General features: G+C 44.5%; 7 protein-coding genes, 250 non-coding genes and 4 pseudogenes across 261 annotated transcripts; 6 read left to right on the forward strand and 255 right to left on the reverse strand.

Annotated features, from left to right (window-relative positions):
- The first annotated feature begins 1,468 nt into the window (after positions 1-1,468).
- Positions 1,469-6,626, forward strand: mrpl37 (mitochondrial ribosomal protein L37). Its single transcript, XM_070974271.1, has 8 exons — positions 1,469-1,969; positions 2,993-3,176; positions 3,334-3,449; positions 4,051-4,239; positions 4,363-4,517; positions 4,690-4,821; positions 5,899-5,973; positions 6,293-6,626. The coding sequence occupies exons 1-8, from the start codon at positions 1,585-1,587 to the stop codon at positions 6,368-6,370; spliced, it is 1,314 nt and encodes a 437-aa protein (XP_070830372.1). The 5' UTR covers positions 1,469-1,584; the 3' UTR covers positions 6,371-6,626.
- A 1,651-nt stretch (positions 6,627-8,277) lies between these two features.
- acot11a (acyl-CoA thioesterase 11a) lies at positions 8,278-21,971 on the forward strand. 3 transcript variants are annotated; one of them, XM_070974151.1, is made up of 18 exons: positions 8,278-8,328; positions 12,741-12,968; positions 13,129-13,198; positions 13,538-13,598; positions 14,199-14,303; positions 14,654-14,789; positions 15,445-15,536; positions 15,851-15,912; positions 16,391-16,510; positions 16,657-16,795; positions 17,892-17,947; positions 18,197-18,263; positions 18,928-19,011; positions 19,135-19,268; positions 21,212-21,379; positions 21,483-21,609; positions 21,695-21,872; positions 21,919-21,971. In XM_070974151.1, exons 2-18 carry the CDS (start codon positions 12,749-12,751, stop codon positions 21,930-21,932), a joined length of 1,833 nt encoding a protein of 610 aa, XP_070830252.1. In that variant the 5' UTR covers positions 8,278-8,328; positions 12,741-12,748; the 3' UTR covers positions 21,933-21,971. The 3 variants fall into 3 exon arrangements, with proteins under 3 accessions (XP_070830252.1, XP_070830253.1, XP_070830254.1); XM_070974152.1 differs by lacking the exon at positions 8,278-8,328 and adding an exon at positions 8,852-8,873; XM_070974153.1 differs by lacking the exon at positions 8,278-8,328 and having other exon boundaries at positions 12,904-12,973.
- A 3,061-nt stretch (positions 21,972-25,032) lies between these two features.
- fam151a (family with sequence similarity 151 member A) lies at positions 25,033-35,786 on the reverse strand. Of its 2 annotated transcripts, none has more exons than XM_070974768.1 (12): positions 35,412-35,786; positions 33,494-33,643; positions 33,125-33,274; positions 32,009-32,171; positions 31,654-31,711; positions 30,367-30,456; positions 29,366-29,442; positions 29,022-29,158; positions 28,286-28,456; positions 27,667-27,773; positions 26,996-27,175; positions 25,033-25,842 (listed from the first exon to the last, which is right to left on the reverse strand). In XM_070974768.1, exons 1-12 carry the CDS (start codon positions 35,431-35,433, stop codon positions 25,519-25,521), a joined length of 1,629 nt encoding a protein of 542 aa, XP_070830869.1. In that variant the 5' UTR covers positions 35,434-35,786; the 3' UTR covers positions 25,033-25,518. The 2 variants fall into 2 exon arrangements, with proteins under 2 accessions (XP_070830869.1, XP_070830870.1); XM_070974769.1 differs by having other exon boundaries at positions 25,188-25,842; positions 35,558-35,786.
- Positions 35,787-37,256: 1,470 nt separating this feature from the next.
- dnai4 (dynein axonemal intermediate chain 4) lies at positions 37,257-45,742 on the forward strand. The gene is made up of 17 exons (XM_070974655.1): positions 37,257-37,329; positions 37,435-37,603; positions 37,704-37,867; positions 38,241-38,347; positions 38,615-38,771; positions 39,356-39,495; positions 40,388-40,552; positions 40,817-41,002; positions 41,246-41,400; positions 42,161-42,247; positions 42,410-42,561; positions 42,645-42,805; positions 43,088-43,212; positions 43,392-43,490; positions 43,861-44,087; positions 44,223-44,376; positions 45,194-45,742. Exons 1-17 carry the CDS (start codon positions 37,271-37,273, stop codon positions 45,242-45,244), a joined length of 2,358 nt encoding a protein of 785 aa, XP_070830756.1. The 5' UTR covers positions 37,257-37,270; the 3' UTR covers positions 45,245-45,742.
- Positions 45,743-47,350: 1,608 nt separating this feature from the next.
- On the reverse strand, positions 47,351-60,879 carry LOC139339434 (dual specificity protein phosphatase CDC14AB-like). Of its 2 annotated transcripts, none has more exons than XM_070975050.1 (14): positions 60,355-60,879; positions 58,243-58,333; positions 53,764-53,839; positions 53,476-53,568; positions 53,303-53,382; positions 52,712-52,778; positions 52,135-52,197; positions 51,489-51,576; positions 51,022-51,252; positions 50,745-50,883; positions 49,558-49,786; positions 49,220-49,311; positions 48,268-48,308; positions 47,351-48,032 (listed from the first exon to the last, which is right to left on the reverse strand). In XM_070975050.1, exons 1-14 carry the CDS (start codon positions 60,398-60,400, stop codon positions 47,884-47,886), a joined length of 1,485 nt encoding a protein of 494 aa, XP_070831151.1. In that variant the 5' UTR covers positions 60,401-60,879; the 3' UTR covers positions 47,351-47,883. The 2 variants fall into 2 exon arrangements, with proteins under 2 accessions (XP_070831151.1, XP_070831150.1); XM_070975049.1 differs by having other exon boundaries at positions 47,881-48,032; positions 48,268-48,408.
- A 17,418-nt stretch (positions 60,880-78,297) lies between these two features.
- Positions 78,298-119,473, forward strand: LOC139338519 (xenotropic and polytropic retrovirus receptor 1 homolog). Its single transcript, XM_070973603.1, has 16 exons — positions 78,298-78,834; positions 95,781-95,832; positions 106,938-107,039; positions 107,291-107,514; positions 108,498-108,647; positions 108,817-108,900; positions 109,921-110,002; positions 110,501-110,590; positions 111,497-111,594; positions 111,851-112,030; positions 112,812-112,977; positions 113,071-113,265; positions 114,007-114,173; positions 114,306-114,445; positions 114,753-114,974; positions 115,273-119,473. The coding sequence occupies exons 1-16, from the start codon at positions 78,766-78,768 to the stop codon at positions 115,325-115,327; spliced, it is 2,076 nt and encodes a 691-aa protein (XP_070829704.1). The 5' UTR covers positions 78,298-78,765; the 3' UTR covers positions 115,328-119,473.
- Positions 119,474-137,729: 18,256 nt separating this feature from the next.
- LOC139339758 (U5 spliceosomal RNA) lies at positions 137,730-137,845 on the reverse strand. The gene has a single exon (XR_011602886.1). It is a non-coding gene; the product is annotated as a U5 spliceosomal RNA (small nuclear RNA).
- A 373-nt stretch (positions 137,846-138,218) lies between these two features.
- Positions 138,219-138,436, reverse strand: LOC139339659 (U2 spliceosomal RNA; annotated as a pseudogene).
- Positions 138,437-144,300: 5,864 nt separating this feature from the next.
- On the reverse strand, positions 144,301-144,465 carry LOC139339560 (U1 spliceosomal RNA). Its single transcript, XR_011602697.1, has one exon. It is a non-coding gene; the product is annotated as a U1 spliceosomal RNA (small nuclear RNA).
- A 1,105-nt stretch (positions 144,466-145,570) lies between these two features.
- On the reverse strand, positions 145,571-145,688 carry LOC139339663 (U5 spliceosomal RNA). Its single transcript, XR_011602794.1, has one exon. It is a non-coding gene; the product is annotated as a U5 spliceosomal RNA (small nuclear RNA).
- A 373-nt stretch (positions 145,689-146,061) lies between these two features.
- Positions 146,062-146,240, reverse strand: LOC139339658 (U2 spliceosomal RNA; annotated as a pseudogene).
- Positions 146,241-152,140: 5,900 nt separating this feature from the next.
- On the reverse strand, positions 152,141-152,305 carry LOC139339753 (U1 spliceosomal RNA). Its single transcript, XR_011602881.1, has one exon. It is a non-coding gene; the product is annotated as a U1 spliceosomal RNA (small nuclear RNA).
- Positions 152,306-153,405: 1,100 nt separating this feature from the next.
- On the reverse strand, positions 153,406-153,521 carry LOC139339708 (U5 spliceosomal RNA). The gene has a single exon (XR_011602837.1). It is a non-coding gene; the product is annotated as a U5 spliceosomal RNA (small nuclear RNA).
- Positions 153,522-153,894: 373 nt separating this feature from the next.
- LOC139339571 (U2 spliceosomal RNA) lies at positions 153,895-154,085 on the reverse strand. Its single transcript, XR_011602707.1, has one exon. It is a non-coding gene; the product is annotated as a U2 spliceosomal RNA (small nuclear RNA).
- Positions 154,086-154,961: 876 nt separating this feature from the next.
- On the reverse strand, positions 154,962-155,126 carry LOC139339780 (U1 spliceosomal RNA). Its single transcript, XR_011602907.1, has one exon. It is a non-coding gene; the product is annotated as a U1 spliceosomal RNA (small nuclear RNA).
- Positions 155,127-156,224: 1,098 nt separating this feature from the next.
- On the reverse strand, positions 156,225-156,342 carry LOC139339664 (U5 spliceosomal RNA). Its single transcript, XR_011602795.1, has one exon. It is a non-coding gene; the product is annotated as a U5 spliceosomal RNA (small nuclear RNA).
- Positions 156,343-156,715: 373 nt separating this feature from the next.
- On the reverse strand, positions 156,716-156,906 carry LOC139339628 (U2 spliceosomal RNA). Its single transcript, XR_011602763.1, has one exon. It is a non-coding gene; the product is annotated as a U2 spliceosomal RNA (small nuclear RNA).
- An 861-nt stretch (positions 156,907-157,767) lies between these two features.
- LOC139339557 (U1 spliceosomal RNA) lies at positions 157,768-157,932 on the reverse strand. The gene has a single exon (XR_011602694.1). It is a non-coding gene; the product is annotated as a U1 spliceosomal RNA (small nuclear RNA).
- Positions 157,933-159,030: 1,098 nt separating this feature from the next.
- On the reverse strand, positions 159,031-159,148 carry LOC139339665 (U5 spliceosomal RNA). Its single transcript, XR_011602796.1, has one exon. It is a non-coding gene; the product is annotated as a U5 spliceosomal RNA (small nuclear RNA).
- Positions 159,149-159,521: 373 nt separating this feature from the next.
- LOC139339654 (U2 spliceosomal RNA) lies at positions 159,522-159,703 on the reverse strand. Its single transcript, XR_011602788.1, has one exon. It is a non-coding gene; the product is annotated as a U2 spliceosomal RNA (small nuclear RNA).
- A 5,926-nt stretch (positions 159,704-165,629) lies between these two features.
- Positions 165,630-165,794, reverse strand: LOC139339544 (U1 spliceosomal RNA). Its single transcript, XR_011602682.1, has one exon. It is a non-coding gene; the product is annotated as a U1 spliceosomal RNA (small nuclear RNA).
- Positions 165,795-166,894: 1,100 nt separating this feature from the next.
- On the reverse strand, positions 166,895-167,010 carry LOC139339709 (U5 spliceosomal RNA). Its single transcript, XR_011602838.1, has one exon. It is a non-coding gene; the product is annotated as a U5 spliceosomal RNA (small nuclear RNA).
- A 373-nt stretch (positions 167,011-167,383) lies between these two features.
- Positions 167,384-167,574, reverse strand: LOC139339572 (U2 spliceosomal RNA). The gene has a single exon (XR_011602708.1). It is a non-coding gene; the product is annotated as a U2 spliceosomal RNA (small nuclear RNA).
- An 876-nt stretch (positions 167,575-168,450) lies between these two features.
- LOC139339791 (U1 spliceosomal RNA) lies at positions 168,451-168,615 on the reverse strand. Its single transcript, XR_011602918.1, has one exon. It is a non-coding gene; the product is annotated as a U1 spliceosomal RNA (small nuclear RNA).
- A 1,098-nt stretch (positions 168,616-169,713) lies between these two features.
- On the reverse strand, positions 169,714-169,831 carry LOC139339756 (U5 spliceosomal RNA). The gene has a single exon (XR_011602884.1). It is a non-coding gene; the product is annotated as a U5 spliceosomal RNA (small nuclear RNA).
- A 373-nt stretch (positions 169,832-170,204) lies between these two features.
- On the reverse strand, positions 170,205-170,395 carry LOC139339627 (U2 spliceosomal RNA). Its single transcript, XR_011602762.1, has one exon. It is a non-coding gene; the product is annotated as a U2 spliceosomal RNA (small nuclear RNA).
- Positions 170,396-171,276: 881 nt separating this feature from the next.
- LOC139339550 (U1 spliceosomal RNA) lies at positions 171,277-171,441 on the reverse strand. Its single transcript, XR_011602688.1, has one exon. It is a non-coding gene; the product is annotated as a U1 spliceosomal RNA (small nuclear RNA).
- Positions 171,442-172,541: 1,100 nt separating this feature from the next.
- On the reverse strand, positions 172,542-172,657 carry LOC139339710 (U5 spliceosomal RNA). The gene has a single exon (XR_011602839.1). It is a non-coding gene; the product is annotated as a U5 spliceosomal RNA (small nuclear RNA).
- Positions 172,658-173,030: 373 nt separating this feature from the next.
- LOC139339637 (U2 spliceosomal RNA) lies at positions 173,031-173,221 on the reverse strand. Its single transcript, XR_011602772.1, has one exon. It is a non-coding gene; the product is annotated as a U2 spliceosomal RNA (small nuclear RNA).
- An 876-nt stretch (positions 173,222-174,097) lies between these two features.
- Positions 174,098-174,262, reverse strand: LOC139339551 (U1 spliceosomal RNA). The gene has a single exon (XR_011602689.1). It is a non-coding gene; the product is annotated as a U1 spliceosomal RNA (small nuclear RNA).
- A 1,100-nt stretch (positions 174,263-175,362) lies between these two features.
- On the reverse strand, positions 175,363-175,478 carry LOC139339711 (U5 spliceosomal RNA). The gene has a single exon (XR_011602840.1). It is a non-coding gene; the product is annotated as a U5 spliceosomal RNA (small nuclear RNA).
- Positions 175,479-175,851: 373 nt separating this feature from the next.
- LOC139339573 (U2 spliceosomal RNA) lies at positions 175,852-176,042 on the reverse strand. The gene has a single exon (XR_011602709.1). It is a non-coding gene; the product is annotated as a U2 spliceosomal RNA (small nuclear RNA).
- An 881-nt stretch (positions 176,043-176,923) lies between these two features.
- LOC139339531 (U1 spliceosomal RNA) lies at positions 176,924-177,088 on the reverse strand. Its single transcript, XR_011602669.1, has one exon. It is a non-coding gene; the product is annotated as a U1 spliceosomal RNA (small nuclear RNA).
- A 1,100-nt stretch (positions 177,089-178,188) lies between these two features.
- LOC139339712 (U5 spliceosomal RNA) lies at positions 178,189-178,304 on the reverse strand. The gene has a single exon (XR_011602841.1). It is a non-coding gene; the product is annotated as a U5 spliceosomal RNA (small nuclear RNA).
- A 373-nt stretch (positions 178,305-178,677) lies between these two features.
- LOC139339574 (U2 spliceosomal RNA) lies at positions 178,678-178,868 on the reverse strand. Its single transcript, XR_011602710.1, has one exon. It is a non-coding gene; the product is annotated as a U2 spliceosomal RNA (small nuclear RNA).
- An 841-nt stretch (positions 178,869-179,709) lies between these two features.
- LOC139339541 (U1 spliceosomal RNA) lies at positions 179,710-179,874 on the reverse strand. Its single transcript, XR_011602679.1, has one exon. It is a non-coding gene; the product is annotated as a U1 spliceosomal RNA (small nuclear RNA).
- Positions 179,875-180,973: 1,099 nt separating this feature from the next.
- Positions 180,974-181,091, reverse strand: LOC139339666 (U5 spliceosomal RNA). The gene has a single exon (XR_011602797.1). It is a non-coding gene; the product is annotated as a U5 spliceosomal RNA (small nuclear RNA).
- Positions 181,092-181,464: 373 nt separating this feature from the next.
- LOC139339655 (U2 spliceosomal RNA) lies at positions 181,465-181,669 on the reverse strand (annotated as a pseudogene).
- A 5,930-nt stretch (positions 181,670-187,599) lies between these two features.
- LOC139339533 (U1 spliceosomal RNA) lies at positions 187,600-187,764 on the reverse strand. The gene has a single exon (XR_011602671.1). It is a non-coding gene; the product is annotated as a U1 spliceosomal RNA (small nuclear RNA).
- A 1,098-nt stretch (positions 187,765-188,862) lies between these two features.
- Positions 188,863-188,980, reverse strand: LOC139339669 (U5 spliceosomal RNA). The gene has a single exon (XR_011602799.1). It is a non-coding gene; the product is annotated as a U5 spliceosomal RNA (small nuclear RNA).
- Positions 188,981-189,353: 373 nt separating this feature from the next.
- LOC139339642 (U2 spliceosomal RNA) lies at positions 189,354-189,543 on the reverse strand. The gene has a single exon (XR_011602776.1). It is a non-coding gene; the product is annotated as a U2 spliceosomal RNA (small nuclear RNA).
- An 876-nt stretch (positions 189,544-190,419) lies between these two features.
- LOC139339542 (U1 spliceosomal RNA) lies at positions 190,420-190,584 on the reverse strand. Its single transcript, XR_011602680.1, has one exon. It is a non-coding gene; the product is annotated as a U1 spliceosomal RNA (small nuclear RNA).
- A 1,098-nt stretch (positions 190,585-191,682) lies between these two features.
- Positions 191,683-191,800, reverse strand: LOC139339670 (U5 spliceosomal RNA). Its single transcript, XR_011602800.1, has one exon. It is a non-coding gene; the product is annotated as a U5 spliceosomal RNA (small nuclear RNA).
- Positions 191,801-192,173: 373 nt separating this feature from the next.
- On the reverse strand, positions 192,174-192,367 carry LOC139339660 (U2 spliceosomal RNA). Its single transcript, XR_011602791.1, has one exon. It is a non-coding gene; the product is annotated as a U2 spliceosomal RNA (small nuclear RNA).
- A 5,913-nt stretch (positions 192,368-198,280) lies between these two features.
- Positions 198,281-198,445, reverse strand: LOC139339545 (U1 spliceosomal RNA). The gene has a single exon (XR_011602683.1). It is a non-coding gene; the product is annotated as a U1 spliceosomal RNA (small nuclear RNA).
- Positions 198,446-199,543: 1,098 nt separating this feature from the next.
- Positions 199,544-199,661, reverse strand: LOC139339671 (U5 spliceosomal RNA). The gene has a single exon (XR_011602801.1). It is a non-coding gene; the product is annotated as a U5 spliceosomal RNA (small nuclear RNA).
- A 373-nt stretch (positions 199,662-200,034) lies between these two features.
- On the reverse strand, positions 200,035-200,220 carry LOC139339644 (U2 spliceosomal RNA). The gene has a single exon (XR_011602778.1). It is a non-coding gene; the product is annotated as a U2 spliceosomal RNA (small nuclear RNA).
- A 5,930-nt stretch (positions 200,221-206,150) lies between these two features.
- LOC139339534 (U1 spliceosomal RNA) lies at positions 206,151-206,315 on the reverse strand. Its single transcript, XR_011602672.1, has one exon. It is a non-coding gene; the product is annotated as a U1 spliceosomal RNA (small nuclear RNA).
- A 1,098-nt stretch (positions 206,316-207,413) lies between these two features.
- LOC139339672 (U5 spliceosomal RNA) lies at positions 207,414-207,531 on the reverse strand. The gene has a single exon (XR_011602802.1). It is a non-coding gene; the product is annotated as a U5 spliceosomal RNA (small nuclear RNA).
- Positions 207,532-207,904: 373 nt separating this feature from the next.
- LOC139339643 (U2 spliceosomal RNA) lies at positions 207,905-208,094 on the reverse strand. The gene has a single exon (XR_011602777.1). It is a non-coding gene; the product is annotated as a U2 spliceosomal RNA (small nuclear RNA).
- An 866-nt stretch (positions 208,095-208,960) lies between these two features.
- Positions 208,961-209,125, reverse strand: LOC139339553 (U1 spliceosomal RNA). The gene has a single exon (XR_011602691.1). It is a non-coding gene; the product is annotated as a U1 spliceosomal RNA (small nuclear RNA).
- A 1,098-nt stretch (positions 209,126-210,223) lies between these two features.
- On the reverse strand, positions 210,224-210,341 carry LOC139339673 (U5 spliceosomal RNA). Its single transcript, XR_011602803.1, has one exon. It is a non-coding gene; the product is annotated as a U5 spliceosomal RNA (small nuclear RNA).
- A 373-nt stretch (positions 210,342-210,714) lies between these two features.
- LOC139339661 (U2 spliceosomal RNA) lies at positions 210,715-210,908 on the reverse strand. Its single transcript, XR_011602792.1, has one exon. It is a non-coding gene; the product is annotated as a U2 spliceosomal RNA (small nuclear RNA).
- A 5,913-nt stretch (positions 210,909-216,821) lies between these two features.
- LOC139339546 (U1 spliceosomal RNA) lies at positions 216,822-216,986 on the reverse strand. The gene has a single exon (XR_011602684.1). It is a non-coding gene; the product is annotated as a U1 spliceosomal RNA (small nuclear RNA).
- Positions 216,987-218,084: 1,098 nt separating this feature from the next.
- LOC139339674 (U5 spliceosomal RNA) lies at positions 218,085-218,202 on the reverse strand. The gene has a single exon (XR_011602804.1). It is a non-coding gene; the product is annotated as a U5 spliceosomal RNA (small nuclear RNA).
- A 373-nt stretch (positions 218,203-218,575) lies between these two features.
- Positions 218,576-218,761, reverse strand: LOC139339646 (U2 spliceosomal RNA). The gene has a single exon (XR_011602780.1). It is a non-coding gene; the product is annotated as a U2 spliceosomal RNA (small nuclear RNA).
- Positions 218,762-224,701: 5,940 nt separating this feature from the next.
- LOC139339543 (U1 spliceosomal RNA) lies at positions 224,702-224,866 on the reverse strand. Its single transcript, XR_011602681.1, has one exon. It is a non-coding gene; the product is annotated as a U1 spliceosomal RNA (small nuclear RNA).
- Positions 224,867-225,964: 1,098 nt separating this feature from the next.
- LOC139339675 (U5 spliceosomal RNA) lies at positions 225,965-226,082 on the reverse strand. The gene has a single exon (XR_011602805.1). It is a non-coding gene; the product is annotated as a U5 spliceosomal RNA (small nuclear RNA).
- A 373-nt stretch (positions 226,083-226,455) lies between these two features.
- Positions 226,456-226,646, reverse strand: LOC139339575 (U2 spliceosomal RNA). The gene has a single exon (XR_011602711.1). It is a non-coding gene; the product is annotated as a U2 spliceosomal RNA (small nuclear RNA).
- Positions 226,647-227,507: 861 nt separating this feature from the next.
- Positions 227,508-227,672, reverse strand: LOC139339565 (U1 spliceosomal RNA). The gene has a single exon (XR_011602701.1). It is a non-coding gene; the product is annotated as a U1 spliceosomal RNA (small nuclear RNA).
- A 1,429-nt stretch (positions 227,673-229,101) lies between these two features.
- Positions 229,102-229,292, reverse strand: LOC139339577 (U2 spliceosomal RNA). The gene has a single exon (XR_011602713.1). It is a non-coding gene; the product is annotated as a U2 spliceosomal RNA (small nuclear RNA).
- An 866-nt stretch (positions 229,293-230,158) lies between these two features.
- On the reverse strand, positions 230,159-230,323 carry LOC139339525 (U1 spliceosomal RNA). Its single transcript, XR_011602663.1, has one exon. It is a non-coding gene; the product is annotated as a U1 spliceosomal RNA (small nuclear RNA).
- A 1,100-nt stretch (positions 230,324-231,423) lies between these two features.
- Positions 231,424-231,539, reverse strand: LOC139339662 (U5 spliceosomal RNA). Its single transcript, XR_011602793.1, has one exon. It is a non-coding gene; the product is annotated as a U5 spliceosomal RNA (small nuclear RNA).
- A 373-nt stretch (positions 231,540-231,912) lies between these two features.
- LOC139339578 (U2 spliceosomal RNA) lies at positions 231,913-232,103 on the reverse strand. Its single transcript, XR_011602714.1, has one exon. It is a non-coding gene; the product is annotated as a U2 spliceosomal RNA (small nuclear RNA).
- Positions 232,104-232,974: 871 nt separating this feature from the next.
- Positions 232,975-233,139, reverse strand: LOC139339576 (U1 spliceosomal RNA). Its single transcript, XR_011602712.1, has one exon. It is a non-coding gene; the product is annotated as a U1 spliceosomal RNA (small nuclear RNA).
- A 1,098-nt stretch (positions 233,140-234,237) lies between these two features.
- On the reverse strand, positions 234,238-234,355 carry LOC139339676 (U5 spliceosomal RNA). The gene has a single exon (XR_011602806.1). It is a non-coding gene; the product is annotated as a U5 spliceosomal RNA (small nuclear RNA).
- Positions 234,356-234,728: 373 nt separating this feature from the next.
- LOC139339647 (U2 spliceosomal RNA) lies at positions 234,729-234,920 on the reverse strand. Its single transcript, XR_011602781.1, has one exon. It is a non-coding gene; the product is annotated as a U2 spliceosomal RNA (small nuclear RNA).
- A 5,930-nt stretch (positions 234,921-240,850) lies between these two features.
- Positions 240,851-241,015, reverse strand: LOC139339588 (U1 spliceosomal RNA). Its single transcript, XR_011602723.1, has one exon. It is a non-coding gene; the product is annotated as a U1 spliceosomal RNA (small nuclear RNA).
- A 1,098-nt stretch (positions 241,016-242,113) lies between these two features.
- Positions 242,114-242,231, reverse strand: LOC139339677 (U5 spliceosomal RNA). The gene has a single exon (XR_011602807.1). It is a non-coding gene; the product is annotated as a U5 spliceosomal RNA (small nuclear RNA).
- A 373-nt stretch (positions 242,232-242,604) lies between these two features.
- On the reverse strand, positions 242,605-242,797 carry LOC139339649 (U2 spliceosomal RNA). Its single transcript, XR_011602783.1, has one exon. It is a non-coding gene; the product is annotated as a U2 spliceosomal RNA (small nuclear RNA).
- Positions 242,798-248,709: 5,912 nt separating this feature from the next.
- LOC139339599 (U1 spliceosomal RNA) lies at positions 248,710-248,874 on the reverse strand. Its single transcript, XR_011602734.1, has one exon. It is a non-coding gene; the product is annotated as a U1 spliceosomal RNA (small nuclear RNA).
- A 1,099-nt stretch (positions 248,875-249,973) lies between these two features.
- Positions 249,974-250,091, reverse strand: LOC139339678 (U5 spliceosomal RNA). Its single transcript, XR_011602808.1, has one exon. It is a non-coding gene; the product is annotated as a U5 spliceosomal RNA (small nuclear RNA).
- A 373-nt stretch (positions 250,092-250,464) lies between these two features.
- LOC139339579 (U2 spliceosomal RNA) lies at positions 250,465-250,655 on the reverse strand. Its single transcript, XR_011602715.1, has one exon. It is a non-coding gene; the product is annotated as a U2 spliceosomal RNA (small nuclear RNA).
- An 866-nt stretch (positions 250,656-251,521) lies between these two features.
- Positions 251,522-251,686, reverse strand: LOC139339610 (U1 spliceosomal RNA). The gene has a single exon (XR_011602745.1). It is a non-coding gene; the product is annotated as a U1 spliceosomal RNA (small nuclear RNA).
- Positions 251,687-252,785: 1,099 nt separating this feature from the next.
- On the reverse strand, positions 252,786-252,903 carry LOC139339680 (U5 spliceosomal RNA). The gene has a single exon (XR_011602810.1). It is a non-coding gene; the product is annotated as a U5 spliceosomal RNA (small nuclear RNA).
- Positions 252,904-253,276: 373 nt separating this feature from the next.
- On the reverse strand, positions 253,277-253,467 carry LOC139339580 (U2 spliceosomal RNA). The gene has a single exon (XR_011602716.1). It is a non-coding gene; the product is annotated as a U2 spliceosomal RNA (small nuclear RNA).
- Positions 253,468-254,353: 886 nt separating this feature from the next.
- Positions 254,354-254,518, reverse strand: LOC139339552 (U1 spliceosomal RNA). Its single transcript, XR_011602690.1, has one exon. It is a non-coding gene; the product is annotated as a U1 spliceosomal RNA (small nuclear RNA).
- A 1,098-nt stretch (positions 254,519-255,616) lies between these two features.
- On the reverse strand, positions 255,617-255,734 carry LOC139339681 (U5 spliceosomal RNA). The gene has a single exon (XR_011602811.1). It is a non-coding gene; the product is annotated as a U5 spliceosomal RNA (small nuclear RNA).
- A 373-nt stretch (positions 255,735-256,107) lies between these two features.
- On the reverse strand, positions 256,108-256,298 carry LOC139339623 (U2 spliceosomal RNA). Its single transcript, XR_011602758.1, has one exon. It is a non-coding gene; the product is annotated as a U2 spliceosomal RNA (small nuclear RNA).
- Positions 256,299-257,167: 869 nt separating this feature from the next.
- On the reverse strand, positions 257,168-257,332 carry LOC139339621 (U1 spliceosomal RNA). Its single transcript, XR_011602756.1, has one exon. It is a non-coding gene; the product is annotated as a U1 spliceosomal RNA (small nuclear RNA).
- A 1,098-nt stretch (positions 257,333-258,430) lies between these two features.
- On the reverse strand, positions 258,431-258,548 carry LOC139339682 (U5 spliceosomal RNA). The gene has a single exon (XR_011602812.1). It is a non-coding gene; the product is annotated as a U5 spliceosomal RNA (small nuclear RNA).
- Positions 258,549-258,921: 373 nt separating this feature from the next.
- Positions 258,922-259,112, reverse strand: LOC139339624 (U2 spliceosomal RNA). The gene has a single exon (XR_011602759.1). It is a non-coding gene; the product is annotated as a U2 spliceosomal RNA (small nuclear RNA).
- Positions 259,113-259,966: 854 nt separating this feature from the next.
- On the reverse strand, positions 259,967-260,131 carry LOC139339632 (U1 spliceosomal RNA). Its single transcript, XR_011602767.1, has one exon. It is a non-coding gene; the product is annotated as a U1 spliceosomal RNA (small nuclear RNA).
- Positions 260,132-261,231: 1,100 nt separating this feature from the next.
- LOC139339714 (U5 spliceosomal RNA) lies at positions 261,232-261,347 on the reverse strand. Its single transcript, XR_011602843.1, has one exon. It is a non-coding gene; the product is annotated as a U5 spliceosomal RNA (small nuclear RNA).
- Positions 261,348-261,720: 373 nt separating this feature from the next.
- LOC139339652 (U2 spliceosomal RNA) lies at positions 261,721-261,916 on the reverse strand. Its single transcript, XR_011602786.1, has one exon. It is a non-coding gene; the product is annotated as a U2 spliceosomal RNA (small nuclear RNA).
- Positions 261,917-267,811: 5,895 nt separating this feature from the next.
- Positions 267,812-267,976, reverse strand: LOC139339645 (U1 spliceosomal RNA). Its single transcript, XR_011602779.1, has one exon. It is a non-coding gene; the product is annotated as a U1 spliceosomal RNA (small nuclear RNA).
- A 1,100-nt stretch (positions 267,977-269,076) lies between these two features.
- Positions 269,077-269,192, reverse strand: LOC139339715 (U5 spliceosomal RNA). The gene has a single exon (XR_011602844.1). It is a non-coding gene; the product is annotated as a U5 spliceosomal RNA (small nuclear RNA).
- Positions 269,193-269,565: 373 nt separating this feature from the next.
- On the reverse strand, positions 269,566-269,760 carry LOC139339657 (U2 spliceosomal RNA). Its single transcript, XR_011602790.1, has one exon. It is a non-coding gene; the product is annotated as a U2 spliceosomal RNA (small nuclear RNA).
- A 5,895-nt stretch (positions 269,761-275,655) lies between these two features.
- Positions 275,656-275,820, reverse strand: LOC139339656 (U1 spliceosomal RNA). Its single transcript, XR_011602789.1, has one exon. It is a non-coding gene; the product is annotated as a U1 spliceosomal RNA (small nuclear RNA).
- Positions 275,821-276,920: 1,100 nt separating this feature from the next.
- LOC139339716 (U5 spliceosomal RNA) lies at positions 276,921-277,036 on the reverse strand. The gene has a single exon (XR_011602845.1). It is a non-coding gene; the product is annotated as a U5 spliceosomal RNA (small nuclear RNA).
- Positions 277,037-277,409: 373 nt separating this feature from the next.
- On the reverse strand, positions 277,410-277,600 carry LOC139339633 (U2 spliceosomal RNA). The gene has a single exon (XR_011602768.1). It is a non-coding gene; the product is annotated as a U2 spliceosomal RNA (small nuclear RNA).
- An 841-nt stretch (positions 277,601-278,441) lies between these two features.
- On the reverse strand, positions 278,442-278,606 carry LOC139339668 (U1 spliceosomal RNA). Its single transcript, XR_011602798.1, has one exon. It is a non-coding gene; the product is annotated as a U1 spliceosomal RNA (small nuclear RNA).
- Positions 278,607-279,706: 1,100 nt separating this feature from the next.
- On the reverse strand, positions 279,707-279,822 carry LOC139339717 (U5 spliceosomal RNA). The gene has a single exon (XR_011602846.1). It is a non-coding gene; the product is annotated as a U5 spliceosomal RNA (small nuclear RNA).
- A 372-nt stretch (positions 279,823-280,194) lies between these two features.
- On the reverse strand, positions 280,195-280,385 carry LOC139339581 (U2 spliceosomal RNA). Its single transcript, XR_011602717.1, has one exon. It is a non-coding gene; the product is annotated as a U2 spliceosomal RNA (small nuclear RNA).
- An 861-nt stretch (positions 280,386-281,246) lies between these two features.
- LOC139339679 (U1 spliceosomal RNA) lies at positions 281,247-281,411 on the reverse strand. The gene has a single exon (XR_011602809.1). It is a non-coding gene; the product is annotated as a U1 spliceosomal RNA (small nuclear RNA).
- A 1,094-nt stretch (positions 281,412-282,505) lies between these two features.
- Positions 282,506-282,621, reverse strand: LOC139339718 (U5 spliceosomal RNA). The gene has a single exon (XR_011602847.1). It is a non-coding gene; the product is annotated as a U5 spliceosomal RNA (small nuclear RNA).
- A 372-nt stretch (positions 282,622-282,993) lies between these two features.
- Positions 282,994-283,192, reverse strand: LOC139339653 (U2 spliceosomal RNA). Its single transcript, XR_011602787.1, has one exon. It is a non-coding gene; the product is annotated as a U2 spliceosomal RNA (small nuclear RNA).
- A 5,895-nt stretch (positions 283,193-289,087) lies between these two features.
- Positions 289,088-289,252, reverse strand: LOC139339691 (U1 spliceosomal RNA). Its single transcript, XR_011602820.1, has one exon. It is a non-coding gene; the product is annotated as a U1 spliceosomal RNA (small nuclear RNA).
- A 1,100-nt stretch (positions 289,253-290,352) lies between these two features.
- LOC139339719 (U5 spliceosomal RNA) lies at positions 290,353-290,468 on the reverse strand. Its single transcript, XR_011602848.1, has one exon. It is a non-coding gene; the product is annotated as a U5 spliceosomal RNA (small nuclear RNA).
- A 367-nt stretch (positions 290,469-290,835) lies between these two features.
- Positions 290,836-291,026, reverse strand: LOC139339639 (U2 spliceosomal RNA). Its single transcript, XR_011602774.1, has one exon. It is a non-coding gene; the product is annotated as a U2 spliceosomal RNA (small nuclear RNA).
- An 861-nt stretch (positions 291,027-291,887) lies between these two features.
- LOC139339558 (U1 spliceosomal RNA) lies at positions 291,888-292,052 on the reverse strand. Its single transcript, XR_011602695.1, has one exon. It is a non-coding gene; the product is annotated as a U1 spliceosomal RNA (small nuclear RNA).
- A 1,100-nt stretch (positions 292,053-293,152) lies between these two features.
- On the reverse strand, positions 293,153-293,268 carry LOC139339720 (U5 spliceosomal RNA). The gene has a single exon (XR_011602849.1). It is a non-coding gene; the product is annotated as a U5 spliceosomal RNA (small nuclear RNA).
- Positions 293,269-293,641: 373 nt separating this feature from the next.
- On the reverse strand, positions 293,642-293,832 carry LOC139339582 (U2 spliceosomal RNA). Its single transcript, XR_011602718.1, has one exon. It is a non-coding gene; the product is annotated as a U2 spliceosomal RNA (small nuclear RNA).
- Positions 293,833-294,703: 871 nt separating this feature from the next.
- On the reverse strand, positions 294,704-294,868 carry LOC139339702 (U1 spliceosomal RNA). Its single transcript, XR_011602831.1, has one exon. It is a non-coding gene; the product is annotated as a U1 spliceosomal RNA (small nuclear RNA).
- A 1,100-nt stretch (positions 294,869-295,968) lies between these two features.
- LOC139339721 (U5 spliceosomal RNA) lies at positions 295,969-296,084 on the reverse strand. Its single transcript, XR_011602850.1, has one exon. It is a non-coding gene; the product is annotated as a U5 spliceosomal RNA (small nuclear RNA).
- A 373-nt stretch (positions 296,085-296,457) lies between these two features.
- Positions 296,458-296,648, reverse strand: LOC139339630 (U2 spliceosomal RNA). Its single transcript, XR_011602765.1, has one exon. It is a non-coding gene; the product is annotated as a U2 spliceosomal RNA (small nuclear RNA).
- An 841-nt stretch (positions 296,649-297,489) lies between these two features.
- On the reverse strand, positions 297,490-297,654 carry LOC139339713 (U1 spliceosomal RNA). The gene has a single exon (XR_011602842.1). It is a non-coding gene; the product is annotated as a U1 spliceosomal RNA (small nuclear RNA).
- Positions 297,655-298,754: 1,100 nt separating this feature from the next.
- LOC139339722 (U5 spliceosomal RNA) lies at positions 298,755-298,870 on the reverse strand. The gene has a single exon (XR_011602851.1). It is a non-coding gene; the product is annotated as a U5 spliceosomal RNA (small nuclear RNA).
- Positions 298,871-299,243: 373 nt separating this feature from the next.
- On the reverse strand, positions 299,244-299,434 carry LOC139339631 (U2 spliceosomal RNA). The gene has a single exon (XR_011602766.1). It is a non-coding gene; the product is annotated as a U2 spliceosomal RNA (small nuclear RNA).
- Positions 299,435-300,275: 841 nt separating this feature from the next.
- Positions 300,276-300,440, reverse strand: LOC139339724 (U1 spliceosomal RNA). Its single transcript, XR_011602853.1, has one exon. It is a non-coding gene; the product is annotated as a U1 spliceosomal RNA (small nuclear RNA).
- Positions 300,441-301,538: 1,098 nt separating this feature from the next.
- LOC139339684 (U5 spliceosomal RNA) lies at positions 301,539-301,656 on the reverse strand. The gene has a single exon (XR_011602813.1). It is a non-coding gene; the product is annotated as a U5 spliceosomal RNA (small nuclear RNA).
- Positions 301,657-302,029: 373 nt separating this feature from the next.
- LOC139339583 (U2 spliceosomal RNA) lies at positions 302,030-302,220 on the reverse strand. The gene has a single exon (XR_011602719.1). It is a non-coding gene; the product is annotated as a U2 spliceosomal RNA (small nuclear RNA).
- Positions 302,221-303,096: 876 nt separating this feature from the next.
- On the reverse strand, positions 303,097-303,261 carry LOC139339735 (U1 spliceosomal RNA). Its single transcript, XR_011602864.1, has one exon. It is a non-coding gene; the product is annotated as a U1 spliceosomal RNA (small nuclear RNA).
- Positions 303,262-304,361: 1,100 nt separating this feature from the next.
- Positions 304,362-304,477, reverse strand: LOC139339723 (U5 spliceosomal RNA). Its single transcript, XR_011602852.1, has one exon. It is a non-coding gene; the product is annotated as a U5 spliceosomal RNA (small nuclear RNA).
- Positions 304,478-304,850: 373 nt separating this feature from the next.
- LOC139339634 (U2 spliceosomal RNA) lies at positions 304,851-305,041 on the reverse strand. Its single transcript, XR_011602769.1, has one exon. It is a non-coding gene; the product is annotated as a U2 spliceosomal RNA (small nuclear RNA).
- Positions 305,042-305,882: 841 nt separating this feature from the next.
- On the reverse strand, positions 305,883-306,047 carry LOC139339746 (U1 spliceosomal RNA). The gene has a single exon (XR_011602875.1). It is a non-coding gene; the product is annotated as a U1 spliceosomal RNA (small nuclear RNA).
- A 1,098-nt stretch (positions 306,048-307,145) lies between these two features.
- LOC139339685 (U5 spliceosomal RNA) lies at positions 307,146-307,263 on the reverse strand. The gene has a single exon (XR_011602814.1). It is a non-coding gene; the product is annotated as a U5 spliceosomal RNA (small nuclear RNA).
- Positions 307,264-307,636: 373 nt separating this feature from the next.
- On the reverse strand, positions 307,637-307,827 carry LOC139339635 (U2 spliceosomal RNA). Its single transcript, XR_011602770.1, has one exon. It is a non-coding gene; the product is annotated as a U2 spliceosomal RNA (small nuclear RNA).
- An 841-nt stretch (positions 307,828-308,668) lies between these two features.
- Positions 308,669-308,833, reverse strand: LOC139339759 (U1 spliceosomal RNA). The gene has a single exon (XR_011602887.1). It is a non-coding gene; the product is annotated as a U1 spliceosomal RNA (small nuclear RNA).
- Positions 308,834-309,931: 1,098 nt separating this feature from the next.
- LOC139339686 (U5 spliceosomal RNA) lies at positions 309,932-310,049 on the reverse strand. The gene has a single exon (XR_011602815.1). It is a non-coding gene; the product is annotated as a U5 spliceosomal RNA (small nuclear RNA).
- Positions 310,050-310,422: 373 nt separating this feature from the next.
- On the reverse strand, positions 310,423-310,613 carry LOC139339584 (U2 spliceosomal RNA). Its single transcript, XR_011602720.1, has one exon. It is a non-coding gene; the product is annotated as a U2 spliceosomal RNA (small nuclear RNA).
- An 881-nt stretch (positions 310,614-311,494) lies between these two features.
- On the reverse strand, positions 311,495-311,659 carry LOC139339536 (U1 spliceosomal RNA). The gene has a single exon (XR_011602674.1). It is a non-coding gene; the product is annotated as a U1 spliceosomal RNA (small nuclear RNA).
- A 1,098-nt stretch (positions 311,660-312,757) lies between these two features.
- Positions 312,758-312,875, reverse strand: LOC139339687 (U5 spliceosomal RNA). The gene has a single exon (XR_011602816.1). It is a non-coding gene; the product is annotated as a U5 spliceosomal RNA (small nuclear RNA).
- Positions 312,876-313,248: 373 nt separating this feature from the next.
- LOC139339625 (U2 spliceosomal RNA) lies at positions 313,249-313,439 on the reverse strand. Its single transcript, XR_011602760.1, has one exon. It is a non-coding gene; the product is annotated as a U2 spliceosomal RNA (small nuclear RNA).
- An 871-nt stretch (positions 313,440-314,310) lies between these two features.
- On the reverse strand, positions 314,311-314,475 carry LOC139339547 (U1 spliceosomal RNA). Its single transcript, XR_011602685.1, has one exon. It is a non-coding gene; the product is annotated as a U1 spliceosomal RNA (small nuclear RNA).
- Positions 314,476-315,575: 1,100 nt separating this feature from the next.
- Positions 315,576-315,691, reverse strand: LOC139339725 (U5 spliceosomal RNA). Its single transcript, XR_011602854.1, has one exon. It is a non-coding gene; the product is annotated as a U5 spliceosomal RNA (small nuclear RNA).
- Positions 315,692-316,058: 367 nt separating this feature from the next.
- LOC139339586 (U2 spliceosomal RNA) lies at positions 316,059-316,249 on the reverse strand. Its single transcript, XR_011602721.1, has one exon. It is a non-coding gene; the product is annotated as a U2 spliceosomal RNA (small nuclear RNA).
- An 841-nt stretch (positions 316,250-317,090) lies between these two features.
- Positions 317,091-317,255, reverse strand: LOC139339770 (U1 spliceosomal RNA). Its single transcript, XR_011602897.1, has one exon. It is a non-coding gene; the product is annotated as a U1 spliceosomal RNA (small nuclear RNA).
- A 1,100-nt stretch (positions 317,256-318,355) lies between these two features.
- Positions 318,356-318,471, reverse strand: LOC139339726 (U5 spliceosomal RNA). Its single transcript, XR_011602855.1, has one exon. It is a non-coding gene; the product is annotated as a U5 spliceosomal RNA (small nuclear RNA).
- Positions 318,472-318,843: 372 nt separating this feature from the next.
- LOC139339587 (U2 spliceosomal RNA) lies at positions 318,844-319,034 on the reverse strand. The gene has a single exon (XR_011602722.1). It is a non-coding gene; the product is annotated as a U2 spliceosomal RNA (small nuclear RNA).
- Positions 319,035-319,905: 871 nt separating this feature from the next.
- Positions 319,906-320,070, reverse strand: LOC139339548 (U1 spliceosomal RNA). The gene has a single exon (XR_011602686.1). It is a non-coding gene; the product is annotated as a U1 spliceosomal RNA (small nuclear RNA).
- A 1,100-nt stretch (positions 320,071-321,170) lies between these two features.
- Positions 321,171-321,286, reverse strand: LOC139339727 (U5 spliceosomal RNA). The gene has a single exon (XR_011602856.1). It is a non-coding gene; the product is annotated as a U5 spliceosomal RNA (small nuclear RNA).
- Positions 321,287-321,653: 367 nt separating this feature from the next.
- On the reverse strand, positions 321,654-321,844 carry LOC139339589 (U2 spliceosomal RNA). The gene has a single exon (XR_011602724.1). It is a non-coding gene; the product is annotated as a U2 spliceosomal RNA (small nuclear RNA).
- Positions 321,845-322,685: 841 nt separating this feature from the next.
- On the reverse strand, positions 322,686-322,850 carry LOC139339772 (U1 spliceosomal RNA). Its single transcript, XR_011602899.1, has one exon. It is a non-coding gene; the product is annotated as a U1 spliceosomal RNA (small nuclear RNA).
- A 1,100-nt stretch (positions 322,851-323,950) lies between these two features.
- On the reverse strand, positions 323,951-324,066 carry LOC139339728 (U5 spliceosomal RNA). The gene has a single exon (XR_011602857.1). It is a non-coding gene; the product is annotated as a U5 spliceosomal RNA (small nuclear RNA).
- A 372-nt stretch (positions 324,067-324,438) lies between these two features.
- On the reverse strand, positions 324,439-324,629 carry LOC139339590 (U2 spliceosomal RNA). Its single transcript, XR_011602725.1, has one exon. It is a non-coding gene; the product is annotated as a U2 spliceosomal RNA (small nuclear RNA).
- An 871-nt stretch (positions 324,630-325,500) lies between these two features.
- On the reverse strand, positions 325,501-325,665 carry LOC139339638 (U1 spliceosomal RNA). Its single transcript, XR_011602773.1, has one exon. It is a non-coding gene; the product is annotated as a U1 spliceosomal RNA (small nuclear RNA).
- Positions 325,666-326,764: 1,099 nt separating this feature from the next.
- Positions 326,765-326,882, reverse strand: LOC139339688 (U5 spliceosomal RNA). Its single transcript, XR_011602817.1, has one exon. It is a non-coding gene; the product is annotated as a U5 spliceosomal RNA (small nuclear RNA).
- Positions 326,883-327,255: 373 nt separating this feature from the next.
- LOC139339591 (U2 spliceosomal RNA) lies at positions 327,256-327,446 on the reverse strand. Its single transcript, XR_011602726.1, has one exon. It is a non-coding gene; the product is annotated as a U2 spliceosomal RNA (small nuclear RNA).
- An 866-nt stretch (positions 327,447-328,312) lies between these two features.
- LOC139339535 (U1 spliceosomal RNA) lies at positions 328,313-328,477 on the reverse strand. The gene has a single exon (XR_011602673.1). It is a non-coding gene; the product is annotated as a U1 spliceosomal RNA (small nuclear RNA).
- A 1,100-nt stretch (positions 328,478-329,577) lies between these two features.
- LOC139339729 (U5 spliceosomal RNA) lies at positions 329,578-329,693 on the reverse strand. The gene has a single exon (XR_011602858.1). It is a non-coding gene; the product is annotated as a U5 spliceosomal RNA (small nuclear RNA).
- Positions 329,694-330,065: 372 nt separating this feature from the next.
- Positions 330,066-330,256, reverse strand: LOC139339592 (U2 spliceosomal RNA). Its single transcript, XR_011602727.1, has one exon. It is a non-coding gene; the product is annotated as a U2 spliceosomal RNA (small nuclear RNA).
- An 841-nt stretch (positions 330,257-331,097) lies between these two features.
- Positions 331,098-331,262, reverse strand: LOC139339773 (U1 spliceosomal RNA). Its single transcript, XR_011602900.1, has one exon. It is a non-coding gene; the product is annotated as a U1 spliceosomal RNA (small nuclear RNA).
- Positions 331,263-332,362: 1,100 nt separating this feature from the next.
- Positions 332,363-332,478, reverse strand: LOC139339730 (U5 spliceosomal RNA). Its single transcript, XR_011602859.1, has one exon. It is a non-coding gene; the product is annotated as a U5 spliceosomal RNA (small nuclear RNA).
- A 373-nt stretch (positions 332,479-332,851) lies between these two features.
- On the reverse strand, positions 332,852-333,042 carry LOC139339636 (U2 spliceosomal RNA). Its single transcript, XR_011602771.1, has one exon. It is a non-coding gene; the product is annotated as a U2 spliceosomal RNA (small nuclear RNA).
- An 841-nt stretch (positions 333,043-333,883) lies between these two features.
- On the reverse strand, positions 333,884-334,048 carry LOC139339774 (U1 spliceosomal RNA). Its single transcript, XR_011602901.1, has one exon. It is a non-coding gene; the product is annotated as a U1 spliceosomal RNA (small nuclear RNA).
- Positions 334,049-335,146: 1,098 nt separating this feature from the next.
- LOC139339689 (U5 spliceosomal RNA) lies at positions 335,147-335,264 on the reverse strand. Its single transcript, XR_011602818.1, has one exon. It is a non-coding gene; the product is annotated as a U5 spliceosomal RNA (small nuclear RNA).
- Positions 335,265-335,637: 373 nt separating this feature from the next.
- LOC139339593 (U2 spliceosomal RNA) lies at positions 335,638-335,828 on the reverse strand. The gene has a single exon (XR_011602728.1). It is a non-coding gene; the product is annotated as a U2 spliceosomal RNA (small nuclear RNA).
- Positions 335,829-336,669: 841 nt separating this feature from the next.
- On the reverse strand, positions 336,670-336,834 carry LOC139339775 (U1 spliceosomal RNA). Its single transcript, XR_011602902.1, has one exon. It is a non-coding gene; the product is annotated as a U1 spliceosomal RNA (small nuclear RNA).
- Positions 336,835-337,932: 1,098 nt separating this feature from the next.
- LOC139339690 (U5 spliceosomal RNA) lies at positions 337,933-338,050 on the reverse strand. Its single transcript, XR_011602819.1, has one exon. It is a non-coding gene; the product is annotated as a U5 spliceosomal RNA (small nuclear RNA).
- Positions 338,051-338,423: 373 nt separating this feature from the next.
- Positions 338,424-338,614, reverse strand: LOC139339570 (U2 spliceosomal RNA). The gene has a single exon (XR_011602706.1). It is a non-coding gene; the product is annotated as a U2 spliceosomal RNA (small nuclear RNA).
- An 841-nt stretch (positions 338,615-339,455) lies between these two features.
- Positions 339,456-339,620, reverse strand: LOC139339776 (U1 spliceosomal RNA). Its single transcript, XR_011602903.1, has one exon. It is a non-coding gene; the product is annotated as a U1 spliceosomal RNA (small nuclear RNA).
- A 1,098-nt stretch (positions 339,621-340,718) lies between these two features.
- Positions 340,719-340,836, reverse strand: LOC139339692 (U5 spliceosomal RNA). The gene has a single exon (XR_011602821.1). It is a non-coding gene; the product is annotated as a U5 spliceosomal RNA (small nuclear RNA).
- A 373-nt stretch (positions 340,837-341,209) lies between these two features.
- Positions 341,210-341,400, reverse strand: LOC139339594 (U2 spliceosomal RNA). The gene has a single exon (XR_011602729.1). It is a non-coding gene; the product is annotated as a U2 spliceosomal RNA (small nuclear RNA).
- An 876-nt stretch (positions 341,401-342,276) lies between these two features.
- LOC139339537 (U1 spliceosomal RNA) lies at positions 342,277-342,441 on the reverse strand. The gene has a single exon (XR_011602675.1). It is a non-coding gene; the product is annotated as a U1 spliceosomal RNA (small nuclear RNA).
- Positions 342,442-343,539: 1,098 nt separating this feature from the next.
- On the reverse strand, positions 343,540-343,657 carry LOC139339693 (U5 spliceosomal RNA). Its single transcript, XR_011602822.1, has one exon. It is a non-coding gene; the product is annotated as a U5 spliceosomal RNA (small nuclear RNA).
- Positions 343,658-344,030: 373 nt separating this feature from the next.
- On the reverse strand, positions 344,031-344,221 carry LOC139339626 (U2 spliceosomal RNA). Its single transcript, XR_011602761.1, has one exon. It is a non-coding gene; the product is annotated as a U2 spliceosomal RNA (small nuclear RNA).
- Positions 344,222-345,092: 871 nt separating this feature from the next.
- On the reverse strand, positions 345,093-345,257 carry LOC139339549 (U1 spliceosomal RNA). Its single transcript, XR_011602687.1, has one exon. It is a non-coding gene; the product is annotated as a U1 spliceosomal RNA (small nuclear RNA).
- A 1,100-nt stretch (positions 345,258-346,357) lies between these two features.
- On the reverse strand, positions 346,358-346,473 carry LOC139339731 (U5 spliceosomal RNA). The gene has a single exon (XR_011602860.1). It is a non-coding gene; the product is annotated as a U5 spliceosomal RNA (small nuclear RNA).
- A 367-nt stretch (positions 346,474-346,840) lies between these two features.
- Positions 346,841-347,031, reverse strand: LOC139339595 (U2 spliceosomal RNA). Its single transcript, XR_011602730.1, has one exon. It is a non-coding gene; the product is annotated as a U2 spliceosomal RNA (small nuclear RNA).
- An 841-nt stretch (positions 347,032-347,872) lies between these two features.
- Positions 347,873-348,037, reverse strand: LOC139339777 (U1 spliceosomal RNA). Its single transcript, XR_011602904.1, has one exon. It is a non-coding gene; the product is annotated as a U1 spliceosomal RNA (small nuclear RNA).
- Positions 348,038-349,137: 1,100 nt separating this feature from the next.
- On the reverse strand, positions 349,138-349,253 carry LOC139339732 (U5 spliceosomal RNA). The gene has a single exon (XR_011602861.1). It is a non-coding gene; the product is annotated as a U5 spliceosomal RNA (small nuclear RNA).
- A 372-nt stretch (positions 349,254-349,625) lies between these two features.
- Positions 349,626-349,816, reverse strand: LOC139339596 (U2 spliceosomal RNA). The gene has a single exon (XR_011602731.1). It is a non-coding gene; the product is annotated as a U2 spliceosomal RNA (small nuclear RNA).
- Positions 349,817-350,657: 841 nt separating this feature from the next.
- Positions 350,658-350,822, reverse strand: LOC139339778 (U1 spliceosomal RNA). The gene has a single exon (XR_011602905.1). It is a non-coding gene; the product is annotated as a U1 spliceosomal RNA (small nuclear RNA).
- Positions 350,823-351,923: 1,101 nt separating this feature from the next.
- On the reverse strand, positions 351,924-352,039 carry LOC139339745 (U5 spliceosomal RNA). The gene has a single exon (XR_011602874.1). It is a non-coding gene; the product is annotated as a U5 spliceosomal RNA (small nuclear RNA).
- Positions 352,040-352,412: 373 nt separating this feature from the next.
- On the reverse strand, positions 352,413-352,603 carry LOC139339597 (U2 spliceosomal RNA). The gene has a single exon (XR_011602732.1). It is a non-coding gene; the product is annotated as a U2 spliceosomal RNA (small nuclear RNA).
- An 866-nt stretch (positions 352,604-353,469) lies between these two features.
- On the reverse strand, positions 353,470-353,634 carry LOC139339779 (U1 spliceosomal RNA). Its single transcript, XR_011602906.1, has one exon. It is a non-coding gene; the product is annotated as a U1 spliceosomal RNA (small nuclear RNA).
- Positions 353,635-354,735: 1,101 nt separating this feature from the next.
- LOC139339747 (U5 spliceosomal RNA) lies at positions 354,736-354,851 on the reverse strand. The gene has a single exon (XR_011602876.1). It is a non-coding gene; the product is annotated as a U5 spliceosomal RNA (small nuclear RNA).
- Positions 354,852-355,224: 373 nt separating this feature from the next.
- Positions 355,225-355,415, reverse strand: LOC139339598 (U2 spliceosomal RNA). The gene has a single exon (XR_011602733.1). It is a non-coding gene; the product is annotated as a U2 spliceosomal RNA (small nuclear RNA).
- Positions 355,416-356,256: 841 nt separating this feature from the next.
- On the reverse strand, positions 356,257-356,421 carry LOC139339781 (U1 spliceosomal RNA). The gene has a single exon (XR_011602908.1). It is a non-coding gene; the product is annotated as a U1 spliceosomal RNA (small nuclear RNA).
- Positions 356,422-357,522: 1,101 nt separating this feature from the next.
- LOC139339748 (U5 spliceosomal RNA) lies at positions 357,523-357,638 on the reverse strand. The gene has a single exon (XR_011602877.1). It is a non-coding gene; the product is annotated as a U5 spliceosomal RNA (small nuclear RNA).
- Positions 357,639-358,011: 373 nt separating this feature from the next.
- LOC139339600 (U2 spliceosomal RNA) lies at positions 358,012-358,202 on the reverse strand. The gene has a single exon (XR_011602735.1). It is a non-coding gene; the product is annotated as a U2 spliceosomal RNA (small nuclear RNA).
- Positions 358,203-359,078: 876 nt separating this feature from the next.
- Positions 359,079-359,243, reverse strand: LOC139339782 (U1 spliceosomal RNA). Its single transcript, XR_011602909.1, has one exon. It is a non-coding gene; the product is annotated as a U1 spliceosomal RNA (small nuclear RNA).
- Positions 359,244-360,344: 1,101 nt separating this feature from the next.
- On the reverse strand, positions 360,345-360,460 carry LOC139339750 (U5 spliceosomal RNA). Its single transcript, XR_011602878.1, has one exon. It is a non-coding gene; the product is annotated as a U5 spliceosomal RNA (small nuclear RNA).
- Positions 360,461-360,833: 373 nt separating this feature from the next.
- LOC139339601 (U2 spliceosomal RNA) lies at positions 360,834-361,024 on the reverse strand. Its single transcript, XR_011602736.1, has one exon. It is a non-coding gene; the product is annotated as a U2 spliceosomal RNA (small nuclear RNA).
- Positions 361,025-361,895: 871 nt separating this feature from the next.
- On the reverse strand, positions 361,896-362,060 carry LOC139339783 (U1 spliceosomal RNA). Its single transcript, XR_011602910.1, has one exon. It is a non-coding gene; the product is annotated as a U1 spliceosomal RNA (small nuclear RNA).
- Positions 362,061-363,161: 1,101 nt separating this feature from the next.
- LOC139339751 (U5 spliceosomal RNA) lies at positions 363,162-363,277 on the reverse strand. The gene has a single exon (XR_011602879.1). It is a non-coding gene; the product is annotated as a U5 spliceosomal RNA (small nuclear RNA).
- A 373-nt stretch (positions 363,278-363,650) lies between these two features.
- Positions 363,651-363,841, reverse strand: LOC139339602 (U2 spliceosomal RNA). Its single transcript, XR_011602737.1, has one exon. It is a non-coding gene; the product is annotated as a U2 spliceosomal RNA (small nuclear RNA).
- Positions 363,842-364,682: 841 nt separating this feature from the next.
- On the reverse strand, positions 364,683-364,847 carry LOC139339784 (U1 spliceosomal RNA). The gene has a single exon (XR_011602911.1). It is a non-coding gene; the product is annotated as a U1 spliceosomal RNA (small nuclear RNA).
- Positions 364,848-365,947: 1,100 nt separating this feature from the next.
- LOC139339733 (U5 spliceosomal RNA) lies at positions 365,948-366,063 on the reverse strand. The gene has a single exon (XR_011602862.1). It is a non-coding gene; the product is annotated as a U5 spliceosomal RNA (small nuclear RNA).
- Positions 366,064-366,436: 373 nt separating this feature from the next.
- On the reverse strand, positions 366,437-366,627 carry LOC139339603 (U2 spliceosomal RNA). Its single transcript, XR_011602738.1, has one exon. It is a non-coding gene; the product is annotated as a U2 spliceosomal RNA (small nuclear RNA).
- Positions 366,628-367,503: 876 nt separating this feature from the next.
- On the reverse strand, positions 367,504-367,668 carry LOC139339559 (U1 spliceosomal RNA). The gene has a single exon (XR_011602696.1). It is a non-coding gene; the product is annotated as a U1 spliceosomal RNA (small nuclear RNA).
- Positions 367,669-368,769: 1,101 nt separating this feature from the next.
- On the reverse strand, positions 368,770-368,885 carry LOC139339752 (U5 spliceosomal RNA). Its single transcript, XR_011602880.1, has one exon. It is a non-coding gene; the product is annotated as a U5 spliceosomal RNA (small nuclear RNA).
- Positions 368,886-369,258: 373 nt separating this feature from the next.
- LOC139339604 (U2 spliceosomal RNA) lies at positions 369,259-369,449 on the reverse strand. Its single transcript, XR_011602739.1, has one exon. It is a non-coding gene; the product is annotated as a U2 spliceosomal RNA (small nuclear RNA).
- An 841-nt stretch (positions 369,450-370,290) lies between these two features.
- LOC139339785 (U1 spliceosomal RNA) lies at positions 370,291-370,455 on the reverse strand. Its single transcript, XR_011602912.1, has one exon. It is a non-coding gene; the product is annotated as a U1 spliceosomal RNA (small nuclear RNA).
- Positions 370,456-371,559: 1,104 nt separating this feature from the next.
- LOC139339694 (U5 spliceosomal RNA) lies at positions 371,560-371,677 on the reverse strand. The gene has a single exon (XR_011602823.1). It is a non-coding gene; the product is annotated as a U5 spliceosomal RNA (small nuclear RNA).
- A 373-nt stretch (positions 371,678-372,050) lies between these two features.
- Positions 372,051-372,241, reverse strand: LOC139339605 (U2 spliceosomal RNA). The gene has a single exon (XR_011602740.1). It is a non-coding gene; the product is annotated as a U2 spliceosomal RNA (small nuclear RNA).
- An 841-nt stretch (positions 372,242-373,082) lies between these two features.
- Positions 373,083-373,247, reverse strand: LOC139339786 (U1 spliceosomal RNA). The gene has a single exon (XR_011602913.1). It is a non-coding gene; the product is annotated as a U1 spliceosomal RNA (small nuclear RNA).
- A 1,101-nt stretch (positions 373,248-374,348) lies between these two features.
- On the reverse strand, positions 374,349-374,464 carry LOC139339754 (U5 spliceosomal RNA). The gene has a single exon (XR_011602882.1). It is a non-coding gene; the product is annotated as a U5 spliceosomal RNA (small nuclear RNA).
- Positions 374,465-374,837: 373 nt separating this feature from the next.
- On the reverse strand, positions 374,838-375,028 carry LOC139339606 (U2 spliceosomal RNA). The gene has a single exon (XR_011602741.1). It is a non-coding gene; the product is annotated as a U2 spliceosomal RNA (small nuclear RNA).
- Positions 375,029-375,869: 841 nt separating this feature from the next.
- LOC139339787 (U1 spliceosomal RNA) lies at positions 375,870-376,034 on the reverse strand. Its single transcript, XR_011602914.1, has one exon. It is a non-coding gene; the product is annotated as a U1 spliceosomal RNA (small nuclear RNA).
- Positions 376,035-377,135: 1,101 nt separating this feature from the next.
- Positions 377,136-377,251, reverse strand: LOC139339734 (U5 spliceosomal RNA). Its single transcript, XR_011602863.1, has one exon. It is a non-coding gene; the product is annotated as a U5 spliceosomal RNA (small nuclear RNA).
- Positions 377,252-377,624: 373 nt separating this feature from the next.
- Positions 377,625-377,815, reverse strand: LOC139339607 (U2 spliceosomal RNA). The gene has a single exon (XR_011602742.1). It is a non-coding gene; the product is annotated as a U2 spliceosomal RNA (small nuclear RNA).
- An 841-nt stretch (positions 377,816-378,656) lies between these two features.
- Positions 378,657-378,821, reverse strand: LOC139339788 (U1 spliceosomal RNA). The gene has a single exon (XR_011602915.1). It is a non-coding gene; the product is annotated as a U1 spliceosomal RNA (small nuclear RNA).
- A 1,100-nt stretch (positions 378,822-379,921) lies between these two features.
- LOC139339736 (U5 spliceosomal RNA) lies at positions 379,922-380,037 on the reverse strand. Its single transcript, XR_011602865.1, has one exon. It is a non-coding gene; the product is annotated as a U5 spliceosomal RNA (small nuclear RNA).
- A 373-nt stretch (positions 380,038-380,410) lies between these two features.
- Positions 380,411-380,601, reverse strand: LOC139339608 (U2 spliceosomal RNA). The gene has a single exon (XR_011602743.1). It is a non-coding gene; the product is annotated as a U2 spliceosomal RNA (small nuclear RNA).
- Positions 380,602-381,442: 841 nt separating this feature from the next.
- Positions 381,443-381,607, reverse strand: LOC139339789 (U1 spliceosomal RNA). Its single transcript, XR_011602916.1, has one exon. It is a non-coding gene; the product is annotated as a U1 spliceosomal RNA (small nuclear RNA).
- A 1,104-nt stretch (positions 381,608-382,711) lies between these two features.
- On the reverse strand, positions 382,712-382,829 carry LOC139339695 (U5 spliceosomal RNA). Its single transcript, XR_011602824.1, has one exon. It is a non-coding gene; the product is annotated as a U5 spliceosomal RNA (small nuclear RNA).
- A 373-nt stretch (positions 382,830-383,202) lies between these two features.
- Positions 383,203-383,393, reverse strand: LOC139339609 (U2 spliceosomal RNA). The gene has a single exon (XR_011602744.1). It is a non-coding gene; the product is annotated as a U2 spliceosomal RNA (small nuclear RNA).
- An 841-nt stretch (positions 383,394-384,234) lies between these two features.
- On the reverse strand, positions 384,235-384,399 carry LOC139339790 (U1 spliceosomal RNA). Its single transcript, XR_011602917.1, has one exon. It is a non-coding gene; the product is annotated as a U1 spliceosomal RNA (small nuclear RNA).
- Positions 384,400-385,499: 1,100 nt separating this feature from the next.
- Positions 385,500-385,615, reverse strand: LOC139339737 (U5 spliceosomal RNA). Its single transcript, XR_011602866.1, has one exon. It is a non-coding gene; the product is annotated as a U5 spliceosomal RNA (small nuclear RNA).
- A 373-nt stretch (positions 385,616-385,988) lies between these two features.
- LOC139339611 (U2 spliceosomal RNA) lies at positions 385,989-386,179 on the reverse strand. Its single transcript, XR_011602746.1, has one exon. It is a non-coding gene; the product is annotated as a U2 spliceosomal RNA (small nuclear RNA).
- Positions 386,180-387,045: 866 nt separating this feature from the next.
- On the reverse strand, positions 387,046-387,210 carry LOC139339538 (U1 spliceosomal RNA). The gene has a single exon (XR_011602676.1). It is a non-coding gene; the product is annotated as a U1 spliceosomal RNA (small nuclear RNA).
- A 1,100-nt stretch (positions 387,211-388,310) lies between these two features.
- LOC139339738 (U5 spliceosomal RNA) lies at positions 388,311-388,426 on the reverse strand. The gene has a single exon (XR_011602867.1). It is a non-coding gene; the product is annotated as a U5 spliceosomal RNA (small nuclear RNA).
- A 373-nt stretch (positions 388,427-388,799) lies between these two features.
- Positions 388,800-388,990, reverse strand: LOC139339612 (U2 spliceosomal RNA). The gene has a single exon (XR_011602747.1). It is a non-coding gene; the product is annotated as a U2 spliceosomal RNA (small nuclear RNA).
- An 841-nt stretch (positions 388,991-389,831) lies between these two features.
- Positions 389,832-389,996, reverse strand: LOC139339792 (U1 spliceosomal RNA). Its single transcript, XR_011602919.1, has one exon. It is a non-coding gene; the product is annotated as a U1 spliceosomal RNA (small nuclear RNA).
- Positions 389,997-391,100: 1,104 nt separating this feature from the next.
- On the reverse strand, positions 391,101-391,218 carry LOC139339696 (U5 spliceosomal RNA). Its single transcript, XR_011602825.1, has one exon. It is a non-coding gene; the product is annotated as a U5 spliceosomal RNA (small nuclear RNA).
- Positions 391,219-391,591: 373 nt separating this feature from the next.
- On the reverse strand, positions 391,592-391,782 carry LOC139339613 (U2 spliceosomal RNA). Its single transcript, XR_011602748.1, has one exon. It is a non-coding gene; the product is annotated as a U2 spliceosomal RNA (small nuclear RNA).
- An 841-nt stretch (positions 391,783-392,623) lies between these two features.
- LOC139339793 (U1 spliceosomal RNA) lies at positions 392,624-392,788 on the reverse strand. The gene has a single exon (XR_011602920.1). It is a non-coding gene; the product is annotated as a U1 spliceosomal RNA (small nuclear RNA).
- A 1,101-nt stretch (positions 392,789-393,889) lies between these two features.
- On the reverse strand, positions 393,890-394,005 carry LOC139339755 (U5 spliceosomal RNA). The gene has a single exon (XR_011602883.1). It is a non-coding gene; the product is annotated as a U5 spliceosomal RNA (small nuclear RNA).
- Positions 394,006-394,378: 373 nt separating this feature from the next.
- On the reverse strand, positions 394,379-394,569 carry LOC139339629 (U2 spliceosomal RNA). The gene has a single exon (XR_011602764.1). It is a non-coding gene; the product is annotated as a U2 spliceosomal RNA (small nuclear RNA).
- Positions 394,570-395,410: 841 nt separating this feature from the next.
- On the reverse strand, positions 395,411-395,575 carry LOC139339794 (U1 spliceosomal RNA). Its single transcript, XR_011602921.1, has one exon. It is a non-coding gene; the product is annotated as a U1 spliceosomal RNA (small nuclear RNA).
- Positions 395,576-396,675: 1,100 nt separating this feature from the next.
- LOC139339739 (U5 spliceosomal RNA) lies at positions 396,676-396,791 on the reverse strand. The gene has a single exon (XR_011602868.1). It is a non-coding gene; the product is annotated as a U5 spliceosomal RNA (small nuclear RNA).
- A 373-nt stretch (positions 396,792-397,164) lies between these two features.
- Positions 397,165-397,355, reverse strand: LOC139339614 (U2 spliceosomal RNA). Its single transcript, XR_011602749.1, has one exon. It is a non-coding gene; the product is annotated as a U2 spliceosomal RNA (small nuclear RNA).
- Positions 397,356-398,226: 871 nt separating this feature from the next.
- LOC139339539 (U1 spliceosomal RNA) lies at positions 398,227-398,391 on the reverse strand. The gene has a single exon (XR_011602677.1). It is a non-coding gene; the product is annotated as a U1 spliceosomal RNA (small nuclear RNA).
- A 1,100-nt stretch (positions 398,392-399,491) lies between these two features.
- On the reverse strand, positions 399,492-399,607 carry LOC139339740 (U5 spliceosomal RNA). Its single transcript, XR_011602869.1, has one exon. It is a non-coding gene; the product is annotated as a U5 spliceosomal RNA (small nuclear RNA).
- Positions 399,608-399,980: 373 nt separating this feature from the next.
- On the reverse strand, positions 399,981-400,171 carry LOC139339615 (U2 spliceosomal RNA). The gene has a single exon (XR_011602750.1). It is a non-coding gene; the product is annotated as a U2 spliceosomal RNA (small nuclear RNA).
- Positions 400,172-401,012: 841 nt separating this feature from the next.
- LOC139339561 (U1 spliceosomal RNA) lies at positions 401,013-401,177 on the reverse strand. Its single transcript, XR_011602698.1, has one exon. It is a non-coding gene; the product is annotated as a U1 spliceosomal RNA (small nuclear RNA).
- Positions 401,178-402,275: 1,098 nt separating this feature from the next.
- LOC139339697 (U5 spliceosomal RNA) lies at positions 402,276-402,393 on the reverse strand. The gene has a single exon (XR_011602826.1). It is a non-coding gene; the product is annotated as a U5 spliceosomal RNA (small nuclear RNA).
- Positions 402,394-402,766: 373 nt separating this feature from the next.
- On the reverse strand, positions 402,767-402,957 carry LOC139339616 (U2 spliceosomal RNA). The gene has a single exon (XR_011602751.1). It is a non-coding gene; the product is annotated as a U2 spliceosomal RNA (small nuclear RNA).
- An 876-nt stretch (positions 402,958-403,833) lies between these two features.
- Positions 403,834-403,998, reverse strand: LOC139339540 (U1 spliceosomal RNA). The gene has a single exon (XR_011602678.1). It is a non-coding gene; the product is annotated as a U1 spliceosomal RNA (small nuclear RNA).
- Positions 403,999-405,098: 1,100 nt separating this feature from the next.
- Positions 405,099-405,214, reverse strand: LOC139339741 (U5 spliceosomal RNA). Its single transcript, XR_011602870.1, has one exon. It is a non-coding gene; the product is annotated as a U5 spliceosomal RNA (small nuclear RNA).
- A 373-nt stretch (positions 405,215-405,587) lies between these two features.
- On the reverse strand, positions 405,588-405,778 carry LOC139339617 (U2 spliceosomal RNA). Its single transcript, XR_011602752.1, has one exon. It is a non-coding gene; the product is annotated as a U2 spliceosomal RNA (small nuclear RNA).
- An 841-nt stretch (positions 405,779-406,619) lies between these two features.
- On the reverse strand, positions 406,620-406,784 carry LOC139339562 (U1 spliceosomal RNA). The gene has a single exon (XR_011602699.1). It is a non-coding gene; the product is annotated as a U1 spliceosomal RNA (small nuclear RNA).
- Positions 406,785-407,882: 1,098 nt separating this feature from the next.
- Positions 407,883-408,000, reverse strand: LOC139339698 (U5 spliceosomal RNA). Its single transcript, XR_011602827.1, has one exon. It is a non-coding gene; the product is annotated as a U5 spliceosomal RNA (small nuclear RNA).
- A 373-nt stretch (positions 408,001-408,373) lies between these two features.
- On the reverse strand, positions 408,374-408,564 carry LOC139339618 (U2 spliceosomal RNA). Its single transcript, XR_011602753.1, has one exon. It is a non-coding gene; the product is annotated as a U2 spliceosomal RNA (small nuclear RNA).
- Positions 408,565-409,430: 866 nt separating this feature from the next.
- On the reverse strand, positions 409,431-409,595 carry LOC139339795 (U1 spliceosomal RNA). Its single transcript, XR_011602922.1, has one exon. It is a non-coding gene; the product is annotated as a U1 spliceosomal RNA (small nuclear RNA).
- Positions 409,596-410,695: 1,100 nt separating this feature from the next.
- LOC139339742 (U5 spliceosomal RNA) lies at positions 410,696-410,811 on the reverse strand. The gene has a single exon (XR_011602871.1). It is a non-coding gene; the product is annotated as a U5 spliceosomal RNA (small nuclear RNA).
- Positions 410,812-411,184: 373 nt separating this feature from the next.
- LOC139339650 (U2 spliceosomal RNA) lies at positions 411,185-411,379 on the reverse strand. Its single transcript, XR_011602784.1, has one exon. It is a non-coding gene; the product is annotated as a U2 spliceosomal RNA (small nuclear RNA).
- Positions 411,380-417,296: 5,917 nt separating this feature from the next.
- LOC139339796 (U1 spliceosomal RNA) lies at positions 417,297-417,461 on the reverse strand. The gene has a single exon (XR_011602923.1). It is a non-coding gene; the product is annotated as a U1 spliceosomal RNA (small nuclear RNA).
- A 1,098-nt stretch (positions 417,462-418,559) lies between these two features.
- On the reverse strand, positions 418,560-418,677 carry LOC139339699 (U5 spliceosomal RNA). Its single transcript, XR_011602828.1, has one exon. It is a non-coding gene; the product is annotated as a U5 spliceosomal RNA (small nuclear RNA).
- A 373-nt stretch (positions 418,678-419,050) lies between these two features.
- LOC139339619 (U2 spliceosomal RNA) lies at positions 419,051-419,241 on the reverse strand. Its single transcript, XR_011602754.1, has one exon. It is a non-coding gene; the product is annotated as a U2 spliceosomal RNA (small nuclear RNA).
- An 881-nt stretch (positions 419,242-420,122) lies between these two features.
- LOC139339526 (U1 spliceosomal RNA) lies at positions 420,123-420,287 on the reverse strand. The gene has a single exon (XR_011602664.1). It is a non-coding gene; the product is annotated as a U1 spliceosomal RNA (small nuclear RNA).
- A 1,098-nt stretch (positions 420,288-421,385) lies between these two features.
- LOC139339700 (U5 spliceosomal RNA) lies at positions 421,386-421,503 on the reverse strand. Its single transcript, XR_011602829.1, has one exon. It is a non-coding gene; the product is annotated as a U5 spliceosomal RNA (small nuclear RNA).
- A 373-nt stretch (positions 421,504-421,876) lies between these two features.
- On the reverse strand, positions 421,877-422,067 carry LOC139339566 (U2 spliceosomal RNA). Its single transcript, XR_011602702.1, has one exon. It is a non-coding gene; the product is annotated as a U2 spliceosomal RNA (small nuclear RNA).
- An 866-nt stretch (positions 422,068-422,933) lies between these two features.
- Positions 422,934-423,098, reverse strand: LOC139339527 (U1 spliceosomal RNA). Its single transcript, XR_011602665.1, has one exon. It is a non-coding gene; the product is annotated as a U1 spliceosomal RNA (small nuclear RNA).
- Positions 423,099-424,196: 1,098 nt separating this feature from the next.
- On the reverse strand, positions 424,197-424,314 carry LOC139339701 (U5 spliceosomal RNA). The gene has a single exon (XR_011602830.1). It is a non-coding gene; the product is annotated as a U5 spliceosomal RNA (small nuclear RNA).
- Positions 424,315-424,687: 373 nt separating this feature from the next.
- LOC139339567 (U2 spliceosomal RNA) lies at positions 424,688-424,878 on the reverse strand. The gene has a single exon (XR_011602703.1). It is a non-coding gene; the product is annotated as a U2 spliceosomal RNA (small nuclear RNA).
- Positions 424,879-425,719: 841 nt separating this feature from the next.
- Positions 425,720-425,867, reverse strand: LOC139339563 (U1 spliceosomal RNA; annotated as a pseudogene).
- A 1,099-nt stretch (positions 425,868-426,966) lies between these two features.
- Positions 426,967-427,084, reverse strand: LOC139339703 (U5 spliceosomal RNA). Its single transcript, XR_011602832.1, has one exon. It is a non-coding gene; the product is annotated as a U5 spliceosomal RNA (small nuclear RNA).
- A 373-nt stretch (positions 427,085-427,457) lies between these two features.
- LOC139339568 (U2 spliceosomal RNA) lies at positions 427,458-427,648 on the reverse strand. Its single transcript, XR_011602704.1, has one exon. It is a non-coding gene; the product is annotated as a U2 spliceosomal RNA (small nuclear RNA).
- Positions 427,649-428,514: 866 nt separating this feature from the next.
- LOC139339528 (U1 spliceosomal RNA) lies at positions 428,515-428,679 on the reverse strand. The gene has a single exon (XR_011602666.1). It is a non-coding gene; the product is annotated as a U1 spliceosomal RNA (small nuclear RNA).
- Positions 428,680-429,777: 1,098 nt separating this feature from the next.
- Positions 429,778-429,895, reverse strand: LOC139339704 (U5 spliceosomal RNA). The gene has a single exon (XR_011602833.1). It is a non-coding gene; the product is annotated as a U5 spliceosomal RNA (small nuclear RNA).
- Positions 429,896-430,262: 367 nt separating this feature from the next.
- Positions 430,263-430,453, reverse strand: LOC139339569 (U2 spliceosomal RNA). Its single transcript, XR_011602705.1, has one exon. It is a non-coding gene; the product is annotated as a U2 spliceosomal RNA (small nuclear RNA).
- Positions 430,454-431,294: 841 nt separating this feature from the next.
- On the reverse strand, positions 431,295-431,459 carry LOC139339529 (U1 spliceosomal RNA). The gene has a single exon (XR_011602667.1). It is a non-coding gene; the product is annotated as a U1 spliceosomal RNA (small nuclear RNA).
- A 1,100-nt stretch (positions 431,460-432,559) lies between these two features.
- Positions 432,560-432,675, reverse strand: LOC139339743 (U5 spliceosomal RNA). Its single transcript, XR_011602872.1, has one exon. It is a non-coding gene; the product is annotated as a U5 spliceosomal RNA (small nuclear RNA).
- A 373-nt stretch (positions 432,676-433,048) lies between these two features.
- Positions 433,049-433,243, reverse strand: LOC139339651 (U2 spliceosomal RNA). The gene has a single exon (XR_011602785.1). It is a non-coding gene; the product is annotated as a U2 spliceosomal RNA (small nuclear RNA).
- Positions 433,244-439,168: 5,925 nt separating this feature from the next.
- Positions 439,169-439,333, reverse strand: LOC139339530 (U1 spliceosomal RNA). The gene has a single exon (XR_011602668.1). It is a non-coding gene; the product is annotated as a U1 spliceosomal RNA (small nuclear RNA).
- Positions 439,334-440,433: 1,100 nt separating this feature from the next.
- On the reverse strand, positions 440,434-440,549 carry LOC139339744 (U5 spliceosomal RNA). Its single transcript, XR_011602873.1, has one exon. It is a non-coding gene; the product is annotated as a U5 spliceosomal RNA (small nuclear RNA).
- A 372-nt stretch (positions 440,550-440,921) lies between these two features.
- On the reverse strand, positions 440,922-441,112 carry LOC139339640 (U2 spliceosomal RNA). The gene has a single exon (XR_011602775.1). It is a non-coding gene; the product is annotated as a U2 spliceosomal RNA (small nuclear RNA).
- An 841-nt stretch (positions 441,113-441,953) lies between these two features.
- Positions 441,954-442,118, reverse strand: LOC139339555 (U1 spliceosomal RNA). The gene has a single exon (XR_011602692.1). It is a non-coding gene; the product is annotated as a U1 spliceosomal RNA (small nuclear RNA).
- Positions 442,119-443,216: 1,098 nt separating this feature from the next.
- Positions 443,217-443,334, reverse strand: LOC139339705 (U5 spliceosomal RNA). Its single transcript, XR_011602834.1, has one exon. It is a non-coding gene; the product is annotated as a U5 spliceosomal RNA (small nuclear RNA).
- A 373-nt stretch (positions 443,335-443,707) lies between these two features.
- LOC139339620 (U2 spliceosomal RNA) lies at positions 443,708-443,898 on the reverse strand. The gene has a single exon (XR_011602755.1). It is a non-coding gene; the product is annotated as a U2 spliceosomal RNA (small nuclear RNA).
- Positions 443,899-444,739: 841 nt separating this feature from the next.
- Positions 444,740-444,904, reverse strand: LOC139339556 (U1 spliceosomal RNA). The gene has a single exon (XR_011602693.1). It is a non-coding gene; the product is annotated as a U1 spliceosomal RNA (small nuclear RNA).
- A 1,098-nt stretch (positions 444,905-446,002) lies between these two features.
- On the reverse strand, positions 446,003-446,120 carry LOC139339706 (U5 spliceosomal RNA). Its single transcript, XR_011602835.1, has one exon. It is a non-coding gene; the product is annotated as a U5 spliceosomal RNA (small nuclear RNA).
- Positions 446,121-446,493: 373 nt separating this feature from the next.
- Positions 446,494-446,684, reverse strand: LOC139339622 (U2 spliceosomal RNA). Its single transcript, XR_011602757.1, has one exon. It is a non-coding gene; the product is annotated as a U2 spliceosomal RNA (small nuclear RNA).
- An 876-nt stretch (positions 446,685-447,560) lies between these two features.
- On the reverse strand, positions 447,561-447,725 carry LOC139339532 (U1 spliceosomal RNA). Its single transcript, XR_011602670.1, has one exon. It is a non-coding gene; the product is annotated as a U1 spliceosomal RNA (small nuclear RNA).
- A 1,105-nt stretch (positions 447,726-448,830) lies between these two features.
- Positions 448,831-448,948, reverse strand: LOC139339707 (U5 spliceosomal RNA). Its single transcript, XR_011602836.1, has one exon. It is a non-coding gene; the product is annotated as a U5 spliceosomal RNA (small nuclear RNA).
- A 373-nt stretch (positions 448,949-449,321) lies between these two features.
- Positions 449,322-449,514, reverse strand: LOC139339648 (U2 spliceosomal RNA). Its single transcript, XR_011602782.1, has one exon. It is a non-coding gene; the product is annotated as a U2 spliceosomal RNA (small nuclear RNA).
- A 53,913-nt stretch (positions 449,515-503,427) lies between these two features.
- On the forward strand, positions 503,428-503,595 carry LOC139339564 (U1 spliceosomal RNA). Its single transcript, XR_011602700.1, has one exon. It is a non-coding gene; the product is annotated as a U1 spliceosomal RNA (small nuclear RNA).
- A 23,610-nt stretch (positions 503,596-527,205) lies between these two features.
- On the forward strand, positions 527,206-545,191 carry ttpa (tocopherol (alpha) transfer protein). The gene is made up of 5 exons (XM_070973418.1): positions 527,206-527,482; positions 530,034-530,187; positions 541,797-541,990; positions 542,599-542,709; positions 542,840-545,191. The coding sequence occupies exons 1-5, from the start codon at positions 527,303-527,305 to the stop codon at positions 543,086-543,088; spliced, it is 888 nt and encodes a 295-aa protein (XP_070829519.1). The 5' UTR covers positions 527,206-527,302; the 3' UTR covers positions 543,089-545,191.
- Positions 545,192-545,801: the final 610 nt, after the last annotated feature.

Here is a 545,801-nt window from a genome sequence, read left to right on the forward strand (position 1 = left end):
CGGCGCCTTGGAGGGACTCAGCGATGAGGAGAAGACCACGCACATCAAGAGACTCCGAGAAAAAACGATGGAGGGTCTGTCCGACATCAGCTTCGTCTGTCATTTGTCGGATCTCAAGACCACCGAGAAGCTGTGCAAGACTGTGATCAAAGAGCTGAAGAAGAAGTTCGGCAGCGGGCGGCAGCTGGGGGCTCTTATCAAATCAGTGGATCCAGCTGCGGACGCGACCGTCGCCCGGATTCTGCAGGACTGCATCCGGGATTTCAGTGCGAGGCAAGCGAAGAAGAGAAGCGCCAGCGGTTCCTGCAAAGCTGCATTGAAGTATCTGCTCATGGGCACAGTCTTTCTTCTGGGATGGCTTGCCGTTTCCGTCCTGTTTGCCGTCTCAATTCTTATTCTCTAAGGCTTTGCTGGGGGGTGGGGGTGTTCTGACAGGGGATGACACGCAGCACAGGTCCGGGCTGGAGTCCAGCTTGGGCCGGCAAAGCTGCTGCAGAGGTCCCTGTCAGAAGAAGATGGGAGCGCACAGAGACGCAGTGATCAACACTGTGTCCTCTCAAGAGTCACTGCGACAAGACTCTTGAGGCTGTGCGCGCCTCCCGCTGTCATACGGGTTTTCTCCGGGTGCTCCGGTTTCTCCCGCACTATAATTTAAACAATAAATTTGTAAATTGTATTTTTCATGTTTCAAGAACTTCTTCCAGTTCTAATACTTACAACTAGTCAATGTTTACACAGGTTATATTCAACTTCTCTGACTCAACAAGGTACAAACATACGAATGCAGAATTGACCAAAAAATAAGAAATGCTGAGCTCGCTTACAGGACTGGGTCCTTCATCCCAGCAGCTGTCACACCAACATGTCACTAGGAGCTTTTCTCCTAACAATACTGGAGATAGTACTTTTTATGGGCAGCAGTATTTTTATAATCTGTATATAATGTACATATAGTTGTTTTTCAGTTTTGTATCCTGCACACTTTTTTATCTGGACCCTTTTGTGCGACTGTTTTTGCTTTTTCTAACACTTGCTGGCTGTAAAGATTTAACTTCCCCACCGTGGGATCAATAAAGTCTGATCTTAGAGGAGTGAAAAGTTCAATATTGGCCTCTGAGATGTAGTGGAGTAGAAGGATAAAATAGCATGAAATGGAAATTTTAAACAAAGTATACATACATACATACATACATACATACATACATACATACATACATACATACATACATACATACATACATACATAATATGCTGAAGTGGCCAGAGCAGAAGTTTACAATCTAACATTACAGCATGGTTATTTTTAATGTTTAATTGAATCTAAATTAGTCTGTTGATAAGTTAACGTTTGGACTTCATTTTTGGTTGCTAAATTTCCTACGTTTCCCAGCTCCTCTCGTGACCTGTCGGGGGCGCTGCAGTCACCTGTCCTTCCTTAACTCCGGTTTACGGCCAAAAAGTCATCGAAGAAGTCGGATACAATATGGCGGCGCCCTACAGCGGCATACGTTGACAGATAACGACTTAGGTCAAAATAACAGCTTTAAGATTGAAAACTCAGTAAGAAGAAGAGCAGGAGATACCATGTTTCCAGAAACGGCTCAGTGTTTAAAAACGGCGGCTCCGTTGTTTTGTCAAGCCGCTTTCTTGAAGGATTTGAGACGCTCGTCCGCACATGGAAGAGCCAGCTGTCTGCAGGCCCGGAGACACTTCGGTGTCAGCCGCTGTCTGACCGCCAAGGTCCCCCCACCGCCGAGACCCAGGGAGAAGGTTGAGATCCCCGGACTGGAGATGGTCACCTATTCGGAAAGGATGCACTATGTGCCGGGCTTGTCTAAGCCCGTTTTTCCACCGTGGGAGAGGGAATACAAGGACCCTGGACATTACAGGTCCCCCCCTCTTCAAGAGATGCCGCTGCACAAAGAGAAACCGTGCTATGTGTACAACCAGAGGACCAACGCGCTGGAAGGTAACGTTAAAATGTCACAACTCTATAACATCTCAAGCTCATCGCTACTGGCCAGCAGCCGCTACACAGGAATGGCGCCTCCCGACCGAGACCCAGTACTGCTCGTCCCGTCTCAAAGACAGTGATAAAATGAGTTCAAATAACGACTAGAGGATTATTGGTGTGTCGTATTTGTCAGAATATCCCACGGACTCTTAGAAGGTATTAAGTCATGTTATGACGTATGACGCTTCACCGATGATTAAGAATTCACCAAACAGAGAGAATTAGAAATTACGTTTGGCTTAACCATTCTTTACATTTAAGAAAAAACGAGTGCTAGTTCGGATGTATTAAAGTTGTTTATAAAATCTGGTTAATCCGGTAATCTGGCAAAACATGTCCGCATTACAGAGGAACACAAAATTATATGAGCAACGTAAGAGTTAAGAATTTGACAACATGAAACCTTGTATGTAACTAAAAACATGAAAGCAAATAAACATCAGTGTGTTTGTTTTCAGCCACATTCACAATGACAAGAAAGAAAAGTTTGCAGTTACAGTTCCAATATTCTATCTCATTTTCACTGAGATGTTTAAAGTCTGTCATTAATGTCCCTTTTGGTTGCCCACTGTCTAATATAAATCAGAAATTCATAATGGGTTTGACAGTTTGACAGTATGTTTAGTCTTTTATGCTCACAGCCTCAGAAATGCACTCTGTCCACAAAGAATTGAATATTTCTAAGCGAGTTATGTGTCTTGATCACAATGCCCTTGACAGGAGGATACTGTTTACCTGCTGATACTGTTACACAAGATGTCATCGAATTGGCCTAAATGCCCATCCGACACTCGTCTGAATGCTCAGTAACAGAAACCTTATTGTTAATGTGTATGTTTTTTTTGTTTTTTTTTTACACTGAGTTTAAAACTTGCCGTTGGTTCTCTCCTCCTGATCTGTCTCATAAAGCACTGGCTGGCGCATCCAAACCTACATGAGGGGGACTGACCTCAGAGTTTCTTCATCTCTCTCTCTCAGGTTTGCATCAGGCTCTGTGGTTGACCAAAACCAAGCTGATCTCTGGTCTGCCACCTCAGCTGCTCTCATTGGCAGAGAATCCTGCCAATCAGATACCAGATCAGGATGAACGCGTGCAGAGCGCCATCAAACATGCCCGCTTTTGGGACACGACAGAGGAGCGACCAGGCAAAGACAAATACAGGTAGTATTTACTGACCTTTGTAAATGAGTCACTGTGATCACCTTGGCTAATGAAGTAATGGTACCAGCCATCAGCTGCACAGGTACTTTTTACAGTCCTTGTGTGGCAAAGAAGTCACTCTCCCTCACTGTTTGCACTGTTTGTGTTCCTTCCCCAGCAACACTTTGCTCTTCAACCTGCTTCATCTGTGTGCAACTCTCCAGTCCAGTCACCCAGCAATTGGAAGGAGGATCCTCGCTGAGAAATACTCATTGGCAGCTACATGGAAAAGAGGTAATACACCCTCTTGAATTACCTGGTGCTTATACTTCAGGGTACCCTGTGGAGCTTTTGACCACTGCTAGTGCTATGGACTTCCACTTTTTCTTTGTATGGTGCACGCTGGCAAGCCTGTGAATGGCACAGTAGACATCCCTGCCAATGGTCTCAGGCTAGTCCAGTGACTGAAGCGACGCAGGTATGGTCTTGGCTTGTACTTGGATAGGAGACCTCTGCTGGAATTGGTGTTGTGGGGCCAGTAGAGGGCAGTCTTCCCTCTGCTCCTATTAAAAATCTCAGTGCCTTTGTGCAGTGATGGGGACACTGTGCTGTGGGAGCCTGACTCTGTAGTCATTAAGCTCCCATGGAATTACAGGTGCAAAGAGCAGGGGGTCCCTGATTCCCTGAAGAAAAGCCAGAGGATCACCAAAGTCATTGGGATTCCTTCCTCTGAGGACCATGAGTGTCTGTACAAAATCTGACAAACTGACTGAAATGCAGACAGACATTGCTAGCATGGAACTGAACTGATTGCTGCTGCCTGAAGTAATAATAAATCTGAATGTACTGAACACACTGTCATGACTTCCATGTACATTCCATGTTTGTATATCAGGTGAGGACCTCTTCCAGATTAGGGGTCAGAATGGTTTACTGTACAACTCCATGGATCCTCTCCCAGAGGTTTCTGGGGAACAAGAAGTGGCCGACACAGCAGATCACATCCTGGAAACCTTCTATCCCGTCTCCCCCACCATCGACCTGCAGGAAGTACACGTGTACAAGGAGGAAGTGAATTGCTCAGGTGAGAAGACACCCAGTCCTCTCTCATGTCACACAAATCATGGTCTGCTGTGTCTAGTTTCCCTGAGGCTGAGTGGAGTTTGTCCACTGTTCAGGCCTAATCAAATGACGTGTCTGTTATCAGGTTTCAGGGATGACTACCCTTACCCTCATGCCCACACACTTTACTTCATGGAGGGAGCTGATACTCGCTGTAAGCTCCAACCAGAACAGTTCAGAGCCAAGATGGTCATGTTCACCTTTGGAAACGCTTTGGCGCGTGCACACAAACTGTATGGGGTAAGAATATACACAACACACTGAACAGGAAAATGGTCTGTGAACATACAATATTACCAGTTTCTGATCCACACCTAACTCCACATTTATCCCTCTCATTATCTCTCCCTTTCTCTCTTTCTACCTCTTACACTCTCTGTGTCTGTGTGTGTGTGTTTTGTGTGTGTGTCAGACCCAGCCCCAACGTGTGCTAGATCATCCTATAACAGTACAGGCAGTTGGGACCAATGGAAGAATTTTCCACTTCTTGGTTTTCCAGCTCAACACCACAGATCTCTCAGGAGACGACGGCATCAAGAACCAGGTACTTTACTAAAACAAAAAAAGCTGTATGTGCTTCTTTGTGAGAGTCCCTGTCACCAGATCTGAGTGACTTGCTTCTTTACTGCAGAATCTGCAGCTATACAAATCTGCAGGAGTCTTGCTGTGCATTCAACAAAACTCATGCTTAGAGTAATGTGACAGCTGCAAAGACAGCTACAAAAGTGAGTCGCAATAAGATGAATGGCAGTTAGCTGTGTGTGTGTGAGCTTTAATGGAGCTCTGAAATTCACCTTCTTTATCAAAAATTTCAAAGCAACATAAGGCACCTTCTGCCAAAAAAATAGTCCAGATAGATGTTAATATAGAGTATGTGACTCTTATATGTTGCTGTATCATTTTTAAAGGAATAGGAAATATACTTGTTTGCTGTCTTGCAGAGAGAAGATGAATACCATTCTCATATCTGTCTGGTGAATATAAAGCCGCCTCCAGCAGCTGGTTAACTTAGCCCAGCATGAAGACTGGAAATAGAAAAATGGCTAGCCCAGCTCTGTCCAAAGATAACAAAATCACCATGTCTTTGTATTTTAAAGCACATTTTGAAGTATTGCATCAGAAAACTTTGTGATACATCCTCATGGATAGCCACTTTGTGACAAGGCTGTGGGACTTACTGCGCCCAGCCGCTGTAGCCTGGCACATAGCTTCCATAAAACCACAACTTGCTCATTTTTACATGGAGGTTTTTGTACAGATGTCTCAGATGAGATCTAACATGTTAATTACTGAGCTTTAGAGGTGCTGTAGGCAACCGAGCCAGGACTGAGCTGTTTCCCCCGCATTTCCAGTCTTAATACTTTACCAGCTGGCTCAAGGCTGGCAACTTGCTGCAGGGAGAAAACATGGCAGAGCTCCATGGACTGGAGCCAAGAAATAGTTCCACACATGCTAAGCTAAGTTAGCTGATCCCTTGCTCTAGCTCTGTAGTTAGCATACAGATATGAAGAGTTGTATCAATCTTCTCATCTAACTCTCTGCAAGAAGGTGAAACATTTTCCAAAATATCTCCTTTCACTTGTAATGGTAACCATTCGATGTAATTTCATTTTCAACGCAGGTGTGGCTGGATAAAGACGTCGAGCTCTACGAATTTGCAAAAGTCCGACCACTCATCAAAAAGAAGCAAGTGATGGTACGACTTCTACAACGTCTTTTTTGTCTGTTGGTAAATGTAATCCACTGCCAAGCTCAGTGTGACTTACAGCCATGTTCTGTCATCTGGCAGTTGCCTCCTAACCAACCAGAATCATTTCCATAACTTAAGTCAGTGTGGTGCAGCAAGTGTCTGCCTTTGTGACACAAGGAAAAAGGAGCTTGGAAGCTTCACAGGGTCAAAACTCTCCTCACCATGAATGTGTATATACTGATGAATGTGATAGGACGACGAAGAAAATGAAAGAGCAGCAGTGAAAAGTTAAGTGATTGTGATTGGTTGCTGTGTCTCCCTGTAGGTACCAGCTGGTCTGGCAGGATACAAGCCTGAAACATTCAGCAAGTTCCTGGCCCTGTACCTGCACGGAGCTGCGTAGGACTACATACAGTACCTTGTGTGTGTGTGTGTGTGTGTCTGTCTGTTTGTGTATGTGTGTGTGAATGGGATGTAAACCAATACCTTACCAGAAGACTGCTCCTTTGCTTCTGAACAGTCCATGTGGCTCACAGCGCGTTGTCTGGATAATCTGAACAGACTGAAACTGCAGGACTCATTTTAACACTCTGACTCCATCCCTCTGTTTGTTCTTTCTGCTGTGAGAGTGCACTCAATAAACAAACTCTCGTTCTGAATGTGTACTGTGGATATGAGTGTGTTCCTGTGCTTTACTCCTCAGCACATATTCTTATAGGTTCTGTGTCCTGTGTAGTGCACGTATGAGGATAATCTGAGCAAAATAACAGGAAGTGATGTCAATATCAACTTGTCTAAACACCTGGCTGCTACAGTACTCATAATGCAACTCCACCACCGACAGTTTAGCTGAGATCTGGGTGTGAATTTCCCTTGAGATGAATAAAGTATCTATCTATCTATCTATCTATCTATCTATCTATCTATCTATCTATCTATCTATCTATCTATCTATCTATCTATCTATCTATCTATCTATGCATGCTTGTAACATCCCCAGATTTTATTTCATTTTCTTCAGCCCAAACTGAACCACTTGAGGCTATTTATCAGATTTCAGATTGGAGCCAGAAAAAGTTTTTCTTTTTCTTAACATACAGGACTCCCTGAGACCTGGAAACACTTTGTACACCAAAATGATCAGAAATTTTAATGTCTCATCTTTAATGTGGTGCTGTTCATTGTACTTTACTGGTGCAAAAGAACCCACTTACATAATTCTGCTAACACGCAGTGAATGGTTTGGGGGTCTGGGCTTTGTTTGGTTGGTCATTCAGCCTTGAGTCCACTGGGTGGCTGCCAGCAAAAACTCAGATTTAATAAAACTATATGTAACAGAACCTTGACTGCTTTGCATGGAACTGCATTTTGATAATGGCACTTTCAGAAATATGAAATGGGAAGCCCTGCGCTACAAGCTGACACAATGTGCATGTAAGCATATTTTCCTGGAAAGGTGGAGCAGGCAGACACAAACATGCTGTAACAGGCCCAATCCCAAACCAGTCCCTGCTCACTGCCCCTTCACCACCGAGTGTCACTTCGAATGGAGTGACACTTGCAGCTGCAGAGGGCACTCCTGATTGAGGGGGAGGGTATAAAAGTGAAGCCAAACGAGTGGGATGCCCTCGCTACCTTACCGGAAACAGGAAAGAACAGTTGTCGTGGAAATGGACTGACGCGTTGCCTGTGCTCCACTGTCCCTGTAAACACATAATATTTCAAAACATTAAATATGAGATAGATGACGTTCATTTATGCACGCAGGCATTTGTGCGTTTGCTACATGCGGCTTTAGGGATAATGTGATCATCTTTTTAATATGTTCGAAATAAAGACTAATCAAATCACAAATCTCCTTTTAATTCCTGTTATTTGTTGGTGATCTTTCACATGTTCTATTTAGTTTGAGATGTAGCCTAAAGTCAGTGTCAAGGAGATAAATGTGTGTGTTTGATCTAAAATACTTGGAAGAAGTAGACGGAACTTACATTTGAATGTTGTTTCTTCCATTTTCCGGACGTGATTTCCGCTGCACACACCGGGGAGCCTGCACCTGTGCAGACTCGCTATTTAAGGGCTTGACAAGCCACTTCCACTCGGTGATAATTGGTTTGGGACGGCCCTTAATATGGCGGAACTGCGCGTGAACGCGCAAACGGAGGGGTAGTGGATAGGGTTAGGTGATAGGGACTGGTTTGGGATTGGGCCACAGTCTGGCAGTGAGAGCCGGTGTACACATGTGAATGCACTCTGTCAGGAGTGACAGACTAAAAGCACGCTGACCCGACCTCAGACAGAGAGAGAGAGAGAGAGAGAGAGAGAGAGGAAACAGCCTACAGAACACAAAGCTGCAAAAAGGTAAATCAAAACCTTTCATTTTCCGAGTTGCAATGTTTGTTGTTTTCGAGTCCAGACCGTTGTATATTGACCTGTGTCAAGTGGCACAAACACACACACAAAAATACCGGAAGTCAGCAATTTCAAAGATATTGATTTCTCATATAGGTTTTGTGTTGTGTTGTTTTCTAGTATCGCAATGGAAGTTGGTCTTTGCGTTTTTGTTGGTAGTGTATTCTAATTTGTATCGCTGTACTGTGTACTTCAATGTCAGCACGTTTACACAGTTACAAATCTCTCAAAAGGCAAGTTTGTCATGACGAAATATATTATAAATATTGGGTAAAAGGTTGTTTTCTTTGTACAAAACTCTCACAGGTAGCATACCAGTCAGGTAATAGCCAAGCAAACAATGTAACCCTTACATCTATCGTCCATAGCCTGTAAATGTGTATTGTCTTAGGGCTACGACTTTTATTTTGAAAGATCATACTGGCATAAGTTTTGCTGATGGCGTTAATTTTCTCAATGTGTATCGTGACATTTCGCAGGTTGCTGTCGGGCGAGTGAGTACACTTTAAAGTACGATAATACGTTCAAGTTATACTGCTAGCTTAAACGTCCATTTTATCATGTGTCTACTCAGATACTTTAGTACAGTTTAGCAGCTCAGCAGCTTTGGCTTGAAATTAACGTTCCGAGCTGTGCAAAGTTTATGAAGTTAGTTGTCTAAAGTAGTGCCTCCATTGCCTCTGACTGTATCCACTTTGTTCTGCTCAAACCTGTGTGATGGCTGACAGGACAGGACATGACATGTCCTGTCCTGTCCCATTTGGAGACAAAGTATCAACACACGGTTAAATTACTTGTATTAACACTAACACTTTAGTAAGCTAAGTCACTTCAATGTTCATTTTCAACTGGGGACACGCCTGCCGCCCCCAACACAGAGGTGTCATTGAGGTGTCTGGTACAGGTCTGATGCACCATGTCAGCCTGAAGTCATCTTCAACCAGCCGTGCTGAAGGGAGGTGTCCTACAACGAGCTGATGGCTCAAAGTCACTGAATTATTAGGCTTTCTGTGGGTCTGTGGAAGTGACGGTGACAAAAACGTTCAGTGGAGAATGAATCATTGTACAGGAAGCTGTTGCATGAAACTGTGTCGCCATCATCGCCTGTATGAGCGCAACCCTCATGTACACAGACTGACCTGATGTGTCCTGGTGTGTCATGGACAGAGGACCTAAGATAACAGTGAAAGGCATCTGTCAAGATTGTGGATTTCAGAGTTTACCACAGTGTACTGCACGCTTCATGCAAACACTGTATGCTTATGAATGCTTCCAGGACATTCCTTGCATATGTAACTACTCTGCTTTGTCACTGAATGACTTCCAGGAAAATATAACAACACTTGAACACAGCAATTATGTTATTGTTACAATCTGACTGAAACCGAGAAGTGGATCCATCGAGCGGCTGGCCTTTCTAAAAATTCACAACCAACTCTCGTTGATTTTATTTCAGCATGAGCAGTGTGTTAACACGCTTCGTTGTTTGTGCATCTAGTCATCAACATGAGACAATATTTTCTACAGAACTGATATCTAGTAAAGATACAACACAGATCAGGTTCAACAGTTAAGAAAAGTCCCACTTCTGCATACATGAAAGAGCCTCAGTCTGATCTCTCCCTCCTGCTCCTCCTAGCAGGGCTTGGAGTCTGTTCCTCATGGATGGATCACTGAGCAGGTCTGCAGGCCCCCTGACCCAGAGGGCAGGGAGGCCCTAAGTTTTGTTTTATTAGCATTTCTTGTTGGAAAGTCACATGGTTCAGTCAAAACAAGAGATGTCATCAAATCTTCAGTTTATTCTTATTGCATTTTTGTTTATACTTGTCCAGCTGCTGTTAGACAGTAAAATGTACCAAAAGATGGCTGAGCGGCCTGATGGAAGCCCAGTATTCATGTTGAATGATATGTTGAGCTAGCATCAGGCCGTGCAGTGTGCATCAGGCTGTGCTGCTACCCTGACAGGTGATACCATCCTCTAGCTCTGACCTAATGTTCCTTGAAGCTGCATTTAAATCCTCCTCTGACCTGATCAAAGAGCAGATAGTCAGCTTTATAATAATAATAATAATAATAATAATAATAATAATAATAATAATAATAATTGTAACTCAAATTGCTTTCCAAGAAAGGAATTGCATGCAACAAGTGGAGTAAAATAAGATTGAAATAAGGATGAAAATAAAAATGAACACAATGCATGAAACCACACAATAAAATATCAGAATCTGGGTAAAAATAGAGCAGAATAAGGACAGGAAGTCAATGTGGATGAAGCTCTAAAAGAACTCTTCTTCTGGTGTGTCTCTCTGCTTTCTGTGGTTCTCAGACACAACAGAATCTTTTTCCTTCTCTACAGACACTGATTGACCACAGGTCTTGCTTACACTGAAGCAGGCATTTCACAGCGACCTCAGAACGCCTGCTCCTGGATGTAATCTCATTGTGGGTCTTAATATTGCCCAGAGACCAGCATGTAACAGGATGGACATAAAACAGATAAAAAGTCAATGTAAAATAAGATGGATAATAATAAGGCAAACACAGGAAAAAAGGATGGTATAGGTAGGTTAAAATAGATTAGATAGAATGCATAAAATCAAGTAAAATACAGTATTTTAAAAGAAATGCAGCAGTGTGTAAGTGTGAGGCAAAGCACAAAATGCTCAGACCTGTATCACGAGGTCATAGCTAGTGAAAGGCTAAAGTGAAGAGATAAGCTTTTAGCTTTCTTTTGAAAATATTCAGTGAGCTGCTTCCCTCATATCTGTAGGTAGTGTGTTCTAGAGCTTTGGGACGTATTGGACAAAGACTGCATCCCCAATTTTCCTTCAACTGCTGCTGGAAACGTCCAATAAACCAGCAGCAGATGATCACAGTGTTAGCGATGTAGCTTGGTCCTCGTCCATTAAGGGCTTTGTATATGAGGAGGAGGACCTTCAAATCAATCCTGAATGTTACATTGTATCTGCTTAGGCTTAACTAGCATGGCTCTAGCATACTGCTTATCAGTAATATCTTAATGCCATGGCCTGCTCAATAGCCAGTCATCATTCCTGTTTATCCAGCTCCACCACTCTAACAAATAGTCAGTAGTTACATCAGGAAACATTGGTGAACAGCTGTCCTTTGCAGGTTCCTTCTTAATTCGGTATACTTGCTCATATTATTTTGCATAGTGTAGTTCTGTGGAGGGCTGCACGGTGGCCCAGCAGGTAGTGCGCGTGCCTCACAGCAAGAAGGTCGCCGGTTCGATCACCGGGTTGGGCCTTTCTGTGTGAAGTTTGCATGTTCTTCCCGTGCACGTGTGGGTTCTCTCGGCTTCCTCCCACAGACCAAAAACATGCTCATTAGGTTGATTGGTGACTCTAAATTGCCCCTAGGTGTGAGTGTGAGTGTGAATGGCTGTCTGTATATATATATATATATGTTGTCCTGCGATCGACTGGCAACCGGTCCAGGGTGTACCCCACCTCTTGCCCGATGACAGCCAGGATAGGCTCCAGTGACCCCAAAAGGGATAAGCAGCATAGAAAATGGATGGATAGTTCTGTGGAGTGGACTGCCAGTGAGGATTTACACAGCCTCTCTAGCATAAACACAGCATAAACAAAATACAAAGTTCACCTGTAGCAGCACTTTTGACTCATGGCTAGCCTAAAAATATTTCTCAGAAAGATGATGGGAAAATGTACCAACCAAGAGCACACTGCATGTGCCTGGATATATTCCAAAAGTATTAGAATTTCACATTTGGATGTGCATTTTGGTGCATTGTATATATGTATTATCATTTATCCACAGCCACAGCTGCCCCAGAGGATCACTGCTGCCCGTGAATGTGAATTGTGATATGGAGTAATTGTAGTACTACAGTTGCCTCTGTTTTGTCACTATTGAACTTCCCTACCATCTACTGGATTTTAAGATGTATGGCATTTATTTGAAAGTAAATGAGAATTCACGTATCCACCAGATTTGTATCCACTTCAGATTTGGCCTATGCTTCCTCCTCCACCAGGTTTCACGAAAATTGTGCCAGTAATCTTTCCATTATCCTGACAGCCAAACAAACAAACTGAACCAAAAACATAATGGCAACATAATGGCAGTGATAACAATATTAATTTCTTAACTTTAAATGTATCTACAAACAAAGACATTGCATGTAGAGGAACCTTGCAGCACCAGTCCTGTGTTGGTCAAAACCTTAATAGCACATGTTATCAAAAGGTGTAGAAGTGGAGCACAGCCACCAGTGATGTAAGAGATGTATGTGGGTGATTTTGGTGTCGCACTTAATCTTCTTAAACCAAGACAACTGAAATTCATTTCAACCTCAGACACTCTTCTCCCCTCAGCTTTGAAGATGAGTTCCAGAGTGTCAGCTGGTCCAGAGAAAGAGGAGGAGGTGGAGGAGGAGGAGGAGGAGGAGGAGGAGGAAGAGGAAGAAGAACAAGAGGAAGAGAGTGTCAATCCGACAGTGGTGAAAATGAGTCAGATTGTAATGCCCTGTCACTGCAACCATCGACAGGAGCTGAGCGTGGGACAGCTGCTCAAATGGATAGACTGCACGGCCTGTCTTTCTGGTGAGGTGTGCGTGTGTGTATGTGTGTGGAGAGAATTCAGTGAGTGTATGTCATGTGGCTTGTGTTGAAATGCTTCTGTTTCATTTTTGAGTGTCTAGAATATGTCGTAACCACTGACTAACCAGACAGAACATGACGTATGTCTGTGTCATATGAACAGCTGAGAGGCATGCTGTGTCGCCCTGCGTCACTGCCTCCATGGATGACATCGACTTTGAACACACCATCAGGTATCAGGAAGTGTGTGTGTGTGTGTGTGTGTGTGTGTGTGTGTGTGTGTGTGTGTGTGTGTGTGTGTGTGTGTGTGTGTGTGTGTGTGTGTGTGTGTGTGTGTGTGTGTGTGTGTGTGTGTGTGTGTGTGTGTGTGCATATATAAACCTTCTCATTCAATGTTTTTTCTTTATTTTTTATTCTCTACATTGGAGATTAATACTGGAAACATCCATCCAAACTATGAAGGAACACATATGGAATGATGCAGTGTTGTTTACTACAACTAAACCATTGAATGAGAAGTTGTGTCCAAACTTTTTAACTTTTTAATATTTCCTTTATATCTCTGTGTTCAGTGTGGGCCAGGTGGTGAACATCAAGGCAAAGGTCAACAGAGCCTTCAACACCAGCATGGAGGTCAGATAAGTTTGGATTAGCTACTTATAGCACACAAAATCAATTGATCTCAAATAATTAATATCCATAAAAATTTCCAATGGATTTTGAATCCCTGAAAGCATTAGTTCACCCAAATTACAACAAAACATGTTCACTTGCCAGAAATTCTCAAATAGTGGCCTGGGCCTTCAGTGGCAGAGAAACTTGGAAAAGAGTTATGAGGCTTTATTTGCAATTTGTGTATGCAAACTGGAACCTTGCCACAGTTGATGTATTAATGCATCAGACCTACCACAGCCATGCTAACATACTGTAAATATGAAACATTAGGGCGCATACAGTATTCTTTAATCCATCTGGGGTTTTACTGCATATGCTGTTAATAAAATCTTCAACTTGAAAGACTTCTCTAAGTGAATACTACCAGCTACAAGGTTACTGATTTCAGCTGTTACTAGGCTTCTTTTATTTGTTCTATTAGTAAAGTAGTGCTTTAGTGTTGCTGACACATTGATTGCATTTAAATGTATTTCAATTTAAATGTACCTCAATGACCTCAATAATCAACACTTACTGTATACTTTAACCATAGATTATCCATAATATATTCTGTCTCAGGTGGGCATACAGGTGAGCTGTGAGGACCTGTTCTCTGATCGTCACTGGAGGGTTTGTCACGCCTTTGCCACCTTCGTTACGCAGCGCACAAACACAAGAGAAAAGGTAAGGCTTGTGTTGCATGGCACATGGTTGCTGTCAACGTGTTACTGTTTTAACTGCACATCTCTAACTGTACGCTGAAATGCTTGTTGGAAAGCAAAACCAAATTAAAAATGAAAGTTAAAACAAAAGGCATTTGTTGCAATTGAATAGTGCCTTTGTGTGTGTGTGTGTGTGTGTGTGTGTGTGTGTGTGTGTGTGTGTGTGTGTGTGTGAGAGAGAGAGAGCGAGAGAGAGAGAGAGAGAGGAAACAGCCTACAGAACACAAAGCTGCAAAAAGGTAAATCGAGAGAGAGAGAAAGAAAGAGGTTTTCTCACACTAAGTAGACACATTTCCTTACTTTTTCTCTAAGGTGACCTTGAAGCCCATTGTACCTCACACTCAGAAAGAGCAGGTTGAGTACAGTGTGGCGGCTGAGAGACGACGGGTCAGGACGCATCATGATGACATCATCAAAGATCTGGTCTCTTACGGGTCAATCCAGCAGAGTAGGTTTGATGCACACTGCTACTTCCCAGCATGCAGCAGACCACAGTCAATGTCTTCCCTGTTAACACAGATACTGGAGGATGCTGTGACTGGAGATTTGTTGGATGTTTAACTTGTTTCTGAATTACATAGAGGAAGTGAAGGACAGAGACTGAGGCTCTGAACACAATCAGACTGTAATGAAATATGAAATGTGATTGCGGTCAAGTAGATTGTATCACTTTGCTTTATGTCACTTTCTGGTTGACTTGCACAAACGCCACGCACGTTACAACTTAAATGATTAAAAACGAAACAGTTTGTTTTCATTTAATCCCGCTTACACCGTCCCGCTGCCCCAAATACACACGAGAGCACCAAATGTGGATTTATCTGCCACTCAGAAAATGCATTATTTCCTCCTGTTTGAAAAACATTTTAGAAAACTACAGCAGCCAGCTGTTAATGAAACTATATATTTAGGAAGAGATATTAAAGAGTCACGCCTTCAGTCAGAACCACTGGGGCTGAGAACCACAGATAGAGTGGGACAGTCAGAAAGTACTGAGAGAAACACATTGTTGGTTTGGGTCTTTTCATGGGATTGTTGATTGTTACTGTAAATATAATAATACTTTAAATACATTAAATTTGAAGTTTATGTGTGTGTGTCAGGTGACCACTCGGCAGTAGACAATGTGGTGGCAGCAGAGAAGACCAAGGTGGAGAGTCTTGAACTGGTTCTACCCCCGCACACTAATCATCAGGTTATTTATTTACATCTCTGCCTCTGTTTATCTCAGGAAGGACATGAAGCAACACTTATTTCCTGATATTATAGTAAATGACAATCAGTGGTATTATCATACTTTTATTCTTGGAATCTTTGTGTAATATTGGATGTTTTGTAGTAAAACATGTTAGTATGGTGCCATTGTACAACACAGTATAAAAGTCCATTCATACTTCGAGACACTGAAAGGCTTTTATTATTCATGCACTCTGTGTTTCATCAGTGTTGTGTCATTGCAGTGTTGAGGGGGAAGTTGACTGTATCATCATCTGTTTGTCTAAATACCAGGTAAATACCTTTGGAGGACAGATCATGGCTTGGATGGTGAATGTAGCTACAATTGCTGCCAGGTAGACACACACACACACACACACACACACACACACACACACACACACACACACACACACACACACACACACACACACAATAGAAGGACAGATTGTGACCATATTTCACATGGTCAGATACTGAACTGGTGACACTGATCTTGGGTGTTCACCTTCAAACTGTGCTGATTGTTTCGATCATCTGTGCTGCTGGTTGAAGATGTGTGAAACATCCATGTTTTACAGTTTGTAGCTTCTTTGCAGAAACATCCATATTTGAAGCATTGTAGTCCACCACAAGCTCACTGGTTTTGTGTTTTTGAAATCCATAAAATTTTGAAATATTAAAGGTCGAGACTGGAACATAGACATAAAAACATTAGTACTGATATTAGCCTGTACCTATCTAACTTTACTTAGAACAACTTCTATGCTCACAAACAAACACATCCACCCTTCACATCTGTGACTATTGTGTAATCTGTTTTTTTGTTTGCAGCCGTCTGTGTCAGGCTCACCCAACTCTGCGGACCATCGACATGTTCACTTTCAGAGGACCTTCTCAGATTGGAGACAGAGTGCTCCTGAGGGCTATAGTCAACAACGCCTTCAAAAACAGGTATCAGTGTGTTCCGAATCAGCCATAAAAATACAGATGATAAGATCAGACAAGTTTAATCTTTACTGATCTAAGTGGAGAAAACAGGTCATGATAACAGCTCTGTACACTCTGTATATATGACTTGTGTATCATGTGTCCTTCAGCATTGAGGTGGGGGTGCGTGCAGAGGCCTACCAGGAGGAGGGACCTAACCGCCACATAAACTCTGCCTTTATGATCTTTGAAGTTCTTGACAAGCACGGGAAGCCATGTACATTACCACGGATACGACCTGAACCCCTGGTGAGTTAGCCACCAAAATGAAAACAACTGAAGAAGGCACTTCACATGGTGGCATGTCTGTAAACATTTAAACTCTGAAACACTGGATCACTACCTTTGAAGACTATTAACCCCTTGTTAGCTACTGTAGGTTGGAGCGTGTGTTCCTTAGGCAGGACACAAGGCTGTACCTTCCAAAATAGAAGAGCTGATGGAAAGTAGGACATTGATGAAAGCTCCTGTAAAACAGTGGGAGAAGGTGGGATCAGCCTAACATCCACAAACTGACACTGTTATTACCTCTATTACAACGACTGATGATAGACTGGAGACCAGCCAAAAAGCTAATCATCTCTCAGCTGTGACAGTTCGAAGCTGCACTCATTTTAACTTTTATTTCAAGTTTCCAGGGCTGGGATTGGAGGTGTGGAGGCCTGATGGAACAAAGATGATAGCAATAAACTTATCTTGACTGAGGAAAAATATCACCGCTCATAACCTCTTAGAAGGGTGGGCCTTGTGTTCATTGAAGCTGCTCTTATCACTGTGTCTTAATCCTACCTGTATAAGTTATGCTGAGGACAGATCAGTTGCAGGGTGAAAGGTTCCTTGTTTATGGAGTAACATGAATTTGGAGATAAGAGTATTATAACAAACACAACCAGACTACAGCCTGCATGGGTTCCCCTTCTATGTTGACGATACCTGTGCACAGACACCTGTATACCACTGCCTACACATAGACTGGTACTGATAAAAGAAGAAAGCTGTGAGAGTGTACAGACCATGTACAGACACTGCATTCTAGAGACAGCTGCTGGTGATATGATAAGATGGACATCTACAGAGTTTTACATGTTTGGCCCATGACCCATAGGAGGGACTAAAGGTGTGAATATCTCGGCCTCTGCTGCACACATTTTGAACATCCTTTTTTTTTTCGTAATGCATCACTGGAGTATCCCTTTAATTTGCTAATAACATACTGTAGCAATGTCTAAAAACACTGCACCTTTAATTGAAAACACTACTGTGTGCTGGAACCGGTGGATGTAGAAGCTGAATAGATGATTTGAGGTTTTTAAAGTGGCCTTCTCTCTCTGTCTTTCATTCACAGGAAGGGGAGAGGCGGTTTCAAGAAGCCATAGCCAGGAAGAAGATCAGATTGGACAGGTAATCTGTCTGTTTAATCCCGTGAAGAGCACATTAGCCTTTAGATCCACTTCTGTGTGCCAAACATGATACAGTTTGTACATTTTATGTTAATTGGGACTAAAAATAAGAAGAATTGAACATCACAACGGCAATGTCAAAATGCAGTACAGCTCGCTGCAGTGTGCAGTGCAACTCATTTGTAGTTGCTGTGCTGTTAACTTGACATAATCATATATTCCTCTATTTTCTCTCTGTTTGTTGTTTCAGAAAGTACATAATTTCCCACAAGCAGGGTGAGATCCCTTTGTCTGTGCCCTGGGACCCCAGAAACCAGGTGAGGAAAAGGTTTTACTAACAGTTACATGTGCTGTGAATAACACATCCATGACAGCTCATTCTGGTCCAGACGGTCACATGCACAGAGAGAGCCAGGCTACAGCTGAAACATTTTAAAAGCAGGCTGAAACCATCCCATCCTCACTGGCAGAAACTGTTCGTTTGCTTGCACTGACTTATGCTGCTGTGGGCACCAGTTCACTGCCTGGACAGCTTTGTTTACTGACCACAGCACCAGCTAGAGACTGGAGGCTAGAGACATGTATTAAATGATTGACTCACCTTTAATAAAGCTGCCATGGTCAAGGCCATTGGAATATTATAACTATATCATGGATTAATTATTGACAGGAAGTGTTGAGACTTTTTATACTGCACTACAATGAATGGAAATCAATGGCTGCCTGAAAATGACCCTGAAAACATATGGATAAATAAATTAAGAAATATGTCAAAGTTTGGAAAATGGATAGCAGTGATGTAAAGTATATTTAATACAATGTACAGTGGTGCTAGGCTAATATGCTGCTTGAATTGTCAGAAGAGACACACAGGAGGACAATTGTCCAGTATCCACATGGTATCTTCTGCTCCATGTACATGTTTATGTGTTTGTTTGCTACACATGTATATGGTGTACATGTGTGTGCTTGTGTTTCCAGGTGTATCTGAGCTATAACAATGTTTCAGCTCTGAAGATGCTGGCTGCAAAGAAGAACTGGCGGCTCAACTCTGAGAAGAACGAGGTACCTGCTGTTTTCTCCCTGGAAGGCAGCTCTTTGTTTGATGTTGGGTACATTTTGGGTACGTTTGAATTTTTCCCATGCTCCACGAGGAGCTGGATGCTTCATGTAATTCTTTGTCTCCAGGTCCGTCTTTACACCTTGGAGGAGAAGTCCATGTTGAGTTTCAGGGTGGAGGTGGAGTCCGATGTTCCCGCTCACAGAGCCTTTCATATACTGGCTGAGCTGAGCAACAGACAGCACTGGGACCCTCATTATCAGTAATGTTTTCACACACACACACACACACACACACACACACACACACACACACACACACACACACACACACTCATGCTCACAGTTTGTAAAAAATCACTTCAAATAAACTGTGTCTCCACGACATGTATAAAGGTCAGGATATACTGTGTGTCCGATGCTCAGGGTACAATTTTACAGGAAGCAGGTAGAAGTCTGCTCGCCCTAACATAGTGTAATGCTATGTTGACATGTTAGTGTGTATACTCTTTCAGGAGTAGTATCACAGCTTGGTGTAAGATTTAAGTTGCAACTTATGCCTACGTTGGAACTCTTTCAGCTGGAGAAAACCATACACTGTCAGTAAACTCTGTCCAAAGTTAGAAATTACCTTCAAACTAGGTTACATTTGAACTTACACAGCTAACTGAACTCCATTTACATTTGTTATGACACAATGTGATAACGCTTCATTATGCTCATTGTGGTCTCTTGTGTTTACCTTTTAAGTCCAAATACCAGCAAAATGTAAATGTAAAGCACCCATTACACCACTGGTTTGACCACTCAGGAAGTCATGTGACATTCAAAGGTGTCGTTAAATTAAAAGGTGATGATGCTGGGCAGCAATGCTACATGTACATAATGTCATTAGGAAGCCAAGTACCAAAGACATGTAAACACCCTCATCCAGTACAAGAGTACATGTCACATGCAGCATCCCCACTTTACATACTTTGTGTGATCGGAATTACTTTTTTAGTGGTACCTGCATGAAAGTTTCCAACAATCCCTCTAGAGCCAGTTTAGCCAAAGCTGAGATCTCCTTTTGACTGTTTGACCTTGCCACACTTTCCCCAAAACTCTGACTTTTTTTTTCCGGAGGGTTGACGTTAAGATGTGGGTGGCCTTTATGATATATCTGTAACAACATACTCTAATTCTATGTCTCTGGTACTTGACACCGTAATCATGATTACATCTCTCAGTGGGCAAGTCTGTCCTGTAATATTCTCTGCATATTTCTAATTGGCCTCTGGTGTTTCTGATGATCAGTGTAATTTATTTAGTGGCTGAATAAAATGTAAACATTTATTTTCGGGTTCAAGGATTCAAAGTTTAATGTGTCACGAACACAAGTAATACATCTATTTGTCGTGAAATGCATGACAGAGTTCAGCATCCTGATGGCCTTTCTGAGTCTCTGCGTTTGGCTTGTGGCTGCAGAAGTGTTTGCCTGAGTGTACAAGCTGGAATAGTCCATTGCTGTGGGAGCAAGGATCCTTCATAATAATGCTCTGGTTCTGTCTGTACCTTCAGGTGTTGGAGTTCTGCAGAGTGGGGGATGTAGACCTTATGGTATAGAGCTCTACATTCCTGAGCAGAACCAGTTGGTGTTTTCCACAGATCCAGAGAAGAAGGTCTAGGACCCTCATAGAGTTTCAAGTTTTCAGTTGAAATGTTGTTATTTGAAAAGCACTTCAAAAATTCTTTTTGTTTGCAATAACTAAATATGTTACATCTACAAAGATGCTTTTTTTGCACAAAACCTTGAAGAATTCAGGAAGTGTAGTTCAGTTTGAGCCCATAATCCCTGTAGAAGGGATGAATATTGTATCCAACACAAAGTTCATAACATACTGAGCCCAAACAGCCTTGTTTGTTTAATTAAGTCTGGACTCTGATTTCTCTCGGCAGCTTTAAGAGTGTGGCCAAATACAAACACAGGTCACACTTTATCTCTATACTCCAGCTGCTGGCTGTAGCTTCATGTTTATCACACACACGAGAGTGTTAGCAATCTTCTCACTTAACTCCTGGCAAGAGAGCAAATACGTATAATTCTAAAATATTACTATTCCTGTAAAATTGAAGTCAATATTCCTTCATTTCATTTCAAATAAACTACATCTCTGTCAACATCCTCATCACTCGGTATGTCTCTCTGCATCCTTTCCTAAATCAGGAAATGTGAGCTGATTCATCGAGTGGATGATGAGGACTCTCTGTATCGTGTGGTGGCTCCATCAGTGTCTAAAGGGGGGGTAGGCTCCCCGACTTCAGCCAGTCCGGGAGAAGGGATTCTCCAGGACTTCATCTTGTTGGCTTCCCAGAGGAAGCCGTGTGGCAGCGGGTCAGTACAATGACTGGCTGGATGCTCTGAACCACAGTTCAAAGGTCTACGCACAGCTCTATTCTGCAGGACTTACTGTCACTTCTTGTTTTTCCGTCCCCAGAGATCCATACATCATCGCTGTGCGTTCAGTGTCCCTTCCCACTTACCCTCCTATTGAAGGATATAACAGAGGAGAGGTTCTGTGTGGTGGATTTACCATACTGGAGACCAAAAACAACATGTCACTGGTGAGACAAAACATGGTTTTAGCTGAAAACACAGGTTCACATTTACATATAATCTAAAACTTTTATTATTTGTATCTTTTTCCAGATCTGCTACTATATTCAGGCGACTCCAGAGGTTCTTCCATACATCTCCACAGATATTGCCGGACTCTCTTCCTCTTTCTACAACGCCTTCTGCGCCTGCAGAAAATACATGATCAGTAAAACATTGCAGTCCACCTCCAAGGAACACACCGACCAATACCAGGCCACGAATACAGACAGCCCCACCTGTGACAATAAATGAATGTCTGTCAGTGGATCTCCACTGCACCCAGCTGTAGACAGTCAGCGGGACTTTAAAGGCCAGTTTACATCACAAAATGTAGTGTGAGGTCAATCTGCTGCTCATACAACATGATACGATTACTACTTTTTTAAAAAGGTATTGGAATAAAAAAATCTAATAAACAAGTCAGATTTTTAAAGATCACAGTAAAGTGAGTAAAGAATCAGAAAAAAACAAAAAAAACAAAACAAAAACAAAAACCAGAATCAGGTGTAAAATACAGACCTGTATTCCAAATAAATGCTAATTCAATATTATATTTGGACACAAACACAAAAACATTGCAGTCTGTGTCTCCAATGGTCAGTTAATGAAATGTCTTATGTTGGTAAATATTAGGTAAATGTTTAATTATTATTATGAATCTAATGAAGTGTGGGGTTTATTTGAGAAACACTAACAGCAGCATTGAAGCTGCAGTGCAGGACTTTCACATGTAAGTAAGTAAAAATCTGTTTTGTTCAAGCCTTTTAGGCCCATCAGCACCAGATGAATCTCTGCATTCTGCAGTGTTCTGGAGTTTTTACATCTGGTGTCTGTGGCATCATTCCTGTGCTGGTGCACCAGTCATGATGTCTTTTACATAAACCAGCAGTGACTGGTTTGCCAGAGCTGAAGGGGGGAGCAACTAAGTGGTGAGAGAATTGACTGACTGCCATAAGCACATTTCTTTGATAAAAAAGTTTGATGTGATGTTTCATTCAGTGTTTTCATAGGACATTAATAAAACGTTTTTAACAGAATGTTGTTTTGTGTCATGTGGCCACTCCATTGAGTCGGTTCAGTGAGAACATATTGGCTTCTAACAAGACGAAGAGTGCAGCCCTCTCTGTTAGCAGCTCTGTGGGGCTGCACTGAAGTGCTTGGAGAGCAATGCTAACTTTAGTATGTTAACATACTCACAGTGACATTGCTAACATGCTGGTGTTTAGCCGGTACAGCATCTCACAGAAGTGAGTACACCCCTCACATTTTTGTTAATATTGTATCTTTTCATGGGACAACCCTGAAGATATGACACTTCAATACTATGTAAAGTAGTCAGTGTACAGATTGTATAACTGTAAATTTGCTGTGCCCTCAAAATAACTTAACACACAGGCATTAATGTCTAAACTGCTGGCAACGGAAGTGAGTACACCCCTTAGTGCAAAATGGCCAAATTGTGCCCAAAGTGTCAATATTTTGTGTGGTCACCATTATTTTTCAGAACTGCCTTAAGTCTCTTGGGCATAGTTTTCACTAGAGCATCACAGGTTGCCTCTGGAATCCTCTTCCACTCCTCCCTGACGACATCACAGAGCTGGCAGAGGTTAGAGCTCCTCGACATTCTGTTTGAGGATGCCCCACAGATGCTCAGTAGGGTTTAGGTCTGAAGACATGCCTGGCCAGCCCATCACCTTTACCCTCAGTTTCTTTAGCAAGACAGTGGTCATCTTGGAGGTGTGTTTGGGGTCATGATCATGTTGGAATACTGCGCTGCGGCCCAGTTTCCGAAGGGAGGCGATCATGCTCTGCTTCAGTATGTCACAGTACATGTTGGCATTCATGGTTCCCTCGATGAACTGTAGCTCCCCACAGCCAGCAGCACTCATGCAGCCCCAAACCATGACACTCCCACCACCATGCTTGACTGTACGCAAGACACACTTGTCTTTGTAGTCCTCACCTGGTTTCCGCCACACATGCTTGACACCATCTGAACCAAATAATTTTATCTTGGTCTCATCAGACCACAGGACATGGTTCCAGTAATCCATGTCCTTAGTCTGTTTGTCTTCAGCAAACTGTTTGCATGCTTTCTTGTGCATCATCTTTAGAAGAGGCTTCTTTCTGGGACGACAGCCATGCAGACCAATTTGATACAGTGTGTGGCGTATGGTCTGAGCACTGACAGACTGACCCCCCACTCCTTTAACCTCTGCAGCAATGCTGGCAGCAGTCATACGTCTATTTCCAAGAGACAACCTCTAGATATGATGCTGAGCATGTGCACTCAACTTCTTTGCTCGACCATGGCGAGGCCTGTTCTAAGTGGAACCTGCCCTGTTAAATCGCTGTATGGTCTTGGCCACCGTGCTGCAGCTCAGTTTCAGGGTGCTGGCAATCTTCTCATAGCCTAGGCCATCTTCATGTAGAGCAACAATTCTTTTTTTCAGAAACACACTAACACACCTGCTCCCCATTCACACCTGAACACTAGTCACATGACACCGGGGAGGGAAAATGGCTAATTGGGCACAATTTGGCCATTTTCACTAAGGGGTGTACTCACTTTTCAGCAGTTAAGACATTAATGGCTGTGTGTTATTTTGAGGGCACAGCAAATTTACACTGTTATACAAGCTGTACACTGACTACTTCACATAGTATCAAAGTGTCATATCTTCAGTATTGTCCCATGAAAAATACAATATTTCTAAAAATGTGAGGGGTGTACTCACTTTTGTGAGATAATGCAAATCCTATGTTTAGTCAAGATAATTTACTCTGCACCAATGTAATGGAGGGACCAACTATCTGAAACTGCCACACTTAGAAAAACACCACTAGCTGGAACAATGTATGAGCTGAGAAATTTAGCAAGGCAGCTTCTAACTTGGCAGTCAAAGACCTGTGATAAAGACAAGTACTGGAAGCAAGGTGTTTTACAGTCAAACCTAAACCTGTTACCAGATTCAGCCCAATTGTTTGTAGCCACATACCCGGTGAATTAAGGGTTCATTTCGACAGGTTGTTGGCAGTTGTTGAAATAGTGGAAAAACTAACCAAACAAATGACTGTTTCCATAAATGGAGCCTGGTGGCTTTGAGGAGAGCGACAGACTGGCTGTTCCTGGTTAAGTCTTATTCTTTACAAACTGGTCCATCTCTGCAGGAATCCTTTCTATAATGTTGTCAGACACTTAGAACAACAATCTGAGCCTGTCAGTGGCAAAAACAAACACTTTCAATGGACATACACTGACGGGGCACAATTGCCAGGAAGGACCGCATGGAAGCCTATTTTGTGGCTGCAAGCTGCAGCACGGTCACTCAATACCAGAACAATTTTTAAAAAACTGTTGATAAGTCACTCAGACACAAAAACATGGTCAAATTGGGTTCAGGTTGAGTTTAAATTTCTCTTAGGAGTATCACAAAAGCCACTGTGCAGGGTACTGTGTGTACTGCACACCAACACACTCACTGTACATGTACAAGTGACACCTTAGCGTAGTATGTTGACTGCCATTCAGAGAACCAGCGTTACAGAATGTTATCTTCCTTTTTTTTAATTTCAGTAGACATGACTCAGGAGCTCTTTACAGCATTATGTACAATAACCCCCCCCCCACATCCACCACTGTATACACTAATAGATCAGTGATAGCCAATACCATAACATTAGCCCTACAATATATCAGACAGGCTCTGATTCATTAGAATGTTCTTAATGTTTTACTGTAAAAATGACGTGCAATGACATTGCAGTGCCAGTGTCACTGAACATTTCATGCGTGTTCGCATTAAATAGACAGGACATGTATGGCACAAATACCCTTTGTGAGTGATGTAATTTTGGGATGCTCATATCCATCCTTAGTTTGATATAACTGACTGATCAGATATCACATACAGGTTTGTGTTTGTTCTCCCTGTACGCTGGGTCAGAAGTGTTTTGAAGAGTGAGAGAGCCCCAGCACTGCTTTTTGCATCCTCCTCCATTATGAGGTCATATCTGTCCATCATTTCCAGTAGAGAGTTCAGCACCTCCTCTCCTTTTGGCAGCGATGCTGTGTTCAGATGTAGAGCCACCCTCTGAGACAAACCTGCCACTGTTGCTGGGATCACAGGAGGCCACTTCTGCTCTGTCAGGACAAGGGTGACGTAAGGGAAGACCCTCTCTACTGCAGATACAAACTCCTGAAAGAGAGAGAGGGAGGTGACAACAAAGGAGTAACACTACTGTATGTAGTGAAAAAGAAACACAATGACAAGCACCTCAAAAAAGGATTTAACTGTAATTCCTGCATGAGGGTACTGTGACACTTTCTTCCCCTGATTATGTGCGACATATCAGTTTTAATACATCCAGTATGGGCATGATATTGGCCTTTTCCCAACGATTAGGTTTTGATCAGTCAGCATCACCCACATCCCACATCATAATGCAGCCACTGATTTCCATTTCCCTACTGTACAGAAACTCTGACACTGAACCTCAAGTCTGCATTAACTCTTATCAGCATTTCATTATCATAATCCACTCAGCAATACTCTCCAGGCAGTCTGAGTACATACATTTAAAACAAACAATAAAATAAAAGAAAGATCCAAACATATCAACATACATAGCTGTTCATCATGTGTACCAGTCACCGGGTTCAATTTCATTTGAAAGCACGTAGTCTAGTTTGTAGACCTGTCCAACTGTCTCCAGATAGTGGCATCGCAATATTGAAAGATGCTGTTGCAACATCATTGGCTCAAGATGTGAATCTCAGCTTTCAAACACCTTTGCTGTTACTCCTGTGTGCCCATCAGGGGTCGGGGCAGTCATCCATGTGTCAATGTCAGAGAGCAGTCTCAACGGAGTAAAGGGGATCAGGGTCGACAGCTTTAGAGAGGTGGATGACATCTGCATGGCAGTAAAAATCAGTACTGTGCTCACCGAGGATCACCCCTAGTGATCCCAGACTGAACAGCAGTGGATCCAGGACAGAGCCTTGTGGCAATCTGTGTGCAGTGCCTATTCTTTCTGATGAAACAGAACAGCATTGTTTGCAGAATAGTTGGTGATGCAACTTATCACCAACTTGTAGTAAAGGGGCTGAAACATGCAAAACAACCAATGCTGGCTTTGACCACAGATACTGGATTGGTTTCTTCTCATTTCTAGAGAGAAACCTTGCCAGTCTGGTGTGACATTATTTTAATTGAACCTGCCCTACAGTTGTTAAGATGATGCCAACACAGATTTTACACTGTTAGACTGCAGGAAAAACTCCTGCACATTTTTCTTGTATCAGAAACCCATGTTGGAGGAAGCAAATCCGTAAGGCAGGAAGCTACATACCTCTGTGTCATTAATGCTCTGTAAACCCTCCATGCTGATCCAGACAGGCCTGAAGAGCTCGTCTCTGCTATAGGCTGAGTGCAGCAGTTTGAGAGAAGCTTCCAGAAGCTGCTGAGTGTAAATCCTCAGGTGAACACCCCAGGGAACCTCTGCTCTCTGCCCAAGCAGGTGCAGGATGTCCTGCAAACACATCCACACAAAAGGCCTTATTTATCCACAAGGTTTTGAAGGCATGATGCTTCTTAGAACAAGTCTGCATAAAACCAATAACAAGACAACAGAAATGCAAAAGCAGACATAAGCTCAGCTTTTGCCATGATCTGGAAAACATCCAGCCTGAGTCCATTGAGCTCAACTAGACATGTGGACTGATCATTGTACTACAGAGAATGTTAAGCTGATAATGCCACTTGCCAACCTCTAAAATCTCCTTAACAAACACAGCATTAAATTAGGAGTTGCACGTGTAAATAGAGCATCATTTGAATCCTCAGGTTCAGGAAGAGATTTAGGTGAATGGTTTAGGTGTAATTTGACATTTCCAGAGCACCCATCATATCTGTATTTATTATTTTTCCCAATTGGAAATCTAAACAGAAGACTACTCTGGACTTAGTAATCTAGTCTAGTAATTTCCTTTGCCGTTAACAACCTGTTTTTCAGTCATATACCTGCAGTGTGAGGGCCTCTGAGCTCTTTGAAGAACCTTCCACTAGAGGGACTCCAGGCTGGCTGATGTCAGAAGCCACCCGAACCACCAACATACCAGCAGCACCATCTGGACACACACAGATGTTATTAGTGAGACAGTGGAGATGACTAGCATTAATGCTTCATTGCTGCCACAGTGACTTTATGGACCCAGCAGTGTCCACAGGTTAGCACTAGTTTGATGGCATGAAGATGTCCTGACAGTACACACTGAAGCAGTGAAGACACAAGGTCATGCTTTACAGCAAACTGACCACTTCAGTGTCAACCACAACACAAAAAAGCTGCTGCAGGCTGCAACAGCATTAAGAGCTGTGATCACACAGTAACTCATGGGAAGGAATGTTTTGGTTTCACTTTTTTGTGTAGCAGTTGCTTTATACCACCTCCAGGTGGCCCTAAAGTAAGAGATTTAAGTACAGAGTTACTGATGGTGGAGAAAATGCTTTGATGAAGAATTGCAGCATAGCAAGACAGCCTAATATGAGTAAATCCATTATTCTTTGAGTGAAAATAGAAAATGATGAAAGCAAATGTACATCTAAAACTGTAATGAAGGAGTTTTTTGTATCTACAAACCTGAAAGCTGAGTTAACAGGGAGGCCCAGTCAGTGACTGTAAACCAACGGACTGCCAGGCTGTTGCGTGGTGTGACTGTTGAAGGGAAGTTGGTGTCTGAGTTGTGAATTGGGTACAGGAAGTCCATCAGGTCTCCTCCAGGATAGAATCTCCTCAGACGGCCCTGCACACCTGCCAACAGAAGCTCGACATCAGTAAATAAACCAAACACCAAGCAGTCACTTCTAACCTTTATCATCTGATCAAATCATGAAAATGTTTTCACTTTTGACTCTTTTATCAGAACAGTTGCTTCCAAGCTGGTGATATATAACACCTCAGGAATTAAAAGTATACCACCATCCCTTTTTCCTCAACAAATTCAAAGAAGAAATCAAGTGTCCAAAATTCAAAAAACTGGATTTAAAAACTTAAGTTTCTCAAATTGGATTTTGGAGGTTGAGGTGGTGGAGGGTTGTGAAAAATACATTTTGTAAAATATTTCACTGCTATAAGTTCAATAGTATGTACAGCAATTTCAACATGTAATATTCAGTAATATTTAGATTTCATTACATTTCAACACAACTCAACTAATTGCAGTCTTTCTTTGCTTCCATAATAACAAATCTTGAGTCTAGGGTATGCATTGAGAGAGGTTTAGCTTTAAGCTTTAGGTTTGGCTTGAAGGTTTATTGACTGACTGACATTGACTCCATTTGTATTATAAACTTAGTAACCATTTCTGTTTCCTTACCTAAAGCCTGTTTAAATTCAGACAGCGTTGGCTCATATATATCATAGTAGACTGCGGCAGGGTGGGTGTTGTCACGGATGAACAGCAGGTCATCGACTTTTGGACGAATTGAATCCTGCCACAATGTCAGACTAAAGCTGGACACCAAATAACGCACCCAAACAATATCAGTGTCACAAAGTGCAACATCATGTGGAAAATGCACAGGAAAATGCTCTGGGGTTGAAAATGCTGTGGATTATCAGATGAATGCCTCTGCCAGACAGACTGAGGACTGAGTCCTTATCAATAAATAACTGACTTTCAGTCATTTCCATTATACAGATGGAAGTTTTCTGTGTTACCGTGATGACTGGGTGAGGAGCCAGTTGATGTGCTGCCAGCCTCTGGGAGCCAGCACGGTGTAGATTGGGAATGTCACCTGAACAGACAAATTATTCTTCATGTTTTATTACAGATCTTAAAACAGAGTATCATGATGAAATTCATTATAATACCTTGGTGTAATGGCTGTGAACAAATGAGACCACTGGTGATGCTACTTGTCCTCTGAATAACACTGAATGTCACACACAGAAATTTGACAAAGGAAGCAAGTGTTCTTCGAGTGTTATGAAAGGCGACGGCTGCCTGTATGACACTACTTGGTGATTTTGTCTTTGGACATGAATTTCTTTTAGCATCTGTATGCAGCAACAGCGCCCTCTTACTGTTTCATACTGTAAAGTCATTTAGCAGAATTCCTGCCCAAGTGGATCACAAAATAAAATGCGGAATGGTTATTACATCAATATGTCAAACTTATCAAACAGAGCTGCATGAATTACATTAAAGGCCTGCTCACACAAGCAGTGAAATCTTGGTTCAATTTGAATCATCAGCCATTTGAATGGAACCACTTCAATCAAATCTGCTCACAGAGGCCTAGTAATTTGGGTTTTCATATAAAGTTTAACTTTGGTAAACTTTGGCATGCATTTTGTCTTTGAACAAGCCTTTTTGGTAGTGCTGACCATTGAGGCAAAAAGGAACAAGCTATTATATTAGCTACATTGCTACAGCCAACTTTACGTATTGCCCTGCTCTTCTGGACTATAAAAACCTCCAATCAGACAAACGAGGATTACAGTCAGCTGTGACAGAGCAGTTAGTAGAAACACTTTAATTATCTGTGGTAGAAAATAGTGACTGAGCTAGTTTGACCCGCAAGTAGCCACTGCATCAAGCTTCCTGCTCTTTCACAAGAACGTGTGAATGAATCTGACTGCGCCACTTTCTGATCTGACACTAATTCAGACTCATTTCCACACTACTGGTTATTTTTGCGTGTCTTTTCAAGGCTTACCTTCTGGGGGGCGTCTTTGATCATATTATACATTTCTTCCATCATGGGCCTGGTGTAGGTTTTCGTGAATATTTGAGGAACATAGAGTACCTGTCAGAAGCATCACAGTGTCAGCTGTACATCACATCCAATAGCTGGGGCTGTAATGCCCATTTTACGTTTAAAACAACAATGCTCCCCCCAAAAATGGAGACAACCTGCTATCTTTAGATTATTATCAAAAGTGGGGCAAGAAAATACAATGCTCAACCTGAAAGGTGGCATATGTGTGGAGAGCATGTTAATAACTAAATGGTTTATCCTCTGGTGAGCAATAAAACATACAGTACTTTCTCAATCAGCTTCTTACTGTGAGTAATAGATGTCTGCATGAACACACCATTTTCTTGATTCATTTTAGGCTACTTTACATTGGAGATTTCTGTATCGTTTTCGTTCTCTGCACCTCTCTCACTGATTTGAAGTGGGCAGGGCTCAACTGGAAAGAGCAACTGGAAAACTGGAAAGAGCCAATGTCACTTCTGTGCACCAATCAGGACAGTCATTCAAATTTAATCACACCACTCCCTTACTGCCATGATGAAGCAAATTAAGAGTTTAGGTGTTATATATTCTTGAGGTCTGAAGCAAAGTTTGTATGGTGGACACTGTTTGTTCTGAGGGTGGTGAAAAATAAATCAGGAATGGACCAACCACAACATACCGCGTGTTCAACAAATTACCTTACAATCACTCCTGTATATTTTGGCCACAATATTAGTGGGGCCCCAGACATGGCCTTTAGTGGTCCCCAAGAGAATGAATCCTACTGACCAGTGATCCCGACTTTTCCTCTGGCGTCGCCAGCAGTTCAAAATCTCAATCAGACTCAGCCGTTTATTGCTAATTCATAAATGTTAACATGCTAACAAGTTAAACTACAAAGGTTAACATGGTGACCATTATACCTGCAAAACATCAGCCTGTTAGCATTGTCATTGAAAGCAGGCTGAAGTTGGAACTTAGCTCAAAGCACACTGCACCAAAATACATCCTCACAGAGCTGCAAACATGTTTCTCACCAAATCAGGCAGAAAACACTTCGTATCCAGAGTTGATGCAGGTGGGACTATTTCTAGATTCCACGCTACATTCCTGTCTTTGACATAAGCTCTGGACCAAAGTGATGGATCCACAAATGGACCTATGCACTGACCACCTGACGGACATTAATGGCTTGGCTACAGATCCTAAGGTCATATACAAGTATTACATGTGATTCTGAATCAGGCTGTGAACATGTAATACCTTCCATCCAGGAGACAAAGTCACATCTGGAAACTTCTCATGAATTAACTGCAGAAATCTGGAAAAGAAGAAAGGAGGGAAAGAGTGGAGAGAAATGCACTGTATGTTACGATGGGGCAGTGACATAATGTATCCTGTCTTGTATCCTATTTGCTGTGGCATTTTTTCCAAAAATCCCATGTTGGATTATCTATATATCTCCTGACCTAAACCTAATCTAAGTCCTTTTGTTGAGGGGGCGTTTCTAATTTGGCAACGTGGCAATAATTCATGTAGTGCATGTACAATTCAAGCATGTGAATAGCAATGAACTGATGGACAAATTACAAAATAAATAAATATCTGGCTTTTTCACCTGGTTCCATTGATTATAGGGAATGGGCTTTGTAGGTTGGGGCCTAGGACAATGTCTGCATTAACCCACACAGGCCTGTTTATTCCTCTGCTGCTGTTCTTTTGACTAAGCAGGTCCAATGACAAACCCACTGATTCCAGAGCCTTAAAATCCAGCTTCATACCTGCAGGGAGACACAGAGCATTAAAAACTGCGCTTGCTTCTTAAAGGACCAGTGTTTAGGATTTAGTGGGATCTAGCAATGAGTTTGCAGTTTGCAAAATACAGAAGGCTCTCTCTGTGGATATAAGGAGTTTATTGTCAGATAACAAAAACATGATTCTTATTTTCAGGTGATTAAACACTAATGAAAATACTATGAATGAACATTATGATAATACATTCCATTTCTGCCAATAGACCCTCCTAAAGTCTACACACTGGTCCTTTAAGACTGTTGGATGGACACAGACGAACAGGCGTACATATTAAGACACAGACAGACATCAGTGACTGTATTCATAAAGCTTCAGAGAAGCCTAGATGAAATTCTAAGAAAATTCTTAAAATCATGACAATTTTTAAGAACTTTGCCCTTACAGTTAGGGCAAAAATCCTGCTAAAGATAGCGCTAAAGAGAGCTGCTAAGATGAAAAACTGTTGGGAGTAGAGTGGAGGACTTTTAAGAGGCTTAAGGGTTTCTTAAGCAGAGCAGAAAATGGTGCAAGGACAAAGGAGAAATTGTCTCCTAAAGCTGAATGACAGCGAGTTAATCAAACAAAATGAGAAATCGTGCTGGGATAATGTTTGTAGCTGATGTCATTACAAACATTCTCACATCTCCCACCCAATGCAACAACGCTATAACACCAGTGATCATGGAAACTGATGAAAGCTGAGTAATTTTTACCCCAGTTTATAGGCCTATCCAGTGGTACTGAAATCACGCTAGATAAACATAAGCAAGTAAATATAACGATCAGCATGTGAATAGTTACTGCACAAGTAGGCCTTTGTTTTCAAACATTTCGTAGGCAACTTTTAAAATACGACTCACAATTTCTTCACCAGAGAGGTTAATTACATAAAATAGTATTCATAATTACACCATGTCTTAATAGAAACTGAATTAAATACATTTTCTAGAGGCCAGCACAGCATCTAACCACTGGTCCAGAGTGTTGTCACTGAAGATGTCAGGAGGGTGAGCCATGATAGGGATTGGCTTCTCATTGGACGTCCCATAACCTTCCAGAGTGATATCAGATTCCAGGATCATAACATCACCTGAGGGCATGAGAGAGGATACAGTTTGTCAAATTATGTACTGAATGGAGCATAATGTTGCTGCTGTATAGTACAGCACACACACCTCAGTTACAAATGAGTGTTATCATTTTAACATTGATAAATCCACCATCACCACATTAGTTAGCAGAGCTACAAGCACAAATAACACCATCAAAGAAGAAAGCAATTTTGTTTGTGGAAGTGTGAGTGATTTACTTGCGAGAGCTTTGTTCATGTCCTCCTTGTCATTGGCACCGTGAACCCAAGTAGCCAACAGACCGTCAGGTTTGCTGATCTCACCTAACTGAACCAGAAAGTCCAGCATGTCTCCACCAGTTGGAAACGGTGGAAGAGAAGCTGAGGAATCTGATTGGTATGTAAAAACATGAGACTTGAAACATTCATAGAAAATCTTTTTTTTTTTTTTTAACATGCAACACATAATATAACGCAGGCAACAGAAAATATTGATATATCAGAAATGATATGTTTTACATATTTTAGCCAAGATGTTTGATGATGATATATGAAGCATTACAAGCTGCTCTAGTGCAATACTTCAAAGTGTTCAGAAAATATGCGGCTTGTGAGGGTCCAATATTTATTTCGGTCACTATGGGGTGAAAGAATTGGTCATTATCTGTGCTCACATTCACTTCTCCCATTGTAGTGAATAGTCTCGTTAAGGGGGCGGGCCACAACAAAATCCACTTGACAGGGATACAAGAATTTACTGTTAAGTGTGCTGTCTCCTTTCTGAACTGTCTCTGCTTTCAGCAAAGTATTTTAAGTGTGTTTTTTTAACTTTAAGTGTGTGAAGGAGCGGTATCGCAGGTCATTCCTTCCTGCAGCTGTCAGACTACACAACAAAAACTGCTCCAAGTAATCAGTGCAATAGGCAGTGCAATAATCTGCAATACAACCTGTACATAACAGTCTGTAAATACTATTTACAATTTTTTAGGATGACGTTTCTTTTTATTTCACTTTTTGTATATACTTGTTGTTTTCAATTTGCATGCACTGGTTATACTACTCTATCTGCTTTATTGATGCTGCTGTAAATTGGAATTTCCCCTCGTGGGACTAATAAAGGAATATTGAATTGAACTAAATTGAATTGAAGCACCTCACACTTCCATTAAAAAAAAAAATAAAAAAAATAAATAAAAATCATGCTAGCTGTTCAATTACGTTTTACAAAGCAGTTCTCTAATAGCAGAATGTAAACACCCCCTGAATTCCCAGAAAAAAATCCCCACAGAACCCTGTGGATTGACCACAGAAAGATTATGGATTGATCAATCTTAGTTACTGTATAAAGTCTATTCACAATGATAAACTTAAGTACAAGTATATACAAAAATGATCCCACCCAGATGCTTGCCATGCTTTATTATTTTACAACTTTAAATGTATTTATTCTAATGCTGAATAATTCACACCACGGTTTCTGTGATTATGTAACAGCTACTTCATCAAATGTGCCCTCTGACTCGTATTTAACAGTAACAGGTAAATGAACCACAGAGGTCTAAGTGCCTTGGACTTCCCTCCTATCAGTAGAACTCATGAACACTTTTGTATGAGAGGTGAAACTGAAAAGTAATTCTACTTGCCTTTGACTTTCTACACAACTCAAAATGTTCATTTTAAGTCTTCAAATTAGTTGAGGGATACAGTGTAAATCATAGCAAGCATTTATTTTATGTTCTCTGTATTACTTTGACAGTTTAGGATATATACCCATGTTATCCATTTACATTGCTTTATTTCATGGTCTGTTTAGCAAGTAGCAAGGTGCTGATGTGCACAACACACAAAAAGAAATCAACTATTAAATGAATGCACTGCACAGTGGGTGAATGTAACACGTCCACTAGTGGAAGACTCATATCACTGATCCTTATGTGGAGAGCCAGACACTAAACTACTCCCACTATCAAACACACGTGTAAATAAAACTCAGACCGGCCTTTCACAGACACCAATGTGAAAGAAGATTCCACGTTCAATGTCAACACAAACAAGCATAACTTTCTGAAGAACCTGCTGCATTTGGACACGAGCAAAAATATTAAAACAATGCCAGATGGTGAATTTAAAGATGTAGTATGAAGGAATTGTCGCTTACTGTAAATACAAGATTCACACATGGTCACTCCTGGCCAGCTCAACACCACCAGACGCGCAGTGTTAGCTCAAAGAAAGTCACTGCAGTACGAACGTTACATTTGTTGTCATGGAGAACAAGCTAACTAAGCTAGCCGCGTCACCTACCTGCCCAATACAGAACAGGGCACCTTCGCGTAGCTTTTCGCTGCCATCTTCTTCTTAACTGCTCGCATTTGAAAGCCAGCCCCTAATTCTCTCTCACTTTGGTGCTGTGTCCGCTTCGTGTTTCGCCTCACTATAATGGCTTTTTGGGGGCGCTGTGTCCGTCATTGACGTTGCTCGCGTGCTGCTCACTGTCTGATACCTATCGTTTTCTAAAGTCCCGACCTCACTTGCGCGCTCTGATTGGCTGGGACCTCGACACCCACTGCCCAACGGCTGCCGTCCACCAACGTCCCGACCACATTAAAATAAGAGAAGCAGAGCAGGCAGAGGGCAGGCCCTCTGCAGATCAACAGGCCGCCACACACTTCTAGTGGGTCAGTCAGTGAGAGGGATGGTGTATGGGTACATACATTGTCATTTTAGGGAAAACCTGCATATTATACATGCCACTAAAAGGGCATGTTTCAGCCTCAGAGGTTGCTGCTTGGTGTATACCTGAGATGATCGTGGAGCCTCTGGTTACAAACAACTGTTTCTCTGGGTCAGACAGACCATATCACCACCTCTACCACTGCACACGATTATGCGCCTGAATCAACCACATATCTACATTGACTTAAGAGGCTTGTGACGCACACACTGGAGCTGATGTAGAACATGGTCACCACCTGTTTGCTGACACCTTATGACTAATATTTATTTCTGACTATAAGCAATGAATCATATGTGACCTTTAAGAACATACCTGACTTTTTAGTGAGCATCACAGCTGTGACAGTAATGGTGATCAGCAGGGCAACAAGTCCAACAGCAACACATATCATAACCAGTTGTTGTTTTGTTAGACAGCCCAGATAAAGGCTTTGCTGTTTCTTTTGTCCTGAGTTCAAATCATGATGGTTGGACTGTGGCTTCATCCTGGAGGAACACAGCAAAACATAGTGAACTTGCCACAAGCTCACTCCTTTAGCTTTGTATGTACAGCTTGATAGATGAGAAAAAGATGTATTAATATGTCTGTCACTGACCTGTTTTGCCTTTCTACTGTGTCATTGCTAATCTTCTCCTCTCTCTGATTGTCCTCTCTTTCATCCATCCTCTTCTTTCTGCCTGGTCCTTCCACAAGGATTAAAAACTGAAGTCTTTGTAAAGAGCCACAGAACAACACACAGCGTCTGAGACAGATGGGTCATTATATTTCCCTGACGTTTATATATGACTCTTATCTATACAGCAGAGATCACTTGATGTGATAAGGTGCACATGTTCCCTTGCCTCCTTGCTGTCCCAACCCTGACAGATCAGACTCTGGCCTAAGGTCAAGAATGCGGCAGGTATGAAACACAGGCAGGAGGGCAGACTGTGTCCTTATTCTTGAACTAAAATGATGAGATTTGTTGTGATCAACACCTGGAGCCATAATCATAAAATGTGACCTTAGATAAGGTTAAATAAAGACAATCTTTTGAGTAAAAAGATATGCCATAAAGTTTTATCACACTCTGCCACATTGCCACAGCAAGTGCTAGTTACTGTTGTTAACAAGTTATTCTTCCCTTTCTTTCTGAACTGTAACAAGTAAGGTATCCGAAATGTTTTTACTTAGTATTTATTTATTTTCTTTGTGGGGGCGCATTATTGTGGACTGTCCGTGGGGGCGCATGGCGTCACGTTGCCATGGCAACTTGGAGGCGCTACGACTACACTACAATAATGTCGACCTCAGTGGTTAAAGAAGACAGACAGAAGAAACGTACTCTGGTGCTGAGGCCGTAAGTTGACATTTTTCATGTCATTTTGTCAACATGGTCAATATTAACAACCAATCTGGAGCCATGCTAACTGTTCTCCTAATTTGTCATTCTGCTGCCTCCTAGCTCTTCTCGAACAATAAGCATTTCAGTATCAGGCATACATGGAGTCAACCAAAGTACTAGATACACAAACAGCGTCGTCGGTTCCCCGAGCAGAAAAAGTTTCAGTCTGGGAGGAGGCAGCAAAGTTCTGGAGAAGAGCGTCATTCAAACCCCGCGACAGGCTGTGCGGGTAACTTAAAGTATTTGTCGAGCTACGTGTCTGTAGCAGCCGAAGGCTAATGTGGTGGCAGTAATGTTTGAACTAGGTGGCTAATTGTTCCTGTTTGCAGGTGCTTGATGAAGACGACAATGACGTCACTCCTCAGCCGTTGTACCAGGAAGATCCAGCAGCTGTGCAGGTCAAAGTCAGCAGGCTGTTTCTGGATGAAATTTCAGCTGGATCAGCCTCAGACCAGACATCAGCCACCGGGAGCTTCACTATGCCTTTCACCAGGTGCCAGGGCTCATTCTTTTGCACCAGCTGAGCTGATGGTCAAACAGCTGGAGCTCACATGAGATGACATGAGGATGTGGATCCCACATGAGAAAGCATTAACATACAGGAATTTGGGAAAACCACCAGCAAGTCTGTGAAATATATGATAGATACAGATGATTTGCTTGTTAACAAGCGGCCACTTTGTTGAATACACATTAGCACTGAATCAATGTCATCTATACATAGTCAAATGATTTATTGATAAGAGAGGTTATTTTGGATAAGAAAATAATCATTTTAAAGACATGTATTGTATAGTCGTATATAATGACAGTGTTTGACATGGTGAGTACAAATGTACAAAGTGTAGTCTGACATTGTTTTGCAGGTCAGTATTAGGAAGCAGCAGAATATCCAGCCAGTCTACCATGGAATCAATGAATGAGGAGATTGAGGATACGTTTTCCAAAAGAGACCTGCCCATCAACTTTCCAGGTTCATTCTGATTTTATTTTTTCATTAAAAAATGTAACATAATTGCTATTTTCATTCTTCATTTCCATTATTCTATTCATAATTTAGGATTATATTTCTTCCATCTTTAGGTTGGTTCATAACAATAAGTTTTTTGAATTCATTTAAATTAAATGTGGCAAAGCACAGTTACATCTTCAACATTTTATGATGATTAAATGTCACAGTTCTCTGCAGCAGATCCTTTGTGGTCATTTGATGAGTTTCGTGCGTTTTGTTCCCTGCCAGATTTGCAGGGGAAAAGACACACTGTGAAAGAATGCATGACAGAAGATATGTTGAAAGAGATCATAGATGTCTACATCTCTGAGACAGACAGCATTTCACTCCTGGACATACCCAGTACCTTTGTGTCAGTGGATGCTGATGATGCAGAAGATATCACGTGAGTGAATTCCTCTGCTTTCCTCTGAGTTTTTCATCAATGTGACAAAATCTGAAATGTGTATCAAGCCAACTTTGAGTAGTACTACATAAGTGTACACAGTACACAGTACACAGTATGCAGTATGTAACTGTAGACTAGAAGCGAATGTCTATTTATCAATAATTGGAAAATGTTTGGATGGCATGGTGGAGCAGCAGGTAGTGCGCGTGCCTCAGAGCAAGAAGGTCGCCAGTTCGATCCCTGGGTCGGGCCTTTCTGTGTGAAGTTTGCATGTTCTTCCCGTGCATGCGTGGGTTCTCTCTGGGTACTCCGGCTTCCTCCCACAGACCAAAAATATGCTCATTAGGTTAATTGGTGACTCTAAAAATTGTCCTTGGGTGAGTGTGAGCGTGAATGGTTGTCTGTCTCTGTTTGTTGCCCTGCGACCGGTTCAGATTGTACCCTGCCTCTCGCGCGTTGACAGCTGGGATAGGCTCCAGCCCCCCGCAACCCCAAAAAGGGATAGTTGGGTATAGACAATGAATGGATGGAAAATATTTTAGCTTTAATAAGCTGACGTCATCTTTATCTTGTTTTCACAGAGAGAGAAACAATCAGTATGCTGAGGTGTGCAGGAACACAATGGGCAATGATAAGTATGTGGATCGATCAATGCAGACGTCGAATGGAGCAGCTAAAAATAAACAGGTCCAGAGTGACTCTGTGTTCATGGTGGACAAAGGTTAGGCTCATTGTTTTCCCTTGGAGCTTACAATTTTAAAGATGCATTAGTTGTTTTTCCTTATTGCCATTTGAGGGCAGTGGAACAAGCTGAACACAATACTGACATATTATGACACTGTGAAGTTGTTATGACTAACAAGAAGCCCACAACAGTTGCTGATTTAAATACCCAACAGACACAGAGCAAGGTTAGAATTCATTTGGAGTCATGTTTCTGGTCACCTGATGACATCCAATATAGTCTCCCGTTGGGCTGTTTAGGGCTTCACCACCTCCTGAGAATAAAATCTGCCTCTTAAGATGCTAAATGTTTGAGTATGTTCACCAGCTAGTGTCTAACCGTGTCTGCTTCTCGATACTGGGCAGGTAGTCTACAGTGCTGAGTGGGTTTATCAGACCTTTTTCGCTAAAAACAATGGCCTGCTATTGCTGAAACAAGGCCGATCAAGGTGGTAGATTATGTGAAAGAAAGCAAACAGTGAGATAGAAGAGGCCGAAAGCTGCTAGTGTCAGTTGATACATTGTTGTTACAAAATAATATTGATTAATGCATCTTGATGGTAACATCTTTAGATTTCTAACTGCTGAAGGAGTCTTATCAATCCCTTTTTAGAATACCCCTTGAGCCTCTTAGTTGTCATACAAATAGACATAATTGGTGTACTTTATGCTGAGTTTCTGACCACTGTATGTGCTATGGAAAGTTGGCTGCAGTTTGTGGTAGTAATGCGCAAAGAAGTTTAAAATTGTGCCTGCAAAAGCAGTGCAGAAGAAGACCAGCAGAAATAAACGTCAACTGTGTAACATTTAAAAGATTGTTTAAAATCGGTTTTTGGCTTTTTAAAGTGTCTTCTTTTCTGTCATCTTTCCAAATGTTTCCATGTCCGTAGCCACGACTGTTACCACCTGGGACATGTACGACAGTTTGATCAGCCCTGAACAGGATGAAACAGTGTATAGCCATGAAGCAGAGATGGCTAACTATCCAGAGGCTGTCATGGACACCAGCAGAGGTGCAGAGAGGAGTGTGTCATTAGGCAGCACAGCCAGTACAGGTAATAATGTGGTACACTGGAGGAGATGCTCTGCTCCAGTCTGGCTTTTGTAGGATTTAATTCTACTCCAAATAGCCATTTTTTTTGTGGTAGATAATTCAACAATGAATGTAAATGAACATAACCTCTCAGATACTGTGGAGAGAAAAGGCTGAGACTCAGAACTGAAGTGAAGGGAATTCTTCCAGTTGGTATTTTTTACTCTGAATTTAGAATAGTTTTTGCAATAGTTTGCATGAATAATTTTCTTGTATTTCTCTTCAGCTAGTGCTGCTAGCTCACTGAAGGAAGTGGAAGTGTTTGGGAACAGTTTGAACGCTGAGTCTGACCTGCAGCTGATCTTACTGTCAGAGAAATTCCAAGACTCATTACGAGTGATGGAGAGAAGCATACTGGGGAACACCCTTCAACCCAAGCTGGCTGCTTACAGACAGCTGCCCGTACTGGAAGGTAAACTTAGCTCATGATCACATGTACTGTACTTTTTTCTCTTCAGAAGCACTGACACAATAGTGATGATGCAGGTGAATCAAGTATAATTATTTGTTATCTGGAGTGTCATTTACAGCTCATACGTACACGTATTGCCTCCCACCAATGGGTGAAGTCAGATAAAGTGTTAATGGATGCTAATGGACAAAATGTGACCATTTGAGTGAAAAGAAGTGAGTATAAATGTAATGGTTGTGTCAGACCCAGACAGTCTGGTGAAGTCTGGGACAGTGGAGCAGATGGAGGAGGATACAGACGGGCATCGAACTCCAACTGTGGAGCGTCTCTGGGCTTTCAGCTGCGAGCTCAGCCGAGGACGCAGCGTCAGCAGCATGACCTGGAACAAGAGGAACCCGGTAACACAGTCACACATACCTTTCACAGCCATTTTGTTCTTTATGCTATTCTGTAATTAGCAACTACACTAATACTACTAATTATTAGCAACATGGAATATCAGAATACAAGCATTGATCATGTCTGCAGAATGCCATTGCAGATGATTACTGTTTGTCAATCTGGAATATTCTTTGGATTGTTCAACCAAATCACAAAAACCTTTCCTTTTTCACAGTCCTAGTAGTGGTTGCTGGGAGCTGATAACATAACATTTTAGTTTTGATTAAAGAAATATGGCAATTTAAGAGTTATTTCTGGAAGTACTCTGAACATTGCTTGGGAAGATATACATCTGCTGAGCATTTTAGATATCATTTTCAATGCTTTTCACAGCACAAACAACATTTCTTTCACCTCCTTTGTATTGGGGTGCTGATATATGTTTCAGATGTGGATATCACATGAAAAATGTCTGCATTGCTAGATATTACTAGAGATAAGTGGGATAGCAAGTCAATGCTATTTTAACATGGACATCATCTCAACTGTCTGCCATGTAATGGTAACAAGCAAAATTGAAGGAGCTGGTCTTCCTTTACTTACAATACCAGCAAATGTTTACTTGGTTCTACAACTGCAAGTCTTTTCTGCTTAAAGAATTATAATCAAATAATATATAAAAATCAATCCATTATAACACAGTGGATTCTGCCTAACAAATCAAATGTGTGCCACTTCACTAAGACAAATCTGCTTGTGCTCTGCTTTCTCTGCTAGGACCTACTGGCTGTGGGCTATGATGAGCTTGACTCCAGTGATCAGAAACCAGGTCTGGTGTGCTGCTGGTCTGTCAAAAATCCCATGGTATGACTTTGTTTCAACTTTTATTTAGCCCAAACTTGCAGACATTGTCCTCCAGTGCTCGATGTCTCATCAGCACCATGCAGGATGTTGAGTGAGGATTTAGTTCATGTGGGAGTGCCAGCTGCTGTCCATTCCAGGTGTTGTCATGTGTCCTCTCTGCAGTGGCCTGAGCGTGTCATCCACTGTGACAGTGCTGTCACCTCCCTGGATTTCTCATTCAACAACCCCAGTCAGCTGGCTGTGGGGATGCAAGATGGCGGTATTGCTATCTACAATGTGCAGAGTCAAGACAAGTCATGTGTCATCAGCAGCAGGTGAGAACCGCACAGCTCTTACATTACACACTAAAAATAATTACTAATAAGTTCTTGACTCATTTATATGTGTCTCTGTGCAGTGAATGTCCCAACAAACATTTGGGTCCAGTGTGGCAGCTCAGGTGGATACAACAGGAGTTGAGCTTAACAGGAGAGGAGAAGGTAGAAGCTCTCTTTTCGGTGGCTGCAGATGGCAGAATCAGCAAGTGGTTTGTCTGCAACAATGGCCTCGACTGCATAGGTACTGTACTCAGCGACAGATGAGGGGTTTACCATTATCCTCCCAGCCCGTTGACGGAGAAATACCTTTATTAATTAATTAATTAATTAATACTTAATTAATTTATTTACGTCATTTTGGAACTGAAAAGGGACAAAATCAAAAGCACACATACTTCTAATGCTACAAGAATGTGTTCACATTTAATTGCTTCCTTTTTTGTAACGAATAATTCAAACAAATAAATATTGTATTGTTGTTGTTAGATTACTTTTCAAATCAGTTGTACGTCTCTTGCCATAGACCTGATGAAGCTCAAGAAGATTCAGAATACAAAGAAGAAGGCTGGAGGGAACAAGACAGAAAAGAGGACTGAGAGCGTTCTGTCAGCGCTGACTCCTGGACTGTGTTTTGACTTCCATCCAACAGTAAGTTGGTAACAGACATTTAATGGATTGGTAGACTGGTTAACTGAGCCTAGTTCCTGGCCTCAAACTGCAGCTAATTAGTGCTGACATAGACAATTCCGGTCAAATTTATACTTTTAAAGTTGTTTCCTGGTCTTGGACTGTGCATCACACCTCTCTCCTGTGTTTCCTTCTTTCAGGATTCTAGTGTCTACCTGGTTGGCACGGGGGAGGGTCTTATCCACAAGTGCTCCTGTTCCAACAGTCAGCAGTTTCTGGATACTTACAGGAAACACTTTGTAAGTCACCATCTCCTTCAGAGAAGGCTCATTTAAAGGAAGTGGAGCATAAAAGACCACAAGGCCTAATACTCTCTCCCACAATGCACTACTTCCTGACCCTCAGTTGTTTTCTGTAAAAATGCACTGACATTTTAATGCAGGTGATTCTGCTATGTTTTATATTAATTTTGCTTTACAGGTACCTTACTTATGGCCCATAAGTTATGGGGAGGGGGTCATAATGCACATTTCTGTTGACTAGAGTTAGGCTGATACATGTAACAATTAGATACTAAAATCTAATTCTATGACCGCTTGTTGCCATTATTTGAGCGTGCCTACGCTCTGAGTAATCACAGAGAACTTCAATAGCATTCTTGCTCTTCAGGGTCCTGTGAACTCAGTCACATGGTGTCCACTCTGTCCTGATGTGTTCCTGAGCTGCTCCTCTGACTGGACCATTCAGCTGTGGAAACAGGACCACCTCTACCCCGTCTTAGGCTTCACCTCCACCCAGAGAGCCGTCTGTGGCATCAAGTGGTCCCCAAAGTGGGCCACAGTATTCGGAGCAATCAACGAGGCACAGCTGGAGATCTGGGACCTGAAGTCCAGCACGTGAGTCAGACTGCAGGGAGGATCTGTCTGTGATTGTTCTCTGTCTCACTCAGTTTCGCCCTGTTTGTCTCTCTCATGTGAAACCTGATCCATGAGTAATCCTGCATGTCCACTGTATACTCTTCTCCCCTTCAGCTTGGACCCAATCATTGTGCAGCCCGCTGCCCCCGATGTGAAGATGAAGTCCGTGCTGTTTGCCACACAGGCAGACTGTGTCCTGGTAGGAGACAGTGATGGACAAGTGACTGTCTACCAGCTGAAGAACCTCAGTGTGGGAGAGAGCAGCCAGGTAAAAAGGAGGGACAGGTGGCCTTTACGCACAGCCTGCTGCTGGCATGGACAGGTGAAGCAAATGCAAGTGATGCTGGACTCAGAAGCCCCCCATGTGTCATCAGATAATCATGTTCACTTGTGTGTCCAGAGACTCAGACCATGTTTTAAGCACAAAGAGCATTGCTTGTTGGCAAGTGCTCACTCAAATTGCCACACTCTAATTTTGCAGATGCACAGCCTGCAATGTCATTTTATGCTTGGAGGGTACAGTTGGGAACTTTCCGTAATTATTTACAGTGTCTGACAATTATAAGGGAAACTTTTTGTTCGGCAACTTACTGTAGACGTAGCCCTAACTGTACACATGGAATTGTCTTGAAAACAATGCAACAGACAATAAACTCAGGGTATTGTAGGATATATTAATATCTGGGATACGGTAGGCCTATATTGAAATTTGCCGTGCTGTATATTATTGGTATGTCTGTGTATTCTTCCTAGAGATGAACACTGAAATGTACCCTAGTGCAAAACACTCACGCTCAGAGACACATGGAGGCAAAGAAATAACTCCTAGTCAATCCAAATAACACTCGCCAGTGTTCAGTCAGGGCAATGTCTGTGTGACAGTTAATGAGCTGTTCCTGACCCCATGTGATCCATGTGGCTTTCAATAACATAATACCATACTGCTGTCTGCATTAATGTGCATTAACTGAGAGGCTTTTGATGCAGTTTGGAAGCTTCTTTCTTCAGTCAATCGCTAACAGATACATGACACCCAGTGCACACGACAAACTACTCAAAGTGTGTCTCTGCATCTTTTCTTTCAGGTGGATGTTCTAGAAGCCATCATCCACTCTGCAGCTTCCAGAAAGATATAACACAGATGTCTCAGACTCAAACTATGTGGGTTTCTGTGTGCAAAAGATGGATCAGTGAAAAGAAAAAGTATACAGTATGTGTCCAGATGTATATTTAAGTCACATAAGTCATTACTGTACATTGTTTTTTGCTGTTGAAAGCATCAGATTAGTGGTAGCTGTGTTTGTCAAGAGGGAAAAACCAAAAGCCTGTTCAAGCTTTAAAGGGGCTTTTCAACCTCAGGGGTCACTTTCTGCTCTTCCTTTAAAGACACTGCATTTGAGAAATCATGTGGACACAATCCATACATATGGGACATACTGAATACTCCTTTTTTATTATCAAAGAATGTGTATCATGAAATGATTTGCATATTTAACTCTTCAGTTATATTTCTTAGTCTGGTTCCTGGTTCCTCTTTCTTATATTCTAGATTCTATTCCTTTTTTATCTGTGTAGTTGAAGGCGTCCATACTGTCACCCTCCCCTCTCTCAATAAAGTCAGGAAAATAATCTTGAAAAAAAGATGAATGTGATGTTTGCATGGAATGTGGATTAAAGGTGAAAACTTTTATTGGTAAAACAACAACAATTTGACATGTAACATACCAATATCAAATGACCAAATTACATTTGACATCATTTTCTATATGCTCAGCATTTGCTGCTACGATGAAGTGTTACCAGTTACCAGGACAACACCGACGGAGACAAAACTGGCTGCATGAAGGGTTCCATCCAACGTTTATTATGTTTTTTCCTAAATGTATTTGATAACCGATTGGAAAAAATGTTAATGTGAGGTGAATAACATACTGTCTACTTTTTTTGACTAAACCTTAGATGTAATCATGTTGTTTCTTTGGGATGTGTAATGAAACAAAGGCCCACCTTCACGGATATACAGTACATCCATAATCAAAGGTAACCTGAATCATTTTCACAATATTGATTCTTCATATTAAAAATCTCTGCAGCAACACTAAAGGCAGCTATCTTATCAAATGATCTATCTCAAATGAGTATTTTTCTTCTTTTGGAATCATCCAGAGTTTGATGGTCAATCCATGACCAGGTAAGCACATTTCATAACAGTAACAGCAGTTTTAAATCACGACAGCATTTGCATAGTAAAATTAGAGTTCGTGTTGCATCGAACAACAATGTAAAACAAATATTCTCAGTACATTGCACAGAAAAGAGAAAAATGCTTTAACACAGCTACACACACATACACACACAGAAGAATTTCCCTTTATGAATGACTCGGATAAATGACATTTCTGGCTGCCAAAATTATCGTTGGCACATAAAAATGTCCCCCAAATTCTTCTCCTTCTCCTTGAAACCCCTGTGTTTGACAGTTTCCATGCCTCATGTATGATACATTTGATTTGCTAAAAACATTTGCTAATTTAACTAAGATTTGTTTAATTGATACCATATAGCATATTAAAGTTCTAATAATAAAGTGGAGTTGCAGCTGAGAGTCATATGGCTTTGTTTCCACTCCTCCACTGATGTTATTCACACACTGTTTGAATATGACGTTACATTAAAAGGGGGATACAGGTGGAAAACCAAAACCTGGCAACCTCCTCCTTCTGATCTGTACTCACGACTTGATTTTATGTCCTTACAATTTGTATCCAGACCCACATGGCAAAGCCTTGAGTTGAGTGTTGTGTCCAGGAACGTACAGCATTCATCCAGACTTCCTGTCACTGCTCATCATGAGGTAAACCACCGCTTTTACCCAGAAATAGTTCAAATAAGTGTAGGTTTACACTCTAATCCAAGTCATTCTTCATGCTGCTTCCTGTGATGTGATGTAAACTCAGTTACTCAGGCTTCATCTGAATGTCATCTGAACCAACCTGTGACCACCAGACTGACCAACATCATCTCTGTGTCTCTGTAATATAAGTGTACAGTATGTTAATTGGTCAGATCAGATTACAGCAGCATTATCCCAAGTCTGCATTTGCCTGCCAATGAACTCCCTCTGAAATAATTATTTTATTTTAAATTATACATTATTTTCCCGATGGCAAAGAAGAGTGAATACAAACTCAGAAGAACTTGACAGTATTCTTTCTTCCACATCCGTTTTTCAAAGATTCACTCATTGACAGAAAATCTGTGGTTGATGTTTTTGCAGATTAAAAGTCCCAACACTTAAAGATGATTAAAAACAAGCAAGCATCAGCACTAATAACCCCATAATACTGTATATAACACTGTAAGTGGGGCCATGTACTTTTGAGGACTTAAAGGACATTTTGCTGATAATACTGCAGAACTTTTAGTGAACTAGGACTTTGAAGGCAGGTAATGTGTATTTTTATCATCAATAAGCCTGTTTACTAGTTATACTTTGTTCATTGTTAATTATCTGTATGTGAAATTGTTTTTCTACATGTTGTTGTGTTTTATCTTCTAACACATCATTTGCTTTCAGCTGGAGAGACAGAGATGAGTTTTGATGCCAGTTTTGTGACTTTCAAAAAGATGGTGTAGCCCTTAAATACATTCAAACACAACTTGGAGTTGACTCTACAAAGCTCTTGAATCCGTGAATCTTTGCCTCAAAAGTGCCGTTTCTTTGTCACAGGAATAGTTATGATAATCAACTTTTGCCAAAGTTGATTAAAGAAAGTTAAGGCCCAGACAGCCAGAACATGCTGATAGTCCAGTTTCTGACTTCATTATCAGTCGACTCGACTTGTGAGCACAATGGAAACGTCCAAAGTGTGAGGTCAGTGAATGACAGCAGGCCTGGTGCTGAACAGACTGATGCTGAAGGGACTGAGGAGAGAGAGACACACAGTACACAGAGAGGGAGAGAGGATATATATTTCTAATTTCAGTGATTCATGCAGATGAGGCTCTCTCTATATACATTTCTTCTGGATGATGATAAGAAATGCTATTCATTTCTACATGATGGTGTAGTCACAGAGTCACATCGTCAGTTACCTGTTTCACCTGAGTGATCTGTTAGCCATACATAGTCTGGATCCAACTGAAGATGGACACTCACCTCTTGATCTGTGTGGCGGAGGAGGAGGAGCTCCGCACCAGCTTCTTTGAAGAGGAGGACGATGAGGAGAAGGAGAGGGGGACTTTAGGGGACTTCGGGGGTGGGAGAATGGAGCAGTGTGAGGCCTTGGACATATTTAACCTGAATGAGAAACACAAAGAAATTGACTGATTTTAACATTTGCATGTCTGATATTTTCTAAAATGAAATATGAAATATGAAATATAATCCAACTAACAATTGTGATAGCGTAATGTAAAAAGTCATGTCAGTACATATTGACTGCTGCACACATACAAAACACAAATAAACTGTGTATATGAATTAACAAATTATTGGAAAAGTTAAAGATATAATCCTTAAAGTCCAGCACACCCACACACTAAAGTACATGCATCCATAAGAATGATAAAAGTATAATTCCAAACTAACAGGACGGACGTCAATGTAGGAAGTCTGTCCACGTCCACACTGCCCTCAGATGAGATCTTATCAAGCAAGAGTATATGTTATTACTAATGTAAACAGAACATGACACTTTAATGGGATGGCTTTTATTGTGAAGACACCACAGGAAACACAATGCGCTGGCAGTGACTGTTCATCAAACATGCGAAGAGCAATGTTCAGTCTTTTTTTGCTGATGGAGCGCAGAGTAATGTTCAAAGACAGGAAGCAAAGTGAAACCTTGCTTTGTCCAATCCTCACCTTAAAATTCTTTATTATTTTATATCTCATTTGTTTAATCTGTACACACAAGCCAGATAAAACATGTTTCAAGTGTGTGAGCTAAGTTAAGCTCTCAATTCAGCCTCATATTTAACCGACAGACACGAGAGTGGTATTGATCTTCTCACCTGACTCTGTGAGGAAGCGGTTTTCTAGAACCGTAACCATAACGACTAAATTGCCTCACCCCAACCATAACCCTAACGTTAAAACCAAGCTGTACCTTGAGAAGGAGGAGACTGATCGAGGTGGTCGCTTTCCCTTCAGAGCTCTCAGTTTGTCTCCCTGAGTTAGACTGCCGTCCTTGTAGTTACTCTACACACATTCATACACAGACAAAGACAGACAGACAGACAGACAGACAGACAGACAGACAGACAGACAGACAGACAGACAGAGAGTATTATCGGTATGGAAAGAAAAAAGTTTTCAAATTGAACTTTAAGAAAATATGATCATTGTTGGGATCAAGCTGTAAATATAAATCAAGTGTCTGTTTGTAGTTGCAATCCTCATTTTCTATTAAAAAACAAACAATAAATGTGGCAGAAAGCCCCTCACCTCATCCAGGCTGTATGATTTGTAAAGGGTGGTGTTGATTGACAGGTCGTCCATGCTGGAGAGAAGGCGGGACATGGTTTCCTGTCTCCCTCCCTCAGAGTCAGGGCTGTGAAGCCGCTGCTGTTGACTCTGCTGCTGCTGCAGCTGCTGCTGTCGGCTCAGTCTCTGCTGAACCAGTTTCTGCTTGGAGCGATGGACGTCACCCTGCACCCACAAACTGTGCTGTTTCCTACACACACACACACACACACACACACACACACACACACACACACACACACACACACAGAGGGACAGACCACACCTTAGATTCAGCCTGTGAAATTCTTCAGTCAGGTGCAGGTAGAAAGTCTTTTCTGTGTACAATAATGGATGACAAAAATGAGATGCAGAGTTGTCTCTTGCATTAGTTCAGCAGCACCAAGACAAATGACTTGATGAAAGGAAATGTTTCCCTGCACACTTTCTCACTTGTTATCAGATAAACTAGACTTAGCACTTCACAAGCTGAAGAGTCTGCAGCCGTGCCAGCAGCTCTGTGAGGCTGTACTTTGGTACAGTGGAGTTGTGAGCTAAATGCTAACGGCAGCATGCTCACGAGCTCACAGCTAACATGCTGATGATCAGCAGGTATAACGTTTACCATGTTCACCATCCTAGGTTAGCATGCTAGCATGGTAACATACAATATGCTAATTACCACTAAACCCAAAGTACAGCTGAGGCAAATGGGAATGTCATCAGTTTTGTAGGTATTTGGTCATAAACCAAAAAACTCAGGAGATCAAAGTGATCACACGTCATCCTCTGGGGATTATGAACGTGATTGCTAAATCTTTCGACAATACATCCAGTAGTTGTTGAGGTTTTCCATTAAAAAAAAAAACACTTGTGCATCAACATTTAGAAGTTTAAGAATGGGATGGATGGTGTTGTTCTAGATTTCTGCTATTATTAACAAATCCTCAAGTTTGCTCTTCACTGTCAATGTATATTCTAATAGTGTAAATTTCAATGAGAAAAGTCATTCAAGTCATTTGGATTTCCATCCAGTAATTGTAATTTCACTCTGGACCAAAATGAATGCCAGCTCAAATATGACTAGTCCAGAGTCTTCTACAATGATCTCAAAGCCACCTCATCAAATGTGTTAATATCATGGAGCCACAGCTCAGACTCAGACTCACTCCTCTAGGAAGTTCTGCTGAGGACCGATGATGGATCCCGGCCGGCAAATTCTGATCCAAGCGATGGCCTCAGCTGCAGTGAAGCGAAAGTGCTTCATCAGGTAGCAGCCAATCAGAGTGCCTGTACGGCCCAGGCCAGCTTGGAGGAAATGTTGGAGAAGAGAAGGTTTTAAACAAAGGAAGAAAATGTTTGACACCTGGACTTGCTGCACACTGTTCTCTATACGTTCTCTGATTTCCTGCCAGATGCAGCTGCTTTGACTCAATCCATGCCCACCTTTACAGTGCACAGCCACAGCTCCTCCAGTGCTTTCACACACGTGCAGGAAGCGCCTGATGATAAGGTCAGAGGGCGTGGTCCCATCCAGGAAGAAGAGGTCATGGTGCTCAAATCCTGCATCCTCAAACCTTCTGCTGTCATACAACTTCCTGTTTAAACGAACCACGGCTGTGACACCATTTTGGCAAAAGTATGGAAAATACGCCTCTGGTGCGTGGAGGGGATAACCTGGACACAAAATCATTTATATTTTAGCACTGAGTCATTGTAGTCATGTTAAAATGTGCATCTTTGATCAGAATAAACCTTCCCATGACATTCTCATGCTGACTTCAAATGAGTTCAGTTACACGTGACTTTATTTTTCTGGAGACCTTTCAGCAGCCATTGTGTTTCCGTCCATGTGGGAAGTCATGGACGACACAACGGTTCAGAGGAAAGCTTTCAGATGGAGTGGGACTCACCGTTCTCTATCTTACTGCGAGGATGAGGGCTGCTGAATGCCAGAACTTTGCCTGGAATGATCCAGTTCATATCCCCGTTTTCAACTCGCTAAAGACGCAGAGAGACAAGAGGCAGATGACACACAGTGTCTGACTGAGGAACCCAAGCTATGCGCAACATTTAAAATATCTATTTATGCTGTATTTCACATCTACTGTGTTTTACTCCACTACATTTACTTGCCAGCTGTGGTTGACCTCAGCCAAAGCTACTTTTCATATCAAGATTTTACATGTAAAACATATGATCACTTTATGAAATATGAAGCACTGTTATAAAGCTCCTATCAGTATGAAGTCGTTACAATCAATCAGAGGCATAGTCACTTATATGACTATAATAGATCAGTAATGATCCAATAATAGAGCAATATTGACTGAAAGGAGTACTTTTACTTCTGTGTATTCATGTAAGTATAAGTGAATGTGTAAGTATGTCTGAGCAGTCCCGAAGCAGATCGGCTGTGGCCGTTTCTTCTGCCCTGAGCTGCACCATCACTGTCTCTACTCACGCCTCGTCTTCCTCAGACATCTGTTCCCTTTTGCTATTTTAAAACCATCTTTAGTCTTTTAGCTGTCATGCAAGTGGGACTGTGTGTGCCCTCACCTCATAATGTTCATATTCCTCAACATGGAAATTTTCAAAGTCAAAGAAGCCATGCTGCAATGCCTGGAGGAGAGAGAGAGAGAGAGAGAGAGAGAGAGAGAGAGAGAGAGAGAGAGAGAGAGAGAGAGAGAGAGAGAGAGAGAGGGTTTTAAAGTTGAGTCATGGCAGCGTTTTTGAAAAATAAAGCCTGATACTGTGATGTAATTTCTCTCCTAATGACCTCTGTTGTTGTTTTCATCTTCTTAAACTTTCATAAGAGTGGAGGATTAAGAACATAGCGGTAAACAAAAAAGCAGTTGCCCTCTGACCTGCAGCCTGAACAGAAATAATTTGTTTTCAGGGCAGCTGTTGTTTTCCCCTACAATACACCCTTGAAAATACCTTACGTCAGTTTAACATGATGTAACAATGTGGGTTAGGTTTGACTCTTTGGATGAGGACTGGATAAACTTGAGCTGCCTGACCCTCTGCTAATCTCTTCCACAGAGACTGCGTATGAGGGGTAAACTGTGACTTAACGTATAAACTTAAGTAATCCATCAATCTGTAGTTTAGCTCGGTCGGGCTCCTTGCTTACCTTGCGTATCCCCTGTAAGCAGTCGAGGACAGTGAGGTTGAAGGAGCACTCTCCCATTGCTGCATCCCTGTGGACACAAACAAGGAGGCAGCGTCAAATGAAAAGAAGTGATTGGTTGCATTATGGACAATGGAGAATCCCGTAGTGACATTTGACCAATGAAGTCAAGCTATTTTAACCATCTATGTTTGAATCTGTCTCTCTCAAGTCCACCAACTTCATGCAAATGCAACACTAAATCACTGAAGTGCCCCTTTACACTTACACACGACTCCTTTTATTCCACTCAGTTCTATACACTGATATCGAAGGGGTCACTTGAGTAAAACAGGGCACTTTGGAACTCAGATAATTAGACTGACTGGTCAGGGTGGACTTGATTTGAATATGAATGAGAATTTAAAGTAAACAGAGCTACGTTTCTGATGGTACTGCTGCTAGTGCAGGATGCTGAGATTGCTTAATTTGTACTATAGGGAGTTTCTTTGCAATATGAGTCAGCAAAAAATTCAGACACCGTATCAGTGGATCCTTTGTAATGCTGCAGAAAGATCACCGGAAACACTAGCCAAGGTGTGTGTCTAGGTGTACCTGAACGGCAGGTAGGCTGTGTTGTTTCCTGAGATCAGAGTCCTGTAGGCTTCTTCTGGGCTTCTTTTCAAATAGATTACCTTTAGGGTAGAGAGGTTATAATGTGTTATTAATAACGGACAGATGAACACAGACAGAGGGATGAAGAGAAGAATAGATAAAGATGTACTTACAGCATAGGCACCGATGAGCACAGCATCATTGGCTCTCTTCTTCTGGTCATAGCTGGTGTAGTGGACCAGTTTCTTTCTGGACATGGTGAAAGACTGTAGTGACAAAAAGAGTCAACATCTAATAATAATGAGTATTAACAACACAGCAGCACCAGTGATTTAACTGTTCAATGACCACACAGTGAGTATGAATTGACACCACAGGGCAGCCTAAGAAACACCTTCACCCTTGATGAAAGGGATGTAATGAGTGCTGCACTGCATGTAACACACAGAGCTGTCTCTTACCTTCAGCTTCTTGTTGAGTTTGCAGCAGTATCTGTACAACATGGCCAGGTTGAGGGGCCCGAAGTCTGCATAGAAACTGCATCACAGAGAAACAGAGGAGCGCGTCATCTACTGTGCATCACCACAACTATTTATTCAGTTTGACATATAAACACGTGTGTGAAATAAAAGCTTCTCAGATGTGGTTTCTGAGGTATGAGTGTGTCTGAATAAAACTGTAATAAAACTACAAGCTATTACTGCCCTCATATAGACCATCATATGTTGTATTTTCAGCACAGTCTTACCAAATGTAAGACATTAAGTAACTGTTGTTGGAGCAACATGTCCTGCAGCACAAACCGTGATGGTTCAGGGTGAACACAGTACAGTGCATGAACATGCAAATGGTTTGCTTTGTTACACATATAATGATTGTTGATATAATGTTGATTTTAGCAGAGGACATGCACGTTTGTGTAATTAATTAATCATCATATTGATAACCTGTACTTATACATGATAAAATATACAACAAATTAAATGTTTTCGCACTGAAAAAGAACCAAACCGTACAAATGGGCCCAATAGAGTAAGAATATATAGCCTATAATTTGACATTAAAAAAGAAACTGTCATTTGAACAGTAAGTTATTAACCACATAGCTCACTTTGTTGGAAACTTTGAAGAGATTTTACTGAGGCTTCATTTTCACAGTAGTCTTACGATCATCACTTTAAAATCTCTTGTACATTCGGTGAACAGAGCCTCATCAGTCTGCACCAACATCAGTCGACATTCATTGGTCAAAGCTGATAGGTTGACAGGGTCAAAGTGTGGAAACATGGTGGAGCACAATGTGGAACAAAATGACACAAGAAACGATCAAGGACTTATGCGTCAAAGACCTAAATTAGCTGGAGGATTTATGGCCTGATAAAGAAAACTGCATGAACAGATACAGCATGATGGGGTAATCGTTTATTCACAGCTTTTTGATTCACTGAATTTCATGAAGGTATCCTGTCATAACTTGGAGGATAAAACTGGCCTGCATCACAGGTAGACCGGTTCTCCTTCGAGTGCTGCAGGCCAGTGGAACACACGTCCTGGTGTATTCTGATAATCTGCAGCTAAGATCGTTAAGACGGTCGCCGTGTTTGACGCGCTGAGATGAGACTGCACTGACCTCCTGAACATATTAAGAGCCTGAATGTCCTTTTGCTACAGGCAAACTGTTCTCACCGTGCTGGCAACCTTGCTGTCATTCAAGAAATACAAGAGTGCTAGCACACTATATGATTTCAACCATTGTACATCATCATTTCAGTCATCAGCTGACCCACAGGACACCTGAAGAGTAAAAAGACTGGAAGGAAACCCTTCTGGTCAGTGGGACGCCTGACAGATAGATAATAATATTAATAAACATTTAATGTCACAAGGGGTTTGATTTGAATATTCAGAATATGAATAATGAGACACCCAGATCTACATGCTGTTAGGAGAGGATGGTTTTTCAGGGTTGTCCTCTCGGGGATTTGTTTGTCCACCTGGTTGCAAAATGAGCCAGCAAATAATTCAATGTTTGTCAGCGGATGCTGGTTTGGCACAATGAGAAGACGTTTTGTGAGTGTTGAACAGCCCTGCATTTCTTCTTCATGTTTCAAAAAAAACAACAAAAAAAAAAACAACAAAAACTTTTCTGTTGCTTGGTGAAAATAATCCACGTTTGATCTCATCTCATCTCATTTGGATCACTATACTTCCATCCCTGCCTGAGCCAGATCTCTATCCCAGCTGGAACCACTCCAAAACAAAGAAGCCAGGCTTCTTTGACCCACGGAAACATGCTGATATTCATCCTGATTCATACGTTCCCTCACTGATTGGAAATTGTTATGAACAAACGTCAAGGCAATATTGCAAAGATCAGCTCAGTGTACACAGCAAACATCTCAAAATCATATTGCTCTTCCTTTTGTATTAAAATTCTGTCTGCTGTCATGATTTTTATCACATTATAAGATTGTGAATGTATAACAATATGTAGAGTTTTTTTTTCATCTGTGGCTGATATTATAAAGGGACTGCACAATATCTTCAACAACATATCCAAGGACAAACGGTGGCAACATGGACAAGGTCTTTGACGTGTTGTTTTGAAGCACTGGTCAGTCTGGTAGAGAAACACATGGATCCATGCACAGACAGACACTTCACAATAAGGACGGCCATCCTGTGGAGAGCCACACTGAAAATAGACTGATTGTGAGACTTTTGCTGGCAGCCACAGTCCAGCTCTGTGGCTGCACTTTAGTAAGCTGATTTAAAGATATCTGGCACCCCACCATGGTAATGTCACAGAGCTCACTGCTGCTATGCTTCTGCCAACACTTGAACCTTACATTCAACAACCCTTTGTCTTTCTGCATTTGACTCCATGAAGTACCACTGACTTCTCACACTTTTTTTGTTGGTCCTTCAGGAAATTTGCAAAAGCCATCTTATTTTTATTCTTTGTCAGAGTTCATGGATTTTAGATTAATCCCAGCACAGAGCTGCTTTCAGCTCACCTTCATTCACTGTTTGCTTCTCAGTCAATGAATGCATGAAGAGCTGCTGCCTTAGTAAAGCACACTCTAAGTACACACACTTGACGAGCAGAAACAACGAGCTTTCATGCAATACAAACCATGTATTTTCACATGGGTGTACTCCATACTCTACCTATGGTCCCCTTCTAAAATATCAATGTTTGACTGAAAACTCATGTCTGTATTGGATCTGACCGCCAAGTCTGCTGAACTAATCAATGCAATGAAATATTAGAATGTCAAATACTACCCACTGTGTTCATTGATGTGAAAATATCAGGCTGGTACACACAGTCGCTTGGAATGATCCTGTCTGAATGGTGTTGTCCAGTGTTTGTCCTAAATCCCTTTCATGTCCAGGGCACGGCCACTGATCTCATCTTGACCTATATCTTACTGTGGGATGATAACCACTGACTGAACATATATGGGAATGAGTGGGGTTCACTCACAGGTTGATTAAAATTTAACAATATATTTACTCATTACTGTGTTTTGACATGACAGGTAAATTAATTTACTAGTGAGTACTACTACTAAAGTACTACTGTACCATATAGGGTAATTGTATTGCTTCATTCAGAGGGCGCGGCTTATTTCTCACACAAACACATTTTTATTCTGTTTTCTTACAAAGATAAAAAATTTTAAATGCTGTATTTGGGCCACACCATAAAGGAAGGTGGACATTAAAGGACAGAGGACAGGATGAGAAGAATGGGATTAGCCTTGACGAAACTACTTCCTGGGCCGACTGTACTCGAATGTGTCAGGACTGACAAACAGCAGATGATGTCACTGTGTCATTCAGACAGTGCTGTCCAGCTGTCGCTCAAAATACCTCTATATGTGTTTATTTAGGTTGAGGTCTGGTGACTGTGAACCTAATTACCAATGGACAGACTGTTAAGTACTATGTCCAGGACACTAATGAGACTGAGGACATGAATCATCGTCGAGGAGTAAGTTCATCATCAGTGCCAGATTGGACTATTGCAACAACATGGTTTGCAATGGTCATAAGGATAACTTACGTACTATATAAATTCAACATATCTGTAATAGGAAAATCTTTTTTAATAACTTGGCACCTGTGAAATTTTATTTCCTGTTTCTTGGTTTTAAAATTTCTTTTGTTAGAACATCCAAAAGCAGCACAAAAATCGGACACTTCCTGCTGTCAGTCCAGGTCAGAACCTGCTGCAGTATGGTGGTGGCAGAGATGCACCTCACAGTCTGAATGCATCATTGACTGTATCCACCTGTGAGGGAGTTGAGCCAAATGAGAACATGAAGCAGTGTTTTCAAGCTATCAACCAAAGCTAAACCCCAATGAGCTCACAAGGAACAAACATTTGAAGCATGACACATGGATGCAATATAAAGCAAGAGGTGTTATGTCCTGCCAAAAGAATCTATTTACCACAGCTGTACTTGTTGTTTTTAGAGATGGTACCAGATGTTTATACTCATGCTACAACTTTTTGGCCTGTGCTACAAAACTTTCAATCTCTGTAACAACTCTGTAAATGTACAGAACTAAATTGTGGTTGTATATTCTTCATGGGCTACTTCTACTGGGTCCCTGTTGTGTAGCATTATATTTGAGACCCTGTTACCAGCCTATACAGCAAAAATGAGCCTCCAGACTATGAAAGTTCTTCATAGGAGAAGTTATAATAAACAGTTATGTCTGTCAGCTGGTTTGTGTTGATTTATTGAAAGTTTGTGAGTATGCTTTAGCCTTAAGGTGGACGCTGCTTTACGATCTGATCTTGAGGCCCTGTCTTGAAGTATGGTCACACTGCCTTGTGTTGTGTGTGGAGGACTCTGTGGTACCATAACCTGTGGAGCTGACTGCGTGATGCTGATGTGACCCAGCTGCTTATCACAGAGGCTTACCTCTCATATATGAAGTCCTCGTCCGTGCTGAAGTAGTGAGTGTTGGCTGTATTCTTTGGTTTGACACGGAGAGTGGCAAAGTACAGCCGGTCTATGGAGTTCAGCATGCACACACACACACACACACACACACACACACACACACACACACACACACACACACACACACACACACACACACACACACACACACACACACACACAGGAGACCAAGCAGACAGATAACACTGCATTATTGATAGGTGTGAGTTCAGGTGCTTCCATGTCAGGGACACACAGTAGAACATCAAGCAATCCAAGCTGGTCAATAAGCAATGGGTTATATAAAGAAACAGACACAGTACTGACCAGGGAACCTTCTAATGGCACTCACGGGCCAAACATTTCCAAATTTGAAATTAGAGTGAAAGTCAACTATTTGTCATTTTGACAGCTGGGACATCCTCCAGGATCTCTGGTAGAGATCACACCGTGTTTAATGCAGAAACCTTGTTATTCCAGCTTCTCTGTTTAGCTGAGGAGCCGTGAGAGCATGTTGCTGAAGCCCCTCACCTTAAACCACACTGACTGTTACTTAACCTGCTGAATTAATCCTAGCGCTACAGAACCCTTTACTACTGAATGACTTACATAAGTTTACAGAAAAGCAGCCCCTTTGGGTACCACGTTGAAGGCAGACTACCCTTCATGAAGGACAGGTTACACTAATGGCTTTATAGTTGTTTAATAAGTCATTTTTTATGCCTTATTTTTAATCCACAGTTATTAAAGGAACAGTTCAGGTTCGCCAGGTTCTGAAAAAATTCTCTCTGTCTGATGTTGACACTTACTGTCTTTGCTTCAACACTTACCTTTTGGAAAAGGGCAGATTAGTATCTGAACCACAATGCATTATCAACAACTAACATTTACAGCTGACATGATGGTCTCTTTCAAAGCAAGACAACAAATAAGGCCATATGTGACCTCGGCACTCCATACTCTCGGCACCTATGAAGTACATGGACATAGTGACAGCTCCTACAGTGAGGAAGAGAATCGTGGAGTCATGTTTGTAGTTCTGTTTCTGAGAGGCTGAGCACAGTTTGCAGAAAGACTGGATTTGAAGGTTGGTTGTTCTCAGCCTGGACAGACAGCAAACACATCATGAAAATACCTGGGAAAATGCAAACCTCTGCAGATAACAGGTGAAAAAATAAAGTTTTTGCTGCATGTGTGTATGGAGTTGGGGGTCACATATGGGCGTTAGAAACCCTCAGCAGTCACACCCTGGCAGCCCAACAGCTTTTCTTGTTATTGCCCAAAAGAAAAATCGACGCGTCCATTATCAGTGAGTTAGCTGTGCCCTATTTTGGCAAAGGGACGCCTTTAAATGTTAAAGTAGCTATTAGCAGTTCCTGTGAGTGTTCCCCTGGATCCACAGACAGCTGCCACTGCAAATATCACATGCTGATGAACACTTAAAAGCTTTCCAAAACTGAATTATAGATAGTCTTCACAACGGACGTTGGAGAATATGTGTCACTGGAAACCATAAGTCACTAAATCTAAATCTAAAACATGTTTTATGTCAGTGTGTTCTGTATTGACTGAGTTGTTACTGTGTTTTTATGCAAACTGCTGCAGCCAGGAGTGAAGGCTCTGACAGAATGTGAGTTGCCTCCATGAGCTGTGTGTCACAGTCACTACTGCTGTTTCGTCTGCTGACGCGCCACATAACAATTACTAACTTTACAGAATTAACAAGGCAAAGAGGTATTTCAGTACTATTCCTACAGGAATCTATAATATAGTTCTCAACAGTGTGGTTATTGTAACCTCAGTGGTATTTTTCTCTTAAGGTATCAACGTTAAATTCCTATGATATTCCCACAGACACTCACTGAGTCTATTGTCAATCAGCTGCTCAGAGTTTGTACCATAGTCACAACGTGTTGTTCCTATTTTAAAATCATATATTATCCAAAAGTCTCAATATTCACAGCTAATTTATTTAAAGAAACCCAAATACACAGCATGTTTCCCTCCCGGCATTAATGTCCGTATATCAGCTAATTGTCTATAACGAGCTTTACAGTTGATCATTTCATTGTGACTTCATGTGTAACTTACCTTTAATAAATTCTGACGCACCAGACAGTTCATATTCCTCTGCCATTTGACTCACTGAGACGCGATTCCTGTAATGATCTCGCTTTGGATGACTTTAAAATAGACACAGTCCTCTGCTCCAGGCTAAGTGAAACTGAAAAGGTCTTTTTCTGGCTTATCTGTTAAGAGGCCACTTGAGATGCGCCCAGAAAACCTCCAGTTTGGCATCAAATATCATGACACAGTTCAGCTTCGTCATTACTTGAAGTTAAAAACGTCAAACTCTGAACAGTCCCGCTAACTCCTCTACAGACAAACTGTTGAGCTGCTGGACCAACAGATGAGGCGATCCACACGCGTAAAAAGTCTCCAAAGTCAAAGAAAACGCCTCTCGATCATCTCCTCTCCCCAGAAGCCTGCTGACTGTTTGAAATGAGTAGTTTTTCACAAACGATGCAGTCCGTCCATGTCTAAATTAAAACCATTCCCGGAATATTCCAGCACACTCACAGAGCTGGACACACGCACCAAGCTGTCCAGAGCCAGAGAGCGCTAATCTCTCTGCTGCTCTGCACATGCTCGGTCAGCGGCGCGCGCGCGCGCGCGCGCGCGCACACACACACACACACACACACACACACACACACACACACACACACACACTGGTAGACACGCTGCTAAAGCCTGTTAGAGAGGGATTGATGGATGATGGCCTGATGGATGAAACAGTACCTGTATTATATTCCTGTAATCCTTCATTTCCTGTAAAGTCATTTTACACCATACTTTTTAATGATCCTATAAAAATCTGCTATTTCCTCATGTGTAGGTATATTTGCATGACTCAAGTGTGACTGTATAACTAACTGAAATGGTGTTGTTTTATGTCCAGTTATTGTTTCACCATAGTGAGCAGGGCTTCACTTCTCCTGTATTGTAATTAGAGCTTTACTATAGTAAACCTGCCATACAGTGCATAATTAAGGTCACATCACAGTGACTTATTTATAATGGCTTACGTTGCAGGTTGACTAGCCTGAGGAATGTAGTTTGCTCCTGTCACCCGAGGGTGCGGAGCCAAAGCCTGGTCTAAGCTCCGCGATTGCCTGGCTGAGCTGTGAGTTTCACATGAAGCCAACTAAATCTGCACTTACATCACACAGTCGTACAAGTGTTTGAGATTATTCAGAAGGTGTTTGGTTGGTTATTAAGCAAAAGTCACTTGTTTGTAGAATCACTAATCCCCAGAATTTCCCTGTAGATTACTCTGAAATAGCTCCTGTGTACTGACATGGATCTCAATGGTCAGTAGGCTGCAGGTAGTCATTACACACTAATGTCCAACAGTGTGTTAAAAAGATTAATCTGATAGTTTTCATCACTGCAGACAACTCAGTGTGTGCCAGACACAATGTTTGTACTCTGGAGTTTCTTTTTTATCCATGTCAGTAGCTGCTAGTCTGTTGGTCCACTATTAGATGTTGGTCAGTTATTAGATAGATGACATTTGGTGCAGGCATTCATGCTGCAGAGAGGATTCATTCAATTCATTCTGTGATCCCCTGACTTTTTCTGGAGTGATACATCAGGTTAAAATTTAAGCTTATTCTGTGAAATATGTCAGCATTTACAGGATGGATTTGCATTCTTCCTGCTCCTCAGAAGATGAATTCGAATCACTCTGGTGAGCTTAGAATTCATCTAGCATCATCATCAGTTCAAATTTTTGATTTGTCCAATACTTTGGTTTATCAAAAACCTGCAAAGCATTCCCATCCTCCCCAGCTTTATTTTGTGTTAAGAGCTACTTAGTAAATGTTAGCATGCTAACACGTGAAAGTTAGATGGTGAACCTTAAAAAACATTATAGCTGTTCAATGACAACATGTTAACGTGTGAGCTGCTGATCTTAGCTTTGTGGTCAGAGCACTGCTATGTGTAACCACAGCCTCACAGAGCTGATAGCATGGCCGGGGACTCAAAGATGTCTTTAATTATAAATTGGTCAAACATTGTAACCTTTTTGACAGAACAAAGTGACAAGAGACATTTAGAGGTCTTCGTTAAAACTGAAACCCACCTTCATACAGATTTTTTTCCACTTGCTTAATTTAATTTTAGCTCATGAGACATTACTTCTCATCCCAGTGTCACCTTTATCAAGAACCTGAGAGATTTCTATGGTTTCAGGTTGAGCTACACAGTGAGTGTGTGGACTGTTAATGATCTTATTGCTATTTAAACTAACACTGAATTTCAAACTGGAAAATTCTAAATGTGACACCAACAGAGTATCTCATTCTTGGATATTAAGCTGTGATATAAAAGAATATTCAGATACTTTATTTTGGTCATGTTGTACTAACCTTACACCATGTCTATTCTTTAACTTGGACACCTCCACACACAGATCTTTGTGTGTAGGATGTAGTCCTATTCCTGGTCTTGGCTTCATCTGTTCCAGTTAGCCAATTAGACATGAGATTAACAGAAAGAAGGGAGCGAGCAGGGTCATTGCTGAGGACACCTGCACCATGAACAAGATCTGAAATACAGGATAAACCAGTGCACCTGACCATCTTGATGACTGTTTCATCAATATTTCTCCAAACTGAGACACAAGCTGCTTTATGGAGAATGAAAGAATAAATGGAGAATGTATTGAACGTCTGAAAAGTTATCTTCTTATTTGGCTGATATTCACTATTTATACTGTTTAAAATGCAGAGGCGTGATGAAACACTACTGATGATCACACTTCTGTTCAAATTTGCATCATAAGAAGAGATCACATGTTAAAAAGTGTTGCACATGTTGCTTCTCATGTTTTGTCATTTCCTCCAATAAGAGGCTGCCCTCTAATGTTCATGAACATAACAACATCTGCTTTAGCTGCTGGATGCTGTTTGCAGATGAGGTATGAAGTCCTGCACTCTTCACGTGTTCGTTTTTGATGCTTTTTGTACTGGTTTAGTAATTTTAGCATAAATGTTCTCTAAAAATCTTTCTCAAATTACAGTCTGGATTTGCAGACAGACAGACTTGGTCATGGCTGGATAACAAGTCAACAACTATCCTCCTCTGACCCCTGAGTGTCCATAAGGGCCCATATTCATTGTGTGTCAGCTGGTTTGTGGTATTAGATTTATTGCAACTTTGTCTTTTAGAGGAGCTCTATGTCAATATGTACATAAGCTAGTTTCTAACGGGTTACCAACATGTTTTGAACCTTTTAAGGGACAAAATTTATCATAAAACATGAAGACTGCATATCTGGCAAGAACTTCAAAAAAATAAAAATAAATGTCAACACTTCAACTAGCCAGACTCTGGGCATTTATTTTCTTTTCCTGACATATGTTAGATACTGTATTCACACAATCCTTACATGCTTCCAGCACTGGCAACAAAATCACAAAACCATTAATCTGTCATATAGCTCCTTCTTATTTGTCATTAAGCCCCCAGTGTACAATAGTTTACCCACAAGATTTGTCAGATCATCAATGTTATCTAAGTGCCTGAGCCTCTCCAGTCACCTTACCTGCTACCTGAATCACCCTGATTAATCACCTGTTGTTGATAGTCTACCTGCCTTTATTTATTTACTTCAGCTTTCTATCTTTTAACCAGTGAAGTCAGTGGAAGCGGTGCCCAGATAATTCAGTTAAGTAAAAGGACCAATTCAGCAATGTAAAAATACTCCACTCCAAGTCCTGCATCCAAAATCCTAATTATGTAAAAGAACAGAAGTACTATAATATCAATTTAATGAACTTTAAGTATCAAAAGTGCACTTAATGTTCTGCAGAAAAATTGCCCATGATGTTTCTATATTATTTTATGTGCCATTATCAACTAGTTTAATGGGTCACTATGGAAGCTGTATTTTAGTGTTGTAGCTGGTTAAGGTGTAATTTTAACTACTGTAAGTACAATTAACTAGTTTGGTCCAGTGGTTCGCAACCTAGAGGTCGGCCTCCCAAAGACTCACAGGGTAAATGTGGGGCATTTTGAGATGTGTGAAGCGGAAACAGATCTTACACATCAAAGTGTGTTACCAGGTGTTGGGGCATACTACTGCATAAGTGAAAACCTGTTGTAGTTGTTGTAGGTTTTGACGGGGAAGAAGAATGTGTGAAAAAAACATGATATCTGTGGTTCTGCTGCATCAATTTTCATCCTTTTTTGTTACATCATGAGGCTAAATGAGTGGATTACTCTTTTACAGTACTGTATGAATGTGGGTTCTGCATTAAAATGTTCCATGTGACTAATATATCACTGTAAAACATGTTATTTGATTTTAAATACTGATGCCTCAGTGTATAAGCAACATTTTGCTGTTGTAGTTGGTTGAGGTGGATCCAGTTTTAATGCTATACTTTAGATACAGGTAGCCAGTTTAGTCCAGTGGTTCCAAACCTGTGGTTCTGGCCTCTTCAGAGGATCACCAGATAAATCTGAAGATGTTTTATGGGAGAGGAAAGAAAAAAAATAATTTATTTTTGGGACTTTTTCCTCTAATATATCTAAATGAAACCTTGTGAGAAGTTTAGAGGGAGAATGTCTCTTTGGTGGGAATGCTCCTCGTGAAGAAAAAAAAACTCCTTCGTGAAGCATACAAGGACCCCAGAATCTGCTTTTTGTAAGGGGTCATATGCAGAAAATACCAAGAACAATGGTTTCATATTTAAGTATGTTCTGGAAGATTATCCTATGTTTTTGTAAAATCTCAATCTTAAAGGTAACAGCTTTCAAATAAATATAATGGAGTAAAAAGTACAATATTTGTCTCTGAAATGTAGTACAGCAGAAGTGTAAAGTAGAAAAGAACAAAAATACTCAAGTGAAGTACAAACACCTCAACATTTTTACATAAGTTCAGCACTCGACTAAATGTAGTCACTTTCCACGACTGACTGAGCAAAGTGCTTTGTTAACATGACCTGTTCGACGAGACTGCTGCTGGGTCCAAGTCCTGTCTAAATCTCTGACAAATCAATAGAATAATTTGTTTAATGGAAACCATCTTTGGTTTAACTGAAAATGACATTAATGATTAAATATCCTGTGGTATAGCAGAGGGGCTAAGGGAGAGGAAGAGAGGAAGAGAGTGATTATACAAGGAGTAGAAACATGAAAAGAGAGGACATGTGGAGGGAATGAGAGAGAAGGATAGCTGCATGTGGTCAAATTGCTGCTCAAGCCTCCATCTGATGAATGTGTTTGGTGATGTAACACATCAGAGAGTGATGGTACATTGAAGTGTCATTGAACTTTCCAATCTGCTCCTCTGTGGCCATGCTGCCAAATCACAACTTGTTATTGATTCCATTTAGGAAGTATGACGTAAACCAAGTGTCAGCTTGACCAGAATGTTAACACCATATACCTGATGAAATGAAGGGAAGCACATCTTGGTTAAATGAGATTTATCATTGCCACACTGTCTCCAGTCAAAAAAATCTACTCACATCATTTCAGTGTTGGACTGGCTCCCAGTCCTACAGCCGTTCACTCATTTCATGAAGTATCACAGCTCTCAAAGAGTGATTTCACCCTCAGAGGTCTGAATAGATCAGTTCCTAAGGCAATTTCTGCTGAAATGTCCTCTTACAGGAAATCAGTGTCATTCAGGAGATCTGGCAAAGTGTAGAACAAGAAGAGTGACAAATGCGGAAGCAATGATTTGTCAGACACTGTTAGTGGCAAGGTGCTGTCATGTCATATTCAAATGAGAGTACGGAAAACTGGGATGGAGCTTTGTCAGTTGTAAATGCTAATATATGTGGATGTGGCTGGGTTGGTGTTTCAAAACCAGTTACAGAGCTTAAAGATTAAAGATTAAAGATATCAACAGCTGGAAAATCATTTGTTGTACTGCACTGTAAAACATCAGACAGGACTAATGTTTATCATTAACTTAAAGGTCCAGTGTATAGGATTCACAGGGATCTATTGGTAGAAACGGGATGTAATACTCATAAGTATGTTTTCATTAATGTGTAATAACCTGAAAATCAATCCATCCATCTTCTATACCGCCTATCCCTTTCGGGGTTGTGGGGGGGCTGGAGCCTATCCCAGCTGTCAACGGGCGAGAGGCGGGATACACCCTGGACCGGTCAGCAGTTGATCACAGGGCAACATATATACACAAACAACCATTCACACTCACACCTAGGGGCAATTGTAGAGTCACCAATTAACCTAATGAGCATGTTTTTGGTCTGTGGGAGGAAGCCGGAGTGCCCGGAGAGAACCCACGCATGCACGGGAAGAACATGCAAATTTCGCACAGAAAGGTCCCGGCCGGGGATCGAACCGGCAACCTTCTTGCTGTGAGGCACGTGCACTACCTGCTGTGCCACCGTGCTGCAACCTGAAAATAAGAATTGTATTTTTGTTACCTTATAATGAGCTCTTTTTATCTACAGACAAAGCTGTTGGAGAACAAGTTGTTCATCAAAGCAAAGAAGCATGAATTTCATGTTTCATATGGGTTTAGTTATCAGACTGGGGCAGGTGCAAGTGAGCAACACCAAGATCTCTGCAGCCACCAAGTGGCCAGTAGCACCGACCTGAAGCAACTGTAGCACTTTCTTGGGTTTGCTAATTTCTACAGGCACTTCATTTACAACTACAGCCATCCGGAAACCCCTCACCGCTCTCAACTCCACCTCGTCCCGATTCTGCTGGACCCCCAATGTGGAGTCAGCATTTCTGGAGCTTCACCTCAGTGCTGGTCCTCACTCAACCTGACCCACATCTCCAGTTCATTGTGGAGGTGGATGCTTGCAGCACTTGGGTAGGTCCTGTGCTTTCTCAACATTTACCGTCTGAACAAAAGCTTCATCCATGTACATTCCTTCCCTGTCCTGCAGAGAGAAATTGCAACATTGTTAACTGTGAGCTCCTGGCTGTTAATTGACTATTGATGAATAGTGTCACTGACTGGAAAGTGCTCTGCTCCCCTTACCCTTTCGCACCACTTCACTACTGGTAACTCCAGTTCTGACCCAAATCCCATCTTGCCATCCACCTGCACCATGTCTGACAAGCCCTGCAAGACCAGCCTGACCCAGATAATGGTCCTATTAACATGTTGTTTTTCCCTGGCTCTGTGTGTTCTGATGTTCTCCAGTGGGCTACTCCACCCATCTGACCTGTCACCCTGGTGTGAACCAGACATAGGCTTTCCTACGCTGGTGCTTTTGGTGGCCCTCCATGGACAAGGATGTTTTTCTTTGCCTGCTCGATCTTGCCCAAAACATAACCTCAACTGTGGACTTTGTCACTGGTCTAACCAATCTAATGGTAACACAGCCACCCTCACGTCATTCATACATTTTCCAGGGCAGTTGACTTCATTCCTTTTCCCAAACTCCCTTCTTTCAGAGATACTACAGACCTGTTCCTTAACAGTTCCACCTGTGTGAGATCCCAACTGACATAGTCTCTAACAGAGGACCCCAGTTCACAGCCCAGTTGCCAAAATCTTTTTGGTCACCCCTTGATATTAACATCAGTCTTGCTTCTGGGTATCATCCACAGTCCAACAGCCAGACCGAATGGGTCAACCAGAAGATGGAGACTGCTCTAGGATGTGTGACTTCTGCCAACCCATCCTCCTGGAGCACCCAGCTTCTCTAGGTTGAATATGGTCACAACACCTTTGTCATTGCCTCTATGAATTTGAGTGCTCACTTGAGTATCAACCCCTTTTGTTCCCTTTTTAGATGTAGTGGTCCCTCTGTCCAGGACTGCTGCCAGCGGTCTTGGAAGAAGGCTCATATTGCCCTTCTTCAGACTTCCACCCAACTCCAGTTGGACAGCATCATCAATCCCTCTGATGGGGCGGCTGTGACTCAGGAGGTAGAGCAGTCATCCACCAATCAGGAGGTCGGTGGTTCGATCCCTGGCCTCGGCAGACCACATGCTGAAGTATCTTTGGGTAAGACACTGAACCTCAAAACTGCCTCGATGCTGTGCCATCGGTGTGTGAATTTATATGTACGTCGCTTTAGATTAAAGCATCTGCCAAATGACTAACTGTAATTCTACTTCACTTCTAAAAGTCCCAAGTGATCCTGTCTGCACCAGTTCTCTGCCACCCCCACTGTATCTACGCCTCCTCCACTTATGATCATTGACAGTCCTCCTTAACATGTGCCACCAGGGCCATGGCTAGCAGTATTTGTTGGACTGGGAGGGAAACGGGCCTGAGAAGTGCTGCTGCGTACCCATCAAACAAATTCTGGATCTTCATTTGTGAATTACAAGTTGCACAAGCCTGGTCAGATGGCATGAGTAGAGGGGGTGGATAACTGCTCAACATCATCTGATCTGCAGTAACCTCTCTCTCTTGCTTGGCCTGGCTCATGTCTCATTCCTTTTGTCCTACATTACTCTGTGTCTGCCCCTGGGTTCACTGTCTTAGCCCCTTAACACATTAAAAACCAGTATAAGCAATCTGGGGTATTCCAAAATATGAATATCTCCTGAGGTTGTTAATATTGACAAATTCTGAGAAGACACACCAAGAACAGGACCTTGGTGTCTTCAGTGAATGTAATCAGGGGTGGGGCAAGCCAGGCAGTTGCTTGGAGCCCCCGGCCACTAGGGGGGCCCTGGCCACTTATTTACAACAACGATTAGTGATGGGCCTGGGCTTTCAGGGACCTCTGTTGGTCCCTGGAAATCTCTTTGAGAACCACTAATCTATTTTTTAAGTATCCATCTCAAATGTCCCAGAAATTGTGCATTTATGTGTGCAAAAACCATATTTTTGTGTGCATGGGTGGGGTGGGGGCCCCAGGGATTTCTTGCTTGGAAGCCCTAGAGACCCTAGCAGCACCATTGAATGTAATAAACCATAAGTTTATCAGTGTAGTTGGTACATTGCAAATAAACTGAATTGCCACTTTATTGACTTTCATACGCACACTTTGCCTTTTGTGCCATCATTATATTTAACTTACTGTTGACTGTCATTCCCTGAAATGTAAGATGTGATCATTTCCTCAGTTCTCTCTCCAACACATGATCATTCTGCTGGACTTGGCGCTGTGGTTTGAAGTCCAAGTGCTGAATAATGGGGAAACACAGCAAAGTGACAGCAGCATCAGCTGTATAGGAGGCCTATCCCGGTCTCAAGGGCAAAGAGGGGGGAGGGGTGGAGGTGCTGATGGTGGTGGTGGGGGATGAGAGAGAGAGCATCTGTCTGCATGGTGACGTCAACCCCCCCCCCCCCGGCCGCCTTCTTCTGTGCGTAATCCACCGCCCGCCCGCCCGTCCGCACTGTCCGGGAGGATGAATCCAAACACTTTGATTTCATTTAACAAATCCGTCTCGAATATTAAACCAATTAACCAAGATCATTTTTCACCACCCAGGGAGTGGGAAGAGGGCACCGAAAAGAGACTGCGCCTCATCGAAACGGGACACAGGTCCTTTATTTTTTCTCCAGCAGAAACGTCTTTTTGTCCTGCATAAAAGGATCTAGAGACGACGAGAGGGAGGATGCGAAGGCTTCGGGATGGATCCTGGAGGAGATCATGCGACAAGCGGACGAGCAGCTCCGCGTTTCACTGCGGACATCAACGCGCTTCATACTTAGGCAATATTTCTTGTTATTTGAAGCGATGTCTTATGATGAGAGGCTGCCTTTGTACGTAAATAGACTGATGTAAGCTGCACCTGCTGGCTTATTCCAACTGAAAACGTACATGTTCATCAATAGATTTCCTTGCTTTCTCTGTGAGTGCGTATTTTGTATTCTTACTGTTTGGTAAAATGTGGTCTTTCAGGCTTTGGTGGTGCATAATGGCTAATGCTGCATGGTCCGGCCTACATACTGTAATAATCTGCTCCATTTAATGTCGGGAGGGGTGACATGAAAAATCACTCTTATATAACATTCCTGAAGGGACGTTTTGTGTGTCTGTGCTCGTCAGTGTTGAGTTTATTATGACCTTATTGTTGGTTCATGGTCTATATTTTTAATCATCTCTATATTATTCCAGCAGGGACAATGTGTCTGTATACTCAGTGGTGTGTTTACAGTACTGCGGTGCCTGTAGGATGCTTATATTTCCTCACATATACCATAATATCATTGTAATCGTTCATTTAGACCATCATAACATTTTAATATCGTCAACCTGAATGCATCATAGCATTTTAGTTGCTTTTCATAAGGAAAGTGACACAGTGTAACCATTTTGCAGAAGAAAAGAAGAAAGGATTCCTAGAAAAAAACGCCCTTATTGCACACTTAAGTGCGTCTTTCTCAGCATGATCAAGTGATTCAGGTGCTTCGGTTTCCATCTGTTTACATTCTGATAGGACTTCATCAAATCTGGTCTTAGCCTCATTTACAGTAGATCCCTGCAGTCTGGGCTCTACTCTGTAATGGCTGCCTGCTTGATGTGTCCTTGACATGTCATGAAAAAGAGAGAAGGAATATTATCCGTGTCTGTGCCTGATTTTTACTTCTGAATATTGTCTATTAGGTCTGGCTATTGTAAACATTTGATTGCTGACATAAATTAGAAAGTGAAAGGAAGATGATCAGCAGGTATATGTGTGACCTTTAGATATTGTCAGCGAAGAAGTGTATTTCTCAATAAGAGCAGAGATTGTTCTTCATCTTGTCATATTTTCTTTCTGTAATATAATTTCCTTTATAGGTGATACTGAAGCAGCTGTGACAGCACTACAGGAATACACTGTTGCTGCAATGTTGAGAGAGAAAAATGTACATGTGATGCTGGACAGCTGTTTGCAGTTCAGCTTTTCAGGTGACACTTGTGTTATTCAAGGCAATATTGAGAGTACACAGGAATACTAAAGATATGTAGTTTGTTTAATCTCAGCACTTTCTGCTTCAAGGTTATTGTCCCTGTGTCTCTCTTCCCCTGTGACGCTGGGCTTCCTCTCTCAGTGTTCACAGTGGACCTTGATTTAAAATCAGTCAATTAAGGCACGCGGTGAATGCCAAGAGAGGAGCCTCTCTGCTCCAGAATGGCTGGAATTTGGTCAGGAATATATTAAAAGCTGCTGTGTATATGTGCTTGCACGCTGTTTGTGTTTATGTGTCTTTCTCTGGAATGTATATCAGAACTGTGCCATGCTCATCTGTATTCATAAAATGATTTTCTGTCAGAGATTATTGTTGATAAAAGCAGTTTATTTTCCATTTGTGATGCTGTCAGCAGGGGTGAATATCATTGGCAGGGAAATTAGCTTCACTACCTCATTGTTTGTGGTATCACACACCTCACGGCTCTATGTGTAAAAATAATAATGATTGCAAAATCTTTTTTTTGTTTCTCATTAAAACTCACTGTGTATTAAAGCAATGAAGTGGTAATTCTTCCAATTGCCTCAAAGTGGACTTGCACATTTGATCACACAGAAATGCACATTTCATAATGTATGCATATTTCATGTTTAATATGTTACATAAGAACAAATATCCATTGGTGGAAGATGTAAATGTAAAAGTACCATCACAACACAAGAGAAATACTACTCACATAAAGTCCTGCATTTAAAGTATTTACGTAAAAGAACAATATCTAAGTATTTAAAATTAGTGCTCATAATGCAGAGTAGCCACCACAAATGTTATTATTGTAGTATATATGTACTAATATATAAGCAGTAAATGAACGTAGTTGGTGGAACTGCTTCATGTACTGCTGGCTAGTTTAATCTATAATAATGGATGCTATATACTGATAACATGTTTTGTGTGAAAAATCTTAATCTTCAAGCAACTAGTGCCCTTAGCTGTTGAACAACTGCAGTGGTGTACAGTGTAGTGAGGTGGAAGTATAAAAAGAAAATTCTTTCCACCATTATAGCTATGTAGGCTATTCATTTTGTTTGGCCAAAAGAAAAAAAAAAAGCAAAAGAGAATAGACGGAAACGTACAGTTATACAACATGTGACATTATCTGAGGTCAAACTCCCTGTTAGACCTATTATGAGCAAACTGTCATCAAACCCCAACAACAGAAACCCAAATAAACTCATTTGGGATTTGGTAGGAGTAATGCTGCAGTTGTGCTGTCAACAACAATCACAGACACAGAACATATCAGAATCCTTTGTATTTAACCATGTGTTCCAGCTGGAGTGTCTTAGAGCCTAAAACAGAAATGTGTGATAGCAAAACTTCTGAAACATGCCATCTGTTCGAAATCAGGATGATAAGAAATTCTCATCAAAGAGGGAAACATCATGGAGTGTCAAGCTGCTGTTTGCAGCAAAATCACTGGAACTCAACAAGAAGAGTCCATGTGGGACATGGTCCCATTAATCAAAACCAATATGGAGAGAATCTCAACTGAATTTGTGTCATTCATGTATTTATACGTATACTTTTTATCTTGTACTTTGGGAGAAATAAAGTCTTTTTTTATGATGAAATAATATTTGTTATTTTCCTTAAGCTGTTGAAGAGGGCTCGTGGTGCAAGTACTGCTCGTGGTACACTGCAGGACACCAAACAGAGAATGAGGGTAGAAACAACCCACTGATGATTGGAGAGAAGTCAGCAACATTTAATTCTGTTTTTCCAGGTTTAAATAATTCAGCAGTTTTAGTTTTTATTCTGTTTCATTTATGGTTATTCAGCCTTCCCTCATGTAGAGAATATATATATATAAAGAGAAACACCTGTCAATACCATGCAATACAGTTCATCAGCACAACCTGCAGCTTCCAAAATGAACTGAACATTAGAACCTTCATTAAAGCAAAATTAGACTGCATTAGTTTTAGCTTGGTGTACCTAATAAATTTGCAGCTTGGTATAGAAGGACTGCATATTCTGCCTTGAAGTGGTTCTGCTCAGGCTTGGCAGAACATGTTGACCTTCCCTCATCAGGTTTCTGTTCCTTCACCTTGCTGTGAAATAGTGAAGGTTGTATTGTATGTACACAAACTGTATGAAACCTGCATACAGGCCATTTACGTGTGCCTGGGACATAAGCTACTCAGCACCTTCGAGGATCTATCCACAGCCCTGCCCTGGTGTAGTTCTCATTGCGTTGGTCAGCACACCGTCTTGATGATGATGATGCTTGCATTCATATCTTGAGTTGTTCTGCAGCTGACTCTCACCCCTCAGTTGTTGCATTGCTGATCTTGCCTTGGACATTTTCCTGTCCCAGCCCAATCCAGGAACCTCTTAGCCCCAGTGTCCCTCTGAGTGTCTGTGGAACTGGGTTCTTGCTGATGCGGGTGTTCAGTAGAGGGGGCAAACCACAGATCCAGAAAAAATATTGACAGGGTTTCTGTCTATATCATGTTCAGCTGTCTTGAGAATCACACTTTTTTTCTCATTGGCTGATTGTACCTAGCTCTAAAATGCATCTGAAACTCCAGCATGTATGACGTTTGAGGGCATATGTCTCAGTTTTGACTTTGCACTTTTGTCATGAATTCTATTTTGTAAGACTGAATATGACAGTATAACCCACTGTCCACCCACACCGGTGACTTCACATATGTTGGCTCATTAGATCTGTCTAATTTGTGGGTGTGGACAGACTGAGCTTGAGTGACATGTTCCTGGCTCCTGTACCTGCTAAATGGATAAATGACATCATTATTCTTACTGGTACATGCAGTCAGGTGACCTCACGCAAAATTCCCAGCATAGCTCTGGTAACACCTCTGTGGGTGTGTAGGGCCTTTAAGTACTGTGATGGTTGCAAAGAACATTCTTTCTTTGATGTACAAATTAAATGAGCAGTCAAGTTTCATACTTGAACTGCAGTTAATTATGTAACACAACTAACTATCAGAACCAACAGCTAAGCTGAGGAATGACGTCATGATGAGTGATTGAGGATCTTGATGAATAAATAATAATAGTTCTGGCGTCTGAGTACCTAATGTGAAGATTAATTGGGTCTTAATTGGCACTGAGTTGCATTATGGAGACACTGTGGGCTGTTGAAATGCAATCTGAGAGCAGCATATGGTTTGAACAGGGCAATATCACATGACCTTGAAATTGGGTTTCAATTGGTTGTTTTGCATGAGAGAAACGGATCTCTGCAACTTGTGGCAGCTCATTGAGTTTAAAACACTTGAGAAGGAGACAAACAAGCATCAGTTGGAACTGTCACATGCAGCAGAAATGCTAATGGAGCAGGTTTTGGCTCCTAACATGGCTGCCTCTGACAACTACAGCAGTTTGACAGTAATGACTCTGTTTATTCTGTCTGTTTCAAACTGCAGACACTGGCTTGTTTACATCTAAACAACCTTGCTATAAAAGGCCAGCCAGCCTAATCTGACCCTGGCTGGCTGTTAATCCTCTGTAATGATTGCTCTACATTTAGTCCTGCTGGCGCTCTGGATTTTACCACTGGCAGAACGTCATGCCAACGCTCACTATTTCATGAAGGTTGAGCTTGTGTCACAAAATCCTGTTTAGAGTCATCTTTAATGCAAATTTTTAATTCATACACACACCCACTCAGATCCGTCCACACACACAGATTACGTAATCTGACATTGTTTGTTACATGCTCAAATGTATTTTAAGGTGCATGTCTATCATATTAATCCTAATATCACCAGAAAATATTTTAAAGTATGTATCATTTAACAACATGAGGAGGCAACTGCATCACAGTGTATTTTTAAAGAGAGAAACTTGATCACAGTTCCCTCTTCAGGGACCTTGTCAGTGGTGACAGTCTGTTTACAACACAGCAACAACAACACATGAAAACAACATGCAACCTCTGTAGCTTCCATTAAGCAGATTTTTGACCTAAAGTTAACCATTAATCATGACCAAGTGTCCCAGGAAGTCACAAAAAGCATCAACTGATTGTTATGTTTAGCCTCAAGTACAAGTGCAGGCATCAGATGCTGTTTCATGCAAATTGAATTGAGTCATGCAAATAATGCAAATGAGCGTGAGACATCACTCAAAATGAATGGCACATGGTTGCCAGGCAACAGTAGTCGTACTCTGGCATGCTGGACAGCAGCGCAGGTAGCAGAGGAGTCCCACGGTCTGAGCAGAGGAGCAACACCTGAGCAGGCTGAGAGGCCAGTGAATACTGTAGAACACCATCACTTCTAAAACTCACTTAAGGGTCACTGAAACACACTCAGCTGTGTTTAATCAGGAGGCTGAAGCAGCATGAATGCACGCTGGGCAGAGTTCAGCTTATGCACATCTACATTTAGAACAAATCATATTGTTTTACTGTGTGTGTGTGTGTGTGTGTGTGTGTGTGTGTGTGTGTGTGTGTGTGCGCCCATGTATCACTCACATTGTGGGGACATAAATCTGTTAACAAAGTCACATTGTGGGGACTTGCCTTACTTATGGGGACAAAATGCAATCATTCAATTTTAGGGTGAAGACTTGGGTTAAGGTTAGGGTTAGGCAAGTGGTGGTTATGGTTATGGTTTGGGTAACTCTCCAGGAAATGAATATGTCTATGTAATAACCCCAAAATGATGAAAACCTGTGTGTGTGTGTGTGTGTGTGTGTGTGTGTGTGTGTGTGTGTGTGTGTGTTTGTATGTGTGCATGTGTATGTGTGCATGACTGTGGCAGAGACAAAAAGACAGAAATTTATACAGCATGTAGTGTTTAATCTCTTGAACGCTGGTTTTCCAGAGCTCAGTGTTGTGAGGATCTCCTCTTTACATTCATTCAGCTTGTAACTAAATCACATGAATTCACATGCCATTATGAAGAGTGTTATTCTGATCTTTTGGCACAATGCATTTGAGAACAAAATGAATAATAATAAATGAATAATGAATAACATTGGACCTTAGAATAATAGAAAAGGTCTTGCACAAAAAATGCTCAGAACATAATTAAGGTTCATCAGGTTTTATTCAGTTAATACAGGCGCAAAAAGAGAATCTAACAGGGAAAACTACTACTGTGGGTCTATCAAACATCTGTAAAAGGAAAAATCAGTTCATTCAGCTGCACCACAGCGTTCTGCTGTAGTCAGGTATTATGCTGCAAGAAATGTTCTCAGTATTATGAACTTGTAGTCTAAATAATTTGTCGTCTCTATTCACAAGTGTTGAGAGAAGAGATATGTATGAATGTAAAGACATACAGTATGTGTGACATGAGGAGACATGCAGAATCTGAGATGTGGGTGCTTGTTAGTCGACCTGTAGGTGGCACAACAGACTCACACAATGGCAGACCTCAAAGGCATTTTAAAGGGCTTTGATCAACTAAAGAAACAGGCAATAACAGCTCATTTGTGGACCAAATCAACAGATCACTGATATTTTCTCTTTAGACTGGCATCTGTATGGAATTAACTATGTTTAAACATTAAAAGCTTTTGTCTTAAGTCAATTTAAATATAATATAATATAATATAATATAATATAATATAATATAATATAATATAATATAATATAATAATATTTAAAAAACAATTTAAATATTATTTATTTAAATAAATGATACATATGGAAAAAAATGAATTTGAGCATCTGCTATGTAGTTTAGCATTTCAGTTCCAAACTATGTTTGCAGGCTTTTCAAAATTGGTTCTGTCCATCAGCAGACATGGAGAGTAACATTACAGCACTAATTCCTCTACAGGAGACTGTGTACGCAGACCTTGTATTGATTGACCTGTATTTGTTCATCATAGTGGCTTAGTATTCACAATATTGGTAACATGACATGGACGTGTTGATAACAGAACTGTCTATAGGTCATATGGTTAGTATGTAGCCAGAGGACAAGCCAAGCATAATTGTATTAAAGGTGTTTTAAAAAAAAACTTTTGAAGATCCTCTTTAAAACAATGAGGCCTAGTATTCCTCCATGAGAGCACACACAACAGTAAATATTAGGAATGGGAAAACTTGCACATCTTGGGGCAGTTTTTAAAGATATGCACAATGTTGGTTGGTAATATGCCAGTGAAGTCAGGAGCAAACACAGATATGGTTAGAGTTTTTGATTTTACATCTTTAAATTATTGGTTCCCCATGGTTTTTCCCTTCTCCAGCAAGCATCTTACAGTGTGCAGATTTCTTTTGGACCTTTTTCTTTTATAAGACTTGGCTCCTGTGCAACTGATGGTATGTCTTTTACTATAGTTTCTCTCATGTTATATGTCCATACTTCCCACTAAAAACTATGAATCATAAAAAAATCATAAGGTCACTGTAAGTATACAGCATTCTGCTGCACTTTTCCGTGTATGTTTATTTTCGGATCTTTTGACTGCAGTCTACCAAATCATGCACAAACACACAGAGAATGGCTCTGCGATGGAAACTTTCCACCTGAATATTCCCCCACCTCACTGAAAAGACAATCTACATCTACGTCATCTTCTCCTAAAGTTGGCTGGCGACGTCACACGTCATATGTGGCATTCATGTGTTATCGGAATATATTCCAAAGTTAAGGATTAGTCGCTGAGATGCAAGCTATAAACAGAGTTGAGTGGAAGGTAGCTTCAAAAGATTAAATTAAAAAGAATCTCATAGCAAGAGTCAATTCTTATTAGTGTTAATTCAAACTTCAAACTTTCTCAAATTGAGTAGGAGTGAAACATCTCATGGGAATCCAGCAAAAATGAATAAAAGACAGTGGAGAGTGAAAAGCTAGTGAAAAGCTGCATGTGAAGCAGCCGCGGGGCTTTTTTGACAGCACAGACAAAGTGATCCTTGTCGAATTAGGAAAACACCGCCTGTCCACGAGCGACAGGACCAGTAATGTCTGAGTTAAACGAGACTTCAAATGACAGGAGCTGAACATAAACAGGGACTGTATCACCGTTTATCCCTCCCCTTTCTATGACAGCCAGCTCACTGCCCCACCATCAAGGTTAAAAACGACCTGTGCTGGTTGGATGACGTTTCCCGAAGAACACCACACCTCGCTTCGCTCGCTAACAGCACGCTAACCTGCGCTCAAGATGGTTTATAGTAATATTTCCAACTGCACCTGAAGGCAGCGGGAGACAAGAGGTGGAGGGAGATAGAGGCTGAACAACAGCGAGAGAGAAGGGGGAAAGATAGCAATACCCAGCTAGCGCCAGTACTGTGAGTCTGTTTACCAGAAACTAACCGCTATTTCTGCGACATTGGCGCTGCGGCGAAGACCAAATTTAAGCATTTTGCTTTAGCTAAGATATGACTTCACCAGCATTTCGTCGAGTGTGTCTAAAACGACAGAAGCGTGTGCCGGTAGATAGCTAGGTTAACGTCAAGACAAAAAGGGCATCTCTCTGTTTTTGACCGAGCAGCCCGATCGCAATCTTCAAATGAGAGTTTCTGTCTAAACGTTTCTGTGTAAACCAGCACGACAAACCCGTCCGCTGTTCTACGGACCCGCCGGTCCTAGTTACAATAAAAGCACGGGAGAGAGAACCACTGAACTGTCAAAATGAAATTCACAGAGCATCTCTCAGCTCACATCACACCGGAGTGGAGAAAGCAGTACATCCAGTATGAGGTAAGTTAGCTTCATGTTAAACCCGCACTCTGCTAGCCCCTAGCTAGCTGACTGGCTAACTGTTCAGTCGCTGACGGTTTGGCTATATTCATCCAGTTTCATACTGGTTATTTCTGTTCACAAACACTTGGATACGGCCAGAGATGGCTACCTTGTATTTCACTCTGCTGTCGTTGTACAACAGGAAGAATGAAAGACCCTACTACAATTAATCCGACCACGAATCAAGCAACAGCAGCACACAAACCTAGCTAGCAAACTCGACGAGCTAACGTTAGGTTTGTTGTGTTGCTCTGCAGGTTTCCACCTCGGTCACATCAAGCTCTAGTGAGCTGTTATGTCCACCGGCCCGCATCGCCTTGTGTGTCTGTCCTCTAAGCTGCTTGGAATGTGTTTAGGAGACAAAAGGCTGAGTCATCATTTATTGAGATAGTTAATCTTTGTGCCTGTTAACCCCGCTGTCCGTCCCCAAATGCTGACCCAGCTCAGCAGTCATGCTGTTGGTGTTCTAACATGAGGGTGATCGGGGTCACTCGTTCAGAGGTGCTGATAGCTCAGTCTGCAACCTTTGATCCATTAATGCTATTAAAAATTGCAATTCAGCTCGTATATTTATGGTCCCTTTATTTATACACGGGGCAGACAATGTAAACAAATAAGTAAGAACTTCCAAGAATCGGTAGCGTGCTTCTCAAGGTTGCATTGTGCAGTACAGTATTTAACACAGCAGGAACATGGTGCTCATCCTGAGAGAATGGCAGTTCTTATAAGTCCTATTAACGCTGTGTCTAGCTTCTAAGTGCCACTTAAAACTAAACTTACACAGCTGGTCTCTTTGCTGAATACATTTCATTACCAGCAATCAATTTGAAATCAATTTGGAATCGGGTCCACAACAATTGGGGGAATGTGAAAGTACACTGTGTTACACAGTCTGTTGGCCCTGAGGCCTAATGTTCATTAAGTTAAACAGATGACACCAGCACCAGTTCTGCAGGACAGGTGTTCACTGTGTGTCGAAATGCATTAATTCAATTGAGGCTAGGGTTGGGGTTTGATAGCATTTTATCCAATCTGAATCCAGGATCAGATCCTGCATTTTAATCGGAATACAGCTTTCAATGTTTGTGGTTTCAAGGAATAACAAGTAAAACTGAACACTGCGGTTTTGAGTGGCAGCAAAATGTCTGCAGTTTGTAGTTACAACCTGAAAATGAGATGATTGAATATTTCTGTGACACACTGAAATAACAACAAACAACCAGTTTGCAGAAAGCAGCTTGTCCAAAGACATTGAATATGTCTTTGTGAATATGTGTGTGTATAAATTAAGCTATACATTTGCAGCAAGAGATGTAATATAGTATATTGTTTGTGTGCTGTAGAGGCAGATGTGGCGGGAATGCAGCTATTATGTTTCTGCTTCCAGGCTTTCTCTCCCTCTCCGTACCTATTAGCAGCAGTATCTGCATTGTTTGGTGACAGGAGTTGCAGTGGTCTTATTATCGCTGATGCTCTGCACAGTCACATATTTCTACAGCTCAGTGTGACTACAGCACATTCTATCAGTAAGTGCCACTGGGTTCCCCACCATACAAAAACCTGCCGTGTTATGGCAAAAAGAGGATCAAGTCATTGGTTAATTCATACATTTATCTGTGTTTCAAGTTGGTATGAAGCAGAGCTAAGCTGTCTGGCTCAAAGTCAGAAGCAATCAGTCATCTCCACTGCACTCTTGACACATTGTTTTAGTTCTGTGTTCCCTTTGCAGCGCAGTCAAATTTAGCTTCGAGCCAGAAGTCTTTTCCTGCAGTCAGAAATGCAGTCTGTTGAGCAGCTTCAGCAGCGCTGTTCAGTGTTAAATCAGCCTACCACCTTTTTAGAATTCACCTCAGCTCAGCTCCAGAGATCCAGACTCCAACCAAATCAGCTTCTGTAATTACCAAACCAAAGAACCTCTGGTGAATTAGAAAGCTTCTGACTAGCCTCTACGATTGGCTATAGGATATTCTCTTCCCAAATTTTTGTTTATTTAAATGACCTTTGTCTTTATTAGAATATTAGGCAGAGTACATAAAGACGATGAAGCAGCGAAGAACATGCCAGTTGATTCTCATGTTAATGTGAAATGCAGTTAGAGAGAGATTCCACCGTGCTGTCGTACAGTTGTTTGGTTGTAATTAGGTTACCAACAAACGTTTTCTTTGATTGTCTTTACATTTGATTGTCTCAACAAGAATAAAAAGAATGTCTTGCTGCAGAGCTTCAAGTCCTGCTTTTGGAAATCAACGGACAAAAACACCACTGGTTTAGCAGAGTCAGTAGAGTTTACATCCCTATGCTACGCAACCTGAGAATGTGTTCCTGGCCCAGTGGATCACATTATTGATCCGTGTTATTCAGGTCATACCAAGGGATGCAACAGTATGAGATTTTCACAGTACAATAATAATCTCAGAAAATATCATGGTATGTGGTATTACACAGTTATCTTCAGGGAATGAGATACATCATTATGATTTTACAAAATATAATGTCCTATAATTTTAGTAACACTAACACAGTAGAATTCATTTTTTTTAAATATAACACTGATATAGTACAATTCATTATATTTATATTATATGTTATATGTTAGAAAATAACAGTAATACAGCAGAATTCAATACTGTAGATAAGCAAATGTGCATGGTATGATAACTAAGTCCTACCCATCCTAATATATCTTTGTTGTAGTGAGAGGGATAAATATAATTCTTGTTGTGCACTTTGTTGTAGATTATTTCCACAGCAGCTTCACATGGGATCTGGTTTCTTCCTGCTGTTGTAGTGTTTCAACTCAGACCAGATGAAGCTTGTTGTTCTACCCAGCTGTAAATCTGGCCTTGGGCCCAGTTAGTTTTATTCCTTTGAAGACTTGGGACCCAGGCCTGTGAGGTTTGCAGAACCATGCTGACTGGGCCTGTTACATGCATGTCATGTTTTCTCATGGCAGCTGTGTTTGGGTCAGACACTTAGCAGGACAGTTAGATAAACAGAGGTGCACCCTGAGCTGTTATGATGTGATGTGTGCTGAACCAAAGACCGTCAGCTCGGTTGTCTTCACGCTTGCTTGGGCTCTTCCAAGCATGCCATGTTTTATTTCATTCCCATCTTTAACACGGAGTGTAAAACTTTTTTTCTGGTGTTTTATGTACAAAAATGTGTCTTGATTCAGTCTGGACAATAGAACAGAATCAGACATCTTTTACTGACTGACAGACTGGCTGCGTTTCCCCCAAAAAATCTTTGACGGAAGCATCTTTATCTGACCTGACAGATTCCTAGCATGACTACAAGACAGGAACTATAAGAATATAAATGCCTGATGGTCATCTGTATGACTCAACAGACTCTGACTGGCTAAAAAAATCTGCTGGATGGCTGCATGTCAGTAGCACTCATTCAGGCTGTGGGATATTTGAACAAAAATGGAGATGTTTATGTGTTGAGGGTGTTGTAGAGAAGTGTGAGAATGATGGACAAGACACAAAATGGGAGAAGCCAGTCCAGAAAGAAGCGAAGGGGAGGGGGCGAGAACAGTCGGGCTTCAAGCCTGCAGCTAAAAATTACATTCTTTATCAATTATACTTCCTATTTATCCACCCTGTTATCTTCTCCTCGATATAAAATCTGTCCAAAATGGTCCAAAACCCAAAGATATGTCATTTACTATCATAAATGACAAAGCCAAGCAGGAAGTACTCACTTCTGAGAAGCTGGAGCTGCAAATGTTTGACATTTTTGCTTGACTAAAAAGGTTAACAATTATCAAAGTAGTTGCAAAGTAATATTTTTTCAATCACTTGATTGAATAATGGTTACGGCTGTAGAGAAGAAGGATGGATTGAGGAAGGCGCCAGTGTGCAGCACTAATTACAGTGGCACTGCTGCTGTGGTAACCACAGGACCGCAACACTATGGCAGTGTCAGTTTAAAAGAAGATACAAGAAACACAAGCAGTCAGATGATCAGACCCCTTTTCAAGTTTGCCCTCCAAACTTATTAGCTGGACAGTAAATGGACTGCATTTATGTAGTCCTTTTCTTGTCTGCTTTGACCACTGAAAGTGCTTCACACCATTACCTTACCACATACCACCGTCACCCATTCACACACCGATGACACAGCATAGGGAGCAATGTGGGGTTCAGTATGTCGCCCAAGGACATGCGCTGTCCACATTCTCTTTGACATACAGATTGGAGGAGCCGGGCATCGGACCACGCCCCACTCTCCCTCCTTAGCCACAGCCACATTAGGACAAGGAAACGGGTGGATGGTAAAATTATTACCCACACTGTCCTTTCCATTTTAACTTTGATCATCTAACTACTAGGGATGCACTGATCCGACAATATTGGTGTTGGTATCGGTCCGATATTGAAGAAAGTTCTATATTGGGTATCGGTGACATTGGGCCCGATACATAGGGACTGGTCTATTTAGTCTAATGCTATGCTATAGGCGCTGTGAGGGGCATCATGCGCAAGCAATACGCAGTGCTGAAGCGCACATGATGTGGACCATATTATTTTCAAAATGAAGCGAGCGAAAGGATCGGCTATCTGGGACTTTTTCACACTACAAACTCGACGGCTACTTGCAATACCTGCGCAATAAATGTTCAGAGGGGTGGTGGTAAAACGTCAAGTTATAACACAGTCACAAAGTTCTCGAGTCTCATGCGTTGGGCGTGAGACACACGCATTTTAACCTGTTCACACGCTCACATGCCACACCTTGTATTTCTCATGCAGAGAAATTACCAAGTTGCTTCGCTATTTTTTATAACAGTGGAACAAGTAGAGGAATTAGTGATGTGTTGGTTGCGGATGAAACTGCTCTTACCTTGTTCCCACCAAACGCGATGAAAATTATTTTATCGCGCCTCAAATGAAATCGCGTCGCACCTGACGCTCCAGTTTTGACGCTGGTACAAAAACCCCCGCGGCATCGTGTCACGCGTCGAGCCTGTCCAACAGCAACATTTCTTCCGCCATTTCATTCTCTCGTCGACCGGAATGTGGTTTTAAGATTATTTTATGCGAGAAAGTGGATGTTAAAACTTAAAATCTGTGGTCGATTCATCACGATAGCGCGTAGTTTAAAATTTGCTCCAAAGTTTTTGGACATGTGTCATCCTGCTAACGGACGAGCTGAGATGGTGACGTCATCAAGTACGCTGCCGTCCCAATTGCATGCAATGACAGTCCTGCGCTCCCCCGTCCTGGAGAGACTGTACTCCCAAGTTGAACTTGTTCAGTCCGAACTGCAAAGTTCGTAAGTCCGAACTTGACGTACTTGGTATTGAGAAACGGCTCATGGCTGAAATAACCACCATCGCTGCACTGTACCTGTACTGCACAAAGTAGTGCAGCTATTGTTGAATGAACCAGACAAGTATGTTAGTAAAGCAAGCTATGCTAACTGGGGCTATGCTACGCTGAACTGTCATAAAGCTCTGGGTGAGCGGTGACAGCAACGATGAGCAGCTCCTCCATTGTTTTTTGGCAGTTTCATTTTGCGAGGGAACACCAGGACGTCCGTACGTCAGTACGTCGATGACGATCTCAACGCTGATAGGCTGTCGCGGCGCGTCTTCACGCGAATCCGCTGCAAAAGTTAAATTATTTCAACTCGAGCGATGAAGTGATGACGCGATGGGGCGCCTTGCAAAATGACGCTTCAAATCGCGTCTTTTCAAAAGCATTGACTTTGTATGTAATCTTGCAGCGCGATCTTGTTTCTTCGCGTTTGGTGGAAACACAGCCTTAGAACCGGCTCTTTAAAGTGAACGATCGGAGCCGGCTACTGCCTGTGAGCCGGAACGGGAGCCACTTTGTTTTTTTTATTGTTTTTTTTTTTTTCTCAACTTTTTTTTCTGTTCAAGCCGTTCGTGACTGGTCAACTACATGGTGTGTGGTGGCCTCTGTGTATGCGCTGAGCAGGAGGGGGAGGGGTGGGGGTTACAGACACAGTGCACACACGCATGCACGCACATACACACACACACCTGCACTAAGAAATGCTGAATTAAATAAATATTTTTATTTATATGAATTTATGTGTCATTTATGAGATCAGACCCCTGTCCCCGTTTAAAAAATAGCAAACAAATGTTTAAGTCAAGTCTGATGCGCAAAAGAATGACCCCAGTCTTTTCCACACAATGAGAAATACCATTTGTTAGGTAATTCAGCGCTGGTTTTCTGTATCGGTATCGGATCGGTATCGGCCGATTACTAAACCTCAGATATCGGTATCGGTATCAGAGGTGAAAAAAACGGATCGGTGCATCCCTACTAATTACTCCTGGTTCTTGCCTGCCTTGGACATGGTTAGTTGCTGGTTGGGCAGAAGACAAAGGATAATACTGTATAACAGATTTGCTCATAAGGAACATGTCATAAAAAAGGTCATTTTTGTCCATCAGAGCGACTCCATTCAATATCTGATTGCATTGCTGAGTGAAATGCTATGTAATGCCCAGTGCTCGGCTAGTGACATAATTAAAGCTTTACAAGTGCAAGAACCATTGCATGTTTAATGTCTGAAGAGCAGTTTATTCAAATGCATATTTATCCAAATTTTCAGTATACATGTGCACTTTTAAAATGATCTTTTGGGACATTTTAGGCCTTCTTTGAGAGAGATAGACAGACAGTAGAGAGATGACAGGCAACGAGAGGGATGATGTGGACTGAGATGTAACAAAGAGCGTCGACCTGATTTGAACTGAAGATGTGTGGTTCATGGTTAGCATGAACCACACCTTAAACCTCTAGGCCACCAGTGTACCTCAGCAACATTGTGTTCTTACTGTTCCAATGAACAAATGTTCTCCCTTACAGCGAAAGTTATCTCATTTTGTGTTTGTAATCAGACGCTTTGTGATGACACAACTGTGACAAACAGTTTTCCTAGAAGTTGCAGTGCTGCCTGGTCATAAAGCACTAACAATTTATGTTTCTGATTGCTGTTATTTATTTTTGATATTTAAACTGGTTTTCTCCTCTGACTGTTGCTGGGTTTTGTTCAGAACTTTTAAATAATTACAAGTATAATCCCTGAGTTTCTGCAAAGACACTGCAATGTTAGATATCTATGTTTTGTAAAGATCTTATGCTTTTCAGCAACAAGGAAGTGCTCCCACTCTGTGCCTTTGTCTTTTAACTTCCTGTCTACACCACAAGTGGGAATATGCTGCAGTGTGTCTGCTGTTTGTGACCCCCTTGTACCTGCATTTTAGCAAATATTTGAGCAGTTTATGATATAACGTACTGTGTAAAGGACTGCCAGAGCCGGAAGAAAATGAGGAGTCTGATGGACTATGTTTTCTGTAGCTGTGCTAATTAGATCACTTTTCCAGCACAGCGACGCGATCAACTGGTTATGTTACTTTTATCGTAGTTGTGGAGAACACAGTGTGTTGGTATGTGTTTTATCAGTGTGCTCATAACGATGATAGATGCTGTCTGAGTGCGTGCTAATGTGTTATTTCAGCATTCAAAACATAGTAACAGTAAAGACCCAGCTGGTTAATTATATTATTACACAATATCTAGTGGCCCATAAGGGCTCATTATTGTGTAATAAGCTGTTTACAATGAAAATATGTGTCATGATGCGTAGTTAGGTGATAAGATAAGAATACAGACAAACAAGCCAAAAATCACCAGGTATAGTGATTGTGAATAATGCCAATAATGTAACGCCTATTGTGAAATATTTCACAATAAAAACATCAAGCTACAGCTATAACACAAAATAAGCTGACTGAGATAGTCGTAAGCTAGTTAACACTGTAGGTAACTGTGCCAAAGATGGTCTTTTTAATCTGATGACCTCCTCATAAATGCAGACATGTGTTCCTAACTTTGAGAAATGTATAGTAGGCTGTGTGAACCGATCAGGAAGCAAAAGTGGAACAAATGAAAAGAGGGTAAGGCTGCTTAAAGTCAGCAGACAGTCTTTTCTAGTGAAACTTTTGAAGAATTCTACACAATAAACAGAATTGTCAAACGCGTAATTGTATGATGTACCTTTAACACAAATCCTAAATAAGATGCATGTTGAAAAGAAGTAAGTTATGATTTAAATTTGGCATTCATTGCCAATGTAGGGCTTTTCTAACACTTTACCCGAAAGGGCTTGATATCCTATTTTTACTTACTAAATGTAATTTTAACAACCAATCGACCACCAAAATACTTTCTTACTACTGAACAGTGTTTCTTTTGTCAGCCAGAAGCTTTTTGTGAGTTCTTCAACTTCTATTAATACCTTTTCCATTTGTATTGTGCTTCCTTTACGTCAGACAGATTTCCATTGACTTGAGAAAGAAACAGACTTAAATTAAAATGATGATTTTAGTTTTCAAGTTTAATTGCTTGCCATTCTGTCACAGTGCGTCACTTGCAGAAGTTGCACAGTGTATTAGGTGGTGGAGTAGAAGGTAATCACTCTGCTAGGCTGTGGGCAGCAGCACTGTGTTTGTGGTGTAATGTCCATCTGCCATTGGCCTCAGGTGTTTTTTTCTTTCTTTTGTTGATAAGCTCCTAATTTTTGTCTTAGTCAACATATAATGATGCTGTCAAGGTCCGTGCACAGCAGCAGTGGTGGAAACTCCAGGCCACAGCAACCGTAGTTCATGGGAAGTTAGTTTGCTGATGGTAGCTAGTTTCAGTTGGAGTGATGAAGACAGCAGTTGACAGAAAAATAAAGGTGAATCAACAATTCTCTGTTTTTACTTGCAGTCACATATTGAGTCAGCAGACATGAAGAGAAAGGTCTCTGATACAACACTGACAGACTGAGACACTTCTACTACTTTACCCCATTTTCATATTAGACATAATAAGGGTCATTTAGAGTTACATTGTGTGTTGTGTGAATTTCCTCTCAGGGATCAAAAACTATCATCATAATACTGTTTAAAGCTAATCTATACTTTACCATCTCACAGTGCTTTATATGATTATGGTGAAGTGAACCTCAGTAAAAATCAAGATACATTGTTGGTTACATTGCATAATGAGTCTGCCAGCATTTGTTTTGGGTTGGGCTGATTTTCACCCACAGCTTGGCCAGAAGGCAGCATGCCTTGGAGAAGGTGTGTGACTGTGTGTTTTAACTGTTCATGTTGTGGGCTGATGTAAAATATGACTGAAAGGTGTCTGTGTTCTTCTGGGTCGTAGGAACTCACTCCCACAGTGTCTGCACAACATCTGCTAGTCTGTTTTCAACTGAAGCCAGTATGTTATCCAGGCTGTATGTTCAATGTAGCTCCAAAATCAGATAATTAAGAAAGCTTTACTAACTGAAGTATCACTCAAAACAATGAAGATATGAATGCATAGGGCTAAATCAAATCGGTTTTATTTTTTCAAGATTATGTTTTTTTTTCCAAATTAGTTTTCTATTTTAATCTTGCTTAATTCCAACACCATCTGAACACTGACACCTGGTAAATATGTCATGTTCATTTGATATTTGCCCACTTTAATGACTTGATGAGTGCACCTTTAATCAGTTGACTGGTATTCTGTTGGATAGTCAGGGCCGTAGAGCATATCCAGTGGTTGTTTTCTCCAAACTCAGGCTAAATATGGGACAGGTCTTGTCAGCCTATTTGGACATATTGAGTGTTGAAATGCAGACTTAAAAAGAAGCATTGACAGTCTGGAAAGAGAAGTGGAAAAGAAAAGGGGTCTGTGATAGGAGGAGCAGGTAGTAAAATGACAGGGAATATAGATGGTCAGATGTAGACAGACACACAGAGGTCAGTGCAGACAGACTCAAGAACATGTCCATAGAAGGAAGTTGAGAATGACTGTAAAACAGATGACTGGGATTAACGAGAGAAGAGCAGAGAATCTGACATTTCTACAGGCTTTACTGTCATAATCCCCATACAAACTCTAATTAAACCTCTTTCTAGGACCAAAGAGAAATGTGGAGAATGAGAAAAAATCTGAACACTGACAGATTGTGAAAGAGAGAAGAAATGGGTGAAAAGGTCAGAAGAATGTGAAAGACCTGGACTGAGTGCTGATGGCATCAGCTACCACCTGACTGGCATTAGAGAGTCATGTACTTACATCAACTCACTCTTCATGCAGAGTGACACACATGCATAGATCACATGCCTGGGTCTCCTCTGAGTTCCCATAGCTGCCCCCTGTCGCAGGAGCCCAGCCTCAATAAGACATCCACACACCATTTCCATCCTCTCACTCTGTTGCTGCCCTTCAGCAGCTATAGTTCTACTGTACACATTGCTTCAGAGGTTTAAGTAGATTTTTACTAGTGACAAATATTAAAAAAAGAAATATGATTACTTCTAGGTATATGTGCAGTAGTGGACCACACTTACTTATTTAAGATACTGTATCAGTCATCATGACAAAGACACTTGTCCCTCTGGTGTGCGCTAGGCTTAAGTTTAAATCCAACAAGGCGGAGTTCAGAGGGACAGTAACTTGAATTGAGCTGGTCCATCCGCACAGCGGGGTTGTCGCTGCAGGAGCTCCAGAAAAACAACACATGGTAGCCTGCCAATAACTTTAATGCAGCGCAGTATTATCGGGCAAGGCACTGTGTGGGCCAATCAAATGCATGCAAGCGCATGATCTTAGTAGATTACTTAATGTGAATGCTGTTCTACTGAGTATGTTGCAGTCGTCTTGATGAAAGATAAAGTAGTTGCTGCTCAGCTGTGATAACTTTCCAGAGTTGTAAAATCCTGCGTGTGACTATTACAAACAATTGTGGGGTCTTTTGGCATCTCATAAGTCTTTGAACTCATTAATCTGTTGCTCCGACGGGTATTCCTGCATCATATTTCATTGTCTTGCTGGTGTAGTTGGACCAAGAAAGGCACCCTCTGCATTTGACTTTTAGGAGCAGTGTGAAGCCACAGCGGCCAGAGGTCTGTGTCACAAGTGCTCCTAATAGCTAACATGCATGTGTTTGGTGTGGGGGAAGCAGGAGCATCCTGGAATGCACACAGAAAGGAGCACGACGTTATGCAACATGGCTGACCACTGAAACAGCCACTCGAAAGAAAATCAGAAACAATAAGCACACAAATATTTCTGTGTTTCACTGAAGGTGTGTGCATCTGTCGAAGAGTGATTTCTTTTTTATTTTCATCAAACAATTGCCTGTGTAAACACAGAATAAGATGAAAAATTAGTCCGTCTACAGAAAATTGATCAGTCAATGTTGATAATTGTTTTTAAGACATTCAAGAAAAAATCCCAACCATTGCATCCAGCTTCTCAAACAAGATGATCTCCTGCTTTTCTCTTCTCTTGCACGAATGTCTTTGGCTTTGTTGATCAGACAAAACAAGCAATTTCTGATATTTTATAAGAATAATTGAAATTGTCATTGGCAGACTAATTGATGATCAAAATAATCGTTAGTTTCCAAAACTCAGAGCTCAAGGTCATAGTGTGATGGTTTTATACTTGATTTTATCTGTGGATAGAATTTCTGTTTTTGGAGCACTTAGCTGAAATAATTTGCATATTAATTGAGATAAACAAATTATCTTCAAATTATTAAACTCCCCAAAGGCACAGTCAGTCATCCAAATTGAAAGAAAGCAGTAGCTTAGCTTCAAATCCAAAGCACAGGTTTAGAGTCTGCAGTCTGATGTGTGTTCTCATTTTCAGGTCTTTAATACACAAACAGCCAACAGCACCTAAAATTAAGCTGTTCATGTCACAGTTTCAGTCATCTGTGCATAAACATGAGATACCAGTCTATACTCCTAGTATTTTTCACCTATTAAAATAATGTAGTGTTCACTCTCCACATACTTTAAAGAACTGTTCAGTCAGATGGTAATACTGAGTGATGCCGCTGCTGTAGAATTACTTTGCGTCATTTGTGCGTCACAAAACGTGACGTCACTGTCCTGCAACAAACATATCTCCAAAACCCTCAGTTTTTAGGATTTTGGGGACACTCTTTGCTTCTTGCTATAACACCCTTATAGGCTTGACATTTAAAAACACAGCTTCCTTCATATCTTCACTGCAACACCTTCACGAGGCGCTTTGTACATGAGCCGTGTGAGCTGCCGCTAACACACAAAAAAACCCCTGAGATCTGAGGTTTCTACAGGACACAAATGCAAACATAATCCAGTTATGACTCATATAATCCTACTGACAGTTTGGTGTCAAGATATAAAGTGTTTGTCTCCTTGTGGGTGGGGGTTAGGGAAAAGAGAGAGGGCCTGAGAGAGAGGGAGAGGAATGCATAAAAGAGATTAGGCAAAGGAGAAGGGGTGAGGGAGAAGAGTGGGCAGAGAGAGGCATGGTTAGGGTAATATCATAATGTGAATGAAACGAACAAGAGAAAAGACAGGAAAAATGACAGGGAATGACAGAGACATTAGAGACGATTAAGTAAACAAAGAATAATGGTATAGACATCTCACACACAGACATGGTCAGTCCCACAGATTTGTGGTCAACTCCTGTGGTCTAACAGTCTGCCCCTGGTGACGACCACAAGTCGTGTGTCTGGATCAAGGTAGAGGCTGGTGAGAGAAGAGAAAATGCCCTTGACTGTGGAACATTACCAGCAAGAGGCCAAGATCCCTGTGTGTGTGTGTGTGTGTGTGTGTGTGTGTGTGTGTGTGTGTGTGTGTGTGTGTGTGTGTGTGTGTGTGTGTGTGTGTGTGTGTGTGTGTGTGTGTGTGTGTGTGTGTGTGTGTGTGTGTGTGTGTGTGTGTGTGTGTGTGTGTAGAAGGGGAAAAGGACAGAAGTAGGGTAATCTGTAAGGATAAGCAGAGCTGCCCTCCTTCCTGTCGAGCTGTATGTGTTTTGTTTTGGAAACTTGCACCTTAGCACATGCTGAGCCAGCCTGCTGGCTGTGCACGTATTCTGTGGGCCTCAGGAGAAGGGTGGGAAAGCGTCAAATTATGCATTTGTCGCCCAAATGAGTCTCTCTGTGTATTTGCGTGTGTGCTGGTTTGTAGCATGACGTTACATTGGCAAACAAAGCGCTCTCACTATACATGATCATCATATGAAGAGACCATGTTCGGTCAGGCTGTGTCTCACACACAGCCAAGTACATCCAGTCATTTTTCATTACCTGTAGCAACAAAACAAGCTTTGATGCCTAAAGGTCATTGAGACTCCGGCTGCAGGTACATCCAAAGAACTGGTCCCCATAGAAGATAGAGAGCTTTGCTACAACCTCTGTTCCAAAAAGGTTGGGACACTGTGTAAAATGGAAATAAAACAGAAGCCGTCTCGATCAGCAGTCTCTATCAGCTCTAGCTGGCTCACACTTCTTGAATTTATCACTTGTGATTGGGTGTTTTACAATAACATTATTCTATGAGAAATGTGACAAAAATTGTGCCATTGTAAATGTATACCAAATACTGGAGTTAACGGTCATCCACTAACCATGGAGACGAAGTCAACACTTCTCTTTGTGCCCCAGTCCGGTTCAGCTGAGAAGGTGTGAAGAGTTATTGATCCTGTTTTTACTCACTCCAAACCCTCAAGTCTTCACTCTCTTACTTTGGTTGCAGGCAGCAACGATGGCCGTGGTGTAATTTATTAATAACAAGGGCATAGTTCCTGTCTCTACCAAGGGCAATAAGGACACTGCTTACAATGAAAATGTTAAATGATATCATAACCCCTAATATTACTGCTGCATGTTTGTCTGCTAACATATGGTAATTGCTAAAGACTCCCACTCTTTTTTAGCAGAAAAAACACTTTGTGTCTGCAACATCAAAATGTTTCTCTCAAGAAGAAAGCATCTTTGGACTGAGCACAAACGCTTCCACAGAGCATGTCAACCAGACAGCAGCCAAGAGTTTGTTTTTGTCGTTTGGCCAACTGATGTAATTAACAGTAATTAGCTACGGCTGAGTAAACTTGCCAGTGACACTCGTGTAGTGAAATCAACAGTGACATAAAACCTTCATCTTTCAAATTACAGCTTCCTAAGACCTTGTCAACAATCTAAGTCATATCAAACCACAATTTTGATATAAAAGTATTAACTTATAGGCTCCTGGTTCAGTCTGTGTGTGTGACTTCTGTCTGCGTCTGTCTATTTCAGTGACAAGGACATTAAAAGCAGTGATGTTCACATGGAAACAATAGAATATTAATAGTTTGGTTTATACAATGATTGGCTGTTTATGTAATTCCCTGTCTGACTGGTTGTCTGTTTCCCACACAGCATGTTGGGAAGCGTGGAGTGAACATGGGTCCCTTGTGGAGAAGCGATATTAGAAAGAAACATGAGTCCTGACTTGGGATTTAGCTTCTGCTCTACTGATGTGTGCATTTGCATTTGTGTGAAAAGAAGCTGTTTTTCTTGGTTGTGAAGAAAAATATTGCGAGGACAGAAGAGCTGATGGGAATGTTATCTGAAATAAGTGAGGCCCTGAGCAGTAGACTTGACATATTTAAAAACTCCTCTCTGTCTGCTCTACCTGCTGAGCGCTGAATCTCTCAGGTTACAGCTCCAAACACTTTAGTATTGATCCTGAGTCCTCTCCTCTGGTTATAGCTTTGTTTTTATAGCCAGTCAATGAAAACACAATGATTTGTTATTACTACACAGCCTCGTGGCGCATTGTATATGTGTATCTGCAGGATTCTCTTTGTGTCTGGGTAAAAAAAAAAAGTTTCTGTGGTCCGTACATCAGGAGTATCTGGACAACGCTAACACTGCCCTTTACTCTGATGCTCTAAATGTAAATGTAGAATGGCAGGCACTCTTCAGGATGAGAGTCATCTTACTGCCTTTCAGTTTATTTCTTTGTGCATCTTTGCTGTGTCTTTGCTCTGTGTTGTGCTGTTTGTAGTTTGTGTTGTTGTTTATGTCGTTGTAGTGGCTGCACCAGGGAAGCAGAGAGCATAGGCTGGCTCTGTGGGCTATAGCATGACCTTGACTTGCTCTGCTGTTTACTGCAGAAGCCTGCTCCGCTGCTCTTTGCCTGGTTTGCAGGCAGGCTGGCACACAGTGAGGCCATTGTGGTCTTGTGCTCTGGTGGCATTCTGAAACACTGACTGACTGACCGCTCTGCTATCTAACTCTTGAGCGAGAGCGGATGAAAGAGGGCAACTGTCCTACTAGTACTAACTGAGACTGAATAACTGTTGTCTGCTCGCCCTCTCTACAGCAGAGACAAGCTGCAGCATACACTGCAGATTTACTAACAGAGAGCATGAAGGAGACTGACTGGCTGCATCATCAGCACTCCATTATTAAAGGATGGAGGTAAAGCGAGAAAGGAAGAATGATAGAAATGCATCAGTGCAGCAATACATACATTGTTGTCAGAAAAATTGGCAACAAGAATAAAATGTGCAGCTCTGGTGTAATGTGTTTGCTCAGACCATCCTGTAAAGGTCAGCTTGTTATGAAGTATGCATTTGTATTAGAAAACTATGTGCAGTGTGCTAAGTACAGTCGTCCAACTATAGCTTCCATGAGGCAAGTGACCTTTGCATCTCAGACTGCCTCCACACTAAGGCAGGAAAATCTGAAGATGCTGCCGAAGTTCCCTGTCCTCATGCCAGAGCATGATCAAAAACATTGCTGAATCTTTTCCTCTTCCATTTTTAGTGAAGCTGATGGCAAAATTGTGTGTCACAGCCATCATCTGACACAAACACAGTGTCTTCAGACAGTGATCAGATGAACTTCTTCAACTGTGTTTGTGGGTGCATCATATCTTATAGGATTGGGTAATATGGAAAGTCCTCTATCACAGCAGATGTCATTTCACATGTAGTATCTGTCATTTTAGATTTCTTTGAAAATCAATTGAAAAAGCGTGGATAGAATAACCAGACAGAAATGTCTGTTTCCAGCCAGCCAGGTCAGCACTTGACAAATCAAGCTGCTTCATGAAACTGAAGCAAACATCATAAAAGCTCTGGCCTGCTTTGTGAATTGCAACAGTCCAATTAAACCTGAGGTTTTAAAGGCAGAGCTGAAATCTCTGACAAATCCATATGATCTCATGGTGTATCAGTCGTGTTTCCAAAGCATCTAGCATCTATATTGTGGCTACATTTAACAGATGTTTCATTTTTCATTTTGTTTATTTCCAGCCATGAATTTCACACTGTCAGACTTGGCTTTTTGATAATGGTTGGCTACCAGTTTAGTGTTTTGGATGGGAGGGTGCTGTACTGTTTATTTAAAGAGCAGGTTGTTTGACTGGTTAACCCAGGTTCAGACTCTGCGTCCACCGTCCTCCACCCTGTTTAACTGTCCATGAATGAGACGCTTCCCATTTCCTCCTTTCATGTTCGCCCTTGTAGTGGTGTCCCAGTACAAGCTTTTCCTCCGAGAAGTGACTCTTCAGCCTTGTGTAGGCTTGGGATTGTCCCAACAGCCCTGGGGTTGGAATGATAATTGTTGACTTTATTGTGGAATTAAACACTGTAATCATTTGTTTAATATAAACAATGTTACTGAGTGATTTATTGTGACCAAGCACAGAAATTGTGATTTGAATACAGTTTGGAATGAATCTTTGATGGCGCTAATATTTATACAACAGGAAACTTTTCATATTTTAATTCCTCCCTGTCAAGATGGTTTGCCTCAGACTGAAATTGCTGCCACTGCTGTAGTAACATTTCCTGTTATTACTTAACAAATCCAGAGAATGACAACAAAAGACAGCTCATTGTTATGACACACATGTATTCAATAGGATCTATAAGGCTATGTAGATGCATATAGATGTGTGGAGGCATTTGACATTATGTAATAAGCCTCACACTAATGGGCTTCTAATTGGCACTCGCCTTTTTAACCTTGCAGAGATGTTTTTAGAAGATTTAATATTACAGTGGATTGAACATTTCATAATTTCTCTTCTGTATCTGCAGGCTTTCAAAGAGATGCTGTATGCTGCTCAGGACCAGGCCCCATCTATTGAAGGTATTCCACCCACCCACCCACACACACACACACACACACACACACACACACACACACACACACACACACACACCACCCACCCACCCACCCACCCACCCACACACACACACACACACACACACACACACACACACATCATCATCATCACTTGTGGGGACATTGCATGGATTTACATTCATTTCCTGGAGACTTACCCTAACCCTAACCATAACCCTAACCATAACCACTATTTGCCTATTCCTAACCATAAACCTAACCTAACCTTACCTAACCTGTAACCCTATCCTCAGTCTTCACCCTAAAATGTAATGATTTAACTTGTGGGGACCTGTATTTTATCCCTCACATGTGACTGTGTGCCCCTACATGTGACTGTGTAAACAGATTTTTGTCCTCACAACTTGAGTAATACATGGGCACACACACACACACACACACACACACACACACACACACACACACACACACACACACACACACACACACACACACACACAGAGTAAGATTTACTCCATTATTGGGTGGCTGATGGCCTCTGAGCACATAGCATAAGGAGCTGCTGTTGTGGTTGGAAACAGGAAGTTGCAAAGGACAAGGAAATGAGCATGTGTGCGTTCTTTTAATGTTCTCTCTTAAAGGACCATACCAGTGATTTTGCACAGTCAGCTCGGTAAATCTGTGTGCTAACAATGTACATTACGTACGCCCATTTCTCAACTCTTGGAATTGGCACTGTAATTTTAAATGCAACTTTCCTGCCTTCCAGGAGCTTTAGTGCAAAATCAAAATGAACTTCCAGAGCCATGAAACTTGCTCAACATGGGTAATGCATCATAATGAAACACATGTCCTCACTGGTTTTGCTTCAACATGTTTAATTTTAGAGTATTAAAAGTATTAGAGTGAGTGGAATGATCTGTAGATTTCCTGGTGGTGCATTCATGTGCTGGAGTAAAGGTCAGACAGTAGAGTTTGGCCATTCAGCTGCCACATACAATTGCATTAATAAGCTGTACTGTTGTGTGGTGACTCAACAGGGAATACTAATAATTATCAGACATGAAAGTTGTAAGAATTTGGTCATCACTTTGATGATTGGTGAATTTTAAGGTGTACGTTTTAAATTTGAATCTTAAAATGATTCAGGAAATGTTCCAAAGCTATGGCTGCATGTGTCAGGGCAGGCACGCTCAGCCTTTTGTCCACTTCTTGACTTGGACAATAATGAATGCAGTAATTTCAAAATGCTGTTCTATGGGCTGTAAGAATCAGCAGGACAGGTGCCCTTAGTATGTCATCTCCCTTATGACGTGAATACCTGATTCAAATTATTATACAAAATTTGTGCCAAACACACATTAAAGTACACATTACCATTAGAGCTGCAGCGATCAGGATCGAATAAGAAACACTTTTACTTTAATAAAGAGCAATTGTGAATGTACAAAGAGAAATAAACAACTGATTTGTTTCCTTTTTCGAAAAATCAGCATTTTTATTGCTTAGATCTGCATATTTGTCTGTCACAACTGAAACCATTCAGTGGGCTTCAGGGCCATACACCACTCTGGATTTGAAAGAAACCACTTTCCCAAATGCAAAAACAAATAAATAAGAAATAATAGAATTAGTTTAAAAAAGGTACACATACAAACCAAAACTGAGGTATGCATTAAAATAATAATAATAATAATGATACATAAACATAGCCTTTAATTTGTGCATCATTAACTTTCAGAACTGCAAGTTTTAAGTAGGTTTGCAGCTCATGAATAACAGAACTCTTTACTGTCTTCCTAGAAGCTTTGTGGCATTTTGAGGAAGCAAAAACAAGTTAACAGGAATACTTATTTGCTTATATTTACTTCTATGCTTTTTATTAAGTCAGTATGTAATGAACATTTTTTCATTACATATTTTTTGTAATCGAGATACTTGAGGAATCGTTTCAGTCCTGATTAGCATGGAGTTCTGCACCAGAAGGTGGACAATGGACCTGGCAGAGAAAATGTCAGTCCTTTTTGCTGTCAAGATTGGCATGTGCAGTTCTTTACCTCCAGCTCCTCAATTACTTTTTATGTTGGGCTACCTCATCCTGCATTATTGCTTAATTATGTGTCTTTGTAAAAATACACTAACAACAGCCACAGTATGACCAAAGTCTAAGGCATCAAAGAGTCTTAAAATGTCTTCAAACCAGTTATCAGAGGCCTTATTTTTCATCATGTAATGACAGGCCTCGTTGTGCCCCTGCACTGCCCGTCTTGAAGCAACACAAAACAGCGTAACTAGCACAGAATGTCTTTTCCTGGTATCTTTCCTTTCATCTTATTTTGACAAAATTGAGTTTCACCACTTAAAGGACTTATTTTCAGTCAGACATACAGTATGATGTAACAGAACATGAACGTCGGAACAAATCACAGAACAATGTCATGTTTTTGCCAAAGCATCAAAACAGACACAAGTCAGCCTGGCAAACATGCCAAGCCCCACAATGCACTGTAATTGGCTTCACTTGGTGATCTGCAGGCTGCCTGGTGATATGATGGCAGGTGTTGTGCAGTGTCTGTTATTAGTTTTAGTTTTCAAGACAGGGTCATCGTGAGACCACCTCCTCTCCCCCAGAGAGCGCTGTCAGCGTGCAGTTCTCCAGCTGAACTGGTCAGCAGCTACCGCCCCGTAAATCACACTATGTTTTGAAGCCATAGGTTGATGACTACTGAAGTTTGAATATTTGCTCGCTCCCATGGCAGCACACAGAATCAGACCGCTAGAAAATGAATTAAATGTCCTGATTTTGTGCCATTTGTAGAGCAGTACCCATCAGGTGTTGCACAGCACCGGGACAGCAGAACATACAGCATTCCCATTACTCCACTGCTCAGTGAAACGCTTCATTGATGATGTGTCATGACTGTTAAGAATTTGATTGATCAAGAATGAATTAACTGACAGCGGGGAATGTTGTTTTGCATCCCCATCACATCAGATCCATCGGTTTATGTTTACATGTGTTTATGGTTGTTTTCAGTGGCTGGGCCTGTTCTGCATGTTCATTCAGTTAGAGGCTATGTTAGTAATTGTGATCAGCGTGACGCAGCATGGTATTAACAGTTCTGTATGTGACCAAACAGCTCAGTTAGAGGTGTTGGTTACTTTGATGACATGTCTGCTGCTGCTCTTCATCTAACCCATTCACATCTTGTGAAATTGATTCACAGTTTTATAGTCAAGGATTCAGTCAGTTTTCATCAGGTTTAAAGCCTCTACTTGTAGAATTGGATTTTTTTTCACTTTGGCAGCCATCACCATGGCAGACCATGATGGACGCCCAATGACACCTTATATGGCACCTTATATCTTAAGCCATTAATCAAATGATCAGTGCTGGTAGATTTTAGTGGTTGTTGATGTTATTTCTTTAGTAAGTGTTGATTGAAGTGTGATGAAGTCATGGATTCTGAGGTATAGGTCACATTTAACCCATGACACTCACACACAGTATCACTTAACTTTCCTGACCTGTGAGGATTATGTAACTATCTCTACTTTTTCTTTGCACTGAGCGACTGTCATTTGACAAGCATAAATTGTATTGACTAACTATCTTACAGGATAGCCTCTGTGATTAGGAAGGTGTTTATTTGCTGTCCGTTTTTCTCAAATGATGATTATATTGTCCATGTAAACAGCTCTCATCATAATGTTTATTAAGCTCTATTCATAGTGTCCCGGTGACCTTCTATAGTATTTTTGCAATCTGCACACACATTGCTATCATTAAATTACACATCACAGACTTCACAGCAAATTACAATCATTTGTTCCTCAAACCTGTGTTTTGTGACCAGCTAACCTGTTCACTCTTGGCTTAGGATGCTTACAACATGCTGAAGTAGAATCTTAAAAATCCTGGAAAAAGTTAAAAGGAGGTTGCATTTAGTGTTGGAAGTAAACTCCAGAAGACTTTCTGGTCAGAAAGTTTGCAAGTGCTGGAAAGCTCATTTCCAACGGAAGGACGGTGCTGAGATGCATCACCTGGACCCTGAAATAGACAACCTGACATTCCTGACATTTTTAGCCATGCTAACTATGGGATGGATTGCCATGAAATGTATGCATAGAAATTCATGGTCCCCAAAGGGTGACTCCTCCAGACTTTGGTGATTCCCTGGCACCTCTAGTGCCAATGTGAAGTTGACATTTGTGCTTTTGATTAAAATGGCTCAACAGCTGTTAAACTGATTGCCATTGCATTCGGCAAAGACATTAATGTCCCCATTCATGATGAATTGAAAAAAACTTTGATTATCCCCTGACTTTGTTTTATGACCTGCAGTACTAATAACATAGTCATTGGCCACTTTCTATTTATTGCTAATAAGTAAATGGTAGCATGTTAACTCACTTAGCTAAGATGATGAATATGGTAGTGTTGTCCGTGTGCTGCTGTGCTATCATTAGCATTTAGCTCAAAGTACCCCTGTGCCTTGGTATCCCGTTGGTATGGGTTATTGACTGACTCATTTGCAGTCTGACCTGTGTCCAACATTATCCCTATATATGGTTCTGTGTTACAGTGCATGCACAAGTCTGCAGTCATGTGCTACCTGCTGGGATGTGTGATTCACAGGTTGTTCCATCCTCATCATCTGACAAATGAATAAACCCACCCAGCTGTTTGTGCTCACACTGACTGTCATTGTGTTGAATTTTTTCCCCCTTCAGTTTATTTTAAGAATTTTTCTCTGACTTGACTCAGAGGTACAGCTGACAACAATAACATCTCAAAAATGATTAATGGTATGTACAGTCCTCTGTAAGTGTACTCAAATACCAACTCTCTCCAAGAAATGAGATTTTCTTTAACAAAATGATTGACATTGGTGTAACTGCTTCAGTTGTACGGTTTCATTCCAAAATTCTGAAACTAGTTCTGCACTTGGACAACGCTTCCTGCTTAAGCTGTCTAATAACAAAGTGTTGCATAAATCTGCAAAAAGCGCACTTTCATCATTTTTTTCCACAGTGTACAAAATCTCAAATGTCCATCAGCTCTCACATCATAAACAGTATAAATGTACATAAACAGACTGATTTGGGAGACAAAGGAATTTGAGATAAGAGAACAGAATTTAGAGATATTAGGCATCATAGCTTCACGTGGAAACAAAGGCTTGTCCTATCAGTTTCCACCTGTCCCTCCACCTTGTACCATGGCCCCTTAATGATCTGTCTTTTTCTTTTGCTCACTGTTTTTCCATCACTGTCTGTCTCTCCATGTTTGTCTACCTTCCCCATGTGACTGACTATCAGCTGCTCTGTTCGACAGAATTATGTAACTTTGGTTTTTAGCAGCAGTATCAGTCAGTGCTTATAAAACAATGGAATGCAGAGTGACCTCAAAATCCATTGAAATGTCCTGTGGTCATAGTGGGAGCATTTTCGAGGTGAGAGAGAACATTTTTTGACAAACTTTGAGGTAAACATCAGTATATATCAGCAGTGTTTTGACATCCACTGCACTCACTCTTAGTTTCATTTACTGGGCTTTGGAGTTGTAATATCTATCATTGACTGGCATACAGTTTGGCAAGAACAAGTCAGAGAAAATTTACAACTGTGTAACATCACATTTAAAGTATACACAGGATTTTAAGTTGCCTGTCCAGTCAGACTACTGTTAAACTGAGTAACTGTTAAATGACACCAAAATGGTTCATATTTCTCTGCAGATGGTTTGCTCTGCTGTTATGCTACGCTAACACTTCATTTTGAACTATGCTGATGTGTAATATAAAATAGAATGACAGGATATCCAATTGTTTTCCCCTTTGGATTTTACTGAAAGATGTTTGTTTGTGAAGGTACAGAGAAGGGCTGTTCCTCATGACTAATTTCCCTGATGTTTAAATGGAAATTCAAACTTGGATCAGCTTCCCAGCTCTGAACACTACAAGTGAACCCCTCAAAAACATTTATTGTTGGTGATTTAAGCAGCCCTTTAATGTACAACGGCCAGAAACCACCAAACACCGGAGCCATTGTGTAAGTGGACATTGAACAAAATGCCCCTTTCATTGCTTTGGAGCTAGCTATGCTAAAGCATATGCTGTTAGCTTCTACACCAACATCTTAAAAGCAGAATGAACCCTCAAGCGAGTTGTCTGTTGCATTTATAACAGTTCCTGCCTTAATGACTTTTGATTCATGATGGAATCGTGATATCCAGCATGAGCCTGAGGTAGCCAGCCAGAAGCAAATGGGTTACAGCAAGGCAAGTACAGTAATGTAAAGCTAAAAACAAACAAAAGAATTACCACAGTTAAAAAAGTATCCATGTTTTCATGCACGAAAAGGCTTAAAATGAACCCTGTAAGCATGCTGGTTGTTTACTATAAAGGAGTTCTTTAAACAGCATTTGCACAGGAATGATGCTCTTTCAAGTGTTCTGATCCATATAAGCAGTTGATCAGTGTAACTGTGATAACTATAACCACCTAGTGTTTCTGGTACAGTCTAATGAGGGCAACATCGTTTCATCAACTAGTCGACTAATCGTGCACACGTGGTATGACTTGGAAGTAAAGTCAATGGTGGAAATAATGGGTCAACCTGGGCTTTCTGTTCTTTCTGTTTCTGTAGTGATTATGAATGTGGGACTGCTCTCATAGATTAGAGCCTGTAAGCAGAGGGTTCAACATTTCTGTCAACCACTCTGCATTAGGACGACAATGTCACCTCAATCAACATCACCATTGATTGCCCCATTTAGCCCAGTAACCATTGATAGATAATCTCATTAATTAAATACACGTGTTCACAAGATTCTCTGTCTTATTAATTGCTTGTCCTGAAAGTAAACACTAACAGATTTTATTCCTTTATTTTTTATTTTAATTCCTTTATGGCTCTTTTTATTGACTTTTTTTTCCATCAGCAGTATGTTTCAGGGTAATGAAACAGCTCTTATGTAAGGCTGCTGTCAGAAATGAGCTGCCTCGGTCTTCAGCCTGTGGTCAGGGAGCTCAGGGGAGACTCCGGGGTGAAGTTGTTGCTAACTTCAGGTCTAACCTCATCGTTCTGTTCAACTGCTGCTAAACACAACTCAGGAACTCTGCTTGGTTGTCGAGGAGCTGTAGAACTTGTTTTGTGACAGACTCGCTCATACTGAACATTCACTGTCACATTCACAGTTTGCTGCTAACCCGACGTCCGGCTCACCTGCCCGCTCTGCTGCACACACACACACACACCACACTGAATGCTTCCATAGAGGCTGCTATATACTCCATTACATTTAGCTTAGCTTTGACCTGTATTGTGCTGACTTAAGACAAAGTGCTCACATGACTAATGTGACCTCTTTTTTTTGTATACCAGCTCGTTCTCATTTGCGTGATCTGACACACAGGGTGAATTACATTATTTAAAACTAAAGCTCACTCAACTCATTAAATGAACCCACACAGAAAACTCTAACTGGTTGTTCGACTTGTGTAGTTTGATTCTTTGATGTACTTAAGGGATAGCCCTTAGCCTGAGTGAAAGAGGTCATTTATCAAAAATATGGATATGACTTAGGCTGGTTAGACAGTCATAATGTCTGTTTTATGTTCCTTTTTAATTAATTTCCCACACTTCTTTATGTTTTTAATTTGTCTTTTGGTTTTAGTGGCATCATGGTACTTTTTTAGTTTCAGTATTTATTCAGCCAAGTTGTAGAATTTGTCCCTCCACTTCAACACAATGAAGGTGAATGATTGTGTTGTTTAAGGCATTGAAAAAATGATAAAAAATCATTTCTCCTTATCATCCACAGACCTCGCTGTAGACACTATTCACCGGAGCTACTCTGTAATGAAGGAATAGCTCCTGATACAATGGTCACAGCTTGTTTTATGTGTTATCCGCAGTGATTGGACTCTGGAAAGAACGTTAGAGAGAAATGTTTTAAATGTTATTTTTGAATGCTCTGAGCACCTCAAACTAAATTCCACGCACGTCCTTTATATTGAGGTGGATGGAGAAATCTTAGAGAAAGATAACTCAAACCTGAGCCTCGTCTGATCTTTAAATGACATGTAATACTGTGCCCTCCCTCTAACTACTGTTGGAGAGCCTTTGAGCAAAACACAGCGCACTGATGGCTGTTGGCACACCTCTGCACTGGGCTTCCAAGTGTGAATGTGTGTAACTGTGTAAGAGTAAGCATGGTGTTGCTGAAAAATAGAGCTGAAAAAACATCAATTGTCAAATGGAAAGTATAGCCCTTTACACAGAGACAGACATGTCATAATGATAATAATGATAATAATCATGATGACATGAGCCGAGACACAGAGAGAAAAGAGCAGAATAAGGCCAAAAAGGGATAAGGAGATTACTGTAGTCTGACTGTGGTGGCTGTTTGTGTGTTTGTGCACTGGTGAGAGAGGTGGAGAAAGAGAGGGGGGAGGGAGTGGTTGGGACACTCCAATTTAGTTAATTTGGTGTCTTGTCTAAAAGCAGCCAGTCTGAAACACAGTGAATCACTGAGTCTGCAGAGTCTGACTCAAAACCACCTGCCGGGCTGTTGTTTGGTTGTTGTTGACGTGACAGCGGGTACAAGTTAGTGGTTGGACACACAGGTTCTTCCATGTCCACTATTCAATTAAAGTTTACCAGAATCTGGCCCAGCGTGAGGTCTTAAATAGGCCAGTTGAGATCAAAAATGATGGAAATTACAGGACACTGTTCTGGTGAAACTATAAAAAAGCGTTTGACTCAATGAGAGGAACAGGAATTAAACATGGTTTTTGAGATACGAGTAAATATAATGTCGATATCAACATTATTCTCCAAAACAACAAACTGAAGCCGCTCAAACCAGCCGCTGTCATGTCACTTGTTACGGACATTTTTGAAAACATTCAGAAATAGTGATGGAAAACTTGGTCCTGTGCGATTTTCATAAGAATGCTCACTGATTGTAATTTGTCTTATTTGTCTAATCAGCTTACAGATTTTCAGTTGTTTTGAATGACAGCAACGGGTTATAGTGAATGGCTGTCTGAAAACGAGTGACTGTGCTGCTGTCTGTCCTTCAGGGTCCAGAACAGGACCATGACTGTGCTGTTCCCTCTTTTCTTAACCATTGTCATGATAATTGCTTGGTGATGAATTTTCAATATATGCGAGATAACGTCACAGAGAAGAGAGCATTAATATTGTCAGCTCTTTTGTTTCTGCTCACATCAGTCGTTGAAGAAATGTGGTAAATCATTGGTCATCAGTCCAAAACAGTGGTCCTAGATCACAGTGGGATGCTTCCACCAGCAGCCCGTTTGCAGCTTTGATGACCAGAGGATGGCCTGCAGCAAAGCTGTGACAGCATCAGAAATTTAAGACTGAGTTTTCACAATGTGACGGTTGCTACGACCCACATCCACATACCAGCCAATGACGGAGGCAAATGAAAAAGACGTTGGCCAAAGCTTGTTTATTATTATGCTGCAAATTCAAAACATGAGAGCGGTGCAGATGGATGATGGGAACTGATGATGAGCTCCTGCTCTCTTATACTTTGTCTGTTCACATTGAGTGATTCCATTCAACATGCATTCATTGCACAATCTGATGTGCCTAAACCTGATATACACATACAGTCATGACAAGCAATTAACTTATATAATCCTTGTTGTCACGCAGTCTAAGGTCTTGTCTACACATATACAGGTATTTCTGAAAGTGAATGTATTCCGTCAATCTGTTTAAAAACAAATTCTTGTCCACTGACCTTTGCTTGATACTAAAACAGGCATGCTGGATCTGTAGGTGGTGATGCAGAATAGCAGAAGAACATACTAAGCGTGCATTGGCAGTGTAGTTTCCCTTTGGCAGTAGTAACTTGAAAACACAAACAATAAGAGCCAATTATTACCGTAACTCACTCATAGTTACTTGACACCTATTTCTTCACCTCTATTTAAGCACTTTCTGGCACAGAGCCTGGCAGTGCTGACCAAATGTAAACAAACCAGTAGTCCATCCATTGTTGTTGTTGTTTCAGGCATAGGCTCATCACACAAAGCAGCAGTGGGTATGTGCAAATTGAGGTGTTGATGTCATCATTTCACAAAGGCTCCATTTTACAAATACACACATATACAAAAATTTGAAAGGCGTTTTCAGAAATCAGTGACCTAAACAAGACAAATTTTAAGACTTTACAGTGCTGTTCTGCTAAGTGGGGCAATAGGAGGTCAGAGCTCATCTTAACTGTGGAAGAGGAATGTTGTATTTCATGTCAGTGGACCTGTGAGGCTGTGATTGGTCAGGATCAAAGGGAAGCCTGTCACATCACCTGGCCATTATGTATGGCCTTATTGCTTTGTGTGTATGTATTATTTCTGTAGAAATCTTTGTTTATTTATAGATGTATGATGGCCTTTAATTTCTTTACCGTTGCCACACATTCACATGTATTTAGTGTTTTTGCCAAATATTTTTTTTTATATGATTGCAAAAGATTTTGGAGGAGTCAAGAGGGGCTGACTTTATAGAGAGTCGTCATCATCTCAACACTGTATTTATGCAGATGTAGTCAAGGCATTTTAGTAGTGTTGCATAGAGTTCCTTATGAAAAGCAGCATGTCAACTGTGTAAAACTTGTAATGTATATAAATGAGAAGAGTTACAGAGTCTCAAGCATATCAGTCTCAATAAATTAAAACTGAAAAGATGGTGGTTGAAACTTGAAGTTCATGGAAAACAACGGAGAATCCAGCAGCTTCTGAAAACTATCCAGCAGCTTCTGAAAACTGCTGTGCAGGCAGCTTGGCCTGCTGCTGTCTCACTGCTCCATCTGCTGGTCAGAGCAGGACAGTGCAGAACCTGGCTGCACAAAACATGGGATTTTACATTCACATACTCAGTCCTCTGTCTACACTTGTCCTTATTCTGCCTTTGCTGTCCTCTCTTCACCTTCCCTGTCTGCCCTCCTGTTCATTTTCTACCTACATCCCTGTCCATTAAGGTGGGTTAATCAGTGATGTCAGACAAATGGTGTTCACTCCGTTGTTTGAGGTTCACTAATCATAACAATTCTTATCTTCTTGCAGTCACAGATGAAGATACAGTTAAGAGGTACTATGCCAAGTTTGAGGAGAAATTCTTCCAGACCTGTGAAAAAGAACTGGCTAAGATCAACACCTTCTACTCTGGTAATGATACAACTAATGCCAGTGCGCGCACACACACACACACACATGCGCACACACACATGCGCACACACACATGCGCACACACACACACACACACACACACACACACACACACACACACACACACACATAGTCACATACATTAGAGCTGAAAATCATTCATTCAGATGTAGCTCTGACAGTGTGGTGCTCATTATCCTGCAGTGGTTTTCGGTCTCTAAAATCATCTTCATCTCCTTCCTGCTCTCTAGAAAAGCTGGCTGAAGCTCAGCGGCGATTCGCCACGCTGCAGAACGAGCTGCAGTCATCTTTGGATGCCCAGAGGGAGAGCTGGGCTAATGGGCGGGGCCTGAGGAGGAGGAAGACAGTGTTCGCCCTGTCGCAGCAGGAGCGATGCAAACACAGAAACATAAAGGACCTGCAGCTGGCCTTCTCTGAGTTCTACCTCAGCCTCATACTGCTGCAGAACTATCAGGTGCACATTCACAAGCACCAATGTCATCTCAACAGTAGGCAAACAAAGAAACACAGCTTGATTAAATAATCCAGTCTCCTCATGAAGACATTTTTGTTCTTTCTTTGTCTTTATTTAAAGATTTATCAGCAGCTCTGCAGTTCCACTCAGCTCTTTAGCCTTTTATTTTAAGCTCACTGTTTTAGTATGCCTGCAACTTAACTGTTTTGCTGCTCTTTCACTGGTCTACTGTGGAAAAAACCTCCAAAACCCACTTTACACTACCTGCCCAGCACCAGAAGACAAAACTGGTGAACATAGTGGAGCATTTAGCAGCTGAAGAGCCAGATCCCTCAGGAGTTGGTGGAGCTAGAGCAACTACTACTACTACTTCCATGCCTCCGTATGCATGCTGATGTTGCTCTCTATCTGCTAGATGTGTACATACACAACTGTTGGCTATATTGTTGCTTTATAATATGTCAGATGTTGTGTTTATAGCTTGTTCCAGTGCTTTCAGTAGCCAAAGCAACAGATCAATGAAAAGAGCCTTTAGTAATGAGTAGAATCATCCTCATTAGGATGTGATTATGATTATTTGTGTAGATCAAACCACTATTATCTCAGTCAATGCTGAACAGGTTATACTGCACACTCACTGTGCATTTTTACCTGCTTTACCAAACTGCTGTAGGACATGTGGAGCCTCTCATCCTCTTAAGCCAGGCATGTCCAAACTATTCCACAAAGGGCTGTGTGGCTGCAGGTTTTTCCTCCAACCAATCAAGAGGATGCAGTCTGACCAATCAGCTGTCTGAAGACTGAGATCAGCTGATGAAATGAGTCAAGTCTGGTGTGCTGCTGCTTGGTTGGAAAGAAAACCTTCAGCCACTCGCCCTTTGTGGAATAGTTTGGACATGCCTGTCTTAAGCTCATTTGTAGTTTTGACAGACTGGATTGTTCTCTTCTGAAATGCCTTTCTCCTTCCCGCTCTGTCTCTGTAGAACCTGAACTTCACAGGTTTCAGGAAGATCCTGAAGAAGCATGACAAGATTTTGGAGACGTCGAGGGGGGCTGATTGGAGGGTGGCCCATGTTGAAGTGGCTCCATTTTACACATGCAAGAAAATCACACAGCTCATCTCTGAGACTGAGGTGCACACACGCTCCAGTTCACACGCTTCATTAGCACTGCTATACTTACAGTATAACTAAAGCAGGCTGGACAATGTCATGCCATTACAATTCAAAAGTAACAGGAAGACTTATTATCATTTATTATCAGTTAGGAAGAGAGCAGCCCTCAAAATTCTTTGCTTTTCAGGCGTTGGTAACAACTGAGTTGGAGGGTGGTGACAGGCAGAGGGCCATGAAGAGGCTGAGGGTACCTCCTCTGGGAGCTGCACAGGTCAGAGACACACACACACACACACACACACACACACACACACACACACACACACACACACACACACACACACACACACACACAGTATTAAGTCATAGATATTGCACATTTGGCACTGTCACTTGAACTGCTTCTGTGAACAATCAGAAAACCAAAGCCTGCTGTTGACGTGCTTCTGTGATCCTTTTATTGCACAAAAATCAAACTTTCACCCACAGGAAGTTCCCCTTCCTAACCACAACAGAAGCATGACTGACCAAATGCACCACTTATATTGTCAAGATTTATGACCACCCAGACATGGACGTTCATTGTTCCAACAGTTAGGCAAAACAGGTTTTGATTTCCTGGAGAAAAGAAAATTAAATGTGATTTTTTTTTTAACTTACTTTCTTTTCTATAACCCCATAAAAAACATCGATCTCTAAACTTCTTGTCTCTTTCCCTCCTCCCTTTCCTGTTCCCTCCTTTAACATCTGTCTGTCATTGGCATAAATTCATTTTTATTTTCCCTGGTGTGGGATCAATAAAGTTATATCTCCTCTTAAATGCTCAGTTTAATAACATCCTGCAGTAGTGCAGAGTTCAGACTTTATCCACACAAATAGACAACGTTACAATGTGTTTTTACACACCGAGGCCTTGATTTATTTCTTGTTTTGCTCATGTGTGATGCTTGCATTAAAAAGAAGTTGTGAGTGGGATTTCAAGCACACTATTAGTTTAATACTTTACTTATTTGTTTGTGTGCTGAACAACAAGCTCAGAGAAGCATCTCAATACTGAAAGATGACCCAGTTATGTTTTGCTTGTCCATTGTTTTTAATTCCACTGGCATAAATATGGTTAGCATTATTACAGTGAGCAGGTTTTGTTTATAGTTCAGCCTGTATTTAAATGGAGTGAAAATGTTGTCATTGTGCCATGTACCACCTCTTTGACAACTGGGCTGTTACAGTCTGACATGCTCATCAAACTGTACTGCTCTGAGGTGCTGACTGTGTCTCTGTCTGCCTGCAGCCTGCTCCTGCTTGGACCACCTTTAGAGTTGGCCTCTACTGTGGAGTGTTCCTTGTCTTAATTGTCACTGTGGTCATTACAGGTAAAACACACACACACACACACACACACACACACACACACACACACACACACACAGTCCTCAAACGAGAGGTGGAACATGAATTATGCATCTAAGAATATTTTGAGATTTCAAGGTTTGAAACGTTTAATCATCTAGTGACTCAGGTTTTACTTTACTTTCAGTATTTTGGTTAGCGTTGGACACAGCAGAACACACTGTACTCGAGTTTCAGGAAGATAAAACTGAAACACCGCATCAAGACTTTTCAATGCCAATACCTAAAAAAAAAATAAAAAAAAAAATAAAAAATTATACACACACATATATACGTGTGTGTGTGTGTGTATATATGTATGTATGTAAAAATTAGGCTTATGAAACATGAACTCTGCTGCCTTCTAAAGTAGTTCATACTGAAAGATCTGCCTCTCACCCCCTGCACTTTTCATTTTTCCTTGGTTTCTTTCTGTCATTACATCATCCCTTCTTTGTGCATGTCTTTGTCCCCGTCTCTAGGAGCTGTGGTGATCCGTAGCGCTGATGTTTGGCCTATGGTCAGGATCTACAGAGGAGGATTCTTGTTAATAGAATTCCTCTTCCTGTTAGGTACACACACACACACACACACACACACACACACACACACACACACACACACACACACACACACACACACACACACACACACTCCATGATGCTGAGTTGGGAAGCAAATTTCTGTGCATTCCATTCAGGAAGCCGATTTTAAGAAAACAAGCATTGTTGTATCCTGATAATATGTCAATAATATCCGCAACTGATATGCTGAGTTCAGACTGTGTGAACTGACTGACTTAATTTTACAGAAACAACAGTTTCAGCTACCCATTGTAAAGGATACACACATACACACATAGAGTGAGGTTGTCAAAAGTACTGATGCTTTTTCGATACCATCTGTTTAAAACGATACAATCTCATTATTTGATAGTAGACAGATCTGCAGTCAGATTTTCATTTAATTTTTTTTTTTGGCTTTTCTAGCCTTAATTATAGAGACAGCTGAAGGTATGACAGGAAAGGGGGTAGAGAGGGGACGACACGCAGCAAATGAGCCGCAGGTGGGAGTCGAGCATGTGGCCACTGCAGAGGACTAGCAGCCTTGATGCATGGGGCGCATACCCTACCAGCTGAGCTATAGGGGCACCCCATGTAGTCAGATTTTCAACCCACAAAATCAGCTGGTCCTTATCCATCACTGTTAACATTATTACAAATATGTTGATAAAAACCAAAAAAAGATCTGATTTTGTGTCCCAAGGACTTTTTGTTTTTACTGTGGTGTTGAAAGAGATATTGAGTTTAATACTAGTTTTGTATTTTGGAATCGTGACAACATAACAACACACACACACACACACACACACACACACACACACACACACACACACACACACACACACAAACACACAAACACACAAACACACACACACACTTCCTTGCCACCTAAGCTTCATGATTTTTATCTTCCAGGCATCAACACCTATGGCTGGAGGCAGGCAGGAGTTAACCATGTGCTCATATTTGAACTCAACCCCAGAAACAACCTGTCCCACCAACATCTGTTTGAGGTCCGAGCACACACACACACACACACACACACACACACACACACACACACACACACACACACACACACACACACGTCTAACAAACAAACACACACAACAAATGGCTCAAGAGTCTCAGCTCACATTAAGATGTGGAAATAAGTTGACTTTGATGCCATGAGCTTTTCTGTTAGTTGTTTTTTTACAGGAGCTCGTATGCTGGACAGTCGTTCTGGATTTCCGGCCTGAAGTGAAGTGTGTGTCTGTGTGTGTGCAGATTGCAGGTCTGTTGGGGGTGCTGTGGTGCGTCAGCCTGCTGTCCTGTCTGTTCAGTGATAGCATCCTGGTACCAATGCAGGCTAACCCTCTGGCTCTCTACGGCCTCTTCCTCCTCTTCCTCATCAACCCCTTCAAAACCTGCTACTACAAGTCACGCTTCTGGCTGCTCAAACTCTTGGTACCATCACTCAATTACAATTTATACTGACTTTATGTTTGTTTTTCTGTCACCACTGTTCATCTCTTGTGCGACTGTACAGTACATTTGATTTGGTCTTTGTAGTTCACAAGTTCAAGTTTGCTTGAAATGGTTTGAAAGATCCTCTATTCGACATCTCTAGGAAAAGAAGTTGCTCTTTCTTGCATCTAGCTTGAGTTTTTTGGCTGAGGAGCAGGTAGCCCATCCATAAGAAGTAATACATATTCCTTCCTTGTCCATAAAGGTCAATGAGGTTAAAACCGATGTGGCTCTCCTGTTTTTCTGTGCAGATATGGCCGTAAATAAAGGGCTGCAACTAACTTTTGAACTAATCAAATGATAAATTACTGGTTTCATGTAGGTGAGTTCTTCTGCTCTAAAATCAAAACAGAGATCAGCCATATATTCTCCTGCTATGAATGCTGGAATGCCGTTGAATGAGGGTGGTTGTTGAGGCTGGTGTATTTGTTGCCAAAGCTGAGTTTATCAGAATTTTGGATGCAGAAAATGTTGGTGCATTTGGTTGAACAGCATGATTAAGGCTATCAGGCACCACAGCAGTGTGATTTAAAATATGTTTGAACACCAGTTTAGTCCATCACAGCACCCAAAATACATAGCAAATCCAAGTGAACTCCCCTTTAAATCAATGAGTGAAAGGAGGAGGAGCTTTAATCCACCTTGACTGAGCATACAAACGATTCTGAAGGGAAACTTCTCCTGACTCTGACACTGTCCTCTCTGTCCCTTTCTTCCACAGTTTCGAGTGGTGACGGCTCCCTTTCATCGTGTTGGCTTTGCAGACTTCTGGCTGGCTGACCAGTTGAACTCTCTGGGGGTGGTTCTGATGGACCTGGAGTACATGATCTGTTTCTACAGCTTTGAGCTAGAATGGAAAAAACATGATGGACTCATCAGCAGTTCAGGTAAGACTAAACCGTTCAGTGGAAGCAGAATACCACAGCTCTGATCCATCTCACCTCATCATGTCCACACTGTGTGTGTGTCATTCTCTGCAGGCAAAGATGTGTGTAATTCCTACTCCTACGGTGTCCGTGCGGTGATCCAGTGTCTTCCTGCTTGGTTCCGATTCGTCCAGTGTTTGCGACGTTACCGTGACACCAAACGGGCCTTCCCTCACCTGGTCAATGCTGGGAAATACTCCACTTCCTTCTTTGTTGTCACCTTTGCTGCACTGTACAGCACACATAAAGGTACATACAGCTTTATGGAATACCCAGTACAGAGCGCGGCAGGCCTTTATTGAAGACAGACCTTTATTGTTGCTTGATACATTCTGGTTATTGTACAATTTCATCAGAACAAGAACACTGCTCCTGGAAAAAAAGTGATAAGAAAACAAGATTCACAGTCACAACTGGAAAAAACATTTTCTTCAGAAATTCATTCATTCCAGTTGCATCAAACAATTTAATGCAACACTTCATGCAGACATGCTTCACATTAAAAGCCTCCCAGCAGCTCAAAGGGTACAATTCTTTTCTTTTCTGGTTGGCTATGAGTCCATCAAGGTTGAATACATCCCTTACTCAGTATGCCGCTGATGCTTACTCGTGCCAGCATAATTTGAATGCCAGCTTTTAGAAAACCCTTCATGGTACCTTCTAGCTTTTACTCAGACTTCATCTTGGCTTTTGTTCCTGTAATTTCATTTTTTCATCTTCTATTTTCTTAACCATGCTCACTGCCACCAACACTATCGACTGTCAGCTATTCTTTAAGAGCCTTCTGAGAAGAATGTCTTAATCCTCAGCCAGCAATGTGTTATTTCCTCCTTTTCCCAGTGAGGCCTTGCTGCTTCTGGGTGGTCACTGTATATTTACTGTAAAGAAGCTTTCCTGTTGTATTGTTTTTTTCTCCATGCAGGTGTCTGGGTGATTAGAAAACCAATCTTTGACCTCACACCCATCTTTCTGTGTCTCTCTCCTCCACAGCTGAAGACCACGCTGACACCCAGATCTTCTTCTACCTGTATATCAGCTGTTTAGTAGTCAGCTCATGTTACACACTGGTCTGGGATCTGAAGATGGACTGGGGCCTGTTTGACCGCAATGCAGGAGAGAATACCTTTCTTAGAGAGGAGATCGTCTACCCACATAAGGTATTTCTCCACGCAGGGAGGAGCCTCCGTGTGTTGAGTTTGAGCCTTTGAATAGGAGTCTCTGAGAAAACTATCATATGATGACGTGTTAACAAATGTTGTGTTCCTCTTGTTCTCTGTCTGTCCCTCCAGGCCTATTACTACAGTGCCATCGTGGAGGATGTGCTGTTGCGTTTTTCATGGACTTTAACGGTCTCCCTCAGCACAGTCTCTGGGTTTCACGGCATCTCTGACATACTGGCAACTGTACTGGCCCCAATGGAGGTCTTTAGGTATACACAGTCACTCTGTTCTCTGACTTTTCTCTTTTATCCTTTCCTTCTTTCCTTTCTTGTGCTGCATTTCAGATACAGAATGCACCACTGCTCACACTGCTTCAGCAGCTTTTTTTCTAACTAACATGAATTATCATTATCATAAAATAAAATGTTGGATTTTTCATTGAAATATTATCTAATGATCTTGTCAATTATTGGAAGAAAACATTTTTTCACTCTATGTGATGACGAAAATGAAAATATGTGACCCCGAGTATGGAAGTAAAATTGGCCACTGACAGGCAGCGTTTCTCCTTCCCAGACGCTTTGTGTGGAACTTCTTCCGACTGGAGAATGAACACCTGAATAACTGTGGTGAGTTCAGGGCTGTCAGAGACATCAGCGTGGCTCCGCTCAATGCTGATGACCAGACCCTGCTGGAGCAGATGATGGACCAGGAGGACGGAGTCAGGAACCGTCAGGGCAAGAAGAGCTGGAAGAGGAGCTACAGCATGAGTCTACGCAGGCCACGACTGGCCTCACAGTGAGTGTTAACAACCGATGCAACCACGTGAAAGTGATGGGGTACTGCAGAGTGGGCATGGAAGCTGTAGATTTATAACAAATTTAAAACCTGTATCACAACTGGAGCCTGGAGTTTGAAAGAACTGAATTTAAGAAGGGTTTTCAAACATGCATTTCAGGTTGTGCACCCATACAGACCAGTAAGTGCCACAATCTCCTAATATTAGTTAAACAAAACAACACGTGCTAACCTTTGCTGTAACCCCACATAGTGTGAGTCAGTAGTGTAAACACTTTGTTCCTTTTCCTCACTTCAGGTCCAAGACCCGTGACACCAAGGTTTTGATAGAGGACACCGATGATGACTCCTGACATCAGGCCACGCCCCTCGCCTGGGTCCAGAATCTATTCAAAGGAGGAAACTCCACCTCCTAACCGAGGAATTACCTGGCGAGTTGGGCGTTGAACTCTCAACCATGAACAAGTTTGAAACTCTCATGCCTACATAATCCTGTCTCCAATGCATGAGCCTCTGCTTGGGTTCAGAGCTATTTCAAGGGAGGAACTTGCGCCTCTTGAACAAACAACCCAGCAACATGGTCATTGAACTCTTGCTCCTACCTTCAGTAATAACCAGGGGTAGGCTTGTCACTTAAACTCTACCTTACCCAAGCAGTGGGTGAAGAACTTCCCTTTCATCCACAGCCACCCACAGGTGGACTCTTTAAACACACCCACTCCTTAGCCATTGCTTGGGCTCTCCACAAAGCCTCAGCCAAGCATGAACAACGCAGCTAAATGGAACGCAAGCCGATCACCCTGACAGAAAGTGTCCCTGCTCCCTCTCGGTGCCACACAGCCCCTGCACAGGGAGCGGCCGACAACTTCAGTCCTACTGCTGATGAGGACCAAAAGGTTTTCTCCCCGCCTTTAGCTATTAGTCTCCACCTACACTCCCAGCATCCAGGTAACGCTTAGAGAAAAGCCTGTAAATGATGTACCATTCACACCTCAACAGATCTCAAGTCAACCTGTAATTTGGTCCTCAGAAGGATCCTAAAGCCCCCTTTATTTGCAATAAGAGAATGAGAACGGTTGAAAAGTATCCTCTTCCTCTTCTTTGGTGACTTTTCAGGCCTTGCGACTCTTGGTGTTTACACCGGCCAACAGACTATGCTGACAAATATTTGATAATGCCAATTAGTCACTGGCTTGACTCCCTTGCTCTTCAGCTTGCCCCTTCAAATCATCACAGAGCTGCCTACCTGCACCTTACACGCTTTAGAAACACACACACACACACACACACACACACACACACACACACACACACACACATACAGAAACGCACTTTGTTGGAAGAGTGAATTGGAGTGAAATGGCTGTTGTGTGTTGGCACACACACAAACAGTCATTTAATGTGGATGTGCAACACTGAGACCTTGGTAGGAAAACACACATACATAGACTAGTGATTATTTGTAACCATGGTTGTAAATATGAGACGGACCAAAGTAGGTGGATTGAAAATATTCAGAAATATCAAATACTCCTTAAAAGAAATACGAAGTGCTGAGTTCAGACTGTGTGGAACAGCAGCTGGAATGACTGTTCAGCTCTGGAGCTGAGAAGGAAATCTAACTTTTGTTTCCGGAAGAACATGAAGGTCATCTTAATCATCCAGCAGGAACTCCCAGTCACCCTGTGTGGAAAGAGCATACTCCCTCTGGAAATGGTTTTGCTGAATGTATGCCAGCTTTTTCATGTATGTATGAGTGGGAGAGACGTCTAAACACCACCTGTCAGTCCACATCTTAAACGAGTCCCAAGAAATGTTGATGCTGCCCCTGAATCTTGCTTGAAAAAATGAAGACTTTTGGTTAATGACTTTCATCTGTTAAACTGCTTCATTGAAATGCCACAGTAATGAAAAGGGAGGAGGTCACCTGTCTGTCACATACGGGTCCAAACTGTCCCAATCAAAGGGATTTGAATGTTGAATCTGGATGAAGCGGCTCTTCCAGCTGCTGTGGTGGTGCGGAAGGATCGTGTGGGAGTGAATCTGATGAGTTTACACTCAGGAGGTGTGTGCTGGAATAACTCAGGTTCCATAAACACTCCAAGTGTTGGTTTAAAGAAATGTTACCTCAGTGGCAGAGAGAACCAGGACTTTATTTGGTCTGTTATCCCTGATTTCCTCTGCTTCCCCGTTAAGGCAAACTCTTTCTCTTTAACATAAATGCTGTTTTCTTTCATCTGTTAATTCCAGTCCAGTTACTTTTCCATTTTTCCCCAACCGTTGCTGCTCTGCCATCAGTGAAACTCACCACGTGCTGCAGAATTCTACATTACATTAAAGGTATTCCTGCCCTTCTGTTATTGGGGGGCTTTTAATGTGGATGCATCGACAGGAAGTGTTGTGTTTCATTGGCTGCAGCTTAACATTGTTAGGAAAAATGGAAAAGACAAACTTTGAGTTAATTTTCTTCAGTGGCCAGCAGTCTTCGGGGCTTGGCTGTGGTTTGGTGTGTTTGTCTCCATCAGTAAGGGGGTTGACACAGTCACCATCACATCACCTGCACACTGGTAAACTTGTGTCACAGACAGTTCATCGTGTGGCCACACTGCAGTCACTGGTGTCAGTCTGTGCCACCAAATCATTCGAGCTACAAAATGAAACCATCTTCCATCGTTGGGTGAAGACAGGTAGTTGATTACACTGGAAAATGTTTTCTAACAGAGCGAAGATACGAGTTTTGTGGCTTTTTGTTTTTCACATTCCTAATGTGGTTGACACAGTGATGCAGTGTATGGCTGGTTGGTCACAATCAGCTCCTGTTGTGATCTGAACTGAACTGAACTGAAAGTAGAGGTTCTCTTTTGGCTTTATTTTTTTCTACTCATTGGTTTTATGAATCAGCCATTTAACACAAACATTCTGCTTCCTTGTCATGAATTTGTTAATAGCTTGAATAGAGTAAATGAGACTGACTGACTGACTTCTGAAGTCCTTCAGAAATCCCTGATTGAAGTCTGTTACCTGCCAGCAATAAGTCTCTCAAGAATTATGTGCACTTTACTGCCAAACTAGCATTTTAGTTCTAGTAGTTTTAGTTTTCATCACTTGTTTCATTTTTTTTTTTATGGAGCTTGTTAAAATATACAGTAGAACAACTACTTGAGGGCTGAGAGGTGAAATCTATCAGTGTTTTGGAGAATGCTTTATTTGGGTATCTAACATGAGAAAATGCACTGTTAATCTGTTACTGGTCTAACTAGCAGGGGCAGCAGAGTTATTGCCAGTTTAGTCGTTACACATGCAAGAAGGAACAAACAGTTTGTTGAAGATGTTTCTTAATGTTAGAAACTTGACAAGCTTCTTGTGCCAAGTTTTGGATTTTTAAAAGGTCCCTGAGCTGAGTTACTGGAGCTCACGTTCACCTGTTTTCCTCATGTCCACTATCATCTCTTACTGCATGCTAACATTCCCATACTGTCAGCTTTTCTTATTGTGTGTTGGATTTTTGCTGTTTAGTAACAGCAGATACAAATACGTTACATTCAACATGATGAAGAACATTGTAGGCCATTAGTAACATTAGATATATAATGTCTTATAAAACAAGAATAATGATAAAAAGGAGCAATATTTGATAGGTCTAAAGAAGTCAGGGCTTTTTTATTGGACGTGTCCTGTGTGAGCTGTGGGGAATGTGTTCATCTGTAGAGCTTCTGATTGGCTGGACGCTTGTTTGACGCAGCATGTCTTGCATTTCCATCTGTTTGACAGTTGAAATAATCACATTTCCTGGTGATTTCTGATAAGTCCCACCGATGTGTCAGTTGGTCGCACAACATGAAACCATGTTGAAGTCTTAGCCGGATCATCTGTGCTGGTTGCAGATGTTTTCAAAGATGCAAACACAGCCAGTGAGTTTTATGGTTTTGTTCTTTTTATTGCACCACACTTTGAGTGTTGTCTTTATGTAACTATAATTCTTTCTGCACCTTGACATGTTGATGATCTACACTATCATTCCATACCATGCAGTTGCACACAGCTCAGCCCCTTTGTTCTCTCTCTGGGTTCAAAGCAGCAGCTTTAAGGCCTGCTGACACCATAATTGAATACAGGAAGAGGGAGCTGCAGTGTCAGTTCATTACCATAGAATGGGTCTAATCAGTGAATTAGCTTGTGGCTCATTGAGTTCTACTTTGACTAGTGAATTTATGGCATTGACCAATAGCAAGCCCTTTTGACAGTGCTGACCTTGGAGGGGATGGAGATTCTTAAGTGAAGGAAGCTGTCAGCTTATTTTCCATATTTCCTATGCCCAGATATTTTGCGTTGTAGTCTGGCTGTGCCACATTGTGTTGTGACCGGGCCATTAAGGTGCTACAGTGTAGGTAGCTGACAAGGTGACAATCAGTCTATGGCTGTGCAGGAAGTGGCTCAAGGTTCATAATAACTTCTGTGCCCATCCAGGACGAAGCTATAAACTGAATAAGCTTGAATTGGAAAATGTTGATCTTAATAAACCCACCCATCCATTTTCTATGCCGCTTATCCCTTTCGGGGTCGCAGGGGGGCCGGAGCCTATCTCGGCTGTCAACGGACGGGAGGCGGGGTACACCCTGGACTGGTCGCCAGCCGATCGCAGGGCACATACACACAACCATTCACACTCACACCTAGGGGCAATTTAGAGTCACCAATCAAACTAATGAGCATTATTTGGTCTGTGGGAGGAAGCTGGGTTGCCCGGAGAGAACCCACGCATGCACGGGAAGAACATGCAAACTTCACACAGAAAGGCCCGACCTGGGCACGCGCACTACCTGCTGGCCACCGTGCAGCCCATCTTGATAAACATTGAGCTGAAAACAACCTCCAGGTTTATACTTTAAGTCTTAGGTCTTGTAAATTGGTGTAAAATCCCTCAGTGGGTTTACAGACCAGGTGCAGCTTTCCAAGAATTTTCCTGGAACATTTGTACATTTGTTCCTTGATACATCTGCACAGATGTTGCTTAGTATAAATCTGAGTAAATGAGTAAAAGTGGGGAGGAATTAATTTTGGTTCAGAAAAAGCAATGAGTGTGACACAAGGCATCATTTCAGAAGTGAACTGCCTTCAGCTTTCATTTAGTCTCCCTTCCAACAATGAATGAAGCCCCTCTGAGATTTGCCTTTTCTTGCACCACTGGGGGTTCATCTCTCTCTCTCTCTCTCTCTCTCTCTCTCTCTCTCTCTCTCTCTCTCTCTCTCTCTCTCTCTCTCTCTCTCTCTCTCTTTCTCTCGCACGCACGCACGCATGCACGCACGCGCACACACAGCTAGAAGCAGCACTGGCTGGCAGGCACACTCCATCCAAAGAGAACAGTTTGATTTCATGTGCAGTGCATTTGTTTGAGTTTTTTTCGTAATTCCTCAGGTTGTCATGTTACTTTAGAAGAAATTTGACCATTATAAAGCCATTCCTGTGTTAAAACCAGAATATTGTGTAGTGTCAGGAGAGCAGAGAGTGATCAGATTTAAATTCAGGACATTGTGAGCACAATTGCACCTTAGCCTGCTAATTCATAAGCAGCACAGAGGCTTCCTGTCACCTGCCACATCTTCTTTTTTATTTTTGGTTTTTGGACAGCAGTTATTTTGTGAATGTACCATTTGAAACCTCACTCCATGAATGTACTTGTTGCTTACCTGAATACACCAGAGGTCTGCTATAGTTTAGCAGAGCTACCAGTGAGGTCATTTTCAGTTCTTTTTGGAACATTTTATATTTTATTGAATGGGTACAGCGCCAAATAGGATGATAGGATGACCCCCCCACACACACACACACACACAAACACCCACCCCTTTCCATCAATACCACAGCCAAGCCCAACGGTGTTGCATGCTTTGTTCTGATCTGATCACTGTGAACTGTGTTGTCTTCGGCTTTAAAATGCTAAATATTCTCTTTTTGGGTTTTTGCTTCTACATTCCTAACACTGAACACCTCACCGCTTTTACATGACGATGTGACAGACGGGTTAATCCCCTTTTTCCATAAGTCAGTCAAATGAAGTCCGTCTTTCTGGGGTAGGGCTGGGTATTTTGTTACCACCCGAAATGTATCCTTAGCATGGAGTATCAAAAGGTAACATAAAATCTTTTAATCTTTTTTCATAAAACATAAAATAAACATCTGGTTTATGAAATGTCAAATTTAATTTCATTTTCAAAGTAGAAAAAATTGTATAGGAAGCCATGTTCAAATTTCCCCAAACTCCGGCCCTGTATCGGCACTATTCAGACATTTCAAATGATACCCAGATGTGAGTGGTGTGATATGCAGGACCAAACAGAAGTTCTTTCAGAGTGTCTTAGGAATTTTTCAACGTAGTTATTTTCAACAAGGTGGTTTTTCATCATTTCACATTGTACCATTTGGTTTTGACCAAGATCTTATCAGTTGCTTCATTGGAAAGCTGCTCAGTGGGCCCCATGCAAGAGCATGTTTGTATTCTTATCCAAACGCTCAAATTGTTTTTGTGTGTGTGTCTCAAGTTGGAAAAAAAAATCAGAGAAAATCATAGAGCAGCTGATGTTACTCTGTTGGTGGGATGTAGGAGAATCTTCCTCAGACCTAACAGACTATAGAAGTTCCTGTGCCAAGATATGGCAAGAAAATCATAAAACAAACAAATAGAAAAACACATGATGATGATGATGATGTGGTGAATATTAGTTTTTATGTTGTTTATTTAAATAATGTGTTTTATTTTATTTTATTTTATTTTCCATCCATCCATTATCTATACCGCCTATCCCTTTCGGGGTTGCGGGGGGCTGGAGCCTATCCCAGCTACAATGGGCGAGAGGCGGGGTACACCCTGAACCGGTCTCCAGCCGATTGCAGGGCCACATGCAAAGACAGACAAACATTCATACTCACACTCACACCTACGGACAATTTTGAGTCATCAATTAACCTAATGAGCATGTTTTTGGTCTGTGGGAGGAAGCCGGAGTACCCGGAGAGAACCCACGCATGCACGGGAAGAACATGCAAACTTCACACAGAAAGGCCCCGTCTGACCCGGGGATCGAACCGGCAACCTTCTTGCTGTGAGGCACGCGCACTACCTGCTGCGCCACCGTGCAGCCCTTTATTTTATTTTATTTTATTTTATTTTATTTTATTTTATTTTATTTTATTTGGTATCATGTTTAAACTCCTCATTCATTCAGATCAAGGTTTTTAAGTCAAATTAGTTTTTTCCCTCTGTGGAGAGACCTGGTCTGGACCACTCAAGGCTTTTTGTCATTCCTAAGAGAAAATCGTGATCATTTCTCACAATTTGCTTGTTCATGCTGCTCATGAAGGATTCCGTTCATACAAGTGGTTCTTGCATGAGGCCCAGGGTCTCTTCAGACTTAGAGAGACTGTCAGATGCAGGTGTAGAAGATGCAGTTCTGTAATGAAGCAGTCCTCACTACGTTGAACAGAATAGAGTGATATGATTGGATGGAAAGGCCTCGAGCCCGTTCAGCCCCAATGAAACATAGCAAAATGTTACACGAGTGCACTGCCTTTTTAATACGCGTCACTGCTGATTGGATAACCCCTCTGACACACCCACCAAATGAGAGAAAACCTGTTACACACTGATTGAACTTACCTGATACTCTTAACAGTCATTTATGCTTTGATGAAGTGGAGCATCGCAGCTGTCAGCTCAGAGGTTTTCTGTCCTCAGACAGGAAAGAAGGGCAACACTGTCCACTCTACAGGTCCAGGACATCCCAGCTGCTGGTGGTGTTGCAAACTTCTCTAAGGCTTTTTCTCAAGCAAAAAGTCATGAATTTCAAAAGTTTGATCTTTGAAATGGTTTGGTGTTCGGTGGTCCTGTCCTGTGAGGATATGGAGTGTTCTCCTGTGTGTTTGGAACACCTTTTGGCCACCAGTTCTGTTTACACACCACTCATCCTCCAGAACTCACTGGAGCTCTGGGCCTGGAACATGGAACCTCTCTGAGGACGAGGGACATGATTTGTTTTAGACATAAAACCATGCTGTTCATCCATTTATTGTGTTTTTATACCACAAACGTGTTGCTTTTTGAAAGTAATTTGGTCTGATCAACTCAGCTGAGATACTTGATGATCTGAGACTTTGAGCTCAGTGGCCCAGACCTTTCTGTGTGGGGCATAGAGTAGGTTGTGAGAAACAAACGCAACTCAACTTGGATCAAAATTCTCTGACATCCATAAAGTTAAAGCGAAACTTTAACTGGAACAAAATGGAGCCAAAATGAGACAATTGTCTGGTTAGTCTCCATGTACCAGAACCAGTGCTTTTACAGGACTGAACACACACAGAGCGTTTTGATCCACGTTCTGACCCCACCACGGTGTGACCCGGAGCTGTTGATTATACAATACGTTATATATTGATGAATATATTGATTAGAAGCATTGTATAATCGGTGACTGTGCTGTGGGTGTTGTCTTGTATGTACAGTAGCAGCGTGATGCTACAGAGGTGCCTGGTTCACCAACCCCTGTTACAGTTTTTCAGTAAAAACAGCTAATGTCAAAAGTCGTTTGTCACTGTGAGTCTTATTTCTGTTCTGAACCATGTTTATGTCTCTATGACACACAAGATCTTTGAATGCAAAGCAGTGCCTTGGCTGCTTCATCTCACACTGAAAAAAAGAACTTCTGCAGATCCTGTCTTTCAATGTCAGATGAGGAAAGTATCTACATCTACTCAAGTACTGTACTTAAATACAATTTTCAGGCATTTTGCTGTTCAGGTACACTGAGAAAAATAACTTGTAGGATTTACTTGATAAAATTCTGTAATGAAGCAGTCCTCACTATGTTGTACAGAATCGAGTGATATGACTGGATGGAAAGGCCTCGAGCCTTCAGCCCCAATGAAACCTAGCAAAATGTTACATGAGTGCTCTGCCTTTTTAATATTAATAATGTTAACCACTGCTGGTTGGATAACCCCTCTGACACACCCAGCAAATGAGAGAAAGCCTGTTACACACTGATTGAATGTACCTGATGCTCTTAACAGTCATTTATGCTTTGATGAAGTGGAGCATTGCAGCTGTCAGCTCAGAGGTCAGCTACTTTGCTGTTCAGGTACACTGGAAAAAAATAACTTGTAGGATTTACTTGATAAAATTCTGTAATGAAGCAGTCTTCATAACGTTGAACAGAATCGAGTGATATGATTGGATGGAAAGGAAAGGAAAGAAAGAGAAAATCCTGGTAAGAATTTGCACAAAGTCAATTTTACTGCTCTAATATCAAGTACAACTCACTAGCCAGTATCTAGTCAAATGTACGTAGCAGTAAAGTTAACATTCATGACCATATTAAGTAAACGTTACTTCATCAATTCATTAAGTAAACTCGATTTGTTTTTTCACAGGAATGTTGCTTTCCTCAAAATATTAAGTAATTTACTGTTTACTTAGTTGTATTAAGTGAGTTTACTCTGTATAATTAGGTAAATCAGGGTGTCCGCGGGGTTTTAAAAAGTATTAAAAAATGATAAATCAAAATTGCCAAATTTAAGTCCATTAAAAGTGTTAAATGAAGTTTTAAAGGTATTATTTTTGGAAAAATAGGTATTATTTTTTCAGACTATGTGGTGTCCTACTCTGATTGAAATTCCATGTGCTAAAGTTCGCGTTAGTTCGTTTAAATGTGGGCTTTAGCATATCTTTTTTAAGCTATCTTTGATGCTGACGTCATATTCAGTAGTCGTTCGACATCTCACTGCGCACTCAGCTCAATTGGTTAGCCAACTGGCTGGCTAACATTTGACTTGCTTGCATAGCCTATCTCGTCCAGAACCATCATCGTCGTCATGGGCAAATGCAAGTTTTCTGACACCTGGTTGGAAGACCCAGCGTTTAAGAACTGGCTTAGGCCTGTGGTAGGGAATAACCGGCAGGCTTATTATTCGGTTTGTAAAAAAAAGCATCAACTTGTACTGGATGGAAGCTAACACACTTCGGTCGCATATGCAATCCATCAAGCATAAAAATGGAATTCGTGGCCGGCGACAGCAGTTAACTCTACCACTCTCAACTTTCTGTGCTGCTGCATCACCACTACCACCACCACCGCCGCCGCAAACTAGCTCCGCGGTACAAGCCAACGTTACAGCCCCAGAACTCCTCTGAACTCCAACGAAGTCATTCACCTGTGGAAAAGACAAAACCGGTTACATCATCAGATTTGGACTAGCATCGTTCTTCAAAAAACAGCTTGTTGATGGCATCAACAAGGCTGGACCATTCGTATTGATGTTTGATGAGAGCCTCAATCAGGCATCAAAGAAGAAACAGCTTGACATCCATGTTCGATACTGGGCGGATGGTCATGTCCAATCCAGATACTTTGGATCTCAGTTTTTGGGACATGGAAGGGCTGATGATTTGTTGCATCACATCAAGGTGAGTTTATATGTGAGTGAGTGTCCTGTGGTCACTCATTAGAAGAGTTATTTATTTTATTGTAAAGCTAACAACGAAAGGACGCAGCTATGTATACAACACTGTTTAGAATCCATTTGGCCCACTATTCTATTCAACTATTTTATTCAACAACGGAGGCAGCCGTGTTCCCGCATACTCACTGCGACATGAATTGTTTTGTCTTTCAAATTTAATTTGTGTCAGGAGTTTTGTCCAGGTCAACAATATTAAAACTCTCCCATGTGGGAAAATTAGCACATCATCAAGGTGAGGAAAAAGGACATGCTGTGATGTCAACAGTTTCTGGTGATGAGCTCAAATCAATGGTAGTGATCTAATAATGAAACAGAAGGATGAGCTTTCTATCATAACTGCAGGAGTGTGTTACTTTTCAAAGAGATTAAAATCTCAAAACCTCTTTCATCAATCTTTATTTTACCTCGAAGGACAATCGAGGAGGTATCCTCACTTACAGTGGTGTTCAGATGTATAAAATAGAATTACAATATATTAAAGTTCATGCAGTGAATGCCAGCCAGTATGCTGAAACTATCTCTTCGTTGCACATTTTATGTAGTTTGTTTTATGCTTTACACTCGTAAAGCACAATCATTATTTTTTTTTTATGTGCAATATGTGGTCAACATCAGTGAGTCCCTAAATTTATTCTGTTGTGTATAGTGTTCTAAAGTGTAAATGTTAGTAGGTCGCTGATTAACACTTGCAACTCAGTGTCGTGATGGTTTTAAAAAAAAAATTTGAAGGTAGTAAAAAAAGGTATTAAAAGGCATTAAATTTAATTTAAGGATTACTGTATATACCCTGTAAATATTGCAAATTTTCTTTTGATAAATGTCAACAAATGAATGTTATTATTTTCTAAATGCATTTAGCATACAGTCCCTGACAAAAGTCTTGTCTCTTATCCAAGTTGTAGGAACAAGAAATAATAACTTGACTTGTAGTTGATCAGTTGGAATCAGAAATAGCTCATATGAAAGGCAAAGGCCTCTAGATTATGCGTATTATACCAACATAAAGTCTTGTATCATTCATTGAGTTTTATCATTTAATTTGAACAGAAAGGTCAGATTTTGCTTGGACAAAAGTCTTGTCGCATACAAAAAAATAATATGCGATAGTATTATACTTAATTTTGAATACACAAATATGCTACAATAACATCAGAACATAAAGCCATGGTGCCTTGGGAAAAATAATTAGTATCGTGTATGACTCCCATGAGCTTGGAGGACTGCATCCATACGTGTCGGCAATGACTCAAATAACTTATTGATTAAGTCATCTGGAATGGCAAAGAAAGCAGTCTTGCTCCCCCAGACTCCCAGAGTTCATCAAGATTGTTTGGTTTCATCTTTCAAGCCGCCTCCTTAATCTTACCCCATACAGGCTCAATAATGTCCATGTCTGGTGACTGGGCTGGCCAATCCTGGAGCATCTTGACCTTCTTCGCTTTCTGGAATTTTGATGTGGAGGTTGAAGTTTGAGAAGGAGCACCACCCTGCTGAAGAATTAACCCACTTTTGTGGTTTGGAATGTAATGGGCAGCAAGGATTTCTTGATACTGCAGGCTGTTGATGTTGCCATCCACTCTGCTGATCTCTTGCACACCTCCACACTGGATGTAACCCCAAACCATGATTTTTCCTCCACCAAATTTGACTGTTTTCCGGGTGAATCTTGGGTCCATGTGGGTACCAACAGGTCTTCTGCAGTATTTGTGGCGATTGGGATGCAGTTCAATGGATGATTCATTAGAAAAATCAACCTTCTGCCACTTTTCCACTGTCCATCCTTTCTGCAAACTGTGGGCCTTGGCAAATGCAACATGTTTCTGTTGTTGTCTTCTGTTGAATGCTGGTTTCTGAGCACTAATTCAGCCATGGAGACAACCGTGAGAGAGAATTCGACAAACCATTCTTGTAGATACAGGGGTTTCTGATGACCAGTTCTCATGTAGCTCTGCTGCAGTTGAAAAAGGGCTGGCCCTGGCCTGTCGAAACAACAAACGCTCCTCTCAAACTGTTGTTTAACCGGGTCTACCTCACCTGGGCTTGTCATGAATGTCACCACTTTCTTCATATCTTTTTCTTATCCTCTCCACTTGACATTTGGATATATTGAAGATGTCTGCCACCATAGCAGCAGACTTGGTCTTCAGGCTCTTGATGATCAGCACTTTGGTCTGTGGTTGAATCTTTGGCATGTTGTCAGAGGTCAGGTTGCACTTCACATGAAGGTCTGGTGTGCTGGAATTCTTTTTATACACACCTGGGAATGTGTTAATTCCAGGATTTGTCACAGGTGAAGCTCTAGTCTGTGATTGGTTGAATCATTTAAAGACACAACAAGACTTTTGTCCTTGCAAAAACAGATGTTATGGGCTTTACCAAGCTGTGAACATCAGGACACTTTTTGACAGTTTAACTTTGCACCCAGTTAATATTGTGAAAGCCTTTGACAACAAAATGAACCATTTATTGTAACAATTGATTTGAAATAAAGTTATATGCCATTTTAAGTTACTATGTCCTTATGCGACAAGACTTCTGTCAATGACTGTACTTTGATGACAAATCACACACAATACAATACAGTTAAAGTGATTATTTTCTAAACATCAACCCCCAGTGAATATCTGGAAACAAAGTGACAGATATAAAACACTGTATGATTAGAACTGAGGATGAAAACTTCAACTGTAAAACAATGCAGTATTGATCAAAGAGGAACACAGGTTCTGTCAATGCATGACATATTTTTTCCAGAAACATATCTGTTTAACTGTAATATGAGCCAAATAGTTGTCAAACTCCACACGAATTGGCCGTATTTGAGCACATCCAAGTCCTTTGGACATTGAAAAGTGAAAAAGCTGGCTGGGAAGAAGATGGAAAGTGTCCGTGTCTGGACAGTGGGGGTCCATATAAAGCCCAGCTGTTGTATGTGAGTGCAGGGTCCAAATGACAGTGTCTTTACAAGCTGTTGTTGCAGTAGGCTAAAGTTAACTTGACAGGGTGACTCTTTCCATGTTTACCACTTATCCTCTCTGCTACTTTCCACTAACTTTCCCCTCTTTGGTGAAGTTTAGTTTGATAGAAGTTAAAGAAGTAACGGAGCTTTCCAGAACAGTTAAGCGAGTACACCATTATTTTGTTCTAAACTAGTAAAAATGAATAATAGCGTATATTGCCTCTACCAAACATGAATCAAATTATCAAAATGCACACCAACTCGTATATTATCATACTGAAACAGAAAAGCAATAACTTATGTGTAGTGTATACTACCTTAATTTGATGTTGCATTCGTTGATAAAATAACGGGGCACCACCTTCCTCAGCTAAGAAGGACTGCAGAAATTAACTGCTATAACGCTGATAAAATACTAACGAATGAACTTAACGATAAACCATTCTGATAATCTGAAGTGTAAACTCTGGATACAGGGATCGTATATATTCAGTTCAAAAGGACACCGTCTAACCAGGACTTATATCAAAATATGATTTATTAAGCAGAATTATGGATAATGAGTGATGTATCATGAATAATAAGACAGAAGATGTGAGGTGATATGACAGAACACACAAGAAACTTATGGCAACACAATGGTAAATAAATTGGCGATAGTGAGAGGTAGTTGAAAGGGAATAATGGGGACGCGAACGTAGAGTTAAGGGAATAAACGATTAATGGAGAGAATTTGGACGAATTGACCGTCTCTTAACCTCACGGACCAACTCTTATTCAAACCCGCTTAGCATGCCTACTTGACTGATGGCGTCCCGTTGTGCTCTGCTCCGAACTAACTCGAAGATGCCCAGATGGTCGTCCTTGGCTCGATCTGCTCAGTGGTCTGGTGAAGGCCAAGCGCACCAAGGTGGAGAGCTGATGTTGGACGGTGACGTCTCTGGAACTGGTTCTGAGGTGTCGGTTACAGATGAGGGACGGCTCCGGACGGTTGTTAGCCGGACCAAGGATCAACAGCTGGCTGCAGGGTTTGGTTCGGTTGAGTCCATGAAGGATTATTTTAGACTGATAGTAACAAAATTGATAGTCTCTTCGATGGCCGGTTGAAAAAGGCTACAAAATTATTATTATTTGACTAAAATTTACTGAGGTTAAAACAAAAACGTTTAGCTAAAACAAAAATTCCACGCTTACGGCAAACTGTAGGAACACGTCCTCTGAAAAATAAATCACGCTACTCGGTATGGCTTTTGAGTAGCTCGAAGACGGGAAAAACTTAAAGAGCAAAAACAACTGTGCAAAACTAAAGACAAAGAACTAATAGACAAAACTAAACATAACGCAACATAACTTAAGACAAGACGGAGTAACGCGCACTCTGAGTAACGCACGCACTGAATTCATGCTGCGGCTGCAGACATTTAAACCTCGCTCCAGAGGCGTGTCTAATGGGCAGGCCATCGAACATGTGAGGCGCTTTGTGACGCGCAATCGCCTCAAGGAGCTGAATTAATCAATGACTCACACGAGGGGCTCATCTGCTTCTCACTATGGTCAATCACATATAATTTCAATAACAAATTTTCAATGACATTTCAACATTGTTCACAGCATGCATCGGGCACTTCCAATGGTTGGGTGACAACATTCAATGATAATCCTGGTACAGTTTCATCCCAACATGAATAATGACTCAATCTATAACTAATACAACAACAAAAGAAAAAGAAAGAAATAAAGAAAGAAATAAAGATAAAGAAATAAAGAAATGCAGACTATATTTGCCAAAATGATTATCATCCTTATGATTATTCCTTAATAAAAGTCTCGTAAAGCACAATCAACTTCGAACCCTACAAACCCTTAGATGGTAGGAAGGCTCCATTGCAGAGCCTCAGGCAAATCTTAAAACAAAGTTAGATTCACAGCTTGTCATGGGACATGAGAGAACATGGGCATCATATAGATCATGGGTTTAGTCATGTGAATATGTCCAGTGTTGAGTCGTACAGAGCTGCAATTGTCAGGTATACCAAGAAACAAAGTCCTCTGGCTAACAAACAGTTCATTTAAAGGTTGGCTACTTTGCAACCCATCAGCAGACTTGGTTTTTCAATTCAATTTTCAATTCAATTTTATTTGTATAGCGCCAAATCACAACAGAAGTTGTCTCAGGACACTTTCCATATAGAGCTGGTACAGACCAAGCTCTTTTATCTACAAAGAAACCAACAATTCCCCCATGAGCAAGCACTTGGCGACAGTGGCGAGGAAAAACTTCCTTTTAACAGGCAGAAACCTCGAGCAGAACCAGACTCTGGGTGGGCGGCCATCTGCCTCGACCGGTTGGGTGAGAGAGGAAGAGCAAGAGAGAGAGAGTGAGACAGACAGACAGACAGACAGACAGACAGACAGACAGAAAGAAAAGCAGTCAGAGAGAGAGAGAGAGAGAGAGACAGAGACAGAGACAGAGAGACAGACATGCAGTCACAGTAACAGTGACAGTGGATGTAATAACAGCAGTAGCAGTTGCAGTGGATGTCAGGCAGGGCCAAGGCAGGAGACGCAGCTGAAATCCACAATCCAGATTCAGCCACTGTCCATGGGAACCTGCAAGACGACAAAGCACAGAGACTCCGGGGAAGGAGCTAAGTTAGTAACACGCCGTGGTAGGACATGAGAGCGTGCGGATGGAGAGGGACAGAAGGACGGAGGAGCTCGGTGTATCTTTGGATGTCCCCCAACAGTCTAATCCTATAGCAGCATAACTAGGGGCTGGTCCAGGACCAGCCTGAGCCAGCCCTAACTATAAGCTTTATCAAAAAGGAAAGTTTTAAGCCTACTCTTAAATGTAGAGACAGTGTCTGCCTCCCGGACAAAGACTGGAAGATGGTTCCACAGGAGAGGAGCTTGATAGCTAAATGCTCTGACTCCTGTTCTGCTTTTTGAGACTTTAGGAACCATAAGTAGACCTGCATTCTGGAAACGCAGTGTTCGAGTAGGGCAATAAGGTACTATGAGCTCTTTAAGATAAGAAGGTGCCTGGCCACTTATGGCTTTGTAAGTAAGGAGGAGAATTTTAAACTCTATTCTAAACTTTACAGGGAGCCAGTGCAAAGTGGCGAGTATTGGAGAAATATGATCTCGCTTCCTGGTTTTTGTCAGAACACGTGCTGCAGCGTTCTGGAGCAACTGGAGAATATTCAGCAGCGAATTTGGGCAGCCTGATAGTAAAGAATTGCAATAATCCAGCCTGGAAGTTACGAATGCATGGACTAGTTTTTCTGCATCATTTTGAGACAAAATATGCCTGATTTTTGCGATATTACGTAGGTGAAAAAAGGCAGTCCTTGAAATTTGTTTTACATGGGAGTGAAAGGACATGTCTTGGTCAAAGATAACTCCCAGATTCTTTACAGTGGTGCTGGAGGCCAGCGCAATGCCATCCATAACTGCTATGTCATCAGAAAGTGACCTTCTAAGATGTTTAGGGCCTACTACTATAACTTCAGTTTTGTCCGAGTTTAGCATCAGAAAATTGCAGGTCATCCAGGTCTTTATGTCATGAAGACATGCTTGTAGTCTAGTTAACTGACTGGTTTCTTCCGGTTTCATTGATAAATATAGCTGGGTATCATCTGCATAGCAATGAAAATTTATTGAGTGCTTCCTGATAATCTTACCTAAAGGAAGCATATATAAGGTGAATAGAATTGGTCCAAGCACAGAACCCTGCGGAACTCCATAGCTGACTTTAGTGAGCACAGAGGAGTCGTCATTAACGCGTACAAACTGAGAGCGATCTGACAAGTAGGATTTAAACCAGCTTAGCGCAGTTCCCTTAATGCCAATGAAATGTTCCAGTGTCTGCAATAGGATGCCATGGTCAATGGTGTCAAATGCAGCACTAAGATCCAGTAAGACTAGTACAGAGACAAATCCTTTATCAGATGCAATTAGAAGGTCATTTGTAACTTTAACCAGTGCTGTCTCTGTGCTATGATGCACTCTAAATCCTGACTGGAAATCCTCGAATAAACTATTATTGTTTAGAAAGTCGCACAGCTGATTGGCAACTGCTTTCTCAAGAGTTTTTGAGAGAAAGGGAAGGTTGGATATCGGTCTATAGTTGGCTAAAACCCCTGGATCAAGAGTAGGCTTTTTCAGTAGCGGTTTTATCACAGCTACTTTAAAGGACTGTGGTACGTAGCCTGTTGATAAAGAGAGATTGATCATGTCTAAAACTGAAGAGTCAATTAGAGGTAATACTTCTTTAAACAGCTTAGTCGGGATAGGATCTAAAATACAGGTAGATGATTTTGATGATGAAATTATTGAAATTAGTTGGTGAAGGTCAACAGGAGTAAAACAGTCTAAAACTGCGACAGACTAACAGTTTCTACGATTTCTGCGTTTGAAGACAAAACAGTACCTGTTAACGGCAGGAGTCGATGAATTCTGTCTCTAATAGTTAGAATTTTATCATTAAAGAAGCTCATGAAGTCATTACTGTTCAGAGCTAAAGGAATACATGGTTCACAAGAATTATGGCTCTCTGTCAGCCTGGCTACAGTGCTGAAGAGAAACCTGGGATTGTTCTTATTTTCCTCTATTAGTGCAGAGTAATAGGCTGCCCTGGCACTGCGGAGGGCTTTCCTGTATATTTTAAGACTGTCTTGCCAGACGGACCGAAATTCTTCCAATTTGGTAGAACGCCATTTCCTTTCTATTTTCCGTGAAGTTTGCTTTAATTTGCGGGTTTGAGGAGTATACCATGGAGCTAACCTCCTATGTTTAATTTTCTTCTTTTTTAGGGGAGCAACAGAGTCAAGTGTCATACGCAACGATCCTGTAGCACTATCAACCAGGAAGTCAATCTGGGAGGGACTAACGTTAGCATAAGACTCCTCTGTTGTATTGAGACATGGCATTGAATTAAATACTGATGGGATCATATCCTTAAATTTAGCTACAGCACTATCAGACAGGAGTCTGGTATAAGAATTTTTGCCTACTGGCTGGTAGTCTGGTAATATGAATTCGAAAGTTATTAAATGATGGTCTGATAAAAGAGGATTCTGTGAGGAGACTATTAAGTCTTCGATTTCAATGCCATATGTCAGAACAAGGTCGAGGGTGTGGTTAAAACAGTGAGTCGGTTCATGTACATTCTGGCGGAAGCCAACTGAGTCTAATACTGAGATAAACGCAGTGCTAAGGCTGTCATTATCAACGTCGACATGTACATTAAAGTCACCTACAATAATTACTTTATCTGCTTCAAGAACTAAGCTTGATAGAAACTCCGAGAACTCAGCTATAAATTCGGAGTAAGGACCAGGAGAGTGGTATACTACAACAAATAAAAGTGGCTGCACTGTTTTCCATTTCTCATGAGAAAGAGTGAGAACAAGGCTTTCAAATGAGTTGTAGTCGAGTTTAGGTTTAGGGTTGATCAAAAGGCTTGAGTCAAAAATGGCTGCAACTCCACCTCCTCTGCCGCTGCCTCGAGGAATGTGAGTATTAATATGGCTCGGAGGAGTAGCTTCATTTAGGCTCACATACTCTTCAGGACACAGCCAGGTTTCAGTCAGACAAAATAAATCAACATTATGGTCTGATATTAACTCATTTACTAGAACAGCTTTAGAGGACAAAGATCTGATGTTAAGGAGTCCACATTTAATTCTCCTATCTTGTTGTACTATTGCAGAGGTTGTTCTAATTTTAATTAGATTCTTATGTTTAACTCCTCTTCTCTGTACTTTTGGTTTACTTAGTTTACGTGGTCGGGGGGCAGACACAGTCTCTATGTAGTGTTGGGTGGGTAACTGCTCTAATGGAGGCGCAGAGAAGCGTGTAGGACTGCAGCTCTGCCTCCTGGTCTCAACTCTGAGTTGTCAGGGGTTAGGTTCATAAATAAAATCGGTCAGATTTCTAGAGATGAGAGCTGCTCCCTCCAAAGTGGGATGGATGCCATCTCTCCTAATCAGACCAGGTCTTCCCCAGAAAGTCTGCCAATTATCAATGAAGCCCACACCGTTTGCTGGACACCACCTCGACAGCCAGCGATTGAACGATGACATACGGCTAAACATATCATCACTGGTCAGATTTGGCAGGGGTCCAGAGAAAACTACGGAGTCCGACATCGTTTTAGCATATGTACACACCGATTCCACATTAATTTTAGTGACCTCCGATTGGCGTAACCGGGTGTCATTACCGCCGACGTGAATAACAATCTTACGGTATTTACGCTTATCCTTAGCCAGCAGTTTCAAATTTGATTCGACGTCGCCCGCTCTGGCCCCCGGCAGGCATTTGACTATGGTCGCTGGTGTCGCTAACTTCACATTTCTCAAAATGGAGCTGCCAATAATCAGAGTTGGTTTCTCAGCGGGTGTGTCGCCGAGTGGGGAGAACCTGTTAGAAACATGAAGCGGTTGGTAGTGACCCGTGGGCTTCAGCTTGGGACTATGCTTCCTTCGAATAGTCACCCAGCCTCCCTGGTTTCCCGGCTGCTCGGGAGCTGTCGAGGGACGGCTAGCCAGAGCTGCACTTGGTCGGTCCGCACCGACTACGGGGGCCTGGCTAACTATAGCTAATGGTTTTGTTTCCATGGTGCGGAGCCGAGCTTCCAATTCACTAAGCCTCGCCTCCAACTCACCAAATAAACTACATTTATTACACGTACCAGTATCACTAAAGGAGGCAGAGGAGTAGCTAAACATGTGACACACCAAGCAGGAGAGAGCTGGAGAGGGACAGAGAGAAGCCATCGCTAGCTGCTAGGCTAAGTTGGTATAGCTAGCAGAGCAGACAAGCGCGTAGACAAATAAAATTGACGGTCGCTAAATAAACAGACTTATGGGTGCTTGAGCAGAACTAATGTTACTCTAGAGTGCGGATAAAAGGCCGCTGTAACAAAACACAGAGCAAATTACACTCAGAGGAACAAGAGCGACAAACGCACACTACTCGTAAGGCAGCAACCAGAAACAGGAAGTGAGACGATACGCTTACCTCAGCACGTCAGCACGTTTGGGGATTCAGTTGAAGCCTGGCCTTTGTTCTTCCAGACAGTTTAATTGTCTTGAGTCCTTAGGGCTATTGGGGGAGTAATCAGCATTGACATGGGACATCCTGTCTCTCTTCGAAATCACACTTCATTATGAGCATTCTAGATGGTCTATAGTTCAATCAGTTAGACTGGTTTACAACTCCGTTTCTCATGAGAAGTCAGAGAGGGTAAGAGAAGGTCAGTTAGAGGCTAGTTCTGCTACATATGTTATATTGGAGATAATCCAGCCGTGCAGCACCTTCACAACAGCCTCTGGCTCCTCTGGTTTGCTCAAATGGCAGGAACTGCCGCATGCCCAAATTCAAACACGGTCAACTTTTCACATTAAGATTTACTTAGTATTTCTGGCTTTAAGTACGGTGACAAAAATAATGTTGAAATATTATGAGTAAATCTATAAGACAACTTACTCTTCGCACACAATTCATTTTTTACATGAATAAATGGAGTAAATATTTACGTTTTTACTGAAGAAATTCTAGTTCTCACTGAATCTTGATATTACAATGTAGATATTAGGACAGTAAATTGAATATATTTTGCTATAACAAAAGGCCCTTTTTTCAGTGCATGAATTCATTAAGTTAGCAGTTCTAATGATATAGTGGTAAAGATTTCATTCATTCACTGTTACATCTTAGAGTTTGATTTCAAGGGCAGGGCTTCTTTGGGCCCTCATGGAGATGCTGATAATAATAAAGGCCGTCTGTTGCTTTGAGATTGTAGGGAGAGTAGCCAATCACTGGCCATCAGGACCGCATGGACAAAAGCCAGCCCACAAAGAGCTTTCAATTAAATGGTTTAATCTTACAGTTTAGTGTTGATTAGTTTCATCTTTGACAATCAGCATAATGTATTCAGGGTGTTTCACTTAGTCAGTGGTCAGATTGGGCCTTAATTGTGCCTTTTGACCTTTTGGAGGCATAAAAAATATTGAATTTTGATTTTCATGTGTGCAGCATGTCTTTGGCCTACATTCAGTGAATTGAATGACATTTAATAAAGAAAGCAGAAATAACAATACTGATTATTACTGATAATAATTCAGGTGTGGTTCATGATTTGGGGACAATTAAACTGTCTAGTACTAGTGGCATATTGTAATATTACTGTGTTGTTATCAAAACAACACAAACATGGCAAATCTACGGCTGTCTGATGGGGTTTCATCCTGAAGCACCCATATTTTACAACAGAAATGATCTTTAAGCAGGAACAAACATGTACAGTAGATGATAGACAGGCCTCCCTGCTTATATTATTACTAACACACACTTCTTTTGCAATTGCTAGACTGCAAGGTGTGTGCAATCACACAATAATTAGCATTAGCGTCTCCATAAATGGAGATTAGAACCAATAGAATGCAGAATTCTGCATGTGATGTGAAAATCCATTCCGGAATGTAAAGAGTGTATGTAAGAGGGCTGCCCAGAGCCAAACCTGAGAGACTCACTTTTCACAGATTCACTAGTTGAACTGCGAAATTTTTGTGTTGTTGGAGAAAGTAATTGGGCTGATTTTTGTTACAGTATCTGCGCTGATTTGTTTCATCTTTATTCCTGTTGGTTATCATCACCTGCTATGCATATAGCACATAGGAGGGTACGTTGCTGAAACCTGAGACACATTTTCTTCACCACTGCACTTAGAGACAAGACTTCTGTTGTCTTTTAAGAAACAAGTGACACGTTACATACAGTATTTCAACTGATGATGTTGATATTTGAATTCATCCACAGTTAAAAAAAAAAAAAAAAATTAAAGTAGGGTTTCTGTTCAAACTTGTACAGAGGTGTAGTGCTATTTGTGAAGTACTGGAGCTCACCTATGATGTATGTGCATGCATGCATGCATGTGCATGAATAAGCTGTGGTTCATTTTGAAGATTGCTCCTATGGTGGCAATATAGGTCAAGCTGATGAATTTAAGTCACAGTCAATTACCACTTTGCTATCTTCAACACTATGATGAGGATGAGCGCGCACACAGTCCCCCAAAACCACAAATTATGCAGCCCTAACGGTTTGCTGGCCCAGGCCACCCCCTGGAGCAGGGCACACACGCTTGTGGTGCAAGCGTTTGACTTGCACATAAGAAGGACAGGCGCTTAGCACCTCCACCCAAGTGCTCCATGGCTCAGTCCTGAGCGTTTTGTGTGTGTGAACAGCGGCGCTGTTGATATTCACAAAAGCACGAGGCTCAGCCAAGAGGCAAAGCCATCCAAAAATAGGTGCAACTCATTGGTGTTCCTTTCTGCGGAAGTCTTTAATAAAAGGCGAAAGACCTGCGCGATATGAAGAGAAACCTGAATAAGTACAGCCCTCTCCCTGTACGGCAGCCAAGACCTGGTGTCGTCCCAGTCACTACACTCATGGTAGGCCTCACTCCTTGTTGCACTGTCCCGACTGCAACCTGTGGCTGCATTTTTGTCAGGTGTTATCCCGCCATCAATTGCCTTTGCTCCTTCCCCCTTCCCCTGCAGCCGTAATGGCTGACACAAAGTGATCAGAGAGCAGGAGACTGCCGGGATTCCCAGTCAACAGGCAACAGACTGATCTCCTGCAGTCGACTTGCAATGCAACGAGTGCCGTCCACACTGAGCCTTGTTTCTTGATCCGCTGTCAGGACGAGCGATGGAGCTTTCAGTCTGCGTCAAGCTTTGCTTTTGCTTTTGCACAAGGCTGAAGGATGGTGCACCGTTCCCAGTGGCACTGCACTACCGGGTGGATGCATGGAGTGAACGGAGCAAGCCCCTTTTTCAGCTCCCGGCGCTAAAAATCCATTTAATATGTTGTCCCCTTATAGAAGACATACCAGATATTAAACTGATGAGAACAGATTTTTTTTTTGTTTTTATTATTGTTCATAGCACACATATACATTTACATGCAACATCCAAAGTATAACATCCATCATAAACCAAAAAACAAAAAAACAACATAAAATGCAATTTCGGAAGACCCACTATTCACCCCTGAATCCCCGGCATCAGCCCAAACCCCACTTTCCATCTCTCTAAAGGAGCGCGCCTCCCCAACTTAACAATGTCCCTGTTAATGCTCCCCTTTACACTTGCCTCAACCCTCCTTGTCACCCATTCTATATTGTTGTGTCTATTTTTCTGCACAAGGTCCTGCCTTGCCCTCCACAAGTTGCTCTTAACTAGGTTAACAATGAACCAGATCGAGAAAGTAGCCTGACCCAAGCCCCACCCTGACCCTCTTTCGACCTTAGCCCAAGCCAGTTTTAAACTAGGGACTTTCTGATGTAACCATGTTTCCACTCTACCCCATACCACCTGAGCAAATGAACAATCCCACATAATGTGTCTCGTCGTTTCCTCTCCTGAACATGTAGACCTAGGGCACACTGGGGATCTTGCCAGCCCATGCTGGTACATAGTTTCCCTTACTGGGAGGCACTTATAGAGACATAGCCAGTTCAAGTCCTTAAGACCATTGTCAAGCCCTCGTGGCTGAATCTCCCTGCACACCCTTGTAGGTGTCCCAACCACTGTTGGTGCAGCTACTCTGCACAATCTCTTTATAGAGGACCCTGTGATCTATTCTTACAGCTGTTTCTGACGCCTCTGGATGTGCTCGTAGCCATTTGGCTGCATGGCAATAGTGCCAGGGCTGCTGCTCCGACTGTGGTGCCACATTGGTCCAGTCCATCATCTGTCTTGCCTGATAAGCAAAAAAAAAAGACGGGATGCCTCACATGATCAGACAATTGCTTAGAAATGACACAAAAATGCTGTCCAGCTTCAGCAGGAGGTGTGGCATGGCTCTGCCCCCTTCTTCAATACCAGCTAGCATGTGCACCCTTGCCACGTACTCATATCTGCCTCCCCATATGAAGGAGATAACAAGGCACATGAGTGGCCTCCTCATACTGACAGGCAGTGGGTACACATATGCCAAGAATAAGAGGGTAGACAAAATGTCCACTTTCAAGACAAGCACCTTCCCTATCAATGTTTGGTGCGTGCTCTTCCATAGTTGGAGCTTCTTCTGAACCTTCTTGGTCCAGTTGACTGTGGCACTGTAGGCTGTCTCAAAGCAGACCCCCAGTACCTTCAGGGGTCCTGTGCATAGTGACAGTCCCCCTGGCACATCCACCCTCCCTTTCCACTGCCCAAAAAACTTGACTGATGATTTGGCATGGTTGATCTTAGCACCAGCCACCTGACCAAACTTCCTAAAAACCTCCAGTGATCGCATAAGGCATTCATCACTGTCCAGCAGCAGAGTGGTGTCATCAGCGTACTGAGAAAGCTTAACCCTGAGGCCGCCGCTGCCAGGCACCAAGAAACCTTTCACACGCTGGTCAGCCCGTATTGCTGCTGCCAGGGGCTCTATGTCCAGTATGTAAAGCAAAGGTGAAAGCAGGCACCCTTGTCTTACCCCAGAGTGCAAACTGAACACTTCACCCAGATGACCATTGACTGAAACCCTGCTCCCCACTCCAGTGTACAGTGTGCGCAACCACCCTACAAAACCCTGACCAAAACCTAACCTCTCTAACACCCTAAACATAAAACCCCAATTAACTCTGTCGAAAGCTTTTTCCTGATCTAGGCCGACCACCATAAGCGGCAGGTTCCTGTCCTCTGTCCACGCCACAACATCCCGTGTTAGCTGTAGGTTCCATCTCGCTGAGCGCCCTGCCACCCCACATGTCTGGTCCACATGGACCACATGTGGAAGTGCCATGCCCATACGAGTCGCCAAGACCTTTGCCAGGAGCTTATAATCCACACACAGCATGGTCAGCGGCCGCCAGTTACAAAGGTCAGTGCGATCCCCTTTCTTAGGAGGGACAACACCCCTGTGGCCATGGACCCACCCATGGCTCCGATCGAGAGCACTGAGGACAGCACCTCTAACACCACTGGCCCGAGGACATCCCAAAACTTAACATAGAACTCAACAGGGAGTCCATCAATGCCAGGTACCTTCCTCCTGTTCATCGTTTTGAGAGCCCCCTCTAGCTCTTGGAGGGTAAGTGGGGCTTCCAAAGCCTGTGCTACGTCTCCTGGCACCCGTTGGGTCAGGAAGTCTAAGAAGACCTCCCCCCCGTCTATGTCCACCTCTTTTTCCATGAAGGTGGTACTATAGTGCTCAGTGGCAACACGCAACATCCCCCCTGCCCCTGACACCACCACACCGTGTTTGTCTCTCAGTCCAGTCAACACTTGTTTTCTCCGACCAGCCTGCACTGAACCAAAAAACCCAGCAGAACATGTCTCTGCATTCTCCATATATTCCCAGCGAGACCGCAATAGGTATGCTTGGGCTCTGTTCTCAAAGATGTCCCTGAGCTGTGCCTTCAAGGAGTCGCAAACCTGCTGAGACACAGGACCACCACAATTTGCCTTAGCGTACTCAAGTTCGAGCAGGCTCTGAAGGTGACCTATCACCCTCCGTGCACACCTCATCTTCCTTTTACAGTATATCAAGCAAAATTCCCTAATCCTATCTTTGGCAATTTCCCACCACTCAATCACCCCAGTGCACATTGATCTCAATCCTATTAAACCATTGAAAAACCAATAGAAAGTCTGCCTGAAAACATCCTCATCCAGTACACTTATGTTGAGACGCCAAAACCCCGGTCCAAAAGCCGGTAAGCATGAGCGCACCTCAAACAATAAACAGTCATGATCAGAAAAAAAGACCGGGAGCAGTCTGCCCGCTGACAAAACCAAAGATCTAGTAAAAAACAAATAATCCAAATGCCTGGCCATGCTCCGTGAGTTACGCCAGGTGGGACCGTCCATGAGTGGACTGACCCTCTTTCCCCCATCCACCAGACCATGACCGGCCATAAGCTGTGAGATGTAAAGACTGCTTGTGTCACCCCCTTTTCCCAACTCCACATTAAAATCACCACCTATAATCACCTGCCTATTTGTGACAAGGTGCGGCTGTACTAACTCAAATGCTTCCTTCCTTTCTGCTGGAGTGTGTGGACTGTACACCACAATTACCCTCAGTTTGTACATGCCCCATGCAATATCTGCACCCATGATCCTCCCCTGAACAATAACAAAAGTATCTTCAATACTAATTTCTCTTACACCAAACAAAATCCCAACCCCCGTAGAGTGAACACCCCCTACGCTCCAAACTGACCCCCCGTCCATCCACTCCCTTGTAAAAACCCCAACATCCCTGTTATCCCGCAAATGAACCTCCTGCAATAAACAAATGGAAATACGCTGAGCGCTTACAAAATCAAAAACAACCCGTCTCTTAACAGGGTTCCTCATTCCCCTCACATTTAATGAACAAACCTTGATGTAACCAATTATATTAAGAAAAGTCAGTCCCACCAGAAAACAAAAACAAAAGAAAAACCCTCTTCTTATTCTACTGAGAGAAAAGTCCTTCACTGTCCATCTGATCCGCCCAAGAAAAGGGCACTGTATTTGTGGAGGTTGTGGACCTATCAGGACCCACATATGCATCCCCACTTAATGGGGATGGTAACACATACAGACCATGTGAGAGTTCAGGATCCAACCCAAATTCTACTGGGAACAAGTCTCCTGCATTGGTCTGGGACTGATCCTTTGCTCCCTTTCAGGCCTCCTGCCTGATATCCCCTTCACCCCACTCTTTGATCCCTCCCTCCCTTAAGCCCCCTGCATTTCTACGGTCACCCCCATCAACTGTGGGCTTCCCCTTCTACCCTTTCACTACTCCCTTGGGCCTTTTGTTGTGCCCGCTCTCCACATTGTTATTCTCTTCCAGTGGAAGCCCATCTCCTAAAACCTCTGAAAGACTTCTTGCCCCATGCTTCACTCTAGAGGAGCCAGGGACAGGAGACAAGGAGAGGGGAACGACCTCCCCCTCAGCTGAGGGTGCCAGTCCTCCATCATCTGCAGTAGAAGCGTTGGCCAATCCTTGCTCCCGCAGTTCATCCTCCGCCCCACCCCCGGAAACACGAGCAGCTGCCTCCACTTGCACTGATGTAATTAGAACAGCCTCTACTCGGGTAGATCTTCCCTGTGCAGCCTTGGCTCCCTCATTAGCCCTGCTTGCAGTAATGGCTTCAGCAAAGGTCTTCTTTCGGCTAGGACAGCTGCGATACAGGTGATCCTCTCCCCCACAACCATGGCAGGTCTTTGGTGCTGGGCAGTCTTTGGCCTCATGTCCTCCCTGCCCACAGAAACGGCAGCGATCTCCGGTGCAGTGGGCCTCTGTGTGGCCAGACTGCCGGCAGCGTCGACAGAAAGCTGGTTGCCGTGCATAGTACAAATACCCGCGATCACTACCAAGGCTGAAGAAAGCAGGTGGATGCCTGAGCTGATCAGCTCCTTCAGGATCTGCATTCAACAGCACTTGGAACTGTCGTCTCCCAGTCCAAAACCCCCAAGAGTCATTCACATACCTTGCTGCTGAAGCCACTTCTCCATACTGCCCCAAAAATTGAGACAAAGCAAGGTCTGTCACAAACGGGTTGAACATATGAATTGTGACCACCCGGAAATTTGGTTTGTCCAAATACAGCACTTGGTAGCTTGCTAGTGGCATTGTGTTGCCTTCCTTGCTGCAAACCTCTACCATCCGTCTGTAGACGTCCTCATTCCTCATGGTCACGTCAAAGGCTTTCTCCTGCTGGTTCCATTGTATGCAGAACACGTCTTCCACTTTCAGATGCAGGAGCCCCATGATCACATCCTTGCAGAAACGTGCTCTGGACAGCACGTCTTCTTGAGCTGATCTTGTCTTGAACCGCAGCGTGTATCTCAGCCCGACCTTTGGGGTCGACTGGTCTTTAATGGCCAATGCAGCCATCGCTCCCGTGGATGTCCCCTTGTCTGAGATAGCGAAACAAATCCCACTTGATCTTAGCCAAAAGGCCGAGAAGCGATGAGGTTCAGCGGTTTGCTGGCCCAGGCCACCCCCTGGAACAGTGCGCACACGTCGTGGTGCAAGCGTTTGACTTGCGCATAAGTAGGGCAGGCGCTGAGCACCTCCACCCAAGCGCTCCCTGGCTCAGCCCTGGCCGTCTTGTGTGTGTCTGTGTGAGCGACGGCGCTGTTGATATTCACAAATGCACGAGGCTCAGCCAAGTGGCAGAGCCATCCAAAAATAGGTGCAAGTCATTGGTGTTCCTTTCCACAGAAGTCAATTTCAATTTTTCCATTTTGTGACGTTTATTAAGTCCATTGCAGGGGTAACGTCAAAGTACACAAATTACTTACACACGATTACATTGAAGATTCAGCTTTCCCATTTAAATACCATTAAATACCAATCTTTCCATAATTGTTATTTCAGCTAAAACAGATCATACATCATCAAACAAAGGGGTGTTTGGAACTCTCCACTGCAAAAGCTTTCTTTTCTTTTCTTTTCTTTTCTTTTCTTTTCTTTTCTTTTCTTTTCTTTTCTTTTTTCTTTTCTTGACTTTTCTTGACTTTTCTTGACTTATCTTTTAGAATATAATCATTCAGATAGATTTCATAACAATTTCTTGTGGGACACAAAACCCTCTCTAGTTGGCATCCTGCAAAGCTGACCAACTCATCACAGTCAGGTGTCCTGACTCTTTGGTCTGTTTCTGAAAAGTTCAAAACACTTCTGTCATTTGACTAAGACGTGTGGCACGCGCACGTTGGACGTAAAGTTCTTTCTCTCTATTGTAGGAAAAAATAACAAACAGCGACTTGGCATGCGGTTTCTGTCTCTGAGAAAGCAGCCACAGGCCTTGCAGTCACGGCAGACGACCGTTTTGTTTATCTTCAACACTATGACGAGGGGAGAGCATGTACGCAGTCCCCCACTACCACAAATTATGCAGTCGAGATTCCCACATGTGGGGAATTCGCACAGATCAGCACATCCCTTAGTGCAATGGATGCGCCTCGCCATGGGTGAACCACCTTGTTGATCATGGTATCTCCCCTGCCAGGTAAGTATGAATTGAAGGTGCCGTTGACAGGCGACTAAGTCCTGGACACGGCAACCTATCTGAGGGTACGGACAAGGCATAATCCCACAGTCAGGTGCCCTTAGCATTAGCTCACCTTCAGTGGTTGTTGCAGAAAATCACATTGACTCAAAAGATGTTAACTGGCATCCTGCAAAGCTGACCAACTCATCACAATCAGGTGCCCTGACTCTTTTGGCTGTTTCTGAAAAGTTCAAAACACTTCGGTCATTCGACTAAGACGTGTGGTAGGTACACGTTGGACGTCAATTTGTTCCCTGCTTTTCTATGAAAAAACAAAAAACAAACAAACAGCGACTTGGCATGCAGTTTCTGTCTCTGAGAAAGCAACCACAGGGCTGCAGCAGCATATTCTCCTGAGACCCAGCCTATTCATTTATGTCCTCTGCAGTGGACATTTGGTTTTGGTCTATATCTTTTGAGTCATTTGAGCTACCCTACTAAGTCCTGGTGTGCTCCATAGAGGACATCCTGGCCTTTCCAATGATATCTCACGTGTTTGGGTGGGATGAGGGGAACTTTGTTTTGACGCTGAGACAAAATGGAGACTGCAGCAAAACGCAAATGCCAGGAAAAGAGAAAAGATAAGTCAAATATTGTTAAGATAATGTTTTTTTGGTCATCATATATTTTCTTGTTTAAGAACATGTCAGGAATCATAAATTGGAGTCAGAGTTCAGTTCAAATTTTTGTTAGGAAAAATAATAGTCACGTTATGAATGTTTAATCATGTCAGTTTTGCTCAGTGGTTCAACAAAAGATACAGGCCAAATGTTCAGTTTCATTTAAAAAAATGCATTGACATTCTTGTCAGCCTATTATGATTTCATTGTGTTATGGTAAAAGTGTTCTGTTGGCCACTACAGTGGACATGCTGTAAAATCTGAACTACAAATTTTTTTTTTTTTTTTCAAAATTTCTAAATTGCGAGTTGTTGTTTTAGCTCCAAAGAGGCAGGAAAACACAAAAGAAAAAGAAAAAAAAAAGAAAAAAAAGAAATTGAAATATACTTTTTTTCTCCCTGAGCGTTTTGTGTGTGTGACCGACGGCGATGCTGATATTCACAAAAGCACGAGGCTCAGCCAAGAGGCAGAGCCGTCCAAAAATAGGTGCAACTCATTGGTGTTCCTTTCCACGGAAGTCTTTAGTAAAAGGCGAAAGACTTGTGCGATATGAAGAGAAACCTGAGTAAGTACGGCCCTCCCCTGTACGGCAGCCAAGACCTGGTGTCGTCCCAGTCACTTCACTCATGGTAGGCCTCGCTCCTTGTTGCACTGTCCCGACTGCAACCTCTGGCTGCATTTTTATCAGGCCTCATCCCGCCGTCGATTGCCTTTGCTCCTTCCCCCTTCCCCCGCAGCCGTAATGGCTGACATGCAGTGATCGGAGAGCAGGAGACTGCCGGGGTTCCCAGTCAACAGCCAACAGATTGATCTCCTGCAGGTCGACTTGCAACGCAACGAGCGCCCTCCACGCTGAGCCTGGCTTCTTGATCGGCTGTCAAGACGAGCGACGGAGCTCTCGCTCTGCGTCAAGTTTTGATTTTGATTTTGCACATGGCTGAAGGAAGGTGCACCGTTCCCAGCGGCACTGCAATACCGGGTCGATGCATGGAGTGAACGGAGCAAGCCCCTTTTTCAGCTCCCAGCGCTAAAAATCCATTTATGTTGTCCCCGTATAGAGGACATATCAGATATTAAACTGATAAGAACAGATTTTTTTTTTTTTTTTCCCTTTAATTCATTGCTCATAATACACATACATTTCCATGTAACTTCCAACATATGACATCCATCACAAAATAATAGCAAAGAAAAATAACATGAAATGCATTTTCGCCAGACCTACAATTCACCCCTGATTCCCTGGCATCAACCCAAATCCACCTTTCCATCTCTCTAGAGCAGCATGCCTCCCCCACTTAACAATGTCCCTGTTAACTCTCCCCTTCACACTTGCCTCAACTCTCTTGATTACCCATTCTACATTGTTTTTTCTATTTTTCTGCACAAGGTCCTGCCTTGCCCTCCACAAGTTGCTCTTAACTAGGCTAACAATGAACCAGACCGAGAAAGTAGCCCCACCCAAGATCCGCCCCAACCCTCTTTCGACCTTAGCCCATGACAGTTTTAAACAAGGGACTTTCTGACGTAGCCATGTTTCCACTCTACCCCATACCACCTGAGCAAAGAAACAATCCCACATAATATGTCTCGTTGTCTCCTCTCCTGAACACGTAGACCTAGGGCACACTGGTGATCTTGCCAGCCCATGCCGGAACATAGTTTCCCTTACTGGCAGGCACTTATGGAGACATAGCCAGTTCAAGTCTTTAAGACCATTGTCAAGCCCCTGTGGCTGAATCTCCCTCCACACCCTAGTAGGTGTCCCTACCACTGCTGGTGCAGTTACTCTCTGCACTACCTCTTTATAGAGGACCCTGTGATCTATTCTTACTGTTCCTTCTGATGCCTCTGGATGTGCTCTCAGCCATTTGGCTGCATGGCAATAGTGCCAGGGCTGCTGCTCCGACCGTGGTGCCACATTGGTCCAGTCCATCATCTGTCTTGCCTGATAAGCAAAAAAAAGACGTAGGAAGTACCCCGAGGGATGCCTCACATGATCAGACAATTGCTTACACAGAAAGGACACGAAAATGCTGTCCAACTTCAGCGGGAGGTGTGGCACGGCTCTGCCCCCTTCTTCAATACCAGCTAGCATGCGCACCCTTGCCACGTACTCATATCTGCCTCCCCACATGAAGGAGAAAACAAGGCGCATGAGTGGCCTCCTCATACTGACAGGCAGTGGGTACACATATGCCAAGAATAGGAGGGTAGGCAAAATGTCCACTTTCAAGACAAGCACCTTCCCTATCAATGTTAGGTGCCTGCTCTTCCATAGTTGGAGCTTCTTCTGGACTGCCGATAAGCGCTTGGTCCAGTTGACTGTGGCACTGTAGGCTGTCTCAAAGCAGACCCCCAGTACCTTCAGGGGTCCTGTGCAGAGTGACAGTCCCCCTGGCACATCCACCCTCCCTTTCCACTGCCCAAAAAACTTGACAGATGATTTGGCATGGTTAATCTTAGCACCAGCCACCTGACCAAACTTCCTGAAAACCTCCAGTGATCGCATGAGGCATTCATCACTGTCCAGCAGCAGAGTGGTGTCATCAGCGTACTGAGAAAGCTTGACCCTGAGGCCGCCGCTGCCAGGCACCAAGAAACCTTTCACACGCTGGTCAGCCCGTATTGCTGCTGCCAGGGGCTCTATGTACAGTATGTAAAGCAAAGGTGAAAGCGGGCACCCTTGTCTTACCCCAGAATGCAAACTGAACACTTCACCCAGATGACCATTTACTGAAACCCTGCTCCCCACCCCAGTGTACAGTGTGCGCAACCACCCTACAAAACCCTGACCAAAACCTAACCTCTCTAACACCTTAAACATAAAACCCCAATTAACTCTGTCGAAAGCTTTTTCCTGATCCAGGCCGACCACCATAAGCGGCAGGTTCCTGTCCTCTGTCCACGCCACAACATCCCGTATTAGCTGCAGGTTCCATCTCGCTGAGCGCCCTGCCACCCCACATGTCTGGTCCACATGGACCACATGTGGAAGTGCCATGCCCATACGAGTCGCCAAGACCTTTGCCAGGAGCTTATAATCCACCCACAGCATGGTCAGCGGCCGCCAGTTACAAAGGTCAGTGCGATCCCCTTTCTTATATAGGAGGGACAACACCCCTGTGGCCATGGACCCACCCATGGCTCCGGTCGAGAGCACTGAGGACAGCACCTCTAACACCACTGGCCCGAGGACATCCCAAAACTTAACATAGAACTCAACAGGGAGTCCGTCAATGCCAGGTACCTTCCTCCTGTTCATCGTCTTGAGAGCCCCCTCTAGCTCTTGGAGGGTAAGTGGGGCTTCTAAAGCCTGTGCTACGTCTCCTGGCACCCGTTGGGTCAGGAAGTCTAAGAAGACCTCCCCCCCGTCTATGTCCACCTCTTTTTCCATGAAAGTGATACTATAGTGCTCAGTGGCAACACGCAACATCCCCCCAGCCCCTGACACCACCACACCGTGTTTGTCTCTCAGTCCAGTCACCACTTGTTTTCTCCGACCAGCCTGCACTGAACCAAAAAACCCAGCAGAACATGTCTCTGCATTCTCCATATATTCCCAGCGAGACCGCAATAGGTATGCTCGGGCTCTGTTCTCAAAGATGTCCCTGAGCTGTGCCTTCAAGGAGTCGCAAACCTGCTGAGACACAGGACCACCACAATTTGCCTTAGCGTACTCAAGTTCGAGCAGGCTCTGAAGGTGACATATCACCCTCCGTGCACACCTCATCTTCTTTTTACAGTATATCGAGCAAAATTCCTTAATCCTTCCTTTGGCAATTTCCCACCACTCAATCACCCCAGTGCACATTGATCTCAATCCTATTAAACCATTGAAAAACCAACAGAAAGTCTGCCTGAAAACATCCTCATCCAGTACACTTATGTTGAGACGCCAAAACCCCGGTCCAAAAGCCGGTAAGCATGAGCGCACCTCAAAAAATAAACAGTCATGATCAGAAAAAAAGACCGGGAGCATTCTACCCGCTGACAAAACCAAAGATCTAGTAAAAAACAAATAATCCAAACGCCTGGCCATGCTCCGTGAGTTACGCCAGGTGGGACCGTCCATGAGTGGACTGACCCTCTTTCCCCCATCCACCAGACCATGACCGGCCATAAGCTGTGAGATGTAAAGACTACTTGTGTCACCCCCTTTCCCCAACTCCACATTAAAATCACCACCTATAACCACCTGCCTATTTGTGACCAGGTGCGGCTGTACTAACTCAAATGCTTCCTTCCTTTCTGCTGGAGTGTGTGGACTGTACACCACAATTACCCTCAGTTTGTACATGCCCCATGCAATATCTGCACCCATGATCCTCCCCTGAACAATAACAAAAGTATCTTCAATACTAATTTCTCTTACACCAAACAAAATCCCAACCCCCGTAGAGTGAACACCCCCTACGCTCCAAACTGACCCCCCGTCCATCCACTCCCTCGTAAAAACCCCAACATCCCTGTTATCCCGCAAATGAACCTCCTGCAATAAACAAATGGAAATACGCTGAGCGCTTACAAAATCAAAAACAACCCGTCTCTTAACAGGGTTCCTCATTCCCCTCACATTTAATGAACAAACCTTGATGTAACCAATTATATTAAGAAAAGTCAGTCCCACCGGAAAACAAAAACAAAAGAAAAACCCTCTTCTTATTCTACTGAGAGAAAAGTCCTTCACTGTCCATCTGGTCCGCCCAAGAAAAGGGCACTGTATTTGGGGAGGTTGTGGACCTATCAGGACCCACATATGCATCCCCACTTAATGGGGATGGTAACACATACAGACCATGTGAGAGTTCAGGATCCAACCCAAATTCTACTGGGAACAAGTCTCCTGCATTGGTCTGGGACTGATCCTTTGCTCCCTTTCGGGCCTCCTGCCTGATATCCCCTTCACCCCACTCTTTGACCCCTCCCTCCCTTAAGCCCCCTGCATTTCTACGGTCACCCCCATCAACTGTGGGCTTCCCCTTCTCCCCTTTTACTACTCCCTTGGGCCTTTTGTTGTGCCCGCTCTCCACATTGTTATTCTCTTCCAGTGGAAGCCCATCTCCTAAAACCTCTGAAAGACTTCTTGCCCCATGCTTCACTCTAGAGGAGCCAGGGACAGGAGACAAGGAGAGGGGAACGACCTCCCCATCAGCTGAGGGTGCCAGTCCTCCATCATCTGCAGTAGAAGCGTTGGCCAATCCTTGCTCCCGCAGTTCATCCTCCGCCCCACCCCCGGAAACACGAGCAGCTGCCTCCACTTGCACTGATGTAATTGGAACAGCCTCTACTCGGGTAGATCTTCCCTGTGCAGCCTTGGCTCCCTCATTAGCCCTGCTTGCAGTAACGGCTTCAGCAAAGGTCTTCTTTCGGCTAGGACAGCTGCGATACAGGTGATCCTCTCCCCCACAACCATGGCAGGTCTTTGGTGCTGGGCAGTCTTTGGCCTCATGTCCTCCCTGCCCACAGAAACGGCAGCGATCTCCGGTGCAGTGGGCCTCTGTGTGGCCAGACTGCCGGCAGCGTCGACAGAAAGCTGGTTGCCGTGCATAGTACAAATACCCGCGATCACTACCAAGGCTGAAGAAAGCAGGTGGATGCCTGAGCTGATCAGCTCCTTCAGGATCTGCATTCAACAGCACTTGGAACTGTCGTCTCCCAGTCCAAAACCCCCAAGAGTCATTCACATACCTTGCTGCTGAAGCCACTTCTCCATACTGCCCCAAAAATTGAGACAAAGCAAGGTCTGTCACAAACGGGTTGAACATATGAATTGTGACCACCCGGAAATTTGGTTTGTCCAAATTCAGCACTTGGTAGCTTGCTAGTGGCATTGTGTTGCCTTCCTTGCTGCAAACCTCTACCATCCGTCTGTAGACGTCCTCATTCCTCATGGTCACGTCAAAGGCTTTCTCCTGCTGGTTCCATTGTATGCAGAACACGTCTTCCACTTTCAGATGCAGGAGCCCCATGATCACATCCTTGCAGAAACGTGCTCTGGACAGCACGTCTTCTTGAGCTGATCTTGTCTTGAACCGCAGCGTGTATCTCAGCCCGACCTTTGGGGTCGACTGGTCTTTAATGGCCAATGCAGCCATCGCTCCCGTGGATGTCCCCTTGTCTGAGATAGCGAAACAAATCCCACTTGATCTTAGCCAAAAGGCCGAGAAGCGATGAGGTTCAGCGGTTTGCTGGCCCAGGCCACCCCCTGGAACAGTGCGCACACGTCGTGGTGCAAGCGTTTGACTTGCGCATAAGTAGGGCAGGCGCTGAGCACCTCCACCCAAGCGCTCCCTGGCTCAGCCCTGGCCGTCTTGTGTGTGTCTGTGTGAGCGACGGCGCTGTTGATATTCACAAATGCACGAGGCTCAGCCAAGTGGCAGAGCCATCCAAAAATAGGTGCAAGTCATTGGTGTTCCTTTCCACAGAAGTCAATTTCAATTTTTCCATTTTGTGACGTTTATTAAGTCCATTGCAGGGGTAACGTCAAAGTACACAAATTACTTACACACGATTACATTTAAGATTCAGCTTTCCCATTTAAATACCATTAAATACCAATCTTTCCATAATTGTTATTTCAGCTAAAACAGGTCATACATCATCAAACAAAGGGGTGTTTGGAACTCTCCACTGCAAAAGCTTTCTTTTCTTTTCTTTTCTTTTCTTTTTTCTTTTCTTGACTTTTCTTGACTTATCTTTTAGAATATAATCATTCAGATAGATTTCATAACAATTTCTTGTGGGACACAAAACCCTCTCTAGTTGGCATCCTGCAAAGCTGACCAACTCATCACAGTCAGGTGTCCTGACTCTTTGGTCTGTTTCTGAAAAGTTCAAAACACTTCTGTCATTTGACTAAGACGTGTGGCACGCGCACGTTGGACGTAAAGTTCTTTCTCTCTATTGTAGGAAAAAATTACAAACAGCGACTTGGCATGCGGTTTCTGTCTCTGAGAAAGCAGCCACAGGCCTTGCAGTCACGGCAGACGACCGTTTTGTTTATCTTCAACACTATGACGAGGGGAGAGCGCGTACGCAGTCCCCCACTACCACAAATTATGCAGTCGAGATTCCCACATGTGGGGAATTCGCACAGGTCAGCACATCCCTTAGTGCAATGGATGCGCCTCGCCATGGGTGAACCACCTTGTTGATCATGGTATCTCCCCTGCCAGGTAAGTATGAATTGAAGGTGCCGTTGACAGGCGACTAAGTCCTGGACACGGCAACCTATCTGAGGGTACGGACAAGGCATAATCCCACAGTCAGGTGCCCTTAGCATTAGCTCACCTTCAGTGGTTGTTGCAGAAAATCACATTGACTCAAAAGATGTTAACTGGCATCCTGCAAAGCTGACCAACTCATCACAATCAGGTGCCCTGACTCTTTTGGCTGTTTCTGAAAAGTTCAAAACACTTCGGTCATTCGACTAAGACGTGTGGTAGGTGCACGTTGGACGTCAATTTGTTCCCTGCTTTTCTATGAAAAAACAAAAAACAAACAAACAGCGACTTGGCATGCAGTTTCTGTCTCTGAGAAAGCAACCACAGGGCTGCAGCAGCATATTCTCCTGAGACCCAGCCTATTCATTTATGTCCTCTGCAGTGGACATTTGGTTTTGGTCTATATCTTTTGAGTCATTTGAGCTACCCTACTAAGTCCTGGTGTGCTCCATAGAGGACATCCTGGCCTTTCCAATGATATCTCACGTGTTTGGGTGGGATGAGGGGAACTTTGTTTTGACGCTGAGACAAAATGGAGACTGCAGCAAAACGCAAATGCCAGGAAAAGAGAAAAGATAAGTCAAATATTGTTAAGATAATGTTTTTTTGGTCATCATATATTTTCTTGTTTAAGAACATGTCAGGAATCATAAATTGGAGTCAGAGTTCAGTTCAAATTTTTGTTAGGAAAAATAATAGTCACGTTATGAATGTTTAATCATGTCAGTTTTGCTCAGTGGTTCAACAAAAGATACAGGCCAAATGTTCAGTTTCATTTAAAAAAATGCATTGACATTCTTGTCAGCCTATTATGATTTCATTGTGTTATGGTAAAAGTGTTCTGTTGGCCACTACAGTGGACATGCTGTAAAATCTGAACTACAAATTTTTTTATTTTTTTTTTCAAAATTTCTAAATTGCAAGTTGTTGTTTTAGCTCCAAAGAGGCAGGAAATCACAAAAGAAAAAGAAAAATAAAAGAAATTGAAATATACTTTTTTTCTCCCTGAGCGTTTTGTGTGTGTGACCGTCGGCGATGCTGATATTCACAAAAGCACGAGGCTCAGCCTAGAGGCAGAGCCGTCCAAAAATAGGTGCAACTCATTGGTGTTCCTTTCCACGGAAGTCTTTAGTAAAAGGCGAAAGACTTGTGCGATATGAAGAGAAACCTGAGTAAGTACGGCCCTCCCCTGTACGGCAGCCAAGACCTGGTGTCGTCCCAGTCACTTCGCTCATGGTAGGCCTCGCTCCTTGTTGCACTGTCCCGACCGCAACCTCTGGCTGCATTTTTATCAGGCCTCATCCCGCCGTCGATTGCCTTTGCTCCTTCCCCCTTCCCCCGCAGCCGTAATGGCTGACACGCAGTGATCGGAGAGCAGGAGACTGCCGGGGTTCCCAGTCAACAGCCAACAGATTGATCTCCTGCAGGTCGACTTGCAACGCAACGAGCGCCCTCCACGCTGAGCCTGGCTTCTTGATCGGCTGTCAAGACGAGCGACGGAGCTCTCGCTCTGCGTCAAGTTTTGATTTTGATTTTGCACAAGGCTGAAGGAAGGTGCACCGTTCCCAGCGGCACTGCAATACCGGGTCGATGCATGGAGTGAACGGAGCAAGCCCCTTTTTCAGCTCCCAGCGCTAAAAATCCATTTAATATGTTGTCCCCGTATAGAGGACATATCAGATATTAAACTGATAAGAACAGATACTACACTTGATCTTAGCCAAAAGGCCGAGAAGCGATGAGGTTCAGCGGTTTGCTGGCCCAGGCCACCCCCTGGAACAGTGCACACACGTCGTGGTGCAAGCGTTTGACTTGCGCATAAGTAGGGCAGGCGCTGAGCACCTCCACCCAAGCGCTCCCTGGCTCAGCCCTGGCCGTCTTGTGTGTGTCTGTGTGAGCGACGGCGCTGTTGATATTCACAAATGCACGAGGCTCAGCCAAGTGGCAGAGCCATCCAAAAATAGGTGCAAGTCATTGGTGTTCCTTTCCACAGAAGTCAATTTCAATTTTTCCATTTTGTGACGTTTATTAAGTCCATTGCAGGGGTAACGTCAAAGTACACAAATTACTTACACACGATTACATTTAAGATTCAGCTTTCCCATTTAAATACCATTAAATACCAATCTTTCCATAATTGTTATTTCAGCTAAAACAGGTCATACATCATCAAACAAAGGGGTGTTTGGAACTCTCCACTGCAAAAGCTTTCTTTTCTTTTCTTTTCTTTTCTTTTCTTTTCTTTTCTTTTCTTTTCTTTTCTTTTTTCTTTTCTTGACTTTTCTTGACTTATCTTTTAGAATATAATCATTCAGATAGATTTCATAACAATTTCTTGTGGGACACAAAACCCTCTCTAGTTGGCATCCTGCAAAGCTGACCAACTCATCACAGTCAGGTGTCCTGACTCTTTGGTCTGTTTCTGAAAAGTTCAAAACACTTCTGTCATTTGACTAAGACGTGTGGCACGCGCACGTTGGACGTAAAGTTCTTTCTCTCTATTGTAGGAAAAAATAACAAACAGCGACTTGGCATGCGGTTTCTGTCCCTGAGAAAGCAGCCACAGGCCTTGCAGTCACGGCAGACGACCGTTTTGTTTATCTTCAACACTATGACGAGGGGAGAGCGCGTACGCAGTCCCCCACTACCACAAATTATGCAGTCGAGATTCCCACATGTGGGGAATTCGCACAGGTCAGCACATCCCTTAGTGCAATGGATGCGCCTCGCCATGGGTGAACCACCTTGTTGATCATGGTATCTCCCCTGCCAGGTAAGTATGAATTGAAGGTGCCGTTGACAGGCGACTAAGTCCTGGACACGGCAACCTATCTGAGGGTACGGACAAGGCATAATCCCACAGTCAGGTGCCCTTAGCATTAGCTCACCTTCAGTGGTTGTTGCAGAAAATCACATTGACTCAAAAGATGTTAACTGGCATCCTGCAAAGCTGACCAACTCATCACAATCAGGTGCCCTGACTCTTTTGGCTGTTTCTGAAAAGTTCAAAACACTTCGGTCATTCGACTAAGACGTGTGGTAGGTGCACGTTGGACGTCAATTTGTTCCCCGCTTTTCTATGAAAAAACAAAAAACAAACAAACAGCGACTTGGCATGCAGTTTCTGTCTCTGAGAAAGCAACCACAGGGCTGCAGCAGCATATTCTCCTGAGACCCAGCCTATTCATTTATGTCCTCTGCAGTGGACATTTGGTTTTGGTCTATATCTTTTGAGTCATTTGAGCTACCCTACTAAGTCCTGGTGTGCTCCATAGAGGACATCCTGGCCTTTCCAATGATATCTCACGTGTTTGGGTGGGATGAGGGGAACTTTGTTTTGACGCTGAGACAAAATGGAGACTGCAGCAAAACGCAAATGCCAGGAAAAGAGAAAAGATAAGTCAAATATTGTTAAGATAATGTTTTTTTGGTCATCATATATTTTCTTGTTTAAGAACATGTCAGGAATCATAAATTGGAGTCAGAGTTCAGTTCAAATTTTTGTTAGGAAAAATAATAGTCACGTTATGAATGTTTAATCATGTCAGTTTTGCTCAGTGGTTCAACAAAAGATACAGGCCAAATGTTCAGTTTCATTTAAAAAAATGCATTGACATTCTTGTCAGCCTATTATGATTTCATTGTGTTATGGTAAAAGTGTTCTGTTGGCCACTACAGTGGACATGCTGTAAAATCTGAACTACAAATTTTTTTATTTTTTTTTTCAAAATTTCTAAATTGCGAGTTGTTGTTTAAGCTCCAAAGAGGCAGGAAATCACAAGAGAAAAAGAAAAATAAAAGAAATTGAAATATACTTTTTTTCTCCCTGAGCGTTTTGTGTGTGTGACCGACGGCGATGCTGATATTCACAAAAGCACGAGGCTCAGCCAAGAGGCAGAGCCGTCCAAAAATAGGTGCAACTCATTGGTGTTCCTTTCCACGGAAGTCTTTAGTAAAAGGCGAAAGACTTGTGCGATATGAAGAGAAACCTGAGTAAGTACGGCCCTCCCCTGTACGGCAGCCAAGACCTGGTGTCGTCCCAGTCACTTCGCTCATGGTAGGCCTCGCTCCTTGTTGCACTGTCCCGACCGCAACCTCTGGCTGCATTTTTATCAGGCCTCATCCCGCCGTCGATTGCCTTTGCTCCTTCCCCCTTCCCCCGCAGCCGTAATGGCTGACACGCAGTGATCGGAGAGCAGGAGACTGCCGGGGTTCCCAGTCAACAGCCAACAGATTGATCTCCTGCAGGTCGACTTGCAACGCAACGAGCGCCCTCCACGCTGAGCCTGGCTTCTTGATCGGCTGTCAAGACGAGCGACGGAGCTCTCGCTCTGCGTCAAGTTTTGATTTTGATTTTGCACAAGGCTGCAGGAAGGTGCACCGTTCCCAGCGGCACTGCAATACCGGGTCGATGCATGGAGTGAACGGAGCAAGCCCCTTTTTCAGCTCCCAGCGCTAAAAATCCATTTAATATGTTGTCCCCGTATAGAGGACATATCAGATATTAAACTGATAAGAACAGATACTACACTTGATCTTAGCCAAAAGGCCGAGAAGCAATGAGGTTCAGCGGTTTGCTGGCCCAGGCCACCCCCTGGAACAGTGCGCACACGTCGTGGTGCAAGCGTTTGACTTGCGCATAAGTAGGGCAGGCGCTGAGCACCTCCACCCAAGCGCTCCCTGGCTCAGCCCTGGCCGTCTTGTGTGTGTCTGTGTGAGCGACGGCGCTGTTGATATTCACAAATGCACGAGGCTCAGCCAAGTGGCAGAGCCATCCAAAAATAGGTGCAAGTCATTGGTGTTCCTTTCCACAGAAGTCAATTTCAATTTTTCCATTTTGTGACGTTTATTAAGTCCATTGCAGGGGTAACGTCAAAGTACACAAATTACTTACACACGATTACATTTAAGATTCAGCTTTCCCATTTAAATACCATTAAATACCAATCTTTCCATAATTGTTATTTCAGCTAAAACAGGTCATACATCATCAAACAAAGGGGTGTTTGGAACTCTCCACTGCAAAAGCTTTCTTTTCTTTTCTTTTCTTTTCTTTTCTTTTCTTTTCTTTTTTCTTTTCTTGACTTTTCTTGACTTATCTTTTAGAATATAATCATTCAGATAGATTTCATAAGAATTTCTTGTGGGACACAAAACCCTCTCTAGTTGGCATCCTGCAAAGCTGACCAACTCATCACAGTCAGGTGTCCTGACTCTTTGGTCTGTTTCTGAAAAGTTCAAAACACTTCTGTCATTTGACTAAGACGTGTGGCACGCGCACGTTGGACGTAAAGTTCTTTCTCTCTATTGTAGGAAAAAATAACAAACAGCGACTTGGCATGCGGTTTCTGTCTCTGAGAAAGCAGCCACAGGCCTTGCAGTCACGGCAGACGACCGTTTTGTTTATCTTCAACACTATGACGAGGGGAGAGCGCGTACGCAGTCCCCCACTACCACAAATTATGCAGTCGAGATTCCCACATGTGGGGAATTCGCACAGGTCAGCACATCCCTTAGTGCAATGGATGCGCCTCGCCATGGGTGAACCACCTTGTTGATCATGGTATCTCTCCTGCCAGGTAAGTATGAATTGAAGGTGCCGTTGACAGGCGACTAAGTCCTGGACACGGCAACCTATCTGAGGGTACGGACAAGGCATAATCCCACAGTCAGGTGCCCTTAGCGTTAGCTCACCTTCAGTGGTTGTTGCAGAAAATCACATTGACTCAAAAGATGTTAACTGGCATCCTGCAAAGCTGACCAACTCATCACAATCAGGTGCCCTGACTCTTTTGGCTGTTTCTGAAAAGTTCAAAACACTTCGGTCATTCGACTAAGACGTGTGGTAGGTGCACGTTGGACGTCAATTTGTTCCCTGCTTTTCTATGAAAAAACAAAAAACAAACAAACAGCGACTTGGCATGCAGTTTCTGTCTCTGAGAAAGCAACCACAGGGCTGCAGCAGCATATTCTCCTGAGACCCAGCCTATTCATTTATGTCCTCTGCAGTGGACATTTGGTTTTGGTCTATATCTTTTGAGTCATTTGAGCTACCCTACTAAGTCCTGGTGTGCCCCATAGAGGACATCCTGGCCTTTCCAATGATATCTCACGTGTTTGGGTGGGATGAGGGGAACTTTGTTTTGACGCTGAGACAAAATGGAGACTGCAGCAAAACGCAAATGCCAGGAAAAGAGAAAAGATAAGTCAAATATTGTTAAGATAATGTTTTTTTGGTCATCATATATTTTCTTGTTTAAGAACATGTCAGGAATCATAAACTGGAGTCAGAGTTCAGTTCAAATTTTTGTTAGGAAAAATAATAGTCACGTTATGAATGTTTAATCATGTCAGTTTTGCTCAGTGGTTCAACAAAAGATACAGGCCAAATGTTCAGTTTCATTTAAAAAAATGCATTGACATTCTTGTCAGCCTATTATGATTTCATTGTGTTATGGTAAAAGTGTTCTGTTGGCCACTACAGTGGACATGCTATAAAATCTGAACTACAAATTTTTTTATTTTTTTTTTCAAAATTTCTAAATTGCAAGTTGTTGTTTTAGCTCCAAAGAGGCAGGAAATCACAAGAGAAAAAGAAAAATAAAAGAAATTGAAATATACTTTTTTTCTCCCTGAGCGTTTTGTGTGTGTGACCGACGGCGATGCTGATATTCACAAAAGCACGAGGCTCAGCCAAGAGGCAGAGCCGTCCAAAAATAGGTGCAACTCATTGGTGTTCCTTTCCACGGAAGTCTTTAGTAAAAGGCGAAAGACTTGTGCGATATGAAGAGAAACCTGAGTAAGTACGGCCCTCCCCTGTACGGCAGCCAAGACCTGGTGTCGTCCCAGTCACTTCGCTCATGGTAGGCCTCGCTCCTTGTTGCACTGTCCCGACTGCAACCTCTGGCTGCATTTTTATCAGGCCTCATCCCGCCGTCGATTGCCTTTGCTCCTTCCCCCTTCCCCCGCAGCCGTAATGGCTGACACGCAGTGATCTGAGAGCAGGAGACTGCCGGGGTTCCCAGTCAACAGCCAACAGATTGATCTCCTGCAGGTCGACTTGCAACGCAACGAGCGCCCTCCACGCTGAGCCTGGCTTCTTGATCGGCTGTCAAGACGAGCGACGGAGCTCTCGCTCTGCGTCAAGTTTTGATTTTGATTTTGCACAAGGCTGAAGGAAGGTGCACCGTTCCCAGCGGCACTGCAATACCGGGTCGATGCATGAAGTGAACGGAGCAAGCCCCTTTTTCAGCTCCCAGCGCTAAAAATCCATTTAATATGTTGTCCCCGTATAGAGGACATATCAGATATTAAACTGATAAGAACAGATTTTTTTTTTTTTTTTCCCTTTAATTCATTGCTCATAATACACATACATTTCCATGTAACTTCCAACATATGACATCCATCACAAAATAATAGCAAAGAAAAATAACATGAAATGCATTTTCGCCAGACCTACAATTCACCCCTGATTCCCTGGCATCAACCCAAATCCACCTTTCCATCTCTCTAGAGCAGCATGCCTCCCCCACTTAACAATGTCCCTGTTAACTCTCCCCTTCACACTTGCCTCAACTCTCTTGATTACCCATTCTACGTTGTTTTTTCTATTTTTCTGCACAAGGTCCTGCCTTGCCCTCCACAAGTTGCTCTTAACTAGGCTAACAATGAACCAGACCGAGAAAGTAGCCCCACCCAAGACCCGCCCCAACCCTCTTTCGACCTTAGCCCATGACAGTTTTAAACAAGGGACTTTCTGACGTAGCCATGTTTCCACTCTACCCCATACCACCTGAGCAAAGAAACAATCCCACATAATATGTCTCGTTGTCTCCTCTCCTGAACACGTAGACCTAGGGCACACTGGTGATCTTGCCAGCCCATGCCGGAACATAGTTTCCCTTACTGGCAGGCACTTATGGAGACATAGCCAGTTCAAGTCTTTAAGACCATTGTCAAGCCCCCGTGGCTGAATCTCCCTCCACACCCTAGTAGGTGTCCCTACCACTGCTGGTGCAGTTACTCTCTGCACTACCTCTTTATAGAGGACCCTGTGATCTATTCTTACTGTTCCTTCTGATGCCTCTGGATGTGCTCTCAGCCATTTGGCTGCATGGCAATAGTGCCAGGGCTGCTGCTCCGACCGTGGTGCCACATTGGTCCAGTCCATCATCTGTCTTGCCTGATAAGCAAAAAAAAGACGTAGGAAGTACCCCGAGGGATGCCTCACATGATCAGACAATTGCTTACACAGAAAGGACACGAAAATGCTGTCCAACTTCAGCGGGAAGTGTGGCACGGCTCTGCCCCCTTCTTCAATGCCAGCTAGCATGCGCACCCTTGCCACGTACTCATATCTGCCTCCCCACATGAAGGAGAAAACAAGGCGCATGAGTGGCCTCCTCATACTGACAGGCAGTGGGTACACATATGCCAAGAATAGGAGGGTAGGCAAAATGTCCACTTTCAAGACAAGCACCTTCCCTATCAATGTTAGGTGCCTGCTCTTCCATAGTTGGAGCTTCTTCTGGACTGCCGATAAGCGCTTGGTCCAGTTGACTGTGGCACTGTAGGCTGTCTCAAAGCAGACCCCCCAGTACCTTCAGGGGTCCTGTGCAGAGTGACAGTCCCCCTGGCACAACCACCCTCCCTTTCCACTGCCCAAAAAACTTGACAGATGATTTGGCATGGTTAATCTTAGCACCAGCCACCTGACCAAACTTCCTGAAAACCTCCAATGATCGCATGAGGCATTCATCACTGTCCAGCAGCAGAGTGGTGTCATCAGCGTACTGAGAAAGCTTGACCCTGAGGCCGCCGCTGCCAGGCACCAAGAAACCTTTCACACGCTGGTCAGCCCGTATTGCTGCTGCCAGGGGCTCTATGTACAGTATGTAAAGCAAAGGTGAAAGCGGGCACCCTTGTCTTACCCCAGAATGCAAACTGAACACTTCACCCAGATGACCATTTACTGAAACCCTGCTCCCCACCCCAGTGTACAGTGTGCGCAACCACCCTACAAAACCCTGACCAAAACCTAACCTCTCTAACACCCTAAACATAAAACCCCAATTAACTCTGTCGAAAGCTTTTTCCTGATCCAGGCCGACCACCATAAGCGGCAGGTTCCTGTCCTCTGTCCACGCCACAACATCCCGTATTAGCTGCAGGTTCCATCTCGCTGAGCGCCCTGCCACCCCACATGTCTGGTCCACATGGACCACGTGTGGAAGTGCCATGCCCATACGAGTCGCCAAGACCTTTGCCAGGAGCTTATAATCCACACACAGCATGGTCAGCGGCCGCCAGTTACAAAGATCAGTGCGATCCCCTTTCTTATATAGGAGGGACAACACCCCTGTGGCCATGGACCCACCTATGGCTCCGGTCGAGAGCACTGAGGACAGCACCTCTAACACCACTGGCCCGAGGACATCCCAAAACTTAACATAGAACTCAACAGGGAGTCCGTCAATGCCAGGTACCTTCCTCCTGTTCATCGTCTTGAGAGCCCCCTCTAGCTCTTGGAGGGTAAGTGGGGCTTCCAAAGCCTGTGCTACGTCTCCTGGCACCCGTTGGGTCAGGAAGTCTAAGAAGACCTCCCCCCCGTCTATGTCCACCTCTTTTTCCATGAAAGTGGTGCTATAGTGCTCAGTGGCAACACGCAACATCCCCCCAGCCCCTGACACCACCACACCGTGTTTGTCTCTCAGTCCAGTCACCACTTGTTTTCTCCGACCAGCCTGCACTGAACCAAAAAACCCAGCAGAACATGTCTCTGCATTCTCCATATATTCCCAGCGAGACCGCAATAGGTATGCTCGGGCTCTGTTCTCAAAGATGTCCCTGAGCTGTGCCTTCAAGGAGTCGCAAACCTGCTGAGACACAGGACCACCACAATTTGCCTTAGCGTACTCAAGTTCGAGCAGGCTCTGAAGGTGACATATCACCCTCCGTGCACACCTCATCTTCTTTTTACAGTATATCGAGCAAAATTCCTTAATCCTTCCTTTGGCAATTTCCCACCACTCAATCACCCCAGTGCACATTGATCTCAATCCTATTAAACCATTGAAAAACCAACAGAAAGTCTGCCTGAAAACATCCTCATCCAGTACACTTATGTTGAGACGCCAAAACCCCGGTCCAAAAGCCGGTAAGCATGAGCGCACCTCAAAAAATAAACAGTCATGATCAGAAAAAAAGACCGGGAGCATTCTACCCGCTGACAAAACCAAAGATCTAGTAAAAAACAAATAATCCAAACGCCTGGCCATGCTCCGTGAGTTACGCCAGGTGGGACCGTCCATGAGTGGACTGACCCTCTTTCCCCCATCCACCAGACCATGACCGGCCATAAGCTGTGAGATGTAAAGACTACTTGTGTCACCCCCTTTCCCCAACTCCACATTAAAATCACCACCTATAACCACCTGCCTATTTGTGACCAGGTGCGGCTGTACTAACTCAAATGCTTCCTTCCTTTCTGCTGGAGTGTGTGGACTGTACACCACAATTACCCTCAGTTTGTACGTGCCCCATGCAATATCTGCACCCATGATCCTCCCCTGAACAATAACAAAAGTATCTTCAATACTAATTTCTCTTACACCAAACAAAATCCCAACCCCCGTAGAGTGAACACCCCCTACGCTCCAAACTGACCCCCCGTCCATCCACTCCCTTGTAAAAACCCCAACATCCCTGTTATCCCGCAAATGAACCTCCTGCAATAAACAAATGGAAATACGCTGAGCGCTTACAAAATCAAAAACAACCCGTCTCTTAACAGGGTTCCTCATTCCCCTCACATTTAATGAACAAACCTTGATGTAACCAATTATATTAAGAAAAGTCAGTCCCACCGGAAAACAAAAACAAAAGAAAAACCCTCTTCTTATTCTACTGAGAGAAAAGTCCTTCACTGTCCATCTGGTCCGCCCAAGAAAAGGGCACTGTATTTGGGGAGGTTGTGGACCTATCAGGACCCACATATGCATCCCCACTTAATGGGGATGGTAACACATACAGACCGTGTGAGAGTTCAGGATCCAACCCAAATTCTACTGGGAACAAGTCTCCTGCATTGGTCTGGGACTGATCCTTTGCTCCCTTTCGGGCCTCCTGCCTGATATCCCCTTCACCCCACTCTTTGACCCCTCCCTCCCTTAAGCCCCCTGCATTTCTACTGTCACCCCCATCAACTGTGGGCTTCCCCTTCTCCCCTTTTACTACTCCCTTGGGCCTTTTGTTGTGCCCGCTCTCCACATTGTTATTCTCTTCCAGTGGAAGCCCATCTCCTAAAACCTCTGAAAGACTTCTTGCCCCATGCTTCACTCTAGAGGAGCCAGGGACAGGAGACAAGGAGAGGGGAACGACCTCCCCATCAGCTGAGGGTGCCAGTCCTCCATCATCTGCAGTAGAAGCGTTGGCCAATCCTTGCTCCCGCAGTTCATCCTCCGCCCCACCCCCGGAAACACGAGCAGCTGCCTCCACTTGCACTGATGTAATTGGAGCAGCCTCTACTCGGGTAGATCTTCCCTGTGCAGCCTTGGCTCCCTCATTAGCCCTGCTTGCAGTAACGGCTTCAGCAAAGGTCTTCTTTCGGCTAGGACAGCTGCGATACAGGTGATCCTCTCCCCCACAACCATGGCAGGTCTTTGGTGCTGGGCAGTCTTTGGCCTCATGTCCTCCCTGCCCACAGAAACGGCAGCGATCTCCGGTGCAGTGGGCCTCTGTGTGGCCAGACTGCCGGCAGCGTCGACAGAAAGCTGGTTGCCGTGCATAGTACAAATACCCGCGATCACTACCAAGGCTGAAGAAAGCAGGTGGATGCCTGAGCTGATCAGCTCCTTCAGGATCTGCATTCAACAGCACTTGGAACTGTCGTCTCCCAGTCCAAAACCCCCAAGAGTCATTCACATACCTTGCTGCTGAAGCCACTTCTCCATACTGCCCCAAAAATTGAGACAAAGCAAGGTCTGTCACAAACGGGTTGAACATATGAATTGTGACCACCCGGAAATTTGGTTTGTCCAAATTCAGCACTTGGTAGCTTGCTAGTGGCATTGTGTTGCCTTCCTTGCTGCAAACCTCTACCATCCGTCTGTAGACGTCCTCATTCCTCATGGTCACGTCAAAGGCTTTCTCCTGCTGGTTCCATTGTATGCAGAACACGTCTTCCACTTTCAGATGCAGGAGCCCCATGATCACATCCTTGCAGAAACGTGCTCTGGACAGCACGTCTTCTTGAGCTGATCTTGTCTTGAACCGCAGCGTGTATCTCAGCCCGACCTTTGGGGTCGACTGGTCTTTAATGGCCAATGCAGCCATCGCTCCCGTGGATGTCCCCTTGTCTGAGATAGCGAAACAAATCCCACTTGATCTTAGCCAAAAGGCCGAGAAGCGATGAGGTTCAGCGGTTTGCTGGCCCAGGCCACCCCCTGGAACAGTGCGCACACGTCGTGGTGCAAGCGTTTGACTTGCGCATAAGTAGGGCAGGCGCTGAGCACCTCCACCCAAGCGCTCCCTGGCTCAGCCCTGGCCGTCTTGTGTGTGTCTGTGTGAGCGACGGCGCTGTTGATATTCACAAATGCACGAGGCTCAGCCAAGTGGCAGAGCCATCCAAAAATAGGTGCAAGTCATTGGTGTTCCTTTCCACAGAAGTCAATTTCAATTTTTCCATTTTGTGACGTTTATTAAGTCCATTGCAGGGGTAACGTCAAAGTACACAAATTACTTACACACGATTACATTTAAGATTCAGCTTTCCCATTTAAATACCATTAAATACCAATCTTTCCATAATTGTTATTTCAGCTAAAACAGGTCATACATCATCAAACAAAGGGGTGTTTGGAACTCTCCACTGCAAAAGCTTTCTTTTCTTTTCTTTTCTTTTCTTTTCTTTTCTTTTCTTTTCTTTTCTTTTTTCTTTTCTTGACTTTTCTTGACTTATCTTTTAGAATATAATCATTCAGATAGATTTCATAAGAATTTCTTGTGGGACACAAAACCCTCTCTAGTTGGCATCCTGCAAAGCTGACCAACTCATCACAGTCAGGTGTCCTGACTCTTTGGTCTGTTTCTGAAAAGTTCAAAACACTTCTGTCATTTGACTAAGACGTGTGGCACGCGCACGTTGGACGTAAAGTTCTTTCTCTCTATTGTAGGAAAAAATAACAAACAGCGACTTGGCATGCGGTTTCTGTCCCTGAGAAAGCAGCCACAGGCCTTGCAGTCACGGCAGACGACCGTTTTGTTTATCTTCAACACTATGACGAGGGGAGAGCGCGTACGCAGTCCCCCACTACCACAAATTATGCAGTCGAGATTCCCACATGTGGGGAATTCACACAGGTCAGCACATCCCTTAGTGCAATGGATGCGCCTCGCCATGGGTGAACCACCTTGTTGATCATGGTATCTCCCCTGCCAGGTAAGTATGAATTGAAGGTGCCGTTGACAGGCGACTAAGTCCTGGACACGGCAACCTATCTGAGGGTACGGACAAGGCATAATCCCACAGTCAGGTGCCCTTAGCATTAGCTCACCTTCAGTGGTTGTTGCAGAAAATCACATTGACTCAAAAGATGTTAACTGGCATCCTGCAAAGCTGACCAACTCATCACAATCAGGTGCCCTGACTCTTTTGGCTGTTTCTGAAAAGTTCAAAACACTTCGGTCATTCGACTAAGACGTGTGGTAGGTGCACGTTGGACGTCAATTTGTTCCCTGCTTTTCTATGAAAAAACAAAAAACAAACAAACAGCGACTTGGCATGCAGTTTCTGTCTCTGAGAAAGCAACCACAGGGCTGCAGCAGCATATTCTCCTGAGACCCAGCCTATTCATTTATGTCCTCTGCAGTGGACATTTGGTTTTGGTCTATATCTTTTGAGTCATTTGAGCTACCCTACTAAGTCCTGGTGTGCTCCATAGAGGACATCCTGGCCTTTCCAATGATATCTCACGTGTTTGGGTGGGATGAGGGGAACTTTGTTTTGACGCTGAGACAAAATGGAGACTGCAGCAAAACGCAAATGCCAGGAAAAGAGAAAAGATAAGTCAAATATTGTTAAGATAATGTTTTTTTGGTCATCATATATTTTCTTGTTTAAGAACATGTCAGGAATCATAAATTGGAGTCAGAGTTCAGTTCAAATTTTTGTTAGGAAAAATAATAGTCACGTTATGAATGTTTAATCATGTCAGTTTTGCTCAGTGGTTCAACAAAAGATACAGGCCAAATGTTCAGTTTCATTTAAAAAAATGCATTGACATTCTTGTCAGCCTATTATGATTTCATTGTGTTATGGTAAAAGTGTTCTGTTGGCCACTACAGTGGACATGCTGTAAAATCTGAACTACAAATTTTTTTATTTTTTTTTTCAAAATTTCTAAATTGCAAGTTGTTGTTTTAGCTCCAAAGAGGCAGGAAATCACAAAAAAAAAAGAAAAATAAAAGAAATTGAAATATACTTTTTTTCTCCCTGAGCGTTTTGTGTGTGTGACCGTCGGCGATGCTGATATTCACAAAAGCACGAGGCTCAGCCTAGAGGCAGAGCCGTCCAAAAATAGGTGCAACTCATTGGTGTTCCTTTCCACGGAAGTCTTTAGTAAAAGGCGAAAGACTTGTGCGATATGAAGAGAAACCTGAGTAAGTACGGCCCTCCCCTGTACGGCAGCCAAGACCTGGTGTCGTCCCAGTCACTTCGCTCATGGTAGGCCTCGCTCCTTGTTGCACTGTCCCGACCGCAACCTCTGGCTGCATTTTTATCAGGCCTCATCCCGCCGTCGATTGCCTTTGCTCCTTCCCCCTTCCCCCGCAGCCGTAATGGCTGACACGCAGTGATCGGAGAGCAGGAGACTGCCGGGGTTCCCAGTCAACAGCCAACAGATTGATCTCCTGCAGGTCGACTTGCAACGCAACGAGCGCCCTCCACGCTGAGCCTGGCTTCTTGATCGGCTGTCAAGACGAGCGACGGAGCTCTCGCTCTGCGTCAAGTTTTGATTTTGATTTTGCACAAGGCTGAAGGAAGGTGCACCGTTCCCAGCGGCACTGCAATACCGGGTCGATGCATGGAGTGAACGGAGCAAGCCCCTTTTTCAGCTCCCAGCGCTAAAAATCCATTTAATATGTTGTCCCCGTATAGAGGACATATCAGATATTAAACTGATAAGAACAGATACTACACTTGATCTTAGCCAAAAGGCCGAGAAGCGATGAGGTTCAGCGGTTTGCTGGCCCAGGCCACCCCCTGGAACAGTGCACACACGTCGTGGTGCAAGCGTTTGACTTGCGCATAAGTAGGGCAGGCGCTGAGCACCTCCACCCAAGCGCTCCCTGGCTCAGCCCTGGCCGTCTTGTGTGTGTCTGTGTGAGCGACGGCGCTGTTGATATTCACAAATGCACGAGGCTCAGCCAAGTGGCAGAGCCATCCAAAAATAGGTGCAAGTCATTGGTGTTCCTTTCCACAGAAGTCAATTTCAATTTTTCCATTTTGTGACGTTTATTAAGTCCATTGCAGGGGTAACGTCAAAGTACACAAATTACTTACACACGATTACATTTAAGATTCAGCTTTCCCATTTAAATACCATTAAATACCAATCTTTCCATAATTGTTATTTCAGCTAAAACAGGTCATACATCATCAAACAAAGGGGTGTTTGGAACTCTCCACTGCAAAAGCTTTCTTTTCTTTTCTTTTCTTTTCTTTTCTTTTCTTTTCTTTTCTTTTCTTTTCTTTTTTCTTTTCTTGACTTTTCTTGACTTATCTTTTAGAATATAATCATTCAGATAGATTTCATAACAATTTCTTGTGGGACACAAAACCCTCTCTAGTTGGCATCCTGCAAAGCTGACCAACTCATCACAGTCAGGTGTCCTGACTCTTTGGTCTGTTTCTGAAAAGTTCAAAACACTTCTGTCATTTGACTAAGACGTGTGGCACGCGCACGTTGGACGTAAAGTTCTTTCTCTCTATTGTAGGAAAAAATAACAAACAGCGACTTGGCATGCGGTTTCTGTCCCTGAGAAAGCAGCCACAGGCCTTGCAGTCACGGCAGACGACCGTTTTGTTTATCTTCAACACTATGACGAGGGGAGAGCGCGTACGCAGTCCCCCACTACCACAAATTATGCAGTCGAGATTCCCACATGTGGGGAATTCGCACAGGTCAGCACATCCCTTAGTGCAATGGATGCGCCTCGCCATGGGTGAACCACCTTGTTGATCATGGTATCTCCCCTGCCAGGTAAGTATGAATTGAAGGTGCCGTTGACAGGCGACTAAGTCCTGGACACGGCAACCTATCTGAGGGTACGGACAAGGCATAATCCCACAGTCAGGTGCCCTTAGCATTAGCTCACCTTCAGTGGTTGTTGCAGAAAATCACATTGACTCAAAAGATGTTAACTGGCATCCTGCAAAGCTGACCAACTCATCACAATCAGGTGCCCTGACTCTTTTGGCTGTTTCTGAAAAGTTCAAAACACTTCGGTCATTCGACTAAGACGTGTGGTAGGTGCACGTTGGACGTCAATTTGTTCGATGCTTTTCTATGAAAAAACAAAAAACAAACAAACAGCGACTTGGCATGCAGTTTCTGTCTCTGAGAAAGCAACCACAGGGCTGCAGCAGCATATTCTCCTGAGACCCAGCCTATTCATTTATGTCCTCTGCAGTGGACATTTGGTTTTGGTCTATATCTTTTGAGTCATTTGAGCTACCCTACTAAGTCCTGGTGTGCTCCATAGAGGACATCCTGGCCTTTCCAATGATATCTCACGTGTTTGGGTGGGATGAGGGGAACTTTGTTTTGACGCTGAGACAAAATGGAGACTGCAGCAAAACGCAAATGCCAGGAAAAGAGAAAAGATAAGTCAAATATTGTTAAGATAATGTTTTTTTGGTCATCATATATTTTCTTGTTTAAGAACATGTCAGGAATCATAAATTGGAGTCAGAGTTCAGTTCAAATTTTTGTTAGGAAAAATAATAGTCACGTTATGAATGTTTAATCATGTCAGTTTTGCTCAGTGGTTCAACAAAAGATACAGGCCAAATGTTCAGTTTCATTTAAAAAAATGCATTGACATTCTTGTCAGCCTATTATGATTTCATTGTGTTATGGTAAAGGTGTTCTGTTGGCCACTACAGTGAACATGCTGTAAAATCTGAACTACAAATTTTTTTATTTTTTTTTTCAAAATTTCTAAATTGCGAGTTGTTGTTTTAGCTCCAAAGAGGCAGGAAATCACAAAAGAAAAAGAAAAAGAAAAGAAATTGAAATATACTTTTTTTCTCCCTGAGCGTTTTGTGTGTGTGACCGACGGCAATGCTGATATTCACAAAAGCACGAGGCTCAGCCAAGAGGCAGAGCCGTCCAAAAACAGGTGCAACTCATTGGTGTTCCTTTCCACGGAAGTCTTTAGTAAAAGGCGAAAGACTTGTGCGATATGAAGAGAAACCTGAGTAAGTACGGCCCTCCCCTGTACGGCAGCCAAGACCTGGTGTCGTCCCAGTCACTTCGCTCATGGTAGGCCTCGCTCCTTGTTGCACTGTCCCGACCGCAACCTCTGGCTGCATTTTTATCAGGCCTCATCCCGCCGTCGATTGCCTTTGCTCCTTCCCCCTTCCCCCGCAGCCGTAATGGCTGACACGCAGTGATCGGAGAGCAGGAGACTGCCGGGGTTCCCAGTCAACAGCCAACAGATTGATCTCCTGCAGGTCGACTTGCAACGCAACGAGCGCCCTCCACGCTGAGCCTGGCTTCTTGATCGGCTGTCAAGACGAGCGACGGAGCTCTCGCTCTGCGTCAAGTTTTGATTTTGATTTTGCACAAGGCTGAAGGAAGGTGCACCGTTCCCAGCGGCACTGCAATACCGGGTCGATGCATGGAGTGAACGGAGCAAGCCCCGTTTTCAGCTCCCAGCGCTAAAAATCCATTTAATATGTTGTCCCCGTATAGAGGACATATCAGATATTAAACTGATAAGAACAGATACTACACTTGATCTTAGCCAAAAGGCCGAGAAGCGATGAGGTTCAGCGGTTTGCTGGCCCAGGCCACCCCCTGGAACAGTGCGCACACGTCGTGGTGCAAGCGTTTGACTTGCGCATAAGTAGGGCAGGCGCTGAGCACCTCCACCCAAGCGCTCCCTGGCTCAGCCCTGGCCGTCTTGTGTGTGTCTGTGTGAGCGACGGCGCTGTTGATATTCACAAATGCACGAGGCTCAGCCAAGTGGCAGAGCCATCCAAAAATAGGTGCAAGTCATTGGTGTTCCTTTCCACAGAAGTCAATTTCAATTTTTCCATTTTGTGACGTTTATTAAGTCCATTGCAGGGGTAACGTCAAAGTACACAAATTACTTACACACGATTACATTTAAGATTCAGCTTTCCCATTTAAATACCATTAAATACCAATCTTTCCATAATTGTTATTTCAGCTAAAACAGGTCATACATCATCAAACAAAGGGGTGTTTGGAACTCTCCACTGCAAAAGCTTTCTTTTCTTTTCTTTTCTTTTCTTTTCTTTTCTTTTCTTTTCTTTTCTTTTCTTTTCTTTTTTCTTTTCTTGACTTTTCTTGACTTATCTTTTAGAATATAATCATTCAGATAGATTTCATAACAATTTCTTGTGGGACACAAAACCCTCTCTAGTTGGCATCCTGCAAAGCTGACCAACTCATCACAGTCAGGTGTCCTGACTCTTTGGTCTGTTTCTGAAAAGTTCAAAACACTTCTGTCATTTGACTAAGACGTGTGGCACGCGCACGTTGGACGTAAAGTTCTTTCTCTCTATTGTAGGAAAAAATAACAAACAGCGACTTGGCATGCGGTTTCTGTCCCTGAGAAAGCAGCCACAGGCCTTGCAGTCACGGCAGACGACCGTTTTGTTTATCTTCAACACTATGACGAGGGGAGAGCACGTACGCAGTCCCCCACTACCACAAATTATGCAGTCGAGATTCCCACATGTGGGGAATTCGCACAGGTCAGCACATCCCTTAGTGCAATGGATGCGCCTCGCCATAGGTGAACCACCTTGTTGATCATGGTATCTCCCCTGCCAGGTAAGTATGAATTGAAGGTGCCGTTGACAGGCGACTAAGTCCTGGACACGGCAACCTATCTGAGGGTACGGACAAGGCATAATCCCACAGTCAGGTGCCCTTAGCATTAGCTCACCTTCAGTGGTTGTTGCAGAAAATCACATTGACTCAAAAGATGTTAACTGGCATCCTGCAAAGCTGACCAACTCATCACAATCAGGTGCCCTGACTCTTTTGGCTGTTTCTGAAAAGTTCAAAACACTTTGGTCATTCGACTAAGACGTGTGGTAGGTGCACGTTGGACGTCAATTTGTTCCCTGCTTTTCTATGAAAAAACAAAAAACAAACAAACAGCGACTTGGCATGCAGTTTCTGTCTCTGAGAAAGCAACCACAGGGCTGCAGCAGCATATTCTCCTGAGACCCAGCCTATTCATTTATGTCCTCTGCAGTGGACATTTGGTTTTGGTCTATATCTTTTGAGTCATTTGAGCTACCCTACTAAGTCCTGGTGTGCTCCATAGAGGACATCCTGGCCTTTCCAATGATATCTCACGTGTTTGGGTGGGATGAGGGGAACTTTGTTTTGACGCTGAGACAAAATGGAGACTGCAGCAAAACGCAAATGCCAGGAAAAGAGAAAAGATAAGTCAAATATTGTTAAGATAATGTTTTTTTGGTCATCATATATTTTCTTGTTTAAGAACATGTCAGGAATCATAAATTGGAGTCAGAGTTCAGTTCAAATTTTTGTTAGGAAAAATAATAGTCACGTTATGAATGTTTAATCATGTCAGTTTTGCTCAGTGGTTCAACAAAAGATACAGGCCAAATGTTCAGTTTCATTTAAAAAAATGCATTGACATTCTTGTCAGCCTATTATGATTTCATTGTGTTATGGTAAAAGTGTTCTGTTGGCCACTACAGTGGACATGCTGTAAAATCTGAACTACAAATTTTTTTATTTTTTTTTTCAAAATTTCTAAATTGCAAGTTGTTGTTTTAGCTCCAAAGAGGCAGGAAATCACAAGAGAAAAAGAAAAATAAAAGAAATTGAAATATACTTTTTTTCTCCCTGAGCGTTTTGTGTGTGTGACCGACGGCGATGCTGATATTCACAAAAGCACGAGGCTCAGCCTAGAGGCAGAGCCGTCCAAAAATAGGTGCAACTCATTGGTGTTCCTTTCCACGGAAGTCTTTAGTAAAAGGCGAAAGACTTGTGCGATATGAAGAGAAACCTGAGTAAGTACGGCCCTCCCCTGTACGGCAGCCAAGACCTGGTGTCGTCCCAGTCACTTCGCTCATGGTAGGCCTCGCTCCTTGTTGCACTGTCCCGACCGCAACCTCTGGCTGCATTTTTATCAGGCCTCATCCCGCCGTCGATTGCCTTTGCTCCTTCCCCCTTCCCCCGCAGCCGTAATGGCTGACACGCAGTGATCGGAGAGCAGGAGACTGCCGGGGTTCCCAGTCAACAGCCAACAGATTGATCTCCTGCAGGTCGACTTGCAACGCAACGAGCGCCCTCCACGCTGAGCCTGGCTTCTTGATCGGCTGTCAAGACGAGCGACGGAGCTCTCGCTCTGCGTCAAGTTTTGATTTTGATTTTGCACAAGGCTGAAGGAAGGTGCACCGTTCCCAGCGGCACTGCAATACCGGGTCGATGCATGGAGTGAACGGAGCAAGCCCCTTTTTCAGCTCCCAGCGCTAAAAATCCATTTAATATGTTGTCCCCGTATAGAGGACATATCAGATATTAAACTGATAAGAACAGATACTACACTTGATCTTAGCCAAAAGACCGAGAAGCGATGAGGTTCAGCGGTTTGCTGGCCCAGGCCACCCCCTGGAACAGTGCGCACACGTCGTGGTGCAAGCGTTTGACTTGCGCATAAGTAGGGCAGGCGCTGAGCACCTCCACCCAAGCGCTCCCTGGCTCAGCCCTGGCCGTCTTGTGTGTGCCTGTGTGAGCGACGGCGCTGTTGATATTCACAAATGCACGAGGCTCAGCCAAGTGGCAGAGCCATCCAAAAATAGGTGCAAGTCATTGGTGTTCCTTTCCACAGAAGTCAATTTCAATTTTTCCATTTTGTGACGTTTATTAAGTCCATTGCAGGGGTAACGTCAAAGTACACAAATTACTTACACACGATTACATTTAAGATTCAGCTTTCCCATTTAAATACCATTAAATACCAATCTTTCCATAATTGTTATTTCAGCTAAAACAGGTCATACATCATCAAACAAAGGGGTGTTTGGAACTCTCCACTGCAAAAGCTTTCTTTTCTTTTCTTTTCTTTTCTTTTCTTTTCTTTTCTTTTCTTTTCTTTTCTTTTTTCTTTTCTTGACTTTTCTTGACTTATCTTTTAGAATATAATCATTCAGATAGATTTCATAACAATTTCTTGTGGGACACAAAACCCTCTCTAGTTGGCATCCTGCAAAGCTGACCAACTCATCACAGTCAGGTGTCCTGACTCTTTGGTCTGTTTCTGAAAAGTTCAAAACACTTCTGTCATTTGACTAAGACGTGTGGCACGCGCACGTTGGACGTAAAGTTCTTTCTCTCTATTGTAGGAAAAAATAACAAACAGCGACTTGGCATGCGGTTTCTGTCCCTGAGAAAGCAGCCACAGGCCTTGCAGTCACGGCAGACGACCGTTTTGTTTATCTTCAACACTATGACGAGGGGAGAGCACGTACGCAGTCCCCCACTACCACAAATTATGCAGTCGAGATTCCCACATGTGGGGAATTCGCACAGGTCAGCACATCCCTTAGTGCAATGGATGCGCCTCGCCATAGGTGAACCACCTTGTTGATCATGGTATCTCCCCTGCCAGGTAAGTATGAATTGAAGGTGCCGTTGACAGGCGACTAAGTCCTGGACACGGCAACCTATCTGAGGGTACGGACAAGGCATAATCCCACAGTCAGGTGCCCTTAGCATTAGCTCACCTTCAGTGGTTGTTGCAGAAAATCACATTGACTCAAAAGATGTTAACTGGCATCCTGCAAAGCTGACCAACTCATCACAATCAGGTGCCCTGACTCTTTTGGCTGTTTCTGAAAAGTTCAAAACACTTTGGTCATTCGACTAAGACGTGTGGTAGGTGCACGTTGGACGTCAATTTGTTCCCTGCTTTTCTATGAAAAAACAAAAAACAAACAAACAGCGACTTGGCATGCAGTTTCTGTCTCTGAGAAAGCAACCACAGGGCTGCAGCAGCATATTCTCCTGAGACCCAGCCTATTCATTTATGTCCTCTGCAGTGGACATTTGGTTTTGGTCTATATCTTTTGAGTCATTTGAGCTACCCTACTAAGTCCTGGTGTGCTCCATAGAGGACATCCTGGCCTTTCCAATGATATCTCACGTGTTTGGGTGGGATGAGGGGAACTTTGTTTTGACGCTGAGACAAAATGGAGACTGCAGCAAAACGCAAATGCCAGGAAAAGAGAAAAGATAAGTCAAATATTGTTAAGATAATGTTTTTTTGGTCATCATATATTTTCTTGTTTAAGAACATGTCAGGAATCATAAATTGGAGTCAGAGTTCAGTTCAAATTTTTGTTAGGAAAAATAATAGTCACGTTATGAATGTTTAATCATGTCAGTTTTGCTCAGTGGTTCAACAAAAGATACAGGCCAAATGTTCAGTTTCATTTAAAAAAATGCATTGACATTCTTGTCAGCCTATTATGATTTCATTGTGTTATGGTAAAAGTGTTCTGTTGGCCACTACAGTGGACATGCTGTAAAATCTGAACTACAAATTTTTTTATTTTTTTTTTCAAAATTTCTAAATTGCAAGTTGTTGTTTTAGCTCCAAAGAGGCAGGAAATCACAAGAGAAAAAGAAAAATAAAAGAAATTGAAATATACTTTTTTTCTCCCTGAGCGTTTTGTGTGTGTGACCGACGGCGATGCTGATATTCACAAAAGCACGAGGCTCAGCCTAGAGGCAGAGCCGTCCAAAAATAGGTGCAACTCATTGGTGTTCCTTTCCACGGAAGTCTTTAGTAAAAGGCGAAAGACTTGTGCGATATGAAGAGAAACCTGAGTAAGTACGGCCCTCCCCTGTACGGCAGCCAAGACCTGGTGTCGTCCCAGTCACTTCGCTCATGGTAGGCCTCGCTCCTTGTTGCACTGTCCCGACCGCAACCTCTGGCTGCATTTTTATCAGGCCTCATCCCGCCGTCGATTGCCTTTGCTCCTTCCCCCTTCCCCCGCAGCCGTAATGGCTGACACGCAGTGATCGGAGAGCAGGAGACTGCCGGGGTTCCCAGTCAACAGCCAACAGATTGATCTCCTGCAGGTCGACTTGCAACGCAACGAGCGCCCTCCACGCTGAGCCTGGCTTCTTGATCGGCTGTCAAGACGAGCGACGGAGCTCTCGCTCTGCGTCAAGTTTTGATTTTGATTTTGCACAAGGCTGAAGGAAGGTGCACCGTTCCCAGCGGCACTGCAATACCGGGTCGATGCATGGAGTGAACGGAGCAAGCCCCTTTTTCAGCTCCCAGCGCTAAAAATCCATTTAATATGTTGTCCCCGTATAGAGGACATATCAGATATTAAACTGATAAGAACAGATACTACACTTGATCTTAGCCAAAAGGCCGAGAAGCGATGAGGTTCAGCGGTTTGCTGGCCCAGGCCACCCCCTGGAACAGTGCACACACGTCGTGGTGCAAGCGTTTGACTTGCGCATAAGTAGGGCAGGCGCTGAGCACCTCCACCCAAGCGCTCCCTGGCTCAGCCCTGGCCGTCTTGTGTGTGCCTGTGTGAGCGACGGCGCTGTTGATATTCACAAATGCACGAGGCTCAGCCAAGTGGCAGAGCCATCCAAAAATAGGTGCAAGTCATTGGTGTTCCTTTCCACAGAAGTCAATTTCAATTTTTCCATTTTGTGACGTTTATTAAGTCCATTGCAGGGGTAACGTCAAAGTACACAAATTACTTACACACGATTACATTTAAGATTCAGCTTTCCCATTTAAATACCATTAAATACCAATCTTTCCATAATTGTTATTTCAGCTAAAACAGGTCATACATCATCAAACAAAGGGGTGTTTGGAACTCTCCACTGCAAAAGCTTTCTTTTCTTTTCTTTTCTTTTCTTTTCTTTTCTTTTCTTTTCTTTTCTTTTCTTTTCTTTTTTCTTTTCTTGACTTTTCTTGACTTATCTTTTAGAATATAATCATTCAGATAGATTTCATAACAATTTCTTGTGGGACACAAAACCCTCTCTAGTTGGCATCCTGCAAAGCTGACCAACTCATCACAGTCAGGTGTCCTGACTCTTTGGTCTGTTTCTGAAAAGTTCAAAACACTTCTGTCATTTGACTAAGACGTGTGGCACGCGCACGTTGGACGTAAAGTTCTTTCTCTCTATTGTAGGAAAAAATAACAAACAGCGACTTGGCATGCGGTTTCTGTCCCTGAGAAAGCAGCCACAGGCCTTGCAGTCACGGCAGACGACCGTTTTGTTTATCTTCAACACTATGACGAGGGGAGAGCGCGTACGCAGTCCCCCACTACCACAAATTATGCAGTCGAGATTCCCACATGTGGGGAATTCGCACAGGTCAGCACATCCCTTAGTGCAATGGATGCGCCTCGCCATGGGTGAACCACCTTGTTGATCATGGTATCTCCCCTGCCAGGTAAGTATGAATTGAAGGTGCCGTTGACAGGCGACTAAGTCCTGGACACGGCAACCTATCTGAGGGTACGGACAAGGCATAATCCCACAGTCAGGTGCCCTTAGCATTAGCTCACCTTCAGTGGTTGTTGCAGAAAATCACATTGACTCAAAAGATGTTAACTGGCATCCTGCAAAGCTGACCAACTCATCACAATCAGGTGCCCTGACTCTTTTGGCTGTTTCTGAAAAGTTCAAAACACTTCGGTCATTCGACTAAGACGTGTGGTAGGTGCACGTTGGACGTCAATTTGTTCCCTGCTTTTCTATGAAAAAACAAAAAACAAACAAACAGCGACTTGGCATGCAGTTTCTGTCTCTGAGAAAGCAACCACAGGGCTGCAGCAGCATATTCTCCTGAGACCCAGCCTATTCATTTATGTCCTCTGCAGTGGACATTTGGTTTTGGTCTATATCTTTTGAGTCATTTGAGCTACCCTACTAAGTCCTGGTGTGCTCCATAGAGGACATCCTGGCCTTTCCAATGATATCTCACGTGTTTGGGTGGGATGAGGGGAACTTTGTTTTGACGCTGAGACAAAATGGAGACTGCAGCAAAACGCAAATGCCAGGAAAAGAGAAAAGATAAGTCAAATATTGTTAAGATAATGTTTTTTTGGTCATCATATATTTTCTTGTTTAAGAACATGTCAGGAATCATAAATTGGAGTCAGAGTTCAGTTCAAATTTTTGTTAGGAAAAATAATAGTCACGTTATGAATGTTTAATCATGTCAGTTTTGCTCAGTGGTTCAACAAAAGATACAGGCCAAATGTTCAGTTTCATTTAAAAAAATGCATTGACATTCTTGTCAGCCTATTATGATTTCATTGTGTTATGGTAAAAGTGTTCTGTTGGCCACTACAGTGGACATGCTGTAAAATCTGAACTACAAATTTTTTTTTTTTTTTTTTCAAAATTTCTAAATTGCAAGTTGTTGTTTTAGCTCCAAAGAGGCAGGAAATCACAAAAGAAAAAGAAAAATAAAAGAAATTGAAATATACTTTTTTTCTCCCTGAGCGTTTTGTGTGTGTGACCGTCGGCGATGCTGATATTCACAAAAGCACGAGGCTCAGCCTAGAGGCAGAGCCGTCCAAAAATAGGTGCAACTCATTGGTGTTCCTTTCCACGGAAGTCTTTAGTAAAAGGCGAAAGACTTGTGCGATATGAAGAGAAACCTGAGTAAGTACGGCCCTCCCCTGTACGGCAGCCAAGACCTGGTGTCGTCCCAGTCACTTCGCTCATGGTAGGCCTCGCTCCTTGTTGCACTGTCCCGACCGCAACCTCTGGCTGCATTTTTATCAGGCCTCATCCCGCCGTCGATTGCCTTTGCTCCTTCCCCCTTCCCCCGCAGCCGTAATGGCTGACACGCAGTGATCGGAGAGCAGGAGACTGCCGGGGTTCCCAGTCAACAGCCAACAGATTGATCTCCTGCAGGTCGACTTGCAACGCAACGAGCGCCCTCCACGCTGAGCCTGGCTTCTTGATCGGCTGTCAAGACGAGCGACGGAGCTCTCGCTCTGCGTCAAGTTTTGATTTTGATTTTGCACAAGGCTGAAGGAAGGTGCACCGTTCCCAGCGGCACTGCAATACCGGGTCGATGCATGGAGTGAACGGAGCAAGCCCCTTTTTCAGCTCCCAGCGCTAAAAATCCATTTAATATGTTGTCCCCGTATAGAGGACATATCAGATATTAAACTGATAAGAACAGATACTACACTTGATCTTAGCCAAAAGGCCGAGAAGCGATGAGGTTCAGCGGTTTGCTGGCCCAGGCCACCCCCTGGAACAGTGCGCACACGTCGTGGTGCAAGCGTTTGACTTGCGCATAAGTAGGGCAGGCGCTGAGCACCTCCACCCAAGCGCTCCCTGGCTCAGCCCTGGCCGTCTTGTGTGTGTCTGTGTGAGCGACGGCGCTGTTGATATTCACAAATGCACGAGGCTCAGCCAAGTGGCAGAGCCATCCAAAAATAGGTGCAAGTCATTGGTGTTCCTTTCCACAGAAGTCAATTTCAATTTTTCCATTTTGTGACGTTTATTAAGTCCATTGCAGGGGTAACGTCAAAGTACACAAATTACTTACACACGATTACATTGAAGATTCAGCTTTCCCATTTAAATACCATTAAATACCAATCTTTCCATAATTGTTATTTCAGCTAAAACAGGTCATACATCATCAAACAAAGGGGTGTTTGGAACTCTCCACTGCAAAAGCTTTCTTTTCTTTTCTTTTCTTTTTTCTTTTCTTGACTTTTCTTGACTTATCTTTTAGAATATAATCATTCAGATAGATTTCATAACAATTTCTTGTGGGACACAAAACCCTCTCTAGTTGGCATCCTGCAAAGCTGACCAACTCATCACAGTCAGGTGTCCTGACTCTTTGGTCTGTTTCTGAAAAGTTCAAAACACTTCTGTCATTTGACTAAGACGTGTGGCACGCGCACGTTGGACGTAAAGTTCTTTCTCTCTATTGTAGGAAAAAATAACAAACAGCGACTTGGCATGCGGTTTCTGTCTCTGAGAAAGCAGCCACAGGCCTTGCAGTCACGGCAGACGACCGTTTTGTTTATCTTCAACAATATGACGAGGGGAGAGCGCGTACGCAGTCCCCCACTACCACAAATTATGCAGTCGAGATTCCCACATGTGGGGAATTCGCACAGATCAGCACATCCCTTAGTGCAATGGATGCGCCTCGCCATGGGTGAACCACCTTGTTGATCATGGTATCTCCCCTGCCAGGTAAGTATGAATTGAAGGTGCCGTTGAAAGGCGACTAAGTCCTGGACACGGCAACCTATCTGAGGGTACGGACAAGGCATAATCCCACAGTCAGGTGCCCTTAGCGTTAGCTCACCTTCAGTGGTTGTTGCAGAAAATCACATTGACTCAAAAGATGTTAACTGGCATCCTGCAAAGCTGACCAACTCATCACAATCAGGTGCCCTGACTCTTTTGGCTGTTTCTGAAAAGTTCAAAACACTTCGGTCATTCGACTAAGACGTGTGGTAGGTGCACGTTGGACGTCAATTTGTTCCCTGCTTTTCTATGAAAAAACAAAAAACAAACAAACAGCGACTTGGCATGCAGTTTCTGTCTCTGAGAAAGCAACCACAGGGCTGCAGCAGCATATTCTCCTGAGACCCAGCCTATTCATTTATGTCCTCTGCAGTGGACATTTGGTTTTGGTCTATATCTTTTGAGTCATTTGAGCTACCCTACTAAGTCCTGGTGTGCTCCATAGAGGACATCCTGGCCTTTCCAATGATATCTCACGTGTTTGGGTGGGATGAGGGGAACTTTGTTTTGACGCTGAGACAAAATGGAGACTGCAGCAAAACGCAAATGCCAGGAAAAGAGAAAAGATAAGTCAAATATTGTTAAGATAATGTTTTTTTGGTCATCATATATTTTCTTGTTTAAGAACATGTCAGGAATCATAAATTGGAGTCAGAGTTCAGTTCAAATTTTTGTTAGGAAAAATAATAGTCACGTTATGAATGTTTAATCATGTCAGTTTTGCTCAGTGGTTCAACAAAAGATACAGGCCAAATGTTCAGTTTCATTTAAAAAAATGCATTGACATTCTTGTCAGCCTATTATGATTTCATTGTGTTATGGTAAAAGTGTTCTGTTGGCCACTACAGTGGACATGCTGTAAAATCTGAACTACAAATTTTTTTTTTTTTTTTTTTCAAAATTTCTAAATTGCGAGTTGTTGTTTTAGCTCCAAAGAGGCAGGAAATCACAAGAGAAAAAGAAAAATAAAAGAAATTGAAATATACTTTTTTTCTCCCTGAGCGTTTTGTGTGTGTGACCGACGGCGATGCTGATATTCACAAAAGCACGAGGCTCAGCCAAGAGGCAGAGCCGTCCAAAAATAGGTGCAACTCATTGGTGTTCCTTTCCACGGAAGTCTTTAGTAAAAGGCGAAAGACTTGTGCGATATGAAGAGAAACCTGAGTAAGTACGGCCCTCCCCTGTACGGCAGCCAAGACCTGGTGTCGTCCCAGTCACTTCGCTCATGGTAGGCCTCGCTCCTTGTTGCACTGTCCCGACCGCAACCTCTGGCTGCATTTTTATCAGGCCTCATCCCGCCGTCGATTGCCTTTGCTCCTTCCCCCTTCCCCCGCAGCCGTAATGGCTGACACGCAGTGATCGGAGAGCAGGAGACTGCCGGGGTTCCCAGTCAACAGCCAACAGATTGATCTCCTGCAGGTCGACTTGCAACGCAACGAGCGCCCTCCACGCTGAGCCTGGCTTCTTGATCGGCTGTCAAGACGAGCGACGGAGCTCTCGCTCTGCGTCAAGTTTTGATTTTGATTTTGCACAAGGCTGAAGGAAAGTGCACCGTTCCCAGCGGCACTGCAATACCGGGTCGATGCATGGAGTGAACGGAGCAAGCCCCTTTTTCAGCTCCCAGCCCTAAAAATCCATTTAATATGTTGTCCCCGTATAGAGGACATATCAGATATTAAACTGATAAGAACAGATTTTTTTTTTTTTTTTTTTTTTTTTTTTTTTTTTTTTTTCCCTTTAATTCATTGCTCATAATACACATACATTTCCATGTAACTTCCAACATATGACATCCATCACAAAATAATAGCAAAGAAAAATAACATGAAATGCATTGTCGCCAGACCTACAATTCACCCCTGATTCCCTGGCATCAACCCAAATCCACCTTTCCATCTCTCTAGAGCAGCATGCCTCCCCCACTTAACAATGTCCCTGTTAACTCTCCCCTTCACACTTGCCTCAACTCTCTTGATTACCCATTCTACGTTGTTTTTTCTATTTTTCTGCACAAGGTCCTGCCTTGCCCTCCACAAGTTGCTCTTAACTAGGCTAACAATGAACCAGACCGAGAAAGTAGCCCCACCCAAGACCCGCCCCAACCCTCTTTCGACCTTAGCCCATGACAGTTTTAAACAAGGGACTTTCTGACGTAGCCATGTTTCCACTCTACCCCATACCACCTGAGCAAAGAAACAATCCCACATAATATGTCTCGTTGTCTCCTCTCCTGAACACGTAGACCTAGGGCACACTGGTGATCTTGCCAGCCCATGCCGGAACATAGTTTCCCTTACTGGCAGGCACTTATGGAGACATAGCCAGTTCAAGTCTTTAAGACCATTGTCAAGCCCCCGTGGCTGAATCTCCCTCCACACCCTAGTAGGTGTCCCTACCACTGCTGGTGCAGTTACTCTCTGCACTACCTCTTTATAGAGGACCCTGTGATCTATTCTTACTGTTCCTTCTGATGCCTCTGGATGTGCTCTCAGCCATTTGGCTGCATGGCAATAGTGCCAGGGCTGCTGCTCCGACCGTGGTGCCACATTGGTCCAGTCCATCATCTGTCTTGCCTGATAAGCAAAAAAAAGACGTAGGAAGTACCCCGAGGGATGCCTCACATGATCAGACAATTGCTTACACAGAAAGGACACGAAAATGCTGTCCAACTTCAGCGGGAAGTGTGGCACGGCTCTGCCCCCTTCTTCAATGCCAGCTAGCATGCGCACCCTTGCCACGTACTCATATCTGCCTCCCCACATGAAGGAGAAAACAAGGCGCATGAGTGGCCTCCTCATACTGACAGGCAGTGGGTACACATATGCCAAGAATAGGAGGGTAGGCAAAATGTCCACTTTCAAGACAAGCACCTTCCCTATCAATGTTAGGTGCCTGCTCTTCCATAGTTGGAGCTTCTTCTGGACTGCCGATAAGCGCTTGGTCCAGTTGACTGTGGCACTGTAGGCTGTCTCAAAGCAGACCCCCAGTACCTTCAGGGGTCCTGTGCAGAGTGACAGTCCCCCTGGCACATCCACCCTCCCTTTCCACTGCCCAAAAAACTTGACAGATGATTTGGCATGGTTAATCTTAGCACCAGCCACCTGACCAAACTTCCTGAAAACCTCCAATGATTGCATGAGGCATTCATCACTGTCCAGCAGCAGAGTGGTGTCATCAGCGTACTGAGAAAGCTTGACCCTGAGGCCGCCGCTGCCAGGCACCAAGAAACCTTTCACACGCTGGTCAGCCCGTATTGCTGCTGCCAGGGGCTCTATGTACAGTATGTAAAGCAAAGGTGAAAGCGGGCACCCTTGTCTTACCCCAGAATGCAAACTGAACACTTCACCCAGATGACCATTTACTGAAACCCTGCTCCCCACCCCAGTGTACAGTGTGCGCAACCACCCTACAAAACCCTGACCAAAACCTAACCTCTCTAACACCCTAAACATAAAACCCCAATTAACTCTGTCGAAAGCTTTTTCCTGATCCAGGCCGACCACCATAAGCGGCAGGTTCCTGTCCTCTGTCCACGCCACAACATCCCGTATTAGCTGCAGGTTCCATCTCGCTGAGCGCCCTGCCACCCCACATGTCTGGTCCACATGGACCACATGTGGAAGTGCCATGCCCATACGAGTCGCCAAGACCTTTGCCAGGAGCTTATAATCCACACACAGCATGGTCAGCGGCCGCCAGTTACAAAGGTCAGTGCGATCCCCTTTCTTATATAGGAGGGACAACACCCCTGTGGCCATGGACCCACCCATGGCTCCGGTCGAGAGCACTGAGGACAGCACCTCTAACACCACTGGCCCGAGGACATCCCAAAACTTAACATAGAACTCAACAGGGAGTCCGTCAATGCCAGGTACCTTCCTCCTGTTCATCGTCTTGAGAGCCCCCTCTAGCTCTTGGAGGGTAAGTGGGGCTTCCAAAGCCTGTGCTACGTCTCCTGGCACCCGTTGGGTCAGGAAGTCTAAGAAGACCTCCCCCCCGTCTATGTCCACCTCTTTTTCCATGAAAGTGGTACTATAGTGCTCAGTGGCAACACGCAACATCCCCCCAGCCCCTGACACCACCACACCGTGTTTGTCTCTCAGTCCAGTCACCACTTGTTTTCTCCGACCAGCCTGCACTGAACCAAAAAACCCAGCAGAACATGTCTCTGCATTCTCCATATATTCCCAGCGAGACCGCAATAGGTATGCTCGGGCTCTGTTCTCAAAGATGTCCCTGAGCTGTGCCTTCAAGGAGTCGCAAACCTGCTGAGACACAGGACCACCACAATTTGCCTTAGCGTACTCAAGTTCGAGCAGGCTCTGAAGGTGACATATCACCCTCCGTGCACACCTCATCTTCTTTTTACAGTATATCGAGCAAAATTCCTTAATCCTTCCTTTGGCAATTTCCCACCACTCAATCACCCCAGTGCACATTGATCTCAATCCTATTAAACCATTGAAAAACCAACAGAAAGTCTGCCTGAAAACATCCTCATCCAGTACACTTATGTTGAGACGCCAAAACCCCGGTCCAAAAGCCGGTAAGCATGAGCGCACCTCAAAAAATAAACAGTCATGATCAGAAAAAAAGACCGGGAGCATTCTACCCGCTGACAAAACCAAAGATCTAGTAAAAAACAAATAATCCAAACGCCTGGCCATGCTCCGTGAGTTACGCCAGGTGGGACCGTCCATGAGTGGACTGACCCTCTTTCCCCCATCCACCAGACCATGACCGGCCATAAGCTGTGAGATGTAAAGACTACTTGTGTCACCCCCTTTCCCCAACTCCACATTAAAATCACCACCTATAACCACCTGCCTATTTGTGACCAGGTGCGGCTGTACTAACTCAAATGCTTCCTTCCTTTCTGCTGGAGTGTGTGGACTGTACACCACAATTACCCTCAGTTTGTACATGCCCCATGCAATATCTGCACCCATGATCCTCCCCTGAACAATAACAAAAGTATCTTCAATACTAATTTCTCTTACACCAAACAAAATCCCAACCCCCGTAGAGTGAACACCCCCTACGCTCCAAACTGACCCCCCGTCCATCCACTCCCTCGTAAAAACCCCAACATCCCTGTTATCCCGCAAATGAACCTCCTGCAATAAACAAATGGAAATACGCTGAGCGCTTACAAAATCAAAAACAACCCGTCTCTTAACAGGGTTCCTCATTCCCCTCACATTTAATGAACAAACCTTGATGTAACCAATTATATTAAGAAAAGTCAGTCCCACCGGAAAACAAAAACAAAAGAAAAACCCTCTTCTTATTCTACTGAGAGAAAAGTCCTTCACTGTCCATCTGGTCCGCCCAAGAAAAGGGCACTGTATTTGGGGAGGTTGTGGACCTATCAGGACCCACATATGCATCCCCACTTAATGGGGATGGTAACACATACAGACCATGTGAGAGTTCAGGATCCAACCCAAATTCTACTGGGAACAAGTCTCCTGCATTGGTCTGGGACTGATCCTTTGCTCCCTTTCGGGCCTCCTGCCTGATATCCCCTTCACCCCACTCTTTGACCCCTCCCTCCCTTAAGCCCCCTGCATTTCTACAGTCACCCCCATCAACTGTGGGCTTCCCCTTCTCCCCTTTTACTACTCCCTTGGGCCTTTTGTTGTGCCCGCTCTCCACATTGTTATTCTCTTCCAGTGGAAGCCCATCTCCTAAAACCTCTGAAAGACTTCTTGCCCCATGCTTCACTCTAGAGGAGCGAGGGACAGGAGACAAGGAGAGGGGAACGACCTCCCCATCAGCTGAGGGTGCCAGTCCTCCATCATCTGCAGTAGAAGCGTTGGCCAATCCTTGCTCCCGCAGTTCATCCTCCGCCCCACCCCCGGAAACACGAGCAGCTGCCTCCACTTGCACTGATGTAATTGGAACAGCCTCTACTCGGGTAGATCTTCCCTGTGCAGCCTTGGCTCCCTCATTAGCCCTGCTTGCAGTAACGGCTTCAGCAAAGGTCTTCTTTCGGCTAGGACAGCTGCGATACAGGTGATCCTCTCCCCCACAACCATGGCAGGTCTTTGGTGCTGGGCAGTCTTTGGCCTCATGTCCTCCCTGCCCACAGAAACGGCAGCGATCTCCGGTGCAGTGGGCCTCTGTGTGGCCAGACTGCCGGCAGCGTCGACAGAAAGCTGGTTGCCGTGCATAGTACAAATACCCGCGATCACTACCAAGGCTGAAGAAAGCAGGTGGATGCCTGAGCTGATCAGCTCCTTCAGGATCTGCATTCAACAGCACTTGGAACTGTCGTCTCCCAGTCCAAAACCCCCAAGAGTCATTCACATACCTTGCTGCTGAAGCCACTTCTCCATACTGCCCCAAAAATTGAGACAAAGCAAGGTCTGTCACAAACGGGTTGAACATATGAATTGTGACCACCCGGAAATTTGGTTTGTCCAAATTCAGCACTTGGTAGCTTGCTAGTGGCATTGTGTTGCCTTCCTTGCTGCAAACCTCTACCATCCGTCTGTAGACGTCCTCATTCCTCATGGTCACGTCAAAGGCTTTCTCCTGCTGGTTCCATTGTATGCAGAACACGTCTTCCACTTTCAGATGCAGGAGCCCCATGATCACATCCTTGCAGAAACGTGCTCTGGACAGCACGTCTTCTTGAGCTGATCTTGTCTTGAACCGCAGCGTGTATCTCAGCCCGACCTTTGGGGTCGACTGGTCTTTAATGGCCAATGCAGCCATCGCTCCCGTGGATGTCCCCTTGTCTGAGATAGCTAAACAAATCCCACTTGATCTTAGCCAAAAGGCCGAGAAGCGATGAGGTTCAGCGGTTTGCTGGCCCAGGCCACCCCCTGGAACAGTGCGCACACGTCGTGGTGCAAGCGTTTGACTTGCGCATAAGTAGGGCAGGCGCTGAGCACCTCCACCCAAGCGCTCCCTGGCTCAGCCCTGGCCGTCTTGTGTGTGTCTGTGTGAGCGACGGCGCTGTTGATATTCACAAATGCACGAGGCTCAGCCAAGTGGCAGAGCCATCCAAAAATAGGTGCAAGTCATTGGTGTTCCTTTCCACAGAAGTCAATTTCAATTTTTCCATTTTGTGACGTTTATTAAGTCCATTGCAGGGGTAACGTCAAAGTACACAAATTACTTACACACGATTACATTTAAGATTCAGCTTTCCCATTTAAATACCATTAAATACCAATCTTTCCATAATTGTTATTTCAGCTAAAACAGGTCATACATCATCAAACAAAGGGGTGTTTGGAACTCTCCACTGCAAAAGCTTTCTTTTCTTTTCTTTTCTTTTCTTTTCTTTTCTTTTCTTTTCTTTTCTTTTCTTTTTTCTTTTCTTGACTTTTCTTGACTTATCTTTTAGAATATAATCATTCAGATAGATTTCATAACAATTTCTTGTGGGACACAAAACCCTCTCTAGTTGGCATCCTGCAAAGCTGACCAACTCATCACAGTCAGGTGTCCTGACTCTTTGGTCTGTTTCTGAAAAGTTCAAAACACTTCTGTCATTTGACTAAGACGTGTGGCACGCGCACGTTGGACGTAAAGTTCTTTCTCTCTATTGTAGGAAAAAATAACAAACAGCGACTTGGCATGCGGTTTCTGTCCCTGAGAAAGCAGCCACAGGCCTTGCAGTCACGGCAGACGACCGTTTTGTTTATCTTCAACACTATGACGAGGGGAGAGCGCGTACGCAGTCCCCCACTACCACAAATTATGCAGTCGAGATTCCCACATGTGGGGAATTCGCACAGGTCAGCACATCCCTTAGTGCAATGGATGCGCCTCGCCATGGGTAAACCACCTTGTTGATCATGGTATCTCCCCTGCCAGGTAAGTATGAAGTGAAGGTGCCGTTGACAGGCGACTAAGTCCTGGACACGGCAACCTATCTGAGGGTACGGACAAGGCATAATCCCACAGTCAGGTGCCCTTAGCATTAGCTCACCTTCAGTGGTTGTTGCAGAAAATCACATTGACTCAAAAGATGTTAACTGGCATCCTGCAAAGCTGACCAACTCATCACAATCAGGTGCCCTGACTCTTTTGGCTGTTTCTGAAAAGTTCAAAACACTTCGGTCATTCGACTAAGACGTGTGGTAGGTGCACGTTGGACGTCAATTTGTTCCCTGCTTTTCTATGAAAAAACAAAAAACAAACAAACAGCGACTTGGCATGCAGTTTCTGTCTCTGAGAAAGCAACCACAGGGCTGCAGCAGCATATTCTCCTGAGACCCAGCCTATTCATTTATGTCCTCTGCAGTGGACATTTGGTTTTGGTCTATATCTTTTGAGTCATTTGAGCTACCCTACTAAGTCCTGGTGTGCTCCATAGAGGACATCCTGGCCTTTCCAATGATATCTCACGTGTTTGGGTGGGATGAGGGGAACTTTGTTTTGACGCTGAGACAAAATGGAGACTGCAGCAAAACGCAAATGCCAGGAAAAGAGAAAAGATAAGTCAAATATTGTTAAGATAATGTTTTTTTGGTCATCATATATTTTCTTGTTTAAGAACATGTCAGGAATCATAAATTGGAGTCAGAGTTCAGTTCAAATTTTTGTTAGGAAAAATAATAGTCACGTTATGAATGTTTAATCATGTCAGTTTTGCTCAGTGGTTCAACAAAAGATACAGGCCAAATGTTCAGTTTCATTTAAAAAAATGCATTGACATTCTTGTCAGCCTATTATGATTTCATTGTGTTATGGTAAAAGTGTTCTGTTGGCCACTACAGTGGACATGCTGTAAAATCTGAACTACAAATTTTTTTATTTTTTTTTTCAAAATTTCTAAATTGCGAGTTGTTGTTTTAGCTCCAAAGAGGCAGGAAATCACAAAAGAAAAAGAAAAAGAAAAGAAATTGAAATATACTTTTTTTCTCCCTGAGCGTTTTGTGTGTGTGACCGACGGCGATGCTGATATTCACAAAAGCACGAGGCTCAGCCAAGAGGCAGAGCCGTCCAAAAATAGGTGCAACTCATTGGTGTTCCTTTCCACGGAAGTCTTTAGTAAAAGGCGAAAGACTTGTGCGATATGAAGAGAAACCTGAGTAAGTACGGCCCTCCCCTGTACGGCAGCCAAGACCTGGTGTCGTCCCAGTCACTTCGCTCATGGTAGGCCTCGCTCCTTGTTGCACTGTCCCGACTGCAACCTCTGGCTGCATTTTTATCAGGCCTCATCCCGCCGTCGATTGCCTTTGCTCCTTCCCCCTTCCCCCGCAGCCGTAATGGCTGACACGCAGTGATCGGAGAGCAGGAGACTGCCGGGGTTCCCAGTCAACAGCCAACAGATTGATCTCCTGCAGGTCGACTTGCAACGCAACGAGCGCCCTCCACGCTGAGCCTGGCTTCTTGATCGGCTGTCAAGACGAGCGACGGAGCTCTCGCTCTGCGTCAAGTTTTGATTTTGATTTTGCACAAGGCTGAAGGAAGGTGCACAGTTCCCAGCGGCACTGCTAAACCGGTCGATGCATGGAGTGAACGGAGCAAGCCCCTTTTTCAGCTCCCAGTGCTAAAAATCCATTTAATATGTTGTCCCCGTATAGAGGACATATCAGATATTAAACTGATAAGAACAGATACTACACTTGATCTTAGCCAAAAGGCCGAGAAGCGATGAGGTTCAGTGGTTTGCTGGCCCAGGCCACCCCCTGGAACAGTGCGCACACGTCGTGGTGCAAGCGTTTGACTTGCGCATAAGTAGGGCAGGCGCTGAGCACCTCCACCCAAGCGCTCCCTGGCTCAGCCCTGGCCGTCTTGTGTGTGTCTGTGTGAGTGACGGCGCTGTTGATATTCACAAATGCACGAGGCTCAGCCAAGTGGCAGAGCCATCCAAAAATAGGTGCAAGTCATTGGTGTTCCTTTCCACAGAAGTCAATTTCAATTTTTCCATTTTGTGACGTTTATTAAGTCCATTGCAGGGGTAACGTCAAAGTACACAAATTACTTACACACGATTACATTTAAGATTCAGCTTTCCCATTTAAATACCATTAAATACCAATCTTTCCATAATTGTTATTTCAGCTAAAACAGGTCAAACATCATCAAACAAAGGGGTGTTTGGAACTCTCCACTGCAAAAGCTTTCTTTTCTTTTCTTTTCTTTTCTTTTCTTTTCTTTTCTTTTCTTTTCTTTTCTTTTTTCTTTTCTTGACTTTTCTTGACTTATCTTTTAGAATATAATCATTCAGATAGATTTCATAACAATTTCTTGTGGGACACAAAACCCTCTCTAGTTGGCATCCTGCAAAGCTGACCAACTCATCACAGTCAGGTGTCCTGACTCTTTGGTCTGTTTCTGAAAAGTTCAAAACACTTCTGTCATTTGACTAAGACGTGTGGCACGCGCACGTTGGACGTAAAGTTCTTTCTCTCTATTGTAGGAAAAAATAACAAACAGCGACTTGGCATGCGGTTTCTGTCCCTGAGAAAGCAGCCACAGGCCTTGCAGTCACGGCAGACGACCGTTTTGTTTATCTTCAACACTATGACGAGGGGAGAGCGCGTACGCAGTCCCCCACTACCACAAATTATGCAGTCGAGATTCCCACATGTGGGGAATTCGCACAGGTCAGCACATCCCTTAGTGCAATGGATGCGCCTCGCCATGGGTGAACCACCTTGTTGATCATGGTATCTCCCCTGCCAGGTAAGTATGAATTGAAGGTGCCGTTGACAGGCGACTAAGTCCTGGACACGGCAACCTATCTGAGGGTACGGACAAGGCATAATCCCACAGTCAGGTGCCCTTAGCATTAGCTCACCTTCAGTGGTTGTTGCAGAAAATCACATTGACTCAAAAGATGTTAACTGGCATCCTGCAAAGCTGACCAACTCATCACAATCAGGTGCCCTGACTCTTTTGGCTGTTTCTGAAAAGTTCAAAACACTTCGGTCATTCGACTAAGACGTGTGGTAGGTGCACGTTGGACGTCAATTTGTTCCCTGCTTTTCTATGAAAAAACAAAAAACAAACAAACAGCGACTTGGCATGCAGTTTCTGTCTCTGAGAAAGCAACCACAGGGCTGCAGCAGCATATTCTCCTGAGACCCAGCCTATTCATTTATGTCCTCTGCAGTGGACATTTGGTTTTGGTCTATATCTTTTGAGTCATTTGAGCTACCCTACTAAGTCCTGGTGTGTTCCATAGAGGACATCCTGGCCTTTCCAATGATATCTCACGTGTTTGGGTGGGATGAGGGGAACTTTGTTTTGACGCTGAGACAAAATGGAGACTGCAGCAAAACGCAAATGCCAGGAAAAGAGAAAAGATAAGTCAAATATTGTTAAGATAATGTTTTTTTGGTCATCATATATTTTCTTGTTTAAGAACATGTCAGGAATCATAAATTGGAGTCAGAGTTCAGTTCAAATTTTTGTTAGGAAAAATAATAGTCACGTTATGAATGTTTAATCATGTCAGTTTTGCTCAGTGGTTCAACAAAAGATACAGGCCAAATGTTCAGTTTCATTTAAAAAAATGCATTGACATTCTTGTCAGCCTATTATGATTTCATTGTGTTATGGTAAAAGTGTTCTGTTGGCCACTACAGTGGACATGCTGTAAAATCTGAACTACAAATTTTTTTATTTTTTTTTTCAAAATTTCTAAATTGCGAGTTGTTGTTTTAGCTCCAAAGAGGCAGGAAATCACAAAAGAAAAAGAAAAAGAAAAGAAATTGAAATATACTTTTTTTCTCCCTGAGCGTTTTGTGTGTGTGACCGACGGCGATGCTGATATTCACAAAAGCACGAGGCTCAGCCAAGAGGCAGAGCCGTCCAAAAATAGGTGCAACTCATTGGTGTTCCTTTCCACGGAAGTCTTTAGTAAAAGGCGAAAGACTTGTGCGATATGAAGAGAAACCTGAGTAAGTACGGCCCTCCCCTGTACGGCAGCCAAGACCTGGTGTCGTCCCAGTCACTTCGCTCATGGTAGGCCTCGCTCCTTGTTGCACTGTCCCGACTGCAACCTCTGGCTGCATTTTTATCAGGCCTCATCCCGCCGTCGATTGCCTTTGCTCCTTCCCCCTTCCCCCGCAGCCGTAATGGCTGACACGCAGTGATCGGAGAGCAGGAGACTGCCGGGGTTCCCAGTCAACAGCCAACAGATTGATCTCCTGCAGGTCGACTTGCAACGCAACGAGCGCCCTCCACGCTGAGCCTGGCTTCTTGATCGGCTGTCAAGACGAGCGACGGAGCTCTCGCTCTGCGTCAAGTTTTGATTTTGATTTTGCACAAGGCTGAAGGAAGGTGCACTGTTCCCAGCGGCACTGCTAAACCGGTCGATGCATGGAGTGAACGGAGCAAGCCCCTTTTTCAGCTCCCAGCGCTAAAAATCCATTTAATATGTTGTCCCCGTATAGAGGACATATCAGATATTAAACTGATAAGAACAGATTTTTTTTTTTTTTTTTTTTTTTTTTTTTCCCTTTAATTCATTGCTCATAATACACATACATTTCCATGTAACTTCCAACATATGACATCCATCACAAAATAATAGCAAAGAAAAATAACATGAAATGCATTGTCGCCAGACCTACAATTCACCCCTGATTCCCTGGCATCAACCCAAATCCACCTTTCCATCTCTCTAGAGCAGCATGCCTCCCCCACTTAACAATGTCCCTGTTAACTCTCCCCTTCACACTTGCCTCAACTCTCTTGATTACCCATTCTACGTTGTTTTTTCTATTTTTCTGCACAAGGTCCTGCCTTGCCCTCCACAAGTTGCTCTTAACTAGGCTAACAATGAACCAGACCGAGAAAGTAGCCCCACCCAAGACCCGCCCCAACCCTCTTTCGACCTTAGCCCATGACAGTTTTAAACAAGGGACTTTCTGACGTAGCCATGTTTCCACTCTACCCCATACCACCTGAGCAAAGAAACAATCCCACATAATATGTCTCGTTGTCTCCTCTCCTGAACACGTAGACCTAGGGCACACTGGTGATCTTGCCAGCCCATGCCGGAACATAGTTTCCCTTACTGGCAGGCACTTATGGAGACATAGCCAGTTCAAGTCTTTAAGACCATTGTCAAGCCCCCGTGGCTGAATCTCCCTCCACACCCTAGTAGGTGTCCCTACCACTGCTGGTGCAGTTACTCTCTGCACTACCTCTTTATAGAGGACCCTGTGATCTATTCTTACTGTTCCTTCTGATGCCTCTGGATGTGCTCTCAGCCATTTGGCTGCATGGCAATAGTGCCAGGGCTGCTGCTCCGACCGTGGTGCCACATTGGTCCAGTCCATCATCTGTCTTGCCTGATAAGCAAAAAAAAGACGTAGGAAGTACCCCGAGGGATGCCTCACATGATCAGACAATTGCTTACACAGAAAGGACACGAAAATGCTGTCCAACTTCAGCGGGAAGTGTGGCACGGCTCTGCCCCCTTCTTCAATGCCAGCTAGCATGCGCACCCTTGCCACGTACTCATATCTGCCTCCCCACATGAAGGAGAAAACAAGGCGCATGAGTGGCCTCCTCATACTGACAGGCAGTGGGTACACATATGCCAAGAATAGGAGGGTAGGCAAAATGTCCACTTTCAAGACAAGCACCTTCCCTATCAATGTTAGGTGCCTGCTCTTCCATAGTTGGAGCTTCTTCTGGACTGCCGATAAGCGCTTGGTCCAGTTGACTGTGGCACTGTAGGCTGTCTCAAAGCAGACCCCCAGTACCTTCAGGGGTCCTGTGCAGAGTGACAGTCCCCCTGGCACATCCACCCTCCCTTTCCACTGCCCAAAAAACTTGACAGATGATTTGGCATGGTTAATCTTAGCACCAGCCACCTGACCAAACTTCCTGAAAACCTCCAATGATTGCATGAGGCATTCATCACTGTCCAGCAGCAGAGTGGTGTCATCAGCGTACTGAGAAAGCTTGACCCTGAGGCCGCCGCTGCCAGGCACCAAGAAACCTTTCACACGCTGGTCAGCCCGTATTGCTGCTGCCAGGGGCTCTATGTACAGTATGTAAAGCAAAGGTGAAAGCGGGCACCCTTGTCTTACCCCAGAATGCAAACTGAACACTTCACCCAGATGACCATTTACTGAAACCCTGCTCCCCACCCCAGTGTACAGTGTGCGCAACCACCCTACAAAACCCTGACCAAAACCTAACCTCTCTAACACCCTAAACATAAAACCCCAATTAACTCTGTCGAAAGCTTTTTCCTGATCCAGGCCGACCACCATAAGCGGCAGGTTCCTGTCCTCTGTCCACGCCACAACATCCCGTATTAGCTGCAGGTTCCATCTCGCTGAGCGCCCTGCCACCCCACATGTCTGGTCCACATGGACCACATGTGGAAGTGCCATGCCCATACGAGTCGCCAAGACCTTTGCCAGGAGCTTATAATCCACACACAGCATGGTCAGCGGCCGCCAGTTACAAAGGTCAGTGCGATCCCCTTTCTTATATAGGAGGGACAACACCCCTGTGGCCATGGACCCACCCATGGCTCCGGTCGAGAGCACTGAGGACAGCACCTCTAACACCACTGGCCCGAGGACATCCCAAAACTTAACATAGAACTCAACAGGGAGTCCGTCAATGCCAGGTACCTTCCTCCTGTTCATCGTCTTGAGAGCCCCCTCTAGCTCTTGGAGGGTAAGTGGGGCTTCCAAAGCCTGTGCTACGTCTCCTGGCACCCGTTGGGTCAGGAAGTCTAAGAAGACCTCCCCCCCGTCTATGTCCACCTCTTTTTCCATGAAAGTGGTACTATAGTGCTCAGTGGCAACACGCAACATCCCCCCAGCCCCTGACACCACCACACCGTGTTTGTCTCTCAGTCCAGTCACCACTTGTTTTCTCCGACCAGCCTGCACTGAACCAAAAAACCCAGCAGAACATGTCTCTGCATTCTCCATATATTCCCAGCGAGACCGCAATAGGTATGCTCGGGCTCTGTTCTCAAAGATGTCCCTGAGCTGTGCCTTCAAGGAGTCGCAAACCTGCTGAGACACAGGACCACCACAATTTGCCTTAGCGTACTCAAGTTCGAGCAGGCTCTGAAGGTGACATATCACCCTCCGTGCACACCTCATCTTCTTTTTACAGTATATCGAGCAAAATTCCTTAATCCTTCCTTTGGCAATTTCCCACCACTCAATCACCCCAGTGCACATTGATCTCAATCCTATTAAACCATTGAAAAACCAACAGAAAGTCTGCCTGAAAACATCCTCATCCAGTACACTTATGTTGAGACGCCAAAACCCCGGTCCAAAAGCCGGTAAGCATGAGCGCACCTCAAAAAATAAACAGTCATGATCAGAAAAAAAGACCGGGAGCATTCTACCCGCTGACAAAACCAAAGATCTAGTAAAAAACAAATAATCCAAACGCCTGGCCATGCTCCGTGAGTTACGCCAGGTGGGACCGTCCATGAGTGGACTGACCCTCTTTCCCCCATCCACCAGACCATGACCGGCCATAAGCTGTGAGATGTAAAGACTACTTGTGTCACCCCCTTTCCCCAACTCCACATTAAAATCACCACCTATAACCACCTGCCTATTTGTGACCAGGTGCGGCTGTACTAACTCAAATGCTTCCTTCCTTTCTGCTGGAGTGTGTGGACTGTACACCACAATTACCCTCAGTTTGTACATGCCCCATGCAATATCTGCACCCATGATCCTCCCCTGAACAATAACAAAAGTATCTTCAATACTAATTTCTCTTACACCAAACAAAATCCCAACCCCCATAGAGTGAACACCCCCTACGCTCCAAACTGACCCCCCGTCCATCCACTCCCTCGTAAAAACCCCAACATCCCTGTTATCCCGCAAATGAACCTCCTGCAATAAACAAATGGAAATACGCTGAGCGCTTACAAAATCAAAAACAACCCGTCTCTTAACAGGGTTCCTCATTCCCCTCACATTTAATGAACAAACCTTGATGTAACCAATTATATTAAGAAAAGTCAGTCCCACCGGAAAACAAAAACAAAAGAAAAACCCTCTTCTTATTCTACTGAGAGAAAAGTCCTTCACTGTCCATCTGGTCCGCCCAAGAAAAGGGCACTGTATTTGGGGAGGTTGTGGACCTATCAGGACCCACATATGCATCCCCACTTAATGGGGATGGTAACACATACAGACCATGTGAGAGTTCAGGATCCAACCCAAATTCTACTGGGAACAAGTCTCCTGCATTGGTCTGGGACTGATCCTTTGCTCCCTTTCGGGCCTCCTGCCTGATATCCCCTTCACCCCACTCTTTGACCCCTCCCTCCCTTAAGCCCCCTGCATTTCTACAGTCACCCCCATCAACTGTGGGCTTCCCCTTCTCCCCTTTTACTACTCCCTTGGGCCTTTTGTTGTGCCCGCTCTCCACATTGTTATTCTCTTCCAGTGGAAGCCCATCTCCTAAAACCTCTGAAAGACTTCTTGCCCCATGCTTCACTCTAGAGGAGCGAGGGACAGGAGACAAGGAGAGGGGAACGACCTCCCCATCAGCTGAGGGTGCCAGTCCTCCATCATCTGCAGTAGAAGCGTTGGCCAATCCTTGCTCCCGCAGTTCATCCTCCGCCCCACCCCCGGAAACACGAGCAGCTGCCTCCACTTGCACTGATGTAATTGGAACAGCCTCTACTCGGGTAGATCTTCCCTGTGCAGCCTTGGCTCCCTCATTAGCCCTGCTTGCAGTAACGGCTTCAGCAAAGGTCTTCTTTCGGCTAGGACAGCTGCGATACAGGTGATCCTCTCCCCCACAACCATGGCAGGTCTTTGGTGCTGGGCAGTCTTTGGCCTCATGTCCTCCCTGCCCACAGAAACGGCAGCGATCTCCGGTGCAGTGGGCCTCTGTGTGGCCAGACTGCCGGCAGCGTCGACAGAAAGCTGGTTGCCGTGCATAGTACAAATACCCGCGATCACTACCAAGGCTGAAGAAAGCAGGTGGATGCCTGAGCTGATCAGCTCCTTCAGGATCTGCATTCAACAGCACTTGGAACTGTCGTCTCCCAGTCCAAAACCCCCAAGAGTCATTCACATACCTTGCTGCTGAAGCCACTTCTCCATACTGCCCCAAAAATTGAGACAAAGCAAGGTCTGTCACAAACGGGTTGAACATATGAATTGTGACCACCCGGAAATTTGGTTTGTCCAAATTCAGCACTTGGTAGCTTGCTAGTGGCATTGTGTTGCCTTCCTTGCTGCAAACCTCTACCATCCGTCTGTAGACGTCCTCATTCCTCATGGTCACGTCAAAGGCTTTCTCCTGCTGGTTCCATTGTATGCAGAACACGTCTTCCACTTTCAGATGCAGGAGCCCCATGATCACATCCTTGCAGAAACGTGCTCTGGACAGCACGTCTTCTTGAGCTGATCTTGTCTTGAACCGCAGCGTGTATCTCAGCCCGACCTTTGGGGTCGACTGGTCTTTAATGGCCAATGCAGCCATCGCTCCCGTGGATGTCCCCTTGTCTGAGATAGCTAAACAAATCCCACTTGATCTTAGCCAAAAGGCCGAGAAGCGATGAGGTTCAGCGGTTTGCTGGCCCAGGCCACCCCCTGGAACAGTGCGCACACGTCGTGGTGCAAGCGTTTGACTTGCGCATAAGTAGGGCAGGCGCTGAGCACCTCCACCCAAGCGCTCCCTGGCTCAGCCCTGGCCGTCTTGTGTGTGTCTGTGTGAGCGACGGCGCTGTTGATATTCACAAATGCACGAGGCTCAGCCAAGTGGCAGAGCCATCCAAAAATAGGTGCAAGTCATTGGTGTTCCTTTCCACAGAAGTCAATTTCAATTTTTCCATTTTGTGACGTTTATTAAGTCCATTGCAGGGGTAACGTCAAAGTACACAAATTACTTACACACGATTACATTTAAGATTCAGCTTTCCCATTTAAATACCATTAAATACCAATCTTTCCATAATTGTTATTTCAGCTAAAACAGGTCATACATCATCAAACAAAGGGGTGTTTGGAACTCTCCACTGCAAAAGCTTTCTTTTCTTTTCTTTTCTTTTCTTTTCTTTTCTTTTCTTTTCTTTTCTTGACTTTTCTTGACTTATCTTTTAGAATATAATCATTCAGATAGATTTCATAACAATTTCTTGTGGGACACAAAACCCTCTCTAGTTGGCATCCTGCAAAGCTGACCAACTCATCACAGTCAGGTGTCCTGACTCTTTGGTCTGTTTCTGAAAAGTTCAAAACACTTCTGTCATTTGACTAAGACGTGTGGCACGCGCACGTTGGGCGTAAAGTTCTTTCTCTCTATTGTAGGAAAAAATAACAAACAGCGACTTGGCATGCGGTTTCTGTCTCTGAGAAAGCAGCCACAGGCCTTGCAGTCACGGCAGACGACCGTTTTGTTTATCTTCAACACTATGACGAGGGGAGAGCGCGTACGCAGTCCCCCACTACCACAAATTATGCAGTCGAGATTCCCACATGTGGGGAATTCGCACAGGTCAGCACATCCCTTAGTGCAATGGATGCGCCTCGCCATGGGTGAACCACCTTGTTGATCATGGTATTTCCCCTGCCAGGTAAGTATGAATTGAAGGTGCCGTTGACAGGCGACTAAGTCCTGGACACGGCAACCTATCTGAGGGTACGGACAAGGCATAATCCCACAGTCAGGTGCCCTTAGCGTTAGCTCACCTTCAGTGGTTGTTGCAGAAAATCACATTGACTCAAAAGATGTTAACTGGCATCCTGCAAAGCTGACCAACTCATCACAATCAGGTGCCCTGACTCTTTTGGCTGTTTCTGAAAAGTTCAAAACACTTCGGTCATTCGACTAAGACGTGTGGTAGGTGCACGTTGGACGTCAATTTGTTCCCTGCTTTTCTATGAAAAAACAAAAAACAAACAAACAGCGACTTGGCATGCAGTTTCTGTCTCTGAGAAAGCAACCACAGGGCTGCAGCAGCATATTCTCCTGAGACCCAGCCTATTCATTTATGTCCTCTGCAGTGGACATTTGGTTTTGGTCTATATCTTTTGAGTCATTTGAGCTACCCTACTAAGTCCTGGTGTGCTCCATAGAGGACATCCTGGCCTTTCCAATGATATCTCACGTGTTTGGGTGGGATGAGGGGAACTTTGTTTTGACGCTGAGACAAAATGGAGACTGCAGCAAAACGCAAATGCCAGGAAAAGAGAAAAGATAAGTCAAATATTGTTAAGATAATGTTTTTTTGGTCATCATATATTTTCTTGTTTAAGAACATGTCAGGAATCATAAATTGGAGTCAGAGTTCAGTTCAAATTTTTGTTAGGAAAAATAATAGTCACGTTATGAATGTTTAATCATGTCAGTTTTGCTCAGTGGTTCAACAAAAGATACAGGCCAAATGTTCAGTTTCATTTAAAAAAATGCATTGACATTCTTGTCAGCCTATTATGATTTCATTGTGTTATGGTAAAAGTGTTCTGTTGGCCACTACAGTGGACATGCTGTAAAATCTGAACTACAAATTTTTTTATTTTTTTTTTCAAAATTTCTAAATTGCAAGTTGTTGTTTTAGCTCCAAAGAGGCAGGAAATCACAAGAGAAAAAGAAAAATAAAAGAAATTGAAATATACTTTTTTTCTCCCTGAGCGTTTTGTGTGTGTGACCGACGGCGATGCTGATATTCACAAAAGCACGAGGCTCAGCCAAGAGGCAGAGCCGTCCAAAAATAGGTGCAACTCATTGGTGTTCCTTTCCACGGAAGTCTTTAGTAAAAGGCGAAAGACTTGTGCGATATGAAGAGAAACCTGAGTAAGTACGGCCCTCCCCTGTACGGCAGCCAAGACCTGGTGTCGTCCCAGTCACTTCGCTCATGGTAGGCCTCGCTCCTTGTTGCACTGTCCCGACTGCAACCTCTGGCTGCATTTTTATCAGGCCTCATCCCGCCGTCGATTGCCTTTGCTCCTTCCCCCTTCCCCCGCAGCCGTAATGGCTGACACGCAGTGATCGGAGAGCAGGAGACTGCCGGGGTTCCCAGTCAACAGCCAACAGATTGATCTCCTGCAGGTCGACTTGCAACGCAACGACCGCCCTCCACGCTGAGCCTGGCTTCTTGATCGGCTGTCAAGACGAGCGACGGAGCTCTCGCTCTGCGTCAAGTTTTGATTTTGATTTTGCACAAGGCTGAAGGAAGGTGCACCGTTCCCAGCGGCACTGCAATACCGGGTCGATGCATGGAGTGAACGGAGCAAGCCCCTTTTTCAGCTCCCAGCGCTAAAAATCCATTTAATATGTTGTCCCCGTATAGAGGACATATCAGATATTAAACTGATAAGAACAGATTTTTTTTTTTTTTTTTTTTCCCTTTAATTCATTGCTCATAATACACATACATTTCCATGTAACTTCCAACATATGACATCCATCACAAAATAATAGCAAAGAAAAATAACATGAAATGCATTTTCGCCAGACCTACAATTCACCCCTGATTCCCTGGCATCAACCCAAATCCACCTTTCCATCTCTCTAGAGCAGCATGCCTCCCCCACTTAACAATGTCCCTGTTAACTCTCCCCTTCACACTTGCCTCAACTCTCTTGATTACCCATTCTACGTTGTTTTTTCTATTTTTCTGCACAAGGTCCTGCCTTGCCCTCCACAAGTTGCTCTTAACTAGGCTAACAATGAACCAGACCGAGAAAGTAGCCCCACCCAAGACCCGCCCCAACCCTCTTTCGACCTTAGCCCATGACAGTTTTAAACAAGGGACTTTCTGACGTAGCCATGTTTCCACTCTACCCCATACCACCTGAGCAAAGAAACAATCCCACATAATATGTCTCGTTGTCTCCTCTCCTGAACACGTAGACCTAGGGCACACTGGTGATCTTGCCAGCCCATGCCGGAACATAGTTTCCCTTACTGGCAGGCACTTATGGAGACATAGCCAGTTCAAGTCTTTAAGACCATTGTCAAGCCCCCGTGGCTGAATCTCCCTCCACACCCTAGTAGGTGTCCCTACCACTGCTGGTGCAGTTACTCTCTGCACTACCTCTTTATAGAGGACCCTGTGATCTATTCTTACTGTTCCTTCTGATGCCTCTGGATGTGCTCTCAGCCATTTGGCTGCATGGCAATAGTGCCAGGGCTGCTGCTCCGACCGTGGTGCCACATTGGTCCAGTCCATCATCTGTCTTGCCTGATAAGCAAAAAAAAGACGTAGGAAGTACCCCGAGGGATGCCTCACATGATCAGACAATTGCTTACACAGAAAGGACACGAAAATGCTGTCCAACTTCAGCGGGAAGTGTGGCACGGCTCTGCCCCCTTCTTCAATGCCAGCTAGCATGCGCACCCTTGCCACGTACTCATATCTGCCTCCCCACATGAAGGAGAAAACAAGGCGCATGAGTGGCCTCCTCATACTGACAGGCAGTGGGTACACATATGCCAAGAATAGGAGGGTAGGCAAAATGTCCACTTTCAAGACAAGCACCTTCCCTATCAATGTTAGGTGCCTGCTCTTCCATAGTTGGAGCTTCTTCTGGACTGCCGATAAGCGCTTGGTCCAGTTGACTGTGGCACTGTAGGCTGTCTCAAAGCAGACCCCCAGTACCTTCAGGGGTCCTGTGCAGAGTGACAGTCCCCCTGGCACATCCACCCTCCCTTTCCACTGCCCAAAAAACTTGACAGATGATTTGGCATGGTTAATCTTAGCACCAGCCACCTGACCAAACTTCCTGAAAACCTCCAATGATTGCATGAGGCATTCATCACTGTCCAGCAGCAGAGTGGTGTCATCAGCGTACTGAGAAAGCTTGACCCTGAGGCCGCCGCTGCCAGGCACCAAGAAACCTTTCACACGCTGGTCAGCCCGTATTGCTGCTGCCAGGGGCTCTATGTACAGTATGTAAAGCAAAGGTGAAAGCGGGCACCCTTGTCTTACCCCAGAATGCAAACTGAACACTTCACCCAGATGACCATTTACTGAAACCCTGCTCCCCACCCCAGTGTACAGTGTGCGCAACCACCCTACAAAACCCTGACCAAAACCTAACCTCTCTAACACCCTAAACATAAAACCCCAATTAACTCTGTCGAAAGCTTTTTCCTGATCCAGGCCGACCACCATAAGCGGCAGGTTCCTGTCCTCTGTCCACGCCACAACATCCCGTATTAGCTGCAGGTTCCATCTCGCTGAGCGCCCTGCCACCCCACATGTCTGGTCCACATGGACCACGTGTGGAAGTGCCATGCCCATACGAGTCGCCAAGACCTTTGCCAGGAGCTTATAATCCACACACAGCATGGTCAGCGGCCGCCAGTTACAAAGGTCAGTGCGATCCCCTTTCTTATATAGGAGGGACAACACCCCTGTGGCCATGGACCCACCCATGGCTCCGGTCGAGAGCACTGAGGACAGCACCTCTAACACCACTGGCCCGAGGACATCCCAAAACTTAACATAGAACTCAACAGGGAGTCCGTCAATGCCAGGTACCTTCCTCCTGTTCATCGTCTTGAGAGCCCCCTCTAGCTCTTGGAGGGTAAGTGGGGCTTCCAAAGCCTGTGCTACGTCTCCTGGCACCCGTTGGGTCAGGAAGTCTAAGAAGACCTCCCCCCCGTCTATGTCCACCTCTTTTTCCATGAAAGTGGTGCTATAGTGCTCAGTGGCAACACGCAACATCCCCCCAGCCCCTGACACCACCACACCGTGTTTGTCTCTCAGTCCAGTCACCACTTGTTTTCTCCGACCAGCCTGCACTGAACCAAAAAACCCAGCAGAACATGTCTCTGCATTCTCCATATATTCCCAGCGAGACCGCAATAGGTATGCTCGGGCTCTGTTCTCAAAGATGTCCCTGAGCTGTGCCTTCAAGGAGTCGCAAACCTGCTGAGACACAGGACCACCACAATTTGCCTTAGCGTACTCAAGTTCGAGCAGGCTCTGAAGGTGACATATCACCCTCCGTGCACACCTCATCTTCTTTTTACAGTATATCGAGCAAAATTCCTTAATCCTTCCTTTGGCAATTTCCCACCACTCAATCACCCCAGTGCACATTGATCTCAATCCTATTAAACCATTGAAAAACCAACAGAAAGTCTGCCTGAAAACATCCTCATCCAGTACACTTATGTTGAGACGCCAAAACCCCGGTCCAAAAGCCGGTAAGCATGAGCGCACCTCAAAAAATAAACAGTCATGATCAGAAAAAAAGACCGGGAGCATTCTACCCGCTGACAAAACCAAAGATCTAGTAAAAAACAAATAATCCAAACGCCTGGCCATGCTCCGTGAGTTACGCCAGGTGGGACCGTCCATGAGTGGACTGACCCTCTTTCCCCCATCCACCAGACCATGACCGGCCATAAGCTGTGAGATGTAAAGACTACTTGTGTCACCCCCTTTCCCCAACTCCACATTAAAATCACCACCTATAACCACCTGCCTATTTGTGACCAGGTGCGGCTGTACTAACTCAAATGCTTCCTTCCTTTCTGCTGGAGTGTGTGGACTGTACACCACAATTACCCTCAGTTTGTACATGCCCCATGCAATATCTGCACCCATGATCCTCCCCTGAACAATAACAAAAGTATCTTCAATACTAATTTCTCTTACACCAAACAAAATCCCAACCCCCGTAGAGTGAACACCCCCTACGCTCCAAACTGACCCCCCGTCCATCCACTCCCTCGTAAAAACCCCAACATCCCTGTTATCCCGCAAATGAACCTCCTGCAATAAACAAATGGAAATACGCTGAGCGCTTACAAAATCAAAAACAACCCGTCTCTTAACAGGGTTCCTCATTCCCCTCACATTTAATGAACAAACCTTGATGTAACCAATTATATTAAGAAAAGTCAGTCCCACCGGAAAACAAAAACAAAAGAAAAACCCTCTTCTTATTCTACTGAGAGAAAAGTCCTTCACTGTCCATCTGGTCCGCCCAAGAAAAGGGCACTGTATTTGGGGAGGTTGTGGACCTATCAGGACCCACATATGCATCCCCACTTAATGGGGATGGTAACACATACAGACCGTGTGAGAGTTCAGGATCCAACCCAAATTCTACTGGGAACAAGTCTCCTGCATTGGTCTGGGACTGATCCTTTGCTCCCTTTCGGGCCTCCTGCCTGATATCCCCTTCACCCCACTCTTTGACCCCTCCCTCCCTTAAGCCCCCTGCATTTCTACTGTCACCCCCATCAACTGTGGGCTTCCCCTTCTCCCCTTTTACTACTCCCTTGGGCCTTTTGTTGTGCCCGCTCTCCACATTGTTATTCTCTTCCAGTGGAAGCCCATCTCCTAAAACCTCTGAAAGACTTCTTGCCCCATGCTTCACTCTAGAGGAGCCAGGGACAGGAGACAAGGAGAGGGGAACGACCTCCCCATCAGCTGAGGGTGCCAGTCCTCCATCATCTGCAGTAGAAGCGTTGGCCAATCCTTGCTCCCGCAGTTCATCCTCCGCCCCAGCCCCGGAAACACGAGCAGCTGCCTCCACTTGCACTGATGTAATTGGAGCAGCCTCTACTCGGGTAGATCCTCCCTGTGCAGCCTTGGCTCCCTCATTAGCCCTGCTTGCAGTAACGGCTTCAGCAAAGGTCTTCTTTCGGCTAGGACAGCTGCGATACAGGTGATCCTCTCCCCCACAACCATGGCAGGTCTTTGGTGCTGGGCAGTCTTTGGCCTCATGTCCTCCCTGCCCACAGAAACGGCAGCGATCTCCGGTGCAGTGGGCCTCTGTGTGGCCAGACTGCCGGCAGCGTCGACAGAAAGCTGGTTGCCGTGCATAGTACAAATACCCGCGATCACTACCAAGGCTGAAGAAAGCAGGTGGATGCCTGAGCTGATCAGCTCCTTCAGGATCTGCATTCAACAGCACTTGGAACTGTCGTCTCCCAGTCCAAAACCCCCAAGAGTCATTCACATACCTTGCTGCTGAAGCCACTTCTCCATACTGCCCCAAAAATTGAGACAAAGCAAGGTCTGTCACAAACGGGTTGAACATATGAATTGTGACCACCCGGAAATTTGGTTTGTCCAAATTCAGCACTTGGTAGCTTGCTAGTGGCATTGTGTTGCCTTCCTTGCTGCAAACCTCTACCATCCGTCTGTAGACGTCCTCATTCCTCATGGTCACGTCAAAGGCTTTCTCCTGCTGGTTCCATTGTATGCAGAACACGTCTTCCACTTTCAGATGCAGGAGCCCCATGATCACATCCTTGCAGAAACGTGCTCTGGACAGCACGTCTTCTTGAGCTGATCTTGTCTTGAACCGCAGCGTGTATCTCAGCCCGACCTTTGGGGTCGACTAGTCTTTAATGGCCAATGCAGCCATCGCTCCCGTGGATGTCCCCTTGTCTGAGATAGCGAAACAAATCCCACTTGATCTTAGCCAAAAGGCCGAGAAGCGATGAGGTTCAGCGGTTTGCTGGCCCAGGCCACCCCCTGGAACAGTGCGCACACGTCGTGGTGCAAGCGTTTGACTTGCGCATAAGTAGGGCAGGCGCTGAGCACCTCCACCCAAGCGCTCCCTGGCTCAGCCCTGGCCGTCTTGTGTGTGTCTGTGTGAGCGACGGCGCTGTTGATATTCACAAATGCACGAGGCTCAGCCAAGTGGCAGAGCCATCCAAAAATAGGTGCAAGTCATTGGTGTTCCTTTCCACAGAAGTCAATTTCAATTTTTCCATTTTGTGACGTTTATTAAGTCCATTGCAGGGGTAACGTCAAAGTACACAAATTACTTACACACGATTACATTTAAGATTCAGCTTTCCCATTTAAATACCATTAAATACCAATCTTTCCATAATTGTTATTTCAGCTAAAACAGGTCATACATCATCAAACAAAGGGGTGTTTGGAACTCTCCACTGCAAAAGCTTTCTTTTCTTTTCTTTTCTTTTCTTTTCTTTTCTTTTCTTTTCTTTTCTTTTCTTTTTTCTTTTCTTGACTTTTCTTGACTTATCTTTTAGAATATAATCATTCAGATAGATTTCATAACAATTTCTTGTGGGACACAAAACCCTCTCTAGTTGGCATCCTGCAAAGCTGACCAACTCATCACAGTCAGGTGTCCTGACTCTTTGGTCTGTTTCTGAAAAGTTCAAAACACTTCTGTCATTTGACTAAGACGTGTGGCACGCGCACGTTGGACGTAAAGTTCTTTCTCTCTATTGTAGGAAAAAATAACAAACAGCGACTTGGCATGCGGTTTCTGTCCCTGAGAAAGCAGCCACAGGCCTTGCAGTCACGGCAGACGACCGTTTTGTTTATCTTCAACACTATGACGAGGGGAGAGCGCGTACGCAGTCCCCCACTACCACAAATTATGCAGTCGAGATTCCCACATGTGGGGAATTCGCACAGGTCAGCACATCCCTTAGTGCAATGGATGCGCCTCGCCATGGGTAAACCACCTTGTTGATCATGGTATCTCCCCTGCCAGGTAAGTATGAAGTGAAGGTGCCGTTGACAGGCGACTAAGTCCTGGACACGGCAACCTATCTGAGGGTACGGACAAGGCATAATCCCACAGTCAGGTGCCCTTAGCATTAGCTCACCTTCAGTGGTTGTTGCAGAAAATCACATTGACTCAAAAGATGTTAACTGGCATCCTGCAAAGCTGACCAACTCATCACAATCAGGTGCCCTGACTCTTTTGGCTGTTTCTGAAAAGTTCAAAACACTTCGGTCATTCGACTAAGACGTGTGGTAGGTGCACGTTGGACGTCAATTTGTTCCCTGCTTTTCTATGAAAAAACAAAAAACAAACAAACAGCGACTTGGCATGCAGTTTCTGTCTCTGAGAAAGCAACCACAGGGCTGCAGCAGCATATTCTCCTGAGACCCAGCCTATTCATTTATGTCCTCTGCAGTGGACATTTGGTTTTGGTCTATATCTTTTGAGTCATTTGAGCTACCCTACTAAGTCCTGGTGTGCTCCATAGAGGACATCCTGGCCTTTCCAATGATATCTCACGTGTTTGGGTGGGATGAGGGGAACTTTGTTTTGACGCTGAGACAAAATGGAGACTGCAGCAAAACGCAAATGCCAGGAAAAGAGAAAAGATAAGTCAAATATTGTTAAGATAATGTTTTTTTGGTCATCATATATTTTCTTGTTTAAGAACATGTCAGGAATCATAAATTGGAGTCAGAGTTCAGTTCAAATTTTTGTTAGGAAAAATAATAGTCACGTTATGAATGTTTAATCATGTCAGTTTTGCTCAGTGGTTCAACAAAAGATACAGGCCAAATGTTCAGTTTCATTTAAAAAAATGCATTGACATTCTTGTCAGCCTATTATGATTTCATTGTGTTATGGTAAAAGTGTTCTGTTGGCCACTACAGTGGACATGCTGTAAAATCTGAACTACAAATTTTTTTATTTTTTTTTTCAAAATTTCTAAATTGCGAGTTGTTGTTTTAGCTCCAAAGAGGCAGGAAATCACAAAAGAAAAAGAAAAAGAAAAGAAATTGAAATATACTTTTTTTCTCCCTGAGCGTTTTGTGTGTGTGACCGACGGCGATGCTGATATTCACAAAAGCACGAGGCTCAGCCAAGAGGCAGAGCCGTCCAAAAATAGGTGCAACTCATTGGTGTTCCTTTCCACGGAAGTCTTTAGTAAAAGGCGAAAGACTTGTGCGATATGAAGAGAAACCTGAGTAAGTACGGCCCTCCCCTGTACGGCAGCCAAGACCTGGTGTCGTCCCAGTCACTTCGCTCATGGTAGGCCTCGCTCCTTGTTGCACTGTCCCGACTGCAACCTCTGGCTGCATTTTTATCAGGCCTCATCCCGCCGTCGATTGCCTTTGCTCCTTCCCCCTTCCCCCGCAGCCGTAATGGCTGACACGCAGTGATCGGAGAGCAGGAGACTGCCGGGGTTCCCAGTCAACAGCCAACAGATTGATCTCCTGCAGGTCGACTTGCAACGCAACGAGCGCCCTCCACGCTGAGCCTGGCTTCTTGATCGGCTGTCAAGACGAGCGACGGAGCTCTCGCTCTGCGTCAAGTTTTGATTTTGATTTTGCACAAGGCTGAAGGAAGGTGCACAGTTCCCAGCGGCACTGCTAAACCGGTCGATGCATGGAGTGAACGGAGCAAGCCCCTTTTTCAGCTCCCAGTGCTAAAAATCCATTTAATATGTTGTCCCCGTATAGAGGACATATCAGATATTAAACTGATAAGAACAGATACTACACTTGATCTTAGCCAAAAGGCCGAGAAGCGATGAGGTTCAGTGGTTTGCTGGCCCAGGCCACCCCCTGGAACAGTGCGCACACGTCGTGGTGCAAGCGTTTGACTTGCGCATAAGTAGGGCAGGCGCTGAGCACCTCCACCCAAGCGCTCCCTGGCTCAGCCCTGGCCGTCTTGTGTGTGTCTGTGTGAGTGACGGCGCTGTTGATATTCACAAATGCACGAGGCTCAGCCAAGTGGCAGAGCCATCCAAAAATAGGTGCAAGTCATTGGTGTTCCTTTCCACAGAAGTCAATTTCAATTTTTCCATTTTGTGACGTTTATTAAGTCCATTGCAGGGGTAACGTCAAAGTACACAAATTACTTACACACGATTACATTTAAGATTCAGCTTTCCCATTTAAATACCATTAAATACCAATCTTTCCATAATTGTTATTTCAGCTAAAACAGGTCAAACATCATCAAACAAAGGGGTGTTTGGAACTCTCCACTGCAAAAGCTTTCTTTTCTTTTCTTTTCTTTTCTTTTCTTTTCTTTTCTTTTCTTTTTTCTTTTCTTGACTTTTCTTGACTTATCTTTTAGAATATAATCATTCAGATAGATTTCATAACAATTTCTTGTGGGACACAAAACCCTCTCTAGTTGGCATCCTGCAAAGCTGACCAACTCATCACAGTCAGGTGTCCTGACTCTTTGGTCTGTTTCTGAAAAGTTCAAAACACTTCTGTCATTTGACTAAGACGTGTGGCACGCGCACGTTGGACGTAAAGTTCTTTCTCTCTATTGTAGGAAAAAATAACAAACAGCGACTTGGCATGCGGTTTCTGTCCCTGAGAAAGCAGCCACAGGCCTTGCAGTCACGGCAGACGACCGTTTTGTTTATCTTCAACACTATGACGAGGGGAGAGCGCGTACGCAGTCCCCCACTACCACAAATTATGCAGTCGAGATTCCCACATGTGGGGAATTCGCACAGGTCAGCACATCCCTTAGTGCAATGGATGCGCCTCGCCATGGGTGAACCACCTTGTTGATCATGGTATCTCCCCTGCCAGGTAAGTATGAATTGAAGGTGCCGTTGACAGGCGACTAAGTCCTGGACACGGCAACCTATCTGAGGGTACGGACAAGGCATAATCCCACAGTCAGGTGCCCTTAGCATTAGCTCACCTTCAGTGGTTGTTGCAGAAAATCACATTGACTCAAAAGATGTTAACTGGCATCCTGCAAAGCTGACCAACTCATCACAATCAGGTGCCCTGACTCTTTTGGCTGTTTCTGAAAAGTTCAAAACACTTCGGTCATTCGACTAAGACGTGTGGTAGGTGCACGTTGGACGTCAATTTGTTCCCTGCTTTTCTATGAAAAAACAAAAAACAAACAAACAGCGACTTGGCATGCAGTTTCTGTCTCTGAGAAAGCAACCACAGGGCTGCAGCAGCATATTCTCCTGAGACCCAGCCTATTCATTTATGTCCTCTGCAGTGGACATTTGGTTTTGGTCTATATCTTTTGAGTCATTTGAGCTACCCTACTAAGTCCTGGTGTGTTCCATAGAGGACATCCTGGCCTTTCCAATGATATCTCACGTGTTTGGGTGGGATGAGGGGAACTTTGTTTTGACGCTGAGACAAAATGGAGACTGCAGCAAAACGCAAATGCCAGGAAAAGAGAAAAGATAAGTCAAATATTGTTAAGATAATGTTTTTTTGGTCATCATATATTTTCTTGTTTAAGAACATGTCAGGAATCATAAATTGGAGTCAGAGTTCAGTTCAAATTTTTGTTAGGAAAAATAATAGTCACGTTATGAATGTTTAATCATGTCAGTTTTGCTCAGTGGTTCAACAAAAGATACAGGCCAAATGTTCAGTTTCATTTAAAAAAATGCATTGACATTCTTGTCAGCCTATTATGATTTCATTGTGTTATGGTAAAAGTGTTCTGTTGGCCACTACAGTGGACATGCTGTAAAATCTGAACTACAAATTTTTTTATTTTTTTTTTCAAAATTTCTAAATTGCGAGTTGTTGTTTTAGCTCCAAAGAGGCAGGAAATCACAAAAGAAAAAGAAAAAGAAAAGAAATTGAAATATACTTTTTTTCTCCCTGAGCGTTTTGTGTGTGTGACCGACGGCGATGCTGATATTCACAAAAGCACGAGGCTCAGCCAAGAGGCAGAGCCGTCCAAAAATAGGTGCAACTCATTGGTGTTCCTTTCCACGGAAGTCTTTAGTAAAAGGCGAAAGACTTGTGCGATATGAAGAGAAACCTGAGTAAGTACGGCCCTCCCCTGTACGGCAGCCAAGACCTGGTGTCGTCCCAGTCACTTCGCTCATGGTAGGCCTCGCTCCTTGTTGCACTGTCCCGACTGCAACCTCTGGCTGCATTTTTATCAGGCCTCATCCCGCCGTCGATTGCCTTTGCTCCTTCCCCCTTCCCCCGCAGCCGTAATGGCTGACACGCAGTGATCGGAGAGCAGGAGACTGCCGGGGTTCCCAGTCAACAGCCAACAGATTGATCTCCTGCAGGTCGACTTGCAACGCAACGAGCGCCCTCCACGCTGAGCCTGGCTTCTTGATCGGCTGTCAAGACGAGCGACGGAGCTCTCGCTCTGCGTCAAGTTTTGATTTTGATTTTGCACAAGGCTGAAGGAAGGTGCACAGTTCCCAGCGGCACTGCTAAACCGGTCGATGCATGGAGTGAACGGAGCAAGCCCCTTTTTCAGCTCCCAGCGCTAAAAATCCATTTAATATGTTGTCCCCGTATAGAGGACATATCAGATATTAAACTGATAAGAACAGATTTTTTTTTTTTTTTTTTTTTTTTTTTTTCCCTTTAATTCATTGCTCATAATACACATACATTTCCATGTAACTTCCAACATATGACATCCATCACAAAATAATAGCAAAGAAAAATAACATGAAATGCATTGTCGCCAGACCTACAATTCACCCCTGATTCCCTGGCATCAACCCAAATCCACCTTTCCATCTCTCTAGAGCAGCATGCCTCCCCCACTTAACAATGTCCCTGTTAACTCTCCCCTTCACACTTGCCTCAACTCTCTTGATTACCCATTCTACGTTGTTTTTTCTATTTTTCTGCACAAGGTCCTGCCTTGCCCTCCACAAGTTGCTCTTAACTAGGCTAACAATGAACCAGACCGAGAAAGTAGCCCCACCCAAGACCCGCCCCAACCCTCTTTCGACCTTAGCCCATGACAGTTTTAAACAAGGGACTTTCTGACGTAGCCATGTTTCCACTCTACCCCATACCACCTGAGCAAAGAAACAATCCCACATAATATGTCTCGTTGTCTCCTCTCCTGAACACGTAGACCTAGGGCACACTGGTGATCTTGCCAGCCCATGCCGGAACATAGTTTCCCTTACTGGCAGGCACTTATGGAGACATAGCCAGTTCAAGTCTTTAAGACCATTGTCAAGCCCCCGTGGCTGAATCTCCCTCCACACCCTAGTAGGTGTCCCTACCACTGCTGGTGCAGTTACTCTCTGCACTACCTCTTTATAGAGGACCCTGTGATCTATTCTTACTGTTCCTTCTGATGCCTCTGGATGTGCTCTCAGCCATTTGGCTGCATGGCAATAGTGCCAGGGCTGCTGCTCCGACCGTGGTGCCACATTGGTCCAGTCCATCATCTGTCTTGCCTGATAAGCAAAAAAAAGACGTAGGAAGTACCCCGAGGGATGCCTCACATGATCAGACAATTGCTTACACAGAAAGGACACGAAAATGCTGTCCAACTTCAGCGGGAAGTGTGGCACGGCTCTGCCCCCTTCTTCAATGCCAGCTAGCATGCGCACCCTTGCCACGTACTCATATCTGCCTCCCCACATGAAGGAGAAAACAAGGCGCATGAGTGGCCTCCTCATACTGACAGGCAGTGGGTACACATATGCCAAGAATAGGAGGGTAGGCAAAATGTCCACTTTCAAGACAAGCACCTTCCCTATCAATGTTAGGTGCCTGCTCTTCCATAGTTGGAGCTTCTTCTGGACTGCCGATAAACGCTTGGTCCAGTTGACTGTGGCACTGTAGGCTGTCTCAAAGCAGACCCCCAGTACCTTCAGGGGTCCTGTGCAGAGTGACAGTCCCCCTGGCACATCCACCCTCCCTTTCCACTGCCCAAAAAACTTGACAGATGATTTGGCATGGTTAATCTTAGCACCAGCCACCTGACCAAACTTCCTGAAAACCTCCAATGATTGCATGAGGCATTCATCACTGTCCAGCAGCAGAGTGGTGTCATCAGCGTACTGAGAAAGCTTGACCCTGAGGCCGCCGCTGCCAGGCACCAAGAAACCTTTCACACGCTGGTCAGCCCGTATTGCTGCTGCCAGGGGCTCTATGTACAGTATGTAAAGCAAAGGTGAAAGCGGGCACCCTTGTCTTACCCCAGAATGCAAACTGAACACTTCACCCAGATGACCATTTACTGAAACCCTGCTCCCCACCCCAGTGTACAGTGTGCGCAACCACCCTACAAAACCCTGACCAAAACCTAACCTCTCTAACACCCTAAACATAAAACCCCAATTAACTCTGTCGAAAGCTTTTTCCTGATCCAGGCCGACCACCATAAGCGGCAGGTTCCTGTCCTCTGTCCACGCCACAACATCCCGTATTAGCTGCAGGTTCCATCTCGCTGAGCGCCCTGCCACCCCACATGTCTGGTCCACATGGACCACATGTGGAAGTGCCATGCCCATACGAGTCGCCAAGACCTTTGCCAGGAGCTTATAATCCACACACAGCATGGTCAGCGGCCGCCAGTTACAAAGGTCAGTGCGATCCCCTTTCTTATATAGGAGGGACAACACCCCTGTGGCCATGGACCCACCCATGGCTCCGGTCGAGAGCACTGAGGACAGCACCTCTAACACCACTGGCCCGAGGACATCCCAAAACTTAACATAGAACTCAACAGGGAGTCCGTCAATGCCAGGTACCTTCCTCCTGTTCATCGTCTTGAGAGCCCCCTCTAGCTCTTGGAGGGTAAGTGGGGCTTCCAAAGCCTGTGCTACGTCTCCTGGCACCCGTTGGGTCAGGAAGTCTAAGAAGACCTCCCCCCCGTCTATGTCCACCTCTTTTTCCATGAAAGTGGTACTATAGTGCTCAGTGGCAACACGCAACATCCCCCCAGCCCCTGACACCACCACACCGTGTTTGTCTCTCAGTCCAGTCACCACTTGTTTTCTCCGACCAGCCTGCACTGAACCAAAAAACCCAGCAGAACATGTCTCTGCATTCTCCATATATTCCCAGCGAGACCGCAATAGGTATGCTCGGGCTCTGTTCTCAAAGATGTCCCTGAGCTGTGCCTTCAAGGAGTCGCAAACCTGCTGAGACACAGGACCACCACAATTTGCCTTAGCGTACTCAAGTTCGAGCAGGCTCTGAAGGTGACATATCACCCTCCGTGCACACCTCATCTTCTTTTTACAGTATATCGAGCAAAATTCCTTAATCCTTCCTTTGGCAATTTCCCACCACTCAATCACCCCAGTGCACATTGATCTCAATCCTATTAAACCATTGAAAAACCAACAGAAAGTCTGCCTGAAAACATCCTCATCCAGTACACTTATGTTGAGACGCCAAAACCCCGGTCCAAAAGCCGGTAAGCATGAGCGCACCTCAAAAAATAAACAGTCATGATCAGAAAAAAAGACCGGGAGCATTCTACCCGCTGACAAAACCAAAGATCTAGTAAAAAACAAATAATCCAAACGCCTGGCCATGCTCCGTGAGTTACGCCAGGTGGGACCGTCCATGAGTGGACTGACCCTCTTTCCCCCATCCACCAGACCATGACCGGCCATAAGCTGTGAGATGTAAAGACTACTTGTGTCACCCCCTTTCCCCAACTCCACATTAAAATCACCACCTATAACCACCTGCCTATTTGTGACCAGGTGCGGCTGTACTAACTCAAATGCTTCCTTCCTTTCTGCTGGAGTGTGTGGACTGTACACCACAATTACCCTCAGTTTGTACATGCCCCATGCAATATCTGCACCCATGATCCTCCCCTGAACAATAACAAAAGTATCTTCAATACTAATTTCTCTTACACCAAACAAAATCCCAACCCCCATAGAGTGAACACCCCCTACGCTCCAAACTGACCCCCCGTCCATCCACTCCCTCGTAAAAACCCCAACATCCCTGTTATCCCGCAAATGAACCTCCTGCAATAAACAAATGGAAATACGCTGAGCGCTTACAAAATCAAAAACAACCCGTCTCTTAACAGGGTTCCTCATTCCCCTCACATTTAATGAACAAACCTTGATGTAACCAATTATATTAAGAAAAGTCAGTCCCACCGGAAAACAAAAACAAAAGAAAAACCCTCTTCTTATTCTACTGAGAGAAAAGTCCTTCACTGTCCATCTGGTCCGCCCAAGAAAAGGGCACTGTATTTGGGGAGGTTGTGGACCTATCAGGACCCACATATGCATCCCCACTTAATGGGGATGGTAACACATACAGACCATGTGAGAGTTCAGGATCCAACCCAAATTCTACTGGGAACAAGTCTCCTGCATTGGTCTGGGACTGATCCTTTGCTCCCTTTCGGGCCTCCTGCCTGATATCCCCTTCACCCCACTCTTTGACCCCTCCCTCCCTTAAGCCCCCTGCATTTCTACAGTCACCCCCATCAACTGTGGGCTTCCCCTTCTCCCCTTTTACTACTCCCTTGGGCCTTTTGTTGTGCCCGCTCTCCACATTGTTATTCTCTTCCAGTGGAAGCCCATCTCCTAAAACCTCTGAAAGACTTCTTGCCCCATGCTTCACTCTAGAGGAGCGAGGGACAGGAGACAAGGAGAGGGGAACGACCTCCCCATCAGCTGAGGGTGCCAGTCCTCCATCATCTGCAGTAGAAGCGTTGGCCAATCCTTGCTCCCGCAGTTCATCCTCCGCCCCACCCCCGGAAACACGAGCAGCTGCCTCCACTTGCACTGATGTAATTGGAACAGCCTCTACTCGGGTAGATCTTCCCTGTGCAGCCTTGGCTCCCTCATTAGCCCTGCTTGCAGTAACGGCTTCAGCAAAGGTCTTCTTTCGGCTAGGACAGCTGCGATACAGGTGATCCTCTCCCCCACAACCATGGCAGGTCTTTGGTGCTGGGCAGTCTTTGGCCTCATGTCCTCCCTGCCCACAGAAACGGCAGCGATCTCCGGTGCAGTGGGCCTCTGTGTGGCCAGACTGCCGGCAGCGTCGACAGAAAGCTGGTTGCCGTGCATAGTACAAATACCCGCGATCACTACCAAGGCTGAAGAAAGCAGGTGGATGCCTGAGCTGATCAGCTCCTTCAGGATCTGCATTCAACAGCACTTGGAACTGTCGTCTCCCAGTCCAAAACCCCCAAGAGTCATTCACATACCTTGCTGCTGAAGCCACTTCTCCATACTGCCCCAAAAATTGAGACAAAGCAAGGTCTGTCACAAACGGGTTGAACATATGAATTGTGACCACCCGGAAATTTGGTTTGTCCAAATTCAGCACTTGGTAGCTTGCTAGTGGCATTGTGTTGCCTTCCTTGCTGCAAACCTCTACCATCCGTCTGTAGACGTCCTCATTCCTCATGGTCACGTCAAAGGCTTTCTCCTGCTGGTTCCATTGTATGCAGAACACGTCTTCCACTTTCAGATGCAGGAGCCCCATGATCACATCCTTGCAGAAACGTGCTCTGGACAGCACGTCTTCTTGAGCTGATCTTGTCTTGAACCGCAGCGTGTATCTCAGCCCGACCTTTGGGGTCGACTGGTCTTTAATGGCCAATGCAGCCATCGCTCCCGTGGATGTCCCCTTGTCTGAGATAGCTAAACAAATCCCACTTGATCTTAGCCAAAAGGCCGAGAAGCGATGAGGTTCAGCGGTTTGCTGGCCCAGGCCACCCCCTGGAACAGTGCGCACACGTCGTGGTGCAAGCGTTTGACTTGCGCATAAGTAGGGCAGGCGCTGAGCACCTCCACCCAAGCGCTCCCTGGCTCAGCCCTGGCCGTCTTGTGTGTGTCTGTGTGAGCGACGGCGCTGTTGATATTCACAAATGCACGAGGCTCAGCCAAGTGGCAGAGCCATCCAAAAATAGGTGCAAGTCATTGGTGTTCCTTTCCACAGAAGTCAATTTCAATTTTTCCATTTTGTGACGTTTATTAAGTCCATTGCAGGGGTAACGTCAAAGTACACAAATTACTTACACACGATTACATTTAAGATTCAGCTTTCCCATTTAAATACCATTAAATACCAATCTTTCCATAATTGTTATTTCAGCTAAAACAGGTCATACATCATCAAACAAAGGGGTGTTTGGAACTCTCCACTGCAAAAGCTTTCTTTTCTTTTCTTTTCTTTTCTTTTCTTTTCTTTTCTTTTCTTTTCTTGACTTTTCTTGACTTATCTTTTAGAATATAATCATTCAGATAGATTTCATAACAATTTCTTGTGGGACACAAAACCCTCTCTAGTTGGCATCCTGCAAAGCTGACCAACTCATCACAGTCAGGTGTCCTGACTCTTTGGTCTGTTTCTGAAAAGTTCAAAACACTTCTGTCATTTGACTAAGACGTGTGGCACGCGCACGTTGGGCGTAAAGTTCTTTCTCTCTATTGTAGGAAAAAATAACAAACAGCGACTTGGCATGCGGTTTCTGTCTCTGAGAAAGCAGCCACAGGCCTTGCAGTCACGGCAGACGACCGTTTTGTTTATCTTCAACACTATGACGAGGGGAGAGCGCGTACGCAGTCCCCCACTACCACAAATTATGCAGTCGAGATTCCCACATGTGGGGAATTCGCACAGGTCAGCACATCCCTTAGTGCAATGGATGCGCCTCGCCATGGGTGAACCACCTTGTTGATCATGGTATTTCCCCTGCCAGGTAAGTATGAATTGAAGGTGCCGTTGACAGGCGACTAAGTCCTGGACACGGCAACCTATCTGAGGGTACGGACAAGGCATAATCCCACAGTCAGGTGCCCTTAGCGTTAGCTCACCTTCAGTGGTTGTTGCAGAAAATCACATTGACTCAAAAGATGTTAACTGGCATCCTGCAAAGCTGACCAACTCATCACAATCAGGTGCCCTGACTCTTTTGGCTGTTTCTGAAAAGTTCAAAACACTTCGGTCATTCGACTAAGACGTGTGGTAGGTGCACGTTGGACGTCAATTTGTTCCCTGCTTTTCTATGAAAAAACAAAAAACAAACAAACAGCGACTTGGCATGCAGTTTCTGTCTCTGAGAAAGCAACCACAGGGCTGCAGCAGCATATTCTCCTGAGACCCAGCCTATTCATTTATGTCCTCTGCAGTGGACATTTGGTTTTGGTCTATATCTTTTGAGTCATTTGAGCTACCCTACTAAGTCCTGGTGTGCTCCATAGAGGACATCCTGGCCTTTCCAATGATATCTCACGTGTTTGGGTGGGATGAGGGGAACTTTGTTTTGACGCTGAGACAAAATGGAGACTGCAGCAAAACGCAAATGCCAGGAAAAGAGAAAAGATAAGTCAAATATTGTTAAGATAATGTTTTTTTGGTCATCATATATTTTCTTGTTTAAGAACATGTCAGGAATCATAAATTGGAGTCAGAGTTCAGTTCAAATTTTTGTTAGGAAAAATAATAGTCACGTTATGAATGTTTAATCATGTCAGTTTTGCTCAGTGGTTCAACAAAAGATACAGGCCAAATGTTCAGTTTCATTTAAAAAAATGCATTGACATTCTTGTCAGCCTATTATGATTTCATTGTGTTATGGTAAAAGTGTTCTGTTGGCCACTACAGTGGACATGCTGTAAAATCTGAACTACAAATTTTTTTATTTTTTTTTTCAAAATTTCTAAATTGCAAGTTGTTGTTTTAGCTCCAAAGAGGCAGGAAATCACAAGAGAAAAAGAAAAATAAAAGAAATTGAAATATACTTTTTTTCTCCCTGAGCGTTTTGTGTGTGTGACCGACGGCGATGCTGATATTCACAAAAGCACGAGGCTCAGCCAAGAGGCAGAGCCGTCCAAAAATAGGTGCAACTCATTGGTGTTCCTTTCCACGGAAGTCTTTAGTAAAAGGCGAAAGACTTGTGCGATATGAAGAGAAACCTGAGTAAGTACGGCCCTCCCCTGTACGGCAGCCAAGACCTGGTGTCGTCCCAGTCACTTCGCTCATGGTAGGCCTCGCTCCTTGTTGCACTGTCCCGACTGCAACCTCTGGCTGCATTTTTATCAGGCCTCATCCCGCCGTCGATTGCCTTTGCTCCTTCCCCCTTCCCCCGCAGCCGTAATGGCTGACACGCAGTGATCGGAGAGCAGGAGACTGCCGGGGTTCCCAGTCAACAGCCAACAGATTGATCTCCTGCAGGTCGACTTGCAACGCAACGACCGCCCTCCACGCTGAGCCTGGCTTCTTGATCGGCTGTCAAGACGAGCGACGGAGCTCTCGCTCTGCGTCAAGTTTTGATTTTGATTTTGCACAAGGCTGAAGGAAGGTGCACCGTTCCCAGCGGCACTGCAATACCGGGTCGATGCATGGAGTGAACGGAGCAAGCCCCTTTTTCAGCTCCCAGCGCTAAAAATCCATTTAATATGTTGTCCCCGTATAGAGGACATATCAGATATTAAACTGATAAGAACAGATTTTTTTTTTTTTTTTTTTTCCCTTTAATTCATTGCTCATAATACACATACATTTCCATGTAACTTCCAACATATGACATCCATCACAAAATAATAGCAAAGAAAAATAACATGAAATGCATTTTCGCCAGACCTACAATTCACCCCTGATTCCCTGGCATCAACCCAAATCCACCTTTCCATCTCTCTAGAGCAGCATGCCTCCCCCACTTAACAATGTCCCTGTTAACTCTCCCCTTCACACTTGCCTCAACTCTCTTGATTACCCATTCTACGTTGTTTTTTCTATTTTTCTGCACAAGGTCCTGCCTTGCCCTCCACAAGTTGCTCTTAACTAGGCTAACAATGAACCAGACCGAGAAAGTAGCCCCACCCAAGACCCGCCCCAACCCTCTTTCGACCTTAGCCCATGACAGTTTTAAACAAGGGACTTTCTGACGTAGCCATGTTTCCACTCTACCCCATACCACCTGAGCAAAGAAACAATCCCACATAATATGTCTCGTTGTCTCCTCTCCTGAACACGTAGACCTAGGGCACACTGGTGATCTTGCCAGCCCATGCCGGAACATAGTTTCCCTTACTGGCAGGCACTTATGGAGACATAGCCAGTTCAAGTCTTTAAGACCATTGTCAAGCCCCCGTGGCTGAATCTCCCTCCACACCCTAGTAGGTGTCCCTACCACTGCTGGTGCAGTTACTCTCTGCACTACCTCTTTATAGAGGACCCTGTGATCTATTCTTACTGTTCCTTCTGATGCCTCTGGATGTGCTCTCAGCCATTTGGCTGCATGGCAATAGTGCCAGGGCTGCTGCTCCGACCGTGGTGCCACATTGGTCCAGTCCATCATCTGTCTTGCCTGATAAGCAAAAAAAAGACGTAGGAAGTACCCCGAGGGATGCCTCACATGATCAGACAATTGCTTACACAGAAAGGACACGAAAATGCTGTCCAACTTCAGCGGGAAGTGTGGCACGGCTCTGCCCCCTTCTTCAATGCCAGCTAGCATGCGCACCCTTGCCACGTACTCATATCTGCCTCCCCACATGAAGGAGAAAACAAGGCGCATGAGTGGCCTCCTCATACTGACAGGCAGTGGGTACACATATGCCAAGAATAGGAGGGTAGGCAAAATGTCCACTTTCAAGACAAGCACCTTCCCTATCAATGTTAGGTGCCTGCTCTTCCATAGTTGGAGCTTCTTCTGGACTGCCGATAAGCGCTTGGTCCAGTTGACTGTGGCACTGTAGGCTGTCTCAAAGCAGACCCCCAGTACCTTCAGGGGTCCTGTGCAGAGTGACAGTCCCCCTGGCACATCCACCCTCCCTTTCCACTGCCCAAAAAACTTGACAGATGATTTGGCATGGTTAATCTTAGCACCAGCCACCTGACCAAACTTCCTGAAAACCTCCAATGATCGCATGAGGCATTCATCACTGTCCAGCAGCAGAGTGGTGTCATCAGCGTACTGAGAAAGCTTGACCCTGAGGCCGCCGCTGCCAGGCACCAAGAAACCTTTCACACGCTGGTCAGCCCGTATTGCTGCTGCCAGGGGCTCTATGTACAGTATGTAAAGCAAAGGTGAAAGCGGGCACCCTTGTCTTACCCCAGAATGCAAACTGAACACTTCACCCAGATGACCATTTACTGAAACCCTGCTCCCCACCCCAGTGTACAGTGTGCGCAACCACCCTACAAAACCCTGACCAAAACCTAACCTCTCTAACACCCTAAACATAAAACCCCAATTAACTCTGTCGAAAGCTTTTTCCTGATCCAGGCCGACCACCATAAGCGGCAGGTTCCTGTCCTCTGTCCACGCCACAACATCCCGTATTAGCTGCAGGTTCCATCTCGCTGAGCGCCCTGCCACCCCACATGTCTGGTCCACATGGACCACGTGTGGAAGTGCCATGCCCATACGAGTCGCCAAGACCTTTGCCAGGAGCTTATAATCCACACACAGCATGGTCAGCGGCCGCCAGTTACAAAGGTCAGTGCGATCCCCTTTCTTATATAGGAGGGACAACACCCCTGTGGCCATGGACCCACCCATGGCTCCGGTCGAGAGCACTGAGGACAGCACCTCTAACACCACTGGCCCGAGGACATCCCAAAACTTAACATAGAACTCAACAGGGAGTCCGTCAATGCCAGGTACCTTCCTCCTGTTCATCGTCTTGAGAGCCCCCTCTAGCTCTTGGAGGGTAAGTGGGGCTTCCAAAGCCTGTGCTACGTCTCCTGGCACCCGTTGGGTCAGGAAGTCTAAGAAGACCTCCCCCCCGTCTATGTCCACCTCTTTTTCCATGAAAGTGGTGCTATAGTGCTCAGTGGCAACACGCAACATCCCCCCAGCCCCTGACACCACCACACCGTGTTTGTCTCTCAGTCCAGTCACCACTTGTTTTCTCCGACCAGCCTGCACTGAACCAAAAAACCCAGCAGAACATGTCTCTGCATTCTCCATATATTCCCAGCGAGACCGCAATAGGTATGCTCGGGCTCTGTTCTCAAAGATGTCCCTGAGCTGTGCCTTCAAGGAGTCGCAAACCTGCTGAGACACAGGACCACCACAATTTGCCTTAGCGTACTCAAGTTCGAGCAGGCTCTGAAGGTGACATATCACCCTCCGTGCACACCTCATCTTCTTTTTACAGTATATCGTGCAAAATTCCTTAATCCTTCCTTTGGCAATTTCCCACCACTCAATCACCCCAGTGCACATTGATCTCAATCCTATTAAACCATTGAAAAACCAACAGAAAGTCTGCCTGAAAACATCCTCAACCAGTACACTTATGTTGAGACGCCAAAACCCCGGTCCAAAAGCCGGTAAGCATGAGCGCACCTCAAAAAATAAACAGTCATGATCAGAAAAAAAGACCGGGAGCATTCTACCCGCTGACAAAACCAAAGATCTAGTAAAAAACAAATAATCCAAACGCCTGGCCATGCTCCGTGAGTTACGCCAGGTGGGACCGTCCATGAGTGGACTGACCCTCTTTCCCCCATCCACCAGACCATGACCGGCCATAAGCTGTGAGATGTAAAGACTACTTGTGTCACCCCCTTTCCCCAACTCCACATTAAAATCACCACCTATAACCACCTGCCTATTTGTGACCAGGTGCGGCTGTACTAACTCAAATGCTTCCTTCCTTTCTGCTGGAGTGTGTGGACTGTACACCACAATTACCCTCAGTTTGTACATGCCCCATGCAATATCTGCACCCATGATCCTCCCCTGAACAATAACAAAAGTATCTTCAATACTAATTTCTCTTACACCAAACAAAATCCCAACCCCCGTAGAGTGAACACCCCCTACGCTCCAAACTGACCCCCCGTCCATCCACTCCCTTGTAAAAACCCCAACATCCCTGTTATCCCGCAAATGAACCTCCTGCAATAAACAAATGGAAATACGCTGAGCGCTTACAAAATCAAAAACAACCCGTCTCTTAACAGGGTTCCTCATTCCCCTCACATTTAATGAACAAACCTTGATGTAACCAATTATATTAAGAAAAGTCAGTCCCACCGGAAAACAAAAACAAAAGAAAAACCCTCTTCTTATTCTACTGAGAGAAAAGTCCTTCACTGTCCATCTGGTCCGCCCAAGAAAAGGGCACTGTATTTGGGGAGGTTGTGGACCTATCAGGACCCACATATGCATCCCCACTTAATGGGGATGGTAACACATACAGACCGTGTGAGAGTTCAGGATCCAACCCAAATTCTACTGGGAACAAGTCTCCTGCATTGGTCTGGGACTGATCCTTTGCTCCCTTTCGGGCCTCCTGCCTGATATCCCCTTCACCCCACTCTTTGACCCCTCCCTCCCTTAAGCCCCCTGCATTTCTACTGTCACCCCCATCAACTGTGGGCTTCCCCTTCTCCCCTTTTACTACTCCCTTGGGCCTTTTGTTGTGCCCGCTCTCCACATTGTTATTCTCTTCCAGTGGAAGCCCATCTCCTAAAACCTCTGAAAGACTTCTTGCCCCATGCTTCACTCTAGAGGAGCCAGGGACAGGAGACAAGGAGAGGGGAACGACCTCCCCATCAGCTGAGGGTGCCAGTCCTCCATCATCTGCAGTAGAAGCGTTGGCCAATCCTTGCTCCCGCAGTTCATCCTCCGCCCCAGCCCCGGAAACACGAGCAGCTGCCTCCACTTGCACTGATGTAATTGGAGCAGCCTCTACTCGGGTAGATCCTCCCTGTGCAGCCTTGGCTCCCTCATTAGCCCTGCTTGCAGTAACGGCTTCAGCAAAGGTCTTCTTTCGGCTAGGACAGCTGCGATACAGGTGATCCTCTCCCCCACAACCATGGCAGGTCTTTGGTGCTGGGCAGTCTTTGGCCTCATGTCCTCCCTGCCCACAGAAACGGCAGCGATCTCCGGTGCAGTGGGCCTCTGTGTGGCCAGACTGCCGGCAGCGTCGACAGAAAGCTGGTTGCCGTGCATAGTACAAATACCCGCGATCACTACCAAGGCTGAAGAAAGCAGGTGGATGCCTGAGCTGATCAGCTCCTTCAGGATCTGCATTCAACAGCACTTGGAACTGTCGTCTCCCAGTCCAAAACCCCCAAGAGTCATTCACATACCTTGCTGCTGAAGCCACTTCTCCATACTGCCCCAAAAATTGAGACAAAGCAAGGTCTGTCACAAACGGGTTGAACATATGAATTGTGACCACCCGGAAATTTGGTTTGTCCAAATTCAGCACTTGGTAGCTTGCTAGTGGCATTGTGTTGCCTTCCTTGCTGCAAACCTCTACCATCCGTCTGTAGACGTCCTCATTCCTCATGGTCACGTCAAAGGCTTTCTCCTGCTGGTTCCATTGTATGCAGAACACGTCTTCCACTTTCAGATGCAGGAGCCCCATGATCACATCCTTGCAGAAACGTGCTCTGGACAGCACGTCTTCTTGAGCTGATCTTGTCTTGAACCGCAGCGTGTATCTCAGCCCGACCTTTGGGGTCGACTAGTCTTTAATGGCCAATGCAGCCATCGCTCCCGTGGATGTCCCCTTGTCTGAGATAGCGAAACAAATCCCACTTGATCTTAGCCAAAAGGCCGAGAAGCGATGAGGTTCAGCGGTTTGCTGGCCCAGGCCACCCCCTGGAACAGTGCGCACACGTCGTGGTGCAAGCGTTTGACTTGCGCATAAGTAGGGCAGGCGCTGAGCACCTCCACCCAAGCGCTCCCTGGCTCAGCCCTGGCCGTCTTGTGTGTGTCTGTGTGAGCGACGGCGCTGTTGATATTCACAAATGCACGAGGCTCAGCCAAGTGGCAGAGCCATCCAAAAATAGGTGCAAGTCATTGGTGTTCCTTTCCACAGAAGTCAATTTCAATTTTTCCATTTTGTGACGTTTATTAAGTCCATTGCAGGGGTAACGTCAAAGTACACAAATTACTTACACACGATTACATTTAAGATTCAGCTTTCCCATTTAAATACCATTAAATACCAATCTTTCCATAATTGTTATTTCAGCTAAAACAGGTCATACATCATCAAACAAAGGGGTGTTTGGAACTCTCCACTGCAAAAGCTTTCTTTTCTTTTCTTTTCTTTTCTTTTCTTTTCTTTTCTTTTCTTTTCTTTTCTTTTCTTTTCTTTTTTCTTTTCTTGACTTTTCTTGACTTATCTTTTAGAATATAATCATTCAGATAGATTTCATAACAATTTCTTGTGGGACACAAAACCCTCTCTAGTTGGCATCCTGCAAAGCTGACCAACTCATCACAGTCAGGTGTCCTGACTCTTTGGTCTGTTTCTGAAAAGTTCAAAACACTTCTGTCATTTGACTAAGACGTGTGGCACGCGCACGTTGGACGTAAAGTTCTTTCTCTCTATTGTAGGAAAAAATAACAAACAGCGACTTGGCATGCGGTTTCTGTCTCTGAGAAAGCAGCCACAGGCCTTGCAGTCACGGCAGACGACCGTTTTGTTTATCTTCAACAATATGACGAGGGGAGAGCGCGTACGCAGTCCCCCACTACCACAAATTATGCAGTCGAGATTCCCACATGTGGGGAATTCGCACAGATCAGCACATCCCTTAGTGCAATGGATGCGCCTCGCCATGGGTGAACCACCTTGTTGATCATGGTATCTCCCCTGCCAGGTAAGTATGAATTGAAGGTGCCGTTGACAGGCGACTAAGTCCTGGACACGTCAACCTATCTGAGGGTACGGACAAGGCATAATCCCACAGTCAGGTGCCCTTAGCATTAGCTCACCTTCAGTGGTTGTTGCAGAAAATCACATTGACTCAAAAGATGTTAACTGGCATCCTGCAAAGCTGACCAACTCATCACAATCAGGTGCCCTGACTCTTTTGGCTGTTTCTGAAAAGTTCAAAACACTTCGGTCATTCGACTAAGACGTGTGGTAGGTGCACGTTGGACGTCAATTTGTTCCCTGCTTTTCTATGAAAAAACAAAAAACAAACAAACAGCGACTTGGCATGCAGTTTCTGTCTCTGAGAAAGCAACCACAGGGCTGCAGCAGCATATTCTCCTGAGACCCAGCCTATTCATTTATGTCCTCTGCAGTGGACATTTGGTTTTGGTCTATATCTTTTGAGTCATTTGAGCTACCCTACTAAGTCCTGGTGTGCTCCATAGAGGACATCCTGGCCTTTCCAATGATATCTCACGTGTTTGGGTGGGATGAGGGGAACTTTGTTTTGACGCTGAGACAAAATGGAGACTGCAGCAAAACGCAAATGCCAGGAAAAGAGAAAAGATAAGTCAAATATTGTTAAGATAATGTTTTTTTGGTCATCATATATTTTCTTGTTTAAGAACATGTCAGGAATCATAAATTGGAGTCAGAGTTCAGTTCAAATTTTTGTTAGGAAAAATAATAGTCACGTTATGAATGTTTAATCATGTCAGTTTTGCTCAGTGGTTCAACAAAAGATACAGGCCAAATGTTCAGTTTCATTTAAAAAAATGCATTGACATTCTTGTCAGCCTATTATGATTTCATTGTGTTATGGTAAAAGTGTTCTGTTGGCCACTACAGTGGACATGCTGTAAAATCTGAACTACAAATTTTTTTATTTTTTTTTTCAAAATTTCTAAATTGCGAGTTGTTGTTTTAGCTCCAAAGAGGCAGGAAATCACAAAAGAAAAAGAAAAATAAAAGAAATTGAAATATACTTTTTTTCTCCCTGAGCGTTTTGTGTGTGTGACCGTCGGCGATGCTGATATTCACAAAAGCACGAGGCTCAGCCAAGAGGCAGAGCCGTCCAAAAATAGGTGCAACTCATTGGTGTTCCTTTCCACGGAAGTCTTTAGTAAAAGGCGAAAGACTTGTGCGATATGAAGAGAAACCTGAGTAAGTACGGCCCTCCCCTGTACGGCAGCCAAGACCTGGTGTCGTCCCAGTCACTTCGCTCATGGTAGGCCTCGCTCCTTGTTGCACTGTCCCGACCGCAACCTCTGGCTGCATTTTTATCAGGCCTCATCCCGCCGTCGATTGCCTTTGCTCCTTCCCCCTTCCCCCGCAGCCGTAATGGCTGACACGCAGTGATCGGAGAGCAGGAGACTGCCGGGGTTCCCAGTCAACAGCCAACAGATTGATCTCCTGCAGGTCGACTTGCAACACAACGAGCGCCCTCCACGCTGAGCCTGGCTTCTTGATCGGCTGTCAAGACGAGCGACGGAGCTCTCGCTCTGCGTCAAGTTTTGATTTTGATTTTGCACAAGGCTGAAGGAAGGTGCACCGTTCCCAGCGGCACTGCAATACCGGGTCGATGCATGGAGTGAACGGAGCAAGCCCCTTTTTCAGCTCCCAGCGCTAAAAATCCATTTAATATGTTGTCCCCGTATAGAGGACATATCAGATATTAAACTGATAAGAACAGATACTACACTTGATCTTAGCCAAAAGGCCGAGAAGCGATGAGGTTCAGCGGTTTGCTGGCCCAGGCCACCCCCTGGAACAGTGCGCACACGTCGTGGTGCAAGCGTTTGACTTGCGCATAAGTAGGGCAGGCGCTGAGCACCTCCACCCAAGCGCTCCCTGGCTCAGCCCTGGCCGTCTTGTGTGTGTCTGTGTGAGCGACGGCGCTGTTGATATTCACAAATGCACGAGGCTCAGCCAAGTGGCAGAGCCATCCAAAAATAGGTGCAAGTCATTGGTGTTCCTTTCCACAGAAGTCAATTTCAATTTTTCCATTTTGTGACGTTTATTAAGTCCATTGCAGGGGTAACGTCAAAGTACACAAATTACTTACACACGATTACATTTAAGATTCAGCTTTCCCATTTAAATACCATTAAATACCAATCTTTCCATAATTGTTATTTCAGCTAAAACAGGTCATACATCATCAAACAAAGGGGTGTTTGGAACTCTCCACTGCAAAAGCTTTCTTTTCTTTTCTTTTCTTTTCTTTTCTTTTCTTTTCTTTTTTCTTTTCTTGACTTTTCTTGACTTATCTTTTAGAATATAATCATTCAGATAGATTTCATAACAATTTCTTGTGGGACACAAAACCCTCTCTAGTTGGCATCCTGCAAAGCTGACCAACTCATCACAGTCAGGTGTCCTGACTCTTTGGTCTGTTTCTGAAAAGTTCAAAACACTTCTGTCATTTGACTAAGACGTGTGGCACGTGCACGTTGGACGTAAAGTTCTTTCTCTCTATTGTAGGAAAAAATAACAAACAGCGACTTGGCATGCGGTTTCTGTCCCTGAGAAAGCAGCCACAGGCCTTGCAGTCACGGCAGACGACCGTTTTGTTTATCTTCAACACTATGACGAGGGGAGAGCGCGTACGCAGTCCCCCACTACCACAAATTATGCAGTCGAGATTCCCACATGTGGGGAATTCGCACAGGTCAGCACATCCCTTAGTGCAATGGATGCGCCTCGCCATGGGTGAACCACCTTGTTGATCATGGTATCTCCCCTGCCAGGTAAGTATGAATTGAAGGTGCCGTTGACAGGCGACTAAGTCCTGGACACGGCAACCTATCTGAGGGTACGGACAAGGCATAATCCCACAGTCAGGTGCCCTTAGCATTAGCTCACCTTCAGTGGTTGTTGCAGAAAATCACATTGACTCAAAAGATGTTAACTGGCATCCTGCAAAGCTGACCAACTCATCACAATCAGGTGCCCTGACTCTTTTGGCTGTTTCTGAAAAGTTCAAAACACTTCGGTCATTCGACTAAGACGTGTGGTAGGTGCACGTTGGACGTCAATTTGTTCCCTGCTTTTCTATGAAAAAACAAAAAACAAACAAACAGCGACTTGGCATGCAGTTTCTGTCTCTGAGAAAGCAACCACAGGGCTGCAGCAGCATATTCTCCTGAGACCCAGCCTATTCATTTATGTCCTCTGCAGTGGACATTTGGTTTTGGTCTATATCTTTTGAGTCATTTGAGCTACCCTACTAAGTCCTGGTGTGCTCCATAGAGGACATCCTGGCCTTTCCAATGATATCTCACGTGTTTGGGTGGGATGAGGGGAACTTTGTTTTGACGCTGAGACAAAATGGAGACTGCAGCAAAACGCAAATGCCAGGAAAAGAGAAAAGATAAGTCAAATATTGTTAAGATAATGTTTTTTTGGTCATCATATATTTTCTTGTTTAAGAACATGTCAGGAATCATAAATTGGAGTCAGAGTTCAGTTCAAATTTTTGTTAGGAAAAATAATAGTCACGTTATGAATGTTTAATCATGTCAGTTTTGCTCAGTGGTTCAACAAAAGATACAGGCCAAATGTTCAGTTTCATTTAAAAAAATGCATTGACATTCTTGTCAGCCTATTATGATTTCATTGTGTTATGGTAAAAGTGTTCTGTTGGCCACTACAGTGGACATGCTGTAAAATCTGAACTACAAATTTTTTTATTTTTTTTTTCAAAATTTCTAAATTGCGAGTTGTGGTTTTAGCTCCAAAGAGGCAGGAAATCACAAAAGAAAAAGAAAAAGAAAAGAAATTGAAATATACTTTTTTTCTCCCTGAGCGTTTTGTGTGTGTGACCGTCGGCGATGCTGATATTCACAAAAGCACGAGGCTCAGCCAAAAGGCAGAGCCGTCCAAAAATAGGTGCACTGTCCCGACCGCAACCTCTGGCTGCATTTTTATCAGGCCTCATCCCGCCGTCGATTGCCTTTGCTCCTTCCCCCTTCCCCCGCAGCCGTAATGGCTGACACGCAGTGATCGGAGAGCAGGAGACTGCCGGGGTTCCCAGTCAACAGCCAACAGATTGATCTCCTGCAGGTCGACTTGCAACGCAACGAGCGCCCTCCACGCTGAGCCTGGCTTCTTGATCGGCTGTCAAGACGAGCGACGGAGCTCTCGCTCTGCGTCAAGTTTTGATTTTGATTTTGCACAAGGCTGAAGGAAGGTGCACCGTTCCCAGCGGCACTGCAATACCGGGTCGATGCATGGAGTGAACGGAGCAAGCCCCTTTTTCAGCTCCCAGCGCTAAAAATCCATTTAATATGTTGTCCCCGTATAGAGGACATATCAGATATTAAACTGATAAGAACAGATACTACACTTGATCTTAGCCAAAAGGCCGAGAAGCGATGAGGTTCAGCGGTTTGCTGGCCCAGGCCACCCCCTGGAACAGTGCGCACACGTCGTGGTGCAAGCGTTTGACTTGCGCATAAGTAGGGCAGGCGCTGAGCACCTCCACCCAAGCGCTCCCTGGCTCAGCCCTGGCCGTCTTGTGTGTGTCTGTGTGAGCGACGGCGCTGTTGATATTCACAAATGCACGAGGCTCAGCCAAGTGGCAGAGCCATCCAAAAATAGGTGCAAGTCATTGGTGTTCCTTTCCACAGAAGTCAATTTCAATTTTTCCATTTTGTGACGTTTATTAAGTCCATTGCAGGGGTAACGTCAAAGTACACAAATTACTTACACACGATTACATTTAAGATTCAGCTTTCCCATTTAAATACCATTAAATACCAATCTTTCCATAATTGTTATTTCAGCTAAAACAGGTCATACATCATCAAACAAAGGGGTGTTTGGAACTCTCCACTGCAAAAGCTTTCTTTTCTTTTCTTTTCTTTTCTTTTCTTTTCTTTTCTTTTCTTTTTTCTTTTCTTGACTTTTCTTGACTTATCTTTTAGAATATAATCATTCAGATAGATTTCATAACAATTTCTTGTGGGACACAAAACCCTCTCTAGTTGGCATCCTGCAAAGCTGACCAACTCATCACAGTCAGGTGTCCTGACTCTTTGGTCTGTTTCTGAAAAGTTCAAAACACTTCTGTCATTTGACTAAGACGTGTGGCACGTGCACGTTGGACGTAAAGTTCTTTCTCTCTATTGTAGGAAAAAATAACAAACAGCGACTTGGCATGCGGTTTCTGTCCCTGAGAAAGCAGCCACAGGCCTTGCAGTCACGGCAGACGACCGTTTTGTTTATCTTCAACACTATGACGAGGGGAGAGCGCGTACGCAGTCCCCCACTACCACAAATTATGCAGTCGAGATTCCCACATGTGGGGAATTCGCACAGGTCAGCACATCCCTTAGTGCAATGGATGCGCCTCACCATGGGTGAACCACCTTGTTGATCATGGTATCTCCCCTGCCAGGTAAGTATGAATTGAAGGTGCCGTTGACAGGCGACTAAGTCCTGGACACGGCAACCTATCTGAGGGTACGGACAAGGCATAATCCCACAGTCAGGTGCCCTTAGCATTAGCTCACCTTCAGTGGTTGTTGCAGAAAATCACATTGACTCAAAAGATGTTAACTGGCATCCTGCAAAGCTGACCAACTCATCACAATCAGGTGCCCTGACTCTTTTGGCTGTTTCTGAAAAGTTCAAAACACTTCGGTCATTCGACTAAGACGTGTGGTAGGTGCACGTTGGACGTCAATTTGTTCCCTGCTTTTCTATGAAAAAACAAAAAACAAACAAACAGCGACTTGGCATGCAGTTTCTGTCTCTGAGAAAGCAACCACAGGGCTGCAGCAGCATATTCTCCTGAGACCCAGCCTATTCATTTATGTCCTCTGCAGTGGACATTTGGTTTTGGTCTATATCTTTTGAGTCATTTGAGCTACCCTACTAAGTCCTGGTGTGCTCCATAGAGGACATCCTGGCCTTTCCAATGATATCTCACGTGTTTGGGTGGGATGAGGGGAACTTTGTTTTGACGCTGAGACAAAATGGAGACTGCAGCAAAACGCAAATGCCAGGAAAAGAGAAAAGATAAGTCAAATATTGTTAAGATAATGTTTTTTTGGTCATCATATATTTTCTTGTTTAAGAACATGTCAGGAATCATAAATTGGAGTCAGAGTTCAGTTCAAATTTTTGTTAGGAAAAATAATAGTCACGTTATGAATGTTTAATCATGTCAGTTTTGCTCAGTGGTTCAACAAAAGATACAGGCCAAATGTTCAGTTTCATTTAAAAAAATGCATTGACATTCTTGTCAGCCTATTATGATTTCATTGTGTTATGGTAAAAGTGTTCTGTTGGCCACTACAGTGGACATGCTGTAAAATCTGAACTACAAATTTTTTTATTTTTTTTTTCAAAATTTCTAAATTGCGAGTTGTGGTTTTAGCTCCAAAGAGGCAGGAAATCACAAAAGAAAAAGAAAAAGAAAAGAAATTGAAATATACTTTTTTTCTCCCTGAGCGTTTTGTGTGTGTGACCGTCGGCGATGCTGATATTCACAAAAGCACGAGGCTCAGCCAAAAGGCAGAGCCGTCCAAAAATAGGTGCAACTCATTGGTGTTTCTTTCCACGGAAGTCTTTAGTAAAAGGCGAAAGACTTGTGCGATATGAAGAGAAACCTGAGTAAGTACGGCCCTCCCCTGTACGGCAGCCAAGACCTGGTGTCGTCCCAGTCACTTCGCTCATGGTAGGCCTCGCTCCTTGTTGCACTGTCCCGACCGCAACCTCTGGCTGCATTTTTATCAGGCCTCATCCCGCCATCGATTGCCTTTGCTCCTTCCCCCTTCCCCCGCAGCCGTAATGGCTGACACGCAGTGATCGGAGAGCAGGAGACTGCCGGGGTTCCCAGTCAACAGCCAACAGATTGATCTCCTGCAGGTCGACTTGCAACGCAACGAGCGCCCTCCACGCTGAGCCTGGCTTCTTGATCGGCTGTCAAGACGAGCGACGGAGCTCTCGCTCTGCGTCAAGTTTTGATTTTGATTTTGCACAAGGCTGAAGGAAGGTGCACCGTTCCCAGCGGCACTGCAATACCGGGTCGATGCATGGAGTGAACGGAGCAAGCCCCTTTTTCAGCTCCCAGCGCTAAAAATCCATTTAATATGTTGTCCCCGTATAGAGGACATATCAGATATTAAACTGATAAGAACAGATACTACACTTGATCTTAGCCAAAAGGCCGAGAAGCGATGAGGTTCAGCGGTTTGCTGGCCCAGGCCACCCCCTGGAACAGTGCGCACACGTCGTGGTGCAAGCGTTTGACTTGCGCATAAGTAGGGCAGGCGCTGAGCACCTCCACCCAAGCGCTCCCTGGCTCAGCCCTGGCCGTCTTGTGTGTGTCTGTGTGAGCGACGGCGCTGTTGATATTCACAAATGCACGAGGCTCAGCCAAGTGGCAGAGCCATCCAAAAATAGGTGCAAGTCATTGGTGTTCCTTTCCACAGAAGTCAATTTCAATTTTTCCATTTTGTGACGTTTATTAAGTCCATTGCAGGGGTAACGTCAAAGTACACAAATTACTTACACACGATTACATTTAAGATTCAGCTTTCCCATTTAAATACCATTAAATACCAATCTTTCCATAATTGTTATTTCAGCTAAAACAGGTCATACATCATCAAACAAAGGGGTGTTTGGAACTCTCCACTGCAAAAGCTTTCTTTTCTTTTCTTTTCTTTTCTTTTCTTTTCTTTTCTTTTCTTTTCTTTTTTCTTTTCTTGACTTTTCTTGACTTATCTTTTAGAATATAATCATTCAGATAGATTTCATAACAATTTCTTGTGGGACACAAAACCCTCTCTAGTTGGCATCCTGCAAAGCTGACCAACTCATCACAGTCAGGTGTCCTGACTCTTTGGTCTGTTTCTGAAAAGTTCAAAACACTTCTGTCATTTGACTAAGACGTGTGGCACGCGCACGTTGGACGTAAAGTTCTTTCTCTCTATTGTAGGAAAAAATAACAAACAGCGACTTGGCATGCGGTTTCTGTCCCTGAGAAAGCAGCCACAGGCCTTGCAGTCACGGCAGACGACCGTTTTGTTTATCTTCAACACTATGACGAGGGGAGAGCGCGTACGCAGTCCCCCACTACCACAAATTATGCAGTCGAGATTCCCACATGTGGGGAATTCGCACAGGTCAGCACATCCCTTAGTGCAATGGATGCGCCTCGCCATGGGTGAACCACCTTGTTGATCATGGTATCTCCCCTGCCAGGTAAGTATGAATTGAAGGTGCCGTTGACAGGCGACTAAGTCCTGGACACGGCAACCTATCTGAGGGTACGGACAAGGCATAATCCCACAGTCAGGTGCCCTTAGCGTTAGCTCACCTTCAGTGGTTGTTGCAGAAAATCACATAGACTCAAAAGATGTTAACTGGCATCCTGCAAAGCTGACCAACTCATCACAATCAGGTGCCCTGACTCTTTTGGCTGTTTCTGAAAAGTTCAAAACACTTCGGTCATTCGACTAAGACGTGTGGTAGGTGCACGTTGGACGTCAATTTGTTCCCTGCTTTTCTATGAAAAAACAAAAAACAAACAAACAGCGACTTGGCATGCAGTTTCTGTCTCTGAGAAAGCAACCACAGGGCTGCAGCAGCATATTCTCCTGAGACCCAGCCTATTCATTTATGTCCTCTGCAGTGGACATTTGGTTTTGGTCTATATCTTTTGAGTCATTTGAGCTACCCTACTAAGTCCTGGTGTGCTCCATAGAGGACATCCTGGCCTTTCCAATGATATCTCACGTGTTTGGGTGGGATGAGGGGAACTTTGTTTTGACGCTGAGACAAAATGGAGACTGCAGCAAAACGCAAATGCCAGGAAAAGAGAAAAGATAAGTCAAATATTGTTAAGATAATGTTTTTTTGGTCATCATATATTTTCTTGTTTAAGAACATGTCAGGAATCATAAATTGGAGTCAGAGTTCAGTTCAAATTTTTGTTAGGAAAAATAATAGTCACGTTATGAATGTTTAATCATGTCAGTTTTGCTCAGTGGTTCAACAAAAGATACAGGCCAAATGTTCAGTTTCATTTAAAAAAATGCATTGACATTCTTGTCAGCCTATTATGATTTCATTGTGTTATGGTAAAAGTGTTCTGTTGGCCACTACAGTGGACATGCTGTAAAATCTGAACTACAAATTTTTTTATTTTTTTTTTCAAAATTTCTAAATTGCGAGTTGTTGTTTTAGCTCCAAAGAGGCAGGAAATCACAAAAGAAAAAGAAAAAGAAAAGAAATTGAAATATACTTTTTTTCTCCCTGAGCGTTTTGTGTGTGTGACCGTCGGCGATGCTGATATTCACAAAAGCACGAGGCTCAGCCAAGAGGCAGAGCCGTCCAAAAATAGGTGCAACTCATTGGTGTTCCTTTCCACGGAAGTCTTTAGTAAAAGGCGAAAGACTTGTGCGATATGAAGAGAAACCTGAGTAAGTACGGCCCTCCCCTGTACGGCAGCCAAGACCTGGTGTCGTCCCAGTCACTTCGCTCATGGTAGGCCTCGCTCCTTGTTGCACTGTCCCGACCGCAACCTCTGGCTGCATTTTTATCAGGCCTCATCCCGCCGTCGATTGCCTTTGCTCCTTCCCCCTTCCCCCGCAGCCGTAATGGCTGACACGCAGTGATCGGAGAGCAGGAGACTGCCGGGGTTCCCAGTCAACAGCCAACAGATTGATCTCCTGCAGGTCGACTTGCAACGCAACGAGCGCCCTCCACGCTGAGCCTGGCTTCTTGATCGGCTGTCAAGACGAGCGACGGAGCTCTCGCTCTGCGTCAAGTTTTGATTTTGATTTTGCACAAGGCTGAAGGAAGGTGCACCGTTCCCAGCGGCACTGCAATACCGGGTCGATGCATGGAGTGAACGGAGCAAGCCCCTTTTTCAGCTCCCAGCGCTAAAAATCCATTTAATATGTTGTCCCCGTATAGAGGACATATCAGATATTAAACTGATAAGAACAGATTTTTTTTTTTTTTTTTTTTTTTTTCCCCTTTAATTCATTGCTCATAATACACATACATTTCCATGTAACTTCCAACATATGACATCCATCACAAAATAATAGCAAAGAAAAATAACATGAAATGCATTTTCGCCAGACCTACAATTCACCCCTGATTCCCTGGCATCAACCCAAATCCACCTTTCCATCTCTCTAGAGCAGCATGCCTCCCCCACTTAACAATGTCCCTGTTAACTCTCCCCTTCACACTTGCCTCAACTCTCTTGATTACCCATTCTACGTTGTTTTTTCTATTTTTCTGCACAAGGTCCTGCCTTGCCCTCCACAAGTTGCTCTTAACTAGGCTAACAATGAACCAGACCGAGAAAGTAGCCCCACCCAAGACCCGCCCCAACCCTCTTTCGACCTTAGCCCATGACAGTTTTAAACAAGGGACTTTCTGACGTAGCCATGTTTCCACTCTACCCCATACCACCTGAGCAAAGAAACAATCCCACATAATATGTCTCGTTGTCTCCTCTCCTGAACACGTAGACCTAGGGCACACTGGTGATCTTGCCAGCCCATGCCGGAACATAGTTTCCCTTACTGGCAGGCACTTATGGAGACATAGCCAGTTCAAGTCTTTAAGACCATTGTCAAGCCCCCGTGGCTGAATCTCCCTCCACACCCTAGTAGGTGTCCCTACCACTGCTGGTGCAGTTACTCTCTGCACTACCTCTTTATAGAGGACCCTGTGATCTATTCTTACTGTTCCTTCTGATGCCTCTGGATGTGCTCTCAGCCATTTGGCTGCATGGCAATAGTGCCAGGGCTGCTGCTCCGACCGTGGTGCCGCATTGGTCCAGTCCATCATCTGTCTTGCCTGATAAGCAAAAAAAAGACGTAGGAAGTACCCCGAGGGATGCCTCACATGATCAGACAATTGCTTACACAGAAAGGACACGAAAATGCTGTCCAACTTCAGCGGGAAGTGTGGCACGGCTCTGCCCCCTTCTTCAATGCCAGCTAGCATGCGCACCCTTGCCACGTACTCATATCTGCCTCCCCACATGAAGGAGAAAACAAGGCGCATGAGTGGCCTCCTCATACTGACAGGCAGTGGGTACACATATGCCAAGAATAGGAGGGTAGGCAAAATGTCCACTTTCAAGACAAGCACCTTCCCTATCAATGTTAGGTGCCTGCTCTTCCATAGTTGGAGCTTCTTCTGGACTGCCGATAAGCGCTTGGTCCAGTTGACTGTGGCACTGTAGGCTGTCTCAAAGCAGACCCCCAGTACCTTCAGGGGTCCTGTGCAGAGTGACAGTCCCCCTGGCACATCCACCCTCCCTTTCCACTGCCCAAAAAACTTGACAGATGATTTGGCATGGTTAATCTTAGCACCAGCCACCTGACCAAACTTCCTGAAAACCTCCAATGATCGCATGAGGCATTCATCACTGTCCAGCAGCAGAGTGGTGTCATCAGCGTACTGAGAAAGCTTGACCCTGAGGCCGCCGCTGCCAGGCACCAAGAAACCTTTCACACGCTGGTCAGCCCGTATTGCTGCTGCCAGGGGCTCTATGTACAGTATGTAAAGCAAAGGTGAAAGCGGGCACCCTTGTCTTACCCCAGAATGCAAACTGAACACTTCACCCAGATGACCATTTACTGAAACCCTGCTCCCCACCCCAGTGTACAGTGTGCGCAACCACCCTACAAAACCCTGACCAAAACCTAACCTCTCTAACACCCTAAACATAAAACCCCAATTAACTCTGTCGAAAGCTTTTTCCTGATCCAGGCCGACCACCATAAGCGGCAGGTTCCTGTCCTCTGTCCACGCCACAACATCCCGTATTAGCTGCAGGTTCCATCTCGCTGAGCGCCCTGCCACCCCACATGTCTGGTCCACATGGACCACGTGTGGAAGTGCCATGCCCATACGAGTCGCCAAGACCTTTGCCAGGAGCTTATAATCCACACACAGCATGGTCAGCGGCCGCCAGTTACAAAGGTCAGTGCGATCCCCTTTCTTATATAGGAGGGACAACACCCCTGTGGCCATGGACCCACCCATGGCTCCTGTCGAGAGCACTGAGGACAGCACCTCTAACACCACTGGCCCGAGGACATCCCAAAACTTAACATAGAACTCAACAGGGAGTCCGTCAATGCCAGGTACCTTCCTCCTGTTCATCGTCTTGAGAGCCCCCTCTAGCTCTTGGAGGGTAAGTGGGGCTTCCAAAGCCTGTGCTACGTCTCCTGGCACCCGTTGGGTCAGGAAGTCTAAGAAGACCTCCCCCCCGTCTATGTCCACCTCTTTTTCCATGAAAGTGGTGCTATAGTGCTCAGTGGCAACACGCAACATCCCCCCAGCCCCTGACACCACCACACCGTGTTTGTCTCTCAGTCCAGTCACCACTTGTTTTCTCCGACCAGCCTGCACTGAACCAAAAAACCCAGCAGAACATGTCTCTGCATTCTCCATATATTCCCAGCGAGACCGCAATAGGTATGCTCGGGCTCTGTTCTCAAAGATGTCCCTGAGCTGTGCCTTCAAGGAGTCGCAAACCTGCTGAGACACAGGACCACCACAATTTGCCTTAGCGTACTCAAGTTCGAGCAGGCTCTGAAGGTGACATATCACCCTCCGTGCACACCTCATCTTCTTTTTACAGTATATCGAGCAAAATTCCTTAATCCTTCCTTTGGCAATTTCCCACCACTCAATCACCCCAGTGCACATTGATCTCAATCCTATTAAACCATTGAAAAACCAACAGAAAGTCTGCCTGAAAACATCCTCATCCAGTACACTTATGTTGAGACGCCAAAACCCCGGTCCAAAAGCCGGTAAGCATGAGCGCACCTCAAAAAATAAACAGTCATGATCAGAAAAAAAGACCGGGAGCATTCTACCCGCTGACAAAACCAAAGATCTAGTAAAAAACAAATAATCCAAACACCTGGCCATGCTCCGTGAGTTACGCCAGGTGGGACCGTCCATGAGTGGACTGACCCTCTTTCCCCCATCCACCAGACCATGACCGGCCATAAGCTGTGAGATGTAAAGACTACTTGTGTCACCCCCTTTCCCCAACTCCACATTAAAATCACCACCTATAACCACCTGCCTATTTGTGACCAGGTGCGGCTGTACTAACTCAAATGCTTCCTTCCTTTCTGCTGGAGTGTGTGGACTGTACACCACAATTACCCTCAGTTTGTACATGCCCCATGCAATATCTGCACCCATGATCCTCCCCTGAACAATAACAAAAGTATCTTCAATACTAATTTCTCTTACACCAAACAAAATCCCAACCCCCGTAGAGTGAACACCCCCTACGCTCCAAACTGACCCCCCGTCCATCCACTCCCTTGTAAAAACCCCAACATCCCTGTTATCCCGCAAATGAACCTCCTGCAATAAACAAATGGAAATACGCTGAGCGCTTACAAAATCAAAAACAACCCGTCTCTTAACAGGGTTCCTCATTCCCCTCACATTTAATGAACAAACCTTGATGTAACCAATTATATTAAGAAAAGTCAGTCCCACCGGAAAACAAAAACAAAAGAAAAACCCTCTTCTTATTCTACTGAGAGAAAAGTCCTTCACTGTCCATCTGGTCCGCCCAAGAAAAGGGCACTGTATTTGGGGAGGTTGTGGACCTATCAGGACCCACATATGCATCCCCACTTAATGGGGATGGTAACACATACAGACCGTGTGAGAGTTCAGGATCCAACCCAAATTCTACTGGGAACAAGTCTCCTGCATTGGTCTGGGACTGATCCTTTGCTCCCTTTCGGGCCTCCTGCCTGATATCCCCTTCACCCCACTCTTTGACCCCTCCCTCCCTTAAGCCCCCTGCATTTCTACTGTCACCCCCATCAACTGTGGGCTTCCCCTTCTCCCCTTTTACTACTCCCTTGGGCCTTTTGTTGTGCCCGCTCTCCACATTGTTATTCTCTTCCAGTGGAAGCCCATCTCCTAAAACCTCTGAAAGACTTCTTGCCCCATGCTTCACTCTAGAGGAGCCAGGGACAGGAGACAAGGAGAGGGGAACGACCTCCCCATCAGCTGAGGGTGCCAGTCCTCCATCATCTGCAGTAGAAGCGTTGGCCAATCCTTGCTCCCGCAGTTCATCCTCCGCCCCACCCCCGGAAACACGAGCAGCTGCCTCCACTTGCACTGATGTAATTGGAGCAGCCTCTACTCGGGTAGATCTTCCCTGTGCAGCCTTGGCTCCCTCATTAGCCCTGCTTGCAGTAACGGCTTCAGCAAAGGTCTTCTTTCGGCTAGGACAGCTGCGATACAGGTGATCCTCTCCCCCACAACCATGGCAGGTCTTTGGTGCTGGGCAGTCTTTGGCCTCATGTCCTCCCTGCCCACAGAAACGGCAGCGATCTCCGGTGCAGTGGGCCTCTGTGTGGCCAGACTGCCGGCAGCGTCGACAGAAAGCTGGTTGCCGTGCATAGTACAAATACCCGCGATCACTACCAAGGCTGAAGAAAGCAGGTGGATGCCTGAGCTGATCAGCTCCTTCAGGATCTGCATTCAACAGCACTTGGAACTGTCGTCTCCCAGTCCAAAACCCCCAAGAGTCATTCACATACCTTGCTGCTGAAGCCACTTCTCCATACTGCCCCAAAAATTGAGACAAAGCAAGGTCTGTCACAAACGGGTTGAACATATGAATTGTGACCACCCGGAAATTTGGTTTGTCCAAATTCAGCACTTGGTAGCTTGCTAGTGGCATTGTGTTGCCTTCCTTGCTGCAAACCTCTACCATCCGTCTGTAGACGTCCTCATTCCTCATGGTCACGTCAAAGGCTTTCTCCTGCTGGTTCCATTGTATGCAGAACACGTCTTCCACTTTCAGATGCAGGAGCCCCATGATCACATCCTTGCAGAAACGTGCTCTGGACAGCACGTCTTCTTGAGCTGATCTTGTCTTGAACCGCAGCGTGTATCTCAGCCCGACCTTTGGGGTCAACTGGTCTTTAATGGCCAATGCAGCCATCGCTCCCGTGGATGTCCCCTTGTCTGAGATAGCGAAACAAATCCCACTTGATCTTAGCCAAAAGGCCGAGAAGCAATGAGGTTCAGCGGTTTGCTGGCCCAGGCCACCCCCTGGAACAGTGCGCACACGTCGTGGTGCAAGCGTTTGACTTGCGCATAAGTAGGGCAGGCGCTGAGCACCTCCACCCAAGCGCTCCCTGGCTCAGCCCTGGCCGTCTTGTGTGTGTCTGTGTGAGCGACGGCGCTGTTGATATTCACAAATGCACGAGGCTCAGCCAAGTGGCAGAGCCATCCAAAAATAGGTGCAAGTCATTGGTGTTCCTTTCCACAGAAGTCAATTTCAATTTTTCCATTTTGTGACGTTTATTAAGTCCATTGCAGGGGTAACGTCAAAGTACACAAATTACTTACACACGATTACATTTAAGATTCAGCTTTCCCATTTAAATACCATTAAATACCAATCTTTCCATAATTGTTATTTCAGCTAAAACAGGTCATACATCATCAAACAAAGGGGTGTTTGGAACTCTCCACTGCAAAAGCTTTCTTTTCTTTTCTTTTCTTTTCTTTTCTTTTCTTTTCTTTTCTTTTCTTTTCTTTTTTCTTTTCTTGACTTTTCTTGACTTATCTTTTAGAATATAATCATTCAGATAGATTTCATAACAATTTCTTGTGGGACACAAAACCCTCTCTAGTTGGCATCCTGCAAAGCTGACCAACTCATCACAGTCAGGTGTCCTGACTCTTTGGTCTGTTTCTGAAAAGTTCAAAACACTTCTGTCATTTGACTAAGACGTGTGGCACGCGCACGTTGGACGTAAAGTTCTTTCTCTCTATTGTAGGAAAAAATAACAAACAGCGACTTGGCATGCGGTTTCTGTCCCTGAGAAAGCAGCCACAGGCCTTGCAGTCACGGCAGACGACCGTTTTGTTTATCTTCAACACTATGACGAGGGGAGAGCGCGTACGCAGTCCCCCACTACCACAAATTATGCAGTCGAGATTCCCACATGTGGGGAATTCGCACAGGTCAGCACATCCCTTAGTGCAATGGATGCGCCTCGCCATGGGTGAACCACCTTGTTGATCATGGTATCTCCCCTGCCAGGTAAGTATGAATTGAAGGTGCCGTTGACAGGCGACTAAGTCCTGGACACGGCAACCTATCTGAGGGTACGGACAAGGCATAATCCCACAGTCAGGTGCCCTTAGCATTAGCTCACCTTCAGTGGTTGTTGCAGAAAATCACATTGACTCAAAAGATGTTAACTGGCATCCTGCAAAGCTGACCAACTCATCACAATCAGGTGCCCTGACTCTTTTGGCTGTTTCTGAAAAGTTCAAAACACTTCGGTCATTCGACTAAGACGTGTGGTAGGTGCACGTTGGACGTCAATTTGTTCCCTGCTTTTCTATGAAAAAACAAAAAACAAACAAACAGCGACTTGGCATGCAGTTTCTGTCTCTGAGAAAGCAACCACAGGGCTGCAGCAGCATATTCTCCTGAGACCCAGCCTATTCATTTATGTCCTCTGCAGTGGACATTTGGTTTTGGTCTATATCTTTTGAGTCATTTGAGCTACCCTACTAAGTCCTGGTGTGCTCCATAGAGGACATCCTGGCCTTTCCAATGATATCTCACGTGTTTGGGTGGGATGAGGGGAACTTTGTTTTGACGCTGAGACAAAATGGAGACTGCAGCAAAACGCAAATGCCAGGAAAAGAGAAAAGATAAGTCAAATATTGTTAAGATAATGTTTTTTTGGTCATCATATATTTTCTTGTTTAAGAACATGTCAGGAATCATAAATTGGAGTCAGAGTTCAGTTCAAATTTTTGTTAGGAAAAATAATAGTCACGTTATGAATGTTTAATCATGTCAGTTTTGCTCAGTGGTTCAACAAAAGATACAGGCCAAATGTTCAGTTTCATTTAAAAAAATGCATTGACATTCTTGTCAGCCTATTATGATTTCATTGTGTTATGGTAAAAGTGTTCTGTTGGCCACTACAGTGGACATGCTGTAAAATCTGAACTACAAATTTTTTTATTTTTTTTTTCAAAATTTCTAAATTGCGAGTTGTTGTTTTAGCTCCAAAGAGGCAGGAAATCACAAAAGAAAAAGAAAAAGAAAAGAAATTGAAATATACTTTTTTTCTCCCTGAGCGTTTTGTGTGTGTGACCGTCGGCGATGCTGATATTCACAAAAGCACGAGGCTCAGCCAAGAGGCAGAGCCGTCCAAAAATAGGTGCAACTCATTGGTGTTCCTTTCCACGGAAGTCTTTAGTAAAAGGCGAAAGACTTGTGCGATATGAAGAGAAACCTGAGTAAGTACGGCCCTCCCCTGTACGGCAGCCAAGACCTGGTGTCGTCCCAGTCACTTCGCTCATGGTAGGCCTCGCTCCTTGTTGCACTGTCCCGACCGCAACCTCTGGCTGCATTTTTATCAGGCCTCATCCCGCCGTCGATTGCCTTTGCTCCTTCCCCCTTCCCCCGCAGCCGTAATGGCTGACACGCAGTGATCGGAGAGCAGGAGACTGCCGGGGTTCCCAGTCAACAGCCAACAGATTGATCTCCTGCAGGTCGACTTGCAACGCAACGAGCGCCCTCCACGCTGAGCCTGGCTTCTTGATCGGCTGTCAAGACGAGCGACGGAGCTCTCGCTCTGCGTCAAGTTTTGATTTTGATTTTGCACAAGGCTGAAGGAAGGTGCACCGTTCCCAGCGGCACTGCAATACCGGGTCGATGCATGGAGTGAACGGAGCAAGCCCCTTTTTCAGCTCCCAGCGCTAAAAATCCATTTAATATGTTGTCCCCGTATAGAGGACATATCAGATATTAAACTGATAAGAACAGATTTTTTTTTTTTTTTTTTTTTTTTTTTCCCTTTAATTCATTGCTCATAATACACATACATTTCCATGTAACTTCCAACATATGACATCCATCACAAAATAATAGCAAAGAAAAATAACATGAAATGCATTTTCGCCAGACCTACAATTCACCCCTGATTCCCTGGCATCAACCCAAATCCACCTTTCCATCTCTCTAGAGCAGCATGCCTCCCCCACTTAACAATGTCCCTGTTAACTCTCCCCTTCACACTTGCCTCAACTCTCTTGATTACCCATTCTACGTTGTTTTTTCTATTTTTCTGCACAAGGTCCTGCCTTGCCCTCCACAAGTTGCTCTTAACTAGGCTAACAATGAACCAGACCGAGAAAGTAGCCCCACCCAAGACCCGCCCCAACCCTCTTTCGACCTTAGCCCATGACAGTTTTAAACAAGGGACTTTCTGACGTAGCCATGTTTCCACTCTACCCCATACCACCTGAGCAAAGAAACAATCCCACATAATATGTCTCGTTGTCTCCTCTCCTGAACACGTAGACCTAGGGCACACTGGTGATCTTGCCAGCCCATGCCGGAACATAGTTTCCCTTACTGGCAGGCACTTATGGAGACATAGCCAGTTCAAGTCTTTAAGACCATTGTCAAGCCCCCGTGGCTGAATCTCCCTCCACACCCTAGTAGGTGTCCCTACCACTGCTGGTGCAGTTACTCTCTGCACTACCTCTTTATAGAGGACCCTGTGATCTATTCTTACTGTTCCTTCTGATGCCTCTGGATGTGCTCTCAGCCATTTGGCTGCATGGCAATAGTGCCAGGGCTGCTGCTCCGACCGTGGTGCCACATTGGTCCAGTCCATCATCTGTCTTGCCTGATGAGCAAAAAAAAGACGTAGGAAGTACCCCGAGGGATGCCTCACATGATCAGACAATTGCTTACACAGAAAGGACACGAAAATGCTGTCCAACTTCAGCGGGAAGTGTGGCACGGCTCTGCCCCCTTCTTCAATGCCAGCTAGCATGCGCACCCTTGCCACGTACTCATATCTGCCTCCCCACATGAAGGAGAAAACAAGGCGCATGAGTGGCCTCCTCATACTGACAGGCAGTGGGTACACATATGCCAAGAATAGGAGGGTAGGCAAAATGTCCACTTTCAAGACAAGCACCTTCCCTATCAATGTTAGGTGCCTGCTCTTCCATAGTTGGAGCTTCTTCTGGACTGCCGATAAGCGCTTGGTCCAGTTGACTGTGGCACTGTAGGCTGTCTCAAAGCAGACCCCCAGTACCTTCAGGGGTCCTGTGCAGAGTGACAGTCCCCCTGGCACATCCACCCTCCCTTTCCACTGCCCAAAAAACTTGACAGATGATTTGGCATGGTTAATCTTAGCACCAGCCACCTGACCAAACTTCCTGAAAACCTCCAATGATCGCATGAGGCATTCATCACTGTCCAGCAGCAGAGTGGTGTCATCAGCGTACTGAGAAAGCTTGACCCTGAGGCCGCCGCTGCCAGGCACCAAGAAACCTTTCACACGCTGGTCAGCCCGTATTGCTGCTGCCAGGGGCTCTATGTACAGTATGTAAAGCAAAGGTGAAAGCGGGCACCCTTGTCTTACCCCAGAATGCAAACTGAACACTTCACCCAGATGACCATTTACTGAAACCCTGCTCCCCACCCCAGTGTACAGTGTGCGCAACCACCCTACAAAACCCTGACCAAAACCTAACCTCTCTAACACCCTAAACATAAAACCCCAATTAACTCTGTCGAAAGCTTTTTCCTGATCCAGGCCGACCACCATAAGCGGCAGGTTCCTGTCCTCTGTCCACGCCACAACATCCCGTATTAGCTGCAGGTTCCATCTCGCTGAGCGCCCTGCCACCCCACATGTCTGGTCCACATGGACCACGTGTGGAAGTGCCATGCCCATACGAGTCGCCAAGACCTTTGCCAGGAGCTTATAATCCACACACAGCATGGTCAGCGGCCGCCAGTTACAAAGGTCAGTGCGATCCCCTTTCTTATATAGGAGGGACAACACCCCTGTGGCCATGGACCCACCCATGGCTCCTGTCGAGAGCACTGAGGACAGCACCTCTAACACCACTGGCCCGAGGACATCCCAAAACTTAACATAGAACTCAACAGGGAGTCCGTCAATGCCAGGTACCTTCCTCCTGTTCATCGTCTTGAGAGCCCCCTCTAGCTCTTGGAGGGTAAGTGGGGCTTCCAAAGCCTGTGCTACGTCTCCTGGCACCCGTTGGGTCAGGAAGTCTAAGAAGACCTCCCCCCCGTCTATGTCCACCTCTTTTTCCATGAAAGTGGTGCTATAGTGCTCAGTGGCAACACGCAACATCCCCCCAGCCCCTGACACCACCACACCGTGTTTGTCTCTCAGTCCAGTCACCACTTGTTTTCTCCGACCAGCCTGCACTGAACCAAAAAACCCAGCAGAACATGTCTCTGCATTCTCCATATATTCCCAGCGAGACCGCAATAGGTATGCTCGGGCTCTGTTCTCAAAGATGTCCCTGAGCTGTGCCTTCAAGGAGTCGCAAACCTGCTGAGACACAGGACCACCACAATTTGCCTTAGCGTACTCAAGTTCGAGCAGGCTCTGAAGGTGACATATCACCCTCCGTGCACACCTCATCTTCTTTTTACAGTATATCGAGCAAAATTCCTTAATCCTTCCTTTGGCAATTTCCCACCACTCAATCACCCCAGTGCACATTGATCTCAATCCTATTAAACCATTGAAAAACCAACAGAAAGTCTGCCTGAAAACATCCTCATCCAGTACACTTATGTTGAGACGCCAAAACCCCGGTCCAAAAGCCGGTAAGCATGAGCGCACCTCAAAAAATAAACAGTCATGATCAGAAAAAAAGACCGGGAGCATTCTACCCGCTGACAAAACCAAAGATCTAGTAAAAAACAAATAATCCAAACGCCTGGCCATGCTCCGTGAGTTACGCCAGGTGGGACCGTCCATGAGTGGACTGACCCTCTTTCCCCCATCCACCAGACCATGACCGGCCATAAGCTGTGAGATGTAAAGACTACTTGTGTCACCCCCTTTCCCCAACTCCACATTAAAATCACCACCTATAACCACCTGCCTATTTGTGACCAGGTGCGGCTGTACTAACTCAAATGCTTCCTTCCTTTCTGCTGGAGTGTGTGGACTGTACACCACAATTACCCTCAGTTTGTACATGCCCCATGCAATATCTGCACCCATGATCCTCCCCTGAACAATAACAAAAGTATCTTCAATACTAATTTCTCTTACACCAAACAAAATCCCAACCCCCGTAGAGTGAACACCCCCTACGCTCCAAACTGACCCCCCGTCCATCCACTCCCTTGTAAAAACCCCAACATCCCTGTTATCCCGCAAATGAACCTCCTGCAATAAACAAATGGAAATACGCTGAGCGCTTACAAAATCAAAAACAACCCGTCTCTTAACAGGGTTCCTCATTCCCCTCACATTTAATGAACAAACCTTGATGTAACCAATTATATTAAGAAAAGTCAGTCCCACCGGAAAACAAAAACAAAAGAAAAACCCTCTTCTTATTCTACTGAGAGAAAAGTCCTTCACTGTCCATCTGGTCCGCCCAAGAAAAGGGCACTGTATTTGGGGAGGTTGTGGACCTATCAGGACCCACATATGCATCCCCACTTAATGGGGATGGTAACACATACAGACCGTGTGAGAGTTCAGGATCCAACCCAAATTCTACTGGGAACAAGTCTCCTGCATTGGTCTGGGACTGATCCTTTGCTCCCTTTCGGGCCTCCTGCCTGATATCCCCTTCACCCCACTCTTTGACCCCTCCCTCCCTTAAGCCCCCTGCATTTCTACTGTCACCCCCATCAACTGTGGGCTTCCCCTTCTCCCCTTTTACTACTCCCTTGGGCCTTTTGTTGTGCCCGCTCTCCACATTGTTATTCTCTTCCAGTGGAAGCCCATCTCCTAAAACCTCTGAAAGACTTCTTGCCCCATGCTTCACTCTAGAGGAGCCAGGGACAGGAGACAAGGAGAGGGGAACGACCTCCCCATCAGCTGAGGGTGCCAGTCCTCCATCATCTGCAGTAGAAGCGTTGGCCAATCCTTGCTCCCGCAGTTCATCCTCCGCCCCACCCCCGGAAACACGAGCAGCTGCCTCCACTTGCACTGATGTAATTGGAGCAGCCTCTACTCGGGTAGATCTTCCCTGTGCAGCCTTGGCTCCCTCATTAGCCCTGCTTGCAGTAACGGCTTCAGCAAAGGTCTTCTTTCGGCTAGGACAGCTGCGATACAGGTGATCCTCTCCCCCACAACCATGGCAGGTCTTTGGTGCTGGGCAGTCTTTGGCCTCATGTCCTCCCTGCCCACAGAAACGGCAGCGATCTCCGGTGCAGTGGGCCTCTGTGTGGCCAGACTGCCGGCAGCGTCGACAGAAAGCTGGTTGCCGTGCATAGTACAAATACCCGCGATCACTACCAAGGCTGAAGAAAGCAGGTGGATGCCTGAGCTGATCAGCTCCTTCAGGATCTGCATTCAACAGCACTTGGAACTGTCGTCTCCCAGTCCAAAACCCCCAAGAGTCATTCACATACCTTGCTGCTGAAGCCACTTCTCCATACTGCCCCAAAAATTGAGACAAAGCAAGGTCTGTCACAAACGGGTTGAACATATGAATTGTGACCACCCGGAAATTTGGTTTGTCCAAATTCAGCACTTGGTAGCTTGCTAGTGGCATTGTGTTGCCTTCCTTGCTGCAAACCTCTACCATCCGTCTGTAGACGTCCTCATTCCTCATGGTCACGTCAAAGGCTTTCTCCTGCTGGTTCCATTGTATGCAGAACACGTCTTCCACTTTCAGATGCAGGAGCCCCATGATCACATCCTTGCAGAAACGTGCTCTGGACAGCACGTCTTCTTGAGCTGATCTTGTCTTGAACCGCAGCGTGTATCTCAGCCCGACCTTTGGGGTCAACTGGTCTTTAATGGCCAATGCAGCCATCGCTCCCGTGGATGTCCCCTTGTCTGAGATAGCGAAACAAATCCCACTTGATCTTAGCCAAAAGGCCGAGAAGCAATGAGGTTCAGCGGTTTGCTGGCCCAGGCCACCCCCTGGAACAGTGCGCACTCGTGGTGCAAGCGTTTGACTTGCGCATAAGTAGGGCAGGCGCTGAGCACCTCCACCCAAGCGCTCCCTGGCTCAGCCCTGGCCGTCTTGTGTGTGTCTGTGTGAGCGACGGCGCTGTTGATATTCACAAATGCACGAGGCTCAGCCAAGTGGCAGAGCCATCCAAAAATAGGTGCAAGTCATTGGTGTTCCTTTCCACAGAAGTCAATTTCAATTTTTCCATTTTGTGACGTTTATTAAGTCCATTGCAGGGGTAACGTCAAAGTACACAAATTACTTACACACGATTACATTTAAGATTCAGCTTTCCCATTTAAATACCATTAAATACCAATCTTTCCATAATTGTTATTTCAGCTAAAACAGGTCATACATCATCAAACAAAGGGGTGTTTGGAACTCTCCACTGCAAAAGCTTTCTTTTCTTTTCTTTTCTTTTCTTTTCTTTTCTTTTCTTTTTTCTTTTCTTGACTTTTCTTGACTTATCTTTTAGAATATAATCATTCAGATAGATTTCATAACAATTTCTTGTGGGACACAAAACCCTCTCTAGTTGGCATCCTGCAAAGCTGACCAACTCATCACAGTCAGGTGTCCTGACTCTTTGGTCTGTTTCTGAAAAGTTCAAAACACTTCTGTCATTTGACTAAGACGTGTGGCACGCGCACGTTGGACGTAAAGTTCTTTCTCTCTATTGTAGGAAAAAATAACAAACAGCGACTTGGCATGCGGTTTCTGTCCCTGAGAAAGCAGCCACAGGCCTTGCAGTCACGGCAGACGACCGTTTTGTTTATCTTCAACACTATGACGAGGGGAGAGCGCGTACGCAGTCCCCCACTACCACAAATTATGCAGTCGAGATTCCCACATGTGGGGAATTCGCACAGGTCAGCACATCCCTTAGTGCAATGGATGCGCCTCGCCATGGGTGAACCACCTTGTTGATCATGGTATCTCCCCTGCCAGGTAAGTATGAATTGAAGGTGCCGTTGACAGGCGACTAAGTCCTGGACACGGCAACCTATCTGAGGGTACGGACAAGGCATAATCCCACAGTCAGGTGCCCTTAGCATTAGCTCACCTTCAGTGGTTGTTGCAGAAAATCACATTGACTCAAAAGATGTTAACTGGCATCCTGCAAAGCTGACCAACTCATCACAATCAGGTGCCCTGACTCTTTTGGCTGTTTCTGAAAAGTTCAAAACACTTCGGTCATTCGACTAAGACGTGTGGTAGGTGCACGTTGGACGTCAATTTGTTCCCTGCTTTTCTATGAAAAAACAAAAAACAAACAAACAGCGACTTGGCATGCAGTTTCTGTCTCTGAGAAAGCAACCACAGGGCTGCAGCAGCATATTCTCCTGAGACCCAGCCTATTCATTTATGTCCTCTGCAGTGGACATTTGGTTTTGGTCTATATCTTTTGAGTCATTTGAGCTACCCTACTAAGTCCTGGTGTGCTCCATAGAGGACATCCTGGCCTTTCCAATGATATCTCACGTGTTTGGGTGGGATGAGGGGAACTTTGTTTTGACGCTGAGACAAAATGGAGACTGCAGCAAAACGCAAATGCCAGGAAAAGAGAAAAGATAAGTCAAATATTGTTAAGATAATGTTTTTTTGGTCATCATATATTTTCTTGTTTAAGAACATGTCAGGAATCATAAATTGGAGTCAGAGTTCAGTTCAAATTTTTGTTAGGAAAAATAATAGTCACGTTATGAATGTTTAATCATGTCAGTTTTGCTCAGTGGTTCAACAAAAGATACAGGCCAAATGTTCAGTTTCATTTAAAAAAATGCATTGACATTCTTGTCAGCCTATTATGATTTCATTGTGTTATGGTAAAAGTGTTCTGTTGGCCACTACAGTGGACATGCTGTAAAATCTGAACTACAAATTTTTTTATTTTTTTTTTTCAAAATTTCTAAATTGCGATTTGTTGTTTTAGCTCCAAAGAGGCAGGAAATCACAAAAGAAAAAGAAAAATAAAAGAAATTGAAATATACTTTTTTTCTCCCTGAGCGTTTTGTGTGTGTGACCGTCGGCGATGCTGATATTCACAAAAGCACGAGGCTCAGCCAAGAGGCAGAGCCGTCCAAAAATAGGTGCAACTCATTGGTGTTCCTTTCCACGGAAGTCTTTAGTAAAAGGCGAAAGACTTGTGCGATATGAAGAGAAACCTGAGTAAGTACGGCCCTCCCCTGTACGGCAGCCAAGACCTGGTGTCGTCCCAGTCACTTCGCTCATGGTAGGCCTCGCTCCTTGTTGCACTGTCCCGACCGCAACCTCTGGCTGCATTTTTATCAGGCCTCATCCCGCCGTCGATTGCCTTTGCTCCTTCCCCCTTCCCCCGCAGCCGTAATGGCTGACACGCAGTGATCGGAGAGCAGGAGACTGCCGGGGTTCCCAGTCAACAGCCAACAGATTGATCTCCTGCAGGTCGACTTGCAACGCAACGAGCGCCCTCCACGCTGAGCCTGGCTTCTTGATCGGCTGTCAAGACGAGCGACGGAGCTCTCGCTCTGCGTCAAGTTTTGATTTTGATTTTGCACAAGGCTGAAGGAAGGTGCACCGTTCCCAGCGGCACTGCAATACCGGGTCGATGCATGGAGTGAACGGAGCAAGCCCCTTTTTCAGCTCCCAGCGCTAAAAATCCATTTAATATGTTGTCCCCGTATAGAGGACATATCAGATATTAAACTGATAAGAACAGATACTACACTTGATCTTAGCCAAAAGGCCGAGAAGCGATGAGGTTCAGCGGTTTGCTGGCCCAGGCCACCCCCTGGAACAGTGCGCACACGTCGTGGTGCAAGCGTTTGACTTGCGCATAAGTAGGGCAGGCGCTGAGCACCTCCACCCAAGCGCTCCCTGGCTCAGCCCTGGCCGTCTTGTGTGTGTCTGTGTGAGCGACGGCGCTGTTGATATTCACAAATGCACGAGGCTCAGCCAAGTGGCAGAGCCATCCAAAAATAGGTGCAAGTCATTGGTGTTCCTTTCCACAGAAGTCAATTTCAATTTTTCCATTTTGTGACGTTTATTAAGTCCATTGCAGGGGTAACGTCAAAGTACACAAATTACTTACACACGATTACATTTAAGATTCAGCTTTCCCATTTAAATACCATTAAATACCAATCTTTCCATAATTGTTATTTCAGCTAAAACAGGTCATACATCATCAAACAAAGGGGTGTTTGGAACTCTCCACTGCAAAAGCTTTCTTTTCTTTTCTTTTCTTTTCTTTTCTTTTCTTTTCTTTTCTTTTTTCTTTTCTTGACTTTTCTTGACTTATCTTTTAGAATATAATCATTCAGATAGATTTCATAACAATTTCTTGTGGGACACAAAACCCTCTCTAGTTGGCATCCTGCAAAGCTGACCAACTCATCACAGTCAGGTGTCCTGACTCTTTGGTCTGTTTCTGAAAAGTTCAAAACACTTCTGTCATTTGACTAAGACGTGTGGCACGCGCACGTTGGACGTAAAGTTCTTTCTCTCTATTGTAGGAAAAAATAACAAACAGCGACTTGGCATGCGGTTTCTGTCCCTGAGAAAGCAGCCACAGGCCTTGCAGTCACGGCAGACGACCGTTTTGTTTATCTTCAACACTATGACGAGGGGAGAGCGCGTACGCAGTCCCCCACTACCACAAATTATGCAGTCGAGATTCCCACATGTGGGGAATTCGCACAGGTCAGCACATCCCTTAGTGCAATGGATGCGCCTCGCCATGGGTGAACCACCTTGTTGATCATGGTATCTCCCCTGCCAGGTAAGTATGAATTGAAGGTGCCGTTGACAGGCGACTAAGTCCTGGACACGGCAACCTATCTGAGGGTACGGACAAGGCATAATCCCACAGTCAGGTGCCCTTAGCATTAGCTCACCTTCAGTGGTTGTTGCAGAAAATCACATTGACTCAAAAGATGTTAACTGGCATCCTGCAAAGCTGACCAACTCATCACAATCAGGTGCCCTGACTCTTTTGGCTGTTTCTGAAAAGTTCAAAACACTTCGGTCATTCGACTAAGACGTGTGGTAGGTGCACGTTGGACGTCAATTTGTTCCCTGCTTTTCTATGAAAAAACAAAAAACAAACAAACAGCGACTTGGCATGCAGTTTCTGTCTCTGAGAAAGCAACCACAGGGCTGCAGCAGCATATTCTCCTGAGACCCAGCCTATTCATTTATGTCCTCTGCAGTGGACATTTGGTTTTGGTCTATATCTTTTGAGTCATTTGAGCTACCCTACTAAGTCCTGGTGTGCTCCATAGAGGACATCCTGGCCTTTCCAATGATATCTCACGTGTTTGGGTGGGATGAGGGGAACTTTGTTTTGACGCTGAGACAAAATGGAGACTGCAGCAAAACGCAAATGCCAGGAAAAGAGAAAAGATAAGTCAAATATTGTTAAGATAATGTTTTTTTGGTCATCATATATTTTCTTGTTTAAGAACATGTCAGGAATCATAAATTGGAGTCAGAGTTCAGTTCAAATTTTTGTTAGGAAAAATAATAGTCACGTTATGAATGTTTAATCATGTCAGTTTTGCTCAGTGGTTCAACAAAAGATACAGGCCAAATGTTCAGTTTCATTTAAAAAAATGCATTGACATTCTTGTCAGCCTATTATGATTTCATTGTGTTATGGTAAAAGTGTTCTGTTGGCCACTACAGTGGACATGCTGTAAAATCTGAACTACAAATTTTTTTATTTTTTTTTTTCAAAATTTCTAAATTGCGATTTGTTGTTTTAGCTCCAAAGAGGCAGGAAATCACAAAAGAAAAAGAAAAATAAAAGAAATTGAAATATACTTTTTTTCTCCCTGAGCGTTTTGTGTGTGTGACCGTCGGCGATGCTGATATTCACAAAAGCACGAGGCTCAGCCAAGAGGCAGAGCCGTCCAAAAATAGGTGCAACTCATTGGTGTTCCTTTCCACGGAAGTCTTTAGTAAAAGGCGAAAGACTTGTGCGATATGAAGAGAAACCTGAGTAAGTACGGCCCTCCCCTGTACGGCAGCCAAGACCTGGTGTCGTCCCAGTCACTTCGCTCATGGTAGGCCTCGCTCCTTGTTGCACTGTCCCGACCGCAACCTCTGGCTGCATTTTTATCAGGCCTCATCCCGCCGTCGATTGCCTTTGCTCCTTCCCCCTTCCCCCGCAGCCGTAATGGCTGACACGCAGTGATCGGAGAGCAGGAGACTGCCGGGGTTCCCAGTCAACAGCCAACAGATTGATCTCCTGCAGGTCGACTTGCAACGCAACGAGCGCCCTCCACGCTGAGCCTGGCTTCTTGATCGGCTGTCAAGACGAGCGATGGAGCTCTCGCTCTGCGTCAAGTTTTGATTTTGATTTTGCACAAGGCTGAAGGAAGGTGCACCGTTCCCAGCGGCACTGCAATACCGGGTCGATGCATGGAGTGAACGGAGCAAGCCCCTTTTTCAGCTCCCAGCGCTAAAAATCCATTTAATATGTTGTCCCCGTATAGAGGACATATCAGATATTAAACTGATAAGAACAGATACTACACTTGATCTTAGCCAAAAGGCCGAGAAGCGATGAGGTTCAGCGGTTTGCTGGCCCAGGCCACCCCCTGGAACAGTGCGCACACGTCGTGGTGCAAGCGTTTGACTTGCGCATAAGTAGGGCAGGCGCTGAGCACCTCCACCCAAGCGCTCCCTGGCTCAGCCCTGGCCGTCTTGTGTGTGTCTGTGTGAGCGACGGCGCTGTTGATATTCACAAATGCACGAGGCTCAGCCAAGTGGCAGAGCCATCCAAAAATAGGTGCAAGTCATTGGTGTTCCTTTCCACAGAAGTCAATTTCAATTTTTCCATTTTGTGACGTTTATTAAGTCCATTGCAGGGGTAACGTCAAAGTACACAAATTACTTACACACGATTACATTTAAGATTCAGCTTTCCCATTTAAATACCATTAAATACCAATCTTTCCATAATTGTTATTTCAGCTAAAACAGGTCATACATCATCAAACAAAGGGGTGTTTGGAACTCTCCACTGCAAAAGCTTTCTTTTCTTTTCTTTTCTTTTCTTTTCTTTTCTTTTCTTTTCTTTTCTTTTCTTTTCTTTTCTTTTTTCTTTTCTTGACTTTTCTTGACTTATCTTTTAGAATATAATCATTCAGATAGATTTCATAACAATTTCTTGTGGGACACAAAACCCTCTCTAGTTGGCATCCTGCAAAGCTGACCAACTCATCACAGTCAGGTGTCCTGACTCTTTGGTCTGTTTCTGAAAAGTTCAAAACACTTCTGTCATTTGACTAAGACATGTGGCACGCGCACGTTGGACGTAAAGTTCTTTCTCTCTATTGTAGGAAAAAATAACAAACAGCGACTTGGCATGCGGTTTCTGTCCCTGAGAAAGCAGCCACAGGCCTTGCAGTCACGGCAGACGACCGTTTTGTTTATCTTCAACACTATGACGAGGGGAGAGCGCGTACGCAGTCCCCCACTACCACAAATTATGCAGTCGAGATTCCCACATGTGGGGAATTCGCACAGGTCAGCACATCCCTTAGTGCAATGGATGCACCTCGCCATGGGTGAACCACCTTGCTGATCATGGTATCTCCCCCGCCAGGTAAGTATGAATTGAAGGTGCCGTTGACAGGCGACTAAGTCCTGGACACGGCAACCTATCTGAGGGTACGGACAAGGCATAATCCCACAGTCAGGTGCCCTTAGCATTAGCTCACCTTCAGTGGTTGTTGCAGAAAATCACATTGACTCAAAAGATGTTAACTGGCATCCTGCAAAGCTGACCAACTCATCACAATCAGGTGCCCTGACTCTTTTGGCTGTTTCTGAAAAGTTCAAAACACTTCGGTCATTCGACTAAGACGTGTGGTAGGTGCACGTTGGACGTCAATTTGTTCCCTGCTTTTCTATGAAAAAACAAAAAACAAACAAACAGCGACTTGGCATGCAGTTTCTGTCTCTGAGAAAGCAACCACAGGGCTGCAGCAGCATATTCTCCTGAGACCCAGCCTATTCATTTATGTCCTCTGCAGTGGACATTTGGTTTTGGTCTATATCTTTTGAGTCATTTGAGCTACCCTACTAAGTCCTGGTGTGCTCCATAGAGGACATCCTGGCCTTTCCAATGATATCTCACGTGTTTGGGTGGGATGAGGGGAACTTTGTTTTGACGCTGAGACAAAATGGAGACTGCAGCAAAACGCAAATGCCAGGAAAAGAGAAAAGATAAGTCAAATATTGTTAAGATAATGTTTTTTTGGTCATCATATATTTTCTTGTTTAAGAACATGTCAGGAATCATAAATTGGAGTCAGAGTTCAGTTCAAATTTTTGTTAGGAAAAATAATAGTCACGTTATGAATGTTTAATCATGTCAGTTTTGCTCAGTGGTTCAACAAAAGATACAGGCCAAATGTTCAGTTTCATTTAAAAAAATGCATTGACATTCTTGTCAGCCTATTATGATTTCATTGTGTTATGGTAAAAGTGTTCTGTTGGCCACTACAGTGGACATGCTGTAAAATCTGAACTACAAATTTTTTTATTTTTTTTTTCAAAATTTCTAAATTGCGAGTTGTTGTTTTAGCTCCAAAGAGGCAGGAAATCACAAAAGAAAAAGAAAAAGAAAAGAAATTGAAATATACTTTTTTTCTCCCTGAGCGTTTTGTGTGTGTGACCGTCGGCGATGCTGATATTCACAAAAGCACGAGGCTCAGCCAAGAGGCAGAGCCGTCCAAAAATAGGTGCAACTCATTGGTGTTCCTTTCCACGGAAGTCTTTAGTAAAAGGCGAAAGACTTGTGCGATATGAAGAGAAACCTGAGTAAGTACGGCCCTCCCCTGTACGGCAGCCAAGACCTGGTGTCGTCCCAGTCACTTCGCTCATGGTAGGCCTCGCTCCTTGTTGCACTGTCCCGACCGCAACCTCTGGCTGCATTTTTATCAGGCCTCATCCCGCCGTCGATTGCCTTTGCTCCTTCCCCCTTCCCCCGCAGCCGTAATGGCTGACACGCAGTGATCGGAGAGCAGGAGACTGCCGGGGTTCCCAGTCAACAGCCAACAGATTGATCTCCTGCAGGTCGACTTGCAACGCAACGAGCGCCCTCCATGCTGAGCCTGGCTTCTTGATCGGCTGTCAAGACGAGCGACGGAGCTCTCGCTCTGCGTCAAGTTTTGATTTTGATTTTGCACAAGGCTGAAGGAAGGTGCACCGTTCCCAGCAGCACTGCAATACCGGGTCGATGCATGGAGTGAACGGAGCAAGCCCCTTTTTCAGCTCCCAGCGCTAAAAATCCATTTAATATGTTGTCCCCGTATAGAGGACATATCAGATATTAAACTGATAAGAACAGATACTACACTTGATCTTAGCCAAAAGGCCGAGAAGCGATGAGGTTCAGCGGTTTGCTGGCCCAGGCCACCCCCTGGAACAGTGCGCACACGTCGTGGTGCAAGCGTTTGACTTGCGCATAAGTAGGGCAGGCGCTGAGCACCTCCACCCAAGCGCTCCCTGGCTCAGCCCTGGCCGTCTTGTGTGTGTCTGTGTGAGCGACGGCGCTGTTGATATTCACAAATGCACGAGGCTCAGCCAAGTGGCAGAGCCATCCAAAAATAGGTGCAAGTCATTGGTGTTCCTTTCCACAGAAGTCAATTTCAATTTTTCCATTTTGTGACGTTTATTAAGTCCATTGCAGGGGTAACGTCAAAGTACACAAATTACTTACACACGATTACATTTAAGATTCAGCTTTCCCATTTAAATACCATTAAATACCAATCTTTCCATAATTGTTATTTCAGCTAAAACAGGTCATACATCATCAAACAAAGGGGTGTTTGGAACTCTCCACTGCAAAAGCTTTCTTTTCTTTTCTTTTCTTTTCTTTTCTTTTCTTTTCTTTTCTTTTCTTTTCTTTTCTTGACTTTTCTTGACTTATCTTTTAGAATATAATCATTCAGATAGATTTCATAACAATTTCTTGTGGGACACAAAACCCTCTCTAGTTGGCATCCTGCAAAGCTGACCAACTCATCACAGTCAGGTGTCCTGACTCTTTGGTCTGTTTCTGAAAAGTTCAAAACACTTCTGTCATTTGACTAAGACGTGTGGCACGCGCACGTTGGACGTAAAGTTCTTTCTCTCTATTGTAGGAAAAAATAACAAACAGCGACTTGGCATGCGGTTTCTGTCCCTGAGAAAGCAGCCACAGGCCTTGCAGTCACGGCAGACGACCGTTTTGTTTATCTTCAACACTATGACGAGGGGAGAGCGCGTACGCAGTCCCCCACTACCACAAATTATGCAGTCGAGATTCCCACATGTGGGGAATTCGCACAGGTCAGCACATCCCTTAGTGCAATGGATGCGCCTCGCCATGGGTGAACCACCTTGTTGATCATGGTATCTCCCCTGCCAGGTAAGTATGAATTGAAGGTGCCGTTGACAGGCGACTAAGTCCTGGACACGGCAACCTATCTGAGGGTACGGACAAGGCATAATCCCACAGTCAGGTGCCCTTAGCATTAGCTCACCTTCAGTGGTTGTTGCAGAAAATCACATTGACTCAAAAGATGTTAACTGGCATCCTGCAAAGCTGACCAACTCATCACAATCAGGTGCCCTGACTCTTTTGGCTGTTTCTGAAAAGTTCAAAACACTTCGGTCATTCGACTAAGACGTGTGGTAGGTGCACGTTGGACGTCAATTTGTTCCCTGCTTTTCTATGAAAAAACAAAAAACAAACAAACAGCGACTTGGCATGCAGTTTCTGTCTCTGAGAAAGCAACCACAGGGCTGCAGCAGCATATTCTCCTGAGACCCAGCCTATTCATTTATGTCCTCTGCAGTGGACATTTGGTTTTGGTCTATATCTTTTGAGTCATTTGAGCTACCCTACTAAGTCCTGGTGTGCTCCATAGAGGACATCCTGGCCTTTCCAATGATATCTCACGTGTTTGGGTGGGATGAGGGGAACTTTGTTTTGACGCTGAGACAAAATGGAGACTGCAGCAAAACGCAAATGCCAGGAAAAGAGAAAAGATAAGTCAAATATTGTTAAGATAATGTTTTTTTGGTCAGCATATATTTTCTTGTTTAAGAACATGTCAGGAATCATAAATTGGAGTCAGAGTTCAGTTCAAATTTTTGTTAGGAAAAATAATAGTCACGTTATGAATGTTTAATCATGTCAGTTTTGCTCAGTGGTTCAACAAAAGATACAGGCCAAATGTTCAGTTTCATTTAAAAAAATGCATTGACATTCTTGTCAGCCTATTATGATTTCATTGTGTTATGGTAAAAGTGTTCTGTTGGCCACTACAGTGGACATGCTGTAAAATCTGAACTACAAATTTTTTTATTTTTTTTTTCAAAATTTCTAAATTGCGAGTTGTTGTTTTAGCTCCAAAGAGGCAGGAAATCACAAAAGAAAAAGAAAAAGAAAAGAAATTGAAATATACTTTTTTTCTCCCTGAGCGTTTTGTGTGTGTGACCGTCGGCGATGCTGATATTCACAAAAGCACGAGGCTCAGCCAAGAGGCAGAGCCGTCCAAAAATAGGTGCAACTCATTGGTGTTCCTTTCCACGGAAGTCTTTAGTAAAAGGCGAAAGACTTGTGCGATATGAAGAGAAACCTGAGTAAGTACGGCCCTCCCCTGTACGGCAGCCAAGACCTGGTGTCGTCCCAGTCACTTCGCTCATGGTAGGCCTCGCTCCTTGTTGCACTGTCCCGACCGCAACCTCTGGCTGCATTTTTATCAGGCCTCATCCCGCCGTCGATTGCCTTTGCTCCTTCCCCCTTCCCCCGCAGCCGTAATGGCTGACACGCAGTGATCGGAGAGCAGGAGACTGCCGGGGTTCCCAGTCAACAGCCAACAGATTGATCTCCTGCAGGTCGACTTGCAACGCAACGAGCGCCCTCCACGCTGAGCCTGGCTTCTTGATCGGCTGTCAAGACGAGCGACGGAGCTCTCGCTCTGCGTCAAGTTTTGATTTTGATTTTGCACAAGGCTGAAGGAAGGTGCACCGTTCCCAGCAGCACTGCAATACCGGGTCGATGCATGGAGTGAACGGAGCAAGCCCCTTTTTCAGCTCCCAGCGCTAAAAATCCATTTAATATGTTGTCCCCGTATAGAGGACATATCAGATATTAAACTGATAAGAACAGATACTACACTTGATCTTAGCCAAAAGGCCGAGAAGCGATGAGGTTCAGCGGTTTGCTGGCCCAGGCCACCCCCTGGAACAGTGCGCACACGTCGTGGTGCAAGCGTTTGACTTGCGCATAAGTAGGGCAGGCGCTGAGCACCTCCACCCAAGCGCTCCCTGGCTCAGCCCTGGCCGTCTTGTGTGTGTCTGTGTGAGCGACGGCGCTGTTGATATTCACAAATGCACGAGGCTCAGCCAAGTGGCAGAGCCATCCAAAAATAGGTGCAAGTCATTGGTGTTCCTTTCCACAGAAGTCAATTTCAATTTTTCCATTTTGTGACGTTTATTAAGTCCATTGCAGGGGTAACGTCAAAGTACACAAATTACTTACACACGATTACATTTAAGATTCAGCTTTCCCATTTAAATACCATTAAATACCAATCTTTCCATAATTGTTATTTCAGCTAAAACAGGTCATACATCATCAAACAAAGGGGTGTTTGGAACTCTCCACTGCAAAAGCTTTCTTTTCTTTTCTTTTCTTTTCTTTTCTTTTCTTTTCTTTTCTTGACTTTTCTTGACTTATCTTTTAGAATATAATCATTCAGATAGATTTCATAACAATTTCTTGTGGGACACAAAACCCTCTCTAGTTGGCATCCTGCAAAGCTGACCAACTCATCACAGTCAGGTGTCCTGACTCTTTGGTCTGTTTCTGAAAAGTTCAAAACACTTCTGTCATTTGACTAAGACGTGTGGCACGCGCACGTTGGACGTAAAGTTCTTTCTCTCTATTGTAGGAAAAAATAACAAACAGCGACTTGGCATGCGGTTTCTGTCCCTGAGAAAGCAGCCACAGGCCTTGCAGTCACGGCAGACGACCGTTTTGTTTATCTTCAACACTATGACGAGGGGAGAGCGCGTACGCAGTCCCCCACTACCACAAATTATGCAGTCGAGATTCCCACATGTGGGGAATTCGCACAGGTCAGCACATCCCTTAGTGCAATGGATGCGCCTCGCCATGGGTGAACCACCTTGTTGATCATGGTATCTCCCCTGCCAGGTAAGTATGAATTGAAGGTGCCGTTGACAGGCGACTAAGTCCTGGACACGGCAACCTATCTGAGGGTACGGACAAGGCATAATCCCACAGTCAGGTGCCCTTAGCGTTAGCTCACCTTCAGTGGTTGTTGCAGAAAATCACATTGACTCAAAAGATGTTAACTGGCATCCTGCAAAGCTGACCAACTCATCACAATCAGGTGCCCTGACTCTTTTGGCTGTTTCTGAAAAGTTCAAAACACTTCGGTCATTCGACTAAGACGTGTGGTAGGTGCACGTTGGACGTCAATTTGTTCCCTGCTTTTCTATGAAAAAACAAAAAACAAACAAACAGCGACTTGGCATGCAGTTTCTGTCTCTGAGAAAGCAACCACAGGGCTGCAGCAGCATATTCTCCTGAGACCCAGCCTATTCATTTATGTCCTCTGCAGTGGACATTTGGTTTTGGTCTATATCTTTTGAGTCATTTGAGCTACCCTACTAAGTCCTGGTGTGCTCCATAGAGGACATCCTGGCCTTTCCAATGATATCTCACGTGTTTGGGTGGGATGAGGGGAACTTTGTTTTGACACTGAGACAAAATGGAGACTGCAGCAAAACGCAAATGCCAGGAAAAGAGAAAAGATAAGTCAAATATTGTTAAGATAATGTTTTTTTGGTCATCATATATTTTCTTGTTTAAGAACATGTCAGGAATCATAAATTGGAGTCAGAGTTCAGTTCAAATTTTTGTTAGGAAAAATAATAGTCACGTTATGAATGTTTAATCATGTCAGTTTTGCTCAGTGGTTCAACAAAAGATACAGGCCAAATGTTCAGTTTCATTTAAAAAAATGCATTGACATTCTTGTCAGCCTATTATGATTTCATTGTGTTATGGTAAAAGTGTTCTGTTGGCCACTACAGTGGACATGCTGTAAAATCTGAACTACAAATTTTTTTATTTTTTTTTTCAAAATTTCTAAATTGCGAGTTGTTGTTTTAGCTCCAAAGAGGCAGGAAATCACAAGAGAAAAAGAAAAATAAAAGAAATTGAAATATACTTTTTTTCTCGCTGAGCGTTTTGTGTGTGTGACCGACGGCGATGCTGATATTCACAAAAGCACGAGGCTCAGCCTAGAGGCAGAGCCGTCCAAAAATAGGTGCAACTCATTGGTGTTCCTTTCCACGGAAGTCTTTAGTAAAAGGCGAAAGACTTGTGCGATATGAAGAGAAACCTGAGTAAGTACGGCCCTCCCCTGTACGGCAGCCAAGACCTGGTGTCGTCCCAGTCACTTCGCTCATGGTAGGCCTCGCTCCTTGTTGCACTGTCCCGACCGCAACCTCTGGCTGCATTTTTATCAGGCCTCATCCCGCCGTCGATTGCCTTTGCTCCTTCCCCCTTCCCCCGCAGCCGTAATGGCTGACACGCAGTGATCGGAGAGCAGGAGACTGCCGGGGTTCCCAGTCAACAGCCAACAGATTGATCTCCTGCAGGTCGACTTGCAACGCAACGAGCGCCCTCCACGCTGAGCCTGGCTTCTTGATCGGCTGTCAAGACGAGCGACGGAGCTCTCGCTCTGCGTCAAGTTTTGATTTTGATTTTGCACAAGGCTGAAGGAAGGTGCACCGTTCCCAGCGGCACTGCAATACCGGGTCGATGCATGGAGTGAACGGAGCAAGCCCCTTTTTCAGCTCCCAGCGCTAAAAATCCATTTAATATGTTGTCCCCGTATAGAGGACATATCAGATATTAAACTGATAAGAACAGATTTTTTTTTTTTTTTTTTTTTTTTTTTTTTCCCTTTAATTCATTGCTCATAATACACATACATTTCCATGTAACTTCCAACATATGACATCCATCACAAAATAATAGCAAAGAAAAATAACATGAAATGCATTGTCGCCAGACCTACAATTCACCCCTGATTCCCTGGCATCAACCCAAATCCACCTTTCCATCTCTCTAGAGCAGCATGCCTCCCCCACTTAACAATGTCCCTGTTAACTCTCCCCTTCACACTTGCCTCAACTCTCTTGATTACCCATTCTACGTTGTTTTTTCTATTTTTCTGCACAAGGTCCTGCCTTGCCCTCCACAAGTTGCTCTTAACTAGGCTAACAATGAACCAGACCGAGAAAGTAGCCCCACCCAAGACCCGCCCCAACCCTCTTTCGACCTTAGCCCATGACAGTTTTAAACAAGGGACTTTCTGACGTAGCCATGTTTCCACTCTACCCCATACCACCTGAGCAAAGAAACAATCCCACATAATATGTCTCGTTGTCTCCTCTCCTGAACACGTAGACCTAGGGCACACTGGTGATCTTGCCAGCCCATGCCGGAACATAGTTTCCCTTACTGGCAGGCACTTATGGAGACATAGCCAGTTCAAGTCTTTAAGACCATTGTCAAGCCCCCGTGGCTGAATCTCCCTCCACACCCTAGTAGGTGTCCCTACCACTGCTGGTGCAGTTACTCTCTGCACTACCTCTTTATAGAGGACCCTGTGATCTATTCTTACTGTTCCTTCTGATGCCTCTGGATGTGCTCTCAGCCATTTGGCTGCATGGCAATAGTGCCAGGGCTGCTGCTCCGACCGTGGTGCCACATTGGTCCAGTCCATCATCTGTCTTGCCTGATAAGCAAAAAAAAGACGTAGGAAGTACCCCGAGGGATGCCTCACATGATCAGACAATTGCTTACACAGAAAGGACACGAAAATGCTGTCCAACTTCAGCGGGAAGTGTGGCACGGCTCTGCCCCCTTCTTCAATGCCAGCTAGCATGCGCACCCTTGCCACGTACTCATATCTGCCTCCCCACATGAAGGAGAAAACAAGGCGCATGAGTGGCCTCCTCATACTGACAGGCAGTGGGTACACATATGCCAAGAATAGGAGGGTAGGCAAAATGTCCACTTTCAAGACAAGCACCTTCCCTATCAATGTTAGGTGCCTGCTCTTCCATAGTTGGAGCTTCTTCTGGACGGCCGATAAGCGCTTGGTCCAGTTGACTGTGGCACTGTAGGCTGTCTCAAAGCAGACCCCCAGTACCTTCAGGGGTCCTGTGCAGAGTGACAGTCCCCCTGGCACATCCACCCTCCCTTTCCACTGCCCAAAAAACTTGACAGATGATTTGGCATGGTTAATCTTAGCACCAGCCACCTGACCAAACTTCCTGAAAACCTCCAATGATTGCATGAGGCATTCATCACTGTCCAGCAGCAGAGTGGTGTCATCAGCGTACTGAGAAAGCTTGACCCTGAGGCCGCCGCTGCCAGGCACCAAGAAACCTTTCACACGCTGGTCAGCCCGTATTGCTGCTGCCAGGGGCTCTATGTACAGTATGTAAAGCAAAGGTGAAAGCGGGCACCCTTGTCTTACCCCAGAATGCAAACTGAACACTTCACCCAGATGACCATTTACTGAAACCCTGCTCCCCACCCCAGTGTACAGTGTGCGCAACCACCCTACAAAACCCTGACCAAAACCTAACCTCTCTAACACCCTAAACATAAAACCCCAATTAACTCTGTCGAAAGCTTTTTCCTGATCCAGGCCGACCACCATAAGCGGCAGGTTCCTGTCCTCTGTCCACGCCACAACATCCCGTATTAGCTGCAGGTTCCATCTCGCTGAGCGCCCTGCCACCCCACATGTCTGGTCCACATGGACCACGTGTGGAAGTGCCATGCCCATACGAGTCGCCAAGACCTTTGCCAGGAGCTTATAATCCACACACAGCATGGTCAGCGGCCGCCAGTTACAAAGGTCAGTGCGATCCCCTTTCTTATATAGGAGGGACAACACCCCTGTGGCCATGGACCCACCCATGGCTCCGGTCGAGAGCACTGAGGACAGCACCTCTAACACCACTGGCCCGAGGACATCCCAAAACTTAACATAGAACTCAACAGGGAGTCCGTCAATGCCAGGTACCTTCCTCCTGTTCATCGTCTTGAGAGCCCCCTCTAGCTCTTGGAGGGTAAGTGGGGCTTCCAAAGCCTGTGCTACGTCTCCTGGCACCCGTTGGGTCAGGAAGTCTAAGAAGACCTCCCCCCCGTCTATGTCCACCTCTTTTTCCATGAAAGTGGTGCTATAGTGCTCAGTGGCAACACGCAACATCCCCCCAGCCCCTGACACCACCACACCGGGTTTGTCTCTCAGTCCAGTCACCACTTGTTTTCTCCGACCAGCCTGCACTGAACCAAAAAACCCAGCAGAACATGTCTCTGCATTCTCCATATATTCCCAGCGAGACCGCAATAGGTATGCTCGGGCTCTGTTCTCAAAGATGTCCCTGAGCTGTGCCTTCAAGGAGTCGCAAACCTGCTGAGACACAGGACCACCACAATTTGCCTTAGCGTACTCAAGTTCGAGCAGGCTCTGAAGGTGACATATCACCCTCCGTGCACACCTCATCTTCTTTTTACAGTATATCGAGCAAAATTCCTTAATCCTTCCTTTGGCAATTTCCCACCACTCAATCACCCCAGTGCACATTGATCTCAATCCTATTAAACCATTGAAAAACCAACAGAAAGTCTGCCTGAAAACATCCTCATCCAGTACACTTATGTTGAGACGCCAAAACCCCGGTCCAAAAGCCGGTAAGCATGAGCGCACCTCAAAAAATAAACAGTCATGATCAGAAAAAAAGACCGGGAGCATTCTACCCGCTGACAAAACCAAAGATCTAGTAAAAAACAAATAATCCAAACGCCTGGCCATGCTCCGTGAGTTACGCCAGGTGGGACCGTCCATGAGTGGACTGACCCTCTTTCCCCCATCCACCAGACCATGACCGGCCATAAGCTGTGAGATGTAAAGACTACTTGTGTCACCCCCTTTCCCCAACTCCACATTAAAATCACCACCTATAACCACCTGCCTATTTGTGACCAGGTGCGGCTGTACTAACTCAAATGCTTCCTTCCTTTCTGCTGGAGTGTGTGGACTGTACACCACAATTACCCTCAGTTTGTACGTGCCCCATGCAATATCTGCACCCATGATCCTCCCCTGAACAATTACAAAAGTATCTTCAATACTAATTTCTCTTACACCAAACAAAATCCCAACCCCCGTAGAGTGAACACCCCCTACGCTCCAAACTGACCCCCCGTCCATCCACTCCCTTGTAAAAACCCCAACATCCCTGTTATCCCGCAAATGAACCTCCTGCAATAAACAAATGGAAATACGCTGAGCGCTTACAAAATCAAAAACAACCCGTCTCTTAACAGGGTTCCTCATTCCCCTCACATTTAATGAACAAACCTTGATGTAACCAATTATATTAAGAAAAGTCAGTCCCACCGGAAAACAAAAACAAAAGAAAAACCCTCTTCTTATTCTACTGAGAGAAAAGTCCTTCACTGTCCATCTGGTCCGCCCAAGAAAAGGGCACTGTATTTGGGGAGGTTGTGGACCTATCAGGACCCACATATGCATCCCCACTTAATGGGGATGGTAACACATACAGACCGTGTGAGAGTTCAGGATCCAACCCAAATTCTACTGGGAACAAGTCTCCTGCATTGGTCTGGGACTGATCCTTTGCTCCCTTTCGGGCCTCCTGCCTGATATCCCCTTCACCCCACTCTTTGACCCCTCCCTCCCTTAAGCCCCCTGCATTTCTACTGTCACCCCCATCAACTGTGGGCTTCCCCTTCTCCCCTTTTACTACTCCCTTGGGCCTTTTGTTGTGCCCGCTCTCCACATTGTTATTCTCTTCCAGTGGAAGCCCATCTCCTAAAACCTCTGAAAGACTTCTTGCCCCATGCTTCACTCTAGAGGAGCCAGGGACAGGAGACAAGGAGAGGGGAACGACCTCCCCATCAGCTGAGGGTGCCAGTCCTCCATCATCTGCAGTAGAAGCGTTGGCCAATCCTTGCTCCCGCAGTTCATCCTCCGCCCCACCCCCGGAAACACGAGCAGCTGCCTCCACTTGCACTGATGTAATTGGAGCAGCCTCTACTCGGGTAGATCTTCCCTGTGCAGCCTTGGCTCCCTCATTAGCCCTGCTTGCAGTAACGGCTTCAGCAAAGGTCTTCTTTCGGCTAGGACAGCTGCGATACAGGTGATCCTCTCCCCCACAACCATGGCAGGTCTTTGGTGCTGGGCAGTCTTTGGCCTCATGTCCTCCCTGCCCACAGAAACGGCAGCGATCTCCGGTGCAGTGGGCCTCTGTGTGGCCAGACTGCCGGCAGCGTCGACAGAAAGCTGGTTGCCGTGCATAGTACAAATACCCGCGATCACTACCAAGGCTGAAGAAAGCAGGTGGATGCCTGAGCTGATCAGCTCCTTCAGGATCTGCATTCAACAGCACTTGGAACTGTCGTCTCCCAGTCCAAAACCCCCAAGAGTCATTCACATACCTTGCTGCTGAAGCCACTTCTCCATACTGCCCCAAAAATTGAGACAAAGCAAGGTCTGTCACAAACAGGTTGAACATATGAATTGTGACCACCCGGAAATTTGGTTTGTCCAAATTCAGCACTTGGTAGCTTGCTAGTGGCATTGTGTTGCCTTCCTTGCTGCAAACCTCTACCATCCGTCTGTAGACGTCCTCATTCCTCATGGTCACGTCAAAGGCTTTCTCCTGCTGGTTCCATCGTATGCAGAACACGTCTTCCACTTTCAGATGCAGGAGCCCCATGATCACATCCTTGCAGAAACGTGCTCTGGACAGCACGTCTTCTTGAGCTGATCTTGTCTTGAACCGCAGCGTGTATCTCAGCCCGACCTTTGGGGTCGACTGGTCTTTAATGGCCAATGCAGCCATCGCTCCCGTGGATGTCCCCTTGTCTGAGATAGCGAAACAAATCCCACTTGATCTTAGCCAAAAGGCCGAGAAGCGATGAGGTTCAGCGGTTTGCTGGCCCAGGCCACCCCCTGGAACAGTGCGCACACGTCGTGGTGCAAGCGTTTGACTTGCGCATAAGTAGGGCAGGCGCTGAGCACCTCCACCCAAGCGCTCCCTGGCTCAGCCCTGGCCGTCTTGTGTGTGTCTGTGTGAGCGACGGCGCTGTTGATATTCACAAATGCACGAGGCTCAGCCAAGTGGCAGAGCCATCCAAAAATAGGTGCAAGTCATTGGTGTTCCTTTCCACAGAAGTCAATTTCAATTTTTCCATTTTGTGACGTTTATTAAGTCCATTGCAGGGGTAACGTCAAAGTACACAAATTACTTACACACGATTACATTTAAGATTCAGCTTTCCCATTTAAATACCATTAAATACCAATCTTTCCATAATTGTTATTTCAGCTAAAACAGGTCATACATCATCAAACAAAGGGGTGTTTGGAACTCTCCACTGCAAAAGCTTTCTTTTCTTTTCTTTTCTTTTTTCTTTTCTTGACTTTTCTTGACTTATCTTTTAGAATATAATCATTCAGATAGATTTCATAACAATTTCTTGTGGGACACAAAACCCTCTCTAGTTGGCATCCTGCAAAGCTGACCAACTCATCACAGTCAGGTGTCCTGACTCTTTGGTCTGTTTCTGAAAAGTTCAAAACACTTCTGTCATTTGACTAAGACGTGTGGCACGCGCACGTTGGACGTAAAGTTCTTTCTCTCTATTGTAGGAAAAAATAACAAACAGCGACTTGGCATGCGGTTTCTGTCCCTGAGAAAGCAGCCACAGGCCTTGCAGTCACGGCAGACGACCGTTTTGTTTATCTTCAACACTATGACGAGGGGAGAGCGCGTACGCAGTCCCCCACTACCACAAATTATGCAGTCGAGATTCCCACATGTGGGGAATTCGCACAGGTCAGCACATCCCTTAGTGCAATGGATGCGCCTCGCCATGGGTGAACCACCTTGTTGATCATGGTATCTCCCCTGCCAGGTAAGTATGAATTGAAGGTGCCGTTGACAGGCGACTAAGTCCTGGACACGGCAACCTATCTGAGGGTACGGACAAGGCATAATCCCACAGTCAGGTGCCCTTAGCATTAGCTCACCTTCAGTGGTTGTTGCAGAAAATCACATTGACTCAAAAGATGTTAACTGGCATCCTGCAAAGCTGACCAACTCATCACAATCAGGTGCCCTGACTCTTTTGGCTGTTTCTGAAAAGTTCAAAACACTTCGGTCATTCGACTAAGACGTGTGGTAGGTGCACGTTGGACGTCAATTTGTTCCCTGCTTTTCTATGAAAAAACAAAAAACAAACAAACAGCGACTTGGCATGCAGTTTCTGTCTCTGAGAAAGCAACCACAGGGCTGCAGCAGCATATTCTCCTGAGACCCAGCCTATTCATTTATGTCCTCTGCAGTGGACATTTGGTTTTGGTCTATATCTTTTGAGTCATTTGAGCTACCCTACTAAGTCCTGGTGTGCTCCATAGAGGACATCCTGGCCTTTCCAATGATATCTCACGTGTTTGGGTGGGATGAGGGGAACTTTGTTTTGACGCTGAGACAAAATGGAGACTGCAGCAAAACGCAAATGCCAGGAAAAGAGAAAAGATAAGTCAAATATTGTTAAGATAATGTTTTTTTGGTCATCATATATTTTCTTGTTTAAGAACATGTCAGGAATCATAAATTGGAGTCAGAGTTCAGTTCAAATTTTTGTTAGGAAAAATAATAGTCACGTTATGAATGTTTAATCATGTCAGTTTTGCTCAGTGGTTCAACAAAAGATACAGGCCAAATGTTCAGTTTCATTTAAAAAAATGCATTGACATTCTTGTCAGCCTATTATGATTTCATTGTGTTATGGTAAAAGTGTTCTGTTGGCCACTACAGTGGACATGCTGTAAAATCTGAACTACAAATTTTTTTATTTTTTTTTTCAAAATTTCTAAATTGCAAGTTGTTGTTTTAGCTCCAAAGAGGCAGGAAATCACAAAAGAAAAAGAAAAATAAAAGAAATTGAAATATACTTTTTTTCTCCCTGAGCGTTTTGTGTGTGTGACCGTCGGCGATGCTGATATTCACAAAAGCACGAGGCTCAGCCTAGAGGCAGAGCCGTCCAAAAATAGGTGCAACTCATTGGTGTTCCTTTCCACGGAAGTCTTTAGTAAAAGGCGAAAGACTTGTGCGATATGAAGAGAAACCTGAGTAAGTACGGCCCTCCCCTGTACGGCAGCCAAGACCTGGTGTCGTCCCAGTCACTTCGCTCATGGTAGGCCTCGCTCCTTGTTGCACTGTCCTGACCGCAACCTCTGGCTGCATTTTTATCAGGCCTCATCCCGCCGTCGATTGCCTTTGCTCCTTCCCCCTTCCCCCGCAGCCGTAATGGCTGACACGCAGTGATCGGAGAGCAGGAGACTGCCGGGGTTCCCAGTCAACAGCCAACAGATTGATCTCCTGCAGGTCGACTTGCAACGCAACGAGCGCCCTCCACGCTGAGCCTGGCTTCTTGATCGGCTGTCAAGACGAGCGACGGAGCTCTCGCTCTGCGTCAAGTTTTGATTTTGATTTTGCACAAGGCTGAAGGAAGGTGCACCGTTCCCAGCGGCACTGCAATACCGGGTCGATGCATGGAGTGAACGGAGCAAGCCCCTTTTTCAGCTCCCAGCGCTAAAAATCCATTTAATATGTTTTCCCCGTATAGAGGACATATCAGATATTAAACTGATAAGAACAGATTTTTTTTTTTTTTTTTTTTTTTTTTTTTCCCTTTAATTCATTGCTCATAATACACATACATTTCCATGTAACTTCCAACATATGACATCCATCACAAAATAATAGCAAAGAAAAATAACATGAAATGCATTGTCGCCAGACCTACAATTCACCCCTGATTCCCTGGCATCAACCCAAATCCACCTTTCCATCTCTCTAGAGCAGCATGCCTCCCCCACTTAACAATGTCCCTGTTAACTCTCCCCTTCACACTTGCCTCAACTCTCTTGATTACCCATTCTACGTTGTTTTTTCTATTTTTCTGCACAAGGTCCTGCCTTGCCCTCCACAAGTTGCTCTTAACTAGGCTAACAATGAACCAGACCGAGAAAGTAGCCCCACCCAAGACCCGCCCCAACCCTCTTTCGACCTTAGCCCATGACAGTTTTAAACAAGGGACTTTCTGACGTAGCCATGTTTCCACTCTACCCCATACCACCTGAGCAAAGAAACAATCCCACATAATATGTCTCGTTGTCTCCTCTCCTGAACACGTAGACCTAGGGCACACTGGTGATCTTGCCAGCCCATGCCGGAACATAGTTTCCCTTACTGGCAGGCACTTATGGAGACATAGCCAGTTCAAGTCTTTAAGACCATTGTCAAGCCCCCGTGGCTGAATCTCCCTCCACACCCTAGTAGGTGTCCCTACCACTGCTGGTGCAGTTACTCTCTGCACTACCTCTTTATAGAGGACCCTGTGATCTATTCTTACTGTTCCTTCTGATGCCTCTGGATGTGCTCTCAGCCATTTGGCTGCATGGCAATAGTGCCAGGGCTGCTGCTCCGACCGTGGTGCCACATTGGTCCAGTCCATCATCTGTCTTGCCTGATAAGCAAAAAAAAGACGTAGGAAGTACCCCGAGGGATGCCTCACATGATCAGACAATTGCTTACACAGAAAGGACACGAAAATGCTGTCCAACTTCAGCGGGAAGTGTGGCACGGCTCTGCCCCCTTCTTCAATGCCAGCTAGCATGCGCACCCTTGCCACGTACTCATATCTGCCTCCCCACATGAAAGAGAAAACAAGGCGCATGAGTGGCCTCCTCATACTGACAGGCAGTGGGTACACATATGCCAAGAATAGGAGGGTAGGCAAAATGTCCACTTTCAAGACAAGCACCTTCCCTATCAATGTTAGGTGCCTGCTCTTCCATAGTTGGAGCTTCTTCTGGACTGCCGATAAGCGCTTGGTCCAGTTGACTGTGGCACTGTAGGCTGTCTCAAAGCAGACCCCCAGTACCTTCAGGGGTCCTGTGCAGAGTGACAGTCCCCCTGGCACATCCACCCTCCCTTTCCACTGCCCAAAAAACTTGACAGATGATTTGGCATGGTTAATCTTAGCACCAGCCACCTGACCAAACTTCCTGAAAACCTCCAATGATTGCATGAGGCATTCATCACTGTCCAGCAGCAGAGTGGTGTCATCAGCGTACTGAGAAAGCTTGACCCTGAGGCCGCCGCTGCCAGGCACCAAGAAACCTTTCACACGCTGGTCAGCCCGTATTGCTGCTGCCAGGGGCTCTATGTACAGTATGTAAAGCAAAGGTGAAAGCGGGCACCCTTGTCTTACCCCAGAATGCAAACTGAACACTTCACCCAGATGACCATTTACTGAAACCCTGCTCCCCACCCCAGTGTACAGTGTGCGCAACCACCCTACAAAACCCTGACCAAAACCTAACCTCTCTAACACCCTAAACATAAAACCCCAATTAACTCTGTCGAAAGCTTTTTCCTGATCCAGGCCGACCACCATAAGCGGCAGGTTCCTGTCCTCTGTCCACGCCACAACATCCCGTATTAGCTGCAGGTTCCATCTCGCTGAGCGCCCTGCCACCCCACATGTCTGGTCCACATGGACCACATGTGGAAGTGCCATGCCCATACGAGTCGCCAAGACCTTTGCCAGGAGCTTATAATCCACACACAGCATGGTCAGCGGCCGCCAGTTACAAAGGTCAGTGCGATCCCCTTTCTTATATAGGAGGGACAACACCCCTGTGGCCATGGACCCACCCATGGCTCCGGTCGAGAGCACTGAGGACAGCACCTCTAACACCACTGGCCCGAGGACATCCCAAAACTTAACATAGAACTCAACAGGGAGTCCGTCAATGCCAGGTACCTTCCTCCTGTTCATCGTCTTGAGAGCCCCCTCTAGCTCTTGGAGGGTAAGTGGGGCTTCCAAAGCCTGTGCTACGTCTCCTGGCACCCGTTGGGTCAGGAAGTCTAAGAAGACCTCCCCCCCGTCTATGTCCACCTCTTTTTCCATGAAAGTGGTACTATAGTGCTCAGTGGCAACACGCAACATCCCCCCAGCCCCTGACACCACCACACCGTGTTTGTCTCTCAGTCCAGTCACCACTTGTTTTCTCCGACCAGCCTGCACTGAACCAAAAAACCCAGCAGAACATGTCTCTGCATTCTCCATATATTCCCAGCGAGACCGCAATAGGTATGCTCGGGCTCTGTTCTCAAAGATGTCCCTGAGCTGTGCCTTCAAGGAGTCGCAAACCTGCTGAGACACAGGACCACCACAATTTGCCTTAGCGTACTCAAGTTCGAGCAGGCTCTGAAGGTGACATATCACCCTCCGTGCACACCTCATCTTCTTTTTACAGTATATCGAGCAAAATTCCTTAATCCTTCCTTTGGCAATTTCCCACCACTCAATCACCCCAGTGCACATTGATCTCAATCCTATTAAACCATTGAAAAACCAACAGAAAGTCTGCCTGAAAACATCCTCATCCAGTACACTTATGTTGAGACGCCAAAACCCCGGTCCAAAAGCCGGTAAGCATGAGCGCACCTCAAAAAATAAACAGTCATGATCAGAAAAAAAGACCGGGAGCATTCTACCCGCTGACAAAACCAAAGATCTAGTAAAAAACAAATAATCCAAACGCCTGGCCATGCTCCGTGAGTTACGCCAGGTGGGACCGTCCATGAGTGGACTGACCCTCTTTCCCCCATCCACCAGACCATGACCGGCCATAAGCTGTGAGATGTAAAGACTACTTGTGTCACCCCCTTTCCCCAACTCCACATTAAAATCACCACCTATAACCACCTGCCTATTTGTGACCAGGTGCGGCTGTACTAACTCAAATGCTTCCTTCCTTTCTGCTGGAGTGTGTGGACTGTACACCACAATTACCCTCAGTTTGTACATGCCCCATGCAATATCTGCACCCATGATCCTCCCCTGAACAATAACAAAAGTATCTTCAATACTAATTTCTCTTACACCAAACAAAATCCCAACCCCCGTAGAGTGAACACCCCCTACGCTCCAAACTGACCCCCCGTCCATCCACTCCCTCGTAAAAACCCCAACATCCCTGTTATCCCGCAAATGAACCTCCTGCAATAAACAAATGGAAATACGCTGAGCGCTTACAAAATCAAAAACAACCCGTCTCTTAACAGGGTTCCTCATTCCCCTCACATTTAATGAACAAACCTTGATGTAACCAATTATATTAAGAAAAGTCAGTCCCACCGGAAAACAAAAACAAAAGAAAAACCCTCTTCTTATTCTACTGAGAGAAAAGTCCTTCACTGTCCATCTGGTCCGCCCAAGAAAAGGGCACTGTATTTGGGGAGGTTGTGGACCTATCAGGACCCACATATGCATCCCCACTTAATGGGGATGGTAACACATACAGACCATGTGAGAGTTCAGGATCCAACCCAAATTCTACTGGGAACAAGTCTCCTGCATTGGTCTGGGACTGATCCTTTGCTCCCTTTCGGGCCTCCTGCCTGATATCCCCTTCACCCCACTCTTTGACCCCTCCCTCCCTTAAGCCCCCTGCATTTCTACAGTCACCCCCATCAACTGTGGGCTTCCCCTTCTCCCCTTTTACTACTCCCTTGGGCCTTTTGTTGTGCCCGCTCTCCACATTGTTATTCTCTTCCAGTGGAAGCCCATCTCCTAAAACCTCTGAAAGACTTCTTGCCCCATGCTTCACTCTAGAGGAGCGAGGGACAGGAGACAAGGAGAGGGGAACGACCTCCCCATCAGCTGAGGGTGCCAGTCCTCCATCATCTGCAGTAGAAGCGTTGGCCAATCCTTGCTCCCGCAGTTCATCCTCCGCCCCACCCCCGGAAACACGAGCAGCTGCCTCCACTTGCACTGATGTAATTGGAACAGCCTCTACTCGGGTAGATCTTCCCTGTGCAGCCTTGGCTCCCTCATTAGCCCTGCTTGCAGTAACGGCTTCAGCAAAGGTCTTCTTTCGGCTAGGACAGCTGCGATACAGGTGATCCTCTCCCCCACAACCATGGCAGGTCTTTGGTGCTGGGCAGTCTTTGGCCTCATGTCCTCCCTGCCCACAGAAACGGCAGCGATCTCCGGTGCAGTGGGCCTCTGTGTGGCCAGACTGCCGGCAGCGTCGACAGAAAGCTGGTTGCCGTGCATAGTACAAATACCCGCGATCACTACCAAGGCTGAAGAAAGCAGGTGGATGCCTGAGCTGATCAGCTCCTTCAGGATCTGCATTCAACAGCACTTGGAACTGTCGTCTCCCAGTCCAAAACCCCCAAGAGTCATTCACATACCTTGCTGCTGAAGCCACTTCTCCATACTGCCCCAAAAATTGAGACAAAGCAAGGTCTGTCACAAACGGGTTGAACATATGAATTGTGACCACCCGGAAATTTGGTTTGTCCAAATTCAGCACTTGGTAGCTTGCTAGTGGCATTGTGTTGCCTTCCTTGCTGCAAACCTCTACCATCCGTCTGTAGACGTCCTCATTCCTCATGGTCACGTCAAAGGCTTTCTCCTGCTGGTTCCATTGTATGCAGAACACGTCTTCCACTTTCAGATGCAGGAGCCCCATGATCACATCCTTGCAGAAACGTGCTCTGGACAGCACGTCTTCTTGAGCTGATCTTGTCTTGAACCGCAGCGTGTATCTCAGCCCGACCTTTGGGGTCGACTGGTCTTTAATGGCCAATGCAGCCATCGCTCCCGTGGATGTCCCCTTGTCTGAGATAGCTAAACAAATCCCACTTGATCTTAGCCAAAAGGCCGAGAAGCGATGAGGTTCAGCGGTTTGCTGGCCCAGGCCACCCCCTGGAACAGTGCGCACACGTCGTGGTGCAAGCGTTTGACTTGCGCATAAGTAGGGCAGGCGCTGAGCACCTCCACCCAAGCGCTCCCTGGTTCAGCCCTGGCCGTCTTGTGTGTGTCTGTGTGAGCGACGGCGCTGTTGATATTCACAAATGCACGAGGCTCAGCCAAGTGGCAGAGCCATCCAAAAATAGGTGCAAGTCATTGGTGTTCCTTTCCACAGAAGTCAATTTCAATTTTTCCATTTTGTGACGTTTATTAAGTCCATTGCAGGGGTAACGTCAAAGTACACAAATTACTTACACACGATTACATTTAAGATTCAGCTTTCCCATTTAAATACCATTAAATACCAATCTTTCCATAATTGTTATTTCAGCTAAAACAGGTCATACATCATCAAACAAAGGGGTGTTTGGAACTCTCCACTGCAAAAGCTTTCTTTTCTTTTCTTTTCTTTTTTCTTTTCTTGACTTTTCTTGACTTATCTTTTAGAATATAATCATTCAGATAGATTTCATAACAATTTCTTGTGGGACACAAAACCCTCTCTAGTTGGCATCCTGCAAAGCTGACCAACTCATCACAGTCAGGTGTCCTGACTCTTTGGTCTGTTTCTGAAAAGTTCAAAACACTTCTGTCATTTGACTAAGACGTGTGGCACGCGCACGTTGGACGTAAAGTTCTTTCTCTCTATTGTAGGAAAAAATAACAAACAGCGACTTGGCATGCGGTTTCTGTCCCTGAGAAAGCAGCCACAGGCCTTGCAGTCACGGCAGACGACCGTTTTGTTTATCTTCAGCACTATGACGAGGGGAGAGCGCGTACGCAGTCCCCCACTACCACAAATTATGCAGTCGAGATTCCCACATGTGGGGAATTCGCACAGGTCAGCACATCCCTTAGTGCAATGGATGCGCCTCGCCATGGGTGAACCACCTTGTTGATCATGGTATCTCCCCTGCCAGGTAAGTATGAATTGAAGGTGCCGTTGACAGGCGACTAAGTCCTGGACACGGCAACCTATCTGAGGGTACGGACAAGGCATAATCCCACAGTCAGGTGCCCTTAGCATTAGCTCACCTTCAGTGGTTGTTGCAGAAAATCACATTGACTCAAAAGATGTTAACTGGCATCCTGCAAAGCTGACCAACTCATCACAATCAGGTGCCCTGACTCTTTTGGCTGTTTCTGAAAAGTTCAAAACACTTCGGTCATTCGACTAAGACGTGTGGTAGGTGCACGTTGGACGTCAATTTGTTCCCTGCTTTTCTATGAAAAAACAAAAAACAAACAAACAGCGACTTGGCATGCAGTTTCTGTCTCTGAGAAAGCAACCACAGGGCTGCAGCAGCATATTCTCCTGAGACCCAGCCTATTCATTTATGTCCTCTGCAGTGGACATTTGGTTTTGGTCTATATCTTTTGAGTCATTTGAGCTACCCTACTAAGTCCTGGTGTGCTCCATAGAGGACATCCTGGCCTTTCCAATGATATCTCACGTGTTTGGGTGGGATGAGGGGAACTTTGTTTTGACGCTGAGACAAAATGGAGACTGCAGCAAAACGCAAATGCCAGGAAAAGAGAAAAGATAAGTCAAATATTGTTAAGATAATGTTTTTTTGGTCATCATATATTTTCTTGTTTAAGAACATGTCAGGAATCATAAATTGGAGTCAGAGTTCAGTTCAAATTTTTGTTAGGAAAAATAATAGTCACGTTATGAATGTTTAATCATGTCAGTTTTGCTCAGTGGTTCAACAAAAGATACAGGCCAAATGTTCAGTTTCATTTAAAAAAATGCATTGACATTCTTGTCAGCCTATTATGATTTCATTGTGTTATGGTAAAAGTGTTCTGTTGGCCACTACAGTGGACATGCTGTAAAATCTGAACTACAAATTTTTTTATTTTTTTTTTCAAAATTTCTAAATTGCGAGTTGTTGTTTTAGCTCCAAAGAGGCAGGAAATCACAAGAGAAAAAGAAAAATAAAAGAAATTGAAATATACTTTTTTTCTCCCTGAGCGTTTTGTGTGTGTGACCGACGGCGATGCTGATATTCACAAAAGCACGAGGCTCAGCCTAGAGGCAGAGCCGTCCAAAAATAGGTGCAACTCATTGGTGTTCCTTTCCACGGAAGTCTTTAGTAAAAGGCGAAAGACTTGTGCGATATGAAGAGAAACCTGAGTAAGTACGGCCCTCCCCTGTACGGCAGCCAAGACCTGGTGTCGTGCCAGTCACTTCGCTCATGGTAGGCCTCGCTCCTTGTTGCACTGTCCCGACCGCAACCTCTGGCTGCATTTTTATCAGGCCTCATCCCGCCGTCGATTGCCTTTGCTCCTTCCCCCTTCCCCCGCAGCCGTAATGGCTGACACGCAGTGATCGGAGAGCAGGAGACTGCCGGGGTTCCCAGTCAACAGCCAACAGATTGATCTCCTGCAGGTCGACTTGCAACGCAACGAGCGCCCTCCACGCTGAGCCTGGCTTCTTGATCGGCTGTCAAGACGAGCGACGGAGCTCTCGCTCTGCGTCAAGTTTTGATTTTGATTTTGCACAAGGCTGAAGGAAGGTGCACTGTTCCCAGCAGCACTGCAATACCGGGTCGATGCATGGAGTGAACGGAGCAAGCCCCTTTTTCAGCTCCCAGCGCTAAAAATCCATTTAATATGTTGTCCCCGTATAGAGGACATATCAGATATTAAACTGATAAGAACAGATACTACACTTGATCTTAGCCAAAAGGCCGAGAAGCGATGAGGTTCAGCGGTTTGCTGGCCCAGGCCACCCCCTGGAACAGTGCGCACACGTCGTGGTGCAAGCGTTTGACTTGCGCATAAGTAGGGCAGGCGCTGAGCACCTCCACCCAAGCGCTCCCTGGCTCAGCCCTGGCCGTCTTGTGTGTGTCTGTGTGAGCGACGGCGCTGTTGATATTCACAAATGCACGAGGCTCAGCCAAGTGGCAGAGCCATCCAAAAATAGGTGCAAGTCATTGGTGTTCCTTTCCACAGAAGTCAATTTCAATTTTTCCATTTTGTGACGTTTATTAAGTCCATTGCAGGGGTAACGTCAAAGTACACAAATTACTTACACACGATTACATTTAAGATTCAGCTTTCCCATTTAAATACCATTAAATACCAATCTTTCCATAATTGTTATTTCAGCTAAAACAGGTCATACATCATCAAACAAAGGGGTGTTTGGAACTCTCCACTGCAAAAGCTTTCTTTTCTTTTCTTTTCTTTTTTCTTTTCTTGACTTTTCTTGACTTATCTTTTAGAATATAATCATTCAGATAGATTTCATAACAATTTCTTGTGGGACACAAAACCCTCTCTAGTTGGCATCCTGCAAAGCTGACCAACTCATCACAGTCAGGTGTCCTGACTCTTTGGTCTGTTTCTGAAAAGTTCAAAACACTTCTGTCATTTGACTAAGACGTGTGGCACGCGCACGTTGGACGTAAAGTTCTTTCTCTCTATTGTAGGAAAAAATAACAAACAGCGACTTGGCATGCGGTTTCTGTCCCTGAGAAAGCAGCCACAGGCCTTGCAGTCACGGCAGACGACCGTTTTGTTTATCTTCAGCACTATGACGAGGGGAGAGCGCGTACGCAGTCCCCCACTACCACAAATTATGCAGTCGAGATTCCCACATGTGGGGAATTCGCACAGGTCAGCACATCCCTTAGTGCAATGGATGCGCCTCGCCATGGGTGAACCACCTTGTTGATCATGGTATCTCCCCTGCCAGGTAAGTATGAATTGAAGGTGCCGTTGACAGGCGACTAAGTCCTGGACACGGCAACCTATCTGAGGGTACGGACAAGGCATAATCCCACAGTCAGGTGCCCTTAGCATTAGCTCACCTTCAGTGGTTGTTGCAGAAAATCACATTGACTCAAAAGATGTTAACTGGCATCCTGCAAAGCTGACCAACTCATCACAATCAGGTGCCCTGACTCTTTTGGCTGTTTCTGAAAAGTTCAAAACACTTCGGTCATTCGACTAAGACGTGTGGTAGGTGCACGTTGGACGTCAATTTGTTCCCTGCTTTTCTATGAAAAAACAAAAAACAAACAAACAGCGACTTGGCATGCAGTTTCTGTCTCTGAGAAAGCAACCACAGGGCTGCAGCAGCATATTCTCCTGAGACCCAGCCTATTCATTTATGTCCTCTGCAGTGGACATTTGGTTTTGGTCTATATCTTTTGAGTCATTTGAGCTACCCTACTAAGTCCTGGTGTGCTCCATAGAGGACATCCTGGCCTTTCCAATGATATCTCACGTGTTTGGGTGGGATGAGGGGAACTTTGTTTTGACGCTGAGACAAAATGGAGACTGCAGCAAAACGCAAATGCCAGGAAAAGAGAAAAGATAAGTCAAATATTGTTAAGATAATGTTTTTTTGGTCATCATATATTTTCTTGTTTAAGAACATGTCAGGAATCATAAATTGGAGTCAGAGTTCAGTTCAAATTTTTGTTAGGAAAAATAATAGTCACGTTATGAATGTTTAATCATGTCAGTTTTGCTCAGTGGTTCAACAAAAGATACAGGCCAAATGTTCAGTTTCATTTAAAAAAATGCATTGACATTCTTGTCAGCCTATTATGATTTCATTGTGTTATGGTAAAAGTGTTCTGTTGGCCACTACAGTGGACATGCTGTAAAATCTGAACTACAAATTTTTTTATTTTTTTTTTCAAAATTTCTAAATTGCGAGTTGTTGTTTTAGCTCCAAAGAGGCAGGAAATCACAAGAGAAAAAGAAAAATAAAAGAAATTGAAATATACTTTTTTTCTCCCTGAGCGTTTTGTGTGTGTGACCGACGGCGATGCTGATATTCACAAAAGCACGAGGCTCAGCCTAGAGGCAGAGCCGTCCAAAAATAGGTGCAACTCATTGGTGTTCCTTTCCACGGAAGTCTTTAGTAAAAGGCGAAAGACTTGTGCGATATGAAGAGAAACCTGAGTAAGTACGGCCCTCCCCTGTACGGCAGCCAAGACCTGGTGTCGTCCCAGTCACTTCGCTCATGGTAGGCCTCGCTCCTTGTTGCACTGTCCCGACCGCAACCTCTGGCTGCATTTTTATCAGGCCTCATCCCGCCGTCGATTGCCTTTGCTCCTTCCCCCTTCCCCGCAGCCGTAATGGCTGACACGCAGTGATCGGAGAGCAGGAGACTGCCGGGGTTCCCAGTCAACAGCCAACAGATTGATCTCCTGCAGGTCGACTTGCAACGCAACGAGCGCCCTCCACGCTGAGCCTGGCTTCTTGATCGGCTGTCAAGACGAGCGACGGAGCTCTCGCTCTGCGTCAAGTTTTGATTTTGATTTTGCACAAGGCTGAAGGAAGGTGCACCGTTCCCAGCGGCACTGCAATACCGGGTCGATGCATGGAGTGAACGGAGCAAGCCCCTTTTTCAGCTCCCAGCGCTAAAAATCCATTTAATATGTTGTCCCCGTATAGAGGACATATCAGATATTAAACTGATAAGAACAGATACTACACTTGATCTTAGCCAAAAGGCCGAGAAGCGATGAGGTTCAGCGGTTTGCTGGCCCAGGCCACCCCCTGGAACAGTGCGCACACGTCGTGGTGCAAGCGTTTGACTTGCGCATAAGTAGGGCAGGCGCTGAGCACCTCCACCCAAGCGCTCCCTGGCTCAGCCCTGGCCGTCTTGTGTGTGTCTGTGTGAGCGACGGCGCTGTTGATATTCACAAATGCACGAGGCTCAGCCAAGTGGCAGAGCCATCCAAAAATAGGTGCAAGTCATTGGTGTTCCTTTCCACAGAAGTCAATTTCAATTTTTCCATTTTGTGACGTTTATTAAGTCCATTGCAGGGGTAACGTCAAAGTACACAAATTACTTACACACGATTACATTTAAGATTCAGCTTTCCCATTTAAATACCATTAAATACCAATCTTTCCATAATTGTTATTTCAGCTAAAACAGGTCATACATCATCAAACAAAGGGGTGTTTGGAACTCTCCACTGCAAAAGCTTTCTTTTCTTTTCTTTTCTTTTCTTTTCTTTTCTTTTCTTTTTTCTTTTCTTGACTTTTCTTGACTTATCTTTTAGAATATAATCATTCAGATAGATTTCATAACAATTTCTTGTGGGACACAAAACCCTCTCTAGTTGGCATCCTGCAAAGCTGACCAACTCATCACAGTCAGGTGTCCTGACTCTTTGGTCTGTTTCTGAAAAGTTCAAAACACTTCTGTCATTTGACTAAGACGTGTGGCACGCGCACGTTGGACGTAAAGTTCTTTCTCTCTATTGTAGGAAAAAATAACAAACAGCGACTTGGCATGCGGTTTCTGTCCCTGAGAAAGCAGCCACAGGCCTTGCAGTCACGGCAGACGACCGTTTTGTTTATCTTCAACACTATGACGAGGGGAGAGCGCGTACGCAGTCCCCCACTACCACAAATTATGCAGTCGAGATTCCCACATGTGGGGAATTCGCACAGGTCAGCACATCCCTTAGTGCAATGGATGCGCCTCGCCATGGGTGAACCACCTTGTTGATCATGGTATCTCCCCTGCCAGGTAAGTATGAATTGAAGGTGCCGTTGACAGGCGACTAAGTCCTGGACACGGCAACCTATCTGAGGGTACGGACAAGGCATAATCCCACAGTCAGGTGCCCTTAGCGTTAGCTCACCTTCAGTGGTTGTTGCAGAAAATCACATTGACTCAAAAGATGTTAACTGGCATCCTGCAAAGCTGACCAACTCATCACAATCAGGTGCCCTGACTCTTTTGGCTGTTTCTGAAAAGTTCAAAACACTTCGGTCATTCGACTAAGACGTGTGGTAGGTGCACGTTGGACGTCAATTTGTTCCCTGCTTTTCTATGAAAAAACAAACAAACAGCGACTTGGCATGCAGTTTCTGTCTCTGAGAAAGCAACCACAGGGCTGCAGCAGCATATTCTCCTGAGACCCAGCCTATTCATTTATGTCCTCTGCAGTGGACATTTGGTTTTGGTCTATATCTTTTGAGTCATTTGAGCTACCCTACTAAGTCCTGGTGTGCTCCATAGAGGACATCCTGGCCTTTCCAATGATATCTCACGTGTTTGGGTGGGATGAGGGGAACTTTGTTTTGACGCTGAGACAAAATGGAGACTGCAGCAAAACGCAAATGCCAGGAAAAGAGAAAAGATAAGTCAAATATTGTTAAGATAATGTTTTTTTGGTCATCATATATTTTCTTGTTTAAGAACATGTCAGGAATCATAAATTGGAGTCAGAGTTCAGTTCAAATTTTTGTTAGGAAAAATAATAGTCACGTTATGAATGTTTAATCATGTCAGTTTTGCTCAGTGGTTCAACAAAAGATACAGGCCAAATGTTCAGTTTCATTTAAAAAAATGCATTGACATTCTTGTCAGCCTATTATGATTTCATTGTGTTATGGTAAAAGTGTTCTGTTGGCCACTACAGTGGACATGCTGTAAAATCTGAACTACAAATTTTTTTTATTTTTTTTTTCAAAATTTCTAAATTGCGAGTTGTTGTTTTAGCTCCAAAGAGGCAGGAAATCACAAGAGAAAAAGAAAAATAAAAGAAATTGAAATATACTTTTTTTCTCCCTGAGCGTTTTGTGTGTGTGACCGACGGCGATGCTGATATTCACAAAAGCACGAGGCTCAGCCTAGAGGCAGAGCCGTCCAAAAATAGGTGCAACTCATTGGTGTTCCTTTCCACGGAAGTCTTTAGTAAAAGGCGAAAGACTTGTGCGATATGAAGAGAAACCTGAGTAAGTACGGCCCTCCCCTGTACGGCAGCCAAGACCTGGTGTCGTCCCAGTCACTTCGCTCATGGTAGGCCTCGCTCCTTGTTGCACTGTCCCGACCGCAACCTCTGGCTGCATTTTTATCAGGCCTCATCCCGCCGTCGATTGCCTTTGCTCCTTCCCCCTTCCCCGCAGCCGTAATGGCTGACACGCAGTGATCGGAGAGCAGGAGACTGCCGGGGTTCCCAGTCAACAGCCAACAGATTGATCTCCTGCAGGTCGACTTGCAACGCAACGAGCGCCCTCCACGCTGAGCCTGGCTTCTTGATCGGCTGTCAAGACGAGCGACGGAGCTCTCGCTCTGCGTCAAGTTTTGATTTTGATTTTGCACAAGGCTGAAGGAAGGTGCACCGTTCCCAGCGGCACTGCAATACCGGGTCGATGCATGGAGTGAACGGAGCAAGCCCCTTTTTCAGCTCCCAGCGCTAAAAATCCATTTAATATGTTGTCCCCGTATAGAGGACATATCAGATATTAAACTGATAAGAACAGATTTTTTTTTTTTTTTTTTTTTTTTTTTTTTTTTCCCTTTAATTCATTGCTCATAATACACATACATTTCCATGTAACTTCCAACATATGACATCCATCACAAAATAATAGCAAAGAAAAATAACATGAAATGCATTTTCGCCAGACCTACAATTCACCCCTGATTCCCTGGCATCAACCCAAATCCACCTTTCCATCTCTCTAGAGCAGCATGCCTCCCCCACTTAACAATGTCCCTGTTAACTCTCCCCTTCACACTTGCCTCAACTCTCTTGATTACCCATTCTACGTTGTTTTTTCTATTTTTCTGCACAAGGTCCTGCCTTGCCCTCCACAAGTTGCTCTTAACTAGGCTAACAATGAACCAGACCGAGAAAGTAGCCCCACCCAAGACCCGCCCCAACCCTCTTTCGACCTTAGCCCATGACAGTTTTAAACAAGGGACTTTCTGACGTAGCCATGTTTCCACTCTACCCCATACCACCTGAGCAAAGAAACAATCCCACATAATATGTCTCGTTGTCTCCTCTCCTGAACACGTAGACCTAGGGCACACTGGTGATCTTGCCAGCCCATGCCGGAACATAGTTTCCCTTACTGGCAGGCACTTATGGAGACATAGCCAGTTCAAGTCTTTAAGACCATTGTCAAGCCCCCGTGGCTGAATCTCCCTCCACACCCTAGTAGGTGTCCCTACCACTGCTGGTGCAGTTACTCTCTGCACTACCTCTTTATAGAGGACCCTGTGATCTATTCTTACTGTTCCTTCTGATGCCTCTGGATGTGCTCTCAGCCATTTGGCTGCATGGCAATAGTGCCAGGGCTGCTGCTCCGACCGTGGTGCCACATTGGTCCAGTCCATCATCTGTCTTGCCTGATAAGCAAAAAAAAGACGTAGGAAGTACCCCGAGGGATGCCTCACATGATCAGACAATTGCTTACACAGAAAGGACACGAAAATGCTGTCCAACTTCAGCGGGAAGTGTGGCACGGCTCTGCCCCCTTCTTCAATGCCAGCTAGCATGCGCACCCTTGCCACGTACTCATATCTGCCTCCCCACATGAAGGAGAAAACAAGGCGCATGAGTGGCCTCCTCATACTGACAGGCAGTGGGTACACATATGCCAAGAATAGGAGGGTAGGCAAAATGTCCACTTTCAAGACAAGCACCTTCCCTATCAATGTTAGGTGCCTGCTCTTCCATGGTTGGAGCTTCTTCTGGACTGCCGATAAGCGCTTGGTCCAGTTGACTGTGGCACTGTAGGCTGTCTCAAAGCAGACCCCCAGTACCTTCAGGGGTCCTGTGCAGAGTGACAGTCCCCCTGGCACAACCACCCTCCCTTTCCACTGCCCAAAAAACTTGACAGATGATTTGGCATGGTTAATCTTAGCACCAGCCACCTGACCAAACTTCCTGAAAACCTCCAATGATCGCATGAGGCATTCATCACTGTCCAGCAGCAGAGTGGTGTCATCAGCGTACTGAGAAAGCTTGACCCTGAGGCCGCCGCTGCCAGGCACCAAGAAACCTTTCACACGCTGGTCAGCCCGTATTGCTGCTGCCAGGGGCTCTATGTACAGTATGTAAAGCAAAGGTGAAAGCGGGCACCCTTGTCTTACCCCAGAATGCAAACTGAACACTTCACCCAGATGACCATTTACTGAAACCCTGCTCCCCACCCCAGTGTACAGTGTGCGCAACCACCCTACAAAACCCTGACCAAAACCTAACCTCTCTAACACCCTAAACATAAAACCCCAATTAACTCTGTCGAAAGCTTTTTCCTGATCCAGGCCGACCACCATAAGCGGCAGGTTCCTGTCCTCTGTCCACGCCACAACATCCCGTATTAGCTGCAGGTTCCATCTCGCTGAGCGCCCTGCCACCCCACATGTCTGGTCCACATGGACCACGTGTGGAAGTGCCATGCCCATACGAGTCGCCAAGACCTTTGCCAGAAGCTTATAATCCACACACAGCATGGTCAGCGGCCGCCAGTTACAAAGGTCAGTGCGATCCCCTTTCTTATATAGGAGGGACAACACCCCTGTGGCCATGGACCCACCCATGGCTCCGGTCGAGAGCACTGAGGACAGCACCTCTAACACCACTGGCCCGAGGACATCCCAAAACTTAACATAGAACTCAACAGGGAGTCCGTCAATGCCAGGTACCTTCCTCCTGTTCATCGTCTTGAGAGCCCCCTCTAGTTCTTGGAGGGTAAGTGGGGCTTCCAAAGCCTGTGCTACGTCTCCTGGCACCCGTTGGGTCAGGAAGTCTAAGAAGACCTCCCCCCCGTCTATGTCCACCTCTTTTTCCATGAAAGTGGTGCTATAGTGCTCAGTGGCAACACGCAACATCCCCCCAGCCCCTGACACCACCACACCGTGTTTGTCTCTCAGTCCAGTCACCACTTGTTTTCTCCGACCAGCCTGCACTGAACCAAAAAACCCAGCAGAACATGTCTCTGCATTCTCCATATATTCCCAGCGAGACCGCAATAGGTATGCTCGGGCTCTGTTCTCAAAGATGTCCCTGAGCTGTGCCTTCAAGGAGTCGCAAACCTGCTGAGACACAGGACCACCACAATTTGCCTTAGCGTACTCAAGTTCGAGCAGGCTCTGAAGGTGACATATCACCCTCCGTGCACACCTCATCTTCTTTTTACAGTATATCGAGCAAAATTCCTTAATCCTTCCTTTGGCAATTTCCCACCACTCAATCACCCCAGTGCACATTGATCTCAATCCTATTAAACCATTGAAAAACCAACAGAAAGTCTGCCTGAAAACATCCTCATCCAGTACACTTATGTTGAGACGCCAAAACCCCGGTCCAAAAGCCGGTAAGCATGAGCGCACCTCAAAAAATAAACAGTCATGATCAGAAAAAAAGACCGGGAGCATTCTACCCGCTGACAAAACCAAAGATCTAGTAAAAAACAAATAATCCAAACGCCTGGCCATGCTCCGTGAGTTACGCCAGGTGGGACCGTCCATGAGTGGACTGACCCTCTTTCCCCCATCCACCAGACCATGACCGGCCATAAGCTGTGAGATGTAAAGACTACTTGTGTCACCCCCTTTCCCCAACTCCACATTAAAATCACCACCTATAACCACCTGCCTATTTGTGACCAGGTGCGGCTGTACTAACTCAAATGCTTCCTTCCTTTCTGCTGGAGTGTGTGGACTGTACACCACAATTACCCTCAGTTTGTACGTGCCCCATGCAATATCTGCACCCATGATCCTCCCCTGAACAATTACAAAAGTATCTTCAATACTAATTTCTCTTACACCAAACAAAATCCCAACCCCCGTAGAGTGAACACCCCCTACGCTCCAAACTGACCCCCCGTCCATCCACTCCCTTGTAAAAACCCCAACATCCCTGTTATCCCGCAAATGAACCTCCTGCAATAAACAAATGGAAATACGCTGAGCGCTTACAAAATCAAAAACAACCCGTCTCTTAACAGGGTTCCTCATTCCCCTCACATTTAATGAACAAACCTTGATGTAACCAATTATATTAAGAAAAGTCAGTCCCACCGGAAAACAAAAACAAAAGAAAAACCCTCTTCTTATTCTACTGAGAGAAAAGTCCTTCACTGTCCATCTGGTCCGCCCAAGAAAAGGGCACTGTATTTGGGGAGGTTGTGGACCTATCAGGACCCACATATGCATCCCCACTTAATGGGGATGGTAACACATACAGACCGTGTGAGAGTTCAGGATCCAACCCAAATTCTACTGGGAACAAGTCTCCTGCATTGGTCTGGGACTGATCCTTTGCTCCCTTTCGGGCCTCCTGCCTGATATCCCCTTCACCCCACTCTTTGACCCCTCCCTCCCTTAAGCCCCCTGCATTTCTACTGTCACCCCCATCAACTGTGGGCTTCCCCTTCTCCCCTTTTACTACTCCCTTGGGCCTTTTGTTGTGCCCGCTCTCCACATTGTTATTCTCTTCCAGTGGAAGCCCATCTCCTAAAACCTCTGAAAGACTTCTTGCCCCATGCTTCACTCTAGAGGAGCCAGGGACAGGAGACAAGGAGAGGGGAACGACCTCCCCATCAGCTGAGGGTGCCAGTCCTCCATCATCTGCAGTAGAAGCGTTGGCCAATCCTTGCTCCCGCAGTTCATCCTCTGCCCCACCCCCGGAAACACGAGCAGCTGCCTCCACTTGCACTGATGTAATTGGAGCAGCCTCTACTCGGGTAGATCTTCCCTGTGCAGCCTTGGCTCCCTCATTAGCCCTGCTTGCAGTAACGGCTTCAGCAAAGGTCTTCTTTCGGCTAGGACAGCTGCGATACAGGTGATCCTCTCCCCCACAACCATGGCAGGTCTTTGGTGCTGGGCAGTCTTTGGCCTCATGTCCTCCCTGCCCACAGAAACGGCAGCGATCTCCGGTGCAGTGGGCCTCTGTGTGGCCAGACTGCCGGCAGCGTCGACAGAAAGCTGGTTGCCGTGCATAGTACAAATACCCGCGATCACTACCAAGGCTGAAGAAAGCAGGTGGATGCCTGAGCTGATCAGCTCCTTCAGGATCTGCATTCAACAGCACTTGGAACTGTCGTCTCCCAGTCCAAAACCCCCAAGAGTCATTCACATACCTTGCTGCTGAAGCCACTTCTCCATACTGCCCCAAAAATTGAGACAAAGCAAGGTCTGTCACAAACGGGTTGAACATATGAATTGTGACCACCCGGAAATTTGGTTTGTCCAAATTCAGCACTTGGTAGCTTGCTAGTGGCATTGTGTTGCCTTCCTTGCTGCAAACCTCTACCATCCGTCTGTAGACGTCCTCATTCCTCATGGTCACGTCAAAGGCTTTCTCCTGCTGGTTCCATTGTATGCAGAACACGTCTTCCACTTTCAGATGCAGGAGCCCCATGATCACATCCTTGCAGAAACGTGCTCTGGACAGCACGTCTTCTTGAGCTGATCTTGTCTTGAACCGCAGCGTGTATCTCAGCCCGACCTTTGGGGTCGACTGGTCTTTAATGGCCAATGCAGCCATCGCTCCCGTGGATGTCCCCTTGTCTGAGATAGCGAAACAAATCCCACTTGATCTTAGCCAAAAGGCCGAGAAGCGATGAGGTTCAGCGGTTTGCTGGCCCAGGCCACCCCCTGGAACAGTGCGCACACGTCGTGGTGCAAGCGTTTGACTTGCGCATAAGTAGGGCAGGCGCTGAGCACCTCCACCCAAGCGCTCCCTGGCTCAGCCCTGGCCGTCTTGTGTGTGTGTGTGTGAGCGACGGCGCTGTTGATATTCACAAATGCACGAGGCTCAGCCAAGTGGCAGAGCCATCCAAAAATAGGTGCAAGTCATTGGTGTTCCTTTCCACAGAAGTCAATTTCAATTTTTCCATTTTGTGACGTTTATTAAGTCCATTGCAGGGGTAACGTCAAAGTACACAAATTACTTACACACGATTACATTTAAGATTCAGCTTTCCCATTTAAATACCATTAAATACCAATCTTTCCATAATTGTTATTTCAGCTAAAACAGGTCATACATCATCAAACAAAGGGGTGTTTGGAACTCTCCACTGCAAAAGCTTTCTTTTCTTTTCTTTTCTTTTTTCTTTTCTTGACTTTTCTTGACTTATCTTTTAGAATATAATCATTCAGATAGATTTCATAACAATTTCTTGTGGGACACAAAACCCTCTCTAGTTGGCATCCTGCAAAGCTGACCAACTCATCACAGTCAGGTGTCCTGACTCTTTGGTCTGTTTCTGAAAAGTTCAAAACACTTCTGTCATTTGACTAAGACGTGTGGCACGCGCACGTTGGACGTAAAGTTCTTTCTCTCTATTGTAGGAAAAAATAACAAACAGCGACTTGGCATGCGGTTTCTGTCCCTGAGAAAGCAGCCACAGGCCTTGCAGTCACGGCAGACGACCGTTTTGTTTATCTTCAACACTATGACGAGGGGAGAGCGCGTACGCAGTCCCCCACTACCACAAATTATGCAGTCGAGATTCCCACATGTGGGGAATTCGCACAGGTCAGCACATCCCTTAGTGCAATGGATGCGCCTCGCCATGGGTGAACCACCTTGTTGATCATGGTATCTCCCCTGCCAGGTAAGTATGAATTGAAGGTGCCGTTGACAGGCGACTAAGTCCTGGACACGGCAACCTATCTGAGGGTACGGACAAGGCATAATCCCACAGTCAGGTGCCCTTAGCATTAGCTCACCTTCAGTGGTTGTTGCAGAAAATCACATTGACTCAAAAGATGTTAACTGGCATCCTGCAAAGCTGACCAACTCATCACAATCAGGTGCCCTGACTCTTTTGGCTGTTTCTGAAAAGTTCAAAACACTTCGGTCATTCGACTAAGACGTGTGGTAGGTGCACGTTGGACGTCAATTTGTTCCCTGCTTTTCTATGAAAAAACAAAAAACAAACAAACAGCGACTTGGCATGCAGTTTCTGTCTCTGAGAAAGCAACCACAGGGCTGCAGCAGCATATTCTCCTGAGACCCAGCCTATTCATTTATGTCCTCTGCAGTGGACATTTGGTTTTGGTCTATATCTTTTGAGTCATTTGAGCTACCCTACTAAGTCCTGGTGTGCTCCATAGAGGACATCCTGGCCTTTCCAATGATATCTCACGTGTTTGGGTGGGATGAGGGGAACTTTGTTTTGACGCTGAGACAAAATGGAGACTGCAGCAAAACGCAAATGCCAGGAAAAGAGAAAAGATAAGTCAAATATTGTTAAGATAATGTTTTTTTGGTCATCATATATTTTCTTGTTTAAGAACATGTCAGGAATCATAAATTGGAGTCAGAGTTCAGTTCAAATTTTTGTTAGGAAAAATAATAGTCACGTTATGAATGTTTAATCATGTCAGTTTTGCTCAGTGGTTCAACAAAAGATACAGGCCAAATGTTCAGTTTCATTTAAAAAAATGCATTGACATTCTTGTCAGCCTATTATGATTTCATTGTGTTATGGTAAAAGTGTTCTGTTGGCCACTACAGTGGACATGCTGTAAAATCTGAACTACAAATTTTTTTATTTTTTTTTTCAAAATTTCTAAATTGCAAGTTGTTGTTTTAGCTCCAAAGAGGCAGGAAATCACAAAAGAAAAAGAAAAATAAAAGAAATTGAAATATACTTTTTTTCTCCCTGAGCGTTTTGTGTGTGTGACCGTCGGCGATGCTGATATTCACAAAAGCACGAGGCTCAGCCTAGAGGCAGAGCCGTCCAAAAATAGGTGCAACTCATTGGTGTTCCTTTCCACGGAAGTCTTTAGTAAAAGGCGAAAGACTTGTGCGATATGAAGAGAAACCTGAGTAAGTACGGCCCTCCCCTGTACGGCAGCCAAGACCTGGTGTCGTCCCAGTCACTTCGCTCATGGTAGGCCTCGCTCCTTGTTGCACTGTCCCGACCGCAACCTCTGGCTGCATTTTTATCAGGCCTCATCCCGCCGTCGATTGCCTTTGCTCCTTCCCCCTTCCCCCGCAGCCGTAATGGCTGACACGCAGTGATCGGAGAGCAGGAGACTGCCGGGGTTCCCAGTCAACAGCCAACAGATTGATCTCCTGCAGGTCGACTTGCAACGCAACGAGCGCCCTCCACGCTGAGCCTGGCTTCTTGATCGGCTGTCAAGACGAGCGACGGAGCTCTCGCTCTGCGTCAAGTTTTGATTTTGCACAAGGCTGAAGGAAGGTGCACCGTTCCCAGCGGCACTGCAATACCGGGTCGATGCATGGAGTGAACGGAGCAAGCCCCTTTTTCAGCTCCCAGCGCTAAAAATCCATTTAATATGTTGTCCCCGTATAGAGGACATATCAGATATTAAACTGATAAGAACAGATACTACACTTGATCTTAGCCAAAAGACCGAGAAGCGATGAGGTTCAGCGGTTTGCTGGCCCAGGCCACCCCCTGGAACAGTGCGCACACGTCGTGGTGCAAGCGTTTGACTTGCGCATAAGTAGGGCAGGCGCTGAGCACCTCCACCCAAGCGCTCCCTGGCTCAGCCCTGGCCGTCTTGTGTGTGTCTGTGTGAGCGACGGCGCTGTTGATATTCACAAATGCACGAGGCTCAGCCAAGTGGCAGAGCCATCCAAAAATAGGTGCAAGTCATTGGTGTTCCTTTCCACAGAAGTCAATTTCAATTTTTCCATTTTGTGACGTTTATTAAGTCCATTGCAGGGGTAACGTCAAAGTACACAAATTACTTACACACGATTACATTTAAGATTCAGCTTTCCCATTTAAATACCATTAAATACCAATCTTTCCATAATTGTTATTTCAGCTAAAACAGGTCATACATCATCAAACAAAGGGGTGTTTGGAACTCTCCACTGCAAAAGCTTTCTTTTCTTTTCTTTTCTTTTCTTTTCTTTTCTTTTCTTTTTTCTTTTCTTGACTTTTCTTGACTTATCTTTTAGAATATAATCATTCAGATAGATTTCATAACAATTTCTTGTGGGACACAAAACCCTCTCTAGTTGGCATCCTGCAAAGCTGACCAACTCATCACAGTCAGGTGTCCTGACTCTTTGGTCTGTTTCTGAAAAGTTCAAAACACTTCTGTCATTTGACTAAGACGTGTGGCACGCGCACGTTGGACGTAAAGTTCTTTCTCTCTATTGTAGGAAAAAATAACAAACAGCGACTTGGCATGCGGTTTCTGTCCCTGAGAAAGCAGCCACAGGCCTTGCAGTCACGGCAGACGACCGTTTTGTTTATCTTCAACACTATGACGAGGGGAGAGCGCGTACGCAGTCCTCCACTACCACAAATTATGCAGTCGAGATTCCCACATGTGGGGAATTCGCACAGGTCAGCACATCCCTTAGTGCAATGGATGCGCCTCGCCATGGGTGAACCACCTTGTTGATCATGGTATCTCCCCTGCCAGGTAAGTATGAATTGAAGGTGCCGTTGACAGGCGACTAAGTCCTGGACACGGCAACCTATCTGAGGGTACGGACAAGGCATAATCCCACAGTCAGGTGCCCTTAGCATTAGCTCACCTTCAGTGGTTGTTGCAGAAAATCACATTGACTCAAAAGATGTTAACTGGCATCCTGCAAAGCTGACCAACTCATCACAATCAGGTGCCCTGACTCTTTTGGCTGTTTCTGAAAAGTTCAAAACACTTCGGTCATTCGACTAAGACGTGTGGTAGGTGCACGTTGGACGTCAATTTGTTCCCTGCTTTTCTATGAAAAAACAAAAAACAAACAAACAGCGACTTGGCATGCAGTTTCTGTCTCTGAGAAAGCAACCACAGGGCTGCAGCAGCATATTCTCCTGAGACCCAGCCTATTCATTTATGTCCTCTGCAGTGGACATTTGGTTTTGGTCTATATCTTTTGAGTCATTTGAGCTACCCTACTAAGTCCTGGTGTGCTCCATAGAGGACATCCTGGCCTTTCCAATGATATCTCACGTGTTTGGGTGGGATGAGGGGAACTTTGTTTTGACGCTGAGACAAAATGGAGACTGCAGCAAAACGCAAATGCCAGGAAAAGAGAAAAGATAAGTCAAATATTGTTAAGATAATGTTTTTTTGGTCATCATATATTTTCTTGTTTAAGAACATGTCAGGAATCATAAATTGGAGTCAGAGTTCAGTTCAAATTTTTGTTAGGAAAAATAATAGTCACGTTATGAATGTTTAATCATGTCAGTTTTGCTCAGTGGTTCAACAAAAGATACAGGCCAAATGTTCAGTTTCATTTAAAAAAATGCATTGACATTCTTGTCAGCCTATTATGATTTCATTGTGTTATGGTAAAAGTGTTCTGTTGGCCACTACAGTGGACATGCTGTAAAATCTGAACTACAAATTTTTTTATTTTTTTTTTCAAAATTTCTAAATTGCAAGTTGTTGTTTTAGCTCCAAAGAGGCAGGAAATCACAAAAGAAAAAGAAAAATAAAAGAAATTGAAATATACTTTTTTTCTCCCTGAGCGTTTTGTGTGTGTGACCGTCGGCGATGCTGATATTCACAAAAGCACGAGGCTCAGCCTAGAGGCAGAGCCGTCCAAAAATAGGTGCAACTCATTGGTGTTCCTTTCCACGGAAGTCTTTAGTAAAAGGCGAAAGACTTGTGCGATATGAAGAGAAACCTGAGTAAGTACGGCCCTCCCCTGTACGGCAGCCAAGACCTGGTGTCGTCCCAGTCACTTCGCTCATGGTAGGCCTCGCTCCTTGTTGCACTGTCCCGACCGCAACCTCTGGCTGCATTTTTATCAGGCCTCATCCCGCCGTCGATTGCCTTTGCTCCTTCCCCCTTCCCCCGCAGCCGTAATGGCTGACACGCAGTGATCGGAGAGCAGGAGACTGCCGGGGTTCCCAGTCAACAGCCAACAGATTGATCTCCTGCAGGTCGACTTGCAACGCAACGAGCGCCCTCCACGCTGAGCCTGGCTTCTTGATCGGCTGTCAAGACGAGCGACGGAGCTCTCGCTCTGCGTCAAGTTTTGATTTTGATTTTGCACAAGGCTGAAGGAAGGTGCACCGTTCCCAGCGGCACTGCAATACCGGGTCGATGCATGGAGTGAACGGAGCAAGCCCCTTTTTCAGCTCCCAGCGCTAAAAATCCATTTAATATGTTGTCCCCGTATAGAGGACATATCAGATATTAAACTGATAAGAACAGATACTACACTTGATCTTAGCCAAAAGGCCGAGAAGCGATGAGGTTCAGCGGTTTGCTGGCCCAGGCCACCCCCTGGAACAGTGCGCACACGTCGTGGTGCAAGCGTTTGACTTGCGCATAAGTAGGGCAGGCGCTGAGCACCTCCACCCAAGCGCTCCCTGGCTCAGCCCTGGCCGTCTTGTGTGTGTCTGTGTGAGCGACGGCGCTGTTGATATTCACAAATGCACGAGGCTCAGCCAAGTGGCAGAGCCATCCAAAAATAGGTGCAAGTCATTGGTGTTCCTTTCCACAGAAGTCAATTTCAATTTTTCCATTTTGTGACGTTTATTAAGTCCATTGCAGGGGTAACGTCAAAGTACACAAATTACTTACACACGATTACATTTAAGATTCAGCTTTCCCATTTAAATACCATTAAATACCAATCTTTCCATAATTGTTATTTCAGCTAAAACAGGTCATACATCATCAAACAAAGGGGTGTTTGGAACTCTCCACTGCAAAAGCTTTCTTTTCTTTTCTTTTCTTTTCTTTTCTTTTCTTTTCTTTTCTTTTCTTTTTTCTTTTCTTGACTTTTCTTGACTTATCTTTTAGAATATAATCATTCAGATAGATTTCATAACAATTTCTTGTGGGACACAAAACCCTCTCTAGTTGGCATCCTGCAAAGCTGACCAACTCATCACAGTCAGGTGTCCTGACTCTTTGGTCTGTTTCTGAAAAGTTCAAAACACTTCTGTCATTTGACTAAGACGTGTGGCACGCGCACGTTGGACGTAAAGTTCTTTCTCTCTATTGTAGGAAAAAATAACAAACAGCGACTTGGCATGCGGTTTCTGTCCCTGAGAAAGCAGCCACAGGCCTTGCAGTCACGGCAGACGACCGTTTTGTTTATCTTCAACACTATGACGAGGGGAGAGCGCGTACGCAGTCCCCCACTACCACAAATTATGCAGTCGAGATTCCCACATGTGGGGAATTCGCACAGGTCAGCACATCCCTTAGTGCAATGGATGCGCCTCGCCATGGGTGAACCACCTTGTTGATCATGGTATCTCCCCTGCCAGGTAAGTATGAATTGAAGGTGCCGTTGACAGGCGACTAAGTCCTGGACACGGCAACCTATCTGAGGGTACGGACAAGGCATAATCCCACAGTCAGGTGCCCTTAGCGTTAGCTCACCTTCAGTGGTTGTTGCAGAAAATCACATTGACTCAAAAGATGTTAACTGGCATCCTGCAAAGCTGACCAACTCATCACAATCAGGTGCCCTGACTCTTTTGGCTGTTTCTGAAAAGTTCAAAACACTTCGGTCATTCGACTAAGACGTGTGGTAGGTGCACGTTGGACGTCAATTTGTTCCCTGCTTTTCTATGAAAAAACAAAAAACAAACAAACAGCAACTTGGCATGCAGTTTCTGTCTCTGAGAAAGCAACCACAGGGCTGCAGCAGCATATTCTCCTGAGACCCAGCCTATTCATTTATGTCCTCTGCAGTGGACATTTGGTTTTGGTCTATATCTTTTGAGTCATTTGAGCTACCCTACTAAGTCCTGGTGTGCTCCATAGAGGACATCCTGGCCTTTCCAATGATATCTCACGTGTTTGGGTGGGATGAGGGGAACTTTGTTTTGACGCTGAGACAAAATGGAGACTGCAGCAAAACGCAAATGCCAGGAAAAGAGAAAAGATAAGTCAAATATTGTTAAGATAATGTTTTTTTGGTCATCATATATTTTCTTGTTTAAGAACATGTCAGGAATCATAAATTGGAGTCAGAGTTCAGTTCAAATTTTTGTTAGGAAAAATAATAGTCACGTTATGAATGTTTAATCATGTCAGTTTTGCTCAGTGGTTCAACAAAAGATACAGGCCAAATGTTCAGTTTCATTTAAAAAAATGCATTGACATTCTTGTCAGCCTATTATGATTTCATTGTGTTATGGTAAAAGTGTTCTGTTGGCCACTACAGTGGACATGCTGTAAAATCTGAACTACAAATTTTTTTTTTTTTTTTTTCAAAATTTCTAAATTGCAAGTTGTTGTTTTAGCTCCAAAGAGGCAGGAAATCACAAAAGAAAAAGAAAAATAAAAGAAATTGAAATATACTTTTTTTCTCCCTGAGCGTTTTGTGTGTGTGACCGTCGGCGATGCTGATATTCACAAAAGCACGAGGCTCAGCCTAGAGGCAGAGCCGTCCAAAAATAGGTGCAACTCATTGGTGTTCCTTTCCACGGAAGTCTTTAGTAAAAGGCGAAAGACTTGTGCGATATGAAGAGAAACCTGAGTAAGTACGGCCCTCCCCTGTACGGCAGCCAAGACCTGGTGTCGTCCCAGTCACTTCGCTCATGGTAGGCCTCGCTCCTTGTTGCACTGTCCCGACCGCAACCTCTGGCTGCATTTTTATCAGGCCTCATCCCGCCGTCGATTGCCTTTGCTCCTTCCCCCTTCCCCCGCAGCCGTAATGGCTGACACGCAGTGATCGGAGAGCAGGAGACTGCCGGGGTTCCCAGTCAACAGCCAACAGATTGATCTCCTGCAGGTCGACTTGCAACGCAACGAGCGCCCTCCACGCTGAGCCTGGCTTCTTGATCGGCTGTCAAGACGAGCGACGGAGCTCTCGCTCTGCGTCAAGTTTTGATTTTGATTTTGCACAAGGCTGAAGGAAGGTGCACCGTTCCCAGCGGCACTGCAATACCGGGTCGATGGATGGAGTGAACGGAGCAAGCCCCTTTTTCAGCTCCCAGTGCTAAAAATCCATTTAATATGTTGTCCCCGTATAGAGGACATATCAGATATTAAACTGATAAGAACAGATACTACACTTGATCTTAGCCAAAAGGCCGAGAAGCGATGAGGTTCAGCGGTTTGCTGGCCCAGGCCACCCCCTGGAACAGTGCGCACACGTCGTGGTGCAAGCGTTTGACTTGCGCATAAGTAGGGCAGGCGCTGAGCACCTCCACCCAAGCGCTCCCTGGCTCAGCCCTGGCCGTCTTGTGTGTGTCTGTGTGAGCGACGGCGCTGTTGATATTCACAAATGCACGAGGCTCAGCCAAGTGGCAGAGCCATCCAAAAATAGGTGCAAGTCATTGGTGTTCCTTTCCACAGAAGTCAATTTCAATTTTTCCATTTTGTGACGTTTATTAAGTCCATTGCAGGGGTAACGTCAAAGTACACAAATTACTTACACACGATTACATTTAAGATTCAGCTTTCCCATTTAAATACCATTAAATACCAATCTTTCCATAATTGTTATTTCAGCTAAAACAGGTCATACATCATCAAACAAAGGGGTGTTTGGAACTCTCCACTGCAAAAGCTTTCTTTTCTTTTCTTTTCTTTTTTCTTTTCTTGACTTTTCTTGACTTATCTTTTAGAATATAATCATTCAGATAGATTTCATAACAATTTCTTGTGGGACACAAAACCCTCTCTAGTTGGCATCCTGCAAAGCTGACCAACTCATCACAGTCAGGTGTCCTGACTCTTTGGTCTGTTTCTGAAAAGTTCAAAACACTTCTGTCATTTGACTAAGACGTGTGGCACGCGCACGTTGGACGTAAAGTTCTTTCTCTCTATTGTAGGAAAAAATAACAAACACCGACTTGGCATGCGGTTTCTGTCCCTGAGAAAGCAGCCACAGGCCTTGCAGTCACGGCAGACGACCGTTTTGTTTATCTTCAACACTATGACGAGGGGAGAGCGCGTACGCAGTCCCCCACTACCACAAATTATGCAGTCGAGATTCCCACATGTGGGGAATTCGCACAGGTCAGCACATCCCTTAGTGCAATGGATGCGCCTCGCCATGGGTGAACCACCTTGTTGATCATGGTATCTCCCCTGCCAGGTAAGTATGAATTGAAGGTGCCGTTGACAGGCGACTAAGTCCTGGACACGGCAACCTATCTGAGGGTACGGACAAGGCATAATCCCACAGTCAGGTGCCCTTAGCGTTAGCTCACCTTCAGTGGTTGTTGCAGAAAATCACATTGACTCAAAAGATGTTAACTGGCATCCTGCAAAGCTGACCAACTCATCACAATCAGGTGCCCTGACTCTTTTGGCTGTTTCTGAAAAGTTCAAAACACTTCGGTCATTCGACTAAGACGTGTGGTAGGTGCACGTTGGACGTCAATTTGTTCCCTGCTTTTCTATGAAAAAACAAAAAACAAACAAACAGCAACTTGGCATGCAGTTTCTGTCTCTGAGAAAGCAACCACAGGGCTGCAGCAGCATATTCTCCTGAGACCCAGCCTATTCATTTATGTCCTCTGCAGTGGACATTTGGTTTTGGTCTATATCTTTTGAGTCATTTGAGCTACCCTACTAAGTCCTGGTGTGCTCCATAGAGGACATCCTGGCCTTTCCAATGATATCTCACGTGTTTGGGTGGGATGAGGGGAACTTTGTTTTGACGCTGAGACAAAATGGAGACTGCAGCAAAACGCAAATGCCAGGAAAAGAGAAAAGATAAGTCAAATATTGTTAAGATAATGTTTTTTTGGTCATCATATATTTTCTTGTTTAAGAACATGTCAGGAATCATAAATTGGAGTCAGAGTTCAGTTCAAATTTTTGTTAGGAAAAATAATAGTCACGTTATGAATGTTTAATCATGTCAGTTTTGCTCAGTGGTTCAACAAAAGATACAGGCCAAATGTTCAGTTTCATTTAAAAAAATGCATTGACATTCTTGTCAGCCTATTATGATTTCATTGTGTTATGGTAAAAGTGTTCTGTTGGCCACTACAGTGGACATGCTGTAAAATCTGAACTACAAATTTTTTTTTTTTTTTTTTCAAAATTTCTAAATTGCAAGTTGTTGTTTTAGCTCCAAAGAGGCAGGAAATCACAAAAGAAAAAGAAAAATAAAAGAAATTGAAATATACTTTTTTTCTCCCTGAGCGTTTTGTGTGTGTGACCGTCGGCGATGCTGATATTCACAAAAGCACGAGGCTCAGCCTAGAGGCAGAGCCGTCCAAAAATAGGTGCAACTCATTGGTGTTCCTTTCCACGGAAGTCTTTAGTAAAAGGCGAAAGACTTGTGCGATATGAAGAGAAACCTGAGTAAGTACGGCCCTCCCCTGTACGGCAGCCAAGACCTGGTGTCGTCCCAGTCACTTCGCTCATGGTAGGCCTCGCTCCTTGTTGCACTGTCCCGACCGCAACCTCTGGCTGCATTTTTATCAGGCCTCATCCCGCCGTCGATTGCCTTTGCTCCTTCCCCCTTCCCCCGCAGCCGTAATGGCTGACACGCAGTGATCGGAGAGCAGGAGACTGCCGGGGTTCCCAGTCAACAGCCAACAGATTGATCTCCTGCAGGTCGACTTGCAACGCAACGAGCGCCCTCCACGCTGAGCCTGGCTTCTTGATCGGCTGTCAAGACGAGCGACGGAGCTCTCGCTCTGCGTCAAGTTTTGATTTTGATTTTGCACAAGGCTGAAGGAAGGTGCACCGTTCCCAGCGGCACTGCAATACCGGGTCGATGGATGGAGTGAACGGAGCAAGCCCCTTTTTCAGCTCCCAGTGCTAAAAATCCATTTAATATGTTGTCCCCGTATAGAGGACATATCAGATATTAAACTGATAAGAACAGATACTACACTTGATCTTAGCCAAAAGGCCGAGAAGCGATGAGGTTCAGCGGTTTGCTGGCCCAGGCCACCCCCTGGAACAGTGCGCACACGTCGTGGTGCAAGCGTTTGACTTGCGCATAAGTAGGGCAGGCGCTGAGCACCTCCACCCAAGCGCTCCCTGGCTCAGCCCTGGCCGTCTTGTGTGTGTCTGTGTGAGCGACGGCGCTGTTGATATTCACAAATGCACGAGGCTCAGCCAAGTGGCAGAGCCATCCAAAAATAGGTGCAAGTCATTGGTGTTCCTTTCCACAGAAGTCAATTTCAATTTTTCCATTTTGTGACGTTTATTAAGTCCATTGCAGGGGTAACGTCAAAGTACACAAATTACTTACACACGATTACATTTAAGATTCAGCTTTCCCATTTAAATACCATTAAATACCAATCTTTCCATAATTGTTATTTCAGCTAAAACAGGTCATACATCATCAAACAAAGGGGTGTTTGGAACTCTCCACTGCAAAAGCTTTCTTTTCTTTTCTTTTCTTTTTTCTTTTCTTGACTTTTCTTGACTTATCTTTTAGAATATAATCATTCAGATAGATTTCATAACAATTTCTTGTGGGACACAAAACCCTCTCTAGTTGGCATCCTGCAAAGCTGACCAACTCATCACAGTCAGGTGTCCTGACTCTTTGGTCTGTTTCTGAAAAGTTCAAAACACTTCTGTCATTTGACTAAGACGTGTGGCACGCGCACGTTGGACGTAAAGTTCTTTCTCTCTATTGTAGGAAAAAATAACAAACAGCGACTTGGCATGCGGTTTCTGTCCCTGAGAAAGCAGCCACAGGCCTTGCAGTCACGGCAGACGACCGTTTTGTTTATCTTCAACACTATGACGAGGGGAGAGCGCGTACGCAGTCCCCCACTACCACAAATTATGCAGTCGAGATTCCCACATGTGGGGAATTCGCACAGGTCAGCACATCCCTTAGTGCAATGGATGCGCCTCGCCATGGGTGAACCACCTTGTTGATCATGGTATCTCCCCTGCCAGGTAAGTATGAATTGAAGGTGCCGTTGACAGGCGACTAAGTCCTGGACACGGCAACCTATCTGAGGGTACGGACAAGGCATAATCCCACAGTCAGGTGCCCTTAGCGTTAGCTCACCTTCAGTGGTTGTTGCAGAAAATCACATTGACTCAAAAGATGTTAACTGGCATCCTGCAAAGCTGACCAACTCATCACAATCAGGTGCCCTGACTCTTTTGGCTGTTTCTGAAAAGTTCAAAACACTTCGGTCATTCGACTAAGACGTGTGGTAGGTGCACGTTGGACGTCAATTTGTTCCCTGCTTTTCTATGAAAAAACAAAAAACAAACAAACAGCAACTTGGCATGCAGTTTCTGTCTCTGAGAAAGCAACCACAGGGCTGCAGCAGCATATTCTCCTGAGACCCAGCCTATTCATTTATGTCCTCTGCAGTGGACATTTGGTTTTGGTCTATATCTTTTGAGTCATTTGAGCTACCCTACTAAGTCCTGGTGTGCTCCATAGAGGACATCCTGGCCTTTCCAATGATATCTCACGTGTTTGGGTGGGATGAGGGGAACTTTGTTTTGACGCTGAGACAAAATGGAGACTGCAGCAAAACGCAAATGCCAGGAAAAGAGAAAAGATAAGTCAAATATTGTTAAGATAATGTTTTTTTGGTCATCATATATTTTCTTGTTTAAGAACATGTCAGGAATCATAAATTGGAGTCAGAGTTCAGTTCAAATTTTTGTTAGGAAAAATAATAGTCACGTTATGAATGTTTAATCATGTCAGTTTTGCTCAGTGGTTCAACAAAAGATACAGGCCAAATGTTCAGTTTCATTTAAAAAAATGCATTGACATTCTTGTCAGCCTATTATGATTTCATTGTGTTATGGTAAAAGTGTTCTGTTGGCCACTACAGTGGACATGCTGTAAAATCTGAACTACAAATTTTTTTATTTTTTTTTTCAAAATTTCTAAATTGCAAGTTGTTGTTTTAGCTCCAAAGAGGCAGGAAATCACAAAAGAAAAAGAAAAATAAAAGAAATTGAAATATACTTTTTTTCTCCCTGAGCGTTTTGTGTGTGTGACCGTCGGCGATGCTGATATTCACAAAAGCACGAGGCTCAGCCAAGAGGCAGAGCCGTCCAAAAATAGGTGCAACTCATTGGTGTTCCTTTCCACGGAAGTCTTTAGTAAAAGGCGAAAGACTTGTGCGATATGAAGAGAAACCTGAGTAAGTACGGCCCTCCCCTGTACGGCAGCCAAGACCTGGTGTCGTCCCAGTCACTTCGCTCATGGTAGGCCTCGCTCCTTGTTGCACTGTCCCGACCGCAACCTCTGGCTGCATTTTTATCAGGCCTCATCCCGCCGTCGATTGCCTTTGCTCCTTCCCCCTTCCCCCGCAGCCGTAATGGCTGACACGCAGTGATCGGAGAGCAGGAGACTGCCGGGGTTCCCAGTCAACAGCCAACAGATTGATCTCCTGCAGGTCGACTTGCAACGCAACGAGCGCCCTCCACGCTGAGCCTGGCTTCTTGATCGGCTGTCAAGACGAGCGACGGAGCTCTCGCTCTGCGTCAAGTTTTGATTTTGATTTTGCACAAGGCTGAAGGAAGGTGCACCGTTCCCAGCGGCACTGCAATACCGGGTCGATGCATGGAGTGAACGGAGCAAGCCCCTTTTTCAGCTCCCAGCGCTAAAAATCCATTTAATATGTTGTCCCCGTATAGAGGACATATCAGATATTAAACTGATAAGAACAGATACTACACTTGATCTTAGCCAAAAGGCCGAGAAGCGATGAGGTTCAGCGGTTTGCTGGCCCAGGCCACCCCCTGGAACAGTGCGCACACGTCGTGGTGCAAGCGTTTGACTTGCGCATAAGTAGGGCAGGCGCTGAGCACCTCCACCCAAGCGCTCCCTGGCTCAGCCCTGGCCGTCTTGTGTGTGTCTGTGTGAGCGACGGCGCTGTTGATATTCACAAATGCACGAGGCTCAGCCAAGTGGCAGAGCCATCCAAAAATAGGTGCAAGTCATTGGTGTTCCTTTCCACAGAAGTCAATTTCAATTTTTCCATTTTGTGACGTTTATTAAGTCCATTGCAGGGGTAACGTCAAAGTACACAAATTACTTACACACGATTACATTTAAGATTCAGCTTTCCCATTTAAATACCATTAAATACCAATCTTTCCATAATTGTTATTTCAGCTAAAACAGGTCATACATCATCAAACAAAGGGGTGTTTGGAACTCTCCACTGCAAAAGCTTTCTTTTCTTTTCTTTTCTTTTCTTTTCTTTTCTTTTCTTTTCTTTTCTTTTCTTTTTTCTTTTCTTGACTTTTCTTGACTTATCTTTTAGAATATAATCATTCAGATAGATTTCATAACAATTTCTTGTGGGACACAAAACCCTCTCTAGTTGGCATCCTGCAAAGCTGACCAACTCATCACAGTCAGGTGTCCTGACTCTTTGGTCTGTTTCTGAAAAGTTCAAAACACTTCTGTCATTTGACTAAGACGTGTGGCACGCGCACGTTGGACGTAAAGTTCTTTCTCTCTATTGTAGGAAAAAATAACAAACAGCGACTTGGCATGCGGTTTCTGTCCCTGAGAAAGCAGCCACAGGCCTTGCAGTCACGGCAGACGACCGTTTTGTTTATCTTCAACACTATGACGAGGGGAGAGCGCGTACGCAGTCCCCCACTACCACAAATTATGCAGTCGAGATTCCCACATGTGGGGAATTCGCACAGGTCAGCACATCCCTTAGTGCAATGGATGCGCCTCGCCATGGGTGAACCACCTTGTTGATCATGGTATCTCCCCTGCCAGGTAAGTATGAATTGAAGGTGCCGTTGACAGGCGACTAAGTCCTGGACACGGCAACCTATCTGAGGGTACGGACAAGGCATAATCCCACAGTCAGGTGCCCTTAGCGTTAGCTCACCTTCAGTGGTTGTTGCAGAAAATCACATTGACTCAAAAGATGTTAACTGGCATCCTGCAAAGCTGACCAACTCATCACAATCAGGTGCCCTGACTCTTTTGGCTGTTTCTGAAAAGTTCAAAACACTTCGGTCATTCGACTAAGACGTGTGGTAGGTGCACGTTGGACGTCAATTTGTTCCCTGCTTTTCTATGAAAAAACAAAAAACAAACAAACAGCAACTTGGCATGCAGTTTCTGTCTCTGAGAAAGCAACCACAGGGCTGCAGCAGCATATTCTCCTGAGACCCAGCCTATTCATTTATGTCCTCTGCAGTGGACATTTGGTTTTGGTCTATATCTTTTGAGTCATTTGAGCTACCCTACTAAGTCCTGGTGTGCTCCATAGAGGACATCCTGGCCTTTCCAATGATATCTCACGTGTTTGGGTGGGATGAGGGGAACTTTGTTTTGACGCTGAGACAAAATGGAGACTGCAGCAAAACGCAAATGCCAGGAAAAGAGAAAAGATAAGTCAAATATTGTTAAGATAATGTTTTTTTGGTCATCATATATTTTCTTGTTTAAGAACATGTCAGGAATCATAAATTGGAGTCAGAGTTCAGTTCAAATTTTTGTTAGGAAAAATAATAGTCACGTTATGAATGTTTAATCATGTCAGTTTTGCTCAGTGGTTCAACAAAAGATACAGGCCAAATGTTCAGTTTCATTTAAAAAAATGCATTGACATTCTTGTCAGCCTATTATGATTTCATTGTGTTATGGTAAAAGTGTTCTGTTGGCCACTACAGTGGACATGCTGTAAAATCTGAACTACAAATTTTTTTTTTTTTTTTTTCAAAATTTCTAAATTGCAAGTTGTTGTTTTAGCTCCAAAGAGGCAGGAAATCACAAAAGAAAAAGAAAAATAAAAGAAATTGAAATATACTTTTTTTCTCCCTGAGCGTTTTGTGTGTGTGACCGTCGGCGATGCTGATATTCACAAAAGCACGAGGCTCAGCCTAGAGGCAGAGCCGTCCAAAAATAGGTGCAACTCATTGGTGTTCCTTTCCACGGAAGTCTTTAGTAAAAGGCGAAAGACTTGTGCGATATGAAGAGAAACCTGAGTAAGTACGGCCCTCCCCTGTACGGCAGCCAAGACCTGGTGTCGTCCCAGTCACTTCGCTCATGGTAGGCCTCGCTCCTTGTTGCACTGTCCCGACCGCAACCTCTGGCTGCATTTTTATCAGGCCTCATCCCGCCGTCGATTGCCTTTGCTCCTTCCCCCTTCCCCCGCAGCCGTAATGGCTGACACGCAGTGATCGGAGAGCAGGAGACTGCCGGGGTTCCCAGTCAACAGCCAACAGATTGATCTCCTGCAGGTCGACTTGCAACGCAACGAGCGCCCTCCACGCTGAGCCTGGCTTCTTGATCGGCTGTCAAGACGAGCGACGGAGCTCTCGCTCTGCGTCAAGTTTTGATTTTGATTTTGCACAAGGCTGAAGGAAGGTGCACCGTTCCCAGCGGCACTGCAATACCGGGTCGATGGATGGAGTGAACGGAGCAAGCCCCTTTTTCAGCTCCCAGCGCTAAAAATCCATTTAATATGTTGTCCCCGTATAGAGGACATATCAGATATTAAACTGATAAGAACAGATACTACACTTGATCTTAGCCAAAAGGCCGAGAAGCGATGAGGTTCAGCGGTTTGCTGGCCCAGGCCACCCCCTGGAACAGTGCGCACACGTCGTGGTGCAAGCGTTTGACTTGCGCATAAGTAGGGCAGGCGCTGAGCACCTCCACCCAAGCGCTCCCTGGCTCAGCCCTGGCCGTCTTGTGTGTGTCTGTGTGAGCGACGGCGCTGTTGATATTCACAAATGCACGAGGCTCAGCCAAGTGGCAGAGCCATCCAAAAATAGGTGCAAGTCATTGGTGTTCCTTTCCACAGAAGTCAATTTCAATTTTTCCATTTTGTGACGTTTATTAAGTCCATTGCAGGGGTAACGTCAAAGTACACAAATTACTTACACACGATTACATTTAAGATTCAGCTTTCCCATTTAAATACCATTAAATACCAATCTTTCCATAATTGTTATTTCAGCTAAAACAGGTCATACATCATCAAACAAAGGGGTGTTTGGAACTCTCCACTGCAAAAGCTTTCTTTTCTTTTCTTTTCTTTTTTCTTTTCTTGACTTTTCTTGACTTATCTTTTAGAATATAATCATTCAGATAGATTTCATAACAATTTCTTGTGGGACACAAAACCCTCTCTAGTTGGCATCCTGCAAAGCTGACCAACTCATCACAGTCAGGTGTCCTGACTCTTTGGTCTGTTTCTGAAAAGTTCAAAACACTTCTGTCATTTGACTAAGACGTGTGGCACGCGCACGTTGGACGTAAAGTTCTTTCTCTCTATTGTAGGAAAAAATAACAAACAGCGACTTGGCATGCGGTTTCTGTCCCTGAGAAAGCAGCCACAGGCCTTGCAGTCACGGCAGACGACCGTTTTGTTTATCTTCAACACTATGACGAGGGGAGAGCGCGTACGCAGTCCCCCACTACCACAAATTATGCAGTCGAGATTCCCACATGTGGGGAATTCGCACAGGTCAGCACATCCCTTAGTGCAATGGATGCGCCTCGCCATGGGTGAACCACCTTGTTGATCATGGTATCTCCCCTGCCAGGTAAGTATGAATTGAAGGTGCCGTTGACAGGCGACTAAGTCCTGGACACGGCAACCTATCTGAGGGTACGGACAAGGCATAATCCCACAGTCAGGTGCCCTTAGCGTTAGCTCACCTTCAGTGGTTGTTGCAGAAAATCACATTGACTCAAAAGATGTTAACTGGCATCCTGCAAAGCTGACCAACTCATCACAATCAGGTGCCCTGACTCTTTTGGCTGTTTCTGAAAAGTTCAAAACACTTCGGTCATTCGACTAAGACGTGTGGTAGGTGCACGTTGGACGTCAATTTGTTCCCTGCTTTTCTATGAAAAAACAAAAAACAAACAAACAGCAACTTGGCATGCAGTTTCTGTCTCTGAGAAAGCAACCACAGGGCTGCAGCAGCATATTCTCCTGAGACCCAGCCTATTCATTTATGTCCTCTGCAGTGGACATTTGGTTTTGGTCTATATCTTTTGAGTCATTTGAGCTACCCTACTAAGTCCTGGTGTGCTCCATAGAGGACATCCTGGCCTTTCCAATGATATCTCACGTGTTTGGGTGGGATGAGGGGAACTTTGTTTTGACGCTGAGACAAAATGGAGACTGCAGCAAAACGCAAATGCCAGGAAAAGAGAAAAGATAAGTCAAATATTGTTAAGATAATGTTTTTTTGGTCATCATATATTTTCTTGTTTAAGAACATGTCAGGAATCATAAATTGGAGTCAGAGTTCAGTTCAAATTTTTGTTAGGAAAAATAATAGTCACGTTATGAATGTTTAATCATGTCAGTTTTGCTCAGTGGTTCAACAAAAGATACAGGCCAAATGTTCAGTTTCATTTAAAAAAATGCATTGACATTCTTGTCAGCCTATTATGATTTCATTGTGTTATGGTAAAAGTGTTCTGTTGGCCACTACAGTGGACATGCTGTAAAATCTGAACTACAAATTTTTTTTTTTTTTTTTTCAAAATTTCTAAATTGCAAGTTGTTGTTTTAGCTCCAAAGAGGCAGGAAATCACAAAAGAAAAAGAAAAATAAAAGAAATTGAAATATACTTTTTTTCTCCCTGAGCGTTTTGTGTGTGTGACCGTCGGCGATGCTGATATTCACAAAAGCACGAGGCTCAGCCAAGAGGCAGAGCCGTCCAAAAATAGGTGCAACTCATTGGTGTTCCTTTCCACGGAAGTCTTTAGTAAAAGGCGAAAGACTTGTGCGATATGAAGAGAAACCTGAGTAAGTACGGCCCTCCCCTGTACGGCAGCCAAGACCTGGTGTCGTCCCAGTCACTTCGCTCATGGTAGGCCTCGCTCCTTGTTGCACTGTCCCGACCGCAACCTCTGGCTGCATTTTTATCAGGCCTCATCCCGCCGTCGATTGCCTTTGCTCCTTCCCCCTTCCCCCGCAGCCGTAATGGCTGACACGCAGTGATCGGAGAGCAGGAGACTGCCGGGGTTCCCAGTCAACAGCCAACAGATTGATCTCCTGCAGGTCGACTTGCAACGCAACGAGCGCCCTCCACGCTGAGCCTGGCTTCTTGATCGGCTGTCAAGACGAGCGACGGAGCTCTCGCTCTGCGTCAAGTTTTGATTTTGATTTTGCACAAGGCTGAAGGAAGGTGCACCGTTCCCAGCGGCACTGCAATACCGGGTCGATGGATGGAGTGAACGGAGCAAGCCCCTTTTTCAGCTCCCAGCGCTAAAAATCCATTTAATATGTTGTCCCCGTATAGAGGACATATCAGATATTAAACTGATAAGAACAGATACTACACTTGATCTTAGCCAAAAGGCCGAGAAGCGATGAGGTTCAGCGGTTTGCTGGCCCAGGCCACCCCCTGGAACAGTGCGCACACGTCGTGGTGCAAGCGTTTGACTTGCGCATAAGTAGGGCAGGCGCTGAGCACCTCCACCCAAGCGCTCCCTGGCTCAGCCCTGGCCGTCTTGTGTGTGTCTGTGTGAGCGACGGCGCTGTTGATATTCACAAATGCACGAGGCTCAGCCAAGTGGCAGAGCCATCCAAAAATAGGTGCAAGTCATTGGTGTTCCTTTCCACAGAAGTCAATTTCAATTTTTCCATTTTGTGACGTTTATTAAGTCCATTGCAGGGGTAACGTCAAAGTACACAAATTACTTACACACGATTACATTTAAGATTCAGCTTTCCCATTTAAATACCATTAAATACCAATCTTTCCATAATTGTTATTTCAGCTAAAACAGGTCATACATCATCAAACAAAGGGGTGTTTGGAACTCTCCACTGCAAAAGCTTTCTTTTCTTTTCTTTTCTTTTTTCTTTTCTTGACTTTTCTTGACTTATCTTTTAGAATATAATCATTCAGATAGATTTCATAACAATTTCTTGTGGGACACAAAACCCTCTCTAGTTGGCATCCTGCAAAGCTGACCAACTCATCACAGTCAGGTGTCCTGACTCTTTGGTCTGTTTCTGAAAAGTTCAAAACACTTCTGTCATTTGACTAAGACGTGTGGCACGCGCACGTTGGACGTAAAGTTCTTTCTCTCTATTGTAGGAAAAAATAACAAACAGCGACTTGGCATGCGGTTTCTGTCCCTGAGAAAGCAGCCACAGGCCTTGCAGTCACGGCAGACGACCGTTTTGTTTATCTTCAACACTATGACGAGGGGAGAGCGCGTACGCAGTCCCCCACTACCACAAATTATGCAGTCGAGATTCCCACATGTGGGGAATTCGCACAGGTCAGCACATCCCTTAGTGCAATGGATGCGCCTCGCCATGGGTGAACCACCTTGTTGATCATGGTATCTCCCCTGCCAGGTAAGTATGAATTGAAGGTGCCGTTGACAGGCGACTAAGTCCTGGACACGGCAACCTATCTGAGGGTACGGACAAGGCATAATCCCACAGTCAGGTGCCCTTAGCGTTAGCTCACCTTCAGTGGTTGTTGCAGAAAATCACATTGACTCAAAAGATGTTAACTGGCATCCTGCAAAGCTGACCAACTCATCACAATCAGGTGCCCTGACTCTTTTGGCTGTTTCTGAAAAGTTCAAAACACTTTGGTCATTCGACTAAGACGTGTGGTAGGTGCACGTTGGACGTCAATTTGTTCCCTGCTTTTCTATGAAAAAACAAAAAACAAACAAACAGCAACTTGGCATGCAGTTTCTGTCTCTGAGAAAGCAACCACAGGGCTGCAGCAGCATATTCTCCTGAGACCCAGCCTATTCATTTATGTCCTCTGCAGTGGACATTTGGTTTTGGTCTATATCTTTTGAGTCATTTGAGCTACCCTACTAAGTCCTGGTGTGCTCCATAGAGGACATCCTGGCCTTTCCAATGATATCTCACGTGTTTGGGTGGGATGAGGGGAACTTTGTTTTGACGCTGAGACAAAATGGAGACTGCAGCAAAACGCAAATGCCAGGAAAAGAGAAAAGATAAGTCAAATATTGTTAAGATAATGTTTTTTTGGTCATCATATATTTTCTTGTTTAAGAACATGTCAGGAATCATAAATTGGAGTCAGAGTTCAGTTCAAATTTTTGTTAGGAAAAATAATAGTCACGTTATGAATGTTTAATCATGTCAGTTTTGCTCAGTGGTTCAACAAAAGATACAGGCCAAATGTTCAGTTTCATTTAAAAAAATGCATTGACATTCTTGTCAGCCTATTATGATTTCATTGTGTTATGGTAAAAGTGTTCTGTTGGCCACTACAGTGGACATGCTGTAAAATCTGAACTACAAATTTTTTTTTTTTTTTTTTCAAAATTTCTAAATTGCAAGTTGTTGTTTTAGCTCCAAAGAGGCAGGAAATCACAAAAGAAAAAGAAAAATAAAAGAAATTGAAATATACTTTTTTTCTCCCTGAGCGTTTTGTGTGTGTGACCGTCGGCGATGCTGATATTCACAAAAGCACGAGGCTCAGCCAAGAGGCAGAGCCGTCCAAAAATAGGTGCAACTCATTGGTGTTCCTTTCCACGGAAGTCTTTAGTAAAAGGCGAAAGACTTGTGCGATATGAAGAGAAACCTGAGTAAGTACGGCCCTCCCCTGTACGGCAGCCAAGACCTGGTGTCGTCCCAGTCACTTCGCTCATGGTAGGCCTCGCTCCTTGTTGCACTGTCCCGACCGCAACCTCTGGCTGCATTTTTATCAGGCCTCATCCCGCCGTCGATTGCCTTTGCTCCTTCCCCCTTCCCCCGCAGCCGTAATGGCTGACACGCAGTGATCGGAGAGCAGGAGACTGCCGGGGTTCCCAGTCAACAGCCAACAGATTGATCTCCTGCAGGTCGACTTGCAACGCAACGAGCGCCCTCCACGCTGAGCCTGGCTTCTTGATCGGCTGTCAAGACGAGCGACGGAGCTCTCGCTCTGCGTCAAGTTTTGATTTTGATTTTGCACAAGGCTGAAGGAAGGTGCACCGTTCCCAGCGGCACTGCAATACCGGGTCGATGCATGGAGTGAACGGAGCAAGCCCCTTTTTCAGCTCCCAGCGCTAAAAATCCATTTAATATGTTGTCCCCGTATAGAGGACATATCAGATATTAAACTGATAAGAACAGATACTACACTTGATCTTAGCCAAAAGGCCGAGAAGCGATGAGGTTCAGCGGTTTGCTGGCCCAGGCCACCCCCTGGAACAGTGCGCACACGTCGTGGTGCAAGCGTTTGACTTGCGCATAAGTAGGGCAGGCGCTGAGCACCTCCACCCAAGCGCTCCCTGGCTCAGCCCTGGCCGTCTTGTGTGTGTCTGTGTGAGCGACGGCGCTGTTGATATTCACAAATGCACGAGGCTCAGCCAAGTGGCAGAGCCATCCAAAAATAGGTGCAAGTCATTGGTGTTCCTTTCCACAGAAGTCAATTTCAATTTTTCCATTTTGTGACGTTTATTAAGTCCATTGCAGGGGTAACGTCAAAGTACACAAATTACTTACACACGATTACATTTAAGATTCAGCTTTCCCATTTAAATACCATTAAATACCAATCTTTCCATAATTGTTATTTCAGCTAAAACAGGTCATACATCATCAAACAAAGGGGTGTTTGGAACTCTCCACTGCAAAAGCTTTCTTTTCTTTTCTTTTCTTTTCTTTTCTTTTCTTTTCTTTTCTTTTCTTTTCTTTTCTTTTTTCTTTTCTTGACTTTTCTTGACTTATCTTTTAGAATATAATCATTCAGATAGATTTCATAACAATTTCTTGTGGGACACAAAACCCTCTCTAGTTGGCATCCTGCAAAGCTGACCAACTCATCACAGTCAGGTGTCCTGACTCTTTGGTCTGTTTCTGAAAAGTTCAAAACACTTCTGTCATTTGACTAAGACGTGTGGCACGCGCACGTTGGACGTAAAGTTCTTTCTCTCTATTGTAGGAAAAAATAACAAACAGCGACTTGGCATGCGGTTTCTGTCCCTGAGAAAGCAGCCACAGGCCTTGCAGTCACGGCAGACGACCGTTTTGTTTATCTTCAACACTATGACGAGGGGAGAGCGCGTACGCAGTCCCCCACTACCACAAATTATGCAGTCGAGATTCCCACATGTGGGGAATTCGCACAGGTCAGCACATCCCTTAGTGCAATGGATGCACCTCGCCATGGGTGAACCACCTTGTTGATCATGGTATCTCCCCTGCCAGGTAAGTATGAATTGAAGGTGCCGTTGACAGGCGACTAAGTCCTGGACACGGCAACCTATCTGAGGGTACGGACAAGGCATAATCCCACAGTCAGGTGCGCTTAGCATTAGCTCACCTTCAGTGGTTGTTGCAGAAAATCACATTGACTCAAAAGATGTTAACTGGCATCCTGCAAAGCTGACCAACTCATCACAATCAGGTGCCCTGACTCTTTTGGCTGTTTCTGAAAAGTTCAAAACACTTTGGTCATTCGACTAAGACGTGTGGTAGGTGCACGTTGGACGTCAATTTGTTCCCTGCTTTTCTATGAAAAAACAAAAAACAAACAAACAGCGACTTGGCATGCAGTTTCTGTCTCTGAGAAAGCAACCACAGGGCTGCAGCAGCATATTCTCCTGAGACCCAGCCTATTCATTTATGTCCTCTGCAGTGGACATTTGGTTTTGGTCTATATCTTTTGAGTCATTTGAGCTACCCTACTAAGTCCTGGTGTGCTCCATAGAGGACATCCTGGCCTTTCCAATGATATCTCACGTGTTTGGGTGGGATGAGGGGAACTTTGTTTTGACGCTGAGACAAAATGGAGACTGCAGCAAAACGCAAATGCCAGGAAAAGAGAAAAGATAAGTCAAATATTGTTAAGATAATGTTTTTTTGGTCATCATATATTTTCTTGTTTAAGAACATGTCAGGAATCATAAATTGGAGTCAGAGTTCAGTTCAAATTTTTGTTAGGAAAAATAATAGTCACGTTATGAATGTTTAATCATGTCAGTTTTGCTCAGTGGTTCAACAAAAGATACAGGCCAAATGTTCAGTTTCATTTAAAAAAATGCATTGACATTCTTGTCAGCCTATTATGATTTCATTGTGTTATGGTAAAAGTGTTCTGTTGGCCACTACAGTGGACATGCTGTAAAATCTGAACTACAAATTTTTTTATTTTTTTTTTCAAAATTTCTAAATTGCGAGTTGTTGTTTTAGCTCCAAAGAGGCAGGAAATCACAAAAGAAAAAGAAAAATAAAAGAAATTGAAATATACTTTTTTTCTCCCTGAGCGTTTTGTGTGTGTGACCGTCGGCGATGCTGATATTCACAAAAGCACGAGGCTCAGCCAAGAGGCAGAGCCGTCCAAAAATAGGTGCAACTCATTGGTGTTCCTTTCCACGGAAGTCTTTAGTAAAAGGCGAAAGACTTGTGCGATATGAAGAGAAACCTGAGTAAGTACGGCCCTCCCCTGTACGGCAGCCAAGACCTGGTGTCGTCCCAGTCACTTCGCTCATGGTAGGCCTCACTCCTTGTTGCACTGTCCCGACCGCAACCTCTGGCTGCATTTTTATCAGGCCTCATCCCGCCGTCGATTGCCTTTGCTCCTTCCCCCTTCCCCCGCAGCCGTAATGGCTGACACGCAGTGATCGGAGAGCAGGAGACTGCCGGGGTTCCCAGTCAACAGCCAACAGATTGATCTCCTGCAGGTCGACTTGCAACGCAACGAGCGCCCTCCACGCTGAGCCTGGCTTCTTGATCGGCTGTCAAGACGAGCGACGGAGCTCTCGCTCTGCGTCAAGTTTTGATTTTGATTTTGCACAAGGCTGAAGGAAGGTGCACCGTTCCCAGCAGCACTGCAATACCGGGTCGATGCATGGAGTGAACGGAGCAAGCCCCTTTTTCAGCTCCCAGCGCTAAAAATCCATTTAATATGTTGTCCCCGTATAGAGGACATATCAGATATTAAACTGATAAGAACAGATACTACACTTGATCTTAGCCAAAAGGCCGAGAAGCGATGAGGTTCAGCGGTTTGCTGGCCCAGGCCACCCCCTGGAACAGTGCGCACACGTCGTGGTGCAAGCGTTTGACTTGCGCATAAGTAGGGCAGGCGCTGAGCACCTCCACCCAAGCGCTCCCTGGCTCAGCCCTGGCCGTCTTGTGTGTGTCTGTGTCAGCGACGGCGCTGTTGATATTCACAAATGCACGAGGCTCAGCCAAGTGGCAGAGCCATCCAAAAATAGGTGCAAGTCATTGGTGTTCCTTTCCACAGAAGTCAATTTCAATTTTTCCATTTTGTGACGTTTATTAAGTCCATTGCAGGGGTAACGTCAAAGTACACAAATTACTTACACACGATTACATTTAAGATTCAGCTTTCCCATTTAAATACCATTAAATACCAATCTTTCCATAATTGTTATTTCAGCTAAAACAGGTCATACATCATCAAACAAAGGGGTGTTTGGAACTCTCCACTGCAAAAGCTTTCTTTTCTTTTCTTTTCTTTTCTTTTCTTTTCTTTTCTTTTCTTTTCTTTTTTCTTTTCTTGACTTTTCTTGACTTATCTTTTAGAATATAATCATTCAGATAGATTTCATAACAATTTCTTGTGGGACACAAAACCCTCTCTAGTTGGCATCCTGCAAAGCTGACCAACTCATCACAGTCAGGTGTCCTGACTCTTTGGTCTGTTTCTGAAAAGTTCAAAACACTTCTGTCATTTGACTAAGACGTGTGGCACGCGCACGTTGGACGTAAAGTTCTTTCTCTCTATTGTAGGAAAAAATAACAAACACCGACTTGGCATGCGGTTTCTGTCCCTGAGAAAGCAGCCACAGGCCTTGCAGTCACGGCAGACGACCGTTTTGTTTATCTTCAACACTATGACGAGGGGAGAGCGCGTACGCAGTCCCCCACTACCACAAATTATGCAGTCGAGATTCCCACATGTGGGGAATTCGCACAGGTCAGCACATCCCTTAGTGCAATGGATGCGCCTCGCCATGGGTGAGCCACCTTGTTGATCATGGTATCTCCCCTGCCAGGTAAGTATGAATTGAAGGTGCCGTTGACAGGCGACTAAGTCCTGGACACGGCAACCTATCTGAGGGTACGGACAAGGCATAATCCCACAGTCAGGTGCCCTTAGCGTTAGCTCACCTTCAGTGGTTGTTGCAGAAAATCACATTGACTCAAAAGATGTTAACTGGCATCCTGCAAAGCTGACCAACTCATCACAATCAGGTGCCCTGACTCTTTTGGCTGTTTCTGAAAAGTTCAAAACACTTCGGTCATTCGACTAAGACGTGTGGTAGGTGCACGTTGGACGTCAATTTGTTCCCTGCTTTTCTATGAAAAAACAAAAAACAAACAAACAGCGACTTGGCATGCAGTTTCTGTCTCTGAGAAAGCAACCACAGGGCTGCAGCAGCATATTCTCCTGAGACCCAGCCTATTCATTTATGTCCTCTGCAGTGGACATTTGGTTTTGGTCTATATCTTTTGAGTCATTTGAGCTACCCTACTAAGTCCTGGTGTGCTCCATAGAGGACATCCTGGCCTTTCCAATGATATCTCACGTGTTTGGGTGGGATGAGGGGAACTTTGTTTTGACGCTGAGACAAAATGGAGACTGCAGCAAAACGCAAATGCCAGGAAAAGAGAAAAGATAAGTCAAATATTGTTAAGATAATGTTTTTTTGGTCATCATATATTTTCTTGTTTAAGATCATGTCAGGAATCATAAATTGGAGTCAGAGTTCAGTTCAAATTTTTGTTAGGAAAAATAATAGTCACGTTATGAATGTTTAATCATGTCAGTTTTGCTCAGTGGTTCAACAAAAGATACAGGCCAAATGTTCAGTTTCATTTAAAAAAATGCATTGACATTCTTGTCAGCCTATTATGATTTCATTGTGTTATGGTAAAAGTGTTCTGTTGGCCACTACAGTGGACATGCTGTAAAATCTGAACTACAAATTTTTTTATTTTTTTTTTCAAAATTTCTAAATTGCAAGTTGTTGTTTTAGCTCCAAAGAGGCAGGAAATCACAAAAGAAAAAGAAAAATAAAAGAAATTGAAATATACTTTTTTTCTCCCTGAGCGTTTTGTGTGTGTGACCGTCGGCGATGCTGATATTCACAAAAGCACGAGGCTCAGCCTAGAGGCAGAGCCGTCCAAAAATAGGTGCAACTCATTGGTGTTCCTTTCCACGGAAGTCTTTAGTAAAAGGCGAAAGACTTGTGCGATATGAAGAGAAACCTGAGTAAGTACGGCCCTCCCCTGTACGGCAGCCAAGACCTGGTGTCGTCCCAGTCACTTCGCTCATGGTAGGCCTCGCTCCTTGTTGCACTGTCCCGACCGCAACCTCTGGCTGCATTTTTATCAGGCCTCATCCCGCCGTCGATTGCCTTTGCTCCTTCCCCCTTCCCCCGCAGCCGTAATGGCTGACACGCAGTGATCGGAGAGCAGGAGACTGCCGGGGTTCCCAGTCAACAGCCAACAGATTGATCTCCTGCAGGTCGACTTGCAACGCAACGAGCGCCCTCCACGCTGAGCCTGGCTTCTTGATCGGCTGTCAAGACGAGCGACGGAGCTCTCGCTCTGCGTCAAGTTTTGATTTTGCACAAGGCTGAAGGAAGGTGCACCGTTCCCAGCGGCACTGCAATACCGGGTCGATGCATGGAGTGAACGGAGCAAGCCCCTTTTTCAGCTCCCAGCGCTAAAAATCCATTTAATATGTTGTCCCCGTATAGAGGACATATCAGATATTAAACTGATAAGAACAGATACTACACTTGATCTTAGCCAAAAGGCCGAGAAGCGATGAGGTTCAGCAGTTTGCTGGCCCAGGCCACCCCCTGGAACAGTGCGCACACGTCGTGGTGCAAGCGTTTGACTTGCGCATAAGTAGGGCAGGCGCTGAGCACCTCCACCCAAGCGCTCCCTGGCTCAGCCCTGGCCGTCTTGTGTGTGTCTGTGTGAGCGACGGCGCTGTTGATATTCACAAATGCACAAGGCTCAGCCAAGTGGCAGAGCCATCCAAAAATAGGTGCAAGTCATTGGTGTTCCTTTCCACAGAAGTCAATTTCAATTTTTCCATTTTGTGACGTTTATTAAGTCCATTGCAGGGGTAACGTCAAAGTACACAAATTACTTACACACGATTACATTTAAGATTCAGCTTTCCCATTTAAATACCATTAAATACCAATCTTTCCATAATTGTTATTTCAGCTAAAACAGGTCATACATCATCAAACAAAGGGGTGTTTGGAACTCTCCACTGCAAAAGCTTTCTTTTCTTTTCTTTTCTTTTTTCTTTTCTTGACTTTTCTTGACTTATCTTTTAGAATATAATCATTCAGATAGATTTCATAACAATTTCTTGTGGGACACAAAACCCTCTCTAGTTGGCATCCTGCAAAGCTGACCAACTCATCACAGTCAGGTGTCCTGACTCTTTGGTCTGTTTCTGAAAAGTTCAAAACACTTCTGTCATTTGACTAAGACGTGTGGCACGCGCACGTTGGACGTAAAGTTCTTTCTCTCTATTGTAGGAAAAAATAACAAACAGCGACTTGGCATGCGGTTTCTGTCCCTGAGAAAGCAGCCACAGGCCTTGCAGTCACGGCAGACGACCGTTTTGTTTATCTTCAGCACTATGACGAGGGGAGAGCGCGTACGCAGTCCCCCACTACCACAAATTATGCAGTCGAGATTCCCACATGTGGGGAATTCGCACAGGTCAGCACATCCCTTAGTGCAATGGATGCGCCTCGCCATGGGTGAACCACCTTGTTGATCATGGTATCTCCCCTGCCAGGTAAGTATGAATTGAAGGTGCCGTTGACAGGCGACTAAGTCCTGGACACGGCAACCTATCTGAGGGTACGGACAAGGCATAATCCCACAGTCAGGTGCCCTTAGCGTTAGCTCACCTTCAGTGGTTGTTGCAGAAAATCACATTGACTCAAAAGATGTTAACTGGCATCCTGCAAAGCTGACCAACTCATCACAATCAGGTGCCCTGACTCTTTTGGCTGTTTCTGAAAAGTTCAAAACACTTCGGTCATTCGACTAAGACGTGTGGTAGGTGCACGTTGGACGTCAATTTGTTCCCTGCTTTTCTATGAAAAAACAAAAAACAAACAAACAGCGACTTGGCATGCAGTTTCTGTCTCTGAGAAAGCAACCACAGGGCTGCAGCAGCATATTCTCCTGAGACCCAGCCTATTCATTTATGTCCTCTGCAGTGGACATTTGGTTTTGGTCTATATCTTTTGAGTCATTTGAGCTACCCTACTAAGTCCTGGTGTGCTCCATAGAGGACATCCTGGCCTTTCCAATGATATCTCACGTGTTTGGGTGGGATGAGGGGAACTTTGTTTTGACGCTGAGACAAAATGGAGACTGCAGCAAAACGCAAATGCCAGGAAAAGAGAAAAGATAAGTCAAATATTGTTAAGATAATGTTTTTTTGGTCATCATATATTTTCTTGTTTAAGAACATGTCAGGAATCATAAATTGGAGTCAGAGTTCAGTTCAAATTTTTGTTAGGAAAAATAATAGTCACGTTATGAATGTTTAATCATGTCAGTTTTGCTCAGTGGTTCAACAAAAGATACAGGCCAAATGTTCAGTTTCATTTAAAAAAATGCATTGACATTCTTGTCAGCCTATTATGATTTCATTGTGTTATGGTAAAAGTGTTCTGTTGGCCACTACAGTGGACATGCTGTAAAATCTGAACTACAAATTTTTTTATTTTTTTTTTCAAAATTTCTAAATTGCGAGTTGTTGTTTTAGCTCCAAAGAGGCAGGAAATCACAAGAGAAAAAGAAAAATAAAAGAAATTGAAATATACTTTTTTTCTCCCTGAGCGTTTTGTGTGTGTGACCGACGGCGATGCTGATATTCACAAAAGCACGAGGCTCAGCCTAGAGGCAGAGCCGTCCAAAAATAGGTGCAACTCATTGGTGTTCCTTTCCACGGAAGTCTTTAGTAAAAGGCGAAAGACTTGTGCGATATGAAGAGAAACCTGAGTAAGTACGGCCCTCCCCTGTACGGCAGCCAAGACCTGGTGTCGTCCCAGTCACTTCGCTCATGGTAGGCCTCGCTCCTTGTTGCACTGTCCCGACCGCAACCTCTGGCTGCATTTTTATCAGGCCTCATCCCGCCGTCGATTGCCTTTGCTCCTTCCCCCTTCCCCGCAGCCGTAATGGCTGACACGCAGTGATCGGAGAGCAGGAGACTGCCGGGGTTCCCAGTCAACAGCCAACAGATTGATCTCCTGCAGGTCGACTTGCAACGCAACGAGCGCCCTCCACGCTGAGCCTGGCTTCTTGATCGGCTGTCAAGACGAGCGACGGAGCTCTCGCTCTGCGTCAAGTTTTGATTTTGATTTTGCACAAGGCTGAAGGAAGGTGCACCGTTCCCAGCGGCACTGCAATACCGGGTCGATGCATGGAGTGAACGGAGCAAGCCCCTTTTTCAGCTCCCAGCGCTAAAAATCCATTTAATATGTTGTCCCCGTATAGAGGACATATCAGATATTAAACTGATAAGAACAGATACTACACTTGATCTTAGCCAAAAGGCCGAGAAGCGATGAGGTTCAGCGGTTTGCTGGCCCAGGCCACCCCCTGGAACAGTGCGCACACGTCGTGGTGCAAGCGTTTGACTTGCGCATAAGTAGGGCAGGCGCTGAGCACCTCCACCCAAGCGCTCCCTGGCTCAGCCCTGGCCGTCTTGTGTGTGTCTGTGTGAGCGACGGCGCTGTTGATATTCACAAATGCACGAGGCTCAGCCAAGTGGCAGAGCCATCCAAAAATAGGTGCAAGTCATTGGTGTTCCTTTCCACAGAAGTCAATTTCAATTTTTCCATTTTGTGACGTTTATTAAGTCCATTGCAGGGGTAACGTCAAAGTACACAAATTACTTACACACGATTACATTTAAGATTCAGCTTTCCCATTTAAATACCATTAAATACCAATCTTTCCATAATTGTTATTTCAGCTAAAACAGGTCATACATCATCAAACAAAGGGGTGTTTGGAACTCTCCACTGCAAAAGCTTTCTTTTCTTTTCTTTTCTTTTCTTTTCTTTTCTTTTCTTTTCTTTTCTTTTTTCTTTTCTTGACTTTTCTTGACTTATCTTTTAGAATATAATCATTCAGATAGATTTCATAACAATTTCTTGTGGGACACAAAACCCTCTCTAGTTGGCATCCTGCAAAGCTGACCAACTCATCACAGTCAGGTGTCCTGACTCTTTGGTCTGTTTCTGAAAAGTTCAAAACACTTCTGTCATTTGACTAAGACGTGTGGCACGCGCACGTTGGACGTAAAGTTCTTTCTCTCTATTGTAGGAAAAAATAACAAACACCGACTTGGCATGCGGTTTCTGTCCCTGAGAAAGCAGCCACAGGCCTTGCAGTCACGGCAGACGACCGTTTTGTTTATCTTCAACACTATGACGAGGGGAGAGCGCGTACGCAGTCCCCCACTACCACAAATTATGCAGTCGAGATTCCCACATGTGGGGAATTCGCACAGGTCAGCACATCCCTTAGTGCAATGGATGCGCCTCGCCATGGGTGAGCCACCTTGTTGATCATGGTATCTCCCCTGCCAGGTAAGTATGAATTGAAGGTGCCGTTGACAGGCGACTAAGTCCTGGACACGGCAACCTATCTGAGGGTACGGACAAGGCATAATCCCACAGTCAGGTGCCCTTAGCGTTAGCTCACCTTCAGTGGTTGTTGCAGAAAATCACATTGACTCAAAAGATGTTAACTGGCATCCTGCAAAGCTGACCAACTCATCACAATCAGGTGCCCTGACTCTTTTGGCTGTTTCTGAAAAGTTCAAAACACTTCGGTCATTCGACTAAGACGTGTGGTAGGTGCACGTTGGACGTCAATTTGTTCCCTGCTTTTCTATGAAAAAACAAAAAACAAACAAACAGCGACTTGGCATGCAGTTTCTGTCTCTGAGAAAGCAACCACAGGGCTGCAGCAGCATATTCTCCTGAGACCCAGCCTATTCATTTATGTCCTCTGCAGTGGACATTTGGTTTTGGTCTATATCTTTTGAGTCATTTGAGCTACCCTACTAAGTCCTGGTGTGCTCCATAGAGGACATCCTGGCCTTTCCAATGATATCTCACGTGTTTGGGTGGGATGAGGGGAACTTTGTTTTGACGCTGAGACAAAATGGAGACTGCAGCAAAACGCAAATGCCAGGAAAAGAGAAAAGATAAGTCAAATATTGTTAAGATAATGTTTTTTTGGTCATCATATATTTTCTTGTTTAAGATCATGTCAGGAATCATAAATTGGAGTCAGAGTTCAGTTCAAATTTTTGTTAGGAAAAATAATAGTCACGTTATGAATGTTTAATCATGTCAGTTTTGCTCAGTGGTTCAACAAAAGATACAGGCCAAATGTTCAGTTTCATTTAAAAAAATGCATTGACATTCTTGTCAGCCTATTATGATTTCATTGTGTTATGGTAAAAGTGTTCTGTTGGCCACTACAGTGGACATGCTGTAAAATCTGAACTACAAATTTTTTTATTTTTTTTTTCAAAATTTCTAAATTGCAAGTTGTTGTTTTAGCTCCAAAGAGGCAGGAAATCACAAAAGAAAAAGAAAAATAAAAGAAATTGAAATATACTTTTTTTCTCCCTGAGCGTTTTGTGTGTGTGACCGTCGGCGATGCTGATATTCACAAAAGCACGAGGCTCAGCCTAGAGGCAGAGCCGTCCAAAAATAGGTGCAACTCATTGGTGTTCCTTTCCACGGAAGTCTTTAGTAAAAGGCGAAAGACTTGTGCGATATGAAGAGAAACCTGAGTAAGTACGGCCCTCCCCTGTACGGCAGCCAAGACCTGGTGTCGTCCCAGTCACTTCGCTCATGGTAGGCCTCGCTCCTTGTTGCACTGTCCCGACCGCAACCTCTGGCTGCATTTTTATCAGGCCTCATCCCGCCGTCGATTGCCTTTGCTCCTTCCCCCTTCCCCCGCAGCCGTAATGGCTGACACGCAGTGATCGGAGAGCAGGAGACTGCCGGGGTTCCCAGTCAACAGCCAACAGATTGATCTCCTGCAGGTCGACTTGCAACGCAACGAGCGCCCTCCACGCTGAGCCTGGCTTCTTGATCGGCTGTCAAGACGAGCGACGGAGCTCTCGCTCTGCGTCAAGTTTTGATTTTGCACAAGGCTGAAGGAAGGTGCACCGTTCCCAGCGGCACTGCAATACCGGGTCGATGCATGGAGTGAACGGAGCAAGCCCCTTTTTCAGCTCCCAGCGCTAAAAATCCATTTAATATGTTGTCCCCGTATAGAGGACATATCAGATATTAAACTGATAAGAACAGATACTACACTTGATCTTAGCCAAAAGGCCGAGAAGCGATGAGGTTCAGCAGTTTGCTGGCCCAGGCCACCCCCTGGAACAGTGCGCACACGTCGTGGTGCAAGCGTTTGACTTGCGCATAAGTAGGGCAGGCGCTGAGCACCTCCACCCAAGCGCTCCCTGGCTCAGCCCTGGCCGTCTTGTGTGTGTCTGTGTGAGCGACGGCGCTGTTGATATTCACAAATGCACAAGGCTCAGCCAAGTGGCAGAGCCATCCAAAAATAGGTGCAAGTCATTGGTGTTCCTTTCCACAGAAGTCAATTTCAATTTTTCCATTTTGTGACGTTTATTAAGTCCATTGCAGGGGTAACGTCAAAGTACACAAATTACTTACACACGATTACATTTAAGATTCAGCTTTCCCATTTAAATACCATTAAATACCAATCTTTCCATAATTGTTATTTCAGCTAAAACAGGTCATACATCATCAAACAAAGGGGTGTTTGGAACTCTCCACTGCAAAAGCTTTCTTTTCTTTTCTTTTCTTTTTTCTTTTCTTGACTTTTCTTGACTTATCTTTTAGAATATAATCATTCAGATAGATTTCATAACAATTTCTTGTGGGACACAAAACCCTCTCTAGTTGGCATCCTGCAAAGCTGACCAACTCATCACAGTCAGGTGTCCTGACTCTTTGGTCTGTTTCTGAAAAGTTCAAAACACTTCTGTCATTTGACTAAGACGTGTGGCACGCGCACGTTGGACGTAAAGTTCTTTCTCTCTATTGTAGGAAAAAATAACAAACAGCGACTTGGCATGCGGTTTCTGTCCCTGAGAAAGCAGCCACAGGCCTTGCAGTCACGGCAGACGACCGTTTTGTTTATCTTCAGCACTATGACGAGGGGAGAGCGCGTACGCAGTCCCCCACTACCACAAATTATGCAGTCGAGATTCCCACATGTGGGGAATTCGCACAGGTCAGCACATCCCTTAGTGCAATGGATGCGCCTCGCCATGGGTGAACCACCTTGTTGATCATGGTATCTCCCCTGCCAGGTAAGTATGAATTGAAGGTGCCGTTGACAGGCGACTAAGTCCTGGACACGGCAACCTATCTGAGGGTACGGACAAGGCATAATCCCACAGTCAGGTGCCCTTAGCGTTAGCTCACCTTCAGTGGTTGTTGCAGAAAATCACATTGACTCAAAAGATGTTAACTGGCATCCTGCAAAGCTGACCAACTCATCACAATCAGGTGCCCTGACTCTTTTGGCTGTTTCTGAAAAGTTCAAAACACTTCGGTCATTCGACTAAGACGTGTGGTAGGTGCACGTTGGACGTCAATTTGTTCCCTGCTTTTCTATGAAAAAACAAAAAACAAACAAACAGCGACTTGGCATGCAGTTTCTGTCTCTGAGAAAGCAACCACAGGGCTGCAGCAGCATATTCTCCTGAGACCCAGCCTATTCATTTATGTCCTCTGCAGTGGACATTTGGTTTTGGTCTATATCTTTTGAGTCATTTGAGCTACCCTACTAAGTCCTGGTGTGCTCCATAGAGGACATCCTGGCCTTTCCAATGATATCTCACGTGTTTGGGTGGGATGAGGGGAACTTTGTTTTGACGCTGAGACAAAATGGAGACTGCAGCAAAACGCAAATGCCAGGAAAAGAGAAAAGATAAGTCAAATATTGTTAAGATAATGTTTTTTTGGTCATCATATATTTTCTTGTTTAAGAACATGTCAGGAATCATAAATTGGAGTCAGAGTTCAGTTCAAATTTTTGTTAGGAAAAATAATAGTCACGTTATGAATGTTTAATCATGTCAGTTTTGCTCAGTGGTTCAACAAAAGATACAGGCCAAATGTTCAGTTTCATTTAAAAAAATGCATTGACATTCTTGTCAGCCTATTATGATTTCATTGTGTTATGGTAAAAGTGTTCTGTTGGCCACTACAGTGGACATGCTGTAAAATCTGAACTACAAATTTTTTTATTTTTTTTTTCAAAATTTCTAAATTGCGAGTTGTTGTTTTAGCTCCAAAGAGGCAGGAAATCACAAGAGAAAAAGAAAAATAAAAGAAATTGAAATATACTTTTTTTCTCCCTGAGCGTTTTGTGTGTGTGACCGACGGCGATGCTGATATTCACAAAAGCACGAGGCTCAGCCTAGAGGCAGAGCCGTCCAAAAATAGGTGCAACTCATTGGTGTTCCTTTCCACGGAAGTCTTTAGTAAAAGGCGAAAGACTTGTGCGATATGAAGAGAAACCTGAGTAAGTACGGCCCTCCCCTGTACGGCAGCCAAGACCTGGTGTCGTCCCAGTCACTTCGCTCATGGTAGGCCTCGCTCCTTGTTGCACTGTCCCGACCGCAACCTCTGGCTGCATTTTTATCAGGCCTCATCCCGCCGTCGATTGCCTTTGCTCCTTCCCCCTTCCCCGCAGCCGTAATGGCTGACACGCAGTGATCGGAGAGCAGGAGACTGCCGGGGTTCCCAGTCAACAGCCAACAGATTGATCTCCTGCAGGTCGACTTGCAACGCAACGAGCGCCCTCCACGCTGAGCCTGGCTTCTTGATCGGCTGTCAAGACGAGCGACGGAGCTCTCGCTCTGCGTCAAGTTTTGATTTTGATTTTGCACAAGGCTGAAGGAAGGTGCACCGTTCCCAGCGGCACTGCAATACCGGGTCGATGCATGGAGTGAACGGAGCAAGCCCCTTTTTCAGCTCCCAGCGCTAAAAATCCATTTAATATGTTGTCCCCGTATAGAGGACATATCAGATATTAAACTGATAAGAACAGATACTACACTTGATCTTAGCCAAAAGGCCGAGAAGCGATGAGGTTCAGCGGTTTGCTGGCCCAGGCCACCCCCTGGAACAGTGCGCACACGTCGTGGTGCAAGCGTTTGACTTGCGCATAAGTAGGGCAGGCGCTGAGCACCTCCACCCAAGCGCTCCCTGGCTCAGCCCTGGCCGTCTTGTGTGTGTCTGTGTGAGCGACGGCGCTGTTGATATTCACAAATGCACGAGGCTCAGCCAAGTGGCAGAGCCATCCAAAAATAGGTGCAAGTCATTGGTGTTCCTTTCCACAGAAGTCAATTTCAATTTTTCCATTTTGTGACGTTTATTAAGTCCATTGCAGGGGTAACGTCAAAGTACACAAATTACTTACACACGATTACATTTAAGATTCAGCTTTCCCATTTAAATACCATTAAATACCAATCTTTCCATAATTGTTATTTCAGCTAAAACAGGTCATACATCATCAAACAAAGGGGTGTTTGGAACTCTCCACTGCAAAAGCTTTCTTTTCTTTTCTTTTCTTTTCTTTTCTTTTCTTTTCTTTTCTTTTCTTTTTTCTTTTCTTGACTTTTCTTGACTTATCTTTTAGAATATAATCATTCAGATAGATTTCATAACAATTTCTTGTGGGACACAAAACCCTCTCTAGTTGGCATCCTGCAAAGCTGACCAACTCATCACAGTCAGGTGTCCTGACTCTTTGGTCTGTTTCTGAAAAGTTCAAAACACTTCTGTCATTTGACTAAGACGTGTGGCACGCGCACGTTGGACGTAAAGTTCTTTCTCTCTATTGTAGGAAAAAATAACAAACAGCGACTTGGCATGCGGTTTCTGTCCCTGAGAAAGCAGCCACAGGCCTTGCAGTCACGGCAGACGACCGTTTTGTTTATCTTCAACACTATGACGAGGGGAGAGCGCGTACGCAGTCCCCCACTACCACAAATTATGCAGTCGAGATTCCCACATGTGGGGAATTCGCACAGGTCAGCACATCCCTTAGTGCAATGGATGCGCCTCACCATGGGTGAACCACCTTGTTGATCATGGTATCTCCCCTGCCAGGTAAGTATGAATTGAAGGTGCCGTTGACAGGCGACTAAGTCCTGGACACGGCAACCTATCTGAGGGTACGGACAAGGCATAATCCCACAGTCAGGTGCCCTTAGCGTTAGCTCACCTTCAGTGGTTGTTGCAGAAAATCACATTGACTCAAAAGATGTTAACTGGCATCCTGCAAAGCTGACCAACTCATCACAATCAGGTGCCCTGACTCTTTTGGCTGTTTCTGAAAAGTTCAAAACACTTCGGTCATTCGACTAAGACGTGTGGTAGGTGCACGTTGGACGTCAATTTGTTCCCTGCTTTTCTATGAAAAAACAAAAAACAAACAAACAGCGACTTGGCATGCAGTTTCTGTCTCTGAGAAAGCAACCACAGGGCTGCAGCAGCATATTCTCCTGAGACCCAGCCTATTCATTTATGTCCTCTGCAGTGGACATTTGGTTTTGGTCTATATCTTTTGAGTCATTTGAGCTACCCTACTAAGTCCTGGTGTGCTCCATAGAGGACATCCTGGCCTTTCCAATGATATCTCACGTGTTTGGGTGGGATGAGGGGAACTTTGTTTTGACGCTGAGACAAAATGGAGACTGCAGCAAAACGCAAATGCCAGGAAAAGAGAAAAGATAAGTCAAATATTGTTAAGATAATGTTTTTTTGGTCATCATATATTTTCTTGTTTAAGAACATGTCAGGAATCATAAATTGGAGTCAGAGTTCAGTTCAAATTTTTGTTAGGAAAAATAATAGTCACGTTATGAATGTTTAATCATGTCAGTTTTGCTCAGTGGTTCAACAAAAGATACAGGCCAAATGTTCAGTTTCATTTAAAAAAATGCATTGACATTCTTGTCAGCCTATTATGATTTCATTGTGTTATGGTAAAGGTGTTCTGTTGGCCACTACAGTGGACATGCTGTAAAATCTGAACTACAAATTTTTTTATTTTTTTTTTTCAAAATTTCTAAATTGCGAGTTGTTGTTTTAGCTCCAAAGAGGCAGGAAATCACAAAAGAAAAAGAAAAAGAAAAGAAATTGAAATATACTTTTTTTCTCCCTGAGCGTTTTGTGTGTGTGACCGACAGCAATGCTGATATTCACAAAAGCACGAGGCTCAGCCAAGAGGCAGAGCCGTCCAAAAATAGGTGCAACTCATTGGTGTTCCTTTCCACGGAAGTCTTTAGTAAAAGGCGAAAGACTTGTGCGATATGAAGAGAAACCTGAGTAAGTACGGCCCTCCCCTGTACGGCAGCCAAGACCTGGTGTCGTCCCAGTCACTTCGCTCATGGTAGGCCTCGCTCCTTGTTGCACTGTCCCGACCGCAACCTCTGGCTGCATTTTTATCAGGCCTCATCCCGCCGTCGATTGCCTTTGCTCCTTCCCCCTTCCCCCGCAGCCGTAATGGCTGACACGCAGTGATCGGAGAGCAGGAGACTGCCGGGGTTCCCAGTCAACAGCCAACAGATTGATCTCCTGCAGGTCGACTTGCAACGCAACGAGCGCCCTCCACGCTGAGCCTGGCTTCTTGATCGGCTGTCAAGACGAGCGACGGAGCTCTCGCTCTGCGTCAAGTTTTGATTTTGATTTTGCACAAGGCTGAAGGAAGGTGCACCGTTCCCAGCGGCACTGCAATACCGGGTCGATGCATGGAGTGAACGGAGCAAGCCCCTTTTTCAGCTCCCAGCGCTAAAAATCCATTTAATATGTTGTCCCCGTATAGAGGACATATCAGATATTAAACTGATAAGAACAGATACTACACTTGATCTTAGCCAAAAGGCCGAGAAGCGATGAGGTTCAGCGGTTTGCTGGCCCAGGCCACCCCCTGGAACAGTGCGCACACGTCGTGGTGCAAGCGTTTGACTTGCGCATAAGTAGGGCAGGCGCTGAGCACCTCCACCCAAGCGCTCCCTGGCTCAGCCCTGGCCGTCTTGTGTGTGTCTGTGTGAGCGACGGCGCTGTTGATATTCACAAATGCACGAGGCTCAGCCAAGTGGCAGAGCCATCCAAAAATAGGTGCAAGTCATTGGTGTTCCTTTCCACAGAAGTCAATTTCAATTTTTCCATTTTGTGACGTTTATTAAGTCCATTGCAGGGGTAACGTCAAAGTACACAAATTACTTACACACGATTACATTTAAGATTCAGCTTTCCCATTTAAATACCATTAAATACCAATCTTTCCATAATTGTTATTTCAGCTAAAACAGGTCATACATCATCAAACAAAGGGGTGTTTGGAACTCTCCACTGCAAAAGCTTTCTTTTCTTTTCTTTTCTTTTCTTTTCTTTTCTTTTCTTTTCTTTTTTCTTTTCTTGACTTTTCTTGACTTATCTTTTAGAATATAATCATTCAGATAGATTTCATAACAATTTCTTGTGGGACACAAAACCCTCTCTAGTTGGCATCCTGCAAAGCTGACCAACTCATCACAGTCAGGTGTCCTGACTCTTTGGTCTGTTTCTGAAAAGTTCAAAACACTTCTGTCATTTGACTAAGACGTGTGGCACGCGCACGTTGGACGTAAAGTTCTTTCTCTCTATTGTAGGAAAAAATAACAAACAGCGACTTGGCATGCGGTTTCTGTCCCTGAGAAAGCAGCCACAGGCCTTGCAGTCACGGCAGACGACCGTTTTGTTTATCTTCAACACTATGACGAGGGGAGAGCGCGTACGCAGTCCCCCACTACCACAAATTATGCAGTCGAGATGCCCACATTTGGGGAATTCGCACAGGTCAGCACATCCCTTAGTGCAATGGATGCGCCTCGCCATGGGTGAACCACCTTGTTGATCATGGTATCTCCCCTGCCAGGTAAGTATGAATTGAAGGTGCCGTTGACAGGCGACTAAGTCCTGGACACGGCAACCTATCTGAGGGTACGGACAAGGCATAATCCCACAGTCAGGTGCCCTTAGCGTTAGCTCACCTTCAGTGGTTGTTGCAGAAAATCACATTGACTCAAAAGATGTTAACTGGCATCCTGCAAAGCTGACCAACTCATCACAATCAGGTGCCCTGACTCTTTTGGCTGTTTCTGAAAAGTTCAAAACACTTCGGTCATTCGACTAAGACGTGTGGTAGGTGCACGTTGGACGTCAATTTGTTCCCTGCTTTTCTATGAAAAAACAAAAAACAAACAAACAGCGACTTGGCATGCAGTTTCTGTCTCTGAGAAAGCAACCACAGGGCTGCAGCAGCATATTCTCCTGAGACCCAGCCTATTCATTTATGTCCTCTGCAGTGGACATTTGGTTTTGGTCTATATCTTTTGAGTCATTTGAGCTACCCTACTAAGTCCTGGTGTGCTCCATAGAGGACATCCTGGCCTTTCCAATGATATCTCACGTGTTTGGGTGGGATGAGGGGAACTTTGTTTTGACGCTGAGACAAAATGGAGACTGCAGCAAAACGCAAATGCCAGGAAAAGAGAAAAGATAAGTCAAATATTGTTAAGATAATGTTTTTTTGGTCATCATATATTTTCTTGTTTAAGAACATGTCAGGAATCATAAATTGGAGTCAGAGTTCAGTTCAAATTTTTGTTAGGAAAAATAATAGTCACGTTATGAATGTTTAATCATGTCAGTTTTGCTCAGTGGTTCAACAAAAGATACAGGCCAAATGTTCAGTTTCATTTAAAAAAATGCATTGACATTCTTGTCAGCCTATTATGATTTCATTGTGTTATGGTAAAAGTGTTCTGTTGGCCACTACAGTGGACATGCTGTAAAATCTGAACTACAAATTTTTTTATTTTTTTTTTCAAAATTTCTAAATTGCGAGTTGTTGTTTTAGCTCCAAAGAGGCAGGAAATCACAAGAGAAAAAGAAAAATAAAAGAAATTGAAATATACTTTTTTTCTCCCTGAGCGTTTTGTGTGTGTGACCGACGGCGATGCTGATATTCACAAAAGCACGAGGCTCAGCCTAGAGGCAGAGCCGTCCAAAAATAGGTGCAACTCATTGGTGTTCCTTTCCACGGAAGTCTTTAGTAAAAGGCGAAAGACTTGTGCGATATGAAGAGAAACCTGAGTAAGTACGGCCCTCCCCTGTACGGCAGCCAAGACCTGGTGTCGTCCCAGTCACTTCGCTCATGGTAGGCCTCGCTCCTTGTTGCACTGTCCCGACCGCAACCTCTGGCTGCATTTTTATCAGGCCTCATCCCGCCGTCGATTGCCTTTGCTCCTTCCCCCTTCCCCGCAGCCGTAATGGCTGACACGCAGTGATCGGAGAGCAGGAGACTGCCGGGGTTCCCAGTCAACAGCCAACAGATTGATCTCCTGCAGGTCGACTTGCAACGCAACGAGCGCCCTCCACGCTGAGCCTGGCTTCTTGATCGGCTGTCAAGACGAGCGACGGAGCTCTCGCTCTGCGTCAAGTTTTGATTTTGATTTTGCACAAGGCTGAAGGAAGGTGCACCGTTCCCAGCGGCACTGCAATACCGGGTCGATGCATGGAGTGAACGGAGCAAGCCCCTTTTTCAGCTCCCAGCGCTAAAAATCCATTTAATATGTTGTCCCCGTATAGAGGACATATCAGATATTAAACTGATAAGAACAGATACTACACTTGATCTTAGCCAAAAGGCCGAGAAGCGATGAGGTTCAGCGGTTTGCTGGCCCAGGCCACCCCCTGGAACAGTGCGCACACGTCGTGGTGCAAGCGTTTGACTTGCGCATAAGTAGGGCAGGCGCTGAGCACCTCCACCCAAGCGCTCCCTGGCTCAGCCCTGGCCGTCTTGTGTGTGTCTGTGTGAGCGACGGCGCTGTTGATATTCACAAATGCACGAGGCTCAGCCAAGTGGCAGAGCCATCCAAAAATAGGTGCAAGTCATTGGTGTTCCTTTCCACAGAAGTCAATTTCAATTTTTCCATTTTGTGACGTTTATTAAGTCCATTGCAGGGGTAACGTCAAAGTACACAAATTACTTACACACGATTACATTTAAGATTCAGCTTTCCCATTTAAATACCATTAAATACCAATCTTTCCATAATTGTTATTTCAGCTAAAACAGGTCATACATCATCAAACAAAGGGGTGTTTGGAACTCTCCACTGCAAAAGCTTTCTTTTCTTTTCTTTTCTTTTTTCTTTTCTTGACTTTTCTTGACTTATCTTTTAGAATATAATCATTCAGATAGATTTCATAACAATTTCTTGTGGGACACAAAACCCTCTCTAGTTGGCATCCTGCAAAGCTGACCAACTCATCACAGTCAGGTGTCCTGACTCTTTGGTCTGTTTCTGAAAAGTTCAAAACACTTCTGTCATTTGACTAAGACGTGTGGCACGCGCACGTTGGACGTAAAGTTCTTTCTCTCTATTGTAGGAAAAAATAACAAACAGCGACTTGGCATGCGGTTTCTGTCCCTGAGAAAGCAGCCACAGGCCTTGCAGTCACGGCAGACGACCGTTTTGTTTATCTTCAACACTATGACGAGGGGAGAGCGCGTACGCAGTCCCCCACTACCACAAATTATGCAGTCGAGATTCCCACATGTGGGGAATTCGCACAGGTCAGCACATCCCTTAGTGCAATGGATGCGCCTCGCCATGGGTGAACCACCTTGTTGATCATGGTATCTCCCCTGCCAGGTAAGTATGAATTGAAGGTGCCGTTGACAGGCGACTAAGTCCTGGACACGGCAACCTATCTGAGGGTACGGACAAGGCATAATCCCACAGTCAGGTGCCCTTAGCGTTAGCTCACCTTCAGTGGTTGTTGCAGAAAATCACATTGACTCAAAAGATGTTAACTGGCATCCTGCAAAGCTGACCAACTCATCACAATCAGGTGCCCTGACTCTTTTGGCTGTTTCTGAAAAGTTCAAAACACTTCGGTCATTCGACTAAGACGTGTGGTAGGTGCACGTTGGACGTCAATTTGTTCCCTGCTTTTCTATGAAAAAACAAAAAACAAACAAACAGCAACTTGGCATGCAGTTTCTGTCTCTGAGAAAGCAACCACAGGGCTGCAGCAGCATATTCTCCTGAGACCCAGCCTATTCATTTATGTCCTCTGCAGTGGACATTTGGTTTTGGTCTATATCTTTTGAGTCATTTGAGCTACCCTACTAAGTCCTGGTGTGCTCCATAGAGGACATCCTGGCCTTTCCAATGATATCTCACGTGTTTGGGTGGGATGAGGGGAACTTTGTTTTGACGCTGAGACAAAATGGAGACTGCAGCAAAACGCAAATGCCAGGAAAAGAGAAAAGATAAGTCAAATATTGTTAAGATAATGTTTTTTTGGTCATCATATATTTTCTTGTTTAAGAACATGTCAGGAATCATAAATTGGAGTCAGAGTTCAGTTCAAATTTTTGTTAGGAAAAATAATAGTCACGTTATGAATGTTTAATCATGTCAGTTTTGCTCAGTGGTTCAACAAAAGATACAGGCCAAATGTTCAGTTTCATTTAAAAAAATGCATTGACATTCTTGTCAGCCTATTATGATTTCATTGTGTTATGGTAAAAGTGTTCTGTTGGCCACTACAGTGGACATGCTGTAAAATCTGAACTACAAATTTTTTTTTTTTTTTTTTCAAAATTTCTAAATTGCAAGTTGTTGTTTTAGCTCCAAAGAGGCAGGAAATCACAAAAGAAAAAGAAAAATAAAAGAAATTGAAATATACTTTTTTTCTCCCTGAGCGTTTTGTGTGTGTGACCGTCGGCGATGCTGATATTCACAAAAGCACGAGGCTCAGCCTAGAGGCAGAGCCGTCCAAAAATAGGTGCAACTCATTGGTGTTCCTTTCCACGGAAGTCTTTAGTAAAAGGCGAAAGACTTGTGCGATATGAAGAGAAACCTGAGTAAGTACGGCCCTCCCCTGTACGGCAGCCAAGACCTGGTGTCGTCCCAGTCACTTCGCTCATGGTAGGCCTCGCTCCTTGTTGCACTGTCCCGACCGCAACCTCTGGCTGCATTTTTATCAGGCCTCATCCCGCCGTCGATTGCCTTTGCTCCTTCCCCCTTCCCCCGCAGCCGTAATGGCTGACACGCAGTGATCGGAGAGCAGGAGACTGCCGGGGTTCCCAGTCAACAGCCAACAGATTGATCTCCTGCAGGTCGACTTGCAACGCAACGAGCGCCCTCCACGCTGAGCCTGGCTTCTTGATCGGCTGTCAAGACGAGCGACGGAGCTCTCGCTCTGCGTCAAGTTTTGATTTTGATTTTGCACAAGGCTGAAGGAAGGTGCACCGTTCCCAGCGGCACTGCAATACCGGGTCGATGGATGGAGTGAACGGAGCAAGCCCCTTTTTCAGCTCCCAGCGCTAAAAATCCATTTAATATGTTGTCCCCGTATAGAGGACATATCAGATATTAAACTGATAAGAACAGATACTACACTTGATCTTAGCCAAAAGGCCGAGAAGCGATGAGGTTCAGCGGTTTGCTGGCCCAGGCCACCCCCTGGAACAGTGCGCACACGTCGTGGTGCAAGCGTTTGACTTGCGCATAAGTAGGGCAGGCGCTGAGCACCTCCACCCAAGCGCTCCCTGGCTCAGCCCTGGCCGTCTTGTGTGTGTCTGTGTGAGCGACGGCGCTGTTGATATTCACAAATGCACGAGGCTCAGCCAAGTGGCAGAGCCATCCAAAAATAGGTGCAAGTCATTGGTGTTCCTTTCCACAGAAGTCAATTTCAATTTTTCCATTTTGTGACGTTTATTAAGTCCATTGCAGGGGTAACGTCAAAGTACACAAATTACTTACACACGATTACATTTAAGATTCAGCTTTCCCATTTAAATACCATTAAATACCAATCTTTCCATAATTGTTATTTCAGCTAAAACAGGTCATACATCATCAAACAAAGGGGTGTTTGGAACTCTCCACTGCAAAAGCTTTCTTTTCTTTTCTTTTCTTTTTTCTTTTCTTGACTTTTCTTGACTTATCTTTTAGAATATAATCATTCAGATAGATTTCATAACAATTTCTTGTGGGACACAAAACCCTCTCTAGTTGGCATCCTGCAAAGCTGACCAACTCATCACAGTCAGGTGTCCTGACTCTTTGGTCTGTTTCTGAAAAGTTCAAAACACTTCTGTCATTTGACTAAGACGTGTGGCACGCGCACGTTGGACGTAAAGTTCTTTCTCTCTATTGTAGGAAAAAATAACAAACAGCGACTTGGCATGCGGTTTCTGTCCCTGAGAAAGCAGCCACAGGCCTTGCAGTCACGGCAGACGACCGTTTTGTTTATCTTCAACACTATGACGAGGGGAGAGCGCGTACGCAGTCCCCCACTACCACAAATTATGCAGTCGAGATTCCCACATGTGGGGAATTCGCACAGGTCAGCACATCCCTTAGTGCAATGGATGCGCCTCGCCATGGGTGAACCACCTTGTTGATCATGGTATCTCCCCTGCCAGGTAAGTATGAATTGAAGGTGCCGTTGACAGGCGACTAAGTCCTGGACACGGCAACCTATCTGAGGGTACGGACAAGGCATAATCCCACAGTCAGGTGCCCTTAGCGTTAGCTCACCTTCAGTGGTTGTTGCAGAAAATCACATTGACTCAAAAGATGTTAACTGGCATCCTGCAAAGCTGACCAACTCATCACAATCAGGTGCCCTGACTCTTTTGGCTGTTTCTGAAAAGTTCAAAACACTTCGGTCATTCGACTAAGACGTGTGGTAGGTGCACGTTGGACGTCAATTTGTTCCCTGCTTTTCTATGAAAAAACAAAAAACAAACAAACAGCAACTTGGCATGCAGTTTCTGTCTCTGAGAAAGCAACCACAGGGCTGCAGCAGCATATTCTCCTGAGACCCAGCCTATTCATTTATGTCCTCTGCAGTGGACATTTGGTTTTGGTCTATATCTTTTGAGTCATTTGAGCTACCCTACTAAGTCCTGGTGTGCTCCATAGAGGACATCCTGGCCTTTCCAATGATATCTCACGTGTTTGGGTGGGATGAGGGGAACTTTGTTTTGACGCTGAGACAAAATGGAGACTGCAGCAAAACGCAAATGCCAGGAAAAGAGAAAAGATAAGTCAAATATTGTTAAGATAATGTTTTTTTGGTCATCATATATTTTCTTGTTTAAGAACATGTCAGGAATCATAAATTGGAGTCAGAGTTCAGTTCAAATTTTTGTTAGGAAAAATAATAGTCACGTTATGAATGTTTAATCATGTCAGTTTTGCTCAGTGGTTCAACAAAAGATACAGGCCAAATGTTCAGTTTCATTTAAAAAAATGCATTGACATTCTTGTCAGCCTATTATGATTTCATTGTGTTATGGTAAAAGTGTTCTGTTGGCCACTACAGTGGACATGCTGTAAAATCTGAACTACAAATTTTTTTATTTTTTTTTTCAAAATTTCTAAATTGCAAGTTGTTGTTTTAGCTCCAAAGAGGCAGGAAATCACAAAAGAAAAATAAAAAGAAAAGAAATTGAAATATACTTTTTTTCTCCCTGAGCGTTTTGTGTGTGTGACCGTCGGCGATGCTGATATTCACAAAAGCACGAGGCTCAGCCAAGAGGCAGAGCCGTCCAAAAATAGGTGCAACTCATTGGTGTTCCTTTCCACGGAAGTCTTTAGTAAAAGGCGAAAGACTTGTGCGATATGAAGAGAAACCTGAGTAAGTACGGCCCTCCCCTGTACGGCAGCCAAGACCTGGTGTCGTCCCAGTCACTTCGCTCATGGTAGGCCTCGCTCCTTGTTGCACTGTCCCGACCGCAACCTCTGGCTGCATTTTTATCAGGCCTCATCCCGCCGTCGATTGCCTTTGCTCCTTCCCCCTTCCCCCGCAGCCGTAATGGCTGACACGCAGTGATCGGAGAGCAGGAGACTGCCGGGGTTCCCAGTCAACAGCCAACAGATTGATCTCCTGCAGGTCGACTTGCAACGCAACGAGCGCCCTCCACGCTGAGCCTGGCTTCTTGATCGGCTGTCAAGACGAGCGACGGAGCTCTCGCTCTGCGTCAAGTTTTGATTTTGATTTTGCACAAGGCTGAAGGAAGGTGCACCGTTCCCAGCGGCACTGCAATACCGGGTCGATGCATGGAGTGAACGGAGCAAGCCCCTTTTTCAGCTCCCAGCGCTAAAAATCCATTTAATATGTTGTCCCCGTATAGAGGACATATCAGATATTAAACTGATAAGAACAGATACTACACTTGATCTTAGCCAAAAGGCCGAGAAGCGATGAGGTTCAGCGGTTTGCTGGCCCAGGCCACCCCCTGGAACAGTGCGCACACGTCGTGGTGCAAGCGTTTGACTTGCGCATAAGTAGGGCAGGCGCTGAGCACCTCCACCCAAGCGCTCCCTGGCTCAGCCCTGGCCGTCTTGTGTGTGTCTGTGTGAGCGACGGCGCTGTTGATATTCACAAATGCACGAGGCTCAGCCAAGTGGCAGAGCCATCCAAAAATAGGTGCAAGTCATTGGTGTTCCTTTCCACAGAAGTCAATTTCAATTTTTCCATTTTGTGACGTTTATTAAGTCCATTGCAGGGGTAACGTCAAAGTACACAAATTACTTACACACGATTACATTTAAGATTCAGCTTTCCCATTTAAATACCATTAAATACCAATCTTTCCATAATTGTTATTTCAGCTAAAACAGGTCATACATCATCAAACAAAGGGGTGTTTGGAACTCTCCACTGCAAAAGCTTTCTTTTCTTTTCTTTTCTTTTTTCTTTTCTTGACTTTTCTTGACTTATCTTTTAGAATATAATCATTCAGATAGATTTCATAACAATTTCTTGTGGGACACAAAACCCTCTCTAGTTGGCATCCTGCAAAGCTGACCAACTCATCACAGTCAGGTGTCCTGACTCTTTGGTCTGTTTCTGAAAAGTTCAAAACACTTCTGTCATTTGACTAAGACGTGTGGCACGCGCACGTTGGACGTAAAGTTCTTTCTCTCTATTGTAGGAAAAAATAACAAACAGCGACTTGGCATGCGGTTTCTGTCCCTGAGAAAGCAGCCACAGGCCTTGCAGTCACGGCAGACGACCGTTTTGTTTATCTTCAACACTATGACGAGGGGAGAGCGCGTACGCAGTCCCCCACTACCACAAATTATGCAGTCGAGATTCCCACATGTGGGGAATTCGCACAGGTCAGCACATCCCTTAGTGCAATGGATGCGCCTCGCCATGGGTGAACCACCTTGTTGATCATGGTATCTCCCCTGCCAGGTAAGTATGAATTGAAGGTGCCGTTGACAGGCGACTAAGTCCTGGACACGGCAACCTATCTGAGGGTACGGACAAGGCATAATCCCACAGTCAGGTGCCCTTAGCGTTAGCTCACCTTCAGTGGTTGTTGCAGAAAATCACATTGACTCAAAAGATGTTAACTGGCATCCTGCAAAGCTGACCAACTCATCACAATCAGGTGCCCTGACTCTTTTGGCTGTTTCTGAAAAGTTCAAAACACTTCGGTCATTCGACTAAGACGTGTGGTAGGTGCACGTTGGACGTCAATTTGTTCCCTGCTTTTCTATGAAAAAACAAAAAACAAACAAACAGCAACTTGGCATGCAGTTTCTGTCTCTGAGAAAGCAACCACAGGGCTGCAGCAGCATATTCTCCTGAGACCCAGCCTATTCATTTATGTCCTCTGCAGTGGACATTTGGTTTTGGTCTATATCTTTTGAGTCATTTGAGCTACCCTACTAAGTCCTGGTGTGCTCCATAGAGGACATCCTGGCCTTTCCAATGATATCTCACGTGTTTGGGTGGGATGAGGGGAACTTTGTTTTGACGCTGAGACAAAATGGAGACTGCAGCAAAACGCAAATGCCAGGAAAAGAGAAAAGATAAGTCAAATATTGTTAAGATAATGTTTTTTTGGTCATCATATATTTTCTTGTTTAAGAACATGTCAGGAATCATAAATTGGAGTCAGAGTTCAGTTCAAATTTTTGTTAGGAAAAATAATAGTCACGTTATGAATGTTTAATCATGTCAGTTTTGCTCAGTGGTTCAACAAAAGATACAGGCCAAATGTTCAGTTTCATTTAAAAAAATGCATTGACATTCTTGTCAGCCTATTATGATTTCATTGTGTTATGGTAAAAGTGTTCTGTTGGCCACTACAGTGGACATGCTGTAAAATCTGAACTACAAATTTTTTTTTTTTTTTTTTCAAAATTTCTAAATTGCAAGTTGTTGTTTTAGCTCCAAAGAGGCAGGAAATCACAAAAGAAAAAGAAAAATAAAAGAAATTGAAATATACTTTTTTTCTCCCTGAGCGTTTTGTGTGTGTGACCGTCGGCGATGCTGATATTCACAAAAGCACGAGGCTCAGCCAAGAGGCAGAGCCGTCCAAAAATAGGTGCAACTCATTGGTGTTCCTTTCCACGGAAGTCTTTAGTAAAAGGCGAAAGACTTGTGCGATATGAAGAGAAACCTGAGTAAGTACGGCCCTCCCCTGTACGGCAGCCAAGACCTGGTGTCGTCCCAGTCACTTCGCTCATGGTAGGCCTCGCTCCTTGTTGCACTGTCCCGACCGCAACCTCTGGCTGCATTTTTATCAGGCCTCATCCCGCCGTCGATTGCCTTTGCTCCTTCCCCCTTCCCCCGCAGCCGTAATGGCTGACACGCAGTGATCGGAGAGCAGGAGACTGCCGGGGTTCCCAGTCAACAGCCAACAGATTGATCTCCTGCAGGTCGACTTGCAACGCAACGAGCGCCCTCCACGCTGAGCCTGGCTTCTTGATCGGCTGTCAAGACGAGCGACGGAGCTCTCGCTCTGCGTCAAGTTTTGATTTTGATTTTGCACAAGGCTGAAGAAAGGTGCACCGTTCCCAGCGGCACTGCAATACCGGGTCGATGCATGGAGTGAACGGAGCAAGCCCCTTTTTCAGCTCCCAGCGCTAAAAATCCATTTAATATGTTGTCCCCGTATAGAGGACATATCAGATATTAAACTGATAAGAACAGATACTACACTTGATCTTAGCCAAAAGGCCGAGAAGCGATGAGGTTCAGCGGTTTGCTGGCCCAGGCCACCCCCTGGAACAGTGCGCACACGTCGTGGTGCAAGCGTTTGACTTGCGCATAAGTAGGGCAGGCGCTGAGCACCTCCACCCAAGCGCTCCCTGGCTCAGCCCTGGCCGTCTTGTGTGTGTCTGTGTGAGCGACGGCGCTGTTGATATTCACAAATGCACGAGGCTCAGCCAAGTGGCAGAGCCATCCAAAAATAGGTGCAAGTCATTGGTGTTCCTTTCCACAGAAGTCAATTTCAATTTTTCCATTTTGTGACGTTTATTAAGTCCATTGCAGGGGTAACGTCAAAGTACACAAATTACTTACACACGATTACATTTAAGATTCAGCTTTCCCATTTAAATACCATTAAATACCAATCTTTCCATAATTGTTATTTCAGCTAAAACAGGTCATACATCATCAAACAAAGGGGTGTTTGGAACTCTCCACTGCAAAAGCTTTCTTTTCTTTTCTTTTCTTTTTTCTTTTCTTGACTTTTCTTGACTTATCTTTTAGAATATAATCATTCAGATAGATTTCATAATAATTTCTTGTGGGACACAAAACCCTCTCTAGTTGGCATCCTGCAAAGCTGACCAACTCATCACAGTCAGGTGTCCTGACTCTTTGGTCTGTTTCTGAAAAGTTCAAAACACTTCTGTCATTTGACTAAGACGTGTGGCACGCGCACGTTGGACGTAAAGTTCTTTCTCTCTATTGTAGGAAAAAATAACAAACAGCGACTTGGCATGCGGTTTCTGTCCCTGAGAAAGCAGCCACAGGCCTTGCAGTCACGGCAGACGACCGTTTTGTTTATCTTCAACACTATGACGAGGGGAGAGCGCGTACGCAGTCCCCCACTACCACAAATTATGCAGTCGAGATTCCCACATGTGGGGAATTCGCACAGGTCAGCACATCCCTTAGTGCAATGGATGCGCCTCGCCATGGGTGAACCACCTTGTTGATCATGGTATCTCCCCTGCCAGGTAAGTATGAATTGAAGGTGCCGTTGACAGGCGACTAAGTCCTGGACACGGCAACCTATCTGAGGGTACGGACAAGGCATAATCCCACAGTCAGGTGCCCTTAGCGTTAGCTCACCTTCAGTGGTTGTTGCAGAAAATCACATTGACTCAAAAGATGTTAACTGGCATCCTGCAAAGCTGACCAACTCATCACAATCAGGTGCCCTGACTCTTTTGGCTGTTTCTGAAAAGTTCAAAACACTTTGGTCATTCGACTAAGACGTGTGGTAGGTGCACGTTGGACGTCAATTTGTTCCCTGCTTTTCTATGAAAAAACAAAAAACAAACAAACAGCAACTTGGCATGCAGTTTCTGTCTCTGAGAAAGCAACCACAGGGCTGCAGCAGCATATTCTCCTGAGACCCAGCCTATTCATTTATGTCCTCTGCAGTGGACATTTGGTTTTGGTCTATATCTTTTGAGTCATTTGAGCTACCCTACTAAGTCCTGGTGTGCTCCATAGAGGACATCCTGGCCTTTCCAATGATATCTCACGTGTTTGGGTGGGATGAGGGGAACTTTGTTTTGACGCTGAGACAAAATGGAGACTGCAGCAAAACGCAAATGCCAGGAAAAGAGAAAAGATAAGTCAAATATTGTTAAGATAATGTTTTTTTGGTCATCATATATTTTCTTGTTTAAGAACATGTCAGGAATCATAAATTGGAGTCAGAGTTCAGTTCAAATTTTTGTTAGGAAAAATAATAGTCACGTTATGAATGTTTAATCATGTCAGTTTTGCTCAGTGGTTCAACAAAAGATACAGGCCAAATGTTCAGTTTCATTTAAAAAAATGCATTGACATTCTTGTCAGCCTATTATGATTTCATTGTGTTATGGTAAAAGTGTTCTGTTGGCCACTACAGTGGACATGCTGTAAAATCTGAACTACAAATTTTTTTTTTTTTTTTTTCAAAATTTCTAAATTGCAAGTTGTTGTTTTAGCTCCAAAGAGGCAGGAAATCACAAAAGAAAAAGAAAAATAAAAGAAATTGAAATATACTTTTTTTCTCCCTGAGCGTTTTGTGTGTGTGACCGTCGGCGATGCTGATATTCACAAAAGCACGAGGCTCAGCCAAGAGGCAGAGCCGTCCAAAAATAGGTGCAACTCATTGGTGTTCCTTTCCACGGAAGTCTTTAGTAAAAGGCGAAAGACTTGTGCGATATGAAGAGAAACCTGAGTAAGTACGGCCCTCCCCTGTACGGCAGCCAAGACCTGGTGTCGTCCCAGTCACTTCGCTCATGGTAGGCCTCGCTCCTTGTTGCACTGTCCCGACCGCAACCTCTGGCTGCATTTTTATCAGGCCTCATCCCGCCGTCGATTGCCTTTGCTCCTTCCCCCTTCCCCCGCAGCCGTAATGGCTGACACGCAGTGATCGGAGAGCAGGAGACTGCCGGGGTTCCCAGTCAACAGCCAACAGATTGATCTCCTGCAGGTCGACTTGCAACGCAACGAGCGCCCTCCACGCTGAGCCTGGCTTCTTGATCGGCTGTCAAGACGAGCGACGGAGCTCTCGCTCTGCGTCAAGTTTTGATTTTGATTTTGCACAAGGCTGAAGGAAGGTGCACCGTTCCCAGCGGCACTGCAATACCGGGTCGATGCATGGAGTGAACGGAGCAAGCCCCTTTTTCAGCTCCCAGCGCTAAAAATCCATTTAATATGTTGTCCCCGTATAGAGGACATATCAGATATTAAACTGATAAGAACAGATACTACACTTGATCTTAGCCAAAAGGCCGAGAAGCGATGAGGTTCAGCGGTTTGCTGGCCCAGGCCACCCCCTGGAACAGTGCGCACACGTCGTGGTGCAAGCGTTTGACTTGCGCATAAGTAGGGCAGGCGCTGAGCACCTCCACCCAAGCGCTCCCTGGCTCAGCCCTGGCCGTCTTGTGTGTGTCTGTGTGAGCGACGGCGCTGTTGATATTCACAAATGCACGAGGCTCAGCCAAGTGGCAGAGCCATCCAAAAATAGGTGCAAGTCATTGGTGTTCCTTTCCACAGAAGTCAATTTCAATTTTTCCATTTTGTGACGTTTATTAAGTCCATTGCAGGGGTAACGTCAAAGTACACAAATTACTTACACACGATTACATTTAAGATTCAGCTTTCCCATTTAAATACCATTAAATACCAATCTTTCCATAATTGTTATTTCAGCTAAAACAGGTCATACATCATCAAACAAAGGGGTGTTTGGAACTCTCCACTGCAAAAGCTTTCTTTTCTTTTCTTTTCTTTTCTTTTCTTTTCTTTTCTTTTCTTTTCTTTTCTTTTTTCTTTTCTTGACTTTTCTTGACTTATCTTTTAGAATATAATCATTCAGATAGATTTCATAACAATTTCTTGTGGGACACAAAACCCTCTCTAGTTGGCATCCTGCAAAGCTGACCAACTCATCACAGTCAGGTGTCCTGACTCTTTGGTCTGTTTCTGAAAAGTTCAAAACACTTCTGTCATTTGACTAAGACGTGTGGCACGCGCACGTTGGACGTAAAGTTCTTTCTCTCTATTGTAGGAAAAAATAACAAACAGCGACTTGGCATGCGGTTTCTGTCCCTGAGAAAGCAGCCACAGGCCTTGCAGTCACGGCAGACGACCGTTTTGTTTATCTTCAACACTATGACGAGGGGAGAGCGCGTACGCAGTCCCCCACTACCACAAATTATGCAGTCGAGATTCCCACATGTGGGGAATTCGCACAGGTCAGCACATCCCTTAGTGCAATGGATGCACCTCGCCATGGGTGAACCACCTTGTTGATCATGGTATCTCCCCTGCCAGGTAAGTATGAATTGAAGGTGCCGTTGACAGGCGACTAAGTCCTGGACACGGCAACCTATCTGAGGGTACGGACAAGGCATAATCCCACAGTCAGGTGCGCTTAGCATTAGCTCACCTTCAGTGGTTGTTGCAGAAAATCACATTGACTCAAAAGATGTTAACTGGCATCCTGCAAAGCTGACCAACTCATCACAATCAGGTGCCCTGACTCTTTTGGCTGTTTCTGAAAAGTTCAAAACACTTTGGTCATTCGACTAAGACGTGTGGTAGGTGCACGTTGGACGTCAATTTGTTCCCTGCTTTTCTATGAAAAAACAAAAAACAAACAAACAGCGACTTGGCATGCAGTTTCTGTCTCTGAGAAAGCAACCACAGGGCTGCAGCAGCATATTCTCCTGAGACCCAGCCTATTCATTTATGTCCTCTGCAGTGGACATTTGGTTTTGGTCTATATCTTTTGAGTCATTTGAGCTACCCTACTAAGTCCTGGTGTGCTCCATAGAGGACATCCTGGCCTTTCCAATGATATCTCACGTGTTTGGGTGGGATGAGGGGAACTTTGTTTTGACGCTGAGACAAAATGGAGACTGCAGCAAAACGCAAATGCCAGGAAAAGAGAAAAGATAAGTCAAATATTGTTAAGATAATGTTTTTTTGGTCATCATATATTTTCTTGTTTAAGAACATGTCAGGAATCATAAATTGGAGTCAGAGTTCAGTTCAAATTTTTGTTAGGAAAAATAATAGTCACGTTATGAATGTTTAATCATGTCAGTTTTGCTCAGTGGTTCAACAAAAGATACAGGCCAAATGTTCAGTTTCATTTAAAAAAATGCATTGACATTCTTGTCAGCCTATTATGATTTCATTGTGTTATGGTAAAAGTGTTCTGTTGGCCACTACAGTGGACATGCTGTAAAATCTGAACTACAAATTTTTTTATTTTTTTTTTCAAAATTTCTAAATTGCGAGTTGTTGTTTTAGCTCCAAAGAGGCAGGAAATCACAAAAGAAAAAGAAAAATAAAAGAAATTGAAATATACTTTTTTTCTCCCTGAGCGTTTTGTGTGTGTGACCGTCGGCGATGCTGATATTCACAAAAGCACGAGGCTCAGCCAAGAGGCAGAGCCGTCCAAAAATAGGTGCAACTCATTGGTGTTCCTTTCCACGGAAGTCTTTAGTAAAAGGCGAAAGACTTGTGCGATATGAAGAGAAACCTGAGTAAGTACGGCCCTCCCCTGTACGGCAGCCAAGACCTGGTGTCGTCCCAGTCACTTCGCTCATGGTAGGCCTCACTCCTTGTTGCACTGTCCCGACCGCAACCTCTGGCTGCATTTTTATCAGGCCTCATCCCGCCGTCGATTGCCTTTGCTCCTTCCCCCTTCCCCCGCAGCCGTAATGGCTGACACGCAGTGATCGGAGAGCAGGAGACTGCCGGGGTTCCCAGTCAACAGCCAACAGATTGATCTCCTGCAGGTCGACTTGCAACGCAACGAGCGCCCTCCACGCTGAGCCTGGCTTCTTGATCGGCTGTCAAGACGAGCGACGGAGCTCTCGCTCTGCGTCAAGTTTTGATTTTGATTTTGCACAAGGCTGAAGGAAGGTGCACCGTTCCCAGCAGCACTGCAATACCGGGTCGATGCATGGAGTGAACGGAGCAAGCCCCTTTTTCAGCTCCCAGCGCTAAAAATCCATTTAATATGTTGTCCCCGTATAGAGGACATATCAGATATTAAACTGATAAGAACAGATACTACACTTGATCTTAGCCAAAAGGCCGAGAAGCGATGAGGTTCAGCGGTTTGCTGGCCCAGGCCACCCCCTGGAACAGTGCGCACACGTCGTGGTGCAAGCGTTTGACTTGCGCATAAGTAGGGCAGGCGCTGAGCACCTCCACCCAAGCGCTCCCTGGCTCAGCCCTGGCCGTCTTGTGTGTGTCTGTGTCAGCGACGGCGCTGTTGATATTCACAAATGCACGAGGCTCAGCCAAGTGGCAGAGCCATCCAAAAATAGGTGCAAGTCATTGGTGTTCCTTTCCACAGAAGTCAATTTCAATTTTTCCATTTTGTGACGTTTATTAAGTCCATTGCAGGGGTAACGTCAAAGTACACAAATTACTTACACACGATTACATTTAAGATTCAGCTTTCCCATTTAAATACCATTAAATACCAATCTTTCCATAATTGTTATTTCAGCTAAAACAGGTCATACATCATCAAACAAAGGGGTGTTTGGAACTCTCCACTGCAAAAGCTTTCTTTTCTTTTCTTTTCTTTTCTTTTCTTTTCTTTTCTTTTCTTTTCTTTTTTCTTTTCTTGACTTTTCTTGACTTATCTTTTAGAATATAATCATTCAGATAGATTTCATAACAATTTCTTGTGGGACACAAAACCCTCTCTAGTTGGCATCCTGCAAAGCTGACCAACTCATCACAGTCAGGTGTCCTGACTCTTTGGTCTGTTTCTGAAAAGTTCAAAACACTTCTGTCATTTGACTAAGACGTGTGGCACGCGCACGTTGGACGTAAAGTTCTTTCTCTCTATTGTAGGAAAAAATAACAAACACCGACTTGGCATGCGGTTTCTGTCCCTGAGAAAGCAGCCACAGGCCTTGCAGTCACGGCAGACGACCGTTTTGTTTATCTTCAACACTATGACGAGGGGAGAGCGCGTACGCAGTCCCCCACTACCACAAATTATGCAGTCGAGATTCCCACATGTGGGGAATTCGCACAGGTCAGCACATCCCTTAGTGCAATGGATGCGCCTCGCCATGGGTGAGCCACCTTGTTGATCATGGTATCTCCCCTGCCAGGTAAGTATGAATTGAAGGTGCCGTTGACAGGCGACTAAGTCCTGGACACGGCAACCTATCTGAGGGTACGGACAAGGCATAATCCCACAGTCAGGTGCCCTTAGCGTTAGCTCACCTTCAGTGGTTGTTGCAGAAAATCACATTGACTCAAAAGATGTTAACTGGCATCCTGCAAAGCTGACCAACTCATCACAATCAGGTGCCCTGACTCTTTTGGCTGTTTCTGAAAAGTTCAAAACACTTCGGTCATTCGACTAAGACGTGTGGTAGGTGCACGTTGGACGTCAATTTGTTCCCTGCTTTTCTATGAAAAAACAAAAAACAAACAAACAGCGACTTGGCATGCAGTTTCTGTCTCTGAGAAAGCAACCACAGGGCTGCAGCAGCATATTCTCCTGAGACCCAGCCTATTCATTTATGTCCTCTGCAGTGGACATTTGGTTTTGGTCTATATCTTTTGAGTCATTTGAGCTACCCTACTAAGTCCTGGTGTGCTCCATAGAGGACATCCTGGCCTTTCCAATGATATCTCACGTGTTTGGGTGGGATGAGGGGAACTTTGTTTTGACGCTGAGACAAAATGGAGACTGCAGCAAAACGCAAATGCCAGGAAAAGAGAAAAGATAAGTCAAATATTGTTAAGATAATGTTTTTTTGGTCATCATATATTTTCTTGTTTAAGATCATGTCAGGAATCATAAATTGGAGTCAGAGTTCAGTTCAAATTTTTGTTAGGAAAAATAATAGTCACGTTATGAATGTTTAATCATGTCAGTTTTGCTCAGTGGTTCAACAAAAGATACAGGCCAAATGTTCAGTTTCATTTAAAAAAATGCATTGACATTCTTGTCAGCCTATTATGATTTCATTGTGTTATGGTAAAAGTGTTCTGTTGGCCACTACAGTGGACATGCTGTAAAATCTGAACTACAAATTTTTTTATTTTTTTTTTCAAAATTTCTAAATTGCAAGTTGTTGTTTTAGCTCCAAAGAGGCAGGAAATCACAAAAGAAAAAGAAAAATAAAAGAAATTGAAATATACTTTTTTTCTCCCTGAGCGTTTTGTGTGTGTGACCGTCGGCGATGCTGATATTCACAAAAGCACGAGGCTCAGCCTAGAGGCAGAGCCGTCCAAAAATAGGTGCAACTCATTGGTGTTCCTTTCCACGGAAGTCTTTAGTAAAAGGCGAAAGACTTGTGCGATATGAAGAGAAACCTGAGTAAGTACGGCCCTCCCCTGTACGGCAGCCAAGACCTGGTGTCGTCCCAGTCACTTCGCTCATGGTAGGCCTCGCTCCTTGTTGCACTGTCCCGACCGCAACCTCTGGCTGCATTTTTATCAGGCCTCATCCCGCCGTCGATTGCCTTTGCTCCTTCCCCCTTCCCCCGCAGCCGTAATGGCTGACACGCAGTGATCGGAGAGCAGGAGACTGCCGGGGTTCCCAGTCAACAGCCAACAGATTGATCTCCTGCAGGTCGACTTGCAACGCAACGAGCGCCCTCCACGCTGAGCCTGGCTTCTTGATCGGCTGTCAAGACGAGCGACGGAGCTCTCGCTCTGCGTCAAGTTTTGATTTTGCACAAGGCTGAAGGAAGGTGCACCGTTCCCAGCGGCACTGCAATACCGGGTCGATGCATGGAGTGAACGGAGCAAGCCCCTTTTTCAGCTCCCAGCGCTAAAAATCCATTTAATATGTTGTCCCCGTATAGAGGACATATCAGATATTAAACTGATAAGAACAGATACTACACTTGATCTTAGCCAAAAGGCCGAGAAGCGATGAGGTTCAGCAGTTTGCTGGCCCAGGCCACCCCCTGGAACAGTGCGCACACGTCGTGGTGCAAGCGTTTGACTTGCGCATAAGTAGGGCAGGCGCTGAGCACCTCCACCCAAGCGCTCCCTGGCTCAGCCCTGGCCGTCTTGTGTGTGTCTGTGTGAGCGACGGCGCTGTTGATATTCACAAATGCACAAGGCTCAGCCAAGTGGCAGAGCCATCCAAAAATAGGTGCAAGTCATTGGTGTTCCTTTCCACAGAAGTCAATTTCAATTTTTCCATTTTGTGACGTTTATTAAGTCCATTGCAGGGGTAACGTCAAAGTACACAAATTACTTACACACGATTACATTTAAGATTCAGCTTTCCCATTTAAATACCATTAAATACCAATCTTTCCATAATTGTTATTTCAGCTAAAACAGGTCATACATCATCAAACAAAGGGGTGTTTGGAACTCTCCACTGCAAAAGCTTTCTTTTCTTTTCTTTTCTTTTTTCTTTTCTTGACTTTTCTTGACTTATCTTTTAGAATATAATCATTCAGATAGATTTCATAACAATTTCTTGTGGGACACAAAACCCTCTCTAGTTGGCATCCTGCAAAGCTGACCAACTCATCACAGTCAGGTGTCCTGACTCTTTGGTCTGTTTCTGAAAAGTTCAAAACACTTCTGTCATTTGACTAAGACGTGTGGCACGCGCACGTTGGACGTAAAGTTCTTTCTCTCTATTGTAGGAAAAAATAACAAACAGCGACTTGGCATGCGGTTTCTGTCCCTGAGAAAGCAGCCACAGGCCTTGCAGTCACGGCAGACGACCGTTTTGTTTATCTTCAGCACTATGACGAGGGGAGAGCGCGTACGCAGTCCCCCACTACCACAAATTATGCAGTCGAGATTCCCACATGTGGGGAATTCGCACAGGTCAGCACATCCCTTAGTGCAATGGATGCGCCTCGCCATGGGTGAACCACCTTGTTGATCATGGTATCTCCCCTGCCAGGTAAGTATGAATTGAAGGTGCCGTTGACAGGCGACTAAGTCCTGGACACGGCAACCTATCTGAGGGTACGGACAAGGCATAATCCCACAGTCAGGTGCCCTTAGCGTTAGCTCACCTTCAGTGGTTGTTGCAGAAAATCACATTGACTCAAAAGATGTTAACTGGCATCCTGCAAAGCTGACCAACTCATCACAATCAGGTGCCCTGACTCTTTTGGCTGTTTCTGAAAAGTTCAAAACACTTCGGTCATTCGACTAAGACGTGTGGTAGGTGCACGTTGGACGTCAATTTGTTCCCTGCTTTTCTATGAAAAAACAAAAAACAAACAAACAGCGACTTGGCATGCAGTTTCTGTCTCTGAGAAAGCAACCACAGGGCTGCAGCAGCATATTCTCCTGAGACCCAGCCTATTCATTTATGTCCTCTGCAGTGGACATTTGGTTTTGGTCTATATCTTTTGAGTCATTTGAGCTACCCTACTAAGTCCTGGTGTGCTCCATAGAGGACATCCTGGCCTTTCCAATGATATCTCACGTGTTTGGGTGGGATGAGGGGAACTTTGTTTTGACGCTGAGACAAAATGGAGACTGCAGCAAAACGCAAATGCCAGGAAAAGAGAAAAGATAAGTCAAATATTGTTAAGATAATGTTTTTTTGGTCATCATATATTTTCTTGTTTAAGAACATGTCAGGAATCATAAATTGGAGTCAGAGTTCAGTTCAAATTTTTGTTAGGAAAAATAATAGTCACGTTATGAATGTTTAATCATGTCAGTTTTGCTCAGTGGTTCAACAAAAGATACAGGCCAAATGTTCAGTTTCATTTAAAAAAATGCATTGACATTCTTGTCAGCCTATTATGATTTCATTGTGTTATGGTAAAAGTGTTCTGTTGGCCACTACAGTGGACATGCTGTAAAATCTGAACTACAAATTTTTTTATTTTTTTTTTCAAAATTTCTAAATTGCGAGTTGTTGTTTTAGCTCCAAAGAGGCAGGAAATCACAAGAGAAAAAGAAAAATAAAAGAAATTGAAATATACTTTTTTTCTCCCTGAGCGTTTTGTGTGTGTGACCGACGGCGATGCTGATATTCACAAAAGCACGAGGCTCAGCCTAGAGGCAGAGCCGTCCAAAAATAGGTGCAACTCATTGGTGTTCCTTTCCACGGAAGTCTTTAGTAAAAGGCGAAAGACTTGTGCGATATGAAGAGAAACCTGAGTAAGTACGGCCCTCCCCTGTACGGCAGCCAAGACCTGGTGTCGTCCCAGTCACTTCGCTCATGGTAGGCCTCGCTCCTTGTTGCACTGTCCCGACCGCAACCTCTGGCTGCATTTTTATCAGGCCTCATCCCGCCGTCGATTGCCTTTGCTCCTTCCCCCTTCCCCGCAGCCGTAATGGCTGACACGCAGTGATCGGAGAGCAGGAGACTGCCGGGGTTCCCAGTCAACAGCCAACAGATTGATCTCCTGCAGGTCGACTTGCAACGCAACGAGCGCCCTCCACGCTGAGCCTGGCTTCTTGATCGGCTGTCAAGACGAGCGACGGAGCTCTCGCTCTGCGTCAAGTTTTGATTTTGATTTTGCACAAGGCTGAAGGAAGGTGCACCGTTCCCAGCGGCACTGCAATACCGGGTCGATGCATGGAGTGAACGGAGCAAGCCCCTTTTTCAGCTCCCAGCGCTAAAAATCCATTTAATATGTTGTCCCCGTATAGAGGACATATCAGATATTAAACTGATAAGAACAGATACTACACTTGATCTTAGCCAAAAGGCCGAGAAGCGATGAGGTTCAGCGGTTTGCTGGCCCAGGCCACCCCCTGGAACAGTGCGCACACGTCGTGGTGCAAGCGTTTGACTTGCGCATAAGTAGGGCAGGCGCTGAGCACCTCCACCCAAGCGCTCCCTGGCTCAGCCCTGGCCGTCTTGTGTGTGTCTGTGTGAGCGACGGCGCTGTTGATATTCACAAATGCACGAGGCTCAGCCAAGTGGCAGAGCCATCCAAAAATAGGTGCAAGTCATTGGTGTTCCTTTCCACAGAAGTCAATTTCAATTTTTCCATTTTGTGACGTTTATTAAGTCCATTGCAGGGGTAACGTCAAAGTACACAAATTACTTACACACGATTACATTTAAGATTCAGCTTTCCCATTTAAATACCATTAAATACCAATCTTTCCATAATTGTTATTTCAGCTAAAACAGGTCATACATCATCAAACAAAGGGGTGTTTGGAACTCTCCACTGCAAAAGCTTTCTTTTCTTTTCTTTTCTTTTTTCTTTTCTTGACTTTTCTTGACTTATCTTTTAGAATATAATCATTCAGATAGATTTCATAACAATTTCTTGTGGGACACAAAACCCTCTCTAGTTGGCATCCTGCAAAGCTGACCAACTCATCACAGTCAGGTGTCCTGACTCTTTGGTCTGTTTCTGAAAAGTTCAAAACACTTCTGTCATTTGACTAAGACGTGTGGCACGCGCACGTTGGACGTAAAGTTCTTTCTCTCTATTGTAGGAAAAAATAACAAACACCGACTTGGCATGCGGTTTCTGTCCCTGAGAAAGCAGCCACAGGCCTTGCAGTCACGGCAGACGACCGTTTTGTTTATCTTCAACACTATGACGAGGGGAGAGCGCGTACGCAGTCCCCCACTACCACAAATTATGCAGTCGAGATTCCCACATGTGGGGAATTCGCACAGGTCAGCACATCCCTTAGTGCAATGGATGCGCCTCGCCATGGGTGAACCACCTTGTTGATCATGGTATCTCCCCTGCCAGGTAAGTATGAATTGAAGGTGCCGTTGACAGGCGACTAAGTCCTGGACACGGCAACCTATCTGAGGGTACGGACAAGGCATAATCCCACAGTCAGGTGCCCTTAGCGTTAGCTCACCTTCAGTGGTTGTTGCAGAAAATCACATTGACTCAAAAGATGTTAACTGGCATCCTGCAAAGCTGACCAACTCATCACAATCAGGTGCCCTGACTCTTTTGGCTGTTTCTGAAAAGTTCAAAACACTTCGGTCATTCGACTAAGACGTGTGGTAGGTGCACGTTGGACGTCAATTTGTTCCCTGCTTTTCTATGAAAAAACAAAAAACAAACAAACAGCGACTTGGCATGCAGTTTCTGTCTCTGAGAAAGCAACCACAGGGCTGCAGCAGCATATTCTCCTGAGACCCAGCCTATTCATTTATGTCCTCTGCAGTGGACATTTGGTTTTGGTCTATATCTTTTGAGTCATTTGAGCTACCCTACTAAGTCCTGGTGTGCTCCATAGAGGACATCCTGGCCTTTCCAATGATATCTCACGTGTTTGGGTGGGATGAGGGGAACTTTGTTTTGACGCTGAGACAAAATGGAGACTGCAGCAAAACGCAAATGCCAGGAAAAGAGAAAAGATAAGTCAAATATTGTTAAGATAATGTTTTTTTTGGTCATCATATATTTTCTTGTTTAAGAACATGTCAGGAATCATAAATTGGAGTCAGAGTTCAGTTCAAATTTTTGTTAGGAAAAATAATAGTCACGTTATGAATGTTTAATCATGTCAGTTTTGCTCAGTGGTTCAACAAAAGATACAGGCCAAATGTTCAGTTTCATTTAAAAAAATGCATTGACATTCTTGTCAGCCTATTATGATTTCATTGTGTTATGGTAAAAGTGTTCTGTTGGCCACTACAGTGGACATGCTGTAAAATCTGAACTACAAATTTTTTTATTTTTTTTTTCAAAATTTCTAAATTGCAAGTTGTTGTTTTAGCTCCAAAGAGGCAGGAAATCACAAAAGAAAAAGAAAAAGAAAAGAAATTGAAATATACTTTTTTTCTCCCTGAGCGTTTTGTGTGTGTGACCGTCGGCGATGCTGATATTCACAAAAGCACGAGGCTCAGCCTTGAGGCAGAGCCGTCCAAAAATAGGTGCAACTCATTGGTGTTCCTTTCCACGGAAGTCTTTAGTAAAAGGCGAAAGACTTGTGCGATATGAAGAGAAACCTGAGTAAGTACGGCCCTCCCCTGTACGGCAGCCAAGACCTGGTGTCGTCCCAGTCACTTCGCTCATGGTAGGCCTCGCTCCTTGTTGCACTGTCCCGACCGCAACCTCTGGCTGCATTTTTATCAGGCCTCATCCCGCCGTCGATTGCCTTTGCTCCTTCCCCCTTCCCCCGCAGCCGTAATGGCTGACACGCAGTGATCGGAGAGCAGGAGACTGCCGGGGTTCCCAGTCAACAGCCAACAGATTGATCTCCTGCAGGTCGACTTGCAACGCAACGAGCGCCCTCCACGCTGAGCCTGGCTTCTTGATCGGCTGTCAAGACGAGCGACGGAGCTCTCGCTCTGCGTCAAGTTTTGATTTTGATTTTGCACAAGGCTGAAGGAAGGTGCACCGTTCCCAGCGGCACTGCAATACCGGGTCGATGCATGGAGTGAACGGAGCAAGCCCCTTTTTCAGCTCCCAGCGCTAAAAATCCATTTAATATGTTGTCCCCGTATAGAGGACATATCAGATATTAAACTGATAAGAACAGATACTACACTTGATCTTAGCCAAAAGGCCGAGAAGCGATGAGGTTCAGCGGTTTGCTGGCCCAGGCCACCCCCTGGAACAGTGCGCACACGTCGTGGTGCAAGCGTTTGACTTGCGCATAAGTAGGGCAGGCGCTGAGCACCTCCACCCAAGCGCTCCCTGGCTCAGCCCTGGCCGTCTTGTGTGTGTCTGTGTGAGCGACGGCGCTGTTGATATTCACAAATGCACGAGGCTCAGCCAAGTGGCAGAGCCATCCAAAAATAGGTGCAAGTCATTGGTGTTCCTTTCCACAGAAGTCAATTTCAATTTTTCCATTTTGTGACGTTTATTAAGTCCATTGCAGGGGTAACGTCAAAGTACACAAATTACTTACACACGATTACATTTAAGATTCAGCTTTCCCATTTAAATACCATTAAATACCAATCTTTCCATAATTGTTATTTCAGCTAAAACAGGTCATACATCATCAAACAAAGGGGTGTTTGGAACTCTCCACTGCAAAAGCTTTCTTTTCTTTTCTTTTCTTTTCTTTTCTTTTCTTTTCTTTTCTTTTTTCTTTTCTTGACTTTTCTTGACTTATCTTTTAGAATATAATCATTCAGATAGATTTCATAACAATTTCTTGTGGGACACAAAACCCTCTCTAGTTGGCATCCTGCAAAGCTGACCAACTCATCACAGTCAGGTGTCCTGACTCTTTGGTCTGTTTCTGAAAAGTTCAAAACACTTCTGTCATTTGACTAAGACGTGTGGCACGCGCACGTTGGACGTAAAGTTCTTTCTCTCTATTGTAGGAAAAAATAACAAACAGCGACTTGGCATGCGGTTTCTGTCCCTGAGAAAGCAGCCACAGGCCTTGCAGTCACGGCGGACGACCGTTTTGTTTATCTTCAACACTATGACGAGGGGAGAGCGCGTACGCAGTCCCCCACTACCACAAATTATGCAGTCGAGATTCCCACATGTGGGGAATTCGCACAGGTCAGCACATCCCTTAGTGCAATGGATGCGCCTCGCCATGGGTGAACCACCTTGTTGATCATGGTATCTCCCCTGCCAGGTAAGTATGAATTGAAGGTGCCGTTGACAGGCGACTAAGTCCTGGACACGGCAACCTATCTGAGGGTACGGACAAGGCATAATCCCACAGTCAGGTGCCCTTAGCGTTAGCTCACCTTCAGTGGTTGTTGCAGAAAATCACATTGACTCAAAAGATGTTAACTGGCATCCTGCAAAGCTGACCAACTCATCACAATCAGGTGCCCTGACTCTTTTGGCTGTTTCTGAAAAGTTCAAAACACTTCGGTCATTCGACTAAGACGTGTGGTAGGTGCACGTTGGACGTCAATTTGTTCCCTGCTTTTCTATGAAAAAACAAAAAACAAACAAACAGCGACTTGGCATGCAGTTTCTGTCTCTGAGAAAGCAACCACAGGGCTGCAGCAGCATATTCTCCTGAGACCCAGCCTATTCATTTATGTCCTCTGCAGTGGACATTTGGTTTTGGTCTATATCTTTTGAGTCATTTGAGCTACCCTACTAAGTCCTGGTGTGCTCCATAGAGGACATCCTGGCCTTTCCAATGATATCTCACGTGTTTGGGTGGGATGAGGGGAACTTTGTTTTGACGCTGAGACAAAATGGAGACTGCAGCAAAACGCAAATGCCAGGAAAAGAGAAAAGATAAGTCAAATATTGTTAAGATAATGTTTTTTTTGGTCATCATATATTTTCTTGTTTAAGAACATGTCAGGAATCATAAATTGGAGTCAGAGTTCAGTTCAAATTTTTGTTAGGAAAAATAATAGTCACGTTATGAATGTTTAATCATGTCAGTTTTGCTCAGTGGTTCAACAAAAGATACAGGCCAAATGTTCAGTTTCATTTAAAAAAATGCATTGACATTCTTGTCAGCCTATTATGATTTCATTGTGTTATGGTAAAAGTGTTCTGTTGGCCACTACAGTGGACATGCTGTAAAATCTGAACTACAAATTTTTTTATTTTTTTTTTCAAAATTTCTAAATTGCAAGTTGTTGTTTTAGCTCCAAAGAGGCAGGAAATCACAAAAGAAAAAGAAAAAGAAAAGAAATTGAAATATACTTTTTTTCTCCCTGAGCGTTTTGTGTGTGTGACCGTCGGCGATGCTGATATTCACAAAAGCACGAGGCTCAGCCTTGAGGCAGAGCCGTCCAAAAATAGGTGCAACTCATTGGTGTTCCTTTCCACGGAAGTCTTTAGTAAAAGGCGAAAGACTTGTGCGATATGAAGAGAAACCTGAGTAAGTACGGCCCTCCCCTGTACGGCAGCCAAGACCTGGTGTCGTCCCAGTCACTTCGCTCATGGTAGGCCTCGCTCCTTGTTGCACTGTCCCGACCGCAACCTCTGGCTGCATTTTTATCAGGCCTCATCCCGCCGTCGATTGCCTTTGCTCCTTCCCCCTTCCCCCGCAGCCGTAATGGCTGACACGCAGTGATCGGAGAGCAGGAGACTGCCGGGGTTCCCAGTCAACAGCCAACAGATTGATCTCCTGCAGGTCGACTTGCAACGCAACGAGCGCCCTCCACGCTGAGCCTGGCTTCTTGATCGGCTGTCAAGACGAGCGACGGAGCTCTCGCTCTGCGTCAAGTTTTGATTTTGATTTTGCACAAGGCTGAAGGAAGGTGCACCGTTCCCAGCGGCACTGCAATACCGGGTCGATGCATGGAGTGAACGGAGCAAGCCCCTTTTTCAGCTCCCAGCGCTAAAAATCCATTTAATATGTTGTCCCCGTATAGAGGACATATCAGATATTAAACTGATAAGAACAGATACTACACTTGATCTTAGCCAAAAGGCCGAGAAGCGATGAGGTTCAGCGGTTTGCTGGCCCAGGCCACCCCCTGGAACAGTGCGCACACGTCGTGGTGCAAGCGTTTGACTTGCGCATAAGTAGGGCAGGCGCTGAGCACCTCCACCCAAGCGCTCCCTGGCTCAGCCCTGGCCGTCTTGTGTGTGTCTGTGTGAGCGACGGCGCTGTTGATATTCACAAATGCACGAGGCTCAGCCAAGTGGCAGAGCCATCCAAAAATAGGTGCAAGTCATTGGTGTTCCTTTCCACAGAAGTCAATTTCAATTTTTCCATTTTGTGACGTTTATTAAGTCCATTGCAGGGGTAACGTCAAAGTACACAAATTACTTACACACGATTACATTTAAGATTCAGCTTTCCCATTTAAATACCATTAAATACCAATCTTTCCATAATTGTTATTTCAGCTAAAACAGGTCATACATCATCAAACAAAGGGGTGTTTGGAACTCTCCACTGCAAAAGCTTTCTTTTCTTTTCTTTTCTTTTTTCTTTTCTTGACTTTTCTTGACTTATCTTTTAGAATATAATCATTCAGATAGATTTCATAACAATTTCTTGTGGGACACAAAACCCTCTCTAGTTGGCATCCTGCAAAGCTGACCAACTCATCACAGTCAGGTGTCCTGACTCTTTGGTCTGTTTCTGAAAAGTTCAAAACACTTCTGTCATTTGACTAAGACGTGTGGCACGCGCACGTTGGACGTAAAGTTCTTTCTCTCTATTGTAGGAAAAAATAACAAACAGCGACTTGGCATGCGGTTTCTGTCCCTGAGAAAGCAGCCACAGGCCTTGCAGTCACGGCAGACGACCGTTTTGTTTATCTTCAACACTATGACGAGGGGAGAGCGCGTACGCAGTCCCCCACTACCACAAATTATGCAGTCGAGATTCCCACATGTGGGGAATTCGCACAGGTCAGCACATCCCTTAGTGCAATGGATGCGCCTCGCCATGGGTGAACCACCTTGTTGATCATGGTATCTCCCCTGCCAGGTAAGTATGAATTGAAGGTGCCGTTGACAGGCGACTAAGTCCTGGACACGGCAACCTATCTGAGGGTACGGACAAGGCATAATCCCACAGTCAGGTGCCCTTAGCGTTAGCTCACCTTCAGTGGTTGTTGCAGAAAATCACATTGACTCAAAAGATGTTAACTGGCATCCTGCAAAGCTGACCAACTCATCACAATCAGGTGCCCTGACTCTTTTGGCTGTTTCTGAAAAGTTCAAAACACTTCGGTCATTCGACTAAGACGTGTGGTAGGTGCACGTTGGACGTCAATTTGTTCCCTGCTTTTCTATGAAAAAACAAAAAACAAACAAACAGCGACTTGGCATGCAGTTTCTGTCTCTGAGAAAGCAACCACAGGGCTGCAGCAGCATATTCTCCTGAGACCCAGCCTATTCATTTATGTCCTCTGCAGTGGACATTTGGTTTTGGTCTATATCTTTTGAGTCATTTGAGCTACCCTACTAAGTCCTGGTGTGCTCCATAGAGGACATCCTGGCCTTTCCAATGATATCTCACGTGTTTGGGTGGGATGAGGGGAACTTTGTTTTGACGCTGAGACAAAATGGAGACTGCAGCAAAACGCAAATGCCAGGAAAAGAGAAAAGATAAGTCAAATATTGTTAAGATAATGTTTTTTTTGGTCATCATATATTTTCTTGTTTAAGAACATGTCAGGAATCATAAATTGGAGTCAGAGTTCAGTTCAAATTTTTGTTAGGAAAAATAATAGTCACGTTATGAATGTTTAATCATGTCAGTTTTGCTCAGTGGTTCAACAAAAGATACAGGCCAAATGTTCAGTTTCATTTAAAAAAATGCATTGACATTCTTGTCAGCCTATTATGATTTCATTGTGTTATGGTAAAAGTGTTCTGTTGGCCACTACAGTGGACATGCTGTAAAATCTGAACTACAAATTTTTTTATTTTTTTTTTCAAAATTTCTAAATTGCAAGTTGTTGTTTTAGCTCCAAAGAGGCAGGAAATCACAAAAGAAAAAGAAAAAGAAAAGAAATTGAAATATACTTTTTTTCTCCCTGAGCGTTTTGTGTGTGTGACCGTCGGCGATGCTGATATTCACAAAAGCACGAGGCTCAGCCTTGAGGCAGAGCCGTCCAAAAATAGGTGCAACTCATTGGTGTTCCTTTCCACGGAAGTCTTTAGTAAAAGGCGAAAGACTTGTGCGATATGAAGAGAAACCTGAGTAAGTACGGCCCTCCCCTGTACGGCAGCCAAGACCTGGTGTCGTCCCAGTCACTTCGCTCATGGTAGGCCTCGCTCCTTGTTGCACTGTCCCGACCGCAACCTCTGGCTGCATTTTTATCAGGCCTCATCCCGCCGTCGATTGCCTTTGCTCCTTCCCCCTTCCCCCGCAGCCGTAATGGCTGACACGCAGTGATCGGAGAGCAGGAGACTGCCGGGGTTCCCAGTCAACAGCCAACAGATTGATCTCCTGCAGGTCGACTTGCAACGCAACGAGCGCCCTCCACGCTGAGCCTGGCTTCTTGATCGGCTGTCAAGACGAGCGACGGAGCTCTCGCTCTGCGTCAAGTTTTGATTTTGATTTTGCACAAGGCTGAAGGAAGGTGCACCGTTCCCAGCGGCACTGCAATACCGGGTCGATGCATGGAGTGAACGGAGCAAGCCCCTTTTTCAGCTCCCAGCGCTAAAAATCCATTTAATATGTTGTCCCCGTATAGAGGACATATCAGATATTAAACTGATAAGAACAGATACTACACTTGATCTTAGCCAAAAGGCCGAGAAGCGATGAGGTTCAGCGGTTTGCTGGCCCAGGCCACCCCCTGGAACAGTGCGCACACGTCGTGGTGCAAGCGTTTGACTTGCGCATAAGTAGGGCAGGCGCTGAGCACCTCCACCCAAGCGCTCCCTGGCTCAGCCCTGGCCGTCTTGTGTGTGTCTGTGTGAGCGACGGCGCTGTTGATATTCACAAATGCACGAGGCTCAGCCAAGTGGCAGAGCCATCCAAAAATAGGTGCAAGTCATTGGTGTTCCTTTCCACAGAAGTCAATTTCAATTTTTCCATTTTGTGACGTTTATTAAGTCCATTGCAGGGGTAACGTCAAAGTACACAAATTACTTACACACGATTACATTTAAGATTCAGCTTTCCCATTTAAATACCATTAAATACCAATCTTTCCATAATTGTTATTTCAGCTAAAACAGGTCATACATCATCAAACAAAGGGGTGTTTGGAACTCTCCACTGCAAAAGCTTTCTTTTCTTTTCTTTTCTTTTCTTTTCTTTTCTTTTCTTTTCTTTTCTTTTCTTTTTTCTTTTCTTGACTTTTCTTGACTTATCTTTTAGAATATAATCATTCAGATAGATTTCATAACAATTTCTTGTGGGACACAAAACCCTCTCTAGTTGGCATCCTGCAAAGCTGACCAACTCATCACAGTCAGGTGTCCTGACTCTTTGGTCTGTTTCTGAAAAGTTCAAAACACTTCTGTCATTTGACTAAGACGTGTGGCACGCGCACGTTGGACGTAAAGTTCTTTCTCTCTATTGTAGGAAAAAATAACAAACAGCGACTTGGCATGCGGTTTCTGTCCCTGAGAAAGCAGCCACAGGCCTTGCAGTCACGGCAGACGACCGTTTTGCTTATCTTCAACACTATGACGAGGGGAGAGCGCGTACGCAGTCCCCCACTACCACAAATTATGCAGTCGAGATTCCCACATGTGGGGAATTCGCACAGGTCAGCACATCCCTTAGTGCAATGGATGCGCCTCGCCATGGGTGAACCACCTTGTTGATCATGGTATCTCCCCTGCCAGGTAAGTATGAATTGAAGGTGCCGTTGACAGGCGACTAAGTCCTGGACACGGCAACCTATCTGAGGGTACGGACAAGGCATAATCCCACAGTCAGGTGCCCTTAGCGTTAGCTCACCTTCAGTGGTTGTTGCAGAAAATCACATTGACTCAAAAGATGTTAACTGGCATCCTGCAAAGCTGACCAACTCATCACAATCAGGTGCCCTGACTCTTTTGGCTGTTTCTGAAAAGTTCAAAACACTTCGGTCATTCGACTAAGACGTGTGGTAGGTGCACGTTGGACGTCAATTTGTTCCCTGCTTTTCTATGAAAAAACAAAAAACAAACAAACAGCGACTTGGCATGCAGTTTCTGTCTCTGAGAAAGCAACCACAGGGCTGCAGCAGCATATTCTCCTGAGACCCAGCCTATTCATTTATGTCCTCTGCAGTGGACATTTGGTTTTGGTCTATATCTTTTGAGTCATTTGAGCTACCCTACTAAGTCCTGGTGTGCTCCATAGAGGACATCCTGGCCTTTCCAATGATATCTCACGTGTTTGGGTGGGATGAGGGGAACTTTGTTTTGACGCTGAGACAAAATGGAGACTGCAGCAAAACGCAAATGCCAGGAAAAGAGAAAAGATAAGTCAAATATTGTTAAGATAATGTTTTTTTTGGTCATCATATATTTTCTTGTTTAAGAACATGTCAGGAATCATAAATTGGAGTCAGAGTTCAGTTCAAATTTTTGTTAGGAAAAATAATAGTCACGTTATGAATGTTTAATCATGTCAGTTTTGCTCAGTGGTTCAACAAAAGATACAGGCCAAATGTTCAGTTTCATTTAAAAAAATGCATTGACATTCTTGTCAGCCTATTATGATTTCATTGTGTTATGGTAAAAGTGTTCTGTTGGCCACTACAGTGGACATGCTGTAAAATCTGAACTACAAATTTTTTTATTTTTTTTTTCAAAATTTCTAAATTGCAAGTTGTTGTTTTAGCTCCAAAGAGGCAGGAAATCACAAAAGAAAAAGAAAAAGAAAAGAAATTGAAATATACTTTTTTTCTCCCTGAGCGTTTTGTGTGTGTGACCGTCGGCGATGCTGATATTCACAAAAGCACGAGGCTCAGCCTTGAGGCAGAGCCGTCCAAAAATAGGTGCAACTCATTGGTGTTCCTTTCCACGGAAGTCTTTAGTAAAAGGCGAAAGACTTGTGCGATATGAAGAGAAACCTGAGTAAGTACGGCCCTCCCCTGTACGGCAGCCAAGACCTGGTGTCGTCCCAGTCACTTCGCTCATGGTAGGCCTCGCTCCTTGTTGCACTGTCCCGACCGCAACCTCTGGCTGCATTTTTATCAGGCCTCATCCCGCCGTCGATTGCCTTTGCTCCTTCCCCCTTCCCCCGCAGCCGTAATGGCTGACACGCAGTGATCGGAGAGCAGGAGACTGCCGGGGTTCCCAGTCAACAGCCAACAGATTGATCTCCTGCAGGTCGACTTGCAACGCAACGAGCGCCCTCCACGCTGAGCCTGGCTTCTTGATCGGCTGTCAAGACGAGCGACGGAGCTCTCGCTCTGCGTCAAGTTTTGATTTTGATTTTGCACAAGGCTGAAGGAAGGTGCACCGTTCCCAGCGGCACTGCAATACCGGGTCGATGCATGGAGTGAACGGAGCAAGCCCCTTTTTCAGCTCCCAGCGCTAAAAATCCATTTAATATGTTGTCCCCGTATAGAGGACATATCAGATATTAAACTGATAAGAACAGATACTACACTTGATCTTAGCCAAAAGGCCGAGAAGCGATGAGGTTCAGCGGTTTGCTGGCCCAGGCCACCCCCTGGAACAGTGCGCACACGTCGTGGTGCAAGCGTTTGACTTGCGCATAAGTAGGGCAGGCGCTGAGCACCTCCACCCAAGCGCTCCCTGGCTCAGCCCTGGCCGTCTTGTGTGTGTCTGTGTGAGCGACGGCGCTGTTGATATTCACAAATGCACGAGGCTCAGCCAAGTGGCAGAGCCATCCAAAAATAGGTGCAAGTCATTGGTGTTCCTTTCCACAGAAGTCAATTTCAATTTTTCCATTTTGTGACGTTTATTAAGTCCATTGCAGGGGTAACGTCAAAGTACACAAATTACTTACACACGATTACATTTAAGATTCAGCTTTCCCATTTAAATACCATTAAATACCAATCTTTCCATAATTGTTATTTCAGCTAAAACAGGTCATACATCATCAAACAAAGGGGTGTTTGGAACTCTCCACTGCAAAAGCTTTCTTTTCTTTTCTTTTCTTTTCTTTTCTTTTCTTTTCTTTTCTTTTCTTTTTTCTTTTCTTGACTTTTCTTGACTTATCTTTTAGAATATAATCATTCAGATAGATTTCATAACAATTTCTTGTGGGACACAAAACCCTCTCTAGTTGGCATCCTGCAAAGCTGACCAACTCATCACAGTCAGGTGTCCTGACTCTTTGGTCTGTTTCTGAAAAGTTCAAAACACTTCTGTCATTTGACTAAGACGTGTGGCACGCGCACGTTGGACGTAAAGTTCTTTCTCTCTATTGTAGGAAAAAATAACAAACAGCGACTTGGCATGCGGTTTCTGTCCCTGAGAAAGCAGCCACAGGCCTTGCAGTCACGGCAGACGACCGTTTTGTTTATCTTCAACACTATGACGAGGGGAGAGCGCGTACGCAGTCCCCCACTACCACAAATTATGCAGTCGAGATTCCCACATGTGGGGAATTCGCACAGGTCAGCACATCCCTTAGTGCAATGGATGCGCCTCGCCATGGGTGAACCACCTTGTTGATCATGGTATCTCCCCTGCCAGGTAAGTATGAATTGAAGGTGCCGTTGACAGGCGACTAAGTCCTGGACACGGCAACCTATCTGAGGGTACGGACAAGGCATAATCCCACAGTCAGGTGCCCTTAGCGTTAGCTCACCTTCAGTGGTTGTTGCAGAAAATCACATTGACTCAAAAGATGTTAACTGGCATCCTGCAAAGCTGACCAACTCATCACAATCAGGTGCCCTGACTCTTTTGGCTGTTTCTGAAAAGTTCAAAACACTTCGGTCATTCGACTAAGACGTGTGGTAGGTGCACGTTGGACGTCAATTTGTTCCCTGCTTTTCTATGAAAAAACAAAAAACAAACAAACAGCGACTTGGCATGCAGTTTCTGTCTCTGAGAAAGCAACCACAGGGCTGCAGCAGCATATTCTCCTGAGACCCAGCCTATTCATTTATGTCCTCTGCAGTGGACATTTGGTTTTGGTCTATATCTTTTGAGTCATTTGAGCTACCCTACTAAGTCCTGGTGTGCTCCATAGAGGACATCCTGGCCTTTCCAATGATATCTCACGTGTTTGGGTGGGATGAGGGGAACTTTGTTTTGACGCTGAGACAAAATGGAGACTGCAGCAAAACGCAAATGCCAGGAAAAGAGAAAAGATAAGTCAAATATTGTTAAGATAATGTTTTTTTTGGTCATCATATATTTTCTTGTTTAAGAACATGTCAGGAATCATAAATTGGAGTCAGAGTTCAGTTCAAATTTTTGTTAGGAAAAATAATAGTCACGTTATGAATGTTTAATCATGTCAGTTTTGCTCAGTGGTTCAACAAAAGATACAGGCCAAATGTTCAGTTTCATTTAAAAAAATGCATTGACATTCTTGTCAGCCTATTATGATTTCATTGTGTTATGGTAAAAGTGTTCTGTTGGCCACTACAGTGGACATGCTGTAAAATCTGAACTACAAATTTTTTTATTTTTTTTTTCAAAATTTCTAAATTGCAAGTTGTTGTTTTAGCTCCAAAGAGGCAGGAAATCACAAAAGAAAAAGAAAAAGAAAAGAAATTGAAATATACTTTTTTTCTCCCTGAGCGTTTTGTGTGTGTGACCGTCGGCGATGCTGATATTCACAAAAGCACGAGGCTCAGCCTTGAGGCAGAGCCGTCCAAAAATAGGTGCAACTCATTGGTGTTCCTTTCCACGGAAGTCTTTAGTAAAAGGCGAAAGACTTGTGCGATATGAAGAGAAACCTGAGTAAGTACGGCCCTCCCCTGTACGGCAGCCAAGACCTGGTGTCGTCCCAGTCACTTCGCTCATGGTAGGCCTCGCTCCTTGTTGCACTGTCCCGACCGCAACCTCTGGCTGCATTTTTATCAGGCCTCATCCCGCCGTCGATTGCCTTTGCTCCTTCCCCCTTCCCCCGCAGCCGTAATGGCTGACACGCAGTGATCGGAGAGCAGGAGACTGCCGGGGTTCCCAGTCAACAGCCAACAGATTGATCTCCTGCAGGTCGACTTGCAACGCAACGAGCGCCCTCCACGCTGAGCCTGGCTTCTTGATCGGCTGTCAAGACGAGCGACGGAGCTCTCGCTCTGCGTCAAGTTTTGATTTTGATTTTGCACAAGGCTGAAGGAAGGTGCACCGTTCCCAGCGGCACTGCAATACCGGGTCGATGCATGGAGTGAACGGAGCAAGCCCCTTTTTCAGCTCCCAGCGCTAAAAATCCATTTAATATGTTGTCCCCGTATAGAGGACATATCAGATATTAAACTGATAAGAACAGATACTACACTTGATCTTAGCCAAAAGGCCGAGAAGCGATGAGGTTCAGCGGTTTGCTGGCCCAGGCCACCCCCTGGAACAGTGCGCACACGTCGTGGTGCAAGCGTTTGACTTGCGCATAAGTAGGGCAGGCGCTGAGCACCTCCACCCAAGCGCTCCCTGGCTCAGCCCTGGCCGTCTTGTGTGTGTCTGTGTGAGCGACGGCGCTGTTGATATTCACAAATGCACGAGGCTCAGCCAAGTGGCAGAGCCATCCAAAAATAGGTGCAAGTCATTGGTGTTCCTTTCCACAGAAGTCAATTTCAATTTTTCCATTTTGTGACGTTTATTAAGTCCATTGCAGGGGTAACGTCAAAGTACACAAATTACTTACACACGATTACATTTAAGATTCAGCTTTCCCATTTAAATACCATTAAATACCAATCTTTCCATAATTGTTATTTCAGCTAAAACAGGTCATACATCATCAAACAAAGGGGTGTTTGGAACTCTCCACTGCAAAAGCTTTCTTTTCTTTTCTTTTCTTTTTTCTTTTCTTGACTTTTCTTGACTTATCTTTTAGAATATAATCATTCAGATAGATTTCATAACAATTTCTTGTGGGACACAAAACCCTCTCTAGTTGGCATCCTGCAAAGCTGACCAACTCATCACAGTCAGGTGTCCTGACTCTTTGGTCTGTTTCTGAAAAGTTCAAAACACTTCTGTCATTTGACTAAGACGTGTGGCACGCGCACGTTGGACGTAAAGTTCTTTCTCTCTATTGTAGGAAAAAATAACAAACAGCGACTTGGCATGCGGTTTCTGTCCCTGAGAAAGCAGCCACAGGCCTTGCAGTCACGGCAGACGACCGTTTTGTTTATCTTCAACACTATGACGAGGGGAGAGCGCGTACGCAGTCCCCCACTACCACAAATTATGCAGTCGAGATTCCCACATGTGGGGAATTCGCACAGGTCAGCACATCCCTTAGTGCAATGGATGCGCCTCGCCATGGGTGAACCACCTTGTTGATCATGGTATCTCCCCTGCCAGGTAAGTATGAATTGAAGGTGCCGTTGACAGGCGACTAAGTCCTGGACACGGCAACCTATCTGAGGGTACGGACAAGGCATAATCCCACAGTCAGGTGCCCTTAGCGTTAGCTCACCTTCAGTGGTTGTTGCAGAAAATCACATTGACTCAAAAGATGTTAACTGGCATCCTGCAAAGCTGACCAACTCATCACAATCAGGTGCCCTGACTCTTTTGGCTGTTTCTGAAAAGTTCAAAACACTTCGGTCATTCGACTAAGACGTGTGGTAGGTGCACGTTGGACGTCAATTTGTTCCCTGCTTTTCTATGAAAAAACAAAAAACAAACAAACAGCGACTTGGCATGCAGTTTCTGTCTCTGAGAAAGCAACCACAGGGCTGCAGCAGCATATTCTCCTGAGACCCAGCCTATTCATTTATGTCCTCTGCAGTGGACATTTGGTTTTGGTCTATATCTTTTGAGTCATTTGAGCTACCCTACTAAGTCCTGGTGTGCTCCATAGAGGACATCCTGGCCTTTCCAATGATATCTCACGTGTTTGGGTGGGATGAGGGGAACTTTGTTTTGACGCTGAGACAAAATGGAGACTGCAGCAAAACGCAAATGCCAGGAAAAGAGAAAAGATAAGTCAAATATTGTTAAGATAATGTTTTTTTGGTCATCATATATTTTCTTGTTTAAGAACATGTCAGGAATCATAAATTGGAGTCAGAGTTCAGTTCAAATTTTTGTTAGGAAAAATAATAGTCACGTTATGAATGTTTAATCATGTCAGTTTTGCTCAGTGGTTCAACAAAAGATACAGGCCAAATGTTCAGTTTCATTTAAAAAAATGCATTGACATTCTTGTCAGCCTATTATGATTTCATTGTGTTATGGTAAAAGTGTTCTGTTGGCCACTACAGTGGACATGCTGTAAAATCTGAACTACAAATTTTTTTTTTTTTTTTTTCAAAATTTCTAAATTGCAAGTTGTTGTTTTAGCTCCAAAGAGGCAGGAAATCACAAAAGAAAAAGAAAAAGAAAAGAAATTGAAATATACTTTTTTTCTCCCTGAGCGTTTTGTGTGTGTGACCGTCGGCGATGCTGATATTCACAAAAGCACGAGGCTCAGCCTAGAGGCAGAGCCGTCCAAAAATAGGTGCAACTCATTGGTGTTCCTTTCCACGGAAGTCTTTAGTAAAAGGCGAAAGACTTGTGCGATATGAAGAGAAACCTGAGTAAGTACGGCCCTCCCCTGTACGGCAGCCAAGACCTGGTGTCGTCCCAGTCACTTCGCTCATGGTAGGCCTCGCTCCTTGTTGCACTGTCCCGACCGCAACCTCTGGCTGCATTTTTATCAGGCCTCATCCCGCCGTCGATTGCCTTTGCTCCTTCCCCCTTCCCCCGCAGCCGTAATGGCTGACACGCAGTGATCGGAGAGCAGGAGACTGCCGGGGTTCCCAGTCAACAGCCAACAGATTGATCTCCTGCAGGTCGACTTGCAACGCAACGAGCGCCCTCCACGCTGAGCCTGGCTTCTTGATCGGCTGTCAAGACGAGCGACGGAGCTCTCGCTCTGCGTCAAGTTTTGATTTTGATTTTGCACAAGGCTGAAGGAAGGTGCACCGTTCCCAGCGGCACTGCAATACCGGGTCGATGCATGGAGTGAACGGAGCAAGCCCCTTTTTCAGCTCCCAGCGCTAAAAATCCATTTAATATGTTGTCCCCGTATAGAGGACATATCAGATATTAAACTGATAAGAACAGATACTACACTTGATCTTAGCCAAAAGGCCGAGAAGCGATGAGGTTCAGCGGTTTGCTGGCCCAGGCCACCCCCTGGAACAGTGCGCACACGTCGTGGTGCAAGCGTTTGACTTGCGCATAAGTAGGGCAGGCGCTGAGCACCTCCACCCAAGCGCTCCCTGGCTCAGCCCTGGCCGTCTTGTGTGTGTCTGTGTGAGCGACGGCGCTGTTGATATTCACAAATGCACGAGGCTCAGCCAAGTGGCAGAGCCATCCAAAAATAGGTGCAAGTCATTGGTGTTCCTTTCCACAGAAGTCAATTTCAATTTTTCCATTTTGTGACGTTTATTAAGTCCATTGCAGGGGTAACGTCAAAGTACACAAATTACTTACACACGATTACATTTAAGATTCAGCTTTCCCATTTAAATACCATTAAATACCAATCTTTCCATAATTGTTATTTCAGCTAAAACAGGTCATACATCATCAAACAAAGGGGTGTTTGGAACTCTCCACTGCAAAAGCTTTCTTTTCTTTTCTTTTCTTTTCTTTTCTTTTCTTTTCTTTTCTTTTCTTTTCTTTTTTCTTTTCTTGACTTTTCTTGACTTATCTTTTAGAATATAATCATTCAGATAGATTTCATAACAATTTCTTGTGGGACACAAAACCCTCTCTAGTTGGCATCCTGCAAAGCTGACCAACTCATCACAGTCAGGTGTCCTGACTCTTTGGTCTGTTTCTGAAAAGTTCAAAACACTTCTGTCATTTGACTAAGACGTGTGGCACGCGCACGTTGGACGTAAAGTTCTTTCTCTCTATTGTAGGAAAAAATAACAAACACCGACTTGGCATGCGGTTTCTGTCCCTGAGAAAGCAGCCACAGGCCTTGCAGTCACGGCAGACGACCGTTTTGTTTATCTTCAACACTATGACGAGGGGAGAGCGCGTACGCAGTCCCCCACTACCACAAATTATGCAGTCGAGATTCCCACATGTGGGGAATTTGCACAGGTCAGCACATCCCTTAGTGCAATGGATGCGCCTCGCCATGGGTGAACCACCTTGTTGATCACGGTATCTCCCCTGCCAGGTAAGTATGAATTGAAGGTGCCGTTGACAGGCGACTAAGTCCTGGACACGGCAACCTATCTGAGGGTACGGACAAGGCATAATCCCACAGTCAGGTGCCCTTAGCATTAGCTCACCTTCAGTGGTTGTTGCAGAAAATCACATTGACTCAAAAGATGTTAACTGGCATCCTGCAAAGCTGACCAACTCATCACAATCAGGTGCCCTGACTCTTTTGGCTGTTTCTGAAAAGTTCAAAACACTTCGGTCATTCGACTAAGACGTGTGGTAGGTGCACGTTGGACGTCAATTTGTTCCCTGCTTTTCTATGAAAAAACAAAAAACAAACAAACAGCGACTTGGCATGCAGTTTCTGTCTCTGAGAAAGCAACCACAGGGCTGCAGCAGCATATTCTCCTGAGACCCAGCCTATTCATTTATGTCCTCTGCAGTGGACATTTGGTTTTGGTCTATATCTTTTGAGTCATTTGAGCTACCCTACTAAGTCCTGGTGTGCTCCATAGAGGACATCCTGGCCTTTCCAATGATATCTCACGTGTTTGGGTGGGATGAGGGGAACTTTGTTTTGACGCTGAGACAAAATGGAGACTGCAGCAAAACGCAAATGCCAGGAAAAGAGAAAAGATAAGTCAAATATTGTTAAGATAATGTTTTTTTTGGTCATCATATATTTTCTTGTTTAAGAACATGTCAGGAATCATAAATTGGAGTCAGAGTTCAGTTCAAATTTTTGTTAGGAAAAATAATAGTCACGTTATGAATGTTTAATCATGTCAGTTTTGCTCAGTGGTTCAACAAAAGATACAGGCCAAATGTTCAGTTTCATTTAAAAAAATGCATTGACATTCTTGTCAGCCTATTATGATTTCATTGTGTTATGGTAAAAGTGTTCTGTTGGCCACTACAGTGGACATGCTGTAAAATCTGAACTACAAATTTTTTTATTTTTTTTTTCAAAATTTCTAAATTGCAAGTTGTTGTTTTAGCTCCAAAGAGGCAGGAAATCACAAAAGAAAAAGAAAAAGAAAAGAAATTGAAATATACTTTTTTTCTCCCTGAGCGTTTTGTGTGTGTGACCGTCGGCGATGCTGATATTCACAAAAGCACGAGGCTCAGCCTTGAGGCAGAGCCGTCCAAAAATAGGTGCAACTCATTGGTGTTCCTTTCCACGGAAGTCTTTAGTAAAAGGCGAAAGACTTGTGCGATATGAAGAGAAACCTGAGTAAGTACGGCCCTCCCCTGTACGGCAGCCAAGACCTGGTGTCGTCCCAGTCACTTCGCTCATGGTAGGCCTCGCTCCTTGTTGCACTGTCCCGACCGCAACCTCTGGCTGCATTTTTATCAGGCCTCATCCCGCCGTCGATTGCCTTTGCTCCTTCCCCCTTCCCCCGCAGCCGTAATGGCTGACACGCAGTGATCGGAGAGCAGGAGACTGCCGGGGTTCCCAGTCAACAGCCAACAGATTGATCTCCTGCAGGTCGACTTGCAACGCAACGAGCGCCCTCCACGCTGAGCCTGGCTTCTTGATCGGCTGTCAAGACGAGCGACGGAGCTCTCGCTCTGCGTCAAGTTTTGATTTTGATTTTGCACAAGGCTGAAGGAAGGTGCACCGTTCCCAGCGGCACTGCAATACCGGGTCGATGCATGGAGTGAACGGAGCAAGCCCCTTTTTCAGCTCCCAGCGCTAAAAATCCATTTAATATGTTGTCCCCGTATAGAGGACATATCAGATATTAAACTGATAAGAACAGATACTACACTTGATCTTAGCCAAAAGGCCGAGAAGCGATGAGGTTCAGCGGTTTGCTGGCCCAGGCCACCCCCTGGAACAGTGCGCACACGTCGTGGTGCAAGCGTTTGACTTGCGCATAAGTAGGGCAGGCGCTGAGCACCTCCACCCAAGCGCTCCCTGGCTCAGCCCTGGCCGTCTTGTGTGTGTCTGTGTGAGCGACGGCGCTGTTGATATTCACAAATGCACGAGGCTCAGCCAAGTGGCAGAGCCATCCAAAAATAGGTGCAAGTCATTGGTGTTCCTTTCCACAGAAGTCAATTTCAATTTTTCCATTTTGTGACGTTTATTAAGTCCATTGCAGGGGTAACGTCAAAGTACACAAATTACTTACACACGATTACATTTAAGATTCAGCTTTCCCATTTAAATACCATTAAATACCAATCTTTCCATAATTGTTATTTCAGCTAAAACAGGTCATACATCATCAAACAAAGGGGTGTTTGGAACTCTCCACTGCAAAAGCTTTCTTTTCTTTTCTTTTCTTTTTTCTTTTCTTGACTTTTCTTGACTTATCTTTTAGAATATAATCATTCAGATAGATTTCATAACAATTTCTTGTGGGACACAAAACCCTCTCTAGTTGGCATCCTGCAAAGCTGACCAACTCATCACAGTCAGGTGTCCTGACTCTTTGGTCTGTTTCTGAAAAGTTCAAAACACTTCTGTCATTTGACTAAGACGTGTGGCACGCGCACGTTGGACGTAAAGTTCTTTCTCTCTATTGTAGGAAAAAATAACAAACAGCGACTTGGCATGCGGTTTCTGTCCCTGAGAAAGCAGCCACAGGCCTTGCAGTCACGGCAGACGACCGTTTTGTTTATCTTCAACACTATGACGAGGGGAGAGCGCGTACGCAGTCCCCCACTACCACAAATTATGCAGTCGAGATTCCCACATGTGGGGAATTCGCACAGGTCAGCACATCCCTTAGTGCAATGGATGCGCCTCGCCATGGGTGAACCACCTTGTTGATCATGGTATCTCCCCTGCCAGGTAAGTATGAATTGAAGGTGCCGTTGACAGGCGACTAAGTCCTGGACACGGCAACCTATCTGAGGGTACGGACAAGGCATAATCCCACAGTCAGGTGCCCTTAGCGTTAGCTCACCTTCAGTGGTTGTTGCAGAAAATCACATTGACTCAAAAGATGTTAACTGGCATCCTGCAAAGCTGACCAACTCATCACAATCAGGTGCCCTGACTCTTTTGGCTGTTTCTGAAAAGTTCAAAACACTTCGGTCATTCGACTAAGACGTGTGGTAGGTGCACGTTGGACGTCAATTTGTTCCCTGCTTTTCTATGAAAAAACAAAAAACAAACAAACAGCGACTTGGCATGCAGTTTCTGTCTCTGAGAAAGCAACCACAGGGCTGCAGCAGCATATTCTCCTGAGACCCAGCCTATTCATTTATGTCCTCTGCAGTGGACATTTGGTTTTGGTCTATATCTTTTGAGTCATTTGAGCTACCCTACTAAGTCCTGGTGTGCTCCATAGAGGACATCCTGGCCTTTCCAATGATATCTCACGTGTTTGGGTGGGATGAGGGGAACTTTGTTTTGACGCTGAGACAAAATGGAGACTGCAGCAAAACGCAAATGCCAGGAAAAGAGAAAAGATAAGTCAAATATTGTTAAGATAATGTTTTTTTGGTCATCATATATTTTCTTGTTTAAGAACATGTCAGGAATCATAAATTGGAGTCAGAGTTCAGTTCAAATTTTTGTTAGGAAAAATAATAGTCACGTTATGAATGTTTAATCATGTCAGTTTTGCTCAGTGGTTCAACAAAAGATACAGGCCAAATGTTCAGTTTCATTTAAAAAAATGCATTGACATTCTTGTCAGCCTATTATGATTTCATTGTGTTATGGTAAAAGTGTTCTGTTGGCCACTACAGTGGACATGCTGTAAAATCTGAACTACAAATTTTTTTATTTTTTTTTTCAAAATTTCTAAATTGCAAGTTGTTGTTTTAGCTCCAAAGAGGCAGGAAATCACAAAAGAAAAAGAAAAAGAAAAAGAAAAGAAATTGAAATATACTTTTTTTCTCCCTGAGCGTTTTGTGTGTGTGACCGTCGGCGATGCTGATATTCACAAAAGCACGAGGCTCAGCCAAGAGGCAGAGCCGTCCAAAAATAGGTGCAACTCATTGGTGTTCCTTTCCACGGAAGTCTTTAGTAAAAGGCGAAAGACTTGTGCGATATGAAGAGAAACCTGAGTAAGTACGGCCCTCCCCTGTACGGCAGCCAAGACCTGGTGTCGTCCCAGTCACTTCGCTCATGGTAGGCCTCGCTCCTTGTTGCACTGTCCCGACCGCAACCTCTGGCTGCATTTTTATCAGGCCTCATCCCGCCGTCGATTGCCTTTGCTCCTTCCCCCTTCCCCCGCAGCCGTAATGGCTGACACGCAGTGATCGGAGAGCAGGAGACTGCCGGGGTTCCCAGTCAACAGCCAACAGATTGATCTCCTGCAGGTCGACTTGCAACGCAACGAGCGCCCTCCACGCTGAGCCTGGCTTCTTGATCGGCTGTCAAGACGAGCGACGGAGCTCTCGCTCTGCGTCAAGTTTTGATTTTGATTTTGCACAAGGCTGAAGGAAGGTGCACCGTTCCCAGCGGCACTGCAATACCGGGTCGATGCATGGAGTGAACGGAGCAAGCCCCTTTTTCAGCTCCCAGCGCTAAAAATCCATTTAATATGTTGTCCCCGTATAGAGGACATATCAGATATTAAACTGATAAGAACAGATACTACACTTGATCTTAGCCAAAAGGCCGAGAAGCGATGAGGTTCAGCGGTTTGCTGGCCCAGGCCACCCCCTGGAACAGTGCGCACACGTCGTGGTGCAAGCGTTTGACTTGCGCATAAGTAGGGCAGGCGCTGAGCACCTCCACCCAAGCGCTCCCTGGCTCAGCCCTGGCCGTCTTGTGTGTGTCTGTGTGAGCGACGGCGCTGTTGATATTCACAAATGCACGAGGCTCAGCCAAGTGGCAGAGCCATCCAAAAATAGGTGCAAGTCATTGGTGTTCCTTTCCACAGAAGTCAATTTCAATTTTTCCATTTTGTGACGTTTATTAAGTCCATTGCAGGGGTAACGTCAAAGTACACAAATTACTTACACACGATTACATTTAAGATTCAGCTTTCCCATTTAAATACCATTAAATACCAATCTTTCCATAATTGTTATTTCAGCTAAAACAGGTCATACATCATCAAACAAAGGGGTGTTTGGAACTCTCCACTGCAAAAGCTTTCTTTTCTTTTCTTTTCTTTTTTCTTTTCTTGACTTTTCTTGACTTATCTTTTAGAATATAATCATTCAGATAGATTTCATAACAATTTCTTGTGGGACACAAAACCCTCTCTAGTTGGCATCCTGCAAAGCTGACCAACTCATCACAGTCAGGTGTCCTGACTCTTTGGTCTGTTTCTGAAAAGTTCAAAACACTTCTGTCATTTGACTAAGACGTGTGGCACGCGCACGTTGGACGTAAAGTTCTTTCTCTCTATTGTAGGAAAAAATAACAAACAGCGACTTGGCATGCGGTTTCTGTCCCTGAGAAAGCAGCCACAGGCCTTGCAGTCACGGCAGACGACCGTTTTGTTTATCTTCAACACTATGACGAGGGGAGAGCGCGTACGCAGTCCCCCACTACCACAAATTATGCAGTCGAGATTCCCACATGTGGGGAATTCGCACAGGTCAGCACATCCCTTAGTGCAATGGATGCGCCTCGCCATGGGTGAACCACCTTGTTGATCATGGTATCTCCCCTGCCAGGTAAGTATGAATTGAAGGTGCCGTTGACAGGCGACTAAGTCCTGGACACGGCAACCTATCTGAGGGTACGGACAAGGCATAATCCCACAGTCAGGTGCCCTTAGCGTTAGCTCACCTTCAGTGGTTGTTGCAGAAAATCACATTGACTCAAAAGATGTTAACTGGCATCCTGCAAAGCTGACCAACTCATCACAATCAGGTGCCCTGACTCTTTTGGCTGTTTCTGAAAAGTTCAAAACACTTCGGTCATTCGACTAAGACGTGTGGTAGGTGCACGTTGGACGTCAATTTGTTCCCTGCTTTTCTATGAAAAAACAAAAAACAAACAAACAGCGACTTGGCATGCAGTTTCTGTCTCTGAGAAAGCAACCACAGGGCTGCAGCAGCATATTCTCCTGAGACCCAGCCTATTCATTTATGTCCTCTGCAGTGGACATTTGGTTTTGGTCTATATCTTTTGAGTCATTTGAGCTACCCTACTAAGTCCTGGTGTGCTCCATAGAGGACATCCTGGCCTTTCCAATGATATCTCACGTGTTTGGGTGGGATGAGGGGAACTTTGTTTTGACGCTGAGACAAAATGGAGACTGCAGCAAAACGCAAATGCCAGGAAAAGAGAAAAGATAAGTCAAATATTGTTAAGATAATGTTTTTTTTGGTCATCATATATTTTCTTGTTTAAGAACATGTCAGGAATCATAAATTGGAGTCAGAGTTCAGTTCAAATTTTTGTTAGGAAAAATAATAGTCACGTTATGAATGTTTAATCATGTCAGTTTTGCTCAGTGGTTCAACAAAAGATACAGGCCAAATGTTCAGTTTCATTTAAAAAAATGCATTGACATTCTTGTCAGCCTATTATGATTTCATTGTGTTATGGTAAAAGTGTTCTGTTGGCCACTACAGTGGACATGCTGTAAAATCTGAACTACAAATTTTTTTATTTTTTTTTTCAAAATTTCTAAATTGCAAGTTGTTGTTTTAGCTCCAAAGAGGCAGGAAATCACAAAAGAAAAAGAAAAAGAAAAGAAATTGAAATATACTTTTTTTCTCCCTGAGCGTTTTGTGTGTGTGACCGTCGGCGATGCTGATATTCACAAAAGCACGAGGCTCAGCCTTGAGGCAGAGCCGTCCAAAAATAGGTGCAACTCATTGGTGTTCCTTTCCACGGAAGTCTTTAGTAAAAGGCGAAAGACTTGTGCGATATGAAGAGAAACCTGAGTAAGTACGGCCCTCCCCTGTACGGCAGCCAAGACCTGGTGTCGTCCCAGTCACTTCGCTCATGGTAGGCCTCGCTCCTTGTTGCACTGTCCCGACCGCAACCTCTGGCTGCATTTTTATCAGGCCTCATCCCGCCGTCGATTGCCTTTGCTCCTTCCCCCTTCCCCCGCAGCCGTAATGGCTGACACGCAGTGATCGGAGAGCAGGAGACTGCCGGGGTTCCCAGTCAACAGCCAACAGATTGATCTCCTGCAGGTCGACTTGCAACGCAACGAGCGCCCTCCACGCTGAGCCTGGCTTCTTGATCGGCTGTCAAGACGAGCGACGGAGCTCTCGCTCTGCGTCAAGTTTTGATTTTGATTTTGCACAAGGCTGAAGGAAGGTGCACCGTTCCCAGCGGCACTGCAATACCGGGTCGATGCATGGAGTGAACGGAGCAAGCCCCTTTTTCAGCTCCCAGCGCTAAAAATCCATTTAATATGTTGTCCCCGTATAGAGGACATATCAGATATTAAACTGATAAGAACAGATACTACACTTGATCTTAGCCAAAAGGCCGAGAAGCGATGAGGTTCAGCGGTTTGCTGGCCCAGGCCACCCCCTGGAACAGTGCGCACACGTCGTGGTGCAAGCGTTTGACTTGCGCATAAGTAGGGCAGGCGCTGAGCACCTCCACCCAAGCGCTCCCTGGCTCAGCCCTGGCCGTCTTGTGTGTGTCTGTGTGAGCGACGGCGCTGTTGATATTCACAAATGCACGAGGCTCAGCCAAGTGGCAGAGCCATCCAAAAATAGGTGCAAGTCATTGGTGTTCCTTTCCACAGAAGTCAATTTCAATTTTTCCATTTTGTGACGTTTATTAAGTCCATTGCAGGGGTAACGTCAAAGTACACAAATTACTTACACACGATTACATTTAAGATTCAGCTTTCCCATTTAAATACCATTAAATACCAATCTTTCCATAATTGTTATTTCAGCTAAAACAGGTCATACATCATCAAACAAAGGGGTGTTTGGAACTCTCCACTGCAAAAGCTTTCTTTTCTTTTCTTTTCTTTTTTCTTTTCTTGACTTTTCTTGACTTATCTTTTAGAATATAATCATTCAGATAGATTTCATAACAATTTCTTGTGGGACACAAAACCCTCTCTAGTTGGCATCCTGCAAAGCTGACCAACTCATCACAGTCAGGTGTCCTGACTCTTTGGTCTGTTTCTGAAAAGTTCAAAACACTTCTGTCATTTGACTAAGACGTGTGGCACGCGCACGTTGGACGTAAAGTTCTTTCTCTCTATTGTAGGAAAAAATAACAAACAGCGACTTGGCATGCGGTTTCTGTCCCTGAGAAAGCAGCCACAGGCCTTGCAGTCACGGCAGACGACCGTTTTGTTTATCTTCAACACTATGACGAGGGGAGAGCGCGTACGCAGTCCCCCACTACCACAAATTATGCAGTCGAGATTCCCACATGTGGGGAATTCGCACAGGTCAGCACATCCCTTAGTGCAATGGATGCGCCTCGCCATGGGTGAACCACCTTGTTGATCATGGTATCTCCCCTGCCAGGTAAGTATGAATTGAAGGTGCCGTTGACAGGCGACTAAGTCCTGGACACGGCAACCTATCTGAGGGTACGGACAAGGCATAATCCCACAGTCAGGTGCCCTTAGCGTTAGCTCACCTTCAGTGGTTGTTGCAGAAAATCACATTGACTCAAAAGATGTTAACTGGCATCCTGCAAAGCTGACCAACTCATCACAATCAGGTGCCCTGACTCTTTTGGCTGTTTCTGAAAAGTTCAAAACACTTCGGTCATTCGACTAAGACGTGTGGTAGGTGCACGTTGGACGTCAATTTGTTCCCTGCTTTTCTATGAAAAAACAAAAAACAAACAAACAGCGACTTGGCATGCAGTTTCTGTCTCTGAGAAAGCAACCACAGGGCTGCAGCAGCATATTCTCCTGAGACCCAGCCTATTCATTTATGTCCTCTGCAGTGGACATTTGGTTTTGGTCTATATCTTTTGAGTCATTTGAGCTACCCTACTAAGTCCTGGTGTGCTCCATAGAGGACATCCTGGCCTTTCCAATGATATCTCACGTGTTTGGGTGGGATGAGGGGAACTTTGTTTTGACGCTGAGACAAAATGGAGACTGCAGCAAAACGCAAATGCCAGGAAAAGAGAAAAGATAAGTCAAATATTGTTAAGATAATGTTTTTTTGGTCATCATATATTTTCTTGTTTAAGAACATGTCAGGAATCATAAATTGGAGTCAGAGTTCAGTTCAAATTTTTGTTAGGAAAAATAATAGTCACGTTATGAATGTTTAATCATGTCAGTTTTGCTCAGTGGTTCAACAAAAGATACAGGCCAAATGTTCAGTTTCATTTAAAAAAATGCATTGACATTCTTGTCAGCCTATTATGATTTCATTGTGTTATGGTAAAAGTGTTCTGTTGGCCACTACAGTGGACATGCTGTAAAATCTGAACTACAAATTTTTTTTTTTTTTTTTTTCAAAATTTCTAAATTGCAAGTTGTTGTTTTAGCTCCAAAGAGGCAGGAAATCACAAAAGAAAAAGAAAAAGAAAAGAAATTGAAATATACTTTTTTTCTCCCTGAGCGTTTTGTGTGTGTGACCGTCGGCGATGCTGATATTCACAAAAGCACGAGGCTCAGCCTAGAGGCAGAGCCGTCCAAAAATAGGTGCAACTCATTGGTGTTCCTTTCCACGGAAGTCTTTAGTAAAAGGCGAAAGACTTGTGCGATATGAAGAGAAACCTGAGTAAGTACGGCCCTCCCCTGTACGGCAGCCAAGACCTGGTGTCGTCCCAGTCACTTCGCTCATGGTAGGCCTCGCTCCTTGTTGCACTGTCCCGACCGCAACCTCTGGCTGCATTTTTATCAGGCCTCATCCCGCCGTCGATTGCCTTTGCTCCTTCCCCCTTCCCCCGCAGCCGTAATGGCTGACACGCAGTGATCGGAGAGCAGGAGACTGCCGGGGTTCCCAGTCAACAGCCAACAGATTGATCTCCTGCAGGTCGACTTGCAACGCAACGAGCGCCCTCCACGCTGAGCCTGGCTTCTTGATCGGCTGTCAAGACGAGCGACGGAGCTCTCGCTCTGCGTCAAGTTTTGATTTTGATTTTGCACAAGGCTGAAGGAAGGTGCACCGTTCCCAGCGGCACTGCAATACCGGGTCGATGCATGGAGTGAACGGAGCAAGCCCCTTTTTCAGCTCCCAGCGCTAAAAATCCATTTAATATGTTGTCCCCGTATAGAGGACATATCAGATATTAAACTGATAAGAACAGATACTACACTTGATCTTAGCCAAAAGGCCGAGAAGCGATGAGGTTCAGCGGTTTGCTGGCCCAGGCCACCCCCTGGAACAGTGCGCACACGTCGTGGTGCAAGCGTTTGACTTGCGCATAAGTAGGGCAGGCGCTGAGCACCTCCACCCAAGCGCTCCCTGGCTCAGCCCTGGCCGTCTTGTGTGTGTCTGTGTGAGCGACGGCGCTGTTGATATTCACAAATGCACGAGGCTCAGCCAAGTGGCAGAGCCATCCAAAAATAGGTGCAAGTCATTGGTGTTCCTTTCCACAGAAGTCAATTTCAATTTTTCCATTTTGTGACGTTTATTAAGTCCATTGCAGGGGTAACGTCAAAGTACACAAATTACTTACACACGATTACATTTAAGATTCAGCTTTCCCATTTAAATACCATTAAATACCAATCTTTCCATAATTGTTATTTCAGCTAAAACAGGTCATACATCATCAAACAAAGGGGTGTTTGGAACTCTCCACTGCAAAAGCTTTCTTTTCTTTTCTTTTCTTTTTTCTTTTCTTGACTTTTCTTGACTTATCTTTTAGAATATAATCATTCAGATAGATTTCATAACAATTTCTTGTGGGACACAAAACCCTCTCTAGTTGGCATCCTGCAAAGCTGACCAACTCATCACAGTCAGGTGTCCTGACTCTTTGGTCTGTTTCTGAAAAGTTCAAAACACTTCTGTCATTTGACTAAGACGTGTGGCACGCGCACGTTGGACGTAAAGTTCTTTCTCTCTATTGTAGGAAAAAATAACAAACAGCGACTTGGCATGCGGTTTCTGTCCCTGAGAAAGCAGCCACAGGCCTTGCAGTCACGGCAGACGACCGTTTTGTTTATCTTCAACACTATGACGAGGGGAGAGCGCGTACGCAGTCCCCCACTACCACAAATTATGCAGTCGAGATTCCCACATGTGGGGAATTCGCACAGGTCAGCACATCCCTTAGTGCAATGGATGCGCCTCGCCATGGGTGAACCACCTTGTTGATCATGGTATCTCCCCTGCCAGGTAAGTATGAATTGAAGGTGCCGTTGACAGGCGACTAAGTCCTGGACACGGCAACCTATCTGAGGGTACGGACAAGGCATAATCCCACAGTCAGGTGCCCTTAGCGTTAGCTCACCTTCAGTGGTTGTTGCAGAAAATCACATTGACTCAAAAGATGTTAACTGGCATCCTGCAAAGCTGACCAACTCATCACAATCAGGTGCCCTGACTCTTTTGGCTGTTTCTGAAAAGTTCAAAACACTTCGGTCATTCGACTAAGACGTGTGGTAGGTGCACGTTGGACGTCAATTTGTTCCCTGCTTTTCTATGAAAAAACAAAAAACAAACAAACAGCGACTTGGCATGCAGTTTCTGTCTCTGAGAAAGCAACCACAGGGCTGCAGCAGCATATTCTCCTGAGACCCAGCCTATTCATTTATGTCCTCTGCAGTGGACATTTGGTTTTGGTCTATATCTTTTGAGTCATTTGAGCTACCCTACTAAGTCCTGGTGTGCTCCATAGAGGACATCCTGGCCTTTCCAATGATATCTCACGTGTTTGGGTGGGATGAGGGGAACTTTGTTTTGACGCTGAGACAAAATGGAGACTGCAGCAAAACGCAAATGCCAGGAAAAGAGAAAAGATAAGTCAAATATTGTTAAGATAATGTTTTTTTGGTCATCATATATTTTCTTGTTTAAGAACATGTCAGGAATCATAAATTGGAGTCAGAGTTCAGTTCAAATTTTTGTTAGGAAAAATAATAGTCACGTTATGAATGTTTAATCATGTCAGTTTTGCTCAGTGGTTCAACAAAAGATACAGGCCAAATGTTCAGTTTCATTTAAAAAAATGCATTGACATTCTTGTCAGCCTATTATGATTTCATTGTGTTATGGTAAAAGTGTTCTGTTGGCCACTACAGTGGACATGCTGTAAAATCTGAACTACAAATTTTTTTATTTTTTTTTTCAAAATTTCTAAATTGCAAGTTGTTGTTTTAGCTCCAAAGAGGCAGGAAATCACAAAAGAAAAAGAAAAATAAAAGAAATTGAAATATACTTTTTTTCTCCCTGAGCGTTTTGTGTGTGTGACCGTCGGCGATGCTGATATTCACAAAAGCACGAGGCTCAGCCTAGAGGCAGAGCCGTCCAAAAATAGGTGCAACTCATTGGTGTTCCTTTCCACGGAAGTCTTTAGTAAAAGGCGAAAGACTTGTGCGATATGAAGAGAAACCTGAGTAAGTACGGCCCTCCCCTGTACGGCAGCCAAGACCTGGTGTCGTCCCAGTCACTTCGCTCATGGTAGGCCTCGCTCCTTGTTGCACTGTCCCGACCGCAACCTCTGGCTGCATTTTTATCAGGCCTCATCCCGCCGTCGATTGCCTTTGCTCCTTCCCCCTTCCCCCGCAGCCGTAATGGCTGACACGCAGTGATCGGAGAGCAGGAGACTGCCGGGGTTCCCAGTCAACAGCCAACAGATTGATCTCCTGCAGGTCGACTTGCAACGCAACGAGCGCCCTCCACGCTGAGCCTGGCTTCTTGATCGGCTGTCAAGACGAGCGACGGAGCTCTCGCTCTGCGTCAAGTTTTGATTTTGATTTTGCACAAGGCTGAAGGAAGGTGCACCGTTCCCAGCGGCACTGCAATACCGGGTCGATGCATGGAGTGAACGGAGCAAGCCCCTTTTTCAGCTCCCAGCGCTAAAAATCCATTTAATATGTTGTCCCCGTATAGAGGACATATCAGATATTAAACTGATAAGAACAGATACTACACTTGATCTTAGCCAAAAGGCCGAGAAGCGATGAGGTTCAGCGGTTTGCTGGCCCAGGCCACCCCCTGGAACAGTGCGCACACGTCGTGGTGCAAGCGTTTGACTTGCGCATAAGTAGGGCAGGCGCTGAGCACCTCCACCCAAGCGCTCCCTGGCTCAGCCCTGGCCGTCTTGTGTGTGTCTGTGTGAGCGACGGCGCTGTTGATATTCACAAATGCACGAGGCTCAGCCAAGTGGCAGAGCCATCCAAAAATAGGTGCAAGTCATTGGTGTTCCTTTCCACAGAAGTCAATTTCAATTTTTCCATTTTGTGACGTTTATTAAGTCCATTGCAGGGGTAACGTCAAAGTACACAAATTACTTACACACGATTACATTTAAGATTCAGCTTTCCCATTTAAATACCATTAAATACCAATCTTTCCATAATTGTTATTTCAGCTAAAACAGGTCATACATCATCAAACAAAGGGGTGTTTGGAACTCTCCACTGCAAAAGCTTTCTTTTCTTTTCTTTTCTTTTTTCTTTTCTTGACTTTTCTTGACTTATCTTTTAGAATATAATCATTCAGATAGATTTCATAACAATTTCTTGTGGGACACAAAACCCTCTCTAGTTGGCATCCTGCAAAGCTGACCAACTCATCACAGTCAGGTGTCCTGACTCTTTGGTCTGTTTCTGAAAAGTTCAAAACACTTCTGTCATTTGACTAAGACGTGTGGCACGCGCACGTTGGACGTAAAGTTCTTTCTCTCTATTGTAGGAAAAAATAACAAACAGCGACTTGGCATGCGGTTTCTGTCCCTGAGAAAGCAGCCACAGGCCTTGCAGTCACGGCAGACGACCGTTTTGTTTATCTTCAACACTATGACGAGGGGAGAGCGCGTACGCAGTCCCCCACTACCACAAATTATGCAGTCGAGATTCCCACATGTGGGGAATTCGCACAGGTCAGCACATCCCTTAGTGCAATGGATGCGCCTCGCCATGGGTGAACCACCTTGTTGATCATGGTATCTCCCCTGCCAGGTAAGTATGAATTGAAGGTGCCGTTGACAGGCGACTAAGTCCTGGACACGGCAACCTATCTGAGGGTACGGACAAGGCATAATCCCACAGTCAGGTGCCCTTAGCGTTAGCTCACCTTCAGTGGTTGTTGCAGAAAATCACATTGACTCAAAAGATGTTAACTGGCATCCTGCAAAGCTGACCAACTCATCACAATCAGGTGCCCTGACTCTTTTGGCTGTTTCTGAAAAGTTCAAAACACTTCGGTCATTCGACTAAGACGTGTGGTAGGTGCACGTTGGACGTCAATTTGTTCCCTGCTTTTCTATGAAAAAACAAAAAACAAACAAACAGCGACTTGGCATGCAGTTTCTGTCTCTGAGAAAGCAACCACAGGGCTGCAGCAGCATATTCTCCTGAGACCCAGCCTATTCATTTATGTCCTCTGCAGTGGACATTTGGTTTTGGTCTATATCTTTTGAGTCATTTGAGCTACCCTACTAAGTCCTGGTGTGCTCCATAGAGGACATCCTGGCCTTTCCAATGATATCTCACGTGTTTGGGTGGGATGAGGGGAACTTTGTTTTGACGCTGAGACAAAATGGAGACTGCAGCAAAACGCAAATGCCAGGAAAAGAGAAAAGATAAGTCAAATATTGTTAAGATAATGTTTTTTTGGTCATCATATATTTTCTTGTTTAAGAACATGTCAGGAATCATAAATTGGAGTCAGAGTTCAGTTCAAATTTTTGTTAGGAAAAATAATAGTCACGTTATGAATGTTTAATCATGTCAGTTTTGCTCAGTGGTTCAACAAAAGATACAGGCCAAATGTTCAGTTTCATTTAAAAAAATGCATTGACATTCTTGTCAGCCTATTATGATTTCATTGTGTTATGGTAAAAGTGTTCTGTTGGCCACTACAGTGGACATGCTGTAAAATCTGAACTACAAATTTTTTTATTTTTTTTTTCAAAATTTCTAAATTGCAAGTTGTTGTTTTAGCTCCAAAGAGGCAGGAAATCACAAAAGAAAAAGAAAAAGAAAAAGAAAAGAAATTGAAATATACTTTTTTTCTCCCTGAGCGTTTTGTGTGTGTGACCGTCGGCGATGCTGATATTCACAAAAGCACGAGGCTCAGCCAAGAGGCAGAGCCGTCCAAAAATAGGTGCAACTCATTGGTGTTCCTTTCCACGGAAGTCTTTAGTAAAAGGCGAAAGACTTGTGCGATATGAAGAGAAACCTGAGTAAGTACGGCCCTCCCCTGTACGGCAGCCAAGACCTGGTGTCGTCCCAGTCACTTCGCTCATGGTAGGCCTCGCTCCTTGTTGCACTGTCCCGACCGCAACCTCTGGCTGCATTTTTATCAGGCCTCATCCCGCCGTCGATTGCCTTTGCTCCTTCCCCCTTCCCCCGCAGCCGTAATGGCTGACACGCAGTGATCGGAGAGCAGGAGACTGCCGGGGTTCCCAGTCAACAGCCAACAGATTGATCTCCTGCAGGTCGACTTGCAACGCAACGAGCGCCCTCCACGCTGAGCCTGGCTTCTTGATCGGCTGTCAAGACGAGCGACGGAGCTCTCGCTCTGCGTCAAGTTTTGATTTTGATTTTGCACAAGGCTGAAGGAAGGTGCACCGTTCCCAGCGGCACTGCAATACCGGGTCGATGCATGGAGTGAACGGAGCAAGCCCCTTTTTCAGCTCCCAGCGCTAAAAATCCATTTAATATGTTGTCCCCGTATAGAGGACATATCAGATATTAAACTGATAAGAACAGATACTACACTTGATCTTAGCCAAAAGGCCGAGAAGCGATGAGGTTCAGCGGTTTGCTGGCCCAGGCCACCCCCTGGAACAGTGCGCACACGTCGTGGTGCAAGCGTTTGACTTGCGCATAAGTAGGGCAGGCGCTGAGCACCTCCACCCAAGCGCTCCCTGGCTCAGCCCTGGCCGTCTTGTGTGTGTCTGTGTGAGCGACGGCGCTGTTGATATTCACAAATGCACGAGGCTCAGCCAAGTGGCAGAGCCATCCAAAAATAGGTGCAAGTCATTGGTGTTCCTTTCCACAGAAGTCAATTTCAATTTTTCCATTTTGTGACGTTTATTAAGTCCATTGCAGGGGTAACGTCAAAGTACACAAATTACTTACACACGATTACATTTAAGATTCAGCTTTCCCATTTAAATACCATTAAATACCAATCTTTCCATAATTGTTATTTCAGCTAAAACAGGTCATACATCATCAAACAAAGGGGTGTTTGGAACTCTCCACTGCAAAAGCTTTCTTTTCTTTTCTTTTCTTTTTTCTTTTCTTGACTTTTCTTGACTTATCTTTTAGAATATAATCATTCAGATAGATTTCATAACAATTTCTTGTGGGACACAAAACCCTCTCTAGTTGGCATCCTGCAAAGCTGACCAACTCATCACAGTCAGGTGTCCTGACTCTTTGGTCTGTTTCTGAAAAGTTCAAAACACTTCTGTCATTTGACTAAGACGTGTGGCACGCGCACGTTGGACGTAAAGTTCTTTCTCTCTATTGTAGGAAAAAATAACAAACAGCGACTTGGCATGCGGTTTCTGTCCCTGAGAAAGCAGCCACAGGCCTTGCAGTCACGGCAGACGACCGTTTTGTTTATCTTCAACACTATGACGAGGGGAGAGCGCGTACGCAGTCCCCCACTACCACAAATTATGCAGTCGAGATTCCCACATGTGGGGAATTCGCACAGGTCAGCACATCCCTTAGTGCAATGGATGCGCCTCGCCATGGGTGAACCACCTTGTTGATCATGGTATCTCCCCTGCCAGGTAAGTATGAATTGAAGGTGCCGTTGACAGGCGACTAAGTCCTGGACACGGCAACCTATCTGAGGGTACGGACAAGGCATAATCCCACAGTCAGGTGCCCTTAGCGTTAGCTCACCTTCAGTGGTTGTTGCAGAAAATCACATTGACTCAAAAGATGTTAACTGGCATCCTGCAAAGCTGACCAACTCATCACAATCAGGTGCCCTGACTCTTTTGGCTGTTTCTGAAAAGTTCAAAACACTTCGGTCATTCGACTAAGACGTGTGGTAGGTGCACGTTGGACGTCAATTTGTTCCCTGCTTTTCTATGAAAAAACAAAAAACAAACAAACAGCGACTTGGCATGCAGTTTCTGTCTCTGAGAAAGCAACCACAGGGCTGCAGCAGCATATTCTCCTGAGACCCAGCCTATTCATTTATGTCCTCTGCAGTGGACATTTGGTTTTGGTCTATATCTTTTGAGTCATTTGAGCTACCCTACTAAGTCCTGGTGTGCTCCATAGAGGACATCCTGGCCTTTCCAATGATATCTCACGTGTTTGGGTGGGATGAGGGGAACTTTGTTTTGACGCTGAGACAAAATGGAGACTGCAGCAAAACGCAAATGCCAGGAAAAGAGAAAAGATAAGTCAAATATTGTTAAGATAATGTTTTTTTGGTCATCATATATTTTCTTGTTTAAGAACATGTCAGGAATCATAAATTGGAGTCAGAGTTCAGTTCAAATTTTTGTTAGGAAAAATAATAGTCACGTTATGAATGTTTAATCATGTCAGTTTTGCTCAGTGGTTCAACAAAAGATACAGGCCAAATGTTCAGTTTCATTTAAAAAAATGCATTGACATTCTTGTCAGCCTATTATGATTTCATTGTGTTATGGTAAAAGTGTTCTGTTGGCCACTACAGTGGACATGCTGTAAAATCTGAACTACAAATTTTTTTTTTTTTTTTTTCAAAATTTCTAAATTGCAAGTTGTTGTTTTAGCTCCAAAGAGGCAGGAAATCACAAAAGAAAAAGAAAAAGAAAAGAAATTGAAATATACTTTTTTTCTCCCTGAGCGTTTTGTGTGTGTGACCGTCGGCGATGCTGATATTCACAAAAGCACGAGGCTCAGCCTAGAGGCAGAGCCGTCCAAAAATAGGTGCAACTCATTGGTGTTCCTTTCCACGGAAGTCTTTAGTAAAAGGCGAAAGACTTGTGCGATATGAAGAGAAACCTGAGTAAGTACGGCCCTCCCCTGTACGGCAGCCAAGACCTGGTGTCGTCCCAGTCACTTCGCTCATGGTAGGCCTCGCTCCTTGTTGCACTGTCCCGACCGCAACCTCTGGCTGCATTTTTATCAGGCCTCATCCCGCCGTCGATTGCCTTTGCTCCTTCCCCCTTCCCCCGCAGCCGTAATGGCTGACACGCAGTGATCGGAGAGCAGGAGACTGCCGGGGTTCCCAGTCAACAGCCAACAGATTGATCTCCTGCAGGTCGACTTGCAACGCAACGAGCGCCCTCCACGCTGAGCCTGGCTTCTTGATCGGCTGTCAAGACGAGCGACGGAGCTCTCGCTCTGCGTCAAGTTTTGATTTTGATTTTGCACAAGGCTGAAGGAAGGTGCACCGTTCCCAGCGGCACTGCAATACCGGGTCGATGCATGGAGTGAACGGAGCAAGCCCCTTTTTCAGCTCCCAGCGCTAAAAATCCATTTAATATGTTGTCCCCGTATAGAGGACATATCAGATATTAAACTGATAAGAACAGATACTACACTTGATCTTAGCCAAAAGGCCGAGAAGCGATGAGGTTCAGCGGTTTGCTGGCCCAGGCCACCCCCTGGAACAGTGCGCACACGTCGTGGTGCAAGCGTTTGACTTGCGCATAAGTAGGGCAGGCGCTGAGCACCTCCACCCAAGCGCTCCCTGGCTCAGCCCTGGCCGTCTTGTGTGTGTCTGTGTGAGCGACGGCGCTGTTGATATTCACAAATGCACGAGGCTCAGCCAAGTGGCAGAGCCATCCAAAAATAGGTGCAAGTCATTGGTGTTCCTTTCCACAGAAGTCAATTTCAATTTTTCCATTTTGTGACGTTTATTAAGTCCATTGCAGGGGTAACGTCAAAGTACACAAATTACTTACACACGATTACATTTAAGATTCAGCTTTCCCATTTAAATACCATTAAATACCAATCTTTCCATAATTGTTATTTCAGCTAAAACAGGTCATACATCATCAAACAAAGGGGTGTTTGGAACTCTCCACTGCAAAAGCTTTCTTTTCTTTTCTTTTCTTTTCTTTTCTTTTCTTTTCTTTTCTTTTTTCTTTTCTTGACTTTTCTTGACTTATCTTTTAGAATATAATCATTCAGATAGATTTCATAACAATTTCTTGTGGGACACAAAACCCTCTCTAGTTGGCATCCTGCAAAGCTGACCAACTCATCACAGTCAGGTGTCCTGACTCTTTGGTCTGTTTCTGAAAAGTTCAAAACACTTCTGTCATTTGACTAAGACGTGTGGCACGCGCACGTTGGACGTAAAGTTCTTTCTCTCTATTGTAGGAAAAAATAACAAACACCGACTTGGCATGCGGTTTCTGTCCCTGAGAAAGCAGCCACAGGCCTTGCAGTCACGGCAGACGACCGTTTTGTTTATCTTCAACACTATGACGAGGGGAGAGCGCGTACGCAGTCCCCCACTACCACAAATTATGCAGTCGAGATTCCCACATGTGGGGAATTCGCACAGGTCAGCACATCCCTTAGTGCAATGGATGCGCCTCGCCATGGGTGAACCACCTTGTTGATCACGGTATCTCCCCTGCCAGGTAAGTATGAATTGAAGGTGCCGTTGACAGGCGACTAAGTCCTGGACACGGCAACCTATCTGAGGGTACGGACAAGGCATAATCCCACAGTCAGGTGCCCTTAGCATTAGCTCACCTTCAGTGGTTGTTGCAGAAAATCACATTGACTCAAAAGATGTTAACTGGCATCCTGCAAAGCTGACCAACTCATCACAATCAGGTGCCCTGACTCTTTTGGCTGTTTCTGAAAAGTTCAAAACACTTCGGTCATTCGACTAAGACGTGTGGTAGGTGCACGTTGGACGTCAATTTGTTCCCTGCTTTTCTATGAAAAAACAAAAAACAAACAAACAGCGACTTGGCATGCAGTTTCTGTCTCTGAGAAAGCAACCACAGGGCTGCAGCAGCATATTCTCCTGAGACCCAGCCTATTCATTTATGTCCTCTGCAGTGGACATTTGGTTTTGGTCTATATCTTTTGAGTCATTTGAGCTACCCTACTAAGTCCTGGTGTGCTCCATAGAGGACATCCTGGCCTTTCCAATGATATCTCACGTGTTTGGGTGGGATGAGGGGAACTTTGTTTTGACGCTGAGACAAAATGGAGACTGCAGCAAAACGCAAATGCCAGGAAAAGAGAAAAGATAAGTCAAATATTGTTAAGATAATGTTTTTTTGGTCATCATATATTTTCTTGTTTAAGAACATGTCAGGAATCATAAATTGGAGTCAGAGTTCAGTTCAAATTTTTGTTAGGAAAAATAATAGTCACGTTATGAATGTTTAATCATGTCAGTTTTGCTCAGTGGTTCAACAAAAGATACAGGCCAAATGTTCAGTTTCATTTAAAAAAATGCATTGACATTCTTGTCAGCCTATTATGATTTCATTGTGTTATGGTAAAAGTGTTCTGTTGGCCACTACAGTGGACATGCTGTAAAATCTGAACTACAAATTTTTTTATTTTTTTTTTCAAAATTTCTAAATTGCAAGTTGTTGTTTTAGCTCCAAAGAGGCAGGAAATCACAAAAGAAAAAGAAAAATAAAAGAAATTGAAATATACTTTTTTTCTCCCTGAGCGTTTTGTGTGTGTGACCGTCGGCGATGCTGATATTCACAAAAGCACGAGGCTCAGCCTAGAGGCAGAGCCGTCCAAAAATAGGTGCAACTCATTGGTGTTCCTTTCCACGGAAGTCTTTAGTAAAAGGCGAAAGACTTGTGCGATATGAAGAGAAACCTGAGTAAGTACGGCCCTCCCCTGTACGGCAGCCAAGACCTGGTGTCGTCCCAGTCACTTCGCTCATGGTAGGCCTCGCTCCTTGTTGCACTGTCCCGACCGCAACCTCTGGCTGCATTTTTATCAGGCCTCATCCCGCCGTCGATTGCCTTTGCTCCTTCCCCCTTCCCCCGCAGCCGTAATGGCTGACACGCAGTGATCGGAGAGCAGGAGACTGCCGGGGTTCCCAGTCAACAGCCAACAGATTGATCTCCTGCAGGTCGACTTGCAACGCAACGAGCGCCCTCCACGCTGAGCCTGGCTTCTTGATCGGCTGTCAAGACGAGCGACGGAGCTCTCGCTCTGCGTCAAGTTTTGATTTTGATTTTGCACAAGGCTGAAGGAAGGTGCACCGTTCCCAGCGGCACTGCAATACCGGGTCGATGCATGGAGTGAACGGAGCAAGCCCCTTTTTCAGCTCCCAGCGCTAAAAATCCATTTAATATGTTGTCCCCGTATAGAGGACATATCAGATATTAAACTGATAAGAACAGATACTACACTTGATCTTAGCCAAAAGGCCGAGAAGCGATGAGGTTCAGCGGTTTGCTGGCCCAGGCCACCCCCTGGAACAGTGCGCACACGTCGTGGTGCAAGCGTTTGACTTGCGCATAAGTAGGGCAGGCGCTGAGCACCTCCACCCAAGCGCTCCCTGGCTCAGCCCTGGCCGTCTTGTGTGTGTCTGTGTGAGCGACGGCGCTGTTGATATTCACAAATGCACGAGGCTCAGCCAAGTGGCAGAGCCATCCAAAAATAGGTGCAAGTCATTGGTGTTCCTTTCCACAGAAGTCAATTTCAATTTTTCCATTTTGTGACGTTTATTAAGTCCATTGCAGGGGTAACGTCAAAGTACACAAATTACTTACACACGATTACATTTAAGATTCAGCTTTCCCATTTAAATACCATTAAATACCAATCTTTCCATAATTGTTATTTCAGCTAAAACAGGTCATACATCATCAAACAAAGGGGTGTTTGGAACTCTCCACTGCAAAAGCTTTCTTTTCTTTTCTTTTCTTTTTTCTTTTCTTGACTTTTCTTGACTTATCTTTTAGAATATAATCATTCAGATAGATTTCATAACAATTTCTTGTGGGACACAAAACCCTCTCTAGTTGGCATCCTGCAAAGCTGACCAACTCATCACAGTCAGGTGTCCTGACTCTTTGGTCTGTTTCTGAAAAGTTCAAAACACTTCTGTCATTTGACTAAGACGTGTGGCACGCGCACGTTGGACGTAAAGTTCTTTCTCTCTATTGTAGGAAAAAATAACAAACAGCGACTTGGCATGCGGTTTCTGTCCCTGAGAAAGCAGCCACAGGCCTTGCAGTCACGGCAGACGACCGTTTTGTTTATCTTCAACACTATGACGAGGGGAGAGCGCGTACGCAGTCCCCCACTACCACAAATTATGCAGTCGAGATTCCCACATGTGGGGAATTCGCACAGGTCAGCACATCCCTTAGTGCAATGGATGCGCCTCGCCATGGGTGAACCACCTTGTTGATCATGGTATCTCCCCTGCCAGGTAAGTATGAATTGAAGGTGCCGTTGACAGGCGACTAAGTCCTGGACACGGCAACCTATCTGAGGGTACGGACAAGGCATAATCCCACAGTCAGGTGCCCTTAGCGTTAGCTCACCTTCAGTGGTTGTTGCAGAAAATCACATTGACTCAAAAGATGTTAACTGGCATCCTGCAAAGCTGACCAACTCATCACAATCAGGTGCCCTGACTCTTTTGGCTGTTTCTGAAAAGTTCAAAACACTTCGGTCATTCGACTAAGACGTGTGGTAGGTGCACGTTGGACGTCAATTTGTTCCCTGCTTTTCTATGAAAAAACAAAAAACAAACAAACAGCGACTTGGCATGCAGTTTCTGTCTCTGAGAAAGCAACCACAGGGCTGCAGCAGCATATTCTCCTGAGACCCAGCCTATTCATTTATGTCCTCTGCAGTGGACATTTGGTTTTGGTCTATATCTTTTGAGTCATTTGAGCTACCCTACTAAGTCCTGGTGTGCTCCATAGAGGACATCCTGGCCTTTCCAATGATATCTCACGTGTTTGGGTGGGATGAGGGGAACTTTGTTTTGACGCTGAGACAAAATGGAGACTGCAGCAAAACGCAAATGCCAGGAAAAGAGAAAAGATAAGTCAAATATTGTTAAGATAATGTTTTTTTGGTCATCATATATTTTCTTGTTTAAGAACATGTCAGGAATCATAAATTGGAGTCAGAGTTCAGTTCAAATTTTTGTTAGGAAAAATAATAGTCACGTTATGAATGTTTAATCATGTCAGTTTTGCTCAGTGGTTCAACAAAAGATACAGGCCAAATGTTCAGTTTCATTTAAAAAAATGCATTGACATTCTTGTCAGCCTATTATGATTTCATTGTGTTATGGTAAAAGTGTTCTGTTGGCCACTACAGTGGACATGCTGTAAAATCTGAACTACAAATTTTTTTATTTTTTTTTTCAAAATTTCTAAATTGCAAGTTGTTGTTTTAGCTCCAAAGAGGCAGGAAATCACAAAAGAAAAAGAAAAAGAAAAAGAAAAGAAATTGAAATATACTTTTTTTCTCCCTGAGCGTTTTGTGTGTGTGACCGTCGGCGATGCTGATATTCACAAAAGCACGAGGCTCAGCCAAGAGGCAGAGCCGTCCAAAAATAGGTGCAACTCATTGGTGTTCCTTTCCACGGAAGTCTTTAGTAAAAGGCGAAAGACTTGTGCGATATGAAGAGAAACCTGAGTAAGTACGGCCCTCCCCTGTACGGCAGCCAAGACCTGGTGTCGTCCCAGTCACTTCGCTCATGGTAGGCCTCGCTCCTTGTTGCACTGTCCCGACCGCAACCTCTGGCTGCATTTTTATCAGGCCTCATCCCGCCGTCGATTGCCTTTGCTCCTTCCCCCTTCCCCCGCAGCCGTAATGGCTGACACGCAGTGATCGGAGAGCAGGAGACTGCCGGGGTTCCCAGTCAACAGCCAACAGATTGATCTCCTGCAGGTCGACTTGCAACGCAACGAGCGCCCTCCACGCTGAGCCTGGCTTCTTGATCGGCTGTCAAGACGAGCGACGGAGCTCTCGCTCTGCGTCAAGTTTTGATTTTGATTTTGCACAAGGCTGAAGGAAGGTGCACCGTTCCCAGCGGCACTGCAATACCGGGTCGATGCATGGAGTGAACGGAGCAAGCCCCTTTTTCAGCTCCCAGCGCTAAAAATCCATTTAATATGTTGTCCCCGTATAGAGGACATATCAGATATTAAACTGATAAGAACAGATACTACACTTGATCTTAGCCAAAAGGCCGAGAAGCGATGAGGTTCAGCGGTTTGCTGGCCCAGGCCACCCCCTGGAACAGTGCGCACACGTCGTGGTGCAAGCGTTTGACTTGCGCATAAGTAGGGCAGGCGCTGAGCACCTCCACCCAAGCGCTCCCTGGCTCAGCCCTGGCCGTCTTGTGTGTGTCTGTGTGAGCGACGGCGCTGTTGATATTCACAAATGCACGAGGCTCAGCCAAGTGGCAGAGCCATCCAAAAATAGGTGCAAGTCATTGGTGTTCCTTTCCACAGAAGTCAATTTCAATTTTTCCATTTTGTGACGTTTATTAAGTCCATTGCAGGGGTAACGTCAAAGTACACAAATTACTTACACACGATTACATTTAAGATTCAGCTTTCCCATTTAAATACCATTAAATACCAATCTTTCCATAATTGTTATTTCAGCTAAAACAGGTCATACATCATCAAACAAAGGGGTGTTTGGAACTCTCCACTGCAAAAGCTTTCTTTTCTTTTCTTTTCTTTTTTCTTTTCTTGACTTTTCTTGACTTATCTTTTAGAATATAATCATTCAGATAGATTTCATAACAATTTCTTGTGGGACACAAAACCCTCTCTAGTTGGCATCCTGCAAAGCTGACCAACTCATCACAGTCAGGTGTCCTGACTCTTTGGTCTGTTTCTGAAAAGTTCAAAACACTTCTGTCATTTGACTAAGACGTGTGGCACGCGCACGTTGGACGTAAAGTTCTTTCTCTCTATTGTAGGAAAAAATAACAAACAGCGACTTGGCATGCGGTTTCTGTCCCTGAGAAAGCAGCCACAGGCCTTGCAGTCACGGCAGACGACCGTTTTGTTTATCTTCAACACTATGACGAGGGGAGAGCGCGTACGCAGTCCCCCACTACCACAAATTATGCAGTCGAGATTCCCACATGTGGGGAATTCGCACAGGTCAGCACATCCCTTAGTGCAATGGATGCGCCTCGCCATGGGTGAACCACCTTGTTGATCATGGTATCTCCCCTGCCAGGTAAGTATGAATTGAAGGTGCCGTTGACAGGCGACTAAGTCCTGGACACGGCAACCTATCTGAGGGTACGGACAAGGCATAATCCCACAGTCAGGTGCCCTTAGCGTTAGCTCACCTTCAGTGGTTGTTGCAGAAAATCACATTGACTCAAAAGATGTTAACTGGCATCCTGCAAAGCTGACCAACTCATCACAATCAGGTGCCCTGACTCTTTTGGCTGTTTCTGAAAAGTTCAAAACACTTCGGTCATTCGACTAAGACGTGTGGTAGGTGCACGTTGGACGTCAATTTGTTCCCTGCTTTTCTATGAAAAAACAAAAAACAAACAAACAGCGACTTGGCATGCAGTTTCTGTCTCTGAGAAAGCAACCACAGGGCTGCAGCAGCATATTCTCCTGAGACCCAGCCTATTCATTTATGTCCTCTGCAGTGGACATTTGGTTTTGGTCTATATCTTTTGAGTCATTTGAGCTACCCTACTAAGTCCTGGTGTGCTCCATAGAGGACATCCTGGCCTTTCCAATGATATCTCACGTGTTTGGGTGGGATGAGGGGAACTTTGTTTTGACGCTGAGACAAAATGGAGACTGCAGCAAAACGCAAATGCCAGGAAAAGAGAAAAGATAAGTCAAATATTGTTAAGATAATGTTTTTTTTGGTCATCATATATTTTCTTGTTTAAGAACATGTCAGGAATCATAAATTGGAGTCAGAGTTCAGTTCAAATTTTTGTTAGGAAAAATAATAGTCACGTTATGAATGTTTAATCATGTCAGTTTTGCTCAGTGGTTCAACAAAAGATACAGGCCAAATGTTCAGTTTCATTTAAAAAAATGCATTGACATTCTTGTCAGCCTATTATGATTTCATTGTGTTATGGTAAAAGTGTTCTGTTGGCCACTACAGTGGACATGCTGTAAAATCTGAACTACAAATTTTTTTATTTTTTTTTTCAAAATTTCTAAATTGCAAGTTGTTGTTTTAGCTCCAAAGAGGCAGGAAATCACAAAAGAAAAAGAAAAAGAAAAGAAATTGAAATATACTTTTTTTCTCCCTGAGCGTTTTGTGTGTGTGACCGTCGGCGATGCTGATATTCACAAAAGCACGAGGCTCAGCCTTGAGGCAGAGCCGTCCAAAAATAGGTGCAACTCATTGGTGTTCCTTTCCACGGAAGTCTTTAGTAAAAGGCGAAAGACTTGTGCGATATGAAGAGAAACCTGAGTAAGTACGGCCCTCCCCTGTACGGCAGCCAAGACCTGGTGTCGTCCCAGTCACTTCGCTCATGGTAGGCCTCGCTCCTTGTTGCACTGTCCCGACCGCAACCTCTGGCTGCATTTTTATCAGGCCTCATCCCGCCGTCGATTGCCTTTGCTCCTTCCCCCTTCCCCCGCAGCCGTAATGGCTGACACGCAGTGATCGGAGAGCAGGAGACTGCCGGGGTTCCCAGTCAACAGCCAACAGATTGATCTCCTGCAGGTCGACTTGCAACGCAACGAGCGCCCTCCACGCTGAGCCTGGCTTCTTGATCGGCTGTCAAGACGAGCGACGGAGCTCTCGCTCTGCGTCAAGTTTTGATTTTGATTTTGCACAAGGCTGAAGGAAGGTGCACCGTTCCCAGCGGCACTGCAATACCGGGTCGATGCATGGAGTGAACGGAGCAAGCCCCTTTTTCAGCTCCCAGCGCTAAAAATCCATTTAATATGTTGTCCCCGTATAGAGGACATATCAGATATTAAACTGATAAGAACAGATACTACACTTGATCTTAGCCAAAAGGCTGAGAAGCGATGAGGTTCAGCGGTTTGCTGGCCCAGGCCACCCCCTGGAACAGTGCGCACACGTCGTGGTGCAAGCGTTTGACTTGCGCATAAGTAGGGCAGGCGCTGAGCACCTCCACCCAAGCGCTCCCTGGCTCAGCCCTGGCCGTCTTGTGTGTGTCTGTGTGAGCGACGGCGCTGTTGATATTCACAAATGCACGAGGCTCAGCCAAGTGGCAGAGCCATCCAAAAATAGGTGCAAGTCATTGGTGTTCCTTTCCACAGAAGTCAATTTCAATTTTTCCATTTTGTGACGTTTATTAAGTCCATTGCAGGGGTAACGTCAAAGTACACAAATTACTTACACACGATTACATTTAAGATTCAGCTTTCCCATTTAAATACCATTAAATACCAATCTTTCCATAATTGTTATTTCAGCTAAAACAGGTCATACATCATCAAACAAAGGGGTGTTTGGAACTCTCCACTGCAAAAGCTTTCTTTTCTTTTCTTTTCTTTTTTCTTTTCTTGACTTTTCTTGACTTATCTTTTAGAATATAATCATTCAGATAGATTTCATAACAATTTCTTGTGGGACACAAAACCCTCTCTAGTTGGCATCCTGCAAAGCTGACCAACTCATCACAGTCAGGTGTCCTGACTCTTTGGTCTGTTTCTGAAAAGTTCAAAACACTTCTGTCATTTGACTAAGACGTGTGGCACGCGCACGTTGGACGTAAAGTTCTTTCTCTCTATTGTAGGAAAAAATAACAAACAGCGACTTGGCATGCGGTTTCTGTCCCTGAGAAAGCAGCCACAGGCCTTGCAGTCACGGCAGACGACCGTTTTGTTTATCTTCAACACTATGACGAGGGGAGAGCGCGTACGCAGTCCCCCACTACCACAAATTATGCAGTCGAGATTCCCACATGTGGGGAATTCGCACAGGTCAGCACATCCCTTAGTGCAATGGATGCGCCTCGCCATGGGTGAACCACCTTGTTGATCATGGTATCTCCCCTGCCAGGTAAGTATGAATTGAAGGTGCCGTTGACAGGCGACTAAGTCCTGGACACGGCAACCTATCTGAGGGTACGGACAAGGCATAATCCCACAGTCAGGTGCCCTTAGCGTTAGCTCACCTTCAGTGGTTGTTGCAGAAAATCACATTGACTCAAAAGATGTTAACTGGCATCCTGCAAAGCTGACCAACTCATCACAATCAGGTGCCCTGACTCTTTTGGCTGTTTCTGAAAAGTTCAAAACACTTCGGTCATTCGACTAAGACGTGTGGTAGGTGCACGTTGGACGTCAATTTGTTCCCTGCTTTTCTATGAAAAAACAAAAAACAAACAAACAGCGACTTGGCATGCAGTTTCTGTCTCTGAGAAAGCAACCACAGGGCTGCAGCAGCATATTCTCCTGAGACCCAGCCTATTCATTTATGTCCTCTGCAGTGGACATTTGGTTTTGGTCTATATCTTTTGAGTCATTTGAGCTACCCTACTAAGTCCTGGTGTGCTCCATAGAGGACATCCTGGCCTTTCCAATGATATCTCACGTGTTTGGGTGGGATGAGGGGAACTTTGTTTTGACGCTGAGACAAAATGGAGACTGCAGCAAAACGCAAATGCCAGGAAAAGAGAAAAGATAAGTCAAATATTGTTAAGATAATGTTTTTTTGGTCATCATATATTTTCTTGTTTAAGAACATGTCAGGAATCATAAATTGGAGTCAGAGTTCAGTTCAAATTTTTGTTAGGAAAAATAATAGTCACGTTATGAATGTTTAATCATGTCAGTTTTGCTCAGTGGTTCAACAAAAGATACAGGCCAAATGTTCAGTTTCATTTAAAAAAATGCATTGACATTCTTGTCAGCCTATTATGATTTCATTGTGTTATGGTAAAAGTGTTCTGTTGGCCACTACAGTGGACATGCTGTAAAATCTGAACTACAAATTTTTTTTTTTTTTTTTTCAAAATTTCTAAATTGCAAGTTGTTGTTTTAGCTCCAAAGAGGCAGGAAATCACAAAAGAAAAAGAAAAAGAAAAGAAATTGAAATATACTTTTTTTCTCCCTGAGCGTTTTGTGTGTGTGACCGTCGGCGATGCTGATATTCACAAAAGCACGAGGCTCAGCCTAGAGGCAGAGCCGTCCAAAAATAGGTGCAACTCATTGGTGTTCCTTTCCACGGAAGTCTTTAGTAAAAGGCGAAAGACTTGTGCGATATGAAGAGAAACCTGAGTAAGTACGGCCCTCCCCTGTACGGCAGCCAAGACCTGGTGTCGTCCCAGTCACTTCGCTCATGGTAGGCCTCGCTCCTTGTTGCACTGTCCCGACCGCAACCTCTGGCTGCATTTTTATCAGGCCTCATCCCGCCGTCGATTGCCTTTGCTCCTTCCCCCTTCCCCCGCAGCCGTAATGGCTGACACGCAGTGATCGGAGAGCAGGAGACTGCCGGGGTTCCCAGTCAACAGCCAACAGATTGATCTCCTGCAGGTCGACTTGCAACGCAACGAGCGCCCTCCACGCTGAGCCTGGCTTCTTGATCGGCTGTCAAGACGAGCGACGGAGCTCTCGCTCTGCGTCAAGTTTTGATTTTGATTTTGCACAAGGCTGAAGGAAGGTGCACCGTTCCCAGCGGCACTGCAATACCGGGTCGATGCATGGAGTGAACGGAGCAAGCCCCTTTTTCAGCTCCCAGCGCTAAAAATCCATTTAATATGTTGTCCCCGTATAGAGGACATATCAGATATTAAACTGATAAGAACAGATACTACACTTGATCTTAGCCAAAAGGCCGAGAAGCGATGAGGTTCAGCGGTTTGCTGGCCCAGGCCACCCCCTGGAACAGTGCGCACACGTCGTGGTGCAAGCGTTTGACTTGCGCATAAGTAGGGCAGGCGCTGAGCACCTCCACCCAAGCGCTCCCTGGCTCAGCCCTGGCCGTCTTGTGTGTGTCTGTGTGAGCGACGGCGCTGTTGATATTCACAAATGCACGAGGCTCAGCCAAGTGGCAGAGCCATCCAAAAATAGGTGCAAGTCATTGGTGTTCCTTTCCACAGAAGTCAATTTCAATTTTTCCATTTTGTGACGTTTATTAAGTCCATTGCAGGGGTAACGTCAAAGTACACAAATTACTTACACACGATTACATTTAAGATTCAGCTTTCCCATTTAAATACCATTAAATACCAATCTTTCCATAATTGTTATTTCAGCTAAAACAGGTCATACATCATCAAACAAAGGGGTGTTTGGAACTCTCCACTGCAAAAGCTTTCTTTTCTTTTCTTTTCTTTTCTTTTCTTTTCTTTTCTTTTCTTTTCTTTTTTCTTTTCTTGACTTTTCTTGACTTATCTTTTAGAATATAATCATTCAGATAGATTTCATAACAATTTCTTGTGGGACACAAAACCCTCTCTAGTTGGCATCCTGCAAAGCTGACCAACTCATCACAGTCAGGTGTCCTGACTCTTTGGTCTGTTTCTGAAAAGTTCAAAACACTTCTGTCATTTGACTAAGACGTGTGGCACGCGCACGTTGGACGTAAAGTTCTTTCTCTCTATTGTAGGAAAAAATAACAAACAGCGACTTGGCATGCGGTTTCTGTCCCTGAGAAAGCAGCCACAGGCCTTGCAGTCACGGCAGACGACCGTTTTGTTTATCTTCAACACTATGACGAGGGGAGAGCGCGTACGCAGTCCCCCACTACCACAAATTATGCAGTCGAGATTCCCACATGTGGGGAATTCGCACAGGTCAGCACATCCCTTAGTGCAATGGATGCGCCTCGCCATGGGTGAACCACCTTGTTGATCACGGTATCTCCCCTGCCAGGTAAGTATGAATTGAAGGTGCCGTTGACAGGCGACTAAGTCCTGGACACGGCAACCTATCTGAGGGTACGGACAAGGCATAATCCCACAGTCAGGTGCCCTTAGCATTAGCTCACCTTCAGTGGTTGTTGCAGAAAATCACATTGACTCAAAAGATGTTAACTGGCATCCTGCAAAGCTGACCAACTCATCACAATCAGGTGCCCTGACTCTTTTGGCTGTTTCTGAAAAGTTCAAAACACTTCGGTCATTCGACTAAGACGTGTGGTAGGTGCACGTTGGACGTCAATTTGTTCCCTGCTTTTCTATGAAAAAACAAAAAACAAACAAACAGCGACTTGGCATGCAGTTTCTGTCTCTGAGAAAGCAACCACAGGGCTGCAGCAGCATATTCTCCTGAGACCCAGCCTATTCATTTATGTCCTCTGCAGTGGACATTTGGTTTTGGTCTATATCTTTTGAGTCATTTGAGCTACCCTACTAAGTCCTGGTGTGCTCCATAGAGGACATCCTGGCCTTTCCAATGATATCTCACGTGTTTGGGTGGGATGAGGGGAACTTTGTTTTGACGCTGAGACAAAATGGAGACTGCAGCAAAACGCAAATGCCAGGAAAAGAGAAAAGATAAGTCAAATATTGTTAAGATAATGTTTTTTTGGTCATCATATATTTTCTTGTTTAAGAACATGTCAGGAATCATAAATTGGAGTCAGAGTTCAGTTCAAATTTTTGTTAGGAAAAATAATAGTCACGTTATGAATGTTTAATCATGTCAGTTTTGCTCAGTGGTTCAACAAAAGATACAGGCCAAATGTTCAGTTTCATTTAAAAAAATGCATTGACATTCTTGTCAGCCTATTATGATTTCATTGTGTTATGGTAAAAGTGTTCTGTTGGCCACTACAGTGGACATGCTGTAAAATCTGAACTACAAATTTTTTTATTTTTTTTTTCAAAATTTCTAAATTGCAAGTTGTTGTTTTAGCTCCAAAGAGGCAGGAAATCACAAAAGAAAAAGAAAAATAAAAGAAATTGAAATATACTTTTTTTCTCCCTGAGCGTTTTGTGTGTGTGACCGTCGGCGATGCTGATATTCACAAAAGCACGAGGCTCAGCCTAGAGGCAGAGCCGTCCAAAAATAGGTGCAACTCATTGGTGTTCCTTTCCACGGAAGTCTTTAGTAAAAGGCGAAAGACTTGTGCGATATGAAGAGAAACCTGAGTAAGTACGGCCCTCCCCTGTACGGCAGCCAAGACCTGGTGTCGTCCCAGTCACTTCGCTCATGGTAGGCCTCGCTCCTTGTTGCACTGTCCCGACCGCAACCTCTGGCTGCATTTTTATCAGGCCTCATCCCGCCGTCGATTGCCTTTGCTCCTTCCCCCTTCCCCCGCAGCCGTAATGGCTGACACGCAGTGATCGGAGAGCAGGAGACTGCCGGGGTTCCCAGTCAACAGCCAACAGATTGATCTCCTGCAGGTCGACTTGCAACGCAACGAGCGCCCTCCACGCTGAGCCTGGCTTCTTGATCGGCTGTCAAGACGAGCGACGGAGCTCTCGCTCTGCGTCAAGTTTTGATTTTGATTTTGCACAAGGCTGAAGGAAGGTGCACCGTTCCCAGCGGCACTGCAATACCGGGTCGATGCATGGAGTGAACGGAGCAAGCCCCTTTTTCAGCTCCCAGCGCTAAAAATCCATTTAATATGTTGTCCCCGTATAGAGGACATATCAGATATTAAACTGATAAGAACAGATACTACACTTGATCTTAGCCAAAAGGCCGAGAAGCGATGAGGTTCAGCGGTTTGCTGGCCCAGGCCACCCCCTGGAACAGTGCGCACACGTCGTGGTGCAAGCGTTTGACTTGCGCATAAGTAGGGCAGGCGCTGAGCACCTCCACCCAAGCGCTCCCTGGCTCAGCCCTGGCCGTCTTGTGTGTGTCTGTGTGAGCGACGGCGCTGTTGATATTCACAAATGCACGAGGCTCAGCCAAGTGGCAGAGCCATCCAAAAATAGGTGCAAGTCATTGGTGTTCCTTTCCACAGAAGTCAATTTCAATTTTTCCATTTTGTGACGTTTATTAAGTCCATTGCAGGGGTAACGTCAAAGTACACAAATTACTTACACACGATTACATTTAAGATTCAGCTTTCCCATTTAAATACCATTAAATACCAATCTTTCCATAATTGTTATTTCAGCTAAAACAGGTCATACATCATCAAACAAAGGGGTGTTTGGAACTCTCCACTGCAAAAGCTTTCTTTTCTTTTCTTTTCTTTTTTCTTTTCTTGACTTTTCTTGACTTATCTTTTAGAATATAATCATTCAGATAGATTTCATAACAATTTCTTGTGGGACACAAAACCCTCTCTAGTTGGCATCCTGCAAAGCTGACCAACTCATCACAGTCAGGTGTCCTGACTCTTTGGTCTGTTTCTGAAAAGTTCAAAACACTTCTGTCATTTGACTAAGACGTGTGGCACGCGCACGTTGGACGTAAAGTTCTTTCTCTCTATTGTAGGAAAAAATAACAAACAGCGACTTGGCATGCGGTTTCTGTCCCTGAGAAAGCAGCCACAGGCCTTGCAGTCACGGCAGACGACCGTTTTGTTTATCTTCAACACTATGACGAGGGGAGAGCGCGTACTTAGTCCCCCACTACCACAAATTATGCAGTCGAGATTCCCACATGTGGGGAATTCGCACAGGTCAGCACATCCCTTAGTGCAATGGATGCGCCTCGCCATGGGTGAACCACCTTGTTGATCATGGTATCTCCCCTGCCAGGTAAGTATGAATTGAAGGTGCCGTTGACAGGCGACTAAGTCCTGGACACGGCAACCTATCTGAGGGTACGGACAAGGCATAATCCCACAGTCAGGTGCCCTTAGCGTTAGCTCACCTTCAGTGGTTGTTGCAGAAAATCACATTGACTCAAAAGATGTTAACTGGCATCCTGCAAAGCTGACCAACTCATCACAATCAGGTGCCCTGACTCTTTTGGCTGTTTCTGAAAAGTTCAAAACACTTCGGTCATTCGACTAAGACGTGTGGTAGGTGCACGTTGGACGTCAATTTGTTCCCTGCTTTTCTATGAAAAAACAAAAAACAAACAAACAGCGACTTGGCATGCAGTTTCTGTCTCTGAGAAAGCAACCACAGGGCTGCAGCAGCATATTCTCCTGAGACCCAGCCTATTCATTTATGTCCTCTGCAGTGGACATTTGGTTTTGGTCTATATCTTTTGAGTCATTTGAGCTACCCTACTAAGTCCTGGTGTGCTCCATAGAGGACATCCTGGCCTTTCCAATGATATCTCACGTGTTTGGGTGGGATGAGGGGAACTTTGTTTTGACGCTGAGACAAAATGGAGACTGCAGCAAAACGCAAATGCCAGGAAAAGAGAAAAGATAAGTCAAATATTGTTAAGATAATGTTTTTTTGGTCATCATATATTTTCTTGTTTAAGAACATGTCAGGAATCATAAATTGGAGTCAGAGTTCAGTTCAAATTTTTGTTAGGAAAAATAATAGTCACGTTATGAATGTTTAATCATGTCAGTTTTGCTCAGTGGTTCAACAAAAGATACAGGCCAAATGTTCAGTTTCATTTAAAAAAATGCATTGACATTCTTGTCAGCCTATTATGATTTCATTGTGTTATGGTAAAAGTGTTCTGTTGGCCACTACAGTGGACATGCTGTAAAATCTGAACTACAAATTTTTTTATTTTTTTTTTCAAAATTTCTAAATTGCAAGTTGTTGTTTTAGCTCCAAAGAGGCAGGAAATCACAAAAGAAAAAGAAAAATAAAAGAAATTGAAATATACTTTTTTTCTCCCTGAGCGTTTTGTGTGTGTGACCGTCGGCGATGCTGATATTCACAAAAGCACGAGGCTCAGCCAAGAGGCAGAGCCGTCCAAAAATAGGTGCAACTCATTGGTGTTCCTTTCCACGGAAGTCTTTAGTAAAAGGCGAAAGACTTGTGCGATATGAAGAGAAACCTGAGTAAGTACGGCCCACCCCTGTACGGCAGCCAAGACCTGGTGTCGTCCCAGTCACTTCGCTCATGGTAGGCCTCGCTCCTTGTTGCACTGTCCCGACCGCAACCTCTGGCTGCATTTTTATCAGGCCTCATCCCGCCGTCGATTGCCTTTGCTCCTTCCCCCTTCCCCCGCAGCCGTAATGGCTGACACGCAGTGATCGGAGAGCAGGAGACTGCCGGGGTTCCCAGTCAACAGCCAACAGATTGATCTCCTGCAGGTCGACTTGCAACGCAACGAGCGCCCTCCACGCTGAGCCTGGCTTCTTGATCGGCTGTCAAGACGAGCGACGGAGCTCTCGCTCTGCGTCAAGTTTTGATTTTGATTTTGCACAAGGCTGAAGGAAGGTGCACCGTTCCCAGCGGCACTGCAATACCGGGTCGATGCATGGAGTGAACGGAGCAAGCCCCTTTTTCAGCTCCCAGCGCTAAAAATCCATTTAATATGTTGTCCCCGTATAGAGGACATATCAGATATTAAACTGATAAGAACAGATACTACACTTGATCTTAGCCAAAAGGCCGAGAAGCGATGAGGTTCAGCGGTTTGCTGGCCCAGGCCACCCCCTGGAACAGTGCGCACACGTCGTGGTGCAAGCGTTTGACTTGCGCATAAGTAGGGCAGGCGCTGAGCACCTCCACCCAAGCGCTCCCTGGCTCAGCCCTGGCCGTCTTGTGTGTGTCTGTGTGAGCGACGGCGCTGTTGATATTCACAAATGCACGAGGCTCAGCCAAGTGGCAGAGCCATCCAAAAATAGGTGCAAGTCATTGGTGTTCCTTTCCACAGAAGTCAATTTCAATTTTTCCATTTTGTGACGTTTATTAAGTCCATTGCAGGGGTAACGTCAAAGTACACAAATTACTTACACACGATTACATTTAAGATTCAGCTTTCCCATTTAAATACCATTAAATACCAATCTTTCCATAATTGTTATTTCAGCTAAAACAGGTCATACATCATCAAACAAAGGGGTGTTTGGAACTCTCCACTGCAAAAGCTTTCTTTTCTTTTCTTTTCTTTTCTTTTCTTTTCTTTTCTTTTCTTTTCTTTTCTTTTTTCTTTTCTTGACTTTTCTTGACTTATCTTTTAGAATATAATCATTCAGATAGATTTCATAACAATTTCTTGTGGGACACAAAACCCTCTCTAGTTGGCATCCTGCAAAGCTGACCAACTCATCACAGTCAGGTGTCCTGACTCTTTGGTCTGTTTCTGAAAAGTTCAAAACACTTCTGTCATTTGACTAAGACGTGTGGCACGCGCACGTTGGACGTAAAGTTCTTTCTCTCTATTGTAGGAAAAAATAACAAACACCGACTTGGCATGCGGTTTCTGTCCCTGAGAAAGCAGCCACAGGCCTTGCAGTCACGGCAGACGACCGTTTTGTTTATCTTCAACACTATGACGAGGGGAGAGCGCGTACGCAGTCCCCCACTACCACAAATTATGCAGTCGAGATTCCCACATGTGGGGAATTCGCACAGGTCAGCACATCCCTTAGTGCAATGGATGCGCCTCGCCATGGGTGAACCACCTTGTTGATCACGGTATCTCCCCTGCCAGGTAAGTATGAATTGAAGGTGCCGTTGACAGGCGACTAAGTCCTGGACACGGCAACCTATCTGAGGGTACGGACAAGGCATAATCCCACAGTCAGGTGCCCTTAGCATTAGCTCACCTTCAGTGGTTGTTGCAGAAAATCACATTGACTCAAAAGATGTTAACTGGCATCCTGCAAAGCTGACCAACTCATCACAATCAGGTGCCCTGACTCTTTTGGCTGTTTCTGAAAAGTTCAAAACACTTCGGTCATTCGACTAAGACGTGTGGTAGGTGCACGTTGGACGTCAATTTGTTCCCTGCTTTTCTATGAAAAAACAAAAAACAAACAAACAGCGACTTGGCATGCAGTTTCTGTCTCTGAGAAAGCAACCACAGGGCTGCAGCAGCATATTCTCCTGAGACCCAGCCTATTCATTTATGTCCTCTGCAGTGGACATTTGGTTTTGGTCTATATCTTTTGAGTCATTTGAGCTACCCTACTAAGTCCTGGTGTGCTCCATAGAGGACATCCTGGCCTTTCCAATGATATCTCACGTGTTTGGGTGGGATGAGGGGAACTTTGTTTTGACGCTGAGACAAAATGGAGACTGCAGCAAAACGCAAATGCCAGGAAAAGAGAAAAGATAAGTCAAATATTGTTAAGATAATGTTTTTTTGGTCATCATATATTTTCTTGTTTAAGAACATGTCAGGAATCATAAATTGGAGTCAGAGTTCAGTTCAAATTTTTGTTAGGAAAAATAATAGTCACGTTATGAATGTTTAATCATGTCAGTTTTGCTCAGTGGTTCAACAAAAGATACAGGCCAAATGTTCAGTTTCATTTAAAAAAATGCATTGACATTCTTGTCAGCCTATTATGATTTCATTGTGTTATGGTAAAAGTGTTCTGTTGGCCACTACAGTGGACATGCTGTAAAATCTGAACTACAAATTTTTTTATTTTTTTTTTCAAAATTTCTAAATTGCAAGTTGTTGTTTTAGCTCCAAAGAGGCAGGAAATCACAAAAGAAAAAGAAAAATAAAAGAAATTGAAATATACTTTTTTTCTCCCTGAGCGTTTTGTGTGTGTGACCGTCGGCGATGCTGATATTCACAAAAGCACGAGGCTCAGCCTAGAGGCAGAGCCGTCCAAAAATAGGTGCAACTCATTGGTGTTCCTTTCCACGGAAGTCTTTAGTAAAAGGCGAAAGACTTGTGCGATATGAAGAGAAACCTGAGTAAGTACGGCCCTCCCCTGTACGGCAGCCAAGACCTGGTGTCGTCCCAGTCACTTCGCTCATGGTAGGCCTCGCTCCTTGTTGCACTGTCCCGACCGCAACCTCTGGCTGCATTTTTATCAGGCCTCATCCCGCCGTCGATTGCCTTTGCTCCTTCCCCCTTCCCCCGCAGCCGTAATGGCTGACACGCAGTGATCGGAGAGCAGGAGACTGCCGGGGTTCCCAGTCAACAGCCAACAGATTGATCTCCTGCAGGTCGACTTGCAACGCAACGAGCGCCCTCCACGCTGAGCCTGGCTTCTTGATCGGCTGTCAAGACGAGCGACGGAGCTCTCGCTCTGCGTCAAGTTTTGATTTTGATTTTGCACAAGGCTGAAGGAAGGTGCACCGTTCCCAGCGGCACTGCAATACCGGGTCGATGCATGGAGTGAACGGAGCAAGCCCCTTTTTCAGCTCCCAGCGCTAAAAATCCATTTAATATGTTGTCCCCGTATAGAGGACATATCAGATATTAAACTGATAAGAACAGATACTACACTTGATCTTAGCCAAAAGGCCGAGAAGCGATGAGGTTCAGCGGTTTGCTGGCCCAGGCCACCCCCTGGAACAGTGCGCACACGTCGTGGTGCAAGCGTTTGACTTGCGCATAAGTAGGGCAGGCGCTGAGCACCTCCACCCAAGCGCTCCCTGGCTCAGCCCTGGCCGTCTTGTGTGTGTCTGTGTGAGCGACGGCGCTGTTGATATTCACAAATGCACGAGGCTCAGCCAAGTGGCAGAGCCATCCAAAAATAGGTGCAAGTCATTGGTGTTCCTTTCCACAGAAGTCAATTTCAATTTTTCCATTTTGTGACGTTTATTAAGTCCATTGCAGGGGTAACGTCAAAGTACACAAATTACTTACACACGATTACATTTAAGATTCAGCTTTCCCATTTAAATACCATTAAATACCAATCTTTCCATAATTGTTATTTCAGCTAAAACAGGTCATACATCATCAAACAAAGGGGTGTTTGGAACTCTCCACTGCAAAAGCTTTCTTTTCTTTTCTTTTCTTTTTTCTTTTCTTGACTTTTCTTGACTTATCTTTTAGAATATAATCATTCAGATAGATTTCATAACAATTTCTTGTGGGACACAAAACCCTCTCTAGTTGGCATCCTGCAAAGCTGACCAACTCATCACAGTCAGGTGTCCTGACTCTTTGGTCTGTTTCTGAAAAGTTCAAAACACTTCTGTCATTTGACTAAGACGTGTGGCACGCGCACGTTGGACGTAAAGTTCTTTCTCTCTATTGTAGGAAAAAATAACAAACAGCGACTTGGCATGCGGTTTCTGTCCCTGAGAAAGCAGCCACAGGCCTTGCAGTCACGGCAGACGACCGTTTTGTTTATCTTCAACACTATGACGAGGGGAGAGCGCGTACTTAGTCCCCCACTACCACAAATTATGCAGTCGAGATTCCCACATGTGGGGAATTCGCACAGGTCAGCACATCCCTTAGTGCAATGGATGCGCCTCGCCATGGGTGAACCACCTTGTTGATCATGGTATCTCCCCTGCCAGGTAAGTATGAATTGAAGGTGCCGTTGACAGGCGACTAAGTCCTGGACACGGCAACCTATCTGAGGGTACGGACAAGGCATAATCCCACAGTCAGGTGCCCTTAGCGTTAGCTCACCTTCAGTGGTTGTTGCAGAAAATCACATTGACTCAAAAGATGTTAACTGGCATCCTGCAAAGCTGACCAACTCATCACAATCAGGTGCCCTGACTCTTTTGGCTGTTTCTGAAAAGTTCAAAACACTTCGGTCATTCGACTAAGACGTGTGGTAGGTGCACGTTGGACGTCAATTTGTTCCCTGCTTTTCTATGAAAAAACAAAAAACAAACAAACAGCGACTTGGCATGCAGTTTCTGTCTCTGAGAAAGCAACCACAGGGCTGCAGCAGCATATTCTCCTGAGACCCAGCCTATTCATTTATGTCCTCTGCAGTGGACATTTGGTTTTGGTCTATATCTTTTGAGTCATTTGAGCTACCCTACTAAGTCCTGGTGTGCTCCATAGAGGACATCCTGGCCTTTCCAATGATATCTCACGTGTTTGGGTGGGATGAGGGGAACTTTGTTTTGACGCTGAGACAAAATGGAGACTGCAGCAAAACGCAAATGCCAGGAAAAGAGAAAAGATAAGTCAAATATTGTTAAGATAATGTTTTTTTGGTCATCATATATTTTCTTGTTTAAGAACATGTCAGGAATCATAAATTGGAGTCAGAGTTCAGTTCAAATTTTTGTTAGGAAAAATAATAGTCACGTTATGAATGTTTAATCATGTCAGTTTTGCTCAGTGGTTCAACAAAAGATACAGGCCAAATGTTCAGTTTCATTTAAAAAAATGCATTGACATTCTTGTCAGCCTATTATGATTTCATTGTGTTATGGTAAAAGTGTTCTGTTGGCCACTACAGTGGACATGCTGTAAAATCTGAACTACAAATTTTTTTATTTTTTTTTTCAAAATTTCTAAATTGCAAGTTGTTGTTTTAGCTCCAAAGAGGCAGGAAATCACAAAAGAAAAAGAAAAATAAAAGAAATTGAAATATACTTTTTTTCTCCCTGAGCGTTTTGTGTGTGTGACCGTCGGCGATGCTGATATTCACAAAAGCACGAGGCTCAGCCAAGAGGCAGAGCCGTCCAAAAATAGGTGCAACTCATTGGTGTTCCTTTCCACGGAAGTCTTTAGTAAAAGGCGAAAGACTTGTGCGATATGAAGAGAAACCTGAGTAAGTACGGCCCACCCCTGTACGGCAGCCAAGACCTGGTGTCGTCCCAGTCACTTCGCTCATGGTAGGCCTCGCTCCTTGTTGCACTGTCCCGACCGCAACCTCTGGCTGCATTTTTATCAGGCCTCATCCCGCCGTCGATTGCCTTTGCTCCTTCCCCCTTCCCCCGCAGCCGTAATGGCTGACACGCAGTGATCGGAGAGCAGGAGACTGCCGGGGTTCCCAGTCAACAGCCAACAGATTGATCTCCTGCAGGTCGACTTGCAACGCAACGAGCGCCCTCCACGCTGAGCCTGGCTTCTTGATCGGCTGTCAAGACGAGCGACGGAGCTCTCGCTCTGCGTCAAGTTTTGATTTTGATTTTGCACAAGGCTGAAGGAAGGTGCACCGTTCCCAGCGGCACTGCAATACCGGGTCGATGCATGGAGTGAACGGAGCAAGCCCCTTTTTCAGCTCCCAGCGCTAAAAATCCATTTAATATGTTGTCCCCGTATAGAGGACATATCAGATATTAAACTGATAAGAACAGATACTACACTTGATCTTAGCCAAAAGGCCGAGAAGCGATGAGGTTCAGCGGTTTGCTGGCCCAGGCCACCCCCTGGAACAGTGCGCACACGTCGTGGTGCAAGCGTTTGACTTGCGCATAAGTAGGGCAGGCGCTGAGCACCTCCACCCAAGCGCTCCCTGGCTCAGCCCTGGCCGTCTTGTGTGTGTCTGTGTGAGCGACGGCGCTGTTGATATTCACAAATGCACGAGGCTCAGCCAAGTGGCAGAGCCATCCAAAAATAGGTGCAAGTCATTGGTGTTCCTTTCCACAGAAGTCAATTTCAATTTTTCCATTTTGTGACGTTTATTAAGTCCATTGCAGGGGTAACGTCAAAGTACACAAATTACTTACACACGATTACATTTAAGATTCAGCTTTCCCATTTAAATACCATTAAATACCAATCTTTCCATAATTGTTATTTCAGCTAAAACAGGTCATACATCATCAAACAAAGGGGTGTTTGGAACTCTCCACTGCAAAAGCTTTCTTTTCTTTTCTTTTCTTTTCTTTTCTTTTCTTTTCTTTTCTTTTTTCTTTTCTTGACTTTTCTTGACTTATCTTTTAGAATATAATCATTCAGATAGATTTCATAACAATTTCTTGTGGGACACAAAACCCTCTCTAGTTGGCATCCTGCAAAGCTGACCAACTCATCACAGTCAGGTGTCCTGACTCTTTGGTCTGTTTCTGAAAAGTTCAAAACACTTCTGTCATTTGACTAAGACGTGTGGCACGCGCACGTTGGACGTAAAGTTCTTTCTCTCTATTGTAGGAAAAAATAACAAACAGCGACTTGGCATGCGGTTTCTGTCCCTGAGAAAGCAGCCACAGGCCTTGCAGTCACGGCAGACGACCGTTTTGTTTATCTTCAACACTATGACGAGGGGAGAGCGCGTACGCAGTCCCCCACTACCACAAATTATGCAGTCGAGATTCCCACATGTGGGGAATTCGCACAGGTCAGCACATCCCTTAGTGCAATGGATGCGCCTCGCCATGGGTGAACCACCTTGTTGATCATGGTATCTCCCCTGCCAGGTAAGTATGAATTGAAGGTGCCGTTGACAGGCGACTAAGTCCTGGACACGGCAACCTATCTGAGGGTACGGACAAGGCATAATCCCACAGTCAGGTGCCCTTAGCATTAGCTCACCTTCAGTGGTTGTTGCAGAAAATCACATTGACTCAAAAGATGTTAACTGGCATCCTGCAAAGCTGACCAACTCATCACAATCAGGTGCCCTGACTCTTTTGGCTGTTTCTGAAAAGTTCAAAACACTTCGGTCATTCGACTAAGACGTGTGGTAGGTGCACGTTGGACGTCAATTTGTTCCCTGCTTTTCTATGAAAAAACAAAAAACAAACAAACAGCGACTTGGCATGCAGTTTCTGTCTCTGAGAAAGCAACCACAGGGCTGCAGCAGCATATTCTCCTGAGACCCAGCCTATTCATTTATGTCCTCTGCAGTGGACATTTGGTTTTGGTCTATATCTTTTGAGTCATTTGAGCTACCCTACTAAGTCCTGGTGTGCTCCATAGAGGACATCCTGGCCTTTCCAATGATATCTCACGTGTTTGGGTGGGATGAGGGGAACTTTGTTTTGACGCTGAGACAAAATGGAGACTGCAGCAAAACGCAAATGCCAGGAAAAGAGAAAAGATAAGTCAAATATTGTTAAGATAATGTTTTTTTGGTCATCATATATTTTCTTGTTTAAGAACATGTCAGGAATCATAAATTGGAGTCAGAGTTCAGTTCAAATTTTTGTTAGGAAAAATAATAGTCACGTTATGAATGTTTAATCATGTCAGTTTTGCTCAGTGGTTCAACAAAAGATACAGGCCAAATGTTCAGTTTCATTTAAAAAAATGCATTGACATTCTTGTCAGCCTATTATGATTTCATTGTGTTATGGTAAAAGTGTTCTGTTGGCCACTACAGTGGACATGCTGTAAAATCTGAACTACAAATTTTTTTTTTTTTTTTTTCAAAATTTCTAAATTGCAAGTTGTTGTTTTAGCTCCAAAGAGGCAGGAAATCACAAAAGAAAAAGAAAAATAAAAGAAATTGAAATATACTTTTTTTCTCCCTGAGCGTTTTGTGTGTGTGACCGTCGGCGATGCTGATATTCACAAAAGCACGAGGCTCAGCCTAGAGGCAGAGCCGTCCAAAAATAGGTGCAACTCATTGGTGTTCCTTTCCACGGAAGTCTTTAGTAAAAGGCGAAAGACTTGTGCGATATGAAGAGAAACCTGAGTAAGTACGGCCCTCCCCTGTACGGCAGCCAAGACCTGGTGTCGTCCCAGTCACTTCGCTCATGGTAGGCCTCGCTCCTTGTTGCACTGTCCCGACCGCAACCTCTGGCTGCATTTTTATCAGGCCTCATCCCGCCGTCGATTGCCTTTGCTCCTTCCCCCTTCCCCCGCAGCCGTAATGGCTGACACGCAGTGATCGGAGAGCAGGAGACTGCCGGGGTTCCCAGTCAACAGCCAACAGATTGATCTCCTGCAGGTCGACTTGCAACGCAACGAGCGCCCTCCACGCTGAGCCTGGCTTCTTGATCGGCTGTCAAGACGAGCGACGGAGCTCTCGCTCTGCGTCAAGTTTTGATTTTGATTTTGCACAAGGCTGAAGGAAGGTGCACCGTTCCCAGCGGCACTGCAATACCGGGTCGATGCATGGAGTGAACGGAGCAAGCCCCTTTTTCAGCTCCCAGCGCTAAAAATCCATTTAATATGTTGTCCCCGTATAGAGGACATATCAGATATTAAACTGATAAGAACAGATTTTTTTTTTTTTTTTTTTTTTTTTTTTTCCCTTTAATTCATTGCTCATAATACACATACATTTCCATGTAACTTCCAACATATGACATCCATCACAAAATAATAGCAAAGAAAAATAACATGAAATGCATTTTCGCCAGACCTACAATTCACCCCTGATTCCCTGGCATCAACCCAAATCCACCTTTCCATCTCTCTAGAGCAGCATGCCTCCCCCACTTAACAATGTCCCTGTTAACTCTCCCCTTCACACTTGCCTCAACTCTCTTGATTACCCATTCTACGTTGTTTTTTCTATTTTTCTGCACAAGGTCCTGCCTTGCCCTCCACAAGTTGCTCTTAACTAGGCTAACAATGAACCAGACCGAGAAAGTAGCCCCACCCAAGACCCGCCCCAACCCTCTTTCGACCTTAGCCCATGACAGTTTTAAACAAGGGACTTTCTGACGTAGCCATGTTTCCACTCTACCCCATACCACCTGAGCAAAGAAACAATCCCACATAATATGTCTCGTTGTCTCCTCTCCTGAACACGTAGACCTAGGGCACACTGGTGATCTTGCCAGCCCATGCCGGAACATAGTTTCCCTTACTGGCAGGCACTTATGGAGACATAGCCAGTTCAAGTCTTTAAGACCATTGTCAAGCCCCCGTGGCTGAATCTCCCTCCACACCCTAGTAGGTGTCCCTACCACTGCTGGTGCAGTTACTCTCTGCACTACCTCTTTATAGAGGACCCTGTGATCTATTCTTACTGTTCCTTCTGATGCCTCTGGATGTGCTCTCAGCCATTTGGCTGCATGGCAATAGTGCCAGGGCTGCTGCTCCGACCGTGGTGCCACATTGGTCCAGTCCATCATCTGTCTTGCCTGATAAGCAAAAAAAAGACGTAGGAAGTACCCCGAGGGATGCCTCACATGATCAGACAATTGCTTACACAGAAAGGACACGAAAATGCTGTCCAACTTCAGCGGGAAGTGTGGCACGGCTCTGCCCCCTTCTTCAATGCCAGCTAGCATGCGCACCCTTGCCACGTACTCATATCTGCCTCCCCACATGAAGGAGAAAACAAGGCGCATGAGTGGCCTCCTCATACTGACAGGCAGTGGGTACACATATGCCAAGAATAGGAGGGTAGGCAAAATGTCCACTTTCAAGACAAGCACCTTCCCTATCAATGTTAGGTGCCTGCTCTTCCATAGTTGGAGCTTCTTCTGGACTGCCGATAAGCGCTTGGTCCAGTTGACTGTGGCACTGTAGGCTGTCTCAAAGCAGACCCCCAGTACCTTCAGGGGTCCTGTGCAGAGTGACAGTCCCCCTGGCACATCCACCCTCCCTTTCCACTGCCCAAAAAACTTGACAGATGATTTGGCATGGTTAATCTTAGCACCAGCCACCTGACCAAACTTCCTGAAAACCTCCAATGATCGCATGAGGCATTCATCACTGTCCAGCAGCAGAGTGGTGTCATCAGCGTACTGAGAAAGCTTGACCCTGAGGCCGCCGCTGCCAGGCACCAAGAAACCTTTCACACGCTGGTCAGCCCGTATTGCTGCTGCCAGGGGCTCTATGTACAGTATGTAAAGCAAAGGTGAAAGCGGGCACCCTTGTCTTACCCCAGAATGCAAACTGAACACTTCACCCAGATGACCATTTACTGAAACCCTGCTCCCCACCCCAGTGTACAGTGTGCGCAACCACCCTACAAAACCCTGACCAAAACCTAACCTCTCTAACACCCTAAACATAAAACCCCAATTAACTCTGTCGAAAGCTTTTTCCTGATCCAGGCCGACCACCATAAGCGGCAGGTTCCTGTCCTCTGTCCACGCCACAACATCCCGTATTAGCTGCAGGTTCCATCTCGCTGAGCGCCCTGCCACCCCACATGTCTGGTCCACATGGACCACGTGTGGAAGTGCCATGCCCATACGAGTCGCCAAGACCTTTGCCAGGAGCTTATAATCCACACACAGCATGGTCAGCGGCCGCCAGTTACAAAGGTCAGTGCGATCCCCTTTCTTATATAGGAGGGACAACACCCCTGTGGCCATGGACCCACCCATGGCTCCTGTCGAGAGCACTGAGGACAGCACCTCTAACACCACTGGCCCGAGGACATCCCAAAACTTAACATAGAACTCAACAGGGAGTCCGTCAATGCCAGGTACCTTCCTCCTGTTCATCGTCTTGAGAGCCCCCTCTAGCTCTTGGAGGGTAAGTGGGGCTTCCAAAGCCTGTGCTACGTCTCCTGGCACCCGTTGGGTCAGGAAGTCTAAGAAGACCTCCCCCCCGTCTATGTCCACCTCTTTTTCCATGAAAGTGGTGCTATAGTGCTCAGTGGCAACACGCAACATCCCCCCAGCCCCTGACACCACCACACCGTGTTTGTCTCTCAGTCCAGTCACCACTTGTTTTCTCCGACCAGCCTGCACTGAACCAAAAAACCCAGCAGAACATGTCTCTGCATTCTCCATATATTCCCAGCGAGACCGCAATAGGTATGCTCGGGCTCTGTTCTCAAAGATGTCCCTGAGCTGTGCCTTCAAGGAGTCGCAAACCTGCTGAGACACAGGACCACCACAATTTGCCTTAGCGTACTCAAGTTCGAGCAGGCTCTGAAGGTGACATATCACCCTCCGTGCACACCTCATCTTCTTTTTACAGTATATCGAGCAAAATTCCTTAATCCTTCCTTTGGCAATTTCCCACCACTCAATCACCCCAGTGCACATTGATCTCAATCCTATTAAACCATTGAAAAACCAACAGAAAGTCTGCCTGAAAACATCCTCATCCAGTACACTTATGTTGAGACGCCAAAACCCCGGTCCAAAAGCCGGTAAGCATGAGCGCACCTCAAAAAATAAACAGTCATGATCAGAAAAAAAGACCGGGAGCATTCTACCCGCTGACAAAACCAAAGATCTAGTAAAAAACAAATAATCCAAACGCCTGGCCATGCTCCGTGAGTTACGCCAGGTGGGACCGTCCATGAGTGGACTGACCCTCTTTCCCCCATCCACCAGACCATGACCGGCCATAAGCTGTGAGATGTAAAGACTACTTGTGTCACCCCCTTTCCCCAACTCCACATTAAAATCACCACCTATAACCACCTGCCTATTTGTGACCAGGTGCGGCTGTACTAACTCAAATGCTTCCTTCCTTTCTGCTGGAGTGTGTGGACTGTACACCACAATTACCCTCAGTTTGTACATGCCCCATGCAATATCTGCACCCATGATCCTCCCCTGAACAATAACAAAAGTATCTTCAATACTAATTTCTCTTACACCAAACAAAATCCCAACCCCCGTAGAGTGAACACCCCCTACGCTCCAAACTGACCCCCCGTCCATCCACTCCCTTGTAAAAACCCCAACATCCCTGTTATCCCGCAAATGAACCTCCTGCAATAAACAAATGGAAATACGCTGAGCGCTTACAAAATCAAAAACAACCCGTCTCTTAACAGGGTTCCTCATTCCCCTCACATTTAATGAACAAACCTTGATGTAACCAATTATATTAAGAAAAGTCAGTCCCACCGGAAAACAAAAACAAAAGAAAAACCCTCTTCTTATTCTACTGAGAGAAAAGTCCTTCACTGTCCATCTGGTCCGCCCAAGAAAAGGGCACTGTATTTGGGGAGGTTGTGGACCTATCAGGACCCACATATGCATCCCCACTTAATGGGGATGGTAACACATACAGACCGTGTGAGAGTTCAGGATCCAACCCAAATTCTACTGGGAACAAGTCTCCTGCATTGGTCTGGGACTGATCCTTTGCTCCCTTTCGGGCCTCCTGCCTGATATCCCCTTCACCCCACTCTTTGACCCCTCCCTCCCTTAAGCCCCCTGCATTTCTACTGTCACCCCCATCAACTGTGGGCTTCCCCTTCTCCCCTTTTACTACTCCCTTGGGCCTTTTGTTGTGCCCGCTCTCCACATTGTTATTCTCTTCCAGTGGAAGCCCATCTCCTAAAACCTCTGAAAGACTTCTTGCCCCATGCTTCACTCTAGAGGAGCCAGGGACAGGAGACAAGGAGAGGGGAACGACCTCCCCATCAGCTGAGGGTGCCAGTCCTCCATCATCTGCAGTAGAAGCGTTGGCCAATCCTTGCTCCCGCAGTTCATCCTCCGCCCCACCCCCGGAAACACGAGCAGCTGCCTCCACTTGCACTGATGTAATTGGAGCAGCCTCTACTCGGGTAGATCTTCCCTGTGCAGCCTTGGCTCCCTCATTAGCCCTGCTTGCAGTAACGGCTTCAGCAAAGGTCTTCTTTCGGCTAGGACAGCTGCGATACAGGTGATCCTCTCCCCCACAACCATGGCAGGTCTTTGGTGCTGGGCAGTCTTTGGCCTCATGTCCTCCCTGCCCACAGAAACGGCAGCGATCTCCGGTGCAGTGGGCCTCTGTGTGGCCAGACTGCCGGCAGCGTCGACAGAAAGCTGGTTGCCGTGCATAGTACAAATACCCGCGATCACTACCAAGGCTGAAGAAAGCAGGTGGATGCCTGAGCTGATCAGCTCCTTCAGGATCTGCATTCAACAGCACTTGGAACTGTCGTCTCCCAGTCCAAAACCCCCAAGAGTCATTCACATACCTTGCTGCTGAAGCCACTTCTCCATACTGCCCCAAAAATTGAGACAAAGCAAGGTCTGTCACAAACGGGTTGAACATATGAATTGTGACCACCCGGAAATTTGGTTTGTCCAAATTCAGCACTTGGTAGCTTGCTAGTGGCATTGTGTTGCCTTCCTTGCTGCAAACCTCTACCATCCGTCTGTAGACGTCCTCATTCCTCATGGTCACGTCAAAGGCTTTCTCCTGCTGGTTCCATTGTATGCAGAACACGTCTTCCACTTTCAGATGCAGGAGCCCCATGATCACATCCTTGCAGAAACGTGCTCTGGACAGCACGTCTTCTTGAGCTGATCTTGTCTTCAACCGCAGCGTGTATCTCAGCCCGACCTTTGGGGCCAATGCAGCCATCGCTCCCGTGGATGTCCCCTTGTCTGAGATAGCGAAACAAATCCCACTTGATCTTAGCCAAAAGGCCGAGAAGCGATGAGGTTCAGCGGTTTGCTGGCCCAGGCCACCCCCTGGAACAGTGCGCACACGTCGTGGTGCAAGCGTTTGACTTGCGCATAAGTAGGGCAGGCGCTGAGCACCTCCACCCAAGCGCTCCCTGGCTCAGCCCTGGCCGTCTTGTGTGTGTCTGTGTGAGCGACGGCGCTGTTGATATTCACAAATGCACGAGGCTCAGCCAAGTGGCAGAGCCATCCAAAAATAGGTGCAAGTCATTGGTGTTCCTTTCCACAGAAGTCAATTTCAATTTTTCCATTTTGTGACGTTTATTAAGTCCATTGCAGGGGTAACGTCAAAGTACACAAATTACTTACACACGATTACATTTAAGATTCAGCTTTCCCATTTAAATACCATTAAATACCAATCTTTCCATAATTGTTATTTCAGCTAAAACAGGTCATACATCATCAAACAAAGGGGTGTTTGGAACTCTCCACTGCAAAAGCTTTCTTTTCTTTTCTTTTCTTTTCTTTTCTTTTCTTTTCTTTTCTTTTCTTTTCTTTTCTTTTTTCTTTTCTTGACTTTTCTTGACTTATCTTTTAGAATATAATCATTCAGATAGATTTCATAACAATTTCTTGTGGGACACAAAACCCTCTCTAGTTGGCATCCTGCAAAGCTGACCAACTCATCACAGTCAGGTGTCCTGACTCTTTGGTCTGTTTCTGAAAAGTTCAAAACACTTCTGTCATTTGACTAAGACGTGTGGCACGCGCACGTTGGACGTAAAGTTCTTTCTCTCTATTGTAGGAAAAAATAACAAACAGCGACTTGGCATGCGGTTTCTGTCCCTGAGAAAGCAGCCACAGGCCTTGCAGTCACGGCAGACGACCGTTTTGTTTATCTTCAACACTATGACGAGGGGAGAGCGCGTACGCAGTCCCCCACTACCACAAATTATGCAGTCGAGATTCCCACATGTGGGGAATTCGCACAGGTCAGCACATCCCTTAGTGCAATGGATGCGCCTCGCCATGGGTGAACCACCTTGTTGATCATGGTATCTCCCCTGCCAGGTAAGTATGAATTGAAGGTGCCGTTGACAGGCGACTAAGTCCTGGACACGGCAACCTATCTGAGGGTACGGACAAGGCATAATCCCACAGTCAGGTGCCCTTAGCATTAGCTCACCTTCAGTGGTTGTTGCAGAAAATCACATTGACTCAAAAGATGTTAACTGGCATCCTGCAAAGCTGACCAACTCATCACAATCAGGTGCCCTGACTCTTTTGGCTGTTTCTGAAAAGTTCAAAACACTTCGGTCATTCGACTAAGACGTGTGGTAGGTGCACGTTGGACGTCAATTTGTTCCCTGCTTTTCTATGAAAAAACAAAAAACAAACAAACAGCGACTTGGCATGCAGTTTCTGTCTCTGAGAAAGCAACCACAGGGCTGCAGCAGCATATTCTCCTGAGACCCAGCCTATTCATTTATGTCCTCTGCAGTGGACATTTGGTTTTGGTCTATATCTTTTGAGTCATTTGAGCTACCCTACTAAGTCCTGGTGTGCTCCATAGAGGACATCCTGGCCTTTCCAATGATATCTCACGTGTTTGGGTGGGATGAGGGGAACTTTGTTTTGACGCTGAGACAAAATGGAGACTGCAGCAAAACGCAAATGCCAGGAAAAGAGAAAAGATAAGTCAAATATTGTTAAGATAACGTTTTTTTGGTCATCATATATTTTCTTGTTTAAGAACATGTCAGGAATCATAAATTGGAGTCAGAGTTCAGTTCAAATTTTTGTTAGGAAAAATAATAGTCACGTTATGAATGTTTAATCATGTCAGTTTTGCTCAGTGGTTCAACAAAAGATACAGGCCAAATGTTCAGTTTCATTTAAAAAAATGCATTGACATTCTTGTCAGCCTATTATGATTTCATTGTGTTATGGTAAAAGTGTTCTGTTGGCCACTACAGTGGACATGCTGTAAAATCTGAACTACAAATTTTTTTATTTTTTTTTTCAAAATTTCTAAATTGCAAGTTGTTGTTTTAGCTCCAAAGAGGCAGGAAATCACAAAAGAAAAAGAAAAATAAAAGAAATTGAAATATACTTTTTTTCTCCCTGAGCGTTTTGTGTGTGTGACCGTCGGCGATGCTGATATTCACAAAAGCACGAGGCTCAGCCAAGAGGCAGAGCCGTCCAAAAATAGGTGCAACTCATTGGTGTTCCTTTCCACGGAAGTCTTTAGTAAAAGGCGAAAGACTTGTGCGATATGAAGAGAAACCTGAGTAAGTACGGCCCTCCCCTGTACGGCAGCCAAGACCTGGTGTCGTCCCAGTCACTTCGCTCATGGTAGGCCTCGCTCCTTGTTGCACTGTCCCGACCGCAACCTCTGGCTGCATTTTTATCAGGCCTCATCCCGCCGTCGATTGCCTTTGCTCCTTCCCCCTTCCCCCGCAGCCGTAATGGCTGACACGCAGTGATCGGAGAGCAGGAGACTGCCGGGGTTCCCAGTCAACAGCCAACAGATTGATCTCCTGCAGGTCGACTTGCAACGCAACGAGCGCCCTCCACGCTGAGCCTGGCTTCTTGATCGGCTGTCAAGACGAGCGACGGAGCTCTCGCTCTGCGTCAAGTTTTGATTTTGATTTTGCGCAAGGCTGAAGGAAGGTGCACCGTTCCCAGCGGCACTGCAATACCGGGTCGATGCATGGAGTGAACGGAGCAAGCCCCTTTTTCAGCTCCCAGCGCTAAAAATCCATTTAATATGTTGTCCCCGTATAGAGGACATATCAGATATTAAACTGATAAGAACAGATACTACACTTGATCTTAGCCAAAAGGCCGAGAAGCGATGAGGTTCAGCGGTTTGCTGGCCCAGGCCACCCCCTGGAACAGTGCGCACACGTCGTGGTGCAAGCGTTTGACTTGCGCATAAGTAGGGCAGGCGCTGAGCACCTCCACCCAAGCGCTCCCTGGCTCAGCCCTGGCCGTCTTGTGTGTGTCTGTGTGAGCGACGGCGCTGTTGATATTCACAAATGCACGAGGCTCAGCCAAGTGGCAGAGCCATCCAAAAATAGGTGCAAGTCATTGGTGTTCCTTTCCACAGAAGTCAATTTCAATTTTTCCATTTTGTGACGTTTATTAAGTCCATTGCAGGGGTAACGTCAAAGTACACAAATTACTTACACACGATTACATTTAAGATTCAGCTTTCCCATTTAAATACCATTAAATACCAATCTTTCCATAATTGTTATTTCAGCTAAAACAGGTCATACATCATCAAACAAAGGGGTGTTTGGAACTCTCCACTGCAAAAGCTTTCTTTTCTTTTCTTTTCTTTTCTTTTCTTTTCTTTTCTTTTCTTTTCTTTTCTTTTCTTTTTTCTTTTCTTGACTTTTCTTGACTTATCTTTTAGAATATAATCATTCAGATAGATTTCATAACAATTTCTTGTGGGACACAAAACCCTCTCTAGTTGGCATCCTGCAAAGCTGACCAACTCATCACAGTCAGGTGTCCTGACTCTTTGGTCTGTTTCTGAAAAGTTCAAAACACTTCTGTCATTTGACTAAGACGTGTGGCACGCGCACGTTGGACGTAAAGTTCTTTCTCTCTATTGTAGGAAAAAATAACAAACAGCGACTTGGCATGCGGTTTCTGTCCCTGAGAAAGCAGCCACAGGCCTTGCAGTCACGGCAGACGACCGTTTTGTTTATCTTCAACACTATGACGAGGGGAGAGCGCGTACGCAGTCCCCCACTACCACAAATTATGCAGTCGAGATTCCCACATGTGGGGAATTCGCACAGGTCAGCACATCCCTTAGTGCAATGGATGCGCCTCGCCATGGGTGAACCACCTTGTTGATCATGGTATCTCCCCTGCCAGGTAAGTATGAATTGAAGGTGCCGTTGACAGGCGACTAAGTCCTGGACACGGCAACCTATCTGAGGGTACGGACAAGGCATAATCCCACAGTCAGGTGCCCTTAGCGTTAGCTCACCTTCAGTGGTTGTTGCAGAAAATCACATTGACTCAAAAGATGTTAACTGGCATCCTGCAAAGCTGACCAACTCATCACAATCAGGTGCCCTGACTCTTTTGGCTGTTTCTGAAAAGTTCAAAACACTTCGGTCATTCGACTAAGACGTGTGGTAGGTGCACGTTGGACGTCAATTTGTTCCCTGCTTTTCTATGAAAAAACAAAAAACAAACAAACAGCGACTTGGCATGCAGTTTCTGTCTCTGAGAAAGCAACCACAGGGCTGCAGCAGCATATTCTCCTGAGACCCAGCCTATTCATTTATGTCCTCTGCAGTGGACATTTGGTTTTGGTCTATATCTTTTGTGTCATTTGAGCTACCCTACTAAGTCCTGGTGTGCTCCATAGAGGACATCCTGGCCTTTCCAATGATATCTCACGTGTTTGGGTGGGATGAGGGGAACTTTGTTTTGACGCTGAGACAAAATGGAGACTGCAGCAAAACGCAAATGCCAGGAAAAGAGAAAAGATAAGTCAAATATTGTTAAGATAATGTTTTTTTGGTCATCATATATTTTCTTGTTTAAGAACATGTCAGGAATCATAAATTGGAGTCAGAGTTCAGTTCAAATTTTTGTTAGGAAAAATAATAGTCACGTTATGAATGTTTAATCATGTCAGTTTTGCTCAGTGGTTCAACAAAAGATACAGGCCAAATGTTCAGTTTCATTTAAAAAAATGCATTGACATTCTTGTCAGCCTATTATGATTTCATTGTGTTATGGTAAAAGTGTTCTGTTGGCCACTACAGTGGACATGCTGTAAAATCTGAACTACAAATTTTTTTATTTTTTTTTTCAAAATTTCTAAATTGCAAGTTGTTGTTTTAGCTCCAAAGAGGCAGGAAATCACAAAAGAAAAAGAAAAATAAAAGAAATTGAAATATACTTTTTTTCTCCCTGAGCGTTTTGTGTGTGTGACCGTCGGCGATGCTGATATTCACAAAAGCACGAGGCTCAGCCAAGAGGCAGAGCCGTCCAAAAATAGGTGCAACTCATTGGTGTTCCTTTCCACGGAAGTCTTTAGTAAAAGGCGAAAGACTTGTGCGATATGAAGAGAAACCTGAGTAAGTACGGCCCTCCCCTGTACGGCAGCCAAGACCTGGTGTCGTCCCAGTCACTTCGCTCATGGTAGGCCTCGCTCCTTGTTGCACTGTCCCGACCGCAACCTCTGGCTGCATTTTTATCAGGCCTCATCCCGCCGTCGATTGCCTTTGCTCCTTCCCCCTTCCCCCGCAGCCGTAATGGCTGACACGCAGTGATCGGAGAGCAGGAGACTGCCGGGGTTCCCAGTCAACAGCCAACAGATTGATCTCCTGCAGGTCGACTTGCAACGCAACGAGCGCCCTCCACGCTGAGCCTGGCTTCTTGATCGGCTGTCAAGACGAGCGACGGAGCTCTCGCTCTGCGTCAAGTTTTGATTTTGATTTTGCACAAGGCTGAAGGAAGGTGCACCGTTCCCAGCGGCACTGCAATACCGGGTCGATGCATGGAGCGAACGGAGCAAGCCCCTTTTTCAGCTCCCAGCGCTAAAAATCCATTTAATATGTTGTCCCCGTATAGAGGACATATCAGATATTAAACTGATAAGAACAGATACTACACTTGATCTTAGCCAAAAGGCCGAGAAGCGATGAGGTTCAGCGGTTTGCTGGCCCAGGCCACCCCCTGGAACAGTGCGCACACGTCGTGGTGCAAGCGTTTGACTTGCGCATAAGTAGGGCAGGCGCTGAGCACCTCCACCCAAGCGCTCCCTGGCTCAGCCCTGGCCGTCTTGTGTGTGTCTGTGTGAGCGACGGCGCTGTTGATATTCACAAATGCACGAGGCTCAGCCAAGTGGCAGAGCCATCCAAAAATAGGTGCAAGTCATTGGTGTTCCTTTCCACAGAAGTCAATTTCAATTTTTCCATTTTGTGACGTTTATTAAGTCCATTGCAGGGGTAACGTCAAAGTACACAAATTACTTACACACGATTACATTTAAGATTCAGCTTTCCCATTTAAATACCATTAAATACCAATCTTTCCATAATTGTTATTTCAGCTAAAACAGGTCATACATCATCAAACAAAGGGGTGTTTGGAACTCTCCACTGCAAAAGCTTTCTTTTCTTTTCTTTTCTTTTCTTTTCTTTTCTTTTCTTTTCTTTTTTCTTTTCTTGACTTTTCTTGACTTATCTTTTAGAATATAATCATTCAGATAGATTTCATAACAATTTCTTGTGGGACACAAAACCCTCTCTAGTTGGCATCCTGCAAAGCTGACCAACTCATCACAGTCAGGTGTCCTGACTCTTTGGTCTGTTTCTGAAAAGTTCAAAACACTTCTGTCATTTGACTAAGACGTGTGGCACGCGCACGTTGGACGTAAAGTTCTTTCTCTCTATTGTAGGAAAAAATAACAAACACCGACTTGGCATGCGGTTTCTGTCCCTGAGAAAGCAGCCACAGGCCTTGCAGTCACAGCAGACGACCGTTTTGTTTATCTTCAACACTATGACGAGGGGAGAGCGCGTACGCAGTCCCCCACTACCACAAATTATGCAGTCGAGATTCCCACATGTGGGGAATTCGCACAGGTCAGCACATCCCTTAGTGCAATGGATGCGCCTCGCCATGGGTGAACCACCTTGTTGATCATGGTATCTCCCCTGCCAGGTAAGTATGAATTGAAGGTGCCGTTGACAGGCGACTAAGTCCTGGACACGGCAACCTATCTGAGGGTACGGACAAGGCATAATCCCACAGTCAGGTGCCCTTAGCATTAGCTCACCTTCAGTGGTTGTTGCAGAAAATCACATTGACTCAAAAGATGTTAACTGGCATCCTGCAAAGCTGACCAACTCATCACAATCAGGTGCCCTGACTCTTTTGGCTGTTTCTGAAAAGTTCAAAACACTTCGGTCATTCGACTAAGACGTGTGGTAGGTGCACGTTGGACGTCAATTTGTTCCCTGCTTTTCTATGAAAAAACAAAAAACAAACAAACAGCGACTTGGCATGCAGTTTCTGTCTCTGAGAAAGCAACCACAGGGCTGCAGCAGCATATTCTCCTGAGACCCAGCCTATTCATTTATGTCCTCTGCAGTGGACATTTGGTTTTGGTCTATATCTTTTGAGTCATTTGAGCTACCCTACTAAGTCCTGGTGTGCTCCATAGAGGACATCCTGGCCTTTCCAATGATATCTCACGTGTTTGGGTGGGATGAGGGGAACTTTGTTTTGACGCTGAGACAAAATGGAGACTGCAGCAAAACGCAAATGCCAGGAAAAGAGAAAAGATAAGTCAAATATTGTTAAGATAATGTTTTTTTGGTCATCATATATTTTCTTGTTTAAGAACATGTCAGGAATCATAAATTGGAGTCAGAGTTCAGTTCAAATTTTTGTTAGGAAAAATAATAGTCACGTTATGAATGTTTAATCATGTCAGTTTTGCTCAGTGGTTCAACAAAAGATACAGGCCAAATGTTCAGTTTCATTTAAAAAAATGCATTGACATTCTTGTCAGCCTATTATGATTTCATTGTGTTATGGTAAAAGTGTTCTGTTGGCCACTACAGTGGACATGCTGTAAAATCTGAACTACAAATTTTTTTATTTTTTTTTTCAAAATTTCTAAATTGCAAGTTGTTGTTTTAGCTCCAAAGAGGCAGGAAATCACAAAAGAAAAAGAAAAATAAAAGAAATTGAAATATACTTTTTTTCTCCCTGAGCGTTTTGTGTGTGTGACCGTCGGCGATGCTGATATTCACAAAAGCACGAGGCTCAGCCAAGAGGCAGAGCCGTCCAAAAATAGGTGCAACTCATTGGTGTTCCTTTCCACGGAAGTCTTTAGTAAAAGGCGAAAGACTTGTGCGATATGAAGAGAAACCTGAGTAAGTACGGCCCTCCCCTGTACGGCAGCCAAGACCTGGTGTCGTCCCAGTCACTTCGCTCATGGTAGGCCTCGCTCCTTGTTGCACTGTCCCGACCGCAACCTCTGGCTGCATTTTTATCAGGCCTCATCCCGCCGTCGATTGCCTTTGCTCCTTCCCCCTTCCCCCGCAGCCGTAATGGCTGACACGCAGTGATCGGAGAGCAGGAGACTGCCGGGGTTCCCAGTCAACAGCCAACAGATTGATCTCCTGCAGGTCGACTTGCAACGCAACGAGCGCCCTCCACGCTGAGCCTGGCTTCTTGATCGGCTGTCAAGACGAGCGACGGAGCTCTCGCTCTGCGTCAAGTTTTGATTTTGATTTTGCACAAGGCTGAAGGAAGGTGCACCGTTCCCAGCGGCACTGCAATACCGGGTCGATGCATGGAGCGAACGGAGCAAGCCCCTTTTTCAGCTCCCAGCGCTAAAAATCCATTTAATATGTTGTCCCCGTATAGAGGACATATCAGATATTAAACTGATAAGAACAGATACTACACTTGATCTTAGCCAAAAGGCCGAGAAGCGATGAGGTTCAGCGGTTTGCTGGCCCAGGCCACCCCCTGGAACAGTGCGCACACGTCGTGGTGCAAGCGTTTGACTTGCGCATAAGTAGGGCAGGCGCTGAGCACCTCCACCCAAGCGCTCCCTGGCTCAGCCCTGGCCGTCTTGTGTGTGTCTGTGTGAGCGACGGCGCTGTTGATATTCACAAATGCACGAGGCTCAGCCAAGTGGCAGAGCCATCCAAAAATAGGTGCAAGTCATTGGTGTTCCTTTCCACAGAAGTCAATTTCAATTTTTCCATTTTGTGACGTTTATTAAGTCCATTGCAGGGGTAACGTCAAAGTACACAAATTACTTACACACGATTACATTTAAGATTCAGCTTTCCCATTTAAATACCATTAAATACCAATCTTTCCATAATTGTTATTTCAGCTAAAACAGGTCATACATCATCAAACAAAGGGGTGTTTGGAACTCTCCACTGCAAAAGCTTTCTTTTCTTTTCTTTTCTTTTTTCTTTTCTTGACTTTTCTTGACTTATCTTTTAGAATATAATCATTCAGATAGATTTCATAACAATTTCTTGTGGGACACAAAACCCTCTCTAGTTGGCATCCTGCAAAGCTGACCAACTCATCACAGTCAGGTGTCCTGACTCTTTGGTCTGTTTCTGAAAAGTTCAAAACACTTCTGTCATTTGACTAAGACGTGTGGCACGCGCACATTGGACGTAAAGTTCTTTCTCTCTATTGTAGGAAAAAATAACAAACAGCGACTTGGCATGCGGTTTCTGTCCCTGAGAAAGCAGCCACAGGCCTTGCAGTCACGGCAGACGACCGTTTTGTTTATCTTCAACACTATGACGAGGGGAGAGCGCGTACGCAGTCCCCCACTACCACAAATTATGCAGTCGAGATTCGCACAGGTCAGCACATCCCTTAGTGCAATGGATGCGCCTCGCCATGGGTGAACCACCTTGTTGATCATGGTATCTCCCCTGCCAGGTAAGTATGAATTGAAGGTGCCGTTGACAGGCGACTAAGTCCTGGACACGGCAACCTATCTGAGGGTACGGACAAGGCATAATCCCACAGTCAGGTGCCCTTAGCGTTAGCTCACCTTCAGTGGTTGTTGCAGAAAATCACATTGACTCAAAAGATGTTAACTGGCATCCTGCAAAGCTGACCAACTCATCACAATCAGGTGCCCTGACTCTTTTGGCTGTTTCTGAAAAGTTCAAAACACTTCGGTCATTCGACTAAGACGTGTGGTAGGTGCACGTTGGACGTCAATTTGTTCCCTGCTTTTCTATGAAAAAACAAAAAACAAACAAACAGCGACTTGGCATGCAGTTTCTGTCTCTGAGAAAGCAACCACAGGGCTGCAGCAGCATATTCTCCTGAGACCCAGCCTATTCATTTATGTCCTCTGCAGTGGACATTTGGTTTTGGTCTATATCTTTTGTGTCATTTGAGCTACCCTACTAAGTCCTGGTGTGCTCCATAGAGGACATCCTGGCCTTTCCAATGATATCTCACGTGTTTGGGTGGGATGAGGGGAACTTTGTTTTGACGCTGAGACAAAATGGAGACTGCAGCAAAACGCAAATGCCAGGAAAAGAGAAAAGATAAGTCAAATATTGTTAAGATAATGTTTTTTTGGTCATCATATATTTTCTTGTTTAAGAACATGTCAGGAATCATAAATTGGAGTCAGAGTTCAGTTCAAATTTTTGTTAGGAAAAATAATAGTCACGTTATGAATGTTTAATCATGTCAGTTTTGCTCAGTGGTTCAACAAAAGATACAGGCCAAATGTTCAGTTTCATTTAAAAAAATGCATTGACATTCTTGTCAGCCTATTATGATTTCATTGTGTTATGGTAAAAGTGTTCTGTTGGCCACTACAGTGGACATGCTGTAAAATCTGAACTACAAATTTTTTTTTTTTTTTTTTTCAAAATTTCTAAATTGCAAGTTGTTGTTTTAGCTCCAAAGAGGCAGGAAATCACAAAAGAAAAAGAAAAATAAAAGAAATTGAAATATACTTTTTTTCTCCCTGAGCGTTTTGTGTGTGTGACCGTCGGCGATGCTGATATTCACAAAAGCACGAGGCTCAGCCAAGAGGCAGAGCCGTCCAAAAATAGGTGCAACTCATTGGTGTTCCTTTCCACGGAAGTCTTTAGTAAAAGGCGAAAGACTTGTGCGATATGAAGAGAAACCTGAGTAAGTACGGCCCTCCCCTGTACGGCAGCCAAGACCTGGTGTCGTCCCAGTCACTTCGCTCATGGTAGGCCTCGCTCCTTGTTGCACTGTCCCGACCGCAACCTCTGGCTGCATTTTTATCAGGCCTCATCCCGCCGTCGATTGCCTTTGCTCCTTCCCCCTTCCCCCGCAGCCGTAATGGCTGACACGCAGTGATCGGAGAGCAGGAGACTGCCGGGGTTCCCAGTCAACAGCCAACAGATTGATCTCCTGCAGGTCGACTTGCAACGCAACGAGCGCCCTCCACGCTGAGCCTGGCTTCTTGATCGGCTGTCAAGACGAGCGACGGAGCTCTCGCTCTGCGTCAAGTTTTGATTTTGATTTTGCACAAGGCTGAAGGAAGGTGCACCGTTCCCAGCGGCACTGCAATACCGGGTCGATGCATGGAGCGAACGGAGCAAGCCCCTTTTTCAGCTCCCAGCGCTAAAAATCCATTTAATATGTTGTCCCCGTATAGAGGACATATCAGATATTAAACTGATAAGAACAGATACTACACTTGATCTTAGCCAAAAGGCCGAGAAGCGATGAGGTTCAGCGGTTTGCTGGCCCAGGCCACCCCCTGGAACAGTGCGCACACGTCGTGGTGCAAGCGTTTGACTTGCGCATAAGTAGGGCAGGCGCTGAGCACCTCCACCCAAGCGCTCCCTGGCTCAGCCCTGGCCGTCTTGTGTGTGTCTGTGTGAGCGACGGCGCTGTTGATATTCACAAATGCACGAGGCTCAGCCAAGTGGCAGAGCCATCCAAAAATAGGTGCAAGTCATTGGTGTTCCTTTCCACAGAAGTCAATTTCAATTTTTCCATTTTGTGACGTTTATTAAGTCCATTGCAGGGGTAACGTCAAAGTACACAAATTACTTACACACGATTACATTTAAGATTCAGCTTTCCCATTTAAATACCATTAAATACCAATCTTTCCATAATTGTTATTTCAGCTAAAACAGGTCATACATCATCAAACAAAGGGGTGTTTGGAACTCTCCACTGCAAAAGCTTTCTTTTCTTTTCTTTTCTTTTCTTTTCTTTTCTTTTCTTTTCTTTTTTCTTTTCTTGACTTTTCTTGACTTATCTTTTAGAATATAATCATTCAGATAGATTTCATAACAATTTCTTGTGGGACACAAAACCCTCTCTAGTTGGCATCCTGCAAAGCTGACCAACTCATCACAGTCAGGTGTCCTGACTCTTTGGTCTGTTTCTGAAAAGTTCAAAACACTTCTGTCATTTGACTAAGACGTGTGGCACGCGCACGTTGGACGTAAAGTTCTTTCTCTCTATTGTAGGAAAAAATAACAAACACCGACTTGGCATGCGGTTTCTGTCCCTGAGAAAGCAGCCACAGGCCTTGCAGTCACAGCAGACGACCGTTTTGTTTATCTTCAACACTATGACGAGGGGAGAGCGCGTACGCAGTCCCCCACTACCACAAATTATGCAGTCGAGATTCCCACATGTGGGGAATTCGCACAGGTCAGCACATCCCTTAGTGCAATGGATGCGCCTCGCCATGGGTGAACCACCTTGTTGATCATGGTATCTCCCCTGCCAGGTAAGTATGAATTGAAGGTGCCGTTGACAGGCGACTAAGTCCTGGACACGGCAACCTATCTGAGGGTACGGACAAGGCATAATCCCACAGTCAGGTGCCCTTAGCATTAGCTCACCTTCAGTGGTTGTTGCAGAAAATCACATTGACTCAAAAGATGTTAACTGGCATCCTGCAAAGCTGACCAACTCATCACAATCAGGTGCCCTGACTCTTTTGGCTGTTTCTGAAAAGTTCAAAACACTTCGGTCATTCGACTAAGACGTGTGGTAGGTGCACGTTGGACGTCAATTTGTTCCCTGCTTTTCTATGAAAAAACAAAAAACAAACAAACAGCGACTTGGCATGCAGTTTCTGTCTCTGAGAAAGCAACCACAGGGCTGCAGCAGCATATTCTCCTGAGACCCAGCCTATTCATTTATGTCCTCTGCAGTGGACATTTGGTTTTGGTCTATATCTTTTGAGTCATTTGAGCTACCCTACTAAGTCCTGGTGTGCTCCATAGAGGACATCCTGGCCTTTCCAATGATATCTCACGTGTTTGGGTGGGATGAGGGGAACTTTGTTTTGACGCTGAGACAAAATGGAGACTGCAGCAAAACGCAAATGCCAGGAAAAGAGAAAAGATAAGTCAAATATTGTTAAGATAATGTTTTTTTGGTCATCATATATTTTCTTGTTTAAGAACATGTCAGGAATCATAAATTGGAGTCAGAGTTCAGTTCAAATTTTTGTTAGGAAAAATAATAGTCACGTTATGAATGTTTAATCATGTCAGTTTTGCTCAGTGGTTCAACAAAAGATACAGGCCAAATGTTCAGTTTCATTTAAAAAAATGCATTGACATTCTTGTCAGCCTATTATGATTTCATTGTGTTATGGTAAAAGTGTTCTGTTGGCCACTACAGTGGACATGCTGTAAAATCTGAACTACAAATTTTTTTATTTTTTTTTTCAAAATTTCTAAATTGCAAGTTGTTGTTTTAGCTCCAAAGAGGCAGGAAATCACAAAAGAAAAAGAAAAATAAAAGAAATTGAAATATACTTTTTTTCTCCCTGAGCGTTTTGTGTGTGTGACCGTCGGCGATGCTGATATTCACAAAAGCACGAGGCTCAGCCAAGAGGCAGAGCCGTCCAAAAATAGGTGCAACTCATTGGTGTTCCTTTCCACGGAAGTCTTTAGTAAAAGGCGAAAGACTTGTGCGATATGAAGAGAAACCTGAGTAAGTACGGCCCTCCCCTGTACGGCAGCCAAGACCTGGTGTCGTCCCAGTCACTTCGCTCATGGTAGGCCTCGCTCCTTGTTGCACTGTCCCGACCGCAACCTCTGGCTGCATTTTTATCAGGCCTCATCCCGCCGTCGATTGCCTTTGCTCCTTCCCCCTTCCCCCGCAGCCGTAATGGCTGACACGCAGTGATCGGAGAGCAGGAGACTGCCGGGGTTCCCAGTCAACAGCCAACAGATTGATCTCCTGCAGGTCGACTTGCAACGCAACGAGCGCCCTCCACGCTGAGCCTGGCTTCTTGATCGGCTGTCAAGACGAGCGACGGAGCTCTCGCTCTGCGTCAAGTTTTGATTTTGCACAAGGCTGAAGGAAGGTGCACCGTTCCCAGCGGCACTGCAATACCGGGTCGATGCATGGAGCGAACGGAGCAAGCCCCTTTTTCAGCTCCCAGCGCTAAAAATCCATTTAATATGTTGTCCCCGTATAGAGGACATATCAGATATTAAACTGATAAGAACAGATACTACACTTGATCTTAGCCAAAAGGCCGAGAAGCGATGAGGTTCAGCGGTTTGCTGGCCCAGGCCACCCCCTGGAACAGTGCGCACACGTCGTGGTGCAAGCGTTTGACTTGCGCATAAGTAGGGCAGGCGCTGAGCACCTCCACCCAAGCGCTCCCTGGCTCAGCCCTGGCCGTCTTGTGTGTGTCTGTGTGAGCGACGGCGCTGTTGATATTCACAAATGCACGAGGCTCAGCCAAGTGGCAGAGCCATCCAAAAATAGGTGCAAGTCATTGGTGTTCCTTTCCACAGAAGTCAATTTCAATTTTTCCATTTTGTGACGTTTATTAAGTCCATTGCAGGGGTAACGTCAAAGTACACAAATTACTTACACACGATTACATTTAAGATTCAGCTTTCCCATTTAAATACCATTAAATACCAATCTTTCCATAATTGTTATTTCAGCTAAAACAGGTCATACATCATCAAACAAAGGGGTGTTTGGAACTCTCCACTGCAAAAGCTTTCTTTTCTTTTCTTTTCTTTTTTCTTTTCTTGACTTTTCTTGACTTATCTTTTAGAATATAATCATTCAGATAGATTTCATAACAATTTCTTGTGGGACACAAAACCCTCTCTAGTTGGCATCCTGCAAAGCTGACCAACTCATCACAGTCAGGTGTCCTGACTCTTTGGTCTGTTTCTGAAAAGTTCAAAACACTTCTGTCATTTGACTAAGACGTGTGGCACGCGCACGTTGGACGTAAAGTTCTTTCTCTCTATTGTAGGAAAAAATAACAAACAGCGACTTGGCATGCGGTTTCTGTCCCTGAGAAAGCAGCCACAGGCCTTGCAGTCACGGCAGACGACCGTTTTGTTTATCTTCAGCACTATGACGAGGGGAGAGCGCGTACGCAGTCCCCCACTACCACAAATTATGCAGTCGAGATTCCCACATGTGGGGAATTCGCACAGGTCAGCACATCCCTTAGTGCAATGGATGCGCCTCGCCATGGGTGAACCACCTTGTTGATCATGGTATCTCCCCTGCCAGGTAAGTATGAATTGACGGTGCCGTTGACAGGCGACTAAGTCCTGGACACGGCAACCTATCTGAGGGTACGGACAAGGCATAATCCCACAGTCAGGTGCCCTTAGCATTAGCTCACCTTCAGTGGTTGTTGCAGAAAATCACATTGACTCAAAAGATGTTAACTGGCATCCTGCAAAGCTGACCAACTCATCACAATCAGGTGCCCTGACTCTTTTGGCTGTTTCTGAAAAGTTCAAAACACTTCGGTCATTCGACTAAGACGTGTGGTAGGTGCACGTTGGACGTCAATTTGTTCCCTGCTTTTCTATGAAAAAACAAAAAACAAACAAACAGCGACTTGGCATGCAGTTTCTGTCTCTGAGAAAGCAACCACAGGGCTGCAGCAGCATATTCTCCTGAGACCCAGCCTATTCATTTATGTCCTCTGCAGTGGACATTTGGTTTTGGTCTATATCTTTTGAGTCATTTGAGCTACCCTACTAAGTCCTGGTGTGCTCCATAGAGGACATCCTGGCCTTTCCAATGATATCTCACGTGTTTGGGTGGGATGAGGGGAACTTTGTTTTGACGCTGAGACAAAATGGAGACTGCAGCAAAACGCAAATGCCAGGAAAAGAGAAAAGATAAGTCAAATATTGTTAAGATAATGTTTTTTTGGTCATCATATATTTTCTTGTTTAAGAACATGTCAGGAATCATAAATTGGAGTCAGAGTTCAGTTCAAATTTTTGTTAGGAAAAATAATAGTCACGTTATGAATGTTTAATCATGTCAGTTTTGCTCAGTGGTTCAACAAAAGATACAGGCCAAATGTTCAGTTTCATTTAAAAAAATGCATTGACATTCTTGTCAGCCTATTATGATTTCATTGTGTTATGGTAAAAGTGTTCTGTTGGCCACTACAGTGGACATGCTGTAAAATCTGAACTACAAATTTTTTTATTTTTTTTTTCAAAATTTCTAAATTGCAAGTTGTTGTTTTAGCTCCAAAGAGGCAGGAAATCACAAAAGAAAAAGAAAAATAAAAGAAATTGAAATATACTTTTTTTCTCCCTGAGCGTTTTGTGTGTGTGACCGTCGGCGATGCTGATATTCACAAAAGCACGAGGCTCAGCCTAGAGGCAGAGCCGTCCAAAAATAGGTGCAACTCATTGGTGTTCCTTTCCACGGAAGTCTTTAGTAAAAGGCGAAAGACTTGTGCGATATGAAGAGAAACCTGAGTAAGTACGGCCCTCCCCTGTACGGCAGCCAAGACCTGGTGTCGTCCCAGTCACTTCGCTCATGGTAGGCCTCGCTCCTTGTTGCACTGTCCCGACCGCAACCTCTGGCTGCATTTTTATCAGGCCTCATCCCGCCGTCGATTGCCTTTGCTCCTTCCCCCTTCCCCCGCAGCCGTAATGGCTGACACGCAGTGATCGGAGAGCAGGAGACTGCCGGGGTTCCCAGTCAACAGCCAACAGATTGATCTCCTGCAGGTCGACTTGCAACGCAACGAGCGCCCTCCACGCTGAGCCTGGCTTCTTGATCGGCTGTCAAGACGAGCGACGGAGCTCTCGCTCTGCGTCAAGTTTTGATTTTGATTTTGCACAAGGCTGAAGGAAGGTGCACCGTTCCCAGCGGCACTGCAATACCGGGTCGATGCATGGAGTGAACGGAGCAAGCCCCTTTTTCAGCTCCCAGCGCTAAAAATCCATTTAATATGTTGTCCCCGTATAGAGGACATATCAGATATTAAACTGATAAGAACAGATTTTTTTTTTTTTTTTTTTTTTTTTTTTTCCCTTTAATTCATTGCTCATAATACACATACATTTCCATGTAACTTCCAACATATGACATCCATCACAAAATAATAGCAAAGAAAAATAACATGAAATGCATTGTCGCCAGACCTACAATTCACCCCTGATTCCCTGGCATCAACCCAAATCCACCTTTCCATCTCTCTAGAGCAGCATGCCTCCCCCACTTAACAATGTCCCTGTTAACTCTCCCCTTCACACTTGCCTCAACTCTCTTGATTACCCATTCTACGTTGTTTTTTCTATTTTTCTGCACAAGGTCCTGCCTTGCCCTCCACAAGTTGCTCTTAACTAGGCTAACAATGAACCAGACCGAGAAAGTAGCCCCACCCAAGACCCGCCCCAACCCTCTTTCGACCTTAGCCCATGACAGTTTTAAACAAGGGACTTTCTGACGTAGCCATGTTTCCACTCTACCCCATACCACCTGAGCAAAGAAACAATCCCACATAATATGTCTCGTTGTCTCCTCTCCTGAACACGTAGACCTAGGGCACACTGGTGATCTTGCCAGCCCATGCCGGAACATAGTTTCCCTTACTGGCAGGCACTTATGGAGACATAGCCAGTTCAAGTCTTTAAGACCATTGTCAAGCCCCCGTGGCTGAATCTCCCTCCACACCCTAGTAGGTGTCCCTACCACTGCTGGTGCAGTTACTCTCTGCACTACCTCTTTATAGAGGACCCTGTGATCTATTCTTACTGTTCCTTCTGATGCCTCTGGATGTGCTCTCAGCCATTTGGCTGCATGGCAATAGTGCCAGGGCTGCTGCTCCGACCGTGGTGCCACATTGGTCCAGTCCATCATCTGTCTTGCCTGATAAGCAAAAAAAAGACGTAGGAAGTACCCCGAGGGATGCCTCACATGATCAGACAATTGCTTACACAGAAAGGACACGAAAATGCTGTCCAACTTCAGCGGGAAGTGTGGCACGGCTCTGCCCCCTTCTTCAATGCCAGCTAGCATGCGCACCCTTGCCACGTACTCATATCTGCCTCCCCACATGAAGGAGAAAACAAGGCGCATGAGTGGCCTCCTCATACTGACAGGCAGTGGGTACACATATGCCAAGAATAGGAGGGTAGGCAAAATGTCCACTTTCAAGACAAGCACCTTCCCTATCAATGTTAGGTGCCTGCTCTTCCATAGTTGGAGCTTCTTCTGGACTGCCGATAAGCGCTTGGTCCAGTTGACTGTGGCACTGTAGGCTGTCTCAAAGCAGACCCCCAGTACCTTCAGGGGTCCTGTGCAGAGTGACAGTCCCCCTGGCACATCCACCCTCCCTTTCCACTGCCCAAAAAACTTGACAGATGATTTGGCATGGTTAATCTTAGCACCAGCCACCTGACCAAACTTCCTGAAAACCTCCAATGATTGCATGAGGCATTCATCACTGTCCAGCAGCAGAGTGGTGTCATCAGCGTACTGAGAAAGCTTGACCCTGAGGCCGCCGCTGCCAGGCACCAAGAAACCTTTCACACGCTGGTCAGCCCGTATTGCTGCTGCCAGGGGCTCTATGTACAGTATGTAAAGCAAAGGTGAAAGCGGGCACCCTTGTCTTACCCCAGAATGCAAACTGAACACTTCACCCAGATGACCATTTACTGAAACCCTGCTCCCCACCCCAGTGTACAGTGTGCGCAACCACCCTACAAAACCCTGACCAAAACCTAACCTCTCTAACACCCTAAACATAAAACCCCAATTAACTCTGTCGAAAGCTTTTTCCTGATCCAGGCCGACCACCATAAGCGGCAGGTTCCTGTCCTCTGTCCACGCCACAACATCCCGTATTAGCTGCAGGTTCCATCTCGCTGAGCGCCCTGCCACCCCACATGTCTGGTCCACATGGACCACATGTGGAAGTGCCATGCCCATACGAGTCGCCAAGACCTTTGCCAGGAGCTTATAATCCACACACAGCATGGTCAGCGGCCGCCAGTTACAAAGGTCAGTGCGATCCCCTTTCTTATATAGGAGGGACAACACCCCTGTGGCCATGGACCCACCCATGGCTCCGGTCGAGAGCACTGAGGACAGCACCTCTAACACCACTGGCCCGAGGACATCCCAAAACTTAACATAGAACTCAACAGGGAGTCCGTCAATGCCAGGTACCTTCCTCCTGTTCATCGTCTTGAGAGCCCCCTCTAGCTCTTGGAGGGTAAGTGGGGCTTCCAAAGCCTGTGCTACGTCTCCTGGCACCCGTTGGGTCAGGAAGTCTAAGAAGACCTCCCCCCCGTCTATGTCCACCTCTTTTTCCATGAAAGTGGTACTATAGTGCTCAGTGGCAACACGCAACATCCCCCCAGCCCCTGACACCACCACACCGTGTTTGTCTCTCAGTCCAGTCACCACTTGTTTTCTCCGACCAGCCTGCACTGAACCAAAAAACCCAGCAGAACATGTCTCTGCATTCTCCATATATTCCCAGCGAGACCGCAATAGGTATGCTCGGGCTCTGTTCTCAAAGATGTCCCTGAGCTGTGCCTTCAAGGAGTCGCAAACCTGCTGAGACACAGGACCACCACAATTTGCCTTAGCGTACTCAAGTTCGAGCAGGCTCTGAAGGTGACATATCACCCTCCGTGCACACCTCATCTTCTTTTTACAGTATATCGAGCAAAATTCCTTAATCCTTCCTTTGGCAATTTCCCACCACTCAATCACCCCAGTGCACATTGATCTCAATCCTATTAAACCATTGAAAAACCAACAGAAAGTCTGCCTGAAAACATCCTCATCCAGTACACTTATGTTGAGACGCCAAAACCCCGGTCCAAAAGCCGGTAAGCATGAGCGCACCTCAAAAAATAAACAGTCATGATCAGAAAAAAAGACCGGGAGCATTCTACCCGCTGACAAAACCAAAGATCTAGTAAAAAACAAATAATCCAAACGCCTGGCCATGCTCCGTGAGTTACGCCAGGTGGGACCGTCCATGAGTGGACTGACCCTCTTTCCCCCATCCACCAGACCATGACCGGCCATAAGCTGTGAGATGTAAAGACTACTTGTGTCACCCCCTTTCCCCAACTCCACATTAAAATCACCACCTATAACCACCTGCCTATTTGTGACCAGGTGCGGCTGTACTAACTCAAATGCTTCCTTCCTTTCTGCTGGAGTGTGTGGACTGTACACCACAATTACCCTCAGTTTGTACATGCCCCATGCAATATCTGCACCCATGATCCTCCCCTGAACAATAACAAAAGTATCTTCAATACTAATTTCTCTTACACCAAACAAAATCCCAACCCCCGTAGAGTGAACACCCCCTACGCTCCAAACTGACCCCCCGTCCATCCACTCCCTCGTAAAAACCCCAACATCCCTGTTATCCCGCAAATGAACCTCCTGCAATAAACAAATGGAAATACGCTGAGCGCTTACAAAATCAAAAACAACCCGTCTCTTAACAGGGTTCCTCATTCCCCTCACATTTAATGAACAAACCTTGATGTAACCAATTATATTAAGAAAAGTCAGTCCCACCGGAAAACAAAAACAAAAGAAAAACCCTCTTCTTATTCTACTGAGAGAAAAGTCCTTCACTGTCCATCTGGTCCGCCCAAGAAAAGGGCACTGTATTTGGGGAGGTTGTGGACCTATCAGGACCCACATATGCATCCCCACTTAATGGGGATGGTAACACATACAGACCATGTGAGAGTTCAGGATCCAACCCAAATTCTACTGGGAACAAGTCTCCTGCATTGGTCTGGGACTGATCCTTTGCTCCCTTTCGGGCCTCCTGCCTGATATCCCCTTCACCCCACTCTTTGACCCCTCCCTCCCTTAAGCCCCCTGCATTTCTACAGTCACCCCCATCAACTGTGGGCTTCCCCTTCTCCCCTTTTACTACTCCCTTGGGCCTTTTGTTGTGCCCGCTCTCCACATTGTTATTCTCTTCCAGTGGAAGCCCATCTCCTAAAACCTCTGAAAGACTTCTTGCCCCATGCTTCACTCTAGAGGAGCGAGGGACAGGAGACAAGGAGAGGGGAACGACCTCCCCATCAGCTGAGGGTGCCAGTCCTCCATCATCTGCAGTAGAAGCGTTGGCCAATCCTTGCTCCCGCAGTTCATCCTCCGCCCCACCCCCGGAAACACGAGCAGCTGCCTCCACTTGCACTGATGTAATTGGAACAGCCTCTACTCGGGTAGATCTTCCCTGTGCAGCCTTGGCTCCCTCATTAGCCCTGCTTGCAGTAACGGCTTCAGCAAAGGTCTTCTTTCGGCTAGGACAGCTGCGATACAGGTGATCCTCTCCCCCACAACCATGGCAGGTCTTTGGTGCTGGGCAGTCTTTGGCCTCATGTCCTCCCTGCCCACAGAAACGGCAGCGATCTCCGGTGCAGTGGGCCTCTGTGTGGCCAGACTGCCGGCAGCGTCGACAGAAAGCTGGTTGCCGTGCATAGTACAAATACCCGCGATCACTACCAAGGCTGAAGAAAGCAGGTGGATGCCTGAGCTGATCAGCTCCTTCAGGATCTGCATTCAACAGCACTTGGAACTGTCGTCTCCCAGTCCAAAACCCCCAAGAGTCATTCACATACCTTGCTGCTGAAGCCACTTCTCCATACTGCCCCAAAAATTGAGACAAAGCAAGGTCTGTCACAAACGGGTTGAACATATGAATTGTGACCACCCGGAAATTTGGTTTGTCCAAATTCAGCACTTGGTAGCTTGCTAGTGGCATTGTGTTGCCTTCCTTGCTGCAAACCTCTACCATCCGTCTGTAGACGTCCTCATTCCTCATGGTCACGTCAAAGGCTTTCTCCTGCTGGTTCCATTGTATGCAGAACACGTCTTCCACTTTCAGATGCAGGAGCCCCATGATCACATCCTTGCAGAAACGTGCTCTGGACAGCACGTCTTCTTGAGCTGATCTTGTCTTGAACCGCAGCGTGTATCTCAGCCCGACCTTTGGGGTCGACTGGTCTTTAATGGCCAATGCAGCCATCGCTCCCGTGGATGTCCCCTTGTCTGAGATAGCTAAACAAATCCCACTTGATCTTAGCCAAAAGGCCGAGAAGCGATGAGGTTCAGCGGTTTGCTGGCCCAGGCCACCCCCTGGAACAGTGCGCACACGTCGTGGTGCAAGCGTTTGACTTGCGCATAAGTAGGGCAGGCGCTGAGCACCTCCACCCAAGCGCTCCCTGGCTCAGCCCTGGCCGTCTTGTGTGTGTCTGTGTGAGCGACGGCGCTGTTGATATTCACAAATGCACGAGGCTCAGCCAAGTGGCAGAGCCATCCAAAAATAGGTGCAAGTCATTGGTGTTCCTTTCCACAGAAGTCAATTTCAATTTTTCCATTTTGTGACGTTTATTAAGTCCATTGCAGGGGTAACGTCAAAGTACACAAATTACTTACACACGATTACATTTAAGATTCAGCTTTCCCATTTAAATACCATTAAATACCAATCTTTCCATAATTGTTATTTCAGCTAAAACAGGTCATACATCATCAAACAAAGGGGTGTTTGGAACTCTCCACTGCAAAAGCTTTCTTTTCTTTTCTTTTCTTTTCTTTTCTTTTCTTTTCTTTTCTTTTCTTTTTTCTTTTCTTGACTTTTCTTGACTTATCTTTTAGAATATAATCATTCAGATAGATTTCATAACAATTTCTTGTGGGACACAAAACCCTCTCTAGTTGGCATCCTGCAAAGCTGACCAACTCATCACAGTCAGGTGTCCTGACTCTTTGGTCTGTTTCTGAAAAGTTCAAAACACTTCTGTCATTTGACTAAGACGTGTGGCACGCGCACGTTGGACGTAAAGTTCTTTCTCTCTATTGTAGGAAAAAATAACAAACAGCGACTTGGCGTGCGGTTTCTGTCTCTGAGAAAGCAGCCACAGGCCTTGCAGTCACGGCAGACGACCGTTTTGTTTATCTTCAACACTATGACGAGGGGAGAGCGCGTACGCAGTCCCCCACTACCACAAATTATGCAGTCGAGATTCCCACATGTGGGGAATTCGCACAGGTCAGCACATCCCTTAGTGCAATGGATGCGCCTCGCCATGGGTGAACCACCTTGTTGATCATGGTATCTCCCCTGCCAGGTAAGTATGAATTGAAGGTGCCGTTGACAGGCGACTAAGTCCTGGACACGGCAACCTATCTGAGGGTACGGACAAGGCATAATCCCACAGTCAGGTGCCCTTAGCGTTAGCTCACCTTCAGTGGTTGTTGCAGAAAATCACATTGACTCAAAAGATGTTAACTGGCATCCTGCAAAGCTGACCAACTCATCACAATCAGGTGCCCTGACTCTTTTGGCTGTTTCTGAAAAGTTCAAAACACTTCGGTCATTCGACTAAGACGTGTGGTAGGTGCACGTTGGACGTCAATTTGTTCCCTGCTTTTCTATGAAAAAACAAAAAACAAACAAACAGCGACTTGGCATGCAGTTTCTGTCTCTGAGAAAGCAACCACAGGGCTGCAGCAGCATATTCTCCTGAGACCCAGCCTATTCATTTATGTCCTCTGCAGTGGACATTTGGTTTTGGTCTATATCTTTTGAGTCATTTGAGCTACCCTACTAAGTCCTGGTGTGCTCCATAGAGGACATCCTGGCCTTTCCAATGATATCTCACGTGTTTGGGTGGGATGAGGGGAACTTTGTTTTGACGCTGAGACAAAATGGAGACTGCAGCAAAACGCAAATGCCAGGAAAAGAGAAAAGATAAGTCAAATATTGTTAAGATAATGTTTTTTTGGTCATCATATATTTTCTTGTTTAAGAACATGTCAGGAATCATAAATTGGAGTCAGAGTTCAGTTCAAATTTTTGTTAGGAAAAATAATAGTCACGTTATGAATGTTTAATCATGTCAGTTTTGCTCAGTGGTTCAACAAAAGATACAGGCCAAATGTTCAGTTTCATTTAAAAAAATGCATTGACATTCTTGTCAGCCTATTATGATTTCATTGTGTTATGGTAAAAGTGTTCTGTTGGCCACTACAGTGGACATGCTGTAAAATCTGAACTACAAATTTTTTTATTTTTTTTTTCAAAATTTCTAAATTGCGAGTTGTTGTTTTAGCTCCAAAGAGGCAGGAAATCACAAGAGAAAAAGAAAAATAAAAGAAATTGAAATATACTTTTTTTCTCCCTGAGCGTTTTGTGTGTGTGACCGACGGCGATGCTGATATTCACAAAAGCACGAGGCTCAGCCTAGAGGCAGAGCCGTCCAAAAATAGGTGCAACTCATTGGTGTTCCTTTCCACGGAAGTCTTTAGTAAAAGGCGAAAGACTTGTGCGATATGAAGAGAAACCTGAGTAAGTACGGCCCTCCCCTGTACGGCAGCCAAGACCTGGTGTCGTCCCAGTCACTTCGCTCATGGTAGGCCTCGCTCCTTGTTGCACTGTCCCGACCGCAACCTCTGGCTGCATTTTTATCAGGCCTCATCCCGCCGTCGATTGCCTTTGCTCCTTCCCCCTTCCCCGCAGCCGTAATGGCTGACACGCAGTGATCGGAGAGCAGGAGACTGCCGGGGTTCCCAGTCAACAGCCAACAGATTGATCTCCTGCAGGTCGACTTGCAACGCAACGAGCGCCCTCCACGCTGAGCCTGGCTTCTTGATCGGCTGTCAAGACGAGCGACGGAGCTCTCGCTCTGCGTCAAGTTTTGATTTTGATTTTGCACAAGGCTGAAGGAAGGTGCACCGTTCCCAGCGGCACTGCAATACCGGGTCGATGCATGGAGTGAACGGAGCAAGCCCCTTTTTCAGCTCCCAGCGCTAAAAATCCATTTAATATGTGGTCCCCGTATAGAGGACATGTCAGATATTAAACTGATAAGAACAGATACTACACTTGATCTTAGCCAAAAGGCCGAGAAGCGATGAGGTTCAGCGGTTTGCTGGCCCAGGCCACCCCCTGGAACAGTGCGCACACGTCGTGGTGCAAGCGTTTGACTTGCGCATAAGTAGGGCAGGCGCTGAGCACCTCCACCCAAGCGCTCCCTGGCTCAGCCCTGGCCGTCTTGTGTGTGTCTGTGTGAGCGACGGCGCTGTTGATATTCACAAATGCACGAGGCTCAGCCAAGTGGCAGAGCCATCCAAAAATAGGTGCAAGTCATTGGTGTTCCTTTCCACAGAAGTCAATTTCAATTTTTCCATTTTGTGACGTTTATTAAGTCCATTGCAGGGGTAACGTCAAAGTACACAAATTACTTACACACGATTACATTTAAGATTCAGCTTTCCCATTTAAATACCATTAAATACCAATCTTTCCATAATTGTTATTTCAGCTAAAACAGGTCATACATCATCAAACAAAGGGGTGTTTGGAACTCTCCACTGCAAAAGCTTTCTTTTCTTTTCTTTTCTTTTTTCTTTTCTTGACTTTTCTTGACTTATCTTTTAGAATATAATCATTCAGATAGATTTCATAACAATTTCTTGTGGGACACAAAACCCTCTCTAGTTGGCATCCTGCAAAGCTGACCAACTCATCACAGTCAGGTGTCCTGACTCTTTGGTCTGTTTCTGAAAAGTTCAAAACACTTCTGTCATTTGACTAAGACGTGTGGCACGCGCACGTTGGACGTAAAGTTCTTTCTCTCTATTGTAGGAAAAAATAACAAACAGCGACTTGGCATGCGGTTTCTGTCCCTGAGAAAGCAGCCACAGGCCTTGCAGTCACGGCAGACGACCGTTTTGTTTATCTTCAGCACTATGACGAGGGGAGAGCGCGTACGCAGTCCCCCACTACCACAAATTATGCAGTCGAGATTCCCACATGTGGGGAATTCGCACAGATCAGCACATCCCTTAGTGCAACGGATGCGCCTCGCCATGGGTGAACCACCTTGTTGATCATGGTATCTCCCCTGCCAGGTAAGTATGAATTGAAGGTGCCGTTGACAGGCGACTAAGTCCTGGACACGGCAACCTATCTGAGGGTACGGACAAGGCATAATCCCACAGTCAGGTGCCCTTAGCGTTAGCTCACCTTCAGTGGTTGTTGCAGAAAATCACATTGACTCAAAAGATGTTAACTGGCATCCTGCAAAGCTGACCAACTCATCACAATCAGGTGCCCTGACTCTTTTGGCTGTTTCTGAAAAGTTCAAAACACTTCGGTCATTCGACTAAGACGTGTGGTAGGTGCACGTTGGACGTCAATTTGTTCCCTGCTTTTCTATGAAAAAACAAAAAACAAACAAACAGCGACTTGGCATGCAGTTTCTGTCTCTGAGAAAGCAACCACAGGGCTGCAGCAGCATATTCTCCTGAGACCCAGCCTATTCATTTATGTCCTCTGCAGTGGACATTTGGTTTTGGTCTATATCTTTTGAGTCATTTGAGCTACCCTACTAAGTCCTGGTGTGCTCCATAGAGGACATCCTGGCCTTTCCAATGATATCTCACGTGTTTGGGTGGGATGAGGGGAACTTTGTTTTGACGCTGAGACAAAATGGAGACTGCAGCAAAACGCAAATGCCAGGAAAAGAGAAAAGATAAGTCAAATATTGTTAAGATAATGTTTTTTTGGTCATCATATATTTTCTTGTTTAAGAACATGTCAGGAATCATAAATTGGAGTCAGAGTTCAGTTCAAATTTTTGTTAGGAAAAATAATAGTCACGTTATGAATGTTTAATCATGTCAGTTTTGCTCAGTGGTTCAACAAAAGATACAGGCCAAATGTTCAGTTTCATTTAAAAAAATGCATTGACATTCTTGTCAGCCTATTATGATTTCATTGTGTTATGGTAAAGGTGTTCTGTTGGCCACTACAGTGGACATGCTGTAAAATCTGAACTACAAATTTTTTTATTTTTTTTTTCAAAATTTCTAAATTGCGAGTTGTTGTTTTAGCTCCAAAGAGGCAGGAAATCACAAAAGAAAAAGAAAAAGAAAAGAAATTGAAATATACTTTTTTTCTCCCTGAGCGTTTTGTGTGTGTGACCGACAGCAATGCTGATATTCACAAAAGCACGAGGCTCAGCCAAGAGGCAGAGCCGTCCAAAAATAGGTGCAACTCATTGGTGTTCCTTTCCACGGAAGTCTTTAGTAAAAGGCGAAAGACTTGTGCGATATGAAGAGAAACCTGAGTAAGTACGGCCCTCCCCTGTACGGCAGCCAAGACCTGGTGTCGTCCCAGTCACTTCGCTCATGGTAGGCCTCGCTCCTTGTTGCACTGTCCCGACCGCAACCTCTGGCTGCATTTTTATCAGGCCTCATCCCGCCGTCGATTGCCTTTGCTCCTTCCCCCTTCCCCCGCAGCCGTAATGGCTGACACGCAGTGATCGGAGAGCAGGAGACTGCCGGGGTTCCCAGTCAACAGCCAACAGATTGATCTCCTGCAGGTCGACTTGCAACGCAACGAGCGCCCTCCACGCTGAGCCTGGCTTCTTGATCGGCTGTCAAGACGAGCGACGGAGCTCTCGCTCTGCGTCAAGTTTTGATTTTGATTTTGCACAAGGCTGAAGGAAGGTGCACCGTTCCCAGCGGCACTGCAATACCGGGTCGATGCATGGAGTGAACGGAGCAAGCCCCTTTTTCAGCTCCCAGCGCTAAAAATCCATTTAATATGTTGTCCCCGTATAGAGGACATATCAGATATTAAACTGATAAGAACAGATACTACACTTGATCTTAGCCAAAAGGCCGAGAAGCGATGAGGTTCAGCGGTTTGCTGGCCCAGGCCACCCCCTGGAACAGTGCGCACACGTCGTGGTGCAAGCGTTTGACTTGCGCATAAGTAGGGCAGGCGCTGAGCACCTCCACCCAAGCGCTCCCTGGCTCAGCCCTGGCCGTCTTGTGTGTGTCTGTGTGAGCGACGGCGCTGTTGATATTCACAAATGCACGAGGCTCAGCCAAGTGGCAGAGCCATCCAAAAATAGGTGCAAGTCATTGGTGTTCCTTTCCACAGAAGTCAATTTCAATTTTTCCATTTTGTGACGTTTATTAAGTCCATTGCAGGGGTAACGTCAAAGTACACAAATTACTTACACACGATTACATTTAAGATTCAGCTTTCCCATTTAAATACCATTAAATACCAATCTTTCCATAATTGTTATTTCAGCTAAAACAGGTCATACATCATCAAACAAAGGGGTGTTTGGAACTCTCCACTGCAAAAGCTTTCTTTTCTTTTCTTTTCTTTTTTCTTTTCTTGACTTTTCTTGACTTATCTTTTAGAATATAATCATTCAGATAGATTTCATAACAATTTCTTGTGGGACACAAAACCCTCTCTAGTTGGCATCCTGCAAAGCTGACCAACTCATCACAGTCAGGTGTCCTGACTCTTTGGTCTGTTTCTGAAAAGTTCAAAACACTTCTGTCATTTGACTAAGACGTGTGGCACGCGCACGTTGGACGTAAAGTTCTTTCTCTCTATTGTAGGAAAAAATAACAAACAGCGACTTGGCATGCGGTTTCTGTCCCTGAGAAAGCAGCCACAGGCCTTGCAGTCACGGCAGACGACCGTTTTGTTTATCTTCAGCACTATGACGAGGGGAGAGCGCGTACGCAGTCCCCCACTACCACAAATTATGCAGTCGAGATTCCCACATGTGGGGAATTCGCACAGATCAGCACATCCCTTAGTGCAACGGATGCGCCTCGCCATGGGTGAACCACCTTGTTGATCATGGTATCTCCCCTGCCAGGTAAGTATGAATTGAAGGTGCCGTTGACAGGCGACTAAGTCCTGGACACGGCAACCTATCTGAGGGTACGGACAAGGCATAATCCCACAGTCAGGTGCCCTTAGCGTTAGCTCACCTTCAGTGGTTGTTGCAGAAAATCACATTGACTCAAAAGATGTTAACTGGCATCCTGCAAAGCTGACCAACTCATCACAATCAGGTGCCCTGACTCTTTTGGCTGTTTCTGAAAAGTTCAAAACACTTCGGTCATTCGACTAAGACGTGTGGTAGGTGCACGTTGGACGTCAATTTGTTCCCTGCTTTTCTATGAAAAAACAAAAAACAAACAAACAGCGACTTGGCATGCAGTTTCTGTCTCTGAGAAAGCAACCACAGGGCTGCAGCAGCATATTCTCCTGAGACCCAGCCTATTCATTTATGTCCTCTGCAGTGGACATTTGGTTTTGGTCTATATCTTTTGAGTCATTTGAGCTACCCTACTAAGTCCTGGTGTGCTCCATAGAGGACATCCTGGCCTTTCCAATGATATCTCACGTGTTTGGGTGGGATGAGGGGAACTTTGTTTTGACGCTGAGACAAAATGGAGACTGCAGCAAAACGCAAATGCCAGGAAAAGAGAAAAGATAAGTCAAATATTGTTAAGATAATGTTTTTTTGGTCATCATATATTTTCTTGTTTAAGAACATGTCAGGAATCATAAATTGGAGTCAGAGTTCAGTTCAAATTTTTGTTAGGAAAAATAATAGTCACGTTATGAATGTTTAATCATGTCAGTTTTGCTCAGTGGTTCAACAAAAGATACAGGCCAAATGTTCAGTTTCATTTAAAAAAATGCATTGACATTCTTGTCAGCCTATTATGATTTCATTGTGTTATGGTAAAGGTGTTCTGTTGGCCACTACAGTGGACATGCTGTAAAATCTGAACTACAAATTTTTTTATTTTTTTTTTCAAAATTTCTAAATTGCGAGTTGTTGTTTTAGCTCCAAAGAGGCAGGAAATCACAAAAGAAAAAGAAAAAGAAAAGAAATTGAAATATACTTTTTTTCTCCCTGAGCGTTTTGTGTGTGTGACCGACAGCAATGCTGATATTCACAAAAGCACGAGGCTCAGCCAAGAGGCAGAGCCGTCCAAAAATAGGTGCAACTCATTGGTGTTCCTTTCCACGGAAGTCTTTAGTAAAAGGCGAAAGACTTGTGCGATATGAAGAGAAACCTGAGTAAGTACGGCCCTCCCCTGTACGGCAGCCAAGACCTGGTGTCGTCCCAGTCACTTCGCTCATGGTAGGCCTCGCTCCTTGTTGCACTGTCCCGACCGCAACCTCTGGCTGCATTTTTATCAGGCCTCATCCCGCCGTCGATTGCCTTTGCTCCTTCCCCCTTCCCCCGCAGCCGTAATGGCTGACACGCAGTGATCGGAGAGCAGGAGACTGCCGGGGTTCCCAGTCAACAGCCAACAGATTGATCTCCTGCAGGTCGACTTGCAACGCAACGAGCGCCCTCCACGCTGAGCCTGGCTTCTTGATCGGCTGTCAAGACGAGCGACGGAGCTCTCGCTCTGCGTCAAGTTTTGATTTTGATTTTGCACAAGGCTGAAGGAAGGTGCACCGTTCCCAGCGGCACTGCAATACCGGGTCGATGCATGGAGTGAACGGAGCAAGCCCCTTTTTCAGCTCCCAGCGCTAAAAATCCATTTAATATGTTGTCCCCGTATAGAGGACATATCAGATATTAAACTGATAAGAACAGATACTACACTTGATCTTAGCCAAAAGGCCGAGAAGCGATGAGGTTCAGCGGTTTGCTGGCCCAGGCCACCCCCTGGAACAGTGCGCACACGTCGTGGTGCAAGCGTTTGACTTGCGCATAAGTAGGGCAGGCGCTGAGCACCTCCACCCAAGCGCTCCCTGGCTCAGCCCTGGCCGTCTTGTGTGTGTCTGTGTGAGCGACGGCGCTGTTGATATTCACAAATGCACGAGGCTCAGCCAAGTGGCAGAGCCATCCAAAAATAGGTGCAAGTCATTGGTGTTCCTTTCCACAGAAGTCAATTTCAATTTTTCCATTTTGTGACGTTTATTAAGTCCATTGCAGGGGTAACGTCAAAGTACACAAATTACTTACACACGATTACATTTAAGATTCAGCTTTCCCATTTAAATACCATTAAATACCAATCTTTCCATAATTGTTATTTCAGCTAAAACAGGTCATACATCATCAAACAAAGGGGTGTTTGGAACTCTCCACTGCAAAAGCTTTCTTTTCTTTTCTTTTCTTTTCTTTTCTTTTCTTTTCTTTTCTTTTCTTTTCTTTTTTCTTTTCTTGACTTTTCTTGACTTATCTTTTAGAATATAATCATTCAGATAGATTTCATAACAATTTCTTGTGGGACACAAAACCCTCTCTAGTTGGCATCCTGCAAAGCTGACCAACTCATCACAGTCAGGTGTCCTGACTCTTTGGTCTGTTTCTGAAAAGTTCAAAACACTTCTGTCATTTGACTAAGACGTGTGGCACGCGCACGTTGGACGTAAAGTTCTTTCTCTCTATTGTAGGAAAAAATAACAAACAGCGACTTGGCATGCGGTTTCTGTCTCTGAGAAAGCAGCCACAGGCCTTGCAGTCACGGCAGACGACCGTTTTGTTTATCTTCAACACTATGACGAGGGGAGAGCGCGTACGCAGTCCCCCACTACCACAAATTATGCAGTCGAGATTCCCACATGTGGGGAATTCGCACAGGTCAGCACATCCCTTAGTGCAATGGATGCGCCTCGCCATGGGTGAACCACCTTGTTGATCATGGTATCTCCCCTGCCAGGTAAGTATGAATTGAAGGTGCCGTTGACAGGCGACTAAGTCCTGGACACGGCAACCTATCTGAGGGTACGGACAAGGCATAATCCCACAGTCAGGTGCCCTTAGCGTTAGCTCACCTTCAGTGGTTGTTGCAGAAAATCACATTGACTCAAAAGATGTTAACTGGCATCCTGCAAAGCTGACCAACTCATCACAATCAGGTGCCCTGACTCTTTTGGCTGTTTCTGAAAAGTTCAAAACACTTCGGTCATTCGACTAAGACGTGTGGTAGGTGCACGTTGGACGTCAATTTGTTCCCTGCTTTTCTATGAAAAAACAAAAAACAAACAAACAGCGACTTGGCATGCAGTTTCTGTCTCTGAGAAAGCAACCACAGGGCTGCAGCAGCATATTCTCCTGAGACCCAGCCTATTCATTTATGTCCTCTGCAGTGGACATTTGGTTTTGGTCTATATCTTTTGAGTCATTTGAGCTACCCTACTAAGTCCTGGTGTGCTCCATAGAGGACATCCTGGCCTTTCCAATGATATCTCACGTGTTTGGGTGGGATGAGGGGAACTTTGTTTTGACGCTGAGACAAAATGGAGACTGCAGCAAAACGCAAATGCCAGGAAAAGAGAAAAGATAAGTCAAATATTGTTAAGATAATGTTTTTTTGGTCATCATATATTTTCTTGTTTAAGAACATGTCAGGAATCATAAATTGGAGTCAGAGTTCAGTTCAAATTTTTGTTAGGAAAAATAATAGTCACGTTATGAATGTTTAATCATGTCAGTTTTGCTCAGTGGTTCAACAAAAGATACAGGCCAAATGTTCAGTTTCATTTAAAAAAATGCATTGACATTCTTGTCAGCCTATTATGATTTCATTGTGTTATGGTAAAAGTGTTCTGTTGGCCACTACAGTGGACATGCTGTAAAATCTGAACTACAAATTTTTTTATTTTTTTTTTCAAAATTTCTAAATTGCGAGTTGTTGTTTTAGCTCCAAAGAGGCAGGAAATCACAAGAGAAAAAGAAAAATAAAAGAAATTGAAATATACTGAAATATACTACTCTCCCTGAGCGTTTTGTGTGTGTGACCGACGGCGATGCTGATATTCACAAAAGCACGAGGCTCAGCCAAGAGGCAGAGCCGTCCAAAAATAGGTGCAACTCATTGGTGTTCCTTTCCACGGAAGTCTTTAGTAAAAGGCGAAAGACTTGTGCGATATGAAGAGAAACCTGAGTAAGTACGGCCCTCCCCTTTACGGCAGCCAAGACCTGGTGTCGTCCCAGTCACTTCGCTCATGGTAGGCCTCGCTCCTTGTTGCACTGTCCCGACTGCAACCTCTGGCTGCATTTTTATCAGGCCTCATCCCGCCGTCGATTGCCTTTGCTCCTTCCCCCTTCCCCCGCAGCCGTAATGGCTGACACGCAGTGATCGGAGAGCAGGAGACTGCCGGGGTTCCCAGTCAACAGCCAACAGATTGATCTCCTGCAGGTCGACTTGCAACGCAATGAGCGCCCTCCACGCTGAGCCTGGCTTCTTGATCGGCTGTCAAGACGAGCGACGGAGCTCTCGCTCTGCGTCAAGTTTTGATTTTGATTTTGCACAAGGCTGAAGGAAGGTGCACCGTTCCCAGCGGCACTGCAATACCGGGTCGATGCATGGAGTGAACGGAGCAAGCCCCTTTTTCAGCTCCCAGCGCTAAAAATCCATTTAATATGTTGTCCCCGTATAGAGGACATATCAGATATTAAACTGATAAGAACAGATTTTTTTTTTTTTTTTTTTTTTTTTTTCCCTTTAATTCATTGCTCACAATACACATACATTTCCAGGTAACTTCCAACATCCATCATAAAATAATAGCAAAGAAAAATAACATGAAATGCATTTTCGCCAGACCTACAATTCACCCCTGATTCCCTGGCATCAACCCAAATCCACCTTTCCATCTCTCTAGAGCAGCATGCCTCCCCCACTTAACAATGTCCCTGTTAACTCTCCCCTTCACACTTGCCTCAACTCTCTTGATTACCCATTCTACATTGTCTTTTCTATTTTTCTGCACAAGGTCCTGCCTTGCCCTCCACAAGTTGCTCTTAACTAGGCTAACAATGAACCAGACCGAGAAAGTAGCCCCACCCAAGACCCGCCCCAACCCTCTTTCGACCTTAGCCCATGACAGTTTTAAACAAGGGACTTTCTGACGTAGCCATGTTTCCACTCTACCCCATACCACCTGAGCAAAGAAACAATCCCACATAATATGTCTCGTTGTCTCCTCTCCTGAACACGTAGACCTAGGGCACACTGGTGATCTTGCCAGCCCATGCCGGAACATAGTTTCCCTTACTGGCAGGCACCTATGGAGACATAGCCAGTTCAAGTCTTTAAGACCATTGTCAAGCCCCCGTGGCTGAATCTCCCTCCACACCCTAGTAGGTGTCCCTACCACTGCTGGTGCAGTTACTCTCTGCACTACCTCTTTATAGAGGACCCTGTGATCTATTCTTACTGCTCCTTCTGATGCCTCTGGATGTGCTCTCAGCCATTTGGCTGCATGGCAATAGTGCCAGGGCTGCTGCTCCGACCGTGGTGCCACATTGGTCCAGTCCATCATCTGTCTTGCCTGATAAGCAAAAAAAAGACGTAGGAAGTACCCCGAGGGATGCCTCACATGATCAGACAATTGCTTACACAGAAAGGACACGAAAATGCTGTCCAGCTTCAGCGGGAGGTGTGGCACGGCTCTGCCCCCTTCTTCAATGCCAGCTAGCATGCGCACCCTTGCCACGTACTCATATCTGCCTCCCCACATGAAGGAGAAAACAAGGCGCATGAGTGGCCTCCTCATACTGACAGGCAGTGGGTACACATATGCCAAGAATAGGAGGGTAGGCAAAATGTCCACTTTCAAGACAAGCACTTTCCCTATCAATGTTAGGTGCCTGCTCTTCCATAGTTGGAGCTTCTTCTGGACTGCCGATAAGCGCTTGGTCCAGTTGACTGTGGCACTGTAGGCTGTCTCAAAGCAGACCCCCAGTACCTTCAGGGGTCCTGTGCAGAGTGACAGTCCCCCTGGCACATCCACCCTCCCTTTCCACTGCCCAAAAAACTTGACTCATGATTTGGCATGGTTAATCTTAGCACCAGCCACCTGACCAAACTTCCTGAAAACCTCCAGTGATCGCATGAGGCATTCATCACTGTCCAGCAGCAGAGTGGTGTCATCAGCGTACTGAGAAAGCTTGACCCTGAGGCCGCCGCTGCCAGGCACCAAGAAACCTTTCACACGCTGGTCAGCCCGTATTGCTGCTGCCAGGGGCTCTATGTACAGTATGTAAAGCAAAGGTGAAAGCGGGCACCCTTGTCTTACCCCAGAATGCAAACTGAACACTTCACCCAGATGACCATTGACTGAAACCCTGCTCCCCACTCCAGTGTACAGTGTGCGCAACCACCCTACAAAACCCTGACCAAAACCTAACCTCTCTAACACCCTAAACATAAAACCCCAATTAACTCTGTCGAAAGCTTTTTCCTGATCCAGGCCGACCACCATAAGCGGCAGGTTCCTGTCCTCTGTCCACGCCACAACATCCCGTATTAGCTGTAGGTTCCATCTCGCTGAGCGCCCTGCCACCCCACATGTCTGGTCCACATGGACCACATGTGGAAGTGCCATGCCCATACGAGTCGCCAAGACCTTTGCCAGGAGCTTATAATCCACACACAGCATGGTCAGCGGCCGCCAGTTACAAAGGTCAGTGCGATCCCCTTTCTTATATAGGAGGGACAACACCCCTGTGGCCATGGACCCACCCATGGCTCCGGTCGAGAGCACTGAGGACAGCACCTCTAACACCACTGGCCCGAGGACATCCCAAAACTTAACATAGAACTCAACAGGGAGTCCGTCAATGCCAGGTACCTTCCTCCTGTTCATCGTCTTGAGAGCCCCCTCTAGCTCTTGGAGGGTAAGTGGGGCTTCCAAAGCCTGTGCTACGTCTCCTGGCACCCGTTGGGTCAGGAAGTCTAAGAAGACCTCCCCCCCCGTCTATGTCCACCTCTTTTTCCATGAAAGTGGTACTATAGTGCTCAGTGGCAACACGCAACATCCCCCCTGCCCCTGACACCACCACACCGTGTTTGTCTCTCAGTCCAGTCAACACTTGTTTTCTCCGACCAGCCTGCACTGAACCAAAAAACCCAGCAGAACATGTCTCTGCATTCTCCATATATTCCCAGCGAGACCGCAATAGGTATGCTCGGGCTCTGTTCTCAAAGATGTCCCTGAGCTGTGCCTTCAAGGAGTCGCAAACCTGCTGAGACACAGGACCACCACAATTTGCCTTAGCGTACTCAAGTTCGAGCAGGCTCTGAAGGTGACATATCACCCTCCGTGCACACCTCATCTTCTTTTTACAGTATATCAAGCAAAATTCCTTAATCCTTCCTTTGGCAATTTCCCACCACTCAATCACCCCAGTGCACATTGATCTTAATTCTATTAAACTATTGAAAAACAAATAGAAAGTCTGCCAGAAAACATCCTCATCCAGTACACTTGTTGTACATACATGTTGAGACGCCAAAACCCCAGTCCAAAAGCCGCTAAGCATGAGCGCACCTCAAACAATAAACAGTCATGATCAGAAAAAAAGACCGGGAGCAGTCTGCCCGCTGTGACAAAATGGAGACTGCAGCAAAACACAAATGCCAGAAAAAGAGAAAAGATAAGTCAAATATTGTTAAGATAATGTTTTTTGGTCATTATATATTTTCTTGTTTATGAACATTGTTTATCAACATCAGGAATCATAAATTAGAGTCAGAGTTCAGTTACAGGCCAAATGTTCAGTTTCATTTAAAAAATGGATTGACATTCTTGTTTTCTTGTCAGCCTATTATGATTTCTTTGGTTTATGGTAAAATTGTTGTTAGTCCGCTACAGTGGACATGCTGTAAAATCTAAACTAAAAATATTTTTACAAAATTCTAAAAAATTCTAAATTGTGAGTTGTTGTTTTAGCTCCAACCAGGCAGGAAATCACAAAAGAAAAAATAGAAATTGAAAGATACTTTTTTCCCAGGCAGCACGGTGACGCAGCAAGTAGTGCGCGTGCCTCACAGCAAGAAGGTCGCTGGTTTGATCCCCGGGTCGGGCTGGGGCCTTTCCGTGTGAAGTTTGCATGTTCTTCCCGTGCATGCGTGGGTTCTCTCTCCGGGCACTCCGGTTTCCTCCCACAGACCAAAAACATGCTTATTCGGTTCATTGATGACTCTTAATTTTCCTTAGGTGTGAGTGTGAGCGTGAATGGTTGTATGTCTTTGCATGTTGCCCAGCAATCGACTGGCGACCGGTTCAGGGTGTACCCCGCCTTCCACCCAATGACAGCTGGGATAGGCTCCAGCCCCCCACAACCCCGAAAGAGATGGTCAGGTATAGAAGATGGATGGATGGATACTTTTTTCCTTTGATTCTTATGAGGATATAGGTCAAAAGGCTGATGAATTTAAGGCACAGTCAATGACCACTTTGTTTATCTTCCACAGTATTGTCACGGTGGAAGGTAGGCGGTAAGCTCCACCCCTTCAATGATGTGCACCTATTGATGGCACCTGCACTCATTAGCACAGCTGGAACTAATCAGCTGGGCTGCTCTATAAGGAGGCTTGTGGCTCTGCTTTAGTTGGCTGTGTAACACTGGATGTTTAACACCTTCAGTTGGCTCTCCTGCTTTTGTGTGTGGCATTGTGAATGAGTGTGTGAATGTTCTTCAGTTTTAGTGTTCTTTCTTTTCGAGAACTCCACTCTCTTCTTTTTAGTGACTCCCAATTTTTTGTCTTCGGGTTCATTTCTTTTGTTCTTCTATCATTTTGATCGACTTAGTGAGTGTTTGTGGATAAGTTAATCCCCATCACCTTTTAGATCCCAAGGGACCCATTTTGTGTTGAGTGCAGTTTGTTTTTTGCTAGTTTCCCCTACCAGCGACCGCCATTAAGTTTTGTTTTGAGGGGAAACGTAACAATTGGGGGCTTGTCCAGGATCTGTGCTAAACTTGTAGGCTGCACAGGAATTTGGTTGGTCACTTTTGTTCTAAGTTTTGTTCACTGTATGAATCATGGAATTTAGTTTGGAGTCATTTCTTGAGAATCCCACTTGGGATGCTCTCAATCACTGTAGAAAGAATGACCTCATTCAGATTGCTCCAAAGTATGGCATCACAGTAGCCTCAGGAAGCAGAAAAGATGTGATAAAACAGGATGTTGTCACTGGTTTACTGGAGAAGCATATTATCAGTCAGGATTCTGAGGCGAAAGCAGAAAGTGTGGCTGAAGAGGGTCGTGAAGAAGGTGACTCTGATACTGATACTGAAGTGAAGTTGAAACGGCTGGATGTGCAGCTAAGCTGGAGCAAATAAGATTTGAACAGATGAGAATGCAGTTGGCTCACCAGGGAAGGCTGAAGGAACAAGAAAAAGAGCAGGCCATTCGTTTAAAGGAGTTTGAATTTGAGGATATTTGTATTAGGTCAAGTCAGCAGGCATATAACCAAAGACTTTGACTTAGCTTGTAACAGCCGCCTTGTGCCACCTTTTAATAAAAAGGAGGTGGATGAATACTTTGTTCTCTTTGAGTGGGCTGCTGACACTCTGAAATGGCCTGAGGAAGGCCATTGTTGCTTCAGTGTGTGTTAGAGGGCAAAGCTCAGAATGTGTAGACGTCCTTGTCTGTTGCTCAGACTTCCGACTATAAAACTGTCAAAGAGAAACGCTGTGTTCTTGAGAAAGTGGCCACCGACTTAAATGAGCACAGAGACCTCACTCTGGAAAAAACGGCTGTGATGGCAGATGAGTTTACTCTCACTCATAAGTCTAGTTTTCCTGCAAAGTCATCAAGCATAAATGTCAAAAGTCCTTCAGCTAAACCCTCACTCTACTCTAAATCAGGGTCCTCCCGAACTCAAAAAACTACTTCAAGTCAAATTGAGTGTCATTACTAGGGTTGAGCCGAATATTCTTTTCTGACGAGTATCCGGTACGGATAAAGCATTTTTGACGAGTACGATCATGATATGAGTAAAACTTGTCAATATCCGTGCTCATGCTAAAGGAAAATCCTCATTGGGTAAGTGACTGTCTTCACGCTTTGTGATTGGCCAGTCACAAACAGCGCCCGCCCCTCCCTACACGAACATGTCTCTGCAGCCCGAGACGTTCCCCACTGTCGCGCACACAGACAGTGACTGATCTCCCAGTGCTTGGCTTGAACCTAGGTCATGTTGCCCTCTTTAGTACTCCTTGGTTTTTCTTCAGCTCGCCTCTGTTTCGGTTTGTATGATATTTAAAGTTACTTGGTGAACTTGTTTCGTAACGTACGCGGTGCATCTGACAAGACAGAGCTGAAAACGGCTCGTGTCGCGTCGGTCACTGCCTCCACTCTGGTCGTTTTTTTTTTGTTTTTTGTTTTTTTTATTACCGTCTACTTGCTCTTAGTTTGGCTGGTGATATAAAGTCAGTTGGAAAACTTTGCTCGTACTGAACGCGGTACTTTTGATACAGTGAAGGCTGACTTATTATTTCCCTGTTTGCCATCATTGAATGTTTGCATGAATCACCAAGTTCACACAGATCATTAAAAAATAAGCAGTCTTACAGACCACTTAAACACGTACACACATATAGCGGAACACACAAATTTAAGTAGCCTATATTAATATTGTTATTGTATATGGCTGCATGCACACTTTCTCACTGCAGTTCATAAAAATAAATATAATATTATAAATATTACAAATTCAGCTTTATATACTGTTGTATATAGGCTTTTTATAGGCTTGAATACAGTAGATATTTTAATTGTTACATAGCACGCATACACACTCACACACACACAGACACACACACACACACACACACACACACACACACACACACACACACACACCTTAACACTGTTTAACTTTGTGTGGGAAAAAAATGCCAAGAACGTTAGATAGTAAAAATAAATAAATAATCGAAAAAAAAAATCAGTTTGATCATAAAAATTAAAAACAAAAACAAAAAAAAACTATAAAAGTTGTGTTGAGTATGGCAACTCTTGTTCATGCATACTTAGCAGTTCATAGTTTCCTACTGCATGTGTTGTATTTATTCATGCACTTAAAAATATTCATGTTCTGAGTTAATAAAAAAAACTTGTTCAGTAAATAGTTCCTTTACTATTGTGATCAAACACACTGAATCTCAATTCTGAGGCTGTTCTGTTATTTATTCATACACTTAAGAATATTCATTTTCTGAGTTTATAAAAACAACTTGTTCTGTAAATAGTTCTCTTACTTTTGTGATCAAAAACATTGATTTGAATCTCAATTTTGAGGCTGTTCTGTAAATAGTTTTCAAATAAACAATAAATATAGCAACTTCTGATCAATCCATATCAATTTCACACTTAAAATAATGTACCGATTTAAGCCCCATCCATTTCAGGTTAAACCACACCCACTCAAAGTACAGATACAGATAATTTAGATGGCTGAACAGATACAGATACAGATACAGATACAGATTAAGATACAGATACAGATAGTGATGTACTCGCTCATCCCTACTTATTACTGAAGCAACCAGATTTTTTTTTTTTCAGGAGAGGTTTTATTACTGCAGTTTTCAAGGCCTGGGGAAACTGACCATACTGAAGAGAATTATTTATTATCTGCAACACATCTGGAGCTATGCAATGAAAAATATTTTTTAAAAAGTTTGTTGGCAGAGTATCAAGGCAGCATGTTGTGGATTTTACCTGTGATACAGTTTCTGTCACCCTTGTATAATCTAGAAGGTTAAAATGTGCTAGATTAACTGGAGAACAAGAAGGCACAGATGGACTTATCATTTTGCCTGAGCTGAAGCTGCGCACTGTTTGTCTTATCCTTAAAATTTTATCTGTAAAAAAGGCTGCAAAATCATTGCATGACTTGTTGGATAGCAGTTCAGGAGGGACTGGTGCTGTGGGGTTTGTCAGTCTATCCACAACAGAAAACAAAGTGCGGGCATTATTACAGTTTCTGTCGATAATCTCTGAGAAGAATGCTTGCCTTCTTTAGTTCATGGTTATAGGTGTGGAAACTGTTTTTGTAACTCTCATAATGAACCTGGAGTTTGGTTTTTCGCCACCTGCGCTCTGCCTGTCTGCAGACTCTTTTCTGGACTTTGACCCGTGTGGTGTTTCTCCAAGGTGCCTTTTTCCTTCCTGACAAAACTTTGGTCTTAATTGGGGCGATGGAGTCAATAAAAGTCATTACTTTGGAACTGAAACTATTTACAAGGTCATCAGTTGAAGCTGAGGGCAGTGTTGGTGATGGTGTAAAAGACTGAGTGAAGACTGCACAGGTGTTGTCATTAATATAACGCTTTTTGATTACCTCTGTTCCACTTTTGTTAAGAATAGCAGGTGTGGTCATTTTAAATGACACACAGTAATGATCAGAAAGAGCAACATCTGTCACCACAACCTCAGAGATATTAAGCCCTTTGGAAATAACCAAGTCTAATATATGCCCTTTGTTATGTGTTGAATGTGTTACGTGTTGAAATAGGCCAAAAATGATCCAGAATGTTTAAAAGTTCTTTAGTACATCCATCTTTGAGATTATCAACATGAATGTTGAAGTCACCCACTAACACAACACAGTCAAAATCAATACAAACCACAAACAGTAGATACTGCAAACTCATCAGAAAACTTTGCATTGTATTTTGGGGGTTTGTGGATGGTTATGAAGACTGATCGACAGGGAGACTTTGATTAAATAGCAACACATTCAAAAGATTCAAACTGATCATAAGAGACTCTCTTGCATTGAATGCTATCATTAAACAAAATGGTGACTCCGCCTCCTCTCTTATGCATTCTTACTTCACTTATGAAACTGAAATTCGGAGGGGCTGACTCATTGAGAACTGCTGCGCCGTTATCTTGTCCTAACCAAGTTTCAGTTAAAAAGTCATTAAGAATGATTTGCCTGCCAAAGACCTAACATTTAAAAGAGCTAACTTAAATGTGCTAAAATGTCCAACATCCCCATGTTTTAGAACATACTGTGGCTGACATGGAATACATGTTAAATTCGATGATGTGATGTTTCTGGAGAGATAGACCAATCTTCTCCTCCTACCTATTGTGACATGAATCAATACAGCTTCCGGCACAATGGGCCCTGGCTTTTCCTTGGAAAAGTCAGGCATCACATTTGCCTTAAAAGCTGGACCCAGAACACATCAGTTACCGTGCTGGGCTCTTACAAGGGGACTGGAGTAGGTTCAGATCAAGCCGTGGAGGGGGTGGAGGTGGTGCCCGTCGGCGCTGTGGTGGTGGAGGGGGACAGGGTGGTTGTAGGGGGCGGGGCAGAATTTGGGGGGACAGGATCCCAGATGGGCGAGGAGTAAGCCTGATACCAGTGCTGTCAAGTTTGTTCATTTGGTCAGTAAACTCCAGCAGGGGGGAGAAGGGTGATGGGATACCCAGTGAAGATGATGAGCTAGATGGAGTTTGGGCAGTTGGAGATGGTGACCTAGGTGGAGTTTTAGTGGTTGGAGTCGGTGAATCCTCATGAGCAGTGGCCCCTGGTGGAGGACATGAGGCATCCCCTTTTTTGCTCTGGCATCCCTCATGGTTAGAGCATACAGGCGGGGGGAGAGTTGTGTAGTGTTATTAGGAGACTACCTTAATTTGATGTTGCATTCGTTGATAAAATAACGGGGCACCACCTTCCTCAGCTAAGAAGGACTGCAGAGATTAAGTGCTATAACGCTGATAAAATACTAACGAATGAACTAACAGTAAACCAGTCTGATAATCTGAAGTGTAAACTCTGGATACAGGGATCGTATATATTCAGTTCAAAAGGACACCGTCTAACCAGGACTTATATCAAAATATCATTTATTAAGCAGAATTATGGATAATGAGTGATGTATCATGAATAATAAGACAGAAGATGGGAGATGATATGACAAAACACACAAGAAACCTATGGCAGCAAAATGGTAATTAAATTGGCGATAGTGAGAGGTAGTTGAAAGGGAATAATGGGGACGCAAACATAAAGTTAGAGAATTAACGAGTAGTTGAGAGAATTTGGATAAATTAGCAGTATCTTAACCTCACGGACCAACTCTTATTCAAACCCGCTTAGCATGCCTACTTGACTGATGGCGTCCCGTTGTGCTCTGCTCCGAACTAACTCGAGGATGCCCAGATGGTCATCCTTGGCTCGATCAACTCAGTGGTCTGGTGAAGGCCAAGCGCACCAAGGTGGAGAGCTGATATTGGACGGTGACGTCTCTGGAACTGGTTCTAGAGTGTCGGTTACAGATGAGGGACTGCTCCGGACGGTTGTTATCCGGACCAAGGATCAACAGCTGGCTGCAGGGTTTGGTTTGGTCGAGTCCGTGACGGATTATTTTAGACTAACAGTACAAATTAAGAGTCTCTTCGATGGTCGGTCGAAAAAGGCTACAAAATTATTATTATTTGACTAAATTTACTGATGTTAAAACAAAACGTTTGGCTAAATAAAAAGGTTAACTTGAAAGCTTGCGGCAAATTATAGAAACACGTCTTCTGAAAAATGAATCACGCTACTCGGTATGGCTTTTGAGTAGCTCGAAGACGGGAAAAACTTTAAGAGCAAAAACGACTGTGCAAAACTAAAAGACAAAACTAAACATAACCTAAGGCAAGACGGAGTAACACGCACTGTGAGTAACGAGCGCACTGTGAGTAACGAGCGCACGTACTGTGAGTAACGAGCGCACGCACTGAATTCATGCTGCGGCTGCAGACATTTAAACCTCGCTCCAGAGGCGTGTCTAATGGGCAGGCCGTCGAACATGTGAGACGCTTTAGCCTCAAGGAGCTGAATTAATCCATGACTCACACGAGGGGCTCATCTGCTTCTCACTATGGTCAATCACATATAATTTCAATAACAAATTTTCAATGACATTTCAACATTGTTCACAGCATGCATCAGGCACTTCCTATGGTTGGGTGACAACATGAAATGATAATCCTGGTACAGTTTCATCCCAACATGAATAATGATTCAATGTATAGCTAATACAACAACAAAAGAAATAGAAAGAGATAAAGAAGGAAATAAAGATAAAGAAATTACGAAATAAAGAAATGCAGACGATATTTGCCAAAATGATTATCATCCTTATGATTATTCCTTAATAAAGGTCTTATAAAGCACAGTCAACTTCAAACCCTACGAACCCTTAGATAATAGGAAGGCTCCATTGCAGAGCCTCAGGCAAATCTTAAAACAAAGTTAGATTCACAGCTTGTCATGGGACATGAGAGAACATGGGCATCATATAGATCATGAGTTTAGCCATGTGAATATGTCCAGTGTTGATTCATACAGAGATGCAATTGTCAGGTATACCAAGAAACAAAGTCCTCTGGCTTACAAACAGTTCATTTTAAGGTTGGCTACTGCAACCCATCAGCAGACTCTGTTTGTGGATTCAGTTGAAGCCTGGCCTTTGTTCTTCCCAGCCGGCTTTACTTCCTTAGGGCTATTGGGGGACCATTAGTATTGATATGGGACATCCTGTTTCTCTTCAAAATCACACTTCATTATGAGCATTCTAGATGGTCTACAGTTCAATCAGACTGGTTTCCAACTCTGTTTCTCATGAGAAGTCAGAGAGGGTAAGAGAAGGTCAGTTAGAGGCTAGTTCTGCTACAGTTGGTTCTCCTTCATGTTTTGGTGTTTGCTGCTTTAGTTCGGATTCCTCTTGTCTCTTGTCCTTGGGAGTGGGAACAGTGTGATGCCGGAAGAAAGATAGGTTGGAGGCAAAAAGTTTTACTCCTGACTTGTTTAGGGAAAGTCCATCTCCTTTGAAAAAATGTCTGCAGTCCCAAAAAAAGTTAAAATTGTCAATAAAATGCACTGAGTGGACATCAAATGCAGTTGAAAGCTATCTGTTTACTGCCAACAATCTGCTGAATCTCTCTCCTCCTTCTCTGACTGGTGGTAAGGGCCCACTGAAGAAGACTTCAGTATTCAGAGAGCTTACTGCATTTAGCAGTTTACCTAAATCTCGTTTGAGCACTTCAGATTGTCGTTTCGCAATATCGTTTACCCCTGTGTGCAGTACAAGGTATTTCAGAGTTGGACTTAGTTAGAGTTAGGATAGAGTTAGAATTCTATCAGTCATGTTGGAGACTGTATCATCAGGAAAGCACAACACTTTTGTGTTTCTGCTGCACATTATTTCCACATCTTTAATAGCAGAATCACCAACAACCAGAGTCTCAGGACCAGTCAGTAGCTTTCCTTGTAGCTTTCTAGCTTCTGACTTCCTGTCAGGCCTTGAGTCCGAGAAGTTGTCCAGGTTTTCAGTTGGACATCCGGGGTCCTGCAGTAGTGCGGCAAACCGATTTTGTAACTGCACACTAGCTGGTTTGGGAGCTTTGTTGCTCATCTTCCCTTTAGCTTTCATCCACGGCTGTGTCTTACTCTGCATAGGTGTTGAGGAGGATGATAACGCAGGCCAGCCTGTCGCATCACAGATCTCTGGGCGCTGGGTTCTACCTGTTGGACGTCTCCCCATATCAGCTGATTTACTCTTGGGCTTTGCCCCGAGAGCATTCCAGGGAGGACTAATACTGGCAGACTTATTACCCGGTACACAGCCCTTTAGTTTCGTAGGAGCTGTATCAGAGCTAATTAGCTGGATGTTAGCATTCTCCAGTCCGCTGTTTTGAGTCAGCAGCAAAGTGCTGTCATTTCCACAAGATCCGTTCACTTCTGCGTTTATTTCCAGACGCTGAACTTTAGTTTCCAGCACTGCAACCTGCTGCAGAAGTTTGTAGAGGTCATCTGTGGAGAAAGGAGGCATCTTGGTGCTAGTTAGCTTTAGCTGCCAGCAGGCTTTTTCTGTTAGTAGGCCAAAGCAGGCTATTTCTGTCAGTAGGCCAGAGCAGAGTGTATCCGTGAAATATCAGAGGTCACAAGGGTCATCCACAACTTTTAAATATTTGTCCATATAATATGTCTTTAGATGTCCAATTCAGCCAAAAATGAAAACTTTCAAGTTTAAGGAAAGTTAAAATAAATACAAAAAACAAGATGGGAAATCATTTGCCCAGACAGAAACCAGCTAACAGAGGAGGAGGAGGAGTTATGGTAGGCAGTAAGCTCCACCCCTTCAATGATGTGCACCTATTGATGGCACCTGCACTCATTAGCGCAGCTGGAACTAATCAGCCTGGCTGCTCTATAAAAGGAGGCTTGTGGCTCTGCTTTAGTTGGCTGTGTGACACTGGAGGGTTTAGCCTTTAGTTGGCTCTCCTGCTTTTGTGTGTGGCATTGTGAATGAGTGTGTGAATGTTTTTAAACTACAGTGTTCTTTCTTTTCCAGAACTTCACTCTCTTCTTTTTAGTGACTCCCAATTTTTTGTTTTCGGGTTCATTTCTTTTGTTCTTCTATCATTTTGATAGAATTAGTGGGTGTTTGTGGATGTTATTACCCATCACCTTTTAGACCCCAAGGGACCCATTTTGTGTTGAGTGCAGTTTTTTGTTAGTTTCCCCTACCAGCAACTGCCATTAAGTTTTGTTTTGAGGGGAAACATAACACTATGATGAGGATGAGCGCGCACGCAGTCCCCCACTACCACAAATTACACAGCCCTAATGGTTTGTGGGCCTAGGCCATCCCCTGGAGCAGGGCACACACGCTGCGTTGTAAGCATTTGACTTGCGCATAAGAAGGGAGAGCGCTCAGCACCTCCACCCAAGTGCTCCCTGAGCGTTTTGTGTGTGTGACCGATGGCGATGCTTATATCCCCATATTGAGGACATTTCAGATATTAAACTGATAAGAACAGATTTTTTTTAATTGTTCTTAGCACATACATATACATTTCCATGTAACATCCAAACCAAAACCAAAAGCAACATGAAATGCAATTTCAGAAGACCCACTATTCACCCCTGAATCCCCGGCATCAGCCCAAACCCACCTTTCCATCTCTCTAAAGCAGTATGCCTCCCCCACTTAACAATGTCCCTGTTAATTCTCCCCTTTACAATCGCCTCAACCCTCCTTGTCACCCATTCTATTTTTCTGCACAAGGTCCTGCCATGCCATCAAGTTGCTCTTAACTAGGCTAACAATGAACCAGATCGTGAAAGTAGCCTGACCCAAGCCCTGCCCCAACCTTCTTTCAACCTTAGCCCACGTCAGTTTTAAACTAGGGACTTTCTGATGTAACTATGTTTCCACTCTACCCCATACCACCTGAGCAAAGGAACAATCCCATATAATGTGTCTCGTCATCTCCTCTCCTGAACACGTAGACCTAGGGCACACTGGGGATCTTGCCAGCCAATGCCGGTACATAGTTTCCCTTACTGGCAGGCACTTATGGAGACATAGCCAGTTTAAGTCCTTAAGACCATTGTCAAGCCCTCATGGCTGAATCTCCCTCTACACCGTTGTAGGTGTCCCAACCACTACTGGTGCAGCTATTCTCTGCACATTCTCTTTATAGAGGACCCTATGATCTATTCTCACAGCTGTTTCTGACGTCTCTGGATGTGCTCCCAGCCATTTGGCTGCATGACAATAGTGCCAGGGCTTCTGCTCCGACTGTGGTGCCACATTGGTCCAGTCCATCATCTGTCTTGCCCGATAAGCAAAAAAAGAGACGTAGGAAGTAACCTGAGGGATGCCTCACTGGGCAAGACAATTCCTGACACAGAAAGAACACAAAAATGCTGTCCAGCTTCAGCGGAGGTGTGGCACGGCTCTGCCTCCCTCTTCAGTGCCAGCCAGGATGTGCGTCCTTGCCATGTACTCATCTGCCTCCCCATATGATGTCTAACACATGGAATCTGAAAATATTTGGGGGCACCAGGGCAGCCAGGTAACACAGTGCTGCTCATTGCATCTCATTTACATACAGTCCAACCCCCTAACCATTGTTGTTGTGAAAATTCTCTGCTGCTGGTGAAGAATGAAATAGAGACTTCTGCTGGCCGACAAGGTTTTTATTTTCTTTGCAAAGAAAAGGTCAATCATCACACGAGCGGTAGAATGAAGAAAGACCCCAAGCATGGGGAGAGCTAAACATTTATACCTTAGGAACGCCTCCCCTACCCAAAGGTGTGTATTCGCACCTTTTGGTCTGCTGTAGGTATCGGAGCCGACTACCTAGGGGGTGGCTCACACTGGAGACATCCTGCAGGACTTTGTATGTAGATGTTAAAAGGTCTAGACATCAGAATTTAAAATACAATAGGATCTGATATCCTGGTGAGGAAATGGGAGGTGGGGTGTCTCAAGTAGATGAAGTATAAGGAACTGAAATTGCCATTACATTGTTCAAACTAACTAAACTAAACTAATACGAGTAGGTTGAACAGGGTATCCGCGGGGTTTTAAAAAGTATTAAAAAGTGACAAATCAAAATTGCCAAATTTAAGGCCATTAAAAGTGTTACATGAAGTTTTAGAGGTATTATTTTTTTTAAATATGTATTATTTTTTCAGACTATATGGTGTCCTACTCTGATTGAAATTCCATGTGCTAAAGTTCGCGTTAGTTCGTTTAAACGTGGGCTTTAGCATATCTCGGCACGTTATCAAGGATCTCAAACCTGAAGTCTCAACTCTGTAAGCGATCTTTGATGCTGACGTCATATTCAGTCGTCGTTCGACATCTGCGCGCTCTGCTCAATTGGTTAGCCAACTGGCTGGCTAACGTTTGACTTGCTTGCATAGCCTATCTCGTCCAGAGCCATCATCGTTGTTATGGGCAAATGCAAGTCTTCTGACACCTGGTTGGAAGACCCAGCGTTTAAGGACTGGCTTAGGCCTGTGATAGGGAATAACCGGCAGGCTTATTGTTTGGTTTGTAAAAAAAGCATCAACTTGTACTGGATGGGAGCTAACGCACTTCGGTCGCATATGCAATCCATCAAGCATAAAAATGGAATTCGCGGTCGGCGACAGCAGTTAACTCTACCACTCTCAACTTTCTGTGCTGCTGCATCACCACCACCACCACCACCGCCGCCGCCGCCGCAAACTAGCTCCGCGGTACAAGCCAACGTTACGGCCCCAGCAACGATGCCTGACCTCCGGATGACTATGGGCGCCACACCAACACTGCGCACCGAGGCTCTGTGGTGTCTAAACACTGCAGTTAAACACCACTCAATGAATTCCAACGAAGGAATTGCGGAGCTGTTTAAAGAAATGTTTCCTGACTCTGACATCGCAAAGTCATTCATCTGTGGAAAAGACAAAACCGGTTACATCATCAGATTTGGACTAGCATCGTTCTTCAAAAAACAGCTTGTTGATGGCATCAACAAGGCCAGGCCATCCGTATTGACGTTTGATGAGAGCCTCAATCAGGCATCAAAGAAGAAACAGCTTGACATCCATGTTCGATACTGGGTGGATGGTCGTGTCCAATCCAGATACTTTGGATCTCAGTTCTTGGGACATGGAAGGGCTGATGATTTGTTGCATCACATCAAGGTAAGTTTATATTCCTGTGGTCACTCATTAGAAGAGTTATTTATTTTATTGTAAAGCTAACAACAAAAGGACGCGGCTATGTATACAACACTGTTTAGAATCCATTTGGCCCACTTTAGAGGACTTTCGGGTGTTTTCCTCTTTATCGGTAACGTTGAATAAAACCATGGAGGCAGCCATGTTGCCTATCACTATTGTAGAAATGTAAGATTTGGCTTAGGTTTTGCTGTTGGTAAAAAAAACAAAAAACAAAGTAATTTTATTGCTAAAATACCAACTAATAATTGAAATTAAATGTGTATGTAGTAGTGCTTCTTCTTAGTCCCAAGTGCCAAGCTTTGTGAATGTTGAGATCTATTTTACTGTATCTGAATGATTATTTGTAACAGCCTTTCACCTGTGTCTATTCACAGCAATGTGTTACACAACTGAATATGAGGGAACTACTATCAGTTGGCATGGATGGCCCCAATGTGAATTTCAAGTTGGAGGATCTTCTCCAGAAAGAGCATGCAGAGCTCTACGGAGGTGCTCGGGTTGTCACGGTTGGAAGCTGTGGACTTCACACCCTCCACAACGCTTTAAAGGCAGGCTTTACTATGTGGCAGTTGGAAAAACTTCTGCGAGCCATGCACTTCCTCTTTCATAATGTTCCTGCCAGGAGAGAAGACTTCACTACCCTGACAGGGTCTTCCTGCTTTCCCTTACCATTTTGTGGCCATAGATGGGTCGAAAATGTTCCTGTGGCAGAGAGAGCAGTTGAAGTTTGGCCAGTGCTGATGATGTATGTGGATGCTGCAGAGAAAAAGAGCGCTCCAATCCCCTGTACAGCCTCATATGACATCATAGTAACAGCACAAAAGGATCCTTTCATTGTTGCAAAGCTCCAGTTCTTTCTGGCAATTGCACAGACTTTCAACCCCTTCTTGACAAAGTTCCAAACTGATGAGCCAGTGTTGCCCTTCTTGGCCAGAGAATTGACTGAGCTGCTGATGGTAATGATCGCTGTAAAATTTAATATAATTGCTTGCATTTGATGAATCTGTATGTAAATGGCTTGATTACTGACTGCCTGTTTTGCTATTTTAAGAGTTTACTGAGGCGGTTTGTTCAACGAGAGCTCCTCCAGGACCTCACACCCCTGCAGCTGATCAAAATAGATCTGACGGATGAAAAGAACTTGGTCTCCCCTAGGAGTGTAGACATAGGCCTGGGTGCTGAATCTGCCATCAAGGTAATTTTGATATATATATATATATTTTTTCTTTTCAGAGATGCACATTTGTTTTGGGTTGCCTGCACAATGAACCAGGATGTATGTTGTAGTTAACTTTTGTCATTTAGTAGTACAACTACTGCTACTACTATTTTCTAGCCTGCTACTACAACTACTAAGAAGAAGAAGAACAAAGAAATAGGGATAAAAAAGTAAAACAGATTTGTTTTCCAAAGCATTTGCAGTGAACATTCATTAATGTTCCTCATTTGGTAGGAACTTCAGAGCAAACCAGGATGCAAGGTTGGTGAGCTTTCTGTGCTCACCTTCAGGCGAGAGTGTTTGCAGGGCCTGGTTAAGGTGATTGTGAAGCTACAGGAGAAAAGCCCCCAGAAATTCCCAATGGTCAGGCAGATTGCATGCTTGGATCCTGGAAAGATGCATCAAGATCCTGATTGGTGCATCAGGCAGATGAAGAGTATAGGTCAAACATTCCTCCAGGGCAAGCAGCTGGCAGGTGGCATCCCAGCTGGTAAGAAAATATTGTATAGGGACAGTCAAAGTGTATAAGTTATTCAGATTGATTAAAGCCGTGTGTGAGAAGTCTAATTAGCAAGATGGTTTTCTGCATTCTTCTCTCAACAGTGAGGAAGTGTCAATGCTTTATCAATGAATAAATTCTGAAAAAGTCTTACACATTCCTAGCTCTATGTAGATGTTATAACATGATGCTTTGATATATGTATTGTCAAATGGGTGACTACTGAATTTAAATGACCTATTAATTACCTTAATTTCTGTGTCAATGTTGTAGGTGATGTGATCATTCAGCAGTTCATATCATTGCTGTCTCTTGAGGGCAGAGATGAACGCTTCCCCTCTTTTCAGCCTTTGAAGCAGCGTGTGGATGTGTTTCTACACTCAACGCTCAGCACATCCTACACTGACCTGTTAAGGTTCTGCCAGAGCCTTTTACTTCTAGCACATGGACAAGCGACTGTGGAGAGAGGCTTCTCCATAAACAAGGAGGTGGAAACGTGTAACCTTCTTGGTGAATCCTTGGAGGCACTGAGGTTAATCTGTGACAATGTCAGTAGCTGTGGTGGTGTTCTGAAGGTGCCTTTAACCAAGGAACTGCTGGCCTCTGTGGCCTCAGCAAGGTCCCAGTACAGGCTATACCTTGAGCAAGAACGCAAAAAGAGGGAGAGTGCTGCTCAGACACTGAGGAGGAAGGCTGCAGAGGAAGAACTAGAAGAGCTCAGACAGCAACGCAGAGTCCTGGATGATGTTTGTGCCATCCTTGAAAATGATGCAAACAAGTTGGCTGAGGAGGCAGAGGGGAAGGCTGGGTCAAAAATGGCCCAGCTAATTACCAAATCCAATACACTCAGAAGGAGATACAAAGAGAAAAAAGAGGAACTGGTTAAAATGGACAAGATTATTGAAGAAAAGGCCATGCAATTAAGGTATTTGCCATAAGATTCTTTTGCTCATGAATTCATATTAGGCTTATGTATGTTTACATGTTTATGTTAAAATCAAATAATAGCAGTTCACCAGTTCATGTAGTGGATGTCAGTTTGTAATGTATCAACAGTTCATGCAGTGAATGCCAACCAGTGTGCTGGATCTCTTCGTTGTACATTTTATGTAGTTTTTTTTATTTTTATTCACGAAGTGAAATAAATGTGCAATATGGGGTCAACATCATTGAGTCCCTAAATTTATTCTGTTGTGTATAGTGTTCCATAGGTCAAAATCTGAGTAAATGTTAGTAGGTCGCTGATTAACACTTGCAACTCAGTGTCGTGATGGTTTTAAAAAAAATTCTGAAGGTAGTAAAAAAGGTATTAAAAGGCATTAAATTTAACTTAAGGATTACTGTATATACCCTGTTGAACAATGGCTATCAAATGGAAATGGAAATTCTTTTGTTAGAAAAAGGCCCCGAATAAAAATGAAAAACAAGAAAGGTAATACACTTAAAAGTTAGAAGGAGCAAATGTAGATACTTATTTCTGATATTAAATTAAATAAAATAAATTCTGTCACTCTGTGGTGCAGTGGGATGGATCATTCTGTTGCTGAATGAGCTGAATGAGTCAAGTCAAGTCAACTTTCTTGTCAATGTTACTTTTTGTACAGGACGTTAACAGAGGCCGGCACTTGATGATCATAAACTCCACGAGGGGTGAACAGTGTCTACAAATCACCACGGCGTCTTGACACCAAGCATCCCTAAGGTAAACACAGACCCTGCCACCGCAGTGTTAGCCACAGCATGTTAGCCAGTCCAGCTGGATGGCGGAGTCCAGTATGCTGTTATTGAGCCATGTTTCCATAAAAACGAAAACACAGCACTCTCTCACGGTCTTCTGGGTCGATCTCAGAAGGTGTATATAGTCCACTTTGTTGTCCAAGGAGCCTACATTGGCGAGTATGATAGATGGTATAGCTGGCTTGTGTGGATTCGCCGCTAGCCTAGCCCAGATACTCCTGTGCTTTCCCAGCATCCGCCTCCTCTCACATCGCCTGCAGCACTTCCTCTGCGGGTGTGCTGCAGTAGTAGGGGTTGGTGTAACTCAGCTTAACTTAATGCGTGCCGGGTTTAACCTGCAGATTTCTGTGTTGCCGATGTCAAAAAGAGTCCCACAGCTGTATGTGCGCATTGGGACAAACAAGAGCGACGAAAACATAAAATCAGTGGAACATACCGACAAAGACAAATATGTAGACACCACATTATCGGGACAGAGAGGAGCCGCTGCATGTGCACGCGCCGCCATCACTACTACTACTCTTTGTCGTATTCTTTGTCGTATTCATCTTCGGCTAAGGTCAGCTGTATATTAGGGATGTTCTCCAGTGTAATGACATCACTCTCGTCGATTTCTTCGGTTTCATTTTCTAGTTTGGGTTCAGAATCAGAAGTGAGATCGCCGTCAGCATAACCAGAAGCTGCATAAGTAGCTATGTGGTCCCCTTTTAACATGCGGCTGATTAGCCGAAAAAAAGAACAGAAGCACGTGAATATCCATGAATAGCCAAAGAAAGCCAGTATGCTAATTTATTGTTGAATCGCCACACCGCCAACTAGGACCGAGAATCTCCTCTAAAACAACCCAAGTTCAAATACAAAATTTATGGTTTTAAGGCCCCCAATACTGTCATTTGAAACATGGGGTGGCTTCTTCATGATTTCAACTTACATATTCTGCAAAAAAACGAAAATCACTCATTTAAAAAAAAAAATCGATTTTTCATTGTTTACACAATTTGCGCCGAGCCGACTTCTTGCTGATTTTCTCGTGACGGGTCACATTTGCCAAGTATTAGAGGGTAGGCAAAATGTCTTCTTTCAAGCACTTTCATCGAAGTTAGGTGCCTGCTCTTCCATAGTTGGAGCTTCTTCTGGATCGCCAATAAGCACCTGGTCCAGTTGACTGTGGCACTGTAGGCTGTCTCAAAGCAGACCCCCAGTACCTTCAGGGGTCCTGTGCAGAGTGACAGTCCCCCTGGCACATCCACCCTCCCTTTCCACTGCCCAAAAAACTTAACTGAGGATTTGGCATAGTTAATTTTAGCGCCAGCCGCCTGACCAAATTTCCTGAAAACCTCCAGTAATCGCATGAGGCATGCATCACTGTCCAGCAGCAGAGTGGTGTCATCAGCGTACTGAGACAGCTTGACCCTGAGGCCGCCGCTGCCAGGCACCAAGAAACCTTTCACACACTGGTCAGCCTGAATGGCTGCTGCCAGGGGCTCCATGTACAGGATGTAAAGCAAAGGTGAAAGCGGACACCCCTGTCTTACACCAGAGTGCAAACTGAACACTTCGCCCAGATGACCATTGACTGAAGCCCTGCTCCCCACTCCAGTATACAGTGTGCAACCACCCTACAAAACCCTGATCAAAACCTAACGCTTCTACCCAAACCTATCTTCACCTAACCTCTCTAACACTCTCCAAACCTAACCTCTCTAACACCCTAAACATAAAACCACAATTAACTCTGTCAAAGGCTTTTTCCTGATCTAGGACGACCACCATAAGCGGCAGGTCCCTGTCCTCTGTCCATGCCACAACATCCCGTATGAGCTGTAGGTTCCACCTTGCTGAGCGCCCTGCCACTCCGCATGTCTGGTCCATATGGACTAGATGTGGAAGTGCCATGCCCATACGAGTGGCCAAGACCTTTGCCAGGAGTTTATAATCAACACACAGCATGGTCAGCGGCCGCCAGTTACGAAGGTCAGTGCGATCCCCTTTCTTATACAGGAGGGATAACACCCCTGTGGCCATGGACCCACCCGTGGCTCTGGTTGAGAGCACTGAGGACAGCACCTCTAACACCACTGGCCCAAGAATGTCCCAAAACTTAACTTAGAACTCAACTGGGAGTCCGTCAATGCCAGGTACTTTCCGCTTGTTCATTGTTTTGAGAGCCCCCTCAAGCTCATGGAGGGTAAGCAGGGCTTCCAAAGCCTGTGCTATGTCCCCTGGCACCCGTTGCATCAGGAAGTCTAAGAAGACCTCCCCTCCCTCTATATCCACCTCTTTTTCCATGAAGCTGGCACTGTAGTGCTCAGTGGCAACACGCAACATCCCTCCCGCCTCTGACACACTGTGTTTGTCTCTCAGTCCAGTCACTACCTGTTTTCTCCGGCCAGCTTGCACTGTACCAAAAAACCCAGCAGAACATGTCTCTGCATTCTCCATATATTCCCAGTGTGACCACAATATGTATGCTCGGGCTCTGTTCTCAAAGATGTCCCTGAGCTGTGCCTTCAAGGAGTCACAAGCCTGCTGAGACACAGAACCACCACTATTTGCCTCAGCACACTCAAGTTTGAGCAGGCTCTGAAGGTGACATACCACCCCCTGTGCACACCTCATCTTCCTTTTACAGTACATCAAGCAAAATTCCTTAATCCTCTCTTTGGCAATTTCCCACCACTCAATCACTCCAGTGCACATTGATCTTAGTTCCACTAAACTATTGAAAAACAAATGGAAAGTCTGCCTGAAAACATCCTTGTCCAGTACACTAGTGTTGAGACGCCAAAACCCCGGTCCAAAAGCCGGTATGCATGAGCACACCTCAAGCAATAAACAGTCATGACCAGAAAAAAGACCGGGAGTAGTCTGCCCACTGACAAAACCAAAGATCTAGTAAAAAACAAATAATCCAAGTGTCTGGCTATGCTCCGTGAGTTACGCCAGGTGGGACTGTCCATGAGTGTACTGACCCTCTTTCCCCCGTCCACCAGACCATGACCGGCCATAAGCTATGAGATGTATCGCTTGTGTCACCCCCTTTGCCCAACTCCACATTAAAATCACCACCTATAATCACCTGCCTATTTGTGGCAAGGTGCAGCTGCACTAACTCAAAAGCTTCCTTCATTTCTGGTGGAGTTTGTGGGCTGTACACCACAATTACTCTCGGTTTGCACATGCCTAATGCAAAATCTGCACCCATGATCCTCCCCAGCACAATAACAAAAGTATCATCTACACTGATTTCTTTAATACCAAACAAAATCCCAACCCCTGTAGAGTGGACACCGTCTATGCTCCAAACTGACTTCCCTGACTTCCCACAACTCCCTTGTAAAAACCCCAACATCCCTGCTATCCCGCAAGTGAACCTCCTGCAACAAACAGATGGAGATACACTGATCGCTTACAAAATCAAAAACAACCCTTCTCTTAACAGGGTTCCTCATTCCCCTCACATTTAATGAACAAACCTTAATGGAACCCACTATATATTATGGTGCTGAGGTAAGCGTATCGTCTCACTTCCTGTTTCTGGTTGCTGCCTTACGAGTAGTGTGCGTTTGTCGCTCTTGTTCCTCTGAGTCTGTTTATTTAGCGACCGTCAATTTTATTTGTCTACACGCTTGTCTGCTCTGCTAGCTATACCAGTTTAGCCTAGCAGCTAGCGATGGCTTCTCTCTGTCCCTCTCCAGCTCTCTCCTGCTTGGTGTGTCACATGTTTAGCTACTCCTCTGCCTCCTTTAGTGATACTGGTACGTGTAATAAATGTAGTTTATTTGGTGAGTTGGAGGCGAGGCTTAGTGAATTGGAAGCTCAGCTCCGCACCATGGAAACAAAACCATTAGCTATAGTTAGCCAGGCCCCCGTAGCCGGTGCGGACCGACCAAGTGCAGCTCCGGCTAGCCGTCCTTCGACAGCTCCCGAGCAGCCGGGAAACCAGGGAGGCTGGGTGACTGTTCGAAGGAAGCATAGTCCCAAGCTGAAGCCCACAGGTCACCACCAACCGCTTCATGTTTCTAACAGGTTCTCCCCACTCGGCGACACACCCGCTGAGAAACCAACTCTGATTATTGGCAGCTCCATTTTGAGAAATGTGAAGTTAGCGACACCAGCGACCATAGTCAAATGCCTGCCGGGGGCCAGAGCGGGCGACGTCGAATCAAATTTGAAACTGCTGGCTAAGGATAAGCGTAAATACCGTAAGATTGTTATTCACGTCGGCGGTAATGACACCCGGTTACGCCAATCGGAGGTCACTAAAATTAATGTGGAATCGGTGTGTACCAGTGGCGAACTGTGAGCACTACAGCTGGGCCTTCACCTCTGCCCTCACTGCCAAGAAAAGAAATCATCGCGGAAAAAAAGAAACAGTACGATGAATTGTAAGCGTTCAACAACTGCAATCCTTTAATTAACGATGACAAGAATGTAAACAAATAGACCATAACATCAATAATATTCTCCGCAACAAGAAACATTCTCAACAGTACCTTCATAAAACTGGAGGCTACATTAAATAAACATAAGCCAAAATCTGGAAATATAAAATGAGGTAACCCAGAATGTGACACTGCTGACACCGACACCGAGGCTTCATCACCATGGACAGCGCTATAAATCACGGCGCACAGCAAGCCATACACACAATGACAAATAAATTCACGAGCATCGTCAAACTATACAATTTCAAATGCACAATATAGAAAAAGTTACACAAAGCTGGTAGCTGGAGTTTTTTTTAAAGTTGAATTGAAGTGCAAATACCTCTCCATGCGCAATTACGCACAGCGCAATGAATACTTATGTCAAAAGTCACAATTTTCATAGGTTCCACTACACCTCCTTAATTCTCGGAAAGGGACAGAAAGGGGGGAGCCATGGGGGGGAATAAAAACCCTCTAAAAAACAAAAGTCCAACCACACACTTCTGATAAGTTCGATAAGTTTACATATTGAATTAAAGGCAAAGGAATTAAAGGCGCAAATTGCGCTGGATTTTTTTACAGACAACCTCCGCAATAAATACAAATTACTGAATGTCCACTTGGCCCGAATTAATCACTTGAAATAATAATCAAGGTGGCTTGCAACATAGGCCTACCATACATGAAAACGAAGTCCATTCGTCGGTCTTTCTTTGTGAAGTGGGTGATGGCAGCGTCATAAAGTTTGTCCTTTGACTTGAGCTCCAAAAGAAGTCCTTTTTCTATGGACATCAGTGCCAAAGCTCCCAGGCGATCCTGTCCAGTACTGTTTCTGGCGTGCGTCTTGATGCGCTTCAGAGCCGAGAAAGAGCGCTCCACAGAGGAAAGGCCGCCTTGAAAAAGGCGATGCTAACAAGCTAGCCACAACTTCGTTCTCGTCTTCCGCCATTTAATTGTCTCTCACCGCTCTCACCACTCTGCCCGCCTTTCGGACTTCACGAAGGCCTATGATCTTTTGTTTTTGTCCCGCCCACTTAAAATCAAACCGTGATTGGTCAATTTTCCCATCACTCTCCAAACCAAAACACATAGCTTGGCCTTCCCCTGGATTCATGAAGTCCTAACCAATTAATGAGCCAGCTAACCGGGCTTTGATAGAGACGGAAGATTCTGATTGGATAATATGTTTCAGGACAGTAACCCTTTCATTGCTGATGTGAACTTGACAGTAAACTTCACTTTAGAACATAGATTAGAGAAAATGTATCAATGTATTGTATTAAATTAAATTAGATAGATTATATATAATAATTTAATACTTATATTTTTTGGTCCAGATTTTTTAAGGCCTTCTCTGAAGGCCTAGAAGGCCCTGAAGGTTCCCCCCTGGTGTGTACATATGCTAAAACGATGTCGGACTCCGTAGTTTTCTCTGGACCCCTGCCAAATCTGACCAGTGATGACATGTTTAGCCGCATGTCATCGTTCAATTGCTGGCTGTCGAGGTGGTGTCCAGCAAACGGTGTGGGCTTCATTGATAATTGGCAGACTTTCTGGGGAAGACCTGGTCTGATTAGGAGAGACGGCATCCATCCCACTTTGAAGGGAGCAGCTCTCATCTCTAAAAATCTGACCGATTTTATTCATGAACCTAACCCCTGACAACTCAGAGTTGAGACCAGGAGGCAGAGCTGTAGTCCTACACGCTTCTCTGTGCCTCCATTAGAGCAGTTACCCACCCAACACTCCATAGAGACTGTGTCTGCCCCCCGACCACGTAAACTAAGTAAACCAAAAGTACAGAGAAGAGGAGTTAAACATAAGAATCTAATTAAAATTAGAACAACCTCTGCAATAGTACAACAAGATAGGAGAATTAAATGAGGACTCCTTAACATCAGATCTCTGTCCTCTAAAGCTGTTCTAGTAAATGAGTTAATATCAGACCATAATGTTGATTTATTTTGTCTGACTGAAACCTGGCTGTGTCCTGAAGAGTATGTGAGCCTAAATGAAGCTACTCCTCCGAGCCATATTAATACCCACATTCCTCGAGGCAGCGGCAGAGGAGGTGGAGTTGCAGCCATTTTTGACTCAAGCCTTTTTAATCAACCCTAAACCTAAACTCGACTATAACTCATTTGAAAGCCTTGTTCTCACTCTTTCTCATGAGAAATGGAAAACAGTGCAGCCACTTTTATTTGTTGTAGTATACCGCTCTCCTGGTCCTTACTCCGAATTTATAGCTGAGTTCTCGGAGTTTCTATCAAGTTTAGTTCTTGAAGCAGATAAAGTAATTATTGTAGGTGACTTTAATGTACATGTCGACGTTGATAATGACAGCCTTAGCACTGCGTTTATCTCAGTATTAGACTCAGGTGGCTTCCGCCAGAATGTACATGAACCGACTCACTGTTTTAACCACACCCTCGACCTTGTTCTGACATATGGCATTGAAATCGAAGACTTAATAGTCTCCTCACAGAATCCTCTTTTATCAGACCATCATTTAATAACTTTCGAATTCATATTACCAGACTACCAGCCAGTAGGCAAAAATTCTTATACCAGACTCCTGTCTGATAGTGCTGTAGCTAAATTTAAGGATATGATCCCATCAGTATTTAATTCAATGCCATGTCTCAATACAACAGAGGAGTCTTATGCTAATGTTAGTCCCTCCCAGATTGACTTCCTGGTTGATAGTGCTACAGGATCATTGCGTATGACACTTGACTCTGTTGCTCCCCTAAAAAAGAAGAAAATTAAACAGAGGAGGTTAGCTCCATGGTATACTCCTCAAACCCGCAAATTAAAGCAAGCTTCACGGAAAATAGAAAGGAAATGGCGTTCTACCAATCTGGAAGAATTTCGGTCCGCCTGGCAAGACAGTCTTAAAATATACAGGAAAGCCCTCCGCAGTGCCAGGGCAGCCTATTACTCTGCACTAATAGAGGAAAATAAGAACAATCCCAGGTTTCTCTTCAGCACTGTAGCCAGGCTGACAGAGAGCCATAATTCTGTTGAACCATGTATTCCTTTAGCTCTGAACAGTAATGACTTCATGAGCTTCTTTAATGATAAAATTCTAACTATTAGAGACAGAATTCATCGACTCCTGCCGTTAACAGGTACTGTTTCGTCTTCAAACGCAGAAATCGTAGAAACTGTTACTTACTGTGACTGCATGTCTGTCTCTCTGTCTCTGTCTCTCTCTCTCTCTCTCTCTCTCTCTCTCTGACTGCATTTCTGTCTGTCTGTCTGTCTGTCTGTCTGTCTGTCTGTCTGTCTGTCTGTCTCACTCTCCCTCTCTTGCTCTTCCTCTCTCACCCAACCGGTCGAGGCAGATGGCCGCCCACCCAGAGTCTGGTTCTGCTCGAGGTTTCTGCCTGTTAAAAGGAAGTTTTTCCTCGCCACTGTCGCCAAGTGCTTGCTCATGGGGGAATTGTTGGTTTCTTTGTAGATAAAATAGTTTGGTCTGTACCAGCTCTATATGGAAAGTGTCCTGAGACAACTTCTGTTGTGATTTGGCGCTATACAAATAAAATTGAATTGAATTGAATTGAATTGAATAATGAGAATACGTAAAAAGGAATATTATAATGAAATAATAGAAAATAACAAAAACAATATTAAAGGTATTTGGAATATTTTGAACAGTATAATAAGAAATGGCTCTAGACAGACTAATTACCCTGAATATTTTATTGATAATGATTTAAATATTGATAATATGGAGGAGGTGGTTAATAAGTTCAATCACTTCTTTGTAAGTGTTGGACCAAAATTGGCAGAAAAAAATCCCCGATCCACAAATGACTGGAAGCATCAATGAGGAGGTCATAGAAAGGAATTCTTCTTCTATGTTCCTCAGGGCAATTGAAGAAAAAGAAATTATAGAAATTGTTAATAAATGTAAAAACAAGTTGTCATCTGACTGTCATGATATAGATATGAAAACAGTAAAAAGGGTTATTGCTGGGATTTCTAAACCACTCACTCATATCTTCAATTTATCATTCCAAACTGGGCAATTTCCTCATAAAATGAAACTAGCAAAAGTAACACTGCTGTACAAAACCGGGGATCGTCACCACTTTACAGATTACAGGCCTGTTTCTCTTCTTCCTCAATGCTCAAAAATACTAGAAAAACTTTTTAAAAACAGATTGGACAGTTTTATAGAAAAACACAACTTACTCAGCAACAGTCAATATGGATTCAGATCAAACCATTCAACAGCGCTTGCTTTAACAGAACTCATAGAAACTATCACAGATTCCATAGATAAAAAACAATATGCAGCAGGAGTATTCGTTGACCTAAAAAAGGCATTTGACACAATTGACCACGATAGATTGATTAACAAATTGGAACAATATGGGATTAGGGGGGTTCCCTTGAATTGGGTGAGAAGTTATTTGAAAAACAGGCAGCAATATGTAAAGATGGGAGACTGCTCGTCAGAATGTCTGGATATTGTATGTGGTGTCCCCCAGTGGTCAGTGTTGGGACCGAAACTCTTTGTCCTATATATTAATGACATCTGTAATGTGTCTAGTTTAGCTAAATGTATTTTATTTGCAGATGACACAAATATTTTTTGTTCTGGTGAGAGTTTGCAGCAACTTTTGGATGTCATCACTTCAGAGTTAAAGAAAATCAAAAAATGGTTTGATAAGAATAAACTTTCCCTAAATCTGAACAAAACAAAAATCATGTTATTTGGAAATTGTAAAATACATGATCAAATACAGGTACAAATAGATGGTGTAAACATTGAAAGAGTATATCAAAATAAATTCTTAGGAGTGATAATAGATGACAAAATTTGCTGGAAACCTCACATCAAACATATTAAATCTAAACTGTCTCGCAGCATTTCAGTTCTGGTTAAAGCAAAGCATGTCCTAGATCATAAATCACTCTGTATGCTGTACAATTCACTGATTCTTCCTTATTTAGAGTACTGTATAGAGACATGGGGAAATACATACAAAACTGCACTTCAGCCACTTTTCATACTACAAAAAAGAGCAATGAGAATTATTCACAGGGTTGATTATGGGGCACACACCAATGACTTATTCTGGAAGCCTAAAACTCTAAAACTGTTTGATTTGGTGGAGCATAAAGCAGCCCAAGTTTTATATAAAGCAAGGAACTATCTGCTACCAAGAAATATTCAGAGAATGTTTCATAAAAGAGAGCAAGGTTATGATTTAAGAGAGAAATCAAATCTAAAGGTTGGCAGAGCTCGCACAACAAAGAAAAGTTTCTGTATCACCATTTGTGGAGTAAAACTGTGGAATAATTTGAGCACTGAAATCAAGTATAATTCTGTTTAAAAAGAGACATAAAGAAATTATTCTCCAGAGGTACACTGAATAATTTACACAAGGTGTTTGCTTGCTGTTTGAATTAAAATGTGGCAGGAAATGATACATAGTGTAATAAAGGAATGAAATAAACATTCTTTTTGTTTTTATGCTATGAAATTAATTAGAACATATTAATAGTTAAGATTATAGGGGTAGGATTAGATAAGTTTATACTTCTTCCCACTCCCTTTCGCTCATGTAAACTATGTTGCTTATGAGACATTTTTTATTGTGCACTTATTTCCTTATGATTATTATTATTTATATAGGTACTGTGTATGTATATGTATGTATGTATGTATACATGTGTGCTTTATTTATTATTTTATTTTTATTTTTTGTACATTGTTGTGTACGTGATCGAAATAAACAAATAAACAATAAAGAAGTTGGTGTCGGGGGGGGGCTTCACATGAATAATGGTATGGGACAAATCAGGTAATGAGGATAGCTTGCAGGTGAGGGAGAGTCTTTTTTTTTTAAGTGAGAGGAGGTAGGCTGGTGGGGGGGCTGCTTGCCAGTAAGACCTGCTCAGTTGGACCCCTCCCTGCACAGTATTCTGCTGATTTTGGGGGTGAGATTGTTGTTTCTGCTGTAACATGGTTTTGGTCACCATCAAAAGAAAAAGAATCGGAGCTGAGAAAAAAAACCCTGTTTGTCTGAGGCTGCTCATTTTTCCACCATGCTCCACACTTTAATCCCTCTGGCTTTCATCTGTTTTGTAGAGGTCCCCTAACATTAAAACTCTACAGGGACACTGACGAAAAACAATGTTGCACTGCAACAAAAACCCTCGACACTTACCCCGGGTGCCGTCAAAGGGTTCGGGGTTCGTGGCCAGGGAATCTGCGAGCACAGGTACGGAGGGGTTAACAGCGGGCTGTGACGGACCGGAAAAGAAACTGGAAAGGTTAGACGTGACGAGACAGATCGGCAACCTGCGCCGCCATATGCTGCGAGGATTCACACAACGCCTGCAGCAGCTTCTCTTGCTGGCCCAGCAAAGTGCCTTGCATGGTCACTGCTTTGCGCACTGGATCTGCTGGGTCCATACTGGCCGGATTATTCTGTTAGGCTTAGCAGCCGCCAAGTATTAGGGCCCAGAGATGCAGAAACCAGAGGCAGGGATTGTGAAAAACCAAGAATAATTTATTAACAAAACGAAGAACAAAAAACGCGCTCAACAAGCGGATGAACAAACAAACAAAAGATGCACTCAAAAGGAGTGGATGAACAGAAGGAGCACCGACGGAGTGGGTTTGACACGAGGCACGCATGGAAGCGGCAGGCAGACACTGAAACAAAAGAAAAAACAGAGCACAATCAAAGGCTGGAAAAACAAAGGACAAAAAATGACTTTTCCTAACAAGGAGGGGAAGACAAAGAGACTCGTACTTAAAGACCAACAACCAGACATCTACCATGGAATGAGGAATAATCCGGCAACGAGGAGAAGAAGATCCATGTCTTTTATACTCTCCCTGATGAAGGGAGAGTGAATGCAGGTGAGTCGCCGTGGGAGGAGCTGGCAGCAGGCGAGGGGCTGCCCAGCCACGACTCCAGGGGTAGACAGACAGACACACACACAGGGAAAAAGGGAGAGGAGACACACTGGGAGAGACAGGAAGGCAGGATCACGAAGTGCGATCCCCAACATCCCCATCAGCATCAACATGCTCAACAACTTCACTAAGGGCTAAGCTGGACTCAGCGTCAGAGACAGAGTCAGCATCACACAGAAATGTCTGAAAAATCAACCAAAGTGTGATCCCTGACATCTCCAGTGGTGCTTTCAGATAGCTTCTTAGCCATAGCATGAGTAACAACACAAGATGAAAACACATTAGGGTGCAACTTTGATAACGCATCATCTTGTTCCACTCTAGGTACATCCACAATAATTGGATTGGGGATAGTGACTTTGTCGCCAGCCAAATCATTTCCTAAGATGAATGTGATCCCTTCAACGGGTATCCCCTGCCTCAAAGCAACCTCCACAGGACCTGAGACTATTTCAGATTCCATGATCACCTTAAACCAACGTTCTTGAAACCAGTTAATCTCTACTCCTTGTATTAGAGCACTGCTACCAGTTTCCATCTCCTTGGTTAAAGGTAGCACACCCTTGAGCAGGATGGACTGCAATGCTCCGGTGTCTTGGAGTACTGTCACTGGCTGCTTGCTAACATTTTCACCAGATAGAGACACAAACCCCTTGGATGTGAAGGGCCAAAATTCCTCTGGCACCTCCCCTTTTACGGGTTCACAGTCAGGGTCCTGCAGTTTCTCAATAAGGGGACTTCCCAGTAAAGCAATCATTTTGGGCTTCTCTTTTTTCAACAGAATTGGGCATTCACGGACAACGTGACCTTTTGTGTGACAGTAATGACTAGGGATGAGCGAGTACATCACTATCTGTATTTGTATCTTTATCTGCATCTGTTCAGCGATCTAAATTATCTGTATCTGTATCTGTACTTGGAGTGGGTGTGGTTTAACCGGAAATGGGTGGAGCTTTAATCGGTACATTAAGAAGTTGCTATATTTATCGTTTATTTGAAAACTATTTACAGAACAGCCTCAAAATTGAGATTCAAATCAATGTTTTTGATCACAAAAGTAAGAGAACTATTTACAGAAGACATTTTTTTATAAACTCAGAACATGAATATTCTTAAGTGTATGAATAAATACAACGCATGCAGTAGGAAACTATGAACTACTAAGTATGCATGAACAAGAGTTGCCATACTCAATACAACTTTCTTTTATATATTTTTTTTTGTTTTTGGTTTTGTTTTTAATTTGTATGATCAAACTGTGATTTTTTTTTTCAATTATTTATTTATTTTTACTACCTAAAGTTCTTGGCATTTTTTTTCCCCACACAAAGTTAAACAGTGTTGATTAAGGTGTGTGTGTGTGTGTGCGCGCGCGCACGCGTGTGTGAGTGTGTATGCATGCTATGTAACAGTTAAAATATCTACTGTATTCAAAGCCTATAAAAAGCCTATATACAACGGTATATAAAGCTGAATTTGTAATATTTATAATATTATATTTATTTTCATGAACTGCAGTGAGAAAGTGTCACTGCATGCAGCCATATACAATAACAATATTAATATAGGCTACTTTGTGTGTTCCGCTATATGTGTGTACGTGTTTAAGTAGTCTGTAAGACTGCTTTTTTTTTTTTAACTTAATATTTGAAACTTAATTCAGTTTGAATAGATTTCCAAAAATCCAAAATCTTAGGGCAATCCCAGGATATATGCGTAAAATCCCCCACTTTCCCACAGTTTCTCCAGCATAATAATTCAGATGTGTTACTATACTTAGAAGTGATAGATGGAGTATTGAAAAACCGCATCTTCACCTTCCACTCAAACTCCTTCCATGCTGGACTATTAGTTAATTTATGTCCAGATTGAAATGTTTCCTCCCAGTCAGTGTCCCTTATTATTATATTGGCTTCTAATTCCCATTTCTCTTTGACAGCCATATTATTCACACTGGATTCCCCCTGTATTGCTATGTACAATTTTGAAATAAGCCCTTTTTTTGATTGTCCCTCTGAATATGACATGAACAATGTCTCAACTTTAGTTGGTTCCTGGGATAATTTCTCCCAGTCATTGTGTGTATGGAGGTAGTGTCTCAGTTGTAAATATTTATAAAAATCCTTATTCACTAAATTAAATTCATGTTTGAGCTGTTCAAATGATTTCATAGTCTGCCCTTTAAACATCTGTGCTATAAATATCAGCCCATCCTCTGTCCATTTCTCAAATCCCAAGTCTAGAGTACATGGTGTAAAATCTGGGTTTTTTGCAATTTTGGTTGCTCTGCTTACAGATCTAGAAATCTCTAAATTTTTTCGTATTATTGTCCATATTCTCATTGTTTCTATGACCCAAGCATTCTTTATCTTGAGCTTCTTTTGCATCACCCTAGGCAGGAATGGTAGCGATTCTAAGGACACATTTGGACAAGCACTTTGCTCCATGTCCACCCAAATTGTATCCCTGTCTTTAGTCATCCACAGTATGAGAGCTCCAAGTTGAGCTGCCCAATAGTAGTTCTTTAAATTAGGCAGATTCAAACCTCCTTTGTCTTTAGGGGAAATTAGCGTTTTATACTTAATTCTGACTTTCTTGTTTTGCCATAAAAATTTTGCTATTTTGTCTAACATTTTAAAGGTGGAACCAGGAACCATAATTGGAAGTGACTGAAACAGGAATAACAATCTAGGCAGGATATTCATTCTAATTGTTTCCACCATCCCTGTGAGAGTCAGGGGTAAAATCTCCCATCTTTCCATATCTTTCTTAATTTCACCTATCAATTTTACATAATTAGCATCATATAACTGTGAAACATGAGGAGTGATAATAACACCTAGGTATCTGAACCCTTTATCAGTCCATTTAAAATCAACCTTTTCCCTAAGTTCTGTTGGACATTCACCTGAGATCATCATAGCAACTGACTTGCTTTCATTGGTAAGATAGCCTGAGAGTCCTCCATATTCCCTGAGATTCTTCAACAGAGCTGGTACTGATAGTGACGGGTTGTTCAAAAGCACTAATAAATCATCTGCGAACAAAGAAGTTTTATGTTCCCTCCCCCCTTCATCCCTTATTCCTATTATTTGATTGTTTTGTCTAATTGATTCAGCTAATGGTTCAATACTTACAGCAAACAATAACGGACTCAAACAATCACCTTGTCTGACTCCTCTTTTGAGGAAGAAGAAATCTGAGCAGCAACTATTAATTATAATTTGTGATTTGGGATCCTTGTAAATTATTTTTATCCACTCAATAAAATCCTGGTGAAACCCAAAAGCTGATAGTGTCTGATATAGAAAGCGCCACCTCACTCTATCGAAAGCCTTCTGGGCATCTAGACTGAGTAGCATAGAAGGTTCAGATCTATATTTTGTGTTTGAAATAATATTTAATATCCTCCTTATATTGTTCACACCCTGCCTTCCTGGGATGAACCCAGTTTGATCCGTTTTAATCAATTTAGTTATATGTTTCTGCATTCTTTTTGCCATTATACTCGTAAGAATTTTTAAATCATTGCATAGTAAACTCACAGGCCTACTGTATATCCTTCACATAAGAGTGGGTCCTTTCCTTCCTTGTGCATAACAGATATGATGGCTTCTGACCATGACTTAGGAGGGTCTCTTGATGTTAGAACATAGTTAAATACTTTATGCAACACAGGCATGATCTCCTCCCTGAAGCTTTTATAAAACTCCCCCGGAAACCCATCCATCCCCGGAGATTTGTTATTTTTAAGAGTTTTTATAGTGTCTAATATTTCTTGTGTAGAGATTGGTTCAATCATTTCAGATGACTCTTCTTCTGACAGAGTTGGTCAGTTTATCTTTCCAAGGAAGGCTTCTGTTTCACTCTCGCCCCGATCAGCTTCATGATCGTCATAGAAATTTTTATAGTAATCTGCAAATGCTTCAGCAATTGCTTTTGGTTTCCTCATGACTTGTTTAGATGTGGGATGTTTTATTTTTGGGATTATTCTGTTTGTTTGGGCCTTTCTAAGTTGAAATGCTAATAGTCGACTGGCCCTGTTACCCATTTCATAATATCTTTGACTTAAAAAGCGTAGAGATCCTTCAGCTTTAAATGTTAAGAGTTCATCCAGTTCGTCTCTAGCAGTTTTTAACTCACCAAAAGTGCTTATCTGATGTTCTTCTGTGTTTTCTCTCTAATTCTTTGATCTTGTCCTCCAATTCTTTTTGTTTTTTTAGCCTTGTCCTTTTCAGCCTAGATGAGATTTCTATTATTTTCCCTCATATCACTGCTTTCCCTGCCTCCCATAATATTGATGGTGACACCTCACCATTATCATTAATTTGAAAGTATTCTGTTAAATTTTGCTTTATTTCCTGTACTGCATTGTCAGATGACAACAGTGATACATTCAATCTCCAATATCTAAACATGGGTTCGTTATCCAGGGCCATCGTTAGTGTGATAGGGGCATGATCACTAATAGTTATATTTTGTATGTCACATTTCAGAACCTTGTGTATATGCTGTTGAGAAACATAAAAAAAAATCTATCCTCGAGTAGCTACCATGTGGATTTGAATAGAACGTATAGTCTTTACATTTTGGGTTGTTCTCTCTCCATGGATCAGTAAGTCCAAGCTCTTTCGTAACATTATTCAAAACTCTAGATTTCTTTGTGCCCGGCCCCTGATCTGGAGGTAACCTGTCGTATCTGCCATTTTGCACTGTGTTAAAATCACCCCCAAGTAGTATTATCCCTTTTGCTTCACTAGAAATCAATTTGGCAATCAGTTGAAAAAATGACTCGTTTTCCTCATTTGGTGCATATACATTCAGTACTGAAATATTCACATCCCCTATAGATCCTACAACCATAACATATCTCCCCATGTTGTCCTTTATTTCTTTATCAACTCTGAAAGCTATACCTTTACTAACTAAAACAGCCACTCCCCTTCTTCCTCCCTGGGGAAAGAGCACTGTGTGCGACTACAACTACAACAGTTGTTACAAGTTTCCAAGAACTATGAATTCTTGATTTTGCTCTATTAAACCAATAATCTAGTAGTCTGCGTCTGCTATGTAGTGTCTAATTTAATTTGCTCCTCTCATATTCATCAATCAAAAAGAAAAAAAAGGCAGATATAATTGCCATCTATATTTGAGTGATCATATTTAGACTTGAATAGCACTTTTTTCTTATTATTCTTTACCATACCGACAGAGGTTTTGAAATCACTCCATAAGGGCCTGTAGGTCGGCTCCTGTGATGCGTGGCCGCTTCTGCCTTCCTCTCTGTCCCGTCACCGTGGTCCAGCTGCCCTGCATCATCACTCTCTGCTGCCTCTCTGTCCCATCCTCCTCCATGTCAATCCCCATGTCTTTTAACATCGGTGCCGCTTCCATTAGTGTGGAGAATGTCTTGGTCCCTGAGTTCAAAAACACTTTAAGCTGAGCTGAATAGGGGAACTGCGCCTTCACATCTTTTTCCTTCAACTTTTTAATGACGTCCCTCACCTGTTTCCTCTTTCTTTGAACCTCCGATGTGTAGTCCTGATTAAAGTATATGGTCTGTCCCTCGTATGTAGTCTTCTGTTTCCAGGCTTGCCTTATCATGAATTCCTTCACCCTGTAGTCCAAGAAGCGAACAATGATGGCCCGCGAGGGGGCTGCGCTATCCTTAGGTTTAGCCACCAGAGAGCGGTGCGCCCTCTCGATACAAATCTCCATGTCACCGGTGCTTTGAATTTTAGATTTGATGAGGCCCGTTAAGAAACCCATGGTGTCGTCTTTTTCTGCTCCTTCTGGGATGCCATGTATCCTTATATTGTTGCATCTCAGTCTCGACTCGTCGCCTCTCACTGAGAGCTTGGCGGTTTGTTGGAGCAAACCAGCAGGCTCCAGCCGTGTCGTCCTGTCCTCCATGTTTCCGACCCTTTCCTCCATGTGCTCCGCTCGTTGCTCCAGAGCCGTAGTTCTTCCCAATAGTTCTTTCAGGTTGTTTTCGAGCCTGGCCAGAGCTTTCTTGTTGTCGTCTGCCACTTCAGCATGTTCTTTTCTCAATTTGCGTAGCTCCATTAATATAACCGAGTCAGGTTCACTACTGACCGGCTCTTGCCGCCCTGCCTCTGGGCAGGACCCCTCTGCCGAGTCAGTGCTTTTTTCTTTTGTGTTTTCCCCCCCTCCGGTCTTCCCTTTCTTGACCATATTTTTCGTAGATCTTGTCTGTCGCCTTATTTTCAAGTTTTACTCACTTTCTGCCGTTTTCTCTTTAGTTATTCGCAAATTTTAGTTGGTTTTCTTCAGAGCAATTTTCTCGCTGCCTCCTACCGCATGGCGCCACCGGAAGTCAAGACCGCTTATTTTTTAATGATCTGTGAGAACTTGGTGATTCATGCAAACATTCAGTGATGGCAAACAGGAAAATAATAAGTCAGCCTTGTTCACTGTATTCTTCTCAAAAATAGAGCGTTCAGTACGAGCAAAGTTTTCCAACTGACGTTATATCACCAGCCAAACTAAGAGCAAGCAGATGGTAATAAAAACAAAAAATGACTGGAATGGAGGCAGTGACCGACACGAAACGAGCCGTTTTCAGCTCTGTCTTGTCAGATGCACCACATACGTTACGAAACAAGTTCACCAAGTTACTTTAAATATCATACAAACCGAAACAGAGGCGAGCTGAAGAAAACCTAAGGAGTACTAAAGAGGGCAACATGACCTAGAGTCTAGCCAAGCACTGGGAGATCAGTCACTGTCCGTGTGCGCGACAGTGGGGCATGTCTCTGGCTGCAGAGACGTGTTTGTGTAGGGAGGGGCGGGCGCTGTGTGTGACTGGCCAATCACAGAGCGTGAAGACAGTCAGTTACCCAATGAGGATTTTCCTTTAGTTTTACTCGTATCATGATCGTACTCGTCAAAAATGTTTTATCCGTACCGGATACCCGTCTGAAACGAATATTCAGCTCAACCCTAGTCTAGACAATGTTGAGGCCTACATTGATGACGTAGTAGTCTTTAGTGATTCCTGGTCAGACCATCTTAAACATCTGAGGGCAGTGTTTGAACATCTGCAGACAGCCAGAAAGTCAGAGATTGGCAAGGCCATCGTCAGATATATGGGAAAGGTGGTTGGTCAAGGCCAAGTGCTACCAGTGTCAGCTAAGGTAGAGGCTGTGATAAATCTCCCTGTTCCCACCACCCGCAGGGAACTTAAGGGGTTCTTAGGGATGGCTGGATATTACAGGGCATTTTGTCGAAACTTTGCCCATGTAGTCGCCCCCCTAACCGACTTGACCAACCCCAAGGTCCCATTTCAATGGACGCCAGAATGCCAGACTGCGTTTGAAAAAGCAAAAGCATTTTTAGCTACCGCCCCTGTTTTGGCAGCACTGGACATTAGTTATCCTTTTTTCCTTTATACTGATGCCAGTGACGTGGGTGTTGGGGCAGTACTTGTTCAGGCGAATGAACACAGAGTGTGGCATTCTTTTTAAAAAAACTGAATTCTTCACAAGTGCATTACTCTACTGTTGAGAAGGAGACACTTGCGCTGGTTCTCGCTTTGGAGCATTTTGAAAAATATGTCTCAACTTCAGATCCTCTGATCGTGTACACAGATCACAATCCGTTGCTGTTCCTCCAGGGGCTCTGCTTTCACTAATCATCGCCTACTCCGCTGGAGTTTAACTCTACAGGAGAGTGATCAGTAGTTAAGTTTTGTTTTCCCTCGCGGAAATGAATGCACTTTGTGTCTTGATTTGATTTGTTGGGACTTGAAAAGTCTGTTTTGTGTGTTTAATTAAAAAAAAAAAAAAATGACTGTCATCTGTGTTCGAGTTTATGTGGCTAATTATGTTGATGTTTGGAACACTATATGGTTTTGTGGCCTGTTCAGACATCTTGAGCCACTGAGTTGCTAGGAATTTGTTTTGTATCACCAAATTTCTTTAGATTTGTTGTTTTTTAGGGAGGAGGTGTTACGGTGAAAGGCAAGGCAATGCAAAGGCAAATTTATTTGTATAGCACAATTCATACACCAGGCAATTCAAACTGCTTTATAGAAGCATAAAAATACATTAAAATCATACATTTCAAAGAAAGAAAGAAAGAAAGAAAGAAAGAAAGAAAGAAAGAAAGAAAGAAATTAGAAGAGAATAGAAAAATAAAAATAAAATACATTTAAAGGAAAATTAAAAACAGAAGCCAATAAAAGACAGTAATTTAGCATTTAGAATGATTAAAATCATTGAGCAGATATATTTACTTTAAGTAAAAGCTGTAGCAAATAATAATGTTTTCAACCCTGATTTAAATGAGCTGACAGTTGGTGCAGACCTCAGGTGTGCAGGGAGAATGTTCCACAGGTGAGGAGCATAATAACTGAAAGCTGCTTCACTTTGTTTGGTTCTGATTGTGGGAACACACAATATGTTACGATCCTGGCTTCCTGTCTCTCCCTGTGTGTCTCCTCTCCCTTTTCCCTGTGTGTGTGTGTCTGTCTGTCTACCCCTGGATCCATGGCTGGGCAGCCCCTCACCTGCTGCCAGCTCCTCCCACTGCGACTCACCTGCAGTCACTCTCCCTCATCAGGGAGAGTATTTAAGACGTGGACTTCCTGCTCCTCGTCGCCGGATTATTCCTCATCCCCATGTCGAGTTCTGGTTGTTGGTCCGTAAGTACGAGTCTCTTTGTCTTCCTCTCTTGTTATCAAAGGTCATTATTTAGTCCTTCGTTTTTTCCAGCCTCTTACGTGCTGTGTTTTTCTTTTTCAGTGCCTGTCTGCCGCTTCCACGCGTGCCTCGTGTCATACCCACTTCGTCGGAGCTCCCTTAGTTCATCCACTCCGTTTGAGTGCGTCCTTTGTTTTCTTCGTCCTCCACTCCATTTGAGTGCGCCTTTTGTTTGTTTATCATACCACTCGTTGAGCGTGTTTTCTGTTCTCCGTTTTGTTAATAAATTTATTACTTGGTTTTACACAATCCCTGCCTCTGGTTCTGCATCTCTGGGTCCTAACACTCGGCAGCTGTATAGCCTTAACAGAATAATCCGGCCAGTATGGACCCAGCAGATCCAGTGCGTACGGCATTATCCATGCAAGGCACCTTGCTGGGCCAGCATGAGAAACTGCTCCAGGCATTGTAGCACGGCGGCGCAGGTTGCCGACCTGTCGCGCCACGTCAAACATTTCCAGTTTATTTTCCGGTCCGTCTCAGCCCTCGGTTAATCCCTCCGAACCCGCGCTCGCAGATTCCCTGGCCACGAACCCCGAGCTGTTTGACGGCACTCGGGGCAAGTGTCGGGGGTTCCTGTTGCAGTGCAATATTGTTTTTCGTCAGCGTCCCCGGGAGTTTCAGTCCGACCGCTCGCGAGTCCATTGCGCTTTCGGGTTATTGCGAGGCAAAGCGTTGACGTGGGCGGAGGCACTGAACTCTGTCTGTGGACATTAGCGCTCTGACTTTTGCTGACTTTGAGAGGAGGCTGAGATTAGTCTTCGACCATCCAGATCACGCGGGTAATGCCTCCAGCCGCTTACTTAGGCTTACTCAGGGCTCCCAAGCCGCCGCTGATTATGCTGTTGATTTCCTCACCATTGCCGCCGACTCCGGGTGGAATGACACCGCTCTGCAGGGTGTATTTTTTCATGGCCTCTCCGAGTTTTTGCAGGAAGAACTCGCCACCCGGGAGAAACCTGCAGACCTCCATGCTCTAATCGACAAGGCAGTCCAGACGGACAACCGCCGGAGGGAACAGTCTCGGCGCCGCTCTTCTCGTCTCCCCGCTCCGCCGCCACTCCGTTGGCAGAGTTCAGCGGCCGCCTCTTCAGAGCACAGGACTGTTCAGCCCCTCGTCTCTCCGCCTCCGCCTGCCGACAGGGAGGAACCAATGCAGCTTGGCAGAGCACGGCTTTCCGTCGCGGAGCGTCAGCGGAGAATCGCCGCGGGTGAGTGTGTGTATTGTGGACAAACTGGCCATATCCTCCCAGCCTGTCCCATTCGGCCAAAAGGCAGGGCTCGTCAGTAGGTTTGGGGGTACTGACGAGCCCAATCGACCCCAAATCTCAACCCCCCAAATCTCGCAAGCTGCAAGCTCGAGCCTCTCTGGGTGTGGGAGAGGAGGTTTTTTCTTGTCTCGCTCTCATAGACTCTGGTGCGGAGGAGAATCTCCTGGACGAGCACTTGGCTTCCGACCGAGGCTACGTGCTGGAGAGGCTGGATGAGCCCATCAAAGCCTACGCTCTCAATGGTGATGTTATGGCCAAGGTAACGCACCGTACCACACCTATCAGGCTGACTATTTCAGGGAATCACCATGAGGAGATTTCTCTGTTTGTTGTCCGTTCACCACACTCTCCCATCGTTCTTGGTCATCCCTGGCTTAAAAAGCACAACCCCCAAATAGACTGGAGCCAGGGAAAGATTTTGGGTTGGAGCTCTCTGTGTCACTCTAACTCTCTCTGCCAAAACCTCCTGAACCACTGGACCTTTCCCTGGTCCCCGAGGCCTACCACCACCTGGGGGAGGTGTTCAGCAAGGAGAGGGCGCTATCGCTTCCTCCTCATCGCCCCTACGACTGCGCCATCGACCTCCTTCCTGGCGCTCCTCTTCCCTCCAGTCGTCTTTACAATGTGTCACGCCAAGAGAGAGAGACCATGGAGAGGTACATCCAGGAGTCACTAGCCGCAGGGATTATCAGACCCTCCACATCCCCGCTTGGCGCAGGGTTTTTCTTCGTGGCCAAGAAGGACAAGTCTCTCCGTCCATGCATAGACTATCGGGGCCTGAACGAGATCACTGTGCAAAACAAATATCCCTTACCTCTCATTAATTCTGCTTTCGACTCCCTCCAACAGGCTACAGTCTTCTCCAAGCTGGACCTACGCAACGCCTACCACCTGGTGCGTATCAGGGAGGGGGATGAATGGAAGACTGCTTTCAACACTCCGCTGGGACACTTCGAATATTTAGTTATGCCTTTTGGGCTTACTAACACCCCTGCAGTCTTCCAGGCCCTTATAAATGATGTCCTCCATGACTTCCTAAACCGCTTTGTCTTTGTCTATTTAGACGACATCCTGATCTTCTCCCAGTCCCTGGAAGAGCATGAAACCCACGTGCAACAGGTTCTCTCCTGGCTACTAGAAAACCGTCTGTTTGTAAAGGCTGAAAAGTGTGAGTTCCACACTGACACTGTTTCGTTCCTCGGGTTCATTATTCAGAAGGGCAACCTGAAGGCTGATCCCGAGAAGATCAGGGCCGTTGCTGAGTGGCCAGTCCCGGAGACCCAGAAGGAGTTACAGCGCTTCCTTGGCTTTGCTAACTTCTACCGCAGGTTTGTCCGGGACTATAGTAAAATAGCCTTACCTCTGACCAAGTTAACCTCTTCCAAAGTGAGGTTTGACTGGTCAGCAGAGGCTAACAATGCGTTCCAGAGACTGAAAGCCATGTTCACTTCCACACCCGTGCTTATCCAACCCGACCCCTCCAGACCATTCGTGGTCGAGGTTGATGCTTCCGACATGGGTGTCGGGGCTGTACTCTCCCAGTACGCCCAGCCTGACAATCGTCTGCACCCATGTGCTTTCTTCTCCTGTCGTCTTTCTCCTGCAGAACGCAACTACGATGTCGGCAACCGTGAGCTTCTGGCTGTCAAGCTAGCGCTGGAGGAGTGGAGACACTGGTTGGAGGGAGCAGAACAACCGTTCGTGGTCTGGACAGACCATAAGAACTTATCCTATTGTAAGGGAAATTCTCCTTGTTGCTTGTTGAGAGTTGCTAATTCTCTGAAGAATTATAGACTCGGTGTGATGAATCAGGTCTCTTTAATACATGCAGCATGGAGGGAAGACTCATGCAGAGTGTTCTCTGCAGATCTCCACAATGTCTTGGCTTTTATACTTTTCAACAAAAGGACAGATGGTTATCACACACACACCTGGTAATCATAAACCTTCCTTCAAAGACAACGACCATTTGGGGGAGTTCACTCATCCGTTTCTTTAGGGTTTATACTATACCATAAACTCCTCAGGTACAGTGAATTGTACCTTTACCTTCCCCCTCTATCCAGTGTCCCCCACTGAATGTCCTTTGATGTTCTTTCTCCCCTCAGTGACAAAGGGCCATAAAGAGTTTTACAATTCATACTGTAGACTGATTCCCAGGATTAGTAAGTCATCTAATTCCTACACTATATCAAGTCTGCCAAGCTCCTGAATTCCCGCCAGGCCCGCTGGTCACTATTCTTCAGCAGATTCAACTTCACTCTCACCTACAGACCAGGCTCCCAGAACAACAAGCCAGACGCTCTCTCCAGGCAGTTTTCCCCCTCAGAGGACGCTGGGGAACCCGAAAGCATTCTCCCTTCTAAACGCGTCATCGCTGCCCTCTCCTGGGAGATCGAAGGAGTGGTCAGGGAGGCACAACGCCAGCATCCCGACCCAGGTAATGGCCCTCCCAATTAGCTGTTTGTTCCTCAGTCTGTCCGCTCTCAGGTGCTCCAGTGGACTCACGCTCACCACCTCTCCTGTCATCCCGGAGCCAATCGCACCATCTCTCTGCTGCGTCGCCATTTCTGGTGGCCTTCTTTGGAGGCCGACGCTCAAGAGTATGTGGCTGCCTGTTCCACCTGTGCTCGCAGCAAAGCCTCCCACAAGGCTCCTGCTGGTCTTCTTCTGCCTCTTCCCGTCCCCAGCAGGCCATGGTCCCACATCGCGGTGGATTTCGTCACCGGACTACCTCCTTCCCGAGGTAACACCACCATCCTCACCGTTGTAGACCGTTTCTCTAAGGCTACACACTTCATCGCTCTCCTTAAGCTTCCTTCCGCTCTAGAGACTGCTGATCTCCTGGTCGCACACGTGTTTCGCCTTCATGGCATCCCTGCTGACAACGTCTCTGACCGTGGCCCTCAATTCTCCTCTCAAGTATGGAAGGCGTTCGCCAAGGCGCTGGGGGCCACGGTCAGCCTGACGTCTGGATTCCACCCTGAGTCCAACGGTCAGACCGAGAGGGCCAATCAGGACCTGGAAGCAGCCCTCCTGTGCATCTGTGCGGACAACCCCACGGACTGGAGCTCCCTCCTTCCCTGGGTGGAGTACGTCCGCAACTCCCTCACCTCCTCGGCCAGCGGTCTCTCTCCCTTTGAGGTCTCCCTGGGCTATCAGCCACCTCTTTTTTCTGCGCAGGAGGCCGAGATTGCTGTTCCCTCCGTGGCCGAGCATATTAAGAGGGTCAAGGAGATCTGGCAGACGGCCACTAGAGCCCTCAAGCGCTACCAAGAGGTTAAATAACGCGTGGCCGACCGCCACAGGACTCCAGCTCCCTCCTACAAACCAGGTCAGTCAGTTTGGCTCTCTACTAAGAACATCCCTCTCAAGACCGAATCTAGGAAGATGTCCCCCAGGTTCATCGGCCCGTTTCCAGTCGTCAAGGTCATCAACCCTCAAGCCGTCACCCTGAAGCTCCCTGATTCCATGAGAATTCATCCCACCTTCCATGTCTCTCAGCTTAAGCCGGTCTCCTCTAGCTCTCTGTGCCCACCAGCCGAGCCCCCTCCTCCCCCCCAACTCATCGACGGGGATCCAGTCTTCTCTGTTCGCCGCCTGGTGGACGTAAGACGTCGTTGCAGGGGTTTCCAGTACCTCGTCGACTGGGAGGGTTACGGGCCGGAGGAACGCTCCTGGGTACCCCGGTCTTTCATCCTTGACCAATCCCTCATCGATGACTTCCATCGGACACACCCAGACCGTCCTGCTAGGCCGCCGAGAGGCGACCTTTGAGGGGGGGGGTACTGTTACGATCCTGGCTTCCTGTCTCTCCCTGTGTGTCTCCTCTCCCTTTTCCCTGTGTGTGTGTCTGTCTGTCTACCCCTGGATCCATGGCTGGGCAGCCCCTCACCTGCTGCCAGCTCCTCCCACGGTGACTCACCTGCATTCACTCTCCCTTCATCAGGGAGAGTATAAAAGACATGGACCTTCTTCTCCTCGTTGCCGGAATATTCCTCATTCCATGGTCGATGTCTGGTTGTTGGTCCGTAAGTACGAGTCTCCTTGTCTTCCCCTCCGCTTCCACGCGTGCCTCGTGTCAAACCCGCTCCGTCGGTGCTCCTTCTGTTCATCCACTCCTTTTGAGTGCGCCTTTTGTTTGTTTGTTCATCCGCTTGTTGAGCGCGTTTTTTGTTCTTCGTTTTGCTAATAAATTATTCTTGGTTTTACACAATCCCTGTCTCTGGTTTCTGCATCTCTGGGTCCTAATACTTGGCGGCTGCTAAGCCTAACATGTTGGTGATGGTGTAAAAGACTGAGTGAAGACTGCACAGGTGTTATCATTAATATAGCGCTTTTTGATTACCTCTGTTCCACTTTTGTTAAGAATAGCAGGTGTGGCCATTTTAAATGACACACAGTAATGATCAGAAAGAGCAACATCTGTCATCACAACCTCAGAGATATTAAGCCCTTTGGAAATAACCAAGTCTAATATATGCCCTTTGTTATGTGTTGAATGTGTTACGTGTTGAAATAGGCCAAAAATGATCCAGAATGTTTAAAAGTTCTTTAGCACATCCATCTTTGAGATTATCAACATGAATGTTGAAGTCACCCACTAACGCAAAACAGTCAAAATCAATACAAACCACAAACAGTAGTTTTCTCATTCTCATCAGAAAACTTTGCATTGTATTTTTGGGGTTTGTAGATGGTTACGAAGACTGATCGACAGGGAGACTTTGATTGAATGGCAACATATTCAAAAGATTCAAACTGATCATAAGAGACTCTCTTGCATTGAATGCTGTCATTAAACAAAATGGCGACTCCGCCTCCTCTCTTATGCATTCTTACACCACTTATGAAACTGAAATTCAGAGGGGCTGACTCATTGAGAACTGCTGCGCCGTTATCTTGTCCTAACCAAGTTTCAGTTAAAAACATAAAATCAAGCTTGTGCTTGATGATAAAGTCATTGATTAAGAATGATTTGCCTGCCAAAGACCTAACATTTAAAAGAGATAACTTAAATGTGCTAAAACGTCCCTATGTTTTAGAACATACTGTGGCTTACATGGAATACATGTTAAATTCGATGATGTGATGTTTCTGGAGAGATGGACTGATCTTCTCCTCCTACCTATTGTGACATGAATCAATGCAGGTTCCGGCACAATGGTCAGTCAGGCATCACATTTGCCTTAAAAGCTGGACCCAGAACACATCAGTTACCAACACAAATAGGTGGCTGTGCTGGGCTCTTACAAGGGGACTGGAGTAGGTTCAGATCAAGCCGTGGAGGGGGTGGAGGTGGTGCCTGTCGGCGCTGTGGTTGTGGAGGGGGACAGGGTGGTTGTAGGGGGCGGAATTTGGGGGGACAGGATCCCAGATGGGCGAGGAGTAAGCCTGATACCAGTGCTGACAAGTTTGTTCATTTGGTCAGTAAACTCCAGCAGGGGGGAGGAGGGTGATGGGATATCCAGTGAAGATGATGAGCTCGATGGAGTTTGGGCAGTTGGAGATGGTGACCTAGGTGGAGTTTTAGTGGTTGGAGTCAGTGAATCCTCACGAGCAGTGGCCCCTGGTGGAGGACATGAGGAATCCCCTTTTTTGCTCTGGCATCCCTCATGGTTAGAGCATACAGGCGGGGGGAGAGTTGGTTCTCCTTCATGTTTTGGTGTTTGCTGCTTTTGTTCGGATTCCTCTTGTCTCTTGTCCTTGGGAGTGGGAACAGTGTGATGCAGGAAGAAAGATAGGTTGGAGGCAAAAAGTTTTACTCCTGACGTGTTTAGGGAAAGTCTGTCTCCTTTGAAAAAATGTCTGCGGTCCCAAAAAAAGTTAAAATTATCAATCAAATGCACTGAGTGGACATCACATGCAGTTGAAAGCCATCTGTTTACTGCCAACAATCTGCTGAATCTCTCTCCTCCTCCTCTGACTGGTGGTAAGGGCCCACTGAAGAAGACTTCAGCATTCAGAGAGCTCACTGCATTTAGCAGTTTACCTAAATCTCGTTTGGGCACTTCAGATTGTCGTTTCGCAATATCGTTTACCCCTGTGTGCAGTACAAGGTATTTCAGAGTTGGAATTTCTGCAACAATACTGAGGATTCTATCAGTCATGTTGGAGACTGTATCATCAGGAAAGCACAACACTTTTGTGTTTCTGCTTTACATTCTTCCCACATCTTTAATAGCAGAATCACCAACAACCAGAGTCTCAGGACCAGTCAGTAGCTTTCCTTGTAGCTTTCTAGCTTCTGACTTCCTGTCAGGCCTTACCCTTCTCTGTGAGTCCGGAATTTGTCCACATTTTCAGTTGGACATCCGGGGTCCTGCAGTAGTGCGGCAAACCGATTTTGTAACTGCACACTAGCTGGTTTGGGAGCTTTGTTGCTCATCTTCCCTTTAGCTTTCATCCACGGCTGTGTCTTACTCTGCATAGGTGTTGAGGAGGATGATAACGCAGGCCAGCCTGTCGCATCACAGATCTCTGGGCGCTGGGTTCTACCTGTTGGACGTCTCCCCATATCAGCTGATTTACTCTTGGGCTTTGCCCCGAGAGCATTCCAGGGAGGACTAATACTGGCAGATTTATTACCGGGTACACAGCCCTTTAGTTTCGTGGGAGCTGAATCAGAGCTAATTAGCTGGATGTTAGCATTCTCCAGTCCGCTGTTTTGAGTCAGCGGCAAAGTGCTGTCATTTCCACAAGGTCCGTTCACTTCTGCCTTTATTTCCAGATGCTGAACTTTAGTTTCCAGCACTGCAACCTGCTGCAGAAGTTTGTAGGGGTCATCTGAAAGGAGGCATCTTGGTGCTAGTTAGCTTTAGCTGCCAGCAGGCTTTTTCTGTTGATAGGCAGAAGAAGGCTTTTTCTGTCAGTAGGCCAGAGCAGAGTGTATCTGTGAAATATCAGACGTCGCAAGGGTCATCCACAACTTTTAAATATTTGTCCATATATTATGTCTTTAGATGTCCAATTCAGCAAAAAACGAAAACTTTCAAGTTGATGGAAAATTAAAATACATACAAAAAACAAGATGGGAAATCATGAGCTCAGACAGAAACCAGCTACCAGAGGAGGAGGAGGAGGAGTTCAGACAGTCCCCAATCATATGCAAATCGACCCAGACAATTCGACCCCCTTTCTGACCATCCAGAGCCTCCACCAGAAAATGAACAGTTGGTTCCCAAGGAGTCAGGACCCTTCAGTCAGAACCAGCCAGGACCTAGTGACCAGCAACAGTCAGACCCTGGGGCCAGGAATGCCCTGGGTCTGCTGATGAGCGAGACCAGCAGGGATCCATCCAACCAGAGGACCCTGTAGACTCTGGAGATGAGGACACCACTCCCATGGCTGCTGGGAATTATCGGAGCGGCCAGAAGGGGTTTGAACTTTTACTGTAGGCCCTGTTTTTGTCTTCCACCCAAAACTGTAATGTCCTCTGTTCGGATCATTGCACAGGGGTGGGGGAGACTTATTCCTTCTTCAGGAGTGCTCTATTGCCTTCAAAGACAATTACAAACAGCATGAAAACAGATGGACATATGGACAGTCAGTGTTGTCAGGGGACAATAAAAACAGATCCTCTAGGGTGGCGATCCTTTTCAACAGTCAACATTTTAATATCCATGGGGTAGAGAGGGTTATAGATGGTAGACTGTTGTTGGTAGATCTTGAGGGAAAAGGAGCCAAATTCAGATTGATTAACATGTACTGCCGTGCTGAGGTTCATGGTGCTGCAAACTCTTCAAGGTCTAATTCACTGTGGGAGGGAAGTTATTATTGGGGGAGATTTCAACTGCATTGTGGACATAGCAGACAGAAGATCTACCTCTACTGTGAAACTAGATGCTTGTTCACCTCACCTGGAGTCACAACACACGGTTGTACAATTGATCCATTTACCTTCTCAGACCACCACAAACTTGAGGGCTCTTTAGGAATCCAAGGCTCACATAAGGCTGGCCCAGGCACCGGGAAACTCAACATAAGCCAACTACATAACCCAAAGGTGATGGCGAAATACAGGGACTAACTGAACCAATGGTTCACCTTGCAGCCCTTGTTTGACTCTTTGGGAGAGTGGTGGGATGATGTAAAATGTAACACAAGAATGTTTTTTATGTCTGAAGGTAAAAAAAGCAGCAGCAGGGAAATGAGCTTTCCAAAAAAGCCTGCAGGCTAAGTTGCAATGCTACTATTCTCTTTCACTGTCTGGTTTTGAAATGAATGAGGACATAGCAAAACTCAAAAAAGACATGACCAAGTTGTACAATGAAAAGAGTAGAGGCGTGCTGATAAGGAGCAGGGTTCAACACTAAGAAGAAAATGAAAAGTGTACCCGCTGCTTTTTTAATAAACTGGGCCAGTCCAGGCATTGCATCAAAGATGTGTTAGATATAGAAGGAAACGAGTTGATTGATCTTTATCAAGACAGAGTCGTATCCGAACAGTCAATCAGTTTTTTTATTTATTTATTTTTTGTCACATTTAACCACAAAACTTAACAATGCAGATAAAGAATTTCTCGACAGAGATTTGACAATCAATGAGCTAACCAGAGCCATGCAGAGTAATAAATCCCCTGGCCTGGATGGTTTGCCTAAAGAGTTTTATAGCATCTTTTGGGACCAACTTAAAGAACCTTTGCTGCAAGTGTTCAAGGAGAGTTTCTCTAAGGGTACACTATCCTCCTCTTTAAGAAAAGGCACCATTTCCCTTCATTAAAAAAAGGGAGACAGGAAGGTCTTGAAAAACTGGAGACCTTTAACCTTGCTTGGAGTTGATGTTAAGATACTGTCAAAGGCCATTTTTTTTTCCCGAATGCAACTGGTAGTTCATCACCTGGTCAGTAAAGACCAAACGTGTGGGGTCCTAGGCTGGTCCATGTCTGGCAGCCTAGCCCTAATCAGAGATACATACCTGTTTGCACAAGACTGGCATCTCCCTCCATCTTTTTTTTTTTTTTAAACAATATATTTATTGTTTTTGGCATAGAAATGTACATTAACGAGTACAACATCATTTAAGAACACCCCCTACCCCCACCCTCAACAACATATACATTCTGGGAAAAGGAAAAAAATTATGGACATTGAAAAAAAAAACAATAAAACAAATAAATAAACAAATAACAAAATAATAAGTAAATACATTTAAAAATAATAAATATATAAAGGAAACCTACAGGAAATCAAATCCAATCATTATTGACACGCATATTTGCAGACCAGTTGATCAAAGGACATTAGTTTCCCCTCCATATATAGGTCATTTATTTTACTCAAATTTGTGCTAGCTCGTTGTCTGAATCCACCATCAGCTCTACCAGGTACAAAGTTATCATTACCCCATATCGAGGAAAACTGTGAGAGTGCGGGCGCATCCCCTATATGGGCATGTGTCTCATGCCAAACAGAGAGGGTGTTTTTAACAAATGGGTTTGTTTTTTGTTTCTTAAGTTTTTTTTTTACATGAGCAGAACACAAATACGATTGAAGATGTAGACCTTGCTGATACATCCAACTATTGCAGAGTCATCAGAAAACTTCTGAAGGTGGCAGGTCTCTGTGCAATAGTTGAAGTCCATGGTGTATAGGGTGAAGAGGAAGAGAGAGAGAACAGTCCCCTGCAGGGCCCCAGTGTTGCTGACCACTCTGTCTGACACAGTGTTGCAGGCGCACATACTGTGGTCTGCCAGTCAGGTAGTCCACAATCCAGGACGCTGGGGGGGCGTCCACCTGCATCGCTGTCAGCTTGTCACCCAATAAAGCTGGACGAATGGTGTTGAATGCACTGGAGAAGTCAAAAAACATGACCCTCACAGTGCTCGCCATGAGGGCTTCTCATGGCTTCTCCAGTGCATTCAACACCATTCGTCCAGCTTTACTGGGTGACAAGCTGATGGTAGAACATGGGTAGAACTACTGTATGCAAACATTTCCAGTAAAGTTTCGATCAATGGACATTACACTGCCCTATTCAAAGTAAAATCAGGTGTACGCCAAGGCTGTCCACTTTCCCCTACCTTGTTATCCTTGCAATTGAAACTTTGGTGTGTGCGATAAGGCAGGGAAAAAACATCAGAGACCTCTCAATCCCAGGGGCGGCAGGTAAAGAGGCAAAACTCAGTTTGTATATGGACGACCTCACGCTCCTTCTAACAGACAATAGATCAGTGAGAGACACCCTGGACCTTTGTGAATACTGTACTGCTGCATCAGGAACAAAAGTCAATAAAGAGATGAGAGAGCCAGTGGAACATCTAGGCAAAAGGATACAATCAAACTTTTAGGAGTATAAATAGTAAAAGACATGGAAAATATCAATTGGGAGTCAAAGTTACCTAAAATTAGAGGAAAGCTCCTCCATTGGCAAGACAGGGATCTATCAATGGCTGGGAAGGCCCTGGGGTGCTTTTCATTACGTTGAATTGTGCCTCCTCGTCTCCACTCTCCTTCGTCGACCCGGAAGTTGTTTCCCCTCCACCATGATGAAGGATCTTCCAATTGCTTAAATGCACCTGAAGGAGACAAGGAGCAAGGAGAGAGGAGGCTTCTGAAGGAGCGAGGATACACCGGTGTAGCCTACGCAGAAGTCTTTTATTAAGGGGCGTGTCGTATGTGGCACATGTTTGAATCATGGCGGGAGCAGGTAAATGTCATCAGTAATTGACGTTGCTGCGGACTGACACTGTGGAGCGAGGATTTTTCATTTCGGAGTTTCGTCTCCTCCGTCCTCACGTCTCTTCCTCGCATCCCTCTTTCATGTCCTCGCTGGGCGGAGCTAAGATGCGAGGAGAGGAAGCGAGTGGAGGAGATGAGGAGACCAATTTACCAAATGTAAAGCACCCATGGTCATAAAAGCAGAAATCCTTGCCTCCTTGATGTTTTTGGCAACAACTTTTCACAGCAACGATTCCACACAGATTCATGGTGACCCTCAGAAAAATCATTTCTCAGTTTCTATGGAGTTAGAACATGAAATAATGTCCAGGCCATTGGGGAAAGGAGGTAGAGGTATCCCAGACATTGAGAGTATTTAATGTCTATGTTTGTGACACCAATTATTAAAGCTTGTCTGAAGCCTGAGGTAGACCCAGTCTGGGTTCATTTTGCTTTGTGTTGGGTGGGGCATGGTGTACTTAGAGCATCGGAGAAAAGGCCACTACAAACCAGACCGTATGCACAAACCTGGCCAAAAATACACAACGCAGTACTTTCATGTATAAAAAAAGGTGTATCTCAACTTCCGTATGACAAAATCACAAGGAAAAGTATAGAACAGGTCTTGTCCCCACTCCAGACAAGATTAACTCCTGTAGGCACACTAGTTTATTTTTATTTATCCTTTATTTATCCAGGTAAAAACTCATTGAGATTTAAAAACCTCTTTTACAAGAGTGACCTGGCTAAGAAAGCAGTGCACAAACAAACAAACAGCACCACATAGAATACAGACAGTGAAAATGTACAAAAGATTACAGATTACATAAGGCAAACACAAGAGCTGAAAGATCTCCTTTCTCGATCCTTCAAAACTGATCTAAAGTCCCCTAGGCTAATAAGTTCAGTCAGTCCTAAATCCTTATGTAAGTTGTTCCAGCTTGAGGGGGCAGAAAATTTAAATGCCTTTTTCCCCAACTCAGTCCTGACTCTTGGGACCTGCATCTGTATGATGTTCTGGCACCGTAGGCTGTAATGGCTGGAGGTTCTGCACATGTACAGGCACAAATATGGGGGGAGAAGCCCAAGTATAGATTTATATATAAAAGACATCCAGTGGGAGAACCGGCGAACAGATAAAGAGGGGGACCTTGCGGCAGCATACAAAGAACAATGATGAACACGATGATCACTACCAGTCATGAATCGCAAAGCTGAGTGATAAACTATGTCCAATTTCTTTAGAGACTGGTCAGATGCATTCATAAAAAGCAGATCTCCGTAGTCCAGTAAAGTTAAAAAGTTCATTAAGATTCAACATTCCCTTACCCAAAGTGAAAGACAATGTTTATTTCTAAAGAAGAAACCTAATTTAAGTTTCAGCTTAGAAACAAGATCATCTACATGGGGCTTGAAAGTCAGGTTCTCATCAATCAAAATACCTAAGTATTTATAAGAGGCGACCAATTCTATTTCAGCTCCTTGGACAGTTAACAACCTGGGAATGTTTGATGGGAGCTGCTTGCCATTTGAAAAGAGCATAGCCTTTGATTTATTTGCAATTTGCAATAATTTTATTTCGTACAGACGGGACTGAACAACATCAAAAGCAGACTGCAAGTATTCAAAGCATTGTAATACTGATGGAGATGAACAATAAATGACTGTGTCATCAGTATAAAAGTGGGACACAGTATTTGGCAAATTATCACAAAGGTTGTTAACGTATATTGTGAAGAGCAATGGCCCTAATATCGAGCCTTGTGGCACACCCTTTGAAACAGGAAGAAGGGAAGAAGAGGACCCAGAGACCTGGACACGCTGTGTTCTGCCTGATAGGTAGTTGTTGACCCACATTACAGCTTGGCTGGATAAACCAATCTTACGGAGTCTGTGTGCAAGAATAACGTGGTCGACTGTGTCAAATGCTTTTGACAGGTCAATAAAAAGGGCTGTGCAGTACTTCCGGGTATCGAGTGCTTCAGTTATATCATTTACCATATAAATTGAAAAAGACTTAGAGATAGTGTGGTTAAATGGGAATAATTCCATCTTAACCAATAACCATAAAGATTTGGCTTGGCAGATTGTCCATCAGTGTGTGCCCACAAGAGCATTCCTGGAGAGGAGGAAATGCCCTAGGCCTTTATGTGGTGACAATAGAACTGTGCAACACCTTTTTTGGTCATGTCCTGCCGCTAGAGGTGTCTGGTTACTTGTTACGTGTCACCATGGCTGCAAAACCTGTACAGAGCTCCTATTTGTTATGAGGACATAGCATATGGTGTTCTGCAAAGAAATACAACAGCTGAGGTAAGGAAATGGTGGGCCGTCATTAACCGTGTAAAAGAAAGTCTATGGAAAGCAAGAAATGTACTAGTTGTGAGAAAGTTTTGTGTCCCAGAAGAAGTTGTTATAAAATCTATAAAGATTTTTAATGATTACATTCTAAAAGATAAGTCAGCAAAAGAAAACTAAAATGTTGCAATGGAGAGTTCCAAACACCCCTTTGTTTGATAACATATGACCAGTTTTAGTTGAAATTATGGAAAGATTGCAATGGGATTTAAATGGGACAGCTGACACTAAAATGTAATCATGCGTAAGTAATTTGTATACTTGATGTTACCCCTGTCTAAAGGACTAAACATCAAAAAATTGAAAATTGTTTCACCCATGGCAAGGCGCATCCATTGCACTAAGGGATGTGCTGACGCGTGCGAATTCCCCACATGTGGGAATCTCGACTGCATAATTTGTGGTAGTGGGGGACTATGGACGCACTCTCCCCTCATCATAGTGTTGAAGATCAAACAAAATGGTCATCCACTGTGACTTAAGTTCATCAGCTTTTAGACTTATATGTTGTTGCAGGCCTGTGGTTGCTTTCACAGAGACAAACGCTGCATGCCAAGTCGCTGTTTGATAAGTCAACAAAAGAAAAAAAAAACAAAGCGTTTGCAGTGGAGAGTTCCAAACACCCCTTTGTTTGATGATGTACGATCTGTTTTAGCTGAAATTACAATTATGGAACGATTGCAATGGTATTTAAATGGAAAAGCTGGATCTCAAATGTAATCATGTCTAAGTAATTTGTGTACTTTGATGTTACCCCTGTAATGGACTTAATAAACGTCACAAAATGAAAAGATTGAAATTGACTTCCGTGGGAAGGAACACCATTGACTTGCACCTATTTTTGGATGGCTCTGCCACTTGGCTGAGCCGCGTGCATTTGTGAATATCAACAGTGCCGTCGGTCACATAGACACACACAAAACGCTCAGGGCTGAGCCAGGGAGCCTGCCCTTCTTATGCGCAAGTCGAACGCTTGCACCACGGCGTGTGCGCACTGTTCCAGGGGGTGGCCTGGGCCAGCAAACTGTTGAACCTCATTGCTTCTCAGCCTTTTGGCTAGATCAAGTGAGACTTGGTTCACTTTCTGAGCACAGAAAGATCACATCCATGGGAGCGATGGCCGCAATGGCCGTTAACGACCAGACACCAAGGGTCGGGCCGAGGTATATGCTGCGGTTCAAGGCAAGATCAACACAAGAAGATGTGCTGCCCAGAGCATGTTTCTGCAAAGAAGTCATCATGGGGCTCCTGCATCTGAAAGCTGAAGATGTGTTCTGCATACAATGGAACCAGCAGGAACAAGCCTTTGATGTGACCATGAGGAATGAGGACATCTACGGACGGACGGTGGAGGTATGCAGTAAAGAATCTAACACAATGCGGGTATTTGTATTATTCTTGGCAACCAGCTTTCTGCCGGCACTGCCAGTAGTCTGGCCACACAGAGGCCCACTGCACTGGGGACCGCTGCCGCTTCTGTGGGCAGGGAGGACATGAGGCCAAAGACTGCCCAGCACCAAAGACCTGTCATGGTTGTGGGGGAGAGGACCACCTGTATCGTAGCTGTCCTGGCCGTAAGAAGACCTTTGCTGAAGCCATCACTGCAAGCAGGGCTAAGGAGGGAGCCAAGGCTGCACAAGGAAGACCTACATAAGTAGGGGCTGTTCCAATTATATCAGTGCAAGTGGAGGCAGCTGCTCATGCTTTTGGGGGTGGGGCAGAGGATGAGCTGCGGGAGCAAGGATTGGTCAACACTTTTACTGCAGATGATGGGGCCCTGGCACCCTCAGCTGATGTGGAGGCGGTTCCCCTCACCTTGTCTCCTATCCCTTGCTCCTCTAGAGTGAAGCATGGGGCAAGGAGTCTTTCACAGGTTTTAGGGGATGGGCTTTCTCTGGAGGAAAAAAACAATGTGGAGAGCGGACACAACAAAAGGACCAAAGGAGTAGTAAAAGGGGAGAGGGGGAAGCCCGCAGTTGAGGGGGGTGACCATATGAATGCAGGAAGTTTAGGGGAGGTGGTGTCAAAGAGTGGGGTGACAGGGGTATCGGGCAGAAGGCTGGAAAGGATAAGTCCCAGTACAATGCAGGAGACCTGCTCCCAGCGGAATTTAGGTTGGATCCTGATCTCACCCGTGGTCTGTATGTGTTACCATCCCCATTAAGTGGGGATGCATATGAGGGTCCCGATAGGTCCACAACCTCCCCAAATACGGTGCCCTTTTCTTGGGCGGAACAGATGGACAGTGAAGGACTTTTCTCTCAGTAGAACGAGAAGAGGGTTTTTTTGTTTTTCGGTGGGGAAATGACTTTTCTTAATATATAGTTGGTTCCATTAAGGTTTGTTCATTAAATGTGAGGGGAATGAGGAACCCTGTTAAGAGAAGGGTTGTTTTTGATTTTGTAAGCGATCAGTGTATCTCCATCTGTTTGTTGCAGGAGGTTCACTTGCGGGATAGCAGGGATGTTGGGGTTTTTACAAGGGAGTTGTGGTGAAGGGAAGTCAGTTTGGAGCATAGACGGTGTCCACTCTACAGGGGTTGGGATTTTGTTTGGTATTAAAGAAATCAGTGTAGATGATACTTTTGTTATTGTGCTGGGGAGGATCATGGGTGCAGATTTTGCATTAGGCATGTGCAAACCGAGAGTAATTGTGATGTACAGCCCACAAACTCCAGCAGAAATGAAGGAAGCTTTTGAGTTAGTGCAGCCGCACCTTGCCACAAATAGGCAGGTGATTATAGGTGGTGATTTTAATGTGGAGTTGGGCAAAGGGGGTGACACAAGCGATACATCTCACAGCTTATGGCCGGTCATGGTCTGGTGGACGGGGGAAAGAGGGTCAGTACACTCATGGACAGTCCCACCTGGCGTAACTCACGGAGCATAGCCAGACACTTGGATTATTTGTTTTTTACTAGATCTTTGGTTTTGCCAGTGGGCAGACTATTCCCGGTCTTTTTTTCTGGTCATGACTGTTTATTGCTTGAGGTGTGCTCATGCATACCGGCTTTTGGACCGGGGTTTTGGCGTCTCAACACTAGTGTACTGGACGAGGATGTTTTCAGGCAGACTTTTCATTTGTTTTTCAATAGTTTAATAGAACTAAGATCAATGTGCACTGGAGTGATTGAGTGGTGGGAAATTGCCAAAGAGAGGATTAAGGAATTTTGCTTGATGTACTGTAAAAGGAAGATGAGGTCTGCACAGGGGGTGGTATGTCACCTTCAGAGCCTGCTCGAACTTGAGTGTGCTGAGGCAAATAGTGGTGGTTCTGTGTCTCAGCAGGCTTGTGACTCCTTGAAGGCACAGCTCAGGGACATCTTTGAGAACAGAGCCCGAGCATACCTATTGTGGTCACACTGGGAATATATGGAGAATGCAGAGACATGTTCTGCTGGGTTTTTTGGTTCAGCGCAAGCTGGCCGGAGAAAACAGGTAGTGACTGGACTGAGAGACAAACACGGTGTGGCAGTGTCAGAGGCGGGAGGGATGTTGCGTGTTGCCACTGAGCACTACAGTGCCAGCTTCATGGAAAAAGAGGTGGATATAGAGGGAGGGGAGGTCTTCTTAGACTTCCTGATGCAACGGGTGCCAGGGGACATAGCACAGGCTTTGGAAGCCCCGCTTACCCTCCACGAGCTTGAGGGGGCTCTCAAAACAATGAACAGGTGGAAAGTACCTGGCATTGACGGACTCCCAGTTGAGTTCTAAGTTAAGTTTTGGGACATTCTTGGGCCAGTGGTGTTAGAGGTGCTGTCCTCAGTGCTCTCAACCAGAGCCACGGGTGGGTCCATGCCACAGGGGTGTTATCCCTCCTGTATAAGAAAGGGGATCGCACTGACCTTCGTAACCGGCGGCCGCTGACCATGCTGTGTGTTGATTATAAACTCCTGGCAAAGGTCTTGGCCACTCGTATGGGCATGGCACTTCCACATCTAGTCCATATGGACCAGACATGCGGGGTGGCAGGGCGCTCAGCAAGGTGGAACCTACAGCTCATACGGGATGTTGTGGCATGGACAGAGGACAGGGACCTGCCGCTTATGGTGGTCGTCCTAGATCAGGAAAAAGCCTTTGACAGAGTTAATTGTGGTTTTATGTTTAGGGTGTTAGAGAGGTTAGGTTTGGAGAGTATTAGAGAGGTTAGGTTTGGGTAGAAGCGTTAGGTTTTGATCAGTGTTTTGTAGGGTGGTTGCACACTGTATACTGGAGTGGGGAGCAGGGCTTCAGTCAATGGTCATCTGGGCGAAGTGTTCAGTTTGCACTCTGGTGTAAGACAGGGGTGTCCGCTTTCACCTTTGCTTTACATCCTGTACATGGAGCCCCTGGCAGCAGCCATTCAGGCTGACCAGTGTGTGAAAGGTTTCTTGGTGCCTGGCAGCGGCGGCCTAAGGGTCAAGCTGTCTCAGTACGCTGATGACACCACTCTGCTGCTGGACAGTGATGCATGCCTCATGCGATTACTGGAGGTTTTCAGGAAATTTGGTCAGGCAGCTGGCGCTAAAATTAACTATGCCAAATCCTCAGTTAAGTTTTTTGGGAAGTGGAAAGGGAGGGTGGATGGGCCAGGGGGACTGTCACTCTGCACAGGACCCCTGAAGGTACTGGGGGTCTGCTTTGGGACAGCCTACAGTGCCACAGTCAACTGGACCAGGTGCTTATTGGCGATCCAGAAGAAGCTCCAACTATGGAAGAGCAGGCACCTAACTTCGATGAAAGTGCTTGAAAGTAGACATTTTGCCTACCCTCTAATACTTGGCAAATGTGACCCGTCACGAGAAAATCAGCAAGAAGTCGGCTCGGCGCAAATTGTGTAAACAATGAAAAATCGATTTTTTTTTTTTAAATGAGTGATTTTCGTTTTTTTGCAGAATATGTAAGTTGAAATCATGAAGAAGCCACCCCATGTTTCAAATGACAGTATTGGGGGCCTTAAAACGATAAATTTTGTATTTGAACTTGGGTTGTTTTAGAGGAGATTCTCGGTCCTAGTTGGCGATGTGGCGATTCAACAATAAATTAGCATACTGGCTTTCTTTGGCTATTCATGGATATTCACGTGCTTCTGTTCTTTTTTTCGGCTAATCAGCCGCATGTTAAAAGGGGAAAGAATACGACAAAGAGTAGTAGTAGTGATGGCGGCGCGTGCAGATGCAGCGGCTCCTCTCTGTCCCGATAATGTGGTGTCTACATGTTTGTCTTCGTCGGTATGTTCCACTGATTTTATGTTTTCGTCGCTCTTCTTTGTCCCAATGCGCACATACAGCTGTGGGACATCGGCAACACAGAAATCTGCAGATTAAACCCGGCACGCATTAAGTTAAGCTGAGTTACACCAACCCCTACGACTGCAGCACACCCGCAGAGGAAGTGCTGCAGGCGATGTGAGAGGAGGCGGATGCTGGGAAAGCACAGGAGTATCTGGGCTAGGCTAGCGGCGAATCCACACAAGCCAGCTATACCATCTATCATACTCGCCAATGTAGGCTCCTTGGACAACAAAGTGGACTATATACACCTTCTGAGATCGACCCAGCAGACCGTGAGAGAGTGCTGTGTTTTCGTTTTTATGGAAACATGGCTCAATAACAGCATACTGGACTCCGCCATCCAGCTGGACTGGCTAACATGCTGTGGCTAACACTGCGGTGGCAGGGTCTGTGTTTACCTTAGGGATGCTTGGTGTCAAGACGCCGTGGTGATTTGTAGACACTGTTCACCCCTCGTGGAGTTTATGATCATCAAGTGCCGGCCTCTGTTAACGTCCTGTACATATAGTAACATTGACAAGAAAGTTGACTTGACTCATTCAGCTCATTCAGCAACAGAATGATCCATCCCACTGCACCACAGAGTGACAGAATTTATTTTACTTAATTTAATATCAGAAATAAGTATCTACATTTGCTCCTTCTAACTTTTAAGTGTATTACCTTTCTTGTTTTTCATTTTTATTCGGGGCCTTTTTCTAACAAAAGAATTTCCATTTCCATTTGATAGCCATTGTTCAACCTACTACAATAGTTTGAACAATGTAATGGCAATTTCAGTTCCTTGTACTTCATCTACTTGAGACACCCCACCTCCCATTTCCTCACCAGGATATCAGATCCTATTGTATTTTAAATTCTGATGTCTAGACCTTTTAACATCTACATACAAAGTCCTGCAGGATGTCTCCAGTGTGAGCCACCCCCTAGGTAGTCGGCTCCGATACCTACAGCAGACCAAAAGGTGCGAATACACACCTTTGGGTAGGGGAGGTGTTCCTAAGGTATAAATGTTTAGCTCTCCCCATGCTTGGGGTCTTTCTTCATTCTACCGCTCGTGTGATGATTGACCTTTTCTTTGCAAAGAAAATAAAAACCTTGTCGGCCAGCAGAAGTCTCTATTTCATTCTTCACCAGCAGCAGAGAATTTCCACACCAACAATGGTTAGGGGGTTGGACTGTATGTAAATGAGATTCAATGAGCAGCACTGCACTTACCTGGCTGCCCTGGTGCCCCCAAATATTTTCAGATTTCCATGTGTTAGACATCATATGGGGAGGCAGATGAGTACATGGCAAGGACATGCATCCTGGCTGGCACTAAAGAAGGGGGCAGAGCCGTGCCACACCTCCGCTGAAGCTAGACAGCATTTTTGTGTCCTTTCTGTGTCAGGAATTGTCTTGCCCAGTGAGGCATCCCTCGGGTTACTTCCTACATCTCTTTTTTTTGCTTATCAGGCAAGACAGATGATGGACTGGACCAATGTGGCACCACAGTCGGAGCAGAAGCCATGCAGCCAAATGGCTGCGAGCACATCCAGAGACGTCAGAAACAGCTGTGAGAATAGATCATAGGGTCCTCTATAAAGAGGATGTGCAGAGAATAGCTGAACCAGCAGTGGTTGAGACACCTACAACGGCGTAGAGGGAGATTCAGCCATGAGGGCTTGACAATGGTCTTAAGGACTTAAACTGGCTATGTCTCCATAAATGCCTGCCAGTAAGGGAAACTATGTACCGGCATTGGCTGGCAAGATCCCCAGTGTGCCCTAGGTCTACGTGTTCAGGAGAGGAGATGACGAGACACATTATATGGGATTGTTCCTTTGCTCAGGTGGTATGGGGTAGAGTGGAAACATAGTTACACCAGAGAGTCCCTAGTTTAAAACTGACGTGGGCTAAGGTTGAAAGAAGGTTGGGGCAGGGATGGGTCAGGCTACTTTCACGATCTGGTTCATTGTTAGCCTAGTTAAGAGCAACTTGATGGCATGGCAGGACCTTGTGCAGAAAAATAGAAACAACACTGTAGAATGGGTGACAAGGAGGGTTGAGGCGATTGTAAAGGGGAGAATTAACAGGGACATTGTTAAGTGGGGGCGGCATGCTGCTTTAGAGAGATGGAAAGGTGGGTTTGGGCTGAGGATTCAGGGGTGAACAGTGGGTCTTCTGAAATTGCATTTCATGTTGCTTTTGGTTTTGGTTGGTGATGGATGTTATACTTTGGATGTTACATGGAAATGTATATGTGTGCTAAGAACAATTAAAAAAAATCTGTTCTTATCAGTTTAATATCTGAAATGTCCTCAATATGGGGATATAAGCATCGCCATCGGTCACACACACAAAACGCTCAGGGAGCACTTGGGTGGAGGTGCTGAGCGTTCTCCCTTCTTATGCGCAAGTCAAATGCTTACAACGCAGCGTGTGTGCCCTGCTCCAGGGGATGGCCTAGGCCCGCAAACCATTAGGGCTGTGTAATTTGTGGTAGTGGGGGACTGCGTGCGCGCTCATCCTCATCATAGTGTTACGTTTCCCCTCAAAACAAAACTTAATGGCGGTTGCTGGAAGGGGAAACTAACAAAAAACTGCACTCAACACAAAATGGCTCCCTTGGGGTCTAAAAGGTGATGGGTAATAACATCCACAAACACCCAATAATTCTATCAAAATGATAGAAGAACAAAAGAAATGAGCCCGAAAACAAAAAATTTGGAGTCACTAAAAAGGAGAGAGTGAAGTTCTGGAAAAGAAAGAACACTATAGTTTAAGAACATTCACACACTCATTCACAATGCCACACACAAAAGCAGGAGAGCCAACTAAAGGCTAAACCCTCCAGTGTCACATAGCCAACTAAAGCAGAGCCACAAGCCTCCTTTTATAGAGCAGCCAGGCTGATTAGTTCCAGCTGCGCTAATGAGTGCAGGTGCCATCAATAGGTGCACATCACTGAAGGGGTGGAGCTTACTGCCTACCATAACTCCTCCTCCTCCTCCTCCTCCTCTGGTAGCTGGTTTCTGTCTGGGCTCATGATTTCCCATCTTGTTTTTTGTATTTATTTTAACTTTCCTTAAACTTGAAAGTTTTCATTTTTGGCTAAATTGGATATCTAAAGACATATTATATGGACAAATATTTAAAAGTTGTGGATGACCCTTGCGACCTCTGATATTTCACGGATACACTCTGCTCTGGCCTACTGACAGAAAAAGCCTGCAGGCAGCTAAAGCTAACTAGCACCAAGATGCCTCCTTTCTCCACAGATGACCTCTACAAACTTCTGCAGCAGGTTGCAGTGCTGGAAACTAAAGTTCAGCGTCTGGAAATAAACGCAGAAGTGAACGGACCTTGAGGAAATGACAGCACTTTGCCGCTGACTCAAAACAGCGGACTGGAGAATGCTAACATCCAGCTAATTAGCTCTGATACAGCTCCCACGAAACTAAAGGGCTGTGTACCGGGTAATAAGTCTGCCAGTATTAGTCCTCCCTGGAATGCTCTCGGGGCAAAGCCCAAGAGTAAATCAGCTGATATCGGGAGATGCCCAACAGGTAGAACCCAGCGCCCAGAGATCTGTCATGCGACAGGCTGGCCTGCGTTATCATCCTCCTCAACACCTATGCAGTGTAAAACACAGCCGTGGATAAAAGCTAAAGGGAAGATGAGCAACAAAGCTCCCAAACCAGCTAGTGTGCAGTTACAAAATCGGTTTGCTGCACTACTGCAGGACCCTGGATGTCCAACTGAAAACCTGGACAACTTCTTGGACTCACAGAGAAGGGTAAGGCCTGACAGGAAGTCAGAAGCTAGAAAGCTACAAGGACAGCTACTGACTGGTCCTGAGACTCTGGTTGTTGGTGATTCTGCTATTAAAGATGTGGGAAGAATGTAAAGCAGAAACACAAAAGTGTTGTGCTTTCCTGATGATACAGTCTCCAACATGACTGATAGAATCCTCAGTTTTGTTGCAGAAATTCCAACTCTGAAATACCTTGTACTGCACACAGGGGCAAACCATATTGCGAAACGACAATCTGAAGTGCTCAAACGAGATTTAGGTAAACTGCTAAATGCAGTGAGCTCTCTGAATGCTGAAGTCTTCTTCAGTGGGCCCTTACCACCAGTCAGAGAAGGAGGAGAGAGATTCAGCAGATTGTTGGCAGTAAACAGATGGCTTTCAACTGCATGTGATGTCCACTCAGTGCATTTTATTGACAATTTTAACTTTTTTGGGACTGCAGACATTTTTTCAAAGGAGACGGACTTTCCCTAAACATGTCAGGAGTAAAACTTTTAGCAACCTATCTTTCTTCCTGCATCACACTGTTCCCACTCCCAAGGACAAGAGACAAGAGGAATGCGAACAAAAGCAGCAAACACCACAACATGAAGGAGAACTCTCCCCCCGCCTGTATGCTCTAACCATGAGGGATGCCAGAGCAAAAAAGGGGATGCCTCATGTCCTCCACCAGGGGCCACTGCTCATGAGGATTCACTGACTCCAACCACTAAAACTCCACCTAGGTCACCATCTCCAACTGCCCAAACTCCATCTAGCTCATCATCTTCAATGGGTATCCCATCACCCTCCTCCCCCCTGCTGGAGTTTACTGACCAAATGAACAAACTTGTCAGCACTGGTATCAGGCTTACTCCTCGCCCATCTGGGATCCTGTCCCCCCAAATTCCGCCCCGCCCCCTACAACCACCCTGTCCCCCTCCACCACCACAGCGCCGACGGGCACCACCTCCACCCCCTCCACTGCTTGATCTGAACCTACTCCAGTCCCCTTGTAAGAGCCCAGCACAGCCACCTATTTGTGTTGGTAACTGATGTGTTCTGGGTCCAGCTTTTAAGGCAAATGTGATGCCTGACTTTTCCAAGGAAAAGCCAGGGCCCATTGTGCCGGAAGCTGTATTGATTCATGTCACAATAGGTAGGAGAAGATCGTCCATCTCTCCAGAAACATCACATCATCAAAATAAACATGTATTCCATGTCAGCCACAGTATGTTCTAAAACATGGGGATGTTGGACATTTTAGCACATTTAAGTTAGCTCTTTTAAATGTTAGGTCTTTGGCAGGCAAATCATTCTTAATGACTTTTTAACTGAAACTTGGTTAGGACAAGATAACGGCGCAGCAGTTCTCAATGAGTCAGCCCCTCCGAATTTCAGTTTCATAAGTGAAGTAAGAATGCATAAGAGAGGAGGCGGAGTCACCTTTTTGTTTAATGATAGCATTCAATGCAAGAGAGTCTCTTATGATCAGTTTGAATCTTTTGAATATGTTGCTATTCAATCAAAGTTTCCCTGTCGATCAGTCTTCGTAACCATCTACAAACCCCCAAAATACAATGCAAAGTTTTCTGATGAGTTTGCAGTATCTACTGTCTTTGTATTGATTTTGACTGTGTTGTGTTAGTGGGTGACTTCAACATTCATGTTGATAATCTCAAAGATGGATGTGCTAAAGAACTTTTAAACATTCTGGATAATTTTTGGCCTATTTCAACACGTAACACATTCAACACATAACAAAGGGCATATATTAGACTTGGTTATTTCCAAAGGGCTTAATATCTCTGAGGTTGTGGTGACGGATGTTGCTCTTTCTGATCATTACTGTGTGTCATTTAAAATGGCCACACCTGCTATTCTTAACAGAAGTGGAACAGAGGTAATCAAAAAGCGTTATATTAATGACAACACCTGTGCAGTCTTCACTCAGTCTTTTCCACCATCACCAACACTGCCCTCAGCTTCAACTGATGACCTTGTAAATAGTTTCAGTTCCAAAGTAATGACTTTTATTGACTCCATCGCCCCAATTAAGACCAAAGTTTTGTCAGGAAGGAAGAAGGCACCTTGGAGAATCACCACACTGGTCGAAGTCCAGAAAAGAGTCTGCAGACAGGCAGAGCGCAGGAGGCGAAAAACCAAACTCCAGGTTCATTATGAGAGTTACAAAAACAGTTTCCACACCTATAACCATGAACTAAAGAAGGCAAGCATTCTTCTCAGAGATTATCGACAGAAACTGTAATAATGCCCGCACTTTGTTTTCTGTTGTGGATAGACTGACAAACCCCACAGCATCAGTCCCTCCTGAACTGCTATCCAACAAGTCATGCAATGATTTTGCAGCCTTTTTTACAGATACAATTTTAAGGATAAGACAAACAGTGCGCAGCTTCAGCTCAGGCAAAATGATAAGTCCATCTGTGCCTTCTTGTTCTCCAGTTAATCTAGCACATTTTAACCTTCTAGATTATACAAGGCTGACAGAAACTGTATCACAGGTAAAATCCACAACATGCTGCCTTGATACTCTGCCAACAAACTTTTTAAAAAATATTTTTCATTGCATAGCTCCAGATGTGTTGCAGATAATAAATAATTCTCTTCAGTCTGGTCAGTTTCCCCAGGCCTTGAAAATTGCAGTAATAAAACCTCTCCTGAAAAAAATAATCTGGTTGCTTCAGTAATAAGTAGGGATGAGCGAGTACATCACTATCTGTATCTGTATCTTAATCTGTATCTGTATCTGTATCTGTATTTGTATCTGTTCAGCCACCTAAATGATCTGTATCTGTATCTGTACTTGGAGTGGGTGTGGTTTGACTGGAAATGGGTGGGGCTTAAATCAGTACATTATTTTAAGTCTGAAATTGATATGGATTGATCAGAAGTTGCTATATTTATTGTTTATGTGAAAACTATTTACAGAACAGCCTCAAAATTGAGATTCAAATCAAAGTTTTTGATCACAAAAGTAAGAGAACTATTTACAGAACAAGTTGTTTTTATAAACTCAGAACATGAATATTCTTAAGTGTATGAATAAATAACAGAACAGCCTCAGAATTGAGATTCAGTGTTTTTGATCACAATAGTAAAGGAACTATTTACAGAACAAGTTGTTTTTTTTATTAACTCAGAACATGAATATTTTTAAGTGCATGAATGAATACAACACATGCAGTAGGAAACTATGTATACTACTAAGTATGCATGAACAAGAGTTGCCATACTGAACACAACTTTCTTTTATAGTTTTTTTTTTGTTTTTGTTTTTAATTTTTATGATCAAACTGTGATTTTTTTTTTCAATTATTTATTTATTTTTACTACCTAATGTTCTTGGCATTTTTTTCCCACACAAAGTTAAACAGTGTTAAGGTGTGTGTGTGTGTGTGTGTGTGTGTGTGTGTGTGTATGCGTGCTATGTAACAGTTAAAATAAAAAGCCTATATACAACGGTATATAAAGCTGAATTTGTAATATCTATAATATTATATTTATTTTTATGAACTGCAGTGAGAAAGTGTCATATCAGCCATATACAATAACAATATTAATATAGGCTACTTAAATTTGTGTGTTCCGCTATATGTGTGTACGTGTTTAAGTGGTCTGTAAGACTGCTTATTTTTTAATGATCTGTGTGAACTTGGTGATTCATGCAAACATTCAGTGATGGCAAACAGGGAAATAATAAGTCAGCCTTCACTGTATCAAAAGTACCGCGTTCAGTACGAGCAAAGTTTTCCAACTGACTTTATATCATCAGCCAAACTAAGAGCAAGCAGACGGTAATAAAATAAAATTAAAAAAAAAAAAAATTAAAAAAAAAAAAAACAACGACCGGAGTGGAGGCAGTGACCGATGCGACATGAGCTGTTTTCAGCTCTGTCTTGTCAGATGCTCCGCGTACGTTACGAAACAAGTTCACCAAATAACTTTGAATATCATACAAACCGAAACAGAGGCGAGCTGAAGAAAAACCAAGGAATACTAAAGAGGACCATGACCTAGGTTCAAGCCAAGCACTGGGAGATCAGTCACTATCCGTGTGTGCGAGAGTGGGGCAGGTCTCTGGCTGCAGGGACGTGTTTGTGAAGGGAGGGGCGGGCGCTGTGTGTGACTGGCCAATCACAGAGCGTGAAGACAGTCAGTTACCCAATGAGGATTTTCCCTTAGCACGAGTACGGATATTGACGAGTTTTACTCGTATCATGATCATACTCGTCAAAAATGCTTTATCCGTACCGGATACTCGTCTGAAACGAATATTCGGCTCAGTCCTAGTAATAAGCAACTACAGGCCAATATCAAATCTTCCCTTTCTAGGAAAAATTATTGAAAGGGTTGTTTTTCAACAAATGCATGCTTTCCTGATGCAGAACAATTTTTTTAATGCATTTCAGTCTGGATTTCGTCCACACCACAGCACTGAGATTTTTTCAAAGTTTTAAAAGACATACATCTTAATAATGATGCTTCCAAAACCTCAGTCTTAGTATTATTAGATCTCAGTGCTGCCTTTGATAGGGTTGATCATGACATACTTCTTGACAGACTGGAAAAGTGGGTGGGACGTACTAGCACTGTACTACACTGGTTCAAATTCTATTTACAAGATAGAGACTACTTTGTGTCAATTGGTGAGCATGTGTCTGAACGAAAAAAGATGATGTGTGGGGTGCCACAAGGGTCCATTCTCGGACCACTTCTTTTTAATATCTACATGTTGCCCCTAGCTCAGATTATGGAGCATCATAATATTTCTTATCATACTTACGCAGATGATACACAACTTTATATTTCTGCGTCATCACATGACTACAGTCCCTTACTTTCACTGAGTGAGTGTATTCATCAAATTAATGAGTGGATGTGCCAGAATTTTCTTCAGCTTAATGCAAATAAGACAGAAGTGATTGTATTTGGCCCCAAAAATGAAAGGTCAAAGATCAGTGCTCACCTTAACTCCATGTCACTGACAACCACAGATAAAGCCAGAAATCTTGGTCTAATTATTAATTCTGAACTGAATTTTAACAACCATTTAAAGCTCATTACCAAATCAGCCTACTACCACCTGAAAAATATAAGCGGAATTAAGGGATGTCTGTCCAGAAAGGACATGGAAAAACTTGTTCATGCATTCATTTTCAGTAGGTTGGACTATTGCAATGGAGTCTTTACTGGCCTAAACAAAAACAATTAGGCAATTACAGCTCATTCAAAATGCTACTGCACAAGTCCTTAAAAAACACCAGAAAAATGGACCATATCACACCGGTTCTCAGATCACTACATTGGCTTCCTGTGAGTCAAAGAATAGACTTTAAAATCTTACTGTTGGTCTACAAAGCATTAAATGGTCTAGGACCAAAATATATTCTAGATTTATTAACCCCATATGAAGTATCCAGATCTCTCAGGTCATCAGGGACAGGTCTATTGTGTGTTCCCAGAATCAGAACCAAACAAAGTGAAGCAGCTTTCAGTTATTATGCTCCTCACCTGTGGAACATTCTCCCTGCACACCTGAGGTCTGTACCAATTGTCAGCTCATTTAAATCAGGGTTGAAAACATTATTATTTGCTACAGCTTTTACTTAAAGTAAATATATCTGCTCAATGATTTTAATCATTCTAAATGCTAAATTATTGTCTTTTACTGGCTTCTGTTTTTAATTTTCCTTTAAATGTATTTTATTTTTATTTTTATATTCTCTTCTTTTTCTTTCTTTCTCTCTCTCTTTGAAATGTATGATTTTAATGTATTTTTATGCTTCTGTAAAGCACTTTGAATTGCCTGGTGTATGAATTGTACTATACAAATAAATTTGCCTTTGCCTTTGACGGCCTCTGAAAGTGTGGGTTGTTGATCCACAAAGATTGCATCTCATTGGTTGGTCACAGTCTTTGGTGTTGTGCTCAAAACTCTTGCAGTTTCTACAAAACATGGCATTACAATTGGCTGCAAGGTGGGATAACAAGCCACACTACCTACAGTATTTTGGCTGTCCGGCATAGAAAACATGGCCCCTAATTGGTCCCAGCTGGATGGTGGAATCACACCATCAAATGATAGACTGACCGTGTTAGACTGACTGTGAATGGTTTCATGGTATCAAGAATATTATACAGCAGTCAGCTCAACATCTGGCTAAGTAGTGCTAGTATTCAGTGATAGTATGGATGTAGTAGGTTGTAATTAACCTGGCCTTTAGCAGTACTCTTAAACAGTGGCGTTTCTGGGGTCTCTTGGGGCTCAAAGCAAGAAATCCCTGGGGTCACCAACCCCACCCATGCATGCCACAAAAATTTGGTTTTTGCACACATAAATGCACGATTTCCAGGACATTTGAGAGGAATACTGAAAAAATAGATTAGTGGTTCTCAAAGTGAGGTCCTGGGACAAACAGAGGTCCCTGAAACCCCAGGCCTATCAATAATCGTTGTTGTAAATAAGTGGCCGGGGGCTCCAAGCAACTGCCTGGCTTGCCTGTCCTCAAGCCCTGCCCCCGCTCTTAAAAGAGTACTGTTGTCCTGTTTCCTCTTCTGTGATCTGAAAAATGTGTATTTCTTTGCTCATTCTGTGCAGGGGTTCAACAGGGCCATCCAAGCTATCAAGAGGGAAATGGACGACAAACTGAAAGCAATGGAAAGAGAGTTGTGGATCACATCAAAGGTCAAGGTGCTGAAGGAGAAAGCTTCCTGGACAAGTGACCGACAGCAGCTTTTTGCTGAAAACAAGAGCTTGTAGGAGAGGCTGTCTGTCATGGAAGAAGAGAACAGACAGTTGAAGGCCGACCTCCAGGAAGCAAAGGATGTGATTGAACTGAAGGACTAAGAGATCAGCTCTCTTCAGCGCCATCTCTCTGCTCTTCAGGAAAAGCATGGCGCCACCACAGTTGCCAGGAGAAAGTTAAAGTAAGAGCGCAAGAAAGCAAAGGAGGACAGGAAAAAACAAGATGAGCAGATCATCTCTCTTCATTAGAGCCTCAAGGCGCAGAAAGAGGACACTGAGACCACCAAAGCCTCAGTCAGCCAGCCTAAGGAGCTCCTCACTGAAAAAAAAAAAAAACAGGTCAGCGAGGCCGATAAAAAAAGGCATGCTCGCACCCAAGCTCACATTGACACCTTAGCCGTGCTGACTGAGACACAGTCCACTCTAAAACAGAGCCAGCGAACATGTGTCCAGCTCCAGAAGACGCTCTAACAGAGACAGGAGACCTTCCGAAAGGAGCTTTCTGCCCAGGTGGGAAGACTCACGAAGGAGCTCCCTGACAGAGTGACAGAATCCAAAAAGGAACAGTCTGACTTCTCTGAGAGTTGGGAGTCGCGGCGCAGCAGTGGGAGAGGAAGTGGGAAGAGACGCTGCTGAAGAATTTTTGGACCTGTAAACAGAGGACTCATGAAGGAAATCAACCAGCTTCAAGTATGCCACCTCAGCTCATCTTTTGCATCTAACACCTTTTTTCACCAGATTTTCACCAGGCTGTTAACTAAAAACATGTTGGCTGTCTCGTTTCAGGAACTCACCACAGAAAGGAGATTCTGGAGCTGGTCTTGTCTGAGAGGAAGACAAAATCCCTCATCTCTTCCCGTCATTTTTGCAAACAATAAATCAAATTTGCAAATTGCAAAATGATACATCTGCCTTCTGTCTGCAGGTTAGGTTAGGGAACAGTTTGTTAAACTTCATTGATAACGTGTAGGGATCGTGTCAAAGCAGCAGAAATATAAGAACATTGCAGATTAAAAAAAAAAAAAAACCCTAATGTACTATAAATATCCACATAAGATTTGGGGTGAAAAACATTAAAAGTAACTCTAGGAAGCAGTCACATAAAGTGATGAGACAAAGAAGTCACATTTAGGAAAAATGAAATACAGAATCAGAGCCAAGTGGCTCAGACATGAACATTTAAGGACTTTAATTTCATTTTCCCCATTACTTTTATTTAATATTGATTTGGAACATTAAATATCTTGGTTTATTGAATACTTCATTATTTTGTTTAATAAATGTATTTTTTCTGTTCACACTATATTGCATTTGTGTTTTGCTTACCATCCTCCTGTTACATTTCCCTTTACTAGCAGGAAACAATAACGCTAACAACCAACAAAGAGAGAACTCAGGGCAGACATGAAGCAGTTAAAAGAAAAGAGATTTATTTATAATAATTAAATCAAAGGTAAACAACAGATGTAGGTTTGAAATATATAGGGACAGGAGAAACTGTGGGGGTTGTGCCAAACAAACTAAACAAAGTATAATAAAATAGGGCTTGGTGGTAACACTGTCGCCTCACAGCTAGAAGGTCCCCGGTTCGAATCTTGCTGTGGGCGCTGGGCGTGTCCTCCACCATGCCTTTGGTGCCTGCTGCTTGAGGAAAAATAAGGGGCCTTTCTGTGTGGAGTTTGCATGTTCTCCCCATGTTCACCTGGGGTATCCTCCATAAAAATACCCCCCACTAAAAACATGCAAGAAGATCACCACCTGACCAGTGGTGACGAAAAGGAACTGGTCCCCGGGCGCTGGTCGACTGGCAGCCTACCGCTCCTGGTCTGCCGTGGAGGAAAGACTGACCATGGATGGGTCAAATAGCGGGATGGAATTTCACATATGCATGGCGTGTACAGTTTCCTCTTCAACTGCATGTTGTGTGTAAAATTATTAGAAGAGGAAATTCTTCTTCTTCTTAAATTCTTCTTCTTAACTTAACACTAACTGTGAGGAAAGAAAAAGAAAACAAAAGGCCTGACTATCTTATCTACAAAAGTGTCTGAATATAATAAAAATACAGTATGGGCAACAACCCATAACCTAGTGTAGTAACAATTTCCTCCTGTGTGTGTGAATGTATAGGGTGCCCCAGCTTTACCTCAGTCCTACCTCCCCACCACAAACCTTCCTAGACAGCAAAACAAAGTCTGGCAGCCAGTCTTTCACTTCTCACCTGCAGGACAAAGGGAGGAGAGAGCGAGAGAGAGAGAGAGAGAGAGAGAGAGAGACATACACACAACTCTGTACACGTAACACTCCTTATCGGGCCTGCATGTGAGACATTTATGTAGCTATTTACTTAACAATTGGTTAATCTAATTTCAAGTAGTGCTTACACAAAGAAAAAGCGAAACAAACTCTCAAGATGCAAAGAGCAGCTGAATACTGTGTGTTTTTTTGGTGAAATGTCTGTAATGTTTGTTATGTTACATGAGTTCGTGGGTGTCCGCAGATCCTGTTTGTGATCCTGTTTCCTGATGTCAGATGAGGAAAGTATCTACATCTACTCAAGTATTTTACAATACAATTTTCAGGTACTTTGTTCAGGTACACTGAAAAAAATAACTTGTAGGATTTACTTGATAAAATCCTGGTAAGAATTTGCACAAAGTCAGTTTTACTGCTGTAATATCAAGTACAACACACTAGTCAGTATCTAGTCAAATGTACTTAGCAGTAAAGTTAACATTCATCACCATATTAAGTAATTTACTGTTTACTTAGTTGTATTAAGTGAGTTTGCTCATTATAATTAGGTAAATATTGCAGATTTTCTTTTGATAAATGTTAACAAATGAATGTAATTATTTTCTAAATGCATTTAGGATACTTTGATGACAAATCACACACAATACAATACAATACAGTTCAACTGTTTATTTTCTAGTGAAAGATATAAAACACTGTATGATGAGAACTGAGGCTGAAAACTTCAACTGTAAAACAATGCAGTATTGATCAAAGAGGAACACAGGTTCTGTCAATGCATGACATATTTCTTGTCTCAATTTCTTTCAGAAACATATCTGTTTAACTGTAATATGAGTTTGTTCCAATTGGGTCACCATATTGGACAATCAAAACTCAAGCATAGTGTATGGCAGCTGCAAAATACTCCTTTAAAATATGTCACATTAAAAGATGACTGCTAATTTCGGCATTTTTGGAACTCCAAGGCAAAGTGCTGATTGTCCAGTTGGGTGCGAGCAAGACAACATCACAGAAGCCCCCATCACTGTTCGTGTTGTGCTTTTGTCTGTTTCGTCTTACACTACTGGAGCCAAGAGTTTCTAATGGAAGGATTACTGATACTCACACTGACACATGACAAATCAGCAGTTCACAACAGGTATGTTTTCATCCATGCATTAAACCATCTTAGAAACAGCCAAATAGTTTTCAAATTCCACACGTATTGGCTGTATTTGAGCACATCCAAGTCCTTTGGAGATTGAACAGTGAAAAAGATGGCTGGGAAGAAGATGGAAAGTGTGAGTGTCTGGACAGTGGGGGTCCATATAAAGCCCAGCTGTTGTAGGTGTGTGCAGGGTCCAATGGAGCTGACAGTGTCTTTACAAGCTGTTGTTGCAGTAAATGAGCCCCATCAGTGTGTGCAAGCTTTGGCAGTACTGCTGCATCCTGGCAGTATCTCCTTGCCTTCAAGGAGGATGAATACATCCACTGGATCCTCTCCATCAGCACCATGGACCACCAGGATCTTGACTCCTCTGGTCCAAGGCGTTCAAACGCTCAAATGGTGGGAACCAGCGCGTGCGCAAATTCAAACACAGTCAGCTTTTCACATTAAGATTTACTTAGTATTTCTGGCTTTAAGTACAGTGATAATATGTTCAAATATTATGAGTAAATCTGTAAGACAACTTACTCTTTTCACACAATTCATTTTTTACATGAATAAATGGAGTAAATATTTACGTTTTTACTGAAGAAATTCTAGTTCTCACTGAATCTTGATATTACAATGTAGATATTAGGACAGTAAATTGAATATATTTTTCTATAATAAAAGGCCCTTTTTTCAGTGCACAGATTCATTAAGTTAGCCATTCTTGTTATGTGAGTGCACACACCAGGACCAGAGGAAGGTGAACTCTAAGGGATGGCTTGAGAGAGTACAAACTAAGGCAGGTAAATTCAACAGAAGGTTTATTAACAAAAGGTGTCCACAAAAACGGGTAACGAAAAGCGAGAGCACAAAAACACTCTGCAACGTCCAACTAAAGGTGTCCTCCAAAACGGGAAAAACTAAAGGCGAGAGCAAACAAACACTCTGCACAGAGCAACTAAAGGTGTCCACAAAAACGGGAAAAACTAAAGGCGAGAGCAAACAAACACTCTGCTGGAAGCTCCAACTCCTCTCACGACCGAGGCTAGGCTGGGCTGAGGGCTTATCCACAGGGCAAAAGGCTCCTGGAAGAGGGCAGACAAAACAGAGGTCAGAATGGACCGGACGCACACAGAAGAACAAAGTCTACGGACAGAGGAACGACAGACTACCACGGAGGTAAGCAGACGATCTGACGAGTACTGGAGGGAAAAGCCTGGGTTAAATGCAGCTGCTGATGAGCTGATGATCTGCAGGTGTGAGAGGAGGCAGGCAGGTGGAGCTTGACTGGCAGGTGCAGCCTTACTGCACGGTCCTGGACAGACAGGGGGAGACAAACAGACAAAACACACTGGGGAAAACAGGGGAAAATGACACAAAAGGGAGAGACACACTGCCAGGTCCTAACAATTCTAGTGCTATAGTGGTAAAGATTTCATTTATTCACTCTTACCTCTTAGAGTTTGATTTCAAGGGCAGGGCTTCTTTGGACCCTCATGGAGGTGCTGATAATTATAAAGGCCGTCTGTTACTTTGAGACTGTAGGGAGAGTAGCCAATCACTGGCCATCAGAGAGTGCTGCCTCACCAACAGCATGGAGACAGCCAGCTCACAAAGAGCTTTTATTATAATTGTGTTCTTATTCTGTACTTTTCGACTGCACTTGTGTAACCTAATGTATGTCCCTGTACTGTTCAGAACTGTAAGATAGCATGACTGGGCATGTTTGGATAACAGGAGGCAGATGACACTTCTCTTTTCTGCCAGTAAGGTCAGTTGCATTAGATACACGCCCAAAACAACACTCACACAGGTTGCTTATCACATTCCAAGGACAAGATGTGGACAGTGGTTGGCCTGTACACGTCCTGGTAACTGGCCAGTTACATTTGGTCGCATAAGTCCAACTTCTGTACAGGGCGGTCTCAGCCCAACAAGATAAATGTGAACTTTTATCAGAGATCTGAGCTCATTCTGACAGAGATCCTGCGAGAGCTCTGTCATTCCGATCCCAGCGCTGCTATACCTTACCTGTGACCTCAATAAATACTTTGTCTGTGAACTGAAGACTTCTCCGGTTTGTTCTTGGGTTTCCAATGAAAGAATCAGGCTAACACTTTCAATTGAATGGTTTAATTTCACAGTTTAGTGTTGATTAGTTTCAGCTTCAGCTTAAGTGTGATTCATGCATCTTTGACAATCAGCGTAATATATTCAGGGTGTTTCGGTTAGTCAATGGTCAGGGCCTTAATTGTGCCTTTTGACCTTTTGGAGAGATAAAAAGTATTGAATTTTGATTTACATGTGTGTAGCATATCTTTGGCCCACATTCAGTGAATTGAATGACATTTAATAAAGAAAGTAGAAATAACAATACTTCAGGTGTGGGTCATGTTTTGGGGACAATTAAACTGTGGTGGCATATTGTAATATTACTGTGTCATCAAAAAAACACAAACATGACAGATCTTCAGCCATCTGATGGGGTTTCATCCTGAAGCACCCATATTTTACAACGGAAAGGATCTTCAATCAGGAACAAGCATGTATAGTAGATGATAGACGGGCCTCCCTGCTTATATTATTACTAAGACACACTTCTTTTGCATTTACTAGATTGCAAGGTGTGTGCAGTCACACTATAATTAGTATTAGCGTCTCCATAAATGGAGACTAAAGCCAATAGAATGCAGAATTCTGCGTGTGATGTAAAAATCCATTCCGGAATGTAAGGAGTGTATGTAAGAGGACTACCCAGAGCCAAACCTCAGAGACTCACTTTTCACAGATTCACTAGTTGAACTGCGATCAGATATTTGTTATAGTATATGCGTTGATTTGTTTCATCTTTGTTCCTGTTGGTTATTATCATCTGCCATGGCAAGACGAGACAGCGAAGCCAGCAGGGTAAGTTGCTGAAACCCAGAGACACATTTTCTTCACCACTGCACTTAAAGACAAGACTACTGTTGTTGTTTAACAACTGACATGTCACATACAGTATTTCAATTGATGATATTGATATTTGAATTCATCCACAATAAAAAAAAAATTGTTTAAAGTAGGTTTTCTGTCAGACTCATCCAGAGGTGTAGTGCTATTTGTGAAGTACTGGAGCTCACCTATGATGTATGTGCATGCATACATGTGCACGAATAAGCTGTGGTTCATTTTGAAGATTGCTCCTACAGTGGCAATACACAATATATGACTCAATTAGAATGGATCACACCAACAAATGTTAGACTGACCATGTTAGACTGACGTTAGAGCAGATGAGAGTGTCCCAACATTTCTCAAGTAAACTGTGATGACGATTTCTACACATGGTTTCTTTCATTCCACGTCAATGACATGCAAATACACAGTGTGACTGCGAAACTCTGAGCATCTGAGTTCATGCTCTGAGGCATGAATCCAGCAGAGTCCATACCTGCATGAAACACTCTTCATAAAATTAAAGATAGAGTTGCAGCAAAGTGGCAGGAGCAGTTAAAAACTGCAGTACTTTTCAAAGTATATGAAATGATTAACACAGGAACATCAGACATCACCTTATTGATCCCAATTCGAGAAATTCTCTTGCTGCTATTCTCTTGAGCTAATTTGAGTTTTAATGTTAATATTCTGAAGACCTGGTTCAGTACCTCTGTGACAGTGTCAGCAAACATTTTAATGTTCAAAGTCAGAATTTATTTATTACAGTGTACAGGTGTTCGTGTTATTTTGCCCACCCTTTGCCTCATATTTAGGTCCTGCAGCACTTTTTTTTTAAATGTTGTATTAGTGGGCAAGCTAGAAGCTTGCACACTTATTTCACATGATTTTATACATTCTGTGCTTTAACTTTATACTATTGCTCCTGTTCGGGGTTTTATTTCCTTACGTATGTTGTGCACCGTCTTTATAAAAGACTGTGGTGCAAAGTAAACTATTACATATCCTCCTGAGACCCAGCATATTCATTTGTGTCCTCTGTAGTGAACATTTGGTTTTGGTCTATATCTTTTGACTCATTTGAGCTACCCTGCTAAGTCCTGGTGTGCTCAATAGAGGACATCCTGGCCTTTCCAATGATATCTCAAGTGTTTGGGTGGGATGAGGGGAACTTTGTTTTCATGCTGAGACAAAATGGAGACTGCAGCAAAACGCAAATGCCAGGAAAAGAGATAAGTCAAATATTGTTACAATATTGTTTTTTTTAAACTATGGTAATCATATATTTTCTTGTTTATGAACATGTCAGGGATCATAACATCAGAGTCAGAGTTCAGTTAAACTTTTTATAAGGAAAAATAATAGCAATGTTATGAATGTTTAATAATGTCAGTTTTGTTCAGCAGTTCAACAATACAGGCAACATGTTCAGTTTCATTTAAAAAAAAATGTATTGGCATTGTATTGACATTCTTGTTTTCTTGTCAGCCTATTATGATTTCGTTGTGTTATGATAAAATCGTTCTTAAGATACTTTTTTCCCTTGGTTCTCAGGATGTAAATAATGTGTCGCTGCAGTAGCTGCTAATGACCAGCAGGGGGAGTTGGCGCGTTTCTGGTGGACGTGGGCTCAGAACAACTTGTTCTACATCCTGCAGCAAAAAACTTTTTGAGCACTGAAGTTCGTGAATATGTTGATGAAATGTTGCAGAATACTGATCGAACAGAATGAAGGCCCTCACTCCCTCAGACACCTGAACCTTTTCTAGGCGCTCCAACTCATAGTATTCATTCTGTGCGTATCAGGATCTCTCTCTCTCTCTCTCTCTCTCTCTCTCTCTCTCTCTCTCTCTCTCTCTCTCTCTCTCTCTCTCTCTCTCTCACACACACACACACACACACACACACACACTCCCTCCGTCCATTTGCAGTCCGTCTTTCCCTTCTTCAGCAGCAGCCCGCTGGCACTGACATGTAACGGGACTTGGGTGCGACATGAACGGGCCTCAGCTCAGTGAACTCCCGGACGAGTCGGAGCAGCTCGGGCCATACGTGAGCAGCCTGAGGCGGAGGGCGATGCAGGCCAGCGAGCTGTCCGCTGTCCGGACCTTCTCCCACGGCTTCCTGCTCAGGTTTCTGCGGGCCAGAGACTTCGACGTGGAGCTCTCTCTGAAGGTACACCCTAACCTCCCTCCAGGAAACACACAGCGACAGTTCAGAGTGAGAGAAACTCAAGTTTTCTCTTCACTTTCCTTAAGGATCGCTGTCTGCAGTGTCTGCACACCATGACACAGAGTGAAGAAGTGTGGTCGCTCTGTGACTTTAAATGTCCATGACATGTAGTAATCATAATCATAGTCATACTAGTAATCATAACAAAAATCCTAATCATTGTTGTCGTCGTCGTGGCAGAGCCTCACAGTCAATCTAAAGCTCATGTCTGCATGCAGCTGGTTTGAAGTCAGTCCGGGAGATCAGATAGTCAGAAGAGGTTAATAACTTAGATTTAATATGTTCTACTAGGTATATGGGCGGCACGGTGGCGCTAGCAGGTAGTGCGCGTGCCCACAGCAAGAAGGTTGCCGGTTCGATCCCCGGGTCGGGCGGGACCCTTCCGTGTCAAGTTTGCATGTTCTTCCCGTGCGTGCGTGAGCTCTCTCCGGGCACTCCGGCTTCCTCCCACAGACCAAATGCTCATGCTCATTAGGTTAATTGGTGACTCTAAATTGTCCCTAAGTGTGAGTGTGAGCGTGAATGGTTGTCTGTCTCTGTATGTACCCGCCTCTCGCGCGTTGACAGCTGGGATAGGCTCCAGCCCACCTACAACACCGGAGAGGGATAGTCGGGTATAGAAAATGGATGGATGGATGGATGGATGGATAGTAAGTATATTTGACTTAGTTTAATTACTCAAGTATAAGTAAGAACATGTACACAATCATTGTACAATAAGTACAATAAGACACTTTTCCTTCTACTCCAGTTGTACTTTTTACTCCGCTACAGCCCGAGCACTGGGAATACTACAAGCACCCCATCACCAGGTGGAATGCATGGAACATCTATGATTCTCCAGTGAAGGACTATGAAAAGATGATGGCTGTAATCCAAATGGAGAAACACAATCACACAATCACAAGTAGAGCGCTCGTCAGGTCAAAGCTGGATGTCTCTAAATTCTACTAAGAACAAATAGCAAAAAACTTGTGCAGCAACACTGAAAGAAAGCGAGGGACGTGTCAGTCAAGCCCAGACTTTACATGTCCTCACAATCAACAGAATCAAACAGCAACACATGGAGTGTGGGTGCACCATGGACGGGTCTGAGCGCAGTAAAGGCATGTGTTGCTTAAGCAGACAGAAGACACCTGTGTTCTCCTCACTGATTAACTGTTCTCTTGCAGTATCATTTCAGGCTAATCACACATTTCACACTTATCCTTATTGGCAATGAGGACGTGAAGCAGCCATGCAGACAGTTTCAGACCAGAAATATTCTCTGCAGAACAAATAGTGCCCATGGACACTGTGAACTATTGAGACACTACCCTTCTTTAATGATGGACCTTTTTCACAGAGTACATTTTGCCATGTCACAGGTGTAAACGATAGAATGAATGATGGCTGAATTTCATTCATCTGCTTCATTTTCAGTTCCTGCTTGTGTTCACACTGGCTCACTGTCACACTGTCCTGACTTACTTGAGTAGAACAGAGCCATTGTTAATGTTATTAGTAACACTTGTTCTTTTCCTACCGTGACAAGGTTAAATATCTACCAATTAGGTCACTAAAACACTAAACACAGTGCTTTTTATTCTTAGCTGTTGTCTCCTGGTCAGTTTTTCTGTCTTTAAGTATAGTGTTGACTGTTTTATTACCAAATATCAAAGAATGACGCACAAATTGAACTAATGAGTACATATTGCAGCTTTATCTGTTAGTTGCACTTGGTTACTTTCCTTCCAACCAACTGATAACAAAAACAAACTGGCTGTGTTCAGTCTTGTAAGACACAAAGCTCAGCACACAGTCGTCTTCTGCTCCAGTGCTTTGGTCGTGGTTGGCCAGTAGCTGATTGAGTTGACTTTACAAGCGCTGTGTTCAAAAAGGCCAAACTGACAAACAAATTCCTCTCTAAATAATCTAGTGAAGCAGGAGAGTATTTACAGTACAGTTGTATTCTGACATGGGTGTATGGTGTCTGTTACACAATACAAAGCAGCCAGACATTCACGGTCTATCATGTGAGTGAGTGTCAGTGTGAGCACAGATCTTGTCTTAGTGAGTGACTATATGTTGAAGTCATCGAGAGCTCAATATTAAGGCCAACTTGCTTGTTTTCACTTGAAAGTAACTGGATCTCAGGCACGTGTCAACGCTCAGCAGTCTGTGCTCATGGCCTGAATCACTGATACACAAATACAAACTGACTTTTACCAGTCAAGGAGTGTTTTGAATTTGCTTTTATTACAACCCAACAGCCCAGGCTATTTCCATTTCCTGTTTGATCTCCAGAAGCAGGAGCATTTACTGTGAGGGTTTGGCACAGATATCAGAGTAAATTAAAGGTTATAAAGCCATTTGATCTGTGCACAGTCCTGACAGCTTACAGCACATCTTCTTCAATGCACTGATGCTTCAGCTGGAGTTGCAGGTTTTCAGCCATATCGTAGAATCCTGTGAATTTCCTGCTGTCCCTGAACATGGCATGTGTCCTGTGCAGCTCTTACTGAACTACCAGCAGTGGCGGAAGGAGAGTCCTGAGATCAGCACCTGTCTGTCTCCCTCCTCGGTGCTCGGCCTCCTCAACACGTCGTACCATGCCGTCCTCCCACAGCGGGACCACACTGGCAGCAGGGTGCTCATCTACAGGATTGGTCAGTGTACAAGAGTGTGTGTGTGTGTGTGTGTGTGTGTGTGTGTGTGTGTGTGTGTGTGTGTGTGTGTGTGTGTGTGTGTGTGTGTGTGTGTGTGTGTGGCTGCACAGAACAGATGTGTTTTCTCTTTCTGCTGGTTTTTGTTTGGTTTTTAAACAAAATGCCACCAGACACAGTCACTTAAAGTCATAATCCTTAAGATTCAGTCATGGGTGGTTTGGCAACACCGTGGTTACCGTTGTAAGAGTGACTGCGGTTTAAAGGACAGCTTCACATCTTTTTTCAACAATAGTCAGGAGACCACATGAACGATGGATGAGGTTTCTCTTTGGGAGCAAACAGCATTTTCCTGTGATTCCCTTGAGCTTAGGTAAACAGTCTGAATCCAAAGCAGGACTGGTGGACTCAGCTGCCAGCAATGAAAACTATGGGAAGGAAAACTAGGGATGTCAATAATTAGTCAATTAACACATTAGAATGTATTAACAGACAATATACTGTATGCTTTGTTTCCCATTTCTTCTGAGCTTATGTATTTTAACTTTCCGAGGGCGTACTTTACCTTTGCTGTTCTGAAAAACTAGTGCAAAGGAAGAAGTGGTCACTGGGAAATGGTGAGGCAAGATGAAGAGGGCAAAATGAAGTCCAGCGTGAATTACACTGTAAAAAAGGCAATGCTCAATGAGAATGTTGTGACACTGTCTTCAGCTACAGTACAATGTCAGTATCGTACCATCTGTAAAGTCAGCACCTGATGGTTGCAGTGCTGTCAAAACCGTCCTCCCAACAAACTACCATCAGTGTTAGCAGAAGAGGCTGCAGTGATGTGCGCACAGAGGCTTTGCTTTATGTGGAGAAGACATGATGTGGACATGATGTGGACATGATGAACGGTGCAAGATTTCATTTCATTTTACACAAAATCTTGCAAGGTCAGACCAAATAGAATCAAAATGGTGGTTTGATTTCATAAAACCTTTATGGATTCTAACTTTCATTTCCCTGTAACTTGTGGGCACTAAATTCATACTTATTGAAACTCAAAACAGGTTGTGAGGATTTTCCTTAATAAGAAAATATTTCAGGACTCTAAGTGCAGAACAAAAACAGAGACAATGTCACAAAACACAAACTAAATTTATTTACAAAAAGGAGGAGCAAAAGGCGCACTCAAACTGAGTGGAGATAACCAAAAACACCACGCTGGAGACTAAGGCTGATAGGCACACTGAGCAGGACTGAGTACACTGAAAGAAAGAGCAGAACAAGAGCATAAGTCCAAAAGGGCTACACAAAAACCCACTGGATAAATTGCAGGACAATACACCAGGGCAGAACCAACAAAGGCTTTTCTTGGGAGTTACTCACACTGAGACAGGACATACACACAGTTGAGATCAGGACGAACTGGCAACCACAAGACCAGAGAGCCTCCCTTAAATGCAGCCAGCAATCAGCTCCAACACGCCTCAGGTGTGCAGGTAATTAGGTCACCACGGTGCATGGGTAAAGGACCGCCCATTCTCAGACAGACAGGGGGAGACAGACAAATAAACAATTAACACTAGGGAAAAAGGAAAGGAAGAAACACTGGGAAAAGACACATCCTAACACAGGTTACCCTTTGAAGTTTCCAATAACTTGTTGAAAGCTTCTTGGAAATTTTGCAATAATTACAGAGAAAGTAGCGACAAAGTTCTGACGTAGCTGAGTTTATGAGCAGGTTCTCAGAGGAATTTACTCAACAGTTCCATTTAAAAGTAAAAATGTATTCATTGTTCACTTGTCTCTCTCTCTCTCTCTCTCTCTCTCTCTCTATATATATATACACACACACACACACACACACACACACACACACACACACACACATACATAAACACATATATAAAAAAAGCTAGTGACATATTTTCCCATTTTTAAATGCTGAACATGTCCACACAGTCTACTGGTATTCATTCCCATGCGTGTATAACTGCTGTGGTGGCTGATGCCATCTGTGTGTATTTGTAGTTAGATCAATCTATAACTCCAGCCTGCCATGGTCGGAGCCAATGCTAATCACCTCACCACTGTTTTCCCTGTCATCAAACTGTCCTCTGTTTGTCTCGGAGGCTGTGTTTGGTCCCAGTCCAACCGTGTTCACTGGGAGGCTGCTGAGACCAGTTCTGTGGCCTGCAGTGTGAACACCAGTACTCCCACCCAACACTCAGCTAATAGGGCCACTAGCTGCATGGCTAACTGAGCTAACCAGCTAAAGACAGCGGATATACAGTATGTAAGATACGGTGAGCAGCAGTTAGTGATTACTCTGGTGATATGCTGCCCCCCATTTGTTTGGAGTGACCTTCAATAGGTGGCCAATTCTTACACATTGCACCTTTAAAGTGAGCCGATGTAACTTGCTGAACGATGGCCGCTGTCCTCACTCAAGCTGTAATTACAGAATAACAAACTCCTGAGGCTAGCTGTAAGTCTTTATGTACACAGGGATGTGCCTTCAGCTTTTTCGCAAACAACCAGACATTTTCTGATGCAGCTGCTTCACTTCTGTACTGATTACAGACCCAGAAGGCTTTCATGTCTACCTAGCGGTGTAGCTGCTACTGTATGTTGTTGCATTACTGCTGTCTTCTGGATGTACAGCTCCTAGATTTGTTTTAGCACACCCGTTTCCCACTCTGGTCTACACTTGTCTCTGACAGTCCTAGTTTAGATTATATTAGATTAGATTGAACTTTACTGTCATCGTCAGAGTGCAACACAGAGACAACAAACAGTTTAGCATCTAACCAGAAATGCAAATAGTCATAATATCCCAAAAATGTAAATACATGGAAGCAGTGCCTAGTTCACATAGCATTGTCACCATGACCTTTGTCTGTGGTTCTCATATTTCCTGCATCCCAATGTCTTTGAAAGTTGAGTATTGACATCAGGTTCCTCATTAAACCAGTTTGTCCACTCCCTCATTACTCAGATTGCCTACATGTGAAGCTACTCGCATGATTGTGACCTCTCTGCCTGCTTTGAATGTGTTACACTACATTTGCGCCTGATATGCTGATACTGGCAAGTGTACTAAGTTTTTATTTTTATTGTAGCACTTCTAACTTTGTTTTTAAAAGGTGCTGTGTAGATTAAGTTATTGTTGTTATTATTCAGTGAAAAAGAAAATAACTAAATCTGATAAGGCACCTGCAAAGCATCAAACAGAAAGTTAGTGAGTAGCTGATTAACAAGGTGGAGCATCTAGCCACTAAACAGGCAGATATTTCCCTCAGGAGTTGGTGGAGACCAAAAGAGACTGGCCCAAAATAAGAGTGAATATGGGATTTCTATTCATCAGATGGACACAAACACAACAAACATTGGAATGAGTTCAAATGTTGCTCTGCATATTCTGAATGTGTGAATCGTTGATATCATGATCCATCGAGAGCTGGACACTGGATGGAGGGTGCTCATTCATTTGCATGAAATCTGTTGGCTCAGTTCAAGCCAAAGAAAGTTTTTTGTCATCCCGGTTTACATCAGCATGGTCCGACTGACTGCACGTGTGTAAGTAGAGTAATAATTGATGGTGTGTGCTGTTCGAGATTTCCTGTCCACAGTTTTCTAGATGTTACTTTTACAATTATGGTCTATGGCGAAACCCTGGGGGAGATTTTTTTGTTGTACCACAGTTGACCACAGGGGCAAATTGGCAGCAAGTGTGTTCAGCAATGCCATATTGAGCTCTTTGAATACATCTATGGTGTGAACAGCCAAATGTTTTCTAATATAACAGCTTTATGTTGATTGTTTCTGATGTCAGTTTGTTTACAGCGTGTTCTGCTGCCTCAGGTGATCAGAAACATTCAACACCGCTTTACAGTTTTTCACGGTTCTTAACACACAACAATCGATAATTTGGCACAGTTTGCAAAACCCTCACTTGAAGTACCAATTGCTCGGCCCAATTTGCCACATCTAAACACTCCCTTATCTGCATTAGACTCTGACTTTCCTTCTTTACACTCTGATGTCAATTACACATCACCTTGTTGTCAAAGCTGTACACACAATGGTCAGTTGTTGCACACACACCCCAATTGAAATCTCAAAGCATCAACCCACAACACACAGTTAGGGTGCAAATCTCTGAACACCCAGGTCAGGTGAGCAATTTGCAATCAGGAGAACTGCAGCGTAAAAGGGCCTTGAGCCTCTGCTTTGTTTGGTGAGCATTGAACAATGGAGAACAACAACCAGAGAAGGAGAGGGGTAAGAGTGAGAGGAGGAAGAGGACGAGGAGGAGGAAGAGTGGGACAAGGAGGACAAGAAGAAGGAGGAGGAGGAGAAAGGAGGAGGAGAGCAATAATTTCCAATCAGATCCGGGCCACTATTGTTGACCATGTTCTGAATCATGGTCTGAGCATTAGAGAGGCTGGCCTGAGAGTCCAGCCAAACCTCAGCCGTTTCACCGTCGCTGGAATCATCAGGACCTTCAGAGTAGAGAACAGGTACTACAGTAAATCTATTTGCCTTGTGTTCTCTACTGTACAGTAATACTGCATATCAGTAAAATACAGTGTGCTGACAGTATCTGTATTTTGCAGGACTGAAGGACAACATTATCGGGGTGGGAGACAACGCATTGTTTCTGAAGAGCAGGAGACAGAAATTGTGAACATGGTGAGGGAAAACAATGCCATCACACTGAAGCAAATCCGAAAGAGGATCCTTGCAGACCACGCAATTTTCCGGAACATACAAACAATAAGTCTCTCAACATCCTACGTAGGAATAGCATGCAGATGAAGCAAGTGTACTGTGTGCCATTTGACAGGAATACTGAACGCATAAAGGATCTCCAGCGAGAGTTTGTGCTTGTAAGTTCCATATACAGTATTCAGCACCGACACATACAAGTATTGTACCTGTAATTCAATATAGTTCCTTTTCTGCAGTGTCTCACTGTATCCCACTGTGCGGCTCTGTGGCGATATTGTAACTTGCATTCTCATTCTGTGTTTCAGCGGATCCAGGAGCATGATACAGCCAATGAGCTGTATGAATATATTTTCATTGATGAGGCTGGCTTCAACCTGGTGAAGAGGAGGAGGCGGCGCAGGAACAGAATTGGTCATTGGTCAAGGGCCATTGTTGAGGTCCCTGGGCAGCGTGGTGGGAATATCACAATGTGTGCAGCCATGAACCATCATGGAATCCTGCATCGCCACGCTAGCCTGGGGGCCTACAATACTGCGCGGCTGATCACATTCCTGGATAGCCTGCATGGCCTGCTGGTGCCACGAGGCCAGATTGTTGACCCGGGGATCCACTATGTAGTAATCTGGGACAATGTCAGCTTCCACAAGACCGCAGTAGTAAGGGAGTGGTTCCAGGACCACCCAGAATTTTCTGTACTTTACCTCCCCCCTTATTCCCCTTTCCTAAACCCCATTGAGGCATTCTTTTCCGCTTGGAGGTGGAAGGTTTATGAAAGAAACCCCCAGGGCCAGGTCCCACTGCTGCAGGCCATGGAGGAGGTCTGTGGTGACATCTCTGCTGAGGCCTGTCAAGGCTTCATGAGGCACTCAAGACGATTTTTCCAGAGGTGCCTTGCCAGAGAGACCATCCTCTGTGACGTGGATGAGGCCCTCTGGCCAGATAGAAACAGGAGACTTGATGTTGTCTAATTCCTTCTGTGAAAGGGGAGGAGGGGGGGTGGGCGTGTTTGAGGCAAAAGTGTAACCTTTTGACTTTTTTTTTTTTTTTTTTTTTTTAAACGTACATTTTCTTGTGCACTGAAACACTGTAAATAAAACAATCATTTGCTGCATACTTGTGTGATATTTTATGTTTGAAGGAGTGGGCCTACACAGACATTTTCCAAAAGGAAAAATGGGTATTTCTCATGAGTCATTGCCATTCACATTGGGTGTTGCATTTCTATAATTGGGTTTTCAATTTTGCACTTCAGTGTGCTGTGAATGCTTGGTAGTGTGCAGCAGTTGCTGAGCTGTGTGTATCAATTGACTCGTATGTGTGTGTCATTCGAGAATGTGGCTGTGTGTACCAAATGAGAACACGAGTTCCATTTTGTGAACAGTTAAGAGATTTGATTGCAAAGAGTCATCTTGAAAAGGCAGTGTCAGGTTTAGCATTTTGTGTGTGAGGTTTTCAGGTTTGTGTGTACAATTTGAAGGAATCCGTTAGTGTTTTGAGAAACGTGTGTTAAGAACTGTGAAAAACTGTAAGGCCTAATATTAGGGTTTATTGTTGACGTAAGGGGTTAACAGAAGTCCCAGTGCAGAAACTCATGGCATAGGTGGAGTTGTAGTTCATCAGATTGTTCCTATTGATAGCTGTTACAGCTTAGCTAAAAGCTAAAACCTTTAGGCAAGGCAAGGCAAGGCAAATTTATTTGTATAGCACAATTCATACACTAGGCAATTCAAAGTGCTTTTCAGAAGCATAAAAATCATACATTTTGATTAGAAGAGAACAAAAAATAAATAAAAAATAAAATACAATTAAAGGAAAATTAAAAACAGACACCAGTAAAAGACAATAATTTAGGATTTAAAATGATTAAAACCATTGAGCAAATACATTTACTTTAAGTAAAAGCTGTAGCAAATAATAATGTTTTCAACCCTGATTTAAATGAGCTGACACTTGGTGCAGACCTCAGGTGTGCAGGGAGAATGTTCCACAGGTGAGGAGCATAATAACTGAAAGCTGCTTCACTTTGTTTGGTTCTGATTCTGGGAACACACAATAGACCTGTCCTTGATGACCTGAGAGGTCTGGATACTTCATATGGAGTCAATAAATCTAGAATATATTTTGGTCCTAGACCATTTAATGCTTTATAGACCAACAGTAAGATTTTAAAGTCTATTCTTTGACTCACAGGAAGCCAATGTAGTGATCTGAGGACTGGTGTGATATGGTCCATTTTTCTGGTGTTTGTAAGGACTCGTGCAGCCGCATTTTGGATCAGCTGTAGTTGCCTAATTGATTTTTTGTTTAGACCAGTAAAGACTCCATTGCGATAGTCCAACCTACTGAAAATGAATGCATGAACAAGTTTTTCCATGTCTTCTTTGGACAGACAACCCTTGATTCTGGTTATATTTTTCAGGTGGTAGTAGGCTGATTTGGTAATCAGCTTTAAATGGTTGTTAAAATTCAGGTCCGAATCAATAATTACACCAAGATTTCTGGCTTTATCTGTTGTTGTCAGTGACATGGAGTTAAGTTGAGCACTGATCTTTGACCTTTCATTTTTGGGGCCAAATACAATCACTTCTGTCTTATCTGCATTAAGCTGAAGAAAATTCTGGCACATCCACTCATTGATTTGATGAATACACTCACTCAGTGAAAGTAAGGGACTGTAGTCATGTGATGACACAGATATATAAAGTTGTGTATCATCTGCGTAAGTATGATAAGAGATATTATGATGCTCCATAATCTGAGCTAGGGGCAACATGTAGATATTGAAAAAAAGTGGTCCGAGAATGGACCCTTGTGGCACCCCACACATCATCTTTTTTCGTTCAGACACATGCTCACCAATTGACACAAAGTAGTCTCTATCTTGTAAATAGGATTTGAACCAGTGTAGTACAGTGCCAGTAAGTCCCACCCACTTTTCCAGTCTGTCAAGAAGTATGTCATGATCAACCGTGTCAAAGGCAGCACTGAGATCTAATAATACTAAGACTGAGCTTTTCGAAGCATCATTATTCAGATCTATGTCATTTAAAACTTTGATAAGTACAGTCTCAGTGCTGTGGTGTGGACGAAATCCAGACTGAAATGCATTAAAACGATTGTTCTGCATCACGAAAGCATGCATTTGTTGAAAAACAACCCTTTCAATAATTTTTCTTAGAAAGGGAAGATTTGATATTGGCCCTACTTATTACTGAAGCATCCAGATTAGTCTTTTTTAGGAGAGGTTTTATTACTGCAGTTTTCAAGGCCTGGGGAAACTGACCGGACTGAAGAGAATTATTTATTATCTGCAACACATCTGGAGCTATGCAATTAAAAACATTTTTAAAAAAGTTTGTTGGCAGAGTATCAAGGCAGCATGTTGTGGATTTTAACTGTGATACAGTTTCTGTCAGCCTTGTATGGTCTAGAAGGTTAAAATGTGCTAGATTAACTGGAGAACAAGAAGGCACAGATGGACTTATCATTTTGCCTGAGTTGGAGCTGCACACTGTTTGTCTTATCCTGAAAATTTTATCTGTAAAAAAGGCTGTAAAATCATTGCATGACTTGTTGGACAGCAGCTCAGGAGGGACTGATGCTGTAGGGTTTGTCAGTCTGTCCACAACAGAAAATAAAGTGCGGGCATTATTACAGTTTCTGTTGATAATCTCTGAGAAGAATGCTTGCCTTGCCTTCTTTAGTTCATGGTTATAGGTGTGGAGACTGTTTTTATAACTCTCATAATGAAACTGGAGTTTGGTTTTTCGCCACCTGCGCTCTGCCTGTCTGCAGACTCTTTTCTGGACTTTGACCAGTGTGGTGTTTCTCCAAGGTGCCTTTTTCCTTCCTGACAAAACTTTGGTCTTAATTGGAGCGATGGAGTCAATAATAGTCATAACTTTGGAACTGAAATCATTTACAAGGTCATCAGTTGACGCTGAGGGCAGTGTTGGTGATGGTGTAAAAGACTGAGTGAAGACTGCACAGGTGTTATCATTAATATAACGCTTTTTGATTACCTCTGTTCCACTTTTGTTACGAATAGCAGGTGTGGCCATTTTAAATGACACACAGTAATGATCAGAAAGAGCAACATCTGTCACCATAACCTCAGAGATATTAAGCCCTTTGGAGATAACCAAATCTAATATATGCCCTTTGTTATGTGTTGAATGTGTTACGTGTTGAGATAGGCCAAAATGTTCCAGGATGTTTAGAAGTTCTTTAGCACATCCATCTTTGAGATTATCAGCATGAATGTTGAAGTCACCCACTAACACAACACAGTCAAAATCAATACAAACAACAGACAGTAGATTGGCAAACTCATCAGAAAACTTTGCATTGTATTTTGGGGGCTTGTAGATGGTTACGAAGACTGATTGACAGGGAGACTTTGATTGAGTGGCAACATATTCAAAAGATTCAAACTGACCATAAGAGACTCTCTTGCATTGAATGCTATCATTAAACAAAATGGCGACTCCACCTCCTCTCTTATGCATTCTTACTTCACTTATGAAACTGAAATTCAGAGGGGCTGACTCATTGAGAACTGCTGTGCTGTTATCTTGTCCTAACCAAGTTTCAGTTAAAAACATAAAATCAAGCTTATGCTTGATGATAAAGTCATTGATTAAGAATGATTTGCCTGCCAAAGACCTAACATTTAAAAGAGCTAAGTTAAATGTGCTAAAAAGTCCAACATCCCCATGTTTTAGAACATACTGTGGCTGACATGGAATACATGTTAAATTCGATGATGTAATGTTTCTGGAGAGATGGACCGATCCTCTCCTCCTACCTAAGGAGACATGAATCAATGAAGCTTCCGGCACAATGGGCCCTGGCTTTTCCTTGGAAAAGTCAGGCATAACATTTGCCTTAAAAGCTGGACCCAGAACACATCAGTAACCAACACAAATAGGTGGCTGTGCTGGGCTCTCACTAGGGGACTGGAGTAGGTTCAGATCAAGCCGTGGAAGGGGTGGAGGTGGTGCCCGTCGGCGCTGTGGTGTTGGAGGGGGACAGGGTGGTTGTAGGGGGCGGGGTGGAATTTGGGGGGACAGGATCCCAGATGGGCGAGGAGTAAGCCTGATACCAGCGCTGACAAGTTTGTTCATTTGGTCAGTAAACTCCAGCAGGGGGGAGGAGGGTGATGGGATACCCAGTGACGATGATGAGCTAGATGGAGTTTGGGCAGTTGGAGACGGTGACCTAGGTGGAGCTTTAGTGGTTGGAGTCAGTGAATCCTCACGAGCAGTGGCCTCTGGTGGAGGACATGAGGCATCCGCTTTTTTGCTCTGGCATCCCTCATGGTTAGAGCATACAGGCGAGGGGAGAGTTGGTTCTCCTTCATGTTTTGGTGTTTGCTGCTTTTGTTTGGATTCCTCTTGTCTCTTGTCCTTGGGAGTGGGAACAGTGTGACACAGGAAGAAAGATAGGTTAGAGGCAAAAAGTTTTACTCCTGACTTGTTTAGGGAAAGTCTGTCTCCTTTGAAAAATGTCTGCGGTCCCAGAAAAAGTTGAAATTGTCAATAAAATGCACTGAGTGGACATCACATGCAGTTGAAAGCCATCTGTTTACTGCCAACAATCTGCTGAATCTCTCTCCTCCTCCTCTAACTGGTGGTAAGGGCCCACTGAAGAAGACTTCAGCATTCAGAGAGCTCACTGCATTTAGCAGTTTACCTAAATCTCGTTTGAGCACTTCAGATTGTCGTTTCACAAAGTCATTTGCCCCTGTGTGCAGTACAAGGTATTTCAGAGTTGGAATTTCTGCAACAATACTGAGGATTTTGTCGGTCATGTTGGAGACTGTATCATCAGGAAAGCACAACACTTTTGTGTTTCTGCTGTACATTCTTCCCACATCTTTAATATCAGAATCACCAACAATCAGAGTCTCAGGACCAGTCAGTAGCTTTCCTTGTAGCTTTCTAGCTTCTGACTTCCTGTCAGGCCTTACCCTTCTCTGTGAGTCTGAGAAGTTGTACAGGTTTTCAGTCGGAGATCCAGGGTCCTGCAGTAGTGGAGCAAACCGATTTTGTAACTGCACACTAGCTGGTTTGGGAGCTTTGTTGCTCATCTTCCCTTTAGCTTTTATCCACGGCTGTGTCTTACTCTGCACAGGTGTTGAGGAGGATGATAACGCAGGCCAGCCTGTCGCATCACAGATCTCTGGGCGCTGGGTTCTACCTGTTGGACGTCTACCCATATCAGGTGATTTACTCTTGGGCTTTGCCCCGAGAGCATTCCAGGGAGGACTAATACTGGCAGATTTATCACCCGGTACACAGCCCTTTAGTTTCGAGGGAGCTGTATCAGAGCTAATTAGCTGGATGTTAGCATTCTCCAGTCCGCTGTTTTGAGTCAGTGGCAAAGTGCTGTCATTTCCACAAAGTCTGTTCACTTCTGCGTTTATTTCCAGACACTGGACTTTAGTTTCCAACACTGCAACTGGTCATCTGTGGAGAAAAGAGGCACATCTGTGGAGAAAAGAGGCATCTTGGTGCTAATTAGCTTTAGCTGCCTGCAGGCTTTTTCTGTTGGTAGGCCGAAGCAGGCTTTTTCTGTCAGTAGGCCAGTGCAGAGTGTATCCGTGAAATATCAGAGGTCTCAAAGGTCATCCATAAAATATGTCTTTCGATGTCCAATTCAACCAAAAATTTAAACTTTCAAGTTTAAGGAAAATTAAAATAAATACAGAAAACAAGATGGGAAATCACGAGCCCAGCCAGAAACCAGCTACCAGAGGAGGAGGAGGAGGACAACTTTAGCATTAAATGTGAAAAATGTATCATCTTAAAGACTGACTTTTGCCAGTACGGTAACGTCTGTCTGTCTGTCTGTCTGTCTGTCTGTCTGTCTGTCTGTCTGTCTGTCTGTAGGACAGTGGAACCCAAAAGACTGGTCAGCCTTCCAGGTGTTCAGGGTCAGCCTGATGACATCAGAGATCATTTCAATGGAGACAGAGACACAGAGGCGGGGCCTGAAGGCTATATTTGACCTGCAGGGGTGGAGTTTAGGACACGCCCTGCAGATTAACCCTTCCCTCGCCAGAAAGATATCCTCTGTACTTTCGGTAGGCCTGCAATCATGCTTCTGATCATGTTGAATTTATTGTAAATAATAAATTAATGTGCTACAACATCTTCACATCTCACATATTTCCTTTGTTTTCATGTGCAATGTGCAAGTGCGTATGTATTGTGTATATTGTAAATTACCATAGGGTATATAACACTTGTGCAATATTTTTTTGTCTTCTTGTCCTCTGACTTCTTGCACTCAGTCTTGTTGCTGCTGTAATGTGAATTTCCCCTGTTGTGGGATAAATAAAGTCTATCTTATCTTATCTTACGAAGTTAAACTCTTCACATGCTATGGTGCTATGCTTCATATACGTCTCCATCCTCAATAATATCTTTATTGCCATGCAGATGACACTTTATAAAGCTTCTGGCAAGAAAAGGAAGAACTCAAGGTCTCTACTGACCTCAATATTACAACCTGTTATACCACAGATGTGGATGTTATCACAGTAACTCTCCAGTCACATATAAGGAACACAGCTGGAACAACACATCATTAAAGCTGGATTCTTTCTTTCTTTAACAGACCAGCATGTGTGTGGCTGACCAAGTAGCCAGCGTGCTCAGCCAGTTTCTGTCTTTGTGTGTGTGTGTTCAGGACTCCTTTCCACTGAAGGTTAGAGGAATCCATCTGGTCAATGAGCCAATGTTCTTCCGGCCGGTCTTCGCCATGATTCGTCCCTTCCTGCCAGATAAGATCAAACAGAGGGTCAGCAGCCTGGCTACCACACATGCTGAGACAATGCAAAGACACCTGTCTGCTAGTTTACATGCAAATACTGAGTAGAAATGGCTTCAGACATACTTTTAAAGTCAAATTCCCTCTCTCCCCTCTGTAGATCCATATGCACGGTGTTGATTTCCATGACACTTTAAGCGACTTCTTCTCACCGCCTGTCTTGCCTCCAGAATATGGAGGGGAGGGGCCAGACATCGAGGAGTCATGTCAGGACTGGACCAATAAGCTGCTGCAGTCCGAGAATCTCCTGCAGCAGATTGCCGCCCACCCAACAGGTGACATCGCCGTACCACCTGATGACTCCTTGATCTCAGAGGAAGGGGAGCCTGAACGACTCTCGGAGGGATGATGTTGGCAATTTTGGCCTCTCAGGTCACATATACATGCTTTTACATGCTTTCTGGTGGCAATTTCTCATGTTCTTAACTCCGGAATACGAACTGTGCAGACTGTTGGCTGCATCAAGAAAGCTGTCAGTGCTTCTTCAAAGCATTTCAGCGCTGGCCTTTGGGTTTGCAGTACATGATGTGTGCCTGTTGACCAATTGTTTTCCTTGTTGCATTGCTCACTGAAATCTGACCAAAGTTCACCCTTTGCTCAGATTTTTGTGTCTTCTCACTGAGGAACACATTTTTGAGGAACACCTTGAGGGAATTTCATTACATTTGGCACAAATGTCCACTTGGAGTTTTGGCTCAACAGATTAGATTTTGGTGGTCAAAGGTCAAAGGTCACTGAACTCACAAGAGACATTTTGGTCATAACTCAATAATTCATAATTCTGACAAAATTTCACACAAATGTCTCACTGGATAAGATGATGAAGTGATGACATTTTATATTCAAAAGGTCAAAGGTCAGCTTCACTGTGACATCATAATGTTTCGCAGAAACACTTTTCCATAACTCAGGAACAGAAGCACAGATTGTGACCATATTTCACATATGTTCAGTTACTGAATTGGTGACACTAATCTTGCATGTTCACCTTGAAACTGTGCTGGTTGTTTAGATATTCTGTGCTGTTGGTTGAAGATGCATGTGAAGCATCCATGTCTTACAGTTTGTAGTGTCTTTGCAGCAACATCAATATTTTAAGTATTGTAGTCCACCACGAGCTCGTTGGTTCTGCTAATTTTGAGCTTCAGGTGCGAATGATGTAAATCTTGCATACTTGTGTCGCCCGGAGTAATTAGACGAGTATTCTTGTTTTTTGCGTCTTTGCACTAACTTTGTATGTAATCCTGCCATGTGAAAAATTGCTAAGATGGGCTAACCCCATCCTGATTCCAGAGCCATAAGTAGAAACATGGAAATGGTATTAATCTCCTTATTTTACTCGAAAAAAGAAAGCAAATAAGTGTATTTTCCACTATGTTAAATATTTCAGTGTAATTAATAGATGCATTTGTGTATTTTGATTTTCTAGTATCAGCTTGCTGAACAGCTTGTTTAGGTTAATTGAGCTGACTGCCCAAACTAATTGTTTATGGAGTTGAAACTGGATCTAAACTCAGGACAGTTTTACAGTCTTTTACAGGATCGCTTCTGGGTGTTACTGTATGAATGTTACAGCAAGACAGGTTTTTCAGGGATTGCTTTTTAGTGTAGTTGCAGTGTAGTTAGACATTAATAATTACCAGCCAATTCACCAGTGGACCTCAGGGATGAATGTCCAGGAGGAGACTTATATAGACGCCAGTCTGTATAAGCTGAGGACAGTGAGGCAAGAGCAACCATCTAACTGTGATCCTGGGAACTCAGTTTACGAGTCACTGTGAGAGTTTGACGATTTGTAAAAATAGGCAGAACTCAAACTTCTTACTCCATCCAGACATTCATTATATCAGCCAGGCAGACCAGTCCATGCAGGTTCCTGTTTGTTCGTGGTTGATCATTTGAACTTTGCTCTTCATTTTAACAGTTTGAAGTTTACTTTTTATACATATATATACAGTTTTCTATTATTTATGACACGAAACCTTTGGCTGCATTTGGACCAATATTATACACATATCCCATTTCCCCTGGTACGGTAAAAAGAATGTGAATCATGTGGAGCAAGCTTTATAATTATTATTACTAATTACTGTAAAGCCTAGAATAGATCCATATTAACAGAAAATAGTTTTCATCTGTGAATTTAACCTTTTAGCCCTTTAAAAAAGGAAAATGAATGTGTTTGGGTCATGCTGATCATATCAAAATGATATTGACTTGAATGTTACTTAAAAGAAAAATATACACAAAAGCTCAAGTTATGATGTTCTCTTGTGGTAACGTGTTTTTAACAGTTTTTACTAATTTACCCCGCAGAATATGATTGTACTAATTTTTTTAACTGGAAACATCTTATTGATATTTAACAGAGATGCACCCATGTTGTTGTAAGTCTGCTAATGAGGAGACAGGATTTGTGTACATGTTGTCAATAAAGGGTGTGGAGGAACGTATCTGTGCACAGGCTCTCAGTCATTTCTATGTGTTTCAAGTTAATCATGCGGCACATGGAACCTGTGGTTTGAGGCTCAGATTGTAAATGCAGTGTTATGTCTGTAATTACATCTGGAAACAACAGCTGAGTCACAGTTCAGCTCAACAGCATTGTGCAAACAGCAGCTTAAGAAGGTGGCATTCAGTGACTAATTAGTTTTTTTGGTCTTAAGGAGATTATCATAGGTGGACACAGATACATACTGTATGTAAATATACATCATGCAGGTCACACATGTTAACTTATCAGCTCAATGCAGATGAGGTCATGAAATTGAGTGAGCTTGTCATGGGACAGAGATGAGGTTTAAATCACAGAAAATAGCTGACAGTGAGCAGATTAAAGACACTTATAAACATAATGCTTAATTCACTACTACTACCAACTATTTCAAACACACCAAGCACAAAACATCACTTGGGACATGTTCACACAGTGACCTCTTCCCTGTATGTTAATTTTTATTTTGTTTTGCAGATAAGACAACTAAAGCTGACTTGTTGAAAAAAATAAATAAATAAAAATAAATAGTAAACAGCTTCTTATGCTATTCCATTACAAAACTTCA

The sequence above is a fragment of the Chaetodon trifascialis genome, chromosome 11 (assembly GCF_039877785.1).
Source record: "Chaetodon trifascialis isolate fChaTrf1 chromosome 11, fChaTrf1.hap1, whole genome shotgun sequence".
In the NCBI taxonomy this organism is placed as follows: domain Eukaryota; kingdom Metazoa; phylum Chordata; class Actinopteri; order Chaetodontiformes; family Chaetodontidae; genus Chaetodon; species Chaetodon trifascialis.

Bases quoted from the DNA above. Each gene is read 5' to 3' on its own strand.
- LOC139339434 (XM_070975050.1), bottom strand. From the start codon at position 60,400: ATGGCAGAGGAATATGAACTGTCTGGTGCGTCAGAATTTATTAAAG. The intron at 51,577-52,134 runs GTGAGGGCACAC...CTGCGTCTTTAG, and splicing joins AGGAATATGAACATTATGAG to CGAGTTGAAAACGGGGATAT. The intron at 51,253-51,488 runs GTGAGTCCCACT...TTTTGTGTCCAG, and splicing joins TCGCAGTAAGATAGAGAACG to GTTATCCCCTCCACGCACCA.
- ttpa (XM_070973418.1), top strand. From the start codon at position 527,303: ATGAACGGGCCTCAGCTCAGTGAACTCCCGGACGAGTCGGAGCAGCTC. The intron at 527,483-530,033 runs GTACACCCTAAC...TGTCCTGTGCAG, and splicing joins ACGTGGAGCTCTCTCTGAAG to CTCTTACTGAACTACCAGCA. The intron at 530,188-541,796 runs GTCAGTGTACAA...GTCTGTCTGTAG, and splicing joins GGTGCTCATCTACAGGATTG to GACAGTGGAACCCAAAAGAC.
- acot11a (XM_070974151.1), top strand. From the start codon at position 12,749: ATGAGTTCCAGAGTGTCAGCTGGTCCAGAGAAAGAGGAGGAGGTGGAG. The intron at 15,913-16,390 runs GTAGACACACAC...TTTTGTTTGCAG, and splicing joins GTAGCTACAATTGCTGCCAG to CCGTCTGTGTCAGGCTCACC. The intron at 19,012-19,134 runs GTACCTGCTGTT...CTTTGTCTCCAG, and splicing joins TCAACTCTGAGAAGAACGAG to GTCCGTCTTTACACCTTGGA.
- fam151a (XM_070974768.1), bottom strand. From the start codon at position 35,433: ATGTGTGAATCTTGTATTTACA. The intron at 29,443-30,366 runs GTAAGCCTTGAA...TTGTCTGTTCAG, and splicing joins TCAAAGACGCCCCCCAGAAG to GTGACATTCCCAATCTACAC. The intron at 25,843-26,995 runs GTATGTAGCTTC...TCTCTCTTTCAG, and splicing joins AGAGCATTAATGACACAGAG to GAGTTTGTATCTGCAGTAGA.
- mrpl37 (XM_070974271.1), top strand. From the start codon at position 1,585: ATGTTTCCAGAAACGGCTCAGTGTTTAAAAACGGCGGCTCCGTTGTTT. The intron at 1,970-2,992 runs GTAACGTTAAAA...TCTCTCTCTCAG, and splicing joins GAGGACCAACGCGCTGGAAG to GTTTGCATCAGGCTCTGTGG. The intron at 4,822-5,898 runs GTACTTTACTAA...TTTTCAACGCAG, and splicing joins ACGACGGCATCAAGAACCAG to GTGTGGCTGGATAAAGACGT.
- LOC139338519 (XM_070973603.1), top strand. From the start codon at position 78,766: ATGAAATTCACAGAGCATCTCTCAGCTCACATCACACCGGAGTGGAGA. The intron at 108,901-109,920 runs GTCAGAGACACA...GTCTGCCTGCAG, and splicing joins CTCCTCTGGGAGCTGCACAG to CCTGCTCCTGCTTGGACCAC. The intron at 113,266-114,006 runs GTACATACAGCT...TCTCCTCCACAG, and splicing joins ACTGTACAGCACACATAAAG to CTGAAGACCACGCTGACACC.
- dnai4 (XM_070974655.1), top strand. From the start codon at position 37,271: ATGTCGACCTCAGTGGTTAAAGAAGACAGACAGAAGAAACGTACTCTG. The intron at 39,496-40,387 runs GTTAGGCTCATT...CCATGTCCGTAG, and splicing joins TGTGTTCATGGTGGACAAAG to CCACGACTGTTACCACCTGG. The intron at 42,562-42,644 runs GTGAGAACCGCA...GTCTCTGTGCAG, and splicing joins TCATGTGTCATCAGCAGCAG to TGAATGTCCCAACAAACATT.